Source organism: Pezoporus occidentalis, unplaced genomic scaffold (assembly GCF_034315485.1).
Source record: "Pezoporus occidentalis ecotype Australia unplaced genomic scaffold, CSIRO_AGI_Poc_V1 ctg110, whole genome shotgun sequence".
Classification (NCBI taxonomy): Eukaryota; Metazoa; Chordata; class Aves; order Psittaciformes; family Psittacidae; genus Pezoporus; species Pezoporus occidentalis.
Window position 1 is genome coordinate 1,483,013 of NW_026912887.1, and position 503,628 is coordinate 1,986,640.

Below are 503,628 nucleotides of genomic sequence, written 5' to 3' on the forward strand. Positions count from 1 at the left end.
GCCCTAGTCAAAGTCAAAGCGTTCCTGTGCTCTTCTATGTGTGAGTGGGCCAGTTTCCTCCTCGGCCAACCCTCAGGTTACCCTTACTCTGCTCAGGCACATCCACAGATCACAGTCATTGCATCCTGTGGTCAGCAGGTCCTGGGCTTATTCAGGCTTGTGGGTGTTCTTCTGAAGTCACTGATTCGGCTTTCAGGCTACGCTTGTTGGTCACTGCAGGCAATGCCTCAGAGAAAGGGATATTCCAACCCCATTTAGCACCTGGGAAACCGGGGCACAAGATAGATTTGCCCTGGATCTAATAGAAACATGGAAGCTGAACCCAGATTTGAATCCTACCTGAGACATCACAGCCATAGATACATCCTTTCTTACTGCATCTCTTAATCTGAATTCCATTATCTTTACCTTTTTTCTTTCCTTATAGCTAACAGCTATAATTCATAAACCACTCTGAAATAGAAATTAAGTAACAAATTATTAACATACTGCTGGCATCTCTCCCTCAGTGCACAGCAACTCCTAGTTTCACAGTGATCACCAAAGTACGGCATCCAGCGTCACAGACAATACCAAATATTGTCACTAAACACTTTAAAAGCAAATTGTGACTTCATCAAATCTTAACACTATTGATACAGAAGTTGCTTTCCTTCAGACTCAATCGCCTGTGCTCATGAACCTGTGGAGTGGAAGTTTTTTACCCACTTACATTTTGGCGCCTTCCATCTCAACTTCTTTCTGAAGTTGATCATCCCTGTGGTGCCTAAATGAGAGATGACAGTGAACCCATAGGGAAAATAAGGCTGATGAAATGCAAAGCAGCCTTATTTATGATGAGTCTGTGTGCAAAGTGCATTTCAAACTTGGTTTTTCAGTAATAACCAATGTTGGGGGGGATGGGGCAAGCCAATATTTGCATTTGATATTTTGGAATATTTCATCTTTTTCTTTCTCCTTTGGCTCACTGATGCACAATTATTACATTTTTTTCCATTTGACTTGAAGATCTGAGTGATAACTAAAGCTCTGCAGGAAATGTAACTAGCATCTTTGGGGTCTGCAGATGGAGAGGGTGGGTTTGGGCAACCCCTCCTTTCAGCCTACAGGAGATCAATGTCAGCTGCTTGGATTTGGAGGCATGTTGCTGTGGGAGCCTCACACTGATGCTGTCAGTATCATATTCCTGTTCCCCATTGAAAAGAATTACTTGACTTTGAAGTATTATCATGGTTGCTCCTCTTTAAACAAATCTCCTGTCTTTCTGAACAAAAGCCATGGGCTATGAAGTACTGCTCCAGGGCTGGCCACCTCCAGGCAAGGCTGGGGAGCAGCCAGCAAACCCCTCTGCCATACGGTGAGTCCAGCATGCATCTGGCCAGGGTTTTGCCAGTAAAGCGCCAAAGACTGCTCTGTCCAGAGCACTGCCATGCCTGGGCCTTCGCTGGCCTGAATCAGCACAATGTAAAACATTATCTGAAGGAGACAGGATCAATAAATAAGTCACTCAATATTTCACCTTAGAAGTATGATTGGAGAACCCATCTGCTAACCCAAACAGATCAAACCCTCTCAGATATAAATCTGTGACATCAGTGAAATGCATTGAGTCAGGCAGTAAAGCACAAGATAACCCTGTCCTGTTGATAATGTGACATTCTGCCTTTGCTCATATTGCATAAACGAGGAGGGGCAGGCTTCCTCCCACTGTTTGCATGGAGGGAATCTTGCTAATTTTTCACATCTAGCATTACAAACACAGCAGAAAGAGGGAGGGTGAGGCAGTCATGAGGCAGGCATCAGGCACACACAATAACACACTTGCAGCTCTCAGGCTCAAGGCCTCCCCACAGCGGTGGCTCCGTGCTTATGAACACTCTAAGCGCATCCCTAATGATCTCGCCCAGCCATAGCAGACAGCCAGGGCTTTGCTGCTGGTTATCAGGCACCATGATGGACCTGCTGCCCTGTTGTGCAACTGAGAACTGCCAGAAACCTGTGAGCAGAGCCTCTAGTTTGATCTTCGTTGTCTTCATCATAATTATTATACCTTTGTGATAAGCAGAAAGAAATCCAAAGGACAGGTCTACAGCTCCCTTGGTCACAGGAGCAATGAATCCAGTGTGTCCCCAGCATTCCCATGGCTCTGTGTCTGCTCCCACTATCCTCAGCTCCCCTTCCTCTATTTCAGACCATGCAGATAACAGTGTCCCTGAACGGACAAAACTGGCAAAATGAAATAGGCAGTTCCAAATTTAGAAGATAGTTCTGTCCCCCTGGAGCTATTTTTAACTTGTTCCTATTGGCATTTCTCTTTTCTCCCCGAGCTGGGCTAAGCAGCTAGTCCTTACTGAGATCTAGTCCCATATTTCTTCTGCCTGTGTCGCAGCCAGGTGTTGCAAGGGTATCTATACGAGTGTGGCAGCTCCAGGCTTCTTGCTGTCCCCAGAGCCAGGCAAGCTGCATCACAACTGGCAGGAAAACCAGGGCCCAGCAATGGGAACAGCCTTGAATTCAAGCCCAGTACTAAAGGAATTACTGACATAACACCCCAGGATGCGTAGTGCAGACAAGTACACCAGGAAGTAGAATAGCCAAGAAAAGTAGTATAGCCATAGCCTAAATGTCATCTCTGCATGAAGCTGAAAACAGAACGCTACATTAATATCCCAGTGTGCTTTGCTGGTCTAACTTCCATCCAAAATAAGGATCCCATTTTGCTCCAAACCATGCAGGCAATTATTTGTTTGCAATGCAAACTAAGTAGATCCTGCTTTAACTTTCTACATTAATAACTCATTGATCATCAACCAGGCATGAGAAATATCAGCTCAAACTATAAATGCTCGTGAGATTTATGGTCAGAGAATGGTACAAAGAAAACCATACCAGAGCTGTCCCTTGAGGGTTCAGGTACTGCCTACTGCCTCCAGCTAGTGGTGCAGCACAGACCTCTGCTCCTCAACTGAAAGGCAACCCTGTTCACTGGGCAGTGGTGCAGGCTGTTTTCCCTTGCACCAATGTGGAACACCACACTTCCTCAGTTTGTTGCACTGACTTCCAAATACATAGCAGTAAAAATAAGCTGTGGCCCTCAAATTTTGTGTGAATGAGTGTAAATCATTACTTCAAGCATGAAAACTGCAAACCTGCTTGTAAGATTTATTATTGTCAAGCTGGGCAATTACAGCATGGAGTCAGGTTTGTGTTTTAATAAATGAAGTACCAAAGCTCTTGCCAAAAGAGGAAAAAAGAATTAAGTCAAACTTAATCTGATCCAGATGGGCTGCACCAGGTTGTCCCCCGTGTGGCACTGATTTGATAAGAGACCTGGATCTTCTGCTGCCCTGCTGCCTGAGGAGATGACACACTGCAGAACCCAACTACAAGAGATACAATGGGTTTTTAAATGACCCAAATTTAAAACTAACTAACTCTTTGGGTTTTGTTGTGTGATGGGTTTGTACTCAGCAGATTAAGTGCCAGCAGGGAGGCAACCAGCAGAAATAAGCTCTGCTGCAGCCCCCAAAATGACAGGGGTGGGGAACAATGCAGACCCAGCTGGTGGTGACAGGCTTCTGTACAGCTTAAGGAAAGGTGAGAATATCCTCTCTGGGTTGCTTCATTTGTAAAAGAAAACCAGTGGGGACCTCTGCCAAAGTAAATGAACTCTGTAAGAGATACACTTATGTTCTGTACTCTTTCTCCCAAACAAGTGCAAGATAAATACAGAAACACCTTCATCCTTCGACGCTGCCCACTGAGGAACACAGCTTAGTTTGCTGCATTCCTCTGCTCCTCTTGCATGGACGTACCCAGCCATGTCCTCACTGTCAGGCACTGCTAAATCCTAGTTTGGTTTTTTGCCTGCTCCCACAGATCTGGTATCTCCACCTGCAATTGTGCTCTGGGTCAGCTCCTGCCCCAGGATCAGGCAGACTGCTGCTGTCTAACTGGTCACATAATGAGAAGCTTGAGTCCAGGCTAGAGATCCAGCATTTGGGATACTATGCTCCTGCATTTGTTTTGTCTCTCATGGTAGAAGTACCATGTGGACTGAACCTGCCAGAAACACTGCTACGGTCCTGCTCTGTCCCAGATTAAGGTGCACTGTCACACTCGGGGTCTAATGAAGAGCTCTTACTTTCTCCTCTTCCTTCTGCCCTTCTTACTGAGAAGGTTTCTCATTTTCACGCCCGATTTCACTACTGACACTGCCAAGAAGGACAACACAGGAGCTGAGACTCCCCCACATTGACAAGACAACTCAGCTGTGTTGTACTTTGTGCTGGGCCATAGGATGGGGACAGATGGTATCAAAACCTGGCAATCCTTTATCCCTTACCACCAATAAAAACCTATTTTCTAACAATCCCACAGACAGGTAAATGATGTCCTTAACTTGGCAACTTCGTTGAGTTCTATTTTGTTTTGTAAAGTGCCCCATATCTTGCCTTGCTACTAGTCTCAGTGTTCAGGGTCACAAGTAAATGAGACACATCTGCTTTCCATTTAAAGGAGTGAGGAAATAGTTATGCTGCAGGAGAACCTGTGGTTTTGCTTGCAGTGTCAGAGGAGGCCACAGAGGTGCCACAGGAGGCTCCAGGGTACCTGCAGATACTGCCTGGCCTGGATCAACCTATTTGTATTCCAGTGGCTGGCGGCAAGCCACTATGTTTGAGTTTTTGCCCTCAGTAGATGGTTTTACTCTGCTGGAGCCCAGCGTCATGCTGGGGGGGGAGGGGAGAGGAAAGGAAAACAGGCATCACCAGCGTACACCCAGTGTTCTGACACACTAGTTAAGTTCTAAATTATGGTTTTAATTACTTGGCATGATTTATTGAGACAGTGTCTCAAGGTCATAAAGCACCACAAAGTGACACAACTTGTCTGCCAGTCTGAATCTCTGCACTGAACTGCTCCCTTCTCCTCTGCACTGTCATCCTCCTTGTGCCTCCTCCCACACTATCCAGCATCAATGTGGATACGACAACACTAAGTACCTTTGGGGGCTAATTTGGTAGCTCTGAGCCACAGTTGGAAAGGGAAAGATCTGGGGATAGTAAGCTGGACTGAAGGGCTGGGTTCCAAGGAATGTGTAATATAGGTCTGCCAAAGGAGTAGTTAAAAGCAGTCCTGTTGCTGCCCCTCTGATAAAGAAATAAAAAACCCACAAAGCAGAATGCTGCTGTAATGCCCCTCAGGCAGCATGCCACAGCCTTTTGGGTGCACGACAGAACAGACCTGCAATCCACTGAATTTGTCCTGTGCCAGCCTGAAAACAGCAAGAGGATGGTCAAGGCCCTGCCCAGGCCTATTCTGCCCATAGAGCTGTAAAGAACTCACTGATTTAAGTGTGCCACAGGAGCTGCTGTGCTTTGCCCCCAGTGCATAATGATGTGCTGCGACCCTGCCAATTAAAGCTAACACTCTTCATGCCTTTGGGAAGGAATTTGTGCCCTTCCTGTGGCAAAACAGTGCAGGGTGCCAAGGAAGAGACACTGGAATCCAACCCTCATGCATTTTAAGGCTTCTATAAATAATTAAGGGAGCTCATTAATTAATAAAAAGAAAGTGAAATTGAAAAAGCAGGAGGAGAGGGGCAATGAATACCCACTGGGGGATAATAAGTATGTCCTACACTGCAGCTTACACAGACTGAAGTCTTTTAGGGAGGGTAAAAGTGGCTTTGTGGTTTGAGCTAGAGAAACAAATCTTAGCTGGAAGGAAAATCTTCTGGGAATAAAACAGCTACTTCCTAAATCCAAGTTACATCTTTCAAGACTTACACCCTCAAGTGAGGACAACATGGGATATATGCAGATGCATCTGTGTATTTCTCAAACACATGAGGAAGAAAAGGCTGTAGCTGGTGCCTGAGGTTGGCTTGCACCAACACATCTTTGGGGAAGAGATAAAATACAGCAATGCAGAAAAAAACATTTTTCATTAATTAGATCATTATTAGTCTCCTTTGGCTCAAACATGGGAAGCTTTGAAGCCCTAGCTGCTATCAAAGAAAAGTATTACAGAAGTTCCACAAAGACAGAAAGAAACACACACAATAAAGTCTGGTAACATCCCAGTGGGTAAGAACTGGGAGAGTACACTGACTGCAAGGAACTAATTACAGCAGCTCTGAAATCAGCTTAAATCTGTGCTAAACACCAACACGGTGCTTTGGGCCATCGCTTCAAGTGCAGAGAAGAAATGTGACAAACACACAGACAAGTCATTCCAAAAGAAAAGCAGGAAATTGGAGGTGCAGCTGAATGCTTGTGAGGCCACAATTACTCAGTGGGGGTTTGAAACTGCATATTTCATGTGTACAGTTACCTCTTTGCACTCCTGCCTGCATATTCTTGTATGGGATTTCAATGCCTATCTTTTGAGTATAACCTTGGTATCTAAAAAGACGAAACTTGCCTGAAGTGCTGATCCAAACACCTAGCAGGCATCAGGGTTTTGAACAGGTGAAAGAGGCTGGTTTCTCTCCTGTTACTGACACACTGCCTGACACAAATTGGTACTTTGCTGCTGATGACTTCTCATCTCCTGAATATTCCCCTTGGAAACTCTGGTATGCAGCTGGTGAGCCATGCAGCACAAGCGAAGGGAGAGGAGATGTACGTCTGCCCTACAGGAGGGAATGCAGAGGAAAGGCATTAAATGAGGTTGAAGCCTGTGATCTTGCCAGATCAAGAAAGTGGAAGGTAATAGAGGCAGCTGTGCTAAAGTGCTATCTTTCGCTGTCAAGCAGCCTGACATTTGCTCTGGTTTCAAATACTTATAATCTGTTGTGAAATATCCTTCGGTTTTTCCTGTCAGCAGCTCTGCAGGGATGCAGGGGGCATGGCTGGGCAGGCAGGAGGACGATGCATGAGGCCGTTCAGCCCCTGCTGCCTGCCCTGCAGAGCCTGCCCAGGACTGGGACACAGCCTCCATGGGAAAGAACCTTCCTTCTTCCAATTCTGCTACAAGAGCCTTCACCATGAAACAAACAACCACGTACATTGGATGCAAAATGTATTTAAGCAGAGGGAAAAGCAGTCAACAATAAGGTTTAAGGTATTACGACAATACTCTAAATAATACTCTCATTTCCTACTGTACAGCCTATATGGCTCTTCACCATGACAGATGTTTAATAACACCCAGCCAGTTGTATGCAAGTAGTAAAGAAACAGTTCCTAGTGTAGAGCCAGCACAATCCTTATTTCTGTATTTTCCTCCCTCAGTGTAAGCCCCAAAGCTAGAATAACTTTCACATCTGCTCCACCATCAGGTTTTAGTGCTCTAACTCCACTGTGCTGGCACCCCATGCTCCCAGAAAATGATACTAATCCTAAAATATGTGTCTGATGTAATGTCTGTAAGTAAAATGTGGGGGGAAGGGGTTGGGCTTATTTGCACTGTTAGCAGCCTGCTGTGCCTTCCATGAAAGGGCAAAAGAAGGGAATAGAACTTGAAGAAATCATGCTAAACAATAGCTGCAGAAAAGTTACTCATTACTATTCCACAGTAGTAATAAAAGTTTGCATAAATGTAAGAACTAATGGATGAAATAATAATTAAAAAAATATATTGTCACTTATAGGGAAAAAAATCCCTGTCCAACGCTGCAATGATTTATTAATATAAGTAATCAATAGCAATAGGTCTGTATCAGTTTTACATCTAATTTAAACTTTCAGGTCTCAATGTACTCATTAAATAATAGAATAGATTTACATATTTTAATTATATTTTATGGATTCTGAACATAATGTAATTTCAAAGGTTTTTCAGGAGATGATTAATGAACAGGGCAGTCATTGTGTGTGCAGGACTTCAGTGTGGCACGAGCTCAACCCCTGATGTGAGCAGCAGTGGGGTCACCTACACATGTGCATGTGCATTGAACTGCTTGAGCTGAAATGAGGAACCAGAGGGCAGAGTGAAGGTGCAAACCCCTTTGGCTTTTAGCACCCCAACAAGCAATCAGTTACACCAGGAACACATCAAGACATTGGCTCAGAGAAGTACAGCTCATCTGTGTTCACTGAGCAGGACTGTGTGAAACACAGAAAAGGTATTTCAGGTCTTATGCCAAGGACCTGTCCAGGTGAAATCCCTTAGCCCAAGCACCACTCCTGCATACATTCAGGTGTGTTTTGTATTTTACAAGTGGGAAACTGAGCTCAGGAGAGGGAGAATGAACTCGACCCAGGTCCCAGAGCAGATGGGGACAGAACCAAGACAGGGCTCTCTATCTCTACCCTTCTTATTCCAGCTGTTAGGCTGAAAGAATGATTTCAGAAAAGGCTGATGTGTCCAAAACTGCTCTTCCAACCAGCTAATAAAAGGTAATAAATCTCTCTGCAAACCTTGAGTCTCACATCCTTAAACAGCCACAACTGTAACACCATCACTATTGTTTCTAGATTCAGGAATTACTTATCAATAAGATAACAGCTCCCTCAAACCAGGGTCAAAACCTACTGAAAAAACATCCCCATGAGCCTCAGCTTCCTTCTGAAGGCAGACAGTAAAGAAGATTTGAAATAAAACCTGAAATGCAAACATAGAGGAAAGAAGGTCAGAGCTGCCAGCTCTCTTGACTCCACTGAAGATCTTTTATGTTCCATGTTTCCTTCACAGCTTCAGCTATTTGGTCTTGTGAGCAAAGAAATAGAGTTTCTAGTACTCATGACTGTGGAAGAAAAGCTGAAAATTCATCTGTTGACTGCTCTGAACTGTTGCACAGCAAATGGTCACATACAGTAAAATTCTTCCTACTATTACAGTCAGATTAGACCTTGTTCTGGAGAAACCATCATGGTAATAAGCTGTACAACTTGAGGTTAGTAAATTCTGTAAATGTTTCCTTTGATGTTCACATATTCTCTGTTCACCATACAATACCCTGTCCTTCTAGTCATGGAATGCTGTTTTGGGAGTGGCAACTAGTGATTTAATTAATCTGCCCTCATGAACTTTTTCTCTATCACATAACAAGTTTATTTTCATGGGTCAATAATTCCTTGTTCTTGCTGCTAATACCTCTTCCCCTGAATATGCACAGAGGTGATGGTTCAGTTTCACTGATTTTCCCAAAAAGGATTTAAAGTCAAGTGTAAAATACAGCTAAACCACAACAAGGGAAGGAATTCCCCCCAAAGTCAACCTGTGATGGCTGAAACAGAAATCCACTACAAGGTATTCTGTAAGGAGGCACATCCTAAGAGAACAAACGGTATAAAATCTGTAAAGATTTTTATGCTGCTTGTGTTCCAGCTCTCTGCTTGAGCAACCTCACTATTACACAAGTTCCACTACATGAGAAAACATTAAAGCCTTCTGACACACACCTTAGTTAACCAGAGTCGTAGGGTTACAACTATATCCACTAGCAGATCAGACGTGCTTAAACATCCTACTAGTTAAGACTGCATCAAGCCTTGACCTCTAGGCAAGGTCTTTTCTCTTCTAGCTTAGCCGCACCTTCAAACCATAAAGCAAGTTTCATTATCTTCTCTGAAGAACCCGAATGCATCACTTTGCCATTACTGCCAGTGCTGTTCAGAAACTTGTCCCCAGGGTCTCATCTCTCAGATGGCATCCCTGGTGCCTTCAGCCTTGGCTCCTATTCCAGCTCTCACTGATGTTTCTGCATTTGCTCAGTAAACACACCAGGCTCTGTATAATGTAAAACATGAGCATCTCCTACACTGATAGAATTACTTCTGTGCTTACACAGCTACTTAATTCCATTTTGCTATTGATTTGTCATTTTAAAGTTAAATAATAAACATGGATTATAGCCAGGATACTAAGTGTTGCTTTTTCCCCCCCTCTAGTTTTTGATTTGTGTTTATTTACTGATAGATTTAAGTACTCCCTATTGCATTTCACACATAATCTGGCAAATCCTGAGGATTTACTTTCACAATTGATTAGAAAAGTCAATGTTCTACAGATAGGATTAAAATGGGAAATACCTAGAAGCTTTGATGGAATCTACTTATGACAAATATCTCCACTAGGCTCTCCAGCCCTTAAAACCCTGTGTTGTCAATGTTGTGATGACAGAACCATTTCCTACTACAGGTATTATGCTCAGTTGTCCATTGTGGGAGGGCCTTGTAAGCATCTCATTATAAGCACATGGGAAAAGATCAGTGTTTTCCATTTGCTGGTCACTTTCTTCTCCTCAAAACACAGCCAGACAGGCTGGGAGGCAGTGCTGAGGCAAACAGCGTTTGAGTGTTGTCACTTGAGTAGTCTAAATTTAAAAATTCAGAAATGGCAAGATGTGACATTTTGTTTTTCCCTTTTTTGTTATAGCTCCAAACCATGTTTCACTTCTATAGTTTCAGTTATTTTTAAATCAATGTCTAGAATTTTTTTAATGCTTTCTGACAGGGCAAACTGCTTTTTAGCATTTGGATTCCCTGACAAACGGTAAACCTGGTTCCTTCTGATCCACTCTCACAACCAAAACCAGATCAGTTATTCACACGCAGCTCACTCCAAAGTGGAATAATTTTCCAGATCATGACATTTCAGTGCAGAGTGATAAAAACATTAGGCTCGTGTCAGAGAGCACATTACAGGGCAGCCTGAAGAAGTAGACCTACTCCTAATCCCATTCTCCTGGGGCTGGGGTCCCTCTCACTGATGCTGCTGGATAGTGAAGTTAAATTCTGCTGCACAGTGCCATCAGTGGTTCCAGTTCCTAAGATAGGCCTTGTTTTGCTGTTCTTAGTGAATTTAATGCCAAAATGTGGGGGCAAAGGAAAGCCACCATGGCTCATGCTGGGGCTGACAAATTCCTGAAGAGAGCAAGGCATTGCTACGCTATTAGCTGACCACTGGAATTTGTAAAACAGTCAGTACTTATTGACCTTGCCTGGTAGAGAAAGGTCAAGTGAGCAGACAGGAGAAGGTGAAGGTAAACCACTCTTTGGGTGTCTCCCTTCTAAAAGGTCACACAAAGCCAAAGAGACAATGCCGCCCCCCCCCCCCCCCCCCCCGAGTCTGAGACACTGGAAAACACCCCAATTAAGTGAGAATTACCATCCCCATTAAGTGGTAGCCATCACTGCTTAATTGCTATCCAGGGAGGCATCCTGACTGAGAGCAGATGAAGTTTAGCACATCTTAGGCAGTAGATTATTGCTTGGATATGAAGGAAAGGAAAACTAGAAATATAAGACTAAGGCATTTCAGTCTAAAGCTGGAGGTGTTCATTTTTGCTACGTATCACAGAGCAGAGCTTGGGCTCCACTGAATTGGGCTGTCTTTCTCTCCTCATCCACAAGGTCAGGGTCTTGCAGGGACTGGGGATGATACAACCCTCTTGTCATTTGTTTGCTCCCAAGTGGGGAAGGAGCAGGAGTGGAGCCCTGCTCCAGGACACTCAACCCAACCCAGGCTGGACTGTCATGTTGTGGCTCTGTTTTCTCTGCAGAGCTCAGAACAGCTCTAAAGCATCTTTTATTCAGCTCGAATCAAGCCCCCTGTTCCTACTGTAAATCCTCTGGCCTCAGTGAAGACTATGGCTTTGTCAAGATAATGTGACCCCTTTTTTTTTTTTGTTATTTTTCATAACCCAGAAATTCCTCTTTCTTTGACCTTTAAATGAAGATGCATGCCAAGAAAAATCCAGGGCTTGTTATCAAGACAATCTGTGGCACAGGCTGTGTGGTAATGTCCTCCTGAGGTGATGAATCAGATCTATCAGTGTCTAGATACTAAGGCTTTTTTTATCCTTTCGAACTTGGCTTTCCAAATCTTTAAGCCTGATCAGAGATACAGGCACTACAAGAGCTTACTTAAATCTCAGCAAGACAAAAAGAGGGCGAGGGGGAGAGAGCTCACATAAAATAAAGAACAGCACTTTTTAAAGATAAAATATAACTCTAGGTACAATGAAAGCCTTTAGAGAACAGAAGAGATCTTTGTCAGGAATGTATCTCATTTAAACCCATTGTTTCACTGCATGCTTGGCAGAAAGGCAACCATTTATCTTGCCTTTTTTTCCCTCCTTTCCTGATGCTAGTTTCTATTTCATTAGGAAATGAATCACTGATGAGGTGCTAGTCCTGTCTCCCTGCAAGCAGACCTCAGGAACAGGGGAGTCAGGAAAACGAAAATTACATATAGTTTTACAACCAAAACCCTGAATGTTTTTACAAGTCCAGTATTATATATGTTGTGCTGCATTATGGATATCTGCTGCTTAGCATTTATGGTATGCAGGCAAATAATCCCAAGCCAGAATACCTGTGGTTAGATACCTTCAACTTGTGTTAAGGCCGAACAGGAAGAAATTTTCAAAGGGAAAAACAAAGGGCAGAAGAATTCCTAGATTTCCACACAATTTCCCCTGTGGGTGCTGTGAACTGAACCTTCCTGGTTCACAGCACATTGCTGGAACACTGTACCATCTCCCAGAAAGCTCAGAGGGATCTCTCATTTTCACACTTGGTGTAGTGCACACACCTGTTTGTAGAGTTATATGCCCAGAGAAGGAGACAATCACATTTCTGTAGCTTGAATACCCCTGTGATGAGGCATAATCCTGTTGTGGTTTTGCATAGAGAAGCAAACTCCCAACAAAGCCACCTCAGCTTGAGTTCGACCTGTCGTTCAACACAACATGGATCAGGGTATTTTCTGTGCATTGCAGCTGCACACTGAGCACACAGAAGGTGTCAGGTACAGTGCAGTCTACACCCAAGCATCCTTAATTTGATGATGCCTGAAAAGCCAAATCCTGACCCACACCACAGTTCATTTTGGCTACTTCAGGTATTCCACAGAGAAAAAGGAAGAGAAGGGAAGTTGCTTTCCTACCCTCTGCATGAACACATCCACCATTGATTGTACTGGCGTGACACACAAACCAAACTGCTGCCAGAAATGCCCATCTTGGAGCTTGAAAAATGTGTCTAATAAAATATACTTCTCTCCACCTTCCTTAGTCTCTTTCATATCCTCTGACAATACTTCACATTACTATCATGGTGCTGTGTGAACCTTCACAGCTTCCAGCTACATTTTGGTTAAATTTCAGTTGGATAACCACAAAAGAAAACAAATGGATTTAGGATTTGTGGAATCTTGTCCCTCAGCTTTATAAGGTTAAGAAACATAATGCACATATTTATTTTATACCATTTGATACTTCCATTTAGTAGGCATGTAGCATTTAGCAAAGATACACTGGACTGACCTACTCAGAAGAAGCACATGAACAGGACTCACCACTTTCATTCAAGCAACCAAAAAGCTTTGAAAAGTGCTGTACTAGGATGTTGATCAAACTCCTGCACAGGTACGATTCTCACAAGGGCTTCTTATTTTGAAGATCCAGATTTACTGACCAGCAGAAAAATCCAACAGCCTTCTGAGTCTCCCCCTTTTTCACCCTTAGGAGAAAACCTTCTTCACACGATGCACGTTAAAAGCCTAAGGTCATGCTGCAATCCCAATTACCTACCAGAACACAAAACTAAACCCACCAAGTCACCCTTAAAACTAAACATTATCCCACCTTCTGTTCCTCCTGGAAAGGTGCTTTCACTTTGCACATTGCTTTTTTACTTGTTCTAGAGTGAATTGGTTTGTATCTCAAAGCTACTTGTAACTAAATAAACCTGTAATACTGATTATAATGTTGCATTGTTTTTTTTGCAGTGCCTGCCTCTCCGTTATCCTGCTGCTCCTTGTTTTCTGTTCTTAATAAAGCATTTCCAGGTCAGAGACAGGGATAGAATCATAAAATGGTATGGGCATGGGCAGGGACTCGCCACTCTAGACCATGTCACCCAAGGCTCCGTCCAACCTGGCCTTGAATGCTGCCAGGAATGGATCATTTACCATTGTCCTTTCTGTATTCTGTTGTACTGGGGTTTTCTCCCCTCTGTCTTTCTGTATTTGTGCAACTCACAGTGCACAGCATTTTCAGTAATGAGTTTCTGCGTTTTTCCTCATGGCCAGTTTTATTTCCTCTGTTTTCCCTCCTTCATACATACTGGAGCAAAGGAGGAAACCTCAAATGAACTGTGCATCAGCCCACTGATAAAGTGGAGTACCTTTCCCTGCAGTAATTACCATTGCCTAAGCTATACCCAAGCACAGCAAATCATTTTTATGTCTTTATGCTCTGCAGCTTGCAAAAAGAAGCCCTAGTCATAGGTAGACAGCATATGAATTGCCAGAAAAATACCTGCTTGTGTACCGATCATTTATAACCCAGCCAGCCCAGTGCTTGAGAGGGTTTTGCCCACTAAACATCTCATGAATCATTGACTTCCTTTAAAAAGATAACAATAATTTCAAAGAGGTGAGTGGGATTGGACTGGATCATTATGTTCTCCCTCTAGGGCAGGGAGTTAAAAGTTTTAATTTTCTTTCATCAATCTAAGTCATCACCCAGGGCTGGAGCCTGATGTTTGACTTCCACTAGTGAAAACCTTAGATAAGATGAGATCTGAGCACTCTCCACAGAGGGCTCCAGTGATGCTACTACACTCGTTCAGAAACGTGTATCTTCAGATGACTATAACCCTCCATCAAGCCCACTAAAGCCACCAGCAGCAGAGCTATCTGCTTGTCACACGTTTACAAGGAAAGAGAAGGGAGCAGAGAGACGCTATTTTTGTAATCAGGACTTCCCAACCAGGTCTGTGTGACCGGCATTATACAGCACAGCCATAATGAGTTCAGTGTGGCTTTGGTAGCCACGGATTCATTGCACATGTTCTGTAGAGCTGATTCGTTCAGGGAACACATCTGGGGTTTCCAGACATCTGGCAACGCAAGGTATTCCACCAAACTGACATTCAGGAGCCTGAGTAATTGTTCTAAACCTTCAAATCCAGGCAGAAAAACAAAATATGGCCCCATAAACTCAGATGTACTGTACTCAGGGTGGAAGCGTTACTCACTCTCTCAGCATGTGTCCTGTGGTGGTGTGCTGCTTTCTCACCATCACTTCAGGACTGCATCCAACTCTGCACCTGAATCCCATTTGGTTTGTTGCTTCACTGGCTCTAGTGCAGCACTGGGCTTTTTTGTTACCTTTGCTAATAGCGGACCCTGAATCCTTGTTTAAAGTTGATGGCTGATGCTCTGATGTGCCATCACCCCAGCCACAACTACCATAGCCCTGAGCTAAGCAGTTTTTCTTGCAATTAATCTAATGGTTTTTTAATTTTGCAGTAACTGCACATCCATTTAATGCCTTCCCAAAAAGTGCTAATTATTTTTTAACTGCTATTTTATATGATTGATTTCCAGCACGTGCATTCTTTCTTTATTATTTTTTATTAGAATTGATTTCGTTTTAGCCAGCTGTAGGCATTCTTCGTATTCCTGTCAAGAATGGAGGATCTTTCTCATAGGAGCTGTGCAGAAAATGAGGTACTGAATGTCCCCTACAGTCCATAACTTAACGTAAAAAATACAACAGAAGGCTAAGACGAGCAGAAGGCAGTAAACAGGGAAGCTCATAAGGCAGAGGTGGGAAAGAAAAGTATTACAGAGCCACCATCATGGCTTACCTGGAGTTCCCAAGAGTTTCAGAGGAATCCTGCCAGGAGGAAGTTCAGCACAGTCAGAGATGCAAGATGCTCCAAGCCTTCCGTATGTCAGCTTCGAGCTTTCTCATGGTGTGTTTTATGTGTTCAACCTGGAGAAGAAGATACCATATTAATATACCAAAGGACAAAGCAACTCAGAGAAGACAGTGTCAGAAACCTGTTTACAACAGGTTGTTGATGGCACATTGTACCAGCTATGCTAAAAAACACTTCTGTAGGCAAAAGGAAAATGAGGGAACCAAGTTCATTGCTTTCTTAATCCATCTACTGACACTGCCAACAAAGACAGTCCTGCCTTTAGGACCAGATTTAGTGAAGTTTTCCAAACAACTTATTTCCTATGTGCCACAGAAGACAACTGGAGTGACAGACTGCACACAGTGCAGCAAGTGAGCAAATCAGTCAGCTCTGAAGCACCTCTTCCAGCCTCAAAACAAGATCCACCTTTTCTGCTAGCAGCTGTGCCCAGGAATACAAACACACAAGTGATGGAAGGAGATTCCTGCACTGCACAATCACCACCATGTACCAGCTACTGCAGGGGACAGGGCTTGGAGGAGGAGCTGAACTGCAAATGACTAATCTTACCCAGCTACTGCTTAACTAACATCCAGTTCCCTATTCAGGATACAGAACTGAGTTACAGTTGAATAGGAGTATTTAAATAAAAGGTATTTCAATAAAAATCAATCTAAAGAAAATATTTTTTAAAGGTATGGATGTATAGAACTGGTGTTTCTACCCTTACGCACTGATGATATGTGCTCTTTAAAATCTGGTTATCAACCTATACTGTTTTAAGAGTACATTTATATTTAGATGCTCACCCAGATTTCTTTGCAAATTAAACTGAAGCCCTCAGAGATACTTCACTTCCTTTTGTTCTTTCTTCTCTAATTATACTGTGGCACTAATTATGTTATGGGCAGAAACAGTCTATAGATTGCTGCTGCTTCAAAAACTCAACCGCTGCTCCTGCTACTCTCTTACCTTCTGAGTATCTTCATTCAGTCAAAAAAAAAAGCAACCTGAAACAGCACGCAAAGCAAGCAAGACTGCCCTAAGTTCTCTCCTTTCCTGCAAGTTCTCTGCCTCCCCTGTTCTCACCTGCTTCCTATCACTACCAATCCCCAAAGTTTGCTTCATGGTTATCCTTGATCTACAGCACTTCTCTAGACTACAGATGGTACCTCTGCTCTAAAAAGCATGACTTTTTCCCAAGTAACACAATTCAAGTTGTTAGGATCTTCTCCTGTAGCCTTTACGCGGATGAGTAGTCTACCTCTAGTGTAACCCCATCTGGAGTAACTTAACAGCAGCTGTCAATAGTTGGAACCATGAATTTCTTAATCTCAGAAAATGATTGTAAAATTGGATCATCAAAGAGCACATTGCAGTGAACGCACCTGGTATTTCCTTTTAAGCATAAGCTCAATAAATGATGTTTCTAATGTTAAATCATGCAATGTTAACTTATCGCTAATGGCACAAACGTATGCTCGCTTCACAAGATCTACCACATTAAGACCCTCTAAAGAGAAGGAAAAAAGGGATCTTAACAAATTTTTCAACTCATCAACTCACCATGGAGTCAACTTAAAGCATTGATTAATAGGACCCTTGCTATCCCAGCTGAACCCGTAAGTAGCTTAATAAGACATAAAATATTCTATTCAGGGTTTTTAGTTTAATACTTTTTATTGATTTTTTTTTTTTTACAAGAAAATACAAGAGCAGTGTGCATCTAAAGAAGTCTGTACAAGGCCTTCATTTTGCACTGGCACATCAGAAGTAACATTCATTCATTTTGCACATGCTACCAACCCACATGACCTTTAAACTGTTATTCAACATGAAAATTAAACATCTAGCAAAAAGCTCTGAAAGAAGGATTCATTAGAGAGTACCCTGGATGTGCTGCGCATTGCATCAAGTCACACACACATTTAATGGGAAGCTGCTGATATCTCTTAACACCAGTGGTGAGCAGGACAAGTCTCATTGGTGGCAAAGAGGTTACCCTGCCATATACACTGAGGATGTAGTTGGGTATTTATGAGTCTCATGAGAACGGAGAAGTCAGACAACAGCAAGGTCACCCACCTATGGGGCATTCACAGCTACAGTATCTCCTTGGTGCTCTGCAGCCCTGTATTACACAGAAAACTCATCACAACTGTCACCCTCCCCAGGCCTCCTCACTTGTTCCCCACTCCAGACTCCCATCATAATCTTCCTATCAGCAGCCCCCTTCTCCCCAAGGCAGTCTGACACCCCTACTCTCAACTTGTGCTTTAACCACAAGACTTTCCTTTTGCCCTGCTGAGAACAGCCTCCTTGAATCTCCTTCTCCTGATCAGGCACACTGAACTAGGTGTGTGCTTTCCCCAGCTTGAATCAAAGTGTTCAAGTTCTTCTGTTAGCACTATTTCTGCTGGCAGGAACAAAGTGTTCCATTCACCTCAAAGCCATCAACTGCTTCTGATGGCCCTCACAGCAGGTAGCTAGCAGTATTCCCACCTCCATTTGTCATGGCGCCCACACTATGTGGCTTTAAAGTCATTACACAGGGCAAGAGACACAGCTGCCTAAAGCACAGGTCTGCTTAATGGAAAACCAGGTTATTGTTGTTCTCTATTTTATCTTTGTTTTTCAGTGTCTTGCCTAGAGCAAAAGGCCTAGAGTCACCACCACTGGGAAGCCCCATGATCACACAGGCATCTCCTCCATGAGTCAGAGCATAAGGCAGGTTTCAGACACACTTATGCTGAACAGAACTGCCTTCCCCCTGTCCAACAGTGACCCCTTTGTGACATTGCTCAGTAACAAGCACAGACATTGCGGGGATGGGGATTGTAATCATTAAATTGTAAATCCCTTTAAATGCAAAGATCAAAGGGAAAGTTTCAATCCAATGACACATAATTAAAAATGCAGACGTGAAGAGCTTTGATTCATGAATGCTTATGTACTTTTAAATTGTTGCCAGGGAGATCAGGGCATGAGAAAATTAAAACCCATTACGCTTCAAAAGGATAAATGATTTTCACAGCTTTCGAACATTATTTCCTGTTGTGCACATTTTTGTGTGGTTTCACATTTCCCCGCCCTGCCCAGGCACATTAGTTCTGAAAAATGTTTTCCAGAAAATGTTCAGAACTCAATGAGATTAAAAGGAGATTAGTGAGCTGCCTGGATGGAGAGTTCCCATTGGTACTCAATGGCAAATGCTCGGGGCAGTTACAGTGGAACCCCACCACACACATTTTATCCTTTTACCTGTTTTAAATTAAGGAGCTGTGACCTTTTCATTCATTATGCTTTTTCTAATGGAGCCAGTACAATACAATATGGTACAGGCCATAAGCCAAATCTCCCTGAAGTTAAAAGAAAATATTGCCATGGCTGCAGTGGTTTCAATCTGTTTGTTTAACATTTCTCACTTACAAAATCAAAGCACTTAACTGAAAGGAAAAGGCTGCTTCCTATTTCACAAATACAAAATTGAGACTTGCAAAGTGGATGCAATTCTCAACCATCACATCATGGATGCCAGACTAAGTCTAGAGCTGTCAAGCTACAGCAAATACTCCCACTTCTGATCCATGGTGTCTTTCAGATCTGCCCTGCTTCAACACGTGATGTTAACACTCCCAACTGGCACCTGAGATGTCCTTTGAAGTGCTTTATAATCATCCCAATCTTACAAGAGACGAACAGTGTTGCTTCATATTTGCAAGCGTTTAGCAGTTAATTTCTTTGTTAGAAAAGCACTGCTGAAATCCACCTGTGAGATGACGGTTACAATGACTCATAGGCAGCAGTTTCATTAGTGGCCTGAAAGTACATGTGAAAACAAGAAAATCCTCAGTGCTCAACTCATATTGCTGCTTAACCACTGGCAACAGGAAGGGTGAAGATGATCAGACAAAACCTTGAAACCTGTACTGTACACAGCTAGGTATTAGCCAGCCACTCTCCCTCTACAGTTGATGGAATACAGGAAGATTCATCTCATCTGCAAATACCTATATATGTGACTCTAGATGCCTCCGTACCATGAGGATGTTTTTGATTTGTATGTATAAAGTTACATAGGATGAATTGCACTATTCAAACATGTACCTTTGGGATGAGGGAATAGATACAGCCCCCAAGACACAGCAGCTCTAAATACACCAGAAATCCCATTCTGTTTCCATGCTTTGGAATTTCAGGAGTCCACATTTTCAATAAAGTAAGGCGCAGCTGCATCAGGCTGACTTGCTCCTCACTCTACTGTGGCATTTTTCAGCTGCTAGTCGAGCCAACCTTCACAAAATTTTCCCCAAAAGGAAAAAACCAGAGACAAGTAGCAGCAGACTAACCGAGCACTGAGCAGTTCAGCAGGCATTTGATGGTGAAAGGAAAAACCCTTTGTATTTACTTTTGAACATATCAATCAGACATTGTTTCTGCTGGAGACCAGTCTACTTCTGAAAAGTGTCTCTATGGTGGCAGCCAGCTGAGACACAGCACAACTGGCTATCCCCATAATGCCCCGATCTGCCTTTGTTACCCACTGCATTCACTGAGATAGCTCCAGAAGTAAGGCACCCCACATCTAAAACATCACCCCTTCTTGTTATTATTTCTAATGTCTGAATAGCAAACAGGAAATGATGAATTTATCCTTAAGTTGGTGGCTGCTCAAGAACATGCTTGTATTAGTCTTTGTTTACACTTACTGGATCAATAACGTTGCTAAATAATTCCTATTCTGCAGATTTCAGTCCAAAGGAGATTTTCTAGTCTCAGTTTCTTTGTGTCACAGACCATAACACTTAATCCATTTACCGGAAGGCTGAGATCAGTAACTTGCATTTGACCAAGGCAAAAACATCTGGTGTTGACTTGACGACTTGAAGTAGTGGAGAAGCAGTTTATCCATTTTTTTTTCCCTAAGTGCCTTTTTATGTGAATTGGGTCATAATGTCCCCATCAGCATTTTCTGCATGAAACAGCAAAACCACTCCATGTCCAAGCACCTCAATCCTCTCATACGTTTGGCTGTTAAACAATGTCTTCTTCCATGCACCCTCTGCAGAACAACTGTCCTATCTTAAGGGAGCAAGAGACCAGCTCCTCTGCAGGTTTAAGTGAGCTCTGATTCATTACTGACATCAGTTTACATCACCTGTTTTGCCTTGAACATGGCAGCGCCGTAAGAGCTGGTTGACAACTCCTGGATAGTGAAGACTCTCTGATCTGAGCTGCCACCTCATTCATGTGAATACTCAAGACTTCTCCAAACTCTCCAAGGAAGGAACTGATCACACTCCATACCAGAAGGGTTGCCTAGCCTAGTTCAGGGCTCTTCTGAAGTCCCTGGACCCATATGCACTCAGTCTTTGGTTTAAAGGAATTCACTTAAGACGAGGTACCCAATTTCATCATTCTTTCCTCAAGCTTTTTCTCAAGTGCCCATATTGTTCTGTTCAGCACTTCTTGCCTTCAAAAGCAACATGCTCCTTGTAAAACAAGGGACAAGGGCATATTTATTGCACCCCAGAGGCACCACAGGCAATCTCAGAATTATCTCTGCAGATCTCTATTGTGCTTCTGCAGCAGCACACCAAACACAAGGTTTGTTCCCCTTGTAGTCAACTATTAAGGCACATAGGGCCCAACACTTCAGGGATTTGCTACAGTTATATCCAACCTCCTGTCTAGTTGGGACGCTGCATAAATACCAAGACTTCCTCCCACTCTATTTTCTGCTGCAAGACCTGTGATTTTTCTGTGGGTATATTTGTCAGCTGCTCTACTATAAGATCCAATCTAGGATTACAGTTCTCTGCTATTCACTGCATTTCTTTATCCCACTTGTCAAAACAGAATCAGTCTTTCAGTATCATGATGACACCTTAATACAGTGTGGATCAGGTTATGACTGACCTACAGACACAAAGAGGAAAAGGAGTAAGCTTCCTTGTGCACCAGTAGGGCACTGTCCTGAAATGTGCAGATATCATTTGACTCTCCTCCCTCTTATACATGATGTACACGAGGGTGGTGAACAGCAAAGATGACTTTGTCCCTCAGTACGCAGCTGAGCTACACAGCTGAGGCTGGGAAAAGTGTGAAGGGAAGAAGAGTCACAGCAATACAAATTCTCTCTAGCACGGTACTCCTGCAATCTGCTTCTGCTGAAACCAGCTCTGGGCAGTAACACACCAAAAGCACGTCTGCTGTTTGCATATTGGCTTGCAAAACCAGGAAAGACAGGTTTGGATAAAACAGATGCAAAGGACAGTTTCCTACATCATGAATCTCTGCTCAGCCACCATGCCAAAAACTGAACTGTTCTGTTTCATCCCCCCAGTCAGAATATGACTTTTACCAGGACAAATAGCAGGAGCTGCTGTGATTTCCAACATGCCTGAAAGCAGGGGCAACAGGAGATCTCACAGCTGAACAAAATCCTCAGGTTTTATTATTGTTCTTGCATTTCAGTATCAAACCGTCATTCAAACATTCAGGCCTGCTTTAGGGACTGGTGGTATGACTTTCTTGCTCAATTCACATTCATTCTGGTCCAAGTAATGATTACCTTTGGCCGAGGCTCATCACAAGTCCAAGCTCACTGCAAGGCCAGGAGAAGGATAAGGACAAAACTAATGAATTTGAATGGTGTTCATCAGTAATAAATTTTATAAATGCCTTTACTGTGTGCAGCAGCTCCAGTTTACTGTGCTTAATTTGCTTTGTAGGACAAAGACCACCACAGTTTCTGACAATCTCAACAATTTATCAGCATACTGTGGGAGCAATTATTTTAAAGCAGATAGGTAGACAGCTAGTGTTCATTCCCCTCTGCCCCCCCCCCCCCCACCTGCACATGTGAAGTAATTCTCTTCCTTAACACTCTCAGCCTCACCAGGGCTAGGACCATTACAAAGGGGAAGATGAAGATGAAATCCTCATCCAAAGATAAAACAGCTACCAACTGCCATTTTTGCCCTACTGGAAATTACATTGAGAGTATCTCTTCTCACCTCCTAGAGTGGTTGGCAACCGAGTGCTGTCTATATTGTGAAAAACTCCCCAATCCACTCTTCTGTGCACTCTTCAAAAGGGAAGTATGTTCTCCATGTTCTGCAGGTCTCCTTTACTTAACAGTTTCTTAGCATTGTGCTTCCTCTGCTTAGGTTGCCCTTAAATTGAGTGGTTGTTTTATACTAAGATAGAGAATATGTTACAGACATATTTTTCCGAAGGGCTGAGTTCCTAAAAGCACATCACTGTACTGAAACAGATTCCCATTCATCTTCTGGCTGTCACTGCCTGACTGGATGACCTCAGCCTCATCATCCATAAGGTAGTGATGAGAATCATCAAACAGCTCCTCGTGTGTCAGACACACAAAAGCTGGAGGTGAGCAGTGCTGAAAAACAGTGAGGCATGATTACTAATAGCTCGCATGACTATTCCCAAACACATGCAATCTCATAATATTGCCTTCATTTGGCATAACACTGCCTGAAAACACCGACAGGAAAACACTGTTTTGCTCTAGTGTTTTTCTGATAACTGGAAGGGGAGATACAAACAGAGCATCTGCACTGCCCCGACAGACAAACAAAATCCCCATGTCCCGCAGGTAATTACCATCTCCTAATTGGGTTTGAAAACAGGAGATTTGAGTCTGAATGCATGCAGCTTGCACCAAAATGAACAATTACATGTCTGAGGGATTCAGTTGCTTCAAAACACAACAGGAAGAGACTGAAACTGAGGCTGAATTGAGGTTTTGCCTGCAAGTTTGCAGATAGCCCAGACTGACCTCCACTAACAAGCTGGCTTCTTTTGCTGGCTGGCATTAGAATCCATACTCACCCCTATTGTCATTTTTATCTGCCACTCTAGGCTCATTACATCAGTTTAACTAACAGCAATTAATATGAAAATTAAAATTGATAGCAAAATTAAGTACTTGGAAGACAGTCACTGTTCCTGCATGACTCTGGCATGCCCAATTACTGCTAAACAAAACCCCAGGTACAACCTGCACTTTCCCAGCCGGTCCTGACCCAGCCCTACAACCCAGCCCAGCCCTTGTGTCTCCAAGACCGCCCCATCTCTCCCCACTGTCGGTTCACTCATCACACTCCAGTGCAGCAGCCAAATTTGAGAACCTTTAAGATGCTGTGACAGGTTAGTCCTACCTTGCTGTTAACACATGCAAAGGTTTTATAGCATAGCTTACACTGCAGAGAGCAAAAATAGACACAGGCTTGCTCAACACCAATACACGCCTCTTCAGAAAGTCAGGTTTCCTGCCAACGGACTGTCAGAATCCCATACCTGACACAGGAAAACTGCTAGACTTGCCCATGACCTTGAAGTTTCATTTCTCTGTGGCTTGGTTCACAAAATCTCTACTTTGCCAATCCAGATGCGTAATTATTCAGTTTGTATAGTACTTGGAAGGCACAAACTGTAACAGAGTTAAATTATTATTACTGACAAGGCTCTGATATCTTCCAGCCTTCACTCAGCAGCACTTTCAATGTTATCTGCCCCACCATTATTGTGACAATAGCCTCCCACACTAGATCAGCAGCAGTGTCCAAACTTTCCATGCATGACATGCAGCTTAAAACTCATCTACTTGAAATGAGCTGGCAGAATTAGTATTATCCTCTGTATTTTCCATTACCAAGGCACCAGACACACATTTTACAAACATCCTTTCAGCAAGGGAATATGTCAGTTTACTGATACAATAATCAACATAAATCTGCAAAACTCTTTTGCTGACATTGTTGATAGGGAACACAACAGTGTTAAACAAACTGAGCCCTCATTCCCCCAGTGCAGCTTATCTGGAGGTGCTTTGTAGAGAGGATGTTGCAATTTTATGCTGGTGTATCCAATTTTATATTGATACCTGCTGTGTACAAGTGGAGCTGTAACTGTGTTGTGCCCAAGAGCTATCCTTACTATGCACTATGCTGTAACTACCTCTGTCATATACTTATAAATGGTTCCAAGCAGTGAAATAACATCTGTATTGATCTAAAGAACATTTCATCGATTAAAGACTGCAGAAGAAACCATATGAAATGCAAGCCTGTTATTTAAATAATGTCTTTCCAGTACCTGCGTTGGAAAAACAGGAACATGAGGCTGTTAAATTTTTTATCAAATAGCTCCCACTGAGATCGCTGTAATGATGCAAAGTCAAATCGCTAAGCTTTGGGTTCCCACCCTCCACTTCCCTTTATTCTCTTCTTTGGGGGGAGGGAAAGATCTACAGATTAAAAATGCTTCTGAATATTGACATTAAAAGCTTAAAACAGGATAAAATACATCCCCATAACTTCTACAGCAAGCTGGCACAGAGGTCTAGGACAGGGGATTGGTGTGACCAGCAAGCTTTTGGGAAGGACAGTTTACACAGACTGCCACTGGTGCACACTTGAACAGCTTTCACCATCTTTAACGCCACATTAAAACACTATTGTGTCATGTAGAAGTGCAATCCATCTTCAAGGCTTTGTACTTTGACACAGAGGAGAGAGATTTGGAAGAGAGCCCTATGAATGGCATGAGAAGCATTAGCTGATGTTGAAGAACACCCCCTGGCAAGCGTATCTGTGGTTCAGGTATAGCATGGAGCAGGGGAAAACAGAAACTTGGCATACACAAGATTAGCACAAGGCTGCCTCCTGGCAGCAGCTGACAATTTACTGTATCTTTTAGTTCACGTCTTACATTTGAAGAGAAATTCAGCAAACACCAACCAACATCTCTGCCAGGAAATAGGAAATGTAAATAAAACCCAACAACCTCTTGGGAAATCCAAATTCAAAGGTTTTCAGACTCAATTTCCACGCAGCTCTGAACTTCCCAAGATTGTAGAAGTCTGTTCTTGTATGAGAAATCCAGTATCAATTGTTTTACCACTGATGTTGTGTTTTAAGGGGAAAAATACCACAAGAAGGTGATGAAAATCAAAGTCAGGAAATAGGATGAAATCAATACTTGGAGACAAAAAGGAAAGAATGTGATAAGATCCAGGAGTTCGACACTGTTCAGTGAAGGTTCGCTGGGCTGTTCTGTTAGGCACATCTTGAATTTTTCTAGTTACATTTATTGTAAAAAGAAAAAGAGTGATTTTGATATCACAGGAACGCTAATACAATATTTCTAGTTATATTTATTGTAAGAAGAGAAAAACCTAGTGATTTTGGTATCACAGGAATGCTAATACAGATTTTCATGTATGTAAGTTGGGAAAGAAACACAGTCATTGTGTGGTAACCTGAGGAATGAAAGCCTTGGAAAAACTAGTAAGATCAACTCCATAAGATAACTTCCCTTTTGGCTGGTTTGTTTGCTCGTTTCCTACCTCCCTTCTATAGCCTTTAAAGGCTTTTTTCTGTTGAAGAAATTAAGATTAATTGTGCTAGACTGAGCGAGCCAAGCTAGACAGTCAAAACTGAAGAAGCTATTTGCTGTTCTGGCATTTTTCTATACCAGAAAACAATAACTGCCCACCAAGTGATATCCTCCAAGATACCTCTTGCCAGGTTGAGACAGCAAAAGGCACTATCAGAACACAAAGCGATTCTGCCCCGGAAAGTGCGACGCTCAGCCCCAATTACAGCCCAAGCTGCTCCTCCAATGGTTGAATCAAACCAGAGGACTCTGGGGGAAGAACCTGTAGATCAAAAATCTTTTGGTGACAAAATCTTTTGCAGCCACCGAGGGAATGGCCAAGGCTGGTAGTGAAGATGCAATAAAACTGCGGAGCTTCACCTCAGTACAAGAGAGCAGAGGTGTATTTACAGCCAAACTTGGAGGTGTTCCCCCTTGTGGCTTTCCTTGTAATGTTTCAGGGACATGGAAGTCACTGCCAGAGCCAAAGCCAGCACTGAAATGCACTCTATGCAGCCTGGCAAGTATGCAGGCAAGCCCCTCAGTGAAGTTTAAGCAATTTAATGGTGGAGGGTAATGCAAATGGTGTGTCCAGAGCATATACAAGACAAACTGATTCTGTTTTGCTACTGGAAGAAGACTTTTTTCAGTTAGTTGCAGTTCATTAATTGCTACCATTGAATGAGTCTTAATTTCTTTGCTTGAATTCAGACAGGTTTTTCTTTTTCAGCATTCAGCCAGAGTGTAAGTTTGGGCTTAGTTAATGAAATATATACCTGATTTACATTAATGACTATTATAGGACACCTAGAAGCATTCAGTCCAATCACTCAGCAGGCTGAATATTTTAATCTTATCTCTTAGCTGGGAAATGCTGCTTCATGCAAGGGGAGAAGCTAATGGCATACTTTGGAAGGAGCCTGGAAACACATGAATCAAAACCCACAAATGTATGGGTGTGGAAGAAGAACTATGGGGACACTTACTGAACACACAGTGTCTCAGCAGAGCTATTTAAAGGGGGTCTCTACAGTGGCCAGAGAGAGGAAAGACAATTTCCAGTCCAGCCTTAGGTCCTATGAGAAATTCCAGTAGTCAGAACCCAAAGGCCCACATCTGGAAATCTCAAGACAGTGACCCAAGTATTTTCAATTCTAAGACCTGTGATTACTCAAATCTAACAGGGTGAAGAGAAGATAACTTTGAAAAGAGACAAGCCCTTCCCTAACTTAAATTCAGCATTCCATCACAAAGGTATTATCTATGCAGTGTATGTTCAGAGGATCCAGAGAGATTATGTCATTTTCCTGTCTCTTTTGGATTTGGGCAGTCTGAAGGAAAAGTTAGCTGCCATTACCAGAGCAAGCAGACTCCAGAGTGGAGTAAAATGTTCACAAATTTGAGGGTTATCACGTGCCATCACAAAGACTGAAAAAAACATTTCTATTCAAGTTCTATTCTATTTCTATGTCAACCTGACAATACTTGGGTTCAATTTTCCATAATAGAGGCAGATGGTCTCTGAAAGGGCAACAGTAATAAATACTGACAGACAAAATCCACCCATTGAAACTTTTTGCTAGTAAGATCTCAGATCTTGGCACCAGCCACTATTCCAGGCAAGGGATCCCACTGCAGGGTTTAACATTATATCACATGCTGATGCAGCAACAATAAAGGAAAATATCGACAGTATGAAAGTCCAAATCTTTTAGGGGGACAGTTTATTTATACAGCCATAAATGCATCCTGACATTCCTGTTGGTTTACATATGAATAGGGGAAGTAAACTGTGGGAAAGGTGGAGTCTAATGCAGAACAATTGTTTTGATTATTTCAACTGCAACCACCCCAAATTAGTTTTCAGCTAATTTCATTGCAACTAAGCATCTGGTATTTTATCATCAGCATTTTTAGTAGTCAAAAACTTTTTTCCTAACCCACTGAAGCTTCTCCTCTCCCTCTTTATCATCCAGAGCATTGTAAATGTGGGACAATGTAACATAAGCCTCAAAACAGGCCATTACTTAAACTGATGGGGTCATTTTCATTTATTTCATGGCAGCCATTCTCCACCCTTTGCTTTCCTTTGAGGCTGTTTTTTGATTGTCTTGTTTTGAAGCCAGGCAATTTGTCCCACACTCACTGCTGTTCATAGGCTAATTAGAATTTTGAAAGTAATTTAAATACCCTTGCAGTGTGCTGTTAACTCCCTCCAGATTGCTGGGAACATTAGCTTCAGTGTTTGTTTATTTCAACTGACTCTAAAATATCGAGCACATTAAAAGTTGTACCAGATTTGGGATAACTCACCTTTAAAAATAAATTCATTCCAAAAGTAAGCATCCTACTTAATTAGCATTGCCTTGTTCTCAGGGAAGGTTCCACCCAGGAGGACTCTGTGACTGAAGCACCTGGTGGGAGATCTTAGTGCACCAAGAGGCCAAGTCAGGGAAGCAAGGCCTCAGCACCCTGTAGTGACCAAAGCAGGGTAGCACAGGGTGCCTGCAGAGCTCACCTCTCCATCACTAGCATGGTCTGAAGACCCAGCTTTTGGGACACATCTGCTGCTGTCATGCATGCTGACTGGACTGTCACTGGCATGCACTGGGTCCCCAGACACCAGGCACACCTTGGTGGTCTTCTTGCTCCTGAACTGGTGGTGGTTTTGTATGAGAACCTTCCCTGGCAGAAGTCAAACCCTGACCTGGGCCCTTAGACAAGTCCAAAAGAACCACAGCCCCCAGCACATCAACCCTAAGCTACATCTCTCTCCTGCACCAAGTTGGGGGGACCCCAGAAGGGCCATCCCCTCTCCTCATACCATCTCTCCAGGCTGCTGTGGTGCCAGCAGGCACACACAGCTCCAAGCACTCCATCAAGCTACAGCAAGGCTGCTGCTGAGCAACCCGGCTCAGCCGCCTGCCCCTACAACAGACCACTAACAGGGGCCATGGAACATGGGACAGGAAATTCTGAATGAGATCAAACATGGAAGTGTTCCAACCCCCTTCATATTGATCTTTAACTGAAAATCACCATATGCAAGTTGTGTAAACAGAACTGATTATATAAGAAATAATTATGGAATAGTAGGAACCAGCATCAGGAACTTGGGAAAGAAGTTAAAGAAAGTTCACAGAAAAGAACTGATACTGTAATACATTTAGAGCCTTCAAAGCCATTTCATTTATCACCTTCGACATTTCTTTCTGCAAAGAGAAGGAATTTCATGAAGAAAAAAATAAAAATAATCACTACTACACAGTCCTGCACTTTGCAAATACCATTATTTGTGCAAACAAAAAGTATCTAATTCTCTGTAAAAATTTGACACCAATTTCCACAATAAGCATTCTTACAAGCAATTAAAACTTGAACTACACTTGTCGGAGAAGTGCCTACAGTATACACCTGTGAACATTAACAACCACTTCCACCTGGCATGTTTGCTTTGCATTAATACTCTCATTAAGCCAGCTAAGAACATGAAGGCAGCTGTACCTGGGTTCTTCTAGCCAAGTACCCTCCTCTGCAACAAGGACCATAAGCTGACACCTAGAGATGACTAAAAACTGAGCCAATGTATATGGTACTTTCCAAGTACTCTTGCAGCCTCCAGCCATTTTCAACTCAAGCAGTTTCTTGATTCTAACATTCTCTATGTGTGTGTGTGTATGTATGTATATATATATAAAACACACTAGATATTTTCTCCAAATACTGTGCAGGCTCTGTGTCTCACATATCCTTTTTGCAAAACAGACAGTCTTTGGCAAGCAGTTTCACAGACTTACTAACATTTCTTATGTTTGTCTTGAACTCAGTTGCTACCATTTTTAATGACAATTTTATTTTCTATCATTCCTTTATGAAAAACTTTTTTTTGTTGTTATTTGCTTTTCTGGTAGCTATAGAATATAGAGCTGATGTTTTCATGCAATTAAAGTGTGCTCTGAATGGCAGCACACACTTTTTGTAGTTATGCCACCTCAAAAATGAAGTTTGACTTCCTAATGTGGTTACCAGTATATCATGGTCACTCTAAAGAGACCAACTACTTTCATGCCAGTGTATCTGTACTTGAGCCTGCTCTAATGGAATCACATATTAGTACACCAGTTTTAAACTGAAACACATAACGAGGCACAAGCCAGTGAGAAACCAGCCAAAACCAAACTATCATTTTAGTGCCCAAGAAACACTGGGGCAGAGCAGGAGACAACAGTACTGCTTCATCAGATCCCAGCTCTGCTGACATAAACCCCACCTCTATTATTAACACACTGCGCTTTTGTTTACTCCTAAAAGAGCTTGTATACAGTGCTCAGGCTCTAAACATATCAAATTATTAATGAAGAGTTTTTAAACCATCAGGCTGGCATTGAAAGTTGAGAAACAGTTTCTCCCTTAGGTTTCCATGGTTACTGCATCTCCAAAGCACAATTCAAGTCATAATTTGCTCCAGGTAGCTTCCCAAGCTGCCACGGAGGTATCATTGCCCTTCATGCAAGTGCACGGCAGGGACAGCCATTGAGCCCTAACTCCTCTCAAAGGTGTTTCAGGCAGCATCCCCAGGTGGCTGAAAGGTGTGTTGAGCATGCCTTGCAGTGAAGTGAGCTGCCACCTTCTGGGATACAGCCACTGATGGCTCTTCTTATAGAGTTCAATGGGACCCACATGGGCTTTTGCAGCCTTCAGGGCAAGTGTTCAAGGCTCAAAGTTGGCCTGGCAGGAAGCAATGAAATCCTATCTGTGGCTGAATCTGCTTTCAACTAAGACATGCTTACTGATGGCTCTTAGAAACCTAGCATTTTCCAAGAGAAAGCACAAGACAGTGGATCACATCACAGGCCCAGGTCAGTGTCCTCCCATGGCTGTATCTGACATGCACAAAGGCCCTCAGGGCATCACTGTATTTCTGCAAATCCAGTGCTAAAGCTCCAGAGGATCTGACAGGCTAAAGCCAATGAGAACCCACTTAAAAAGAAGCACAAAGAAACATGAGACACACACAGCTTGTAAAATGCACTTTTGTAAACGTAGCTGGCAGATAACAGAATAATAAGTGAAGACAACAATAACTGTATCTATATAAAAGTCTTTAGAACAGCTGAGATGTTTTCCAGCTACCCAGTCCCACAGATAATCCTGCGGTAACAGAAATCACCAAGGAGACAAGTCAAGCCCACAGGATAGGAGCCTGTGTGGCAGAGATGCAGACAGCAGTGCATTATAGACTAAAGCTCATAGGAATCAGCTAACTTAAACAACGTACAGGCAGCATTGGTCAACATGTGCAACATGCCTGGGGCTCAGTCATGAGATGGAAAGTAAGAGCTCCAGCAGATCAGTCTACAAGAAACAGACCTAAACACTGGTGCTCAAGAACGTAGTAATTCTGTTACGCATTCAGGTCTATATTCTACCATCCCATCCCTCCCCCAATAGGGTGTCCCATACCAGGAACCAAAGGGCAGCATCCAAAGCGGATCATCACCTTATGAAAAACGATCACACACAATGAAGCCATACAATCCAAAAGTGAAATGCAATTTCAAGTTTCCTAAATTCAGGTATCTTGAAAGGCCAATTGCTGAGCTCTGTCAGCTAAAAACAAGGCTTTCTTAAGCTCCTGAGAGTCTGGAGGCTGAGCCAGTCTTTATTCATTTTTCAGGATCATGGGCTTAAGGAACTAATTCAGACTGAAGGAAAGCATGCTACCAAAGAAGAAAAACAAGGAGGTAAAAAACACCATGATTAATAAACACAAAACATAATGTGAAATTTACTTCTTCCAAGCACTTTACTACACTCAGTTAAAATGCTTTAATTTCTGATCAGTCTAGCTATGTTTATCTACAAACATATAAAATGACATTATATGTCCCTTCTGGTGGATAAAAAGGCAAATAGTTAACAGCATGCAAAAATAATCAGGGTAGCAAGCGGAAAAAGCTCTTTTCTACTTGAATTTACACATGGAACCTAGAAAGAGAGACTAATTGCTCCCTGGGACCCTGTGATTAGCTAAATCTGACTTGTAAACAGCTGCAAGATCATGATATCAAGGAGTGGGCACCTCTGTTTTCTGTCTCACTGGCTGCTTGAGACACATTTTTTCCCTGATTTGAGCTGATTGGGCCTCTCATTTACCAATTAGGGGATGAGACTGAACAGGGAGAACAGAGGATGATTAAAAATCTGCTCTTTGCTATTTCTGCAACAACTGTGGACCATTCTCTTCCAAATTAAATCTGGCTTCTGGCTGGCAAGCTAACTGGCAAACGCAATCTCATTCCCCGAGTGCCAGAGTGCATCAGCTGTACATGAGCCATTTGTGGTTCATCTGCAGGAAACATGACATGCCAGTTGCTTTTGGGTGGGCTGGGAGGAGGATGCAGCACCACCAAGAAGCACATCACTGAGCTTCTCTACTGCTCCCACCCAAGCAGATACGGTTTGGGAATCTTATGAGACTGTGCTTTAGAAAAACTTTGGCTATTTACACTGCCTCCTAAACTTGCTTTTGTCAACAGGTCTGGTTATTAAAGTATTATTCTTTAAATGGGAAGACAACAGCAATGAAATCTTTTCACTGTTTAAAATAATTATAATGTAATCAAGAAGTTCTGGCAGGTGATGTTGTGGGAAGTGTTCCTTTTCTGTTTGTCCACTCAACCTCTTGAGCTAGACTAAACCCACAAGACAAGAAGAATGCTCAAACATAGCTATTTAAAACTCACTCTGAGCCAGATAAGTAAAACACACATCCACAAGAAACCCATGCTCTCCATAGTTTAATTCCTGGGCACAGGCCTCCCACAGGAAGGCTTTAGGCCAGTTTCATAACCTTAGTCATTTTATAATCTCTATCTTGGGAAGGAAATGGTACTCTCAGGAGAGCTCTCTTCAAAATAAAACATGGGGTTTTCCCTGAGTAATTGTGTCTTTTTTAAACTCATTTTCCAGACAAAAAAAAAAAAAGTCATATTGCATTTTATGATGTCAGATTTTTTTCAGCACGAGAAAATACTTTCTATGAATAACAGCACAGAGGCAGCAATGCCAACCAGAATTACAGGTCACTTCTCTAGGTTTAATTCAGTGAAAAAGTGAGCGGAACAACCTTACTGCAGTAACTGAGGCCTGTTTGTCCCTCTCCAAATTGTCCTAACTAATTTGTTCCAGTAAGTGTCATAACTGGTAAATTCAGTTCGGGAGAAATTCAGGAGGAAACTGTTCACAGTTACCAGTGCAGATTAACACAAGTCACACAGTTGCAAGGGGAAGCTAACAAGGCACCTGACTGTATTATGCTTGGAGTAAGCTGGAGCTGTCAGTCTTCCACTCTTGAGTACCTTCATTTGAGAGAAGCACAAGATCTTGAGTGCCTCTTGTCCTCTGTGATTGCATCTGCACTCCAGTGCTGCCATCCTCTTGGCGTTTCACTAAACCCCATGATCACTGAGAGCTTGTTTGCCATTTTCTTGGCATATGTGGGGTCGACCTAGTTTTATTTTTTCAGCCCTTGCTTGCCTTGCTGCAGCTGAGAGCGGCTGCACACAGATACTGCCTGACGTTGTCAACAGAGAAATTATGTCAAACACTGGTACCCGTGCTGTTGACTGCAGCTTAAGCCAAAAACTGCACCAAGTGGCCTGACTGCACAGCACTGAATTAAAATGTTGCACTTACTCATAAGCTTCTTTGGCATTAATATGAATAACATGGCAATAAGCCTGTATTTTATATCCTGTCATTTCACTCTGCATGACTAGTACTGTAACTTTGTATGCTCCCACTACACTCATACAGATTACATTTACAAATTGCCCCTCTGAATAAACAGCACTGCACAGGGATGACAAGTATTGATTTTCAATCTCCTTCCAAAATGACTCTATCATTGCAAGTAAGTCAGGCAATCTGCCTCACTTTACACTTTAGACTATAGGCCTCAGATCACACTGACAGGCCTGATCCTTCAGGAGATGTTTAATTAGAAAAGAAATGAAAGGGATTACTGTAAATCAGCATTTAGGAGTGCTATAGAATTTGCAACGCCCCCCCCCCCCCATTACCTACAAACTGTTTCATTTATTCCCTTATCCTCACCTGGAAGTGTGAGGTGGTTGTTTCACACACAATTCGAATTACTGCCTTTCCTCTAGGAAACACCTCAGCACATCCAACCTGGGTTTTGCTCTTCACCGACATGAAGATGGGGCTGGCACGGGCCCACCTTCCCCACCAGCGAGAGGGGCCAAAAGTAACGTGCATTTGCCTGGCACTTCTACTTCCTCAGCTACGTTTAAACCTAATTAAAACTAACACGCACTAAAAATACGTCTTACTTAAGAATTACACTGCAGTTCAGTGCGGTATGTGCTCAGAAATCCGATAAACGCTGCTCCTGTAGCCCCGTCCTCTGGAACAAAGGCTCCCTCCAGCCTCAGGGCCCAGATGAAGCCATTGGCTGAAGTTTCTTCTACCAACAACTACATTTTTTGACGCTTTCCGAGCCGTTGTAGGTGCGCCCGTCTCTTCCACTCACACATCAGGTTTAGATGTGCCCTTCCTCTGCCCCCCGCCGTCTCTGTCCCCCTCTCCTCACGCAGCCGCGCTCCCCGCCCGCCATTTCCCCTCACCGCACAGCTCGGGAGCCCGCCCTCGCCTGAGGAGCGCGGCGCGAGCCGGGCCCTTCCCGCCCGCCGAGGCCCCGCCATCACCGCCCCACAGACGACGCCTGGAAGCGGGGGAAAAGCCGCAGGGTCCCGGCCGAGCCCGGCCTCGAGCGGGGTGCTCATGCTGGAACCTCTCAGCCACAGCCCCGATTACCTCCGGCGGGGGAAGGGGAGCGGAGCAGCAGAACTGCGGGTGCTGCTGAAGGGAACAGCGGGACACGCCCGGGCCCCACCGTGCTGCTGAGGGGAGAGCCGCGCTCACCTCCTGCCGCAGCCTTCCCGAGGCCCGGCGGCCGTCGGAGCCTGCCGCCAACGGGACAACACACTGCTGCCCGGCCCACGGGGGAACAGCGAGACGCCGTGACACGGGTAAGATGCAGCACGATGCGCTTTCAGCTGCTCCGGGCGGGCTTTAAGGGCACGTACCCTCCATGAGGCCCGTGATAGGACGGGGAGGGTGTGATCGGCAGCGCCCTCCGCCCCTTAGAACCCACGGAGAAACCCCCGGCCATGAAGGGGATCCTCCCCCGGGGTACCCGGAGCCTTGTGCTTGCACCCGCGAAGGTAATTTAGTAAACCGAGTTGTGCCTCCGTTGAGGGGTACCTCGGGCATCCTAATACAGCCCCAGTACAGGCGAATGCAATTTATAGACGGACCTGAGCTGCGTAGCGGTGGTTCCCCACGGCCAGCACTGCTGTGAACCCATCCCAGCCTGCTCAAACGTGCAGATACCACGGTCATGCATCCACTAGAGAGTAGGTAGCACCTGGGCACCAGAATCATAAAATCATGGAATAGTTCGTGTTGGAAGGGACCTTCATCCTCCCGCACAGCAGCGCGCGTGGTGTGCACTTGGTCCTGGGATTGCAGGGCTTGTGTCCGCTGCTTCACTGCAGTCCAGCTGCACATCAGGCTCTGACAAACCCCCCCCCCAACAACCAGGCTGCCTCCGGTCGGAAATGCCCCCAAAGCAAAGTGCCAGTTCTTGAAATGTGCCCATGCAGGTGCCACAGCTGGCACAGGATGGGAAATCCTGGATATGCCCTAGGTTCACTGGAGTGTTTCTCATAGCAAGTCAGTTGGTGCTTGTGTGAATGATGTATCCATCTTATCATCTGAAAAGGCTACAGAAATAACCTCTGTGCCTTTTAAGTACTTGTTAAAAAAGGAATATCTGTAAGCTAAAGAGAAGGATGTAACATCTGTGACTCTGGAAGAGGTTTTAAAAATTACCTGCTGTTGGAATGCGGTAGGGAGGAAAAACCCTCCTCCAGTTTTATTAAAACTTGTTACAAATGGTGAGTGCAATCATCCATCACCTTGTATAGATTACTTTTTCTTCTTTAGTGTGAGAAATGAAACCACTTGTTTACTGTAGCACTAATACAGGGAGAACTACTTTCAAAGCTCCCAGCTGTGCCCCTTCTCGCTATGGAACAGACAAAAAATAAATCACAAAAAAAAGCCAACCAGCAGGTCCAGATCAGATAATCACATAATCACAGACTGGTTTGTGTTGGTAGGGACCTTACAGCTCATCCAGTTCCAACCCCTGCCATGGGCAGACACACCTTCCACTACAGCAGGTCGCTCCAAGCCCTGTCCTACGTGGCCTCAAACACTGCCAGGGATGGGCCAGATGCCAGTGGTCTTTCCTGTGCAAGACAAAAGTACCTGAAAGAGGGGACTGTTGTATGAGTGCTTTTCAGCCTTGCTGGCGCAGCTTCCTCAACCATCTCAGGCTGGATGGGGCTGTGGAGGATGACCAGGCTCCAGTGTTAAGAGACTGTTCTGCGACTCTGTTTGAGTCAAGGACAGCAAAACCCAAAACCCTTCAGGTTAATTTCTGGGTTTGCTGCGTAAGTCAGGAAAAGGTCATTTCATTTTTATAACTGCATAGAAAATTTGAAACATCTGGAATCTTCAGTATTTCTTTGAACACAGTGTTGTTAGTGTAAGCTCAGTCGAGCCTACGAACTTCAGTGCTTTGCTGTTAATTGGGGTCGCTGAGGTCATCCAAATGACTTGGACTTCTTCCTTCGGTGGTGTGAGGAATTCTGGCTGCAGAACAGCTACTTGCTATTTACAGATACGGTTTGCCAGCTGACTACAAAGGCTTTTAATAAATAGATTGAGTGTTGTTCTAAAACATGTGATAGTGCAGCCCTGAACTGTTGGAGTCAGAGGAGGTAATAGTGGGTGGATATTTTTGCCTGAATGGTTCAGGAGTTTAGTGAAGAGAATCATTCTCTAAATAATAATAAAAATACAACACTGTGAACTACTCTCATCTACTTCATGATTAAAATACAGTTTTCTACTCAGAATTCATTAGAACAAGAACCAGACCACAGGGTGAACCTTCTGTGCTTTATTACTACCACCATTAGTATTTTCAGAAATTTCCAACTGCTTCAACCATTTGTTCTGGCACTAAAAAGTAAAGCTTTGATTTCTAGTGGTCTCAGCTAAAAACACCAAGTTGTTCTGTGAACAACAGAGATAATGGAGTCCGGTTTCCTATGAAGTTGAGCTTTTTGTTCCTTTTTTTTTCCTTTCTCTTTCCACACAGAGTAACTGCAGCCTCCTTGTGTGTCCTTTGTGATAGACACACTGAGCAAGACAGAGCCAGAAGGCGACCCCCAAGCAGAATGTGTAACAACTGAGATCTGCTTGCCTTTTCTCTGGCTGAGGTGCTCAGTTGGGTCCCTATTCTAGCTAAACACTAACTGCTATAAAACTTGTAGGAATATAAATATCTTTGAATTGTCTGTACCTCTACAAAATTTGTTAAAATAGGCTACCAGGTTCATTTCATAACTTTCTAGGGGGTTGGGTTGGTTTGGTTGGTTTGGATGAGGTCATAAAGGTCTGTTTTCTTCAGGAGATTAGGTCCCTGAATTTAAATGGCTCAAGTTCCTAGTCATTATCCTGGGAACTTCAATCGTATTTTCAGGACATTCAGGAATGAATAATGCTTCCTCACTATCAAACACTGGCTTTACACATGGGGCTTAAAGAAGCATAATGCACTGAAGGGAGCCCACAGTGTGGCATAACTGAACGATCAAGCATACACAAGAGTTTTACAGCCTGGGGTAAGAGGACGATGCATTTGATCTCTCTCCACAGCTGTGAAGGGCTGCTGAGGTAGCTGGTACTCACCATCTACTTCTAAAGGGATCTGAAGTGCCTAGGACTGCACAGTCTCTCCCACAGGTAGTCTTTGTGCTGGGTAGGGAGCTCTGCTACTCAGCATTGTCCTCAGCCCCAGCTTGCTGGGAATTGTTATTGCTGCAGAAGCTACTGATGGAGGGATGCTTCTTGCTTCTGATGCAGCTTCTGGTGATATTTTAGCTCTTTTAGAAAAGAAGCAGCAGCCTTCATAACTCCCTATAACCAGAACAAACTAATTCTCTGTGGGTCTCTTTCACACTGTGTCAGCAGCTTGCCGTCTCTGACAAGACTGGCCACACTAGGCAGGTAACATCAAGGTAGTTCTCCTGTTCAGACATTCCCAAGCACCAGTGCAAATACTATTGCAAGTTGCAGAGAACATATGATTTCAGTAAAAATACCACAGCTTCTTTCATGGAGATGAGAGCTGAGGGGTCCAGCCAAGTGCCCTTCCTCACTTGCACTCCTTTCCCAACTGGGCTGCTACCATGGGATGGTTCTTCTCCCTATCCACTGGCAAGTACCCACAGAGAGCTCCCCTTCTGCTCCCTGTTCTCAGGGCTCTGGCTTTCCAACATTACAATAACAGGCAAGGAATAAAAGAATAATCAAATCTTGGCACCTCCTTAGGATTGTCTTTCAACAGATCTCTGCTGTGCTATGTGCAGCCTGTGATTATGAAGTCATTTTGTACTTTCAAGTATTTTCTGTTAGAAAACAAAATGCTTTAGCCAGTAACTTATTTTCAAGTGTTCTGTAATTCTTAATACATTTTTATTTAAAAAACATCTACTGATCTAAATAAGCCAGAATAGAGGGCTGAATTTTCAGTGCAGAAGTTATTTATATATGCTGCAAAAGAGATTAGAATCATGCTTAATATAAATCCCTTTTCTCTTTTTAAAGCTCTTATGATGTAGGTACAAGCTGTACTATACAAATGGGGAAAATGAGGACATGGGGAAAGTAAATTACTGAAGACCATGCAAAATTAGCAGTAGTACTGATTATCACTAAGTATTCTGTTGCCGTTATCTGAGGAAGGAGGAGGAAATAGAAAGTGTATATTCATTTCAAAAGCTTCAGATCACTGAAGAAGTAAAATGCTTTCTGATTGCCTGGCAGGAATGACTGTGGAGGGCATCGCTGTGACTCCTTTGTTGTGTGATAGTTCTTAAATTCCATTACTCATGCTGCTATTTTGGTTGTTTCTTGCCTAAATGCAGGCCCTAGCTCTCAATTCATAGAATCATAGAATAGTTAGGGTTGGAAAGGACTTTAAGATCATCAAGTTCAACCCCCCTGCCATGGGCAGGGACACCTCCCACTAAACCATGTCACCCAAGGCTTTGTTCAACCTGGCCTTGAACACCACCAGGGATGGTGCATTCACAACTTCCTTGGGAAACCCGTTCCAGTGCCTCACCACCCTTACACCCTCCTTATATCCAGTCTAAACTTCCTCTCTTTAAGTTTTAACCCGTTACCCCTTGTCCTATCACTACAGACCCTAATGAATAGTCCATCCCCCAGCGTCCTTACAGGCCCCCTTCAGATACTGGAAGGCTGCTATGAGGTCTCCACAGTCTTCTCTTCTCCAGGCTGAACAGCCCCAACTTTCTCAGCCTGTCTTCACATTGGTGGATCACCAATAAATGAGGTGTTGTGGGGCACAGGCTGCCCAGGGGCCCCTGACTAGCTGGGATGGCTTTTGGGGATGAGCCATTTGGGCTACGGACAGCCTGTTTTATTTCCCTGTAGAGCACCATGCACAGTCCTACCTGCACCCATCAGCCAGCACCTTCACTCTTTTCTTTTCACCCCTCCCCTTATTCCCCAACTCTGCCCCTTCTGTACCAAAATAAGTAATAATTTCCAGTCCCATTTCAAAGGGATGTAGACCTTATGCTACTTCCTTACTTCCCAAGGTAACGTCTGAGGGAAACCTTTTCATTAAACCAATTTCAGCATGCTCTATTTAGTCTTTCAGAGATTCTGTGTGTGAGAAGGAGACAAGTGACACAGGCTATTTATTGAACCAGTCCAAAACACTGCAGAATTAAGTACTGAAAATGTTAACTTAATTGAAAGGATTAATTAGATCTGTGTAACTCTGTTCCTACTGAATAATGCATGTGACATGAGGGGAAAGAGGCAAGTATTTGGATGATGGAAGAACAGCTGGTTCCTAGTTGCTGGTTACTAGTTGCTTACCACCTGGTAAGCGATCAGCACCTTAATTGCACCAGTTCATTTCCCCCAGAAAGACCCCACTTCTTGTTTTCAGTTGTTTTCCTCATTAGTTTTGCAGTTTCCGTTTATACTTCCTCCCTGTTTTGGGCAGTTTCAACTGATACTCTTCTCAAAGCCCACCAGCCCTCTCACACCACTCCAGTATGTTTCTAAAGACGAAACCTGTGGAGACTCTTCAGTCACAGGTTGTACTGGAAACCCCTTTTCCCCTCAGTAGCTTATTGCCCTGCTGCTTTGTCCCACATTACTGCTCACCTTAGCCTGTGTATTTGGGATTCTCCCTCCTGTCTGGTGAAAAGGTTTGCTAGAACTCCAGCTGCACTTGAGCCTGTGTGGTCTGAAGCAATCATTTTATTTAAGCTGCAGTTTAAAAATAAAATCCTCTACGTAATAATTAGAGTGTTGCATTAGAAAATACTGGATGTCTACATATTGCATACATAGACTACTCTGCACTGAGAGCTGCACCATCTGCTCTCCTGCTCCTTGTTCTTACTCCTGCAGACATTAGATAAACATGTTGAGAGAGCAGCAGGCTGTTTTCAATCATGACATATCTGAGCTGTGTTTAAAGTCAAAAGCCTTTATTTACAGCTCAGTGAAGAGAGAGGACTCATAATCAAGGGCAATAAACTAGATCCATAGCAGTTTAATGGTTTAAAGGGATGGCAGCCATGTATGTCAAGCCTGTCACTTCTTTAAAATGCAAAAGGCTCCAAAAGAGCAGAGAGGATGCAAGGCTTCCTGGCTACCATGAGATGGTCTTCAGTGCTGTGGGTTGGGTTTGAAGGCACAGCAGTGGGGCAAATATGCTCTGCTTCTCATGGACGTCATGGAGTGGCCTGGAAAGAAATTCACTGGCTTTTACCCAATGCATAGTGCTAAAGCAGCTTGAGATGTTGGCAGGAATTCTCGAAGGAGGACTTTCCTCCCTGGGATAAGTGGCCACAGCTGCTCTTAGGAGAAAAAAAAAAAAAAAGAATTTCAGGTCTTTCTACATGCTTGGAAAGGAAGGAGAGTAATGAAAGGGCAGGTTTATTGGCAGGATGGTCCTGTAACGGCCTAGAAGTCAATCAGTCTGTCTCATGCTTCACTGCAGAAACCCACAGAATTCAATGTCCACCTTTGAACACAAAACCAGTCTTGATCAACTGACTTAGTCCAATACCAGCTCAGAGTACTTACAACAATGCTGAGTAGCTACTACATCTCAACCAATAAGCTAAATCCTGTCTCAGTCTGGGCACTGAGCCTCCATAATGTGAAGACATTGTTGTGTTAACTCTCCAGTGCTGTGAACCCAGGAATGGAGATAACATCAAAACTTACATATGTTGGATTGGTTGATTCATCCTTGCAGGAGTTGTGCCTCTGCGATGCAGTCTCCTGGTTTAGAGCTAGTGCTTATACCAAAGTAACTGACTGGTTAAACTGACCCAGGATAAGTCTCCATAATACAAACTTGCAAAAAATCCCAGAGCCAGGTTTTCAAGCTGAGGTTCTCCAGCCATGTGTGTGCATTTTCCCCTGCTCATTCCAGCAACCTTTCTAATTTTACTCGTTTTCTCTCTGATCCTTGGAATTCAATTGTACTGATTTCCTGAGCATTAAACATACATGAATGTTCCTCTAGTCTGCTTAATGGCCCTAGCAAAAACTGTTTCGACTCATTGGCAATGCAATTGGAGCAGTCACTGAACACATCTACTCTTTCAGGCTTGGATGTTGGAAACTGCTTTTTTTTTCTCACAGTGAGTGAGCATGCAAAGTTATTATATTAGAAATGGCTCTGAGAAGTGACAAATGGGCTTCGAAGTGCAGCATAATGATCACTACAAGATGGGGGTGTATTTTGTTCTTGAACTGCTGTGCACATTTTACTGAGATGGGAGTACAGATCCCAGACAGTGAGGCTTCAGTAGCCAACCCAAACCGAATTTGGGCTTTGGCAATGAGGCATTCTTAAAGTCCCGTATCTCTAGGATGGTGCTAAGAAAGAACAATGTGGCTGAGGTGGATTGGCAAAAAATGTTTCAGAAAAGCTAAAGATGTAGAAATCTCCAAGCCTGAAGCGTATCACAGCTACAGCCTTGCAGTTCCTGGTGGTCTAGTGGCTGTCGTGTTGCAAAATCCCAGGAGTCTTAATTCAAGTTAATGTTGGATTGACAGCCAGTTTCTAAATTCCTTCTCAGTTTCTGTGACTGAAGAAGCTGTTCTTGCACCAAACACAATGTACTACTTACACTTTTGCCAGAGATTAATAAAATGGCTCTAGTAACTGAGTCATAACATGAACTGCTGAAGATGCTGATTCCTTAGATGGGATCTACTACTCAGTCAAGCTGAGCAAAGTTTCTTCACTCTGTTTCAGGAACATATCTGAAGCTGTTCCCAGCTGACTTCTGCTCCCTACAGGTCTACCAGTGCCTCTGTCTAGGATTTTTCTGCTCTTGAGCTTCATCCACAGAGTCTTCCGCTACTTCTCTGCAATCCCAACGTCCTTATCTGATTACTAAAGGAGACAGGGGGGAGGCCATAAAAAGCCTCTCATTGCAGTTTCAGAATGGCACAGTTTTCTTCCTAACCTCTGTGTACTATCTCTATTATTATACACTGCTGAGGGTAGGCATTGTCAGCATCAGCTGGGAGGTCCTGCACTGTAGCATGTGTGCATACAGAATCATGCCCTGGGTTCACTTGAAGCCAATGCACAGAAAGGAATAAAGGAAAACTTTTCCCTTTATCCCTTCCTAATGGTTCCTATTCCTAGTGTGACTAGCTGAGAAGGTGGGACTCTAACAAAGTCATGCTCATCAAATGCAGTGCAGGTAGCTGAGGGTTAGATGACACACTCATGACATGGACTGTGCTCCCCAGAGTTAAAGCCTCAATTGTCCATATTAGTCCTCTGAGAGAGGAGAACTCATCTTTGCCTGCAGAGGAAGAAGTGTAATGCCCTGTGTCCAATTTTCTTTTCATTGCTGTTTTTATTATCGAAACAAAATGTTCACCAATTCTAAAATGAAAATGGAGAATGCTAATTTTTGTAGTTCTTGCTAATAAAATTCTTAATGCGCTCTTCTCCCATTATCATCAGATTGTTATGGTTTACTTTAGCTCTGGAATCTTATTATTTTCCCCAGAATTCATGGGCGTTTCTTATCTTCAAAACTATTCTTAACTTCAAAACTTCATCTATTCAGATATTCTTCTATCTTATCTTTATCCTCGTAGTTAGTATGAACATACCTTTATTATCCTACTTCTGGGTTTGTAAAAAACAAGTGGCTATTGATCAAGAAGATGAAGATGAGGCAGCAAAACTACTGGAAGCACTGGGTAAGAGTCTAAAGGAGAAATTAAGGGTTTATAAATACCAAAAATCTGATGGATGTCAAAGTAATGCAAAGCCATTTAAAATTCAGCAATTCCAGTAGTATTGAGAAGTGCCAGCCTAAATTGCTGTGTTGTAAATGCTGCCAATAATATACAGAGCTGAGGCCCTCTTGATACTGGTAAAATGCAGGTCAAGTGCATACATCAAATGTTATGTGGTTTGGGGACAGGTGAAGTATAATCTGACTGTACAGGAACCAGTCTGAGCACTCTGCCTCATGCCTGAGCGTACTTAAAAACAGGGTTCAGTGAGGGCTACAGGGCTGCTCTCCATTCGTAAGCTGCTTTTCCCTATGGAAACATAAATAATCCAGGATGATTTTTACCTCATGCTGCACTTGCAGAGTGCAAAGAAGGCTGCAGTGTGTGGCCCGACCTTTGCACGTGTGCAGTGGTCCCACTGACCACAGAGCCAAGGTGCAGACAGAAACTCTTAAACTTGTCCCAGGGTGTACTACCACTCCCTCACAGTGTCATTCACAGCCACTGCCTGCCTTTGAACTGGTCACTACAGGAGACAGTACTGTTAGTCATAAGGCCCTGAAGCCTGTCTGAATGTATCTAGGCAGCAATTTAACACGAGGAGAGAATCGGAACTGTCAAGAAATTCTGTGAATTTGACTTCTGAAATCCCAGATGTTTCTTCTGTCCTTTCCTGGGATGGCAGCACAAGTCCAGTAACAAGCATGTCATTAAGAAAGACTGAAACACCTTTAAGCTGTGCACCCCCACACCGGAATTCACCTTGTATTTCCTTTTGACATGCAGCCAAATAAGTTGACTTCTCCTGGAATAACCTGAGAGCTGGCAGCAAGGTGGGAGCCAGAGCAGTGATGGATGGCTCAGGCAGCTGGAATCCTTCATTTTCAAAATGAAATGGCTCCATCTCCTTTAAGCCATAAAGACATGCAAAGCACATGAAGAACAGCCATGAATCAGGGCAACTTTGCTGACAGCAGGCTCTCTGGTCCAGACCCTTGCTCCTGCCGTTAATCTTTCTTGCACTGACCCAAATGCTCACAGTGGCTTTTCCTCACCCTCTCTGTTGAAAGCAAACTGTTAAAATTGCTGCCAAGGTGAGGAGGAGAGGACAGGGCAGCCTGTGCGTCAGGGGATGGAATCGCTGCCAAAGGGAGAACATGCAGCCCTTGTCCTGCTTGAGCACATTGCTATGGCAACCCCAAGCTCTTCGATGCCCTGATGCCATAGTGAAACCTTTGGCTTGTACTGGCTGTGAGCAAAGTGTTTTGAGGCCCTCAGCACTATTCTTTTTCCCCACACCACTGAACTTGGACCACCAATGAAGTGCTGTGTGGAGGATTCCTGGAGACATAAGCTTCTCTGGTTTGGGTTTTGGGGTGGGTTTTTCATTATAGCAGTTTTTGCTGTAATGTCCACACATTGCTAGTACAAAAAAAGACAACAGAAGGATAAAAGCTAATTAGAGCTGTTGGCAAAAAATGGTGGAAGCTCTCTCCACGCTGGCATTAGTTCACTTGACATGTGATTAATGGTGGTTACTGTGGGCACAACCAAAGTTTGCACAACCCTAGATAAATAATATTGAAGTTTAAAAAGATATATGCTCCTTGCATTAATAATTTTAACGGGCTGTGAGAAATGTTGCTGTTCTCATGGTAACAGGAAAGCTGTAATTTTATCTCTAATTTGAGAATGCTTGTATAATGTGTGCAGATAGCCTTCTGATGGGAACTTTCTTCTCTCTTCTTTAATTGAAGCCTTTCTAATGAAGCGATATGATCATGTAGTTTGGGCAAATAATTCAAACTGGGCTAATTAGCACTCAAGACACCATTGAAAAGTGGAGTCAGAACTATTTGGAACTAAACTGGTTGCAGCCCCCGGTTTCTGTATCAATAGCTGCCTGATCTTGATGTATGTGGGCATCTCTCAGGGCTCTTCAGGATATTCCAATCACATCTGCATTTCCCTGGAGGTTGCATTTGTAGAGTTATATTCATTAGACGAGAAAGAAACATCCACTGGTCCTCAACTCTGTACTATAAACACGTGAGGTCACTATTTGAATAAACACCTCAAGAACCAAGACTCTCAGAGGTCAAAACAGCCCAAAGATTTGGACAATCCATTTTTTTCTATCATGGGTTTGACTCAGATGTTGAGGTACACAAAGATACAGAATCATAGATAGAGAGTCTCATCCTTTCCATAGTAACCCTCTAAAAATACGAATAAGGCACCTAAATGTGCTGCAGGTGCAGGACTGAGAATTACTTTCTTAGAAAAACAGCAAGAATTAGGCCTGTGATTCCTTTGCACTTTCGAAAGTATTATCCATGGTTCTTTTCAGTTTCTTACAATGCCTTAGTCATGGAAACCAACTGACAGCACACAAAATGAAAGCATTTCTGCTAGTTGTACAAAAGCGCCTCCATTGACTACTAATCTTAACCCATCTCCATTGCTCACTTTTCCTATTAAAGCTCTATATTCAGATTTATTATTCTCTATCTGTTCAAGAACATTTAACTGCCTGTTACTGGGGCAGTACCAAAGCAGTTTTAAAGCACTAAGAGATATGAATTAGTGCTTTGCTTGTAGGAAAATGCAACCATGCCCCAGACAAATGTGTACAGGGATTGAGCCAGGACCTCAGCTACCCAGGGTGGGGAGTGGGAATGTAGGTGGTTTGATGAGCCTCACTCACCAGAGGCAGCTGGAGCTGAGCCTAGAAGAGGAGGAAAGTGCCATTTTCAGCTTCTTGTTTTTATCTTCCAGCACGGAAAGACTGACGTGTGATGAAACACACAAGTTTCACAGCCAGCTTTTCAAAGGCTGTGTTACTTCAGAATCATTAACCTGGCTGAGATCTCTGAATTCTTCTCTGCTTTGTTGGATATTTTCATAGCAATGATTGGTGGTGGCTTGAACATCCTTAAAGCTGCAAAGCTAGCATTTTAATTTATCCTCATTCAGAACCTAATTGTCTTGCACTGTTGGCTAATTAAATGTTCAAAGAAGTGATAAATTAAGCAGGTTGATCATTACAACACAAGTAATTAGTCAGTCCAACTGAATCTGAGCCTTGAAATCCACATTCCCTGAGATGACAGGAATTCTGGGGATGTGCAAGAAAGCAAAGAGTGTGTCAATGTTGAGGAGGAAAAAACTTCCCTGAATATTTCACGTGTAGTGCCCAAATCTCACACAGTTTGGGGCTGAACGACCTGCTCTAGTGGAAGGTGTCCCTGCCCACGGCAGGGCGTTGAAACTGGATGATGTTAAGGTCCTTTCAAACCCAAACAAGTCTGTGATTCTGTGATTTTCAGGCTGATTATTTTGTGCATAAGGAAATCTCTTTCTGGTGCCACCGACAGAAGATGAAGTTCCAAGATGGCACCTAGCTAGTTTCCTACAGGATCCGACATCTCCCTGTGTTAGACACATGGAATGTACTTTGTGAAATAGGTACAAATGGCTTTTTTTTAAATACAAATAAACCAAAGCACAAAACCTCCAACCCTCCCAACAACAGTTACATACCAAAACAGGCAGTTATAAATGGAATATTCCCTGGTAGGGAGTTTTCATTCACAAAGGTTTCTTACAGTGTTTTGCTAAAGACTCTCCCTGGGGTCAAATTAGCAAAGATCTAAAGACCCAAATGAATGTTCTGAAAATCAGTCTCTGTGTGCAGCTGCTCCAATTCTCAATACAGCTTTCTGCCAGAAAAACATATCCATACCATGCATCATCACAGCAGCTTGATACTCTTCCTGCTAATATATCCAAGTGCACTGTAGCCCTCCCAGGTGTCCAGCCTGTAGGAAGGCGCATGTCTATGGAAGAGGCATGCTGGCACACTGTCCAGAACCACCACATCACTGGTGACTGACTGGAACTACCTGGGGATGGTGTGCCTGGGACAGGACACCCCATCGTGCAGCTGAAAACAGAAAAAATAGCAGAGGCACTGGGATTGTTTAATTAAAGCATGTGGGTATCTTATCTAGGAGCTCACCTCAACAGTGAGGCAAGCATGGTGCTTGGCTCCTGGCTGTGAGAGAGAAGGATGCCCCAGAAGCAATCCTTGGTGTGATCCTGTGGAGTGCTGCCTCCCTCCTAGCCTGGCTGTTACAAGTCAGACTTCACCCTGCCTTGCTTCCATCCTGCTGATCCTCTCTACAGGTTCAAGTCTCAGAATGGTTTTTACCAAAACTAAATTAAGTGACTGCACCATCTCCACACACAGCTCTCTCACTTCATTTTCAATCATATCCCTCACTGTTCGGTTCATTAACAGTTTCCTTCTCTCATCCTTTGCATTTAGGACAGCGAGATTTGAGGTTTCCCATCTTCTGCAGTGGAAATAACAAATAATAATTGCTAGAAGTGGCTGTCAAGGGTGAATTTCAGACACAGGCTTCCCACAGGCTGTGTTTTCTCACCTATCCACAGTGCCTGTGGTGTGGGACCAGCATTTAGATCATTCTCATAGAGCTGCTGCAGCAGCCACACTACTCTGTCTTCTTCTGCCTCTTCTAGAGGTGATAATAAGTTTTAAAGGTTTTCTGCTTGTCTTCTCACTGCCACGAAGAAAGCGTCTAGGTCATGGCTTTCAGTTTATCTATTTCCTTGTGTAGTGGGTTATAACTTATTTCCTGAACACAAAACTCCTGCTTGCTTTGCTGAATCAGCTGGTATTTCATATTGCAAATGATACTCTTAAAATTAAAGCTCCTAAAACATTCTAATTCCTTTTGTTTTCCTGTGCTCTAATTGGTCTAGCTGGATTATGTTAATTATTTCTGATCAAAACTGCTTAATTAGCATGGCAGGTCAATTAGCGAGGGCCTCTGGGCTTTAACATAGTTACTTTAGGTTTAGTTTTAGTTATAGTGTAGGCAATCCATTGTTACACGTTTTATGTTTTTAGAACTATCCATGAATTAATGAAAAGTTAACAGACTGGGATGTAAGAAAATGCTTCATAAGCATCCACCGATATCTTCCACTGGGGATGGCTGGTACCTAAAATGCTTCCTTAATGCTCCATCACTGTAATCAGTCTTGAAAGCAGAGTTCATGGCCTCGCTGCTGGCCCGCAAGGGGACAAGCACCAGGAGAGACATGGACTACCTTGAGGGGTGAGGGTTAGAACAGGGAAAGTTGCAATCACAAGTGTTCTCCCTTCCTGTCCATAAAACGCAGGGATAACAGTAATTTTCCATCTGTGAGAGCCATTTGAGGAACTCTTTGTAAAACACTGAAAGGCTGCTAAATGTGGTTATGTTTTTTTCTTGCAGATAACTTCTTGCAAACCCATTCATAATCAGAGAAGCCTTTAGATTACATTGGCATAGAAGGTGTCAAAGAAAAGCTGCATATAGATTTAAGTCTCCTTTTTTAATATTGTAAATACTTGATTTATTCCTGTGAGTGCAGGTTTACATCAAACCATCTTTCTCCTTAATTGAGCTAATACCTTTACTCCTGTCCTCCTCTTTGTTCAGTCTGGCAAGCAATTTCCCAGCCTCTTCTCCCATCTCGTATATCCACTTCTGATCTGATTATTAGCATTTCATCTTCTACAACATTCAGTGTATGATATTCAAACCCAGACTTATTTAAGGAAGTAATACCTTTTAGTGTGCTGGGTGTCACACGTTTCCTCTGTAAGGTAACAATTTTATCTTACATTATTGCAAGTTATTTGCTCTCCATTTTCATTTCCTTCCTCCCCTTTTTTAACTGGTAGATGACTCCTTATAAGAAGATATAAATGGAAATGCGACTGCAGAATGAAAACTGAGGAAGGCATAAATTTTTATATGAAAAATGCCCAGTGAGCAAACACTGGAGGATTTAACTCGGAAAACCCCAATATGTCTATTTCTTAAGAAGCTTCTCCCTCCAGGTAGCTAGTGGATCCTTCTAGAAAGACTGGATACCCACCCATGCCCTAGCCTTTCCTTACTCCATGCTCAGTTCACTGAAATGATTCCCAAAAGCCAACTCTTCAAACCGAGATCTGGACAGAAACTGTGTGATGCTGTTGCTGTGTGTCTGCATTCATCTGTCAGACAGACAGCTCTCCATGCCAGGCAGTCCAGATCACCTTGTGCACCTCATCTGCTGCTTACAGACTGCTCAGGTTGTCTTAGTACACCACAGACATGGACCCACATCAGATTTCTGTGCTAATTGCTTTTTGTTCTGTTCCACAGCCTGAAGCATGGTGCCTATGCTCAGCAGGAGAGACAAGCTGGAGAACAGAGCTGTTGCTGTCAGGAGCAGTCAGAGCAAACTGCAAATACATAATTTCTAGACCAGACCAGACTAAACCTTTGGTGCACACATACATGTACTTTTTGCTCAGAAACCTAATTGGGAGTACAGATCACAGAGCAAGAACATTCCAAATTTAAGCATATTTAAATGCGGAGGGGAAAAAAATGATCGCAGAAATGGCATGCGATCCTGAAGCCAAGAAGCTGTTTCTAATGGACAGTGTAAGGAGTACAGTGTGCACTGTCAGCAGTGGGTTAGTCTGCTGAAAGGACTTATCAACTGGTGTTAATGCAGCAAGCTCACCATAACGCTGCTCCTTCTTCACTGAGGCATGTCCTTCCTTCAGCTCTTTCAAGCTACATTCCTAGGGATCCATTCTAAGCTTTTTCCCAGATACAATTTGGCATTACATTTGTTTGCAGCTGTAAACAAACCTGAGGAGTGGTGATGAACAACAGAAGTACAGTCAGAATGTAATGGCTGCTGCACTACTCACCCTTTCCATGGTGGTGGCCTTCCTGCTGTCACACCTGCAGCTATCAGAAGAGATCAAAGAAAGAACCTTTTAGTAAACCAGGAAAAAAATACCTGGTACAAATGCAGAACAAAAAGCAATAAAATAAATGGCCTTCCCACATTTCTCATTTAATTGCCTTCCACAGGTTTTGCTCAGCAGTCTGCCTACCAGCCTTCATCCCAGACACATCCATTCTCCACTTCAGGAATCAAGGAACCAGATTATCAAGAACAGCCCCCTTTTAAATAGTTAAAAGCCTGGAGTGAGCATTCCTCATTTTGATAAATCAAGGCTTAAATTTACTAGAAAACAATCCTTAAAGTTCATGATTTGCTGCTGTGCCTTTCAGCTGCATGCCAGGAGTGCTTGCCTGTGAAGCCACTGAATGGTCTTTCTTTTTGTTTCTAACTGCAATCCCTATCCTATGTTAACACAGCCTGTTTCAAACAGTAAATTATTTATCATTAATCCTAGGTGCTCCACATTTAGCACATAATTAACCTCCCAAATTAACAGGGAACAGGAGCTGAAAATGCATGACATTCTGAGCAAAAAGTCTTCTCTAAATAGCACAAAAATGAAAGACAATTGAATTTACCATTTAGGTCTTCTTGGTTCAAACCTTTTCTGTGGTTATGTGAAGACAAGATATTTCCTTTGGGTCTCATTTATGGCAATAAATACAGATTCTTTTGTTCTATGCTAATATATTTAAGCGACATCAATGCTCAAACTCTGACAGAGGTTATTATAGAATCTCAGACTGGTTTGGGTTGGAAGGGACCTAGAAGCTCATCCAGTTCCAACCACTTGCCATGGGCAGGGACACCTTCCACTAGACCAGGTGTAGCTTGGCTATAAGGCCAATAATTATGCAACAAATTCAGACTTCCTTTTGGTTTCTTTCAGTCTTTACAGTCATTCATCTTGTAGTGTTCTCCTGATGTCCCAAGAGATACAACTACAAATCTGACAATTCACTAGCAATGATTTATGCGTCAGACAAGCCAATGGGATTCTTTAGGAACTTTTCACATCAAATGCTGTTAATCTATATATTATTTTCAGACTAGACAAGTTGGGAGCGTGTGGGGTGTTTCTGTTAAGTTTTCTGGCAAGTAGTGGTCTTAATCTTGCTTCTGAGGGATGTGGATGTTGGGGGGTGTTTAATTTCTGAACTCATTAGGATTGGCTATTGGTAATTTTGGGTCTTACTTGCTAACAGGTGAGACACTACAGAACATTCTGCACTGGAAGATTTGAAATGGCTGAGGGAAAACTGCTCCTAGTGATTAATAACACCTTTGCTCTACACTTCCTCCAGGCAACAGCATTTGAAAAGAGTGTGTGGGAGGCCTGGGCTATGCAGCTGAGAGCAGGGGCTTCCCACACACCTAGAGAATAGGAAGGAAAGTCTCTGCCAAAGATGCAGGAGATGCCTGTTTCTTTTCTAGCCAAGAAGGCCCGTGTGAATGACCATCTAGGTACTGGTTTATTGTAGTTACGGCAACATAAATGCTTCCACTCTTGCTGTTTAATCACACTGTAAGCTCCTCAAGGCATAGCTTCTTACTCCAAAACCAAGCAATCAACACAATAAGGCTGTGGATTCTTAGGTACTGCTGTAGTGCTTATACTTGTGCTCACAGCTGCCAGTTGCACTGAGTGACCAGCTCTATACAAGAACTTAGGGGTGACCATGTATGTGTGATTTTTCTTTTTTGTTTGCTTGTTTTAAGTGCAAGGAACTAAACTACATCTTTTCCAAACATTGCTCAGTGTTCACTTCCCTAGGTACTCTGAGGGAAATAACAGGAGAATGCATTGAGAAAGCTGGATGTATTTGGCTCTCATACTTGGCAAGGCAAGTTTAGTGGCTGGGCTTTATCTTGTTTAACATACTGACACACCACAGTGTCACAATGTGAGTTTCAGCATGATTCCAGCACTTTGTGGATGCTGATGAAGGAAAGGTAGCTCCCCTTTATACTTTACAAACCCTGGTGCTGTACTTCCCCACCACGTGGTAGCAGAGCCCAGCTGGCTAGTTAGCTTATCATCAATCTACCTACATGAATATGCACAAAAATGTCCTGAAAATGCTTCTGAGGTTTCTTTCTAGCAGTCCTTGCATGCTCTGGTCTGACTACAAGCAGTGGTGCCAAAAATAACACATTTATCCTAGAAGTAAGTGAATCGTAACTGGTATGCGAACTGCCAGTATGAAATACTTACACTGGAACTATCCTGCCCCTGTGCTGGTGAACTTGTGGTCCCACACTGCTGATGGAAACAGTCTCTTTCCTTGTACAAGCACACCCATCAGCCAGAGTCCAGCCCTGCTTCTGTGAGGGATGAGAGAGCTTTAATGCCACACACGTGTTCTTACCGCTGTCCTATGTTCATTAGTGTTCACTGCAAGGTACTGGTGAAGCACAAGTGATGGCAACCACTGAAGAAATCACCAAATGAACTTAAAAACATAGTTGTAGCCTCAGTTAACACCACTGAGAGCACAGCACAGCCCTTCCTGCTTGCTGGGAAGAATCTTCTAGAGTCAAAAACTTAAATAGAAGCAGGACCAACAAATACCTGGAGATGCAGATAAGCAAAACTCTAGGCAATCCATTGTGAAATGGAGGTCTTATAACTAAAGAGCTCAGTATAACCATCTGCTTAGTGCAGCAGGGAGGGAAGAGTTCAAAAAGGCAAAAGTATTAAGCCCCAAAAACTTAAGAATCAGACAGGCAGGAGGTGGCTCACCACGCCTGGGATTTTGCACACTAACAAAGCTGTATTCAAGCACAATGAAAATGCCTTTTTCTCCTGCTTGAAAAAAACATAATGAGAATGCAGCATTTGTGGGGGTTTGTTTGGGTTTTATGTTGGTTTTGGTGTTTTCTTCTCTAAGTGTGTTTGTATAAAGTTTCAGGCGCAGATTCTTTAACTTCTTACTGAAGTCTCCACAAGTACTCTCCCTTCAACAATGTATCTGAAGACATTTTGATGTGTAAAAGCTCATGAAGGGTGGTTAATGTGATAAAAGCAGAAGCTTGAAGCAATGACATCTAAAGAGAGTCTGTCTGAAGATCTTGAAATCAGATAGAATAAAGAGAAGGCTAAAATGACAAATATGTTTGATCTTATGTACTTAAACAGAAAATCATTTCTGAGCCCTGTCTCGTCCTATAAAAGAGTTGATGGATGGCTTGGATTTAGATACATGTAGCTATATTTGCTACTGAGAAAATTACATACTTGCCCCTTTGCACTAGTGCTGTATTTTGGGAGTTGAAATTTATTAATTTAAAACCCCAAATTACCCACTTTATTCCTACTCCCCTTTCTGCCTAAAAAAAGTGTTCAAGTGGAAAACAGAAGCTGGCTTTCTTGTACAAGGAAGGAATTAATTTCCTTAAGGAAAAGCAATTAAATGTGTCCAAAAATGAAGTCCTGATATGATTTTTGGGTCAAGTAGGGAAGAGCAACGCACACAGAAAGTAGCTGTTGAGCCAAGTGCAGTCACTCCAGTACAACTACACTATTGACAGGGGGAAGGGCAGGTGATGAGGGTGAGAGAAGACAACTTCTATAGCATTATACCTGTAAATGAAAGGAGACTATGGAGGAATAATATGCCGTAAGCCCTAAACATGTCATGTCTGTATTCAAGTCTGGAGCTCACAGAACAAGACAAGCAGAGAGCGTGGTAATGATAATCACCCAACTGACCTTAAATTTACCAATGGACATGTATAGGCACAGACAAGCTCAGACCGTAAGCCTCTTGTTTAAAAACATAGGCTCCATTCTCGCAGAATTAAAGGAGTCTTGCTTAGAATTTGCTCATATTTAAAATACTTCTTCCTGCAAGCCCAAAAAGCATGCAAAGCCCTTAAAAATGTTACACAAGAGGATTCCTTTTTCTTGTCTGCATTCAGGAGGTTCCTAGTTCAATCCTTCCAACTACAGGAAGCTTTTAGTATACCACGGCCCTGATTCAGTGAAGCATTTAAGCAGCTGCTTTATTGTTAAGTGCAGCATTACACATCCACCTCTGAGCTCCATGTTGAGGAAGTCAACAAGGCCTTGAAACTAAATCATGTTGTATTAGAAAAATTATTAGATGCTGCCCTGTTCTTTCATCTTGCAAGAAGGTGCAAAGAGAAGTGCAGAAGGCTGAGACTGCAGGCTCTAGTTACCCATCCGCCTGACCAACAAAACAGCCTAGCTTGTGCTTACAGCATGCTCCCTTCCTCGCAGATCTGCATTTCTTCCCCCCTCACCACTCTCTAAAGGACCTATGTTATCTTTGGTTAGCTCCTGCTTTCTCTGTCCAAAGCCAAGACCTGTCAACTTCCACATGTTCTTGTGCACAAGTCACAGTCCTAAATGCAAAGTATCTGTACTTCATGCAATAAAAACTCCTAAAGAGGAGTAAGGCGAAAGCCTCAGCTCTAAGTCACTGCAAGCTTGGGCCACCTAAGCCACTGTGCATGAGCTCTAGTCAGCAGAGAGCAGCAGTTTTCATATTAGAGACACTCAAATTCCTTAGGCACTCCCATCTCTGGTATTACACTGAAGTTACACTTGAATATACAATATTTGCATTCCTCTTGCTAATTCACGTTGCTTGTTCTCTCTAATCTCAACATCACAGCACAAATCCTTTTCATGCTCTATTTCCTATGCAGTGCAGCTTCCCTGGTTTGTAATCAACATTATTCTTTCCATTAAAATTAATTTCCATTGTAGACTGTGGACTAGCTCTAACTTCCTTTCACCTTCCCCACTTTTTAGGAGATGCTACACAAACAAAAGTCAAAGAATTTTGTTTCTATTACCTTCTTAAACACTTTAAGGGCTACTGAAAAGGTGCTAATAACTTCTGTTGTCTTCTAAGGCCTGTTTCAAAGCCAGTGAGAGCTGTTACATTCACAGGGCTGTGGACAAAGCTACTACTGACCAGTAGGCAATCCAAGTAGACATAAGGCATCCCTATGAACATACTAAGGAGTCAGTTGAGGAAGATGAGAGAGACAGTGCTGAAGGCAGCCTTATACCTTCTTCAACAGAAGCAATGCAGAGGAGGTAAACATGAATCAATCCTAAAGGTGGCAGAGGAGCACAAGGAAGTTCTATGAGGAAAACAGAATGAGTCTTGAGGCCATGAAGGGTGGCACAGATTTTGCAAGGTACTTCCCAGTATTTGTGGTGTCTCACAAAAGCGCCTTTTAACTCCTTTGGCTCTCCTGGGTGACAGATAAATCTGTCTATGTAAGAGGATGTCAGCAGACCCTAAGGATAAAAACACCTATTCATTCAGTTTGTTTGTTTCCTATGACGTCTGCACTGTCACATCAGAACTGGTAGTTCTTGGCCTGTCCTGGTTTAAGGTCTGTTTTGGCACCCTGAGAAAGTTATGTTGAGTCAAGGCTTGTTCATTAGTTTTATATCTGCTGACTTAACATTAAGAAATGATTTCAGGATCCATTTCCTAGTTCTATAGCAGGAAATACAGGATTTCTTACATACACAGCCTGCAAAATGCTGTAGGAGAAAACACAGGCTGTGCTGTGAGGTATAATTTAGACCATCTGTAATGACAAATCTTTCCAAGTTACATTTCTGCTGGGGCTCTCTGACATTCCTCTGTGCTAGGGCATGAGTTATCTAACAGATTCTCAACAGACACCAACACAAGTGTCCCCAGCTTCAGCAACACCACAGCTCTTTAAATTACACCTTGTCCGTGTGCATGGACACATGCAGTGGAAGTTCTGATATATCCACTTCTATTCTCTTGATGTTTGCTTTCCACTCAGCCAGCCAATAGTGTGGTTTTTCCTCTCCTTTTTTGCTGTGGGGCATCAAGTCTTACTTCTTTTTCATTTGCTTATGAAGGTATTCTTCCTGAGGATGTCAGGACACAGAGGCAAGGCATTTTTGTATGGCTCATAATTAAAAACTCTGCATGAACTTTACTTTTTGTGGCATGCAGGGGCAAGGAAATATCCAGTATTACTATTCAAGTCCACTTTATGCTACATGCTTAATAGTAGCTGCATGGGTTTAAATGGCTGCTCATTTCTACTGCCTTCACTCCTGTATGCTCCGAAACACCCTGAACTATAGTACAACAGCAATCAGTTCTAGCTTGGGTCTAAATTCCTGCAGATTCTTGCTGTGTTCAGTGAAGGTGCAGAACAATGGTATTAGTCCTACAGGAGTAGAGACTCTGTCTGTAATTTGTGAACCCATGAAGTGGGCTTTGAAAGTATCTCCCTGTTGGTGTCCACATGTTGAGGGAAAAGTAGACGGCCAAGATGCCATGCTGGGAACTCAGCTGCACAAACGTCATTCCAGACGCTCCCCCAGTTTCCAAACACAGCTCAGCCTATCTCATACGGGAGGTGCTCCAGCCCTTGGTCATCCTTGTGGCCTCCTCTGGACTTGCTCCAACAGCTCCATGCCCTTCTTTACGTGGAAGACACCAGAACTGTCTCTTGGTTGCTCCCTGCCTGGCTGTGAGCTGCAGCACTGCCGTGGAAAGTGAAGCATCTGACTGTGGTTTAGTGCTCTACCATGGGATGGCTTTGCTGATCATTGAGAAAGATGACGTGCCATTCACCAGCAGCGTGCTGGAAAGAAGAATTTTTCATGGCAACATTTGTAGTTTACAATTTAGCACAAAACCTGTTAAAGCACGAAAGCAGTCTGTTAAAGTCCAGAAACACTGTGCACAGCAACTTCAGGTGCTTATTTATGAAAACAATACAGTGTGTTCCAGTGGGGACTGATCAAGTTGCATAAAAGATTTAAGAGTCCATTCTGTAGCTGTAATAATGCTTTTAGCACTTTCTCAGATCCTTCCCTATTTTCCAACATAGTGGCTTGTACTAGTTTATCTTTTGGACCATAAACCATTTTATGCCTTCAGTATTCTGGAAGTGGTATCACGATAAAACAGATTTAAGCCACGAAATAATACACACATTCTCTGTTTGGAAATGTGTCAAATCTGTTTTTGAGAAACTAACTGCATGTGAAGCTATTAGCACAGTGTTGGTAATACCACAGAACATCACTAAAAGTGATGGCAGGTTTTTGTAAAGGAGCAATCCTGGTTTAATACAATTCTGTTGAAATATTCATCATTAAAAAATCATGTTCAGGGAAAAAAAAATGATTCCTCTCTGAGAATTTAAGCAATTTATTTTCATTTTTAACAATTTAATCAAAAGATTTCTTGAAGCCTTTTATGAAATGAAAACCAAGGGTTTGGGTTGGGTTTAGGTTTAGTTCTTTAATAGTATAACAGTTTTTTGAGCCATACCCAGACTTTTCTGAATATTCAGCAGGTAAATATGCCAACAGCTCCAATTTAACATTGAAAATAGCAACAGAAAAGGCAGTGTGATGCTGTCCCGAGTTAATGTCAGCAGCTGGCATAAGGGAGCATGGCCTCATTCAGAGCACTGTCCATGTTTCTCACTGTTCCTGTAAAGAAAATCCAGGTACGGTTGCTGGTGTGAAGCATTAGCACTGATATTCATGCTTTAATAGGGACATGAGAAATAACTCCCTCTGCAGTGCTTAGGAGAAAGTAATTCCATTTAGGACTACATCAATTTTCAGTTTGTTAATTAGGTTAAGAGAGGAAAAATAACATTAGGAACTTCCACTAGAGTTGTATTAGCTTCAAAATGACAAAGAAATTGAAAGAGAATTTATGTTAGCCAGGAGCTTTGGCAATCGGCTCCACTTTCAAACCAGGGCCCCAAAACACTAGTCTTCACTTAGAGATGTGCTCTTTTTTCTCTCTTTTAAATCATCTGCCTTTCATTATCATTTCTCAAAGACAAGCAACTTGTGAAGCAGTTATCCAAGTATATAACATGAATTATTCTGAAATCTGGCATTCTAGGAAGCATTCCCCAGAGCAGACGTACTCAACCCAGGCATGCAGCTCATAGCTAGAATTACCCCAGAGAAATGGCAAGTCACTACAGCCTCTTTTACGGGTGTCAGGCCTCCCTTTCAGCAATGGCTCAGCACGCTGAGATCATGTCCTGTCATCACCTTGACCTTGGTTGGGGCTCTGGGAACTGCTGATAACAGGATCACCAGTTGCCAGTAACTGGTGAGTCACCGAATCTCATGGAAAGGCTTCAGGAGCATGGAGGAATGGTCAGGAATGGTTTTGGTAATGCAGACAGGAGTTGAGTCTAAATCTGAAATCAGCTTTCTATCAGAAAAGTTTCATCAGGTTCAATAGAGGGAGATTAATCCACTCCCAAACCTCACAAAGTGGTGCTTTAGACACACACACAAGAAGAAAGCCTTGAAAAGTGGCCTTTGAATTCTCAGGTGAGGATCCTGATCAAGAGAGGAAGAGAGTGTGAATGTGTGTTGCTGAAGACCCCTTCTTAGCCTTTAATTGCTCATAGATGAAAACACTTTTGTCCATCTGTTCCTCGTGGAATACTGGAATACGAGGGACTTGGATCACTTCTGAAAGCAGCTGTGAATTTCTAGCTCAATATTTACGTTGGGGAAATAAAGCACCCTTGTCCTTAATTCTAACACACCGAGGTAACAAAGCTGGCAAGTGGCTCAGACCTGTTCCCTGCCTATGAACAGTCACACTTGCTTGTAAAAATGCTACTCTCAGACCTGGGGAGTTGAGCCTGTCATGCCAGTTAGACAGAAATTTGGATGAGGCATCAGTGACTTTGTACATGACTGATCGGTGCTGGAGATGGCAGCCTGATTCCATCTCTGTTTCTGTAGGCACTCACCCTCTTTTCTGAGGTGTCTATATCCAGAAACCCAACGTCAAGGGTTTAAGTGTCTGCAGTAGCTGAGCAAAGCAATAGTTGTCTCAGGGTAAGCCAATGCATGACAATATCAACCTTGGTGTAATCCCTGTCCTCTCTCCCTTTGCTGTCAGCTTTCAACTGGCATCTCTCAGATTTGTTATCTAGCTGGCAGGTCTTAGAGCTTTTGAACCTCAGAACGGAGAGGTTGGATTTATTTGGGGGCAGGCATGAGAAGCAGTCTCCTTCAGAAGACCTTCCATCGGGCTCTTTGTGGCAAGGGGTCCTTGTGGGCTGGGATAACCCATAGAGACCATTATGGGGAAAGTGTTCCTGGTGCAGTCATACTGGCCAACTTCCTTAGGGGAGCAGAAGGCAGAAGAGCAGGAAATTCAAGGGAAAGTTTAAGAACCACTGCTCCCATCTCAGGATACAACCTCCCTTTTCTGCAGCTTGTCAGAGTAGGTGCTGAGCCATGTAACAGAGCGTCACTGGTGCAAAGAGGATCCTGGCTTGAATAAACAGCTTCACTTACAGCAGCAGGCAGTCACCACTGCAGGATGTACAACACAAGTACAAGGTATACACCTGAACACACTGCAAGAGTTAGCTCCATGGTGGGCACAATAGCCTCCAGCTATACTTATATTTTCCTTTTGGTTTTTGGTTCCTGCTTGTCATCTGCAGCACATAGTGAAGGGAACAGCGTGCACCTCGTTATTTAGATTTACCATTCTATTTGTAGCACTTCAGAGCAAAGCAGAAGGGTTTAATAACCCTCCTCCCAGCAGCAAAGGGCTGGAGGACTCGGTGGGAAACCCCAGCCCCACTGTCTGCTTCCCCTGGCAGCAGGGGCTCCATTCAGCTGCTGTCTGCCTGCTTCTGCTTTGTGTTCCAGAGGCGTTTGCTGCAGTCACTTGATGGTTTTGCACGTAGAGCAGGCATCTGATCAGACTTTTAACCTGGGGGAGGGAAGCAAAACAAAATTCTGGTGAGTTAAATTACCTTCTGCTGCATACAATCATCCAGCATAACACAGCTCAGCAATAACATTCATGTTGCCATTAATAGGAAACACTTCACATTGCACTCCAGAGATTTTTTTTCCTCTTGGTATGGAAGTGATCCATTCAGATGGAGCTGCCTGAACAAAGCCTAAGGGCTCAGACACCACCAGCAGCATCTCTCTAAATATCCCTGTCTTATTGTGTAATCTCTGCCTTGACTTGAAGGAAATGTGCCAATTGCTGCAGCTACAGGGCTCTGTGTATATAAACCACACACTTATCTGAGTGGCCCTATGGGGCAACATGAGTTATTTGCCGATTTACCTCAAGTAAATCATGATAATACTTCAGCAGAATTGTCTTGGCTTCAACAAAATGTGTCAAAGTGGTTTTTAAATAGAACACTTAATCTGTGCCTCACTCCCTCATGTCATGAAGGGAAGAATTAAAAACGTGACTATGCACCACGCTGGTAAAAGCCTGAAAATACTGATGAAACACTTGTGAGGGGAAAGTGGGGCATTTTCCAGCATGCCTAAAGATGTCTTAAGTTTTCTGAACAGAGAAATGAAAGCTTGTCTTGGACACTTCTGGTCATCTTGAGCAATAAACTGAAATATAAATAAGATGAATGACAGTAATGAAGAAGACCAGAATTAACTTCTCATCCTATAGATATATATGGGCTGCTTCCATGAAGCTGACAGGTGCCTCTATAGCTCAGAGGTAGGGGGGCTGAAGTGCTGACAGCAGAACAATGATACTTGACTCGAAGACAACTGAGGTGCCGGGCAAGGTCTGGCTGGAGGAACGAGTGGGGCCTGCACAGACTGGACACTGGTGGAGGCAGAATTACAGCCCTCATACCATTTATGTCCTTCCGTGAGTTCAAGGGACAGTTGTACTCATGGCTAAAGAACACCACCCCTCAAGTCATTTCATTAATGTTTCTTTACTGTTTAACCCTGGCTTGCATAGCTTAAGGCTGGCTGCTGTGTTAAAATGAGTAACTGTGCTTTGGGAGGGAACAAGTCCTCCTGTTTTCTCAACAGAGGTAAATCATTCACAAAGCAAGAAGGGATGCTGCACCAGCCTGTAATTGAATTTTGTAGCATTCTGAATGATAATGCATGAGTCTCCTCTCCAAATCAGCAACAAGGAATTATTACACAGAAGGATAAACAGGATAAAATTAAAAATTAATGCTTCTGGAAAACAAATTAAGTTTTTCAAGGCCAAGTTTTTTAAGGCCAGGTTGGACAGAGCCTTGGGCAACATGGTCTAGCGTGAGGTGTCCCTGCCCATGGCAGGGGGTTGGACCTAGATGATCTCAAGGTCCTTTTCCAACCCAAACATTCTGTGATGGTTTCTGCAAAAAGTATTTACTGGCACTTCTGCTTATAAACTCCTAAGTTAAAAGTCTGTTATTGAGCCCAGACCCATCAAAGACAGTCATTCTCTAAGTCCATCCTTTGTACTCCTGGTAAAAGGCCATGAAGTTGCATAGGGCATTAAAAACATTAAACAGTAGGGAAGCAGACTGAGCTTATTAACCTCTGTATAAACCAGGAAGGTAAGATTTGGATTGTGGCAGGTAAGGCACATGTTTGCACACACTCATCTAACGTAATTAGACACTGGGGGTGAGGACGGGCTGTAAACCACAAACACAGGAGAAGAAAATGGATTTATTCTCTGAGAATTCTACGATTCTATGATGAATTGTCTGCCTTTTACAGTGAGATCTAAAAGTAGATCCTATCAAGTCATAATTTGCTATGTCATTTAAAACATTTAGAACTGAAAGTGGCAATTACCAGCCCTCTTAATATGTCAAAGGTTGCTAGACAAGGTGGGCTCAGCATTTTCACAGCGAAGAGCATTCAGGTCTTTCAAATTCAGATCTCTGTCTTAATCAGACGTCAGAAGAGTCCATCATAAAATAAGCAGAAACACCACAGGCAATCAAGATCATGGACTGCTCTTCTTGTGGCAATATGATGGAAGGTTAAGGCTGGTGAACTTGCTTATTTCTCGTTGCAGAAAGGCTTCCTGAGGTTGGTAGCAATTTGGATAACTTATTCTTTTTTGGTTTTGCTGGGAATAGAAATGCATGAAGAACTTCAGTGCAGAAATTTCTCATGTAGGCTTCATACACCAGAGTTGGGAGCTGTTTGAAAAGGAGCTCCCCCTGTGTGATCACACACGGGAAACTTCTGATTCAGGACATGTTTGTGCCTATTTGATAGATTATTCTTTATACTCCCTCTGATGTCAGGTTATTCTTGGGCATGATAAAATAAGGATGAGAAGGGCTGTATAATTAATTTTATTATAAAAACATTTGAGAGCTCACTAGAGAGTTTATCTTTGTTTCCTCCCTTCAAAAAGGCTCTACCAAGAGCTCTCTCCACTCTCTCCATATAAATAGGGAAAATCCCTTTTGCCAATCAGCAGAGTATCAGCTTTGCATTAGCAAGTCAGCTTGACCTTTTTACATCCATATGTATCCATCTCTCTAGAATTAATCATCCATTCAGCTGGTGGTTTATTTAAGCGTAAACACACCAAAAAGGTGCTGTAAGAGTGTTTGCAGAATCCAAATATTTGCTTTCTCCTTCTTTAACCACCTACCCACCACCAGGGTGAAAGCTGCCAACTGGCAGCTGAAAGCAGCATTTTGTCTTTGATTACTCATATCTGTATTTCTCTTTTTTCTCCCCCCTTTTTTTTTTTGCCTGTGAAATAATGCCTCAGGGACAAATGTGTAACAACAGAGGGCAAACTGGGTCACTTGAAAACCAACTCCTGGGGCATGTCTGCATTGTGAATGAGTTCATGACTTTCGTAAGGAGTTCCCATTCTCCCACTGAGATTATATTTCCTGCCTCAGACACATCACGTTCACTGAGCCAACAACTGCCTCTAGGCAACCAGGATATAACGCTGTGCCCTGAGCAGCACAACACTTAACCTTGTGGGATGCTGTACACAGAGTTTGTGTGCAGGGAGGAGGGGGAGCCCTCTTAATATTACTTACTAACACTGACACCATGGAGTGCTTTCACAGTGGTGTGTGCTCTCAGTTGTCTGCTCCGAGGGAAAGGGTTGTGGGAACCGTTTCATTTCCTTCATGGCATGAGAAACGTATTTTATGGCTCTTAATCCCTTGTGGTGGGGCTGGGCCAAGGATGCCCACTGATAGACCAAGATCACATTAGGTAGTTTACAGACACCAGAAGAAAAGATGGCTTATTGAGATAGAGACCAGTTCATCAGCTAAGTATTTACACTGCAGCTCTCCATGAGCTCCAGGAGTGTGGCTGGTCTTTCAGTGTGCGGTGTTTCTTTTTAAGCCCAGAATTACATTGAACTGTAGCAGACTGATTACTTTATAACTAATATGCTATTTGGAGAGCTTCCTTGAATGTCCAGAACCAGAATCTGGAAGTTAAGAGTTGCTCGGTATTACTTAGCAGAGGCCTACCCAGATTTGTGAACCATTTCTTATCATTTCATCTGACAATAAAGAAAGCAAAGGTGGTCACATACCCAACTTTGTTTGGCCTCAGAACGAAAACAAGTCAATCAGCACAAAATCCACAGGTATTTGTGCTGAGGGTGCTTTCAGGACTATACTGAAAGCCTGCAATGCTATCCATAATCTTTGCCAAATGGAAGAGGCTTGTTGCCCTAAAATGGAAGTCTCTGCTACTAGGTACAAGAGATTCCTATTTGTGGTCACAGGCCATGACAGCTAGGAGATGTTCAGACACAATGGCCACACACAGGTAAGCTGTTGGTCAGACACCACAGCCTAATTAGCACCCTCATTAACAACAGCGGCACAATAAGGAAGGGTTATCATAGAAATAAGCATTGATCTTTAGGCCCAAATCTGCCAAATCTCAGATTATTCAAAGCCATGTTTGCTTTTCTTCAGGTCCTCACATGAGCTTGTGTCAGACTGATGTATTCTTGACAACTCTAAAATACGACATACTCCTAAACCAGCACTGCTGTACAAAAAGACATGAGCATAGAATAAATAGTCCAGTTGGAAGGGACCTACAATGATCATCTCGTCCAAATGCCTGACCACTTCAGGGTGACCAGAAGTTATAGAGAAAATGGCTGCACACCTGAGAGCTTCCACTCTCTGCAGCATCAGATCCTGTCCCTTTTCAAGGGCTGCATGGGTAACTTCAGGCTGGCGTGGTCTGCTCGGGTGACCTCCTCCAGGTAATTTGGCTCTCAACAGCAACATTAGAGGTATAGCAGCTTCTGTAGGAGAAATAGAATTTATCTTAATTTCTCTTTCCAAGCCTCCTGACAGTTTTGAGAACTCAAACAATCAGATATATTCTGCTTTTAGTTCTCAGTTCATGCACATTGCTAAATACTTGGATAGTTTCTCCGAGGAAAGCTTAAGAAAGCTCTAGAACAACTCAAATAGTCTTATTCATTGTGGAGTCCCCAGAGGATGGCAAATTGAAACTGAAGTCCTGCTCGGAGAGGAAATGAAAACAGAGAGGAAGGGGTTTGGGGGAATCAGAGGGGTTTTAATTAGTTTGTGGTTGAGGCAGTGGAATTATGTGCGGAACACCCCTGTGCCTGTATGCACATTGTTCTCTCCAGGGGCAGCTCTGGGAATTTGCTGAGTGACAAAAGGAAAAGGTAACCTTATTATTTCTTCCTCTCAGACTCTAGTCTCAAATTAGCACAGTGCTGATAAATCCTACTTGCACCTCTGCCTCCCCTTTGCTTTACAAGAGTTACCCTAACACAGCAGTGCAGAGAAATGACAGGTCATGGACATCTCTCGCTTCAGGACTTGGCATTGCAGCTGCAAGGCCAGGTTCCTTTGTTTTACTGAGTATCTAATTCAGCAATGAGCTACTCTATCTTCTGGAGAAATCACCTAGATCATAACATCTTCTTTTGTCTCATGACAGACAGCTGAACATCACTCCTGCAGCACTGGCTGCTTGGATGGACAAAGCACCTGTTGAGGTTCTCATTGTCCCCAAATGAAACACAGCAGAGCCTGCAGCACTTGCTCTCCAGGCAATGCTCTTCCATAGAGAATGGCCTAAAGAAACATATAGTGATGGCAAACTTTCCATCAGCATAATGCCAGGCACTTAGGAAACTGACTTGACCTAGTTTTGGTTTGTAGAACCAAATGACACGTAGTTTATTACCTGCAAAGAAAAAACAAACACCTTAATAATAAAAACTTTGTCGCACATACACCCCTTCTTCACAACCTAATATTTCTACCATGCTGTGCATGCTGCTAATTCAAAAGGCTGATATGGTCACAGACAGCCCAGCTTCTGGGATTTACCATTCAAACATACTTGAACTGGCATGAAAAATGCAATAAAATAATTCTTTCAGACAAGTTTAGAGAGAGGTATTCCCAAAAGACAGAGTTCTGGCTTCCAGTCACATAAAGCTTACACTTTGTCAATAACACAGTGAAGGAAGGCATGAATGAATTTTATTTCATTGGACAAGTGACTCGGAATACAGATAAGGCAGGGTGAGCATATAAACCTTTAAATAAATGTTTTAGCACTATATGGAAGGGAGGAATGCAATTGATTCCAATCTTTTCTGACAGAAAATCAGTTCCTCTAAAGCTCTTGGGGCAACAAACACTCACTAAAAGTGTCTGTTACTAATAAAATCTTTAAGTACAACAAAACAAAACGTTGTCATTTGCAACTAATAGGCTACAATTAATGCAAATTATTACTCTTGTAGTTTAATTGAAATACTAAACTCTGACATGAGGTCTTTGTTTTACCAGGACTTTAAAAGCCATGTAACTTTGAAGAGGGATCTTTCAAGAGCTCAGGAAAACCCCAGCAGAGAAAAGGCTGACAAAGCCCCAGACAAAACACAGTGTAAACAGCAGCACGAGGAATACAAAATACTCTGTCTCTCTGATGCCGGGCTTCTTCTGTAATGACTGTGGCTACATCACCTTGAATATTGCTACAAGCAGTTAACAGAAAACACTGACCTGTTCTTACACCCAACAACACTCTTCAGTCTGCTTTGTGGGTGTTACCTTGTCCAAAGCTGTCTTGTGGAAAATCTTCACCTTTTCTTCCCTCTCTGCCTGCTTCATGAGACTTGTATCTCTGCAATGGAACTACAAGCTGGAGCAGTGAAACCTGCTCTGATAACTCTGGTTTTACTTTGCAAATGCACCTTATGCTTTGGAATGAAGGAGTGCATACAAGTGCTTAAGGAGAGCCATGACTGCAACTTCTACAAGAGAGATCCTCTGACAGTGGCAATTTGTTGTATGTTACAAATCTAAGTCAAACCCATATCCTGAGTTGCAGTTTTATTTGCAAAACCACAGATTGTTAAAACTCACAAATCAAACTTAGTGTTATGGTCTTAGGGGCCTGAGGGTGAATGGTGGTGTTGCTAGAAAAAAGGATTGCACTCAGCTACAGCCTGAATTTCAAATCAAATGGTGCTTCATTCACATATACCTTGTACCAGTTCAAAGGAATCACTATATTTTTAGTATTAAATGATCTTTTCCTAATGCCTTCCATAATTGTTGAATAGAACAGATTTGCTTTCAGGTTCCTACTTACTGAAATAGACACTTGCAGATTAAGTTAGTTATTATAGCTAATAGTTTAAAACAGAAAAACCTGCACAACTTCAGGACATGTGCTTCAATGGTATCAGCTAATCAAGAGTCTGTTTCCATCCCTCCCAGCCTGTAACTCACAGAACTTCAGGATCTCAACCTCTGCCTTCCCACCTTAATTGTTCTCTTTATTTTTAGAGGTAACTATGCAACTTTTAGACTACAGCGTGAGCAGGCTCTGGCACCAGAAAAAAAAAAGAAGAGGAAAAATATAAGTGGTAAGCTCAATATTTAGAAATAGAAAATTGTATTTCTATTTTCACAGTTCTGCAGGGAGCGAGGCAATAGAATCTAGTTCACTATCTTGTTACAAAACCAAACCCTCAGCTCACAGGGTAGCTATTTCTTAAGGGGCTGGTTTTCAGTTTTGCCAAAGAAAGCATTCAGCAACTGGAGAGGGAAGAAATATAAAAAAATGAAGTATTATGCAATGGCCAACATTTTGCTTACAGCTCCTGGCTGGGTCTATATGGTAATCTATACTTGTGCACTGCTGAACCCAAAATAATTGCATAAAACCTCCAGGGCTCAGGACTCATCTCAGAAACCTTTAAGAAATACATCCTGAAACTCTTAACACCAGCAAAGGATGGAATACATCCCTTCTCCAATCTCCACTCCAAATTGCTCATTTCTGGCAACGGGCACCACATGTATATGTGCTTTAAATGAATTCCTGGTTTTGAATGACACTGAGAAGTGCAAGTTCATATGCTGCAGTTCATGAAAGAGATACTCTTGTACTTAGGAACCATTTTTAATCATTAATTCTAACCTTCCATCAACATGAACAGAATTTCCTGCTTGTGACAGTACTGCCAATGTGAAGGTTCTACAGAATTTCCTTCATGTTTTCTGCTTTTATGGAAACATTTCAAAAGTTCTTCTTGCTATCAGAGAGAGGCACCAAACTTTGGCAACCCCCATTTTCAGCACTCATCAGTAGCATGGGAGGCTTTTGTTTTAGACAAAAACTGCTCAGCTAATTACTGCTTCTATAGGCAGCGCTGACACTGTGAATCTTAAAAGTCTCTTACCATCTAGTACAGTGCTTAATTAATGAGAACTTACTGGAGCTGACTGACATCCTGTAGAAAGCTTTCAATGGAGCCATTTGCCAAATATTTGCAGCTTTGGCTGCAGGATGCTTTTCTTTCATTAAATATAGTTTGTAAATCAAGTTTCCCTTAATGGTGAAGACAGCTTCTGTGGAGAGCTGGTTGTGACAAATGCCTGGACGAAGCAGTAATCTGCAAGATGACTTGGATAAACAATTTAATAAAAAATAACTCAAATACTGCAGATTATAAACTAGAAGATTGGTCTGTCATTCTCCATATCTCAGACCACGTAACACTATTGAAGAAAACTCAATAGAGCGTTATACCTCTTTTAAAGCACTCCCTGTTTAGAAGGAAAACATGCAACTTGGAAGTGCTAGTGAAGGAAGGTGTGTTTGGTAATTTAAATCAGCTCCTGTATATCCTAAGGCTGTGTGTACGCATCTCAGTCATGCTGAGCTGGCACCAATGGGAGCAGGCTCAACACAGCACAAGGTTTGGCCTTCATGCTCTCTAAGGCCCCTACAACCATGAAAAAAACCCTACAAAAGGAAACTTCCCTTTCCTCTTCTGTTTCAGTTCAAAATGAAGGCGTGTTTGCAGCAGGACGCAGACAGCATACTCCTGATAGTGAACAACTACCTGGTGGTGTACTGTCAAAGAGCCCTCCCTCCTGGGTGGAAGAGACAGATTAGTTTGAATATATAATCTTGGAACATACTAACCTTAAATGCAGGTTTATGTTTTCCTCCAGGACTAGCTGGGGCTCACTCTAGAAGGCAGTATGGAAGTGAGCTCATGTGCCTGCAGTATGGAAAACTGCAAAGCAGGGACATGAGGAAGCCTTTCCCTTCTGTTCTTCCCCTCGAGGCACCTTCCTTAACTCGCTGTACCACATCTTTCTTTTCATATCCCTGCAGTGTTTCCTCTTATTCCCTGTCCTCCTCCTGTTCTGCTGAGCTCCTTTACCAGCAAGGAAGCTTGTGACAATGATTTTTCCAAATATAGCTAGATGAATATATGAAATGCATGCAAATCACCCAGTTGTGCAGAGAGAGGAATCTGGTTCTGATCCACTGCAGCTTTTTTCTGAGCATTAAGTCTCAAGACATTCCTGCTGACATCATAAAATAATTAAAGCTCGTGGTGAGGGAGTTTTATTGTTTGGGCTTTTTTACCAGCTCTATCAAACAGTAAGGAAAAGCCCCACTGAGATTTCAACACAGCCCATTGTGCATGCTCACCTAACAACTAACCCAAACTTAAATTCCTTGTCAATAGCAAGCAATGATTTATCTGGATGATGACGACTTGCTGCACTTGTAAGTCTTTACACAGCTACACCTTTCAGCTGCAACAGTTTCCAGAAGTAATCAATCCTGAGCATGTTGTTTCACAGAAATAACTAGGGGATTTTAAAGCTGTGTTTTCCCCATAGTGAAAATACCAGGCTACTGCCAAATCAAACTAGCTGTCATCCCTGTCTGCCTGCATGAAGCCAGTGGGATGCACAACTGAAGTCTGCAAGGAAATCACTTTGTGTCCCTTTAACGTTGGGGAACTGCACTTAATCAGAAGGCCCAGTGGCACTAGAAGGAAGGATTCCCAGAACATAAGCCTGGAAACACAGTTACCAGGCACATCAGTGGTGAGGATTTTGCTGTGTAATCCACCCTGACATCCCTCTAGTGCATAAAATACCAGGCTCGCACCAGCGTCACACACTGTGCCCCTGCTGCTCCCACTCCCTGCTGAGCAGACTGGGCTCAGGCTGAACTCCCCCCTCCTGAAGAGGTCAGTGGCAGTTTGAATTCATTTCTCTTCAGTTTACTACACAGTGAAGTAAAATCCATGTGCAGTTTCACCGTGTATAGAACTCACTGCATGTCCTGTAACACAGCCTGTTCTCAGCAGTGTAAATCACTTGTACCTCGAAGGCGCAGTTCTTACCTTCCTTCTAGATCCACCAAGATAGTCACGGCTGGTGCAGACATCTAGTCTGATTGTGCTGGCCTCTTCCTCTGTGTTCTCACCAGGGAGTAAGGCCAAACTCCCATCCCTGCTCTCCAAGTCAGATGGACCCATTTACTGCTAGTCTGTACATTCAAGTAAGAAAAAGGCAGATTAATAAGACACAAACATGGAAAAGGAAGGAAAAGAAAGTCTACTGAGTGATCTTATTAAAGCTGTGCTGTCTGCTCTCTTCATTCTCAGCAGTACCACCAGGACTGGGCACTTTGACATGGCTGATCTCGAGGGATGCTGCAGGAAGTTGTCATCCTACAGAAACACTACTCACAGAGTCAGGGGTTTAGCATTTGCAGTGAGTGAGGGAAGATCGAATTCCGTTTGACTCCTCAGCTCATTTTTCTGTATCCCCAGACTACAAAAGCAAAAGTTCTGACGCATTCCCCCACTTAACAGTATCAACTATTGTAGGTAGTAGTTACTGCAATCATGTTCTCAATTTGAAAGGTGGCTAACAGTAGGAAAAGCAAGGTGTGATGCATACTGCACTGCATTATGGGTCAAATACAGCTTTAATTGGACTATTTTGTTGTAATTTGCTTGGCTTAGCTTTTCTTTCACATAGAAGAAACAGAAACAATTCAGCAGAATCAAAGCAATGGATGCAGTCTGACTTTAAATCCTGATTAGATTTTCTTTTACAGAGGGTGTGTGTGAGGAAGGAAACACATAAATCACACTAACTGGTTAACACATTTGAGGCACTGTATTCTAAATCAGGGAGGCCTCATTTTACTTCTAGTCTTAATTCCAGCACACCCACCCCCCCCACCCCAAGGACTAAATAAACGTAAACCCTGATTTTGCTGCAGTAGCTTGTTCTACTTGTTGCAAAGCCTTACAACAGAGGTGTGATCCCAAATTTCCCATTACCAATACTGAAAGAGAAAAGCAATTATATATATTAGCAATACTGAAAGAGGAAAGTAATTATATACATTGAGAAAGAAAATTTCCTGTGCTTCAGAAGCATTTCTTTTTGACTTGCATTTGTTTTCTCATGAGTAACTCTTACAACTGAAGGAGCTTAAATTGGTATTAAATACGGCTTTATGTATAGCAAAAGCAATCTGTCAAAGCCTATCAGCAGATTGAACCAGAGGTTGGGACATCCCAAGTGAAATCAAAGCATTAATAAAAGGCATTACTGACTAACAGACATTCATCTAAAGAAATGAGGGTACAGACAAGAAATCTGTGATGGCTTCCACACCATGGGGCTTTTGTATTGTCTTTTCAGGTCAGCTTTACTGACTATTTGAACAGGTTACCTGTTATAACACCTCATCACGTTAATAATATTAACTAACAAATATAATGAGATCTTGTTTTCGAAGCCATGTTCACTGGCTGACACTAGAATATTTTAAGTTATAATACAATAGTTTGACATTAAAGACTAGGATACTGGCATACAACTACATTAATTCACAGCAGAAACTTGGAAGGATGCTAGTACAACATTTGACAGGCCTTTTGGGACATTACTCTGCATCTGCCACACTGCTCTGCCCAAGGACAGGATACTGTGTGATAAAAATTAAAGCCTCAAAACACAGAATCCACATCTGTTCCTGCAGAACAAAATGCTACCAAGATGAGGTGTTTTGTAAGTAGTCATAATTTTTGTTTACTGTATCTGTTCAATTATTTAGGAAACCTCTGCATAATTTATTTCTTTCAACAAGATATTTCCATGCTTCAACATTATTATTTTTTGCAAAACAACCTGCATTCAAAGCTCGGAGCGAAGCACAGGCAGTTTCCAGTATCAGCGAGTGGATTTGGGGGGTTGTTCGTGTTTTAAAAGCAAAAAAATCATTATTTTTAACTAGGTAATTTTGTAGAAACCAATACTCAGCAGTAGCAATCTTCTGAGCAGTTGCTTGGCTTTCAAAAGAGGTTTTCATAACCTGAATGTTTTTGTTCTAACTACTTGCCTTTAAAATCAGATCTAGTAGCTCTCAAGGCTTCAGAGTCCTTTGTGATAGACAGCAGAGAGCATGCAGAATTTCCCTACATCCATTTCGGGGGGCAGGGGAGTGCTTACAGGTAGCATTAATGTTCAGGTATTAGACAGAAGCATCAGTCCCAGAATCAAGCCACCTGCACTGCCCTGGTCCTCAACTCAGGTGAATATAGTTTTTATCCTTCCATGATTCAATCAGAGAAAACCAAAAGTTGCTTTAAAACAGAACATACTTCTTGTTACCTCCAGTTAAAGATGGTAATATGTTCTTCATGAATCACTTGACTGCTTTACCACATCGGTTATAACTCACCACCAGGTTACCTAGAATGAAATTATATTCTTGTTAGATTGCAAGATGAAGGCAGCTAGCCAACATCTGAGTGGAGCTACCAACAGAGCACATCCCATATCAGATTTCATCCAAATTCAGTCCTTAATGTTCTCCCCACAGAGGCAAACCACTGTCCCTCACAGACAACTCTGTTCTCATTCATAACTCCTGTATTAAGTGACCTTTCCATCCCTGCTACTGACCCTGCAATCAGAGTTCAAAACTCAATTCTGTTCCCCTTTGGGCACCAGGCTCACATACACAAACACCCTCTGAGTTCTTAAAGGTAACGCAAATATGTATCAAAACCTGTTTTAACCTCAGCCATGCAGAGTAGCACCAAAGCACGCAGGAGCAGACCAGAGGGGAAGGCAGAACAAGAGCAGTCTGGATTTAGACCAGCTTAACCTCTAACAGGATTATAGCCTAGAGTCAAAGGCACAAACTGGAAGGATTTAAAAGATGGTATTTCCTATGTACTGTTCTGTGAATGACTTGGCCATGCCCCCTTTTTTTTCTACATGAAGGGGCCCCTCATATCGCTGTCACTTCTTTGTCAGGGCTTTGGCATTAATTCCTTACAGAAGCAAGTCAATGCCAATCAGCTAGATCAGAGAGCCCAACCCAACTCAGATGCAAGTACCACTCCTGGGGCTTACTGTTAATGTGCAAACAGAAGCCTGTGATTGTGGGTTAGAACCTGACCCTCCTTTCTCCATCCTGTAGTCAAGATCCTGCCGTCTTTTTGTCTAATAATCTGTGCTCTCCATATCCTCCAGCTCTGCCTAAATAACCTCACTGAGAAACATGCTCTTGAAGCACCTCCCCAGTTCAGTTTACCTTGACATCATACCTGAGTGACAGGAGATCTGAGCTCTTTGGATCCATCAAGACAGAAATATTTTGGGTTGTGGTTGCACTTTCTAGAGGACGTTGTCCAAAGAAGTCAAGTGAAGTAGGCAAATCATAAACACCCCCAGGCTAGGCAGCAGCTGGGAGAAGCTGAGGATCACAGGTATGTGATGGAACAAGGTATGTGTATGGGTCCCAACTTAAAACTCAGTTCTGATTTGGCTCCGGCCCAAGCACTTTAGCCAATGAACCTGTGTTTGAGCCAGCAAGTACCAGGAGATATGGGCTTCAACACAAATTCACATAATTTCAACTCAGGCTCCTGTCATTCTGACACATCACTGACTGCACACACAAGGAAATGAGATTCACAGAGTACGGCATGTGGCATGAGAATGAAGTGTGGGCAGCTATGACCAAAGATGAATGAAGTGCCAAACGCTGATCCTTCAAGAGAAAATACTTAAACCATGTAGCAATTGAGAGTTGAACACATGCAATTTAAAAGCTGTATTTCCATTGTCAAATTACTTCTGATCTCTCATTTGCATTAGTTGCTGATCTTTCCTCTTTACATATAAAACTTGGACAAATGACAGTAGAAGAAAATGGGTTCTCTTTAAAAAGCAATTTTCAGTGCTGAATTTGCAATTGCCTTTTCTCATGTTGCCACCAAAACTTTTTTATCCTCCTAAACCTTAGCTTACCTTCTTCTGTGAGCAGAGCTAATGGAGGGAAAGGCAACATCCCTTCTCTGCTGATCCATTGCTCCAGTCAGCTACAGAGAACCCACTCCCGTGCAGGTTACACAACATCCCTCTCCCACTCACAGGGACGCTCAGCCCTCTCCTTTATGAAGTTAATTTAGTGAGGTTAAATGATACAATATATTTGCTTTTGTTTGCTTTCCTCCAGCTCCAGCCCTGTCAGGCTTCCTAGGTCAGAAAGGGAATGCGCTCCCTGCCTTGTTTTCATACATGCTCCAAAAGGGATTGCATTACCACCCCCTCCCCAATCACCAGCCTGTGGAAAGGGCTCCAATTAAGTGGTTAGCCATAATAACATGGCAGCCCTTTAGGAAACTGCTTATCTAAATAGAGATGTACAGAAGGCAGTTTTCTCTCTAATAGTGATGCATTTTCAATTTATGCAATACAAAGTGCATTGGTCTGCAGTGTCCCTGGCTACTGATGATTAATAGCCCATACACTGCAAGAGTCCACAAAGAAAAGTGCCAAGGGAAGCAGATGCAGCAGGTTTTATATTATCATGACTGCAACAAACTCATTCAGTGGTGTCAGCTCTGACTGCAGGATTCTGATTATGAAATATGATGTGTGTTGAATTTAATGGCTTTCTCTGCCCTTCTGGTGAGTTCACTGCTTTCCAATGTCATTTTGTGTTCTCATCTGAGTGGTAATAAAAGGAATATCATTGACTGTGCTAGCTCTGTAACCACTGTGTGTTTTACAATAAGTTGTGTTTCAGGACCTTTCTACCCAGGAGAGTGTGCAGGGCCAGAAAGTAATATTCCCCAGTTTTCCAATATGAAGGCTTTCTGTAGAGAAGAGGAAATTATGCAGGACTGCCCTTCTCTGGAGGCATCCCTCATGTGAGCAGGACATGTCTTTTTCAAGTGGTTATGTAGTAAAAAGGTCAGTTTGGATTGCAAATAATAAGAGGAAAAGATAAAACATCAAAATAAGCAGCTACTGCTACAGAGCAGAAATGATGACAAGAGGATAGAAGTTGTTCAAAATAACATTTAAATAAGGAACCTGGGCACACAGGGTGTTAGCCAGGTGGGAATATAAAGTCAGAGCAGACTTCTAGACAGGGGGTTCTTTATCCAGCAAATGGTTACTTCATTCAACCTGTCAGTGGCCTGTGACCTGTACTGCTGAGTGGAGACCTCTGCAAAGCTGGTTTGTTAGCTAGCTACAGGTGTTCTTGCAGATCCCTCTAGTGCCTGCAAAGGCATTTGATGGCTTCCCAAACAAAATAAGCCTTGCTAGCTACAGACTGTGCCAGTATTGGTGTTGAAGGGTGCACACACACACCATCTTCACACTGCCCCAGGCCAGGTTTGAGCCCAGGAGGGACCATGCAGATCTGTGCAGGGAGAAGAGGCACAGACTCAAAGCCAAGATTTTTCTGCCTTATGTGAAAGGATTCCAGTACTTTCATTCCCTTTGCTCACATGCATCTCCTGCCTGTGTCAGCAGCTTCAGGGGCTCAGATCAGCCAGGGGAAAACAACGGAACAGAAAGAAGCATTTTTGAGCTTCTCTGATAAATCAACCTGTCTGCACTTTCCCTTCAGCTTCTCCTGCAGCCAATTTGAAGCAGTGCAGTCGCAGCTAGGTTAGAGACTGTGAGCTGCAATGCAAGCCCCTGCATGTAGACAGCACGAGAGACAACCAAACTCTTGCTCTTCCACCCAGGATAAGGCCCAAATCAAAGTATTACTCACTTCTGTACTTTGTAATTCATAACTGGCCAATGGAATGGCAAGAGGTGCCTCTAAGAGCAAACCCACATCCACAGAGGCAGGAAGGATCTGGAACACAAATGGTATTTTTCTCTTTGTAAATGCACATTCTAAAGTTTACTTGTGCTGTTTTCTTAACTACAGCCCCCTCTGATGAAGTGTTGCTTCTTCTAGAAACAAGAAGGATCTTCTGTCCTCCATGGAAGAGGACAGAAAATCCTACATTTACTTTTCAGTTCACTACAGTGGGAACCCAGGGCTGGTGCTTTATTTTGACATGGTGAAACCAAACTGCAAAGGTTGCTCCTAAGAATTTACAATTAAGGTGGAAGCTCACCTGATGAGTAAATCTCTACATTTATCTCTTTCAGAAGACACACACCACCAACAAAGCAGGCCACAGTCCCATTTACACCACAGAGACACATTTCATAGCCAGTACTGTCCCATTTACACCATGGATAGAGACACATTTCATAGCCAGCAGTGCCCTAATGGAACTCTCTCTTCAACTGAGTAAGCTTGCGTTCAGCAGTTCATTTGTGTCCTGTCTTATTTTATTGATAAGCTTTTCACAAAGAACCTTAGAATGAAACTTGTGCTTTTAGGATAAGCCAGACCATTTTTCACCTTGTTTTTTGTCTCTAGTTGAAATGCCACTGGTATTCTCAATCATATTTTATGTATGAACACTTAAAAAGCTTTGCCTAAAGGACAAACGAGAATTTTCTTTTGTCCTTTCAGACTACACTTCATATATTTTCACACAAAAAAATGTATTGAAACAAGATTTAAACCTGTTATACATTTTTGCAGCTCTCCCTCCAGAGGGAGAAGCAAAGCACATTAACATTTAACGTGGTGGTTTTGTCTTTTTCCCTTTCCTTCACTGTTTGCTGAAAAACTTACAATAGTTGAAAGGTAGAAATGTCAGACAGAAATCTGTGATCTGCCTCAAAATTAAGTTATGTATCACCATAATAAAACAGAGCATTTTTCCTCTCTGGGATTCTCCATCTCTGTAAAGAATCATCAAAGGGACTGCAAATACTCCCAGATGAAGAGATCACAGAGAATGAAGGTCCTGAGAGTATTATGACTAGCTTGACAATCCAATGTGGTGTTCCCTCATACGCGGAACAACCCTGTCTTTGATTTATTCTGGTACGTAGGCACAAGAAGGTGCATGTCTCAGCGCACGGCTCATGTACAACACGGCACAGGGCAGCAGCACAGAAACCAGCCACTGCCAAGCTCAGTCTGGGGCTGGAACCAATAACAGAGGCAGCATTCTGAATTCTGCCTGCCATTAACTGGGAAACAGAAGTGAAATCTCACATGAGACACAGGCCACATTCCCTCCTGTTGTTTTCAGGGTGCTGGGATCTGCAGTTTGCATGTAGAAAAAGGGTGATGCTTGCAAGCAGAGAAACCAAAGTTTCTTGGAATTGATACAGAAATAGCTAGCGCTGAACACTAACCCTGAAAGAAACCGTGTCCTTGAGTCCTCTCTGAACAACAGTCCATGAAGTTCTGGTGTTAAATTTAGATCCCTTCATAAACAGCTCAACTGATTCAGCACTGAGAGGGCCACAGGATGCCAAGTGCGTCCATGATGTTCTTCCCAGGCCAGAAGAAACCCTGCATAGTGAAAACAAGAGCTTCAAGCAGGTAAAGGTTTAGTATGACGAAGATGTAAGTTTCTTTAGCAGCTGGGTTCTGCTGAGTAGCTAGGGCTAGAGGGAAGGAAGGTGTGCTATTCCCTATGATGTCCAGTGTCAGGCTCATTTCTTATTCTGAATGTATTTTGTATGTTTGAAGTTGCAAATCTGGTCCTCAAGTTCAGCAAAGCCTTTATTGTATTGTCTCCAGTGTGGCTTCAGAGCAGCCTGTCCATCCTAGAGTAAGCCAAGGTGGTTAAAACCAACTTTCTGACCACACACCTCAACATAAGCACCAGGCACAAGCCACATTTACATCAATCCTTAAAGTTCTCCCTGTGGAAGTGTGGTGCTCCTGCACAGCTGAACACAGTTAGGCAGGTTTGTAACAAGCTCTGCACTGGGGGGCTCCCGTGCTTCCCCGTTAGAAGGATGAGGCAAGGCTGGATTTCCCAGAGAATAGCTGAGTGTCAACAAGTGCTGCTCATTAGTGAGACCCAAACCTCCCCAGACCTGCTGCTTAGTTTATGAGAGCCTTGTGATTATGATAAACAGGTGATGCGAGATCACCAGGGATGGTTCACTTAGTTTGGGCTGGGCAGAATTATGTTCCAATTATGCTTATACAAAGGCATATGCCAAGAACTGTTGTTTTGTTGGTTTCTTCCTTAAAGGTCGTACATGAAGTGTCCCAATAGGGAAACGGGGAAATCCATCAACTTTCCTGCAACTCTTTAAAGCAAATGAGCAACAAAACCAATAAAGTTTCTTCCCTTTTTCTCTACTAACATTAAATTTTTATCCTAAAATTCTGTTACAATACTGTTTAGCAAAACACAGCTATGAAACCTGGTGTGCTTCAAGAGCAGCTCTGTATCTTGCTCTCTACTTACAGCATTCTAATGTATTTACATCTATCAGTAGACTCTTTATGAAGATATGCAGAGAACACACGCTCAGTTTAATAGTGGGAGGAAGCTGCCCCATATTCAAGGAAGCCCCACAAATCTTTCCCTGTGTCCCTGCCCCCTGGTTTCATCCCCACCTAATCACAGCTGTTTTATATAGTCAGGCACCTCCAGGCCTCTAAACTCCAGCTAGCAAGGCAGACTGTTCAGCTTTAAGAGGATGGATGGACAGGATAGGGAGGATTAATATTCTTGGATGTTTCCCTTTGTATGCAGAAAGCCAGCACAAAGGCACTAATAACCTCTTCAAGCAGAGTACATTTTCTCATGGGGATAATAGCTCAGGGATAGAAAGAGAGAGCTTTTATACCACAAAGGCATGTTATCTTTCTTGTATGAAAAGTAACCATTTGGGGCTCTTCAATGCAGAACCAAGCTACTTGGATTTTACCTGTGCATTTGCACCTGCGTAAGGACAATTTTGCAATGGCAACAAAACATGGTTTAAGGAGTCTTCTGCCTCCTCACTTGCACCTAATTTGTTTCATAACATAGGGATAGGAATTAAAGGCCTTCGCTACAGTTTAGGCAGCTTGCCAATACCTATTTTATAGCAATAAAATATGTACAAATTAAGGAATCTCATGTGGAAAATTCATTCAGCAGCCTCAAAAGCCAAATGAATGGTAATTACTTCAGACACAATGTGGCGGCAATCAGGCAAGATTGGATCATGCTTTTAAATGTATGTCTAAATTTTTAAGAACCAAGATAATTATGAATTATGAAAATAACCCCACAATGCTACAGCAAAGACAGCGTTTGTGGAACGAGAGATCTTCTTAAGGCCAGAGAAGACTTAATTCCAACACCTGCGTGGGAATAATCAGAGAGCAAATGCAGGGCTGATATTTTACTTCCTAACTTCTGGGCATCATTTTATACTTTAGGATGGCTCTTGGATGCCTTGAGGTACAGAGCAAGTGGAAGCATATAAAGTACAAGGATTTATCCTGCTTATGGAAGCAATGGAGTTGTTTCTAATTCCCATTCACATGTACTGCAATGGGAAAATAAATCTGCCGTCTTAGTTCTCTGTGCAAGTTTTGTTCAATCTGGAAAACTGGCTTAATACACATCCACATATGCAATGCCAACGGAACAAACACAAAGTGGGGTCACTTCTCATGAGGAAAGCTGAGCAGATTGAGATCAAGATATCCATTTGTTTTAAAAGAAGACAGGAAAACACAACCATACCTTTGTTGTCTTTTTGAGAAGTCTCCAGGAAACCTTTCCCTTCAGGAAAAAGTACAACAGAATAGGCCTAGATTGAAATTAACCGCCAGAGTGGGAATACTATACATTGGGTATTCTTATTTTTCCCAGAAACTGAAATAGGCACCACAAAAAGGTGAAACAGAGTGTGAGTACTGCGTTCTCCTGAGATGGTTTGGTTTCACCAAGGATCAGGTGGAGAAAAAGACCTTCATGTTACTCAATGTCACTGAAAACGAATGCGTTCTTAAACACAGACAAAATCAAAACCATTTCTGACTCACCAGCTCAGCCGTCAGTGTTCCAGTTCAGGACTGTAAAGCGTTCTTGCTGTGCCCAGCACACAGCCATAGGGTCATGTGCCAGCAGAAGGCTGGGGGTTAACACAGTGCACGCAGACAAGGTGGAAGGGAATAAACATCCTCCAGTGACATTCAGGATCTCTTTCTAAAAACACAATCTGACATGTTTAAATCATAGATGTGATGCCACAACCAGTGCTGATGCTTTCATTCTAATTTTTCATGCATTTCTGAGCTGATCCTATACTTTGCTCTGCACACTGCCCCCTCTTCACACTGCTGCACAGTGTGGGCACCATGGGGCTGATGCAGTGGGTTTGAACTCAATATGTGGAGCCCTTCCTGGCGTCCTGTAGCTTGTTCCAGTGCAGCAGCAGCTCTGTGGTGTTGCTGCCTCTACATGATCAGCTTTAGACTCGTTAGTGCACTGGATGTTGTGCAGTGTCAAATCCACAGCACTGCAGGTGCCCATGTGAGCACTGGGAGAAAACCAGTTCCTAACAGCTCTGTGCAGTGCACCAGCACCCAGACCTGCTTTGAAACCACAGCAAAAAAGCTGCCTGTTCACGTTAGGAACTGCCTAACTAGGCTGAGAGAGCCTGCCTGTAACAGGAGATCAATCCCACCACTTCCCAGGCAGTGCTGGTGGCTGTTTTGTCTTGCTGCAAGTTCAACAGGGGAACACAACTGCTCAGTGCAACTTGAGAGTGAATCATTGTTTTCTGGGGAGTTGTTATAATTATTTCACAGGGAGCCTCTGTTAACACCAACAACAGCATAGCAAGGTCTGACAGCAATTAGACAAAGATAACACTTGGAGCTCCCACTGATCCCCAAACTTCTCTATCATCCATTGCTGTAAACCAGCTTACGTTATCTGCTCACAGAGTCACGGCAGCAGTGACCTGGGAACGCTGCCTGGGGGTGGGCATTGCCTTGAGCTCTAAGGGAGGGAACTAAAGAGGGTCCCCCTGGTACCAGAGGGGAGAAGGGGAAGATAAAGCTCCCAGCCCCCTTCCTACCCTCCCTCCAACTCCCATGGAAGCTGCCCACCAGCTACTGCTTCCTATGCATATGTATGTGTTGCTCTTTAATTAAAGCTATCTAGATGAGCCTCATTTGAGAGGCCTCTCCCTGTGGGAAGGTCTAGCACTACTCTCAGGCTCACAGCGGACTAAGTGCCAGCTTAACGCATGACTGCCCAAAGCCACCATCGTGGCTGACAAGCACAGATGGATTGCCACCAGCTGGGGTTAGGTGTGACAGTGACTGACATGGAACCATCTCCCAGTGACAAATCTGGCCTGCTTAATGCACCCTGGGGCCTCTGCTGAAGGAATTTGATCTTACAGCAGTTCAGCAGGTGGGTACCTTGATGCCCAACTTGTAGGAATTGATTTTTTTTTAAGCTCAGTGAAGTTTTACCTCTGGAATCTTTTCATTTCAAATGCCCTCCCTCCTCTCTAGGCTGTGCCCCACCAGGAACACCTCTCTTCTCTTGGTTTTTTCTTGAAGCTCTAAATGAAAACCAAGCATTTTTAAATTATCTGAATTCTTGAGGAAGGAATTACTTCTTGATGTATTTTAAGTGTAATTCCCTCTCTTTAAACCTGTTCATAGAAGATCAGGTGTGAAAACTAAAATTCCCTCCTGTCCACTCCTACCTTTATTCTTTGCTGACTTTTCAGCCTCTAGCAAAGAAACCTGTTGTGAAACAGGAAAGAAGACACAGCAAAGCAGTAACAGCTCTGACAATTCATAGATCTCAAAACTAAAAACATAAATAAATGAGAAAGCAGAGTAGCAAAAGCACAGGTATGACAGAAAGGGAGAAGGGAGTTAAAACCAGACAGACTGAATGTATTCCTTTTTCATTTTAAGTTTAAAAATCCAGTAATATCACACAGAGTATTTAAGGAGTGGAAAATGATGCTCAGCAATGAAGATGGGACAATATGATGATGTGATGTTTTACTGCTTCAAACTTGCAACAGACTTCTTTTGTTTCTCACCTACCCCATGTTTTCTGTATCCTCATATCTGGCTACACACATCTGCCACCTGCACCTGGATCTCCTCCTCCTGACAAATAAAAACAATACCCTCAAAATCTCAATGATGTGTCACAAGAAACTTAAACCACCGTTTTATGGGGATAAAGTTCGAGGCCTAACATATCCCTCCAAGATTCGGTCATACCATGGGTTCTTTTGCAGAACTGGCAACAGCAAATTCAATGTGATGTCTCTTTCTTTAAGGATTCCCATTACACACACAGTTACTGCTGAGCTTCTGAAGCTCCTGAGTGTTCTGTAATGAAAAGACAAACACAAGGTTCAGGACATTATCTGAAAATGGCCAGAGAATTCCCCTTCCTAGATACTGGAAGCAGCAGACAATGCTTTGACCATGGGAGCAAAAAACCAAGGAGCTTGCAAGGGTAATTCCCATTTCACTGCTACCAAATGAAGATCCAATACAAGCCCTGATTTTCAAGGGGGCTGTGCATGTGGGTGTGTGGTTTACTTTTCACAGCTCAGCATCCCACAGAATAGACACCAGAATTGATTCTGCCTCCCTTCAGGCTAACCACGTGAAAATGCTGACTGACAGAATCACCTTAGGGTAATAAATCTGCCAAGTGTTTTGTTAAACAGCCATTCAGTTTGAAATGTATCCAGGCATTTGAGAATAACAATAGGCTACTGTAATGTATGGTGCATTAATTATACACTTGACAAGAAAATTACCCTTCAAGCCAAGATTACTAAAAACTTTCCTAGGCTTTTCTTACCCTCTCCTGTTAAATACAGTTTTCAGTGTGGCCCTCCCCGAGGTTCTGCCCACCTCCTCCCGCAGAGTTAACCAGCACAGCAATGAAGTTCCAGGGAGGTTTCCACTGATGTTTCACTGAGAACATTGGTTGCTTCCCCAGATTTGGTTATAGCTGCTAAATGATGAATATCAACATAAAAAATGGCCTTGCTTTTCCTCGGTGTAAGTTTTTCTGATAAACACAATAAAACGCTGCTTCAATATGTGGCTGTATTTACATCCCACACCAGGTACACTTGCACATCTCTGACAATCTATCTGCAAAGAAAAGCCCATCAGCTTTCAAACACTCACCCACATGCTGGTGAAAGAGTAGAATCTCCAGTCTGGGAGGCAATGCAAAGATGCTGTAAATTGGTGTAAGAATCCAACAGAAACCTGAATACCCTGTTACAAATGGAACATAATTTGTGTGGTTTCCAGGCAAATACTCCCTGATCCCTCTAACAGTTCTTGAAGCTTTTGAGGTCCAGGGCTAAGTCCAGATGCCCTCAGTAATGCGGTAAGACAGTGCTTCTGCACCCCGGTACCTCACCTCTCTGCTGCCACAGGCACCTGCATGAAGCTAAGCCATTTCAGAAACTACATCTTAAAACCAGTAAATTCTTCCCTAATCCTGACTCTGGGCTGTAGAAACAGAACCAGAGGTCACAGGAGTGCTGTAAGTGTCATGGGGGGGACTTTGTTCTGTAATAACTTCCAGTACAAACTTCTACTCAGAAGTTTTGGGATGTGAAAAATTCTGTGTCAAAGACTTAAATTCTGCATCCAAGATGACTAGTTCTTAATTTTACTATAGTAACTTCCTAAATACAATCACCAGTTATGCATTTGCCTGAGTAAGAATCTCCTGACACACAGCACAACCCTCTAGTGAGATTTCAGCATTCATGCACTGTTGCTGATATGGAAAAGCACTTCTAGTCCTGCCAAGACATAAGTGCTTACTAGCAGAGAAATGCCTCAAAACTGTACTGAAATATAGACTATAGAGTATATTATTAACTCCATAGACTAAAGAATATATTACACATGCTTTAAGTTGAATTAAAATTTAAAGCTCTCATAACTGAACACTCAATTTCCTGTAATTTGAGGTACAAGCATGACTTAGAATCAAACACATCTGAAAACCAGCACCACTGAGATCTGCCACCCCAAGGAGCAGTCTGCAAGTGTATGTATTTTTAGCATAATGCCATGCTTCCTTTTAACTGGGTGCAGAGAAATTCTATGAGTTTAAAGCATAATTTTTAGAAGTTACATCTTTTATAGTCTGCTTTATTGTTGGTTTTGTAAACTCACTATTAAAATAAATGAACAGGCAACATGGATTAACAGCCCACTCCAGCTTAACTGTTCTACACCCTGCTTTACCCAATCACATTAGCTTGTAATTTATTCTAATGTAGCATGTATTTCCCTTTAAAGCCAATTTCTATTCCTTAGGCATGCGCCTAAATGCCTTTCAGATTAACCTCTCTGATCAAAAGCCCACACAGCTCAAGCAAAATCTCTCCTTTTACCTCAATGAGCTGTTTATTATTCTTCTCTCCGGAAGCTGTGATCAGCTTGGTACCATAACCGTGTTCTCTTTCAAGGAAAGCTTCAGGTGGAACAACAGAGTGGCCTACATGCTTAAAGAAAGCAAATCAAACTAACATACTGTGCTCTTATGATGGCCAAGAGGGGCTGTGCACCAGAGAACAGACTTCCCAATAGTGAGGTCAGTCAGTACCGACAGATGCATCCTTTCACAGCTGCTGGCAATAATCCAGCACGTGCCCAAGTTACAACCCAGTTCTAAATGTCTCTGACATCAAGGCTAGCACAGCTGAAGTCCTGTTGCTGTTTATTTCAGTAGAAGCCAGGTCTATCTGGTTTCAGCCACAACTGGCAATCAGCTGAAGACTCGTGTGGGTACCTGCACATTTAGAGAAGTTACAGAATTTCAGAGCAGAGGAGTGACATGGGATGAGATGTGGTCGATGGGAAGGAAGTTTAGGAGAAGGAGCCAGAACGCAAGGGATGCATTATGGTAATAGAAACTCACAGAGAGAAGGCTTTGTCCAGGATGAAATTGTTTGGTACCTGCCAAACACCGAAATATGAAACCTGGAGACTCTCATTCCCAATGGTTCAAACCATGTTCCTGTTCCACTACCCTTCTCTCTAAAATACATGTACACAGGCTGCAGAGTTTCCACAATGTAGCCCCACTTCATTCGAGCTCTTGGGTAGAACCTGACATGAAGCATTCTAACTCAAGGGGTTTGTGCTGGCTTAACACCATTTCCATCATCAATAGACTTCTTTCTCCCCAAAGAGAGGTATTACATGCTTCATACAAGCAGTCAGGTTTATTTTAATCTCTACAACATCACCTCAACATTTAATAATGCATCAAGGGAATCAAAAGAGAATGGACCAAAAACCAGGCCTGAAGTCTTCCTCACAATTTTCAGCTTACTAATTCTTGCTTCATCCCATCACCTTGATGACTGAGTGTCTTCCACAGAGGTGGTCACACTGCCCAGCTACATTCCCAAACTTACCAAATTTCATCTGAAAATCAGGTACACTGGAATTGCCATTGCTCTGCTGTAAGTATCTCACTTGTCTGACACGAACCAGAGCCCTTGGTTCACGGCTTCGTCAGACCTACAGCTTCAAGGACTCAGTCTGGACCACAGGCTTCAAGCAGCAGACAATGCCCAGCACTGTGACACTGCTCAAGTGACTGTGCCCGCAGTCAGGGCTGCATAGCTCAACCATGGCCACAGCTGCCAACATCACCCTAGTGCTTCCTGACTGCAGATTCAAGAGTCGTTACCATCACAGATCTCCTCCTCAAGCACTCTTTTATTCTTCTTCTCAAACAAGATAAAGCGATTAAGAATCTAAGTCTCTCTTTAGACAGCCTGATTTTCAAATCTTGCCTGTAACCCCTTCCTAAATAGTTTCCAATTTGCCAACATCCTTTTTAAAGCTCACACATCAAAATTGGACACACATTTCTGATCATCAAGTGAGAGCCCTCAAGGTAATCAGCACAGTTCTATTGAGCAGGTTTCCATTTTACAGCTGTGCTGTCACCACTCACTGCCTTTGGGCTGCGTGCGCTCAGTTTGTGCTGCATTTGAACAGGGCTTTCTTTGGCAGAAAGGACAAAAAAAATAAATGATTGCTTTCCTGCAGTTCAGTGTGTACTTGGTGTAGATCCTACCCAATTCCATTACACAGATTCACAGAATCACAGCCTGGTTTTGTGTTGGAAGGGACCTTAAAGCTCATCCCGTTCCAATCCCCTGCCATGGCCAGGGACACCTTCCACTGTAGCAGCTTGCTCCAAGCCCCTTCCAACCTGGCCTTGAACACTGCCAGGGATGAGGGAGCCACATCTCTGCTTCCAAAATGAGGTGTACTTAAGGCTTTTGTACTGAGGAGTAGGGGGACATGAGCAGAAACCAAGATGTAAAAAATATCCCCCTAACTTTAGAGAACTGAACATCATGTGGCCACTACAACCCTGACCACTGACAGCACAGCTCTGCAGCTGGCAATGTCTCTGTGGTCTCCATGCTCAGGAGCACAGGATGCTGCAGATGTTGAAGAGGAATCTTGGCTGTGATGACTTCGAAGACATCAGGTTACAAAATGGAAAATCCCTTCCCACCAGGCAGTGCAATTCCAGTTGGCCATTGCCTTGCACAACTTCCAGGGATTACTGGCAACTTGTGTAGGCAACTGTGCAGCTGTAAAACATCTGGCTGTATTTCACAGGGTGAGCACACACTTCCTAGGTCCCACTTCACAGCAGCACTGGCTGCTGACAAGTAGTGCTGTGTCTCTAAGAGCCACTGTGATACGGTCCCAAACCAGAAATGCCACAACAGTCACATCACAAGAGACACTGGTGCCAGGAATCACATCAGTCAGATTTTGCTTTCCCACAAAGTACATTTTCTAGATATCTTCCATGAGAACATGCTCTGTACCAGCACTGCCAGAAACAACCTGGCTCACTGCAACTGAACACCAGCCTTGCAGGCTGTGTGTTCATGAGCTTGAAGTGCTTTAAGCATATCAAATACTTAACTCCGCTCACTGTGATGTTAAAAAGGCTGCCAAAACTGCAAAGCTTGCAGAAGGAGAGAAAGCACAAGAGGAGGTTAAAACCAAACAATAGCTTTAAAGAGATGTAGAAGTCGGTGACAGCAGGAGATTCCAGGTACCCATTAAAATCTCTGTTCTCCCCTAACCTAGACATAGTCATTTCCATCCTTTCCCCCTGAAGCCAGTAAAACAGCATTAAAAGAAAAAAAATCAACAACTGTCCTACATTTACACAAGTGGAACAGTGAAAACCAATGAAAGCCACTTGGCATCTTTATAAGACAGTTCAAATAAAAATTAATGGCACATGTAATAATAATTCCGAGAGTATTTTGTTTCCATTTATATCCAGCTAAGAGACAATTTTTGGTGCATTTGGTTTTATAGATCTGTGTATATGCAGCAAAGTAGAAATCCTGCACATGGGCAAATAAATAAGAGGCTATGACTGGCTGACAGCAAGATTTGTAGAGCTAATTAGTTCAATGAATAGGAAAGGCACTCAAAATAACAGCTCATCAAATAGTTCTTCATACAAGAGAGATCTGTCACCCTGCCTATGCTGAATAAATATTTTTACTGCCTTCCAGAGATCAGTGCCAACAGAAGCAAATAAAACCAGAACACAACAATGATAAAACCCCACCAAACTCCACTGACTCCAACCCTCCCAGGCAGCTGCCAGGCTGTCCATAAAGGAAAGGTCCTCAAACATCCATAAACCCTGTCGTGTCGCACAGCACAAGAGCTGCACGTGCTCCTGTTGTTGCATTACATCCTTCTTGCACGGCTCTCTGTTACCAATGCACTGTGCTGAAAATCACGGTTCATTAGGAAGACAGAACATATTCCCAAAGCACACTTATGGCCTCGTGGAAATGGCAGCACCTTGGGCAGACATTTGAGGTCAATTCAATTCTGTGAGAGCTCGCTGCAGAAGTGCTGTCATCAGACAGAACAGGTCTGAGCAAGTGCCTTTTGGTGGGGGCCCATGGGGTGAGGTACTGAAGATTAAGGAAATAATCATGTTTTGAACTAGTAACAGATTAGAGTACAATCAACAGTGTTCTATAGGCAGGATACTAATAACACTGTGGGGTTTTAAAGCCTACAAGTATTACCTGATTCAATCCCTTCTCTCAGGGACAGCTCCATCCCCTCAGGAGAACTTCTATGAAGTACATAATTATGAGAGGCAAACCAGGTTACAAGAAACTGTTCTGGGCACAACACTTGGTTACAGAGTGCAACATAAAGCACTCACCCATCTGTATCTCATCCTTCTTGATGCAGAAGAGTAAATAACATACTGAGTTAATAACGAGCATCAAGAGAAGAGGAAGAACAAGGAAGCATGGAGGATGCACAAAGGCAGCTGACTGAAGCCAAAAGCAAGGACCCTACCCCTTCTAGTAGCAAGTGCTGAGCAGGACAGAGAGAAGGGAAAGGTTCACGTATAGAAGCAGCCGACAGGAGGGAATCACTCACACAGGTACCAAGAGACAAACTCCCCCAAAGGGCCCCGAGAGCTACTTTACATCTGGTCACAAATGAGCCTGCCCCATCCCCAGCAGCTCCTGCCAACTGTTACCAGCAGAACTGTCCCCCTTACAGAGAAATATAATAATGTTAAATAGTCCAAAGTAATTCATGGCTTACATGGTTTTAGTATTGACATTCAAGTGCACCATCAGCTCCTCTGGTGAGTGATATTTCTAATTGATTTGAAATTGTGATATACCTATTATTCAATCAACTCAGTTTTGAAAACTCAATTGAGATCTGAAACCAGGCCAAGAGATATAACAAGACTGTAGCAGCTACATATTTAAAAGAGGAGAAAAAGTAAACCATCTGTTTGCTTATGTATAGTAATATAAAACATATCCTTGCCATCTCTTTTGATTTTGCCACTGTACTCCTTTGAAGAGCTACACAGAAGAAAACTGCTTCGGCTATAGCTGGCTTTCATCATCCTCCCCAAATCTTAGTCTTCTTTTACAGCAAATCATTACAATTCTATTCATCTTTTTATGCCTATAATCCAGAGTTTCAAGCACACTCTTGGATATAAAGGCCATTTGGGCCAAACATAAATTGATGAAATGTTGGCCTTGTCTTCTAAGCATTTCAAAATGGTCACATGTATTTCAGCATTTGAATTTTTCTAAAGCAGAGCCGCAGCAGCGAGTGAAGAACTGAGTAAACCCACATCTGAACAGTAAATTCACATCTGAATTGGTGATTTAACTTCTTACCACTGCTTTGTCCAATCTTCCTGAGCTTCCTTTTGAACAAAGCTGTTCAACGGGCGCGTTTCCACCCAGATACTGAGCCTGGCTCTTGAGAACATGCCACAAAAAGGGTCAATTGTCATTTCTGTTCCACTCCCCTTGTGCTGCCCCTGCGGGGCTCAGTAACATCTCCCAGGTTGACTGAGGCACGTGGCCAGCGTGAACAAAGCCCACACTCACAACTAGTATCACCCATAACAGACTGTTTTTCTCCTGTGCTCACCCTCTCATACCGAGTTCTTGTGTGTGAACAGGCCACAGCCAGCGCTGCAGCTGGGACTGAGGTGCACCAAGTTGCTATTTCCATTATCCAGCCCCATTTCCAAGCTTTAATCCGTCAGCAATTCCAATCCACCGGTATCTCACAGTAGTAGAGTTATCCCACATGTACAAATCCAGCTGTAAATGACAAGCTAGCCATTCTGACTTACCACAGCATCTACATCCAGCTTGGGTTTAACTTCGGAGCCTGTTCTTAGTACAGAAAGGGAATTCATTTCATCCTGTACAAGAAACAGCAAAGAAATTGAAATGGAACACTGGGGAAAGCATCTCCTAATGGTTTTCACCAAATTTATTCATATAGAATATAGAGGAAAAAATAAAGGAAAACCTAATGTACTTTTTGCACCACAAAGTAACACTGAATTCAACCTTGTTCCTGAGCACTGGGAGTTTCAAAGCTGGGTATGTAGGTCAGGTACACAAGCCCCACAGAAATGCAACTTCATGAGGTTATTTCTGAAACACTTACTCTGAAAGAAGACAGATATGGACAAATTCTTTGGGAGCTGAAGTCAGCGCAGGTCTTTCCACTTGGGATGAAACACCAGCAGAGAGCTGACATCTTTTATCTTTCCAGGTGTCAGTTTTGGCCTCTGCAAAAAGGTGAAGTACAGAATCCTCCTGCACAAAAGGGAAAATTCATTCCTTTCATGAGCATGAACCCTTTAGCCCTGAAAATGCTCCTTCCTCTGACAGTCCAGGCAGTCCATGACTCCATCTTGTGACACTGGCAAAAGATGTGAGCACCCACAGCGTGTTCTGTGTGCAGCTCCAGGCATGGGGAGGTTTGGGGTATCCTGCAGTAACAGCCAGGGGTGGCTGTGCACATTTCCATGAGCTTTACAGAAGAGCAGCACAACAGCACAGCAATGTAACTGTAACTGAATCCGTGCTGGAGCAGCTGGATCTAAATCAGGACTAAAGCTAAGCCTGTGTAAATGAGTCGTGTGTAAAAGGCAGCAGCACGGCTCATACACGACTGAAATGGAGGTAAGTGTTGTACGTATTTAAGAGCTGGGAGCACAGCAATTACTCTGCATTTTTTGTCAGGAAGTCACCACAAAGCACGTGCAATCCCTTAATGCCAACAGAGAGAGATGTTGCTTTAAGTCTGCTTTATGTGTGACAGTGGAAGAAAGAACAAACTGATCAAAATACTGCACCCTGTGTCTTTCCTACAGCATACTTAGAGAGGCAGAAACTACTAATTCAGAGGAAATTCCTTTATCTAATATTATTCTGGTTCTAAGATCATGTTAGGCTGAAGTAATTCCCCTGGACTGTTGTAGCCCAAAGTATCTGCAGGGGACTGAGGAGAGACTTCTGCAATATGAAAAGGAGTAAAAATTGATCAGTGAAACATTTCAAGAACCAGGAAGTCCAGCCTTGGTAATAACAATATTAATATAACACCACCAGTAACACTCTGTTGTGTGAGCAGCACATGTCCATCATTCCCTTTAATGTGACTTTCAATCTTCAGGTTTTCTTCCATACCCATGAGAGCTCAGAGCATCTTCTCTCAAGCCAATCTAATTATACCAGTAAAAAATGGAATGAAATAGTCCCATTCATAGATTTAGTTCTCCCTCCTGCATTATTGCACCTTCTTTTGTTTTAGTGCTAACTGTGAAAGGAAACAATGATGAAACACACCAGGAGTGAGCAGATGAGCACATACAACTTGCTCAACTACCTTCAGTGTCTTATGTAATGTTCAATATTGATTTTGATTCAATGAGACTTCTATTAGAGTTATCTGTTCTAGCCAGCTGCCAAATGTACCTGCTCAGTAATGTGTCCAAATTCATTAACAGTTTTGTTTTAATAATATTTCATTTTAAAGTTTAATTTTATCCACACATTAGCTTCATATTACTTATGCAAATAAAAGCTTTATGGCTATATTAGCAATAATTCATTATCATTCCCTACTGGCTTAGTGAAGGAATTTGTAACTTTGGAGTATATCCAGAGCTTTTAATTGAAGATACTAAGGGAAGCCTACATTTAGTTAGAATCATCTGCACATACAAATTAACTATGATTAGCATAAGTCTCTCCAACTCTTTCCAGGCTCCCAGGCAGATTGTCTAGGATAGGACTTTTCCCCAAGTCCTGTCTGAAGGGTAATGTACTAGAGGTGGAATCCAATAAGCATCCTGGAGTAAAGAGGCTGTGGCTGCTGCAGCTGGGATCCAAGGCAAGCCAGTAATCTGTTCCCTTCCAGCAACTTGGACCAGGTAGGAGCGAAGGATGGAAATACCAAGACTGTATGGTCATGTTGCAAAACCACGTATGGTTTAGCTGCCTGGGCAGAGAGGGTATGTTTTGGTGGAACTTTACTATTTTCTGTTGCTTTACATCTTCATAACCAGCCCCCGGTACGGAACTTACAATGACTAACTGGAGAGAATACTGCAAGTAGATGGACTTGGTGATAATTACCTACCAGGTCAGTATCAGCACAGGCAGTCTTGCAGGGCTGGGTCTTCTGTGTTCCAGGGTTTCTGTCTCCAATCCAAAGGTAGAGGACTGGACCCTAAATCATCTCAGAAACCTATTAAGAAAATTACTATGTAGGTACTCCTTTCTTTGTGCTCTAAATGAGCTCTTGTTGGATGAGGAACCGACTCATGTTTACTTTATTATGTCCCAAGTCACATAAGGACTGTGGGTATCTTCCCCATCTCCTGCAGAAGACGTTTTAATTAGCCAATTATATTAGTAAAAAGCAATCTAATTTCTAGGCCAAACAATAGCATGGCACAGATATTAAAATCAAATTAGCAAGCCATGGCAGTGTTTTCCTGTAGCATGCAAACCCCACCTCCTGCCCAGATAATTATGTCTGCGTGGTGATCTGTGGCACGAAGAAAACACACACACGCTGTGAGTAATGAACACGGTGACAGGTGTTAAGAACTTCCCTCTACTGTCTCTCTCCACCTTTTGCCCTTTTAATTTAGTTTATTAGTAATCACTGTGTGTCCTTTAAATACATGCTTTAGAAAACAAACAGCAGCAAGTGCTGCTCCAGGAGATTCCGCTCCTGGTGCGCTGCAGACTTCCTGCACAACTCCAGCAAAGCCTCACAATTTCTATGCACTCTGCTGTAACAGGACAAACGCCTTCCCACCTCTTCCCTCCCTCCATGTCAAGTCAGTGTTGGGAGAGAGAAGAGGCCTCACCATGTCCTTGTGTCCGAGGCAGAGCAGCAAACCCCCAGGCATTCACAGCTCAGGATTGTGAGGCACAACGGCAATGGTTTTCTCCACAAAGAAACTCCAGCCACGTAACCTTTAACTGTGGTGGGAGAAGTGAAGCTTTCTTCATAAGGTACTCATATTAACAAAGAGGAGAGGGAGAGAGGGAATGGATCTTACAGCCTTGACTCCATACAGACCCTTTCTTTGCTCACAACTCTGAGTTTAAGCCAAAGCAGAGAATTAAAATGTTTGATCCAGGACGAAGGGTGCTTTTGATTGCCAAGTAGTGAAAGCTGAAAGGAATCTTTTCAGTTGTGCCTAGAATCCACCTTCTGAGATGGAAACAGACTGGAAACGCGTTTATCTGGGAATCAGAAACGGCCCTTTACAAAACAACTAGCTGCTTTGAAAAGGTGCTTCCACCTTCCCCTAAAAGAACACAGGAGCCGGCTCTACCCTTCCATGCTCCAGCACTCTGCAGCTCCTGCTGTCTGGGCACAGCTCTGAGCACACCCAGTCCTCTCCATAGCACCATGGGTTTGTCAGAGTGAGACATTTATCCTGCAAAGGCCATGGCAGCAGCACACCCGTCCTGGAAAGGCCAACAGATCAACTGTTCTGAACCCCTGAACTCTGAATGCTTCTTACAACCCTCCACAGGTTCTGAGGTGTAAAATCACCCCTAAACAAAACAGTAACCAAGTGTGGGAGCACCGAAAGGATGAAGCGGAAGAGAGATGTTAGGGGCCCTCCTTCCTCCGCTGGGATGCAGAGCCCTGCCCCTGCTGCACCAGCCTCAGCCCCAGCACAAGCTTTGATCTGACCAGGAGTAAGTGCTCCCCAAACAGCACGTGACAGCCCAGAAACACTCGGGATCCCTCCTGACACATTCCAGATCTGCTCTAATTTCCCTACATAAAATGGTAGTTCTTAAAGGGGCAGAATATCCACATATCTGAACCCAAATTCAATCTGTTATAAAGGAGTGTAAGGGAGGGATAAGGGGATTGCAGGGGTAATTTCTGCTTCCCTGGCTGTTGGTGTATCCCATGTTTCCTCTGTATTTACTGTACTGCTGAATGGAAATGCAAAGGTTTTACAATCAAGAAGAAAGGCAAATGAAATACAAAGTATTCCAGTGCTGTTCTAATGTAACTGCTGTCAACATTGCCAGTTACTCCTCCACAGTCAACAGAATTGTATGTACTGTATTTTGAAGGAGCATAAGGCCCAGAATTCCTTCGCCTTTCCTCACCCAGTGCCCCGTTCCCTGCTACCTCCAGTGCAATTAATGCACTGGATTAAAGCACGTGCTCCATCAGCTAAACAGAAAAGGCCAATTAACAACTCAACTCTCTACAAGCTTTCTGAGAAAATGCACCCAGGAGCATCCACCTATTTTTGGAACCACCGATATTCAAACCTGGGACCCCAGGACTTGCTGCACTTGCTGCTGCTGAAGTTAGTGTTAACTGGCTTTGTCCAAAGAGGCACTAACATCAGCCTCCTCTATATCCACTGGGAAGCATGGGGGACGTCATTTCTTTTGCCATTTGCTAGCTACACTAAATAAAATATTGTGACACGACAGCTCAGTAATTCTGCAGTATTTCATGCAAGGGGCTGCTTGTCACCTGCCCTTCAACCCTGTGACATGATTTCTACAATCACCCCCCAGAATCCTCCTCCCCTCTCAAGGTGACCCTGTGTTTTGTTACCTTGGTGTCACAGACATCAAGACTGGGCTCTGTAATTAACTGAACCAATGCTCACCCACAAGAAATGCTGAGCGAAGCACACAGGGGAGGGCACGATTCCTCACTGTTTTAGTGCCCAGTTTCTGCTGCAAGGGAACAGCTTTCTGTACCGTTACATGTGGCTATTTTCAACATGTTGATACACATGAATTCCCAGCCCAGCAGCTGGAAAGCACTGGCTCAGCAATACCCACACACATCCCCGGACAAAGACTTAACCACTGGCGTGACTTCACTGCAGACATCCATAGGCTTCCACCCAAGGGGCTTTCTGGGCTCAAGCGCATACAGCTCAGTCATGGGGAGCTTCTCAGTACACAACACCCACAACATCCTCCTCCTCAGGACTGCCCCATCCAGTCTTCCCCAGCCTGTGCTTGTGCTTGGGATCACTCTGACCCAGGGGCAGGACCTTGCTCAGCTTCATGAGGTTCACATGGACCCACCTCTCCAGCCTCTACAGGTCCCTCTGGATCTCACCCCTTCCCCTCCAGCCTGTTGACAGCACCACACAGCTCAGTCTTGGGTACTCACAGCTCACGTTTATCTTCAGTTTCACGGAAGACTGGGTTATAAGCAGGCCTTAACGGTGGGGAACAGTTAAGGAAAAAAATCGGTTGGGTAATCTTGGACTTCTGGCCCCCAGTGTAGAACTGGGATGGAAACAGAGAGACAAACATCATAATGAGAGCACACTGAGCAGGATCTGGCTGTGAGTGCTCCAAGTTCTAGTGCCATAATTTTGGAATGAACTTCCCTCCCCCAGTGTTTAGCTACAAAGTGTTTGAGTAAAGAATGCTAAATTACATGCAAGTCACATTAAGAACAATCAGTCTCATGTAATAAGGAATCTAATAGTTCATAAATGAGATGCAAATTCATTTTTACGGGTGCACTATAATAAGCCAATTATTTCAGAGCTCTTCAATTAGGCAGTTTCAAAAAGCTGAATTGCTTTAAAAAATTTCTTTTAAGAAGCTTTAGGTTTTTCCATAGCTTACAAGGAAAAAGAAAATATATCTGCCTTGCAAGCAACATGAAACCCCCATCTTGCCATACTGCAAGCAGCAGCAATACAAACAGCAGCACAGAATCCTTAGGGTTGGAAGGGACCTCTGAAGATCATCTTGTCAACCCCTCTGCCAGGGCTGCAGCCCTGAGTTTAACTTCATGGTTTTTCCACATCAAGCCCCATTTGAAGATTGCAAAAGGAAAGCAAAGTCACTGCCTCCCAATGGGCAACCCCATTCCACTGACATCTTGGTTCCTTCAGTTCTATTGCTAATGATTACTTACAGGGAAACAAAAGCAAATTCAGTTCTGAACCAGAGGTCACATGAAGGAGCAAACCATTCCCCACAGTTTCAGGCCTTTTTAAGGCTTTGCTGCACTGACAGCTATAGTCAGTGTTGTTCTCCAGGGCACCTCACTGCTAAGCTTTGGTGAGATGTGGCCTGCTTTTGGTCTGTGATTTTCAAGCGGAACAAAACAGTTGGAATTCCATATGCGCAATTCCTGCCTCTAATAACAACCCTTTTTCCCCCACAGAGCCACAACACACTTCACAGGGGCGAGTCACAAACAAACTGAACAACCTCAGTTGTTGCAGTCTTGGCCACACCACAATAATGAACTTAGTCTTAAGGTGGTCATACATACTTACGAAGTGCTGGGCTCCTGTCCAGTCCTTGTTGTTACCATTTAACCTCTTTCCACACAGCAAATGCACATACATGAACCTAGGAAAGGACTTCCCTTTCTGTGCAATGAATATAGATGTATTTTCCCGCCTTTGCTTGCAAACTGTTTGGATCAAATGAAATGTGCAGACCAAAGTAAAGGCTGTGAGAAGTGGTAATTGCAGCATCTGTCCCGCTCCCTGAGGGCTGAGGCAGCTGGCACTGGGTATGCAAGTGCTATCTGTTTGTCCTGCCCTGCTGAGACTCACCTTCCGGCTCAAGCTCTTGCCTGTCTCCCTCCTGTAGCAAGCACAGTACTGCTATCCACCGCCCTTGTGCTGCTTGTTCCCATGGGAATACCTCCTGCTGCAGCACAGGTACGCAGAGCTGCCAGGGCAGCCTCCCTCAGGGATGTCGTGACAGGGAAGCAGGAGATACATCCAGAGAAGTGAAGCCAGGATTCAAACACAGAGGTCATAGCCTAGACTAAACCAATTCTTACTGCTGGAAAATTTACCCAAGCTTTTAGGCCCATCAGCTCCTATTTTCAACTCTCTTTCAGAGAAGTAGCAGATTTGAAACATGCACCGTGTGCTTGCTCCCCAGGTGTAGGTATTTTTGAAGCATGCTACTTCTGTTTCATAATTCAGGTCATCTTACATGTCTTATGCATATCAGCACTCGAGTAAAAGATACAGCCTGTACTTGGGTGTCTTGTCTTAGAGCAACTTCACCACTCAAACCACTACAGGGGTTTCCCTACCATCACAGAGATCTCTGCTTAAAGCCCTACAGAGTTACAGGATGCTGAAAAGCAGGAAAACATCTAACTTTCCCACTCTCTTCCATGTCCATTATAAGCCTTTGTCAGGTTTGCTACCAGGACTGACTGAGCCAGGCTTGCTCTGATGAACCTGCCAAACCTTCCTGGACAGAACATCCCAACAGATCAAGTTTGTGAGGAGCAGCAGAAGAGGCAATAAATTAGAGCACAGCCTTCTACCTGGTCTACAAAATTGGCAGCCAGATTGAGAATTACTTGTTTAGCTTTGAAAATGCTTTTAGAGCAAGGCTTAGAAAAATGTACAGCAGAGTTTGAACACATTCCAATTGAAAACCATGTGCACTGTTTGCAACTGGAAAATGATCCTCATTTTAACTAAGACCAAGAAATATCAAATCTTACAATCTGGATCGGGACTTTTGTGACTAGAGAGTGAGGCAGCTTTGGAGAGGACATCATTTAGAGCTGTCTTGAAAGCAGTGTCTGAATCTGCAGGCACTTGACCTTCTGGGACACAATAATTCTAACAGCATTCTGGCCTTATGACGCTGTACACTGTAAAGTGAATGCATGCATCAGTCGTGGGTAAGGAGCTTACTAATAAATTAGTTCATTTTTTTTTCCTTTAGCCAAAAGGCAGTGCAAGCCATGGCTTTATTTACAAAAGGTTAAAGATTCCTTTAATTGGATTGCTGGCATTTAGGCATGCAGCAGAATATCCTTCAGCAGTGTCCCCTTTTATTTGTGACTGGAGAAGTGCCGAGAGAAATGCCAAGGGAAGATTTCATTTTAATAAAAAAGAAAAGCTTAAGATCCCTTTGGAGGCTTATGTTACATCTTGAAACTACCATGAACTAATGAATTTCATCTAAAAGGTCCCCAACCGCAGGACTGAAGGGAAATTGCAACCCTGGTGTAGCTTGACCAAGTTGACTTTGTGTGTTAGCAGTTGCAGCCTTGTGCTCACGTTCTATTATGAACACAAACACACGCATCTGAAGTTTTTAGTCATGTAAAAGATATTTTTAAGTGAGAACTCTGGTTGCCCTACAGCATCCTAAAGACACTTCAAAGACCCATTCGTGGCAGAGACTTGCACACTAACAGAGCAACAGGAAAATCCCCCCCCAGTCACTGGCTTTGGAAAAAATGACACACCAAAAACCGTGCTGCCTCGAAGAAAAATAACCCCTTGTTGGCTCATATTGGAGACAAGCTGAGGGCCCAATGCTGCCCGGTGCTGGAAGGCGTGTGCACTCAGCACCACCAGGCTGAGTTATTATCTCACAGTTATTATATTGCACAGCATGGAAGTCTCTCGGGAGAGTGGCTCATGTACACTTTGCGTCCTTAGAAAACAGGGTGGGAATTTATGAGGGAAGAAAACAGGGTCTATAAATTACACAAAGGACCTTTAAATCGAGGTACAGGTTTCATTACTGGAGCATGTAATGGGATGGTCAAAATTAAAACCAGCTTCTAGAGAGTGGATTGCATTTAACTTCCCATTTGGGGAGAAAGAGAAGCAATTTCAAACATAGCATCTATTAACTGGACAAGTTGAAGTATGATGCCAAGTTTGCATCAACACAGTAAGTGACCAACATGTAAGTTATCATCCACCTTTACTTTAACATTACATTTTGCTTTCTAAAACGTGATGATTAGAACATTGCCTTAATGCCATGATGGATTTGAGAGCCAGAATCTACCTATTTTACTGACACCATAGAAAGCACGAGAGAATGCTTGTGCAATGGCTAAGCTCCCATATGCTGCAGCTAAAGAGCCACAAGAGAGAAGAGGTACCACTGAGAACGTGAACAGGGTTCAGGGCTTTCCTAACTATGTGGGATAAAGCACAGCAGCCAGCCCTCCCTACCTGCAGAGCATCCTAAAGTTCTGCACTCATCAAACCCCATCACACCCACCTTGTGACACCAGATCCTCCAGAGATGAAGTTTTGCCCTTACTGTAACTACAATCTCTGGTATTTCAGCATAAGGACCCACAGCAGCATGAGGCACACCAGCTCTTTTCTCATCAGATACCTGTGCTCCCAAGAAGCACCAAACAACCCTGGAGAAATTTCCCTATCTTACAGACTTCCAGTGTTGCTTTCCTGTTTAAAGTCAGAGCTCCCTGTGCTTTGCTGTGATGCTCCCATGTAACAAATTATTACATCTTCGTGGTGGTACAGAAAAGATGGAAACATACCTATGAATGTGCCACCACTCTGGAAACCAGAAGGCAGATCAGAAGAATCCACAACTGCACTAAAGCAATCACTCATTATTTTGAAGTCACTATCACAATTTTTGGAAACATGCAGTTAGGAAGCCTGAACTTCCCAATTCTATCACCTGAAGGGCAGAACTCTCACCTGTTCCAAAAACCAAAATGCAGGTTTCTTTCCAATTCAGACCTTCAAAAAGAGCTGGTGGTGCTCAGACCTTCCTGGCGTGGAAGATGCCAAACCCAAACACAGACACTTCCATTTGTGTGCCTATTCCACCACACTGCTGCTTGGAAAGATATCCAGAGAAAGGAAAACATATTTCCACATTTTAAAATTTGGAATGGGGTTTCATTCACAAATGGCAAACATTTTAAATCACAGATAAAATATTTAAAACTATTCAAGACAAAAACCAAAATGTCTCATTCAGACTCAGGCAGAGCATTCGTTCTGCCCCCAGAACTACTTTTCTCCTTCACTATTTTGTTTTCTCAATCATTCTGAACCAACCCTTGAGGTTTGGTCTGGAATAAAAACACATCTTTAACAAGGCACTTATTCATGCAGGGTACATCTTCCTCTCCAACTGTAATTCCATGTCCAGCTCATGGAAGTGGCAGCTTCCTTCTTGTGGGACAAAGTAATGAAACAAAAAAAAACCCTGGCTATGTCAGCCAGTTTCTTCTATCCTGTAGCTACATACTTGTCCTCTGAGTCATGATTCCAGTCCTCACACCCTGGCCTGGATTTCCACATTTAATGAGGTTGCAGGCTGCTGCTTTTCACTGTTATCCTTAATCAAGTTTTATTGATTACTGGGACACAGCATCAATGGAGAGAACATTACAACCAAATAGAACAGCTGCCCAGCAGCTACTGGCACCTTTTTGTGTTCCAGAAAAACACACACCCCATATTAAAAAACAATGTCATTGCCTCTCCCGTTCAGTGCTGCACACTCCTGGCTGTGCACTCCCCACAGGAGATTCCCATGATCCTGGACTGGACTGTAACCCTGCAACCCTGTCACGCCCTTTCTGAGAATCCGCTTGATGTGGAGAGAACGAACGTACATGTTTGGGGATGCTGAGTGAAGAGCTAGGGGCAGGAGGATTGCTCATGCTCAGTTTGATGTGGGCAGGTAAAAAAACGTGTTATTTTATACAGCTTCTCTCCCACTCAGACAGAAGGAAACCTGCAGAAGGCTGAAGGAAAAGCTGGCGAAACCCAAGGGTTACTTATCTTGCAGTTATCTATAACCAACTCAGGAGTTAATGGCAGAGAAACCCCCTGGCCAGGTACTACCATAGGTAACACTCTTGCAGAAAATTAACAGGTCAGAAAAAGTGACCAGTTACTCTTATTATGAGAGATTAAATGAAAATGTACTCAATGTTCTACATTAAAATCCAAGGGTTAAATCAGTTAAATTGCAAATCCTTCATGAATGGCATTATACGTATTGTCAAGGTAACGCTAGAACAGAAAATAAGAGAATTGGGGAATTTAAGATACAAAATAAAATTGTGCTGGGGGGACTGAGCTAATAAAATCTCTGCTAGGTCTTAAATGTTCATTATTCTTTAGAATGGGTGTCTGAATGAAAGCAGAGTGAGAGCAGGGACCAACAGATGTGCATTTCCATGAGCAGCCTTGGAAAGGGAAATGAGTTTGTTTGAAGCCAGGACCCTGTTAAACACAGCAACCCATTAAGATACAGGCTCCATCTCATCACACCATTCTTCAAACTCTTCCCATTCTTTTGTAGGTATAAATTGCAATTCCCCAAGACAGTTCAAAGTAACCAAAGAGCTACTGCTACTCTACTTCTACCATTTCCAACTCTTCTCTTTATTGCTAAGGATTACTTTTGCCATGGGATAATCTGTGCCTTGTAAAAACATCCTTCAAAGGAAGCATGGCTGAACTCCTCATTCCTTGATCATAAGGTTCCCTATTGGATTGCATATGATTAATGACTAACTGTTTTCTATGAAGAACAAACACACAACAAAGGGTTGCCTGTACAGAAAAGGGGGGAGGAACTTCCCTAATTTCCTGTAATTTGTGTGTCTCAAGCCATAAGGAGATGGATCTCTCCCTGTGCACCTCTGCAGAGCTACACAGTTAATAGTGAAGGAAAACATAACTCTACATTTCTTCTTCATGCAATTACAGGGATCTAAAAAGGATAATTATATCTATGCAACCCAGCATGACCAATCATTAAAAGAGATAGAGTAGCCAAATTAAACAAATAAATAGTCTACTACCAATGTAAGCGCATGTTGAATGTACCAAAGTCCATATAATTTTCTTGATTACTTCACCCACCTCTATCTACCCCCTTCCTTAAGCTTCTGGTTGTTGTTCTGAAGAAAACTTTAATTCTGCATTGCTTGCAGACTGTAGATACTGTGTGTTCCTTCCTGTCACATGTGGTTGGTGATGACATCACCCAGAGAGACATGCAGGTGAAGAGGAGCTGGCTGATACTGCGGTACTCCCGTACTTCAGACAGCGGCAACATGGACATGCCCAGCCTAGATTTAAACTGCTGCCTTCAACTTGAGGAAAACAGAGCAACACAGAGCTCCCACCACTCCCAACCTAGCACTGAGTGACCAGCCAGCACTGAGCCCAGTGTACACCATGAGGCTCTGCAAGGTACCAGCCCAAATCCACCAGTGGAAGCCCATGGCCACGCTTCCCTGGGGTATGTAGACAGGATCAGAAACCCAAGAAGGCAGCAGATGGCGTATTTGGAGACTGCTTCAGTCTTCAAAGGTCTTGTCCTACACTTGGATATCTTGTAAATCGGGATTACCCAGTACTGCCAGCAAAGAGCATCTTGCTCACAGTTTTGCATTCCCTGGGAATGCAGGCCCTGATCCTTTTGTGGAGCTCCCCAGTGCTTCCACAGTGGAAGTGATATGTCCGAGTTTCATTAAATGGGGGACATTCTTTAGCTGTCCCTGTTGAGAGAGATGGCAAGGCAGAGCTTAATCAGGCAGGGACTGGGAATGTTTTCCAGCTGGTACCACTCACACTCAGCACTAGGCTATTTTGTTACATTTCTCTGCCCTTTGTTACTCTTTGTTCAGAGGTGGTTTTACCATATCTTTAAACTGCCATTTAATGATACAGCTGCAATGCTCATGTGCTTATCTTCTGGTTTGCAGCTTTTTTTCCCCTGCTTTGTTTTTCCCACAACGTACATGTATTAGCAGCTTTCTCTTGAATTTGCCTTTTTTATGTGTGCATTAATTCCTAAATTACAGTGTGTCATATCCTTTCAACTGCTCATGAATGTCTTTATAACTATGATATTTTATGGCAATTTAACTGTGGAGATTACAAATAAAATTATCAGCTAAAACCAGAATGATTAGTAAACCAAGATAAATGCTGTAAATTAATCATCATTTCATACATCATACCAAGGTTTTACATTTTCATGTTACTATGGCAGATGCAAATTGTTGAGGTGAAAACTGTTGTAGCAATTTTAACTATAACAAAATATCAGTCCTTAAACACCAACAGAACAGAGACGGGGAGTTTCCAGCTAACCTTTCAGACATCCACTTTCACCCAACAACAGCCATTTTGTAGTAGGTACTTAGAGTTCCTCTGTCAGTTCCTACCCCTTCATTTTTCAGCTGATGTGTTGAGGAGTGAGTTAATGACTCAGCACACACTGCGGCCACTGCTTCCTTCAGTTAGGAAAGACTAGAACTCACTTGTCTGCAGCCTTTTTGGGACAGGACACGCTGTTCCTTCTGAGTTTCTCTAGGGCAGCCTTAGATGTGAAGAGAACATTTTCTTCTGCAAAAAAGAAATGAGGGAAATCTTTTCATATTATTTAATACAGATGTGCACCCTACTACTCTCTAGCACAAACCCACACAAGCCTATTCCTCCCATGCCCAACTAGAGGAGCACACACAGTCCCTCCACATTTTAAATTATACAGCACTGGCTCAGCTAGACAGAAAATGTGCAGGGTTACTTCCAGACAAAGATTAATCTTTCTTTGATATATTCAATACTTCACATGCTCCACATTATCTGGTGAGTATATATGCCTTGCCTTCAAGAATGTGATGTACTATGCCATACATCATAGTCTAATTTATTGAGTGCACCTCTGCAGCATGCACTGCACATCCCTGCCCAGGGTCAGGATCCGGTGCCAATCTTCAGTGCTGCTTTTCCCAGCCCTGGGACTCGGCACTGAGTGCCAGCACTGCCATAGCGTGTACAGCCAGTGCCGATCACAACAGGTACTTGCACAGTCCAACACAGCTTCCTTTCAGAGCAGGTGTACAGCCAGCACAAAGCTGAGCCACAAACAACCCACTACACTCATTACAAGCAATATCCTGGGAAAAGCACGTAATAATAGGAGCGGTGCCACCCCAGCAGGAGCCACTGGAAGAAGCAAAGCACATGCGCAGACACTGGCACCCAAACACAGACTCTGCTGGCTTTATTCTACAGCTAGGAGAGTTGAGTTCTCCACTTGCCACACTCACCTACTTGTATGACAGCTATCTTTTAAAGATGAGGAAGTTGAGAGACAGAAAGATGACCCTACCTCACCCAAATCAGCTTCATCTTCAGGGAGATTTCCATGGAAATGGAGCAGAACAGGCTTCTCATTCCTACACCAGATCTTCTCAAGACATCTGCTGTGTCCAGCACTCTTCCAGTGTTGGAGTCACAGGCTAAGAAGAGGTGTTAACAGCCTGTGTGGTCTGAATGGGAGGAAGGAAAAACAAACAGATATAAACGCAGACTTTTACATGCAGTTCAGTTTGTTGTATGGCAGACCTGGGGCTTCTGCAGAGAAGCAGCCTGGAGTAGTATCTTACAGTTCTTAGCTATAACCACAGCACAAGTCACCTTGTGTCATGTAATGGACATACAGTAGTGTGATTAGAAAGACTAATCCCACATGTGCCTCTTTCTCCAATGTACATAAGAGCACTGTTGTCTATAGCTCTATAGCTGCACTTAAATGGAAGCACGCTGCCTAAATATTGATACTTGCTGTGATTAATATTGCTATTTATATTAGCAATGAATTGGGTTCACATAAAAATAATTAGCACAGCATGCCTGGGTATTATTTGCTCCTAATTATATCACAGTTCATTTCACCAACAGCAATGTGTCACTAAGTCAATAACAACCAATGATTAATACACAAAATGGATTACCTTGAAATAATACCCTGGGTTATGATGGAATACTATTAGGAAGTCCCCGGATAATTGCTTTAGGTGAGTTCCTGACTGGAGTCACCAATACCAATGTAAATTGTAAGCACAAGCATAAAAAAAAAAAAGAGGTGTTACACAGCATTTCTGTTTGTTCATTTTGTGCTTTATCTTTCCCCATCATTTCCTTTCACACACAGTCAAGAGTGACCCAGGGTGACAGCATGCACCAAACCACTGGCACTACCATCAACAACTTGTCACCCCAGCAGCCCTACCCCTCACTCCAGGAGCAATTCAGTGTCATTCAGATGACTCCATGCCAGAGCAACCAGAGCCCCTCCACCCTCACTCTGGTTGCTCCAGGTACACTCTTAGAAAGCACCTCCCAGAACAGACGGACTCAGGCAATTACACCCCAATCACACCACCCAGGCAGCAGCACAAATATAACAAACACGTAATAAACCCAGCCAACAAAACCATCCCCAGAGTCCGCCTCCTACATCTGCCCAGCCTCACTCATCTCCCAACTCCCTTGAGCAAGTCATTTAACCACTCTCTTTGCCATCTGGAAAGCTGGGACGTTGCTGCTGCCTCAGTACTCACAGGCTATCAGGAGACTTTGTTTACTGGAGTTTGTGAAGAAAACTGAGATATTGGGATGCTATGACTTGTCATGGGCTCTATTGTGCAAGATGCTGGCTCTGGCCTGGATCCAGCAAAGCACTTAAGCACTTGGTTATCCCTTAAAAAAAGTAGAGCAACTTTTCCGCTATCACAGAAAATATATTCAAAAGAGCTTAAAAAAATAGCTTAGATGAAATAGGTCCATTTAATACAAGTCCTGATTCCAAGGCACAAGAATGGCTTCATGTTGTTCTGAAGAGCAGTCTTTTCACTTCTGGCTTCTGATGGCACCTGCCCCATTTAAACAGATGAAAGTGGCCACGTGTCAACATTGGAATCAAAAACTTTGACATATGAAGATTTACAGCTGGTTTCAAGAGAGCAAATAAAACTTCCTTTTGCTCATCACTTATTAGTGGAGACAAACTTGGATGTAAGTTAATACTTCTCGCCAATCTCTGTCAAATATACAGCCAGCTAACGAATACTAAATATCCCATTGTATATTGCACACCCATAAATCAACCCAGCCAGCAGGAACACACTCAGCATCTTTATGGTGTGCTACTGCCCTCATGTGTAATAAACAGGGATCTGGAACTGAAAAATGCTGCCTTGGATTTCATTAGCATGGTGCTGGTGGAGTGTCATGGACAAAAATACCCTGGTTCCCTGTGGCTGAACCCAAATGAGAAATCAGGTAAATATTTTAGCACAGGGATGTCTGGCTTTTCCTTACCCTGTTAATGCCAGGACAGCACAATCCCTTCTCATTTGTTCTATGGTAACTTCTACAGCTCGGACAGACATCTGTGACAATCTTATTATGATAGATCTTGAGACAAGGTCATTTTTTTTGAGTAGTTTAACTGGTTTTTTAGGTACAAAAATAATCAAAATTTGAAAGCTCTCAGTACGTTGACTGAAGTGCTTTAAAAAAAAAATACATCTGAGAGTAATATTGTCAACATTTTATGAAGAGCAGGTCTCTGGAAAAATGAGCTTTTAAACATGATGCTGAGCATAGTTCAGAGCTCTGAAGATGCCTCAGTGATGGGTACAAACATCCAATGAGAGAGGAAACACAGAACTTACCTCTGCAGAAGCAGCAGAGACTCTCAGCTCTGACCAATCTCTGTGTAGCAAAGGTTTCTCTTCAAGCAGAAAACACAACCAGTTTCCTGTCCTGTCAGACTTTCCAGATGCTGCTCACTCAGTGGTATCCATCTGCAGACACAGCCAAAAGTCAAAATCCAGACAAAGTCAAGGAATCAAAACCACCTCAAGGTAAAAAACGGCCAGGTCAATAATTTCATTTTTATTTCAACCAAACACAACACTTCCAGCTTTAAATGTTGATAACAATGTCAAATAACAGCAAAGAAGCTCACTTGGTCATTTTAGATATGTTAAAATAGGACATATTGAAATGAATCAGAAAGGTATTACTGTAAGAAGTCCACTACATTCTCTTGCCTACAAATCCAGCTTCAGAATCAGTGGGTTCCCAGCACTGGCCTTGCAAACCACAGCACAATGGGGACAGGGACACTTCCCGCCTGGCTCTCACTCTGGGGGCATTAGCACAAGCTTTGTGCCAAACATGCACTAAGAATCTTTGTGGCAAGCTCCCAGGTGCAGTCCCAGGTTCAACACGTTTTCAATGATTTGGGAAGCAGCACAGCAGAGTACAGCAGCTGTCCTCCTCCCCAGGATTCAAGAGCATGAACTGCCATCACCAGAGCTGGAACTCTGCTGCTGCAGCTGACTGCACAAACTAGCTTAGCCAAAGCAGCTTCAGTGTGCAAGCACAAGTGGGAGGCAAGTCCCTGTGTCTCTGATTTTTCCCAGGACACAGGATGACCCATTTCTTATTCCCAATTCATAGAAACTTGCCTTTTTCCAGCAGAAGATGGGGACTGAAGAATCCTGTTTGCACTTGTGATCCTTTTCAGAAAAGGAATCCAACGACTTGCACCACCTCTTGGTTGACTCCCCAGAGCCCTGTCATCTATGGCCTTGTTTAAGGGAGACAGTAATTAAGAAAAGGAAAGTTAATTTACCCACAGGCTGTGGAATATCTTGCACCTCCACAGGAAAGCTTTGAGAGGTTTCACTGGAAAAGAATGAAGAGCAGTATTCTGCTAAAACAGTCTCAGATCCTCAGTTCAGGCCAAGAGGGAATGTCGTTAACAGTCACTGTAACTGTGTGCTTCAGTGTCAGCACTTCAAGAGTTGGGGTTACTGCTGTACACATCTCTGTTGCCGCTATTCTGAAGGGGAATACTGAGTATGACCCCCCAGCACGTTACACCAGAGAGGGCTGTGTGCTCACTAGAACCTTCCAGCCTGACCTGACTTCCAACAGACCAAGGAAGCAGAAGCTGGTCCCAGCCTCATACCTTCTACTGCTTACACCAAAGGCGTACAAGACATAGAAAACAAGTACATTTTGAAGCTCAAAACCAGAGTCTCATCTTCTAAGCAGCTTATTATGGTGGTATCTCAGCTGGCAAAGGGCTTCTCTGTGTCCTTTCCAACTAGCAGGAACATTCCTCTACATTCCCATTTCACTCCCAGGCTCTTTCAAGATGAATTAACGCTTTGATTCAAGATTTATTTCCCAATGAAAAGCTCATACCTAGAGCAAGTCACAGTGCTAATGAAGACCAGCACATCTGCCAGGTAGAAGGAGCTGCACACTGAAGCCCAGTGGATCACCACAAAGCATTTCAAGACATTCAGTTCACTGTCTCCATCGTTCAGACAGACACACATATAGCAGGGAAGACAGATGATACATGGTTACCCACGGAACTTTATTAACACATTCAGGCTTATGGAAATCTGCAGGCTAAGCTGTTTCAGTTTTCCTTTTTTTTTTTTTTTTTAAATAAGATATTTCCACTAACAAAACTGATTTTTAAGTATGGAGCAGTCATTTGCCAGGTTTTCAAAGCCATCTGTTTTCAAAGCCTACCTTCCTTGTTGTTTACCACAGGCTGCCTATCTGTTTTAACAACCTCCACTGGGATTTCACATACCTCATTATGCAAAATCACTACTTATGCATTCACTCCAGCACTTGTCTAACTAATCTGCACTCATAACACCTTCCGTAGAAGATGCAGCATCCCTCTTCAGAGGCTGCAGATCAAAAACAATAGTAGCTGGTGTCATAGCAAGACAAAACATAGCCTCCTGTGTATTACTGTTGTGATACAGGCCTAATCCAAGGCTGCTTGGAGCTGCTAAAGTATAATAAAAAAATACCATATCACAAGAGATTTTGTATCATATTCAAGATAAAAAGCATCTATTTTTAATGTTGAGACTTCTGCTTTTCTTTGTCGAGAGGATTCCAAGTATTTTGGTCTCCCAGTCCTCATTCCCCAGCAATCTGATGAGCACCCTCAACCTCCTCTGAAGTTCCTCATGCCCTACTGCTTGGTTCATACCCAGGCACCATGTGCTTTTCCTGCCAGTTTTCCATATGTAACAGGCAGCCCTAACATCTGACAGAGCTTAAGCCGCTGTTTAGAGCCTCCCTGCACCCCTCCTCTAGATACCTTCGTATCATCAGCAGCTCATTGACAACAGACCTTCCCAAGTGCTCTGCTCTATCCTGTCAAGGCCTGCTCAGGGACCCTTTAGCACACATCACTGATACAATCCATCACAGTAAGAGCTTGCTGGGGGATGCTTGAATTCACAGCTTATTAACACAATAGACTATAACGTCTGGTACCATTATGGCTGGCTGGGTCACAGAACATCCTCAGGTAGGTTAAGAAGTAAAGAGAGAGAATGGGAGAGGAAAATAAATTCTCTCTGTTGGCGTACGGTATTCTCCAAGTAATTATAAAACCCCAGAATTTATTAACATTATTTTCTTTAATCCATTAGCTCATCCTTCTTGGATGTGGCTATCATCTCTATTTGTCTGTTTGAGAGCTAAAGTAAAACTTGCCATTCTTACATTTTTCAAACCCATCTCTAAATCACAGCTGTAATGACACTACTATGGGCAAGATTTAACTCAAATTCAAAATGACAAAGTGACTTTAAATGTTTATCTTACATGGGGAAGCAAAGGAAATTCCTCTTGAGCAAAGTACAAGAGATTGAAGCTAGCAATAGAAAAGAGTGGAATTTTATGGTTGAGTTGTGATTTCCCAGAAAAAAATATAATAGAACAGTCCTATAAAAGACTTCAGATCTATGAAAGTGGAAGTGTTTTCTGAGTGAGGTAAGCATCCCATTACTATCCCATTTCACACATGTGAAAACAAGAGACTGGAAATAAAATGAATGGATGGACTTTTCCAAAACATGGGCATCAGCTCTGGCCCCTGAACCATGCGCAAACACCACAACCCTCCTCTCTGCCACCCTCAGCTCCACTTCCAATCCAGGATGCTACTGCCTCAGAGTCTCAAAGAATCCCTTGGCTGACTCCTTTTGCATAACACAGCAGCCGCAACATGTGCCAGGACCAGAGACTTCCAGGTTGGAGCACAGGGTGGCAAAGGTGATGTGAGGAGAAGCTGCCCACTTAGACAGTCATGGGCAACAAATCAGAGGCAGAAAACCAGATCTTGCTGGAGGTGGCTTTAACAGCCAGTGTGGGAACTGGCTGTGATTTTACCTGCACCCAGCAGGGCCCAGGCAGCATTGCCACAGATCTGTCAACACCTCCCAGCAGCCTTGGTCCTCCTGAAATCAAAATAGGCTTTTGTGGAGTGGCTCATGAAGTGAGGCCCCAGAAGAGAACAACACATAACATCTATGCTCGTATCTCACATCGTGATAGAAACAAACCCAGAATCAAGAGGTGTATCTCTTTGTTTTCCTTAGACACAAAATGGAAATCAACCTATTCACTCATTGTTGCACAACATTTTACGGTTAAATATGCTTTTATTTATAACACCCTTTGTACTGTGAAAGGCTGAATTTATATAAGCTGCATTAGCATTTTTAGACGCTATGCAAGAAAACAGATTCTCTTAAACCTATTATTTGGAAACACTAATTAAGTTTGTATACACCTGTATTATACATCTCCACTAAAGCGTAAATTACTGTTTCTTTTCCCTGCATTTGCTTTAGTTGGCTGGTCTATTGTTCCCCACAGCACAAGTTTAACAAGTACTTGCATTTTGCTAGGTGAGCACCTCTGACTGTTGGTTGATACAACTCTGCCAGCACGCATGCTCATAGTAACAGCTCTTAAGTGCTTGATTTGCCTTGTACACTTTGGAAAAGCATAAGGTCCATCATTAGGATTAAACACTGTCATGCAATAACATCAGGAGATGGTAGGTATGGATCAGGATTATGCTTCGGTAGGCAGTAGATAAATATGGAATAAAGAGTAGTCCTTGCACAAAGTTGTCTAAATGATTTACACGAATGCCAGCTACAAATAGGATCAGATTAACTTTCAGCTTCAGTAAATATTTGTTTCACTGGAACCAAATCCTCTGCTTCTATAGGCTGGGCTAGAAATAGCAGGCTAGCAATCCTAGGCACACTGCAATTACAACACTTAAGAATAGTGGTTGGTGGCCCCAGGGCAAAACCCCACCAGGGTAGATTACAGGTCAGATAGCTAGCACAGACATGTTCAGTGTTTGCATTTAATGCGCTCTGGTCAGAAACAGCTCTACTCTTCACTGCACAGCTGGTTTTCAAAGCAGCACAGAGAGCAGAAACCATCTTAGCAGTGTTCTTAAATAGTCCCTTTGAGCTCACTCATAGTGTGATTTAGAAAACTGCTAGAACGAGGATCCGAACTGCACTAAACATAAACACAAGGGAAGCCAAGCTGCTGGAGACAAACATTACATAAAACAAACACAGTGGAAAAAAAGAAACACGTGGAGGCGGGAGCCTCAGCTCGGCGCTGGTGGCAGCATCACAGCAGCAGCATACAAGGGAGGGGAGCACACCTGAACACAGAGGCCAGGTCAGCTGAGTACAGAGCCGTGTCCTCCTGAACTAACTCACAGAACTAAGACTGCCAGCGTTAATATGACTGCTTTACTCTGTGGCTTAAATTTGGATTTTGCAGCAAAGCTGCAGAGAATTTAATTGACTCCTTTTATAGCTTAACTCTCAGCTACAACATCAATATTAGAAGAGGAAATGTCATTTCTCGTTTAACTTAATTTTTGAAGAACATGTTTCTGTAACCTTTGGTATGTAATACTTTTTATTTCAATTGAAAAACATCTCTTTTAAGTGCTAAAGTAGGGTAATAGGAAAGCTGATACTCAGTTAACCCACATTTTCAAAGCAAACAAGCCCTTTTTGCATAAATGGAGGCCATCAGTCAGCTTTGGTCTAATTCCTCTGAACTCAAAAACAGTACCCCAGAAAGGAAGTAACTAGAGAACACTCTATGAAGATTTGAGCTGGGGTCTTTGTGCAGGCAAACACAGTCCCTGTCTTCACAAACCACGTTACCAGTGCATGGCATTCTCTCGACTGCAGACTGCGAGCATATTTATGATTTTTACAAAGCCCACACTCTACCCTGGGACTGGAAGCTCTATGTTAGCTGACTTAAATTAAAATATTCAAGCTTGGGTTTTAAATCATGCTAGCAGCTCAAGCTCAAATTCCTTGCTTCTAAGGTTCCGGTCCCATGCGAATATGTAATGCACCATGATAAAGAACAAGGAAGCAAAATCAGAACATATGTGATTTAAAAGGCACATTGCAACCATTTTAAAACCAATTATCTCTTCTCAAAGTACTAAGGAAGGGAGAAAACCTCCCACTCTAAAGTTTAACTGGACTCCATCCAGCCCACTTTGCCCAGGAATTCAAAACAGCAACACAGTCCTAAACTTCTTCTTAAGCCGGATTTCTCCTACCTATATTCTCTGTGCTAAGATGGCATCCTTAAAATGGGTATTTAACGAACAGAACATGAAGTAAGTTCACATCAAGTTGTGATGAAAAATACAGTCTAACTTCTATGCTTTTGCAATTACTGCCTCTCAGTTCAAGTTTTTTCTCCTTCATTAACAACTGCCTTTAACTAAAGTAACCATAGCAATGCTTTTCAGCCTTGATGTCTTTTGTTTAGCTTGCTTGAAGATGAAGTCAAAACATAATTTTCACCCACAACACTTATGACAAACTTCATTTCAAAACTAAGACATTATTTCCAGTAAGGTATGAGAGAGGAGGTTTCCACAGAAGGTAATCATTTACCTTTAGCTTTAAAGAAACAGCATTTAATGTCTGCTAGTACAATGTTCTTGCCTCAGTGTTGGAGCTGATTTGAATTCTCCTGAAGTTTTTCGAGTCTGCTGACATATAGAGACAGTGAATCAGTGTGAGAATTTGAATTCTGGTTTGCATTAGCAGTTCCTCAATATCTGTGATAGGACAGAGCTCACAGGGTCACAAAATACACTTTGCCCATGTACTTCCCACAGCAACAAGTCAGGAAAAGCAAGCTGGAAAGATCAGTACACGCTGGCACAAAGACCACAGGGGTGAAAGGATTGTATCAGCCATTTCATTGGCTCTGATAAAAGTGCAAAGACGTCTAGCAGGAACCACATGAAATTTAAAAAAGAAAAGAAATCATTTCAGCTAAATTTCAGGAGGGGCAGAAGGGGGATCACGTACCAGCTCTCCTTCCATATGGCTCTGTTTGCCACACAGACCCCGAGAGCTATGAGGGAGTCTTGCTTTGACTTGGTTCTGGCTACACATATGTACTCTTTACAAATGCTTAACATTCTACCCCCCCGAGTACAGCACACAGTGAAAATGGACTGGATACTTCCCACAAGAATATTTTAGAATAAATTATAAGAGTGGAAATGCCATCTGGGGAAAAAAAAAATCGTAATTGTAACGATATAGAAACCTTTTTGTTTAGTTGAAAACACCTCACTGGTTACCTCCAAACCGAAGGTTACCTTGAGACTACATAAACAACTCTTCAGTCTTTTTTTTAGTCCCTGGAGGCTCTATCAGTCCTATCAGGGCCCTCCTGGGGCTCGGACACAGTCCTACACAAACTGAACAGTCACTTCAGCTCTGTGTCAATTCACAAACTGGCCCCCAGTCTCATTCTACCAACCATAACACAGGAACACAGAGCAAGAATGTTACGTAAACTCTTCCCTCCTATAGATGGTATGCTGTTATGTGATACAAACACCTACACTCAGATCTAACTTAAACCATTGTCATTATGAATTGCTCCTGTACATAAATTCACTTGTGATTAAATTCACGCACAGTGGAACCTGAGAATAATTTATATTACTGGCTGTGCCAAAGACAAGTTAATTTTAAGTTAGAGACGCTATTTCCAGCATTAATATTGGGAAGATGGCCCAGTTTTAGTAGTCTAGTACTAGAAATCATTGATACTATCACATTATCATTTGGATCCGATGGTTCTATGACGCCTCTTTACTGAACTCCAGAAGCTCCTATTCAGCTGTACTCTCACCCTTCAGGCCAGTTCCCTCCTTCAGCAGCAGGGTTCTTCTACACACTTAGAGGCCTCCTCACTAATCTGATTACTCATCACAGTAATCTAAAATCCACGGTAAGTATGAGGCTTAGTACAGGCTTTAGATCAGACCACCACACTGGCAGCAAAACCTGTATGACATATCTGACAGGCTGGACAAAAAATTTGTTGTAGTTTTGCCAAGGGAAGAGAGATCCAATGACTTTCCAAAGGGATTTGTTTCTCACTCCACCTAGTACGACGCTTACTGCTGTGGAGGCTGCACAAAATAGTTTACTAAGACAACTTGCTGTTGCCAGTCGAGACCTCAGTGATTAATCATGATACACAAATCATGCACAATACAAATGGGCTGCTACTACATTTTGTAATTGCATGTGAAACACAAAAGCTGGCAACCGCAATGCTGGTATTTAGTTTGCCTTTTCCCTGCAAAGTCCCTACTTCTCTCTCATATGCCATATTTTTACCTTCAAGCACAAGTGCTAAGTACATTTAATACTGGCAATTCCCCAGGATTGTATTTTTTCAAATAAATCAGATTTTCGGCTGTTCTAGCCCATTTCCCTCATCTCCTTCCCTCTGGCAACAGCAACGGCAAGTGGAAAGCTGATACAACAAAGCTGGTTTCCTGCAGCAAAGCTCGGTGCCAGCCATTATTCTTGCTCCATGTACCTGCTCACAGTCTTCATATTCAGTGCTTCTGAGTGTTTTCTCTCCCTCCACAGTAAAAGCTCTGAACAACCACCCTCTCACCAGACTCAGCAAACCCCCAAAAGCTATCTGCTACTGCCACAGTAGGGAGATATTTGCATCTTTCCCATCTCTCACTGGTCAAAAGCTGGTTTCCTAGAAGGAATTGTAAGGATGAAATGAAAATAAAAGCCTGGGGACTAGCTCTGCTCCTTTCCTGCCTCTCTGGAGAGCCTCAATAGCATTGTTTCTTCGGCAGCAGTGGGTGATAAGCACCTGTATGAATCTTCTAGGTTCTCATGCAGAGGGGGAAACTGTTCTCCTATTTTGGCTCCCTTGTAAGGCTCAGTGCTAAACCATGGCTGCAAGCTTACTTCACACTGAGGGAGAACAAAACATAGCAAAAACCCATGCCTTGTCCCTACGAATAACATGGATAGCAGAGTGCCTGCAAAAGGCATCACCAACTGAAGTGGCCTCAAGCCACCATCTGATGCTGGATTTTGGCTTCTCTGAGGCCTGACACAAAGAGGTCTGAACACTGCCTTTTACTGAAGTTTCTCAGTTTGCCAATCCTGACAAAATTTGGCATTTCTCTCAAACCACCTGCGCCCAAAGGTTCAGAAACCAAGCTATGGAAAAGAAACCCCTCATCTGCAGCATCACTCACAGTAAACAACTGCAAGATCAAGTTTTTAAGTACATGGTGGGTTGACCAGGTATCCCCCAAAGCTACTCTGTCACTCCCCTCTGCAGCTGGACAGGGGAGAGAAAACAGAACAAAAGGCTCGTGGGTCAAGATAAGGACAGGGGCAAGACAAACTAATTTCCCCAAGTGGAGTCTAATTTATTACCAATCAAATCAGAGTAGGATCATGACAAACAAAACCAAACCTTAAAACCACCTTTCTTCCGTTCCTCCCTTCTAGGGCTCAGCTTCACTCCAAATTTCTCTGCCTCTTTCCCTCAGCGGCACAGGGGGCCAAGGTAGCTCATGTACCACCCATGGTGACAGGGTGCAGTGAGTCCAAACATCAAACACGCATACCTGGATCACCATTCTGACTTCCCAGTTAAGCTCACCCTATTTAGTGTGCAACCAGCAGCATATCTGATACTACAGAGATTTAAACCAGCAGAGATGCATGGTGTGTTTCAAGTTGATTTACGTGTAAGTAGTATTTTATTTACTTTAGAAAATGAGTACTTTTCTGTTTAACACTGGAGGGGGTGATGCAGTTTTTAATTAATTTGCTGGTTTGGCTTTTTTAATGTCAAGAAAACAAATGGAGCAATATAAAAATACCAGAAAACAGCTAACATCGGGGACTATAATGTAACCATAAAAGGAGCACTTTCAAAGCACTTGCAAAGTTCCAGCCACATGATTCCCATTAACTATAATGAGCGCTGGACAGATAAATTCACACATGTTGCTTTGAAGATTTATACTAAATTGGCCTCATCTTTGTTAGCACTAAAGAAATACTGATACTATACAATATTAAAGAGAAATCTTTTCATTTGCCCCCTGCAATTTTCTTCATTACCCACAGAATTACCAGTAGCCAGTCATACTGCCAATTCATCATCTTCCAGTTTTACAATTTATATATTAACTATAGCCCAACAGCCAGTCTCTGCAGAATATAGTGCTAAAACACTCCTTTGTTTAAAACACAGGCCCAGCTAGTTGTGCTCTGAAGCACATCAAAGGCCTGAACAAGTGGAACAGCACAGGGATAGAGCTGCTGCCATAGAAGCCAATCCATATTACCTTGCCAAATATTTAATTGCGGTGCATGTACATTTGGCTTGATCTTGTGCTGCTTTGAAGTAAAGACATTAGCTCCAATTAATCCCAAAATGACCTCCAGTTATGGGCTCTGGAAACAAAGAAAGAAAACAGAAGTGGCACAGGAACAATGCGAGCTGCCTGCCCTTTTATTTCTTTCTCTCTCCCTCCCCGCCATGCCTGTTTAAGGATAGTATTTGGTATTCATGAATGATGCTGAATGGACCCTGCAAATCATGTTTCTTCTCGCTCACAAAGACAGAAGAGCCTCAAGCTGGGCAAGCAGTTAACTCCCCACCAGTGTTCCTCAGACTTGCACTGTGGCTGTTAGAGCTGCTGGCCTGTACCTTGAAACCTAGCAAGTCTATCATAAACAGCATTAATATATTAAGAAGTTCTTCCCTGTGAGGGTGCTGAGGTGCTGGCACAGGGTGCCCAGAGAAGCTGTGGCTGCCCCATCCCTGGCAGTGTTCAAGGCCAGGTTGGACACAGGGGCTTGGAGCAACCTGCTCTAGTGGAAGGTGTCCCTGCCCGTAGCAGGGGGTTGGAACTGGATGAGCTTTAAGGTCCCTTCCAACTCAAACCATCCTGGGATTCTATGATTAATAATCCAATGTTAACAACTGTAAATTGTGAAGATGAAACTCAGGAACTCACAGATCCAAACCTATTGCTGCAGCTAAAGGACATTCTAAACGAAGAACTTACGTTACACAAACAAGCCAGCTACCAAAAGGAAACAAAGGGCTGTTACTCATGTTGACAAAAGCCTTTGTCACTGTCTTCCTACCCACCATTTTCATCTCAATGGGATCAATGCTTCTGAAATCTTTCATTTCAGGGGTTTACCACATCAACACTTAGCACCCAGATACACTGAAAGATCCATGTACTACTTTGCCTAACACCACAGAAAACACCTCCCAATCCACGAGAATTTCTGAGGTCTCAGATGACATTCCTGTACTAAATTGAGTCAGAGATCAAAACTGCAAGCATGTGCTCTCTGACACCATGCAAAAGTTAATAGCTTTGAACAGATAAACCAAAAAAAAACAAAAAACGCCTACCCAAAGCACTAGAAAGAAACAATGCCTTTTGCTTCTTCTGTCACCATATGCACAGCTCAAACTCCTGCATCTGCCCCAAGTTTAACATCTCCTGTACTGCAGAGGGTGTTCATAGAACAGCAAGTGCTGCTCCTCTTTAGGATGGCACCTTCACATGAAAATAAATGGTTTGTATTTGAAAGCAAGTAGTAAAAGTGAACGTGTCTGAGGCTTCCCCTCAATGAATTCCGTACCCACCAATGTGCAAGGCATGGTCTTGTGCAAGGGCTGCAAACAGCGCTGTCCTCGTGCACCACCACTGTCCATATGTACCTCCACTGTGGCAGACAGTCACAAGAACAACTTCTTTCTACTCGTTTTCCTGCATGCACTTTCCTTAGCTGGAAACCTTTTTGTTTCCTAATGTGACATTTTTGTGCTCTTCCTTCTGACGCATCAGACGCAAACGTTACTGAACTCGTATTTCATAGTTTCCTCCAAATCAAAAGACTGCTGAACTACTTAGTTACCTCTGTGTCAGCACATTCCCTCGAGGGCAATACTGTCTTTTACCCTTGTCAGTTAATTTGTTCATTGCAACACAAGTTTATTGAAAGCACTCCGAGTCTTAATTAGAACTCTTTAGTTGCTGTTCCCTGTAGCTGCTGTGTCTCAGTATGAAATGCTGTGGAGCAGAATTAAGAAGAAGTTTCCTTATAGCCATGGCTTAAACATGAAATGTAATGAGAGTACCTGTAACAACACATTTGTAACTAACTTTAAGCCATGAAATTAAAATATTTACACATGGAAAAAAAAAACAACCACCTCCTTGCAGTTGTCCATCACAGGCATACCCCATCTCCGAAAGCCTCCGCAATGCCAGGCACACTGCAATCTATTAATGCAACAGGAGGAAGAGTGTACTCCTGGGTCACGGAGATGTGTCAACCACTGAAACAGACAATTCTTATCTTACAGAAAGTTCCCGAACAATGCACATGATGTTAAAAGCACACACCTGCACTGCCATTGCCTCCTTGTAGTACTTCCTGTAGCTATGCCTGTACTAATTCAGTTTTCTTGAATACAGGTGACCAGACCTGAGCACAGTCTCACTCACAGAGTCATACAACATCCATATAAACATCACCATGGTTGTACTATTGATGATTTGCTGGATACGGTGTAAAACTGCCCTGAGTGTCCTCTTCAGACACTTATAAATTACAAAAAGCACCTTTATAAATGAAATACCTCCTGCTAGCCCCAAATCACTCACTTGTGTTTCATAACAATCTATTTCACAGTCTACTATTTCAGCCCCTAAGACAGCCCCCCAGCTTCCAGTGTCATGTCTTTCTGCCCTTTCTGACAAAGCTCCCCAACATGGCACCATCAGTAAATCACGTTAGCAATCTCTAACTCATTCTTGTTGTGATTACAGTTAGTCACATGTTGTTTGGGGGGCATTTTAGCTTCATCTCCCCCCAGCCCAATATCTCCCTTGACATCACAAAATGGGGCTGTTTTCTAGCTTGTACCAATATCCAGCTTAACTAGTAATTTCCCACATGGCTCTCTAGCTAAATGCTTTACTGAAATCCAAACAGATTAGATCTCAGAGATCCCAGAATCCCTTCATGGCTTTGAAAATGACACCAGCAAGACATTATGGTTAACGCTAGTTTGTTTATTTCAATTATGTGCTTTGCTGCATGTTAGAATAAAGCAGACTTTCACGTTTCTCTGTTCTTGCGATATGACTGAGAGCTCTCTCCTTAATGAATCTTGGGGCTGAAGGTGAGGGAGCTGGGCATAAATGGAAGGTAAATCAAGCCCTTTTTTCCACAATAAACAATGTTCTGCTTTCAGAGCTCTGCTGCTCTTGGTCAAAAGCTCCAAACTTGCAATGACTGCCAATAGAAGGTTTTAGAAGAACAGGGCACTTTTTAATCCTAATGAAATACAACAGATGGATGGAGTGGGATCAACTGTTACCCACCCTCTCAAATCCTGGCAGCTGTAGCACCCCTTGAAGCTGCAAGCAAAAAGCTGCTCCTGGATTAGAGTAACTGATGTGATCTCAGATTGCTCAAAAACTTGACCCTGACCATTCGTATCCCCTTCCTCCTACTCACACATACTGCATTCCTAAATATCTGCATCCATGGAAAAGATATTAGCCCATTACTTAGGTTAACTTGCCTGCCTTAAGACAGCCAAACAGCAACAGGTGAGAACAGACTTTGCATTGCAGGCTGGTCATATGTACCACAGATTTACAGACCTGGCATGATGGGGACTGCTTGATGTCCCACACACAACTTTGCATCACATGGAACAGTATGCTGCCATACCCATGCTCACCAAACACTATAAGCCAGATTCACACAAACAAGCTCTTGAACCAAGCCTCTGCAGCATAGGGACTTGCACACCCATGGCTCTAGCATCTCTGCATCCATATAAGTTAGCAGTAACTGTATTATTTCTCTTTACAGACTCTGTTGCTTGTATGCAACAGCATCCTGAAGCCCAAAACATGGCAAAGATCCTACTAGGCCAAACTTCCACAACAAAGAAGAAGATACAACAAATATAATTTCAAGCAATTTTGAAATAAAATTAACAGAATTTTAAATTAGCCTAATAAAAAAATACACAACCATGGGGGAAAATGCTATCAAATGGTTCCACATTTCAATGTTTTAAAACAATCACGTGAAAACTATGTGGAAAACTCAGATAAAGGAGCTGATGGAAGACCTGCTCTGACTGCATCATCTTTAACAGCAGAAGAAACTTAAGCCAGAGCGGGGCCAGCTTTATACTTCCCCTTGGGTTTGCTTCAGTAAAGGAGTTATGGACAGAGATTTCTGGTTTACAAGAGAACGTATTTCCCAAGATTTGTGAAGTATTTTGCATGGATGGTTATGTTATTCCCATTAATGTTAATATGTTGCTGAGGAAATGCATAGTTTACCAATCACATCATCATCAAACCCCTTCTTTCCCCAAGCACAAATTTAGTAAATCATACCTGTAATTTAAATCTTAATCAAGAGGCCCTTGAGCCTGACTCCCGAGACTCACTTCATGGATTTTGTTATGCATAGTATGAAAATGAAGCAGAAATTCTAGACTCTGGATCTGCTCTGGGTTCATGCCCCTGTCTTCTGGCTTTCCACCATTATGAATTTAAAAGAAAACGCTATCTGGTATTCATGATCCAGTTGTTTAAGAAATTAATTTTCAATGGAAAATAAGGATGCAAACAGCACAAATGGTTCCAAGCTGGAGCAAGCTCCTTGGTCCTAATGTTCTGTGTCCAGAATTGAAAGCAGGGTTTTGAAACATATTTGGCCTTGCCACTGAAGACAAGAGATGACAGTTATGGCTGGGCAAAGCAACTGTGTGAGCCTGTAGAAACCTCTGTAAGATCTGTAAGGGACTAACTTTACAATACTTTACAATATTTACATGAGCATTTCCTAACCTAAGATTGCCCCACAGGCTATTGTGACAGGGGGCAAGAATCATGTGCCAAACTGGCCCCTATGGGAAGTGGCTGAAGGAAATCCTAGGAAGTCCTGTTTGATGAAGCAGCTTGGTAGAAAGGAAGATGACTTTGAGTATGAATGCCAAAGCTTTCTGAAAAGTGATATTCCTAGGTCTGATACTGCAATTCAGAAATCAAAATCCCGGTGATCTAATAGCATAGTAAAATAGTCCAGAAAGGGGAACAATCAGCATGGTAAAGGAACTTGGTTCCATGATTTCAAGACAGAAAAGGCAAATTTAAAGGAACAACCATGGAAGTGTGTTTTGTATACATAAAATTATACCTACACCTATGTGACAACACAATGCTGCAAGCACATTTACTATGACTAAAAAACATTCTGACACAAACCTAGACAGGGTGATCTCTTTTGTTAATTATGCAAAGACTTGTGTTCCTAACAAAGGATGAAACCCATTTAGGTTGGATGTTTTCTTAATTTGAAGATGACGCACCAAAATTAAGGAATAAAGAGGGCAAGATGTCTGCTTGTGTAAGTATTTTATTGCAGTAAGAAACTTACTTTGTATAAAGATTTCCAATAAATAAAGATAAAACATCCTGCTTTCCAGATTGGCACAGATGTTGGAAATGATCCCACATAAGTAACCTTTCCAAGTGGCAACATGAATAAAAGTAATCAGCACCCTTGCTGTGTGGAGTACAAAGTGAACATTTTAACACAATCAATAATCCCAAGGTAAAGAGATGATGGCTCCACAGCAAGACTCAGTGGGACATAGATTTCAGGTTACAAGTCAACAAAGATGTAATAACTCACCCCAGCTGCAGCAATTCCTTCGAGGCCTACTGGCAAGCTCATTCACCACCCAGGAATATTCTCAGGAGCAGATCAAAACCACTGAAGGATGATTCCTTGCATGTGGCACAGGGTAGAGAGCAGAAGATACACTCACTGGAGCCCAACTCACATGGATTCCTAGACACAAAAGCCTTATAAACACAAGCAAGTGAAGTGACACACCTCAACGTTGAGTTGAGGATCTGAACCCGAGCAGTAGCAGTGAGGTCTGCTATTCTCACCCAACAGTCATCATTAATCAGTGACTAGACTAACATGAGAAGTGCACGTTATCCTCCTCATGCACCTATCACCACTAAATGGTACCTGAAGACTCAACCAGGACCTGACAGACACCTTGCATGTGAAATTCAACCATCATTCAAAAGCAAGCTTTGTGAAGTGTTGGTCTGGAACATTTGCTTTCATACTGTACCATTCCTTCAAGTGATACAGCAATCAAATCTCCTGAAACATGTGCCAACATTTGTGAAAACCTTCCAGTTTCAGGTCTTACTGCCCTGGTACAAAGCTTTTGCACTTAAGCCTCTGCAGGGCTGGCTGTCTACACTGGAATGAAGAATAACTACCCCTGAAGACATGGAAAAAAACTCCTGACTGAACACACCTGAGCACAGCTGATACTCAGCAACACAGCTCTGTTTCCATTACAAAAACTTTTACAGCATTTCACTGTATGAGAGGTCTCCCTAGAGTCTAGACAGAGCTGGAACCTGGTCTTGTTTGTACAGCACTGCTTGAATAGTTAACTGAGTTTTGCAGGGCAGAATTCTTTCAACTCTGCACACCTGCATGCTTTGCTTTCCATCTTCTCCCCAGGCCACATTTTCTGCAGCTGCTGCTGCTGACTCAAAGCCATTTCAGACTCCATTCCCAGCAGCTTCCACCAAAGAATCTGCCTCGGCATGAGTTCAAGGACCTCGATTACTCTTCCTGTGCCAGCACACTATAGATGTGGTAAGCCCTTGTGAAGCAAGTAGCCACTGTTCGTATCTGGAGCTCCCTCTTCCCCAGATCTCTCCCAGGAATCTTTCTCTCCTCAAGAGGAGCACAACTGGTGGCCAGCATTTAAGTTGCACAGGGAGTACATCAGTTAGTGCTTCTGTCCCAGTGAGCAGGAATTGAAGGATATATATATGAAGCACAACATGAAGAACAAACTTTTTTTTGTATCATTTTCCTGTCCATTAATGGGGTACCAGGACTCATCCTAAGGCAAGAATAGTTGACTAACATTCACTGTATGGAAGTTCCACTGAACACACAAATTTGTACACATTTTTGTAATCTCCTTATATTTAGAACTTAAGAAAAAGTCCACGCTAAATAAATCACTCACATTTATGAGACAGCAAAGCAGTTTACAGCATGTTTCTTCTGATTCGCAGTAACAGTTCATTTCATGAACTACATGATGGATTTTTGTAAAAGGTTTTCCTCTTGTGACTGAGGACAGAGTCATGATGTCTGCATTATCCAGATCGTCTCAAGCAAATACACTGAAACAACCAGCAACCACCACTGAGCTGTAACAAGAGGCCCAGGTCCTTGTGGCCATTCAGAAACTTTCCAGTGGAATATTTTCCACTTGGAAAAAGAAAAAAAAAAAATCAAGTTAATCAAAACATCTTAGCTGCTTAATTTGGCTAAAATTCTGATGAAACCCAGGCAGGTTTCCATTGGAAAATTACTTCATTTTCTCATAGCTGTGCTGCAATCATCCCAGCAGGCTGATGGAAACCTGGGGATAAAGAAACCCTGAGCCCTAAGCTCACTGACTAGCAAGTTCACAAGCCAAGTTTGCAAGGCTTCCTGTCAACTTGGTAAATCATCAGGCAAACTGCCTTGAATTTACAGCCACCCCACTGCTTCTCAAGTCTCCAGCTCCTTCAAAGCCTTCTGGCAGTAGTCAAGCCTGACTCCAGGACTCCCAGCCTTCTGGGTTTTCAGCATCCAGGAACTGGGTGAAGTCTGGTTATTTATTCAAATAGTCCATGTATTTGCAGAAGTAACCTTCAGCATTCCCATTCTGCTGGAAATTTCAATGCTTCACATTTTCACACCATTTAGAACAAGTAACTTGTAATTTAAACATCTGGAAAACAGGATTCATCCTTTTCAAAAAGTTATTGGTACCTGTTGTCTGGAATAGAAAGAGGGGCCCTTGCTGCTCTAGTTCTTGATTCAGAAGGGAGCAGACTGTGTGTGCAAATGAAAGTCAAAGCTCTGGTTCGTCCTGACTCATCTTGAGAGGACTGAACACTTACTAGAATAGGAACTAATCGTTCTGTAGCAAGTCTGCTGGTCACTGTGCATCTAAATACAAAAGCATGGACTGTGTTAACAGGCATGCCAATGTCAGAGCAATCAGCAGTGCCTTAAAGACTGCTGGCAAAACACATCTGTTATATGACAGCTGCAAGCTTCTTCTGTTCAAACCAAAATTAAAACCAAAGGAGAAGGAGGTAAGGGTTTTATCATCCTTATTTCAGAACCTGGAAAAACAGAGCTTCTTTGTTATTCTTTTATTCCCTGACTGTCCTCCCTCAAACCTTTGACCGTACCTAAGCTTGAAATGGCCCAGACTGTAGTTATGTATTCCCATGGATGAGAACATTCCCAGCAAACAATTATAGCATCTCTTAAGAGCAAATCAGAACCAGATGCAAAAGGTGGACTGAAGCAACCTTTGTTCACATGCAAACTCATTTCAGGCATCTGGGATTTCTGTATGAAAAACAAAGCATATTTAGCCAACAACTCTTTTAGAAAAGAAAAAGATACACTTAAATTACTAACTTTTATTCACTGCACTTCAATGAAATGGAGTATTTTTCCATGGAAAATCGATTTCATGGAAAAATTAGCTGATTGGAATACATCTGTCTCCTGTCATGTCAGCATCTTGAAGATACTTATCATCAACAATTTCACACAAGCATAGCAATGCTGCAAGTTCAGCGCCAGCACATGCCTCTCACTGCACAGCACAGAGCCCTGGGGAGATCCTATAGCCAGCAAAAAACAAACCAGCTTCTGAGCCAGTGTAGTAGTAAGACAGAACCAATACTGAGTCTCACCTGTGTCAGTTGGCACCAGTCACTGGACCAGTGCTGGTCCAGGGATCCAAACAGAGCCTTTCATACAACACCCCTGGGTCATGCCGATACTCCTATGCTGGTATTGAACACCTGGGTGGAGACAAAACGTTACCCTTAGTCTACTGATGGTTCTGCTATGCTTTATTGTAAAAGCTGACCCAGAAAGGATGACTCAAACCCAAAACTCAGGAGGAAAGAGTAAGTTTTATACCTCCAGAACTGAGTGTACTTCATCTAACTACAGAGTACTACAGGACCATAGGGGAAGGATTTATCTCAGGCCTATTCAAAGAGCAAAGGATATCTGAGTTTGAATGCTAACATGCACATCGACTATCCTTCAGCACAGTCATCCTTGCTTGTGTTAACTCTTCCGATTTCATACATTAGGGCTTGCAAAGATCAATATTTATTGAACACTGCCTCATTTGCTAATATCTTTCACTCTGTGATATCACCATACAGATATTACATACCTACCACAGAGGTTCCACATATGCACTCACTGTATTTGCATTCCCCAGACTTCTCCACATCTGACTTATAAAGGCATTAATTTATCAGCTTTTGGGCAATACACCAACCACAGGACTCCAGAAGTGCTGAGACTCAGAATACCATTAAAAAGTGTAACATGCACAGACTTGCAGCACCTTATTGCATAGCTGAAGTTGTTGAAATGTTTTTTTCTAGTTCTGTGGCCCAGATCTGCCAGCTGAAAAATCTTACCTAGGCAGTAGTTAAAAAGAATCAATGCTTATGATCAACTCACCTGCCTGGGTTTGTGAGATCCTATGGGAAACTTGTAAGACAGCTTGCTGTTTGATGCTGCAAATGTGAACAGCTACCTAGCTTGAACTGCCACCCGCGTTTGTTTGAAGAAACTACAGGTACAGAAGACAGAGGTGGAAACCCTTGTCGATCTTCTTTATAAGCCTTGCATTTATGATGCCTGAGCCTCCAGTTCAAATCTTGTCCCATAAAGTCCAGATTTGGCAGAGGAAAAATAGCCTTGAGCTGTTGAAGCACTACTACCTCCTGTAGTTGTAACCAAGGAAATACCAAGGTAACTCTATCGTATAACTTATAGAATGACCCAAATGTTTCAGGCAAATATGCAACAAGGTGCCATGCTGGCACACGAACAACTAAAATACACTGAAGTGACACAGGCAAATAGGTCTCTTAGCTGCTGGCATGCACTAAGATTACACACAGCAACAGGCACTGAACTGAAAGGAGGCAGTTGGCTTTGGTGAGAAGCGCCTGTTTCTTTGAGCATGTCTGTGCATAATCCTTGGGCCTTGTACACAGAGCTCCAACTCCCCATACTCTCTGCACATCCTAAACCACTCTGCAAACACCTTTTTCCCAATTACACCCAGGCATTAAGTTACTTAAAATGTTGTACTTCCAGCCAAGGGCAGAAACATATAAATATTAGTGAAAATTTCATCTGCATTGGAGAGATGCTAACATTGAGAGCTTGTCTACATAGGGGACGTAGGTCAGAGGGAGTTGTGCGATGCTGCATCAAAGAAAAGGTGTCTGGGGAGGTTACTGGCTTTCTCCATTCACCCTTCCATGAAGCACATGCTCCTGGTCTCACAACAGAAGTGCTAGATAACCAGAGAGCCCACGCTTACTCCTTCGTCCCTATCACAGCTGGGCTCGGTGACTACAAGTGATGTCTCTGAAGAAATAAGCTCCCTTTCATCTTGTTCCCAAAGCATCTGCAAAGAGACCCTCCCAAGGTGTAGGTAAAGCATGAAGAACTCATACACTGCTCAGTATCATCTCTACATAGATGAGTCTACAAGAGCGCAACAGAGCAAAGTAACCAAGAATCACTCAAACCACTCTGCACATTTATGTAAAGCCTGTAAGACTTGTTTTACTTGCCAGAGAATCCCACAACCTTGACTCACTGACTGCATGGGGTACTGCTTATAAGATTATCCACCAAAAAATAATAAAATCACAGCTTCCCCATTGGTTTAATATCTGAATACAGCCCGTCATTAGCTAAGAGGGACAAAATAAGTGAGCTGATGGAGTCAATCTGATTATCCTGTGCTCCAGCTGATGAACATAAGCTGTTTAAAAAAATTAAAAAGCTATTAGACTATTGAAAATAGTTCTGAACAATAATCTCTGGATGCATTATTTCCATGTTTAAAGACCAACTGGTAGAAGCATGACTGCTAATACAGGCTGCCTGAAAATTCAATAACTGGAGATAATGCTCTATTTCTCTAGTGTTGCTGCCTAATTAGAGAATTCTGCTTCAGCTGAAATCCATTTAAGTGAGCAACATTCACATATTGTAAAGATAGATTAAGAATGTATTAGGTCAGGCCAAGAATCCTTCTGATATGAGCAGGCAATTACAAAAGCCATCCCCGATTTACCACCTCCACCTCTTTTATTGTATTTGTCTGCTCTGTCAATACAGAACAGTGGCAGGAATTGAAATCAATAATAATTCCCTTCCCCATTTTTTCTTTTAAACTATCACAGTTGGAAAAAAAATAGCTACTAAAAACCAACAGTCGTGCAAGAAAGCACAAACACCTGCTTTACAAAAAGGTGAGGGAAAGAGAAAATATTAGCTTTCCCTCTCTATAAAATCAGTGGCAAAATGTGCTAGAACACTGTACCCCAGAGGAAAGGGTGTTTTGCTGTAGTTTATGGCAGCCAGTCTGGAAAGATTTAAGGCTGAATATTCACAAAAGCAGACCCACCTTACACGTTCATGAAGAAGAACAAGTGTCCAAGGTTCAAACAGTGCCCTTTTCTAAGGCCCTTACCTGATTGTAGAGCACTGCTGCAGTCCCACCTAATAAAGGAAAACACAGAATCATAGAATGATTAGGGTTGGAAAGAACATAATTATCTCCAGCAAATGGTATGAAATAAGCCTGCTGCCCAGTGCTCAGGGTAAGCAGGTTTGTTTAGAACAAAGCAAACCCCAGCAACACCAGCAGAGAGGAAAACGTTCAAAAGTTGTCCAGAAAGCCCATCAGAAACAGCTATTGAATGATGGGCTCCATGAGGTGTAAGGCTACACTTCCACATCTCTATAATTACCTTACCTTCAAAATCAACGGGAAGCAGCATGGGATTTGTAAAATCTAACAAACCTGCAGCGATAAGAAACTATTTTCCATGAGACACAATTGCATCATTTCATCTTGAAGCAGAAACACAACCTCATGTCATTAATACTGGGCAAACACACAAAGTTTTCTTCTGCTTTCAAGAGCACATTATTCCCTTCAGTTTGATGTATCAAAGAACATTATTTTAAAAGTTCAGTGGATTTACTGGCTACCGATGAACTTTTGCACATGCCTATAGTTAAGACAGGGTCATAGTTATATCACTTACAATGGCAAAGCCTCTTCACAATTTTCCTTTATTCCTTAACCACGACACAGTTAGCAAAAGCAAAGTAAAAGTCAGAATTTCACATATTTGCAAAGTTTCCTCAATAGTCTTTCATGTCTATTTGGGCTGAAACTTCATGTATTCTGAATAATGGAAACAATGTTCAAAGCACACTTTCCCCCCCAGAATTATACTCACTTAATGGTCCTTTACTTGTGATTTTGTGGATTAATTCCATATAAATGTCTCTTTTAGGCTGAAAAAAGAGAAATGTGTTTTAACATTTAAAGCAAAGCTAAATAATACTGTACTGCTGAGCAATTTTGAAAGCCACATTAAAAGACGATCACAGGAAAAAGAGGCATCTGTTACAAAAACACTACATGGCTCCTTCTCTGTGCTCTACAATTTTGTAAAGATAACCTTTTAATCCAGCATTTACAGTGCTGGACCAGTAACATGAAATCAGCCTTTATGATATGGCTTAAATGTTATTTCCTCCTCTAATTGACAAATCAGGTTTGGTGAAACTTGACCCTCACCTCAGTTCCACAGAAGGCACATTATACTGTTATGAAAGCATATGAAAAATGTCTATTTTGATGGTGGATCACAACTGCAACACAATGTGTGTCTATGGCACGTATGGGGCAGGGGGATGCAGGTTTTCAGGAATCCTAAGTCATGGAATAGGGGGGACCTTAAAGCTCATCCACTTCCAACCCTCTGCCATGGGCAGGGACACCTTCCACTAGACCAGGCTACTCCAAGCTGCTTCCAACCTGGCCTTGAACACTTTAAAACATTACTTTTAGGGTTAAAGCCACAAGTCCAATTCTTTCTCTGACATTTCAGCATCTCCCTGGATAGAACACATGGAGGAATCCAGCTCTATTTTCATACTACCCAGCTGTCCTGCTCCCCCTTCTTTTCTATTCAAGGCCTTTTATGGGTCAAATAAGACCACAGTGAGGAGCAATTACTGATGTGTTATTCAGCCTCCCTGGAGCACAGGGGTGAGATGCTGCAGCTTCACCACCTCTTGAACCACAGAGACCAAGAAGTTGTCTGAGAATCCCACTGCTAGAAAAGCCATGGCACTGTATCCATCAAAGGTCTGAGAAAGAGTCTGGCACAAACCATGAGATCTAGCAACGCTAGAAAGACTTCATTCAATTTACTGTGATTTCATTTCCTCTGGGAATGGTTAAATATGCATTTCCATATCAGAGTATCCTTGGTAAAGTTATCAAGGAAAGAACAAAAGGATGAAAAATCAAACAGCTTGTTTGCTTTATCTAAATTTGCCATAAAACATTAAACAAATTCATTAAAAAAATGCATAAATAAAGGAGAGTAATTCAGCTTCCTATGAAAATCACCATCCCTCTCTTCAGACAGTCTGCCAGCATTAGCTGGTCCCTAAATAACAATCCCTTTGCTGTGTCCAGGACCTATAATTCAGATCACTTGGCTGAGTTAGCTTGTATATTTTATCCCATCTCTCCTACTCATTCATCTCTGCCTCAGACATAAAAAAGAACAGATAAAAGCAACACTTCCTTAAGCTTCAGGCAAACGAGGAGAGGAAATGTGTGACTGCTATCCATCTGCTAAAGCTCTGCAGCAGCTCCAGTACCTGCAATCTGAACTGGTCCATGAACATGTAAGACACACAGATCCAATAAGCTGCTACATTAGCAGCACAGAAAAAAAATTGCTACATGGTTACTCTAGACATAGCCCTGAGCAAGGAATATTGGCTTCATTTGCACTGCATCGAGGTATCATGCATCAGGCACAATGCAGCCAGAGCTCCAGCCCTGCTCTCCTCCTGCTTTGAAGCAGACGGTTGTCCCAGCAGTTCCTGTGCACCAGGCAGGGACAGGCAGCACAGAGTTGAGTACAGGTTTTTTCTCATTTAACTCCACCAAAAAATAAAACAACAAACCTATCCAGGCTTATGTATTGGCCCTTATCCAGCATATAATATGCTAGATAAAGAAACCCAAGGTTAAAGAGGAGGTTCCTTACAGGACCACACACATCAACTCAGAAGGCAGCGCTAGAGGTCTCTAAATGCCTTTTAGCTTTGCTATCCTGAAGTGAGTTAGAGATGGGTTTTCTCCTTTAAAACCTAAGGATCAGACTGCCCAAAATATTTTTCCAGACACTGTGCTCCAGAGCCTGGAAGCTTCTAGGTTCTCGAAACTCAGAATTCATTCCACTGGCTTCTCTGTGTGTGCATGCACGTGTTTAATACACACATTAAATTTTAAAGAGACTGCTTTTAACTAATCACATCAAGTGGCATTTGTGCAATGTAAATATTTGCTTTGTTCCTTCAACACTCTTTCAATTACACTGAAAATTTCAGAGAAATAAAATTACAGCAGGCAGAATATTAAAAGGTGGGGAGGGGGGAGAGCTAGAAACTAAGCTTCAAAGGGAATTCTACACTTTGATTTTAGTTTGCATATTCCAAACGCTCACATTTTGCTACACAGATGTCAAAGCAGGAGGTAGGTAATAAAGCAGGTTCCTTTAAGATTAAAAAAATACATTTAAAATGATCAAATCATACCATATTCCAAGTGTGACAGAAGTAAATTACATATTATTAGTTCTTCCCTAAACCTCATTGAGCCATCCCTTTCCATCGTAGCAGGAGTCTGTCAGCCACGCAGGTCCTTGCCAGAAATAAAGAATGGCAGCATTCCCCATCTGCTGATGAGTCCAATCTAAGGAAAGACAAAACACTGATTTTATTTAACTCTGTTCCAATTATTGTCAGGCAATACAAACAGTCATCATGACACACAGCCAGGTTTATTCATGTGCCCAGCAAGCCAGACCAGGCATAATAAAGAGATTACACACTCTGTTTGGAATACACACAACTTGGAATGGCTTTTATTGAAACCTAAAGCATGGAAAATATTGGGTAGTAGATTTAGGTATCACACAATCAGAAATATGTTTGGCTGGAAACCACAACACATGGCATCTTCAGTGAATGAGGGCAACTATTATTACAGCATAACAGGCCTGCCTTTCTCTCCTTGCCAAAAGAAAAGCTTGGAATAGCACAGAGCACATGGCACTTCAAACTTAGAAGAGAGAGACTGGCAAGAGCTTTACGGACTATGAAGAAAAAAATAAAAAGCAGCTTTGTAAAGTATCAGTCCCCTTGAAAAACAGTGCCCCATAAACCACCAGCAGCCTCTGGACTGAAGCGACCTTGAAAGAGAAGGGGTCTTAACACTAAGAAAGGGGATTGAAGGGGCAACAGGCTTGCTTGTTTCTGGGGCTCTGCTTGATTTCTGGGGTTCTCCTGCTTCTCACTGGCATTAACTTCACTAGCAGGCAAGATCACGGACCTGGGGAGCCCACTCAGGGCAAAGAGATTGCTGATGTGCCAAGAGGACCCACTAACACATCGGCCAGTTCCATTTCATCATTTCTCTCTGCTTCTCCATCTGCTGGATTCTTTCTGCTAACTCCTTCGGGCTGGTCCATCTGCCCACCCTGAGGTTGCTCAAGTGACATACATGGCCCTGACTCACATGAAGGATCCCGAAGTACAACTACATAGCAGCTAAGGATGCAGAACTCGCAGTGCAATCTCAGGTTTTCACTTGCTGACAGTCAGCCATCTCAGGTGGTTTCAATTTACAATAATCTGACCAGTCCCAGCAGAACATTTTCTTGCATAAGCTGCTCTTGCTTGTTTATAAAACCCCTCCAGGGGCACCAGGATGTTACAGCTTCTGGGGAGAAAACTTCAAGTTTAAGAACTGCAAAATAAAGGGTTTGGGTTATTTTCTGACCCAGATCAGTGAGAACTCAGACCTGTTTTGACATGATGGCAATCTGTGCCATGGGTGCGGGAACAAACAGGGGCAGGAGGCTCTCATCAACCAGAGGAACAAAATAGAGCTCTACTTGATGTGATGCTGACTGAGTTTACTTCAAAAGAACATCACATAGTAACAGAGGATGAGATGTCCAGAAATCATACCATGAGGGACACAGCAAGAATCTCCTCAGGTTCCAATCAAATAGATAAAAAAATGCTGATATACAGACAACTGCTACTCCCATTTCACATAACCATCCTACCTTAAACTACTTGTACTTTCCTCTGTAACTCGTCAGTCTGCTCCTTCTTAGTATTTACAACCCCTTGTCCTGTGTCTGTGTATCAAGGTGTGCAACAACGACCTTCTTACAGTCAGCAGCTGAACAGCAACTTTACTCTGAATAAGATAGGTGAAGTGTCTACACAGATTTAATCCAGTTAATAAGTATTCCAAAGCAACAGGATCAGACTTCCATAGGGCTGCAGCTGGAGCACAATGAAGGGCAGTGATTAAACTTCCTTAACCTGACCAGAGGGTGTTCAGCTTGAGCCCAGCTTCTCATGGTTTATCACCGCTGGAGGAATCGAGAATTTAAAACCTGGTTTAAACCAGAATAGAAAAGCAGTTACAGCAAGTATTACAAATAGGAAAGGGCTGGAGGGCTCATTTAGATTAGCACATTCCTGAGAGGTCAGTCTGGGTGTAGGTGTTCACACAGGCATTGAACACCATCCAGCCCACTACGATCCTCCACTGTGGAACGTGCCAGCACGGAGCATATCGCAGGATGCAGCAGAATTTCAATCAAAAATCCTAGTCAAGGTGGAACTGTGTGACATCAAGGCTTTTATTTTATCAACCACAGACCTAGGCAGGCTGCAAGATCTTCAGGGTTTGGCTTTGTGCTCTCTAAAAAAGTATAACACCCCTTACCATAGGCTGCAGCCAGGGGAGATCAGAACTCAGCATCTCCTGGGGCCTGGCTCTGGGCTGGAGGATACCTGTACTTCTCAAATGTGCACTGGAACCGAGATGTGAAACATCCCGAAGAATCTGGTAGGCTGAAGAGCTCTAAATTTCCAGAAGAATTAATTTCACCCTAATTTCTCATTCTTAGGAATTATCTTTCCAGGCAGCTAAATAGTGACTGTATCTGATTACAATTCAATTTAATACAAACCCTGCAGAATACCCCCACACATACTTGGAACAGAAAAGGGAAATGCAGTTATGTGAGATTCTCCATTCATTCAGAGCACAACACTGCTGAAACCTGGGCATGTCTCTCACCAGTGCTCACAAGATGGTGTTGTAATCGATGCCAAAAATTCAGCAGCTTGATCATATGCAATTTTTTCCTACTGACAAAGTATTCCACAGAGCTGTATTTCTATTCGGATTCCATATGTCACTTCAATTTCTGATCAGAGCTTGATCAAAAAAAATTACAGCCTGCCTCAATGAGCCAATAAAAAAGGATCATTTCTTTTTACATATCAACATTTATTATCTCAATCATTTCAGAAATATAATCATTATAGTCCCTTGTACTGGAACAGCTACTCCCCACACACTCACCCTGGGAGGTCGTCTATACAGATGCTCTTTCTCCTTTTCTTTCTGAGGGTGGCTTGCTGCCCTACAGCCAAATATGCCATCAAGCATAATCAAGAGAAAAATTAATTATAAGAGGTTAAGGTTTTTTTCCCCCTATTCCTCAATACCCTGATTCTTTAATAGTAATATTATTTAATTCCCTCTCCCCAAATAAGGTAAAGTTTGAGCAGAAAGTCTCAAGTCAGAAGGAATGACTGGGTGGACCATCCTGAACTCTGGATTTCCCAGGCCTTTCTCATTCAACTGGGGCCAGCTATGTTTAACCAGAGCACAGCTCACAGCTGGCTACACAGATTCTATAAGCATACACACACCCCACACACACCCCCCCCAATTGGAAACCATCAATACTCAGATTAATCTTGGGTTGCAGAATCACTAATCATATCTGTTTGTTTTATACTCCTTCAGAATCTTCCTAAGGAAATTGATCCATCCTTCCTACTGAACACCCAAGATAGTCTTTTTGAAAACAGCATCCTTTTACAAATCACATCAATACTGGAAAAACACCAGAAAAAACAAGGCAGCTTTATCGATTTAAACATTAAAATAACATCTGCTTTTTGTGCCTGTGCAGTCTCCCATGAGTGATAATTGGACTTTTAAAGAGGAGCTGATATTGAACCTCTGTTATCCACCAGTTCTCCTCCCCTTTTTCATAACAGCCACAAAAGATTAGACATAATATGCCTAATTAGTCAAGAACAACATAAAAACCACTGCCTGGGCTGAAACACATAGGGAAAGAGTAACTGAGCTTCTTGGTAAGTAGAGATCATCTAAGTCAAACCTGGGGTCTTTGTGTGACTGGATGCACAACTGGAAGGTGGGCATTTGTATGACCTGCACAGCATGTAAACTTCTTACTGAAAACCTTACTCACCAAAAACATTTGGATCAATTCTATTACTTCCATTAAAACATTTGATCATTTTCATTCAAAATTGATTCTTTGTAACTCAAGGTACCTCAACTCAAAGTGATTTTATCTTTGCAGAGACTAATCCAAGTACTGCATGAGACAGAACAGAACCAAAACAAAACGTGGTTCCCATTTTCCAATGATAACGTTCCAGCTTTGTGAGTTGGAGCAGGAATGTTTAAGGATCACAGTTAAGCTACACCTAAGCTTCCCTGCAAAGTAAAGCTAAGATAACTAACTGCATGCTTTTGCTTCACACATTGCTGTTATCTCCAAAATCCACATGCTCTGCAGGAAATATTTGCTAAGTACAGCAACACACTACCCATGAATCTGGAGCAGATACTGAGGATCAGAATAAACTGGATGTGCTTTATACATCACTCCAAGCAGCACCACTCATAGGCAGAAAAGACTTAACTTCATAATAAAACAAGCCAAGGATTTGTGTATTTTTATTCATTTTAAATAGAGGATCAGTGCAGGATTGTGAGGACTTGTGTTCCAAGGCGATCAAACAACAGGAATCAACTGATAGCGAGCTGAAGCATCAGAAAGTGGAGAAATCCCTCAGCTGGGGTCCTACAGGCACAGCTCTGCCCCAGCACAGGCCTGCCATAGGAAAGTAGAAGCACCCAGTACTGCCTCCACCCATGGGTCCGTCACCCAGCTCAGGCTCCCAGCCCTGGTGCAAAGGAAAGGCCCCACAATCACCTCAGTCTACACCAGCACTTCCAGCCTGGCAGCAGGTACAATGTGGAGGCCTGACCTGCCACACACATGGAGATGCATCGCCTGGTTGTGCACAGACAGGGGCAGGCAGCCCCACGGCAGCTGACAGGTTCCTGAACCCCTAGCATTTCATGGAGACACTAGACTTCTGATACAACCAATTTTAATTTACCCTGCCTTTATGTAGTGGGAGATACAAGACAACAGTACTCCCCCAACACACAGCAGCAGACTACTTAGATAAGCAAAGCTAAACTCAGAATTTTGACAGCAGTGTTGTCAATCTCACACCAGCTGCCTCACCAAATGCCCTCCTGTAGATAACTGCCCTGTGAAGGCAATGTGTGGGCACACAGCTACTTTCTCTGCCCTCAGCAGGCTGTACATTGGTTCATGTCTCAGCCTCAGGAGAGCAGCATTTTGGTCTTCCTTGCATGGCAGCACACAGCAGGAGCTTGCACAGCTCTCCATGAGCAGTGCTGGAGCCACCACAAGCCTGGGAAAGCTGCTGTCCCAGCAGATGACTGTGATGTTGTGTGATCCATCTGCAGCAAACAGGATTACAATGGAATTGTGGTGTCTGCATTTCCTTGCAGGTTCATGAGCAGGCCTGTGACCACAATTTGATCTGACAAATCCACAAGCTAAAGACCCTTGCCTAGTGACTCCTGCTGTTCTCTGAGGACATGTGGCCCAAGGAAGAAACACACACTGACAATCTCCCCTGTCTCACTGCCTCAATGCCACTCTCTTTGATTTAAGAATGCTGTCAATGGCTTAAACTTTTCTTTCAAAACTATACTGCTTAAGGATGGCTGGCACAAAGCAACCTATGATGATAAAAGGAAAGAGGCAGTTGGTTTTATTTATATATGTGTGTATACATATGTAGTTTTCATACATACACTACATATATACTCCTTCCAAGACGGGTTAAATTAGACTCTAATTTACAGGAGATTGTTCAGGACAGTATTTAAACTCATAGCTTTACGCTTCAGCGTCGGTCCCCAATGACTGTAAAATAAAATAAAGCTGATCTTCAGACAGCAAGATGAAAATGAAGATATGGTTGCTGAAGTCTCCTCTCCAACAAAGGGAAGGAAACATGACCAAAGAATGGAAATGCGTCAGCATTGTCTGTGTGAACTTTCAGTTTTCAAGTGCAGGTTACCAGAGAGCATGGTGCCTTCTAGAGACCCTGCTAGCGACAGGTGATCTCTGCTGACCTCACAGCCCCTAATAGCTGTTCTCACTGACTGAAGTCACTCAGAAGCAAGAGCAGTGCTGTCAGATGCAACTTTACTAAACGCTAAACTCAGCCACCAAATTGCTTGTTTCTGACAGATGTTTCTGTTTAAAGCCACTAGGAACCGTATGGATCATTCCACCTCAGCAGTCTCAAGAGCCAGCCCAGTGACTCCAAGAGGAGAGATCTGCCAGGAACAAATGAAAAATGTAATTACATCAGCAGACAAAATTTGGATCAAGATGAGAGGATGTGACATGACAATGGGATTACACTATTAACAAGACATGATAAGGTTTGGCTATTTATCATTTCACAATCACTCTTCACAGCACTAGAAGGAAGTGCTGGCAAAGCAGCACGAAAAATGTTTTGCATTTAAATCGTAAACTGAAGAGCAACTTTTTCATCTAAATGTGGGCAGTGTCTAGTGGAAATCTGAGCTGTCTGGGGGGGCTACACAACAGCAGTAAGTTAAATCCACTGCCAGCACAAGGTACACTAGGAGATGCTTCCCCACTCCAAGGCTGTGCCACTAATCCTACCAGCAGAGCAGCACTTCCCAACTGAGCCTGAAGGAGCCACCTGTGTGAACACACTTGTCATTCCCTGACTCGGGAAGCCCAAGAGAGATTACAGAGTATTTACAATTTACCACTAACCAAACTGTAACACCGAGCAAAGCAATTAAGTAACAACACACTATAAATGATGAACGTTTCTAGGATCGTGAACTACATGTAATAGGAAAACAAGCGTTAACAGCACAGGAACTGCAGCCATGACTGCCTGCACTGAAAAGCTTGTTTCAGTGTGCAGCTGCTGTAGTTGACAAGGGTGTGTGCTCCACCCAGACATAACTGGTCATCAACAATTTAACACAGCAGCCAGCTAGGTAGGGTTTGGGCTGGAGATCGAGCAAGTGGAACAGCAATGAGGGAGAGACAAAAGATGAGGTTTTCTCCTCAAAGTGCTTCATCGCATCCTCAGCTTTAAAGACATTGCTAGCTGCAATTAGAGATAAAGGACTTCAGTTAACATATGAGTCAGTGTTGACAGCAATAAAAGGACACATTGCAGCAGAAGTACACTTACTCTTAAGCACACTTTAATCCTCCTATACATGTTCTGAAAATAATTCCTCTGTGTCAAATTCAGTATGGCTTTTTGATACAATTAGCTTATTACGTAGAGCTCTGGTAGTCCTGATAGGAAAGGAATCTAGATACACATCAGTTCTGGCTTAAGTTTTGCATTAAAAAAAAGATAAAAAATAAATCCTTCCTCTCAAGCTCATCTTCTCATAAATCCTATTAACAAGAGATATTCTGAGATAATTACAAGGCTCCAGCACCTCTCCTTTCCTCAGTGACTTTCGATATTGTACATCATCATGACAAAGCAGTAGACACTGCCAGCAGCAGCACCTATAAATGCCATCGTATTTTGTCCATTGCCCTTCAACTAAATACTGGGTTTTTTTTTTATTCTTAAAGGAAACATGCACATAAATGAACAGGAGTGAAGAGAGAAACTATGAGAAAGGGGCAGCACTTAATGGTTTTGAAAAACATACAAGCTCTCCAACAACATAAGTGACTTCAACAGGACAACTGAAAATCAAGGAGTTCTGTGAGCACTGTGGGATATAGTCCTTGTGGCTTCCCCAGTGCCCACAGAAGCCGAGCTCATACTACCACCTTCCTTAGTGGGGTGCATAAGCAGGAGGGGCTTTTCCTCCCTGCCCAGTGGTAAGAACCTGACAAATTTAACCCCCCTCCTGCTCAGCATTTGGTAGAAGCTGGTCCACAGATTCCAAACTGCCAACCATATGGAATGTGCCAGGGACACCTAGATGGCAGTTTTCAGATACCTCTGGGCCATTTACATGATTGTATTCACAAGGACCATGCTGTACCCCTCAGCTGTTAAAAAACCATGGTCCTTCTGTAGGACCCACAGAAACAACCTTCAAATCTGATCTTCCACAGTTCAAAACTCCACTTCCAAAAAAGCTGGTTATCTGAAGTCTATAAATCCACATCTCCTGCAGCAGGAGGTAAGACAGACCAGCGTTATCTGTAAAAAGTTCCTCACATTCAAGTATAAACATTTAGAGCAGTAAATAGAATTTAACTAAGCTAATACGTGCAGCTAATAAAAACTTCTACAGAGCTAAAATGTTCCAATTATATCCCAACACCAAAGCTCTGAATTTTAATTCCTTTCAAGTGTTGAGGAGCCCACGACAAGCAGCTTACACCAGTGCAGTTCCAGGGTTGCGGATCCTTGTCTCTCAGTGCTTGCCCCCCCTGCACTGTGATGAATGCCACTGATTGACAGTTGAGCTACTTCTGATGCGTAGCACGCAAATAACTTTATCACAAAAAAAAAGCCACAAAGTCTTTTTATAATCATTGGAACTCAGGAGGGTAAAAGGTGCTAAGAAAGGCTTCTCCAGTTAACAGCTTAAATGTGACAATTTTAGCAGCCACATATGTACTCAGTATGGCTCAATTTCCCCCCTAGATGTGGTTCTGATCCTAGGTAGGCAAACCAGCTCGTTTGTCCTAATTCTGAAACAGGGCATGCAAGTCTCCTTCAATCTCAATTAGCCAGTAGGAAATTTATTTAGAAAGCTGACAGGAACTATTTGGGGGATTAATGATCACTGATTTATGAATATTGAGTAGCATTTCAATAATCCAAGCAGAGTAATCACTTGTAGCTGAAGCCAGTTCTCCCAACCATTATAGTCTGTAGCAATCACTCAAAGGCAGTTAAATGATTCTGATTTATGACCTTAACCTACAGGGCCCAGTACATTTGCTCTATCAGTGTGTAAATTCTAAAAACGCAATTCCCTGCACCTCTAGAGAGCCAATTTAAGTCAACATTATGCATGAGCTGAGCATGCTTGAATTCTCAGATCTCTTATTTCACTCATTAAATTTGCACTGAACATCTTGCAATTAAAATTTCATATAGATTTTTTTCTTATGATTGACATTTGGCCTTGGCAAAATGAGTTTAAATTTTGTTTCTCTAAAGATTTAGAACGAGAGAGATTGATCTAGACATTGTTTTCTGCAAGATGATGATGATGGAGCACTAATGCTTCTATTAGCATTTTGAAAAGCCTCTTTTTGCTGGAAGACTGTCTATCAGTAATAAGTGAAAGCCACTCAGTAACCAAAGCCAAAGCTACAGCTCTTACAGCAGCACCAAACGTGTTGCTGTGCAGTCTTCATGTGACCCTTTCCTGGTTTTAGGCCAACATCTTTAACTGGGGTGGAACAAATTGGGCCTTCCAGTACAAACCAGTATGTGCTCATCTGCAATGAACAAGCAGCAGTTCTTCTATGCGAGTTTGAAAACAAGCCCAGGACAAGCAGAAAGAGCAGTGATTTCTGAAATGGTGAACTGTTTGGACTGACCAAAACACTAGATTTGTTGTGCTAAAATCAGGCAGCTAATTTATTTTATGTTCCATCCCTCAGGCAATGAGTTCAAAGGAAGCACAGTTCTGCCATTCAGTGACCCCACCTGCTTACTGTTTACAACATACTTTCTATGCAGTAGAAGTGTCTGATTACAGAGAGGGTCCATACACCAAAGAGTTCACAACGTAGGGACAAACAGAATGCCTGAACGAGGGAAGAGTAATTTATGCCTCAATTCACCAGTAGCTTAGGAAGACTGCAACATTAGGAGCCCATGGACAGAAAGTACTACACAGTGCTGCTGCAGGGAACACAATGTCTATTTGTAGCAATACAGCTCCTAGCGTAATACATTGACTCCATATGGTACTTGGAGAATGAGGGTCATGTCAGTAATAAATAACCACGCAGAAGCTGCAGCAGACCTGCTAATATTAATGTACCTCAAGAAGCAAAGAGAAGAATGTTTTCAAAGCCTAAGGGGCTGACTAAAGGAAGCTTCCCCTGGGCTGAAGAAACACAAATGCACATTCACAGTATCCATTTAGACCCATGGTGGCAGTGATGGGGGAAGCCGATATTCATGTCAGCATTCATATGTGAGCATCTGGGTCCTGCTTCAGGTGTGTATGCCTGCCCACGTACGAAACATGAAGTGGTAAGAGAAGGCACCCTCCTCCCATCCTAGCAGCATTTAAGACACTGCAGACTGCGAGCCAACCACAAGGAAGAACGCTTAAACCCTGTATCTATACACCAGTTCCAGCTTCCCCACTCTTCAGCCCATCAGACTGAGCACAGTGTTTGCCTTTCAGCAGATTATAAGGAAAGGAAAAGAGCAAAAAATTTGTCTCGCTATGGGAAGAGATCAATAGCGTACCTAAATTCCATTATGTAGCTAAAGGAAAAATCCAGTGTACTTGCCCTGGAGAATATCAATCTTGCAGCAGTACCCAAGGCATATTTTACTGCAGAATAGTAAAGCCTTTACAGTCACAGCATAATTACACCAATGTACCGGTATTTTAATATCATCTCTCTGAAATGAAATTTTGTTTCCATGTCCAGTCAATAATTCTGTCTCATCTCAGTGATGAACAGAGCTTAGTGAATAATTTGTTATGAATAATTTATTCACTGCATTTCACCTTTCATATCTCTGAACATTTCATGAAATCCTGAAATGTATTCACTACCCAAAACTCAGGAATGACTCACACTTGCAGACCCTGTGCTGATAGGTCACTGAAAATACGCAAACTCATTTGCCACTTGGTTACATTTACGAGATGTTGTACCTGCTCCATCACTGAATGGGTTCAGCTCAACCAAGCTGCATTCCCATTTGTTCAGGCAGCTGTAAGTCAAGTTCACTCTCATGTATTTGAGCTTGGAATATGCATTATGTATCATTTCTCCCATTTCAGAATACACAGAGGATCCAGCTGTGTTCATGGCCCCACTGTTCCAAGCGCTGTGTAGACTGACCACCAGAACCACAGGTCTCAGCAGGCAAGACAGAGGAGGTAGCTGTGAACCTGCGAGAACCTCCCAGGGTGGGTCAGTTGAGACAGCCGGGAATTTTCCCAAGGAATCATTTCTTGTAAAAACAAAGACTTCTGTATCTTTGTACACAAAACAGTTTCTTAACATATTTTGCTGAAGGAATTGCCATAAACCCAACAAAGACAAAACAGAAAATAACTGCCCCAGGTCAGCTCTCCTGATAATCACACAATCGAGCAAATATCTGATGGAGGCCAATTCAGAATAATTCACCTATTGTAGGTGAATTTTAATTCACCAATTAGCAGACAGTGTCTTAAACCAGTCAACAGCACAAAAGAAGAGGTTTCAGGTGGGAAGGCAGCCCCACAGCTGGAATGGGAGCATTCAGGATCTGGGGTCACACTTCCTACATTTAGCCAACGAAATACAATTTAATGAAGCTAAATTAGAAGTCCAGAGAATGGATAAACAAATTCAATAAATACTTAGTCTGCCCTCTAAAAAGACGTCTGGTTATATGTAACACAATTCATTCTGCATTACTACGAGTTGCTCTAGAAATACCACATAACTTCACTAAACAATTAATAGTTATTTAACCGATAGAAACTGAAGCCTTCAGAATTATGAGGCTCTATGTCATAGCTGTGTTACAACAGCAAGATTTACAGGCCTGGAAAGAATACTTTAGCTTTGCGTACTTGTGTAATTATCTTAACAACTGAAATGTCACCAATGATACAACACGGTCATAATTAATTAACCACCTTATTAAAACCTAGAAATTAAAATTAATTCATGTTCAGATAAAATGACCTTCACAGTTAGATTTCAGTAGCCCATGAACATCAGCAATCCTGAAAACAGGGGAAATTAAGGGATGCTGAACACTTTAATGGGAATTTGCAATGTAGAGCGCAAAGGAACAGCAAGATAGAACACACCAGGATGACCAGTGTTCTGTTTAATCACTGCTGAGATGTCATCGGAAAAAAGATGACATGTCTCCTCACTATGTTAAAACAAGGTCAGTTTTTGAAAGAGGAAGATGAGGAAAACTGGGAACAGAAGAGTTCCTGGAGTACTGGAAAAGACTTTATGTATTCCAAACACCTACAGTTAAATCCATGCAGCTTTAAAATAAATAAATTATATATATATATATATAAATTTTCAAAAGAGGGGCAGGGGAGGAAAGTCTCAAATATTAAGCTGAAAAAGTCTTACTTGTTCTGTCCAGCACTGGGTGTAGCTATTTGGTGAGAAAAAGCAGTAGCATCTTATCACACAGAATAAAGCATCTCCATATTTAAAGATCACAAGGAGTCCATCAGGGAGAAAACATGGATTTTAAAGCATTATCAAACTTTTCATTAAAACCCTGGCAATTGAAAGCTGTCATTCTACAGTCATGAACTAAAGAACTAACTAAAGAGTCATTAGTGACAATTCCTATCTATTCAGAGACAATGTGCTCTGACAGGTTAAGGCAAATTGCTGCCGTAAAAGCAACTGAAAAAGAGACTGTAGCACAATTATAAGGCCAGGCATTGCAGGGAGCTCCCAGAGTTAAGTCAGAGTCCTAAAGAATTATTAATGTCAAAATTTACATAGGCCCTTAAATAAGACTTGTCATCATGAATTCTAAACCTTAGATTAATGGGAGAACTTCTGTTTGGTTGCAGGGTAATATTCTCTACTTGGAAAAGGCTCTGTGTGCTGAATATTGAATGGAAGCCACTGACAATGTGCACACGTGACTGGAGAGATTAAGGGAGGCCATGCACAGTATCCAAATGCTCCAGGCGCCAGTCTTACACAGACCTTGATGCACTTCTGCACCAGGTCACAGAAAGAGTTAAGCATTTGCTTCAAGTCAGTCCCAACTGAGTGTACCTGAGCACTCACTGTGAGTTTTTACTCACAGTAAGTTACTCTTATTTGCCTGTAAGCACTCACATAGGTTAACAGGGACGTTAGGGACTTCAACACACACGCGTATCTCACCTCCTCAAGACATTACTCTCTAACTTGGGTTTTGCCAATGGCCTCTCCTGATGGACTCCAGCAGGACCAGTGGTGTGTTTGCCTTCACCTCTCAAACACGCAGAAATTCTCATAGACTATCAACACTGACCACCTCTTCTTCAAATACTGTTCTCTTAGGAAGGGCTGGCAGAAGACATCTGGCTTTACAGATGTTACATATTTATTCCACATCAACATATTTCAGTATGTCAGAGTTGATCTCAGCAATTTCCCCTCCCACACCCACCCCAGAAGAATAGAAGAATCCCATTCTTTTTCCTTTTTGAGGTTGTAAGGCAATTTCTACACAACTACATTAACTTTTCAATACACAATATATTACTAGAACAACTGTCTGCTACAACTACCCAAAGGGAGTGATCTTTTGCATCTGCTGAATACCAGATCCAAAGGCCCTGAAACTTCAGTGCACATCTCAGATTTTGTCTCTCAGAGTGTGCTCGTTCGTGAGCCATCTGGAGACAAGCACATAACATCATTAATCTCCAGCTAAGTTCCAAGACATTTCTAACACAGCTTGCCTGACTGCAGCAAGGCTTTACATTTTGCTCACTGTTAGCCCACCCACTGAAGCTCCCTAAAATCACAGAATCATTTAGATTGGAAAAGACCTGTAAAATCATTGAGTCCAGCCATTAACCCATCACTGCCAACTCCATCACTAAACCATCTTGTAGAACCAGAGTCACAAAATGCTGGTTCCTACCTCACCTTCCTACTCATCAAGTGCTAGAAAGTGGCCATGGAACAGCCAGATGCAGACACTGGCAGGCATGTTCTGAGTGCAGAATGAGGGGCTGCATTTGATTTCAGGCTTCTTACAAGTTAGATCTGGATATTTCTCAAAGCTATCAAACTACTTTGCTAAGTTTCTGTCTGCTCATTTTTAATCACCACTATAATTTCAATCTCCACCTACTGTGAACAATAAATTATAAAGAGGAGCTATAATGTCAGAGGAAGACTTTATTATTAGGTTTTTCCTGATTTGAAATGCCCATAGCTTGCCACGCTAATGTTCTTGGTCAGTAAATAATACCACCTCCTGAGCAAAGGATGTGCTCAGAATGAACGGGTGGTCCCAGCTGACACAAAAGGAACATTTTCCCTTTCAGTTCCACACTTTCTTCTTAAAACAGAAATTGCAGCAGCCTCATCTCATTTCTAGGAACACAATGTGTGGAACACACATGGATTTGTACAACCACTATTGCAGAAGCTAATTAATCCAGTCTTTGTCCTAGCACCCAGGCACACACAAACATGAATGCCTACAGATAGAAATGCAAAACTTGCTAGCACCCACTCTCTTCTCCATCCCATCTCCTTCTGCTCCTGAACTGTACCAAGCCCTCTCTGGGGCTGAAAATCCCGGAAGTGTAGCACAGACTTCTGATGCGTCTGCTTGACATTGAAAAGGGTAAGCTGTGGTCACCTGGCTCATCTTTTACCACATCATTATTGCACAGAATCACCAAGTGGCTGAGGTTGGAAGGCACCCCTGGGAACTAGTCCAAGCCCCTGCTCCAAGCAGGGCTACCTATAACAGGTTGCTCAGGCCTGTGTCCTGTTGAGTTTGGAGTATCTCCAAGGATGAAGAACCCCTCTGGAACAACCTAATCCAGCATTTGACCACTCTCTTACAGTAAAATAGTTTTTTCTTACGATTAAATTGATTTTCCTGTAGTTCAATTTGTAGCCACAGAAGACGCATTGTCTGCCTTGATCAAACCTCCCTTTTAAAGCGGCTCTTCTTTAAACTAGATATCCCTGGGGTCATTATCTGTACAAAAAGGAATGGAAAGAAGTTCCATTAAGATTTACATACCCACATCACACCAACCTGCAGAGCTCCATGATCAAACATGTTGTACACTGTGAAAAGATGCAGCCCTGGAGAGTTTCTCTTGCCCCTGGCGATCTTCAAGAGGCATTTTCTTCTAATGGACCTTGTCTCCTTAGCTGCTCTTGAGCAGGTCAGATCAATGTTGCTCCTTAGTCAGGTCACAGTCATTTATTATTTGCTATAATGGCCAAAGATATGTTTAATTTCATCACCTCTGCATGAGGTGGTACAGGGATGGGTTAAGTGGATTACAAATGCAACCTCTTTTCTAGTGCAATTTTAGAAGCAGATTAGAAGTGACAAGAAAACACAGAATAATATTGAAAGTGACCCTACAGATGTTGTTAAAAGCTACATCAGGAATATTCACAAAAAACTTTGTAATGATTCAATTCTGTTGTCATCAGAAGATAAGCAGTGTTAGAATACTAACTCTGCCGTTCCGTACTTCCCAACAGAAGTGAGTAAAGGAGCCAATATGTTCTTTGTCTAAGGGCCCTTGCAAAGCTTTGCTGCAAGCAACAGGTAGTTCAGAAATGCAAACTGAAATTATGATTACATATTCTAAGAACTGTCCCCTGTAAATAAACAGATTAGAAGCAAATCATCCACACTAGTTCCTTCTAGTCATAAGAAAGCAACAAAAATCTCTCTAAGCACAATACTTGTTTCTATTTTACAAAAGGCAAGTCCTTCATTTACTTCCATTCTCCCCCCATGTAGAATTTTCTCTTGTTTTTAGCTGCTCTGGTTTTTGTTTTGTTAACAGCTACAGATCACCCATGGCAAAATAAAAAAGAAAATAATTTTAAATGAACGCTTCCATTTTGTTAGGAGGAGCCTCCCTCCCTGAAAAGCATCACAAAGGAAGAAAAGAAATAGATCTGAGACTAGTAATAAATTCACATCTCCAAGTGAGACCAGCAAAATAATTTCTTATTATCCATTAAATGTCGCTGAGGTTCACCATGCTCACAAAGGCTATGAACTGCATTGATTCAAGGGACAAAAGGAACAAGGCCATGCGTGCACAGACGTCCCCTCAAACATGCTGAACAGGCTGATCTGGAAGGTCTCAGATCTCCCCACTCCCTGCCAAGCCTTTCTTTATCACCATCTGCCTTTCCTCTATTAACTAATGTTTTACCCTGAAGAACATTCGAAGGCTGTTCTACTTTCAAATAATAAAATGGACATTTAACAGTGGTTTAAAAACACATTGTTGACCTAATAAGATTGATTTTTCTTCAGGGAAGAAAATGAAATGGCAACAAATGCACTTCAGCAACATGCTGAAAGAGGAAGTTACACAAGTAATAGGTTACAGAGTGAAAGCTTTGTCTATGCTGGGCTATTAATATTTTTTTAATTGTTCTATAAATTTCTTTTTTAAGAATTTAAAGAATTTTTAAGAATTTAAAATTCTTCTTTTTTAAGAAATTTATAAATCTTAAACCAGAAAAAAAAAATCTAATTCCCATATCACACACATATCCCAGACTTCACTAATATGCACAGGTTAATTAACAGCTGCATAACTCTGCTGCTTCCAAATCCATTGTTTCATGTTTAAACACAAGGGATGGGGATATTGATTATTAAGCTCTGTACCCTTTGGATGTAAACAAGACTGAAATCTGTCAGAATCAGAGCTCTGCTCTTCCCCATCACTATTTGCATTGTTGTTGAGTTCTTTTTAAAAAGAAGCAGAGCATCCCCAAAACCTTGATGCCATCAAAGCATGATTTTGAAACATCTTATTGAATATGTTTTCACAGGAGTCATAAAGACCCCCTTCATACCCCATGACGGGTGCTGTGCAGGTCAATGACAGACAGAAGACCTGCAATGGTTTATCAATCAGCTTAACAATATGCCAAGAAATCACTCCCAAGCAGCTACTTGATTACTCGATGACTAAATGTAAGAACCAAGAGGACAGCAGATAGCTCGCTTTAACCAGTCATGGGACACATCACACACTCCAAGCTGGTATGTACACCTCTGGTGTGCAAAATTCCTGTTATTTCCAGCATGTACCAGTTAATCATGGACATGACAAATCAGCCAGGCATCCAAATGCCTTGTTTAGGCAATTATGCCTATGAGTGGTAAAGGGAGGAGAGGAGGCACAAATCACAGGAAAGCAAAGCACATGGTTTTGTCTCTCTCCCTGTTTTGGTCAAAATAATTCCTTTTAATTGCTATATATTTTGCAACTCTATCATCATCATCCTTCAAGAGGAAAAATAGAGACTCCCTACTGAGAATTAAATGATCTATACTTCCAAACATTTTTAAATTATCAGCTCAAAAATGTGGCATAAATAAAATCCCAACAATGGAAAAGCATGTGAAAATCATACCATTATGCACAGAGTGGTACACAAAGCAACTACAGCGTATCTTCCATCCTTTGATCTTTACTTGCTGTTCAACATATCCACAAATGAGGAACTTAGTAGAAATGGCCTTCCCTAAATAAAAGGTGTGTGTATGAGCACAGCATTCCAGGATAATTCCCAAGAGTCTAGTGGTAATGGTAAATATTTCCCAGTATAATTCTGTTGAGGTATCTGAAGGAACTTCCTGTGAAGTCCAGGAGATTTTGTTGGTGAATTCAAAGGAAGCATGGTGTCACCTCTGGCCCACATAGGGTGTAGCGCTCAAGGAAAAGCCAGCTAACCACAGAAGAGCTAGGTAATTAAAATTCATCCATATGGGCAGAAGTGAAATTCCCATCTATAGTTCAGTTTAACCCAGGCACTGATCATATTTTAAGAAAGTATAATTCATGTGGAAGTACGTGATGACCTTAAATCTCTGCTATCAATTTGAGAATAAAAGGATGGCTCGATTATCCTAAAGGTACAATTTTCCATTCCTCACAAATCCAAAGTCCCAAAGAGCGCAGGGAATGCAAGATTGGGTCCTTTGAATACTGCGGCATTGAGGTTAATGGGAGATTTAAATGCACAAGAAATGTAGGATTTGGTCATGAGAATATTTGAAAAGAATTATAATAGTCATAAAAATGGAAGGATATTTATTCAAACATGCTTCAGTATCTCCTAAGTTCTTTTCCATACCCCTCTTCTCTCAGTAGCTCACTGCTGCTTCTGCTCTCCTGAATCTTCCCTAATTATTCTTTAAAATATTTATTAAAAATTTGCACAGATGGGGAAAAAGCTGAAGATGTGAAACAACATTAATTTAATAAGGAAAGGACTAGAAGCCTATTATTGGTTTAGGCAGCTGCTTTTCATGCTGTATATGGTAACTAGGAATAATTAATTTCAAAGTCCTTGATCTTTGGGAGCTTTTTCATTAATATTATTATTAATAATAGCAATTCACATTCACTCTCCCCACTCCCCTCTTGCTGGCTCTAAGTACTTGAGTGCCTCTAGGCCCCACAGCAGGCTGGATTTAAAACCATTTACTTCCCTGGATGGGATGTAGTGCAGGCAGACTGCTGCAGAGAGCTCTTCATGGACCCCAAGGACAATCCAATGGATGTGTTGAGTTTGCAGGGCAGGAAGGGGCTGAAGCATCATAAAGCTTGGACCTGGGGAAGGTGGGTGTGTGCAGGGAGAGCTGGGAAGCTTTGTAGCTCAAGCTGCACCTAGAGCTGGAGCACTGGAGCACTGCAGCACCTTTCTCACATCCCACATCTCTGCAACAGCCTGAACCACAAGAGAAAACAGAGTCCTGGGCTGCAAACGCATGACATGCCAGCACCCCAGCTGGCACATGCATGGATCCAACACTGCCAGCAGCAGCCTCAGCAGATGGGCCTGGAGTTCAGGATGGCAATTTGCCGAGGGGGGGGAACAGAACAAATCTTGACTTCAGTCCCATCACCCAAACAAGCCACTTTGCCACACTCCAGTACAGTGCAGAACCTACACACGGGTTTTGGACTCATGTATTGCCATTTGCTGTGTATGTTATAATAGCAGTCTTTTATGCCAGAAGGCACAGCCACTTACCATTACATATTTACCTGCTGTTGGTAGCAGCTGAGAAAGGACTGCATGAAATGCAAAGCATTTCAGCAACAGTTCAGAAGGAGAACTGGCAGTGCAGCCAGCCACATAAACTGGAAATAAACTATTACAAATCAGTGCCAACTGTTGATGTCATGACACTTTATTTGAAGTAAGGCTGGAATTCACCTCTTAAGCAAGGGGTCTAAAACATTTCAATGCGTCTGAAATGGACCTGGTGTCTCCTTTGGTTGTAAAGATGCTCCATTCCCTGTTAGTGAAGTGGAACTAAAAGCACTTCAGCATCTCACAAAGTGTTTTCAGGAAAGCACAGTGGAGAGCTGTACAGCATCCAGGTATTAACAGTAGCAGGAAGCATAAGTGTGCCCCAGGTAGTTGGTATGAGCTTGCTGTGCACTGCTCCATTTGCTTCCCCTCCAGACAGCTGGAACAGACAGCAGGTAAGTAATGCACATGCACTCCTCACACTGCTGTGAACCCACCGCCTAAGCTGATGATAAAGAACTGAAAAACTAAGCAAGAGCATAAAACACAGGCCAAGGGATGAGCACTGTGGTCCCTGAGTGCATCTGAAGGAAATCCATCAAACCCAGGCATAGGACTGCCTGTTGATTCCAGTGACCACTTCAATGGAACAAAAACTGCTCTTCGCCTTGTATTAACTTGTTAATATTAGAGAAATAATTGCCAAAGAGATGAAGCATTTCTTTACAGGAACTCCTACCATTTTACCCAGCCAACCTTTCCTGTTGTAATACAAGTAGTGTCTTGAAATCCAGCCAGAATCACCCAATTCCTACTGCCAAAACACAAACCCTATCTTAAAATTTGCCCAAATGTAAGATGACTGTACAGGAGATCTCCATATTTTAGTGAATATTGAAAGAAAAATAGTAATTTTACCAAAACTCCAATTTCACCCCAATTCGCAGACACTGTGAGTGGTGGGGAAGACAAATTTTAAACTTTCATGTTCTCTTACAGAAAATTTGCAAGATGGCTGCAAAATGCATTCAATTAAAGCAAAGGCATCACACAGTTGCAACAGAGCTTTGTCACCCTCCTTCAGAATGAGGCTATTTCAACATACTGGTTTGTTCCTGTTTGCTTTGGTGACATTGTTTATTATGCCTTGAGGCAGGATTACTTTGAGAACAAACTTTCTGTGGGTGTTTTCTCAAGATGCAATATTTAGACCTATCGATTCTTCTCCTTTGTAAATGTTTATGCTCTGACTTCCATCACATTTTAATTCAGGTATTTTTGTCAGCTGCTAAATAATTTATCCTAAAAAAACCTATTTGTGTACTGCACTTCATCACACTGGGTTTATCCATCACAAATTAAGAGGAAAAAATTACAAAACCCAAGGTACTTCAGCACTTGAGAACTAAATCCTGTCATCTTTTGCTCTTGAAACCACAGTCCACCCCCAAACTGATCCCTTCACTCCAGGTTTTTCCAAATTTTAATTAAATTAATACAGTTGGGAGGGATAGAGCAGGTACTGTGCTGTTTGTTTTCCCTGGGCACAGGGAAATTAATCATAGACAAGAGTCTGGTCCAACACTGCAGACAGACAGAACAGGTTGCCTTCCTCCAATCTGCCCACAGCTGCAGGTGAAGATGACAACTGCTGCTGCTTGTTGGCAGATCACTTAGTTGTCCCCGGGGGCTGGATGTAGCCTCTAGCTCTTAGCTTAATTGCTCTGATCTGAAGCAGAGGCAGCTACAAACCACGTGAAAAGGCTCCCAAATGGTGTGATTCTGCAGCTAGCTCTTACAGATGGTGTCCAGCTCTACCGACAGGCATTTGTGCAAAACTGTTGTTTCAATTCCTGTGTTCACTTCCTCTCTGTCACCACCTAACAGCCCAGTGCTGAACAGGTGCTTATTCAGACAGGACACACACTGCAGTGACGGACAGAGCTCGCTCAGTCACCTATCTGCAGTGCATTTCATCCACAGTCTAGGAGAACAGCAGTCAACCAGGATTAAAACAAAAGCATGTGCTGTTGACTGAGAAAATCAGTAGAAGTTGGATGAAATTATGTTCTAGCAGCCAACATGGTTCCACCAACCTGCTCTCTGAAATGAAGCTGCGCTGCTGGGTTTTGGCTTTAGGATAAAGCAGGAAGAATGCTCCCTACCCATAGGAACTCGTGTCCATCATGAAGAAAATACTGACCTTATGCCCAGTTCCACCAGTTTTCAATCCCATGGGGCTCCCTGGCAGGAGAAAGCAAGACCCGAAGAGTTGCCACTTTATGGTTTTGAGAAACCGCACCTCCTAGCAGGTTCCACTCAACTCAACTGCGCCATACAGGTGCATGCTGATAGCTGGGAACCCCAGTCCATAAGTAGTAAAACCACAAACACATTATGTAATATCCTGTTCATCAATACTTCATGACTTTTTATTAATGAAAACATTTGTGAGAAAGACACTTGTGAAAATGTGCATCTCATACATTGCCGTGAAAAAGCCATTGCGATCCAGCCAAAACACCCGCTCTAACACCTTTTCAATCCATTGCATGCTTTTGCTTACCAAGAGGAAACCCCTGCAGGACTCATTCTGTTTGTATTCTTACCCACGTTGTAAATTAGAACTTTTTACTACCACCAGAGCTGTGATATGGTCTGGAACTGGGATCCAATGGGACTCCAATCATATGATTAGTTAAGTCAGACACAGTTTTGGTCTGCCCCACGGTTGGGAGAAACCAGAGAAATAATGATTTCTAGGAGGTGGCACCTTGCTTAAGGTTACTGCGTGATACCAGGACATGCCTTACTTCTACTAATTCCCTTTTTCTGGAGGAGATACATACCACAAGATGTCCATAGCACTTCTCAGAAGAATTGGGTAGCAATGTCATTTCTTCAGACTTCACACACATGAATGGACCTTGAGAGAGCTCTATCGAGTTTCAAATGGAAGCATCATTCTCTATTCCCAACCTACAAATCAGCGTGTAAATGCTGCTGAGTCAGACCAAAACTCCACAGAAAATCTGCAACCTGCAGTGACTACAGAGGAAATCCTGTGCTTTTGAGCTCCTACTGGTATGAAACATGCTACATTAAAAATTATCATCGCTCTGAGGACCCATAATCATCCATTTACCTTGGATGTAATTCTCCCTCTCTTTGATAGCTGAAACCAACCACTGTTTTAGCTACCTCACTTCACATGACTTACCTGTTTCACTGAAACACTGTTTTAAACACTGATATACACTCCAGACTTATGGAATCAATGTGCCAGTGTAATTGCTGGACAGCCATAACCTGTTTCACCACCAATCTTCATAACAGGCAAAGTCAGCTGAAAAAGAACAGTTGGCACAGCTACATCATACCTTTAACTCAGTGCAAAGATTTTCAATGCAATGATAAATGAAAGAAGTGGTGACAAAGCAAACCCACAATGTTAACATTTGACTTTTCTAAGCATTCAGAATTTTATCATCAGTTAATGTGAGGGTTTTTTTGCAGACAGTTTACACTTTGTATATCTTGTTGCATGAAACTATCCTTAACAAGATGTATTACCCAATAATGCTCCTCTGTTCCACTCCAGAGTAGGACTGCAGCTACAAGTTTCACACCCTCTGTGCACTCTGTGCAAAGGCTTCTGACAGGATCCCATAACCAGGAAGAACAGAATATGGAGAGATAGTGCCACTCCATTCGACAAACTGACTGGTATCACTGTCAGTGTAATTGTCCCAGATCTGCAACAGAAGAGAACAATGTTGATTGTCAACATCAAAAGGGTCAAAATACATTAAACATGTATGGCTCTGGGCTGCGCTGACAGCTCCTGATGCCTTCTCAGAGCTGATCACTCCAAGCTGATACATTTCTCCTCCAAGTTGTCCCACTAAATCTGCAGTGTTTTCTGACATTGATGTGTTTATTTCCTGTGCTACTAACAACTTTGGCAATGAGCCAGCACTGCACCTCACACCTCCACAGGGGCACATCTGAAAGCTCTGTGCTTGCCCCTGCTCTCCTCTAGCCATAACCACGCATTCCTTCCCATAGTGGAGGGAAAACTGTTAGCTTCAGTAAAAACATAGGAAACCAGCCATGGTTATACAGAAAAGAGGTGGCTTTCTATATAGAACTAAGTTTCATACATCTACATTTTCCAAAGGGGATGACAATTTGTGGAAAACTTCACTCTCCCCAAATTCAGGGTTGTTGGGTTGGGTTGGGTTCCGCCCCCCCCCCCCAAGTGATAAAATTAATTTCAAGTGAGACTAAGGCCCAGCTCAAGGCTAAGTTTGTGTATTCCCAAAGACTGCAGGAGTGGTAACATTATTCCAGTATTTAGGATGTGCAGGTGAATGGAATTATTAGTGCAGCATTCAAGGAACACAAAACAAAGCCATGAATATGATAAATGCCAGCAAAAACTCTTTGCTGGAGACCAGCACTTGTTTAACAAACCTGATTTTGTCTTCCAGCTGATCTCAAGTTAGGCAAATAGTGCAAATTTTTTAATTCATATAATACCTCTAACTTAGCATCTGAGACTACAGCATGACTAGAGCACACCTTCCCCAAGGAAAAACTGGAACCCCAAATGTGATCCCAGCTGGCTATTACATGGAACAGGGCTTTGAGTCTGTACCTCCATTGTTGCAGAGGCTTTCCCTCATCTCCTTTGGCAAGCAGTTCTGAGCTCACCCGGCCACTCAGTTTCCCCATCCCCTCCGTGATATTTTAATTCCTGCACTTAAGATTGTGCACAAGGAGACTGACTTCAAGTTCTTTGCATTTGCCAACTGAAAAGGCTTCAGCAAAGTTTCCCCACCAGTTCCTCCAGTGGGGGAATTAGTAATAATGCTGATTCATTCGCTGGTCTGCATGCAGAGGAAAGCAATTTCTTTAGAAAACAAAACTCAACATTACCAGGTAACAGTTAATTTCCTCATTAACTGCACAATATCTTCTTTACATTACTGGAAATAAGGTTAGGGCAGGGAAATGCTTTTGTGCATTAATGACATCTGGTACCAGTAATTTGCAGTTATTTTGACTGCTGCAGTACTTAAATTACTAACAACACATAAAACTCAGTGAGCTAACAGCATTCTGTGGCAGCAAGAAAAGCACTCTGTCAAGATTATATTTCCACAGGACCAGATTAATTTAATCACAATTAATATTTTTGTAGTAAATGGCACCAACAGACACACATGGCAAATAATTTGCGTATAAATTACTCCCACTCCTGCTCTAGATGTTATCAGCTCCAAAACACTCCTTACAACTATGTGAATTCCCTGTCACCCTCAATCATCATGTATGGAAATGCGGGCAAAATTCTGTTGAAATAATAGCTAGCTTCTGCAAATAACATGTGTCTCATGTTCCCTCAAAGGCTGCAGACTGGGCAGAAAGCAAGCAGCGTTTGCTGTAACAAATGTCTATGTTCGCTCTTGGCAAGACATCCCTTCCTCAGATAAGGAAGATATATCACGGATCTACATTATCGGAAACAGCATATATGTGAAACTATTTTGTTAAGGGTTCTTTGGAAAAAATACAAAATCACCGAGTGGTTTGAGTTGGATGAGACCTTAAAGCTCATCCAGTTCCAACCCCCTGCCACAGGCAGAAACACCTTCTTCCACTGGAGCAGGTTGCTCCAAGCCCATGTCCAACCTGGCACTGAACACTACCAGGGATGGGGCAGCCACAACTTCTTTGGGCCTACGTGTTCACAGCAGACACAGAGGTGTGGGCTATGGCTGCAAGCACTCGCCTGTGCTGGCAGCAGGGTAACACCACTGGCTGCCTGGGGATCTGCAGCCTATGGCCAGGACACCCCCCACAAGCTGCCTGGGGCTCCACCGCAGCTCCAACTCAGGCCTTCAGGACCAGCCCAAGATGTGCCATAGCTCTATCTCTGAGTTCATGTTAGGATTTCTAGGAATGACCATGGGACTGGTTGGTGCCTTCACTTTCCAGCTTTGCCCATCCAGCCCCAGTGCTCTGGGGTGATCAATGCCCACTCCGTGCTGTCATCAGCTCCAGCTACTGTCTTGTTCTGCTCTTGCTGCTCCTCAACATGGGAACACTTCCAGTTTAGACATGCAACGGAACACTCTCCCATGGAGGGTCAATGGGAGAAGTCAGCTCTCATTGCAGGCTTTGGCTCAAAGGCTGTTTTAAAACATTAACTTCCTGCAGGAACACTGTGTTTGAGTCCCTTTTTTCTAATCAGGTTAAGAGATGTTAAAGAAACAGTCCAAGAGGGGCAAAGGGCAGACACATACACATATACCATATGACTGCACAAACCTTAAAAAAAATTTAATGTCATTTCTGTGCTCTTTTCCTGTCCTCTGTCTTCTTTTTATTGTGTTTTAAACAAGAGAAACTCCTTTTCCCACCTTAACCCTGCCTGCAAATTATCTCTGGTTTAAGTTTGTTTGAGATACCTAAATTAGCACTTTAAAGGCTCCAGCAGGTGAACTGACAACACCTCATGAAGATATTCCCTGCTATCACGCCAAATTTTTGTATTATTAATGCTGGAGACACCTCCACTTCAAAGATTCCTATGATGCTTCAAGGAGCACAGTCTCATGTACACACCTGAAATCCTTTTATGATGGTTTATACACAGATCAGCAATATTAACTGGAAGGTACTTTCTAACGTTTGGGTCACTGTCATTTGGCATTCAGATCTGAACACCAAGCAAAATTCATACCACACAGAAAATTGCTAGTTAGATTCCATCAGCAAGCCTGTTCATTGAGGTTGAAAAGCAAAGCAGGATCAAGGGAAAAGGAATCAAGACAGAAAAAACTTGAACAAGTTAAAATTGAGCCAGGTAAGACACTCAGTACCTCCCCCAGGCTGTATTCTGCATTCATAGAAGCACAACATTCCAGTCAAAGATCTGGAAGTGATCAGTATTACCACCATGTAGCAGGAGGGAAAATCCAATCCTAGCACCACCATGCAACCTATCTGGAAGACAAAAAACAAGGGGAAAAACATTAGAGACTACTCAGTGTTTCCGGGAAACTCCAGAGCATGACCTAACAGGGATTTTCAAGGTTTGAATGTAGGATTTTAATGCGGGGAACGGGAGTTACATGTGATAAAGCTGGATGAACCTCTATGATCCCTCATTCAACAGTGGTTCATAATCACTTCTCATATCCTGTGTTTTACTCCTATGTAGACAAATTCAAGAAGGTAAATACTTGGAGAGCATAATTTCTTCTTGTACAAGTTCCTCAGCAATTCACAGGAAGTCAAGCTGGAGACTAACACCTGATAAACACAATTCTCTTCAACTTCTCCAGCATTTCTGTCATCCAAGATCATTCATTTCATACTCAATTGCTCCACTGTAGTGATTTCACTACATTAAGTAGTGAAATATTATTAAGAATATTTTGCCCACAGAAAATAATGAGAGGAAACCAGAGCTCCTCTGAGGAACACTTAGACACCTAATTCAATAATGCATCCTTCAAAGTTGTAGAGAGCAAAGGTTTCCATCACTTGGAAACACTGAATGCAGTAAACAACAGTGATTTCTAACCCTTAGCACTGTGTAGAGCCCACTCCTTCACAGTAAAAGGCAAATTTTAACATACCACCTTAATACCTCAAGAAGGCCTACAGAAAAGCTGCCGAGGGGCTTTTGACAAAGGCATGTAGGGACAGAGCAAAGGAGGATGGCTTTAATCTGACAGAGGAGGGACTGAGATGAGATCTTAGGAAGTTCTTCCCTGTGAAGGTGGCACAGGTTGCCCAGAGAAGCAGAAAAGATGAGGGGGAAAACCAAGCCCACAAACTCTTGCTGCAGAAGCTCCAAGACTCCTGAAAACACTGGCCACATCAGAGGCTGTAACTTGAGCTGTTTCTCCGCAGAGATTTCTACATGTAAACAATTCAGTCCATCGTAAAAGCATCGTTTTTCTTTTATAAATATGCACACAAATTACTCATATTCATGTAAAGCAGCCAGCTCAGTGCCTTCACCTTCCACCCTGCCAAAATGGCTCACTTTTAGAGAGACAGAGAACAAAAGAGAACAATAGGACGTAATTGCTTTACAAATGGCTTTATAGAGTAATTGTATCATTAGTCCTGAGTGGCTCCAGCTTCCAGTGTTCTGCCACTAATCTTTTGAATACATTTTTGTTAGGAATTAAATGGATATCACTACTCACATAACGGAGAGCATATGACTTGACTCCAGTTCCCCACGGCTTACTGAAAGGGTATATGTGATTTCCTGCCACACTACCCACATGTCCAATCAGTTGTTTCTTGTTTGTAAGCATGAAGTCCAGCAGAACACCTCCCTTTGTCAGCTCCTTGATCATCACGGAATCATAGAATGGTTAGGGTTGGAAAGGAATCATCTTGGTCAGAATTTTTCAGCAATGCACTTCCGAAACACCCTGGATGGTCTGCGTCTTCCTGGGTTGTCCTTCCAGCAGATACTGGGGTGGTTAAAATTCCCCATGAGGACCAGGGCCTGCGAATATGAGGCTTCTTTCAGTTAAATGAAAAAGGCCTGACCTATTTCTCCTTCCTAATCAGCCAGTCCATGGCAGACACTCACCACAACAGGGCCTGTATTGTTCATCTGCTAATCTTGACCCACAAACTCTCCACTGCCCTCAAAGCAGAACTCCATGCATTCCTGTTGCGCCTCTGCAGGTGGCCTCTGCTGGCCACCCCCAAGCCTGACTTTCCTGAAGGGCTTCTATCAGCCATTGCTGCAGTCCAGTTGTGTGAATATCTTAGTACATCTCTGTGATCCCAATGAGGCCACAGCCATAGCTCCCAGGAGCGAGAACACCATGCTGTCTTCTCAGCAATTTTTTCTTTGTATGTTCAAGTCATTTTTACAGCAATTAACTAAGACCCCTGGGGTACATCTCCCTCAATCACAGGCTAAAAATGCCTCACATGCACTGCTTAATACAGCTTGTACCTGACAGGTATGAACAGCGCCATTATATTGTCACATTCAGTCCTCTGAAGCCATTAATGCAGCACAAACATGAGTGACAGTGGCAGAGGCTTCGTAAGGTGCAGGGGATGAAGCACTGGAAGATTAAGGTGAAAACCATTTTGGGGACAGATGAACTGAATCACTGTTTATGCAAAGAGCAATCCTCAAACACACATCAAGGAACAGCTGAAGCTGGAGACCCAGCCGGGATTCTGTCTCATCAAACTTGCCTGCTTTGCAGACAGGGTATTTTTAGCTCACCATAATTAAGACACCAGAGCAATCCTTGGAAAACTCATGGCACTGTAGTTGGTTCCCCCTCCCGCTGACAAGACAAGCACAAACCGCATCACCTCCACTCTGCTACAAGAACAGGAGGTCTCAAGCCCCCCTCAAGTTATACATTCCTTGGCGTTTCTCCTAAGGGAATGGAAAGCTAAGAAATAACCTACTTGGTAATTACAATTAATAGCATTTACCTCTTACTGAGAGCTTTACATTTCTTACATGTTTTCCAAACACCAATTACTAAGAGAGGACGGGGGGGGGGAAGGAATGTCACAGCATTATGTAGAGAAACAAGTATGCTGTGATATACTCATTAATGTGTATGTGCCATACCTTCTGAGCTGAAGTCCACTCCTGTCTTTTCTATAATGCAATGTCAGAGGAGCCCAAATCACTCACTGCCCCTCAGCAGTCACAGGGGCCTTGCAGTCAAGTTAACAGTGACAGAGTTGAAAAAAGGGCATGCTTGAAGCAGTTGGTGTTGGCAACCCAACACTAAGCCCCCATCCAGCTCTGTGTACAGGTCAGCAGTGTCAAAAGATGATGAGCTCACCCAAAAGCAAAGTGCTTTAGCTTCTAGGAGAGAGAGAGAGCAAATCAGACCATCGTTTAGTAACAGAAATTCTTAATGAGGGCAGCAATAGCATCTATTCCTGTACAGTGTTATTCACCCAACTCAGCAAGGTTCCAGGTCAGTGACAGCAAAATGTGTCAGGGCACATGCAGGAAAGGCTATATTACATCTTACATCTGCCTCATTACTTACACCCTTTCCCCAAGCATCTGCTGCTTACCACACCTAAAAAGGTTAAACTTCTGTCTAACTTCACAGAGATACCTGCATGTCCTACACCATACCCAAGACAAGAGGGCTGTTCAGTTTTTTCATAGGCTCTTAAGTGCGAAGATTAAGAGCAAGTTATACAAACTGAGCCAGATACTTTTTATTCTGGCTCATACAAAATCTCTTCAAACATGATCTGACAACAGAAAACGGCACTTTAAGCTGTATCACAAAGGAAACTCTTGTAAAATCTCTCAATATCTTGTCAAAATCAGCATGCTCTGTGACTAGACGACTGTCAGGGTGATCTATAGCCCCTAGCTAGCACTGTAATATAAGCTAAATTGCCTGAGTCACAAGCAATGATAAAGTCATTCTACAGGAAATTGGAAATCAATTCTTGTCATCACTGTACATAACTCCTTTATCAGAGTTCCAGTTCACCAGTGTAATGCAAGGGAAAGAAGCTGGGAACTGACAATCATGACAAGTTGAACAGTCACACATGCACCTTTAAGTGCACAAGTTCTGTTTCTGGAATAGTCCTTTTCACACCATGATAGGTGTGAGCAGCCTGACCAGGTAAAATAGCCAAGGTTAATGGTGGTCACACACCAGTAAGCAGAAAAGCTTGTAGGCTTGTTCCTTCACCTCACATTTAGGAGGATGCACCTACAGTGTTTCAGTCCTGAGCCTCTAAATTGAGGCTATGGCCAGCAGAGTGTTCTTTGTGTACTGAGTCCTAGCAGAATAGAAGGGCCAGCCTTCTGCTAAACATCACACTGATACTGGGAGATTATAATCATGATCAAGGTGCTTCAGAAACCTGGGCAGCAATATCAGCATCAGCAACCTTATTCACGAGTTTTGCTACCTGCAACGCTGCTGATCAGGAGCCAGTTGCTGGAATCAAGTGGTTTAAATCAGTTTATGGTTTGAAACTACGGAGGAACCAACAGCTCAATTCTAAAAACTAAGAGGAAAAAAGAATGCAACATGATGCTGTTCTGAGAGCATGCAGTCACCTTTCTGGCAATGAAGTTATTCTGCATAGGTGCTCTACTAATGCCTCATTTTACTTTGACTCACCATCTAAAGTTATTAAAATGAAACACAAAATCTGTATCAAAACATATGCAATTAAATTTTATTTAACTGCGTATCTCTCTGAAGCAAAAGAGAACATTTTCTATTTCCACCTCCTATACTGCCCTCCCACAAAAGCAAACTTGTGGAGCTTCCAAATACACAAAACAAAACCACAGTCACTTCTTTCCACATACTCTTTCAACTATTTAACACTGAGAAACCAGGATGCAGGAACACAAATAGCATGTGCAGACTCCAGCACAGCATGTTTCTCATCTTAATGCAGAAGCCCTAACCTAAAACAAGGACTCCCTCCAAAGTACATAAATGCAAATGAAGTCTAATATAATGTGTCAGGAAGTTTTCTTTCCTACTCTCTGGCCTGTTTGGGAGAAAGTGGTTTCTTCACAAAACAAATGTTTGTTACTAGACTAACCCTGAGGATTCCTCCTCGTGAGAGCGAACGAGCAGCACCCTTCCATGAAACAGCACAGCCCATGAAACTAACAATCCATCCCACATCATTGAAGGACCCAGCACTCACCACACTGACGTGCAAAGCCTAGAACACCCTACACAGAGGGGCTGGTCCTGCTCTGAAAGCTCTGGCTCAGCACTGGCTGCAACAATGCTGGCATTGATCTGGCAAGTGGAGGGCCAAGGTGCTATCAGAAACCACCCCAGATACTAAATGCCATCATCTTGTGTTATTTAGCAGAATTGAGTTTACATAAGCCACTAGTCTTTTTATCCTTACAGCCCTACAGTTCTAAGTATAATATTGCTTATATTATTATAACTACATCTGGACAAAAACACACTCATCAACTTTTCAGTTTGTCTGCTCTTCAATTTGGAAATAAGATTGTTCCAAGTTAATTTCTTGATTTTCATTTAGAGAGGAGTTGGGAAATGATGCATGTTTAGTGGTGGAATAGCTGCAAAACTTGCCGTTTCTGAAAAAACAAACAAACAAAAAAAAAACACAAAAAAAACAAAACAAACAAACAAACAAAAAAAAACAAACAAAAACACTTTTTCCCTCCTTTTTTAAAACCTGAAATCCTTGATATTATAGAACTATTTGGGTTGAAAGGGACCTTTAAAGCTCATCCAGTTCCAAGCTCCTGCCACAGGCAGGGACATCTTCCACTAGAGCAGGTTGCTCCCAGACCCATACAACCTGGCCTTGAATATCCCAGAAAGACACCCACTTCCAGTGACAAAGTCCTACTCAAGTTAAAAATCAGTATCCACCCTTAATAATATGCCATTAGTCACTAATTATTCACTGAACTACTAAAATAAACTAATCTGGTAGATTAGAAAGGTAGTCAGATGTCTGTCTGTTTACCAGTATTACACAGTTTTGAATCCTTGAACCAGTTAAGGGGCTTTTAATTAAGATATGCTGAACACCAAAGGCATGAAAGTGTAACATTTAATTTGCAGAGTACAGTTACATAATGTGTACTCCTTTATGGCAAAGCCAGCATGAGAATTCCTGCTCTGCTCACCTCTCCCTCCTTGTCCCCATTACCATACTGCAGTTTTCTGCTCTTCCCTTTAGTTGCATTGATACAACTGACTGTTATAAATTCATTACTGCAATAATCTGGGATATCATTCATTATCCTTGCAACAGTATTGGAATTCTTTTAATTACTTCCACTGTAGCTTCCCATAAATATCCCAACTGCAAATGCTTGCTCTTAGCCTGCACTGCACAAGCCGACAATTGAATACCCTGGCTCTGAAAAAGTCAAGACAAAAGCTCACCCCAGTCCATTACCAGGTTAGGAAATGCATGCTGGTGTCTTCTCTTTCAGCTCACACCTTTCCGCAGTCTGAATCAGTCTGGAGGTGCCACCACAACCTCAACCAAAACAGAAAGATGTGGAATGTTTAGGAAGAGTGGTCAGCTCAAACTGGAGATTTTGCACCAGCCAGGTGTTCCATTCTTCACCTGCACTCTTGCACAAACAGAAAGAACACCCTTAGCTACCACAAAGCACCAAGGTTAAAGAATGGGTAAGTGGTGAGAGCCAGAGCCTGAAAAACCTGCAAAGGTCTGCAGAGAATGAAAAATCAGATGCCAACAGCATCTGCCAGCCAGCAGGTGCAAGCTTATAACACTCTTGCAACAGGCAAAGGCAGAACTATACTGCTTACTAGGATGTATTATGCACACAGACAGAAGGTACGAAGTGATCCAAAAGAATCTAAGAGAGCTAAAAACAGCCCAAGCAATAGGAGGTTATTGCTATGAAAACCAACTGAAGAAGCAGCCAGTGGGAGTAATTATATTCATTACTGAATTCCAATCCTTTCCACTCCTTTGCCTCTTCAAACTGAGGCTTACTTTACAGCAGCAGTTAAAGAATCCAGGAGTGAGCAACGCCCAACAAAAGCTTTGTAAGCCATGTATCTTTTCCATAACTGCCATCATAACCATGGGAAAATATTTTATAACTGCAATAACCCTTTTTAAAGGAGATTACCCAAATTAACAGCCATGACTGAACAGGAACTGGTCCTAGCTTTGTTTCAGTCTTTAGTTTAGACACTTTATTAACAGGTAGTTATTGCTGAAGCACAGTGAATTTTCCTTGGTAAATCATTTTAAAGACTGTTTCTCCATATATTAAAAGGCCTGAAAGAAGTTCGGAAAAACCAATAAACTTCAACGTGTGGAAAGTTACAGACACAGAGAAATCTTTTATCAATGCACAGCACTGCAGCGAGACACAGCCCGACACGAAAAAGTAATGTGCATGTTTACTGATGCATTGTGGCTATTTGCTTTAACACAAGCTGCTAGTCACGCTGCACTGATTCATTTAAGTTCTGATGATTTCTCAAAGTTTTAATTAGCTCTGAGCAAGTGTTTTATGTAGAAGTCACAAGTCACCATGGAGTAAACCTTCCCCTCCCTTCTTCCTGCAACTCAAAACCTCAAGGGAAAGGTCCTACATATTAGAATTGTGCAGAGAAGGCTAACACTCCTTCAGCAGCAAGCTGCAGCACCTCCCCGGCTGCCACATGCACCCTGCATTTTTTAGCACTGAAAGTACTTGACAAGGACAGCACACTTGTCCATGTTTTACAGATGAAGCCAAGCTGCAGAGAAATCAAGTCATTTCTTATGGACTGATAGCCATGGTAACATCAAGGAAGAAAGAGAGAGAGGCAGAAAGACAGGGAGATAGAGGGAGAGACAGAGAGAAAGAGGGAGGGAGAGAGGAGGAGGAAAGGTTTTCCAAGCGTCCGAAAAACTCCAGTGAAGTCAGACGGATGATGCTGAAAGTTGGCTTTGGTGTACCAAGAGAGTGCACTACATGCATATGCTTTTATCATCTTCTACAAGATCTCCGACATTTGACTAACACCCAATTCTTGTTTCCCCATTTACTTTTGTATTTCCAGTTTCCACATCCAGATTGTGTTCAGGACTACAGCAGCAGACAGGAGAAAACCAGCTGATGCCTTGTCTGCAGCCCAGTGAGAGGGAAACGCAGGACTTGTCTGCGAAAAATATGGCAATTCTGCAAGAATTCAATTTCTGCATGAGAACAACTAAAATACTGTAATTTGAATAAGCAAGCACCCACTTTTTCAGATGCTCATCCAAGCTGAAATAAACCTTTGTGTTCTGCTGTTAAAGATGACTACTCATACATTTTCACAGCTTGGATACTTGATGGTGCTGGAAAGCTCTGAGCAGAAGAGCGTATCCCATGACACACAAAGAGTGAATTAGTGTTCTTTGACAAGTGTCTTTACAACTTTTTTATCTGAAAATATGCATCTTATGTCAGCCACAGCAGCAATCACAATTTGCACACTGGGTACACCACTGAATGTATTTCCGACCTCAGCACACAGGATCCAGACAAAACTCCTCTTTCACCCCCTCTTTTCCCACTCCAATGCAAAGTTTCTTGTTTTTCTTTGTCCTGACAAGTCTTATTGCCTGCTGCTATAAGACAGTAATACCAATACAATGCTGGTTTTATCTAAACCACCCACCCTGCAATTTAATAGGTGATTCTGGGATACTGCATTTCCAATCAAATACAGATTAGACCAGGCATCCCTCTGGTCCCATTTATTGTTATTAACATATAATTTACAGTTCTCTTTATTTACCAGTTCTTACCACAATAGTGGCATACTTCATTCACAAAGTGATTTCAAGTATAACATTTAAATGGTTTAAGTCTCTTTTTCCCCTGTAAATGACACAAAATTAATTCAAATTGCAGCGTGTAGAAAAAACACAGTGTGATCACAGGGTTTAGCCTATCCTACAATAATCCCATCAGTTTGCTCTTTGTTTGCCACATTTCCATTTAGGAACCTGGTATTCCTCTGTCTACAATGAGATATTGAAGTGCTCACAGCCTGTTACATCCAAGCTCATCAACATGACTGCACAGACATCTCTTAGCAAACATCAGCTATTGGCTCAAGTTTTTGGTGGGTTTTTAAAAACCCTTAAACCAAATTCTGTCCTCATATTTCCATCAGTAGGAAATCGTTGCTATGACTTCCACTATGGAATCACATAAAATATCTATGCTTCGGCAATATCATTCAAAGTACTACTATTACATGCCCTAAAGATGATGTTAATCATTACTGGTTTATCCTTCAGGCCTATTCATATAATTGCTGCCAAACTAATTATTGTACCTCTCATTCCTAGGGCCCCAGCAACCTCAGTGAACTCCAATTCTCAGGGACATTTTGCCTTATATTTCTGAAACTCTTCCAGTTTCCACATATTTGACAGTCAATGTATGAATGTCGCAGAGCAGACACTCTTTGTGCTGTTAAAGTGACACTTGTAAAATCAGGCTCAGCAAATACTGACTTGCAAAGCACTTGCAATAGGCTCTATCTTTTTAATCTGAAGATTAAAATGAAGACATCTATTATGATCTGGACTCCATAATTCTTTAGAGTCCTGCTGAGTTTACGCAAACAGCCTGTCCTTGTGGGTGTATTTGCTAATTTGATTGTACGCTCTCAGTGCCATTCTGTGTATCTGCATTCAATAATCCAAGCAACCAAAAAGGTGGAAATCCTAAATCAAAGTGAAAGAAAGCAAAGGGACAACAGAACTCACCAGTGTGAAAAGGAAATCAGAGGAAACTCCATGTGATTCTTGTCACCATAGAACACCCAAAATTTCACACAGTTACACTGTGCCTGAAGGAAGCCTGTTGTCCAAGCCCTGATAACAAACACAGTAAGGTAATTAGATGAAGCGATAAATCAAGAAGCTGAGCATCCAAGAGCCCTTAGCAGCTCTTCCCCCAGCTGTCAAAGAAACTCAACAGGACCAACTCATCTGATAACACACTTGACTGACTGTTACAGCGCTATTGCATCCCAAACAAGAGAATAAACTTCATGCTGCAACATTTCCACTAAAACCTTCTTAACAATGCCCTGGGTACTACTTGCTTCTTTACAGTCAACTTTGGTTGAGATATTGTGAACAAGCACTGACTGCTCACAGATAAACCCCTACAGACAGTTAAAGGAATTCAGAAGGGATGCAAAAAGCTTAGCTGGGAAATTTAAGGCACCACTGAGATATCCAAGTACAGTATACAGCGAAACTGCAATATCCTTAATTATCTACCTTCCTCTGTCATTGCTCTGTGTTCAGTACTTAAGAATCATACAAAAAACTGTATGGTGTAACTGAGCCTCACCTGTCTGTATATATATCAAGTAAAAACCATCATTTAGGACCTTACCCTGCTCAGGCAGCTTTTCACGTTGTTTTGCTAAAAGCAACATGATGGCAATTACCGAATGCCATCACAGAGCCCACAAACTACTACAGAAAATACTACATACTACATTCTAATGACACATGATGGTAGTTAAACCAATCATATTTACCAATCAGGAGTACGCAGATGGTTAATTGTTGAAGCCTAGCTGATGAGTTGCTTGCTAAGACACTGTGACACATTCAGTGTCGTAGGAGTAAATGCAAAGAGCTCCCACTGGAAAAAAAACCCAGGAGGTTTGTATTCCTAGTTGATCTGGATGCTTTTGGTTACCAAGCCTCACTAGGAACTGTGTTGCTCTGACTGCGTGCCTCTGCAAGATACCTTTTACAATTTTTAATACTTTTGTTCAAAGAAAAGGTATCAGATAGTTCCCCAGTTCTCCTACACCCACTCTTTGACACCCTGTTGCATCCCATGGCTGCACCATGACCATCTTCTGATGGTTATCAGTTCCTGTGGTATTCAACATGTGACTTGGACACAACATGCTGAGGTTTGTCGAGGCTAAAGAACAAACCACAAACAGTTTTACAGGACGCTTTCCCTCCCCATATGCTGGAGCTGACTCTATGTGTATGCCACAGTAGTACACAGTACTCAAAGGTTAAGATTATCCCAAATCCCCCTAAGAACTGATGCTGTAGAAGCAACCATTCCTCACCATGGGTCTCACTCTGTGGAGCGAGAAGCAGTTTTCTTTCCACATCACCGCAAGTCATGGCCAGGAGTCCCAAGTGACACAGCACTGCAGGCCTAACACTGCTGATGTGCCCAGCTAGAACCAAAGCTCAATAATAGCCACGTCAAAAAATGAATTTAATAGTGGGGAGAATTTCTGTGAAACCACAGCACCATCACCTGGTGAAACGCCCGCACTGCTTTCTGCTCTTACCACCAGACTGGTGTGAGCATAAACATTTTAATACCTATCACAGCATCACACAGGGTTTTACTTTGTATTATAACATATTCATGTAATTATGCTTAGACTGAAAAAAATAATTTTCTCAGTACTGTTTTTACCATTTTACCACTGTTTTCTTCATCTTCCTAGTGCCAGTTCCATTAGTTCTTCCTTTTCCCCCAAGTCTCACAGGAGGGGATTTTTAAAAGCAACAGATCTTCAAATGAGTTTTGGAAAAATCCCTCATCCAGGAAAATACAAATAAATCCCTAACCAATTTTGCTAGCTCAGTGAGAAAGATAAGCGTAAATCCAACTATGGCTCCAATTCAGTCTTTTTACAACCTAAGAAGTCTATTGCAAAGGAAGACTGATGGCACTTTACTGCATGTTACCTCTACTATTATTTTAAAATACTTCTTAACTGTTAAATTAGAGACATTCCTGCCCAGGGCAGGTTTAACTCTGCCTCCCTTGCAGTCAAGCAGGATGTGATGACTCCATCTAGTACCTCGATCTCTGAGGCACCCTATAAACCTGCTATGGGAGAACAGCAGAGCAGAGCTCCTGCCAAAGAGGAAAGAGCTGAAAGTACACGTTGTTAGCTCTGAGCTGGGAAATCAGATGATAAAACCTCAAGACAAGATATTCTACCAGAACTCCTGCTAAGTAGGGGATGTGGCACAGTGCGTTACCTTGCAGTCCTGAATCAGTGGAGAACTCAGCCCAGGCATCAGATTAATGAGCCTTAATCACAGAGCTCTAGGACTGATGAGCAGGGACTGCATAGCTTTGAGTGACTAATGAAGTTGCAGTGGGGCATTTACTGAGTGATCTTTATAGCAAACATCATCAATTTCCTTGCTGTGAAATGCAGCACTTAAATGACAAATTCAGAAGCGGCTCAGTTACCTGGTCCCTGGGGAGCAGGGAAGTGCTGAGGTGACCTTGTCAGCCACTGCAAGCACCATGGTCTCTGCTGTCCATCCATGCGTTGCCTCCAACTGGACTTGAGGACCATTTTGATGCAGCAAACTCTTAAGAATGTCCATCTGGCATCCTGGGTGAGAGCTCTGACAACCAGGCTTTCGAACAGCTAAATGGGTGCATCTCTGTCCTGGGTTCGGACAAACTCATGTTCAGAAGACTAGGAAGCCTCTTACAAGCTTTAACAAAGCAAATATCCTTCAAGAAAACATTTTTCTCATTTTGAGGAGCCGGTGTTTTCTAACATAAAAAGAAGTCATTGAAAAGTCTACAACCAGCTCCAATTAGTATCCTAAATTATTATCCGAAATTATTACCCTATTCCTCTGGGTACCTTGGGGGAAAGTAATTTCATCAAGTTCCAAAAACATGTCCAAACACACTGCTCTACCCTTTCCTTTCTTGGCTGCTCTGTGTTTGTGCAGCCTCCTGAGTTGGCAGCAGCTCAGTACTTCTGTGTCAAAGTAAGGGGAGAACAGGCTGTATTTGCTACCTGTGGGAGGTAGCACATGCTCCCCCCTTGGGAGACTGAGCTGTCTCAGCAACTGAAGCCAGTTTGCAGTTCTCCAGCCAGAGCAAGTCGTTATAGCCATTTGCAGTCTCATTCCTCCTTCCCAAAGGAAATGAGTTACAGAACTGCTTTTCCCCACAACCACCCCATGGTTCACAGCCTCTTTTGAACTCCCGCACAAGCAGGACACAAATGCCACTCTGTGCAGAAGTTCTTCAGGATGGATTTCCGTTACTCATTCCTGGTCTCACCTGAAATTATGTCAAACTGGTCTCAACTGAATGATGTTGAACAGTCACAAATTGGGCTGGTGGAAACAAATAACAGCCACATGGAAATCACACCCAAACCAGACCCAGATCACAGGCTACAGTTACAAAAGACAAACTGCTGCAGATCATTAGCTTAAAAACTAGAAGTCACAAACTAATAAAGCCAGTTAGGCCCCTTGAGAGCAAATGTACTGATGGAGAAGACCATAAAAACACAGCGCCAAAATATAACAGCTGTGTGCATGGGCATTTTCATAGACAAAACCTCCATAGTATCTCAGTATTTGTTACGGCAAGTCAGTAACCAGAACACATTCAGTAACTGAACACAGCAACACAGGCAGTGAGGAGCATGCACACAAGATGACTCTGCTGGCACTGCACAACTCATTGTTTTAAGTCACAACTGACAAGACTCCACTGACACAGATTAAATGCAGCTGCAAGACCGAAATGGACAAGATGGACAAAGTGCTGGGGAAAAGAAACAGAAGAACGTCAAATTCACAGTCGTGCTCTTCATGAACAACTATTTAGTGCCCTTTTCAACATGAGTCTTTGGTTATTAAAAGGAAAACAGATGCACAACTAAGATTTAAATAGAAATTAATGAAAAATAAAGTTGTGCAAAAGAGCTACCTATCTGCACTAGCAGGAACTAAGAGACTGTGTCAAGTACTTGCATTAAGTGATAGCCACAGTCATGATACCTTGACAATAAGCGAAGGATCATTGAAAGCTTTTGGAGTTGAAGTGCTGCTCCTAGACAGATTTCAGAGTCTGCAGGCATTTATCTCAACTCACTAAAGCAAGTACAACTGTCTTTTGCTATATCAAAAACCGAAAAGCTGCCAGCAATACTTATGCATACTAGAGAAAACATTCTGCATGACTTCCATCTGGTATTCATCAATCTAACTGGATGTAAGGATGGCATATGTTAGTGTTCTCCCACAGCCTAGAGAAAGTAATCATCTTGCCCTCCTTGATGCAAATACCACGTTTTTGCATCAAACCTATTTTTATTTAGTAGTTTTTAGCATGCTACAAACACGTCCACCTAGGAGAAGGCCTTCTGGGCATTCCTACTGGAAGTACCAGGACTGGCTGGTGTTACCTCTAGTTTTCCAAAAATCCATCTACCAGGGAATCAAAGAATCAAGCTATAGAGAAAGCGCCAGGCGGTTAGAACCACCAGAAGATGTGAGGCTGTTGCTCTGCACACAGAGTAGAAGCCACCTTCTATCTGAAGAATAACCAAAATTCAAACACACCTCATTTTCCATCATCAGTAATGTCTAATTTGCTGCAAGTCTTAAAACCACAAGCTAAACTGCTCAAGATTAAGGCAATAAAATCCCAAGCAGATTTTCATTTCTCTTGGTTAACCAGTATTTTCTACTGACAGTACAAACCTTCCAGCCAGCTTTGTTACAGAAGGAAAATAGCTGTGTCTCTGTGAAGTTAACTGCAGAAACGTGTGTATTTGCTAAAATACGCATATGTTTAAGGCTGAAGACTTAAAGAATTAAAACAGTTGCATTTCTAAGAGCAAAGCAAATGTACCAGCTAGTCAAACTCTTAAATAACACCCACCAAAACCCCCACCAAAATCACACAAGGGTTCACATTTCTGACTGATAAACCACTGTTACAGAGACTGTGTGAAGTCAAGCCCAGTAAATTCACAGTAAGACTCTCTTCCACATAAATGGACACAGGATCAGGTTCCAGGCTGAGGGTATGAGGATGAAGCCTGCTCAAGTTTCAGCTAGCAGATGCGGAACACAGTACTCTCTGCCAAGGAGGCACAAGCTCAGGTTTGGGGGTTTGTTTTTTCTCATTGCTTATTGATTTTGAAACTATTGCTATTAAATAAATTAAACAACAAGAATCTCCTGACAATGTTGGGGGAACAGACAAAGGAATTCAGCAACTATTAAAAACAAACACCAGCAAAAAACTGCTCAGTACTTTAGATTCTATTGAAAACAGTCGTTTTCTCCCCTCACAACTATTTTCTTTGAATCTAATGTCCTAATCCTGCTCTCTGCATTCCATGGTATGCAACTCCTTGAAAATGAATGAGGAACACATAAACCCAAACAGCAAGCTGGCAGCAAAATTGTACCAACTACAGGGAAACGTAATAAAGCTTTCAACATCACCAGCCAAGAACAACCCAGGAAGGATTATTTCTAGTGCTTTGCATTACACAGGGAAGAAGAATTATTTTTCACCAGCACAGTGTGGAAGAGGCACCAGTCAGTCTTTCCTGGCCTTTTCTGCTTGCCCATAGTGGTGTATTTATCATTGCAGGACACGCTTTAGACATTTAAGCACAAATATCTGTTTGTGAGAAATATGGACTCTGCTGAGACACTACAGTGGCAAGATAGGAAGCCTTTTATCTAAGAGTATGCTTGCAAAGCATGCGGAAGTGCCATACAGCAGACACCTGAGCTAGCTCATTCTGTCTCCTGCCATGAGCTCTTCATTCCCCACATCACTCCTGTAGCCCTTCTCCCCCAGTCTCAGGGTGAATTCATCTTTCTTGAACAGCAGCTTATGATTTTCTGTGTTTAAATTAAGGTCCTATTAACACACTGGACAGGAGTGTTGTGATAACTCATCTTTGTCCAAGCCCAAAATTAACACAGGAAGAAAACATGGAGTATTATCAATGGACAATTGTTTAACAAAGTTTTCATGACAAGATGAACATTGCAGTCACCTGAGTGCCTCATTTGGACAGAACAAGCCTGCTATTAGCAGATGAAGGTACAACAACCTCCTCGGAAGGAAAAGCAGAGAAATTTGTCTTCAGGATCCCACCCTCCCATCTACTCCTTGTTGAAAGCACCACTGTAACATAAAACCAAAATGTAGATAGTCAAATTTTAAGGACATGAGAGAACATAAAGTTGTACCCCATGAAGTGTAACACAGCTTCATCAGTGTATTTCTGCAAAAGGAGCATAACTTCTAGTCAAGCATCAGTACTTGTTTTAGAAAAAAAAATTTAAGCAATTTTACCTCCTCAGTGCAGGATCCCTCTTGCTAGAGAGCTGTCATCCCAAGGGTTAACAGCTTGCAGTGATAAAATTGCATACCAAATTCACAGTTTCCACACAGCATGTTTCAAGATTCCATGTAACTGAAAAAAACAAGCCTGTTACAACAGTGGACCCCATTTGAGGGGCAGAACCATGGCCATGCTGATTACCAGCACTAGGTGATTCCCCCTAGGAGGTTTTCTGTGGCTTTTACTCTGTGGTGGTTTTTGTTTTTAAAAACAGCAGAATCTTCACCCATGACAAGCAAAAAAACCACAGTCACCAAACTGGAGGTTCAGCTCAGAGCAATGCCCTCTGAGGGAGGACCACAGCCACCTCAGAGATGGGCTGCATTTCTCCAGAACCCCACTCACCAGCATCCAGGTGAAGCAGATCTGCAGATACTGGCTCATCACCTCCCCCAGGTGCCCAAGAAATCTTCCTACAGGTAATTTTCATACAAAGGTGAGAGTTTTTCATACATAGACATCTTCTATAATCAACTTTGCTCATAACTCTGAGAGGAAATCTATACTGCCTATGTTTAGTTTTACCCTATTAATGCTTTGGAACAGGAGAAACAATAGCTATTGATTTCAGTTGTAACTGCCCATTATTCTGTTTTCAGCAGGACATAGTTCAGCAAAATGAACAGAAACAGGAGCAATGTTTTATAGCAGTATCATATTAATGATTGTAAGGCTAATCATGTCTTAGCGAGCTGTAAGGATCAGCAAGCCAAAAGCATAAAAATGGAAGATGTGTCCTCAAGCTGCATATTTAGTCAATCTATTCAACACGTACTTCATTTTTACATCACAGCACTGAACATGTTCACTTGTGTACTTTCTAGAAGCAATTAAGACTTAATAACTTGACACCTCACCATGACTGTCTCCTGTTTTGCCATCTACATTTTACATCAAGCAAGTAATAGAAGAGAGAATAAAAATCTGTGAAGGTCCTTTTAACCTTGACAGTCTGTCGCATTGTGAAAACCAGAGTACATCAAGAATTGCTCTTATTTTTCTAGTCTTTCCTCTCATCCAAACACAAGGATTTAAACATTTACATGCCTATTCATAATTTATTGGAGCATTTGCAGCTCATGTCATAAATACAGGTCTAGCCTGCAGGAAAAACAATGACTAATAGTTAAAAGAAAGCATTCCAATTACTCATCCTGAAGTACACCCGTGTGCACTGCTTGGTCCTCAGGTGCCATGAAAAGTCCAATAGCGAAGTGTGACATCAAATACATCACCCAGAAAAATGTGTCACTTTCAAACAGCAATAGCAGTTAGATCAGAGACTGACTTACTCTCCTGGTACATATCAGTATGAAGACTTACCTTTAAAGAAGTTCCCAAAGATGTGAACCCCTTAAGGAGGCTGATGGGGAAAAGCTGAGCTCCAAGCTGCGCGCCCACTGCTGGGACATGCTGCATTCTGCTTCAGAGGACCTGTGCCAGACTAGATTTTCTCCTTCCAATTTCAGTGTTAAGCAGAGAGCCAAGAGATGCTGCCTCTCAGAGGAAAGTTACTGCTTATGTACCACCTCATGCTTGTGTTAGATAGGAATTCCACTCTGGCCATGTTTGCAACTTCACAGGACATTGTCAGAAGGAGATCCTGTTTCTCTCAGCTATTTCTCCTGTCACAACGTAGCAGCCTTGCCAAAAGCCATTCAGAGTTTGCTTGGGTGCCATCTTTGGCATCCCTGCCACAGACTGCTGATCCTTAGATTAACAGACCAGAAAACATGTAGCATCTCCTCACTCTGTCAGGAAGCATTTGTATGTCTCCAAATGGGGCTTACTGAAAAAGCATTTTGCTCCAAGATCATATTCGTTTCCACGGCCCTTTCTGCACTGTGCACCTCCAGCCTAAATCCAGGTTTTAAAGACAGAAGACTACAGTTTGCTTATGTTCTGTAGACTTAGAGCAACACAAAGATTTTGCAAATAAAAACATGCAAAGACAAGCAAAGACAAGCCAAAGTGGATGCAGATTTATCTGAGGGCTTACGGGAGCCATCATGTCTTTTCCTTCCACTTCCACCACCTTATTACTAATACTGTCTTAGTGTGTGCTACATCCCACCCCACAGCCATGGTCAGAGGCTGTGGGATCATGCTGGTCACATGAAGATGGTGTCTGCTTCCACTTCTAGTTGCATATGGTCACAATTAACAGCTTGCTTTGCAAAGGCACAGAAACCCTGGAAACAGTCATGTATTAAGCCATCTATTGCATTGAATGACTTTCATGTTAAGAGATTTCAGTGCACTCAGCCTAAACAACATTTTTCTAGTATTTTAATACAGATTTTCTTTAACTTCTTCTGGAGGATCAGGAATTTATGGAATCTGAGATATGGCCTGCTCAGTTTTTATGTCAAGGCCCTTCTGTTTGGACAAGTGCCTAAGAACAAGGTAAGGGCAGAGAGGTTTGACAAACACCAAGACACACCTCTGTTCAAATGAAAAGCATGTTTTCTTCCTGAATACATTATGCTAAATCTGCATGTAAATGAGAAATGTATAAATAGAATTGGGCATTAACTGACATTAGACTTTTTTAATGGGGAGGAGGCGGGGGATGTTGTTATTAAAGGAGTTAAATTCTAACATCTGTTTTTAATTCTACCAGCTTATTTGTCTGTTTATACCTACAGGCTTTCAAGACATCATTCAACACTGCTAATTAAAGCTGACAAGTTTTGTTCACTGTGATGCTTTCCTCTATCCCTGCAAACCACTTACTCATGTCAGTGCTGTCACTGCAGGTGACAGTGCTTCTTGATGGAGAAATGACAAGGGGCCAGAGTGCCCTCAAAAGGGATGAGAAGAGGTTCCCCTTTTCTCCCCTCCTCTGTCTGAGAAGGGACGTGATGGATGGCAGTGACCATAGCTCTGTCTGCATCTCCAAGCTGTGTCAGACTCCTCCTATTTTTATATCATAGCTGACTTAAAACACAAATCCACATCTATATTCTGTATCATATTTCTAAAATGCCACAGAAATGGAACCCCAACTTAATAGTGATAGCAATTACATCTGGAAAAGACATGCCATGTTACAGACACACACAAACACGCATTCTGGCTTTATTAGCAGTATGAAGCCTATCTGCAGCCATGTCCTTTAAGGAAACTGGCTATTTGTGCTTCAGCAAAAACAGCACAATCTGATTCAAGAGAGTAGCAGTTCATAGGCAAGTAGTTCAGACCTACAAAAGCACTTGCAGAAGTGATTTGGCTCAGACAAAGCAATGCTCCTTATGGAAGGAGGCACAAGGACAAATGCCAACAAGTTTATTCATTGCTTCATACTTTGGATTTCAGACATCACAGATGCAGACAACAGTATTTAGTTAGCCATTTTTAATGTTTTCTTTTAAACCAAACCAAACAACCCCATGCCACCCAGAGCATACCAGTGGAAGCAAGCAGGCCAAGAGACAGCACCAGCCTCAAAACTCTTTGCATCATCTATACTTGCCATTACCTGAGCACACTATCACTAATGCAAGAGGCAGATAGGTGACTGCTGTGACCCACACTAGGCTGAGGAGACAATGAGACATGCACCAAGGAGGAAACCCAGCGGGGTAATGAGTCAGCTGGTAGCTGTGCACACTGCCACTCATTCACTGATTGCCACATGGAGTTTTCTTATTTTTACACACACAGGGGTTTCACAATCATAATAGCCCTTTTTTTCTTCTTTTTGGAACAACCAACGTGCTTCCAAGTGTATTTTTAAAGCTGTTTCAGTCTGGAAGAGGCCTTTTGTTACACAGGCACACAGAGCTTAGTACCTGGGGGCCTGGCTCCCTGGGTGAGGTGTCTAGACATCTCTGCAGTGGAAATAACTGCACAGCCTAGCACTGTGTTGAATTCACCAGCTTTAGCATTAGGAGTAATTCCATGCCCTGGGTTGCTATAATCAAACACATCTGTTGCATGAAAATTATCCACTGCCAACTAGAGTGCAAAGCATAATATGCCCAAATTATCTTTATTCTCAAGTTCAACTCTGTCTCCTAAAAGACTGCGCTAAATACCATACATCATAACATCATCACTACTGCTTCAGTCACTCCAAAACTCACATGCAATTCAAATAGATCTAAAAAAAACCCTTTGAGGAGGGATGGACTGAAATCAGGAGGGGAGCTCTGACAAGTATTTTTTCAACAACTACCACATTGTGTGCAGTATTAGAAATTATGTATTTCAAATACTGTCACAAAAACAGATTAAAGCACTTCTCTCAAATCCTCTAAGAAGCAAAACCAGTCATAAAGAAAACAACTGTTAATTTAAGCCAGTTTTTAGATTCATTTGTCTACAGCTACACTTTCATAGTTCAATACACAAAAACATTATGACAGATATGCAAATCTGATATTTTCAGGCAGGAAAGGTGAAATCCCTATATATGAAAGGTTGAAGTCTGATCTTTAAAAGAAGCCTGAAGCTGCCTTCTGTCATCTCTCTTTCTCTCCTTGATTCAATAAGCAGACCCATGGCTTAAGGAAAATGATGATTTGGTCCACACAAGGAAAAGAACAAGTGACCTCCCCAGACTGAGCCATGAACTCACCTTTGCTTTGTGGGAAAATACTCTGGCACTTCTCGAAGAAAAAAGGAAAGGAGGCAGAAATAAAGATCAAACTTCAGGTTTTTAGATACAAAATTTTCCAAGCAAATAATAAAGAAAGTAATAATATACATGTCTGTCCCACTAACTCAAACACATTTCAAATTGTTTCTTGATTTCTTCCCTTATGCCTAGCCTAGAATCGGTACTGGTTTTCCATAGTAACTGAACTGAAGTGGAAGATACTTTGCAACTGACACTTCCCCTCTGCAGAATAAAAAAAGTAAATACTTTTCATAGAATCCCAGTCTGGTTTGTATTGGAAGGGACCTTAAAGCTCATCCAGTTCCAAGCCCCTGCTATGGTCAGGGACACCTTCCACTAGACCAGATCCAACCTGGCCTTGAACACTGCCAGGGATGGGGCAGCCACAGCTTCTCTGGGCACCCTGTGCCAGCACCTCAGCACCCTCACAGGGAAAAAATTCTGCCTAATGCCTCATGTCAACCTCTCTGGCAGGTTAAACCCATTTCTCTTCTCCTGTCCCTACAGGCCATTGTCCAAAGTCCCTCTCCAGCTTTCTTGTAGTTCCCTTTAGGCACTGGCTGCTTTAACGTCTTCCTGAAGCCTTCTCTTCTCCGGGCTGAACCAGCCTGGCTCCAGAGCAGAGCTGCTCCAGCCCTCACAGCATCTCCATGGCCTCCTCTGGACTCACTTCAACAGCTCCAAATCCCTCCTGTACTGTTGTCCCAGAGCTGGATCAGGACTGCAGGGGGGGTTCTCCCCAGAGTGCAGCAGAGGAGAGGAATCCCCTCCCTGAACCTACTGCTCATGCTCTGAGGATGCAGCCCAGGACATGGGAGGGACCTGAGCTGCACGTACTATGGCCTGGCTATGTTCAGTTTCTCACCAACCAATACCCCCAAGTCCATCTCCTCAGGGCTGCTCAATCCAGCCTCTCACAGCATGTGTTTGTGCTGGGATTGCCCCAGCCCAAGTGCAGAACTTTGCCAGTGCAGCTGGAGAGCTCTCACAAAATAACCTCCTGAAGCAACACCAACCAGCAGAGAAACTTCAGCGAGCAGAAGCGTGAACAAATGCATCTACCAGCTAAAATGAAGCTCAAGTTACGAGGCTTGCACCACAACAAACCCAAATGAACAGGGCTCACCAAACCTCAGCAGCACTGAGAGCTCACACCTACAAATGTGCTCACACTGCACATTCACATACAAACCTTAGACCAGGTTGCTACGAGTATATCCTTTAGAAAGAGTTAACAGTTGCAGGAAAAGTTCCTTACAGAGATCTTCTTGAACATTTAGAACACATCAAAATTCACAGGAACTACAACTTTATCAAACAACCCTCACAAATAAAACACGGGGTCTAGAGGAGGCACCAGTAACTAGCAAAGCACTTCTTCACTTCAGCAATGCTTTGGGAATGTGAATGCTCTGCATTTTCTTTTGAAATGTAGAGCTGTCTAATTGAAATGCAGCTCATACAGCACCCAGGCTTGCTTCTGGATCACTAAGAAATGGGTCCGATTTGGAAATGTCAGGATCTGGTTAGCAATTCAAATGACCACACTGGTAATTATGGCTTTTCATGTTCCAGCATGTTGCACTGCATCAAAACTGACACAAATGCCTGGGTTTATAATATCACAGCATGGAAATAAATGTCCAAAATGATATGAAAATGTACTAGTAAGAGATTAATAACTGTTCTTCCAGGAAGAAAGATGGCTTTTTTCAACCAGTATATTTAAAAAGAAACCCTTCTCTGATAGCATCTCTCCTTGAGGGAAACTGAATTATATTATCACTCATAAGCTATAATCATTTCTGTCAGCACCAGTCAGAATATTTGAAGGAAAAGAGGAGGAGAAACAGGGAAGGGGGGGGGAAATAGTGCAATCTTATAAATAAGTCCAGAGAGATCCTACTTAAAGGTTCCCCTCCAGCATTTTGTTCTCTCTTCCACCCAGCGGACTAGAACATATTTCAAGTGTTTTATTTTGATCATAAAATGGAGGAACTGTGTGGATAGGGAGCAATGCATCATGAGTGATGTGCTCAGCTCTCCAATCTTTGGTACCAATGTGTCATTTTGAAATACAAGCCTAAAGCAATATGCATAAAGGAAACTTTTTTCTTCAGGGAAGGAGGAGGAAGAAAGGACTTTTGAAGTCTAATGTGCCCCCAGAAGTCTGTTTATGAAATAAAATAAATAAAGCAAGCAATGTCTTTACTAGTTCTCTTGTGCAGCAGCCAAACCACACACCAGAGTCACTGAGCTGCCTTCTAACTACAGAGTGGTTTAAGCAGAGATCCACACTCGGTACTTCTGCAGAAAGTACTTGGGGTGAAGACACCATGTTAATCCTACAGTAGTTCATTTCCCTGCCTCGGGTACAAATTAAAGTCTGCAAGGAATGCAAATTCCAGTACGGAGTTCAAAATTGTATCCTTACAGGAATATGGCTTTTACTATTGGAGGCACAAAAACCATAAAACCTTTCCCTACTTAAAGCCATGCAGCTTAAGAAAGATATTGCAGGAACCAGCACTTCACTTGGTTCTTTATCTGCTGAAATTTATTAGGTGCATCTTCACTTTTAAATGTGTATATTTAATCAGCGTTTTCTGTATCATCTCACATGCCCAGGAGGTGCTGACGCACACTAGTGACCTGATCAAACCATTCCTCTGTGGTTTGACTGGGCTATTGACTGCACTTCAGAAAGCTCTGAAGACACGAGGAAATGAAAGGTATTTGCGTGCCAGGGGGGGGAGACTGCAGCACACTAAGCAAGCCTAGATGCCAGAGACTGCCCTGAGCTTCAAGCCCTCTGTCACTAGACACTACATAAACTCTGCTATCGTCTTTTCCCTCAAACTTATCTTCTGCAAATGCCACATCTTACAGTATTTTAAATCCAAGTTGCGTGCCACTGAAAAAATACCCAAATCCCAACCTCTCATTTAACATTTAATGAGAGCACTACAAGAAATAAGAAAACACATACTAAAAGCATTCAAGACTATGTACCATACAAAGCATCAATCAATTTAGAGCAGCAAGAGAAATTGGCTGCCTACCTTATTTCTCCCCAGCTAAGAGGTGTTAACACCCACTATCACCCCAAGAATGTTTCCCAACACTTCCAGAAGGGAGGTCAATTTTGCAGAAAATTCACTGTTAACTTTACACCTTCTTCCAGTCTTGGCAGGAAGAAAACTACAGCCAAGACTGCAAAATAAAGCTCCACCCTAGCAAGGAACAGCATTATTGCTATACTCAGTCAATCTTCTCATACCATCTCAGCAAGAAAGCAATGGCTTGCTACGATTTGACATGAGTCACCATGAAAACTGAACCTTCTCTTTGCTGAAAGAAAGTCATCAAAAATATACTAGTCAGTGGCTACACAGGGAAGTCATGAACTACTGTTCCCCTACAATCAATAAAACCAATCCCCAAAAACCAAGATATTCATCTACGTAAAAACCACACACACTCTGCAAACAAGCTGCTTCTGTCCCAAACTCAAGGCCTTATGCAACAGCTGGGCTATCTTAACATACTGATTGAAGACAAAATCCAAGGAACTCTGGTGAAGCAATGGGACTACACAGGAGGCAGCACACTCAGCTGTAACAAGATTATTTAGAGTATTTCTTGTCTTTAGAGCATGGAAAGTAATAAAATAAAAATTGCAGAATTATTTGGAATGCATTTCTGCTAGGAACGCTCTGGTGAGGAAAGGAGCGTATAAATTCATACTTGGACAATGAAGCAGTGCACAGAAGCTTACAAAGGATTACGAGACACCTACATGCTCTCTAATTATTCTTCTTATACCTCTGTTTTTAGATGTACAAGTAAAAATATTTAATTTCAGTTGTAAAAACATATTCTCAAAGTATTAAAAAGTAGAGATTCTCCACCAGGTTAACTTAAAATAAAAATATCACAGTAATTTTTATTTATTTGTTTCTGTAACAGTTCACTCAATAGAAGTGAACAGTTTGCTGCTACAGCAAAGAAAGCCAAGAAGATGCTGGGGAATATTAATAAGGGCATCACCAGCAGAGATAAAGGTGGCATTATCCTGCTGTACTCAGCACTTGTCAGGCCACACTTGGACTTATGCGTTGAGTTTTGGTCCCTGCTCTGCACAGAAGATGTGGACAGGCTGGAGAAGGTCCAGAGAAGGACCACAAAGATGCTCAAAAAATAAAATTAAAAGTTGTAATTTGGAATAAAATCTCTCATTTACAGAAGTTAGTCTTGTCTAAGATAAAACCAAGTGAGAAATTCTAAGGCTGTAATTCTGAACTGTTGGAGCAGAGACTTTACATCCAGATCTCAGCATACAAAAGGCCCACAATGTGATCCAGGCTCCTAGGTGTGAGTTAGTAATAGTAGTAGTAATTACAAAATAAGGCAAATAGGCAGACTGGATTCCCAGTAGATGAACTCAGTCTAACAATTTACAGTGAACACATGTTTGCAGTCAATTTCAAGTAATATGCTAACAAGAATTATGTGCATCTGTTTCATGCTCCCTGAGAATAATGCCATCAAAACTGAATTCAAATATTTCAAAGCTACAGAGAGCCTGAGCATGTCTTTGACTAATTAAAATTAACCACATTACTGAGGTTACAAGCTTACCCCTTTGGACATTAACAAGTTCTGGCTAAGGTCACTTCATCAAGCAAAATAATGAATGTCTGTGTTCAAAAAGCATGAACAATACATTTTCTTAATTAATGCATTACTGATTGAGGGAGATTTATGGAGTTATCTGAATTTTGGAAGACCCGCAAATGCACTTTTCAGTCATAATACTTGGGAGACATAACAATATGCAATAAAGCTTTAAAAAAACAGGCCAACAATAGAATCTTGGCTGAATTATTAATAAGGCTGAAGTAGTATTTGATATGAAAACAACCAATTTTTACTGAAGAGTACCAATTAGCTTTCATTTTGCTTAAAATTCAAATAAATAGGACAAATGTAGACTTCATTCTGGTTTGAATACCTATTACTGAGCCTGATGCATCTTCCAAGTTTCTTACGTAAATTATAGATATTCCTTTCCTAGGTCAAATGTCAAAGGGAAGCAATGAATCAAATCTGGTCTCTAGATATGTTCAAGGTACTGCAACAAATTACAAATTTTAGTCTTCATTTTACCCTAATGTAACATGGGAAAATTAAGACCATGGTATGGAAAATAAAGATGAGGATTTTCAGACTGTACAGAAAACCAGCTCAGCACAGTGATAGTGGATTGCAATTCTGAACTTACCAGTACCGCTGCCATCACGGCCTAGCAGTGCTGGGAAAGCTTAGCCCGGGTGCACGGTTATCATCGGCTTCCCTGGACCAACAGTTCACCTTGTCGGTGCAACCTGGTCCCTACCGGGAGGGGCCTCTGGGTACCACTGCAATAGAAATAAATGTTTAGGTGGGAAACCGACAGTCTGAAATACCATTATTTCCTTTGCAAAGCATAGAAATCCACACTAAAGCATTCCCCATGAGATCCATTCCTGTCTCAGCACAAATTTACTCACTGTGCTCCAACTGTCCCACATGACTACAGGCAAAATTTATGTTTTTTTTTTTAGCATACTGGCACTAACAAATGCTGAAACCTACTAAATGAAAATAATCTTCTTATGTCACAAAATAAAAACCCCCTCATTTCAGCAGACACTGATCTGATTATTGTATGAATAAAGCTAATCAGTGTAATCACCCAGTTTAAAAGTGCATGCTGTGGACCCACAGATCATCACAGACAATATTTCTCTAGGTGCCAGCTGGTGTTCAGATTTGCTAAACCAGAGTTTTCTATAAAGTTCTTTTTTTAAAAAAATACATTGGCTACAAATTATTCTTTCAAATTCAATTATATAAAAAGAATTGGAAGAAGTTTCCTACCATTTGCTTTCCAATCAGAACATTTCATTAAAAGCTTGCAATTTGGAAGATGAAGCTCAGTAATTTCATGCCTTGTGGTGCTACGTCAGCAAAGGGCTGCTTTTAGAAACCCAGAGTCCCACTCAATTGCCCTGAGAAAGCCCACCAGCAGTTTACTAGACTGCTACAACACGGATGCTATCTCCATCACACAGTATCTTAGTATTAACTTGAGACTTCCAAAGGATTCTAACCACAGAAATATTGTCCAGGTTTAAAAAGAAAGTAAAAAATATGAAAGTAACCCATGAGGTAGCCAGGAGCTTTATCTCATTAACCAGAAGCAGATCAGGATGTGTTACTGTCCCTTCTACAGAGAGAAGGGTCAGTGCAATAGCCTTTTCCTTTTATGCCCTGGGGCAGGCAAAATTTGATCTAAGACTAGACAGAAACTTATCTGGGAATTCCAGCTTTACCTTTACCCAGTTAATCAAGCTCTGAGCTGAAGCATCAATGACATTCTCTTGCATAGAGGTTCAGCAGCTCTGGACTGAAAACCACTGACATTTCTGGCTTGGTATCCTGCCCTCAACAAATGCTGTTGATGCTCATGTATAGCCTCTTGGCTGCTGGCTTCCAAAGCCATCTGTCAGTATGGCACACCGCCTGCCTACTAGGTGATGTGCCAGCTTTACTAGAGCAGAGATGCCAAAAAGAGGTGGTTTTAAATGCACAGCCAGCACATTGATTCACTGCCATCTTGTCTTAATGCCCTTCCTCCACCAGCTCAATGAAGGCAAGAGTAGCCATACAAGAAGAGTCCAGAAGTCCACCCAGAGTCCTCTGATTCCTGACACAGTTCATTAACACATGCCTTGAAACAAAATGAGAGCATTAAGAGCTGAGCAATTACAAAATAACCTGCTCATCAAAAGCCTGGAAACATTTCTGCTGAAAACATGCATATGGGCTTCTCTGTAGAAAGTGCTATAAACCCTGGAGCGAACCCTCTCGTTTAAAAATGAAAATGCCTCAATGCTGTGTAGCATGTAAAGCAAGTTAAAGCCACTCCAGCTCTGACACGGTGCCTGTATAGAGAGGGTTAACACATTTAATTTAAAACACAGTTGAAATTACTTTTCTGTGTTGTTTTCTATGCTTTCCTATCTCCACAATGGAGAGAAGCTATTTTATTGCCTGAATATGATTAACAGGGATGTAAATACGGCTAGTTAATCTATAGCTTCATTCCTGGGAAGGTTAAAATACTGAAGAATGAATGCTAGTGCTCAATTCTCATGCCTGCCCCGTGAGTCTTTACATGTCTCCCTCATACTGATATAATACCCAGAAGAGAGAAACCATCTGCAAGACTGCATACTTCATTGTATGTCATGGGTAGGGGACCCTGTGACAGGGGAGTTCACACAGTCCGTGGTGAGGAGGGTACACGCTGCCACAATTCCCCCAGCCCATGACGGAAGCCAGTTACACTTAGTACCAAGGTAGATGAACATTCACGGGATGAGGAAGGCCTGTTGATCACTTCCCACTCACGTATAATGAATCGGTGAAGAAGAGAATGTAGACTATCAGAACTGTACTGAGAGGACTTGCCCTTTCATGCCATTACTGCTGCTTGTGAGCAATCAGGTAGAGGTTGTTACCTGCTGTGTGCCTGTCCGGCCTCAAAGCCATCTCACAGACAGGCTCTATATTGCTGGCACAGGCAGAGCACATACTAAAAATTAGCCTCAAAGCTAACAGCAGCAGAGGACAGATCAAATCACACAACATTAAAAAGCAAAGCTGATTGAGCTCCAATATACACATGGGGTTCCTCTGAGGAGGTGAGATCCAGCCAATGCATGTAAATAGGACTGACCTTTTATGGCAAAAAAAGAAGGCATTTTTGTAAATACATTTCATTTCCCCTGCTATATGGCACATAAAGGTGCCAATTTTGAAACACCTGAACAGTGAGCACAAAACAAATGCTTTCCAGCCCTGAGTTAGGAGTTCTATCTTCTTTGGACAAAGCCCGTTTGGAAAGACAAAACAAAACCAAACACCTCATCCATATTCTGTTTAGACAACAGGAACGTCTTAGCTTTTCTCCACTTCCTTCATTATTTCATCTTTGCCCCTCTCTCTCTCGATCTTTCCTCCACCCCTCCTACCCTAATCTCCTGTCAGCTCCCAGATAACCTAAGGGCAGAATTCTCAAATACAGTCAGCTACATCTGTCAGGTCAGCTATAGCAAGCTCCCACACAGACGTGTCTGCTGCACCAGAGAGAGACACTCATCTAAGTCCACAAAGGCAGAAACACCAAGTAGTGTGTGTTCACTGAACTCCAGGAAACTTCAAGAGGAGTTATCACAAGGACAGAACAATACTAGTTTCCACGAGCTGAGCCCATCTTCTTCTGATGAGAGGCGCTGGCACTTCAAATCAGAGGATTTCACATTAAATAATATCAGCCTACTCAGCATTTGTATTATTAGGTGCATTAGCAAACTATATGCACAAGGCAGATTCTTTTTGTTCCATACATAGCTGGTGTTATTTATGGATGTGTTTCAGCTCCTAGCTACATAGAACTGACCATTATTAACTAAACCACTCCAATGTTTCAACAGAAAGGCACTTCCTTCCACAATTTATTTGTGAAAGATACAAGAGCTGTGAAGAAGGCCTTCATATTTGTAGTTCTAGTCATGAAAAGACACAGTTTTTCATCACAATTGCTTATGTTTTAGGGCAGCAGGCCATGCATACACTCACAGCAGCCTTTTTAAACACCCTTGCACTTCCATAGCATCACCTACACTCTCGTGCTCATGCAGCCAGATGAGATCCACGAGATCACTTTCAAGTGGCAGAAAAGGGATGGACACAAGCTCTTACTGAGCAACCAGGTTGTTTCTCAAGGCACAGCAGTAGCTTTCTTCACCCTCTTCTCCTGACTGCTGCACCAGGGCAGACAGAAGATGAGTCTCTGGGACTTTCCCAGAGTTCAACAGCTAACCAGGGCCTTGAGCAGGCAGCTTATAACCAGTGATGGTCATCTAATGTCCAGCCAGCAAGTAAACTGTGCTCAAGGCCTAGAATAAGGAAAGCAAAACATGGCTTTCTCCCCCCCGCCTTCCTCCTAGTTCTTTGATGGGACCCACCTCTGACAAGACCTAGGTCACAGGATCTTCACTTGCTGCTTAAAAAGAGGCAGCAGAACTCCACCATGTTCCTCCCAGCGCTGCATGCCCAGGAAGAGGTCAGCATGCTCTCCAGGCCAGGATGTATTTTTCATTCAGTAGCTGTGTTGCTCAATTTGTGCAGTTTCCTGAAATAGCTGTATTTATCTCCCAGTTGAAAACTCACTGCACATTATGCTAAATTCCTCCCATTCTTGCTATTTCTACACTATAATTACATTACAGATTTCATAAGCTAAAGCTGTGAAAAGCAACAATCCTCTCTGTCTGAATGGGAGCAGATTACACTTGCTCAAAATTCTATAGAATTTGTTTATGTTTGTGTGGTTTACAAACCGTTGTGGGGAAAGAGGATTACTGTAACCACCATGTTTGTTTGGCTTTTAAAGTGCTTGTTTTTCCATCATGTAGCAGATAACATCTGTAGTCATCATGCCTTAGTACACTGAGCCTCTAAGACACATAATTATAGCTGAGACAGAAGATAAGGCTTGTTGGAATACCTCAGCTGATGCATTTCCCTGCAAATATGAGTCTCCAGTACTATTGTTTCTTGCTCTACTTGGTTTCTCAAGTCCCAGAAAGACAATAACCTCCCACCACTTTCCTTTGAGAGCTTTTAAGTTTGCAGAAAACTCTTCTCCCTGCTCTCCCCCACCCTTCAAACACAGACATAAATACATAAATAAATAAAAGCAATGACACCTTCCTTCTTTTACATCCATAAGGAGAAGGGAGCATCCCTCTTCTAGGAAGCAATAGCAGAGTCCCAGGTCAGTACTGCATCCACAAAAACAACCCCAAGCGACAACAGAAGAAAGTCACACTGGTGCTGCAAAGCACACAAGTGCTAAGTTACACAAAACTACATGTCAGAGCCTGATATGATAGTGACTGAACTTACAGAGCAGAGAAGATGCCACCCTGCTATACAAAAGCAGACATTAATCCATTAACCACAGCACAGGGAGGGGGAGGAAAAGTCATTCAAAAGGATGTATAAAGCCTCCCTCTTCTAGAGGTTTAATAAAGCAATTATTGAAGTATGACACAAGCAACTGTACAAAGCTCTGAGTGCAAGCAGCTAGTCAGGTCTTCAAATGTGACACCCGGCTGAACGACGGAACAAGCCATTCCTGGTAGAAGCAAAAATGTCTGCCTTATACCCCTCTCAAAATAAAAAAGTAATAGGATATCCGTGGAAGCGAACTGCTCTGCTACTGGTCCGACCTGTCTGCCTTGTGTCATACTGCCCCTTCACATCCTTTTTGCAACATGAGTGCATTCTGCTGCAGATCCAGAGCAGGAAGGAGCCCAGCGCACTGTGCTCTGACACTGAGAGGGAGCAATTGTGGCTTCACCCCTGGAACTCCTGTGGGGCCACGACCACAGCAAACTCATGCTAACAACCATACCTTTTCAGCCAGGTGTCTTTTGTCCTCTATGCTTCTAAACACCTTTATTCTTACTTGTACTCCTCAGAAGTTAGAAAGGATGTTTTGCACCTTCCTAGATACAACTGGTAACAGGAAATACAATAAAAATACAATGAAATCTCCAATTTCCACTAACATTAATGGAAGCAACCCAGGAGAAAACACCATTACTGAGCATGGCAACCTGCTGCAGCTCCTACCTTTTATTCTTTTCATATTTTATTATGATGATTTGGATTTTGCAGTCTTTTCTCCAAGGAAATTCTTAATAAAAAGCTAGTGAAAATAGAGATTAATGTGTAACACACAGAGAAAATGTTCCTTCTAAGTACTATCTCCAAAGACTACATTTTCACTTAGACACCTCATTCTTTCCTGTAGAGAGCCTGAAAACTTTGACTAAATATATCCAGCTCCACTGGATACGTTTGGGATTGGAAGTATCATTTCAGTAATCATAAAACCATTAATATATGAGAAGTGGTATTACACCAGTAATCCCGTGCTGCCAGAAGTAATTGCACATTACTTAGCACATAGCCCCTGTAAGAGATGGCCACATTACTACAGAAATTGCCTTCTTAAAAATAAAAATTAAGCTTTTATTCCTCCTTCTAACAGCAAGAGTACAGGTCCTTGGTGCATTTTAAATGGCTTAAAATATCAACTCAGATCTCAGAGTTTCAAAGGGCTTCAAGCTTGACCCAGCAGCTAAGCAAAAGAAGTAGAATTTTAGCAGCTATAACTACAATTAACTTCATTAAAAGAAATGCATATGCTTGCAAAAAGATGGTATCCATCTGAGGATAGCATCAGTCCAGCTATCCCCAACACCAAGCAATGGCCAGAAAGGCCAGAATTGAGAGCAATCTATTGTCCTAAAGTATCTCCTACAAATGTCATCCCAAACTCAATTCTCCACATAGAAATAGCAGCACTGAAAAAACAAACAAGGCAACCAAAGATGAATGCTCAGGATGAGACAAGCTCGCTATCTAGAGAAAATTAAAGAAGGGATACGACCATTAGGATTGAAGGTCAGGTAAAGCTATAACCACCTCCGAATATCACCGAAGGCAGCATGTTTGCAGTTCACAGCTAACATTTAAGCTGGTTTGTGGGCAAAAGCAAATTATAAAGTATGTATCTAGAGCACATTCCCTCCCAGGTTCAGGGCTGCTCCATTCAATACAGCTGCTGCTGGACATAAGTCAACTATGAAAGTAAACGTCTTAGTTTTTATCACTTCCATTTTCTCAAGCCACTTCAAAACCACTTTTCCAAACCACCCAAATGTCAATCAGCACATAAACACAGAAGTTCTTCAGTCGACTGACAGCCTCTTCTGCCAGGAAAAAAAAAAAAAAACAAAAAAAAACACAAAAATCACTTCTTTCTGTAGCAGTCACTATTTTCAACGTTGAAACCCTGTGAGAAGGAAATGACATCTCTGTTTAACAAAACAAACTAAGGTGATGTGGGGTGGAAAAAAAAAAACATTAACAAGAAAAGCCACAATGTGAAGGTATAAAAATGAATTTCAGGTGCTAGCTTGCATTTTAAAACACACTGATCTAAATCAGGATGACGTTCAAGATCAGAAAAAGTTGCAATTCTCTTATTCTTTCAGCTACAACAATACATGGAAGTTGGCACAATTTTTTACCAGACTTTGGTCTAGAAACTATACTAAAAATAGAATTTTCTGCTACTGCTACAGCTTCTTATTCACATAAATATCCTTCCTAACATTACCTCCATTTAAAATACATCCCTCTAACTGGCTTTGTTCCAAAAATGATGGCCAAAAACTCATTAGGAATTTTGAATTAGTGTGGCAGGGATTAACACCTACAGATGATGAAAATGAATTTGTTTATTCTGTGAGACAGGGCACGCACTCACTTTATAAATTTAAAGGAAATGTTCTAATTTAGATGACAGAAATAGGAGAACCTATCCAAGCAAAAATTACCAGCTGAGGATCTTAAAATCCCTTACTGTCTCTGCCATGGCCACCCTCTGATTGCCTGCCAGTTTAGTTGCTTGTTTTAACCAGTGCAGTTTCCAAAGATGGGGTTTGGGCTGGTGGTTTTGGGTCCCTATCATCTGAACATCAGGAGCAAAACTGAGAGTCCTAGTGCACATACACACACACACAGGCAGACTGTAAGGAAGTCACCAGCACATGGTGGAGCACAGAAATAATAAATGAGACATCAAAGAGGTTCCCAGCTGTAGAAGATTCTCCTTTTTAATTCATCAGCTCATTCAACTGCCACGTTACTTCGTCACAGTTCCTATTCAATACAAAGTAATCACAAGTGTTTTACTGGACTAAATATGGACTAATTTGTAGCAATTTGATCCAGAAGACAATAATAAAGGCCTTGATATTGCCTATTCTATTTATTAGAAAGCACTTTTATGATACAAGTGAAGTTTCTTGACTTTCAGTAATTCACCATTTGGTCCTAATGTACTTAAATGGAAATAATCCTCAGAGGTTTCAAAAAGCCTAAAATAGAGAAACATCTGCTAGAATTTAGGTGCAGCTGTTTAGGGAAGAGGTCCAATGCTGTAAGAGACAGTATTTAAAGCTCCTTCTGCAATCAATAAAAACTCTAATAGAAATGTCATGGAGCAGGGAGAAGAATTTGCTCAGGTTCAAAGTGGGTTTTTATTTAAACACCAACATCTTTTGCTTATCAAACTTTGAGATATTTTTTTCATTTAGTGTCACACAGGTGTTTGAGCCCGAGCCCAAGTCCAAACCAGGCCATAACTCACTGCTTTTCCAAAGCAGTCAGAGTTGTTTCAATTGTAAGAATAAAGATCCCCAAACCAGTTTAATTTTGGGTACAGGACGTCTGCTGTATTTCCTGAATTTCAGTGGTGAACAAAACAACTCTGTGTTAAGCCTATTACCAGCTTTAGACTCTTTTTAACAAGTCTATACAGATCTGTGTGCAAAGCACGTTACATGGCATCACTACATTCTTTTCCTTTTGGGTGAAAACCTGAATGACATTTACATACGAGACCACCTCACATGACAGGAGCATAAATCTGGACCAGCAGAGTGTCAATGTGGACTATTACAATCCTTAGCCACAGTGCTGTCCCTCTTGGTTGTGGATTTAAGGTTTTAACTGAAATGGACAAATTCCAGTTTTTCAGCAATAGCATCACTCACTACACCTGTACCATGCAGGTAACATTCCTACTGGAAAGGACATGGACTGTCACAATGAGAATGTTCTGTTTGTTACTGTACCCCAGAGCAATCTGAGCATACCAGAAAACCCCAGTGAAAATCTGTGAGATGCAAACATGAAGCTTACATCTGCCTGTCTAATGCTATCTAGAGTCTGTGTATACAAAGCATGTAATGAACTACCTTATATAAACTGGAGAATAGAGTTAAATGGTTGATTTAACAAAGGAAAACAAAATAGTAAGAGATATTACACCCTCTGCCAGTTACCCAAATCAGTGATTACAGCAAAATTAAGGAGACTGGCATGTTTCAGACACTACAACCTCAGTATTTCTTACACAGTTTCTACAGCTTCAAGCACTTCCTCAGTATCATTTAAATAAAGACAGTAATGCACTAGCACTGTTTTCATGAACACAGTAAAACTAGAATTCCCTTCTGTTTCTGCTGCAAGAGGAAACAGAAGGATTAGAAATGTAATTCGCAATATAATGTTGGTACACAGAACCACCACCTACCCAAAAGATTTAGGCAGTTCTTGATTCATGATCACTCTTGGGTTTGATACCTTAGTTGACGGCATCACATCAACACCAGAACCACCACCTCAAAAAAAAAAAAAAAACCACGAATCATGCTTAAATGCTTTCATCCTTCTCAGTTAGAAAACTAGATTTGTGCACAAGACTACTAAGTAACAGTAAACAATGTCTAACACAGCAAACTGCAAGCTAGATGTACAGAAAGTTTCCGAGCTGACAGTGATTGCGTATTTTCTGATCAGCTCCTGTGTCTTCACTCACAGAGCCACAGACACAGCAGTGTTCCATTTTCTCTGGATATGGGTTAGAAGCCCTTTGTAATATTAAGAAATATTTGCATCACCTTCCTGTATTGCAGGAAAATGTTGACATAAAAGTGTTAAGTGCATTTTGGGAACACGGATGTACTTTTCATTGATCCTTCATGAAATATCTGTGCTTACTATGAGATCTTCTCAAAGAAGCTGTGCAAGCATTACAGTGAAAGTGCAAACTCAGCTCTGCAACATGTTCCCTCCCAACACAGGAGACCAAAACCAAGAAAAAATCCCATGCACTGTGCTTTTACAGAACTTCATAGAATCCCAGACTAGTTTGGGTTGGAAGGGACATTAAAGCTCATCCAGTTCCAACCCTCTGTGACGGGGTAGGGACACCTTCCACTAGATCAGGTTGCTCCAAGCCCTGTCCAACCTCGCCTTGAACACTGGAACACTTGAACATTAACTTGAACACTAGAAGTGTTCAAGACCTTCAAAACTTATTAGTGCTTTTCTCACATCACAAGCAGTTCCTTTGATCACAATACAATTTCCCAAAAGATAAAAATGTTTGTCAAAGATCCATAGATATCAATACCTTTTGCTTTACACAGCCACCTGAAACACAGAACTTCTGGATATGGTGAAAAACAAGAGTTTTCTCATCTCAAGACCTCCATTTTCAGGCCAGGGATGTTACAAAACTGAACTACAGACAGCTCTCCCCTCAAACACCCTTTTCCTTTTACAACAAAAGCTTCATGAGCAGGTAGGTTAGATACATGAACAGAACAACTTCTGTTATGAGGAACAACTTAAGTAGATGAGAATTTCTCTGGTAGGAAAGGAGATAGAGGGTGGGAAATTTGAAGTCACATGAAGCATAACAGGAAGGGTCAGCACCTGTGAATTCTACAATGGAAGAACTAGGAAGCATCAAGTGAAATTTCAGGGGAAGCATTGAACACAACACAGAAATTGAAATTAACATATAATTCACCTTTGGAACATCCTGTACAAGGCTGTGTGGGTGCACATAGTTCATTGTGAGTGGGAACTCAAAGTTCAAAACCAAAGTAGATAAATCCACATGGTTCAGAAAGGTTCCAAGCCACAGCAGCTAAGAATCACAGTTCTGAAGAACATCTCTATGTGCTTGTCCTGTTCCCATCTTCAACCCAAGTATCTATCACTGCCTTCCACTGGAGACAAAGCACAGGCTCAAGGGACCTTTCATCTCTTTTAGTACAGTTCCTTACTGGTGCTTCTCCTTCAGGGAGAACAGGTGTAAACTACAGAGAGAATGATGATATTCTGGATAAAATCTGCATTCCTTTGCTGACTTTTCAGATTAACAGCAAGGGACTGAGCCAACAATTTTATTTTTATTTTTTAATTAGTTGGGTCATAAGCAAATGGCTTGTCACAGTTCACCTAGTGCTGCACAGTACATGTCTGTAAGCACAAACACTACCCACAATATCCAAGTGAATCTAAAAGACTTTTATGGATATTCTACTCTCAAAGGATTCTGGATGAGATCAATGGACGCCAACTGAGATCATTATGTATGACTTACCTTGCCCATTTCCTTCCCTTTCTGCCTTTGAGGCTCTTTTAGTGCACTGAATGTCTTTCTGGGGAATTTCATTTAATATCTTGGCAGCATACTCAATTTCTCTTGTCAGATCCTTGAGGCAGTCCTATAAATAAAGGGCAGAATGCTTTATTACTAGAGTCAGCAAAAGAATTGTGCACAATGATGTCCTTACTCATACCACAACGTTATTAAAATGTGCATACTGTTTCTGTGGTTCAGAGACAAAGAGAGTCAAGTAATGGTAACTTAATGGCTTCAGTTCTCTCTTCTCCCAGATAAATGTGGAACACTTTGTATTTTGAATCCTCCTCCACATGAGCTGCCATCTCTGCTTCCTTTACTTCTATTCACTCACACAGACCCACATCTCACTGCTCTTCCATGAGCACATACTGCATTTGTGTTTAATACTGGTATGTGATTAGTATCAACTGTAAACTGTGCACTTCAAGGTTTAGCAAAGGGCAGCCTGCTAGGTTAGACAGTGCTATGTTAAGGTTAGGGCTCAGGGCTCCCATTTGACCTTTGCACTTCCAGTGCACTGGCATGCAAAAGTCCCATAGGGTCCCAATTCCTCACCCACCCAAACTTCTACAGCCTGTTGCTGCGGAACAGCAGCCTCAAAGCTTTGATCCAAAGTAAAATAGGAAGCAGGTCATTGCTAAATGTACTAATTTAAAACTAGCCTGCTTCAAAAAGACTTCAAAGCACTTGCTAGTGTTACAGAACAATCCATCCAGGGATGACATACACATTGTAGCCAGACCCCTGATTTTATCATGATGCTCATCAATCTGTGTGCACTACACCCATGGACCTACATGACAAGGAAGAACTTAAGTATTTACACAATGAGGCCATGAAAACAGAGTATTAGCATGACTTCCACTTGCGTCCACTTCCAGGAGTACAGTTACCACTCATATATTACTGCAAATATAACAAATAACTTTTCTCGATTCCAATATTAGAGTACATTTCCTCTTTTATCAAGATGCTTACGTAAGGAAGAACAAAGGTGTCAAGTAGTAAAAACACTGCTGGTCTTAGCTGCAGATCAGTGTGACTCCTTATTCACCATTTACACAACAAAACTCATTCTGTCCAGATCAGTCCTAGACTTCATATATACCACAAAACTCAAATCCTGAATTTTTAATAGTAGGTTTCCAGGAGGACTTCAGTTTAAAAAGAACTTCATTAAGGTGTCCAAATACAGTTCAAACAGATTTCACTTAGACACAGTTTTTGTCACACAGAGCCAAGGGGAACACTCAGACTAGTAAACATTATGACCAGTAATATGATTTCATCCACACTAACACCAGAATCAAAAGAGTTTGTGATTATTTCAGTAACAGAAAGAGCAGCTGCCGTCTATTAACACAAATCCAAATGTGGGAAAAGGCACCATTACACATGGTCTCTAATTATTACAAGCCACACAGTAAACCTGCATGAAGTGACATCAGTATTTGAACTGCAACCAGATCATGTCTCTTATGTAGCTCTGTGGAAAACAAGGAATGAACTCTAAACTCCAGAGCAAAAAGAAAGATCTTTTCACTGGACTATGTGTTGATGGCACATGGAAACCAATTTCCATTTATTGACAACAGCTACAGAAATAGTGTCTGAGGTCTCAAGGAAAAAGGTTCTTAAATGACTTCTTTAGATTTGTCTGGGAAGTCAAAAGAGTAACAGACACATCAAAATAAATTATGCACCAAAAATAATTCAAAGATTCATTTTAGCAACTGACTAATGTAAATATTAAACACGAAAAAGTAGGATGCTCACAGTTCCGGGTTTTTTCTTATATACACACACAATTTGTACAGATACACACGTATATACGGCTTCATACTGAAGAATTATTAAAGCAGCAGTGTGGGCTGGGCTGCCTTTCAGACACGTTAAAAAAAAAAAAAGAAAAACCCTTTAAAATCATATGCATGTGTTTTTCAACACAAGCATGTGATAAAGTTCCTCTCTGCCTTTGGAAAAGGTATCAATGTCAAACTTGGGCTGGAATGTCATTACTGCTGGCAGGGCACTACTGCGAGGACACTCATGTATGCAGTGGTCCCACTGACACCATCAGGTGTTGTTTACGCATGATCCAAGCCTAGATGTCAAGGCAAAACAGAAGGAGCCAGCAGGGAATAGACCACAGAAGAAGGTGTTAAGGAGAGAAGGATTAACTACAGAAACAAACAAAAATGAAAATGCTTTTTCCCCTTCTGTCTCAAAGGGGAAGTTAAACACAAAACTGACATTAAGGAGTTGATATTTAGGACTTAAACACACTTTAAGAAAGACAAAAGTAGACAATTTAGTACATTATTCATACTTGGACTCTCAAAAAAAAATAATCTTAACCCCTGTGTTTAAGCCAAATTTTGCTGTATTCTACTAAAACTGGGCCCTTTTTGCAAGAGAAAGCCAACAGAAAAATACGCACTGAAATACTTCCCATTTTTTACAATTAGTTCACCTGTACATTACTTCTACCATCAAGATCTGTATCCCCTTTTGATGTGAATCACAGAGCATGTTTAAGGAAAAAAGTAATCACTTTACAAGACAGTTATCTCTGACACTGTTCTCAGGAAGCGTTCAAGTACACCCCTAGAGGCTTATTCCTCCACTGCACAAAGCAGCTAAACCCATGGTGCTTTTTGGACTAGATGTATCAACATGCAAAGTAGTTGCATTACTGGCGAACTACTTTCTGTTTCAGGAATCCAACTTCTTGTTTTCCCTAGACTTGCCCTCCCAAGGGAGCTGTAAACATCCTTCACTCTTAGGTAAAACACTGCAATACATTAACGTGACTAACTTCCCCTTGCCAAGACCACATTAACCTTAAATAATTATGATACACATTGACAAACGTAAGAGGCAAAACCAGCCTCAGTGCAGAGCACACACTCACTGGACTCAAACTAGATAAAGTACTATCAGCCTTAGATCTGGCCTTAGATCCAGACAACAACTGGTAAAACAGTGTTGCCCTGGGACAGTTTCCACTCCCCTTTTATAAAATTCACAAGAGTCCTCATTAAAGAGATGAAGGTGCATTAAATGAAGGCAGAAACTGTATCTAATTTTAAATATGCACCATTTTAACAGAACCTTGTAATCTGCTCAGGTGCATTACACTTGTGATTTCCTTAATGTTTCTTTAATGATTTTGGAAGGTAATTCTCTGTTGAATTGCAAACCAGTTTTGTTCAGACACATTCAAGTTTTCCCACAGTGAAGTAAGCAAGTTATCAAGAGAACTAATTAGCTTGACCTTCTGTTGGCCCAGTAATGAGAAATGCATCAAACAGGTCTCTCTTTTCATGTCTGAGCCTGTCAATTAAAGCTTAGGTTTTCTATTCATTGCCTTGTCCTCAGGAAGATTTACCACCAGCACAGCTGATAGAAGCAAAGCCCCAGCCACTCACCTCTGCAGGCTTACAGGTAATAGCTTTGCATTTCCTTCAGTGGAGGAAAACAACAACCATAAATGAAACCTCCTTTGCAGAACCCGAATAAAATCCTTATGAATTCAGAGCTCCTCAGGCAAATTAAAAGCTACAGACTCAGACACTAATGGATCCTACAGGCAAGAACCACTCTCAAAAGGCCAACCATATCCTGATTTATTAGGAATTTCAGGAATTGCTACACTTGAATAAACTATAGGTCCTGATTTTTCTAGCACTCTAATAGCACATTTTATCAAATATAAGCCCTTAGCTCATACTACATTCAGCCTCCTTTTACAAACAAAGCAAGTCAGAAAATAAACCATCAAAGGCAAAGATCTGAGGACTAACAGGGGCAGGGACTCTGATGCAAATCATCCCTCATGTTACTTAAGCAAGATTGTAACAGTCAAGGTTACAATGGAATGACAGCGAAAGAACTGAGGAAGGGCAATCTGGAGAGTGTTATCTGCCCTTTTTCTAAGATAACCCAAAACTCACATAAATGAAATGCCAGCAGGTTTTTTTGCAAGACTCCAATATGGCCACAAAAAATGGATTTTAATACAAGGCCTTAGCCATCCATTCCACAGCCTTAGATCTATACATTCACAGATTCTTCCACGCATGCTTTTACAAACAAAACAAGCAACATTGGGTTCCTCTGCTTAAGGGAACTTCTAGTTCTCCTGGATTCAAAATTCTCCTCCCATTTAATACCACGTACGCAAGACACTCCAGTTTTGCAGCCCTGATGAGTCCCTCAGAAGTGTGCAGTTAAGCTGCACACTTATGAAGCCAAGGATCAGCTTTCCAAAAAGACTTATTTCTACCAACACAGAGCATCACAGATACTCACCAATTCTCACCAGTGCCATCCATCACTGTGAATGAGGCTCTTAAAGCTTACAGAAGCACCACAGAGACAGTCAGTACATCCAAGTGGTGTTCACAGCAAGCCTCACGCTGAGCTAAATATTATCTAAATTGCCATCTAAATGGCCTCTTTCAGGAGTGTATCTTGCTTCTCCTGCAGGAGTCCATCTTTCTCTTAGAGCTCACACACCTTACAACATCTTTGTGAACCGTCCGCTTGAAGATCTTTCTACTGAAAAGCAGACAGCTACCACCCTTCCCTCTGAAACACAGCTGACACGGGATATAGTGACATTCTTTCACCCAATGCCCTAGTGGTGAAAAAATGTGGCCAAGATGCAGGAAGTCCAATTTGGTTTCCTCCTCTGCTGGCAGAAAGTTCAAGCTTCAAGCACCTTTCACAGCCCTACTGGCCAGGAAACCTCAGAGGCTGGGAACCTGCAATCAGACCTGGGCAGGAGATGAGGCAAATTTAAGCTGGAAGCAGGCAGATAGGGGAAATAAATGTTGAGTTTTCCATGTGCAGGAAACTGCCGTAAATGCGATACAGAAGAGTGTACCACCATCTTTTCACCCAGGCATTTGTTTTCAGTCACAGCTTCATACAACCATCATCAAATTTGTTAATTCGAATTCCCTGTTCTCTCAATTTTCAGAACAGGCTCCAACATTTGTTCTCTGGGGCAACATGACACCTAAGGGCTAATGCTGACTCCTCAGGGTCCACAGCAGAGCGTATTACAAAGTCAAAAAGCAACCCTAAGTCCTTAAACCTTTTAGGGTTTTTTGCTCATGTTAAAATATGAAACCTAAAAGTTCTTTAACCTTATAGAAAGTAGTCCTTTAACCTGTTCTTCTAGAGTCACTAGATGGGCAAAACACAAAACTTCACAATGTTCTTGGTTTATAATGAAAGGCAGTATTTTAGAGATATACATTACAAGAGCACTTATCAGCACAATGCAGGCTCCTCACATGTGGATATTATCCATGTCACCTACTGAGAGCAGACACCCAGGACAGCTGGTCAGTATGCTGGTAACCCAACATGTGGTTGATGGGCAATTGCACCCACTGGTAGCGTGCAAGTTAACACAAGAAAGACCAAGGGGAAGTTTGCCTTTCAACACTACTCACCCATTTTAAACTAGAAACTACTTTACAGTATTTATATGATGAAGGAAAGAAACAAAAAACAAACTGGAAACAACTTAAAGATTATAGTACCCATAACGTTAGCTGCATAATCAAATGGCAAAACTAACTCATTTATTACATCAGTATTTCTTTCTTAGTGCCATAAATTCAGCATATTTTTTGGCAGTTCTCCCTTGCTAGGAACAATTCTTTTATTCATGAACCCACTCATTTTAAGGGCTGAGTCTTTAGAGCCCATTAGAAAAACATCATCAACACATCTTGCTTTTTTAATGCAAGGAAAGAAACGTTAAGCAAGCTGCTGTACTCATTTTTCAAAATAAATCTGTTCCTCTCTCCCACAGTTATGTATCAGTACATAAAACATTCATTTCAGCAGAGTTACTTCTGATTTACATGGCTATGGAAGGAGTGTCACAAGCCCATAGCATAAGTAAAGAGATTTCTGTAGTGTCTCCTTGTGTTGCTGAGTCAGCATGCATCTAACCTAGGACAGCAGAGGAATGTAAAGTGCTATTATGCTGCAAATGGAAAACATGCTTTGCTTCCTAGCCTAAGGATTATTATTCATATTGCCACAGTGCTCGCAGAGCAAGACCCCATGTGCTACCTGCTGTACATAGCTCAAGACAGAATATTTGCTGAATATTTACCACCTAAATAGATCACAGCAAAACTAGAGCCAGGAAGCAGGGACAGAAACCTCCACCAGGGCTTCCGCAAGGCCTCCCGGAGCACAACAGTCATAACTACTGCTTGAGGGCCACAGCACATTATTTCCTCTCCACTTGGACTCCCCCTGAACAGGACAGCACTTTCCAGGACAACTCGATATTGTTCTTCTGAACAACAATGCAGATACAGCCTTTATTTTTTTATTATGATACATTAAAACATCTCATATATTAATCTTTTCAGAAATTTGGGGGGAAATGGCCTTAATGAAAATACTTCTTTACCTTTGGAAGTGCAGACATCTCAATACCTGTTGGTATCTTAGCTCTTCTTTAAATGATAAACAGGGAAGGGTGATGAAAATCAAAGACACATCCTATCAAAGGTCTGCTCTGACTGATAAAGGAGGTGAGCTTCGCCAAAGTGATTTACCAGTCTTTGTGTATGTAGGCAGCTTTCCTGTAGACAGGAATTATTCCTCTGCAAGTCCCTGGGTCAAACAGATTCAATGTGTCATTGCAATCTACCAGGTACTTTGAAAAAGCTATTTTTTCTTGGTATTCATGAAGTTCCTGCCCAAAACACACAGCTGGTTAGGCATTTATTAAAACATCTAGTTCCAGTACTGCAGTCAGTTACTGACTTTATACAAACCAAAATTTATTATCACTGTTTGTTCCTGACTTCCATGTCTTCACAGAAAAAAAAACAACAAAGCACACCAAAAACCACAAGGATGAATAATTCAGTTCTCGTTTCACACTAACAGCACATTAGTTTATTTATCAGTTAGTCACAGATGAAAACCAGAAGAAAAATATTCCTTATCACCCTCAGTGCTAAGATCCTAACCCAAAATAAAACAGTTCTCAGACATCGCAGAGGCTACGTATTTTAACAGATGCCATCATTTTCCCAGCAGCTTAGCATCAAACGTGGCACTTCCATCCATACTACCCCTTCAACATAGCAGCACAATCCAATTTCTGTATTTCTACCTCCAACAACAGTTATCTTCCCAGCTCCTCCTCTATCCCTCTTTATTGTGCAGGCAGAGTATAGTTTGTCTTGCATAAAGCCAGGAGCAAAGTGAGTGTGGAAACATTAGCTGGCTTAGCTAGAACACCAAAAACACAGGCTGTTTAAAAACACACCTTCCCTTCAAGTCCAGCAAATATGTACCTTCAAGGCACTGGCAACCTACTCTTTTTTACAACAGCTTTTTCATGGCTCAGTGGCTGTATTAAACACACATACTTTGATTAGGAGGCCACACACTCCACTTCATGAGATGTTGGACTTGATGACTTGTGTTCAAGCTGGACATTTGACCAGCACTGCTCAATTACCTTGCTTACTTGGACATGGCAGTTCTTTAGTGGCAGAAGGGCTTCTCTGGGTACATTCCATGCAGTGCTCAGAGCAACGAATGTCGAAGTTCCACTGCAATCTCAAAGTACCAGTGTCACATAAATAAACTAAAGTTCAAGCTGGGAACAACTGACTAAACAATGAGTTTTACATAGCAGTTTGTAGCTCAGAGACTGCCTTTCCTAATACACTCAGCTGACACATAAAACAATTCAGCTTTGTGTTTCAAAACTTTTATACATATTCTTGCATACCCCTCACCCCAAAGCAGGTATGTCTTATGAGTCAGTTAAACCCAACTGACATACAGGTCTCAAAGCTAGATGACTGTAACCTCTTCCATTTGTGTAGTAGTGACATAGCTGATACCTTCCACAAATTTTTTCCTCTACTAGGGGAAGGGGAACCAAAATGGAATCTCTGCTAGAGCTGATCCTTATAAACAGTAGCTGAACAGATACATGAGAGCTAATTCACACCTCTGGCTGCCTTCTGATTCCCGTCACAGGAAGCAGGTCTGACTTTCTCCACCTCTGATGCCAGAAGCCCAACAGACACTAGTGCTACAGCTCCAAAGTAGGAACTACCCAACAAAGTTAATTCCAAAGCTCACCAAAGTCATTGCTGCCTGGTTCTTTATCCTGTTTTGCTTCCTGACTTGGCCAAAGAATATTTCTGCATTATCTCCATGCCTGAATTATGTTTACATACATGTTCAACAGGAAACCCATGTTCCCCTTTTGTAATTAAGCACTGTGCAGCCACCTGCCAGACTGTCTGTGCTCCAACAACTCAGCATGTGCTTGTACAACCAAGGTACAGAAATCAGTGGAATGCTGCACAGGGCAACAAACTGCACTAAGTATCTTACGGGGAGGCAGTCTGTTAACTTATAGGTAGGATATAAAACTCTACATGCAGCTCAAAAACCAATACCTAGAGGCAGAGAAGAGATTAACAGACAGGCAATGCTCTTCTTTCTTGGCATTTTCTAAACTTGTTTTCTACCTTGTTTTACCTAGGATATAACATCTTTTAAAAGGTGTTTTTCACTCCATGAGCACTTGTGACTGTATCACTCTTTGGGCATGCTTCTATCCAAATTTTATCAATAATAAACAGTGACACCAAATACAATTTTCCAAAGCAGTACTTGATACGGAAGATGGAAGTGCTCAACAAGAGGAGCATTCAAGGGGTTTTATTTTCAGCACACTTGGTGGAGGGAAGGGGGGGGGGGGGAGGGGGGAGGAGAAAAAAAATCAGACCCCCTTATAAATGTATTCAAAAAGCCCCAGAAATCACTGTCCTGAAAGCAGACTTGCATATTATGTCTACCAAGGTATTACTGAAACAGTGAGACCACTTGTGTGCTTAACCAGGCATTTTGTGATCAGGAGCACGAGCCAGAACTGCTTGAAACCACCTCACTCCCACCAATATTAATGAAACCCCAGGAAATGAAGAGGGTTTGAGCACCTCAACAGCAGGTGAGCTTTGGCCTCAATTCCAGTTTTGCACAGATCAAGGTGGCAGCCTGTGCAAGTCTATCTTAATCAGATTTATAGTTTGGGGTTTTTTTAAGAATACTGGCTATTTTCATCATATGCGAGCACATACCAATTTTCTATTTGGGGACATCAAAGGGAGCAAGCACGAGCTGAACTCACAGCTTCCCAGTCTCCAGCATGACACTTTTATTTTCCCACATGTTGCATATTTGTTCCCACTAGCTCCCAAGCCAAACGCACAGCAATTCCACTGGAAATTGTGTCAGAGCCTTTAGAGCAAAAATGGTCATCAGCAAAAGCTACATATCAGTACTGGTTTGCAACACCTGGTTCTGAACAGCACCACTGACAAAAAAACAAAACACTATAGATTCATTCTGTTGGAAAGGACATTTCAAACATTTATCCACTATACCCCTCCAACTACTGCACCTTCATGACAGGGATCTGATCAGCCCTGGAGCCAGCTGTTCTCTGACACCCATTTTCATTTTGCACCTGCTTATTGACCCATTCAAAGACTGAGTTCCTTCTATAGATGAAAATGGCCTCACTTTTCTGGCTGAAGAATAGATAGCCTATTTAAGACATTAACAGAAAAACTTCAATTCATCTATTATATGCAAACGGTTTGCCTCCACAAAACCGTCCTAGTGCTATAGATTGCCCCAACATTCATTTTCTCTGTACTGCTTCAAACTAGTCAAGTCAGAGGGTGCAAAGCAAATTTGAATGCGGTAAGCAACAACATACAAAGCCTAAAGAAGAGAGCAGGATAAGACAGATTGCATGCTTACAAGTAGAACAAACAGCTATTTACAATACCTCCTGTACAATAACTGTACCCACAGTGCATTTGACTAAAAAAAAGGAACCTGCAACAACTGCCAGTCACATACACATTCCACGTAAGTAACTGCTGTTTCCCAGTGAAGCTTCAACAACTTTCAGGGCTGGTTTACAAGCTCCTAGCATCTCCTTCCTTAGCTAAGGCAAACCATAACCCAATAGCATTTCAGCTTTTCCATGTGGACTCAACCATTTCCCCTGATCACCAGTATTTCTAAGATCTTTAGGGAAAAATAAATAAATACTGAATTGGAAAAGAAGAATTGGTTACAGAAAAGAGACAGGTCTGTATATAACTTCAGTGAAAGTGCTTGGATTATGCATGGTCTGTAAATGACGTGCCACTCCAAGACAGTATGTAATAAAATACATGCACAACAAAAGCTAAAGCTTTCTCCTGTGACAAGGTTCCAGAAGGCTCCCACCTATTCTTCATTAAAAACATCTAAGGAGGTACTGAAGGTGATCAGCACCTCATCCAGCACACATGAGGACTCAAGTCTGTTTCCTTAGATAAACCTTAAAGGACTGCCAGTATTCGCAGTGTCACTGCAGGCAATGGAAAGTTCACAGGGTTTTAAAAGACAACCATGCAGGCAGGACATCAGCTACAGGATGTTAAAATTTGAGTAATAAGCTCCAGGAAGATGACAAGCTCAGAAGGTATTAAGATGACAGTTTCAGACACAGCCATTATTCAAATAGCTTTCTGCCACCAAAGGAAATTTATTACAACTTCCAGTGCAATGGTAGCAATATGTAAATTGGACTGCTGGAAAAAGGATATATGGTGACAATGTGTGGCACGAGTCACCAACTAGAAATTGGAAGTAGGGGTGACAAAACCATGCCATTAGTGTGGTCAGGCATTCTGAAGGCCTTGGTTTAACAGACTGAGCAAGACGTACTACATCAGAAGCTCCTCTAGAGTATAGCTGCTCAATAATGAAGTGTCTGTCTGAAGTACTAAACTATGGAATATTGTCTGTCAAAACCAAGTTATTAGAGACAGAGATAAGACAGGAAAAAGAGACAAAGTCTTCTGGTCAACAAAACACAGATTCTGCAAGCAGTAAAATTTATGAAAGCTATCAGACTCATGTTCCTAAATGGTCAGAGTTTTATCTGTATTGCTGTTCAGACGGGAAGAGCCATTTAAAAAGAGCAAGTGACTAAATTAGAGAAAAACAGGCCATTTATTTATTCTTTAAATATACTCTATTTTTTTCAGGTTTAGACCCTTCTATGAGGAAGAAGAGCAGAGTTCTCTTACAAAGCAAGCCCATTTTCCCATTCCTAAGAGTTAAGATCTACAGCAATGAGAAAGCATGTTTAATGTCCATATATTTTAATGGCCATGAAATACATGGAGTCATACTCAGAGACTATTAGATCCTCCCCTGTTACTAGTCAAACAACTTAACAAATACCTGTTTTCTTAAAATGCCATGTATTCTTGCCTTCAGAACAGCCTCAACATCACCTCTGATACCTTGTATTTCCATTTGACCTTACAAGCAAGACAAGCACTAACTACCACTGCTGTACCTGTACACAAACAGTAATAACACTGAACACAAGCTGCCACAAAGCCACATGCTGAACTAGACAGACTTAAATATAAAGGTAGTTAATGACACCCAACAGCCAGGCAACTGTAATCAGAAGTAAAATGCATTGTAAAAATCCAGAGGGAGTTGCAAAGCAGATACTGCCAATTACAAAACACAGTTTATATCTTGCAGAAAGAATCACTTTGCAGGCAAGAACTGATTTTTAAAAAGTGTAAGAGGCTGGCTGAAATACTAGGAAGTCACAGCAGTCAACAAAGAACCACCAGATTTTAAGTTACAGTCGGAAAATGCAAACAAATTTCACCAGTTACTCCATACCTATGGCCATTTCTGCTGAACATTTCCCTCATCATCTAGGTCACGTTTCAGTTCGTCACTTTCAACCCATATACGTGTGTCAACAACATATGGATCAAGCAAAACAGATCAAGTCCAGTTTTACAGCATCCAAACACACTGCTGTTCAGATCACTTCATAACCTTAAGCAGCACAGATGCCAGCATGGGTTTCTAATCCATGACAGGAGAGATAACCCTCAAGGCAGATAAGAAATCACACAGAAACTTCACGAAGTTCTCAAAGGATGAAAAACAGACACACTTGAGGGCATCTAACATTGTTCTCAACAGGGTCCAACAGACTTACCACTGCTCTGTTCTGTCACCGGCACTACAAAAAAGGCTGGGGGATGAGAATCAGCACTGGCACTTGGTCTGCATCCACAGCAGCCAAGGGCCCATGTACCACAAACCTCTCTGGCAAGCTTAGCATCCACATGGACCCACTACAGGAAGGGAGGAGCTCAAATAATCTATTTGCGGTCCTCCTGCAGTGGCTCACTGAACAGCTAACTGGAAGTGATAATGACAGTCATGCAGTAAGTAAGGAGTATCCTTCCCCAAGATAAGGGCTAGGAACCTTTTGGAGTAAAGCTGGCACTGCACTTTAAAATGCTGTGTCTAAACACAGAAAGCTATTGAGACTTTTGAATGATTGTGCCATAAAAAAAATATCCTATGTAACATGGAAGGATTCATTTCGGTCTAACATTTTAAGCTGGAAAACAGGAGATACAGCATCTGTGTATTCTTTGAACTGCAACTAGCAAATTCTGAAACCCAGTATCCAGTTACCTGGTATCTAGTTCCACCTTTCAGTGAGAGCAGAGGGTTTACATACCAGATATGTACCAGATTCAGTCTCCTATAACTTCACGCTCACAGAAGCATGGAAGAGTTCCCAAGGAAGATCAGGTGGGATCTGATAGGGCCCAGAAGGAGAGAAACTGCTGCCTTGGGAGGAAAAAAATTGTCAGCCACAGTATCTGTCGTTATTCCTACAAAAAGACAAAGCCTTCAAGATGTAAGTAAACACTTTTACAAGTGGCTTACAGCCCTGTTTTGCCATCTTAATAAAAATGGTTCTTTTTAATGTACCTCACACAAAGCAAAGAAGCTGCAGTATCTACTACTGAAAAATGAAAGTAGATTATATGGCCTGGTGACTGGCATAAGTCAAAAAAAAATTCCAATTAGAGCGGTGAACTACCAAGTCTTCTTCAGACAGACATAAGAGAACTTAATCCAGGCTAGAATACTGTATATATTATATAACAGAATACTGTAAAAATAGAATATTATATATTCTGATAAAATATAGTATATATTCTATTATAAATGTATTCCAAGAAATTTATTCCTGGATTTGCTATTTTATAGTGACATATGGCATAACTAACCTCAGCATGATGCAGGATGAGAAAGTACCTTGTTCTTTGAACAGGTTCCTTCAAGAAACCTGTATTACACTCAAGTCTTTGTACTCTATTTTCTAAAAGCAGACTACGGTTTAATGATATATTTCAGTTCCATGAGGTGGTTTTTAGAGCAGTTGCTCCATCAGTGGCTCTGTCACCCCCAACAAAACACATGGAACTTAACTGATTTTAACTCATCTCCTAATGAAGTCACCCGATGGGACTTCTGGGACCACCTTCAGAACAGAGTGGGCAATGACTACAGCTACATTGCTGCCTACCTGCCTTGCTACAGTCTCAAACAAATGCCTTCTTTTTTAATGATTTCTCTGAATCCCTGTCATCAAAAAGGAAGATGCATAAATGCATATTCCCTTTAGAATACATTTAGCAGAGCCTGTACCCTCTCGATGCTGAGATCTCAGCAGTGAATCTTCAGAAATAACACGGCAGAGTCTGATCTGTTCCATCCTAGGGCTGAATGGCGAAAATAATAATAAGCAGCACCTTCAGCTCCAACCACCAGCACATTCCAAGATCACAAATTGCAACTGTGTATAAAGAAGGATCTGAAATGCAAATGATCAAGAGGCCATTAGAGACATTAAAGATTTAGCAGATGTATGTTCACCCTGTTTTTAGCAGGGGAGAGAGGATGGGTGAGATGGGGAGACCAGAAGCACTAATTCCACAGAAATAGCTAATGAAATACAGTTACCATATTCATCTTTTCACAGAACAGTCACATGTCTCATTAACAACTGGATAGTAAGTATGCCTTTAACATTTCCGGTGAGCAAAAGATATTCAAAATAAATATTCCCCATTCAACTTCAATTTTAGTGACTATTATTTACATCAATAATTTTGCTTATAGGATGAAAAGCTACCCCAGAGCTGTCTCACAACAGACTAACCTTTAGATGACTTTCCATTCAACTTGGATTGGCCATACACTCTCTTCAGAGCAAAAGAGCCTTTGAGATTCTTTTGCTGCCTACATTAAGTAGCATAAGGACAGAATAGGGGGGATCCTGCAAAACAGATTTTGCAATTTGAATTTTCCAAAGCAGAGAAAGGATCTAAGCCTACTCCTCTTCAAAGGACATTCCTAACATTTACTGCTGCAAAGACATAAAAATAATCCTTATTCATAAAGCCACCCAAAGACCCATGCATATGTGCCAAAACTTGGGATTCCTTTAATTTCCACCTGTAGACACCTTTATGATCAGTGCCATAAAGGTTAAACCCCTATTTTTCAACTAAAATTGGGCTGAGAAGCTTCTATTTTCAGTCTGCAGGCTTTGGGACTGTATTATTGTCACAGTCACATCATGTTATTTCTACCAAAACAGCTGGAGGTTTCCAGTGTAGGAAGCAATTATTATGAAAAGTGTCAACATGTCATTCTCCCCAAGTCAAATGTTTAACGTCACGTTATAGGATTTGACAAGTATCCGGCTCTTAAGGCTCCACCAAGAATAAGGGAAAAGGAGAGAGCACACACGGGTAAGTCACAAGAGAAAAGAACAGTTTACTCACTGCTATGCAAGCAGATTCTGACATTGCTGACTGATGCCACAGTTGTGGTGCATTTCTAGAGTTTAATTGCTTTGGCAGAAGGCAGGCTTAGGTCTGTATGCATGAATGAACACAGTTTGCCTTGACCCAACAATGCATATACAAAAGGCATCAGTTGAAAACAACATGCTAAATAATTACATGTTCAGTAAGTGGTGCAAGCATTTTAGGAGCCAATAATGACAATTCAGGGCAGGGATAACAGAAAATGTCCAGCCTATCAAATGTTTAACAAAGAAACAGTTACTTTGTGATACCTTTCAGGCCCAAAAGGCTCAACTTCCGGACAGCACTAGGCACAAAGTACCACCACACATAGGCCTGAAGCTTCCTGGCAGTGTCTTCCTAGGGACTGTCCACACAGAGAAACAAAGATATGGTCAGATATATCCAGTAGTATATAGTGTATTTACTAGCTTAACCCATGTAGCCTGAAGAGCTGCATTAGAAAACAATAAAACACAAAACTAGACAATAACAAGCTAACAACCTGGCTACACATTCCCAAGAGCAAGTAAAAGCGCTCTCCTCTAAATCCTCCCTACGTTTGTTGGCTAGTAGGCCCATTCGGCTCAATCCAACCTCCCAGAGTGCACTGCAGCCTCAACCTCCAAAGGCAGACATTAACCTTACTGTCTTTTCCAGCAGGGAAAGCAGGCCAACCAGCTCTGTGTGACCAGGGAAGCCTTGGCTCATACCAAAGTCACTACATCCCAGTGAAAGGTTCTTTGGTTCACAGTCTCCAGCTATTGCCTCAGACTGCCCACAAAGGTCCTGGCCTTCCTTTCAGGAACCTGCACAGGTCAGACTGCACACCCAAGAATGAAGTGCACTGGTAGCAAAACTCACTCCAACCACTTTGAGTGCCAAGATCTTGTTCTCTCATTACATTTTGGCACCACAAAGACCACACTACTAAATTTGAAGCTAACAATTTGTGAGAGTATTTGAAAAGGAAGGGGGGAAGAACTTTACCAAAAAGCACTTCAATACTTTTAAGCTGGAGTCAAGACAAGGAAGTGATACAAAACATATGAGATCCCAAATCCAAATGCTGCTTAGTGGGAATCTCCTGTTAGTACAGTATACTCTGCAGCTACACATGGTATATTAAATTAATGGAAACTCTGAGCTTTAGCATATGTTTAATAGCTACAGTCTGCTTTTTTGAGCAATGATACCACTTTCTTACTGTATACAAAAACACACATATGGATGCATTTACGTATGTCAAAAATACCCACACAGGCTTTGATATTACTCAACAACACATATTGTCCACGGTCAAACAGTGCTTTAGGCTGTATTAAGCAACACAGAAGTAAGCTGGTAAAAAGTGTCCTAGCTCCTCAGAACCTAACAAAATCTTAAAAAAAAAAAAGGCCAAAAAACCCTAAACCAAAACCAAAACAAAAACAAAAAAAACAAAAGCAACCAGTCAAGAGAAAGATGCTCTCCCACCATCAGCTTGAGCCCACTAAGCCCTTGCTCTTCCCACAGCAGGGCAAAAAACCTCATCCAATAAGCCAGACAACCTCTCTCACACACAGCTGTAAAAAGGCTGTGGGACACAGCAGGACAAGGGGCAATTTTCCAGCTGCATATCAGTCTACAAACTAAGTATAGCAAAGTATAATCCTCAATATGTGCCACCCAGAAGGGTTAGAGTGACATCATTTGCACATTTGGAAGGTGCTACAGATTGAAATACATCAAAAATTACATGTTGCACCAGTGCACCAAAATTACTGTGGAAATTAGCTGGTTACTCAAACTTAATCAGACAGATAAAGGGAAATCACAAATGCTTTTTAAGTCATGACTGTCACACAGACACTGTGTGGCTGCATCTGAAACAGCTCTCTGTAAACCACACATTTCTGTTCCAGAAAGCTGGTAATGTTGGGCAGTTACACGTTGCACATTCAGCTACAGGACCACCACCCTGTTTTCCTCCCATAGTACAGGCAAATGAAGCAAAACACTGTATCAGAAGAGAGGACAAGCACACCAGGTAGTGTCACAGCAGCGTGCACGAGGAAAAACAGTCCTGCAGCCAGAACGTGGGATTGCTCAATACCCAGCTTCTTTCCGCGAGCCAAGAGTGACATCTGCCGGGACCCGGCCTGCGGCACACGGGCTTCCGGCACCTAAAGGAGTCGAGCCCAGCCGGGGGCCCCTTTCACTGCACTGACTGCCCACATAGCAAAGGCTTTGACTTGGACAGCCCTTCTGTGAGGAAGAAAGGATACCTGTGTCCACTTCGGAGCAGGGAAGGAGACAAAAAACCGGGATATCAAAGGGCAAAAGCATTCACTGTAATCCTTTCCAACTCTGTCCTGCCAGACTTACAGGAACAGCGATACTACCCTAGAAGTGGAACAGAGAACATGGCCATAAGCAGAAAAAAAACAAAAAAAAACCCCCACCCTCAAACAGTAATGCCTTCAAACATTGTTATCTTAGACAAAGAAATCTCACATCCAGGGCTTTAGACACAATACTGCAGTGCAGCTTGGAAGGAAAGCAATAGGCAATGTTGCTGCAACCAGATGTGTGCCACCTACCTCCTCAAATTTGCCAAGATAGGAAATTATCCCAAGACAGGGCCTTGTACCAGTGTCTAATGGCTGTGAACAAATTTCATCACTCTAATACTTTTTTCCCCTTTTACATATAATATGCAGGTATTGTTTAAGTAACTAATCTCAGACCTACCCATGACAGGACTGCAAATACTATCTTTGAATGAAAGAAAGCTTATTTTCTGCGAAACTATAATTTGGAACAGATATTTTGCAGTATTGACAAATTCAGGAAGGGTGCTGTAATAGAAGTGAATGAGTTGTCAGCAGGAAATGCCAACAAAAGGCATCGGGGCAGGAAAGCAGCTCCACAATGACACAGACCTGGCATTCGCACACCAAGACTAAACTTCAGCACACATCCACATCAGCCAAAAATCAATGGTGTTTACAGCCAACATAGTGCCACTCCTGAGCAAAGGCTACAGAGGGCAATACCCAGATCAGTTCTGAAGATTTCAAGGAAGCTCACCGGAGGAAAACATCTCTTTGTGCAGTAACAGAAATTAGATCTACATTGTAGTGTGACTGAATATTCCTTACACTTGAATCCTGGTCTCTTCTATATTAACATTGTCATTCCTGTGAGGCTCTGTGGGCCCCGTAGGCAGCACAGGTTTTGCAGTGATAGTAGGGCTGGTGAGTACATTTTAAGTAACCCTAGGAACTCGCTCCCAGCCATTTTCCCACAGCACCAACTTCAAATGGACCCAATTCTCTGTTTTTGAGGTAGGAGACTCCAGACTGAGACTCAAGTCACAAGCCCTCCCCATTCTAGCCTACTCCTGGACCTCAGGGAAACACAGGAAGAAAGACCGGGGTGCCAAGGGGAGAGATGAAGTAATTACAAAGAAATAAAATCTCAGCTTTGCACTCTGCAGCTCCAACCTCAAGTCTGTTCAACTGCAGGAGGGTGAATGCAATGTAATAGAGCATTACTGCCACCTTGTGCTACACGAAATCTCTACAAGCGAGGGTTTTCTTTTTGCCTTCCTATTTTGTTAAACCACAAAACCAGAACCAATACTTGTATTGGCATGTTCACAACAGAGGGTGAGCAAAACGCTCCTGTCACACCCCGCAAAGGGCCTGCCACTGACTTTCAGCAGAGAGCCCAGACGGCTCTGCTCTCTTCCAAGGCTGGGACACGGTCCCCCCCAGTCCCCCAGTCAGAGCAGAGAGGCCCAGCTCTCTCAGGAGTTCCTCAGCCAGGCACCACAGCAGACACAGTATCTCCCGGTGCCAGCTCTGCCCATTCCGCTTTAAACCAAAGGACACCAATGATTTCACACCTTTATCACCACTATTCAGTGCTGTAAATCACCCATGCCTTTTATTTATGAAAGGAAGCTTGTCAGGAATGCTTCAAATGTGGCAAGACTTTCACTGCGCTGCCCAAAGTGAGGTAAAACGCCTACACAATCAGTTTGTATTAACAGTAATCAGAGGATTTGATTCTGGATGAAACTAAGCCAAGGGACTGAACACCAGAGCTTACTTTGCAAGGACTCCTAGTCTGGCAAGATTTGGGTTTGTTTCCACATGCAAGCATAGTCTGAATAAAGTCATATTCTTACAGAGGGACTTCTGCTACGTTGTTTTCCCAGAAAGGTAGTTAAAGCACAGTACTCCACATCTCTGCAGTCACATATGGAGCAGACCCATTCAATTTATTACAGATGGGATTGAATAGTTTCTTTTAAAATTACATACAAAAGCCTATAAAATGATAATAGAAAATTATATTCTACTGCCTGTTTGAACAGTCCCTGAAAGCTTTATAGAGGAATAATAGAAAATTCTGAAGGCGAGTACAGTTTTTCACAAGAACACACTCCTGAAGAAAGGATATCTGAACATACTCATGCATTTTAACTGAACCATTTGTCTCATTCATATTTTTGACAAGTGTTTTGTATTGTGCTTGTTACCTACTTCCATCCCTTGTTTCCGATATCAATTTCAACTGAAAATTCACGTTAAATCCACATCATTGTGATTGTTCTCCTACAGCTGCTTAACACGAACACAAAAATGATACCTTTGTCCAAAAATGCCAAACTGTTGCCATGTATTTGAAATCTTGGTTTCAACAAATGCTATCACAGAAAGGCAACTGGTGAACCAGAAAATAAAGGAAACTCTTACGAGAGATGAGCCTTAATTCAGAAGGCCTGCTGCAGGAAGGGCTTCACATTCTCTTGACTCAAGGCAGGTTCTGGAAAGCACCTTCAAAAGCTAGTTTCATGGCTATCCTCTGTGGATAGCCACAGTGGAAGATTTTCTGATGCAAGAAAATCTTTCACTATCAGAAAAGAAACCCTGAAGGATCCTCTGCCCACTGCCACAGGAAGCTTCACAGGACTGGCAGTTTAATCATGTAAAATTGTTTCTCATCTAACCAAAAGACTGGCTCTACGCAGATTTGTTCCTATCCAGAGCAGATCCCAGGCTGCTCTGCTGATGCTTCTTTCATAATACTATGAAACAAAAAAATAAAAGCCAACAAACAAGCAAACACTAAACCTAGAAACTGTTATAGAATGAGTTGTTGAATATTTCCCTTCCCTCCATTCATCTCATTCTGTGCTAGACACCAACATTCTGCAAGACTTCATGTATACAACAGTCTGCAAAAAAAAAAAAAACAACTTTAGCTCAGTTTTGTTACTCCTAACTTGTTACCGGCTCTACTATTTCACCAATTCTTTTCTATCTCTACCCCTCTCCCCACACATCAACACTGTCTTCTCTCTTTTCCACCTCCATATGCTGATTCTATACTGCAGAAAAACAGCATTCAGACATGTAAAGTTGCGCAAAATTAATTAGGGTGCACTGATTAGGGAGACTCTAGCTACTACTCTGCCTCATTTGAAATGACGCAGGATGAAAACTCCACTCTGAATCAGTGGGAACAGAAACTAAACATGCACCATCTACATGGCAGTCACTCATGCTCTGGCTGCAAACTACAACCAAAGGGGGACACATGTGCATGCTTCTGCCCAGTGCAAATCCATTCTCAAGTATCTTCTCCAAAGCAACATGAAAAATGTGAAGCTTCATTCTGCTCCAGCGAGACTTTGTCTCAAATGAGCAAGGTACCCAAAGGCTATTAAAATGTTTTCAGTCACAGAAAACCTTTAATACTTGGTTAAGAAATAAAATTCTTTTTTTATTCCTAATTGGGACTAGCAGTAAGCTAAGGCTAGAGCTGGGGTGAGTTGTGGAAGGTAAGTGCATCACTGTAGTGCCTTCCTTTTCCCTGTACAATGCTCTGCTGTAGCCAGGCAGCCATTTTGCATTCACCTCAATTAGACCAGCACACCTCTTCCACAGCATGCTCACTGACAAAGAACCTGCAGGTGCTTCCACCCATAAGAAATAATTCTAACAGAGCCTACAGACAGCCTTTGTGTATGGAGAACAACACAGCATTACTGCTCATGTCCATCCTCTAGTGCACATGCAAAGCATATGTGTTGTGACAGCCACCCTTGACAGGAGCTTGGCTCTTTCACTGAAGCTGTCGGCACTCATTGTTTTAGCTCTGGAGTCCTCTACTTCAGTGCTGCAGCATAAGCCAATGCTGTGGCTGCAACACAGGCACTGTAGAAATACCAGTAGACAGTCAATGGTCTGAAGAGCTAATGTCCAAGGCGACATATCCAGGGAAGACACAGCAGTTGGACCTAACATCTCCCAGAGTGCAACATTTAAAGAAAGAAATTACAATTTTAAGCTTGTCAGCTGCAGAGGAGCAACTCCCTGACAAAGTGGTGACACCTCTGACACAGCTGCCTCCTATCTGACACATAATTTTGCTGTATTACAAGCTCCAACTAATCTTTCTCATTATAGACTTCAATTTTATCATGTAACTACATAGGTCTTATTCAGAAAGGTCATTCTCAGCTTAAATAAAACATTTGTCTCCTAAAACAGGACAGGAGTAATGAATATTATTTTAGTTATGGATTAAGTGTGTTAATATAATACTTCACCCTAATCCTGTTTTCTGAACAGCATGGCTACTTCCAATCTCAAAATGAACTGTGTAATGACAGTGATTTCATACAGCATCAGGCTCCTACAGGTTTGCTGCAAACATCACAGATGTTGTGGCTAACATCCACAACTGAGGATGTGATTAAGCCTGCAATGAGTGGTACTGGAACATACCATGAATTTATTACCATCAGAAGTGTGAAAGGGTGAAGGTAATTACAATTTAAAATCTGTCACATTTATACAAATAAATCAGAGGTAAACTAATACATGGAAATACTTCAGTGTTTAAAATTCAGTTTGTTTCTGTAGAAATCAAATTCCAGATATAAAGCAGTAAGCTCTACACATACACAATGCAGATTTTCATTGCAAGAAAAGACAACACTCCCCAGTTTCATTTACTGTCCTAAACTCATGAACAGCTACTTGAATACAATCTTTAACTCCTGCTCAGTGGTATCATGGGATACAGGAGGACATGCTGGACCAGTTGGTGTTACAGCACCAACACCGACCAGCTATGCTTTCCTCCCTGGGACCAGTGTGGATACCACCAAAGAAGAGCTCTTCACTGGCGCAGTGTGGTTGTTGAGAATAACACAACCATGCCAGAGCTTTCCAGGCAAAGTTTAAGGCATTGCTCAACCCAGCCTTCCATCATCTATGCTGTACTCCACTGCAAGTCCCCTGCTATTTTATTTAGAGCAAAGAGAACCAGCTGCAGACAGATAACAACAAGGAATGATTTACTGTTCCCATTTCATATTTGGTCTAAGTTAACAGCAAATACACAAACACAGCAGGATCATGCACTCAGGTGTCATTCTTCTATGGGCAACCTCTTCATTTCATAACTGGATTAATGTCCCACTGACCTCATCTAAACATACAGAAAGAGCCAGCAAGAGAGCTAAAGTTTTAATGCAGTCTCTTGGCCCTACACTGAGGCTATCAAACAATCTGCTAAAAGAGGATAGAACCTGCAAAAAATTAAATTACATTCCAAAAGGAGAAAAACAAATACAATACGCTCTAATGCTGCTCCTTGCAGCTTAAAAGCCTCACCTCAAAATCTATTTTCATCTTTCAAAAATTACATTTAAAGAAAAAAAAACCAAAATACTAATAAAGCCTACACAGCATTTTCCAGCCCTCCACTCCATAAGCCCACAATTCTACACATAGGATTAGACTCCCACTTCTAATCTCACGCACTGTTCCGCAGCCTGTTTTTCTTTAAACCCTACACTCATGGTACTTGCCAGACAGTGTTCCATCAGCACTGGCACTAGCGTGATAATCCCAGCAACAGTCAAACTTGCTAAAGCTGTTCCTGAGTATAAGCTGCAAACCACTACTGAGGTAGCAGAGCACTGAGGAGGTGTCTGCCTCTTACCATGTAAATTCCTCCCAGTTTTGACTCCTGCAACAAGCACAGCTGCTCCACATGAAGACTCCCATCCCTGCCCCAACCTGCATCAGTGGTGGTCACACAGGTGGCATCCACAAACAAAAGCTCAAGACTACCCATTTCTGACCTACCCTAAATCAGACAAACATTTCACTTAAGCTTCTCCAGCTGCAGCTATCTGAGGAGCAAAGCAGAACATTAATCCAGCTGGCCCAGACCAGCTTTCAAATGTATTTTCCTTCATCCTTCAGTATTTACAGCCTCAGCTAGTAACACTCCTACACCAGCAATTTTTATCCTGTCATTCACACTGCTCTGGTGGGCAGGGAGAGGGATCACAAACAATTTGGGAGAGATCCACGAAAGGCATCTATGGCACACCATAAGCAACCTGCATATGGATCCATAAAAAATTTCATGTATGTTCCTTGAGATTTGTAGGGGAGGCTTCAAGAGGCAAAAATAAATATAATATTTAAATGTCATTACAGAAATCACTGATTTAAGACTCAAAAAAATCCAAGTTATTTTACCAGCTCTGATCCCCCAGCACAGTGATACACAGCGCTGACTGTTCTGTGCCTCAGTTTCTCCACCTGTAAAATACAGGGGAAATTATTGCCTTTTTTTTTTTTAAATTTAAGACCTACCTGGAAATAAATATTATTTAAAAGCTTTGTGTTGCTACTGTTCTGCCTCTTAGGTTTGCCTCCATAAACCTCTGCTCACTACGTCAAGTACTGAGACCTTTAATTACTGAGTCTGCTGTAATCAAACTCTGGGATTCAGCATCACATGCCACAGGTCTACAAACCATCCTCCTGTTTGACTATATATAAATAATAGTTGAGTTGCTTTGGTGTTTACACATGAAAAGCTGAGGGGGATGGGGGGGAGGGGCTGAACACCACAATATACTGTAAGCATTGATGTAGCTAGTGACAGTTACGTCTTCCAAGTCACGGTTGCAAACATTTGACATGCACATTCCAGCTCCCAGAAAATGGGATCACATAAAACCAGAGAAGGAACAGAATACAAAAGAGCATTAGTCAAAGCAGCAAGGTAAGCCATGCTACCATTAAGACAAAGCCTTCCTAGCAGAACTACCTGGTCAACACAGGGACACAAACAGAAACTTTCATATAACCTGCATGGTCAAAGAACTATTTCCACTGCTCCCAGCTGTTAGGCTGAGTTTGGTAAAGATACAAACCCTGCACATCTTCAAGGGTGCTCTGACAGTTCAAACCTTGAAGGATGTGGTTTCTTCAAGTAAATTTGCTGGTTTGTTATTAATCATACATAAGGTCTTGCGTAAGGACCAATAAGCCTTTGTGCGACCTACTGTCCAAACAAATTCGTTAACATTACCCCAATGCCAGCAAGTTTACAATCACTGCTTTAATAATTATATGTGTATTTCATGTCTCAGACATGATCCTCCCATGTTACATGACCTAGCCTTCACAAGCCTTCATTTTAAAAGCTTCATCTGTATTCCTACTGCTTCCTGGAGGAATCCCATGGAAGAGCTTTTGTGTATGCTTAGCAATTTTAAAAACACATGACTTCATCAGAAGCAGAGTCAGTTCTGCTCTGTAGAAGCATGACACAAAACCAGTTAAAAATCAGTGGGAGCTTCCCATTAGGTAGCCGGGCCTTGAAAATCCCTTATACCTCCCTGATGAATCATTTAATGTTGCGCACTAATTTGTGGAGAAAACGAATCCTCCTGCCACTCTCCATCCCTTGTACTATATTTCTTCAATTTCTACCTTCCTGGAAGCTTCTGTTGCTTTTAAAATATACATGTAAAAATCTGGTTTGACCTCATTCTCCCTAACATCACAGAAATCAAAGGAACTGGATAGGCTAAAAGCACCAATCAGGACGGCATCCCTCCTCTACCCACTGCCTCAGCTGCTGCTTCCCACAGTGTAAGCAGCTCATTCCCAGGCTTGCTAAAACATGCATGGTTTCAATGTAGAAAGCTCTAGCTGAGCCTCTCAGAGGAAAGAGGACACAGGTCACAAGTTGCCTCAGCTATAAGAAGCCCAACTCACAGGTATCAGTTGCTCTGCAGGGACTCTCTGGCCAAGTTTGCTGGGTGTACATCTACACAAAGGCAAACCCAGCAGGATTCTTTCAGACAGAAATACACATCCTTAGCAAGACACTGAACAAATAGAGGATAAAGAAGAAGTGCACCAAGAAAAAAAACTTTTAAAACAGTGAGACTACAACTCTCATCGTAAACATTTAGGTTAACTTTGGCATGCTGAGCAAGGTCTACAGAAGTACAATGTCCTAGCTTTAGAAATAACACAGCTGTGCCATACCTCCCACAGCTGTGAACAGGGGTACAAAGGTGCTGATGCTGTTCTAACTAGGCTCTTCACAGGGAAACAATTAGAAAAAAAAATACTATTTGAAAAGCAGCAGGCCAGTTACACTCTTCTCAGGGAATGTTTGCAGTCAAGTCTCACATTTGTTTTCATCCCACAGCAGAATACTTAAAGTTTCAAACACTTCATCTAGTACAGAAATTAGAAGCCAACTTCTTTCAAATGCGTAATAGCCTGAAGGCTTCCACCTGGCCACAGCATTGCAAAACCTACCCACATTATATGAAACCCACTCTAGCCTTAGGCAAAAGGGGTTAGTGCCTGGGCAGCATGGTGTTACCTCTGAATATCATCCCCCCTCACAAGTGATTAGTTTCTAGGGTCAGCCTACTTGAAGTATAAGGCATTAACATCACCCTAGAAAAACACCATTCTGATCATGGCCCTCCCTCGCCCTGAACCAGACCCTTGGAAAGCTATGTTGATTAAAGTCAGGATCTGACCTGCATGCACATCTGCCTTCTCCTCAAACCACCACCTGCCTAGGAATTCTGCATGTGTAGTCCACCAACAAAGACACCAAGCTAAGCCACACAGCTCAGTCAACCAGATAGGTCCTCTTGGCATTAATGAGAACTGCTTTCACATACAAATGCCTTGAGGATGAAATCCTAATGGTAACTTGTGAGTGAAGTAACTATTATAAGACTGCTTAGAACTATATGTAAATCTTCAATTTAAAAAACAAATTACTGGAGTGCAAAATGTTACCTTTTTGCTGCCAGAGAAAGAGAAGCAAGAAAGAAGAACGCAAAATTGCTCCACACTTGCATTTTACTCATTTTGATCATTTCCACTTCATGGTAAATCAATTTGTGCTGCTCCCATGGGGGTTTGGGAGCCCACATTTCCTTTCATCTAGCAACCAAATTCTTATCTAACTGTCCTGTACTGCCATCTCTTTCTGAAGCAGTGCTCCTCGGGGATGGCTTTAGGATTCTTAGGCTGTCGCTATCTAGCACAAGAGGTTTGGTTTAGTTTTTTTTTTAATATCTCTTTGAAGGATTAACACTGAATGCTTTACACACAGCACCAATATAAATTCCATCTTTACAACAACTCCAATGAGTTAAACCCAGGCAGCCAAACCTTCTTATTCAGCAAGCTTTCTCCAAGGGTCGGTAGGAAGCCAGAAACAGGAAAGGGATATCTGCGTTAGTAGCAAAACTACAACTGAGCGTACTAAACCAATGCAAGTTCTACACAGCAATTAACAGGATCAGCGGCATCATGCTGCTAGTAACATTTACAGGACTGCCAACAGAAAACTAGGGAAAAAAATACAGAAATTGAAAAATGCTTTTAAAAACCACATTGTTCTATATTAATTTATATTGAAAAAGGCAAGAAATTGATAGTTCATTACTGCTGAATTACAGCACAAAGATGACAAAATAAATACTACGGAAACCTAAGGCTAATGCCACACCAATGACCTTACAAAGTGTTTCTTAGTTACACATTTGCTGATTTTTCCAATAAAAGAGGTACTGTTTTTCTTAGAGGTTTCTCTGTTGCTCCCCATTCACTTGCTTCATAGTGTATGCTATCCCATTCATAGATACAAGCACATACTGCTTCATTAATGCAGAGAAATCCTTGATTAGGGAAAAGACTTGTAAAGAAAAGAAAAATCCATTCCAACCAGGAAAGCCTAATCAAGTACTGGAAAGCTGTCAGCCAGGCACAGAAACAAAGGTGAGCTTGGTCTTTAGAGGAATGTAGCATGCTGCAAAATTCGGCACTAACTCATGCTGTGTGGCACAGAAATAGCTGTATTTGGCAGTTATCTGACAAACTTTCTTAGGACCCACTCTCATAGCAAAGGCCATTTATTTATTCTTTTTTTTTCCAACAGGTACTTTAAACACCCACTCTCACGTACCCCAGGTTAAAACCTTTCTTACTTTGACTGGCACAACACATTACAAGGAAGTTTCCTTAAGACACAGCAAGAAGTCAGTAAAGAGGCTCCCAGAGAGACTGCAGAACCAAAGCCTCTGAAGGGGCAGCTGGTAACATCCCTGAGGTAAAACAGACCCCAAGCCCCAACCCTCACTGCCTACCTTCTCACAGCCTGAGGAGAGCACCAGGGCTGACACACGTCTCGAGACACTGGCACTCCTGATACGGTTATAAGCACACTGAGCTGCCCAAAAGGTTTTCCGACTTCAGAAACAGCAACAACTGCAATATGATGGAGGTGAAAGCACTCAAACCACAAACGCAACACCCTGGAGACTGGTCTCACCTGCGAGCCATTTCAGCAATAGCATTCAGCACTGCCCTCGCCACAGAAGTCACCTGTAACTCCCAGTGCTTGGGACTTCGTGAGGTAATTTAACAAGAAATAACTGCTAACTCGTCTTTTCGTCACAGCACATCTCCCCGCAGCATCGGCAGCAGCAGCTACCAGTCTTCCCCGCCGGCGCCCCCCACCTCAGGGCGCTGTAGAATCGAGACCGTGTGGGGCGAAGAGCTGAGAGAAGTAGACAAAATGGCGCCCCCATGCATCAGGAGAGGACATAAACCTCACCACCCGCCATTTTACCTCAGGTATGAAGAAAGGCTTCAGCTGAGGAGGCCACCTCTTCCTCTTCTCGCTAATTAAAGCACCAAATCCTTTAAATGAGTGTTTCTGCTCCTTTCTGGAAGTTCCTTAAACAGGTGGATTGTTTTGTTTCCTGTCATGTTAGTTGAGGCACAGCAACAGATGTTGGAATGTAGTACTAGTATACTTCAGAAGGTGAGTCAGCTTTTAGTACTAGCAAGGCAATGCAAGTTTTTATCTAGAAAGCCATCATTAGTACAAGATGATACTAATTATATAGATAGGTGTGTTGACTTTTGTTTTTCTTAATGCACTTGGTGATACTGTGTTGAACTGTATTCTTGTTTCAATAACCCAAATAAAATGGTTGTCAGGGGAGGGAGAGAGGGAAAAGGTATAAGGGTGCTGTTGTTAAGACAGGAGTTTGCAAGCATGAGATTAAAGCCTCGTTCAGTAAGATGCCAAAGGCAAACAGATTCCCTTAGCTCTCTCTGCCTGTGCTTAGGCTCGGTTTGCAGGAGTGGGGCTCAGGGAGCTGTAGGTAGTAAGAAATGCTGAGCTTGCTGCTTGTGATCAGAAAGGTTCTGTCACTGGATCAAAATGGTTCACAGGTAAGACTAATTTGTGGTAGTTTTAGGCCAAATTCATTCAGCCCAAGGGACTTTAAATTTTCTTTTAGTATTCTTATTCAGTGAAATAGCTCAGACATTTTCTGAAGTAAACAACTTGCTTCATACTGCTTGGATGCAAATAAGAAAGAAATTGGCTAGGGCTAATACTGTTTTTTCCTCTCCAGTTTTGTTACTTGAAATCCAATTATGTATGAAAATCTCAGATTCTGGATTTAAAAAACCTAAATCCTGTATTGCAGGCAGTGAATGACACCAGCCAGTGCTGCTGTTTGTAGTGCAACATTTTCTTTTCATGTGTGATTGCTGCTGGCCCTGACAGAACTCATACGCTTGACAGCGAGCACTAGGCTCAGGTCTAGAGCTTGCAAGGAAATCCTTCAGCAGCACACAGGCTGGTTTTGCTGAGGCTAGAAGCTAAAGGTGGGCTGTTCCTTTCACCATGGCCAGTAGTAATCTTGTGCACAGAGGAAATACACCAAACAGTGGTGGTATTTTTCTGGTGTTTTTCCATGGTAAGTACTAGGGAGAAGCAAAACTAAGCCTGGCACCCACAGTTACTCCAGAACTCCTGTGATTGCTTTATGTGTAATTTTTTTTTATTATCATTTTTCTGTGGTGCAGTCTCCTGTGCCAATCACCTCATCTTATTCAAGAGGGAAAACATACCTGTCTATTTTTGTAATCCTTACTGCCATTTGCACAGCCCTGGAAGGGATTTCTGTAAATTGCCCCTTAGGTATTATCATCTCACCAGGCATTAGACGTATTTTTCTGCTCTAAAAGGCAAAAATAAAAGTTAAAATAAATGGGTGGTCTACAGAAGTAGACACCACCAAAAAAAAAAATTGTTTGTTTAGTAGTTCAGTTATTTTGGGAACACTTACATAATGGGGAAGGAGATGCTGTGAAAATTACCTATTTCTCCAGTTGAGAACTCTACTCCTATGTAAATTCTCTAATGTGCTGATTTTTTTCCACGCCTACCATGACTACTGCAGTCTCTAGGCAGAAAATGGTGAACTGTGAATGACTTTCCGCCCCTTTAGGGATTCTGGCAAGTCTGAGTAATGATTGCTTCCATTCTGAAAACAGCTGCAGCAAGAAATGTATTGGATTGCTAAAGATTTTCCTGACTAATAATCTCTCAGTAGCTCTTCTTTGTATGGCAGAGTGATGTTGTCATTTGTGTAGTATAAAATGTTCTAGAGCTTGATTGCCCAGTGAAGACATAAAGCAGGGTAGAGTTTTATTGTCTGCATATGAAATACCTGTATTTAAGCTACGGAATTTAAAAGATAGTCCTGGGATTTCATACCAGCTATTAAAATAATAACTTTTAGTGGGAAGCAATGCAAATAAGTACTCTTTGCATTGGTTGGCAACTTGCTAATTTGCTCTAAACCAAGCACTAATATTTCACTGTATTGGTGGAACTCAGGGAAAATCTCTTTTTGAAGCTGGGAGAAGACACTATCAGGAGCAGGCCAGTCCCCAGTCTTTGTCTTCCTAATGAGCTGTCTGTAAACCAGTTAGACTGTGCAGCTGCTTTATAAGGGTGTTGGGAAAGGCTCCTGCATTATGTGCTCAACCTAAGATCAGAGTGTTAAACTCTGTTTTCAGGCATGCTTTAGAAAGAAGTTCCATAGTAATTATTAGTAAGTTCAACACAGCATGAGAACAATTCTCCTATTAAGAAAAGTGGTGGTATTTGTATAAAGTTGCCATGAGTTTGTCATCCTTATATTTGTATAAAGTTGCCATGTTTTTGTCATCCTTAGGCATCCTTAGGCTAGGGTGATACTCTTCTCAAGGGATAGTCCTAGTGGCATCAATAACATAGGTGAAATCCTGATTATCTTGATTATCAGTAGGGGAATCTGAACTTTTGTTTGAATTAGTGTTCTGCTCTCATCCATGTTGAGTAGTAAAACTTTAACCCTCTTTTCTATGCGTTATTTAGCCATTAAAAGTTAGAAGTGGCATATACAGACTAGGAAAGAACTTGCAGGGTCATCTAATCTGTCATCATCTTCCAGAGAAGAATCACTGCTATTCTAATCACAAAACATGGAACATGATCCAGGTTCTGCAAATCTCTTGTGCAGTCTGAAGATGGATATCAATCTGACAGAATTCTTTTGAGATTGTTGGGGTACTTTTGGTTATGAATTCCATCTTTTTTGCCCCAGTTTACTGTCACATGTACCATGTCAATCACTTCGTGTTTCTTAAAAGTACCCTTGCTATTCTGAGTCAAAGCTGTGAATCTCTGGCAAGCAGCTACCTGCTGATTCAGTGAACTGGAAGTAAGAAGACTGCTTACCAGTATGAGTAGAGGGTTTGCAAGTGTGGACATTCTACAAGTTGCACTGTTTGACCTTCAGCTTGGGTGGTCTGACCAATCTGCCTGACTCCTGTTGAGTGGGGGGGAGTCCTGCAGTGCAGGATCATGCATATGTTTATCCCTGGAAGCTAGGGAGTACATTAGTGAAACTGCATGCACAGCATTGGCTAATGGTGCCACTTCTGCTGGTTATGGAGTCAATGACTCGAGAGGGATTATGTTTGTTGACAGAGAGCACATCTGGCTGCCATACAGCCATGCGCTCCAGAGGTCTAATTCTGTCTGATTTACTCCCCATCCGGTTCATGGCTGTAACTCTTCCAAATGTGCCACATGTTGATAAATATAATTCTTTTATCAGTGACTAAATCCGAACAGAACTTGGTCTTCTGTTTGTGTCTGTAGATTTTAATTTAATTTTAGTGATACATTTGGATTTAGGAGGCTGAATATAAGTACTTGATGTATGACTAGATCTGCAATGTCAGTGCTTCATGACCAGAATATGTAACTGTTAGAATAAGGCTTTCCAAGTCCCTTGCTTTATTTAAAGGAGTGGGTTTTTTTCTCCTAAAGTCTAATTTCTGGGATAGAACAGTTGTACTGTAAATGTGTGTGTGTATAAAGAATGATAATACTGATAACCTTTTGGCCACCCAAAGTCTTCATGCTTTTCCTAGTTGTCAAATGTCAGCATTGCTCAGTGTTACAGCACATACAGATCTGGAGCCTGGAACTTTCTCTCCTTTGCAGACAGGGCTTTTTGGAAGGTTTTCTAGTATCTGTACTTGTTCTCTGGGGCAATGCTACCTGTGTGGAACTTGCTTATGCATATGAGAGAGGGCAGCAGCACAAACTGTATTTAAACTAAAAGTCACAGAGCGGTAGTAGTTAAAACATGCATGAATCCCCTTTTCCACCCTCAGATAAGTATGGGTGGTTCTAGTTCTATTTTAATAAAGAATTAATTAGGGTCATTATTCATTCTAGTTTTATATTTATGCTAAAGTTTTTTATTCTTTTTATGGGTGCTCATCCAAGGTAAAGGAAATGTGTCTAGCACATACGAAAGGAGCTACAATTAAAGTTGCGTATCTACTTTTTACCATGCTATGGGTGATTTGCCTTTGCTTTCTTAATCAATTTAGAGTATTTATTCTCAATGAAATTTTTGTTAGATTTTGTTCTCTATGTATGAGTTCACAGCTTCCATTCCACCACTGTTAGGCCAGGAAGATCCGATTCACTTCTTCCAGGACAGTGAGAGTTCTTTAAGCTAAATGCAGAAAATGTAGTGGCTGTTGAATTTAGCAAAAAATATTTTGGTAAATATATTCTACTTGCTTACAGGCTTTCTATGGCAGTGTTACTTCTGCACCCTTTTTTGCCCTTTGGTGAAGTAGAGCAGTGTAGCTATCCTTTGTACAGATGGGGAAGGTATTTTTATCAAACTGATGCATTTAATTGCATTTCGGGCTTCCCTGCTCATTGATGTACTTTTGATCTTTCATACTGTGTTGTGATAGAATTTCTATTTACTTCACTTTAGTAACTACAGGGTGCTTTGTGGACTAATTGCACACAGAGTTAGGTAGCTTGCATGTTCGCTGTTCTTCTGAGTGTGTGTCATCAATGTAGACTAAGTTTAATGAACTGATCTAGTAAGCATGATCCAAAAGAATTAGAATGAAACTTGGAGTCATATACTTCTGAGTTTGTATTTAGGTGATGACAGTGATTAACTTGCCTACTCCTTTTCTGCCTGTAAACCAGGGCTGATTATAGTTATACCTTTCTATTGAAAGCTTTGAGTCTCTTTATTGCTACTCAGAACATGGCAGCTGGTCAGATGGGTGCTGCATCATTAATTCTGTAATTGTAGCTTGCTTTATAATTTCATAGGGATCCCAAATTTGGTAAATCGCCTTTTCTTTCTCATGGGGAATATTCCAGTAAGTCTGCAATGTTTGTTTTCTGTTTCTTTTTTCATTTGATTTGGGTTTTTCTTTTTAAATGTCAGCAATTTGCAAGTATGTTGTAACTAATTTCTCTGCTGTAATTCATTTATGCTGATCAGACTCATTCTCCAAATACCAGGCTCAGCAAGCTCATGAAGTAGTTTAAAAAGCGGAGTTTGCTCCTTTGCATGGAACACAGTTTTCTGGTATCTTAAGAAGAGTAATAACAATGTATCAGAAGACTCTGTGCTTGTTCTTTTACTTGTTTTTTCTCATGACACTTTGGTGCCCTTTGGTTTTCTGCCTTTAACCATCTTGTCACGCACACTTCCTACTTTCTGAAGTCATATGCTTTATATGACTTCAGAAATGCTACATCAACTATGTAGCATATGACATATGCTACATCAACTCTGGGCAACCAAGGAGTCTGCAAACCAAGCTTTGTTGCAAAAGATGGAAGGACATGCATTGGCAGTGCTGTTTCCTCAGCCACACCCAGGCAAAATGTTCAAAGACAGCATAACAAGATCTTGATTCAAATGAGAACCTAATGCATTCAAAAGTCTTTCTTGCCAGTTCAGTAAGTTTCAAAGGTATGAACTGAGGATGAGTGGTCAGATGGCTGTTCAGAATTATGAAGACAGTGGATCTAAATTTCCTTTCCACTACTTAGAGTTCAGTTTTAATTCCCTTGGTCTCACTAGAGCTAACTGTGTGTGAAGTACTGTAATGCAGTAGAGAATCTGATCTACATAAATTCTGCAGAAGTCTAAATGGTGCTTGATTAAATGATAGTTGTGGGCTTCTCCAGTATGTATATCTGATATAGGGTAAGACCACTCATTTTGACTTGGGTAATTAGAGATCTAACCAGCCTTGTTTACTTGCGGATTCATAATTCTGGTCATAATGACCAGAAAGTCCTTCCATGCAAACTTTGCTAAGCTGCTTCCACCTGCTGCCATTCCAAGGTCTCACTTTGCTTCTCCACTTTGCCTCACTCTTTGCTACTTGGTCAATACTTTATTCCTGCTCTCAGTCCTAGACATGCACTTACGAATCTTTTAACAATCTCTCCCCTGCCTTAAGCCATGATGCGTATTACAAGAGTAGACATACTCAGGGTGTCCAGAAAAGATGAATCCTCTTTCCGTTTTGAGATTACTATCTGCTTAAGAAATGGGGCTGTCTCCTACCAGATCCCTGTTGCAATAGGCCACAGATGTATTTCTTCAAGGACAAAAGAGAGTAGAGGTTCCTTTCCTGCTTATTTCCTGCAAGTGGTTGATAGTGTTGTAGATCTGAGAACTCCTTTGGGGAATCAAACTCAATCAGGCAAATAATTTAAATATTTGATTTCTAATGTCTTGGTTAATTTTAATCCAAAGTGCAGCCCAACCTAATATTTACTTGTTAATAAAAATTGGATGCCATTTTCCAAAATGGCAGTTTAATATGCTTATGATTATCTCTGTATTTGTATTACTTATTGTATCCTCCTGAAATATACCTAATAAAGATTGGTTTGTAAAGAATTTGATAGGTCACACTCATCCTGTTCAAACAAATGACTGGGCTTCTCTGTGTTTACAGAGAGGATGAACTGGCTTTCATGGATACAGTTTTGATCTGATAATTTTAATCTTTGTAGACAGCACTGAATTTTGCTACTTCAGTTCCTGTGGGTCAAACTCACAGCTAAATTCTGGTTGTTGCATACTCTTATCATTTCTAATAAACAAAATGAACATTGTACTTAGAGTAAGTGTATGGTCCCTGAAATGCATCTTTTGCCTGGGGTTAATATGGTTTCAAGTGTCTTGTGTAATGAAAGTGACAGGTTGCTTTCAAGTAAGGCAGTTGGTAGGGGCTCATCAGCTCAGGGCAGTGCCCAGTGTGTATTTCCTGCACACATAGCTAGAAAGGAAAATTGGCTGGGTGCACTGCAGGATGGATCTTTGCTTCCCTGCATAGAGCAAAGATAAGTCTCCTGGCCTCTGCTGTGCCCAAATAAGCAGACAGACCTGATGGATGCAAAAGCTTCCTATCTGAGTCATGAAGAGCACAGAGGTGAACTTGGCAAATGTTCTGTTCTGAATGCACTTGAATTATCAGCTGTACCCTAACAGCCTCTGAGCAAATGGCTTCAGAATACAGCTTTCTGGATCAAAGCCAGTGATGTAGCTGTGGATCTGTCAGTCAGATGGGCTATCATGCCTTAGAAAAGGGATGCCAGTGGCAGGATGCATTTGTGCTACTTTGGGTTTCTGTCCATTTTCTAAGGATGCGTGCAGCAAATGTCTGGCTCTAGCCCTGTTCTCATATAAAGAATTAAACAACAGTGATTCTCCTCAAAGTAACTATACACTCCAGAAAAGGAGCCTTGCTGGGTGTCAGTATTCCTGCCAGCATTTGTGTTATCAGGAGCACCTCTGGCTACTGGTCATGCAGAAGCAGTAGCTTGGTGAGCAGATGTCGTGGTTTAAGTGCTGAACCCAGGACAGCAGATACTAATGGGAGAAGAACTTGGAGCTTTCTGCTTGAAAATCTTATCTTAAGAACACATTCAAGTTTTCCTAAAAATAGGCATGTTAATGTTCCCTTTATGGGTTTCTCATCCCTTTTTCTATCTTGAGTTTGGTAGATCCCACTTAAAAACTTCCCGGTTCACATCTCACTGACGTGTGTGCTGCGCTGTCCCATGTTTCACCTACTTTGCACAAACTTGTGCCTGTTGCATTAATCCTTGTTACTTCTTGCAGTGATAATGGTATGAAATACTACTCCAAGTGTGGAAGTGAGAGGATAAAACTGGAGGCTAGATTTCTGCTTTGTGTTTCTGGGCATTCTGCTAGCTGACAAACTTCAGTGTAATTCTTTACCTCTGAAGACATACTAAAGCAGAGAGGAGCAGCATCACCTCTCTCTGCTTTGTTGTTGCAGAGAGAGGTGATTATTTTGCATTGTTCCAGCCTTGTTCAAACAAACTTTAGAGGACTGGAGGTCAGTTTCTTTGGACTGATTAAAACTTTCAGGTTTTAATCAGGGAGAGGTCAAGCTGTTCTCTCATAGGAGAGAGATGCTTTTTTGACCTTGATTTTAGCTGCATTTGGCAAGAGAAGCTTGCTGCTAACATAGGTGCTCAAGAGCATGCCCCTCTCCAAATGAGGATCTACCCCTCAATGAGATTGTCTTTATTCAGTAAATTAAAACATACCATCCCCAATCCAGGGCATGGGAGGAGATGGCCTCTTCTGTTAATGGTTTTGTTGATTACAAAAACCTGTATTTAATTGCAGTGTGCATGACTGGTATGTTCCAGGCAAACAGTGTGTCACCCGAGGAATGGGGGAAAGTGAGTTATTTGTTCTGCCAATAGGTCAGGCATTTTTCTTCATTCCTCCCTGTGATGTGTTTTATGTGTTGTATATGCATGCATATTAATCACTGTAGGCAGTGTTTAATTACAGGCAAATGGTAATTATTGCTTCTTAAATCAGTGTGTCTTCAAAAGTAGGTGCTAGCATACAAGAAAAAATCTGTGAGCAAAACCGCAAAGCTCTCCTGTGTGCTGTAAGTCATCTTCGCTACCTGGCAGAATCTTACCTGCTCTTTCACGCAAGTAGCGTTCAAAGGAAAGAAAAATGTTCCTAACTCTGTAAAACAAGGAACTGATTTACAGCCAAAGCCTCTTTTTGTTTGTTTGTGGGGTTTTTCTTTGGTTTTTGTTGTTGTTGTTGTTGTTGTTTTTTATTGGAGGAGGCAAAGCCTACATATATCAGTGAAGTGTCTTTCGGAGGAAAGTTTTCAGTACAAATGCTCAGTGAATTCAATTAACTCTACTGCACTTTGGCCAAGTTCCTTTGACACTGAACATATGTCTGTACAGTGGATCTGTATGTGGAGAAAAAGAGGGGGTTGTGCCTCTTGGTTCCCCTGATGTGCTTTTGGCTGCCTTGCAGGAGCTGGCTGTGATCACCTAAAATAGTGTTAGTGCTGTTCTGCCAGCTTGGGACAAAGCTTGGTATGTTGAGACGTAGAGGAAGTTAGAGTCGTGCGCATGCATCCTGTATGTTTTAAATGGGAAATCACACTCTAATCACCCTGAATGTAGCTTTGCACCTTACTTCATGACTTAATCTACCCCTGTGACTTCACTCACCAGTTTTCTTCCTTCAGAGTTCAAGCTACTGAAATGGCTTATCTGGCAAAGTATATAGCTGTAGCACTGCCATCAAAATGATGGTGAGGAGGCAGTTAAGGTAACTTGCACTGATGTTTTGCTACGCCGACAGCTGATAGGACAATCTGATGCATCATAAATGCACATTTTAGAAGTGTACTTAATCCTACCATAGAAATGTGTGGGCTCAGTTCAAACATGACAAATGTGTACATGTTGTGGATTGTGGCAGTGATGTGTTTTAAGGCTATTGGTATGATTTTAAGTTGAATAGTAAGAGACCTTATAGACTTTATGTATGCAAGGAATTTGGCAAGGGGGCAAACTCTGGCTGACCCCCTAATTGCATCTCAGATGCAGATTGCCAAAGCTAGCTGCAAACATGAGAGATTTCAGGAGAATCTTTGCCAGGTATAGATGAGAAATGAGCATTTCTGCAAGTTGGTTGTTAAATCATTTGATGCACAGTTCGAAGGAGTTTGAGTCAGACCTTTGAACATGTGTGAGCCTGTTCTGGACTGACTTACCAGACAATATTTTAGGCACCAAAACTGCAGGACTTGTCACTGAATAGACCTTTGTCTATGTGCCAGACTGCTTGCTGCTGCTCTAGAATACTGAGAGGGATTGAGATCTCTGGTCAAGCAGTTATTTACAACTATTTCTTCCTACTAAGTTGTGGTTTAGCTCACTTAGCAGGAGTTCATGATTCATGTTAATATGAAATACATGCCTGCCAGTGTAAGTCATCTAACTTGTACCGAACCTGGGGTCAATACTATGACCATTATTACTAACCCTAACAGGGAGAGTTTGGGAAGGGAGGAGGAATGCTGCTAATGTGAATAATCTTACAATGAATAGTCTTTTTAATAGGCTCTGGTTCTGTATCTCATCCAAAAGGCAAGCTCATGTTCTGTTCAATTAAAGGACTACTTAGCTCTTGTGAAGGACATAGCACAGAAGTTTGTAAATTGCGTATCCAGCATGAAGCAGGCTTCCTTAAAAATTCTAACCTAGTAACCTTTGCTTTTGTATCTTCTGGCCTTTAGTACAAGGCATTCTTTACTACTGCACCACTCTTCTGTGATGCTTTTTGTCACTGAAAGATCTGTAGAATTAACAGCAAAAACCTTTAAAGTGAAAGAACATGTTCCCTAGCTGAAAGCTAACATGCATTCACATCAGCTGTGAATCACGTACAGAGGGAAGCAGCAGTGCATACTGAGTAGTGGGTTACATCACTGCCCTGTCTTTAGAGCATTGGGAAGGTAGAAATTTAGGCTAAAGAAAGCATTATGTGTCTTACTGCAAAGTTTCTAGATAATGCTGTGTTTGTAATTGATTACTTAGTAGCTTGCTTTCCTACAAAGGTTATAGGGAAGAGAAGAATGATAATCAATGGCAGGAAGGGACTCATGAGTGAGACTGGTGATTTAAATAGAAGAGCTTTATGTCTATTTGTCTACCTTTATGAAACAGCATTTTTGCTTCATTAGTACCATGGGGAGCTTCATCCTCCTCCCTCTACAAAAAGTCTGCCAGGTTTGGTTTCTGGAATTCATGACAAATGCCAGTGCATCATCTCCAGGCAGAGAAGAGCTTCGCAAGGTTCCAGAAGGAAGTGAACAAAAACTTTACAAAGCAAATTATTTATAGGAATTGTTCCTCAACAGGAAATGGGACGAGTCCTGCTCTGAATTTAAGTCTAACTTAATAAACCTTAAAGCAAGCAGCCAGAATGTTGTGGACAGAAAAACACGTGACTTACCAAGAAAAACTTGCTGAGAAAAAGTAATCCAGAGTTACTCAAGAGGAGGAACCATGGTTAGTTTGGGAAGTTCTCTCAGCTGCAGGTTACCTAGAAGCTAGAAAGATACTGGGGATTAACAGCTACATTTCTCCTTGTTTCCCAGGCTATTATATGTGGCAGGGTACCAGGCATCTGCAGAAGAGGCACGATAGAGAGATGTAAAGCCTCTACTCAAACTATTGTCTGACTTGTATTGCTGAGCTTCACCTCAACCTGTGCAAACTTATGTCATTCCCTTGTTGTTAAAACATGACAAAGTTTTATGAGCCTGGTTAACTTCTTGTCTGGGTGGATATTGTCCTTTTCAGTTCTTTGAGAATCTGCACAAGGTAGCCAAAGGAAACTTCAGATCTTATTGTCTGCCCCAGTAGGTCTATTGTTATGTTAGTTAGAAATGAGACCAATTGAAATCTATGTGGATTTAATTCTTAATGAGATGACCTGTGTGTGACTGATTACTTTTAATAGTTGCTCTGTGATCCTCTGGGAAAATTTAATTTCTTAACTACATTTATCGGAAAAGGTTTTCATGTGAGTGCCAGGAATTTGTAGGATTTGAGTCTTAGATCTGAAAACTAATCTTTTTTAGGGTAAAGCCAGGTTGGACGGGGCTTGAAGCAACCTAGGCTAGTGGAACCCCCGTGGCAGGGGGTTGGAGCTGGATGAGCTTTAAGGTCCCTTCCAACCCAAACCAGTCTAGGATTCTGAGATAAAGTAGTTTTTATTATGATGGTGATCTCATAGTTGTTTTCTAAACCCATGACAGTGTTTTTCTAAGATTCTGAGTTGGGCCTTGCCAAACACTAATCATTACACAGCCTCTTTCTTTTTTGTCAGTGCCAAACAAAATGTAGCTCTCAGCTTAGAGACTCTCAGAATCGCCAAAGTCTGGGCAGAGAGGCAATAGGCTTTTATCCTCTGCTTCATATATTTCTTAATGTCTATACAAGCTTTGGCAGGTTAATTTGCCATGGGAGTTTTCAGCTGAGCTTACGTGAGCATCTAACTGAAGGAGAACCAAGGTAGTTGAACCAGGTGTATATTGAGAGCAGAAGTGCTAACAAATAAATACACAGCACCTCTATTCACCAAACTGCCCAAAGTAAGCCAATTATAAGAGAAAAAAAACGATTTTCCCTCACCCATGAGATGATGCACATACCCTGTATCAAAATGGTATCAGAGGCTGCCATGGCAGTCTTAATATAAAATCAGACAATATCCAACTTTTTTCCATTCAATTAAGAAGGATTATGGGCTAAGTTTAGATGTTTTCTAGATCCCTTGAACTCTCCCTTACTTTGTCAAGAGTCTCACCGATTTGGAGGCAAAGAGATTATTCCACTTAATCCCTATGAAATGTGTTCTTCCATCCAAGCAGCACATTCCGAGAGAAAGTTCAAGGGGGTACTTATCAGGCTGGTTTGCCTGACAAACAGAAAATGCATAGAATCTGCATAGGTGTGTTTAATGAGTCATGAATTTTTACATGTCAGCAGTAAAATAATGGATAACGCACATAATCTTTGCACATCATCAGAATCTCAGTGTGAGGATGGTTGTCAGAACTCTAGGATGCCAGTCTAGGATTTCTTCCGGCCTACCGTGGTAGTATGGCAGTAATTTCCACACTCCTGCATAACTGATTTAAAAGCACAGGAAACTTATCTTTCCTAACCATCTCTTCCACCCAGCCTTGAAGCTTGAGGCAGTATGAACACTCCTAACCTTGTCTGGCACGCTGGGGCAGTGGCTGTGTGCTTTGTAGGGCTCCTCTCTGCATGTGCTGTTTTGTGCGATTTAGCCTCGCTTCCATGGCTTATGACAGGCTTTAGTGCTTAGGAAAGATGTACAGGAAAATACTTGCTTGGTTGGCAAATGTGCAAACGATTGGGATCAGCTTCCAATGGAAACTTTATTAAGTAGAGAAAAACTATTGCCTCTCTTCTTGTTTTCATGCAAGTTAGCCAAAACCATTTGCATCTACAGCAAATGTCTGTGCTCTCAAGACACATGGCTCAAGTGGATTATTTCCTTTACACTGTTACCATGTGTGGGTAGATCTTGATCTAGATTCTACTTTACCTCATCAACAGAAACTTATATTTTCTCAATAAAGAAGCATATCTGTATGAAACTATTCTTTGCACACTCCTGTCTTTCTCCAGATACGTTATTTTTATTGTTGTTCTGCTTAATTATTCATCTCTGAGGTTTTTAAATATAAAAAGCCATTGAAATTTGGTACAAAACTTGAGTGGTCAGTCCTTCCATGCTGATTTCAATTTTAAGTTGTGCTGACTGAGCATCTGTTGATCCACTGTGCTTGGACACATGATGTTTATATTCCTGATGAAATTGAGAATGTGAATGACTAATAGGTGGCTTCAGCTCATCTAGAAAGAAGTTTGAATTTGAGTTCATATTTGTTAGTGCACTGGCATCCCATAAAATATGTAATTTGTGGGACAGGTTTCGGGGGGGGGGGAAACAGGTGGTTTTGGATGGTTGTTTTTCCCCTGCAATCTATTGCTTTCCAGGACCATGAGATCCGGGTGAAGTTTAGTACATGATGTGCCTTGGAAGTTTATTTCCTTTTTAGTGTTAGAGCTTAAATGCAGTTGACTTCTCTGTGCACATTGTTGTCTTGAGATTTTTTTTAAGTGGTCACAAGTTGAATGTGGTTGATGTTGCATGTGCAGATTGTATGTTTTCAATAATGAGCATTGTGGTAACCTTTATCTCTGATGTATGAGCTCTTTTTTGGCAGACATGCCATACAAACTGGAGAAAGGGAAGCACCATCTTGGGGTTGAATATTGTTTGAAGTATTTTTTTATCTTGTCCTTTGGACTCAGTGAAAAGGTATTGAAGGGCTATACTGCCCTTTTTGGAGTGGGAGTTAATCACATTTCTGGTATGTGTGTATTCCGTCAGGAGATCAGTTTAAATGTGAAGTTTTAGGCAAGTGTATTCTCAACTGGTCTTGGTTTGTTGGCTTCATACAAGCAGGTGGGGAACTGGAGCTTGGCTTGGTTGAGTTCTGTGTAGACATCTGTGCTGCTTTTTGCTTTCTGATGCAGCCCAAGCAGCAGCTTCCCTATCATTCTGTTGCTGTCTGTAAGCACCTGATAAGGACGAGGAAGCACTAGTAGATAAGGAGATGGGAGCTGCCACAGTTTTCAGCTTTAAGCATTTGAAGGGGCATCTGAGTCTTACACTGAAAATTGAGTGTTGTTTTCTTGTAGTACCTTGTTGGAGAGGGAGAGCCCTCTGAGAATGATGCTTCTCTCTTTAATGTGATTCCTTGTACAAAATACTAAAGTTAGAATCTTGAGCCTTGTTCTATATTAGGCCTTTTATGAGCCAGTTTATGGGCTGAAAACCATATAGTTTCATATAATTTCCTGAGAGACGAGGTTGTGTGAGTATTTAGCTTGTTAAAATAATTTTTGAATAAGAGAGTACTTAGCCAAGTGGAGAGCAAAGGGGGTGTTTCCTGGTAGTTTTGCTGCGTGCAGTCAGGAGCAGCAGATCTGGGCTGTGAAGCCCCAGTGCCTGCTTTGCTGTCAGCATTCCTTGACTGCCAGGAGAAGGGTCTCAGGCCTGGATAAACAAGGTACAGAGCAATGGGACACTCCCACCCCTCTGCTGCTATGGTTTGAAAGCCAGAGCAGAGGAAAGACAATAAGCAATCTATCCTCTCACTGTTTGACATGTTACAGGAGAGAGTAATCACTTGTTTTCCTTTTTAATTCAGTCTGTTAAGGGATATCCAGTTAAACTTGGCAGAGGTTACAAGTTCTATGTAACGAAATGTTAACATATCATTGAGGCCTATGAATCTTTTACAGAAATATCTGCTGATATTATTCGTAAGCTTCAAAACAATTATTAGGTCAGCAGATGTTGGTTATTTAGGTTGTTCTTCTTACTGCCAGCAGTTACTATCAGTCCATCAATGTCAATAGGATCTACTCAGAAGCCTGAGAAGCTGTGCTAGGCCGAGGGGTAATTGTTTGCCATGCCCCTGAGACACCTTGTTACACTGCATAGCACAAACATGAGCATGCCCAATATTCTTGGTTCTTCCTTCTGTTTCCTCTGCAATGTGTCCAAACCTGCAGTGGAGGAAGTACAAGTGTGGGCATTTCTCAGCCTTGGCCAAGTGCTGCCAGTGTAAGACAAGCACTGCAGATGGCTTGTGGAACTGTGTCTGAGGGGTGAACAGGCTCTGATGTGTCTGGCTGATACTCCTGGTATAGTCCCTGAGCTGAATAATGTTTCATCTATACACTGATTTCTTCACTCATGCCATGAAGACAACATTTCGCTGAGGTTCTGCTGAACTTTGCTTGAACCAGAACAAATGCCCATGTTCTGTTTTTAAATTAAACCATATTGGGGACAGGCCTGTCAGAGGCTTTGTCTACACTGTTTGTGTCTAGAAGCTGAGATAAGTAGTGTTCCATCGCTTTAATACATTTAGGTGTGAGAACAGGACTTTTTTTCCTGATTTCAGAGAGGAAACACAGTTTCTGCCTCTTTCCTCTGTATGTTGGGGAAAAAGCCAAAGACAAAAAGTATACACGAGTACCAAATAAAAGGTGCCATGAATCATCTTTGAGTGTCATAAGAATGCTGTAATCATTTTTTAAAGGTGAGTCTTCCATTTTGCTTCATGGCCTGGCTCTAGAAGTGCCTTTTGCTCTCTGCGTTTACTTGGGGAATAAAGGGCAACACAAGTCTCACAGATGAATAGTTACATTTATCAAATCATATAGAAAGCAGTAAAGAAAAGAAGTTACCACAGTTTTGTCCTCAAAGCCAAGAGTAGCTTGGCAAATTCAAGGTCAGGCATGAGTGCAGGCTAGAAGATAAGTTGACTTGGTCAGTTGGGAGGAGGATGTTTGCTGCATGCCCAAGTTCATATCATATAGCTGGAGTCATCTGTCTTTTGGAGGCCTCCTGAACAACCATAGCGAGGCAAAAGTCACTGAAAACTGCTGGAATAATAGATGTTTTCTTTAGAGTAAAGGGCAGGGAATTGCTGAGTTGGGCAATTAATACAGTACTTGGGAGCAGGAAGATTAGAGGGAAGGGTCAGGGTGAGCTTTTCTTAATCAAAAGTTCAGTGATGTCCTTTCACAGCAAAGACACTTTCAATGCTGAATGGTGCAAGGCATGGAAAAGGAAAGAAAGTCTTGCAAACTAAACCAGCCACATCAAACTAGGTGCAAATCTTCTGTCACATTGGCCATGTGCGTGCCCTGATGATATATTCTTAGCTAGCCAGACTTGGAAACCACCAGTTCCAGGGAAGCTGACACATGTGAGATGTATCTGATCAGTTCTGAAAATCAAGCCAACATCTCTAAAAATAATACAGCTACTAGCTTAGCTACTGTACTATGGGAAACAAACAGGGTAGTTTCTGGGCATACTTGTAATCACTGCTATCTTTAACTTCTAATTTATTCCATTTTAAAATGTGCTATCTTGAACGTCTGCTATGAAGAAATTTGGGATTTCCAAATAGCAGAAACCAATGAGATCAAAGGATGGAAAACTCTTTAAAAAGTATGTTCACTACTGCAATATCATATGAAGTCTAATTTCTAAGAATTCTTAATACACTCAAATGAAACTGAGAATCTCAAATCTTTGGGTCATTGTGAAAAATATTCTGGTTACTGTTTTGCTGAAGCCTGTTTTTCAGTCCCAGTATACGGCTTGTACAATGAAATCTATAGGAGAGAAAGAGTGCAAAATAAGTTCTTGCTCCTCCCTAAAATGGATTTTTTTGGTGGCCATTTCACAACTGTTCCTTTAAAAAAGGACATTACAGAAGTGGACATACTTTTATGCCAGGGAGAATTCTTTGTGGCTTAGCTGCTGCAGAATTAGCAGGTTTAGCACAGCCGTCCTGTTTTCACTCCTTCATCTAAAATTGAAGCGTCTTTTATTTTGCAGGAGTATATCTGGAGCTGCTCTGAATAACTAAACAGCACTGAAAGGACTGCTGCGAAGTAGTTATTCTGTAGTAGCTAAGTAGATCAGTTTTCCCTAGGTGTAAAAAGTGCCTTCAGCATCTGAGCAGCGCTTTCTGTAAATCAACATATTTCATTCTTGAAATTCTGCAAAACTGAATTTGAAAATCCACCTGCGTTATGTATGGAAGAAGTACTTCCCATCTTTAAGCAACTTACACTAGGAAAAGACATGTTAAAAACATTAAAGGAGGGGAAATTATTTATAAGCAAACTTTAAACAAAAAAGAAAAGGCCAAAACTGTGCTGAAGCATACAGTCTAGAAATACTTTGTGTTAGATACCAGAAAATACTCTTTCAATTCTACAACCCCCTTTGTCATCTTTCCAGCATCTAGACATTGACTTCTAATGAAATGGGATCCCAGTAAATCCTGGGGTTTGGTTCATTGTCAGTGATCCTAAGCATCCCAATTTTGAGGGGTTTATGTTAAGCCTTCTGGAAGATAATTGTTGTCTTTTGTTGCCACCTTCAAAAATAACTTTTCAATCTCTTGAGACTCTTGTTCATCAGACCACTTTCAACCACATGCTTCATTTCATGTATTCAGCAGAGCCTTCAAGCACATGTTAAGTCCCTTTAATATCAGGAAGACTTTCAGAAGGGGTTAATGATAAGCAGATGAGTGCAGGTGACTATTACTGTCACAGTTTTGGACATCACCTCTCTTAGTTGTACGTAGTACTTCTTGGCCAGATGCTTCTCCTAATCCATTGAAGTGGCAGGAGAGCTACTTCTGTGCTGAGCCCTGAGCCACAGCTTGAAATGAAGCAGTTTGTCACACCAGCTCAACCTGAGACGCTGTGTGGTGATGTGCAGCTCCCTGGCAAAGCTCTAGGGAGGACAGCAGGGACAGTCACACCTTCCCTGGGGCTGAGGGACACTGCTCACCTTCCAAAGCAATTTGTGCTTCTTGGCTCATACCCCTGGTGCCTCCTTTCTGTTGCCAGCAAGAGAGCATGTGGTTCAGTTTGATGTCTGTGCTGTTGGTTTTGCTAGATCTGGGGAGGCTCATCCTATGTGGGGAAAAACCCCGGTTTGTTGAAGAGAGTCTGTAATGAAAGATGACTGCAATAATTGCAGGCTGATATATTTGCACATTTGAAGGATAATTCATGTTCTGCACTCACACAGCCAAATACCCAGGACAGATAATTCTGTTTTTAAAAACAGACTGATTATTACAAAACAAAGTGAACAGGGATGAAACAGCAAAAGCCCACCTGATTCCGGTGTTACAGAAATGTCAATGACATACTGTCGGGAACAGTCTGCGAATACTATTGCAGCTCTTGTAGGTAGTGACAAAAATAAGTCTGCACAACATAAGCCTTAGGCAGTGACAACAGGATGACATTGAAATGGGTCCAAATCGCCTCCCTGTATCTAAGCCCACTTTTGTGTGTTTCTGGATGTGAAACTTGCATGTCAAAGCTTGATAAGTACAATACAGACAAACAGTGATATGCACGTCCAGGATGGTTGATCCAGTTCCTCAAGGCCTGCTTGGGGGCGGGCATGTGGGTACAAAACAACATGTAGCACACCATGGGGAGGGAGCCAGTTACTTGCAAATGCATACATACGTGTCTATATGTGGAATGTATCTCTGAAATGCTGACCTCTTCATTCCCCCTCCAAAGTACTGGCAGTACTTGCTTCTTAATTTCCTTTCTTGCTATTGGCTTTGTGAGCTTGCAGCAGTGTGGCCTGGCTGCTACTTCGGAGTTTATGCTCTGAGAGCCAACTATTGGTCCCAGTGAAACTGAGTGTGTGTTCTGTGCTACAAGGGAGGGGTAACCTCTCTGAGGAAGATTACAACTTGGCCTTGATAGTGCCCAGTGGATTTAGCCAGCAACGTAAGTGCAGTGCTAGAGCTCTGTATTTCTTTCTAAACGTGGCTTTCATGAGGGTCACTTGGTGGGACGTTTTTTTTGTTTTCAGGTTTGTTAGATTTTTATAATCCTGACAGAGTTTTTTAAAACCAGATACTGTGTTTACACAGGTCTTGTGTGCATCACTTGCAAAGATCATATTACTCTTTGTAGCCAGCTAAAGCTGAATGCAGAGATAGGCTGGCTGGACGGGGCCTGGAGCAACCTCCTCTAGTGGAAGGTGTCCCTGCCCATGGCAGGGGATTGGAACTGGATGAGCTTTAAGGTCCTTTCCAGCCCAAACCAGTCTGTGATTCTGTGATATGACCTGGTTGGCTGTTTGCTGAGCAGAGTATTTCCTGTGAACATTGGCTGTGGTCAACAATGGGTTTCATTAGTAGGAACGTGTGGGATAAGGATAGATGCTTTCTGCAGCAAGGAAAAGAAAGGCTATTTGGACTTTAGCTTTCCAGTTAACTGTTTCTTTGTGTCTGGTTGTTGTTACCTCTATAGTGTCTTTTCAACTCTAAGACTTACTCCCTTTGTCTTGATCTAGATTAATGCCTTTCATCCTTTGATGAAAGGAGCCTCAGGCCCCAGGCAAATGGGAGGAGAGGCAAGACTGGAAGCAATGGGATGGGTGATTAGTAAATGGTCTTGGATTTATTGGGCTCCAATCCTGCCTTACCTTTCTGTAGATTGTTTACAAGCATTCAGCAGCTCTGACTGGGCCTGGAAAAAACTGCAGTGAGACTCTGCAGACAAATACTGTCATCTGTCTTGGAAGAGAGGTGTTTATGCATAACTGTTAAAACCAGGAGACACCAAACCTGTGGTTCTTGGTCTCACCAAACTCCTCTGATGTTGCTAACATCTAGTAGAACAAAGGCTGAGTGTTTGTGCTACATCTCTGATGACAGTGCTGGGTCTCTATTCACATCTTTCCAAAGTGGATCCACTTGATGGAGTGGTGTGTTTGGACCCATAATAATGATTTGCATTAGCATTAGAAAAAACCCTACATGGTTATGCAGGAAAATATGCTTTCAGTGTTTAGCAGTATCATGTAGTGTTAGTTTGAGCAGAAATCACCACAAAGTTAGGGGGGTTTGTGTGGATTTGGTTGGGAGGGGTGGGGGGGGGGTGTTTTTTGTTGTTTTTCCCAATAAAAAATTGGGGAATCTGACATGCTCAAATGCAGGAGTGGTGTTAGGAACAGGCGTTTCTTTTACTGCAGTTGAAGAAATAAAACTTTTTCCGTTGCTGCTTTATAGAATTTATTTTTATCTTCAAGGCCTGACCTGAGAAAAGCTAAACTTCTCTATTCAGTGTAAGAAGGCACGCAACATTTTCTTAATAGTATATTCCTAATGTGCTTTCTAAGCAGATCATGGAAGCAAACGTATTCCTGCTGTTGTCTGTCGCCCCAAGTGTCTCATCTGTCCATTCCATGCACTCATGCATGCTTGCTTTCTTCCCTTTTTAATGAACAGTAAGAGAGCAGAATGTACTCTGCAGCCCCTTGTCTGTTTGGAGGTATAGAGCTGAAAAGAATCTTTTGCAAGGTATGCTAGCTGTGGAGAAGAAAGATGTTATAAAGACAAGGTTTGAAATGTATCCTTGGTGTTACTTTTTGGCTTATGTAGGTGAAACTTTTAAATATGTTCAACTTTGTCATCTGACTGTACAAACTTCTGTTCAACAATGAACAGCAGAAGTGAGCCTTTGGAACCTATCTTAATGCTCATCTGGAAAAGTTTTGCAATTTCATAATCATATAGTTGTTACCAGTATGGTTTTCTTTCCCTTCTTTACTCATCTATTAATGGCATCTCTATTCTCCAAAGATTTTTTTCAATATAATTTGCTGCTGCAAAATGAGAAGTGTTAAAAGTCAGCAAGCTTGTATTGAGAGATATTTCTATCTACCAGCTTGGAGAAGGATCAGATGAGTGCAGGAGTGAGTAGTAAGTCCCACATTTGGGTGCTGGTTGTGGACTTGAATTTTGCAGCAGTGGCGTGGAAAGCCCCAAGCTGCGGTGCTGACACTTGGACGTTGGAGTCAGGTCTGCTTATTCTTTTGAACAAAATTTCACAATTTTACAATTTTCCGAGTCATTGGCACAAGCATGGAAAATAGACAGTATAATGTATTGTTAAATCAGCTTCAGTGGAAACTTCTCATCATGAAAATGTAATTGAAGCTATTATTTTCATGGCAGCTAATGTCATAATGGCACCGTTCTCCACTGGTGAGTGGAATCTCAAGATTCGGAAAATGCTCTCTGCTCACATCCTTGGGAAGCGATCATAACTTCAGATACAGCCATGCTTTAAAGAATGAGTTTAACTCAGCATTATAGCTTCACTATAGATGCAGCACAGTTTAGTATGCAATGGGTAAAGCCACGTACTGTACTCTTCTTGTCTTCCTTGTTCAAGAGCGTGCAAAAGGATATTGGAGTGACAAGTGAAAATAAGGCAACCTACTTTGTTCTGGCCTGATTTGTCAGGGGCATGGGGATTGCATTGTTCTGTGGTCCTTTTGAGAGGAACACTTCCTTTGTGCTTCTTCTGACGTTACCAGAGTGGGCCCTGAAGGAGAAGTGCTCAGGTGCCTATGAGCACATAAATCTCTAACACTTCAGCACACTTGCACAGTAGTTCCAGGTTTAGAGATAGTAAAAGGATGTTCCTTCTTGAGAGGTTATTGGGAGGAATTAATCAAGAAGTTCTTATTGAAATGTCTGCGTTGTTAAAATGACAATTCATTAAAATCAAACCTTTTTTTTTTCAGGAGGGGGTTTGTTCTGAGACTCTCATGTCGCTTTTTGTCTTTTAAAAATCATTTTTACAGGAAAGGTTTTGACATTGTTGAAACATCTGCTTTGAACAGGTTCTTTTATAAACCGTACTATTGGAGACACATAAATGGAAGCTTAAATTGAAAAAGATAAGACAAAATGAATAGGTGCAATGAGGAAAAAAAAAGTCGAATTTTTCATTTTAATTTAAAGGAGGAAAATATTTTTCAAGTATCACATTCATATTGCCTGGAAGAGCGTTTCTTAGTCTATTCTAAAAAATGAAGGGATGGGAAAATATCTAGTTAAAAATAAGAGAACAGAGCAAAAGAACAGTTACTTTCTGCTCTTTGTAGAAGGACTTCAACACCTGGTATCCTTACCTTAGCATATAAAGTTACAGTTTGCCTTTCTGAGGACCACAAGAAGAGTCCCTGCTAGTATTTGCCCTCACTGTGTTTCTGTTCATGTACAACTTTTAAAAGTGAATTCTCAATTAAAACTCCATGGGAATTCCTCAAGATTGTTGGTTCAGTACTAAGGATGGCTTGTTGCTACTTTGCAGTAAATCTGTATTTCTCATGCCATTTCAGATGCAGCTCTTGCACAAAGTGACAGATTAGCATAGCAGGAGCCAGCCCCTAGATTAGATACAATACCATGAGGGGAAACTGGGTTAATAAACAAGTCATCTGTAAATCAGCAAAACATGGTACAAGAAAGTATGGAATAACTACAGAAAGACATCAGTCTTTTCCTTAAATCTCTTGTATGATGTGTGGAAACAATTTTATTACACACATACACACACACATGAGTTAGAGAATAAGCCTGAAAATCAGAGCTGGTGTAAACTAGTGCTATGTTAGGGAGGTCTGGTAGAGGTGAGCTATTTCATACCAGCTTTCAAAGAAGGACCTTCACAAAAATGACCATAATATGGAAGTAACAGTCCTGGCTGCCTGAATTTGTTCCCTCTGCTGCTGGAGCAGATAAAACCAGATGTAATATATGGACTGGTATATCTGGGAGGCACCCGGCATTCAGGTTTTTTTTACACTTTAGCAATATTCTCTCCAGGAGGGATTCCCTTTAAAGGGGAAAAAAGTGGTGGGGGAAGAAGGTGAAAACCAAACTTGCAGTAATTTCTTGTAACTTACAGCAGAGGCACTTGACAAGAAGTAATTTATTCCTTTATTGTGTAACGAAAAGAAAAAAAAAACCACACTTCAGCTTTGCAGCAGTGGTCTTAACATGGTATTGTCATTCTCAGGCCGTTTGTGTTCAGAGAATTGGAGTCTCTGGCAAGCCCTCAGTGCTAGCAAGATACTTTCTGATAAAGAATCTTTGCCTCTGTGTTGGACAGCAGTGTAATAATAATGTTCTTGCCTATCAGATGAAGCCTCTGTGATCAGCTGGTTGATGCATAGCTTCTAATTTGTCATGGATATTTCTGTGTTTTCAAGGAAATACTTAGACTGAAAGCTGGGAACAAACAGACTTAAAAGGCTGTAAATATATGTCAATGATGCTAAATACAGAGATGACAAGTGCCAAAATCTGATTCTGAAGTATGACTGAATAAAGCTTTGCAGGATTATATTGTGTATCTGTCTTTCTCCTACTGTTAGTCAAAAAGTTACAGTCAAGCCATAACTTCCTACAAAGTTTGTAAGTATTGAGAGTGGATTATCTAAGCAAGTGGGGCACACATTTGCAGGAAAACTACGTTGTGAAGCAAAAGGAAAAAAAGACAAAATAAGTGATCAGCATCAATCAGACATTCAACATTTGCATTTTAGGAACATAATCTTCTATGCTCTTTGGATGAATAGATTTGTTATTCCTTTTCTAGATGTACCTTTTCACGTCCAGGATGGTACTGACAGTGGGTGTAGACAGGTTGCTAACTGAATCATGGCCACCTTGTCAGTCGGATGCAGTCATGTGGATTCTGAAAGTCAATATCCTAATAGAAGCTGTGACATGAGGGCAATCTTTGTATTACTGGCAATCTTTGTACTACTTACTGGTTTGGTCACAGCAAATTTCCATTGATCCATGCCTCGGCAAATAGTTTCTCCCTATCAAGAAACAGCTCTTGAATTTTCTTAGCCTTTTCTAGCCTTTTTCTAGCCTTTCAGCTTGAAAACCTGATGGGCAAACACAGCCTGGGACCAAAGTGTCTCTGCTAAGCTTTCTTCTGGTACTTGCTTGGGAAGGTTTGATGGCACAGCAGCATGCTTTAACTCTTCTCCCCTCTCTGTGTGTGGCAGAAGGAGCCTTTCTACTTTCCATCTGGGCTAAAAAAAAAACCAGCTTCCTGCAGTTGGATTCTTTCAAACAAAATCTTGCTGCAGCCACATCATTTAAACAGAGATCTGGAATTTTTTAGACAGATATCTAGGACTCTTATTACACATCATCAGAAAATGCCGTTCCTGTAGTGAGGGGGCTCAGCCTGTACCTCATTCCACTGATTTAATGAAATGGTGGTGGCAACAAGTGTGGCAGTCTGCATGCATGGAGTCAGCCTCAGGCTGAAGGGTAGAGAGCGAGGCAGGGCTTCTTTCATTTGAAGTGTTATGCCTCATCTTTCCAAATGAGCACTATCACACAGAGTTACAAGGCTTTGTTCTTGTTTGTTTAGTTTTCTTTAGCCGAAATAATATTAAGTCCCCATTGTGAGTGCAATAATATCATTTGTGTTGAAACTAGAGAGTGGGAGCAGAGTGCTGTTTCATTAAAACTTTAACACTTTGTCTTTTTGTCTGTTCTCTTGAAAAATAAACCCAAGTGCCTAACCCTATCTTCTGAGAAAAGACAGTGAGACAGGAACCAGCTTCCTTCCCATATGGTAGTAGCCCACTGGGAAAGGCCACGTTCAAACATCTCTTTTAAATCTGGCCTTGCACACTACAGAGGTTGCCCTTTCTGGTTTGTGTCTCTCTGACCCTACAATCAGTATATGGACACTGCAGAAGAACCCCAGAAGAAATGTTATCTGCCTGCAGTTGCACTGCGAGCACAAGAACCTCTTCCCAGCTAGTATTTCATGGAAGCTGACATTTTTCCACAAAAAGCTTTAGTTTCAACAGATCAGCACTTTCCCACAGAGAAGTCTTCTGCTGAAGAAATTCCCCAAATACTTAGTTGTGGTTGTGGTAGCTCCTCAGTAGGGGGAGTTCTGGTATGCTTAGTTATAGGTTCATGTCCAAGAATTTGAACAACATTAAGTGCTTCCATGAGTGTGGTTGGTATATGAGGAAGACATAAAAGCCTCTGGGACTTCTGTTTTTCCTTAGGCTTCGTCATCTCCTGCTCTTCTTTCTTTTTGCATGTTCAAGTTGAACAGATACTGTGTACTAGTTTGTTCCGTCATCATTTTCCCTTGTGACAAATTATTCCAGTGCAGATACCTGTCATTTGACCTACTGGACCAAAGCAGAGAAAAAAGTCTAATAATTGCCTTACTTTCAACTCATATTTGTTCTTCAAACACGTGGCCCCATTTAGTGTTGTCTCTGAAGTTATCGGATAAGTTTATCCCATTTCTAGCTCTGCCCAAGAAGCAGATCACAATAGCGCTGCTTATTCACTCCGTTTAGAGTAAGAAATTAATTTGAGTTACATGGGAATAGAGGTTAAGACTCTAGTTAATGCCAAGAACTGAGAAGGCTTATTCTTCAGGTAACAAGCAGATTAGGATGCACTACTAACTGGGGTCTCTTCTTGGTGTAACTCCATTATTTTTACTTTTTCCTTTTCTGCATTCTGCTCTTCATGAACAGCAATTAAAAAAAAAAAAGTAAGAGGAATTTATTGCAGGGCTCTTTCTCTAGTACCACGTCCCCACTTCTGAAAACAGGCCACTGCACAAGGCAGCTGCCGGCTCAGAGAATGGCTTTCACTGTCCCTCCACCTGATGCCAGCATTCAGCTCTCCTCAGCTGGAGCTGCTCTCCTGTTCGCTTCTCAGGCCTGATGTACAGTGAGAAGCATCGGTTTTCCGTGTGGCATTTATTGCACCTCCACTTCTGCCCACCCATCCCCCTCTGCACTCTCTCCCCTTGCTCCTTGTTAGACATGATTACGTGTTGTTTGGCCTCATTCCATTTAGGTTACTTTGCTGTATCATCTTGAATTTTGATCTCCCAAAGATCTCCTTGTTTGAACCAAATGATAGAGTAGGCAGAGTTCATTAAAGTAAATAACAGCGTAGAGTGAAACACAGCCCTGAAGTAATCACAACTGGAATTTGGAAAGTGATTCTGAGTGTTAAGAAGCCTGTTCCATTCTCTCTGATACAGGCAGAAACAGGGGCTTGAAAACAGCCAGCTTTCCATGCTCTATTTAAACCTGTCAGCTCTCCAGACAAAGGCATGAGTGGTTATAGCAGAGGGAGAGAAAGCAGTTGGAAGGGGGATTACAGAACCTTGTGTCTGATTTTCTCCCTTGATACCCAAAGCTGGAACATTTCTTCATGATGTTGCTCCTGCTGCTGCTGTTGTGTTTTTGTTGGGGCCAGTGGCAGAGGAAAGCCATGATTTAAACCTAGAAGTGGAAATACCTTATATAAAGCAAACTTTCTGCACAGTTAAATGCAGTTGACTGCCTCCTTCCATTTGCTCCCCTGTGTGTCTCAGTGTCCTATTTCTTTAGCTGTTTGTTTTCAGTATTTGTAATGTTCCATTTTATAGTATCTCTGTGGTTTTTCCTCTTTGTTCCTCAGTTCAGCTTTAGTTCCTCAGGGCACTCAGAATATTACTACTAAAACTTCGCACTAAAAATAAAGGCTCAAATTTGCAGAGTGGTTTAGAAGTGTGAGTTTTTGTACCTGTTAGACACTAGAGAGGGTGCAGCAGAAGAGGTTGCAAACATGTTGTACTCTTACATTCTGCCATGAGCATTTATTTGCTATGCTCAGAAATGGGATTCAAAAAGAGATGGTCCACTTCTGCAGCTCATGATGTTCATTGATGAATTTGTTTCAGCAACTCCTCCCTTGCAGCATCTATGAAGCCACAGATACAGTGTATAAACCAAGTAAAAAGTATTCCCTGGTCACCATGGTGGAACACAAAATCTGAAGATGTGAAAACACATTTCTAGTCCTCTGCAGAGGTATCCTGTTGACAGATCGGATATTTCCATGATTTTTGCTTTTGCAAATTGGAGCCTGGAGCAATTAATTATACATGACTCTCAAGTGTTACAGAAGCAGGCCTTGTATGAGCAACTGTGTGTACATCTCCTGATGGTGCAGTTATTTTTATGTCTTCTTTAGAACATTCTTCGTTTTGGTCTGTCTCTAGCATTTAACTCTGTAGAGTGCATGGGAGTAGTTGTGCATGCTGCTGATTCCTGTTTTTAAGGCATAACCATGGGTTAAAAGTCTTACCCTGGTATGAGAGGTGAGAGAAGTGTGTTTTCAAGTATTTGCTGGAATGTGCTATGTGGAATCAAAAGGGCTGAGATACCTGAAGGAAGAACCCAGGTTACAGACTGTGGGAACAACTGGGCTTTATCTTCTAAATGACTCCGGGAGGGCTCATTTGTAATCATGTAAAAGAAAGACCCTTCTGAGGAAGGGCCAGGGTTAGGGTTACAAACAGGAGGGGATGGATGCCAACAATGTGCTGGAGGAAATGGCAGCTGTTAGAGAGACCAGGCTGCTTCCCTGTTGGAGCTCCTGCCAGGAGAGATCTGGACATGCTGGCTCAGGCCCTCCACCTCTTACAGACCAATGACCAACAGGTCCTGCTTTGTCTCAACAAAGCCACCTTGCCTAACTGGGATTCCTGCCAGCTTGCCTCAGCCTCTCTTAAAGAGGGCAGGCCTTAGAGTGCATTTACAATATTCAGTTTCCTCTTTGCTGGGAGTTTCCATCACAGGAGCTCTCTCTCAGTCCTGCAGCCAGACAAAAGCTTTGACTAGCACAGCAACTGTGGAGGAATTAGTCCCTTAGGGCAGGTTGTGACTCCTAAAGCCAGCAGTAAATGCATTGCCACAGCGAAAAACTCCCTTGAGAGGAAAGAGCTTGGTGTTCACAGGCCCACAAAGTCAACAAAGACTTAGGACTACCCAGGTGTTACACTAACCAAGAGATTGTTCAAGTGGAAATGGCAAAACCCTGTGAGCCCAACTTAGCTATGCCAGTTGTAAAGAGAAGTGCAGTGTGGTCAGAAGTGTACTGCCTTTTTTGAACATAAGATTACTCTAAATACAAGGGCAAATAAGGCCTCACTGTTGAGAGATGGGATGTAATCTATTGAGAATGTGAGAGGCAATGTGCAGGGAATTTTCCATGTGGCAGTCCATCTGCAATTAAATCTTGCGAATACCTGAATCCTGTGGTCCAGTAGAGCATGCAGGATTTTGCCCTGTACAGCTGGAACTTTCCAGTGGGTTGAAAACTGCTCTGGACAATGCTAATAGCTCATACATTGACCTGTTCTGGAGTCCCCATATGGCTGTTGGAGGCCTACCTGGTCTACCATGTGATCAGGTAGGACTATGTAAGAGATGTGTTATGTTCTTCAGTTGGAGGACATTTGACAAGATACTGATCTGTGCTTTCTTATCCTTACCAGCACATCCACTGCCTACTGCACTGAGGGACCAGCCTCTTCCATTGCACTGGTTTCTGTATTGCAGTGACAGGGTTTGTTTGATTCAGTGGAAAACTGTGAGGTTAAGGGGGAGCTGTGGATAAATTTCATTGGAGTTTCTAATCGTTAATTTTTGGATCATTACCTTTGCACTGTAGCCCTTGGGAGACAAGGTCGCCTGCTCTACGGGCTGGGAAGGTGCTTTTGCAAATAAGGGTGTTTGTTCAATGTTGCTGATCCCTGCTGATCCGTTATAAATACTGCATTAGTTATTGTATCCACACGTTATGTACAGTCATGTGATGCTTGAGGCCTGAAATGCATTTAGCCAGTCAGAAGAGATAAGGCAGGCTCCAATCTGGCTTTCTTCCCTGAGGTTTGCAGAATGTGTTTGCAGATGTGTTGATCTTTAGGAGGCTGGCAGGGAAGGAGGGGGTATTTTCTTCAATTTCCTATTACAGTATCAGAAGTAAATGAGAAGATGAGGTTGTCTTTAACACCTCTTGGTACCTGTGGAAACATCCTTCCCACATCCTGAGCCATGCTGTCTCAGTTTTGCATCAATAATGATTTCAGCCTTGAAGTGGACATGACTTCAGTCATTTCACCTGGTTTTGCACAGAGCTAATGGGCTGAAGTGGGTCTGTTTCAATATTGCTTATTGCAGCAGACAGGTTTAAGTAGCTCACCTGATCACTATACCAGTGTGATCAGCATGTTGTCTAGGAAACTTTCAGGTTCTGTCTCATGTGATGCTTTGGTTCAGCAACACATGCACAGCTTTTCCTCTTTAGTTTAATAATCATTTTACCTCCCAGAGTTTGTATCTTTCCACTGAAGTTCATAGGTGCAACTTACAAATGCATCTAAGTGTTACTGAGGATGAGGAATCCATAGGAGCCGTTGAATCTCCAAGGATGTGTCCAAGGTTTGCCAGCCACTAGGGAAGAGAGCAAGGAATTGGAGTAAAATACCAAGGCCAAATATCTATGCTTGGCTCCTGGAGGCCAAAGTTGAGCAAATTTTGCTTCCCTTGGATGGGGACAGGACCAGCCTGCTACTATGTAGTGTGCTGAGCTTTGGTGAGTTTCTTGAAGTTGCTCGGTGCTGCAGTTAGTAGTTGCTATGTCCACCTATGTATGACAGGTATGTGCAGTTGCATCTCTTCTCTCCAGAGGCTATGTAATATTGATTACAATTGTCAAAGTTTCCTTTCCCCAGCCCAGTACTAGGAGTCCCTTTATTTTCTGTTCTTCCAGGCCAGTAGCTTTATGGTGGCACCAAAGCATAGAACATAGGTGGGGGGAACCACAATATGAGATTTGTCCTTCTTCACCGAGGTATTTACTTGTACATTCTCCATTTGTAAGCTGGTTTTTCAATGTTTAATTGGAGCACTTTGCTGCTACCAGGTTAGGGTAAGTTAGCTTTGTACACACAGTTAAGAGCTGCCCCTGCACATCCTCTTACTGGTTTGGCCTCTTCCCACTCCCTTCCCCCAGCTCTCCTGCAGGACATCTGAGGAGCTGATGCAACAACCAAGTCTCATCTGCACCTCAGCTGTGCCCTGAGAGCACAAAATGTCTGACCTGCTCAGCCCACTTTGTACTTCAACAGTAAATTAAAGGTCTTCATTAGCTTATTTGATAGTTGAATAAAATGCTTTGAAACACTGGTACATTAACTGCAATCAAGTTTTGAAAGGTCTCTGGTTGCTGGAAGGAAATTAGCTTGATAAATCACTCTTTTCAATTAAACAAATGGGTAATTTTTCACAAGCCAGCCCAGGAGCTAACGTTTGGGAAGCTTTTTATTTTTTCTTTTTTTGGTTTTGTTGGTTTTTGGGGGAGGGGTGTTAATATTTTACACAAATTTTTTTTTTATTTTTTTTCTTAAGAAGAGGCTAATTGTCACTGAAGTGTAGGATAGCAGCTTGCAAACCCATCCTGTCTGCCTCAGACCTCATAGAGGTCTCATGATCAAGCAGTGGCCTATGAATTGTACTTCCAAAATGATGATAACCAATGGTGTGACCTTTGTTCACTGCCTTCCTTTCTGTGCCTTTGTTTACCTCTTTGTCTAAAGAAGTATTACCCTCCCTGGGTCAGAAAGGCCTGTTTAACTTAAGCAAGGAGTTCCAGGATAATTATAGTTACTTAGTAACTTTCATCTCTGAGTAAACTGGTGAAGGCTGTTAAGAAAGGTTATGGCTTCCCTTTTGGTCAAAACCAGCATCTGACCTGAAGATGCGTCTGTTCCTCAAAGCTTCAAACACAGCTTGCATTCCAAGAGTACTCTCTGAGCTTAGAAACTGGAGCAGATTGCTGTGTCCCCTTATGGACTGAGTCTCAAAGGGACCCCAGAAGTGCACATGGACCCTGGTTTCACACCAGAGCTACACACGTGCTACGAACTTCATATGCTTAGCCTACTGCAGAAAAGCAAATGCCAGTATAAACAACTGTGACACTGGATTCATCTTGCCTTGGGCATATTTATCCAGGGTACTGCCATTATGTCATTCACATCAGAACTTGTGCTATCTGCTGTTTTAGGTCTTAGAAGCTGTTACAGGCCCTAGTCAAAGATCAAGACACTGTTGAACTTAAGATGTTTCTGAAAGAAGAGCAAAATTCTGTCAACAGCAGAGTGCTGTAAGATTTGCAGCAGCGCAATGTCATACAAGTCACGTGACATAATTTAATCTATTTTTTTAAATGAGGTTTTATTGCCAAAAATTTAGATCCTGCATGTTAAAATCCATCTGTAAAAGGCTACCAGAGCTTCATCTTTGAGAACTAAGTATGGTAATTTGGGGCTTTTTTATGGTATCAGAAGAGACCACAAATGATTTAAGAACTTCCTTCCACCATCTAAATAAAATAATACTGACACATCCTGCTGTAGTTGGGAGTAACTGCATAAAACATGATGACTCGCGTGATTAGAAATTCTCCTTTACTTTTCCTCTGTGTACAGAGCTGATCTTCAGGAACTCTTTGTCACAGTGTGCAATTACATTCCTTTTACGTAAATTCTTTCTACAAATGTTAAATGTCTGTTTCCTGAAAGACTGATTGTTGCAAACACTTGGGTTCCTGCAGTGTGTTTTATGAGAACTTCTGCATTCAGACCAAATTCAGTCTCCCAAAGGACTGCTTGTGGCCTCTGCCTGGCTCTACGTTGGTTGCTGCCAAGACTGTTTTGTGGAAAAACTAGAGGAGTTCTGAGGAACTTGCTTCCGGATATACATGCCTCTGGGCAAACAGGAGATGGCTCTTGTCCTGCTCACCAGTAAGAAGGTCCTTGTGATTATGAGTGGAAGCTGGTATATCTGAAGGCTGCCCATCAGTCCAAATACAGTCTGCATTGTTCTACAAATGAACACCAACAACACCTCCCAACCCCCTTGGCCTCAAGGCTTCAAACCCCAAGTTTTACGTGGTGTCTGACCTAGAGCACTTGGGAATCTCATCTACTTGTGATGGCTCATCAGCGCTCCATTCTCCATGTGGTGAGGAGGTGACTCTCAGTGCCTGGTCCTCATACTGAGATTTAGTTTGCCACTACATCACCTTCCTCTTTTCTTACCTGTTCTCCCTGTTCCTTTGTTCTGTCTGCCCAGCATGTGCTGTGGTAACTGCCATTGGAAGCTGTGTGGGCAGGGAATGGGTTTTGAGTGTAATAAAGTCTGGTCACATCATCTTGCACGACAGGTCCCTACTCTGTGGCTGGGCTGAGTGAGTCCTTTTGAGCTGCAAAAATATGGAAAACTTGAAATTGCAATAATCAAAAGACATTATAGCATGTTATGTATAATAACAAGACATTCTAAGCTGCTCCCCACATGGAATCTCCCAGGTATACCTGGCAACAAGGGAGAGAGAGATCTGAATACTAATGACAGTTGGAGGAGGGGGCCTTAATAGTCTTTTGGCTAATTGCCATGTTTCGTGCTCTTGAAAAGTCCGCCTGTGCTGAGCTAGACATATTTTTCACGTGTAGAAAACTAGGTTGGGTGTTGGGGGGGGGGGGGCTTTATATTTTTCTAATGCTTCCTACAATCAGCTCTGTGAAGGTTCATGTAGCCATGAGGTCTGTGTTTCCAGCTCAAAGAGGCCTTCAGACCTTCTTTGAAAGACGTGGAAAACCAGAGCAGCCAAACAGACCCAGGAAAGAAATTGCAATTTTGGAGAGCACCAGATGTAAACTTACAAAATGAAGAAGTATTTCTGTGTTTTGTGGGTTTGGGGGGATTTTTTTGTTTTTTCTTGTTTACTTGATTCTCTTTTTTTTTTTTTTTTTTTAGTAAATCCAGATGACTAACTCAGGGCCTCTTTTTCTCCTTCCCTGCAGGCAGAACGAAGCCTCCGATGATTTGCTTGCTTCAAAAGGTCCCCAGTGATTTTACCTTTGGGTCTGTTCTGCCATCTCTCAGTTGTTTCAAGTAAGCATTTTCAGTAGTAATTAGACTGGTAATAGCAGAATCCCTGGTGGCCTTCCTGGAGTTTCTGACCTCCCTGTTTTGACAAAGCTGTGCTTGGGGTCACCAGATTCTTTCTCTAAGTGGGAAGGGGAAGAGTGGATGTGAATGTTGTCCTGATTATGATGGAAAATCTTTTAAAAGAGGAAAGTTTTGCAGCATTTCCTAGACATGATTCAGGCTACATTTTTCTGGTTTCCTCTGGAAGTTCACAGCAACCTAGACAGCGCATATTTTGTCCCTGGCTGCTTCCTTCTGGGCTCTGTGGTCTGCATTGTCCCAGAGGAACACGAATATCTCTGTGATTTGTAGATGCAGGTGCAGGCACATTTTGTAGCTGGGCACAGATACATTGAGAGCTTTGAAGACCAAGACCTTGAACTGGCAGTGGAAGCAGATTACAAATCCTCTTCAGCTTCCTAAAATGCAACACCTACAGCCATCTGAACTTGCGTGTGAGGCAGTGAAGGAAAGCAACTCCCTGGGTTTTAAAGGCTTTTACAAATGTTATCTTTGTTGCCTTTCCTCTGACTGATTTTGACTATTGATATAAATGCCTCTAATTTCAAGTTTTTCCTTTGGGGATGTTACAAATTAGAACAGCCTTTCAGAAGTATGGCCACAGACAGACATGTCCATGGAGGAATACAGCCATCCAGTGGGAAGTCGCATAGTAAAAAGGGTTTGGAAAGCCTAGTTTCACAAGCTTTTCTCCAGAGCTGGATTCAAGGCATTTCTGCTACAAAAAACACTGCAGAAGCTCCTCCTTCTGTACAGTGAGGAGGAATGGCCTGGAGTGGAGCTTGACTAACTGAGCTCTGATCTGGTGCCCTTGGACACATCCTCTGCCTCATTTTCCCCTTGCGTAGAACAGAAGGGTTGCTGTTGATGGTCTAGCCCGTTTGAGATCTACTGATGAAGGTGGTGTGTGGTGTGTCCCTGGCAGAATCAGTGTGATCTGAAGTCAAAGGGAGCTACACACAGAAGCTAAAATCAGGTTTATGGGCTAAGTCCTGTTTTAAGAATACCCCAAGACTGAATTTAGTTCCAGTTTCAGCCTGTGTGCTGTCAGTGGGGCTCTGTGCTGAGGAGCTGGTGCTCCCAAACATGGCAGGGTCAGTGTCTGGATGCCAATTCTGAGGCACTCCTGCTGTCCCATCAGCCCTGTTTCTGGGGTGCTGGTGTGAGGTCTGTCCATTCCTGCCTCCCTGCAGCCTCCTTGTGCTGAGGAGCGGAGTGACGACTGGGACCAACAAGCCACTCGCCCTTCAGCATTACCAACTGTCATGCACACAAGGCTGTTTCTGTGTTCTTGACAACTGCCGGTTTACCTCGACAACACTTCCATGTAGTGAGTATTTTTTTCCACTTTATTTTTGCTGCACGGGGGAGTAGGGCAGAACTCCTGCCTTCTGCGGGCGAGAACCAACGGGGTACAATTGGAGCATTTCCACAGCGGTAGTGAAAACTTCTCAAGTTCTCCTTTCTGCTGGTTTTTGGGTGCTGAGATTGTAGCTCTTTCCCCCTACTCGAGTCGAACGATGGGTGCAGTGAAAACTGATCCAACCCTGCTGGTCGCTTATGAGTGCTATTTACAAATCTCCTGAAGTATGCGGTCCAACTCGGCACTGGCGGCAGGAGCGGTGCGGGGTGGGGTTGCCCGGGTCCCCTCCCCAGTGCAGGACAGCGCAGCGCGGCCCGGCCCGGCCCGTCCCGTCCAGCCGCCGGACCCCGCGGCGCGGCGCGGCCACGTCCGGCGCGGCGTTGCGGACTGCAAGGCCCGGCATGCGGCGGGGCGGCGCGCAGGCGCGCTGGGCCGGCCTTGAGTGGCAAGTTGTTTGTTCCAGCGAGCACCAGCTGCTCGGCGCTCCGCTGCCTCCTGCCCGGCTCCGCTCCGCGCCCCGCCGGCCTCCCCACCACTACCCCGCTCCAACTTGGGCACCCCCTGCTCACTCGCACCCGCCGCTGCCCGCCCCGAAGCCGGGAAGGGAAGAAGGAACCAGAGGGGGGGAAAAAAGGCACCGACAATAACAGCCCCCCTCCCCCTCCCCATTCAAAAACACAAAATAAACCCCGGGGATAGATGAACTACAAATGAGAAAGAGGAAAAGATGGAACTGCACATCCTAGAGCACAGGCTCAGAGTGGCCAGCATAGCCAAGGAGAGCATCCAGTTGTTTACCTATGGATTAATCAAACTTGCTTTCCTGTCCTCTAAGACGAGGTAGGTGCTGGGGCTGGGGGCACCTTCCTTGTGAGGGAACAGGATGCTGGGGAGTACCTTCCTTGTGAGTGGGATAGGGGTTGGGGGACACCCTCATTGTCAGAAGGATGGGGGTTAGGGGGCACCCCTTTGAAGGGGATAAGATGTTGGGGGGAACCCTCCTTGTGAGGGAGGCAGGGGTTGGGGGGTACCCTCCTTTTGAGGGGGACAGGGGGGCACCCTCCTCGCAGGGGGACGGGGTGCTGGGGGGTGTATCCTCCCTTTTACTAGGGGGCTGGGGGCTGGGAGGGCATCTTCTTGTCCCTGCGAAGGGGCTGGCTGGGGGGGGGTACCTTCCTTGCAAGGGGGCAGGGCAGCCTCCTTCTTGCAAGGGGGTGGGATGATGGGGTGGGGGGCGACCTCCTTCCTGAAATAAAGCAGGGTCCTGGAATGGAGGACACCCCTCCTTGGAAGGGGGCAGAGGTCTGGGGTGACGGGCACCATTCTTGCAAGGGGGCAGGGTTTTGGGGTGGGGGCACCCCCATCGCAAGAGGGTAGGATATCCTCATTCCTGCAAAGGGGCAGGGTGCTGGAGCGGGGGGAACACCATCCCTGATAAGGGCCAGGGTGCTATGGGGCGAGGACGCCCTCCATGCAAGCAGTCGGGGTGCTGGGGGACACTCTCCTGTCCAGAGGGCAGGGTGAGGGGGGACACCTGGCTCTTCCCCACACCCCCATTATCCCAAGAGTGGGAGATGGTGCCGGGGGTGAGCGCTGGCGTTGGGGTCCCCCCCCGGCGAGGCTCCGGTGAGAACAGGTTGTGGGGGACCGGAGGGGTCCGGGGGGGTGGCGGGCGCGGGGCGCCGCGACAACAAAGGCACCGGCAGCCCCGGGAGGGGGGGAGCCGCGGTGGTTTTTTCCTCTCGCTCTGTTTTTCTCCCGGTTGTTGTTCCTTACAGCACTCGCCGAGAGAGCGAATCGTCCCCACGCGTTTGTTTTAAACGGCGCTTTTTCAGTGCTGCCAGATTGGAGGAGGATGAGGGGCAATGCCTGCCCTGAGCTTGGCTCTCTTTAAAAATCCTGGTATTGAGCAATATGTGATAGCTTTCGGGGAAAAAAAGGGGGGAAAAACAGTGGAAGGCAGTGTGAGAATTTATATTGTTTTTAGGGAGAGGAAAAAAAAACCCTCTGGCTGAGGGTTACTGAGTGTCTGTAAGCTGCTTAGGCCTTTCGCTGCAAAACAACTTGAATTGCAATTGCATATTCCTGTGTCTTCGCTCAGCTTGTTGACTTTGCTCTGCTGAGAAAGAGGAATGGGAATGTAAATAACCCAACTTAAACTCCTCATGGTTTTCCAGCCTCATAATTAGAATTTCAGCTTTCTCCCCAGGCTCCTCTCAGATAGTGGTCTTGGGTGAAGGTGGGGAAACAATAAATAGATAATAAATTTGCTTTTTATTGCTTAAGTTGTTTTATTCCAAGCTGTAATTCAATCCCCTCTCTGTGATAAAGCTCACGGATGAATGGACCTATTTGTGCTGTAATTTGATTACAGTCCCTTATCTTCAGTTAAACTTCATGCATTGAAATCTCACTCTGATTTGGGGCTCATCCCACTTGGCTTGCCCTGGGTTGCAGTGTAAAGTATATCAGCACCTTGTTTACTGCTGGCCTGGAATACCCACCCAGGGCATTAAAGGCTCCTCAGTCTTGAATTTCTATTTTTAATTTGTTATTTCATTATAATTGCAAGAGGTTGCTGGGTTTTTTTGGAGGGGTTGTTGCACCCTTTCCCGTGCTTAAAATGTCACTGTTAACGTCAACAGTGAAATCTTTAAATCTGTCACTCCTAATGCACAAGACTTAATGCATAAGACTGAGTGTTGGTGGTTTGTTTTCTTTTATTTACTGATGTATTTTAAGCTCAGGGATGGTCCTGTTGCCTTTTTGTTTCCCGCTGCATTTCACATCTTCAGCACCGGAGAGCTGTGAAAGGGTGAAGACATTAAGATAAACCCTTTGGGGTGTGATACCTTGCCCTGCATTTGGATGCAGCACCTGACATTGCTCTGGTTCTTGAGGTCTCTGTCCCTTTCCTTGCACGGTGAACATCAATAACCTTCCCCTGGCTTTCAGGGAATCTCACTGGCTTGTTGGAATGGGAAACTTCTATTTATTTCTCCTTTGTTTTGATGTTTTTGCAGGCAGTAGAGGTGCAGGGGAGGGAATGGGAAGCTTGTTTGTGTCATTCTTGAGACAAGCGGCAATGCTGAGCCGTTGCTTTCTCCTGTGTGCTTTTTACATGCCCTGAGGCAAACGAGGTCCCTGCCCCACAGACCTGCTCTGATGAACACCATGTGTATGAGGAAGATGGTGGTCTCTGGGAGATGGAACTCCCTAAATTTATGATGCTGCTGTTTCTTTTTCCTCTAAGAAGTGGATGTGCCCTGTAGACAACAACTTCTTGTGTGGGTGCAAGGCAAATCTCCACTCCCAGCCATGCAGTCTGAAAGGACCAACGGAGGGGTGAAAGGGGAAGGTGGCCTACACCCCTGCTAACCTCTTCTGATGAGATAGCGAAGATGCCAGTTATTTACACCTCTTGCATGTCTCCCGGTGAGACCTTACACAGAGTTTTTACCTGTGCTGCAAGGCTGCCAACAAGAAATAATGATCTGTGGGACAGATGCGATCCAGAGAGGTGGCAGTGACATCATCAGCATCCTCGTGTTAGTCATGCAAGAAACTACAGTTTTTACATAGGCTCTTCTGCGGAGCGATCTGAAGGGAGCAGTGGAACCTCCTTCATGTTCTCATGCACCAGGGAGAAGAGCTAGAACACTTTTTTTTAAATCTTAAAATGTTTTTCGTAATCCTCTTGGGAAGGAAAAGTAACAAATCTGCCTCTTTATTTGGCCTCTTGCCACTTTCAGCTTGCCCTTGTTCGTGATCTGAGTCTTTTAATTTAGCTTCTGTTCCAATAGCAGTGGGGTTTTTTTTGAACAAAGAACAGTAATTTTGGAACTATTCCGATGGCCAGAAGCAAGAAAGCAGTTCCTGAGGTGAAGAGGTAAGACCAGTAGTGAATAAAACGGTGGGCTGACCTGAGCTGAAAGCAAACTACTATTAACCATAACTTTCAGTTAGGCATGAGGTATTTTATGAAAAGTTGCATTGCGACAGGTAGTCTAGAAATAAATACTAGCAGTTACACACTGAGCAATGTGCTCTTGATTTTCTGCTTGTGTGAGTGCAGAGCTATGGGTTTCAGTTGAGCTCTGCCAGGCACTGAGTGGAGGGTCAGATCCAGGGGGGTTTCAGTTGCATGTTGGAGATTCTCATGTGTCTGATCTTTTTGCTGTTGCTGTCATTGTCATCCTGGTGTTCTACTGAGTGTGTTGTGTCTCTGTTTTGGCTTGGGAGTCCCTTGGTGCCAAGGATCTCCACCTATTCAGAAGGTGCGCTGCGTGTTGATGTGTGTAAATACAACTGTACCTGGTTTTACCATTGTGTCCTCTTTCTTTTGCACGTGCCTCTGTAAATGCTGGTTCTCTCGGGCAAAGAACTGTACTCATCTGTGAATGCTCACCTTCAGTTCCATGCTTGCTACAAAAAGAACAGCTTCCCTCCCACCAGAGCTGATGTCTCATCTTCCCTGGTCAGAGTTAAACCATCTCAGGCTATTGGGTGACATGCCACAAGTGACTTGCTTGAGGACTTGGTAGACATGTGAATGTGCTGCTACATTCTTGTCTTGGATTTTTTAATGGCATGTCCTTTCACCACATAGAACTGAAATCTGAATGGAGGGAAGGACAGTCTTGGGTATTGCTTGCACTATGCCACCAGTTCATGCAGTAGGGAGAAGGAAGGTGAGCCTGACCTTGTCTTTTGAGCGTATATAAAAATATATGGAGAGTTTAAGTCCTGGAGAATAACATGGGGTCAGGGCTCTTCCAAGCACTGCACCAGTATAATGTAATTAGCCTGATTTCTGGGTAGTGTTTTGATAGGCCCTTGAACATCTGGAGTCAATGAGTTCACAAGTAGCCTTTTCTCTCTGTTCCGGTACTTAAGATAAAGATTTGGTGGTAAACAGTGAAATAAAGTAGTTGAGGGAGAAAGGTATTATTTAAATTCTCATGCTGTCAAGTTATAACCAGGATGAAGTTGAGAGGTCAGTTTGTTCACAGGGCTTGGCAGCTAAAATAGGTGTAGGTCATGTGTCTATCATCGCAAATTTTAAAATCTCAGTTTGCTGGTAGTCTTTAGCTTGAGGTGGTCATGATTTCAGCATGCTGGAGAGAAGGAACATGTTCTGCATTGGGGTGACCCCTTGGTCACAGAAGTGTTTAAGGCAGGCATTTCAAAAGCATCTGTGAGTCTGGTTTTGTTCCCAAGCTGCTCAGGTGGTCTTCTGGTGGTGCAGTTTGTGTGTGTTGGTGACTTGAAGCACAGAACTGCAGGTCAGCAGAGTTGGCACCAAGTGCAGAAGACCGGCTGGGTGAGTGGGATGCTTCCCAGAGGAGCCAGCCAGGGTGGAAGAGCCAGGCTGGGCTCTGCTCCATGGCCAGTGCTGCTTGAATGCAGCCTCTGTGATGGAATCCTTGGAGGCAGGAGGTATTCTTAGAGTGGAGAGGTGCTTAAAAATATTAATTCTAATAAAAATGTAGCAAGAAGTAACCGGTGATAAACTATACAGAATATACTGGATTTTCTCTGGTCTTTAAACTGAAAATGAAACCAGGTTTGTTATATTTGCTCAATTTGTGGTGGTGGTTCTTATAATCCATCCATTTTGTTAGTCGTAATTGACACCTCTACTTCTGAGCAGTGTGTTGTTGCTATTAATGTGTTTCTCATCCCTTCATCACTTGTTTACTAGGTATCCTGAAATTTGAGATACTGTAATAAAAGGTCTAGTTTGGGTTTCAGAGCAGTAGGGCAAGCAAGTGCTTAAAATGTAGCCATGCATCATTAGAGGACATTCAAGGGATCAGTAATCCATTTCGTTGGTATGAACTCAGGCAAAGAAATGTCATGTATGCCCTTTATAGGAAATAAATTGGAACATTGGGTGGTCATCTGGCAAAGGCAGGCTACTTCCTGTTGGTAAAACCTTCTTTTCCCCTTGTCTTCTGCATCCTGTACGTCCTAGGAAGACCACTGAGTAGTGGCTTTTGCAAATTCTAGGACAGGGTTTATTCATCTAAAACAGATTGCTTGTGTTTCCTTTTAGTGTGGCAAAGACTCCCAAATATCTCGAGTTTTGATTGGGTTTTTTGTTTTTGTTTTTTTTTCTCGGGGGTGTACATATGTGGGGATACCACAGGTTTGGGGACTTTTTCCTTAGGCTGATTTGATATATTTTTATGTATATATACAAACACACACGTGTGTGTGTATAGATAGATAGATAGATAGATAGATAGATAGATAGATAGATAGATAGATAGATAGATAGATAGATGTGTGTGACAGAAGGACCGAGTGCTGATGTCCATACCTGCCAGGAGACTGGAGTGGTGAAAGCCTCACGACTAAAGCTGCTTGCCTGCATCAGCATCTGCATGTATGGTGCTGAACTTGCTGGTGGATATTCAGGATGACTAAAAGCTAATGAGAATCAGGTAAATGGGGAGGAGAGAGTGTAGAAGTCGCTTGGGCTAACAAAGGACATAAGCTGTTTAATTGTGAACGTCACCAGTTTGTGTTCAGGGCTGCTGGGTGTTTCAGCTGCTGCTGGACTGTGACCACTTTCTGCAGTGGTTTAATGCATGAAACTTTGGAAAGAGCAGGTTTCCTTCCTGTTGGTCTCTTATTGTTTATCTACGAATGTTATTATTTCCCTTTCTTTTCTGCTTCTGGCACACGGGCTGACCAGCAGGTCCCTGCCTTCTTTTGTCTTTCTTTGCCTGACAATCCTGTCATGCCATCCTCAACCTACCATGTGGTCCCATCAGGCTAAAGCTGATGCCAAGTCAGAAGCTGACAGGAGTGCTTAGAAACTAAATGAGATTCAAAAGGTGGAACAGAAGTACTGGATCAAACCCACAGTGCAGTGCTGGGGAGCACTGTGTGCTTTAGAAATGTTGGATGTTTGTTCATTTTTTCTTTAAGAATTTTTTTCTTCCTCTTGCCTGAACTTGGCCATTTGCCTTTTAAATAAATAAATACCTGTCTGTAGCTTGTAGTGGGCTGGTGGTTTTTCCTTATTTCCCATTCTAAACTGTTTCCATCCATTGGCAGAACTGTTGCATCGATGTAAGGCATCATTTGGAGGTACAGTGCAAGATCAGGGATGTGAGGGAAACTATCCTGGTGCCCGCTGATGTTGAGCTGAGAAATAAAAATGGGAGAAAATATTTCTCTTTTGCCATGTAGCTCATGGAAGATGGCTTCAGCTTAGTACCTGTTTACTGCTTTCAGATAAAAGTCAGTATTTAAATTAAAAATGTAGCTTTTATTAGTTCCTAGGTGGCTCCTCCTACAACCTGGGTGCTCTTGTGCTTCAGCAGCAGAGCAGATGTATTGCAGGTCTGTTAAGGCAAAGTGTAACTATTGTGCATTCGTCATAAAGAAGTAACAGGCGAGTTGTTCATTAACACAATAGTTTGAATCCACAGGCTACTCCTTCCACTGAGTTATAGCTTAAATTAGGCTCCAGTTGAGGCTGGAACTATTTGACAATGCCTTGTTTGTGCTCCATAAAAATGTAAATCTTTCCATTTAATTCTTCTTTTTTTTTTTGATCTGTTGAGCACACTGCCTCATTTATCTAATATACAGCTCCTTAATCGTCCTGCATGTTTCAATGTTTTAATATTTGGACAAGGGCTACAATTTTTTTTTTCAGAGGAAACAGTGCAGATTTGTTCTTTTGTTTACTGCCAACTCCAGAGTAAACTCCAACTCTGATCTGCTGATAGCTGAAGGCTGGTAAAAGAAGAATTATACAACAGGAATGTGAGGAAATAACTCCATTCATTGCAGTTCAGAATCCATAGAGCACAGCCTGTAAGTTGCAGTTATCATTTCAAAGTAAAAAGATCCTTGAGCTCAGCTTGGTTTTGTGTAGCTAACTAGAGGATGTATTTGCTAAAGAGAGGAGACAACACAAAACTGTTTTATCATGGCACAAAAGAAATAAAGGGTGCTGAAGCCTCTTTTGTGACTATACAAACCCTTGTTCGTTTCAGAGGTACTGCACAAAGTTTCACTGTGCTGACCATGGAAATGGACATTTGTGGTCTGATGCATAAAACCAATTTGTACTGGTTGATAAAGTTTGATTTTCACATCCAAAGAAAAGCTGTGAATGTCTGAACTTCCTCACCAACCAGAACCAGTTTTCTTACTTTGCTCCTGTTAAATGTGCTTTACTAGGATGAAAATAAAAAGCTTATTTGTGACCTTCAGCCTGCTCTAGAAGGCTCACAGCAGTAATGCTGAGGTACCAGAGTTGCTGTTCAGCGCAAGGCTGGCACATGGGAAAGAGAAGTGGCAAATTTGCTTGGTGGCAGCAAACCATTTGTTAATCTTTTGGGGGTTTCTGAGGCACCCTTTTGGGGGATGTCTCAGTAGGCAAAGGGATTTTTTCAGCCCTTTGCAGTCCGTGTAAGTTTTGTTAATACAATGGAATAGATGTTTTTAAGATACTTGTGCTACTTACTGGCCAGTAGTTGTAGCGAGATATAGGCTGTTACTGGTGGTAGGCTGTCTCCCATCTGAATTGTTTCACTACACCCAGCTTATAAAGTAGCAACCCAACTCTCTTGTGTGATTGTGTGTTTCATAAAGGTGTTACTGTAATGGAAAAGTTAATTATCTTGAATAGCAAAGCTTTAGTGCTCTTGTTATAGAGGATACTAGAGATGTTACAAGGTGTTGCAAGCTACACCACTCAAGTTGAGAGTAAAACACAACCTTTAAGTCTTATGTATTCAAATAGGTGAACTAAAATTGATACTGGGGGTATTTTTAAAGCTGGGAGGGGATAATTTACAAGTTTTGACACAGATAGAACAGTTAAAACGTAGGTGTGACTCTCCCTGTCTTTCTGTTAAGGCTTCTTAGAAATGTTACGTGTCAGAGGATCTGGGTAATGATATGCACTGGGTTTAGCGATACCTGAATATTTATCCTAGTTCTGTGGTTAAAAGATCAGGATTCAACCTTTTATTATGCTACACATGTATCCTGTTTTACAGGGTGAGTTGGTTGAAGCTGACAAGTTGAGAGACCTTGATTGAAATGGCCCATGTTAATCTTGTTTAACATTTGTAGCTTTTATTTCTTTTCCTAAAGAAAGATTGACTCTTTCGATAACCTCTAAGGCACTAACTTGCAAATAAATTTAGTCATGGCAAAAAGGAATAAAGGTTGTTTTTAATAGCGAGAAGGATATACTCTGTATGCATTTAAGCAACTGTATACATTTACATAGATTTACGTAGTCTTTTTTGAAAATGATGGATGACATTACATGATTAATCTTTCAGTTGGCATCTTTTTCAAGCTGCTTTTGGGTGGAAATTGGAGTTAGGTTGTAACATGGAAAACAAACATTTTCAGTTGGTGGTTTTAAACTAATAAACAATTTTAAATGTGCTGAGTATTTGGGGAAAAAAAATAATCTCAGCCTATTTTGTATTTCTAACTAAGCAGTGCAGTGTGACCTGCACTAAACAAATGAAGCTGGTGGTGACTTCAGACTGTGCTTGTCAGGGCATCGGAGCGAGTAGATCTCAGCCTCCCACACCTACTGCTTGTTTGCAGACTGGAAGAAACACAACAAGTTTACTTGCTTTTTCAGTTCCTAATTTGTTTCTCAACCTGGGATGAATCATTCTGAGCTAAACCGAGTCACTTGAAATATTCTTCCTTCTTGGGGAAGATGCTGTTGCTGTCAAAATCTGGCTTGTTGCATCAGTGGACTGATTCCAATTGCTTTGTCACCAATTTCTCCTCAATTGACTTGTTTAATTTGTTTTGGAGTTTATGTAGGGTACACGCTTAGATAAGTGTTGTTTAAATTAGCTTATTTACACCTGAGATGCCATTGCTGTCAAAATGATGTCAGGTATCTTTAAATCCTACTAGCTAATGTCAAAATGGTGCTTTTAATTGTTTTCATGTTTGATCTGCTTGGTTGCAAAAGGGAAGTGTTAGAATTAACCTGTCTCATATGGCTGTGGGGATAAATTTAGGATGGTTTATGGTATGCTGAGATGATGTGTGTTGAGCTGCATGTTATTACCCATTTAGGCATTTCATAAGCCAAGCAGGGTTTTAACGTGCATGGCTTGTTTGCCTCTGTGCTGTGGCCTTGTTCTCTCCTGAGCTTACTGCAGGTTTTGGACTAGTTAGTGGATGGATTTCTGCACTGAGTGGTGGGACTGTGTGTTTTGCAGTATTTCCCTTTTACCAAGGGACACAAACTGAGGTAGGTGGCTGGCAAAACTCAGCGTGTAGCAAGTCTATAGCAGTTTCTTTGCAAATGATACCAGTACATTATTCTGGAAGATGAAACAGGCTTGAGTTACCAGCATTGCAGGCAAGGTAGTGGTGGTTACAAATATACAAACCAACTGGATTCCTAAAGAACCGAGCATTGCTTTTGACATAGATGATTGTTTTTTCTTTAAATGGTTGCTTGCTTTTCAGTATTTCTGGCTTACAGGTATAACAGTACTCTGGTGACTGCCAAGAATCACTTTGCTAGTCATAGTATAGTTTTGGCTAAGCTTAGAGGAGGTTACTAAGAATTCAGCTTGACCAAGACAGGCTTTATGGTCTTCTGGAGGGGAGCGATCGAGGTAAAGAAGATGAGCATGGATGTGTCATTACACTGTGGGAGCTTCATTCACGCCTTTGACAGTTAATGCCCTGGTGGAGCCTTAACCTTTTGGTGTTGTTTTCAGGCTCAGCCTGGTATCGCGTTATCAGCACAACTTGGAAAATAGCAAATCTTGACAGAATAGTTGAGATTGAGGGATCTCTGAAGGTCATCTAGCCATCCCCAAGCTCAAGGCAGAGCCAAGGAGAGCAGGTTGCGCAGGATTTTGTCCATTTGGATCTTGTACTTCAATGTGTTAACATGTTGTTGACCTTGTTGACATTGTAATGCTTTGGGTGTTACTTTCCGCATACCATTATAATGTGTGATCTAATGTCTCATTTAAACAGGACTTAGTGTTTTTTTTAACTTAAGAGTAAGATTGTACAACCTCTCAGTCTTGGAGAGAACTGTTGGTATGGAGGAAAAACTGTCTAATGCAGTAATTTAGTGGTCCTTTACGTTTCTTCTTGTGAGCATTTCGTGTGAAACTGCTTATTAGCTGTAAACTGTGAAGAACTAGCTGAAGTTAGAGGAGCATCAAGGCTGCTCTAAATTAAACTAGAAGCCAGAAAATTCCATAGTTGGGTAAGAGCAAACTTCGCCTTGGGAAAGGGCATGTATTCACTTCTGTACCATTGCAGACAGCTGAATTACAATTTGTAACGGTGGTAAATGGATGTACAAGACTAATGAAGCTACTTCCAGCCAAGAACAGAGTTTTATTCGTGTCCTTGTTGTATGTAAGGGAAAATACTGAGTGGCCTGAAGTCCAAATGATAATGTACAGTGTTGTCTTAGATGCCCTGCACTAAAAGTTGTACTTTAGTTATTGTACAGTTTCTGAAATTCTACTGTAACAGTGGTCATGCAATGAAACCATACTATATGAGAGAGTTTTCTCTGTAGTCTTCCTACTGGTATCAGGTTCCTCCAAAGCCCTCCATTTCTGAGTGGTTCTCATGATTCCTGTCTGTACAGTCATTTTGTAGACTTTACACCTCATCACATCACTCATTGTAGTGCTGTAACTGGGGGCTGCTGAGGTTTCACCCCAGGACAAGCGCTCTGTGTTTGTGTGCAGGGAAAGCCTTGTCTGAGGAAGGATGGGAGTTTCCAAGGGAAGGGTTTGAGCTGGATCACGGAGCTATCCCCTGATAGCTCTTGCTCTGTGACAAGCCAGAAATACTTTCAGTTTGCACAGGAGTGTGAAATCAGCCTGGAATGACTGATGTGAAAGGACTTTGTGTGTTCTGTACCCATTTGAATAGCTTTGTTCATTCAGCTGGTGGTTGAATTGTAATCTTGGGCAATGATTTAAATATGAAGTAGTCTCAAAACAATATGATTATCTATTAGCTTTCAATGATGTTGGAAAGCAGTGTATTTTGAATGGATATCTCATTGTAAAGGTGATAATGACCTAGGAAAAAAAGTCAGAAACAGTAAATACTATGTGTAAAATGCTGCTTGTGAAGATTTGTGTCCTTTTGAGATGTACATGAGCATAGGCTTTAAATTCATTTTCTTCTGTGTTTATAGTATATCACTGGGGCTTTAAACTGATAAATCCTTGGCAGTTAAAGCATGCTTGATAGCCTTCGGTAGCATGTTACTGTTGTTTATCTCCTTTGGAGTTTTCTACTGACCAGAACATAACCATGCACTTTTCTTATGGGTTTGTAGGTGGCTACAGTACTTAGAACAGTTAGTGCTCTATCCTTAGGTGCAGTCTGCGTTGGCTGGATAACTGAGGGGGTAGTTGGAGGATCATAGCAAAGCAGTTGATGAAGTGCCTGGCCCTGAGTCAACAGTTCCACCCCCAGTGCTGTGGAAGTTGCTGTTAATTTGCTGAGTGCTATCCAAATTTGGGGAGGGCGGGGAAAAAAAAACCAAGGAAAACTTGCCCACCTTTGAAGCCACATCATTTTGGGTATGTATATGGCACAGGCTCACAGGCAGTTGCAGTAGTGCAGATATGGGATGGTTAGTATCAAAGTTGGAGTTAGATAGGATTGACTTCTTTCTTTACTGTCCAAGAGAATGGTCAGATGATGAGCTCTTGTTATAGGGGTAGAAATAGCTTATTTGTAAAGGTATGAGGTGTGCAAATAGCAATGGTGTTCACCTTTTTGCAAAACTATAGGGCAGGCTTATCCTGTATGTGTTATCATACAGTCGTAGAATGTTTTGTGTTGGACCTTAAAGCTCATTCAGTTCCAGCTCCCTGCCATGGGCAGGGACACCTTCCACTAGAGCAGCTTGCTCCAAGCCCCATCCAACCTGCCCTTGAATGCTGGCAGGGATGGGACAGCCACAGCTTCTCTGGGCACCCTGTGCCAGTGCCTCAGCACTCTCACAGGGAAGAGCTTCTGCCTAAGGTGTCATCGTAGTTTCTCCTCTGTCAGGTTAAAGCCATTCACTACATTATGTTACTAGTATCATGTTTTGAATGTTACATTTGCTCATTTTGTGCTGTAACTCAAACAGTAACGGGTTTTCTCTTGAGTTTGAAGAAACTCAGTGACAGGAATAGAACAGTTCCTGGATTCAGCGTAGAGTGGTACTTTTTCTTTGGCTTGTTTAAACATATTACTGATGATATGTTCCTTGCAGGATCAGCACAGGTGAAAAGACAATTAAAGGATTTCGTGGTACTCCTTAAATGAGTCTTACATAAAACAATTTAAAATGAATTAGGACTTACCTCTTCAGCACTTGTCAGATGTTCTCCGTGTCAGGATTTCTTCCACATAATGTTCACTTCCTATCAAATCTAAGGTGAGTTATATGATAATATTCTTGGAATCACCTAAGTCCCATTTAAAAATAACACCTTAAGCACTTGGCACCCCAGGGCTTACTGGAAGCCAGTGGGGCTTACACACAGAAATATCTGTCGCTGTTGCAGGGGAAGACACTGAGGGGTTTCAGAACTGTTGTCTTCTGGTCAGACTAGTTGATTACATGCAGGACAAGAGCATGTTAAAAATGCAGCAGAGGGAGGGGAGGCTTTGTGTGACTGTTCATGCAGGTAAGAGGGAAGATTTCTGAGAATTAGTTTAGGATTCAAAATGGGGGTCTCTTTGTTCTTCTCTCCCTCCATAACCATATGTCTTTTCTCCAGCAATGCAGCATCAGGCCCCTGCCGTGCCCCAGTGTGCAGCAGCGATGCCTCCAGTCCTCTGAGAGGTGGGGAGGTGCTGCTCACTTGCTTGGAAGAAACTGAGGCACATGAGAGGATGAGTAGCTTATCCATCTCACAGAGCAGGTCTGCAATAGGAGCTGGTGGTGGTTTTCCCAGGTCCTTCATCATCTCCATCACTATAACTGCGTCTTTTCAGTCGGACAGATGAAGGCTGTGCTTTCGGTCCATGCTTGTGTTAGCCACTGGGAATCCTTGTCACCCAACTGCTGCCTGGTTCGTTAGCGGAGGTGTGCTTGGTCATCTCTGCTTATACCTTGAGAGAGAAATGTGAGTTGAAAGATGACCATTTGAGCTTCCAGTAATAACAGCAGCCTTCCTGAAAGTCATAAAGCAAGCAGCCAGGAATGTACTTGTGTGTATATGGGGCTTTTTAATACATAGAAATACACCCATGTATGTAAAATATATATGTGGGTATAGATGTGTCATTCCAAAGTCAGAGCACCCTTGAAATGCAGATTGTCTCAGCTAGATATGAGAGGTAGCTGCTGCTGACAAGCAAAGCTCCATGGTTTTAGGGGCTCTAATAGCTGTGCTTCAGGACAGAGAATGTCTCTCTTCCCAGTACCCTTCAGATGACAGCTGCCACAAGGAAGGCTGAATATGAAGAATACATTTTCCTGCGGCTGTATGCTGGGTGCTGGGGAGACTCTGGAGCTGAGAACAATAGCAGAATACGGAGCTGCCAGCAGGCAGCCTGAGTGGACAAGTATAATCATGCACTGCTCAGCTTTCAAGGAAATTACAGTTAGTGCACTGACTTGCTCATAATAGTGATGCATTGTTTAGCTTAATAACTTATCAGCTCTCCAGGAACCAGCTAGTGATCACTGTCATCATACACTGCCAATCATTCTGTTCTCAAATTGTCACGAGATGAACTAAGGACCTGTCACATCACCTATTAAACTGGCAAGCTGAGTGCACTATAATTTGATTTTAAGCTAGAAGGAACAATATTGCCCACTTTTTTTGTTCTCTTATTTTGTCGTCATTATCATACGCAGTTGTGCGTGTGATTTTCGTAGATGTCAGGTGGAAAGGACGTTGTCAAATTGTGGTGGGATTTTTTTACTTTTTTAAAGTTTTTGTTAAATTGCTGTTCTTTGTGGTAACATCTTAGAGAACTGAATCTGAAACCTGGTTTTCAAGGAACATTTGTTTTTCATAAAGTATTTGGGGCAGAGGGGTGATTCCTTATAGTATGTAGGCTCCTGTCAGTCACTAGTAAATGTACCCTGGCACTGTGGCTCTCTGTAGCCACAAAAAGTGATTATTCCTCTTATACAGATGTGGAATTTAGGCACGGGAAGATGGAGTGGTTTACCCACAGGCATGCAGGGAGCTGTGGAAGAACAAGGAGGAGAAGCAAGCTGGGGTGAGTCCTGATCCAGTAGGCCATATATCCTTGCTGAACACGTGCTGGCTTCCTGTCAGAGGGTTATTTGTGAGCTCTGAGCTGCTGGCACTGAAGGAGCCTTGGAGCATTTCTTCTGGAGGAAAGTGGCCACTGATACACAAATAAATTTTATTAGATAATATATCTGAATCTTTAAGAGGTAACATTTTAAACTCTTCTGGCTCCAACTCTTATTTCTGCCACTGCTTAATTTTTCCTTACTAGCTGGAGAACGCAGGGATCTTATTTTGCACTTTCTGGGTGCCTAATTTTGTGACAGTGGATGGAAAGATAAAGCTTTCTTCCTCAGACCAATCCACACAGCAGGAACCTAGCTTTAAACTAAGTAGCTTGGATAAATCTGCCTGGTGCTTTAAGCAGTAAAACACAGAAGCTGGCATGGACTGTGTGACCAAGTGTTTACTCTGGTTTTAGATGGATTATTTTTTTGTAGTCCATGCTGGTCTGTGCAGCTACATGTATGAGAGCCCTTTCTTCATGCCCTGGCAGCAGCAATGGTCACATGCCAAATAAAACCCATTCTCATGGAGTACTGCAAAACAAGTTTATTTGCTAACCTTTAGATGAAAGATCCTGGAATAGTGCAGAGTTCCAAAGCTGTGGAGACACCTTTTCATGGTCAGTAGTGCACAGATACACAAGTCATGGCGGGGGGTATGTGGGGTGTGTGTGTGTGGGAGGATTTCCAACCTGTTCCATATTTTGATGAATCTGTTAGAAGGGGAGGGGGAAACAGATGAATTTGCCTAACTCAAACAAGCCTCCTTGCTGTTGTGCGAAGTGCAGGCAGCTGCAGGGTGCTACCTACTCATCTCAGGAATTGTGCAAACAGTGGGGTGGGCTATTTTTATTAGACCAGAACAGGTACACCAGGATTTAAATAAAACCCTGAGTATTTCCATGTGTTTTTCAGCTGTCTGAGGTGTTGCTTTGGTTTCACCTCTCCTGTGTCTGTCTTGAGAAAGACAACTGTATCTCTCCATCGGTGGTGACTGGAATTAAAATAGGAAGGAGCCTTCTGCTGCAAGATTTTTTGCCTGGCACATCTCCCTTGTCTCATGAAGTGTCATCTTCTGTTATGTTTTGAGAAGATGGTGCCTAACTGTGGCATCAGAAAACATTTGGCAGCTCCTATTCTTGTCAGTTATGGCAGTGTTCTAGCTCAAATTATATAGGACTTTGTGTAGAGTATTGAAAAAATTTAGGTCCAGCCTCTGCTAATAAACAGAAAAGATGAGGTTGTGAAATCATGGTCTGTCCAGAGACTTAGCATTGTGTAAGCTTCAAATACATCACCTATTTCTGGCAGCAAGAAGTGAGAAAAATGCTGAGTAAGTGAGAAAAATGTGGAATAAGTATGTCTTGTCCCCAAGATCAAGTTTCAGAATAAGGAAATAGCTGAAGCTTGCAGGTGTGGCTTTGTCTTTTCCATAGGAACGGTTCCCACTTCTCCAGGAATTTGCAGTCTTCCTTTGAAAACCGTTGTTCAGGTAGTTTCCTTCTGGGAATAAGCCCCATTTTTATGGACTTCAGTTGTAGGGTAACAAATTGCATTCAGCCCAAACTCCAGGGCTGTACTAGTTCACTATATTTTTTAATTGTTCTAAGTTGAAAAGCCAGGTAAAAAAATTGAATAGAATGAAATCAAAAAAGCCTGAAACCTGGGATGAAATAATGCCAATGTGTACTTTGATACAGCATAACCACTATGTAATGATTTACTTTTCTGTTTATAGTGAGATACAGCTGACTCGGTAGTTATGCTTCACCAGAGTTTTTTCTTGCAAGAAGTGTTTCTTTCCTTACCATATCTACAGATACAGTCATGGAAATAGCAATAGTCAAGGCAGTGCTTTTGTTACAAATCTGCTTGGGATGCCCTGATAACCCAGTTCTGTGCCTGGCAAAGTCAACAGGTTTCTCTACATTGTTGTCAGTGAGTTAGAGCCCAGGCTGAAAACTTCATGTGAGAGGGAATGTTCCTTCAAAATCCTGTTCATGCAAGTCAGTCATGAGTATGTTTGAGGTTTATGGGAAAATAACCCTCTTTGCTGGATGTAGCATGCATTATGATCCTTGGATTAATTCATGGAATATTAAAGCTAGCTCTTGAGTATCTCTGGGTGAATTGTGTAAATGGTGAAGTTCCTGTGCTTAGGGGACAAAACATCCTGTCTGGGTTAGATGAGCAGACTGAAAGCAGGATGGCATTTTGTTGTTGATTTCCCAGCTCGGGAAACTCAGCAGGTGACAGGATTGCTGCAGGTTTTTTCCCTGACATCCCATTCCAGACTCATTTGTATGATTTTTGCTACTTAAAGTTTTATTTTGCCAAGGCTTCCCATCCCTTTGTTCTCCTGGATAACTGATGTTTACAGCGCTCCCATCCTGTTGCTAAGAAGCTCCACCAGGGTTTGAAGCCATTGTGTATTGTAGTGAGTGTGAAGATGTTGATTTTCTGTGTGATGGTTGCCTAAGCCTTACTCTTTTACCTCTTTCCCTTCTGCCTTTGTGGCTGTGAGATTCTGTTCAGTGCTAAGGTTGTTGAAGAAAGAAATCCATGGTGGCTCTGCACCATCGTTTCGAAGAACGGCTCTTCACCAGGCTCCTGATGGAGAGATTTAAGAAGAAACTGGTTTGCTCCTCGGGCACGACAATGCTGATTAAGAGAGTAACTGGCACAGGGCTACCTTTGCCTGGGAGCCTGGCCAGATAGAAGATTTTTATGGGTCTGCGCCCTCGGTAGTCTTGTTCATAGATGTCTCGTTCTGTTTACAGCTGTCAGCGCTTCTCTGGAACAAGCTGTGGTGCCTCAGAACATCTCTGGACCTGCTAGGCAGTCCATGCTCGGAGAATGCAAGGAAGAAAGGGTTTCAGACTTGAACAGAGGGGAAAAGCTGCATCTAAATTTGGGGGGGGGGGGGGGGGTTGAGCTTTGTTTTTAAAATAGAGGGGAACATTTTCTCTACAGATGTATTGTGTAAGCTTGAGTGAAGAGTCACAGTAGTGCACAGTCCCTTGGGTACAGGTCACAGTAGTGCAGACCTCTTGTTTGGTGTAGAGAGGTGGAGTGGTCTTCTTTTGTTTTAAACTTCAGAGCAGGAAAGTTTCCTGGTGCTCAGCTAATTGCAGTAAACCCATACAAGCACTTAACCAAATCTTTGTCTTTATAATTTTAGACCCTTGTTTTGTCCTTTTTTTTGTTGTGTGTTTTTTTTTGTTGTTTTTTGTCCAGGTACCTTGTGTGGTTGTATTGCAGCTGGCAGTGATAACAGGCTCATTTCATTCAGGGCATTACTCCTATTCAAGGAAGAAGTTAACAGGAGCATGGCTCAATATTGAGTGGGTTTTAGTAGACACGGAGCAAGCTAATCCTGTGTAACAGGAGGAATCTTTATTTGATCGAAAGCAGTGGCCGTATTGACGTTAACGTAATGGGAAGGGATGGACTTTGTCCCTGTCTGGTGACAGATTTGAGTGTTTCTTTTTCCAGCACACTTGAATTCAGTTCTTTAAGTAGATGCTGCCCACTGCTTACACAGCTCTAGAATGAAACCCTGTGCACCAACTAAAACTCCACAGCACTTGTAGCTTTGCATATTGCAGCCTCAGGTGAGGCTGGAGCTTACTTTACAGAAATCCAGTAAACAACACTTCAGCTTTTCTTTGGACAGGTCAGCAGCGTCTGGCTTGGAAACCTTGATGCACTGTTGAGCTGTTGTGGAGAAAGCTTCTCTGCAATTCAGTCTGGATTTCCCCTCCCCTCTCTCATTTATTCATCTGAGCACAACATTATTACTTTGACATGTGTGAGCTGATTCCTGTGAAGATAACTTTCTTCCCTGCTGGGAGACTGCCCTGGTGCTGCAGCTGCCCAGGAAATACATCAAAACTGCTTCACCTTGGCCTGTGTACCTTCACAGCCTCTAACATTGCTATTAACCTAGCAGTAGACTTCAATACAGGCTTGCACACTGACAGATTTGAAGGAACAATCTCTGTAAATCCATTTTTAGTATTTTTACCCATGCATTTATGTGGCCACATGGAGCCTCCTCCTGAAGTGTTTGCATCTGTGGAGCAGCCTTCCCATCCTGCAGCTGACAGGCTGGGAGCACGTTTTCTTCTTTATGCCATGCAGAAAATCAGTGTCATACAGTTACTACGTGACACCAAACTAGTGAATGTCATGGCTGTGTCCAGAATGGGCAAGTGTCACTGTGGGAGGCTGGCTTCACTGACATTATCTGTTGGTCTAGTTAGCTGATTCATTGCTGGCTTTCTCAGAACCCCATACTGTCTCCTGGCTGTTTTCTTCCATAACCAACCGGCTTTTCTTAGTCTGGATTTAGCCTTAAATAATGACATCCTTCATGAAAACAGCTGCTTCTACTTAGAAAAGATGCGCAGACTCTTCTTCTCTGGGCTCGTATCAGGATTGTTCTCTTGGATTGTACTTGTGTCTGAACAGGAGTCTGGTGTGTTTGGAGATTGAGGGATTGTGTTGACTCATTTTCTGAGGATAACTTTGGTCCCTTCGCTGACATTTTGTCTTCAGCCTCTTGCTGCCTTTTGAAATTGACTGCAGGTTCTGCACTGACAATCTCTCAATTGTCGTACAAGGCAAGGAATGGGTGACATGACTTGTTTCAACATACCATAACTGTTGTGCTTGTTCCCTCAAGCCTGTAGAGTCTTGTTATGTCAGGGTTTCTGGGAGAGGGTTGTGGTGTTGGGAGATCTCCTTTTGAGTCCTTTATCTTACACATCTCAGGCGTTGGAGGCATATGTTCCTTCCCAAAACTGGTTGTTTTGAAGAAATGCCACTAGTGCTTGTCTGGCCAAAGCCTTTGCTTCTAAAGCGATGGGATGTCTGATATAGCTGAGCAAGCTTCTTGGGGCAGAGACTGTACATGGAAGAGGCTTGAATGCAGGCTAGAAACTGTTGAAAATAAAGATGGTGGGATAGCAAGTTGGGTGGATGCCATACAGAAGACTTAAGCAGCCGTCCTGGGCTTGATACATGAGTTACTAAAACAGTTTTTTCAGCCTATGTTTTGCAGAAGGTTAAGCTATATGATTACAAAGCCTTTCATCTTCTCTCTCTTCTCTCTCTCATAAAATAATCTCTTCCCTTTATCTTTTTCATTCTTCTTTCTCTTTAGTCTGCAGAAGGCAAATTCCTGCCGGATTCCTGGCATAAAGATGGAGACTGATAGCACTGGCGTGTAGACTGAAGTAGGAGCTGAAGCTACAGCTGTTTCATAGTTTCCAGCACGGGGCTCTTGCACCGTAGCTGATGGAAGATTCCCGAATGAAGCCTCGCAAGGGCAGTGTGTCCTCCTGCTACATCAAAGTCCAGGTGTGTGCCCGAGTACCCAGTATGGGAGCAGGCACTGGCTGCAGAGGCTGAGCATCCACCTGTGGAGCGAGGACAGAGCTGGAAACCAAGATTCCCAGCTTCTATTCTTAGCTCAGTTAACCAGTTCATTGCAAACCATTTGTGCCTAATCCTGCACATATAGCAGCCCCCAATACTAGTTCTTTCAGTTTTTCACTGGGGACACAGGATCAGCTGTTAACAGCTGTTTTTCTCTCACTCAGTAGGATTGGGGAATGAAAATCAACACCTTTATGCAGAAAGTGTGATAATTTGTTCATGTTTGTGAAGCAGTAACACGAGCATCACTGTGTGATATGTGTGACCCGACATCTGTAAAGGGGGATTGACTGATTGCTGTTACCAGCTAGATGTTTGGAGCATGGGATTTTTGGCCTCTCTCATCAGAATACAGTTTTACATGATTATAGAGGATAATGCTGGAGATGCCTCTGCCCTGGGTTTGCCACGTGTCCAGATGGCAAGGTCAGCGTAGCGTGGACCTTGCTCAGTTGCTTTGTATGCCAAGATAAGTGCTGCTGCTTCTTTCTCTCCTTATACTACTGGCTCAGCTAGAAATCGAGGAGTTCTGTGGCTGTCGGTAAATTCAGAGTTGGAAATTAATACCTTCAGTGAACTCTGCTTTTATTGGCCTTAAATTAATTTCCAACCCCTTTGCAACGGGAACACTTGTTTTTGTATGGCACTTTGGTTTTAAAATGATTTGCAGTCATAAAATGAAACAGAATTAAAAGCATTATGGGCTAGGAGTTAATTTCTGGAGTATCTTGTAAGATAAAAGGGCACAGCAGAAAGGATACTCTGATGTGCAAACCCCTTACCTTTACGTTTGCTGTGCTGTGTTCTGTAGCGTGTGCAGTTCTGGTATCTGCCGAGTGCAGCATCTTGCTCTGCTGGGTTGTGAGAGGCTTTATTCTCCTGCTGCAGGGGCAGGGGTGGATTAATCTACAGAGCTGTTGGCAGAAATCTGTTAGCAGGCTTTTCAGTGGGGGATCAGCAGGGGAAAAAACACAGCTTGATTTTTGTGTCAGTTGAGGTTTTGATAAGTGTTAGGCAAAGTATGGTCTCTTTGTAAACTTGGCTCTGAAAACAGAGAGCCTGGTAGTGCTTTTCTTGTTTTCTCTCTTAGGAAATGTTTGTTGGTGTGGTGGCACTTTGTGCTCTTGCCTGTGAAGGGGCAGGTCTGTCCCAGTGGTTATATATATTTGACTAACAGTGCTTGAAAGAGGGCAGGCCTTGCTGAATAAATGATTTAGTAAGGTAAGATGCAGAATAGTAGAATTTACCTCCCGTGCCCCTCAGGCTGGGAGAACATCCTCCTCCCTTCCTCTCTCCCCAGTGAATGGAAATACTGTCCTGACCTGTACAGCAAGCCATTTCTGCGAGCCTGAGGGGCAATGGTGCAAAAAGCGCTGATAGCCCATAGGCAGAAGCTTGAAGATGACTTTTAGTTTGTTGGAAGCTACATGCATGTACCTTTAAATACACGTATATATTTACTGCTGTCTCTCCAGTTTATCTAATTGTCTCTAGAGGCAATGGGCTGGAGCTGCTACCAGTGCTGGTGACTCCTGGTCCTTGGGTGAAGCTTCTGGTAGCGCCCATGTCCTACATCAGTGCTGGGGAAGCAATCCATAGCCACAGAGAGTCTGAGATGGGTCTATGCCTGCAGATAATAATGATAATAATGATGACAATAATGTGTGTCCTACTGCTCCTTCAGTCACCTTGTGGTTGTGACATGAAGCCTTTGTGCGTGCAGTAGGCTCCTCTCCTGCTCTTCAGAGAGGTTCCCCTCATTTTGTTCTAATGTTTATTTGAGCATACTTTCTCATTCTCCAGGTATAGGTGTCTCCTGCTTTCTTCCGTGCCCTCTTCCACTATCAATTGGTAGATCCCTCCTGCCCTGAAGGGGAAGGCTCTGCCTGTTTGCTGCTGTTGTGCCTGAGGGCACCAGCAGCCCCTGTGGGTAAAGCATGAGATATTTGGGTAAGTTGGCTGGTTTGCTTGTCTTAGGAGGACTCCAAAGCAGATGTGAGCTTCCAGTTTTCTTCCCCCTTCCTTCGTGGGGAGGGTAGCAGCTGTGAGTGCTTCTCAGCCCAGAAGAGAACGAGGGTTTGTCTCCAGCAAAATGGGCATCAGAAAAAGGGCCAGGAAAAAAAGCCTTTGCTGTGCTTTTCCAAGCACTGCACTGGATTAGTACCTTCAGATGCACTTGAATGTAGGCCACATTGACCAAGTTGTTCACTTGATGCTTTGAATAGTTTGAGTAAAGCCTGTTTAAAAACTAACAGAGGCTCTTGGGCTCCTTCATAGGCTGATAGTTCTTTCCCATGATTTTCGCTGGGTTTTCAGCTATAAAGCAATTTTTGTTCATGTTCTGTTGATTTCCTTTCACTGACACTAGTGCATCATATGATTTAGGGCTTTGTTTTCAAGCTTGATATGAAGGCTAATTACTTCCTTCTTGCATCCTCTGTGTAAGAAAACATGGGACTTAATCTTTCACAAAAGAGACAGGTGAGGGGAAAAATTTAAGTGCATGTGAGTATTTTTTAAGTCCCTAGATTTGAATTTAGTTTTCATAGTTAATAACAGCAAAACATTAGAGCTGAGCTCCACATCCCGTAGCTCTGTGTGGACACAGAGTTCTGTTTGGTTGCTTGTCTTCAGTGGGTGTAATTATGCTGTTAAATTCAGCCCATGGCTGAGTACTTTTAGCTGTTAGGGGTACACAGTAGATATCCATTGTGTATAGGAAGTCAGTATGTATTTGTCCTCTTTCAGCCCTGTGACTTGCTCTGATTAACTGTAGTATTCTAGGTAATTAAGCTGTATATTTTCTCCTTGTCTCTTCATATTCTTTCTTACGTTAATTTGATAAGAGAGGCAGTAACTGCATCAGGCAGCTTGGGAGCATTACAAAGTTGTTTCAGTGGGAACATGTGTGAGTGTTTTACAGAGGTGCCAGTCTAAGGGCCACCTGTTCTTGGACAGTTTGGGAAGTAGAATGTTATTGCTTCCTGATCAAGTGTTCCTTCAGTACAAGGAGACATGAACTCTTGGGATAGCTCATGTAATGCAGGCTGAAAGGAATTGTATTTAACTTCTGAGCTAAGTAGTCGTTGTTAAACTTTCATCTAGAATTTCTGTTAATGGACTGCCCAGTGGTGACTGAAGGCACAAGCTGGAAAGTGCGGTGCTCCATAATGCACTGTAAGTTCCAGACAGTCTGGGGATGTCTCTCTGAAAGTGATGGCAATATGAAGGTGTGCTTTTAAACAGCATTTGTATTAGATGGGTTGTTTGTTCCCCAGGGTCAGTGTGCATGGTGTGTTCTGTGTTCATGGTTCCCAGTATCGTTGGTTCATCAGACTGCCTTAGGGCATGTCAGGCTTCAAGCGCGTGAGTTACTCCGTTTAAAATTTGTTAGCGAGGTATGTGATTAAATAACGTGATAAATTGGGTATGCAAGCTGTAAGAAGGGATTGGGGGGCTGTTCCCCAACTCTCTCATCTGGCCTAACCCCAGCCTTGGTGGAGTAATTGAGAGATTTGTTTGACTCCAACATTCACTAATGAACTTCTTCAAAGTTTGGCAGGGGAAAAGTCAAGTGATTCCTTTGAAGATGGGTCTGTGGGATTCAAGGGTGATAAAAACCAGAAAACTCATTTGAAAAGCAGCTAAATTTTCTAGAGTATCATCAAAAATAACTTTTTGTCCATGGTTGTGTGAACTGTTGTAAGCATCTGATGTAGAGGGATTACAATTCCGTGAATGCTTTACAGAGCTATTAACTTCCTGTAAGTGCTGATGATATTCCTCAAGACTTTTTCAACAAGTGATATATTAAATGATATATTAAGAGTAGTAAAATCAATAATGCTGTCTGCCCACAAGCTTTGTAGCAAGGAGGTTTTACAACCTGTTCATGCCTGTGGCTGTTTTCGTTGTTGGATTCTAGAGTTCTAAAAATGCAGGATTAGATTGTTTGAAACATTTATCACTCAGATCAAGTATACCTACATTGTCAAAACAATGGAAGTAATTTTAAAATCTTATTGTTTGTAATAGAAGTAGAGCTAGTCTTACATTCCGGTCTCAGGCTCTTTAGTTACACATGCATTGCATTTACCTTTCTTTTTCTGCTCAGGTGCCTGCCTAAAATATATATCCCTGAGCTTTATATTTTTATAAACTGGAGCTTTAGGAAAAACTCATGTCGTGGGATCAGTGAGAGTAAACCAGATCAGCAGTGCTGATTATTTCAAATGGAATCCCAAATAGTGTAATATATGCTTGACAGTTGGAAAACTAAAGAAAAGATGTGGAAATTACTTTTTTAAAGCTCGATGAGTGTTTATGTCTTCAGCTGAAGAATAGGCTCAGATCTTAGTGATCAAGCCTGTTCTGAGCCTGTATAGAGCTTCTGAGGTGACTCTCAGCCAAGGTTTTGAGTTTGGGTTGTACTTAGGTGCAAGTCTGTACACACATTCCCAGTGAAGAGCAGCTTTGTTCAGCATTGCCTCTTAGCACCATTCTAACAGCTGATACTGACTTCATAGATGTAACTGTATAGGGGCAGTTGTGTTGGAGACAACACTTAAATGTGGACTCGCAGTTAGGGGTCTGGATGGGAAACTGCTCTGGTTTGACGTTTAGCCACCTTTTGCCATCAGGGAAACATTCAGGTTGTAAAAGCTGGTTTGTTCTTTTAAGCAGGAGAAGGTGGAGTAAATAGAAAAAATCCAGCAGAGCACAACGTGGACAAGTGCTGATGGCATCTGTTCAAACAGGCAGAGGTTTGCCAGAGGCCAAATGGAAAGAATGTGATGGAGTGGGCTTGCTGGAGCTGTTTCTCCAGGTTGCTGCAGTAAAAGATATTTTTTTTTTTTGGTGATTGCTGGAGGAACATGAGCATAAAAGATGTGCAGAAAGTGACTCTGTTCCTCTGGCTTCTGCTGGGTCACTTCTAGCCTGGGTGTGCAGGGTCAGTGCTGCACAGTAGCTGGAGAGCAAACACTGCTCAGAGACCTCTTGTAGCTGGCCAGCTATTTTAGGCGTGGTGTTACCACAGACTCTGAACAGAAATAGCTGTCAAAGGACCAGCAGCATTTCATTACAAGTGGTTAAGCCACAGAACACCTGCGTGAGGTAGGTGTGGGCTGGACATGGCATTTTCAGCATTTACATACCCAGATACCCAAGAACTCCAGGAGGCTGGGCTCTTAGAACTAGGAAGACTGGCTTTAAAAGGTGAGTTTTATTTAAAACTAATCAATGTGTGCTCCTTTCTGTGGTCAGTATCCAGGCTTTCAGTTTAGGTTTGTCTGCAAGCAAGACAACCTGTTTATTTTTTATGTTTAGTCTTGCGTGATCATGTTATTTGTCTTTTAGGGGGGAAAAAAATACCCGCTTTCTTAACTGTGTTGCAGTGAATGATGGCCCAGCATTTATGCAGGAAGCTAAAAGAAGGGAGTGGGTCGCTCCAAAGTTGCAGTATCTCAGCAGTTTCTGACCTCTCCAAGTTCATAGAAATCATTCCATCTGTATATGATCCCATGTCTTTGCCAGAGTTGTTGTCTCCAGCTGCATCCCATCCCCTTCCCTGCTGCCCCAAAGACCTTGCTGTAAACTCTGGGTGTGAATATGTTTCGAAAGACAGCTGATACAGAGGCTTTAGATTCCAGGGGAGGTTTGATTAATTGACATTGAGATAGGACTAATGAACATGTGGCTCTCATGTGAGAGAGGTTTAAACTAAATATTCATGGCTGTATAAATGATAGCGCTCAGAAGATTTATGTGACATCTGAACATGAAGAGCTTTTATTTCTTGTCTCAAGCCAGGTTTTGACAAAGCCTGGAATTTCCTGCATGAGAGACTGAAGGGATGTGGTGGCTTGGTAAGGAATCAACATGTCAAGCAATAATTAGATTCAATAATGAATGGCATCTATTGGAAAGTATTCCTGGAAGAACAGTGCCAGGTCTTGGTTGATGAGCAGAAGAAACTAAAACAAGGTAGTAAATGAAGGAGAAAGGAGGTTCCTTTTTCCTCTTTTGTCTTTGAAATTACCATGTTTTCAGATTATGAGCCTCTGCAGTTGAAGAATAACTGCTCCAGTTAAATTGGCTGCTATTTGAATGGATAAATGGCTGCACACCTTTGGATTATGAAAGATCTCAGTGCTCTCAGCAAGTAACTTCCATTAAATCCCTGTTTAAGGAGCTCCCAAGTTGAGCCTTGCTGATAAAGTGTGCTGGATGGGGCTGCCCAGTGCTTGGCTTCAGTAAATGGTGTGTGCTGCGCTGGCTCCCCTGCTCTTTTGACCAGCACCAGGATCTTGGCCAGCCAGTGGGAACTTGGGTGATACATGTGTGGGGTTTGTTCAAGGATCCTTCAGAGCTGCTGGGGGAGCCTCTTTTCCCTACTGTAACACTGACTTTCTTCTTCCTGACCTTGATCATCACAGATCTGTCTTGTAGGTTTTGTTCTGCAGTCACAGGAGGCTTGTCCTGCCGCAGCATAGGAAGAGCCGTAATTTGCATCTCTTTGTAGCAGAGTGAGTGATCTTTTCACCATGTCTTCCTCCTCTGAGCTGCACTGCTGCTGTGTTACAGCCCTACGAAGCTTGTGTTTGCTCAGTGTTGGCCAGGGGTGTGTGTGAGGAAATAGTGAGCAGGGGAATAAATAGAACCAAAGATCTGCAGGAGTCAGGGTGGAACTGGGATAAAATAAGCTGTGTTATCTAACTTAGTACTTGAGGGGGATTGTGGGCCATCATGGTGTACCAGTAGTGTTTGATCATTCATGAGGCTTTACTTCATGGCCAGGTCTCACTTGAACAGACTCCCTGTGCCAGCTAAAGCTCGGCACACCGGCGGCTGATGGATGGTGGCATGGCCAGGGCAGACAGGGTGGCTGGTTCATGGAGGCATTTTGTTTTGCAGTTGTTTTCCTTGTGACAGGCATTTATTTTAAAGTTACACTCAATCCTTTGGCAGCTTCTGCATCACGTCCCAGACTTGTTGACTGGCCAGTGCATAGGACTTGAGTCCTGTGTACCTTGTACCTTGGGTTTGCTTGGTTCCTTTTACAGGCAGGAAGCTCAAGACCCTGACCCAGTATAAGTACAGGTCCCATGTTTTCCTTGAGATGTCTAGCTGAACTACAGTTTGGATATCAGCATAGCTCCCTGCCACAATTTGACATCCTATAGAAGAGACTTAAAATGCATTTGGGTTCTTATTACGTTGTGAGCATATAAGCCAAATATTTCTTCTGTCCCACATCCTGCCCTATACAAACTTCTTGTTGGCTTGTCTGAGGCAGCTTTGTGGTGATGCCAGGGACTGAAAGTCCTTGCTTTCTGACATCAGATATTTAAACCCATCTGCATAGGTACAGAGAGCAGCTCCCTGTTCTCAAAAATAGACTGTTGTGTACAAGCCCACTTACTCAAACAGTATACAAGGAAGTGGTGACAAAGAACTGGGGTGTTCACTGAATTGTTAGTGTTTAATCAGCTTTCTGTTTTGATTAGTATCTCATTGGCTTGTGAGATACCTTATGTCCAGACCCTTGCACTTGAATATTCTTATAGTATCACCCTGAAGTGTGGTAAGGAACTTCAGACCTGCACTGGGAGATGTGGTCGCAGCCCTAAGGTGCTTACAGAGATCACCAAGACCTGTCTTGGCATGCAGTTTTGATGGGGGATAGATGTAATTGGGAAAGGCAGTTTCCAAGAAAGTTGCCTATCTCCAAAAGTGTATTTGGAATATTTTTATCACATGGCGTGCTGGTTTTGGCTGGGATAGAGTTAATTTTCTTCACAGCAGTTAGTATGGAGCTGCTTTGGATTTGTGCTGAAAACAGTGTTGATAATTCAGGGATGTTTTTGTTACCACTGAGCAAGTGCTTACACAGTGTCAAGGCCTTTTCTGTTCCTCACCCCACCAGAAAGGATGCTGGGTGGGGGGAAGCACAAGGAGTTGGGGGCACACAGCTGGGACAGTTGATCCCAGCTGACCATGGGATATCCCAGACCACATGGGACCATGCTGGACATATAAAGCTGGGGAAGGAGGAAGGGGGAATGTCTGGAGTGATGGCATTTGTCTTCCCAAGTCACCGTTACACATGACAGAGCCCTTCTGTGCTGGGGATGGGTGAACTGCCTGACCATGGGAGGTGCTGAAGGAATTCCTTGACTTGCTCTACCTGTTAAGCTGCCTTTATCTCAACCCATGAGTTTCCTCACTTTTACCCTTCCAGTTCTCTCCCCATCCTACCCAGTGGGGAGTGAGGGAGAGACTATGTGGGCCTTAGTTGCTGGCTGGGCTTAAACCATGACAGATGGGCAGACTTTGAGGAAAAATTGTTTTCCTCAAGCTTGTTCTGAGATTTTTCTTGTTAGCTCATGTAAACAGGCCAATTCAGACAGAGGAATGAAATCATTGTTGCCCTTCAACTTGCTGAGCTACAATAAAGAGCTTAAAGAGCATTTTCATGTGCAGTAATTTTCTTGTTAATGGCTCAAGTAAGTTAAGCTCTTGATTCTTGACAGACGCTTTTAACTTCCTGGGTTGGTTTGAGAGGCTCTGCTTTGGGCCCAGGCAGTGCTGTGAGTGCAGGAAGGTACATGCACCCAGTGACTCAGGGCAGCAGAGCTGCCTTCTGCTTTCCATTGGCTTCCCAGGGGTTGCGTCTGCTCCTTCAGCATCACAGGTTGGCAGTTGGGAAGAAATGCAGATAACCAGCTAGTACTGGTTAGATCCAGCAACACTGCAGGAATTTCACTGGCAAGTGAGCTTAAGCAGAGCCTAACTTCTGTTCTGTTCTTGCCATGAAAGCTATAGTGAGTTTGCTAACAAAGTCTTTCCCAGGGTGTGTTGCATATGTAGATGCAGCAAGCAAACCCCATGTTTTCCACATTTTCAGAGTCATGGAAGTCTGTTTTCAGCTGTCAGCAAGCTTGCTTACAGCTCAGGTGGTGGCTTGCATGAGGAGCGGGATTAACACAGCAGTGTCCTTCCCCATCCTGTGACCCTGTGGTGGGCCAGGTCTCTGCTGCGGTGTGATCTGGCCTGAGGGTCTGGGAATTGGTGTGTTCTCCCTTTGCTCTGGTACCTACAGTGGTGTTTGGGGGTGGGAAATTTGTCAGTTTTTCTGGCTTTCTTCACGCTGTCAAATCAGAAGAGCTTTTCAACATCCACAGACCTTTCACAATAGGACAGGTTTTAATCAATCCACTTAACCATCTCTCTTCTCCAGAATACTTTTTGGCCAAGGAATTCCTGCCTACTGGAGCCTTATTGAAAAGGCTTTAAAAGGCCTGATGGCAACATCAGCCCTTACTCATTGAGTCTGTGGTCACGCAGCTTGTCATCCTCCCACCTGGAGAACCAGGTGGGAAGCTCTTGTTACCCAGTAGAGCTGATGATGAATTAGCAGGGGACGAAGTGCACCAAACAATCTGCTGTGACAGATGCGTGCTTCAGTGTTAATTTATGTCCTCAAAATAACTGGACATGGATATGCTAGGCACCACAGCCTAAATCCTGCTTTTGTTGCATTCGGCAACAAAAATGATGTTGGCTTTAGTGATCCAAGTGCATAATTCTTCAGGAAAAATGTATTTTGGCATCAAATAGTGACACTAAAACTGAAATGAATGAAAGCTGTCCAGAGCAATGGACTTCACCTTCTTAAACAGGCATACATTATGGCAGAAACTGTTTTGCTTTTATCTTCCTGGAGCTTTCCTATTATCTGAATGCCAAGGAATGAGTAATTCGGGGGTTTTTCTTTTTCATTCTTATAAATAACTTTTGATGTGTTTTCCTAAGGAAGTCAGAACTAAAGCATCGTGCTGGAAAAGCTCAGATGTATGTTGCCTTCCCTTTGAAGGCACCATTGAAGGAGCCTGAAAGAAAAAAGTAATTAAGTTAAAGTCATGGTGGTGGCTTATTCTACCGCATTTCATCTTAAATGAAGGCAGCTTGCTGCAAATTTCCTTCCTTATTTTTTTTCCATTCTTTTTGAGTGTTTTTCTTTTCCCCCCTCCAGCTTTTCATAGCCAAAAGTGGGTGTGCCAGACAGATCCATTTCTTATGAACTGCCTGTTGGAGAACCGCAGCAATCACTGACAACCTGTGGTCAGGCTTCAGTGGGAAACTGCAGCCTGTGTATTACCCCTCGCTGGAGGGAGAAGGTGACCCTGTGGCGCTGGGGGAGGTTGCGAGTGGGAGTTTAGAGGAGCTCTGTATCCTATCAGTAGTTCATCCCTGGTTTGTATAAGGTAATGAGTTTGTTCTGTCATGCTCATGCAAGAAGCCAGGTATCTACTTAGGGTATTATTTGTAAAGCTGGAGAAAAGTCAGGCCCTGGAGGATGGAACAAACTTGTATTTTTCTGGGTTGGTTTTCATTGAAATTCAAAATATTGATAATGCATCTTCACAGTTTTTAACACTGAAACACCCCATCTTTCCATAGTGACCTTTACCTGTGTCCAGATTCATGCTGATAGTTATTTACAGGATAAATTGTGTGATTGAAAAGCTAATTTAAATCGCTTTTGGTTTTGCTCCATTAGTATGCTTTAAAAATAAAGCACTGTTTGGTATGCACAGAATGATCTCACAGACTTCGGTTCTGTTTTCAATGTTTAACCAAAACATTGAATTACTTTTACCTTTGTGATACTGGTAGGATTATTTTTAATTAAGTGAAGTGTTTTAACATGCTCTAATTTGTTTTTCAGCAAGTGTGTCTAACACTTGATAGAGAGGGGCTGGTTCTGGGAACAAGACGTGCTCTGTCTTGCCTCATTTACCTGAGAGTTGGGTAAATACTCCTTGAGGACCTGGAAAGGAGAAGTTATTGATGAATTACCTCCTATTATAGCCAGGTACAGATCCCAGAATACTTGTGTGTGGACTGCAGGGAAGAGACGACGTGTACAGGTTAAATGCTGTGATATCAAATTGTGCTGTAGGAGCAGCTTATTCCCCCAGTAATCAGAGCAGAAAGCGAAGGCTGAATCTGAGCAAGTCATTAGCTCAACTCATTCTTACTCCCTGATGTACTCTCAGCCTACTTTTAAGGTTATACTCAAGCCTGAATATATATTTCCCTGAGAAAAACATGTCATAAATAATAAACTATTTCTTCACCAAAACAACATTGCACAAGCAGTTCTGTGCTTTTTGAAACAAGGCAGTGGATGAACTCGTGAGGGGTCAAACCTGCTGCAGAGCAACCTGTACCTGACTCTTTCTGCCCGGCCTGTAAAGTCTGGTATGGCACAGAAGACTGGTGAGGGTTATGTAGTGACTGAGTACCCCAAATGGGGTGATGTTCCAATGTAAGGTGTTGGACCAGAGCAGCAGCGCTTGGCCCTTTCATTATTGGTCATTTTATGAAGAATGCATGTGGCCCCATCATGTTTTCTTAGCAGATGCAGTTTTAGGGGACTTCAAGGGAGGATCCTTGGCTCTTTTCGTGGCCTTGGCTTGAGTCTGGAACATGGGGTAAAACTCGCTGTGGAGCCTTAATCCAAGGAAGTTTGAAAGTGCTGGGAAAAAAGAGGCTACGCAGGAATGGACAGAAGTGTAACAAAATCTGGGAAGCTGAGACTGAACATGTTGACCTAATCTGTGCCATTGCAATGGGATTTCCTTTGCTTTGGAGTGAGGATTAAGATTTGCAGGGAACATGAAAGTCTGGGTCAGAGCTGAGCCATACAAAGACACTTTGGTCCTGGGACTTCACTCTTTCTTCTTTATTCCTAGAAAACAGAATTGGCTTCAAGTTAATCATACATCTCTATCTCCTGCTTGCTCCATGGTTTTCTTTGTTCCTGTTGGCTTTTAATCTGTCTAGTGATCCAATGGCAGGAAGTTACAGGGCTGAGATGTGCCCACTGCTCTTGCATCCCGTGCATCATTACAGGCCAAGGGAGGATTGCTGAAGTGGAGGTGGAGTGTGGTGATGGGGTTCCTAAAAGAGGTGCCCTCAACTGACCAGTTTACAAGCAACATTTCAGGGAAGGGAACAAGAATTTGCCATGTTGGTCTGCTCCCATTTTGGGTGCAGGGGACCAGTTTACTTAAGCTGCATTCAGGTACCCCTGATTGACTCCTCTCCTTCCATGTCAGCCAAGTGTTTAAGCAGAGTGCACAACAAGGTGGTATCTTAATTTTATGCTCAGTAGATTCCAGAAACTCAAAAGGAGCTAAAGAAAGTTTGTGTTTGTTGTTTGTTTGGGAGAGCAAGGTGAAGGGTAGGTGAGAGATGTTGACCTTGTAAATAATACTAGAGAGATAGGGTTAGGATTCATGTTTATAGCTGCCCAATGCCAACTTGCTCAATAAAAACTGTGTTAGGTTTCCAAGAATATCAGGAAACCCAAGTGTTGGGATAGCGAAGGGGAGCCAGCTGCTTTTTATAGATCAGGTTGCAAGAAAATTGGGTTACTGTGCAGTTGTATTTATTACCAGGGGACAGTGGTGGCAAGTGTAAGCAGACAGATGCATCACAGATGATAGCTGGACACTCTTTTAGTATATGGACTAACAGCATGAGTGACAGCTAGATAATTTTAAGAAATGATCACTTCCCTTTGCTATGGTGTTACATTCTCAGTCTTCCATCCCATGCAGTCTATGGAGCAAGTGCTTACACCTAGTAGTGCTTAATGCACAAACCTTCAAAACAGTATGTAGCCATTTGATGTACTTTGTGCTGTTCAGGGGGAAAGCTGTGTGTGTCCATAGGATAACAGAGTCATTCTTGATGTCCGCATCAGGGTATATTACAGTGCAACTTTTGGAAGTGCACCAATAAATACAAATACAGTATTTCAGCCATAATCACTGCAGTGTAGCAACACATCTATGAGGGGGAGTGTAGAATTACACAGTTCATTCACTACACAGGTAGGGAAAATTGCTCTCCTTGTGTGTCTCCTCTGTGGCTCAGCTGGGATTTATTGTCAGAACTAAACTCTGTACCAAGAAGTAGCCATTTTCTCCCATTGTAACTTTAAATACTGATTTGGAGATGGAAAGGCAGCCCTGAGACTCCCATGGCTGACTCTTGCCTGTGTTTCCTTCCAGTACAGCAAGCAGAGTCCCCAACACAGTCTGGAGAGCTGCATGCCCTCTGCTCCCAGCAGCATCCCAGGGGTGGTGGCAGCCTCCACGGCTGCTCTCCAAGACCTGCCTACAGCAGAAATAGAGAAGCTTCTGATTTTCCCTGGAATGGGAGCTTTGTGTCCTGCTGTCTCCTTGTTTTCTTAATTTTTTTCTTCCACAATAGTACACGTCCTTAGTGGAAACAAATCTGAGGGGTTGGAGGTGTCTCTGCAGCTTGGAGGGAGCAGCCACATTGACACACAGAACATGTCAGGACTGAATGGAGACACACTTGGTGCTTGCAGTAGCTGGGCTTTGTCCATGGGCTGCAAACGGGGACCTGTAACTGCTTCTGTAGGGTGTGAAGAGAGGGCTTGGGTTAGTCTTTCGGCTGGGGCTTGGCCTCTGCTATTCAGTTTTGATACTGGCACTGCAGCTGCTTCACAGGTTTCAAAAGCAATAGCCCATCTTTGGAAGCAAAAACCTTCCTGAAGCTAAGTATTGGCATTTCTGGCTTTAATTGCTCTCTGTCCTGTTCCTAATCTGCAAAGCAGGATCAGTGTCCTGCTGTGTTTGTCTGGAAAAGGACATCACTAGTGTTACAGCCATAGCTTTCTACAGGGGATGTATGGGACGCTTCTGCCATTCTGTTGTCCTCCTCCAGCAGAGCCTTAGGGCATCAGCAGCAAGCCAAGAAAGCAGCTGACTTCAGGACAGGGCTCTCACAGTGCTGCTGTTGCTGCCCGGGTGTTAGATTTGTTTGTGTGTTTTCCCTTTCTTTCTAATTACGCTGATATTTACTACTCACAGCTGTAGGCTGGGAAGGGAAGTGGTGAGCAGCGGCTCTGCAGCTGACACCCGCCTTGTGCCTTGGCTGCCTGTCAGCAAAGGGCTGTTGCTGCTTGGGGTAGAGCTGTGCAGGCATTGCCTTCAGTTGACCAGGAGGTTGTTAGGATGATACCTAGCAGGTAACTCCAAACAGTACTCCTGGTTTCTGTGACAGGAGCTACCTGGGAAATGACTGAGAGTTTATGAGAAGGGCTTATTTGAGGAATGGGATCTGCTGTAGTGAAAAGCTCCCCCAAAATGAACACTTGGGTAGTTTTGATGTAAATGATACTATCCTGACTCCTGGTCCTGGATTGCCTGTTGTGTGTTAGATTCATTTCCCACATCTGTTTCTGAGGATTTCTGGATGTGCTGGTTTCAAAGCACCCTATTTGTTATGTGCCCAGTTTGGAATAGCATCAGGAAATGGTCCTGGAAACTTGTATTCTCCACAGTCCTTCATCCTGCCTCCCATGAAGCCCATCTCCAGTGTGATACCGGCACTGAGGGAGGCCTGAATTGAGTGATGAAATGACCTTCTGGGCCTTAAAATACCAATTTCAGAGTCCATTTAATGATTCACCACTCTTCAGATGCTGCAGTAAAGCCTGTCTTATCTTTTAAAGCAGATCCATGCTCTCATGACTCCTGTTTTCAGGCGTCACTATCCTAATTCAGGAGCTCTTAAATTTGCTTGATAGCTGCTTCCAGTTTCCATTTCCAGTAGCAGGAGTGCGGAGGCATGGCAGGAGCATTGTATTCCCTATGGGGCAGCTATAGGAGTGAAAGGGTGGGATGTCTGAGTTGAGCTCAGATGTGGCATGTAGATTAATGTTAAACTTGGCTCTGATCTGTGCTCTGGAAGTTGGTTTTACCCTGACTTCCGTGTGTGAAGATGAAAGTGATGAAGTTAATGACAATTTACACCTGTTTGCTTTAGGGAGATGTGAGGATTTCTTTGTAAAATACATTTGTAGATGATGTATGTCCTCAATTTCTAAGCATTGGGTGGTGGTGTGAAGCAGGCTCTTGGAATACCTGGTGAGGGATGCTGGATGCTGCAGCATTCCTGTGGGGGAGTCTGTGGTGTTGGCCTCCAGAGCCCTGTTTTTAACCTGGCAGCCCTGGACACAAATTATCCCTGCTCTGGTGATTGAAGGCTGCCTGCCAGCATAGAGCTCTATACTGAGATCTTTGGCCTGGCATGCGGTGACAGGATGGTGTTTAATTTCCTCCCTTTCTTCAAACAGGACTGTATTGGCAAAGCTGGAAGGCTGCAGTTTTGCCACAGGAGTATAGTTACCTAAGGCATATAAATGTATTTCAGTGACCAGTCAAATCACTTTGGTTTTGCCAGTAGTTTAAGCTTACTGTTTATTAAACCATTGAAGGAATATAATTGAAATTCATTGGGGAGTTTAATTTTATCAAGCCCTCTATAACTGCATGTTTTAGTTGTCTTTGTGCATTTGAGTTGCCTATAAATGCCTCATTTGCTTTCGTAAAGCTATTGGCACGCAGGTGCAGCTTTGTAAGGAACCAGCCTCTGATCCCTGCCCCATGCTGCTTGGGGTGCAAAAGTATCAACATAAACCTGTGCAGAGGTGGCCTCTAAGTATTTCAGTTGGTTGAAAATTTTTATATGAAAGCTCCCATGTGAAGACAGGCTGAGAAAGTTGGGGCTGTTCAGCCTGGAGAAGAGAGGCTGCGTGGAGACCTCATAGCAGCCTTCCAGTATCTGAAGGGGGCCTACAAGGATGCTGGAGAGGGACTCTTCACTAGGGACTGTAGTGATAGGACAAGGGGTAATGGGTTAAAACTTAAACACGGGAAGTTTAGTTTGGATATAAGGAAGAAGTTCTTTACCGTACGGGTGGTGAGGCACTGGAATGGGTTGCCCAGGGAAGTTGGGAATGCTCCATCCCTGGCAGTGTTCAAGGCCAGGTTGGACAAAGCCTTGGGTGGCATGGTTTAGTGGGAGGTGTCCCTGCCCATGGCAGGGGGGCATGGAACTTGATGATCTTAAGGTCCTTTCCCACCCTAACTATTCTATGATTCTTTGATTCTGTATTTTTATTATTTTTGCTGCGGTGCTTTGCCTTACTCTTATTTTTGAAGATAAAAAGACACCAGAGGTCTAATAGGGTCAAGAAGATTCCAATAGCTGCTCTGAGGATGTTCTTGCAGTGCTGGGAGATGTCTGCTGCCCATCAGCCCTGTCAGGCATTATGGTCTGCAAGAAACCCTGTTGCTTTGTCTCACTTTCGGGCTTTTCAGCTCTGTTTTGCGCAGTTCCAAATGGGGAGCTTGCCTGCTGGCTTTGCAGGTGTCAGCTTGACCTAGGCTCTGCCCACAGCCTGGTGCATGTGGCTCTGCAGAAAACCTGCGTGTTGAACTGCAGGAGTCCTCTGTAAGCTGTGCTGGGCCCCCTGCTGTACCCCCTTTCCTGCACCGTCCTGCATGTTTGCTTGTGTCTGCCATCAGACCCTACACTGTGTGTCCCCAGGTAGCCCTTGCATCTTGCCTGTTCCTCCCACATGGAAGTTGTGAGGTCGGATGATGCTTCCTGGCACTCTGAAATTGGGAGGGAGGAGTCGTGGGACTTGCATTTCTTTAGATGTGGCGGGCCTCCTCTGCTGGGATTTCTGTAACAAGCAAATCCGGGGAGGAGTTAAGGATCACTTCTCTGATCCCAAGACACGGAATAGTAGGAACCTTCTCCACCAGCTCCTGCTCTGCGGAAAATCCTGCCTCGGCATTAGAGCCTGAATGGAAACGTGCATCTATCATTTTGAGTCTGTCCTGGCTTTTAGGTGTTGTGACTGTTCTGCTTCCAAGGAAATCGCTGTGCTGATCATGTGTGCTGCCTTATCCTACTGCTGCCAAGCATGGCATCACCACTATCCCCATGGAAACGCATGGACTGATTTTTTTTTCTGTGCATGATAATGTCTAGTCTGGATTTTGATGCTTTGGCAGTGCTATTCCTTAAGCCAGGGACTTCAGCTGTGCAAGGTGAGCATGTGGACAACTGCCTGGCTGCAGAGATCTGGGCAGTGGCTCTTGCTTTGGGTTCTTTCTCTAATGGGGTTCAGGTCCTCAGTTTTCACTCTGTTCCCATGCAGGTGGGAGGGCAGAAGGACGGATGCTGTGGATGGGCTCAGTTCTGCTCCGTAGGCTGGGGAGGGATGCTGTATAACCACACCAGATTTTTGCTTAATTGGAGTTTTAAGCAATTATAAAGATTTTTCTCTGGTCTGACTGAGTTGATTCTTGCTGCTCTCCTCGTTTGTCTGGCATCCCTGCAATTCTTCACTCTAAAAACCATTTTAATAGGGGCTCTTAGCATGGGCTGAGCCCAGCAGTGTGTCTGTGCCTCCCTTTAGTGTGGGCTCTTTGCTTTTCTTTTAATCAAACTTCAGTGTCTTCTGATTTGCTTTCTAGTGATTGTGCTTCACTGGCTTCATCCTTGAAAGGGCTCAGCCTATTCGGCTTGCACTGGAGCTCCTGGGCTTTTTGGCACGGCATTGCAGTGCCAGTCCTTCTCATACTTTCTTTGGAGGTAGGTGTGCAAAGGAGCTCACAGAGCAAAGAGTCAGGTGTAAGATAACACAAGAATCCTAAAATGCTAATGCAGGAAGCTTTGAATTGTCAAATCTGTTCTGTAAAACATGGGGGGAGGGAGGGGGGAGATTCCCCTTCAGTCTTTTAAGGGTAAATGCATCAAGGACAGTTCAGAAAATAAGGTATTACAGTTCTGATGACTGTATAAATATGTTGTATTGCAGGCTTGGGATTGCTACTGTAATACAAACATTCCCCAGATTCTTGTCATCTCCAAAGATCCAAATACTGGGTTGACTGTAGCTGCAGTTACAGAGTAAGGTTGGTTTCTATGAATGCATTTGGTTTGAGGATACTGCCGTAAGCACAGCAGCAAAATTGGCTTCTGAGTCTATGCAGAGCAGAGAGGAAATCTGGGGGGTCATGCTATAGCTTGAGGTTTTCTGCTACCAATTAAGTGTAGCTTGATTTCCACATCTGAGATGTTAAGGCTGAATGAAATACTCGGAGGTAATTAGGGGTGGAGGGGAGAACTTGTTAAGCAGCCTTTTTCTCTGTAAAGTAAGAGCATCAGTTATGGGGAGATCTGTTGCACAGTTTAGAGTAGTGCTACAGCTAAAACATGCTTATAATGAGCTTTTGGAGGCCAGGAGTGTGAACACAGTGAAATTAATTGTTCTGTTCTATGTGCAGGGTTATTTGGGAATTCAGCCAAGGGGATCCCTGGCCACCCATGGCTGGTTTTGCAGTGGCCATGTGCTGTTCGCCTTTCCTTTCTGGAATGTTTAAAATCAGGAGCAAGACTTTCAATGGAAGTGTTCAAATCGCCACATCTGCACTGAAATGCTGAGTATGGTGTTCCCTACAGAGGTGCTGAGCCACTGCAACTCCAGCTGCTGGCAGCAGGAATTACCAGTAGCTCAGCACTTGCTGCTGAAGGATGTGCAAGCAGGTGTAGGTGCCTGCCTCTAGGGAGTGAGGTTGGAAATGCTGGCCTGAGTTTGCAGAGGAACATGAATAGCAAGAAACTAAGCAGGGAAGAAGTTCCTGATAGACATAAATTTTATAGGAAATGGGCTCTCTCCATAGCAGTTTTTAGCAGCAGGTGTGAGCTCCAGTGGTGTTAGATGAGTAATGGTGATGTGATGCTCAGGAGTTAAGAGTATGGCTGGCTTGTTGCTAATATTGCATTGATCTTACTTGATAGGACTTTTCCAGCCCAGTTGATCACAGTCTTTTGCTTCTGATTTCCCCCCATCTCCACAATGGCCTAATCCTCCTTTCAGTGAAGGTTGTGACAAAATTCTTGCTCTACATGTGTACAACAAAGTTACTGAAGATGTATCTTTTCTTACCCTTGTGTTATCTTGCTGGGACAGTTGTGATTGAGTTCCCAGTAGAGGAAAAGGAGAGACTCCCAACCCTTGTCCTCTGTGTCAGACACAGTTGTCCCTGTTGAATTCACCTGGAGCAAAACTCCTTGGAAAACCTGCTGTTGACCAGGAATGGGGCAGTTATGATCTTGCAGGAGAGTGAACTTACCTCACTGTTACAGCAAGTAAAATGCATTTTTAAAAAGGAGCTGCTGTTTCCTGGTGCCAGCAGTGTCAAGTACTAGCAAGATGGGGCTGCCAGGACACCTGAGTTTGAGTGCTCCCTGCACCTAGTAAGTCTGTAAAATCTAATAGCAGGAGAGAGATCTGAGAGGGAAAATACATAGGTGAGTACTTGATAATATAATAGGCTTTGTACTGAAGCAGCAGTATCTTCAATAATGCCCTAGTATATGCCTTTATTATTTTCTTCCTCCTTTGTATAAGAGGTGAACATTGAGCGTATCGAGAGCACAAGACGTTGATGCTTAGCATAGAGGCTAAGTCTGGCACTACAATAGAACATTATTATTTCTATGCAAAAATATGCAGTAGTTACATTTTAAAGCCATAACTGAATGTAGTTGAAAGCTCTAATTCCATCTATAGGCTCTTTCTTTTCTCCCCATCTTGTTTATGTTTTGCCAGTTGCTCTCCTTTATGCATACAACTGCTTGATTCTCTTTACAGGCTTTTTTTTCAGCACATGCAGCTCTGTGTTGGCCTGGACACCAAACTTCTCTTACCTATGGCAACATGTTGGCTCATGTAGATCTGTTGCTTTCATTAATACAGTCTCCTTCTTCAAAGATCTTCAGGTGGTTGAAAAGGAAGAGGTCTCTTCAAGCACTTCTCCAGATCTCCACTGCTAACTGAATGCTCAAAGAATTATATGGTAACTGATAAAAGCTGTGCTGTGGGTACGGCAGTGTTTCCCAGTAGCCAGGCACAGGGAGGGGGTTAGTTGTTCTGTGGGTTCATATTAGAGTTTGCTCTCTCTCCTCCTTGCTCTTCTGTGGGAGGTGAGAGTTAGGGTTGTTACAGGCTTGATTCTTGAATATACACAAGAAGCAGTTCAGGGATACTGTTCCTCTATGGTGATATCCTCTATAGTGATCCAATTTCCACAATCTGTAGATTGTAGAAATCTGTGAATTTATGCTAACATCAGCCTGCAGCGTTCAAGGTGCATCAGATCTTCACATAAGCACATAATTTGGCATCCTGTTTTTGCATTGTGGGTTAATGCTTCAGGACCTTTTTCCACCCCTGTGAAGTGTAGCTTAGCTGCTCATTTAAAAAGGTTTTTTTTTGTTAAATGCCATGTGATAACATGAAAATTTAACCTGTTTTTAGATACAGCAGCAACAAGGCAGTCATAAGATTTGACAGTCAAAAAAACCATGCAAATTCAATAGCATGGCCCAACACCAAATTGCCACAGTTGGGTAGAAGTGTGCTGGGGAGTGTTGCTTGCTCTGATGCTCCTTCACTTTTATGCCAACAATTTCTGAGCTGTTGGTACACAATGGAGAGTGGACACACAGGGGCAATAAAGTGCCAGCAGTCCCTATGATTAACTGGATTTCTTCATACGTGGTTCACATTTAATAATACGTGAGGATTATGCTTCTCTTGCCTCCACACTTGCTGAAATTGTCTGATGCCTAAAATATGACCCTTTTTGTCTAAATTTGTGTTTGGTTTTGTAACAAAAGGAGTTAACTTGGGGACTGTCCTTGATCTAAACTGTGGGTTTCTGACCTGTGTCTCACATTTTCTTTCTTTTTCTAGCAGCAAGGGCTGCTGATATTATTTAGGTTGGTAATAATATCTGAAGCATGTCTGGAAGTATCTGATAAGTTGCTTCATTCTTTTGATAAGGGACTGGGGCAGAGAAAACCAGCTTAGTGTAAAGTTTATTAAATGGCAGAGCACGTTTAATCTTCCCACCCCGCACATTCGAGCCAGAATTCAGCATTTGTCGTTAACAGTGTCCCCAACAGCTTTACTAAAACCTGGTTTGTCTTCACCACAGCAGGCTGGTTTTTCACCACAATGGGTTGGTTGTTCTTTCCCCTTGGACAGCTGAATAATATGTGCACAAACCCACCTACCTCTGTGCTTCAGAATCATGAAAATCAGCCACTTGCACCTGTCTGACCGTATGGTGGGATGCTGTCAGCGCTCATATTCATTAATATGCACTGGCAACTGCTTGTGTTTTGAAATTAAGTACTCTGAGATTCCCAGTAAAATGACAGATGAACTTGAAGTTGCATCTTGAGGGACAGGTATATGAACACCTAGAGCATGTACATAAGCTCTGATATGCCCAATGTTGAATGCTTCTGGCCTTATCTCTTCCTCATACCTTGGCACTTCAATGCACTTTAATGAATTTTAAAGATGATTCCAAACTTCATAAGAGCTGAATGAAAGTTCTGAATAGTTAGGTTGTTATAAACCCTTACCCATGCTGTATTAGTAGCAGCAGAACCACAATGCATACCCCAAATTGCATGCATTTTCTATTTTCTGACCTTTCTCCATGATTTTAGTATTTTACCGTATCTACCTATCTATCATATGAAAAATAAAATGAATTAACTAGCTCCTTTACTGATGGTGAGTGAAAGACATGCCTATGAGATACAGTGCTTCACTACAGCCGGGAAGCTCAGAGGATTCCTGAGATGTTGATCTGCTTTGTTCTGCTTTGATTTTCACTGGAAAAAAAAAAAATAGGTGGAAAGGGATTTTGAGCAGCCAGCCCAAAATACTGAAGTGAATTCATGTTGAAGCCATGAGCTGCGCCTAAGAGCCTGAAGTCCCAGCGCTGCCACTTCCATTAGATTTCTTCCTTGTTACTTGCAGGTAAAAATCCAGGCTTGTCCTGGCAGTTCAGACAACCATCTGCACTCTCACATGCCTTTCTACTTGTGGGGTTGTTTCAGTTTTGGCTTTCTTGGATGTGTTCTTTTCATCTGGGCAGAAATTGAAGGTAGTAATTTGACCACTTCTGTGCTTGAGAGAAAAAAAGCCTTTTCAATCACAGGCATAAAGCTGGGGAGGAATGCAGGAGCGAGTGCTGCATTCTTATTTTGCAGAGACTCTTTCTTAGAGTAGAGGAGTTGATGTTTTCCCAAGGGAACAAGGCTGCCCTTCGCATTCACCTCTTGAGAACAAGAGCTCTCACACACACTAAAGCATCTTAAAATGGAAAAGTATCTTTTTTGGCTTTCTTTTCTCCACTAAAACCACGGGACTTTTGAGAGCTCAGCACCTGTATGTGCAGCAGTGTTCCCACTCTTGAGGTTGTGTTTTACGTGCAGGTTTTGGGCATGATGTCAAAATCTGTGCCATGCTGGGATGAAGATCAGGCAGGAAAATGTCTCCTTTTGGTCCCCAAAGCCCATCTTTGGAGGGCTGGCATTTCTGAAACTATTGTGACACTGTTTGCCTTTGAGGTACATAGCTTGAAAGATGAAAGTGTAAGTGAAACCCCAGCTAAATCTGCTTCATTGCATCAGATAGTAGAAGTAGATGCTGTACTATTTTCTATTGCTATACTATTGCTACATTATTATCTGTTTTTCTAGTTAGTAGATGCTGGCCTGTGTTGACAAAACAAATCAGTCTTGTGGGATCTGTGTGATACATGGGGTGAAGCATATCCATTACTTGGTGAAAACATTTTCATTTGAGTCTCCTTGTCTCTGGTGAGCACTCCTTTTATTGTGGTGAGTTAGAAAGGCATCTTCATATGCCATAAGCTTCCCCAAATCCAGTGGAGTAACAGGACAAACTAGGAAGACTGATCTGGCTCATTCCTCCACATCGATTGTACACGTAATTTCTATAGGTTCGAATTTGCAATACTGCCCATGCATGATTCGGAGAACGTGCTTTCTTGGGAATGGGATTTTCTGGGTTTCCCTAAAGGGCTGACTGGCTACAAAGATTGTTGGACTAGTAATAACAGAGGAATATTACAAATCATTTCTGTATGCTTCCATATAACTGGTATACTTATGTGTAGTGAAGCAGATGGGAGTTTATATAGGAGGATGTGAGCAGTGTTTATCTAAGATGTAATTTCTTAAGGGGAAATTCATTTCCTACCTCTCTTGCCTGCTGTGGAGTGGAATTTCTCATGATGAACATGGGTGCTGAGAGGAAACCAGCAATACGAGATTCTGTCATGTCTTTAAATAAAAGACAAAAATAAAACTGTCAGTCATCTCCGTAGCTTATACTTAGCATGTCCATGTAAAGTTCTGCAGCTTGGGTATATCTGAAACCAATGGAGAGGAATGAATAAGAAACCATAGCACAGATTAGTGCAGGATGACATTCTGTTCCATGTGTTGCATGAAAGCATTTGGCACCACAAGCTCGTTTTGATCTCACTTGTTGTATCTTCTGCCTCCTACCAGCCTGGAAGAGAGCTGGAGCTGTGCCTTAGCCAGATTAACTCAACATGAATGATCTCTGGTTTACTGGGAGTTCAACTAACTTATTTCACTTCTGTGACAGCAAGGATTGCTTAGATGGGGTTTCCCCCACTGTACTACCAGTGTGCAGTGATTCACTGGGTCTAGAAATAACAGTAGCTCCTAGATAAGTTCCTTCTCATCCTGCCTGGAAAGAGACCCTGTGGTGCAGCAACACCTTGGGTGGGAAGCAGGAGTTCCCCACACTTACAGGGTGAGACCAGGCACCGCATGTGCAAAGGGGTTTAGTTCATTACATGATGGGGTTACTCATATGGATTTTCAGAGGTAGTGAAGTGCCTGACTGCTTTTCTGTCTCTCTTGAAGGGGTGGATGCTTTGGAAGCCTCATAGTCTGCTCTGTTAGCAGCCCTGCCTACCTTTGAAAGTCAGGCTGCTGGGTTTAGTTTGGAAGTTGACTGGCTGGCAAGTAACTGTGGAAAAGTTGTGCTGTCAGTGAGACAGAAGCAGCTCCAAGTTGATTTTCCCTTGATACCAATGACTAAAACATACCTTCCTTCCCCCGTCTGCTTTCTGGGAGGTTCTCCTCAGACCTTGTTTGCTTGGTGGCTTACAGCTAATACACAATCTTGAAACCTGAAATTAACTCAGCCATGTCAAGGTAAGCAGATGGCAGTTTCCAAGGAGAAGATACGAAACACTCTGTACAGGTTTTGCAGTGTGCTGAAAATCCAGGTAATGGAAACAGCCAAAAGTGAAGGCTGGATTAGATTGGATTCCTGAGTCATCAGCTATTGATGCAGAAGATCCTGCTACCTACGCTTTTGTGGTGATGCTGCTAAGTAGCATTTCCAGCCCTCTGGGCAATGACATCAAAGGGTAGCAAAGATAAAAACAGACCACTGTTGACTTTGACTTTGTTCTATTTATACGGGCAGATGTTGAGGCAACTGAAAACTTCAGGACTGCTTTAATGAAAGTTTGCCAGTCCTCAACCTTCAAAACCTCATACTCAGGCTTGCCTTCTGTTGTAGAATCTCAGAGCAGAGGAGAGCTGCTTCCAGAAGGAACAAGGGGCTTGAGGAGTGAAGCAGGGCCTGCTGTGGCCTGGCAGGACAGGAGGGTTGGCTGAGCTCTGTCCTTTGCTATAGATGTCCCTCAGTCATGGCAGTTGCCCCAGAGCAAGCGTGGGATCAGATCCTATTTCTTACGTGGACATCTGGGTCCTGGGGTGTAGGCTGCTGATTTGGGTCAGGTCTGGTTCCCACCTGGGGTAGTGGCATTAATGTATTTGTGTACCCAGCTCAGGCTCTAAGCAGCTTTCTCCCACTAGTACAGCAGTCCCTGTGCTCTTCCCACTGCTGCAGATACTCACTGGGTTCTCCAGCCCTTCCAGGCAGCTGATACAAAGAAATACAACTGTATGTGGGATTTCTAAAACTACCAGGACTCTGCCTTGCAAAGCATACCCAGGCTGCACTGCCCTGATGAAAACCAGCAGCCAGACTAGTAAAGCTGGTTTCTTCTCACTTTCTGTTGTAGCAAGGCTCTCTGAAGTCTAGCATGGTGTGAGCACTAGGTTTCCTGTGCTCAGGACATGCCCTTTGTGGATTCTTCGCTGTCTAATAAGGTTTGTGCTTGCATTATGGCCTTTCCCTCGGTGCTGCTGCAGACAGGCTTTCCTCTTCTGTCTAGCACCCATTTTAATGAACCTCATAATGAACCTCAAGTCCCTTTGAAATCTTCAGCTCTGGCATTTAACAGAAATCAGCCAATAGGTCAAAAACTTATATGGAAGGGACAAGTGGCATAGTGCGTTTGCATTAAAAGCTGCCTTTGTCTTTAAAGCTAGGCCCAGAATAGGGGATCTGTCAGTACTTTTTTCCCAGCTCTTCCCTGCCCTGTCTTTGGGAAGAGAGTGATCAGTCATCTTGTCCATGCTGCACTTGTTGCTGAGCAATTGAACAGCAAGAAAAAAAGCAGAACTTCTCCTCTCAGTAAGATCTTAGTTCTTCCAGTAGGTCCATGCTCCTCTTCCATGCTGGGCACCTTCAATGACCCTGGCCTGGCTCCATCTACCTGGAAGGAAGACAGCACTGTCTCTCAGAGCCAGTTCACTGCCCTCAGTAGCTGCCATCAGACTGGAGGAACATCCAGGTGTGATCCTGGATCATGCCTCATCTGTGAGAGCACACGTGCAGTTTTTCCACATGCCTTCTGGGCATCTCAACTCTCTGAGGTTAAACAGTGAAATGTAGTTATAGGGAAGACAGCAATTAAAAGCTCATATTCCCAAAGCATTCCTGTTGCTGTGCCAGATCTGCAAGAGATGGCAGTGCATAGACATTCCTACCAGCCTTCTAGCAGCTCTGTCGTGGACCAGACTCTTGATCCCACACTCACAGTGAATAGCACCTAGATAAGTCCACGGATGAAAATTGCTGTGTATGGTGAAAAATGCTCTTTGGACTTTTTGATGTGATAGGAATTGACTGCTTTGTATGTCAGAGGATCGTTCTGTGATTCATGGAAGTACTTGTTTTAGCAGAGAAGCAAGAGGCAAGGTGGCAAAAACTTGCTGGCAAATAAATTAATGGTAACTTCCCTCTGTTAGATTTGCTCAGTTCTTTGAGATATAAATGTATTCTTGATGGCCAGAGAAATCAGTCATCCTGCATTAGGAAGGTTGATTGATGCCTTCAGCAGGCCTGTGAAGGGCTGTGTAAGTGGATCTTGAAATAACCTCCAGGGAAAAATATGATGAGATCTAGTTCATTAAATACACAAGTACTCAGTTATGGGTTTGCTTTTGTTGCTGTTTAAGGAAATTTTAGTTGTACAGGTAGATGAAAATAAGTTACCCCATCTCTCCCAAAACACCCCTTTAGTGACGTTCATCATCCCTGAACTACCGTGTCTTGCACCACATCTGAATTTTAAGCATTGTATTGTTACGTTTCAAGTTGATATCACTCTTACTGTGACAAGATCAGATGTGTTTAATTATGGAACAAGATCCTGCTGAGGTTTACAGATAGTGCTTACCCTACGGACATTGCATCTGGAGCGTGTGGCTGCTCACCTCCCTTTGCAGCCTCCATAGGCTGTGCAGCTTCCCGTCTCCACAGTGAAGGCGGTAGGGAAGGAAGAGTACTCCCTTGTATATGCTTATACTCAGCAGAGTATAAGCAGTGGGAGAAGATACATCAGGATGGGCTAGCATAGACTTGAATTGTGTATTGAGATATTCTGGATCAAGAATCATAGCAAACACTCTCAATTTGGACTAAGGTGTGGACATTGTGGAGTCTCAGATGTTGTCTATAGTAATGTAGGTACGTTAGTGCAGTATCTTGAACTGCAGTAATAAAGATGTCTCTTGGCTTGGCAGCTAGGCACATTGTGATAGCTGTGGAGAAGGCTGTTTTGTTCCTGACCTTCCAGTGGGATTTGAATCTTGGCACTGAGGGAGGAAAAGCTTGTGCAATAACCAGTGGGTTTCCTACCACCTTCTCTGTTGCTCCTCCTTTTGATTTATAACAGACTCTAAGATCAGAGGTTCATTTATGATTGTTTTCTGTTCTTTGAGCAGCTTCCACCCCCTCCCTCTTTGTCTGATCAAAAAACCCGTGTTGTTTACTTAGTGACATAGGTCAATGACAGCAGGAGAAAAATGGTGACTAAGCCAATTGATTTCCGCCAGAATAAAGCCTGCAGGCTGTATCTCAAGTGCGAGCTTGACAGTAAAGCCTTGGCCTCAGCAAAACAGAAGTTGTCCATGTTGAGAGATCCACCTTCCCCGGACTGTCCTCTCTCTTGCCCTGCCAGTGAAGTCCCAGTTCTAGACAGGGTTCTTGCGACTCCTCCAAGTGCAGTCCATGGCAGGAGCATAGGCAGCCTGTGTTCACAAACACCTCATCAGACGGCTGCTGAAGTCAACTGGTCCTGGGGGCCAGATCCTGCTGGAGACCCATGCACCACATCAGACCAAATCTGGTGTAGATCCCTAGTCAGGCTTAAGAAATGGTACTCGTATTCATCCTCTGTCCAGGAGTAAATTTTATTTTTCAGGACGTTTCTTTCTCTTCAAGCTTTTATGCCATTGCTTGGATTCATCTGTGGATGAGTATGTCAGGGTGCTGATGGTTAGATCTGACTCTGCTGTCCTGTGGGACTCTGCTGTTTTCTCATCTCCTCTTGGCTTTTTCACTGTGTGGAGAGTGCAGACAACAATACCTGGTAGGCTTGTTCCTGTTTCTGCTATGAAAGAAGCAAAGTCTTGGCTTGAAAGCAAAGTCTTGTATATTGCTGTAGGCTGTGCTCCCTTTGTCCTCAGCGGAGGTCAAAGATGTTCTTTAACTGTTACGAACTGTTTATTCTACTAGAGGACTTGCTGGGAGAGCTGTAAATGTTCAGACCTGTTGGCTGTGTGAAGCCAGAGAGAATTGCTATTTTGTGCTTTGTCCTGAGAAGCTGCAATGCAATAAAACCTGATATTGATGCTTTCTTTACAAAGTGCTTTGAGGTCTGCTTGTGAAATGCAGCAGATAGGAGCTAGGTGGAATTGTTTCCCCTTAGAGTCTTGTTGTCTTCTGTTCCTCAGTAGTAGTAATGTAGCAGTTCCCTATCAGGTCCACTCACAGCCTAGCAATAACTTGTTCTTCTCTAGTTCTTATTCCACCTGTGTTTGTCTTAGTTCAACATTGCTCTTAGTTTTGTATCTTCTTCTAGGATATCCAGGTGTTTTCTGTGACCTTAATATATCTTTGAGAGCATTCTGATGGTGCTAACCATGAGTATTTGCTGGCTCTGGAGAAAGAAGAATTGTATTTTCTGAGTCAGGCTATAAGCCTTGATCGATATTTTTACATCTTGTGTTACACTGTCTAAAGTCCAGGGCTGCGTCTCACCTGAAGAATGTTTGCCATTCATATCCTGGTTGTGGTTCCTCAGTAGAACAGACTTTTCATTGGACTCTTCAGGAAGCATTAAACAAAGTTTAGATTATTCACCCAGATGAACCAAATAAGCTTCTGTCTTATCGTCTTGCTTGGAAGCATTTTGAAACACTGTTGGCAGAAGGGACCCATGAAGGCAATGAATAAGAATCCTCATTTGTATTTGTATAATATGTGTTAAATCCTGGTTTGAGTGGAAACAGGCTATTAACATACCTCAAGCATATCCCTCAGTTCACAGCACTGTGCTTTACGTTATAGATGCTTATGTTCCACACAAGTCTGTTATCCTAGAATCTTACACTGCTGAAGGACTTAAGTTAAAAAGTAAGTACAGGACTGAGGTGACAGGAGAGCTTTTTGTATTAAAGGCTCAGCTTACCAAGGCTTTGACTTGCTTCCTTTCTAAGTTGGATGCTGTTGTTGCAGACTTGGGCTCTTCGGTGCCCAAGCTGGTGGTGGTTTTCTACAGCAGAGGAACTCTGCCTTTGGAGCTCTTCAGCCCAGCCAGTGTGGATGAGCACACAGGTGTCCTGGGTGCTGGAAGTGTATCAGGACCTCTCTAGACATGTCTCATCTTCCCTTTTCAGTAACCTGATGGCTCAAGCGTTATTTATTGATGAAAATCAAAAGTAACATACAGCAGTGGATTTTTCGTGTTGTCCACTTAAACACTTCCTGGTTGGAAGGAAACATGAAGTAAGAAGTGTTCCCAGGCAGCTGGGAATATTGATAATGCTCAGCCATACCCTTGTTCAGCTTTGGTGGGCTTCTACACAGGCACACACAGAGGTATCTTTTTGGAGGTATCTTTTGATGAAGCACCTGATGTTGTTCTGAGAGCATTTGTTCTTCCCCAAGCCCTTACAAGAGGAAGACTCTGTGGTTCTGTTACTTTGGGTTTTAATCCCAGCTTGTGATTTCACAATTTTAATTTTCTGTAAATCTTTGACAGCTGTTATTTTGTTGCTTTAATTTTTTTCAATCTATTTTAATATTTACCCTGCTTGGCACTTGGTGAGGACAGACACAAATAGATGATTGCAGCCTGCTGGGTCTTCATGAGGCCTGGACATTTTGCAATCTTTGGCTGTTTCCAGAGGACATGTTTATGGATTCTGCTGGTTGCCGAAACATCTTCTCTTCCCTTTTCTCTTCCTCCCCTTCTCCGTGGTGAAGGAGGGATGAGCATTGCTGTAAAACACAAACTGAAATGGTGATTAGAATTTCATTCAAAGTGGTATTTTACGTGGTTCTGCTTCATTCATTTACATGTTAAAGCAACGCAGGTAGGGCAGGCGAAAATCTGTTAGTTCAGGTATTAACAGCCACCAGAGGCACAGCATTTCCTTTCCTTTCCAAAATGCTGATAAGTTAGAGACAATTGGAAATGAATGGAAAGATGATGTTGTCTGTGCCCTCAGGCTCTCACTTAGAACTACCTTAACTTCTCACTACCTCTGCTTATGGAAGGGTTTTCCCAGCATGTTAAATGCATTGGATTTGTTCCCATAGGCTTTAAATTCCTCCTTAAAACATAGACAAGCCGCTGCCATTTAGGTCTTTTTTAATTTGACTAAGATGCCAGCTAACACCGATCTCTGGTAGTTGAATCCTCTAAACCATTACTAAAGCCCGTATCCACACGCTGAGCCATCACTTCCTGCGGTTGGACTGTTCTCATCTCCAGTTTTCCATGCATTGGATCACCTTTGGCCCCTTCTCTGTGTTTCTTCCAACTGAATTCCAACCTGTTTGGTAGCCTTGGGATGATTTGATCACTGAGTACTTGGCAGCTGGGTATGTGATTGATTTGTGCTTTGGGGTAATGAGATGTTCTCACCTCCCTGCCTGGTTACTCCTCTTCTTTTGGGTTCTTTGAAAGCCTTGACCCTTTTGGAGAGCAGCCCGTGACAGCTCCAGAATCTCTTTCCTGAGTGGTAATAGCTCATTTAGAGCCTGTCAGTCTTCATTTGGAATTTAAATTATTTTCCCCAGTATGCATTAATTTCCATGTGTTGACTTTGTGTGTCACCTGCCATGCTATTACTGTCACCAGGCATTATAAGATCTTTAAGTGAAAATTGAGTTTATGAATCCTTGGCTCTTAAGCAGCTGTTTTCTCCTCACCCAGAAAACAGCCTTATAAAACAGTGTTCCTAACGCACACTTCTGTGCCTCTCTAGGAATGCCTGAGCCTCCTTGTGCTGGGTGCTGTGCAGACAGCATGAGAGTTCTTGTGCTCAACTCCAAAAGGATTAAAAGCCAAACATGAAGGCACTGCAGGTGCAGTGCAGCTGAAGTAGCCAGCACACATACCCAAAGGCCAGAACACAGTGAAAGAATGAGGAGCTCCACTGACTGCTGGAGACTTTTGGGGCATTGATTTGATACCCTGGCTTGAGAGGCCTTTGAGCTTGTTTGACACCTTCCACACTGGTAGCCCTGCAGGGATCTGAGGTAAACCCTGTGGGCTTAAGCCCTGTGGGGAGTGGCTGTAACATTCATTCAGAGTGACCAAGCAGCAAGAGTGTCTATGGGATGCTGGTTTCAACCCAGGCAGTGACCCACTCTGTGTTACCCGAGGACTTCTCCAGGAGTCCTGACTTCTGGTTTGGGTGTTGATCTGAAACGTGGAGTTCAGGAGCAGTGTTCAGAAACTACAGACTTCAGCCTGAGCCAGGTAATGCTCAGTTGTTGAATAATTTGTCATGCTTTTCTTGGCTCTGATAGGCCTGGGAAGAAGTTTGATGCTTCTACCTTTACCATGGGCTCTTCCTTCACAGCCTGAAGAGAGCGATTTAGAAAGTGTTTTGGCAGAGCATTGTTAAAGATAATACTGGCTGGTTGTTCCAAGGCTAAAACTTTGTGGGTTGTCAGTATTGAATTAAAAAGGAATAGATCTTGAAATGCATTTTCCAAATGCTTATGTGTATAGCGAAATTGGCCTTCCTCTTGCTTCATTAGCAAAGGAAGCAAATGAAGCTTCCTTTCAGTCCGAGTGCGGTAGAATTGGTAAACACCTGAACTGGGGTTTTATGGAAGGCAGGCTACAGGCACATCCACAATACTGTTTGCATGTAATGTCAGCTGGAATATGCAGGAATACTGCTTTTCTTGTTCATGGCTGGGCTAGTTAATACCCATGTTGGGCAGGACCCAAAAGCAGAGCCTGAGAGAACCAGAGGAATCAAAGGTAGCTTTTCCCATAAACATGTCCTTAATTCATACAAGAAACTAAACTCACTCTCTGTGCTTAAGGGAAAGCTGATGAAATTACATATTTTTTTAATTCAGGCTGAACAATGGTCCTTAAATTGTGAATGTGTGTTTGATTTGGGGTTGAGGTGCAGCCTCACAGACAGCGTTCCCTCCGGATGGAGTTAAATGTGGGGTTTGGACCCGCTTGCAAATGGAAGCTGAGGACTGAAATGTATTTCTCCTGCTGCTCTGTTCCAATGGAGTATGGCTTGCTCTCCTCCTCCTCCCCCTCCAATCCCCCTGCCACACATGTTCTCAATTACTGCCTGCATTGAAGCTGCAAACATTTCTTGTGCATCTAGCTTTCTATATTGAGTGCTGGAAATATATTTTAGTAATCTGTGGGAGAATATTATGTCCCATGCTGGGAAAATTGTGTTTATGGTTCCTGCAGGGAAACAAGTTCATCAATTCCAGTCCACCACAGTTTTTCTGTTTCTTCCTCCTCCTTTTGTATCTCGGAGCAATATTATAAGAACCTCTTGCCCCCGTTGGGTTGAGCCTGGGTTTCTCCCATCTTTGAAATAAAAAGCATATGCTCTGCATTCTGTGTTTTTCAGTGCTGTCCACAAAATAATCATTGGGTTTTGGCTGAACACAATGATAGCTACTATGAACCCCAAATATTTGGGTTTGGATGTGCAGCTGCACTGCACTTAGGAAAACCTCATTATATTTTATTGTTGGTAGCATTTCAAAGTCAGTATTCTGCAGCAGAGGGCATTAAAGGAGTAATACAGGAGAGGGTCAAACTTGCCAGTACCGATGTATTGTGCCTGATTGGGAAAGGAAAAGCAAACAGGGCTTGCTCTTTTTCTCAGCATTTGCATTGTCTTCATCCAATAATCCTTCTGGATTCAGTTGGTCAAATGTATTCATGAGCCTTTGTTGTACATTAAATCGTGGTTGGTTTCCAATTGCAGACCTTGGGTCCCACACCCACATCTGTAACATGTTTCTCAGTTCAGTGTCTGATTTGTGGACGATAATTTTGTGGTTAAGGAAAATTGTGCCTTGTGCTCCACCTCTCTGTGCTGAAACTTCAGCCTTGACAGATCAGGGGATACTGTTACTGCTGTAAAGAAAAAGGTTTTAAAGCCAGTTACTTTCTGCTTAAATAAATGATGGGCTATTTCACGTGGAAAAAATTGCTTTTGTGTCTCTTGTGTGGGTAAGTTGGCTCTCAATAGGTTGGCTTTAAGAGTGCAGGGAGAGCAAAGAAAGAAGAGGAAAGGGTGTGTCTGGATCAATTAGTTAAGTGTGAGATAAAAAATAAATCCTCTTCCAATGCACACAAAGTAAGCTTCCTTTTCATTTACTGCTCCTGCTTCCCCTTCAGTGATCTGATTACAGCATTCTCCCACAGCAGAGAGCTCTTCCCATTTTGATGTAAACATCCATTGACCCTCTCTGGAGATCTGAAAAATGACTTTCCTGGCATTAATAAAGATAAACCTGTAAACAATATTGTTAAAGATGCTCGGGGGGGGGGGGGGGGGGGGCATGAAACCAAAAGGAACATGTTAAAGGACTTGAATAAGAAATTATGTGCACTTTTGCCATCGTCCTTGGAGATGGAAATTAGCACAGGCAGCACTGCATGATGCATCAGGTAGCAGCTTCATCTTTGCAAATGATGGTAGGATTTTTGCAAGTTTGGGGATTCCAGTCTTTTTGCTCTTGCTGTTTTTCTTTGTTTCTGATATGTTGGCTCAAAAAAAAAATGCTGGAGGAAGAACAGCAGTAAAACATGAGCAGAGTAATGTCTGAGATGCTCATTCAGTTCCCATTAGCACAATAAATGACAATATGGTGAGGTTTGGTTTGGTTTTACACTCCCATACTTCTCAATCAAGGGTGGTTTTAGAATTGTATCACAAATGGAAGCTGAGTCATAGACTGGCCCATAGCACCAGTATGGAGCAAGGTGTTCCCTTAGAGTCTCTGGAGTTAGTAACACAACTCTAGTGGTTGTGGTGTGAGTTGTTTTTTGTTGTTTTAAGTGGATAAGAGTCTTGTCTCGCTTTCCTATTTGTATATTCAAAGACATTGCTGTCTAAATAAGAAGACTGAGTTAATTCCTGATCTGATTTATGGGTTTGACTAAAGGGAGAAGAGCTTTCCTTGCTTCTGTGTAGGCTTAGGTCAGAAGAATGGCCACAACCTCCCCTGCTCACCTCCTCACACATAGGAATGTGCCTGCAGCCTTTGGGATTGGGTCCTATAACCCAGAAGGTGTGTTACCACCTGCCTTCGCACTGGGAAGGGGCTGCTCCCATCCCACCAGGCTTGGAGGCTGGGGATGCTGAGTGCAGCCGAGTGACTTTGACTTGTAGACAGGTAGGCAAAATCAGCTCATCATTATTATTCTTCCAGAACTCAAAGTTGCCAAATCTGTGCTGTAAGAAAAATAGGAAATCATTTGGAGTGTGAAGGAGCACCTGTTACTGACTTTATGGCTGTGTTTCCCTACAGACAAGCATGATCATGTTTTCCATACAGTCAAAGGACAGTGATACACAGTCCACTCCATTAATGTTCACCCATCTGCTGATGAATTTGGGCTCAGAATTGCTGTGTGATGACAGGAAAGAAAACTAGTACCTTGCAGACAGTATTAAGCAACAGCTCTCAATGTTTGTGAGAATAACAGAAGATGAATGACCTAGTAATTCTCCTCTGTTTCCTGTCTCCAGCAGTTAGAGCATGGAGAAATGTCTGCTTTCAAGGAGAAAAGCGTCTACTTCCATCAGCAGTCTTGACACCTGGCATTCTTTGCCCATAATAAATCCAGAAAGTTCAAGTAGCACTGGGGAAAGCAAAACCTGACCAAATGTTATTTCTTTCCTCTCATTTCTCCCCTCCTCCAGCCTTCTCTCCTGCCTTACAGTGTTCCCTGCTTAAGCCAGTGATAAAAATGAGGTTTCCAACATGAGAAAAAGCACAATGCTGTGCAACTCATCTGTGGCTGCAGAAGAGGAAGGTGGGGTCTGTTGTAGCTCACTTAATGTGATGGGACTGTGAAACCTACTTCAGCAGCAGCATTTGTAGTGCATGTGACATGTGCAAGCCAGAGAGAGAACCTTGAGTTGCCAGGGAGCAAGTGAGATGTATGTGACAGTCATAAGTGCTGTGAAACACAGCAGTTTCAAAGGCCTGAGAAGAGAGGGTAGGAGGTGTGAGCATTTACCCATCTAAATGCTGATTTGTTCTAATATTTGTTTACCTGTAAGATCGGTGGAGGATCTTGTTCCTGTCTGCAACTCTGAATCATGACTGCTGGATTCTCCCATCCTCCTTGTCGCTTGCTGCACCAAGGTAAACATTTCCCAAGCAGAAGGCAGCAACCAGCAAAGATTATTTATGGATCTAAGGTTGGAGGGGCACAGTTATGTCAAAATGGAGTAGTGCTCTCCATGAAATGTTTTGTTTTAATTAATACTAAGAGGAAGTGTTTCAGCTTGCAACTAGAAGTGATTTCCTAGTTTTGATTTATCAAGAACTTGTTCCTTCAACTTCTCTTGCCCCATTTTGGGAAGTTCGATGGCAGAGAAGACAGAAGAACATGGTAAATGAGAAGCAAAGGTGAGGTAATTCACTTTTGCTTTTTTTTTTTTCTTTTTAAGATGACATCAGGAAAACTGAAATTATGTTGCTATAACTGATGTTATTTTAGCTGCTTCCTCTCTGAGCACCAGATAGGCTTTCAGATGCATTGTATCTACCAGGTTCTTATGAACACCATTATCCAGTACCACTAAACATGCAGTTAAGAATGCTAAAACCTCAAGAATGACACCCTGTGGTTGTGTGAAGTGAGGCGCAGCATGGGCGCAGATCTGCTGCAGGCTCCTGTCATTGTGTTTTGCACCCTTGAGCACCCTTATCGCTGCAGGTGCTTACACGGTGCCTTACAGATTGGAGTCCCAAAGTGCAAGCAGGCATTTGGAAGTAACTGGGTGACTTCTCTCAGTGTGTGGATGGAAGGGCTCCTGCCAAGCACCTGGCACTTGCATCATCTGGGTACCAGCCAGAGCAGTAAAGTTCGGATCCAGATTTTTGGTTCAGCCCCTTTCACTACCATAGGTGGTGAGTGGTGACGTTCTGAGTACAAATTGCACAGCAGAGCTCACTTGAAATAATTTATGACCCAACAAGAAAAATGGGTGCTAAGAATAACTTTTAATTACATCAGGTCAGTAAATTATATTACAGATTCATGCCTGGGACACGTCTTGGAAATAGAAAATGTTAGCTTCAGTATATCTGCGCCTAAAGTCATTGGTTTGTGTGTTCTCATTGAGTTCACAAAAAAGACTCTCTGTTTAGCTCCTTCTGTGAACAGGTAACAGATGAGCGCAGAAATGCTTTCATGGACTTAAACCACATTTTCACCTCTTGCAGGGCATCTCTGCTAAGCCCCACAGACTCTTTGCCTGTTGGCATTTGTGCTGGGGTGGGAAACTGGCATTATTCACATTCATCTTAATGAGGGAGATGCACTTGAGTGGACTCAGACCTTTTTATCTCCCTTAGATAGTGTCCTTCAGTAAGCTGAGCTTTCCTCTTCATTCCAGCATGCAACATGCGTTAGTTTCTTCATGTGTATTTTCTTACTACTGCTTCAGTATAGTTTTGGCTTCTGTCTTCACATTTGGCAAGAATTTTTTTCTACACATAACTTGAGATAAAACAGATTTTCTTACAGAATGGTGTAAATGATGGTGGAAGCCTGTTGAAGGTGGGGAGATAAACCAGCCAAGTTGTGTGTTGCTTTCTAATTGTTTTTTTTTAGGAAGTATTTAAAAAATGCTGTCATGACAAATGAGGGAAGGATATGTTTTAGTATCCTAGGTAACAGTTTTAGTAAGTAATGCTGCAGATGCTGTACTTTGATTACTGCAAACATCATGACTTGGGCTTTGCTGGTTGTACAAAGTAAACTCCAGATGTGTGTTTAAAGAACCAAAAAAATGTGTCATGTGGTTATGTTGCAGGATAACCCTTGAATATTGTAGCTTTGTTTAATATGCAGCTTGGGAAGTCTGGACCGACCAAGTCTGACTCCAGAAAAATAGGAATCCTATCAGAATTACTGGTTGGTTTTGTTTCAAGCTATGGCTGATCTTTCATTTGCAGCAATAATTTAATTTGTATGGGCTCTTGTAGTCCAGACCACATGGAGCTGTTCTGATGAAGACTTGAACCACAGTTTGATACTGGTCTGATGAGGGCCAACGCAGTAGACACCCAGCTAACATTTTTTGGCATAATCCATTTTTGCCACGTGTCCTGCCTTTATCAGTGGGCTGTACTTAAGAGCAGTATCTTGTTCAGCACATCCACATCGGTTTGGTTATTTTACTTTCAGTGTGGCACATCATCCTTCTTATGTTTTGTCTTGATTTCTGTTCCTTCAGGGTGCTACCGGTTCTCTGTTATTCTTCTCCCAGTTGTCTCATAGTCTAAATCCAAGGCTTAGATAACTTCCCCAGCTACACAAAAGTAGCAAGGAGAAGAGCTGACTGAAGGTTCCCCCCTTTTAAATTCACACAATGTAATCTGTAGTTTAAACTGTCACTATTGTGGATTAGACAAGACCGTCATGGTTATTGTGCTGGAGGTTTTGGCATAGCACAGACTGTAGGATTTCCCTGAATTTATGTCTGTTCAGGAGTGCTTGCTTTCCTTGGCCACAAATCTGTTAGTTTTGTTCTGTGTTGGTTTTGAAAATGATTAACTGTCTATAATGAACCAAACTCTGCTATCACAGTTGGCGGTCCCTGATTGTATTTGCTAATGTCTCCGTCCCAGGTCTGAGCACAGCTAATGACAGTAAGGAATGTTGCTGCTGTCCTTTGGCCTTTCCTAACAGTGCTGTAACATCTTTAGTTTCCCCTGGTAGGGTCGGTAGTGTGGAGTTTGTTTAAACAGCTTATAGGAACAATAATGCTCCTTTCAACAGGGTGCAGCCTTTGAGTACCAGGCTGCAAAATTAAGGTACCGTTAGAAAGGTGAACCCACCACTTTCTGATCTGAGCGGAAAGTCAACTGACACCTGTTGCAAGGGGCTTATTTTGTCTTCGGAGTTCTGCTGAGCTGTTTTATCAGTCTCACTGAAAAGATGGCGAAGTATTTTGGCTAACAAACAAATACGCTGTTTAGAAAACACCCACCATTTCACTCTGTGCAATTTTCAGTGCCATTTGACGATACAGGCTTGTATATCACACTTGATGGTGTGAAGTACTTAGCATGTTACACAAATATGTCATAGAATCATTTAGATTGGAAGACCTTCAAGATCATAGAGTCCAACTGTTAACCCAGCCGAGTCCACCAGTAAACTGTCCTCAAGCACCACATCTACACGTCTGTTAAATACCTCTGGGAATGGTGACTCCACCACTGCCCTGGGCAGCTTGTTCTGGTGCTTGACAGGCCTTTTGGTGAAGATATTTTTCTTACTATCCAATCTAAACCTCCCCTGGTGCAACTTGAGGCTGTTTCCTCATGTGTTACTCAGGAGCACATTAACAGCACAAGCATTCTTCACTGTGTTCCTAAATACATTTCACAATATGTCATGCTACAATCCCCTTCTTGTCATTATTTATAAACTGCAGAGAAGTTAAGATCACCAAGAATTAGATGATGAGCATGAGACTGTCTTTCTGTACCAAGAGTATGTATTATATTGATAACGTGCAGAGTGAAGCATACAAATACCTTCTCATCTAAAATGAGAAGACAGTCTGGAATAAAACCCAACAAATTATGTTTTTCATATTCAGTCAGATCAACTTTCTGCTGCTGCTTAATTCCTGTTCAGTTCAACTGCTTATTTGCAAACTTGTGGATTACCTCCAGAGTTTGCATTTGAAAGCCTTTTAGGCATCATGTTGCTTTTGAATGGCACTAGGCCATGGTTTCTGACATGTTGGGAGGCCAGTTGCCCATCTGCTGCTGGGAAGGATCTTTTCCACAGAGCAGACAGCTTTGCAGCACTTCATCCTCCTGAGGCAACAATTAACTAAGTAGTTTCCTTATAAATGAGAAGACTTGTAGCTTCCTTAAAGGGCCATTCTGTACTGAACTTTCCAATGACCCGTAGCAGTATTCCCACAAATTTGTGCTTTCTGTCACACCCGCAATCCATGAAAGTCATGTTCATTCCCATATTATCACCTCGTGATCTAGGTAGGCCTTGGGGACCAGACATGTTGAGGAGACACCCCTGGTGCAGACCTGTGAGGCCAATCAGTCTACTCTCCTGTCTGCTTTCTTCTCCTGTGGAGACCTGAGTGCTGTTTGAAAACTGAGATGATGCTGTTGCTGCATCCTACACGTGCTTTCCTGCTCTGTGCAGGCTTGGGTATTACTTCCATACACAGTGTGAGCTTTGCAGTTTCAAAGATCTAATCTAATAATAGATTGGTCTACATTTGCTGCGTTGCCAGAAAAAGACATATGTTGTCAGGCAGTCGAAGTCAGCAACAGTGCTGAAGTGGAAATGTGCTGAAACACGAAGAAGACAGAAATCCAGAAGGATCTATCTGAGGTTTGGCTATTAGGAAGCTAAAAATATTCTCTTACATATATGCTTTCCAGGCGTACTCAGAGAAATTCTGTTTGCCCGATGTTTCGAAATGATTAAAGGGCAATTCTTTTCCTTTCTTGGCTTCAGTGTAATAGTAAAAAATGCTGTTGGAATTCAGCTTATCAAGAACTGGTGTAAGAGGAAAGAGAAATGACTGGAATAACATGAATGGAAGAGGCATGTGTAGTGTATAGTGTGGGAGAGAAATGTGACATTGAGTTCCTTCTGTCATTGATGAGTCAAGGCGAATCTGGAGTTGCACTCACAGTGGATCTTTACATATCCATGCTGAGGCACAGGTTTTAGGGCAAAGACTTGAGTTTTGGCAGCATGCGCTGCTGCCAAGTTGTAGGAGAATTTTCCATGCTGTATTTTATCAGACAGTGTTTGCAATTCCAGCGTTTCAGTTTGAGATTTTCCCTGGGAAAAAGAATGTCTCGTTGGTTTGAACAAAGTGGATGTGCCACTTTGTGCCATTGATGTCTATGCTGGTGAAGAGACTTTTAAATTCAGATGGCTCTACACTGCTGGCCATTTACAGAGTGGCATTGAGGTGGGGATTGGGCTTGGAGGTGGTATATGAAGAGGTGAGGTTTTGATGTGCATTCTGAGTGAGCAATTACAGGATTTCATTTGTACATATCCCTTAAATATCATCACTTTTAGATGTGTGCTAAGAAAATGACATCTGTCACAATCAGACTTTTTCTGCTGGGGCCAGTGTGTGCACACAGACGTGTATTACTGTTCTGGAACAAAATTCCACCATAAATGCCATTGCAGATCAGGACACATTTTCTCCTTTTGTAATATTAATGTTTCCTTCTTCAAGACCACAAGCTTCTCCCTAGTCAGCATGCATGTGGCTCAGACATGAAGTAGTAGCAAAGAATTTTAGCTCGGTGACTTCTCCAGGGTATTCATCCACTAAATAATAAATACTTACACCTCCTGGGACCCACCTGGAGCAGTAAAAAGTCCTTTTTACCCAGCTAAGAAGTGAGAGTAAAAGAAGTGGGCTGCTACTGTTTTCTGCTTCTCTTGGCACCATTCCTGGAGAGAGTTGAGTTAGTAAATGTGCCTGTCACAGTAGCTATTACCAATGACACAAAATAATTAAGTTGTGGTTTCTGTTGTGGTGGGGCTACTTCTGTGGGGCTACTTCTGTATTTTATAGTGATATGTCTGCCAGGAGAGAGAGTGTCGTGCTGGACTGTTGTGACGGATGCTTCCAGGAAAACAGGATGAGTCTCTAAAGGCAGGTTGTGTAACGCTTTCCATTTACACGAAGTCCTGCTGGTTACATGGCAGATCACTAATAGAGCTGCATGTTGGTTCTTCTAGTTTTTCTGATGGGTTGGGGGGGGCAGCAGCCATCTTATTTTTCTCCTTGTTGTTTTTGGACGGAATAGCTGCAATCTTTGTTTTTTTCAGCCAGTCAAAAGAACACTCAAGCCAGTTTTTAGTCTGATTCTCTAATCAAGTGAATGTTCCCATCTTCTGACATCTTGAGCCGCCAGTGTGAGGTTCTTGGCTTTCAGAAGTCCTGAAGACTTTGGGACACATACTCAGCAGTGCTGAGAAGCCCTGGTAGTTCCTGGTTGCTGAGTCCAGCTCCACACAGGAATACTGTGATTACACTGTGAAATTTGGGGGGCTTAGAAACAATGTTTCTGGTATTTAAAATCCTTTCTGTAGGCTGCCTCAGATAAATCCGATAGTATTACAGTGCAACTACAAAATCCTGCTTTTTGGACCGTATAGACACAGGCTCTTCCTGTTGTGTCCAATTTAGCTTCCCAGGGGGAAAAACTTCTCTTGTGGTTTGGGTGGAAGCAGGGTCCATGTGCTCTGCCATGTTCCTGGAGGGGCCGGGAGCCCTGCTTGGCTCGGAGCATGTGGCCAGTGCTGTGCTGATGTGACAAGCGCGTGCTCTGCTGAAGGTGAACGTGAGCTTGCAGAATGTTGTGCAAACCTTCCTGCAATTGCTGGGGACCAACTGGAGAGAAGCTGGAGAAAGTGGCTGGGTTTTTCAGTAGATGTTGCTGTATGTATATTGGTGTCAGGGAAAAAACCTTTTCAGCTATACGTGATGTTAAACCTTAAGCCTGCAGCTTTTTTGTTTGTGCGTGTACAGTGGAAGAATCCCATGTCGCATTGGCTTTGTATCTCATGTTAGAGGTGACATTGTGCTCAGTGCTGAATGAGATGGAGAGACTGTGCTGCCTGTGGTGTCGAAAGATGAGCACGGAGCAAAACAGAGGCAATAGGAGATCGGGGGGATGAGGCACCTTGACCTTGTTTTCGTGTGCTCGATGGCCACTGCCCCATGTCTCTGCATCTGGAGCTCCTCAGAGAAGGGAGGCATCTGTTGAGGGAAGGGGCAAGGGCCAGCGAGGAGAATTGGGATGCTCTCTGCTGGTGGGAAAAGCCTCTGAAGCAGCAAGTGACGTGGGAGCTTGATTAGATGTCAACCTTGGCAAGGCAGCAAACTTCAGTGAGCAAACAGGGAATAAGAGTGCACGTGTGAACCGTGGAAAGCTTTTGGAGGATGCTGGAGTGATCAGCTAGTGCTCTGTGTCAGTGCAATGCAGCAGGTTCAGGGCCGTGACAGGAAGCCTTAAGGGATATGGTAATTAAGAAAAGTAACTAAGAACTAAGTCATAAAAATAATAAGTGTTTTACCAGCTCCGTTGTGCATAGGCAGGCAGCAGGGAATGTGGGTCACACAGCGTGAGTGGCTGAGCTAGGAATAAAATCCAGGTCTGTTAATGCCTCGGGCCCCTCCATAAACACCAGACCATGACTCCTTCCTCCAGCACAGCTTGGGTGGAAAAGGACCTCTGCTTTAGGTGGAAGACCAGCCTCTTTGCTCTGTTCAGCAGCTAATTGTGTTCTCCTGCTGTTTGCCTTTTCCAGGTGCAAGTTCTTCAGCCTCACAGAAACCCCAGAGGACTACACCATCATTGTGGATGAAGAGGGCTTCCTAGGTAAGTGTTGGTGTGTGCCACCTGGGTATCCAGCCTGAGGTGGAGGAGGAAAACATGTCATCTCTGGCTGAGTTATAAGCCAGAGTGTTTGTAGAACAGGTCTGTTTGTCAGTGCTAGTGCTACAGCTGTGAAAGGTGCTTTGATCACTTAAGCACACAGTCTCTGCTGCTGTGCTCTACAAGGCGTTTCACACATGGAATATTGAATATATTAATGCTGGGAGAAGAGTACACGCAAGCCTTGAAGAGCAGTTTGAGCATATTTGAAAAAGGAAACTCATCTGTATATCATTGTATTAAAGCGAGCTGACCTTTGTCCCCAAGCCTCCCCAAGCACACCACATCTTCCTGTTCCAGTTTATTCCTTCAACCTCTCTCTTTAAAAGGAGCACTTGAAGATGAGTGGTTTGTGTCATCCCTATAACTGTCACAGTGCTGTGGGGCTGCAAATCGGCTCCTTCAGCTCATCACTGAAAGCTGGGATTGATCTCCCTTTCTTACACCCAGCTTTCTCAGTGCTAAATGTGCTGTCTTTGCCTGTGGTGGATGAAGGTCTCTCTCAGCCTGTGTCAAAGGTGGGGTTGGCTCTGTGTCAGAGAAGGTGGTTGGAGTGTGCTTGGGAGCTGCAGAAGCTTGGCATTGGGTGAGTGCTGATGGAGAGAATGGTTTGGCTTTGGGGATGGAAATAGTTTGTAATAACTGTTACCATGTGCAGAGGTTTTGTCTGTAGCAGTGCTACTGAGGTGGTGGAATGAGGAAGCGTTGTGTGGCTGTTCTCGCTGCTTTCTGTGATTGGAATTAAAAGTCTCCACATCTTATTGGTTTGGAGAAAATACATTAAAATGTGAAAAAAAGAGGATTTCATTCATGAACAGGGATTAACTGTTGAGTAGCCACTTGTGACACTGTAATAGTCAATGGGTTTGTAATATCCAAACCCTAAGGAGAAAATTAGAAACTATAACATCATTATTTAGTACAGAGTCAAAAGTTTTATTATCAGCAGCATTATTGAATTATTCCCCTTTCTATTTCAGGAGTGCTCATAAACATAGAATAGAATAAATTATTACACTGTAGAACACTACAGTGGTGGCTAAACATTATCATAAAATAATCACTGGATTGAGCATAGGTGAGTGGCTCTTCACAGCTCTTGCTGTTTGAAATGTGGGAGTTGTGTGGTTTGACTGAAAGCGTATGTCACATGCTGGGCTTTTGCTCCCAAAAGAGGAGGTTACAGAACGATGCTGCTGCCAGAATGTCCCTTGTTGCACTTGTTCAGGGAGCAGCATCTGCGCAAAACTTGTATTACTATTGGTAGTATCAGCTTTTTATCATCGGTGGCATCTGGGGGAAATCAAACTTGGTTTCACCATGATAGCAGGATGCAAACCTCCCTTCAAGAGCTTCATTTTAAGTCTGAAGTCACCGAAGTTAGAGAAAGGGTTTGTGGTTTTTTTGCACAGGCCACAGCATGTGGCAGAGCAAGAGTGCATCACTGGCGTGTGTTGTCCCTGCAGATTTCCCACACTAGAGACATGCTTGTCTCCCGCATCACATCTGTGTCTGTGACATCCATGGCACTTGATTCTGTGCCTGCTTGGCACAAGGCAGATTCCTCAATGAGATCATTGGTGGCAAGTTTGAACTGCAGCCTCCCAGGTTCAGCCTCCAGCAGCCACGCTGCTATTTGTCTATCTGGAAGTTATTCCAGCTTGAAACAAAGGTAAACTCAAGCAGTGGTTTTGTGCATCCTTAGTGGGGAAGTGTGTTGCAGTGTGTGTGCCACTGGTTGTAAGTGGAGCAAATCCCAGGTCCAGCCAAACCAGTGTCCTGGACCTGCATGTCCCACTGGTGCCCCAGGTTATCTCTGTGAAGCAGACATGTCAAAGCAGGAGTCCTCTGCTTGGGCCTTTTTGACTTTGTTACCTTGGCTCTCACAGGCGCAGGAATTTACTGCTGATAGTTCCAGTACCCCTATAGCTTCTGTTAGGCTGTGGGTTTGGCAGCATAGAATATCCTTTTGAATTCAAATACTCTGGGTGCACTCAAGGTGTTACAGCAGAGCTATGCAGGAGAAGTTATCACCTGCCAGGCAGCAGAGAGGAAGGAAGGAGCATGCTGAGGCCATCCTCTACTACAGCATGGCATGGCAACCAGGTGCAAAACCCCAGTGTGGGCAGTAGTCATGGAGCTGGCAGCCTCCCCATCTTTTCTTTGCTTCTTCCTAGTAAGTGATGATCTGCTGGCAAAACTCATATGCTCTTCATCCTGCTAACTCTACTAACACAACCCCTATGCTCTTTGGGTTTGTGTCCAGCTCATGCTCTTTCTGAATTGTCCCCACCACATCCAAAGCTTCCTCTCAGGGTTAGCCCCTCCACTGTTGTTCCATCCCTGTTCCTCATTTCCATATGCTGTAAGTTTTTGTCAGTCTGGAGGAATTAAAGATGTACCACCTAAGGATGCCTTGTAACAGGGCTTTGCTGCCTGCTTCCCCTCACAGTGTGGCTGTAGATGTCGTAGGAGGAAGAATCTCACTTGGCTTTTGTACAGCGTGCAGTCAGCCCCTGGGTTTGAACAGGATCAAAATCTGTGAGAATTGCAGCACCCCACCGTCTTGCAAAACAGGACCAGTCATCTCTGCCTCAGGTGCATCACTGAAGTGCCAGGTTCAGATCAAGAATTGCAGGGTAAATCTTCACCTTTGGTGAGCAGTTTAGTAGCAAGTCCAGTAGCAAGGGACTTCTTTTCCTCTCCAGGTAACTTCTGGTTTTGCAGTGCTTAACAAACTCAGTGAGTCTCAGGACTTTTCTTTCTCGGGCTCCTGTATGAATTCTTGCAGCAGCAGCAGTGAGAAGATTGTCCTGTTAGCTGGCATCTCTTGTGTTAGCCAGGCCCCTGCCCCTGCCTGTCGCAAAGAGCACTGGAGGGAAAAGAACAGGCTAGAGAAATGCTGGCACTTTCAGCAACCCTTGAGGTTACCACTTCAAGTATACTGACACACAGTAATCATACTTAACTGTTTAGTCAAAAAATAATCCTCAGGCTTGTTTCCCTGAGAGCAGCAAGTGAGTCAGGCTGGTAAAGAAGTCATTATTTCTTCTCCCCAGAAAATGTCTGCAGTGCAAAGCTGTAACCTGCTTAAGTATTCATCATGCTGGAAGGGAATGGCTGCAGCCTAATTCTTTGCTTTAATTCCCCAGCAGTGAGGTGGGGATTATATCTGCACAGAACCCTGTTTGTTCCAGTGGCTGTTTCTTGGGCTTTGGCCTGTTAATGAGGGAGAATTCAGCAAATAACACAGGAGGCAGTGCACAGAGAGCTCTTTTCCTGGCTGATATACCAAGATGAATTAGCAGAAGGACTTTGGCCATGGGCCCTCCTGTGAAGACAAGTGTCTCAGCTAGTGGGGCGCTTGGACAGCCGTGTTAAACCCTTGCATCTATCACCCGCCGAGCAGCCAGCACGTGGCACAAGAGTCAGGCAGCTGCTGCCCTATGAAATACGGGTATATTTGTTTGGTCTGCTTCTCTCCCAAGGTCTGACTGAAAGCGGAAGTTGCCTGCGCATGGTGCAGATATACCATAGCCCCCATGATAACTGCATAGTCCCTTTTGCAAAGGGCAGCAAGGACATGCCCCTGTCTCTGGGAGTCTTCACCAGCAGAGCCTGTGGTCTCGCTGGTCCTAGTAGTATCCCTTCATTAAAGGCTTTAGCTTTCACACACGGAAAGGAAAGCCCATGCCAGCATGCCTGGAGGTGACCATGCTCTTGGAAACCTTGTTGGTGTGTACCAGGAAGCAGTTGCTGACATTGCATTCCTGTCCTGGCAGTGCCATCTGGATAAAATGTAATAGGGCTTGGGGTTAGCAACGTTCTTCCAGTGGCACTCCCAACAGCTGTCACATCGCAGCTTCTGCACCATATATCCAGAGAGCCTTTTATTGGAGATAAAGGGGCAGTTTGGGTGCTTGGGTTTGTTTTGACTGTCCCTTTTCTGTTCCTGGTTTGTCCAGCTAGTTTGTCCGCAGTCCAACTCATCCTTTTTTCTCTTGGAAGTCCACTGCTAGGTTTAGTCATAGCTCTGCTTGGGAAGCTTTCAGTGAAATGTCATCCATCCAGCCTCCCATTTTACAGCACTTCTCTAATTGCACAGAACAGTGTGAACCAGAGAGGAAAGGCAATTTGATTTCAGTACTGAAGCAGCAATGGGAAACATCTGCTTCTCTGGGGCAGATCCCTGGTGTGAGTATAGAGCATGACTGTCAGTCTTCCCACGCTGGGGTTCACCTGCAAGATAAGGGTGCCAGTCCTTCCTTTTTAACCTTCTTTGGCTGTCTTGTATGTCTAGTAACTTCTCTAAGGCCAGAAATCCATGCATTTACACACTTCCCAGAATGAGAAGGCTCTTATTTTCAGTTCATGCCTCACAATAAATTGCCCAGTACATTAAAAATAATGGAACTGTTTGAAAAAGCTCAGCTAGTTCAAGTGCCAGAGAGGTTTTGTCAGAATTCATAAAATGTTGACCTCATTCTAATAAAAAGAAAGGATAAAAAGAAAATAAGCCCTCTTGCTTGGCAGTGCTTTGTTTTGGTGGCCATCATCCTCATACAACCTGTACCCTATCTGACCTTGGATTCAGGACCATCATATGCTTTAGTACCACATTGAGTCCCTTCTTCAGTAACATCAAAATAGTAAATTGCTTTCAGTGTGTTTTCTCTCATCCTCTATATAAAATGGGCAAGAAATCAGCCTTTAAATAAGTGCAGGCACAGAACCCATCTAGCTGAGAGCAATCTGTAACTTTAAATAAAGATACAGAATGAAGCAAGCTAATAGATGCATCTGGGGTTTTTTGAACTTTTCTGCTAGAACTATTTCTCCTTTAATTTTTTACTGCCCAGTGACTGGGCTTTTGTATCTCGGACACAGTGGCTTAATTTGCTTGCTGACATTTATAGCAGTGAATTCCTTCCCCTGGACCGCCAGGAGAGCCTGCTGGTTGCTAGGCAGAAGATGTTTTTCTGCATTAAACACGTGCACAGTCGCTCTCTTTTTGGATCTCTGTATTGGCCAGACTACACTGGCTCTGTGGTTTTCAGGTTTTTGAGGTTATGTGGTATTAATGACCTAAATTCAAATTAAAACCATGGGGTTTGACAACTGGCTGATTAGAAATCTGTAGCGTTTGGCTGAGGAGGGTGTTCCTGCAATGATATAGATCTATAAGCATGTTGGGGCCCTGTGATGACATGGGACTGCTGCCCTCTCCTGAGGAGGATGGGTTTGGTAGTTAAAGCTTCTAGGGAAAGGGAGGGGAGGATGAGAAATATGTAATATTTCAAGGTCTGGCTTACGTCACCTGGGGAAAGGAGCACTTTAACTTCTCTTCAGAACTCATGTGAGTGTGTTTGTGAATGTTGCTAGACCACATTATTCCTTATGTTTGTAACTTGCCATGCAAATTCTTTTGGTCCAGTTTGGTTGCTCCTATTTAAAGAAATACTGTATAAATAATAGATATTTTTCACTGTTTCCTCCAGCAGATGGGTGTGTATCAATATCTATTTCTGTTTCACAGCCTGTGGTGAGAAAGCCCAGACATCTCTTCCTGAACCACTTGACTAGCCATGATTTCCTCCTTTAAATTTATTACATCTTGGCTGCTTCCTAGCACTTTGCAAAGTCTGCGATAGATGAAGATAGATGCCATGGCTTGCTTTTATCAACCTGCTCTCATAATGCAGAACCAAAAAAAAAACTTTTCTGGCTGAAATGATGGAATGATCTACTGAAATTTTAGGTTTGTATCTAAAAGCATGATGCCACTTCACAGAGAAGTAGCACCCTGCTTATTTATTTCACTGCAGAGCATTTGATGATTCACTTGCTGTCCCACTGGTGCATTTCTAGGCTTTTTACCTTAAGACGGGACTTAAGGGGAGTTGATAGCATTAGTTATTTGCCTGTATTTGAAGCTGACCACAGCTTGGTGGAGCCATGCTAGGGTAGCTGACTGTGCAGCCCGTGGCATGGAAGGGATAAGGTGGAATATGCTCTGTTAAGACCTTTTGAAGCATTTGTTGTATGTGTTGGCAGGACTGCGGTTTGGGATCTTTCCCTGCTTTTTAAGTCCATTTTATATGGAGTACCCTGTGAGAGATGAGGAAGTGCTGTTACCCCTCCGTTACAGGTTGAGAACAGAATCACGGGAAGAGCGGAGGGATCAGTGACACAGCAGAGAGAGAAACCCCTTTTCCCAGGGCTGAAAGCATTCAACCATCAGTTCCCAAACCTTGCTGCTGTGAACCATTAAGTTTCAAGCCATATTTTTCTCAAGTTCGTGACCTGACGAGGAAGTGGATTTCCTCCGCCTTGGCATCTCATAAATGCTGTGACCTTAGTCTAGAAATGGTGAGACTACAATAACTTCCCAGAAAACCAGTCTGTCGTCACCTGCAAACAAAGAAAACATTTCTTTCGTGGTAATCCCTTGCAAAATGCCAGCACATTGGCACTCCCCCAGGCTTGAAGGATCTCCTGGTCAAGTGAGAAGGGAAAGCCCAACAAACTTACATCCAGTCTGTACTAGACAGAGGCTTTCAGGCAGAGGTGGCAAGTTACGTGCCCAGAAACTTTGCCAGCTTTAGTTTTCTCGTGATGCAGTGATCAGTTTTTGACAGGTTTCTGCCAGCCTTGGTAAAACGTCTTCAGAGCTAATGGTGGATCACGGGTAGTTCCCATAGTCCCAGTGCAATGTGTCTATGGTTTACACGCCAATCAGTTGAATTCCTTGTATCTAACTCTGGAAGTGCACTGTGATGAATGGGTTACAGTTCTTTTTTGCGGAGAAGGGACAGGGGGCCAGAGCAGTGTGATGAAGTTCCCAGGTCTGCTGCAGGCTTCTCTGTTTGACCTTGGACAAGTCTCATTGTGTCTTAGTTTCCACGTTTGAAAAATAGGGGTAATCCTATTAAATCACCTCATAACAGGCCCTATAAAGAGTAATTAGTAAACATGTGGAAATGCTTTGGTAACAGACAGTAAGGGCCATGATAATAATGGAGGTAGCTTCTGTCCCATAGGATTCACTGTTGAATAAATCATGTCTACACTGGAACAGATTGGAGATTATGGTAGAAAAAATACACTTTTATGAAAAAAAAAACTTGCATAATCTCTTTAGAATCTCATATCCTAGTATTTAATCTTGCACAGGATTAAGTCTCACAACATCAAGGTTACAGTCATACAACGGTTAGAAATTTAGTGGCTCTATCTTCAAGTCTTGTTTGAAATGTAATTATTTGCTCTGCACTGTCAATCCAGTGGAATACTGTCTGAAGAAAAAAAGGATTCCGTGTGCTATTTTGTATGAAAGCACACAAGGAATTGGGAATGTGAGTCCAACTGCATTGGTTTCTTTTCTTTACCTTCCTTTCCTTCTGTGGTTTCTGGTTTCCAGTGAACTGTGTTGCATGTGTCCCCTTGCCTCAGTGTTGCCTTCGACTGCCTTGGACTAGGTCCTCCCCATCCCTTGGCTCACTGATCCTGTGAGCATAGCCTTTGCCAAGTGTTTTTGAAACACAGGGAAAGTTTAGTCAGGAAGTGGGAAATGTGCTGATCTGCACTTCCTGAGGAATCCCCTGATTATCAAAGACAGAAACCCTCGGTTCTTTGGGACTGTGGAGCCCATTCCCTCGTGGAGCAGAGAATGGGTGAGGAGAGGCTGGCTATGGGCAATGTTCCCCTGTCTGGGAGCAAAAGCTTGGTCAACAGGTTGGGAAGGACGCAGCTCTTACGGCACAGAGAGGGCATCAAAGTCAGTGACTCGGGAGACAATCTGCGCACCCGTATCCATGCTCTGAGCACATCTGGAGCCAAACTTTTAATCCTCATTCCTTATTACTGAAGAAAAAAAGCCATTTCTTCTCCCTTCTTTCTTCTCGCGAGCAAGCGTCAGCTTTTGGAGCTTGGGTCTGGTTTTGATTTTCCAGGATTGCTCATTATTAGTGGTGCATTATCCCGTGAAGAGGAAGGAAGAAAGCAGCCTGATTTCCTGCAAGCAGGCTGGAGCCTAACCTGGATTTGTCTTCCTAACCCGGTTCTCCAGTGAGAGTGGATATAACGATTATTTTTGGAATCTACCTTACCATGGGCCACGTTTTCAGCCAAACATAATAATGATGCTTTGTTGTTGGAGTATATTCATACTTCCTGTCTTACCATACCCCTGTGAGGTAAGAATTAATTTTTCTCTCCCACATATGAGGAAACGGATAAAATGGAGACAAATGACTTGAGTCAAGTCACATACACACTTTGTGGGACAGATGAGGTTTTGCCTTAACAGCAAACCCAAATTGCCATCTACTTGCGTGCACTTCAGATCGGATTTTATTTACCACTGTATTCCAGAGACTTGAGTATCTATTCTGACACTATTGTAAACCCACAGTTTTCTGGTGATCTTCCCAATAGTCTGCAGTGAGTCACTTCTCCCTCGGGGCTCACAACCAGGTGGGATGTGTGCTATCGCATTAGAATAACTTCTACATTACAACTTGACTTCCTTGTGCAATGCCATTTATTGTGTGGCCTGGCAAGAACTCACCTCCTTGCTCTTAGACTCCTGCTATTAGTCTGAGTTTTTTGTTTCTCCCAGCAGAGAAGCTAGGAGAGGAGGCCACCATAAACCTGTTTTCTAAAGAGATGTTTCTGTGTATTTCACGTTACTGTGCCAGTCTCATGGAAACACAGTCCTTTTTCTTTTGAGTTTCAAAGAGTCAGTGTAAAAGTATAACCAGCTTAGTTTTTAGATTGCAGTCAAAGTCTAAAGTTACAAGGACCGCAAGAGAAGAAGTAATTGATTGAAAGTGAATCGAAAGCAGAGTTTCTGTTTAAGCATTTCCTTTTATCAGTCCTTGATTGCTGTCTTAGTGGACACTTGCACTGAAGGTCTTTCCTCAGGAGGTGCTGATTATTTAAGTGCAGAGAAGGCAATGCCTGTGCATATACATGGATTTAACAGTTCCCAGTCTCTATGACATTACCAACCACATCAGCCTCTCATGGAGGACCAGTATTGTGTCATCCTATGGCTTGACAGAAGAGGATAGCTGCATGCCCTAGTTAGATGTTCAGTCCCTGGGAAAGCAGAGGAGCTACTTGTCAGTCAGGCTTTCAGAGCTGGGCTGTGTGTTTGTACAGCTTCATTTAATTCCAAGTTACCCTTGGGTTATTTAATTTCCTGACAGCTGCAAAAACAGTGCTCTCAGATAACAATGGCCTCTAATTAGGCAATGTGCCTAAAATGGGAGAATGTTTTATTTGACCATGGCACTAATGCTCTGTGTGCAGCTTACAGATGAGAAAGTCGAGAGAGTTGCATTTCCAGCTTCCCTTGGCAGAGATGTGTCTATCTTGTGATACTCAGTGCATAATGCTAAAGGCATGCCCGCTCCCCTGCCCCTGTGGTTAAAACGCTTCTCATCCTTTCGGACTGTGTCATCAGTAAATCTGTCTTTCAGCTGTAACCACCTTCCAGAAATATGTTTTATCAGCACAACAAGACTAACAGGACTTGCACAGCTGAGGCTGCAGAGCAGTTTAGAGACACGCAGGCAACAAGAAAACGTATGAGATTTACCTGTGGTTGTGGGTTGTAGCTTCTGGGGGTTATAATACACCGCGGAGTTGCCCATATGTTGCTTTTATGGCTCATGTACTTAGTATGCAATCAGGCAGCGGGAGAAATAAACATACAAGTCAACTACTCTTCCAAATCATTTATTCAATTTGCAAAGGGTGTTAGCATCAGGTTAGGTTAATTAGATCCTGGCTCATGATTTGTGCTTATGGAAGCTTTATGCGTTGGGCTGTACAAATTGATGATTTCTGATCTGCCTCCTGTGACAGCAGGAAGTAGCTGTTCAGGAGTCCTTCCCCTTCTTTAATTCTTAGACTTCCCTTGAAGTCTTGAATTTAAAAGAAAACAGATTTTTTTTTATTTGCCTTTTTCACTGCTTTACTCCCTGTTTAACTCCTTCCCAGAGCTCACAGTTCTGACAGTTCCCATACCAAATCCTCATCATTGTGGAGCTTTAAACTCTTTCCTTAAAGTCCTGTTTCTATAACCAGGTGCAGAATTGCAGTTCTGATGGATCAGATGTCTGCTTAAAAGCCTTGCAGCCTTAATGAGGTGTTTGCTAATCTGCAGTCAGAGTTTAGCACTGCCTTTCAGCTGGGAAGTCATTACATGCACATCCTATACCACTGTCCAGAGGGCTCTTTGCGGGTTCCTGGTATGGATTCTCTATATCCACTTGCTTTTAGGTGACTGATTCTGCTCAGACATGGTAATACAGTGAGAGATTACTGCATCAATTGCAGTGTATAATATCAATGAAATTTACTGTCTGCATTAATCTGGTTAATTATTGACCCAGTTCTGTTGAGGTGCTGATCTGTTTGAAAAAGCTGGGGGTGACAGCTCAGATTGCCTTACGGCTGCAAGGACATGATAGGGAAGAATAAATTTCTAAAATACAAACACTTCTTTCCCAAAAGACAAATGGAAAGAATCACAATATACATAGGTTCACAACCCCTCGTTCTACCCCCAAATGTATGTGCCAGTTTAAGTCACATAAGTTTTTAATCCTAAATCCTGACCCTAGGAACCTAGTTTAGCTGTAAGATAAAAATTTACAGTGGTTAGCTTCCTTCAGAGTAGCCAAAAAGCTTGTTTCTGTCATAATCCCTCTCCAAGCTTTCTGCATACCATCTAGGCAAAAAGTGGTAAACACGTCCCCAGTTTTGCTTTGTGTGAGTCTTATCCATTTTCTTTGGGTTTGCTCTATCTGGGATTTCTATCACCATGTCCTACCAAAACATTCTCATATTTACTTTACAAGATTCAGTTCCAACTTCTCTGCTTCCACATTTACTGAAGTCAGAATGAGCCGTGTCCCTGCTGTCACAGTCTGCATGTATTGTTTGGGTTGCTTTTGGAATACCTGAAATTGAAGAGTTTCCTAAGATGCGAGAGGTGACTTTTCAAGGGCTGGAGTGCTTGTGGCTGACGTGTCCTTGTCCAACAACCTCATTTCTTTTGCTTTGTATCTTCCACACTGCTGAGCAGATTGGGAGTGCTAAATAAATGGCAATCTCTGGAGTCCTGTTGAATGACTGTGTCTGCAAGGTATTTACTTCACAGTTGTTTTTCTCTTCTGCTTCCCTGGCCTTGGGTAAGATGTTTATTTACTGAAACGCTTTGAGCTGAACTGGTGGAATTAAGAGTTCCCAATTTATTTATGTATATATAAAGCCTGTGTGCATGTGTGTGTATACACCTATATTTGTATATGTATATATTTATTCAGGGATGTAGAAGGGGATTAAGCATTTTGAGCTGTTCTTTTTCAGAAGCTCATCCTTCAACTCCAGCTTAAATCCAAACAGTATATTGGATTTTCAGGCTTTAATAGATCGAGTGAGAGCATCTGCCAGGACTCAGCAGTCCCCGACCAAACCGGGGCTTTCTTTAGTTGGTGGATTTAATAGGCAGCTCGTGTGCAGATGTGCACATCTGTAACTGAGGGCAGTACAGCAGAGGAGGGTGTCCTCAGGAGTGAGATGACAGGTTGTGTCCTCATCTCTGAGCACTGCTGTCATACAGCTGACATCTGCAGAGATTCCAGGTTTTAGGTTCAATGGATTAGTTTGTTTTTGCTAAAAAATCCTCAACCAAACCAGAAGTTAGAATTGAGCCTTTGGAGATGTGGGATGAGGATTTATGTGGGCCATGGTGTGGATGAGCCTCTGGGGGGTGTCTGTTTTGGCATTTCAACCAGGGAACAAAAAATAAAAGAGCCTCTTGAACAAGCTCTCTGCTGTTTGCAGCAGACAGGAGTGCCTGCTCTGGTGGATATTTACCATGTCTTTTCATGCTCTAAACAGAGAGGAGATCCTTTTCACCCCAAATCAATTTTTAGAATTTGTATAAACAAGTTCTTGACCTAGATGAGTACTCCAGGATGCCACAATGTGCCTGGGTTTAGTGCCCTGTCTGTACCTATACAAGGAAATGTATTTATGTGTCCGAGAATCAAGGACAATCCATGCCAGCTTCTCAGATTGCCTCCCAGTTGGATGAAAGGGAACCACAAACTGAAACCAGTTTGCTTTCAGACGTACAACTTGTGTCTCATAAACATGAAGTTCAAAGGACCTGTGGAGTCCACTTCACCAGCCCCAAAGAAAAACACTCCTGAGAACAGGAGCAATAATAGCAATGCTTTTGTGGAGCAGTGGCTGCAATTTTAAGGCATATGCACCTGCTTCATTTTAAGCATATTCAGCTGGGGCTTAGAGAGCTACTTGCATGCTGAATGTGGCTTAAATATCCCAAAGATCAGGGCCCCTTCATGTACCACCCAGCAAAAGAAGCAGGGAAAGGCAAGGCAGCTGTGAGGGAGTTCTTCACAACGGGAAGGAGGGCAGCAGCAGAGGTTTTACTCTTGTACAAGCTTTCTTATGTGGATGTATCTGACTTGGGTTATGTAGTGAGGGGAGTTGATGGTCCATTGGCACTAAAACACGCTGGATGTTGTGCAGGGCTCTTCGCTACAGCAGGCAAGGCACGTGCTGGAATGCTTGCTGCAGGGCAGCTCCAATGGGCACCACAGTGTTTCAGGCTGTGTTTGTCACTGAATCGTGGTCCTTCCCCAGCTGCCATAGAAATCACTTGAAGAGTTTCTAAGGGAAATTTATTAGGGGAAAAAAGAGCCTATTCTATAGAGATTCCTGTGGTTGAGTTTGGTATGTTCTGATGGATTGTTCTAGGTGGGGACACTTCTGTTGTCAGTTTTGATTAGTTAGGCTGCTGACATAGGGTGCAGCTGGCTGCCTTGTTTGAAAATGAAAAGATGATGCTTAAAAAGCACTTGGTGGAAAATGGAGAAAAGAATCATATACTGCTCTTCATCTGCTGCTTTTCATGCTTTTGAATTTTTCTGATTCTCTTTGTTTTCCTCCAGTGAGCTTGAGGCAGCCGGGCTCTGGTCCATGCCCAGGTCTCCTGGCCTCTGCTACAGCATAAATAATCACAGTAATGTGGTCCATGAAGCAAAAAGCTAAAAGTCTCTTGTGTGTTTGGCAGGTGGCTTTTTCTTCAAGCAGCCATCACAGATAGATGGTTCTAGGTGGCAAGAAAGGGTTTAAATAAAGCATCGAAGGTACTTATTTCCAAGGTGACAGAAGGCAAGAGGCTTCATGTGAACAATTTCCCATATAAAAAGGCTTCCCTTAATGAGCAGCATGTTAGTAAGTAGACAGAGTCTCTGTTGCTGCATACTAACAATACATATGATTTTCTGGAGATTATCTGCAGTAATCTATGGCTGTTTTTCTCCCAGCTTCTTTCTTCAATTCTTTAACAATTTGGCTACCAAGAAGGTCATGTGGCTTAGGAATTAAGGTTCATTTGGCTTTTGTCCAGTGAGGTGAGTGACACAAGGCAGCCCCTTGTCAACATAAGTTCAGTTTGACCTGATCTTCTCTAATCTGGTAAAACAGCGGAGTAAGAGCTGGAGTTGCTGCTGTGTATTGGCTGGAGTGACTACCAGAGATGTACTGGGTTTAGCAGGGAGCACTTGATGAAGAGAAGGCCCTTGTACTCAGAAATGCCAGAGAGAAATTGTGTGGAAAATTCTTTCAACTAATGGTCTGAAAAATATTCTGCAAAGGCTATTTTCTAGCCTTACTTCTAATTACATCTTAAACATTAATAGCCTGAGCAACTGGAGAATCACACACACTAATGTCACAGTTCACTTGGAGCAATTTGTTTTGTATGATAATGAGCTGTGTCAGCAGAAGTTTAAAGGTGGGGCTGATAGTAGAGCCTGCTGTTAACTTTGCCCAGTGTTTCCCAATAAAATGCCCTAGGCCTTTGCCTGATTCTCTGCTGGGTTTGGTAGCCTGGGGTGAGGTTCTCTATACCAGGGGGCCTGAGTTTTTCATGCTGATGCTGGCAGAGCATGTTGTACCTCAGGTTATGGGTAAGAAAAACCAGCTTTGTGACAACTGCTTCAGTGCTGCAGTAGGGAGCAGGGACCCTCTGGGTATGCAGGAGCAAGGGAGGTTTCTGGCCCTGCTGTTGCCACCATAATGCAGAGGAAGAAATGGAATAAAGGTATAAATAGTGAGTCTGAGATTGGAAGGGCCTCAGCACCCTCACAGGGAAGAACTTCTGCCTAAGATCTCATCTCAGTCTCTGGCAGGTTAAAGCCATTCCGCCTTGTCCTGTCCCTACAGGCCATTGTCCAAGGCTCCTCTCCAGCTTTCTTTTTGGCCCCTTTCGGCACTGGGAGCTCCTCTAAGGTCTGTCTGGAGCCTTCTCTTCTCCAGGCTGAACCAGCCCAGCTCTCTCAGTCTGAATTGTTGTTTAATCCTCAGTAACTCTGCTGGAGTGGTTGGTGTAAAGCAGGCTCCAGGGTGATGGCTTGTAACAAGTTGTCTGCAAGAAACCATTGTTTCCAGCTCCAGGTGCTAAATGAGTATTGAACCCCCACTGAATATCAGTGAGACTTGGGGTCATACATTAGTGCTTCGTTTGATTTGTAGCATCCTTGCAGCTGAACTGTCCCACTGGGGACTCACAGGTACTGTGGGGTGTGATCCCTGACCACTGATGAATGCATTGTTGAATATTTATTGGGTAGTAGCTGCCAAATTCCAAGCTGTCATAGGATCTAGAGTAAATTGTCCCTATGGAAAAACTGCAGATAATGTCCAGCTGTATTGAGAAGATGAATTACCCTTTTTATTAAGGGCATGCACATGGGGAAGTTATAAAAGGTTAATCAATTATAAGTAGTTGGTCAGTGATTAATTCAAGTCCAGCATTTCAAGAGATTGCTTTTACTTGTTTGAAGGGCCATCCATGCCACATGTGGGAGAGATGGAGCTGCAGCAACCCAGCGTGTAGGGATTTCTTGCTCTCTTTCATCTTCAGGATCAGTTGGGAGTCCTGGGAGTGGAGAACCATCTCCGACTGTGTCTGGTTCAGAAGTAGTCCAGATTTGTTTACCCTAAGGAAGAGGTCATGTGAGTCCAGCAAAGACACAACAGCTTTGTTCTGCAGAACACTTTGCTTCTATGCTTTCTTTCATACCGTGCTGTCCCATGGTGTTTCACAACAACAGGGCACAGCAGAGCTGAAGAAGTTAGCTGTCCTTTTATTAGTATTTTTAGAAGCAAAGATTGGTAGGTCCAATTCTAATTCCTACAAATTAGAGTTTAGCTGTGTCAGAGTAGCACTTTGGAAACAGAGCTGAGAAGGACAGCCTGAAGGCAAGAGTCCTAAGCCAAAGAGCATGCTGATCAGTAAGGTTGCTGGTAAGGCCGTGTGCCCATCTCTCCACAGATTGACCAGCTCAAGGAGGAGAGGATAAAGCTGTGGGGCATTGTTTTAGTCTGCAACACTTTGTAAGCGTCCTTCTCTGGGACGTCCATCATCTCAATCACAGAATCATAGAATGGTTTGTGTTAGAAGGGACCTTAAAGCTCATCCAGTTCCACCCCCCTGCTGTGGGCAGGGACACCTTCCATTAGAGCAGGTTGCTCCATGCCCCTGTGTCCAACCTGGCCTTGAACACTGCCAGGGATGGGGCAGCCACAGCTTCTCTGGGCACCCTGTGCCAGCGCCTCAGCACCCTCACAGGGAAGAACTTCTGCCTAAGAGCTCATCTCAGCTCTCTGAGCCTGTCTTCAGTTCTTTCAGGCCTTGTGTACGTATGAAGATGCATGTTTCATTTCTTTGCTCAAGAGCTTGTGCTGAGGTTTTGCTAAGCCCTGTCATGGGGCTTACTTTTATTTCTGGTTCCCTGCAATGCACAGAGAAGTTCACTTTGCACTTCTCAGATTATGTCTGCAGAAATAAATTTAAACTATTCTTGCCTATACTTATCTTCTTTAGTCTTCTAATGTTTCTCATGCTGTGAAAGCAGCCAGAATGCATTTTTGCTTACGTTCACTGTCACTCTCTATTAGGTTGAAATGTAAACTCATGGGGACAAGAAACATCTTTCTGAAACTGGTACAGAGCCCATCGGAGCACCACGCTCTCTGATCTGTGTGTTGCAAGTAAAGTGATCAGTAAAAACTTAAATTAAAACCTTACACAGTATGAGCATTTAAAGCAAACCTGCATGTTAAATCAGATCATTGCCAGCTGGTGAGGCATGATGGAGATACTGATGGTGCATTAACACCTCACCTTCCTAGGCAGGGTTTTGCTCTCCACCTGCTGTGGTGTCCTGCAGAGCTCTACCTAGCAGGTAGGAGCTAAGCCTCAGCAGTGCTCCCTGCTTGGACATTTGCCCTCATGGCCACCCTTTGGGTGCACACCTTGTTCTGTTTGGGGGTCTCCAGAAGCTGCAAAAGTGATGGTGAGTTTAACCCCCACTGTTGCTTCCAGGGAGGGAGGTGGTGGCTCTGACCAGAACATGAAAGTGAGCTTGGTGGCTGCTTCACTGGGCTACAACTGGGGTCAGGTACCATGGTGGGACTAGCACTGGGTACCGCTCTGCAGGTCTTTTGCACCCTTTAGATGGTTATTGCTTGACAGAGTTCACATGAGCACTGTGTACCCATTTTCTTCCAATGCAGACCAAGCTGAAAACCTTTTAACTGGCACTATTTTCCAAATTTATGTTTTTCTTCCTCTTTTTAAAAACTTGCCTTTCTGTTGATGAGGATTTGCAGTACTGCAAATACATCTTACTGCATCTCAGGAGAGAGTAAACACTCTGTTGGGGAAGTTCTTTTTTTATAAGTAATCTTTTTTCCCCCCTCTAATTTGAATAGAAAGCAACACTTCACTAATCTTTTAAAGCTGTCAGCTTAATTCTGTGTTTGTTACCAGTGTAACCTCTTATGTCTGTAGTGTTCTGGGTGATTTGCAAACCAAGGGAAGTTAATAGGTATTTTGCTCAGTGTAGGTTGGCAGGGGCCACCAGCTTAATGAAACATCAGCTCTCCTGACCCAGCACAGGCAGGTTGGGGCATACCTGGAGTTGCAGGGGATGTTAATGCAGTCTGAGAGATGCTTCTAGTAGTTTTTGTCATGGGCTGTGGCAATACATTTAATCAATATGCTATTAAAGAGGCAGCAGGCTATCTATCACTGGGTGGTGTCAAATAATGCATTAAACAGAATTGGGGATGATCTAGGGCTGACTGGCCCTGCCATAGACGGGCTGTGTTATGCTTGAAGATCTTTCAAACCTGTATTTTTATTGTCTCCCTGGTGTATATTACAGATGTACACAGCTCTCATCACCAAACAGGGACAGAGTTGCATTGCATATATAAAAGTAGGAAGGGGTGGTCTGTGCCCTGTGGATTTAGTTGTAGAATCTTAGCAGGAATTAGGAGCAGGGCATGTTATCCCAGTCTTACAGATGGAGAACTGAGATGCAGAGAGATGCTCTGCAGGAGCTGGTCCCAGCCCCTAGAGCTGGTATTCAGTGCCCCAAATGGCCTCCTCTCTGCTGGAGCTAGTTTAAAAATACATGTCAGTGAAACAGAGCTTGCAGGCCTCTTTGGCTGAGTGCCCATAGCTAATCACTGGAGATTTCACAGTGAAGTCTTTCAGAGTGTCTATCTGATTAATGGTTCATATTTTGCAGATCTGAGGCTTTTTATTTTATTCTTAAATTTATTACATGTCACTTACATGAGTTTAAATATGCTTTAATTCCATCTCAAATACAGTGGAACAAGCTTTACAGTGAAGCTGGCTTTTTTTTTACTCAGCAACAGCCTCTTTGCAGCAGCTCGTGCTTGGACATACAGCTGGTTAGTTAGGATTCCTCACTGTCCTGTTGCATTCACTTCCCCACAAGTGTCTTAAAAGTAAAAAACCATGGAGCTCTGATACACCATCTCCCTGAACCTCAGGGCATCATGCCTGAAGGTGATAAAAGGTGACAGTGCTGCTTTCCCAGGAGAGAAGTCAGGCTGTTGCAAAGGCACATGCAGAGAGGCTGGGTGGGACTGGCAGTGGTAGGGCATGTTTGGGTCCACTGAGATGTGGGATGAGGGAAGGAGTGAGCTGCTTGCTGGAGTGAGCTACTTCCTGGACACTGGTCTGAAAGGGTGAGTGGCTGGGCTCTGATGTGAGCACGCAGCTGAGGCAGAACAGGGGACTGATGGGCAGCTGGGCAGAGGAAGCTCCTGCTGAAGGGCTGTGCTGTTCTGTCCTCCCAGAGTTCAGCTGGTTTTCTTTGGCCAAACTTTGAGTATGTCAGAGTGAAACCTGATTTTTACAAATTCACACAGCCTGTGCGCTGCTTCCTTTTAAATCAAACATCCTTTGCTTCCCCCCTGGCAGGAAGACCCCCAGGCGTGCTCCCATTGTGGCTGTGCTGTTTGTGGACAGGCTGGTTGCTGTGACTCCCAACAGAAGTGCTGCAACAGCAACTGCAGTCATCTGTTTGATAAACAGTGCCCCACCGTATGTTCAGCTGTTGATTCCTGAGGATGGCTCTTTATTCCCCCCCCACCATTTGTATACATATGTGAACAAGCGACCCACAGATACATACAGCCATGTAGAAAGGTTGATTATAAGGGACTTGGCAGTTGTGCCGTGTTTGCTGCAGAGCTTTGATCTTGAGAAGGGCGCTCAACAGCAGAAACAACACTGCTTTCAAACCCGTAGCAAATGCCTTTACCCTGAGCACCTAGGGCTGGAGGCTCAGCAGGGCAGAGCAGCTTTGAAATGAATTACGAGCATTTCTCCTGAGAACCATGAACATTTGTCTCAGTTAAGCATGATTTTGCTATTTCCCAGTGCAGCTAGTGATCGGTTATTGTAAAATCCCTTAATGGCTTGTACAGAGGAGAAAACCATGACAAATGCAAGTAAACTTCCTGCTTTTGCTTGTTTTGATGCTTGTTTCTCTAATATTTTCAATCCTGAATGACAAACGGCTGTATTTTTTTGTGGTTACAAGGACCACTTGCAGAGCAAGTCTCATGCATTCGGATCTTCAAAGCTCAAACAACTTCTCAAGCCAGCTTTTCCAGCAAATTGCTGTTTTCTTAAGTATTGAAGATTGTAATAGCAAGGTGTCAGAAGCCCACAAACAAAGCAAGGCCATATTCCTCATGTTATATACCTTAGTATATTTGATAAGTTTTGTTACTCTATTTCTTCTCTCCCCAGCTGCACTATTTTAGCACAAACCTAGCACTGTCATGCTGGTTTTTAATTCCTTTTTATCCCTGTTTGCCCTGTTTTCTTGTGTTTTTTGCTCATGTTCACATGACCAGCCCTGCCAGGCTGTTCTCTGCACAGGGTTGCAATCACTGCCTTTATAGCCACTAACAGCAGCGGGGTCTGCTGTTTGCCACAAGAGCTTTCAAAGCCAAAAAGCCTCTCCCTGGATTGACTTAGTGAACTCCAAGCAGCTGCACTTGTATTTTTCCCTTCTCCACTCTCTCAGGGTTGTTTTTGTTCCCGTGTGTGACACCCAGTGATGTGCTCAGCACGACGCCTTCCCATCAAGGTAGCCCAGGGTTGGGTTTATTTATAAACCCAGCGCGAGTCAGGAGAGCATCAGTGACATGACTGGCTTTGGGGAGGTGGCAGAGGGAAACGGCACACAGGAGCAGCTTGCTAGCAGAGAAGTGCTTATTTGTCAGATGATGTCTTTTGCTCTTCCAGGAATCAGCTCATTTGTTTCAGAGGACCAGCCCGAAAAAGGCAGAATTGCTGAGTGCTGTGTTGATCAGGGAGGCTCTGTGCTGGGGTAACAAAAGCCAAGTGAGCCCTTGCCTAAGCCCGTAGGGCAGTGGGATGCAGGAGCTCATGGTGTGCCACTGAACTGATGTCTATTTCTGCAGTGCCTGCCCCAGCTCCCTTTAGGTTCAGAGATACCAAATAAAGGAAAGGAAATATTTCTAGCTTTTGGAAGCTCTTCTTTTTTTCATGTAGCACCTCGTTTGGAATCAAAAATCTTTGTGGTTCTGCCAGTAGTGCTGTTAGGATAAAAGATAAAAAATATGCCAGGGGAAGATCTGAGAGGAGCACCAACAGCAATAATCTTGCTGGCAGATAAAGAAAATCTTCTGGAGTTCTTCCCCATCATCTCTTACTTAAGTGTTCCCCCCTTTATTTTTGTCTTCTGAGCTAGCATCACTACGACATAAACCCCCTTCAGTACTGAGAAACGTAGTGTCTGTACAGAATCACAGCCTGTCCCTTTAAACTACAGATAAGCCTTAGTGGAATTTCTATTCTGGGAATAGTTAATTCTGTTTGAGGTTGGGCAAGAGAGAAGCGCTCACAGGCTTAGTGGCAATATTTTTATTCCTTTTGGTTTTTATCCTAAGGATTTGCCTCCCTCATTTGATGGAAAGTGCAATTATTGATCCATCCCCCCCTAAGGAGAAGATACTGAAAAAAGAGAAAGAAACACAAACCAAAAAAGCCCAAAGAGCGTATTTGTAGCTGTAGTGCTCTTATGCAATAGCCATTATGTAATGCCTGTTGGTGCCAACTAAAAATATACTGGAAGAGAACTTCAGTTCATTGAAGCATTTAACCAGCATCATCCCAGGGTTTCTGGTTTGGGATTCAAACCCTGCTGCAGAAGTTGAGAAGCGCTTACACAGCCCCTGGACTGCGCAGCAACCTGTTCTGACTCTTTTTCTCCAATCTTGTTTTTCTCTTCTATTTGTAATTTTACATACAGAATAATAGAACCACAGACTGGTTTGGGTTGGAAGTGACCTTAAAGCTCATCCAGTTCCAATTCCCAGGCAGGGACACCTTCCACTTTGCACACCCCCAGTGACTGTGCCATTGGTCTCCGTGGCCCCTTTCCTAATGATTTGCTCAGCTGAGCCTTAAATATGCATGGTAGACACTGGGTTTTCAGGAGGAGTAGAGTATAAAGTGTAGCAGGGAATAGATTTTGCAATTGCTTATGCAGCAGCCATTGAAAACTCCGCAGCTTCATAGGCAGTGTTTTATAGGGCGCTCTTCTGTAGCTGGGCTGCAGCTGGAAGTACTTTGCCTTTTCCATCCTTAAGCTCCCTTCTTGAATTGCCAGCAGGACCTGACATCCATGCCCAAATTTCAGAAATGGAGTAAACCCCCAAGGTGCCCTTACCCAGCCCTGGAGAGCTGCAGTGTGAACTGTGTTTTGTCCTTGTTTTCTGTAGCAAAACATTGATGTGGCTGTGAAGGGCCCAGAGCGCCATTCCCAGAGGCAGGGAGGGCAGCCCAGGCTGAGCAGTGACGTGAGATGGAAGCGTCTTGGTGGAGCTCTAGGGAAACAGGAGTAGACACAGTCTATGGTCTCTGGACAGAGTGAGAGGACAAAGGGACATGACAGCCACTGGAGATGGCCCAAAGAGGAGCTGCAGGGAGGTGGCAGGCAATAGCATTGAGCTGCATGACTGATGGGGACCCTGCAAGGTTTGCCTTATTGACAAGAGAAGTTCAAATAGTCCTGGCTGGAAAAGCCACTAGCAAAAACCTCTTCCCATCCACATGTCTAGAATTTTCAGTCTGCATAGAGACTTATAAGACTGTAAATAACACTGTGTGTCACAAAATTACGAGTTCTTGAACTAAAGCTTCGCAGTAGTACCAGGCAACTGAATCTCTTAACCACCAGTGGTGAAACTGAGCAGAAGTTGGAGCAACTTCAGTTGGATCACAGAGATTCGGAAAGCAGGCTTTGAACTCCATCTTTTGCCACAGTTGGAGTCTAACATTGCCGTATTGGTCTCTCATCACTGAAAACAGTCATTGTGCTGTTCTGTGCCCAAGCTCTAAGACCAGAATGTCAATATCAATGGGATAAATCCGCATTCAGGTATGGCATCTCTGTGACCAAGGAGATTAATATTTTAGGTGACCAGACATCATATCTTAACTATACAGGCCCTCCAGGATTACTGATTCAGGCCCCAGTGGGATCAGCAAGGATTTTGTTTTTCAAAAGAGCCAAGCTTGTGTCTGTCTTCAGGACTTACAGAGCATTTGTTTTGCATTAACTTACCCAAGAAGCGTCTTGACCTCATCCAGACAAGCATCACGTAGATCGTGTGGCGCACTTTGCTCTTGAAGGTGCCACAGAAGTCATTAGTACCCATAGTAATTATTGTTGCTGTTGCTTTATTACAGCAATATAATGAAGTATGACTGCAGATAACTCCTGGGTAAACTGAATTTCTTCTGCAGGAACAGAAACATTGACAAGCTAATGAAGGGCACCAATGGTGCTCTGCTCACAAGTTAGCTCTGTGTCAGCCACAATGGCAAGTGCAGTTATGCTACAACCAGTTTTAAGGAGGGGGAAATTTTGATAAGTAAATAGAACTAGGATTTTATCAAACAAGTGTTTTTGTCTGCTTGTGTTCAACTGAAGCTGCCTACTTTCTGCAACATAAGTGTGCTTCATGTCCCAGCTCCTGGTTGGATCAAAGAAGTCTTTCCTCTGGAAGATGCCTGCGTAGGAAGGGCAGTGGGTTGAGGCCGTGGGTCAGGACATGGAAATCATATCACCATGTCATCAAATGACTTTACCTGGTTACGTGTCGATGCTTGCCTCTGGTAGTTGCTGAGTTGAGTGATGTGAATGCTTACTCAAACCCACAACAAATTAGGTGAGTGGTAATTGTTTAGCACTATGGGATAAAGATTTAGAGCTTTGCAGCCTCAGGCCAGCCTAATTTGCTTTTTGTGGGGTAAGATATTGTCCATACTGCTGTTGCTCTATCTGTATGAAGAGGGAGAGAGCGCCTATGCGAAGGTTTGCTGATCTGTGTGTCAGCAGAAGCCACTCCATGTCCTTGTGCCTGTGTGTGTTCACTGCCAGGTGGCAGACAGTTGGAGAGGAGAAATGCAAAAGCTGTGGATAAAAGAGCCCAGTGGCTTGAATGCTGCCCTGTTGGTCTAGCCCAGCACCGTTAGAGCAACGTTCTTCATTTGGTGCTCTTCCCTCAGTGATGTTGTCAGTGTATTAACTGGAGATGTGGCCATGAATTTTTCAGTGCCAGCAAAGAGCTGGAAGTCTGAAGCACTGAATAGGTAGTGAGGGCTGTTGTCCTGTGTGTGCTCCCCCGTGGGGAATGCCCTGGGGAAGAGGATGGCATGGGCAGGTGCTTGGCCCATCAGCTCTCCTGGTGAAGCTGGGAACCATTGCGCTGGTAAGTCCTCTGCATCCTCTGTGTGCCTTTAATGGGGCCAATTTGGGGAATTGACTGTGCTGCACCATGGTTTTGCACACTCATGGGCTAGATGTGTTGAGAAGAGCATTCATTATGTTCTGAATAGGCACAAATAAACCAGGCAGTACTGTATCAGTGATATTGTTGTGTGGGATTGTTATTTAAAACAGCGTTTTATCTGGAAGCATTGCCCAGCTCTTTGACTGGAAATCAGCTGGGTTTGTTATTGTGCCTATGTTTAATTTGTGCTTTCCTTTTAATCTCTTTAGTCTGCATCTTGCATTAAAAATCCACTTAATTTTATGACCAGAAGATGTCCTGGCTGCTCCTTGTGCAACAACTGCTTCACCGCCAGATATGCCATAGCCATTAAATCGACCCCTGTGGTGACCTGCATCTCTTTAAGCATTTAAATGAGTTCCACAAATTAGGCTTTTAGGATTAGTCATCGTAGATTTGCAGCATCATTGGTGTGTTGCCAAGGACCCCAGTTTTGTCACCATGGCTACTACTGCAGGGTTACCGAGAAGCACAAACTGCAGGAAAGTTTATTAAACAGCAAATTCACGTGCCAGAGCAGGAGTGGGTGACAGTGGCAGCGCACCCGCTGTGGCCAGAGGGGTGCCTGGTTGTTGATCCCCAGTGCAGCCTGGAGGGGGTCCTTCAGAAGAGAGATGCTATTATCCACCCAGGGAAAATCCCCATCATTATGTATGTCTTGTATCATCACTTGTGCCTGTTCAATAGCGTGTTTGAAGAAGGGGGGGGGGGTAGTGCGGGTGTGTGCTTAGTCCACAAAATGCTCTAATCCTGTGAGGATTGTCCCTTCCCAGGAAAGGCTGTTCCCACCGTGGGATGTGAAGCCGCAGAAGCTTCATCCTGTGATGAAGCATTTGTAATGATTAAATCTCCTGGTAGTGTCTTGTGAGCTCAGTGGGAATGAACTCTCAAGTTTGGGGGATTTTTGTAAACCTGGGCACTGAAAAATAGGATGCTCTGGTTTGTCTCAAGCAGGGAATGTACAACCCAACTTTCCCCTGCTGTTGCTTCTTTAAATACGTGCCTGTATTGTGCAAGGGGAAGCTTCTGGCCCCTGTATCCACCTTCTTCTATAGAGCTTCTTCAGACACGTGGGAATTAGGGCTTTAGAAATAGGACAGCTGGAGACTCCTAAGTGCCATCCCTTCAAGATTTGTGCTCTTCTAGAATTTCAAAACCCAGCCTCATAGTTCCTTCCACCCCTGGTATCTTCTCCCAGGACACCCACGTGATTTTGCTTGGGAACTCATGAGAGAACATGTACATTTGGTACTCTTACCCTGGCTTGTGAAAACCCCCTGGTGGGGTTTTCTCCCCACCATTGATGGATGTGGCTCTTTCTTATGTAGTCATCTCTTGATCCTCAGCCTCACTTAACAGTTTCGCAGGGGCTCAGGACCAATGTTGTCCTCCTGTCTGAGCCTCTGTTTTCTCTGGCACTTGTCTTGGACTCTCTTATCAAATCCTTCAAGAAGACAGTGCCAGAAGTATTCAAGGTATGTTCACCAACACCTAGTGGAAGCAGGGTCTAAGTTATGAAATGTCTTTTATCGCCGTTGGAGGGAAAAGGAAATCCAGGGAATGGTTCTTAGGTCCTCCTCAGCTCTGCAGGTCATTTCTCCTGTTCTAGGCAATGCTGATAAACTGGCTGCAACAGCATGCTTAGTGCTGGGCAGGAATAGAGCCTGTTCTCAAAGGGAGTTTCTCCCCTGCATCCATCTGCCTTCTCCATCTCACCCCATCCCTTCCCTCTCCCCAGGACCTTCTTGCAGGTCTCATAGTTGAGTGTAAGGTTGGCTGCCCTATCTGAATGTGGGATGCTCCTTGTGCTGTGTCACCAGCTCTGGGCTGCCAGTTTGCCATCCTGCCGTGGAGGCCTGAGTGGGATCTTTGTTTTTGAAAGAGATTCTTTGAATTCAAAACACAGCAAATTCCTGGCAGAGGCAGCTGACAGCTCATGCTCTGCAGGGGCTCTGTGCCTGGGACTTGCTTGTGGTCCTTCTCTGACCTTCCAGCAGCAGTGCCAAACCCCTCTGTGGTGGGTTACTGATCAAAAATACATAAATAGAATGAACCAGCGCTCTGGGGTCAGAAAGGGGACAAATGCTCCTGATGCCAGCTCACATGTGTGGCCTGAAGACAAATTGCCTGTCCTACAAGCCTGCTACTCACTGAAAATGGGGCTGGATGGGAGGAGAGCATTGCTGGATGTGCAAGAGTTGGAGTGCGTATGTTATATATAGGAGCATGTGGACAGATGTATACAAGCACATTATCCATTTACATGCTAGCAGGCCACCACAGTCCAACTGCTTCCTCAGCTTGGAGGTTTCCCACTTAAACCATTCTGGTTTCCCTTGTATGTTTTGTTTTTACCTCTAATTTCCCACAAATGAGTGGTCAGGGAGTTCTCCTACCACTCTCCTAAAGGTTTCCTTCCCCTGAACTAAACTGCTTTTGCAGGGGATTTTCACTTACGCAGTAAAGTGCTTGTTAGAGGTCTGTGTGGGTGACTAAATGCTATTTGCTTTCCAGTGTCAGTCCTGTTCCATATTTGTATTTGTCTTGAATGTTCTGGAGAAATAGAGGAAAAATACTTGTTCACTTCAGACCCATCTCAGCGTAAGTGAATTTTGAGCCTGTTTCTTCCAAGGCCAGCTGCACTGATCTCATGGTTAAGGGAATGGAAATAAAGAAGTAAAATCCTTAGCTATTGTAATCCTGTTTGGGTGAACTGGCTGCCTCCAACGTATACAGCCTGGTGTGGAAAGCATCTCATTTTTAATTACTGCTAATGCTGCTGTTTCAGTGGCACTTAGTGCTGGATTACCCGAAGCCTGGCTGCCGCAGGAACACCCGTGTTCTCCATAGGAAAGGGAGATTTGCACACATGCAGCGAATGAGTCTCTCTGCTTGGCTGGTTTCAAACAAAGTTGATGGAAAAGCCCTTTAAGGATCTCAGATTCCTACAATTAATTGTGGAAAGGGGTGAGTGGGGACTGGGAGAGGTATTGTGTCCTTGCTCACCCTTTCCTGCTCAAGGGAAAGGTCCCATGTTACACATCAGGGGGACAAGACTTCTTCATGCACATTGCTCCCATTCCATTGTGCTTCAGACAGCAGATGCCAAGGAAAGGGGAGCCAGTGTAGGAGAGCAGCTATTCCTGGCTCATCCCATCAGTATGAGCCTCTCCTGGAGTCTCTGTTCCCCTTCTGCTCACCCCATTGATCTATTTTTTTCACTGGCAATTACCATAATAAAACCAATTGAATCAAATGCTGAAGAAGAGAAGAAAACACCGTGGCATCTCATAACATACGGACCTGGTCCCTCGAGCAGGAATTGCTGGTACATTTTGGGTGCTCCCTTGTAGTATGATGTTGTAATCTATCAGTGTGTACTCTTGAACTGTCTTGTTCTTTGTCGCTCAGGGTAATAATTACCCAGACTGTTTCACCTTCCAAATGCTTTGCAGCCATTACTCACTCAGCAGCATTCCTGAAACAACAAGGTTCATATCCCCATGGTATAAATAAATAAGGAAAGCAACATGAAGAAGGTACCAACAAAACCTCATGGGAAGTATGTGCTCAGGGGTGGGTCTGGTCTGGGGGTTTGATTTGCAGTCAGACTTCCCAAGGTGCCGAGTCCCAGAGCAGCGCTTGCTCAAAGCTGGGCTCAGTGTTTGCCAGGGTAGGGAGAGGCTGTTAAAAAATTGCCGCTAAGTTAGGAGTTGATTTAGGAGTCAGGACTTGGATCAGCTTTATTCCAACTGTGAAGCTTGTTTTTCCAGAGGATGCTGCAGGGAGACGAGTTCCCAGCGAAGCCGGCATGGCAGGAGGATGGGAGGCAGTTTGCAGCCTTCCAGCATTATTTTCACAAAGCACAAAGCTAAAGTGTTACCAACAACCTGGAATGCAGAGAGGACTGGGGTTTTGCCAAACACCAACCAACCATGCAGAGGAAAAAGCCTCACTGTCTCCCATTTGCTTCGTTTGCAGCTAATCCTGATACCCTGGCTGGCTTTATTCGTGGTTTTCAGCCTGTTCTTCTCCTGCATCTCCCTGTATCCTGGCGAAGGAAGCGCTGTGATCAAATGTTAATGCTCAGGAAGATCTAGCTGTGAGCAGCAGCGCTTGCATCCTGCTGTTTAATTTTCCTTGTCGTGAGCTGCAGTGATCCGTACTTGGGGAGGCTGACTTCACTCCCCATGCTGGGCGCTCTGCAGCCTCTCCTGCCCAGGATGGATGGTGCTACCCATTGCAGCCTCCCTGCAGCCCTCCCAGCACTAAATATGTGGTGTGCTGTATCTCTAATACTCCTTATCAGGGCCTGGCTTTGTTTACTTGTATAATTCTTTCAGTGCCTTATCAGATTAGCATGATTTCAAAGTGTTAAGAGCATCAGTGCCTGAAAGAGTTTTGCCATGGCCTCCTTGTGTTCAGATTAGATGCAAATACGTTCATGATAATAGAAACTTATTTGGACAGAGGTGGCTTTCTTTTCATCCAAGGTTAATAATAGAAGCATGGAGACCAGAAGCAAGGCTTTCTCATGTAGTTGCTTTAATCCTTGTTGTGTCTTTGGTATCTGGCTTTTTTGTGTTCAGGTATAGTGGGGAAAGCTCCCACGTCCCATTTAAAAGGCCATGTAGGCTTCCCTGAGTCACAGGGAGAGGGAGTGATTTCTGTTTATCCCAGTGGGTTGGGAACAAGGCCCCTCTGAGCAAGCATCTCATTTCTCCTGGATGAGTTTGGAAATCTGATTTGTTTAAAGAAGGGCCATGGAAGAGGTTACACCAGAGCCAGCCGCAGTCATCCCTTCTCCCCTCCCTCCTCCTCCTCTGATAGTAAAGGATGTTACATCTACGTCAGTATTATATCAGAACTCAGGAAATAATGAGATTTTTCTGTTCCTAATATTGGTAGGAATAATCAGATCAATATCTTCATAAGACAGTGTGCTGGAACATCTAATCTAGGTCATGCTTGCCTAGAAAGGTTGGACCAGATGATCCTTGAGGTCCCTTCCAACCTGGTAATCTATGATCCTATGGTAACATTCAGACAGATGAAGGTTTTTGGGGTGTCTCCTGCCGGGGAGTGGGGTTGCAGAGAGTACCTGGAGGATCCTTGCGCTGGTCCTGAGCCCCCTCACAGTCCTCGGCAGAGCCCTAACCAAGCTGGTACCTCCTGCAAGTGTTTGCCTTTTGGCCAGATTCCCCTTGTGCCCATCCACATACCAAGCACAGTAAGGATCTGCTTACAGAGTAGTTTTGCCTTGCTTGTCATCCTGGGTACAGCAGAAAATAGGCTTGTGGTATAACTGAGCTATATATCTTTAGTCCCAGACAGAAAATATGTGCTCTGCTTTCCATGCTCATACCAAATACCCATTCCCAGGGTGCAGTGGCAGGTCCCCTCCAGCTCCCTCCCGTCCCCCTTTTGCCTGGTTGCAAAAGCATCCAACAGCCACGTTCGTATTGTAACTTGGGCTCAGCTGGAGCCAAGCGTTGACTTCTGTATCCAGAAACATCTGCTGTTATTCCTGCTTGCTTTCACCCTTCCCTCACCACCCTCCCTTAAAATTCCCACTCCTTGGCTTGCTGAATAATTTCAAGGTGCTAATTGCCCCGTGCCGCAGCTGATCCATTGATCTGGAACACAAACAGTCTCGAGGTAATTTTCTGTCTGAGCCAGTCTGGGGCTTACGCAAGTGCTGGTGTTTGTTTCCTTGGTTTTAATTTCCTGCAAAGAAAAGCTTTTGTGTTGCTCTCGACAAGATGCCTGTGCCTGTGTCTCCAGCGGCGGCTGCTCCGTCAGGCCACGTAGGTCTCGAGGAAAATTGACACTAACAATACCCGTTCTTGTGTAATTGAAGTCTGTGGGTGGGAATCGAGAGTGCTGCTCAGTCACGTCCCTCCATCAGCACTGTTAGGCTGTTCTTGAGGTATCGGGTGGCTTCTCTTGCCCATGTTTCGTCCTGTGTTTGGGACAGACTGGGGGCAGTTCAGACTCTTTGTCCTGTTAACAAAATCATTCCTCTGTTAAGTAAATACTTGGAGGCAGAGGTTGTGTCTGGGGATTCACACATCCCTTTCTGTATCAGCTAACCACAGAGAACCAGTACTGGGTCACTGCTGGTCACTGGAGAGAGCAGCATGCATCCTGCACAGCAAAGAGTTAATTTTCCTATGGCCGTTGCTCCCAGCAGCCATCAGCGTTGTGCCTTTGCAGGGTTTGATTCGAGGAGGGGGTGGGGGTATGATGTAATGTGAGCAACTCCTGGGGCTCTTGTAGGAGGCTGTGCAAAAATAAACTCATCTGCATTCATTTCTCTCCCCAGCTTGGATGCGCAGGTTCGGTTTACCTGGAGGAGTTGCTGTCATACCTTATAAATAAAACCAGGGTTGTTTTGCTAACCAGGGAAGAGGACAGGGCTGATGGGGCTGCTCTGGGCAGGGTTGCTGGGGCAGGGGAGCAGAAGGGAGCCAAAAGGCCAGTGCTGGAAGCTGCACCCCACCAGGACAGCAGTGGTGTGAATCCAGTGCAGAATGAGCTTTGTATCCCATTGCTGGGAGCAGGCTTGTCTCCAGGTGGGGAGTGTGTGTGTACAAGGAGAAATGGGTAGCAGTTGTCTACCACTGAATGATAAGCGTTGGAAAGTGAAATATTAACCTAACACCTGTCTCCCTTCAGGAAAGTAGCCCCTTCTGTACAGGCTTGTACAACTGCACTCCTGGATTTGTGACTGTCCAAATTGCCACTGAGCAGCAAAGAAATACTTGCGCAAGTTTACAGAGGTTTTTTATGGAAGAGGGGAGCAATGATATTGAAAACATGAAAATGCTGCAGGTAGGAAAAATTTTGTAATTGAAAATATGTGCTGAGAAGCTCCAGCTGTAACACCTCATCCGCAGGCCTGGAGTACTGCAGGGGGAAGGGACCCACACGTCCAAGTTGGAAGGGCATCTGTCAACATCTATATTTCTTAGGTCCAAGCCAGCAGGGCAGAGTGTAGCAGGAGAGCTTCATCCCCTGCGCTGTTCTTCACCTCCTGAGAAGTCAGCTGCACTTTAATTCTGGCTCTGCTTTCTTGATCTGTACGCTGAGCACGTGGCAGAAATGCAGCCCATGCTGACAGAGGCATGGGGTGCAGAGAGCAGCCTATCCCTGCAAGAGCAAAGTGTTAAAATCACTCTTGCAGCCCCCGGTGCTTCAGTGACCAGGACTAGCTGGGGAGCCAGCAAATGCTGATAGCAAAGCACATCCAGAAGCTTTCTTTTCCCTGTCTGCAGTGCCTTGATTAGCTTTGAATTAGATCATTCACAAGCTCTCAGCCTTCTCTTTTAACAGGTACAGGAGAGTCTTTCCAAATATGATGGTCCCTTGCTTGTGGTGGGGGGACATGGACTCACAGCCCACTTCTTGCCTCTGCTTCTTGAAGTCAGAAAACTTGGCAGGCAGTTTTAACCTGGATTTGCTGGCTTTTTGCATTCATGACAGGCTCCAGCAACAAGATTCATTTTATTGTAGCTCTTCCCCAGGTTTTCAGGTTCCCGCCTTTCAGGCAGCTGAGAGATCCTGAGCAGCTTACATTGGGTAAAAGTCACTGGTTTGTCTCTTCAGTCCCAGTGGTGTGCCAGGCATATCGGATTGCTGGAACTAGCCCAAATTCCTGTCTGCACCCTTAATTGGGAAATGGGAATGGGGATGAGCATGGGACTCCAGAGGTGTAAATAGATCAGTCAGCCACATGGCGTCATCTCTGCTCTGTACAAATGCAGTTGAGGACGTGCTGAGCAGAAAGAATAAGTTTAATTAGCACATACTCCTTCCCAGGCTCTGGAATCAGTGTGAATACATTGCCACATCTGCTGCTCTTAACGGGCTAGCAAGTCAACTTTCCAGGGAGGTGCCACCCCTCAGCATCTCACTGCTCTCCACATAGACTCTGTCCATGTCAGCAGGATGGGTCCCTTGGGCATCTGCTGAGAAAGGGATGCACGAGTTCCTGGATAGGCAAGAGAAGTAGCAACACTGTCTTCCTCCGTCATCCCAGGGCACCATCCCAGAGCCTAGGATGTCTTTGTGTAACTGTACTATGAATGGTAAAAATACACTGACTTCCTCATCTTTGAGTATGACATCTCCAGTGCTGTCAGAAAGAGCTTCCTCCTTCATTCAGTTGTGTGACAGATCTGTAACAGTGGAGGGGCTGTGCAGTAGCGTTCCCTCCCTGCAAACTTCTTACAAAGGCCTTGCCGGAGAGCTGCTCGAGTGTGGAAATGGCTGTGTTGTAGAGGAGAGTGGATGGGGCTGCTTATTAAAAACAGGTTCTTTACCTAAAATGTTCCCAGCTGATCTGAAAATTCACAATACTCACGTCCCTGTGAATGGCGTATGGAGCCAGTGAAGCTTCAGCACAGATGACCTGACACAGGCTCTCTGGTAGCTCCCAAGGTGGGTGGAAATACTCAGTATGAAATCACTTGATGTCTCTGGTTAGGAGCTATTTCTCTCTCTTTCTGAACAGGGCTTGAAGAAACACCCTGACCTCAGTGCTCTCTGAAGCAGGTTTTTTACTCTCCCAGTTTTTATCAGCTAAAAGTGGGATGAATGTGTTTGTAATTTCCCTCCGGTAAAGGGCTTGGAGAACTCCCTTGCTTGTGGGTAATAACAGTAGCTTCTGTGAGATGGGCATGGGACCTGGGGTCACCGTGTGCAATTCCCTGTAAATGTAATTTGTCCTATTCGCATGAATAGTCTGAAATTCAAACTGGTTATTACACTGGGTAGGGTTTGAATTGAATTATCAGGAAAACATGAGGAAATTGCACTGGGTATATTCGTCCATTCTGATAATAAACCCATACATTGCTTTAAGATGTAGTTAATCTAGAATTGAAAGAAAACCTGCAGCAGCAGACAAGGACCAGTATAAGATAAATTCCAGGTGAGAAATGAGGGGAGATGTTGCTTGACCTTACTATAGGAGCCCTTCTGGGAGGTGATTTGGGGTGAGCTGGTCCATACTGGGTGCTGTATGAGTGTTGGCTCCTCAGAGTTTTGGGGGGGAGACTTGGACAGGCTCTGGGTGCTTGATTTTCCTGAGAGTGCTTTCTTGTTTGCTTCTTTCTTGTTGTCTTTGTCTTTCATTCCCTCTGTCTCTCTGTTTGTCTGTCTTTTACAGTCATGACAGTGGAAAGTGAGAGACCTTTGACTTTCAAACCTACCTGAATATCCCTGCAATAGCACTAGCACCAACAGCTTCCTCCCTCAGTGATAAAGGAAGAATGCTCGGAGGCCAGAGCAAAACTTCCCATTCTCACCCTGTTTTCAGAGACTGAAATCTTTGCCACACTCCCTCTTTGGCTGGAAATTTTCCATGCTGCTTGTGCTGATTTTTGCATTAACTGTGAAATTCTTCAGTCGTGAGACGTACATAAGCCTCAGCTAAATAGAGCAGCTGTTTCTTGAGAGCAAGATTTAGAAGAGGTAGAGGGGATTGTACCCACTTTATAGGTAGGAAACTGAGGCACACAAACTTTGAGGTTAAATACATAAAATGTCAAGCTGTCATTTCCTCAGTGCATGGTATTGGAGTTTATGAACTTAATGATGTTCTTTTGACAGTTTTGTGAGTGGGATAATGCCTAAATGGGAAAATGAGATGACAGGTTTCACAGCTTCCGTGTTGAGGGAGTTCGGAATAAAAACCCCTCAGTTTTGCATTCTCTGTTAGGAGAAAATGTCAAAAATAGAGAAGCACCCATTTAGGTGAGGTTCCCTGGCCTGGGATCCAGCCCTGCAGAAGTACCCGAGCATCCCATCAGGAGGAAATTTGGGATGCACAAAGAAGAGCAATAAAAGACAAAAAACTGAAATCACAATACTGTGATCCTGGAGAAACCTTCTGTCCCATTTGCTGGTAGCACTTGGTATCTAATGAACGTTTGGAGCTATCAGTGATTTAGAAGTTCCTGATATGCTGCTGTGTGAGATGTCTCACTGCTCATGTCCCAGCGCATGCTGAGGGGCAGAGGTGTGATGCTGGAGGTGTTGTGCACCTTGGGTCATGCTGTCAGGGCTGTCTTCTGTGCCTGCTTCTGCACCCATTATTAGAACTGGTTGTCCAGAGAGGTGATAGATTGCCCCATCCCTGGAAACATTCAAAGCCAGTTTGGATGGGATTTTGAGTAACCTGATCTACTTGAAGATACCTCTGCTTGTGGCAAAGGGGTTGGACAAGATGGCCTTGAAAGGTCCTTTCCAACTCAAACCAGTCTTTGTTTCTATGATCATCTCTGGTGTTGCCCTCTGCAGAGGGTGGCAGCCGACCAAACCATTAACATCAATGGAAAAAATTGCAAAAGCTGCTCTGTTGTGAGCACACAAACCTCTTCCCAAGACGTGCTGGAGCTCATTGACATGATTTCAGCTGAATCAGAGCTGTGGGATTTTCTTCCTTCTCTTGTGTGCAAAAGCATTAACTCTTTGGCCCTAATCACCGCGTTTCCTAATGCACAGCCAAGCGGGGTGCTTTCATCTTGCCGGGCTATTGTGCTTAGATAAGTTCCTCTGTGTGGGATTGCTCCATGGCACTTGAATCCAACCAACACCAAGCACTTTCTGCCTGGCAGCCACCTCACACCACAACAAAAACTGCTCATGGGGCTTGTTTAGGATTTGTGTGGCAGCAAAAGTCTTTGCTTCCAGTGATTAAGTGTGAAGCTGGTAGTGTCTGTGTTTTGGGGCAGAAAGGGTATTTGCATTGCTCTGAAAGGTTATGATTTGCATTGTAACATCCCCAAGGTATTTTTTGCTGCCCTGGTGATGTCCCTGTGGGGGAAGCTTAGCACTGGATCACTTTGCCTTGTCTTTGAGGCAGAGCAAAGCGAGAAACAGGTCATCCTGCAGGAATAACCCTTGTGCTTCCAGGGTAGTGAGCCTGGGACGCATAGAGCTGCCATTGGACCAGCTCCAGAGCTCTTTCTGGCACACTACAGGATCTGATAAATGACATCTTTACCCTGCTTTATCCCCTTTTGCACAGCTCTCTGGAAGTGAGAGAAACAGTACTGTTTCCTAACATTAAAGGAATGTTTAGTTAGCTCAGTTACTCAAAAGGAATGAGGTTCAGGTGGTTATCTTCCTCCCACTCTCCCCTCCAGATTTTGAGTTTTTGTGGCCAAAATGTCTCAAGGAAATGAAGTTTCTAAAGCATTTTCTGAGCAGAGACATCCAGTTAAACACATGTACTCTCAGATGTCAGAGAAACCACAGCAGTGGGTGCTGAAGACCTGCCCTGGGCAGCCCAGCTCCCCATCAGCCCATGGATGCTTGTCCCATCACACACTGTTCTGGGAAGCTCCCAGTGGCATCTCCACCTCCTCCTCGGTGACTGTGTGATAAAGCCAACAGAGAAGTCAGGAGGATGCCCAAGCTTTGGATCAGGCTTTATGATCTGTGATAATCCCTTACTTTATTACAAGAGGGGATTTGAAAACTGCAGAGCAATGAAAAGCTTCCACCGGGCAGTGGGAAGAGAACCTTTCAATAAACCCAAAAATCCTATTAGAAATATTTTTATATATATATATATATATAAACTGTGCTGCCACATAAAGGCATTGGCGACAACTCTCCCAATTTATCATGGATTTTGCAGTTGGCAGCACTTTTATTTTTAATGCTTGACCATTGGAGTCCTGCTGCTGCCAGAGCCTTTTCCTCTATCTTTTTTATACAGGCAGGACTCTTGCTGACATTTTTGCAGAGGGAGGCTATAAAAGGTGAGGTAAGTCCAGTGCAAGGGAACTATAGCCAGAAGGGTGGTCAAACAATCCACAGGATGTTTTAAACATCTATTTTTAACATTTGGAGTTAGCCATGGCTGCAAACATAAGTCTCTAATGATGAAGTGGATGAGCAATTGCTTCATTCAGAGTACCAGAACAACTCAAGGAGTAGTACATCACGCAGAGTATTCTGCTAGAACACAGAATTATGTGAACTGAGTGCGGATGAGTGCTAAGGAGATGATCCAACATACCGCACCAGAACCCAGACCAGCTGAGTCTTCATTTCTCTCCAAGCTCTTCAAGAAATTCATCACATATCTGCAGTTTCACTTGAAAGCTAATAGGAGTCACCAGTTGCGTTCACCATTAAGTTGGAATGAGGGCCACAGAGAACAGCTCACAGGGTATCCTTTTTGAAGGAAGGGAATAAGTCCCTGGTTGGCAGTGCTTTGCACAGCTGTGATCCAGTTATCAGTGTGGGTAGGTGAGATGCATTTCTGCTACAGAACTGTGCATTTTCCGCTTCACTGTAACCCTTTTATGAGACATTTGAACCCATTTAAATTAGGTACAGAAAGGAGATAAAAAGTTCTGGTGGTGCTGTATGTTCTCAGAGCGTGTGCATATTTTCCAGTGCTCTTCCAGAGGGGGGAGGACTCTCTCCCAGTGCTTTGCTCCTGCTGTACTTGGTGTGGGAGACTGAGGGGTCCCCAGGGTGGAAAATGGAGACAGAAAAACATGCAGACCCACACCATTGGGATGACTCTTTGGTCAGGACTGTCAACCAGGAGATTGTCCATCCCTGCTTTCTGTAACCATAAAAGCTTGCAGAGACCTATGAGCTGGAAGCTCATCGTCTGGCTACCATCCTTCCAAAGGTATTTTAAGAGTGCCACGTGGAGCACCAGCTCACAGTACTTACAGCATTTTGTAACACTCTAGCAGCAGCAATTCAATCCTTGTTTGGGTTTTGGCCAGTGTTTGTTGTCCTCCCTGGAAATGGTATTGATTATTTGAGCTCAGGAGCCAATTATGGCCAGTATGATACTCAGCACCTCACATCCCTGGATGACGTGTGCCATGGATTCTGCTTTGCTTCAGCTCTACCTGCCACATGGGCCATTGAGGCTTTTAAATCACCCATGGTGTGAATAAGCAGTTTAACTCATGCCCTAAACCTTATCTGACATGTGTTTTTGGGGCTTGGTTTGAGCAAGAACTGGCATTGATTTAGTATTTCCCTTGGAGGGGTCCTGTGTCCCACATGGCATCTCTGTGTCTGCTTGGTGGCACTGCAGATTGCATACAGCAGGGAGAATTTTGCATGAGAGAAAATGGTGAGTGGTACCATGGGCTGTTGGAGCCCACCAACAATTGGTACCTGGTGTTGCACTGCCAGGCAAGTTGAGTTCTGCGCTTGGGCTATCAAGGTGATCACCTCTTGTGTAAGTTGGTGGGGCTCCATAGCAGCTCTGGGGTGTCAGGAGCTCTGCTCTTGTGCAGGGAAGTAGTGGCAATGGTGGGTTTGGTGGGTTGGTGCTGAAACATGGGTGATTCCTCATTTTGCTCTTTATTTACTACCTTATTCTGCCTCCCTGAGTCTGTGTTAATGTTATGTTTGGTGTTTTCAGCTCTCCTTGGGTTTACTGCATTTGACAGCTTCCTGGGCAAAGCCCCTTCCTACGTGGCTTATTTGATGCTATTTAGGTGAATTTGTTGAGCTTATGGCTTGGGTTTGTTTCATTAAAATTTGGGTTGTACTTTTCCATCTGGCTGCCTAGTAGAAACAGTGTCCAAAATCAGTATTTCAGTCGCTTTCTATCTGTTTTTTTGCAGACTGCTTTTTGCATTCTGTAAGTTAATTGAATGATGAGAAGCAGGTTACTTAAGCAAATGCAGTGGCCCCTGTCACACTTCATATGTCCTGTTAAACACGCAAAACCAACCATGATCAACACTTTCCAGTGGTTACAAATGCAGTGCACAAATCAGCCTTCCTACCCCCTGAGGAAGGTTGATGAGGTCTTCTCAGGACAGCTCCTCCAGTCCCACTCCTACCAAAGTGAAATGTGGTAACGCCTCTGTCCACCGTAAAATACTGCATCTTCTGCCACGTCCCTGACCAGCATAGTATTGAAACTGGTATTTAATGAACTTCAGCCAGGGCCATGTCACCTGTACAAAGCAGGAACATCATCTGCTCTGTTTATAGAGAGTGAAATGAGTTGTGATAACTTGCTGCTGGTAGCAAGTCATTATGGACCTCCTTGAGCAAGTGGAGAGGAGGCTGTGGAGATGCTGCAAGGGCTGGAGCAGCTCTGCTCTGGAGCCAGGCTGAGAGAGCTGGGCTGGTTCAGCCTGGAGAAGAGAAGGCTCCTGAAGGAGAGACCTTAGAGCAGCTCCAGGGCCTAAAGAGGCCGACAAGAAACCAGGAGAGGGGCCTTGGACAAGGGATGTAGAGACAGGACAAGGGGAATGGTTTTAACCTGCCAGAGGGGAGACTGAGATGAGCTCTTAGGCAGAAGTTCTTCCCTGTGAGGGTGCTGAGGCGCTGGCACAGGGTGCCCAGAGAAGCTATGGCTGCTCCATCCCTGGCAGTGTTCAAGGCCAGGTTGGACACAGAGGCTTGGAGCTACCTGCTCTAGTGGAAGGGGTCCCTGGCCACAGCAGGGGTTTGGAGCTGGACGAGTTTTGAGGTCCCTTCCAACCCAAACCAGTCTGTAAATCTATGATGAGCAGACAGTTTGCTCACTGTGGGTTTCCAGGTTGGTGAGCACTGGACCCCGGAGCACACGGAGCTGCACGTGCATCCTGTGTACTGACTTGGGTGGCTGTGCTGCTAGAGGCTTTTGGGGGTGAGCTTGCAGAGAGGAAAGGTGTCACTTGACCTTTCCGTGATGTTGTTGCCTGGCTGCTTTAATGGCTTGAGGATGTGGGAAAGGGAAGTGTAAATACCAATGACGTGCAGGTGGCCTCGCCTGTGCCTGCCCACTCCGTGCTGCCAGGGAGCAAGTCCATGTCCAAAGAAGGAACACATCTGGGCTTTTTTTCCTTCTTATTTATTTCACAGGCAAGGAGCAGAGGTGGGAATAAAGGAAAAAAAGATGTCAGCTGCTTATTAGATCAGCAGCAGTTGTTTTGAGCCCTAGCTCCTCCATGCCAATTGAGGTAGTAAGCTTTGTTTTGGGGGTGCTTTTCTGATGCAAAGGATGGTCTGATCAGAAAATGGTATTTTGCTGCAATAATATTCTGCAAGCAACTTGCACTGGTCTCTCTGAGGTAACATGGTGTTGATTCATGCACAAACTTACCCCTCTCCCTGGTGTCTAGTTTTCATTCCATGTAAGCTGTGATTATTCAGTGAAAAAGAAACATTGGTCTATGAAGCTAAACATCAAAATGCAGAACCCTCAGTGTCCCCACTGTTTGCAGTGTGTTTGCTCAGGGTTATTTTCATGGCACACACAATTGAGGTTATTGAGGAGAGCAAAATGAATAGTATTTGTTATTCAGTTCATTTTGGGTTTTCAGCGCTGTCATTGTCTCACAGCAGTGGTGCCTGGGGATTCAGAGGGAGTGAGGTTAGGAATTTATTACATGGTGTCTGGAGCTGTACAGAAACAGCTCCCAGAGGTCTTGCTGAAGGGGAAGGAAAGGAGAAAAAACTGTATGGATGAGCCAGGAGTGGGTGGACAGAGGAGGACACGTGGAGATGGAGACATGAAGTGACTTGCCTACAGCACCAGGGCGCTGACTGCAAGAGCAGCGGTGCTGGGATTTGTGCTTGGAACTGCTGGGCTGCATCTAACCTCTAAGCAGAGTGTGTAGGTTTCTGTTGGGATCTCCGCTGTGTCTTTACTTGCTGCATCTGCATCTGAGGTCAGGTTCCTTATGCTGGGTAGTTTTAACTGGGATTATGCATTTGTAAATCTGGATCTGGATCTGACCTGTTTGTTTCTGTAATTTGCCAAACCAAAATCCAAAGTCCAGAAAAACTTAGAGAGACTTACGCCTTCATTCCAGAGTCTGCACCTGGTTTTATGGACTGTTAATACATTAAGGTTTCTTTAAAACAGTTAATAATTTGTGTTAAATGGTTAAGCTGCACATTTTTAACTCCTTAATAGACTAGAAGCAAATGGAATGGAACTGGGGTTATTCTTAAAAAGATTTCCATTATCTCTGTACATGGTCACCTTGATCTCTGGTGTATATGTTAGACCATCCATACTTTACAGAGCTGTGAAGCTCTTGACTTCCGCTCTAGAGGCAGCACCCCACAGATGCATAGGGTCCGTGCTTTGCATCTCCAAAGTCAGCCTCCGTTTCAAGTCCAGAAGAATAAAATCTGGGTTTAGAGCAGGAGAAAGGGAACAAAAGAGACCAGAAAAACTCAAGGAAAGCATCTGGAGAAACTGTGAGATAAAAGAGATTTGACTTAAGTTAAATGGGGAAATCAGCAGTGCTGGTCACCAGCATCTGAGCTAGTTGCTGAGGCGCATGCAGTGTGTTGTCCTTGAAAATCTGTATGACTCCTTCAGTGGAAGTTGATGCAGTTGGTGTAATTAAAACACAGCACAGTACCACCCTGTGAAGCAGTGTGGGAAGCCTGGCTGGCTGGAATAGCAGCGTGGGAACCCCAGTGGGCTCATCTCATTCATTGCACTGGGGTCTGTGCTAACCACATACGAACCAGAATGTGGACCTGGCTCTCTCTGCCTCTAAACCAAACCTCTGTCCTCCCCCGCTGTCTCTTTGCAGAGCTTCCTTCCTCGGAACACTTGAGCGTGGCTGATGCGACATGGCTTGCCCTCAACGTGGTGTCTGGTGGAGGTGGCTTCTCCGGCTCCCAGCCCATCGGAGTGACCAAAATTGCCAAGTCAGTAATAGCACCACTAGCTGACCAAAACATCTCAGTGTTCATGCTCTCCACCTATCAGACGGACTTCATCCTGGTAAGAGGACATGAGAGGACCAGGCAGTTACCTGCCACCAGATGAAAGTTCCATTGAGCAGTTTTAATGACATTTCTGGGAACAAGTTGTTTGAGGAGCAGCAGAAGTACCAAAGTTGCCTTTCCCCAGAGCTGTGTGCCATGGGGTTAGGCTCTCTGGCATCTCAGGAGCTATTCCCATGGGATGATGACACTGCAGTGTTCAAGGCCAGGTTGGACAGAGCCTTGGGTGACATGGTCTAGTGTGAAGTGTTGGGGGTTGGAACTGAATGAGCCTTAAGGTCCCTTCAAACACACACCACTCTGTGGTTCTATGATTATATTATTCTCTGATTAAAAGCACTGTGGTGCTTAATACTATTGATATATCTCCAGATATGCTTCTCTAGAGATGCATCCAGGTGGTATTTATCCTTACACCCCTACTGGCTCAAGCAGGGATATGTCCACTTTTCTGTGCCCTCAGAGCACATAACATCCACTGCGGTGTATTCTCACTTCTGGTGCACACCACCATGAGATAATCCTGTTGTCAACTTCAGGTACGTGAGCGAGACCTGCCCTTCGTGATGCACACACTGGCTGCTGAGTTCACCATCCTCAGAGTAGTAAATGGGGAGACAGTGGCTGCTGATGACCTTGGGATAACAAATGGATTTGTGAAACCAAAACTAGGTAAGGATCAGCATGGGCTCAGCTTGCCAGGGAGTTGGTCTCCATGACACATGGGGGTGAAAGTCTGCCTCCTACCTCCCTTCAACATTTTGATGAGTGATTTTCCTGTTGTAAGATAATAAACTATCTTAGCACACACCTGAGTCTGTCCCAGTTCAACCAAGGATTTGAGCAGGTGCTTAACTTTCTGAGCAGTGCTGATGAGCTTTGCTTGAATTTGAGCCTTGTAATGCTGGTTTCACATCTCTGGAGGAGCCATGCCTTTAACCTTTCTACAGGTTAAAGTACAATTCATTTTAATTGCAAAGCTAACATTATGTGTAGCCCGTATTTCCATGTTTCATTATTGCAGTTGAAAATGGCTTATATAAAAGCTTGTTTTAAGTCTTGCAGTGATGTACAGAGAATATTATTCAGCTTTCACACTTAAGTACCAGTCAGGATCAAGGCTACAATGAGCCCAGGTCTGTACAGAACGTAAGGATGTTTCCAGTCTAGAGGAACAAGCATCAGGCAAAGGACACAGTCAGAAAAAGGAACTACTTAAATCCGTATGTTGACCTACACACCTGCCTGTAGTTTTATGCCCATAACCAAACAAAGCAGAGCTCAGTTATTATGAAGTGCCACTCAGCCTCGTCACTCTAGAGCTATAAATCATCTTGTTTAAGAAAATGAGCCTGGGGCAAAACGTGTGAAGGAAGGGCACAGTGAAACACACACTGATAATGCACAGGTATGCAATGTGCTGTGTTGTTCTGTTCAGTAGCTGCATGCCTGAATACTGGCTGCTTTTCAGTCCGTGGCTGCAGTGTGTTTACCAAGCTGCTGCGTGGCATCTGGTTTTGAATTTTTGTAGGCATTATGGCAAAATAGGCCCCCAAAAAGGTAGGAGACGAGAGTGTACTGCCAGAAATGCCTTCCATAGCTCTGTCTTTTAAATGATAGAAGCCTGAGTTTATTTCTACCTTTCAGTCTGTGTTGGCAACTCCTTTAGCTTACCCTTGTCTAATGTGGATGCATCTGATGGCCTTAGAGCCCCTGTGAGCAAGGAGCTGACCTGTGCCCCATGCAGGATGATATTACCATATACCCCAGGGAGAACACCATAGGAACAGGTTATCCCCAGGCTCCTCAGTCCCTGTCTGAGAGCCAGGAGGACTTCAGCAAATAAGAACTTCCTTACAAATGCTGTCAGCTTTCTCTGCGGCCACTACCGGTACACGGATAATGTCTGGTGGAACGTGAACCTGCTGCAGATGCGGCTTCATAGCTGTGTGTGTCTCTGTGTGTCTCTTTCAGTTCAGAGGCCTGTCATTCATCCCCTTTCCAGTCCGAGTAATATGTTCTGCGTCACCAGCCTGGATCCAGATACCCTTCCCACTGTTGCTACACTACTAATGGATGTCATGTTTTACTCCAATGGGTAGGTCCCATCAGGGAGACAGACTCCTGGGGGAGGTGTTTGGAGGCACAAATGCACATTGCCCCACCAGGATGCCCAGGGATCTGCTGTGGCCTTATGCTGTGGCAGTTCTCAGCTCCTAGGGAGGGAGGTTTCACAGGCTCAAGAAGGTTGTCCTGAGAGATGGAAGCCAAATAAGACACTGAAGGTGCCCAAAGATGTCTGCTGGCTTTGGAAAGCTGAGTCTTTTCCGATTTAAGCAAAGAGCAGCAGTGTGATCAATGTGCTGTATATCCACGTATGACCAGGGGACACACAGCTGCCCGGGTTGCTGCCCATTGGCGCCTGTGGTTCCTGGTCCACCGCCTCCTGTGAGAGGACCTTGGGGCAGGGATGGGAGAGTTTTGTCAATTGTGGGAACTGACATTGTGTTCCTCAGCAAAATCCATGTGACAGGACACAGTGTCACTGCCCCAGGTCAGTGTATGAACATTCCTGGTGTCACTGGCTAGATATATCTGCTTTAAAAAGATTCTTTTGCTCTTCTAGTCACAGTTAATGCTGTTGTCTTCTGTTTCTTCAGAGTAAAAGAATCAGTGGTGGGCAATGAAGACTCGGGACACATTCGCTTTTTCTCCTTTTCTCTCATTGAGGGTTACATCTCGTTGGTCATGGATGTCCAGACACAGCAGAGGTGAGCTTTGGTCTTAGGGTCTTATGGACCCCAGAAAAGCACCTGAGAGGTTTTCAAAGGAGCAGGAAGCAGCTTAAGCTCTTCCATATTAATTCTTGGGAGCCTCACTGCATGGCTGTGATGTGCTCGTACATTCTGTGTCACTTTTCTGAGTGAGGTCTGGCATGTTCCAGCTCCTGAATTTTGGGCTTATCTATCCAAGCCCTCAGTGAAATGACAAGCCACTATAATGTAGAGTTATCTCAGTTTTGAAAGAGGAACACTGGAGCAAAGTGATTTTGATATTTTACTCCATTGTTCATTAGTTGTGCTTTTAAGAGCAAACCCAAGAAAATCTGGTATTTGTGGTTGAATATTTACTGATAAAGGCCAAAAGCAGGGTGGAGATGTCAGCGGTGCTGTCCTCCCGCTTTGCTTTTGCACATGGCTGGGCTCAGAGTCTCCTTGTGATGATAATGTACTGAGTCACCCCTGTGCAGCCAGAGACCAGGACTCATTTGTCTGGCAGGGAAAAAATCAGCTTGGGAGCAAAGATCAGCCTGTGTCTGTGTGTGTACTTCTGCAGCTTCACATCACAAAAGTCTCTGAGGTCTGGAGGCTAGGCCAGATGCTGCACTGAGATGCAGTGCATAAATTCGCTCTTGACACACAGTGCAGTGGTTGGGTTTGATTCTTGCCTGCCCTAGGGACTTGTTTTGCAAACTATTAATTGCCCCCTTGAAAATTTCTTTGACCTTAATAGGAGTAAAGTGCCGTCTGCCTTCAAGAGAGGCTAGACAGAGTGGCAGCCTGCAGCCTGGTGCTTGGAGAACTCTGTCACAGACTGCCTGCTTAACCCTGGGCAAGTCTCTTAGCTACTGCTCTTCTTAACCCTGCTAAGAAATGGGATCTCAGCAGGGATCAAACAGGGATGGCATGCAAAAAGGCACTGGTGATGCTCAGACACAAAAACAGTGGTCACCATTCACATTCCTAAGAGAGTAGGTGTGAAAACATACTCTGTCCCTAGGTGTTTCTAAATGCAGCTCAAGTCAAGCCTTCAGATTAACAGTCTCAACCTTTGTAAAGATGGGGTGTGGCCTGTTTTTTACAGATCTTTTCCTGTGTCTCTCTGGGTGCCTCTGCACACCTCCAGTGTCAGATGCTGATGGACCACAGGATGTCTGGAGGGGCAGGCAGGTGCATCTGTCCCTCTTGCCTTGAATTTTCTCAGTTTCACTAAGCTGCTGCTGCTGCTGTCAGCTTCCAGCAGTGCAGGGATACAGGAACAGCAGCATCCCCTCAGGCAGAATTTGACACACTGCTGTGTTTTAATTGCCATGTTTGGTATTTCTTTTCCTTTTACAGATTTCCTAATAATTTGTTGTTTACAAGTGCATCTGGTGAGCTCTGGAAGATGGTGCGGATTGGTGGGCAGCCTCTTGGCTTTGGTAGGTAGACATTTGGGGGATCAGTTGGTGCACAGGTAGTCATTTGCCTCAGGGCCTTCAGGGATGATGGAAAAATCCATCTGAGGCTGAGGCTTTTTAAGAGCATCTTAAGATGACTTTGCAAGCTGAGATTTTCAAACAGGAGGAGTCTGACTCCTACCTAATAAGTCAGACTTCTAAATATACTTTGGAAAGTGCTACATGCTTGACAGCTCCATCTAAATTACATTCATCTGCTGGACTTGGGAAGTAGCTGCAGCTGCGTCTCTGTTTAAAGAGAAAAAGTGGACAAAAAGATGGCATGGGAATGTGTTGCAGATTACAGCAGTCGGTGGGCAGAAGGCACTGTCATGCTCCAGTGCGCTCCTTGGGCAGCTCTGGCTTTAGTAGATGTAGTACAGATTTATAGCAGTCCAAGTGGGAGTCCTGTTCACAGACCTGTTTCACATCCAGTGCTGCAAACATTTTCTCTCCTCAGAAGAATATTGGACCTAAGTAGTACAGAGCAAATGCTTTAAGCCTGCAGAAGTGTCCTTGCTATATTTATGTCCCTTGTCATTTTAAGGAGTCCAATGTGAATATTGCTACAATGGCTGATGTTTAGGAAACACTAGGTCTCCTTTCCCATGGTCTCTGAAGCAGTTACAAAATACAGGCTTCAGGAACATGTCTGAGAAATGCTTGGCCAAGTTTTATATTTAATTGCAGCTTCTACACCGGCCAGCCAGAAGGTGCAAGGAGGAAATTTTCATGCACCTTCTCTTCATGCATCTTAGATGCAAAATATGAAGAAATAGCACGTTGTATGTCACCTGCGGGACATCAGGACACCCACCAGTCCCCTAAGTATGCAGTGTTTAAATATGTTAGCTTACAATAAAGCTGAAATGTTCCTTTTGGATCAGTGAAACTCAGATGTCATGTGGAAACAATGTACCATCGATCTGCGATAAGCAGGACGAATTTAATTGGCATGAAGTCCTGTCTCAGGGGCTGTGGTGGTCTACAGCCTAGGAACCATGTGTCCAGGCCAACCAGCAGGTCAGCATCTCTTCTCTCAAGAGATGCAGGACAAAGCATTTCATAGCAATTAAAGAGAAAAGTGGAGGTTAAGGTATATGAGACTGGTTTTGGTGCCTCCTTCCTAAACAGTATTGGTGTCCCTGCCCATGGCAGGGGGTTTGGAACTAGATGATCCTAAGGTCCTTTCCAACCCTAATTGTTCTATGATTCTATGATTATTAATTGCCTTTCTTTGGACCTTTGAAAATCATTCCACTCCTAATGTTTGTGCCTCTGGGGGACTTACATTTCTCTGTAACAAAAAGAAGGCAATAAAGTTAAATGTGCATTGTATCATGGTGGCCCAAAGAGCCTGATTCTGTGATAAACAACACATAAAATCAGAGGTCCTTTCTGGCTGGCATTTGTGAAGACAAACTCCTCCCGGTATAGGCGTGGAGCTGGTGAGACCCAGGAGTTCTGGGAGATACTCAGGTGCCATTCACACAATGATTGATTTGTATCTCCTCCACAGATGAATGTGGAATTGTTGCTCAGATTTCTGAGCCTTTGGCCGCAGCTGACATCCCAGCCTACTACATCAGTACTTTTAAGTTTGATCACGCGTTGGTGAGTATCAAGACAGCTTCTTTGGAATAGGGGAAATCTTTCCCCTGGGAGAAAATTCATGATGAGAACATTATTTCCCATCTGGAGAGCTTATTGGAGTGTCTTTGCCCTTACATAGGTCAGCAAATACCTCTCCCCAGCCTCCTGGCTGTCACTGCCCTGGGTCAGAGGCTTCTGAACCAAGGCCAGCCCTACCCCAAGGCAGAGCCATGCTAGGGAGTGTCACAGTGTCATTCTTGCAAAAGGCTGGTCTCAGTCCTTAAAGACCTACAGCACTGGAGACCTCCTGACCTCCCTGAGCACTCTCTGCCACTGTACCACTACCTTTTGTTAGAAACAGAGACAAGACCTCGTCTTTTCCTGCATATATAGTCGGAGGCTCCAGGCTCTCAGGTGGGTGCTTTTGTACATGGAGACTTTTTGGAGAGTCTCCCAATAGCAAACCCCTGCCTTCATCTCATGAAGGTTAGAGCCTGCATGGCCCTAACCTTTGTGTTTTAAGATCCATCTGATGAGCTCAGCTGATCTTGCCTCATCCTCCTTGTGGGCCTTTGATAAATAGCAGTAATTGTCAGTACCTCAAGGGGAGGCGATTTTGAAGCAGAGAAGGATGTTGCTGTGTCTGTTCTTCTGAATGCCCACAAGCAGTTGCAGCACAGCCATCAGCATGAGGGTCTTGCCTTTCATACAGGGCTCTCTTCTCCTTTATCCTGGTGGATGTTTTACCATCTAAGCCTATCTCTGCTCTTCCTTTGGCTGTATAGGACACCCTCAAAAATGAGACGTTTCCTTGGAAAGGGAAAATTGCTAGGTCTGTAGCCACAAACAGGATGGCATTTGACTTGGAGCCCATTCCCTTAGTCCTGAGGGAGGGAGTCAGTAGTCCATGTGCTAACAAAGCCAGCAACACAGAGCTGCTTTGTGCTTTTGGTTTTGTTTTTTTTCCTAAATTTGCACTTCATTGCATTATGCTTCTCCTTTTATGGCTGTACATTCACTGCTCAGGCCTTCCTTTTGACCTGTAGAAGCCCCAGTGAGTTCAAGGCGGGTTTTATTCAGCTAATCACTTCGGTTTTTCACAGTTGGTGTGAACCATTTGCAGACTATAGGTCATGTGTGTAAAGAGCAAAAGTAAATATTATTCCAGATAGCAAAGGTCAAAGTGTTATATATGTTTGTCTTCTTTTCTTGAATATTAACTGTGCCGATAAGATAAGCTAATAAAACACCATTTTAAAATCAATACTGTTAGCTTTGCCTCACATTCCTACCTGTTGTTGTGGCTCCAGGTGCATGCTTCCTGCCCAGGGCACAAGGTGCAGAGCGCTTCCAGTTGTCAAGCAGTATCTGGAAAGCTAAGCCCTGTTGGTTCAAACAGATATTTCACTTACAACTTGTGCCCTGCAATTGTGATGACTCTGCAGGCAGCTCCGCCTTTGAAAAGTGGCTCATCCGGCTACGTTGAGCCCAGCAGGTGCCTGTCTCCCAGCAGCTGGCAGGGTATTATTTGGGTGATGCACTGAGGTCTGCAGCTCTTCCTTACTCAAATCAGTATTTCAGCATTTTCCTTGCTACTTGCCGTTTTCTTTTTCTAAGGTTTTGAAAGCCTTTTTATCTGGACAGTGCCTTTCAAGCTGTCAAATCTTTCCTCCATGGGAAAGGTGCATTTCAAGCCCTCCTTTGCTTGACTTTGCTGCAGGCGTGGTTCCTAGGCTGTGTGCATGCTGGCTGTAGATTGGGTTTGTTGGCCAAGAGCCTGACCTAGATTTTGTCTCGTTTTCCCTAACTTTGCCACCAAAACACCTTGACTTCTACTGACATTTGTCAGGGTCTGAGCATATTTTGAATCCTTTCTCTCTTTAAGGTTGTTCAAAAATTTAGAGTACTTTAGAAAAGCTTTTCTTCCCTTTGATTTCGTCTTTTTTTTTTTTTTTCCTGTGCATATTAAGGTGGGTTTTGTTGCTTAATTTTTATTTGGCCTGGATGTTAATATTCAGGTCTTCCTGCAGTGCTGTAGCTGTAGAATTTTGACTTGGAAATCACAGCCTATGCTTGAGAAGAAATCTCCTTGGGAGACAGTGGTGGGATGAGAACCTCCAGGTCTCTGGTGTGTCCTCTCTGTGCCGTCAGGGTGGAGAGAGCTGTGATTTCCAGCTCCCTCTAGAGAGAGCAAGTGAGAAGAGTCCCTTTTCCAGGTGCTCTGTTCTCTCTGCCGCGTGCTCAAAGGTATCTTGCTCTTCACCAGCATTTTGCATCTAACGGGCTGAAGTAATGTCTGGGACTTAGTTCGGAGCTTTACTTTTCACTTTGTGGTAGATGCTTTGATCTACCCTCTGGCTGACAAGGGAACATCTTACACCAGCTGCACTGGGATAGGGACCTTTTCTAAGGGGCAGAGAGGGTAGGACTTCTCCACTGGTGACCAATTAGGATGTCTCCTATGAGTAAGAACTGTTCGCCCATCTGTCCTGGAGAAAATCCAGTCCAGATATTGGTGGTATGATCATGACCATTTCCTCAGCATGAAGGGAGTCAAGCATTTTGCAGTGAATGATCGATCAGGAGGTCGGTCAGGAGACCCACTGATCATCCACTTGGGCTGGCAAAGAAAATGTGGTTTACAAAAGTGATTCCTGTGTCTTATTATCTTCTGGAGAGTCAGAGAATCATATGGCTTCTTCCACTGCAGTGTTCAATGTACTGGGAAAATAATGAAGGGGAGGCAGTGGAGAGTCCTATCTCAGTGTGTGGAGGTTTGCTGGGGTTTTCTTCCTAACCCATAAGACTTTGCTGTATGGTGGTTTTAAGATTATTTCCTTCCTTTCCCAGCTGACTTGTGTTCACACATCATCAATTACCTGCTCCTATTCCATCTTTCCATTGGAAAAAAGAACATTTTTCTTGTTATTTTCTCATGGGTTTTCCCCCCATTTCTCTTAAAAGCCTTGCAGAAAATCACAGTCCAGTTGTATTTCCACTGTCTGAGCTCTGGAGGGTGTCCAGTGAATCCAGGTATTGTACTCCTGGCCAAGGACTCAAATACCTCACAGAGGATCCTTCTTCAACTTAACGTGAATTATTTTGGCTTCTTGCAGCAGCTCGCAGGCTGTTTATTTTTCCCTCAGCCCCCTTTCCACTTTCCAAGAGCTGTTCACTGCCTGTCCCCTGATTGCCATCTTTAAGTTTATATAATGTCAGATGCCTCTTTTCTGTCTGATATAACTTTGATTGTGATTCTTTTATACCAGTGACACTTGCTCTGACATCTTTTATATCTTGTGTTGAAAGAGTTTTTTCTTGCAGTAAGTGTGAAAAGACACTCACTAATAATTTTGTATATGGACTTCTATGGTTAAATGTATCATAAGACTGGGTAAGAGTGCTCAGGTGCTACACCACACCAAATAGAACCCCCCACCACAAGCAGGTGGGCAGTTCTCTTCTTTTGATGGACATGTTCTACTGCCACCACACTTACAGGTCCCAAACCTGTAGGATGCCTCAGAGAGCATCATGGAGCCCTTAGGCATCAGCACGGACACCTTGCATGAGGGAGCTCGTGTCATACAAATGCTTTATGAACAAAAGGAAGGGAAAGGAGGAGGAGAGAGGAGGAGAAGGAAATGAAAACCCCCAAACAGTTGCCTCCCCACCAGCACCCACCATGCAGACAGCAAAGCAGCCAGATCTCACTTAGAGTGTTTGCTCCTAGGGGTACCATGGGTTGATGCTTTTGAACCAGAGGGTGTCTCTTACAGGTGGAGTCCTTTCGCAGTGGAGTTCAGGTGTACAAGAGCAACATACCTGGCTCCCTGGGACTCTTCTGCCTCATCTCTTGCCCCTTTCTGTGTCATCCCTGCCTGGCTTTTGCTAGAGCATGACTTTTCTTTCTGGTTTCTTGCAGGTACCTGAAGAAAATATAAACGGTGTGGTCAATGCACTCCAAGTCAGTCAAGCTGAAAAGCATTAGAAATCTTCTGAGCTGGTTCCAGATGCTTTTTATTATTATTATAATTATTATTATTATTATAATTATTATTATTATTCTTTTTTTCTCACAGTATTTCTTGAAAAATCTGATTCCAGAGAGTGACATGAAAAGAGACTGTGGAAGGTTGAGCAGAAACAGCTCCAATAAGCCTTGGTTTTAATTATTATTATTGTTATTTTATTAAATTTATGAATGAGGGGCAGGAGGAAGGGGAGGTGAGACACTTTCCTGATGGTCCTCTCCAAGGTGAGGTGTAACCTGCCCATGTTCTCGGGGTGGAAGGAGCTGCCTGGGGACACAATCTCCCCCCATGGGTGCTCCGCTCGGCTGGGATGGACGAGCCCTTGCTCAGACAGAGCCCCGAGAACCTTAAACCCAACGACATGCGGAATTAAACAGAAAAGATGTTGCATAGTGCTGGCTTGTCTCCTCGCATCAGACTTCCTGAGGACTGTTCCTCATTGCCTGTGTTGAGATAGGGATGGGAATTGGGTTCTGTTTCCCCTGACAAAACTGTTTGGTGTTGGAAAAGGGGAAGGTATCCAGTTGTTTGGGTTTTCCCCTTTTCCCTGTCTCCCTGCAGTCAAAGCCTGGCTGCTCCGGGAAAGCCTGGGCAGGGGGAGCATTGCTCTGACCCACCTTCAGGTGGGGACACCAAGACTTCTGTCTGTATTGAAACATGGCCATTTTAGCTCAGATTTCCCCCGTCACCCTCCCCTTTCCCCCAGTGTCCTCCTGCCATGTCCTCTGCTCCAGGACAGCTGCTGTCCCCTCATCCTCACATCAGAACCATCCCCTTGTCCCCCAGGGCCAGCAAGACGAGGGAGGCATCTTTCCTCCTGTCTCCTCAGGCTTTTTCCCATCCACTTTGTACATGGGCACATGAAGGATTGCCCGGGGTCCCTGGGTATCTCCTGCACATCCTGGGCCACCTCAGCCAAGAGATGCAGCAGGTTGTCCTCACCGGGGCCAGGAAGGTGCCCAAGCCCTGCTGGGACTCTTCATCACCACCTCTTCATCAGCTCCTTCATCACCAGGGTGGGGTCTCCCAGGGGTTCTCTTCTTTGAAAACAGAATGATGCTGAAAGTGCATAAAACCCAAGGCTTTTCCCTCTGGTCCTGTCAGGGGAAGGTGATGTGGGCTTTACAGTGGGGCAGCAGGAGGGTGTTTGCTCCTGACTTGCACCAAAGCTGTGGGTCAGCAGGAGCCAGGCCTTGAGGCCCATGGTGGCACCCACCTCTGAATGGCACCCACAGCCACAAACTCCATGGAGGACAGCAGGGACTTGCTGGGAGAGCAGGCATCACCCAAGTTGTAGGCACCAGTGGTCTGCATCATGCTGTGACCATACAGTGAGGGGTGGTGGAAAGGAGAAATCATCTGCAGAGGTCTCTGCTTTCACAATTAGGAGCCCAAGTGTATCTTGCATTTCTAGAGTTCTTCCCATTTCTTTTTTGACATGAAGAAGTTGAAGGTCTTGCAGTTCTACTGAGAGTTTCCGGCTTTGCTAGGAGTCAGCCTCCAGCATGGTTTTCCTGAGGTGTGTCTTGCTGATTTGAGCCAGGGTTTTGCATTGATCTGGAGGCAGTAAACAAGCACCTGAGACCATGCCACAGGCATGGTTTATACTGGTGTGTAGGTTCATGCAGACAGGTTTATACTGGTGTGTAGGACATGCAGATTCACGCACTGGCTCACAGCTGTTTAGTTGTGTGTTCACGGTGCTGGAGGGCTGAGCTTAACGTTAGTGGTTTCTGGTGCTGCTGAACCCAGACGCTGAGTTTCAGATCTGAATTTCATTGGTAGGATGTGTAGCAGCTAGGCAGGGAATTGAGCATCCACAGGAAAAAGCATGGGTGACTTTCCTTTGTAGGCCCCAAGTTAAAGCATCCCTACTGAGGAACACCTACTTAGGCACATGTTTAATACTTTGCTGAATTGTACGTTTTGCTGTTCCTTTACATGCGTTTTTGGTCTTGCCCCATGATATTCACTCCGGATTTCTGGAGTAAAGGTTTATTCCAGGTGTGTCTCTGGATGTTTGCTTAGAAAGATGCTTTGCTTTTCCACCACATGCCATAAGGATGCAAGGGTTCCTCCTCGGGGTGGCAGGTTAGGGTGTTTGTGGGACTGTGCAGGAGAGGAGATGCCAGCACATGGGCTGGTGTACAGCTGCTGAGTCACCAGCCTAACTTTCTGGTTGGCTGAGTTAAGCCTGAGCTTTCCTTGTGTGCATGGACGGTGTCACCAGGACAGGATGTTCTTTATGCTCCAGGTTTTACAGCCATTGGGAAATGATGATTTAGCCGCTTCCCACATCAGAGGGAGGGCACCGTGCGTTGCTCTGCGTGTGCTAGTGCTGCTTTCTAAAGATCATATGTACGATCAGGAATTACTTGAAACAAGCAAAAACTTTACTGAGCCTTAAGAGAAAGTGGGAAAAAATAGTTTTTAATTACTTTTTATATTCTTTGGACCTTGCACTCAGGCTCTTCCAGAGGCAGAATTTTTAGTTTAAATTTTTCCCTTTTTTATCCCAGGGGAGTCAGGCTTATGGTTGTGAAATCTGCAGAAGTCTTTGGGGTGGATCAGAACTCCATAACGCAGGTTGATGTCCCAGCCTGGAAATGTCACAAGATGTAAAATGCCATTGAGGAGCTCTGTCTCTGCCATCATGCTCACCTTCACCTCTTGATTTCCTCTCTTGTTTTGTCCTGAGAACGCAGAAGCTTATTTCAGACAACTTGGGGTAGTTTGATGCTTTCCCTTTAGTTTTCCCCATGTCACTTTGCTGGTGGGAGATAACTCTGAATTTAGCCAGAATTGGATGAACCTGGAAACAGAGCCTTGGGGATGGGCAGTCAAGTGTGCAGTCAGGATGGGTGCGAATGTCCGCAGTGGTGTTGCTTGTGAGACCTTGGCTGGATAAGGCAGAAAGGGGTCTGTAGGAGCTTTGTTGAAAACAATAGTAATAATGCACCACCACATGCTGCATGAGCCACAGCAGTGGCTTTTCAAGCTGCTCAGCAGCTCACGCTCTCCTAGCACCTCCTGGTCTTTGGGGTGGGGAAAAATGGAAGAATCTTTTCTTTTTTCTTTAAATGCCTTATGATAATAACATCTCTGAGCATCCCTGGCATTGTGCTGTTTCACACTGTGTGGATGAAAGGAGGAGCATGTCTCAGTGGGACACCCTTTGGCTGGGCGCTGAAGGCCCCGGTTACCCATCAGCCACCCCCCCTGCCTCGAGCATCCCGCTTGGCTCTGCGGGAGCATCCCTGGCCGTGGCTGCTGCTCATCAGGGATCACCCGAACCTTCCTGGTTCCTCTCGTTGCACAAAACCTCAGCAAACAGTGAAATGCAACCAGCGTTGCCAGCCCTGCAAGGAGGGGTGGGCAGGGAAGGAGAACGTGAGCCCTCCTGTGCCCTCCTTGCTTCTCTGAGGCCTTTGTTTTCTTAGGAACGTCAACCTTTCTCACGTTGTGTGTGTTACTATGTAGGGTTTTGTCTTTTTCCCCCCACCCCAATTAGATTTTGGCTGCAAATTCCTTTCTACTGTGCAAGTGTGGGCATATGTTCATATAATTGTATAGTGTTTACATAGAAATATGTAGTGTGTCTTGTACACATGTATAAATACCTGTGTTCTGTGTCCGTATGGCTGTATACTGTACAGAGCATATATACTTGAGCAATATAGGTTAATATATACTGGGTGAGTACATGTGTGTATACTCCAGGCACACTCTCGGTGTGTGTATATACGTAGTAAGTGCTGTATAGACACACGTATTCACCATATATTTTTAATTCAAGTATATAGGCAATACGAATATGTAGTTACGCTCTCGGGATTTCTCTACATGTTTTTAGCGACGAGCAGCAGAGAAGCTGACCTGGAGCAAAGCTGTGGTTGCTCTGCTTGATTCACAGCACTGGGTTCTCTGCCTGCTTCGGGAACACCCTGTTCCTCTTCAGTTTGGTTGCCTCAAGCACACAGACTATAGAAAAGAAGTTGTTTGTTTTTCTTGAGATAAGTCTTTTAGTTGCTGCCCTGAATTGCTTCAGTCTGTAAGTGGTGATGGTTCATTGCAAAGTGCCTGCCCAGACCCTGCCTGGGGGGTTTGCAGTGGGGCTTCCAGTCCCCATCAGCACTGAACCAGTGCCCGGGCTGGGTCCAGCACCTCCTGAGCCTCCTGCCTGTGAAGGATTTCGGGGTGGCCTGGGCTTGTCTCTGGACTTCCTCCGGAGCTGGTTCGTGGTGACCTTTGTGAGGCTGTGGGGCTTCCTGCAGGGTTTCCTGGCAGATGTGCCGGCTGGTGGCTCGGTGGCCAGAGGGCTAATGCAGAGTTCTGGTGTGGGTTGGGAAACTTACCTTGATTGGCCTGTGAGGAGCATAAATGGGTTATTTTTAAATGGATGGAAATGTTGGAGCATCATTTAAAGCAGGAGAGGCTGTTGGAACCTGGCTGTGGGAAGTGTGCGGTCTTTGCATCGCATCATCAGTTTCCTGCTGATCAGGAACGCTGTTGTGGTCCAGGTAGGGAAAGGTTTTTTCCCAAACCATCCTCTAATTTGATACTTCAGTTACCCTTCACCAGATGCAATGAGGGTGCTCCCTTGCAGCTGACCTTGTGGCACTTCCAGGTCGCTGATTTCCAGTCCGCCCAGTCAGTGCATCCTGGCAGAGGATTGTGCAGTTTGCTGTTTCTGTTCAGACATTGAAGGCAGTTGGGTTTGCAGTGATAGAGTTTCTAAATGCTGTGCTTCAAGTGGCATGTATTAATCTCTCTTGCATAGGGAGGTGTTAAGGGAAGCATTTGGGTTTGCTTGAGCACAGAGATGGTGGCACCTGCAGTGGGTGACATCAGTATTAAGACTTATTTAATGGCAATGCCATTTATAAAGAGCATTCATAATATAAATATGCTGCTGCCTCCGAATGTATTTTTAACTCCAAGCTCAGTGTTACCGTTCCCATGGGCACAGGTAGGGAATGCTGTCGGTCAGAGATGAATCAACCCTCACCTCTAACAAAATGCTTGTTGGTGTCAGACCCTGCTTGAGGGGTTGCACATGGCACTGAGCAGTGATTCACTCTTTTCGGATGTGCCATGCAGAGCTGGAGTGGGGATTCTCAGGACTGGTGCTTGAAGGGAAGTATTACTGAAAGGTCATGGTTGCTTTAGCCAAGAAGAGCATCCAGCAGTTTATCAGGTTTAATTTTTCTAAAGCACAAGATTCTGTCCTGCAGATGCTGGGAGGGAAGCGAGGAGTGCAGAGGAGGTCACTCAGGCTCCAGCACAGCTCCATGAGCACCCTGATGCTCATGATGCTCTCAGCAGCAGGCAGACACCTGAGGGATGCAAGGCACAAAGCAGCTCTGCTCAGAGGCTGGATTGACCATCCCTGGGCATGAGCTCCCACTACATTCCCCCACCGGCTGCCCTGCACAGGGACCTGTTGTCTCCAGCGAGGGTTCAGGGATGAGGGTTCAACAGTGTGACTGGCACCCTGTGAAGGTAGGGAAGCTGTATGGGACATTAGAGCCTACATTGCATGTGTTTGATCAGTTTGGCTCTGAAAGAAGCTGGTTTTTAATTCCCTTTGCTGTACAATGCTTGTATTTCTTCCTATTGCAGAGGTGTGAGCTGGTGCAGCCATCATGGTGGACGGGCCATGGCCTCAGTCTGTGCTGACCCACAGCAGCCACACTGTTGGCCCCAGAATTTCTCTTTCCATGGGCATCCCTGTGTCTGTCTGTGCAGTTTCCCACACATCTCCGTGATGCAGCAGTGAGGGCTCTTGTTAGTGCACAGGCATGGAAAGGGCAGGGGAAAGGCAGGGATTGCTGCGGTGCCCAGCAATGCCAAGGAGTTACTCTGTATGGTTTTTAATTTGCAGATATGAATGTACGTGGGTTTGCTCATCGTTGTTGTGAACACAAAAGTGTTTCCATCCTTTTCCCTCTCTGAATCAAGCAGACCTCCCCGCCCTGCCCAGTGACCCCCTGGGGATGCCTTTGTCCCCATAGCACCATCCCAGCAAGGGTGGCACCAGCCTTCCCAAGCCCCCAGTATTCAGAAAGCCTTCAGATGCTTGCCTTTGGGAGGAAGACTCTGGGTATCCCTGGGTGTTCGGAGGTAAAGCTGGTGTCTGGCACCGAGGCCAGAGGGGTTGGCCACATGAAGTGGTTTCTGCTCCGTGTACCTACACGTGCTGTTGGAGAGCATCGGGGCTTTCAGACTCTCCTTCAGAGGGCAGTGACTTGAGTAGAGGGCGCTGTGTCCTGTGTTGCTGCAGTCAGTGCTCAGTGAGAGCAAATGTTCTGTCTTGGCACTGCATAATTGTCATTTTCTGTTAATGACAAGGGAGAAATGGTTCCTTTAGCCCCAGCCTGAGCACTGGCTGCTGGCTCCTGAGCAGAGTCACAGCAGCATTCGCTGATGGGCCAGAAATCATTTTCTGACGAGGATTTCTTTCCTCTCTGTTACTATGACTATTGTGACATCTCCAGTAAGCAGCTTAAGGCATCTCACTTACCTGGTCCAGTCCTGCCTGCAAGCGTTGGATTGGATTAAACTTTTATTACCTGCTGGAGAGTAAAACCCAGTCATTCTTTGCCAAATAGTGTTTGCATTTCGTAGTGTGTGCTGGGGTGTGTTTACATTGGCTGAGATGCACAGGTCTGCCTCCAGATTGAGATACCTTCTCCCCATGAGCACATCTGTCTGTCTGTACCCTGCGTGTGCTCTATGTGACAGGGGCCAGCATTATCCCTCGGGCATCCCGGCAGCACTGAGCTGGTACAGGAACACTCTGTGCACGTTCCCAGTGAGGGTTCAGCACCTTCCCGGGACACTGAGGGAAACACTTAACTGTGAATCTTGAGTTAACGCTGCTGTCTTCAGTCTCCTGTTCCCCATCCCTCGCCTCCTGCGTTATTTAATCTTAACGAAGCACAGCTCAGATGCAATACCAGCTCTGGTTAGCATGGGGGAAGGAAGCACTGGGCTTTGCAGCACAGGATGTGCACCAGAGGCTGAGCAGCAAATCCTGGCTGTAGCAGCCGTAGCCCCGGCAGAAGCTCTGCTGAGATGGAGCAATGCACAGACCCTGTTTCAAGCAGGGGAAGTAAATGGAAGTATGGATCAAAACAAAGTATATTCTAATTTTAGAGTATGAATTTTAGGGTTCCGTACCTCTTTGGAACACATACGGCCAAGATATCCCTTTCTTGGTCTCTCTGGACAGCACCAGCCGTTTCTCCTTCAGGTTGGGAAGATAATTTGTATACCTAGGACTGAATGTGACCTTGTAATGGCAGATTACATGCAATAGCTTCTCCCTGCTGTATAATTCCCTTGTAGAGATTGCCTGTGCCGCTGCCTGCCCTGGGTTTGATGAGAACCCAACCATGAGGGAGCAGCACGAGCCCCACTCAATTCATCCCCGTGAAAGCCCAGAACTTCCACAGCTCCTGCCCTGGCTGCCCGGCTGGGTGCAAGTGGTGCTGTGGTTGCAAACCAGCCACTGAATTCCCTGGGCTTCCTTGGGGTTCTTGTTTTCACCCTTTTTTAGCTTCCTGCAGGATTCTGTAGGTGACGCGTGAGGGGTTTGGAGGTGATGGACAGAGCTGCCCAGCAGGAATCTGGGAGCACTCAAACTGGGAAGTATCAGGAGCACTTTGCTCCCCTCCGCCCTAGCTCTGTCCTCTCTCTCTGTAGGAGAGCTGATGTGCTGCCGAGTGTCCCTCTGCAGGCAGACCCCGTGGTTTTGCTGGTGTCCTCCCAACCCTAGAAGATGATGCCAAAGCCCAGGGCTCCATTCGTCCTTCATTTGGGGGGCTGGTTGGTTTTTACTGCCCGTGTGGCTGTGGCAGAGGCTGTGTCTCTTGCACGTCTGGACAGGTGCCATCGGGGACTGGCTGTGTTTTGGGGTCCCCCTGCGCTGCCCAGCTTCCTGCTGCTATCTCAGCATCCTGGGGCTTGAAACCAGCTTCCTGCAATTGCAGTAATAAGCGTTTGCTTTTTCCCAAAGGATTCCTACCAGCTCTTTGTGTAACTTGAATCCCATGGTTTTCCAGGTACCCAATTCCCTGGCCCTTGTGGGAATGCCACTGGAAGCACCCCGCTTGCCGGGTGGCTGTGAGCGTTAGTGCTGCTTCCGCCGCTGGAAGGGGAGTTCAGCCCCGTTTGCAGAATCGTTCCCATCCGCTGAAAGGGAACTTCCCTTTTGCTGAAGGAAACCAGTGGTCTCCTGTTTGGGTTTGGGGTCAGTGGGAAGAACAAAAGAGCATTTGCCATGTGGGAAGCAGAAGGAAGGGGCGAAGGGGGGGGTGTGTTGTAGGCCCTCCCCCCCCCCAGCCTTTTGTTGTAGTTGTTTCTTGTAAAATAATGTCCAGGCCAGCCCTGTGATTTTTGGTCCCTTTAAGGACGCTGCAGTTACCTGATGGGCAGCCCAGTGACCCGGTCCTGTTCCTGAAGTGGTGACTGGGTGTGAGCCTCCCCTTGTCCCCCATGGGGTGTTTGTGTCGGTGCTGTTCAGCAGGGGCTGGCCCTGTGCTGGGCTGGGAGGTTCAGGGTAAGGAAAGGACGGCTCCGGCTCTGCACTAGGAGCACCCAGTTCCCTTTGGCCATTAGGAGCAGACGCTGTCTGCCCCAGCTCGGTGACCTCAGCCTTGCTTTAGATTTGTCATGGAAGTAAACGATGAATTCTGCCCTCATCTCCTCCAGGCCCTGCCCCCCGGGGTCCCCTCTCCCACCTTGAGCCGCGCTGTCTCAGTGCTTCCTTCCTCTGGGATTTTATTTGCTCTGCATCTGTGAAGGGCTCCGATAGCACGGGGGGAAAGAGGAGCACATCGGTGTCCGTGGGGCGGGGGCTGGGGGGCTTTTGCAGCTCCCCAGAGGCACTGGAAGTCTTTTCCCCGTGTTCCTGGTGGTGCTGGAGCCGGGGCTGCCCTTCGCCTCACCTGAAAACCTCGCTGCAACTGCTGCTAGAAATGCTCGTGCTAATCCCATAGCCATTGATGGTAGGGGCGTGAGAGCCACATTTGAGGGCTGTCAGTGATGAGGGGCCTGGTTATACAGGGTGGTGGCACTTTCCTGCCTCTTGCCACTCTCAGTGTCCCATCAGTGTGGTCCTGTCCCCAGTGCCTGTGGCTGGGTTGCTCCTCCTGTCATCCCTCCCCTGCACGTGAGCTGCAGGCTTGGATCTGGGCCTTACAAGACACGAAGTTGTTTTGGCACTGTGGCACCCGTGTTTTCTGCCTCCTCCTCCTCTGTGCTGCCTCTGCAGCTGCAGGGACGGTGGTGGGATCACTTGTGCTGCAGTGAGATCGCCACGGCTCCTGGGACAGGCAGGGGAGAAGGAGGCTGCTGGGCAGTGACTCACGGCAGGATCCAGCTTTGGATGCTCTGATTCAGCCCCTGGAAGAGCCTGTCCCTCCCTCCCCATTAACTCCCCAGGTAGCCTGCTCTCCCCTTGTTTCCTCTGAAATTAGGGGGGATGAGCTGTGTGGTGAACACTGACTCATGCCAGTGGGTGCTGGGATGTGGGGTCTCCTCGGTGCCACAGCGCCCTGGGAACACGCTCAGGATCCACAGCCCCAGCTCGCAGGTGTGTCCTGCTATGGCCCCATGGCACAGCACTGGCTCGCCCCGGCTCTCTCCTGCTTTTTGGGCACCACAAGGCACCCGGGAGGTTAATTTGGAGGGAGCTTAGGGACAGACTGTGGTTCTGCTGCACCAAAACACAGAGAGCTGTCACCCTGGGGGGTCACGGGGTGGGTTTACACTGGAACTCCACCACGCTGGGCACATACAGAGCTGGGTGGGTGCTGTCTGCCCTTCCACGGCCGTGGTGCATCGCTGCTTTATCCGTGTCCCAACTGCTTGAACGAGACTGAGCATTTCTCTTCTCCCTTTCAGACTTAAGAAGGAGCCCAGTTTTTCCTCACATGCCCAGGATGGCCACAGCATCCCTGGCACTGCCAAGAGGGCAGAGAGGCTCCTGGTGCAGCGTCTGCCCAGCTCGGCCCAGGGTCTGCCCCTCTGCTCCCCTTGGCAGGGCTGTGCTGGGCGGCGTGGGGAGGAAGCACAAACCTGTAGGGCCTTCTTAAAACAAGTTCTTTCACGTCTCATTTTCTGTGTAAGTGAAGCCCCGCTTCCGGCCTCAGACACCAACCAAATGGGCTGAGGTCGGGCTGCGGACGCAGCAGCCCTGGGCACCCTGACCTGCAGCCTCCTCCCTGCTCCCCTCTCAGACCCCCCAGGAGCCGTTCCTCTGGTGGGAGCAGAAATGTGTATTTTCCCCTTTAATTACCAGACTAATGCAAAACTGGGGGGGGGCAGCCTGTGCTCACCCCCTGCACTGGGATGCAGCTGAGGGAAGGCTGCGCTCAGTGGGATGTAGGGGACACCGTTGGTGGCCTTTGTGCTGGCCTCTGGGAGAGGGGAATGTTCCACCAGGGAGCAGAGGGAGCAGTGGAAGCAGCTGAGGGTTGTGCTCTGTGCACTGAGAAGTGGATGCTTTGCTTTCCCAGCGAGTGCACACGCTTCTTTTCTTTGCTGGTCTTACGCTGAAAAGCTGAGATTTATGTACTGTATGAAAAAAATACCAGAAAAAGAAAGAAAAAACCCTAATGTTCCAAAATAAAGGACAGTATATTTTGTACTTTGTAAAGTGTTAATTAAAATTAAAAAGAATAAAAAGTGAAACATACGCTGTCTGCTTTTGTACTGATCAAACTGATGAAAATAAAGCAGAGCTTGGCATTGTCTATAAGATGTAGCTCTTATTCTTTCAACCTACAACTACCCTGGGCCTCACTCTCAGCAGTGCCCTTTGCCTACATACACCCCTTAAGGAAGCTCAGCCAAGGCTCTCTGGTGTCCTGGACCTGCCTCTGGGTGTGTTCCCCCCCTGGGGATGGTACCCACCATCACCTTCATCCTGCAGGTGTTCTCTGGGAGCCACCAAACCTGCCCCATCCTGTTCCCTTAAAGTAAGAACTCAGTGGGATACGCTGGATCCCGGGATACTCAATAAGCTGTGCAGTGCCATGGCCATAAGCTTCTCGGTAAGGAGCTGAAGAACCTGCTGAACCATGCCAGAAAAAGCAGAGAAATGAGATGGATCATCACCCCATCACTTATAACATAACACAGTTACTACAATTTATATGGGTTTTTAAAGGGAAGCAGCTCATTTACATGAACTATAGTCATATCTTCAGTGTAGTGTAACCTATTTTTGACTCTTCTGGTCAAGTGTAAGGGCATTCAGGCAGGAATTCAGTGTGGGATTGCTATCTGGAATGCAGCTTCAGTGCAGAGCATTGCCTCCAGGGTTTAATCCATTAAACAAACACAAATCAACACTTGAACTGCCAACAAGCTCACACTGCCTGCAGCTACCTGCAAAACAAGTGATGTTCTAGGTAAAAACGCAGCATTCAGGCTGTTAAACCCCAAAGACACTGCATACACTGAGACATTCTTGGCGTTAGTAGTTTTCTTTACCTGCACGGAGGTGCTGGGGTTGCAATGGGGGGGGGTGGGTAAGGCTACAGCCCCTTCCAGAAATGCTCCAGACCCCAGATTCTGATGAGTCATGACAAAGTACCATTATTTCAGGAGCAGTCTGAATGCTTCAGGCTCATCACTGGCTCTCTGAGTCATTTGTTTTTCAAAGGATCCTGTTGACAAAAGGCACCCAGTGCAGCAGGTGCCTAAGCTAAGCTCTGTTTATGGGCTTGCTCATGGTTTACCCCCTTGCCGTGCAGGGGCTGCGGGAGCTCTGTCGGGGCCAGCTCTCCTGCCAGCAGCCCCGTGCAGGATGCAGACGTGGAATTTGGGCACCAATCTCCCACTGTTCCCCCCTGCAGCCCTGGAGATGGCTCCTCCACCAACGTGCCTGGAGCTGTATGTGGCTCTAGGCAAGTGCCTTGTCCTCAAGCACTTTCGGGTTATTTTAAGCCAAAGCCAGCAGCACGGTGCTGTTTGAAGGGTGAATTACTCTTGCTAATCAATGCAAAATCAAGTACGTTAGTTTAGTTCTAATTTGAGCTGTGTCCCTGGCCCGTTGTTGCCCCCCTTCCCCCTTGCTGCAGGTATATTTAGGGATGCAGGTGTATTTCGGGCTGGCTCATTTGCTGTACTTTGAAGGACAAAGTGATGCCAAGTTGCCTTCCAGTGCGTAGCTGCAATGACCTGGGGTCACTGCACCACAGCAGGGCTCCTGCATCCTCCTGGGTGTGGATGGCTTCAGTAGGTGCTGGGAGGGAACAGCACTGTCCTTATTTTTCTATTTTCTTAGCCTTTTTTTTCTTAAATAAAACCTTTGTCATTGTTATTTCCTAACTAGAGAGCGGCACATGGAGAGGGGCTGCTGCTGCAGGAATGCTGTCAGGGCCTGGCCCCGAGCCTTTCTTTGGTTGAAGACACATCTGGTGAGTGATCTCCCTGTCCTCATCTTGACACACAAGCTTTCAATCACACTTTCACTGACATCAAGGGTCAGTGCTGGTGCTGGCCAGGCCATCAGCTCCCTGCCACTAACCTTGTTCCTTCCCCTCAAACAGCGTGTTCAAGAATGCCCAGAGCCACGGTAATGAAAGCACAAGCACTCCCACTGCATTAAGCCATACAACACTTCTAGTTAGGGCTAAAGACCTTGCTGGCATCTAATTACCACCCTGCATTTGCAATTTATTGCACAGCAAGAGTGCAACACAACCAGGTAGGACATGACATGAATCCTCATCCCAGCAGGAAGCAGCTGTGAACAAGAGCAGCTCAAAGCCTGCAGCACTCCCCCCACGATCCAGCCAGCCTGGGCAGCCCTTCCCAAACACCAACATCCACGACAGGAATTGCTGGCAACACCTTTCTTCCCCTAACTCCTCGTATTTGTTTTCAATGCTTTAATAAGCTTCCTCACATTAAAAGGGCACAGTTGCTCCCAGGAGGCCAACAAGACATGTTTGAGCAGCTCAAGTTGCATGGAGAAATAAGATATAAATTAAAGATAACTTAATGGAGTTCACAGCAGTGAAGCTGTGCCACAATTTAACAGGAGCTTTCTGCTTTTTCTGCCCCAACCCACCACACACCACCAGTTACACAGCAACATCAATAACAACCCATATACATGTCCCTGCGTACTTTATTTCACCTTTCCTGTATTATATGCAAAGCTCTTCAAGACTTGTTTCATCAAGAGCTTACCCCTTGACTTTTGGCAATTACACAAGATTTGATACAGAACTTCAGCTAAATGTGAGTGCGTGGCGTCCCCTGGGTCCATGGAGACCTGCCTACACAGGGATCAGTCCTGCAGATACGGAGGTGTCTCAGCTGAGAGAAGAGATTCCTGTCACACCGCTGTGACTGCTCACGTTTAAGTGCAGAGTGCAAGATGGAGCAGCTCACGTGTGAAGTCAAGCTCAAGAATATTCCCATTACCACCGACAAAGACTTTACAATCACTTTATTAAAAATGCATCAGCTTGGGTTTTGCCAAACTCATTTACACAGAGCACACATCCCCCCTGAGAGAAATGACAAAACTTCACCTGATGGTTCGGGTATTTCACCAGAGGGAGCTCCCCACACTTCAGTGTGAGATTTGTAAGTGCCTGCTACAGGTACACACAGCTCCTGCATCCCATCTCCATCAGCTCACCATGGCCTAACCACGCTCACCACAACTTCTGTGCTAAGAAGGTACCAAGAAACAAGGCTCTGCTTCTTGCCCAGTAAGACTCCATACCCTGCTCGGTGCTCCCAAAAAGCCTGTATGATATAAAAGGCTTTCTGCAACTGAGAGCCACCAAACCCCTGAAGGCAGAGTGCAGGGACGCTCCCCAAAAATCAAAGGCAGTGGTCTGTGGTCAGCACATGAAGACTGAAGTACTTGTTGAGCAGCAAGCACTGTCACTGTTCACATCTACTGCCTGAGCACCAGCCCTGCAAGCAGCCAAGAGGGAGCTTTGTTGCCAGCCTGCCTCCATAAACAGGACAGACTGGCTACTGTCACTATCAATCTGTCCTTCCACAGCAACAGCAGCATAGACAGCCTATGATTACCTCTCCAGGCTGTCTTATTTAACAGTACTTCCTTCCTGCAAACAGGATCTCACTCCTCCACTTTAACCAACGTGCTCTTCTGGTGTTCAGAGCTCACGTGGAAAGCCTGTAACAGCCCAGGGTAAGAGCACACCTCTGCCTCCCAGCCACTGTGCATTCAGCTTCCACACGAACAGCAGCCTGAGCAGAGTGCAGCACACAAGGACAGCTGTGCTGGACTCCAACAGCCAGCATGACTTTTCTTTCACATAAAGAAATAGTTATTAAAAACCCCCCTTTCCTTGAGAAATACTTTGGATAAGGCCAACCCTGACACCCCAGAGCTGGTGACAGGGAAAGCGCCTATAAATTAATGTCCTGTGCTACAGATTTCACCTCATGCCAGTCTTCCCTGATGGAGATGCCCTCCATCCTTAGGCACAGAGGGATTCACCAGCTGTGGCTGGCCTCAGTCTCTTCATAAGCTCATCACAAACCATCCAGAGCACTCCTTGCATTTTCACTCCTCAGGGAATGTAATTCCTTCCTGCAGCCAGGCTGGAGCGTTTCAGTGATGCAGAGATGACAACACACCCAGGAGCTACTACGGCCATCTCTGCTCACAGTCACTTCTTGCTTGGCTTCACAGAATGAGTCTTCCCTTCCAAGAGCTCATCACCAAGTGCCCCCATCTTCTTAGCACAGTGCTGAGGCCCAGCAGTATGGCTAGGTAAAAGACTTAACCATGCTTACCATATGATCAACTCCACACGCAACGTCCACCACCTCACCGGGTACAGTCACCTGCATCAGACACACAAGAGTGCATTATTTCTTCAGCTGGGACTTTGCACCTGGTATTTCCTATTTCTCCTTCTCCTCCTGCTTAACATGCCAGCTGGTTTCACAGGGACGTGTGCCAATGAAAGTGCCACCTTGAAAACCCAGAGGAAGAAGATTCAGCACCAGACACGCTTGTGCGCTGAGCTGTCTCCCTCCACACTCCACAGAAGGACATAAGCCTTTGGAAGGACAGAACATGAGGACTCACTAGCAGATAGTGAGGAGACCGTAACCTCAGCCCATCTGTTCTGCAGCAGAAACAGCACGACCAAACAGAGTGTAATCCAGATAGCAGGAAGAGGATCTGCCCGAGGATTTGCCTCTTCTCTCATCAGCAAGGACTGGAACAAGGCAAAAGCTCAACTCCAGCCTAAGGCAGTTTTTGCTATGATGCTAAGCAGATCCAACTCACTCACTAGAACAGTTACAGCTCTTTCATGTAAAGCTGACTTCAAGCAGAGGCTACAAAAGAAGTTAGAGCTAAGGGAGAGGAGAGGTGGCTGGTTCTAGAGCAGGGCGTCACAGACAAATATCCTGGTAACTGCCCCTGTTTTGATACATTGCTGTAGTAGTGCCAAACAGGAGCTGGCTGTTCAAGGGAGCATAACCCTCAATGTCCACACTTAGGGAAACCTGGACATGCCACACTTGGTGAATTCACGAACTCCACTCAGCCACAGCAGTGTGGTTTTAGGCAAATGCTCCAGAGTTGTCTTTTTAATTCATTTTTAATAGGAGAAAGCATGCTAAAGATACACATCCACTGCAAGTTCAGACATAGGGAAGGACTCCAGGGTGGTCACACCGATTGCCTCCCTCCTCTCCTACTCGGCCTTTATGGAGACTGGGAACATCTGTTAGGCTGAGTGCTGAACTCCAGAGCCAAAGACTCTTCTACACCCTCAGAGTCTGGCTCCCAGAGCCATCAGAGAAGGGAGTGGAACTGGAAGCATTGCAAAACAGCTATGAAAACAGTTCAGTGGCTAAGGATCTCCTACTACAGCTACATAACCCATCCACTGACCCACCACCATAGCTGCCTGACATGGGAGAGGAGCAAGGGAAGGTCATAGGTCCACTCCTATGTGGACCTTTCTGCCACTATAGTCTGACCAATGACCAAAATGTTCACCTAATTCAGATGTGTAATGCAAGCGTTTTTGGTCACAGATGACCAATGCTGGTGGTTTTCTTTGCAGCCTGTACAAAAGTGTGGGTTAGTAAGGGAGGGAAGAGGCAGTAAGAGGCAGCAGGTAGAAAACTGTGGATGAGTGGGAGGCAAGAACTGTTCAGATGCAACAGAGTACCAGATGTTGCTTTGGGATCCGAAACGGATACTGAGATAGCAGACTAAAGAATTCCTGAATCTCCCCATCCCCAAGCCTGCTACACAAGGACCTCTGGAAAACAAAGCAGTTCCACAGTCACCTCGGGAGTCCACTTTTTTCAAAGTTACTCAACAAAACTACACAGCAAATGATGTTTCCTCCCCTCAAGACAACAAAGACTAGCTAAAGAATATACTCTTGACCTTAATACTTCCATTCTTACCCTCCATGGGAAATAATGGTCTTCCATTCTTCCAGTTCCCAGGCACCCTCTTAGATTCTTGCCCCATACAAACAGTTCTCCTCTGTCTATACAGGATAAAAAAGAATCAAAAGAATGAAACAGGGCAAAGTCATTAAAAAGGAAGAATTCTCTTTGAGATTCTGACAAGTGTGGCTACAGTGCTTCTGGGAGTATAAAGGGCTATACATGCAGTATGAAAGCCATTAAGTTTAGTTCCAAGTACAATAAATGTACTTGTGCTTAGGGAAAACGATGCCTAATGAGCAAGACAAGCAGCAAGCTCTGGGCACAAGTCTTTGCTTCCCCCTCTTACAGCTCTTGCTTTGGAATTTTAGTTGAAGAAAGAGCGCAGCAGAAGAGATTCCAGGGAATCATTCATGGCGAAGTCAATCATTTGTGCTGGAAATTAGGCAACAACAGCTGACCCACATCAGCTCTCAGCACAGCAAATCAGGTAAGCAAGGCAGCGAAATCTGTCCCAGGCCACCACCTAGGGACTGGTTATTCTGCTGGATACAAGTGACCTTCTAATGACAACTGGGGAAAAGAAAAGGAACTTGTGTTCAGTAGTGGGAGAGTTTTACGCTCCTCAGCAATACATGTGGATCTCAGAAGTGTTGAGATCAGCCCCTAGCAGAGACAAACGAAACACAGTCGATAACATGAGCACAGTTTAATCAGAAGGCAGTTTTTAAAGCTTCCTCGATACCAGGGGGAGACCAGTTACAAGCACCCTGTAACCAGACTTACAGTGCCATGCATACCACAGCCCCAAGAAGGACTAAGCACGATGGCACCTGGCGTGTTTCATTGGTAAACTATTACTTTGGCCACCAAGCAATGGGTTTTCTGCGCTGCTGCCCTCTGCTGCCCACTCTCAGATGGCTTTCAAATTCAAAACTTAAGGCTGGTACAAAGCACAGGGTGTACATATCAACCATACCCTCTGCAGGTTAAATCCCAGGTCTTCTCACCTCAGATTGTTAACTCAATTGTTCAGAGGAGCCAAGAAACCCCGAGCCTGATTTAGACTCAGTTTTAGTTTGTTCATTTATCACATGAATTCCTGCTGCTTCTGAAGTGCAGCTGACTTAATCTCTACAAGGAAATGAAAAAAACCTTCCCAGGTTTCCTGTTTTAGAGAATTGTTTTGTTTGCTTTACAAGAATAACACTTCCTTAATTGAAGCATACGCTAGTGCAGTACCTATGTCAGAAACCATGCTGACGCCTGTAAATGTGCTGCCTGCCCCTCCTGTTGCAGTCCAGTGAGCTTCAAGTCCAAAGACAGATTCTTGGGTTTTCTCTTAACTGCGAATAACACGGTAATGGGACTTCTCCATGACAGCAGGACTAGAAACTTACTTGTAAGTGCTGCAAAATGGCTGAGTCCACAGCGAACGTGAGCAACACGGATGTCCGGACTGAAGTCTGACCAGCCAAAAAGGCTGGGTGGGATCATCTCTGGCACTGCTGTCTCTATTAGGTTTGGTCCTTTCCCAAGAATTCCATATCCCCAGACAAAAACATTTCCTTCTTCTGTATTACAATAAGAACACATTCTGTAAGAAAGTCTGTGCTTGTGAAATTCGTGCCACGACCAAGAGTTAATCAGGTCCAAAAGGATATTTTCCTCTCTCCCAGAGCAGTCTAGCACCTTTTGACTATTTCAAACTTCCAAACAATGCATTCCCATCCAAATGCCTTCAGTTTTTCCTAAGCTGTGCAAGCAGATCAAGCTTCACAGGCAAAACTTTAATTGGGAAATCATGCCAACACAGTGTGGGCTGGATAAAAATACTTCAGCTTACTGACTGATGGGATAGATGTTGAGTGTTTTATTACCACCACTGTTTCCGTTGAGGCATGGCCAAACCAGCACTAGGGCAGTAGCTCTGCCTGGCATTCTGCCTTACATTGGGTGCCCAAGAAAGGCAGCAGTTGGACAGCATAAGACAGAGTATGTTGCTATGTCTGCTCCCTTCAAGCTAGAAACTCAAATATCTTTGTCTTCACAACCACATCATATATATGAACATCTTCCTTGAGATGATCCTTCATGAAAGTAGTACAATCCTCTCCCTCGTTCCTTTACTTTCAAGCTGTGCTCCCTTGGCCACCAGCAATCCAAAGCAGCACTCATTAAGAAGCCTGCTGCAGAGCTTCACTGTTCTCAGAACTCTCTGCTCGCCAGCTGAGTTTATCAAGATTTATTTACGTGTCAGATTTATAGAATCTGAAGGGCTCTTTTTCTCTCAAGTGCTGCCATCCTTCCTCCCTATATCCATCTTCATTACAGACGCATATGGCCCGTGTGATCAGCAAACGAGATCAGAGCCACAAGCAGCAACCATGCTCTTGTTCTAGTTTGCTCAAGTGCTCACACAGCACATACTGGAAGCAACACACTGTGGCTACTGAAAGTAACTCCCCGTGTACATTCTTACATCACAGATTTCTCAAGTCTCCCACCCTTCCTCATTAAAGACAGTATTCTTCTGTTTCCAGTAAAAAAACCCAACATGCTCCATGATGCTACAATCCACTTACAACATGGGCTTGCACTAAAGAGGATGAATGTAAAAGCAAGCTCACCCGTCAGCACGACATTGCCAGTCCCTCCACACGCAGCCTCCTTTATCTTCCCAATCTTGAATGGCAAATGTCTGGGAACATTCACCTGTGTGAGGTTGCAAAAGACTTGTTACAGACAATGTAAACTGCCAACTAGATACACATTTTAAACTTGGTCTCTAGCTCTGATTAGGGGTTACATTCACTGAATTGCTGATACAGACAACCCCTATTGCCTGAATTACAGAATGAATGCAAGTCCCACGATTAAAAAACCTACATGAAATGCATTAAGGCTGAGAGCGAGGACAAAGTGGAAAAAGTTACCCACTGGAAAACTTAGATGCATGGCAACAAAGACGGGAATGCTTAACATCTGCTTACATCCCTGGCTCTCTGAGGCAGACCCAATGGGAAAGTCAGTACACTGGCAAGTTTTCACAAAATTGGCCCATGGCATTTTTGAACAGACTATGAAAAAAATCACTTGAAGAAAATCGCTCTTATCTGGTACAGTTCAGCACAACAGAATCATACATAGCTTCACACATGTGAACAGTGACCCTGGATTTCCAATATCCAGCTCTGCGATTCCAGAATTTGGCCTTTATCTACATTGTCCCTAGAATTCCCACTTTGACAAACATGCCATTCATCCATTTCAGACCCTCTTGACCTCCACTGAGCACCCAGCCAGGAAACTACTACACTACTTAACCTGGTCACTGTCTTCAGGCCTTACAGATCTCACTAAGTAGCCTTACAAGAACAGGCATAGGAAACAGAGGTACCTATTTTACCAATTCAACTGTCTGTTCTTAAGTCTTCTGCTAAGGGTAGTTTGAGTATCAATTAATTCCTTGACTCCATTTCCTACTTTCACTGTAGGAGGAAACCATCTGCCCAGTTACCTCAGTACTACAATCCTTAGTGTCAAGTCAGCACTGTATCTTTGCCCCACGAATTTGCTCTAAAAAACTAAGCTGTGAGACACTGGGATTTCTTGGGGACTCAGCTATAAACCTACTAGTTTGTTCATGAAAAAATCACCAACATACAAGTTGATTGGAAGGGACTTCCAAAGACCATACGGACCAGCACCGGGCTCAAAGCAGGACCACTCCAAAGTCTAGATTAGCCAGCCAAAAGCCTAAATCCTGTCCTGAAACCAATACAGGCACTCAAGCTGGATCTAAATTGATGCAGAATCCACAGGATGGAGAAAGAACACGGGGTGCGCTCTTCCTTTCTAACAGACAAACTGGGGCGAGGTGACACAAACTTTTGCACGTCAATAGCTGGGAAATGTACTGCCCTAAAGCTGTACAAACGTTTCAGAGAGAGGGGTTTTGTGAACATAGGTAAAATCAGCCTGCTAGTGGTGTGAGTTTATATTGATTTATACTGCTGCCTAAGGAAGCCAGAGCAGGGAGAGGTGTGTAATTTTTGAATGTGCACACAGCAGCTGAACTGAAACATGTAAAACCATGCCCTCAGGCCAACTGACCTGTGTGGTTTCTGTGACAGATGCCAACTGCAGGTATTCTGAATTTCCCCAACCAAAGACATCTCCTTCATCTGAAACAGCCAGGCAACAGTCCCCGTAGGAAGAGACCTGGATAATATTTACTCCAGCAATGTCACCACGCAGCTTAGTAGGAACACTGGTGATGTTGTAGTGTCCAAGACCTGAAAGGAAAAAGAAATAAAAGTAGAGGGATTATGAAGCATTTTTTCCAGACATACTTTTAACACCTACATAGGACCATTTTGTCATGTTAGAATCCAATCACCCTTCCTCCAAAAGAAATCTTCCTGTCCATCTGTTTAACTACCAGTTTGAAAGGACAAGCAGCCACAAACACCAGTTCTACTAGCCTCTCTAGAGTACAAAACACCTTTATACAATCACACCTGGAAAACAGTCTCCTCCCTCATCTGCATGGACCAAAGTGTTTGAGAGAGCAGTAACCAAGCCAGGCAGACATCACAACAGAGGTGAAGATTCACAAACTGGCTGTATCCTGCCTTCTGCAAAGAAGGCCATGATTAACAGCACACTGCAATCGGACAACAACAGGTGAAGTGGCAAAAGAGGCTGGGAAGGAAACACACTACATGGCAAAGGGCTGCTTGGAAAAGAGGACAGAAAGGGCTGCCAGAGGACAGAAACGAGAATGGCCTACAGTATGCCTATACAAGACAACCACGGGAAGCACCCAGATTCAGAAGCAGCAGAAGGAATGGTAGAAAGGATTGTGAAGAAGTTCTTTGACAGAAGCCACCAGAAAAAGGGCATGGCCAAAGATCCCATGCTAAGACAGCAGCAGCTGCCAAAACCTTCTGTCAGTTCAAAAGAAGCAAGAAACAAAACAGACCCTGAAATAAGAATTGGGAAGGCAAAGCCTGCCCAGAACAAGGGAGCTAACCTTCCCATACCACTTCCACATCCCCTCACAAGCTTTAAACAGCAGGCACATTCTCCTCAGACTGCATGCTTAGATTGCCAGCATGGCATCCTAAAGCTCTTCTAAAAATTAACTGGTTTGTCTCAGTTTGGTTACACAAGAGTATTCAGACCATCTGCACACAGCTGGAAACATCCCAGCCCTTTTCTGTCCATACATGCATGACAAATATACATCAGAAGCTCTGAATTAGGGACAGCTTGTTATGCTCATCAACCCACTGAAATGCAAGCTGAACTGAGGTCCTACCTGTTTGTCCATCAGCTCCCCATCCACATGCATAGACTGTACCTTTCTTGGTTCTAAACAGGCTGTGGTCCTGCCCACATACAACCTGCACACAAGCAGAAAGTCAGAGCTGGTCAGTGAAGTTCATGTGTTGAGAATGGATTTAATAAAGCATTACTGGCAAACCAGCTGAGCAATGAACCTCTACAGTGCCCATTATCTCAGATTTTGACTTTTCTCTCCCTGTTGAAAGCTCTACAGACAGGGAAGGCACGATACAGAATTTTCCTTGTGGAAAATATTGCTTCAGTTGATTTGTTCTGAGATCCAAAGCAAGGCCTGGTTAACAGAAAGTTCAATTCAGCAACAAAGAGTAAGTAAGAGATGTCCCTTCCCAGAGTGCTACCACATGGCTCCAATGCCAGCTAGAAACTGCTATTGATTCCTTGCCGTGTAAGCGCTCTAGGAACACATCTGTTCTCAAACTGACATTTATGTTGAACTAGCAACCATGCCTGCCACAGGCATAACAGGAACTAAAATCAAGACCTTCAAAAGCAGACCTTAGAAATCAGCCAAAGATTAAAGATATTTAATCCACAAGTTAAGAGAGTGGAGGCATCAGAACAACCTCCCTGGCACACAGGTACTACCTAGGAGTTGAGCAAATGCAGCCCAGGATATCATTTCCTTCTCTACAGCAAGGGCACACTGCTGGCTCACAGTCAACCTGGTGTCCACTGAGACCCCCAGGACCTTTTCTGCTGAGCCAGTCAACCCCCAGCATGCAGTGGTGTCTGGGGCTTTTCCTCCCCAGGTACAGGAATCTGCCCTTCCCCTTGCTGAACTTCACCATCAGCCCATTTCTCCAGCCTCTGGACAGCAGCACCACCCTCTGGTCTATCAGCCACTTCTCCCTGTTTTATCATTTACAAACTTGCTGTGGGTACACTCTGCTCCATCATCCAGATCATCAGTGAAAATGTTAAACAGAATTGGATGCAGCACTGACCCCTGGGAATACAGCTCTACTCACTGGCATTCAACTAGTCCCCATGCCAATGATCAGCACCCTCTGAGCATGGCTGTTCAGCCAGTTTTCAATCCACCTTCAGAATTCAGATGATCCTCTTACCTGGACAACTCTGCTGTCAAAGTCCTTCAGCTGATGAATTACATGGCTTTCACTGGACACCATCAAATAACCACCGAGAAGACAAAAGGCAACACAGAGGATTTCAGAGGACTGCAACCAAAAAACATGAAGGTAGACCTGCCTTTACTGAAAGCCCCTTTGCTATTACACAAAGAGATTCTTTCACATGTTCTTTTCTATATTCAAAGAGCAGTTCCACTATAAAACTACTGCACAAAGAAGAAAAGTAATTTTGTGTTCTCTTATTTCAGAAGTTAAGAACTGTCACTTTTTAAATATAAACTCTCATGGGAATTAGGGGTGGGAGCAATCCTCAAATTCCCTAGTCTAGAATGAACACAGACACTTGATAATACTGCAGCACCTATATAAATACTATACCTCACTAGAGACTAACCAGATATCCCAGAGCACAGTGTAGTGTTAACATCCATGTCATTCTTTCACAAAAGCATGACTTCTGTTTCGAACAATCTAATGACTAACTTCCAGTATCAAAGTGAAAAAAAGCTAGCAAAATCACAGTTGTTTTCTTTAACTCCACAGGAAAACTCTTGTGGATCACAGAGAGAGCAACAAGCAAGACCTCTTCTAGGCCCTGCCAGGGAATCGGTGACTTTCAACATATTCCCACTATCCACTTCCATCAATACTATCTGAGAGAGCATTTTGAGAATACGCTTTGGTGTGGCCCACAAAAACCCTGTAAAGGCAAAGCACTGCAGATTTAAGTGTAGTTACAGCAAAGAGATTAAACAAAAGGATGTCTCTCTCATCATTAACTGGCACTTCTAACACCTTCAGATTTTGCAGGAGGCTAAAGGGAGAAAGACTGACTACTAACACCAATTACCACGAGCAATTTATGAAGGCTGAGCTTTCTCACTATGCCCTGTGAAATCTGTCACATGCTGACATCTTTCTGCCTTTCGTGAATGTAGTCAGAAGGGTGCTAGAGCCCAGCCTGGATTTAAAGCCAGGCTGTTTACATGATGCCTGCAGCATAAAAGCCTATTCTTGGAATACTTAAAACAGGATCCTTACACTACCAGACTTTTCCCAACTCCAGGCTTTTCTGTAGGGTTGTTTTCATGCAATTATATTTTTTAAGATTAAGGAAGTTCAGGATCTTTGGAGTCTCACCTGTACGTTTCATCTTCAACAACCTTCCGGCCACACTGTCCATAAGAATTATTCCCCATGGTGAAAACTGAAAAACAATAATAAAATGCACTCGTTTTATTACTGTCCCCCTGAAAGCCTCTTTTCAGATACACAAAATATTTTCATGTGGTCCTCAGTATGAAAGATAGCATACAGTGCTGTAAAAATTGGCATTGGCTTTCTTCAAACCAAGTCCACTTAAATTCAAGTGACTGAATCCATTTTTGTCAACAATACCCCAACAATATTACTGCAGGCACCTGGAGCCCATTGGCTGCCTTTAGTAACATCCTGCCGTTGCCAAGGAGACTTGGAAACAGATCATCACTCCCACAGGAGCTTTAAATCAACCCACGAACCAGCTCACCCACTGATAAGCAGCACTGGATCACTAGGCATAGCACTGAAGCCACCTCACCACAGAATTCCCAGAGATGTGGAAAGCCACTTCTCAAACAGGATCTTCTGTGTAAAGGCCTGTTAATGAATTGCTTTTGTAAGTGTAGCACTCTGGGGCTTCAAGGCGAAAGTAACACAGGAGTATTGGTATAGTCATCCAAAACTGCATTCAAAACCATGTTTGTCTTGTTCAGCCAGACAGGCTACACTTGAACAAGGCCCAAGGCTAGATAAACAATCCATATTTTGCAACACTTGTAGTGAAAAAGCTTCCAACACATTTATAGCTTGAGCCAAGCAGAGCTCAATGCAATTATCAGCTCAGGGCTCTCCCTCCCAGCAACAATCCCACAAAGGCCAATAGCAACCTGCATTCCATTTCCAGTGTGAACAGGCTGCCTGGGGCCTAGTTCTGAGAGACAGAGACAATCTTTCTCAGAGCTTTTAATAAAAGCACAGTGCTGGTGACAATGGACACCTGACAAGCAATGCTATACCTCCTTCACTGTCCGTCAGGATCAGGGAATGGGCTCTCCCACAGGACACCTGCAAGACTCGAGTCTGCTGCGGCTTCTCCAGTGGTAATGGAACTGGAGAGGGTTCCAAGATGTATTCATAGCCCTTAGCTTAAGGAAGAGAGAGAAATTTTACAAGTCAGTAGCTTCCACAAAGCAAATTCATCATTTATTTGCCCATCCTGTTGTACATACACACACTCGCTTCTATTTTGCTCCAAAAGCAGATATATTTTAGAAAGCCATGATACTAACCAAAGTAAAAGGCTGACTGGGATTCTTCGGGGGGGGGGAGAAGTTAAAAGCCATAGGGATGGTTGAAGCCAATAATCACTGGTTGAAGTCAAAAATCCACATCTACAGGGTAGATGTCATCAAGGTTTCAGGTGGCCAGAACTCAGAAACAGAGGCTTTCAGCCATATGTTTACCCACTCTGGTAAATAAGGCTGGATTATGGCTTAACACCATGCACGAACTAAGCACTCTGTGCAACCAGGAATACTGCAATCAAGGTACAACAGCAGCAATCACTAAGGTGAACAAAAAATATCTTAGGGCTTCATATTTAAACAACTGTGGATTAAATGCCCTTTCAGAAAAAAGGAATGCAGGAAACATTAGCTAGCCTGGCTCCCCAGGGGGTAAAAGATCCAGCATTTACAAAAGAAAACGACAGGCTGTACTAGAAAGAAGATTTAGTAACGTGAAGAATATGTAATCAGCTATGGTCAACTGGGAAACAAAGGAAAAAAGGAAGAACAGCAAAACATCAACCAGTACTAGGGAAAAGGTTAAGGGGAGACAAAAAGCTTTGATATCAAAGCTACTGTAACAACTGAAACAAAACCCAGGAGCACCCAAAGCCGTATTCTGCTCACATGCAGCAGTGCTTTAACTAGTTCCCACTGCCTTCACTTAGAAAATACCCAGAAAATCTAGATAACCTTTTACAGCAAGACACTACTTGATGTGACAGGCATTATAACTGGCTGTTTGCCAATGGTGGGAGCCTGGCATGCAATATAGCAGGAACTGAAACACGACGTTTGTGTCTGTCTAGAGACATGGGAGTTACAAAGCAAAAAACCTTTTCTTCTCTCACTGTTCCTTCCAGCAGAGCAACACAAGCTGCTGGGATCTGTGGTAATCATCACTGAAATCAGAGGGGTTCTGGAGAAAAGAGGCAATGAAGTGACTAAGGAAGAGGAGGGCAAGAGCAAAATATGAACAGTTTAGCTTAGAAACAGCTGAAGTTAGAGCATGAAATGAAATAACTCAGAAGGCTGCATACTCCCTTGGAAACAAAGAATCTACAGGGACACCGTGCTGGGACTAGTAGGTACCAAAGTAAGCTTGTAAAACTGAGTAATGAACTCAGCTTTACAACAGGAAGCTCATGTCTGGGAAGTAGCAATCCCACTGATCTGCGCTGCACTGTCAGCAGATCCTACTACACACTGAACACTCTCTTCTTTAGAAGTGCTTGAACTGCAAAATTATTTAACCTATTTCTGGATTCTCTGGCAAAAACAATCAGCGGGTCAGATGAAAAACAAGTCAATTACCAGATACCCCTGAGACTTCAGCACATACAGAACTAAGAGCTGAAGCAAGTCAGAGACAGCCATTCTATTGGAGAAGTCAGTGGTTTTCATATCTGTCTTAGGTGGAAGATGGCCATGTTCTCCACTGAAATTATCATCTTAAATGCGTTCGAGAGTCTGGTATGAGACAGAGTGACTGAATAACACATTTCTCTTTCAAAATGCAATTTGGTATTAAAATAAAAAAACCTCTACAGGCTCACAAAAAATACCACGGGCTGTATAGAAAGATCTCTGTGGGAAAGCAAATTAGTTTATAGGTGCAAAAGCATCTTGCCAAAACTCTTTTATTAACTAGTCCACTACAGTGTCTACTACCAAATTAGAGAGGTTCAAAGCAACACCTTAACCACACACACACCCTTCTGCAGAATAAACTGATATTTTAGTTATATCCAGGCAAAAATGTAAGCACAGTGCACAGAACAGATGCATATTGTGACCAATTACAAGGCATACAAAAAACACAGCTAAGTTGCCAAAAATACCCTCTTAAAAATAACCAAACAAAAGCACAGCCCTGCACTCTGCATCAAAGCCTCCTGGGCATTTTTCATGCTTTCTAGTGTGAAGTTTCTCACATCATATGTATCCTGTAGTGCTGCCCTCCAAGTCTATAAAACACTTCAACCCTTACTTCGGTCTCTTCTGCTCCTCTGGAATCCAAGCTGGGAGTCCTTGTTCAGCCCCATTCCCCACACCTTGGTGATGTCTGTGGTACGAGAGGACAGCAGAGTGAATCCATAACCGCAGGCAGCAGAGGAGATCTTCGAGAACAAACACAGACCACACCATTCATTTATAAACTGGAGCTTAGAAGAACAAGTTTCACCCTACGCTACTGGGCCATCAGCATTCAGCCTTCCTTAAGCTGTATCCAAACACGGCCCAGACTCACAGTACGCACGGTCTTTACAAAACGGACTGGAAACACCCCTCAGTGATACGTAAAATAGTGTAAACTCAAGTCCAACATTACTGCTTTAGAGTTTTATTTTCGTGTGCATACATACACAGAATCATTAGGGTTGGAAGGGGCCTCTGGAGATCATCTGGTCCAACCCCCCTGCTAAGACAGGGCCAACGAGAGCAGGTTACATAGCACTGCATTATTTAGGACCCATTCAAACACAACAGGAAGCGCTACTTGCTGGCGAGCAGCACATAAAACAAACCAAAGGAAATTATGAAAATAACATTCCCATTTTAGTCCTTTTGCCAAAGAAAAGCCCAGTATAAAAGCTCTGACTCTCCTGAACCGGACAACAGCGTAGCAACTGAAACGCGCAGGCAAAGTAACAACGTGATTTGCAACCCAAGGTTCCAATTTCGTGGAGGTGAGAGTACATAGAAGCCACTGAAAATGACCCCCCCTTTCTCTGATAAACGTTGCTCACACTCTTGCTCTTTCACACCTTCGACAAAAGAATGCCGATTTCTTTTCCGAACTCTGCGCTACCGCAGTTACACCAACAACCACCCCGACCAGTGCCATGGAATAAATGAACCACGGCAAGGCCTGCACATCCCGCTCCGGAACGCCTTTCCCTGCCGACAGACGCAGCCTGCCCAGGCGGGCTGGCACGGCCGGAGGAGCCGGCCCCGCGCACACCTTCTCCTCCGTCTCCAGCCGGTAGGGAGTGACCTGGATCCGCCGCGGCTTCTTCCAGCCCGCGTCCGGCTTTACGAAGCTGGGGATGCCCAGGGCGCCCGAGTAGCAGAAGCCCCACACGAACACGCGGTCTTTCCGCTTGGCCGCCTTCCCCGCGTACTGGAACACCGGGGCGGCCTCCTCGGCCTCCCTCAGCTGGCGGGTGCTCTGCGGGGCCGCCGGCTTGGCCAGGCCCCGGCTGGGGGCGGGCAGGGGCCGCGCTCCCCTCAGCGCGCCCCACAGCGAGCCCCACATCGCGCCCCTCACGCCGCCATCTTGTCGACCTCTCACCCGCGCCTCCTCTCTGCGCAGGCGCCCGCTCACCGCTCCCTGTGCGCATGCGCCCGGCAGCGGCGCCGCGGCGCTTTCTTAAAGGGGCTACGGCACCCGGGAGCGTCCGACACGGACCCACACCTGGACCTAGATCGAATCCCAGACCCACACCTGCACCTAGATCGAATCCCAGACCCACACCCACACCTGCACCTAGATCGAATCCCAGACCCACACCTGCACCTAGATCGAATCCCAGACCCACACCTGCACCTAGATCGAATCCCAGACCCACACCTGCACCTAGATCGAATCCCAGACCCACACCTGCACCTAGATCGAATCCCAGACCCACACCTGGACCTAGATAGAATCCCAGACCCACACCTGCACCTAGATCGAATCCCAGACCCACACCTGCACCTAGATCTAATCCCAGACCCACACCTGCACCTAGATCGAATCCCAGACCCACACCTGCACCTAGATCGAATCCCAGACCCACACCTGGACCTAGATCGAATCCCAGACCCACACCTGCACCTAGATCGAATCCCAGACCCACACCTGGACCCAGCCCCAATTCCAAACCTACGCCTGGTGCCAAAGTAATAGGGTTAAGAGTGACCATGTGAGCAATCACACGGGTCTGTGTTGGACACCATGGAATGTGTCTAACCACGACGTGCATCATGGACAGCCGCCGGACAGCACAGGCTGTATTTTGCCTTGCTGATTAGACAGAGACATGTGCATGAATTAGAACGAAAGTTCACACAGGAGTGAATCCTTGGCTAACCCTGCGTAATTCTAATACCAAAGTACACACCCCTTTGAGACTAATTAGAGGACCTCCCTAATTGTTTTAACATGAAGCATATGAAAATATGTCATCATGGGTGGTAAAGGAAACTGTTACTTGCCAATCGGTTACACCTTGCTAGTATAAATGTCAAACGAGTTGGAACAAGGGTGTTCTGGCTGCAGCAGAGGCTGAGCACCTGAATCTGCAGAATTGAAATAAAACCAAGTAATTTGACTCCTTGTCTTGATTTGCTTATTGGAGAATCCTCATTTTAGGGACAACACACCCAGACCCAAATCCAAACCCAGACCCAAACCTAGTCTCATACTGAGAACTAGACCCAATCCTAGCCCTAGACCCTAACCTGGACCTAGGTGCAGTTCCAGACCCGGACTCAGACATAATTTTAAACCAAGACCAAAACCCAAACCTACACCGAGGTCCAGACCCAGGCTCCATCACAAACCCAGATGCAGCCCCAAACCCAAACCCAAACCTGCCTGGCATGGCAGCGGCAGGGCGGGCTTGGTGGCACACAAACACAGCCCTCACACCATGCTCCCTGTTGAGCAGCAGCCCTGTTCCAGAGGCACTGGCACTGTGATGGCCACTGTCCTCCTGACATGGTGGAGGCCACCCCTGCCACACCTGTGCAGCTATTTCGGGGTCCACCTTGTTTCATCGCTCCTACCTGCACATCCCAGCCTTCACTTTCCATAAGAGGGAGTGAAGCAGCCACTTTCCAGGAGGAAGCTGCCATCCTTTTGCTTCCCCAGCCAAATTTCCTCCCCGATATCATCTTTAGCAAAAGACCCTTGCCCAATCCTCTCGGCATCTCCCTGGTACCTGCACTGACCAACATGTCTATAAAGTGTCTCTCCTTTATTGGTGAAAAACGCAAAATCATCCAAAATACAAATGGGGGGTAAAAGGGGGCCTAGTGGCAAGGCTCTGGGGGCCTCAGCTCCCCAGGAGCTGGTGCAGCAGGACCCTGCCCATGGTGTCATTCGGACATCTTGGGCTCGTCATGACGGTGGATGGAGATCTTTCTCCGGGTGCTCTCGGTGCAGCGGTTCAGGATGAGGTCTTTGCTGGGACGGGGAGGAACAGCAGGTTGAGCCCTGGGCTTGTTCTCCTCTGGCTCGTTTTTCTCAACTGTGGGTAAAGCAGATGTACAGGTGGGTCAGAGCTCTCCACCACCCAACACCTTCATGTCAACGTTCAAAAGCTCCCTATGTAATGGCCACCAAAGCTCCAGCCTCTCCTCCTGTCTCACATGCATGCGATGGTCTTTCTGGAGGTCAGGGTGGTGGGATGAGCCCACCAGTGCCCAGCTGGGAGCTTTGCCCAGTTGGAAGCCCAGCCCTAGGTCTACGCAAGGAGCTGCTCTCCCTTGGGAAAGCTGTGGGGATTACAGATCTAAAGCAACAACAGCAGCCTCCTTCGTGCATCACTTCCCTCTAGGTGCTTTGCTGGCAGCTAACGTACATGATAATGGTAGTGGTAACGGCAGCACAGGTGGGGTTAGGTGGACAGAGGAAAGGTCCTAAATGTGGGCTGACCTCCCACCAGGACCCTATTCTGCTCCTTCTCTGTCAGAACTATAACCAGAGGTAAGAAACCTCACTGAAAAGAAACACCGCCCTGCACATGCTTTCCCCATAGGAAAAGGGTGGACAGACCAGTTGTGGCCTTTGTGTGCTGTCCTACTCCAGCAACCAGCACTGGAAGGTACAGGCCATGCCTGCAGGACTTTAGCCCATGGCCAGGGCAAAGGCCCTGTTGAGACTCACTGATGACATTGGCTTTGTTCTGGAAATTCTCCTTCATGTTCCTCCTGCTCTGGATGTACTTTCTGCTGTTCCTCCTGTAGGTTTCCTGGCTGATCTGCTTCCTTCTCTGCTTGTGGATGCTCTTTGCGTTCCGGATGGTGGATCTGCAGGGAGTTAGAAACAACACTTTCAGTTTCCATGTCAGCAGGCTCACACTGTGCACTTCCTTGCTGAGCATTTCTCCCCACACACTTCCTCCTCTGCCTCACCCAAACCACAACATCTGCTGTTTGGTTTTGACCAGTGGAAAGCAGCAAGTGGAAGCCAGTACTTGGGGGCAGCTGTAGGGGAGACGTGATGTACAGCATGTTAGGAGGTAGCTGGAGTGGTGCTTTGGAAGCAGACACTGAAGGGTGAAGCCTGAGCACAAGTCTGGAAAGTAATGATGGGAATGACAAGGTAGATTGGGCGCAAGGCTAGAAGGATGAGACGGGCATGAGGTTTATCCAAGCAAGCCTTGGAAGTGATATATAACTGATGAATAGATCTACACTGTTGCTTCTGTACTGGCTGAAACACTGAGATCCCTGGTGTGGGGTTTGGCTTGGATCCCTGACGCCCAAGGATCAGTTCCTGGGCCATAAGAACAGTATGTGAGATATGTGTCAGCGTGCACCTGGATGTGCAGTGTTGAACCCACAGCAGAGGAGCTGCTGAGAGAAGTGAAAGGCTGAGCAGCAGTCCCCAGGCAGGCAGAGGGAGGCCATCACTTTGCCTTCGCTACCAGGGTATGAGAAAGGTGGCTTCTGATACCCGTCCCATGGCATTGTCCTCCTGCTCTGCTTAGGGCAATGTGCACCCTCCCTGCTCTGAGCACATACCCCATTTCACAGCAAAGCTCTTACCCACAGCAGCAGGTCACCACCTTTGCAACAGGGCTCAGCCTGGCTGCTGTCACCAGAGCCATAGGGACAGGGTTCACCCTTGGGGGCAGGTCACTGTCCTTGACACAGGCTACCACCCTACCTTAAGGGCTTCAGTAAGCATCACTGCACTCAGATAGGTGGATTTGGGCCATTTCACACTGTTTCACACTCAATCCGTGCTCCAGCAGAGCTAGATTTGGAAGGATTTTATAGCATGTTTTCTCATAGGGAAGAAAAGATAGCAGCAAGGTCTGCCCTTCCCAGCAGTTCTCTTTGCATCAGAATTAATGAGTTATTACTGCTCTTTATCTTTTTTTTTTAAATCAAAATAAAATCCCTTCCATTAGCTCAAATCCTCCCATCAGATTAGGCCATTTGGCAGCTCTGATTAGTCAAATCTCTCCTCGCTTCTCAAAGATTCAGTGGATGCACTTAGGAAATAAGAAAAAGGCCAATCTGAAAATTAAACTTGATTAGCCCATAAAAGAAACTTTGCAGAAGGACAAGGAGAAATACGCCTGGCTGGAGGACCTGTTGGAGCAAGGAGCCTACATCAGGAATGCTGGCGTGCCTCTCTGCCTGGGGAAGTTGGAGAGCACAGAGCTATTTTTGCTCCAGGGGGTTGCCCCCTGGTCTGTGTGTGCCCTGCTCACATCTCTGCCAGGCAGTTCCTTATTGCCAAGGAAGCGAGGGACACCACAAATCCCTGTCTGGTTTAACTTCACCCCACTCAAAAAGAGCTTTAGTCCTCCCTGCCCACCCACCCCCCCGAGCTTCTCCTACCTCCGTGGAGGAGCGCTCTGGTTCCTCAGCTCACTCTTCACAGAGGTGTTCACCTCCCCAGCTTTCTGCAGGTACATGGAGGGGTAATAACCCATGGTTTCATCCTTCCTGCAGAGCAACACAAAGCAACGGCACTTGCAGTCATGGCTCTGCAACTATCACCTCCTCATGCCCCCAGCTGCTGCTGGATGGGTTATTTCTCCTGCTGCTTGCAGCGAGGAGAGCTTTGACTGTCCCTGCACCTTGTGTGCCCATGGCTCTCCCTGAAAGTGCGGCTTGAGTCCCAGAAACAAGTAGGCAGCAGGAAGAGCAATGGCTCACAGCTTTCAGGGTCTCACCAGCTCATACTGTGTCCCCTGGGGGATTCTCTGGGCTCTCAAAGCATCACTCAGGGCCTCCTGCCAGACACCCTGCTGCTGTGTGCTCAAGAAATGCTCCCTGGTCCCTTGGCCCATTGCGCTGTCCAGCCCAGCACATCTGCAAACACCAGGAGATCCTCCTGGTGCCATGTGCCTATGCACAAGCTGGTAAAGGAGGATCCCCAGGGTTTGCAGCCACACCGTGTCCTGCTGTGAATGCACAGCCTGTGGCTCTCCAGAGCACAAAAGCAGCTGGGATTCCCCTTGGGAAACCCCGAGTTGTGCAGGGCAGGCTGGAATCAAAGCTGAGGTTTTGTAAAGGAAGATGTGCTGCAATACTTAGAGCAAAATAACAAGGGCTTTTTCTACCTGCCTCCTTCTTGGACATTTCAGAAGCCCCCAGCAGAGGAAGCACCAGCTGCAACATTTAACACCTGGCAAAGGCACAGGCAGCCCTGCAAGAGGAAGTGCTGGGCAGCGCACCCACAACCCCGATGTGAAGGACTGCTGCCTCGTCCCTTCCCTCTGCCTGGATCCCTGCTTCGCCTGATTTGTTCTTGGCATCTCTCACCTGATGACCCACCAGCCATCAAGGAGCTTGTGGATGACTTCGATGGCATCACCCTCCTTGAGGGTCAGCTCATCCTCCTCCATGGCTGTGTAGCTTTTCTGGACAACGTACGGCTCGCCTGCACACAAAATCGGGTCAGCAGGTTGTGTGGGCTCAGCCTCTCCAGCACTTAGGAGAGGAAGCACCAGGGCATCTACCACACATTTTAGGCAAGACCAAGGTCTCCAAGTGTGGATTCAGACTTCCTCCAGCCTTGACAGAGCCTGCAGCTCATCCCAGCCCCTCTCCAGGAGAAAGCTGGTGAATGCAAGCAGTGGAAGCACATCTATCTCTGCTGAAGAGCATGTTTCTAATTCAGGTGATTAAATGAGGAAGAAGGAAGTGCTGTGCTAATAGAGTCTGCTGCAGTGTTTTGAAAACCACAAAGACAAAGCTGGGAGAGCAACCAGCTTGAGGCGGCAGCATCTTCCCTCTGCTCTGTGCTGTCATGGAAGGGCTGATGAGGACAGTGCAGGAGCCAAGCACTGGGAAAAGCCTGCACCTAGGTCCTAGGCTCAGGTGCTACACAGTGCTCCTTTGCTAACCCAGCAACACAGCATTCATCTAGCTAGCCCAGGATGGCCACTGGACGAAGCTCTGCATCTGTGATCAGCCAAAACAAGCATCTGATGTTGAGCTGCAGATCATGGGAAGCTCCTGAGGTTGACACTGAGGCACCAAAGCCATCAGATTTATCCCTCCTGGCAGCTCCTACAGTGACATCTCCCTGCCCGGCATTCCTGCTCCATGTGAACTGCCCAGCTGGGGCTATTGAATAACCCACTCCAGCTGGGAGCTGTGGGAGGTTCTGCTCTGCTGCACACCCTGGTTACCAAAACATTTCACCTGCGTAGTTGGGTTCCTGCTCTTCAGACTCATCAGGCCCATCCATCGGCTCCAGATAGGATGCTGGCACCCAGCCCCGTTTATTCTTCAACTGGCAAAACCACCAGCCTGCAAGGAAAGCAGCCATGGGCAAGAGCAGAGGGTGCTTGGGGACACCAGCACCAGGGTACAGGCATCCACGTGGCCTGGGGCGGAAGGGACGGCGCCAGGGCTGGTCTCTGTTTACATGGTGCAACCAGGGAGCTTGGCCAGTTCGTTCCGCTTCCTCCTGGGCAGGAAACCAGGCTGAGGCATGTGAGAAGGTTGCCAGGATTGCCCCTCACCCTCCCTGGCCAAAACTAACTGTCATGTGGCTCCATCTGAATGTGAAACATGTCCCAAGGGGGCGGGAAGTGCCGAGAGGCCGGTTACATTTGCTCTGAGCCTCTTCTCTCCACCAGGAGACCCTGCTACAACCACCTACCCTTTAACCCACACGCTGGCGTAACTGACTTGAGTTTGGAGACAAGATACATGGGCAGACCCCATCCCTGCTGAAACAGTGGCCAGGATGCACCTGGCCCTCAGGGGTCTCTGGAGGGATGGACACATACCGCTCTCGCTCTTCTCCACGACATCCACCATGTCCCCAGCTTCTAGAGCCATCTCAGTTTTAGAGCTTTTCTCATAGTCAGCAATAGCTCGGTACGTCTGCAGGACAATGGGGCCCGTGATGTCTGTATGGGAGAAGTGAGAGATGTTCCCCACTTTGAGCATGCCGAAAGCAGCCCTCCCAGCCTCTTCTGGTCCTAAACCAACTGAATCCCAGGACAGGGACTTCCCTTGAGGCTGTGGTTTCAGCTCTGGCACAGAGACCATGTTCTTGGCCAGAGCCATGGATGGCTGCCTGTCTCCCTGCCAGGCTTTGTTGCTGCTGAGACAGCCACTTGCACCCCTCCTAGGCCTCTTACCTGTGGAGTTTTTCTTGGCATCCTTCGGCAGAAGGAAGACCTCAGGCTTCCTGATCCTAGATGGGTCAGAGCAAAGGCAGCTCAGTGCCAACCACCCCTCACTGCTGGCAATAGGCTGGGAACACAGGATTTTCCCCCCAGATGGCAGGCAGCTGGACTCACTGGCTGTCTGTGACAGGGTTCATGTCATCATGACGGACCTTGAAGAAGTTGACCACGTGCAGGCAGCGGGAGATCTTGTGAGGCAGGTTGACCAGCGCGTAGCAGTACTCGGCCAGCGTGCCCTGCCTGTTCTGGGTAGAGCGCTGCCCATCAAACCACTTTGGGGCTGGGGGAGAGGGGAAAAGACTCAGAAAAATCAGACAGAGTGCCCTGTTTTGATTACTTGCTCAAGCAGGCTTCTCTGAGTCATTAATTTAGCCCTGAAAACAAGTGGATTTGGCCCCAAGGGTACTGCATGGCTGCATGGTGCCCAAAAGGTGAAGCTCTGTAGGAGCATGGCTCCATCTCCTCCTTTGCTACTCCAGCCTTGGCAAGCACAAGGGAGACATGCCCAGTGCCCAAAAACCTGGGGAGAAGCAGCTATTCTCATGATCCTCCCTGCTTCCTTTTTAAGGAGGAAATTGAATAAAGGGGGAATTTTGCTGACCTGTACCTTGCCTGGGGACAAACCATCAGCTCTTTTCATCAGTTCATTTCCTGTCATCGAAGACATATTGCATTGCTTCCTCTTACAACATATGTGTTGCCATAAGGGCACTAAAACCAAACCCAGCGACAGCGTCACTGAAGCAGTGCTCAGCTCAGGCTCCCCAAGGCCAAACCCTTTTCATCATCCAGGGGGTTCCCACAGCCAGTGCTGTGGATGTGCCTCCAGGGTGCCCAGCCACTGGGGAGGAAGGACAGGATCTGCAGGGCTGGTAAGTCTCGGGGTAAATTGCTGTTGCTGCTGCTCAGACCTTTCTGGGGCTTTGGTTTCTTTCAAGCCCAGTGGGCAGGAACGCAAATGGTACCAAGCACCTGCACTGGAGGAAGCCAGCGGAGCTCGGCCCACTGGGGAATTTCCCAGCCAACTGCAATTTCTGTTCCACCCCCAGCCTCAGCGCCTGTCCCTCACCTGGCAAGTGCGGGATGATCCGTTTCTCCGTATTGATGTCCCCAGATTCAATAGGGAACATCTCCTTCAGTGCTTTCTGTGGAGCAGACCCAGGTACGCCTGTGAGGGTGGCACCAGGAGACCCTTCTGGAACAACCCCTTCCTCATGCTCACCCCCCTGCTACCAGAACGTGCTGGCTGGACCCAGGACATTGGGAGAAATTTTCCTGGGGAGCACAGAGATGATGGCTCCTCCTTACTAGGAGCAAAGGACATTGAAGCACTAGCACCTATGTGCTTCTTCCAAGTCAGGTTTAGTCTGGGGCAATTTCAACTTGAATTCACTCTCTTTTTCCACAACCTGAGCCCTGGAGCTCTGGACCGAGGGCTGGGGCCCACCTTGGGACAACTTACGTGGAACTCGTATATCTCGGTAAACCTGCGGTAGACAAGCTTTTCAGAGAGGTCGTTCCACTTCACCAGGAATATGTAGACCTGAGGGGCAAAGCATAGAAGCTGCAGCTCTGCAGGCTGAAGCCCTATGGGTGCTTCCATTTCAAATAAACTGTTTTTCTCCCACCGCCCCAGTACGAGTAGCTCTGCCCAGGTAGCCAGTGAGCTGGGCACTAGGGAAGTTCAGCAGGGACAGAAAGGGGGCTGAAACATGCAGACAAGTGGGAATCAAAGAGGGTAAAGCCCTTTCCAAGCCTGCAAAGTAACCAATGGATTGAAAAGGAGGTGCCTCAAAACTTGTGTGTTAAAGACATTTTAGCCTTTGCCTCCATCCAGCTCACACCACCAGCCATGATCCAAACCCCCCTCCCCCCCAAAAAAAAGAAAAAAGAAAAAAAAGGCTGCCTTTAGGCCCTTGGTCATGTTTATCTAAAGAGGTTTGCTGTCCAGACTCTTTTTACACATCCAATCCTCACTACTCAGCTTGTCAGAAGGTTGTCGCATACTCACATAATGCTGGCTGGGGAAGAACCTTTTCTCGTAGCCCAGCAGCTCGATGTGCCGGATGAAGGCATCCCCCATGGCTGCTCCGAGCCGCGACGTCCCGCTCCGCCCGCCCTGCTCGTGCCTCCCCGGGCGTCCTCTCCTCCCGTCTGCCTTCGCCCAGCTCCGCTCCGCCGTTAAAGCCCCCGCGAAAGCAGAACTCCGGCTGCAGTCACAGCGCTAGCTGCTAGCACTCCCTTCCCCGCTCCCTCCCGGGCACCGCCCGGCCGTCGCACGGACACCGCCTCCCTCCGCTCCGGCACCCCCGAGGGCACCCTCCCGTCTGCCGCTGTGGCAGCCGCGGCCGCCGCCGTGTCCGTTTTCACCCGCCCGCCCGGGATCCGCCTGTGACGGGGCCGTGGTGCGGGTGCAGCGCGGGGGCACCTCTTCGAGATCGGCGCTACCGCGATGAAGTCCTGGGGTGGCTCAGCTCAGCGTGACCGACGGCAGGCACTGCCGGGCAGGGTGCGGGGCTGAGATACAGGGGCAGGCTCGTAGAGGGTCCGGAGTGGGGACACGGCTGTGGCGGGGGCAGTCCCGTGTGAGAGCGGCTGTGGACCCGGGAAGCTTGTATGGGAGGCAAGGGAAGATGCTAGGGCCCGCGTGGAGCCTGCCAGCGGCAGCCCCCCGGGGCTGTGCGGTGCCCCTGACCTGCTATGGCCGTGATGCGTGTGTCTCAACAGATCCCGGGCTCCACCGCTTCAGCTCTGAGCAGCATCGCTTGCTCCTCCTTGCTGCCAACTGTTGCGCTGTGACCGAAACTCCGGCTAAAAGAACTCGGTAAGACCCGATGTGGTGTTTTAGCAAGAGGGCTTTACCAGCACCCAGGAGCTGCGGTGCTCTCTCCCCTGGTGCCGTTCACTGGGAGAGCGGCAGAGGCAGCTGGAGCCAGAGGTCACCCCAGAGTTGGCCCCCCCTGCCCGTGGGGTCCCCACCACCCCCAGGAGGGCTTCGCTGCCAGCTCTTTTACTCTGAGCCCTGTGATTGTGTGTTGGGTGCAGTCTGGATTACTGAAAAAAACACAAACATTGAAACGTTCCTTAATGAAATCACACTTTGTTTTTATATTTGAGCTGTTACAGCATCTCCCTCCTTCTAAATTGCGATGTACACGGCTGTGACTAAACCTCTTCTGTTTGGTTTTCTGTTCTTCCCCCAGGAGGAGGACAGCAGAGATGCCAAGTGGCCTTTTGCACCACCGGGGCAAAACGTCAGCGGCTATGATATTTGTTGAAAATTTTTATTGTTCTGCATTCGTTCTGCACTTGTTCTAATATTCTTGCTATACTGTTGTTTTGTTCTTACACTGTAGTTTTGTTGTTTTATTGTAGTATTTTTGTTGTTACAGTTGTGTTGTTGTTATAACAATAGTAAACTAGCGTTTTTACCCGAACTTTGCTATCATTTTAGTATTTTTTTACTGTCAATATGGGGTTCGAGAGCTGATTTGTGTTTTGGCTTCTGAATGCAGGACCTGAGCTTGAGAGCTGGAGACCTTGCAGTGGCTATCAGATGGACACGCTGTGGTTTGTATTGAGTCAGGGTTTCCCTTGGGGAGTCTCCAGCCCAGCCCAGCCCAGAGACAGGCAGCAGGGAGCCCTTGGGGATGCTCTGGACGCACCTCTGAGATGAGAGGACAGTGAAGAACCAGGGCAAGGTCGGCTGCCCCATCACAAAGTGTCCCCCTTTGACTGCAGATGCTTCCCATGGTGCTGCACCACCCGGTTTGCAGAGGGTCAAGGACAGACAAATGCCTTGGCAACAGCAACCAGAGGAGTCTACGCGCTCGAGCGGAGGTGGATGGGCTGAACAAAGCACCTATGGTGCTCCTTTCAGTCACCTGCAGCTCCCCCAGACTCTGCCCCCAAAAGGCTCCCTTGAGCAGCCCCCTCGAGGACCTCAGCCAGCCCCAGTGCTACAGCTGTGCCCACTGCATGGCACCACTGGCCATGGGGAACGGGGAAACCGCTGGGCTGGAGATGGAACCCTGCCTCCCATCAGGAGAGCATGAGGGACCCTTGCAAAGCCCCTCTGAAACGGCAGCACACCAACAGCATCCTCCTCTGCCCCCAGCTCTCACCAGAAAGACCTGAAGGGACGTGAGGGCTGCACGTTCTCAATACAACACAACTTGTCTCCAGGAAGGGCATCCTAAATTACAATGGGTGCCAGTGCTGGGCTGTCCCCTGGGAGCTCAGGAGGAGCCCGCGATGCCCTTATCAGCTGTAAAGACCAAAGCTTGCTCTGCCTGCATTAAACCCCAGGGCAGTTCTGAGCACGGATTTCCCCTCACCTTAGGAGCGGCGCTTGGCAGCTGCTGAGATCAGAAACCTGGTCATTTACATTCGGTTTGTTATTTCCCATGGGCATTCCCTGTGTGCCCCTGCTCCCTCCTGGGGAGTTTGGTGCCCCTGCCCTGCCCTGGCAGCGACGTGTGCCAAGACAGCTCCCCGGCTCCACCGGTTGAGCCCTGGGCAGCAGCCCTTGTCCGCAGCAGCAGCACAACTGGTGTGCTGTGACCGAAAGTGCGGCTGAAAGAACTCTCTAAGACTCGACGCGGAGTTTTAGCAAGCGGGCGTTCTTTATTGCAGCGCTGGGTGCACGGTGCACATCCCGGCAGGACACAGCAGGGCTCTGGAAGCTGCAGGCACAGAGGCGAGGGTGGGCTCAGGACAGGGGCGGCACAGGGAGGCTGGCTGTCAGGGGCACGGGTGGCACAGGGCCGTCAGCAGAAGGCGGCTGGAAGGGAGGGCCGGCGGAACAGGGCCACGAGCTCTAGAACGCGGCGACTGTCGAGGTCCCGGGGCGCGGCTCCCGCAGCGCGTTCCGGACCGGCGGCCGTTGCTCCAGAGACCGAGAGCGATGGCGCTGCCGGGTCCGTGGCGCTGCCCTTGGCGCTGTTGGTGACGGTCACCAGCCTGCTGCAGGGATCGCTGCTGGGAGCGGCGCTGGGCGCTGCGGTCCCGCCCGCCCGCCAGGCGCCTTCTGCCCCTGCGCTCCCCATCGCTGTGGCTGCCCCCCAAGCGCTCTCCATCACCGCGGCAGCACCGTACAGCCCCAGCCCCAGCCTGATCGCCCCAGTTCCAACCCCTGGGGATCAGGTGGTCTGGCGCCTGCGGGCGAATATGGCCATTAACAGCGGACCGGCCACTGTGATCCGCCGCGGTGGGAGCACCCCGACCCACAGCAACTGCCTGGGGGGAGCGAGGGAGTAGGATGGGGGTGGGATAAGGATACGGGTGGCCCAGGGAAGCAGGTGGGATGAGGGACGGGTGGCAGTAGGACACTCCTTGTCAGGGGCACGGGGGGCACAGGGACCCTGGTTGTCAGGGGTGAAGGCGGCAGAGGGACACGGGTGGGAGACAGAGGCAGGTGGCACAGGGACATAGGTTGTCAGGGCTGAGGGTGTTAGGGGGCAAGGGTGGGAGAAGGACACGGGTGGCCTAGCGATGGCAGTGCCGGGCCCATACTGCTGGCCTTGGCGCTGCCCTGCGTGGTGCTGCGGGGATCGCTGCTGGGAGCGGGGGTCCTGGTGTGCGATGTGACCCTGCCAGCCCGCATCGCTCCTGTCTTCGTGTCACCTGCATGGCAAAATGGCATCTACAGTGGCCCAACCGCAGGTACCATCTATGCTGAGAGCACCCATCCGCTACGGCCTCTGGTGAGCTTGGGGGGAGGATGGGATGGGATCTTCCTGCCACTAACAGTGCTGTGACCATTGTGCCCCAGCAGAGCTCCACCGCAGACCGTGCACCACCGGGACCGTGCAGAGCCCTGAGGCCGCTTTGCTGCCGGTACGCCGGGACAGTCAGGTGCACAGGGGCTCCCCATGGTCCCAACGCCCAGCACCGCTCCGCAGCCCACGGCCCAGCACAGAGCTCTTTTCCTGTCCCCGCTCTGCCCTGGGAGTCTGCAGGGGGGACACATCCAGGGGAACGGAAAGGACAAAATCTCTTTGCTGTGCTGGCACCTTTTCGGCTGGAGGCAGCAGCACGGCTGGGAGCCCGGTGTTCCCACTTTGATGTGGGTCTCCTCAGCACCTCCTGAGCTGTACTAAAACACTGCTCATGTCCTGGGCTGGGCTTGCAGATGTGAGAGTGGGATGTAGTCGTGGCTGATGGAGCTCTGCAGCTGTGCAGGGAAAGGTTTTACCCAGGGTGGCTGAGTAGGGAAGGGTTTGCTCTGAGGCCACTTGCCTCAGAGCCTGGAGGCTGCTTGCTCCCAGAGTGAATTCAGTTTGGGGTGCTCAGACTTTGCCCTCCATGGACATGGCTGAGGGGAGCTGAGCAGCATTGAAGTAAGAGAGGCTCCGGGCTCGGCAGCCAGCACCTGGGGAATGGGATTTACTCTGTGGTGAGCCAGAGAAAGGGAGGCTGTGCTCCCCTGAACCAAATTAGTTCCTCCTGGTCTCCACATTCCAATAGAAGAGGATGTGCGTGAGGGAGCCCCTGGAGTCCTGCGCAGGATCCTCCGGTGAGGTGCCACGTTGGACAGGAAGGTAACATACTGCTCACCCAGCCAGTGCCCGCTTGTCAATGCCAGCCAGGAAGAAAGCAGTCACCTTCCCAGCTGACCCGGTGCCCAAGGCCTGCTCTCCACCGGAGCTGGGCTATTCCAGGCCCGTGAGACATGGCTGCTGGGTCACCCAGCGGTGGGGAAGCCCCCTTGTTGTGTCCATCAGCATCCCCGCTGCCTTGTTCCACTGCGGTGCTGACGGCAGCACTGACCAGCACCATCCCCGCCCTGCCCCAGGCCTGGCTGGAGCTTGAAGGGCTCAGACGGCTGCAGCGGTGACGCTGCCATGTGGCACTGGCATGTCCTGTCCCAGCCTGGCGCTGACCCTGACTGGCTCTCTCCCACTCGCACGGGGAATGGGAATCGCGGCGATGGCGAGAGAGCACCCCGGGGACAGTGAACAAGGCCGTGCAGACCGAGGAAGGTGAGTGTAGGTGGGGCCCAGCTCTGTGCCGGATTGGATGGGCCACCGGTGCGGGCCTGCTCCGATGCCAGGCAGAGCTCATGCCAACACTTCCTCAGCTGAAAGAGAGGAGAGGAAACGCCGTGTGCCCATGGCGGAGAGGGTCCCGTGGCACAGCGCGAGATGTGGCCACGTGCGGCACCCTGTGTGGTTTGTGGTTCGGGTGGGCAGCGTGCAAGGAGCGTCCGTGGTGGTGGGAAGGGGCCGCTGGCCCGTGGAGCCCCAGCGGGCTCCTGTGACAGCTTCCCCATGGATCTCCTGGGGCCAAGCTGCTGCCCCAGGGCATCGCAGCCTTGTCCGCGGCTTAAGGCCCTGTCCCTGCCTCTGCCCTCCGGGATGGGCATCCAGAGAGGAGTGAGAAGGGACAACCCCCTTGGTGCAGTCAAAGCCTCTGCTGGGAGCTGCTCCTGACTTGTCTCCTCCTGCAGCTGTCGAGAGGCCTGAGAAGTCCCCGAGCCCACCACCTTCAGTGGGGAAAGGAAGGCCACGCAGGAGGAGCATCTGCCTGCTGGTGCCTGGCAAGACCCACCCACTGGCGCTGTCTCGCAGCCTCTTTTGCCCTCCTCTGGGGTAGAACGTGCTCAGTGCAACTCCTGCTCTCTCTTGGCAGTTCCCTGAGCTGAATCCCGAGTACCCCATTGTGGAGGAGATCCTAGAGAGGGAGAGGGAGGCAGCATGGCAGCACCCTCAATGGCTCTTGGGACCTAAGGCTGATAAGGGCAGACTGGGAACGCGAAGGGCACGGCAAGGAGGAGAAAGCCATGGCCTGGCCTGGCCTGGCAGGGCAGCGGGTGCCTGTGTAGCACAGGCTGAGGAAGCTCCTGGGCCTGGGCTCTGATGCTCTTAGAGACTGGTACAGTCCCTCCCAGCAGCCATCACCCAGGGCTCCTCAGGCACCGGGCGCACACGGGCAGCGTCCATGACCACAGCATCGGTCACCCAGCCCGGGAGCGGGAGCGCGCCCGTGTTGCCAGGTGAGCCGGAGGGGACGGGGCTTCTGCAGGAGGTGAAGGGCAGGGCTTTGTTTAGGCAGCAGCTTTGCTGCCGGACCTGGCTGAGCTTTGCCGTGCAAAGGGAAGGTGCTTCCCTCACTCGCTGCCCCAGGCCCCAGCCCTGGGGGGTGCAGGGGAATCTGAAACGCCGCTCCTTGCCCCCTCTCGATGCACTGGATGCGTCGGCTCCTGCGGGTGCTGCCAGCTCCCTGCAGCCGGGCTCTGCCTCCTCTGCCGACCGGCTCACAGAGGTGCGCTGCTTTCCAGGGACTCCTGCGCCCTTCTGGGGCCAGCGCCCCTCAGGCCTTGCAGGAGACGCCGCTTCCTCTGGTAAGGACGGAGTTGGTGCTTCAGGCTTGAGGAGCTGATGCGTTGCGTTGTCCCCTTGGGTTGGGGGATGGCGGAAGGGCCAGGCTGTGCTGTAGGAGCCGGCTCGGGTGGTAGCTACTGGGCTCCAGGGATGCAAAACCTGCCATTCCCCCAGGCACAGGGATGGTGGTAACCCCGGTGCCAGCTCAGGGTGCGGCTGCAGAGACCTGAGCAACATTTGTGCTTCCAGGTTCGTCCAGCCCTGCCTCTTCCAGCCGGTCAAGATCCAGGGACAGAGCCTGCAAGCGGCACGAGGCACGGATCCATCATTTCTGCAATCAGTAATGGCCAGTGCTGCTGGCCTCACCCGCAGGGGCTCCGGTCCAGAGCAGCCCCGAGGCGGGACCGGAGTGGTGGGGCAAGGCCTCGTTTCTGCTGCCGGCAAGAAGCCGTGCTGGGTGGCAGCGCCTGGGGTGGGACAGGGGGAACTCTTCCAGCTGGAAGAGTCCCCCAGCCGAGGCTGATGAACCTCTGGGCGTCTGTGCAGCGTTTCCATCCTGGCTTTATTTTGCCGCGTGTCCTAAGGTGCAAACTTCTGATGCAGCCCTGGCAGTCTCTGCCCTCCCTTCTCATCCCCTCTCTGCTGGTGCCCCCTCCCCCTGTCAGGGTGCTCTGGAGCCACTGGGGGAGTCCAGAGCGGATGGGGTCCTCCCCATCACCAAATCCAAATTGTTTCTCACTTGTGGCTCATCCCCACCCGTTTGGGATTTACCCGCTCCCAGGAGCTGCGGTGCTCTCTGCCCTGGTGCTGTTCAGTGGGAGTGGGGCAGAGGCTGCTGGAGCCAGGGGTCACCCAAGAATGGCCCATAGGGTCTCCACCACCCCCAGGAGGGCTTCGCTGCCAGGTCTTTTACTCCCTGAGCTTTGTGACTGTGGGTGTTGGGTGCAGTCTGAAAGGGGGAAACATTTACAGCTATTGAAATGTTCTCTAATGAAATAACAATTTATTTTCATATTTAAGCTGTTAGAGCATCTTCTGCCTTCTAAAATGTTCACGGATGTGACTAAACCTGTTCTGTCTGTTTTTTTCTGATGTTTATTTAAGAGTTTATTGTTCTGAAGTTGGTCTAGTTTTGCTGTTTTACAGTTGTTCTGTTGTTGTTTCTTGCTGTTTATTGTTGTTCTGTTGGAGTTTGTTGTTGTTATACTGTTGGTTTATTATTCTTGTTATAAAATTTTGTTCTACCGCAGTAGTTGTACTGTTGTTTTTAATGTCCCTCATTTAAAATAAACAGACTTTGTACCCAACTCACTTTAAGGCTTCAAGGTGTGTTTTTTTTGCAGATAGAAGGACCTCACCTACCCAGCGGTGTATTTCTGTTTGAAAGACATGACTGGAACCTCCTTCGTGGGCATCAATAACTGCCACAGCACGTTCTGCTTGCTAGTTTGTTGTGAAATTGTAAATGTATTCTGCATGGACAGTCATCAAAACCATCAGAAAGGTCTTTATTTCTTAGTCAGGGCATAAGATTTACCATTTGTGCATAATGCAGTCATCCCAAACTCATGCCAATAAAAAACCACAACCAAACCAGAACAAGAAACCTTTACAATAATCTGCATCTTCTGCTATGGAGATTATCATACAAGCAGAACTTGACATCTCTTACAGTTTGTGAAACTTAAATGTGTACATGAGTCTCTTACACCATATGGGAGTCACTGGGACTACAAGGCTCTTAACTTTTGGCAGAGTGGGACTTACAGAAGCTTGGCGCACACGTTTCTATAACTACTTCTAGAGATCAGAAGGGCATCTGCAGAGCCTTCATGAGAAACGCTCTCACACGGGTCCACATGGGCTTTGCCTACATTAGGGCTGTGAGATCAGACCCGTCATAGAAACCATGTGATATCCTGAGAAAACATGCATTTACTACTTCGAGTTAATGGAACAATCTCTAACACGGTTTAAGTTAAATGGGTTCCTAATCCACACACTGAAATAGTGACCATTTCACCGTCCATCTCATTACTGCGTGCTAAAGGTCAAGTGAACCAGTTGATCTTTTATTTATGAAAATCATATGAATTGCAACAGGTATCCTAGGAAAAATCTGTTCAAATATACAGATAGTATTGTTCAATCAGCCATTAAAGCAGTCAGAACCAAAAAGTAATGTTTGTGTTTTTTTTTTTTTTTTAAGTAAAACTAACAAACTGAACTACTTGCAGGAATTTTTCTGCATTACAAAAGCTATGATGCATTAGGTGAGGTGAAATTCAGCTTTACTGGGAAACACAGACAGTCGCTGTTAAGTCCCTGTTGATTTTAATCCTTGTCCTCTCCCCAGCATTGCTGCATCAAATTTAGTCCTTATAATATATTCCAAATTAAACCTAGCCATTCCAAATCTACAGTCATTCTTTCATTTAAGTCAATTCACAGATCTGCTGAAAAAGTAGACATTTCTATCTAAAAATATAAAAAGGGTTTGTATAGAAGGTACTTCTCTTATACAGTTATATTACACAGCTCCATTACACAGCTCCAGACATTCCCAGCAGGCTCTTCTCAGAACTGGATCTTCTGATTAGATAAGACAAATTACAAAAGTCAGTTAGTTTAATGCAGCTCTGGATCTTATTACAGATATAAGTAGCTGGCATTGTCTTTGGAGTTCTTTAGGCCTGGATTCAGGAAGCATGCAGAAGCTGAATATGGCTCTCAACAAATGTGAGATTAAATATGTGCTTGAGTGGTCTCTGTAAGTATTTAGATCAAATACTTGCTTTAGTTTAAGATCAGTGGATGGCCTAAAGCATCCAAATATCTAAACCACTGCAGCACCAAACTGTGCAGCCATTGCACAGACATAATTTCCATGACTTTTAATGGCCAAGTGAGATGGGATTTTATACCTCCACTGGCTGAAGTGCTTCCCACCACAGATCACAAGCTTTTCTTTAGTGTATTCTCTCCCGCCCTGTTCAATTTTGTGATGAATATTTCCAAAGCAGAATTCACCTCTTCACCATTGCTTTACATCCAGTTCTCAGTGGTGCAGCTGTTTCAGCCTCTGCAAGTTTCTACCAAATCATGTCTGGGTTTGTCTCTTCAGCCACTTATCCCATCTCCTGCATGGACAAAGGGCCATGGCCAAGAGTGTCCTAGTCTTCAAAACTTGCATGGTTCCAGGAGTTGAACCTGCAGGCTCCAGCTCCCCTACCCACAGCCTCATGTGAAGGGCAAACCACATTATTTTTGCTGGCCTGAGCAGCTGAGAGTGATAAAGACCCAGAGCCTGGTTTTGTGGGTGGGCTGTCTGTGCCCTCAGAACTGTTACAGTTCCCAGACCTCCAAGACAAATACCATGTCCTTTTCTTACTAAACTGGAGGGTTTACAGCTCAAGTGTACTAAAGAAATGCTGCCAACTTGGTACCAATCACATCAAATTAGTGAAGTATCAAACACTACACAATGAGGAAAATACATGGTTTGGAATATTATCTAAAAACTGAAACAGGAGAAAGCACGACAGAGCTAAAAACTGGCATTTTCTCTGAATGAAGCAGACTCACAACCATGTGGGTCAGCCTTTTACATCTGGTGACACGCCAGCATCGCTAGTACTGCTTTCCACCTCCGTCAAAATGTCAGTTTTAGGAATATGTGGAGTTTAAAATAGTGTAACAAAAAATTTTGGACATTTCTGCATTGTAAATTAAACTAAGCTTTTCATAAAAGTTAATGGAAAAGAAAAAAAAACCTTTTAAAGAAGCTGGTTTGTCACCACAGCTAATAGCCTTACCAAGTGTCCCAAGCTTAGACAACACTGCAATTAGAGTGCAGTTTTTCTCTTTCCTGCTCAGTTACGGTTTGGAAATACATTGGAAATACCAACAATAATGCTGCTCTTTCACATAACTGTGTCAGAGCTCTTCATAAACACTAATTCCCTAAGCCTTCATTTATTCTGCCTCTGAGCAATGTAATTACCATCACCCATTTTTCCTTATAGGCCACATTTTGCTAGGGCTGCCTGCCTCCCAAATCTGAGCAGTGTGTTTTACATGGCATTTGGGTAAGGTACTGAAAACATCCTCCATTTTATAGCTGAGAACTGAGACAAATGACATAATTTATAAGAATTGGTACCTTTTGGCATTCAGTCCTGTATCTCAGACCTCTTCTGATACCCCAAATGACAAAAAACATCCTACCTTAAAAGGTATTGACTTCAAGATAGACTAAATTCTCTTACCCAGCCCTGATGAGGTCTACCACGTTGGGTCTGGCTCTTGCTTTATTTGAGGATTTTCTTCTGTTTCTGTAATTTCTGTTGAAAAAAGCAGTAATGAATAAAGAAAAAAGGAAACTTCCCAACCAATTCCATTGTTACTGTTGTACTTAAGTAAAAAAAAACATGAAAAGTATGAAAAGCATTGATTTATCCTTTTAAACTATTGAGGATAAATGAAAATGTATTCACAACAGTCTGATTCTGCAGAAATTACGACATTCATTTCAATGTAAAGCAGCCTGGGACCTTAAAGAACTCTAGTTTTTAAAGAGCTAAAATTAAAACCAGTGTTAGAAGTGTATGAAACTGGAAAAGTACTTGATAAAAGGACTGCAAGGAAAAAAGTCATATCACTGGTTTGGTCTGCATCCTGCTCTTCAGTCCTTCTCCCTCCTGTCTGTCAGTCCCCACCATCATTCCTTCCTTCTTTCCTTCCAACAACTCATTGTATATGTGATGCTGGGTGAAGCTTTTCAAACACTCACAGGTGAGTCTGTAGCCCATTACTTCAAATACATCAGGCAAGAGCACCATTTCATGTTATTTAAGACGCTGTCTTCCAGAGCTAGCTCACAACATCGGCTCCTACTTGAGCTCAAGTCATGCCTTTTGGGTTATTACATTAACATTCCCAGCACTAACTCCTGTTCTTACAGCACTATTTCCCAGATTTCTTTTTCATCTGTAGGACTCCTTCTCAACTAGACACAGATTTTGCATTACTGTATTTCAATCTGTCCAAAGCAGTTTTTTGACGTTAGCTACTTTTTCTTCTTCACTGCATGCTATCACATATTGCATTATGGTATGTTTAAAAAAACCAAAGAGGGAAGGAAACTTTATCTTGTTGGCTAAAGCATTCATCATCTTTTGGTATTTTTTTTTCATTTCCACAAGGCTTCATTACAAAAATCTTTGCTTTTTCTTGTTCACAGGATGCTTGGAGGTAAATCAAAGAAATCTTGTGCTGGTACAGCAGTGTCTATACAACCTGGGGCCTGATTTTGTTCTTTTTATAAACAGAGAGTATGATGTTGGAAGGAAATTGGTTTTCAACTGAAGCTGTTTGGAAGGTTTGGGGCTAGGGTAATTCATCACTACAAAGCCAAGCCATTCCACCACATGATCATTTTATACCTTCCAGCCTAGTTCTGAAGTGATTTTGAGTTCTTTAGCAAGTGGATGCTTTTTCTCAAGCTCGTTCCTCTAGTTACTGGGTCTGAATCCAGTTTTGGATGAGAAACTCAAAACCTGCTTATCTGTTTCTCCAAAACCGTCACTTTGATGGTCCATAGCTAGATTTCCTCCACATGAAGGTATTCTGGGTATTCCCTTCATCTAACAATTTCAGTGATCCCACACAGTTTTGGCATTATAAAGACTTCTGATGTTCCAACTGTGAGGTTAAAATCTGCAGCTCAGCTCTTTAGTGACTCCAACTTTTTGCCTCGATTGCTGCAGTAAAATTGGTCCACACTCTGAGAAAGATGTACTCACAACACTCGGAGTGAACCTGGAGCTGAGTGTGCAACAGTAATTCTGGTTGTGCTTGGATTTTTTCAGAGGTTAAGCTCCAGAAGAAAAACAACAGTCCCCCTCCCCAACGCAGTATATTCAGGCCAACATGACATTCAAAGTTCCTGATGATGGTAATCATTCACTTACACAAATTGTGGAAACTACTGTGCTGAATAACTAGATGCAATGCTCAGGATATGAACAATCCATCAAAGCTTATATATAGTCATGACGCACCAGAAGAGAACAACAATTCTTAAAACTCCTCTATAAAATTATGCAAATAGTAACTTCTGCTGCAGTAGTTTTCACAGGATGCAGCAGGATATTAAATCAGATGAAAAAATGTCCTAGGAACCAATAAAAGTCCTGTTTCTGTTGACCTGGCTCCTTTAAAGAAAAATACACACCTTTGTTCAAGATCACCTGACATATTTGTCAATAACTGAAGACAAACACTTACCTCTTACAGACACTTCCATTTGGCTTGGGTCAGCTGGCTCTTAAATGAAAAACAAAAAATACAGTCAAATGAATACAAATATAGTTTAAACAACATGAATCAAATATCTTAGAAATTAGGTTTTCCCTGAAGGTGCCTCATTTCTTTCTGTTATGATCTGACTTAAATATCTTTGAGATAAATGTGTTTTAATTTCATAATGATTTTTCCATTATCTGTGTTGATGGGTTATAGATGAGCAGGTGATGGGAAAGCCATTTAACCTTTTTATCACTGTGGGTGTGTTAAGGACAGATAGACTACAGCAAGTCCACTGACCATAAGCAGCTGTTTTCATCCCTTCCATTACCTCCAAATGTAAAGAAGGGAGCTAGCAATTTCCTTTATAATTCTTTTCACCATACAAGTGTCCCTTAGTCTTAAAATGCTTATTGAATGCTTGCTTTCAGGTTCCCATTTTCTTTGAGTAACACTTTATTCACTCAATTGCAAAAGCCTTTCCTGCACTACAGCAATTTGCAATAGATATTTTTGAAAGGTCTGTGAACATTTAGAAACTATACAGGGTCAACAGGAAGTTGCTCAATCACATTTACTCTAGCTATTCACAGCACAAAGCTGAGTTCTCCATCCACACTAGGATAATGATGCATGTGCAGTCGAGACACAGCCTAACAGGGGTCACAGAACTGCACAGTGAGCACAAGTTCCATCACGACCCAGTCTGAGGTTCTTATGTTCTTATGTTACACGAGCAAACCTCACTTGGGTGAACAACTATCTAGTGCAGACACATAAATACACTTTGAGTTAAGCAGACCTTCAATAAATGGATACTGAATTGGCTTTATAAATTGCCCATACTCATCCTTTTCAGCTCACTCATCATCTGCAAAATTAAATTAAGGAACACGCCAATGATACAGCCTGAAGGAAGCAACGGCTTTTTCTATTAAGTTATTAATATTTAATAGCTATAAAAGTCACCATTGCACACCATCTGTCAAAATGAAATGTCTCATCACAAGCAGCGCATAGCCAGGACATGACTACTAATATCATCTGCCAATAAGATCCAGAACTCTATAGCCTACCCCTCCTGCCAGGACATGCATCACACTCTGCATCACCTGGTAGTACTGGTGCTGCTGGTGGTGCTGGTGGTGCTGCTGGTGGTGCTTCTGCTTCAGCTTTTTCCATCAGCTCTAAGATTAGACATAACCACTGTTTAACTTCACAATGAAAATGGGCCACATGTAGCACAAGGACAGTCTTACTTCTTGAATATGCAAATCCTGAAACTTGTCGCATGAACAGGTTGCTAACACTTGTGATTGAGCTGCAGGTCAATAGTTTTTGTTACACAAAAGCCATTCCCTATCTTGCCTGCAAGCACCAAAAATTTCTTTGAAGTTCCCACATGTTCTTCTTCAGAAGATAAAAGCATCATACCTATAAGCAGTAGGCTCAGAGCCTTTCAATCATTCACCTTGGCGTCTATCAATATCAGTTCATTTTGATCATCATTCATGAACATGGATAATGCACAAACCCGTGTGTTCAATGACCAATCTGCTTCCCCAGTGATGGTAGGTGATCAGTTATTTATGTTGCTCTTACTCAGAGTATTAGCTACTTCAGTCCCAAAACAAGCTGACAGTTATGCTGAACAGTTTAACAGATTCTTTCCAGTTCAGTTTTCTGGAAATGCTATTACACAATAATCTGCCTGGAAGGTTCCCTCTTCCCCCCCTAAGAAGGCGTGCCTAGGATGGGCGAGCAGGCTGGTGTGAGTTACTAGCTCCTGAGAACACGTCATACTTGCAGTTCATAGACCTCAGCACGTTAACTGGAATATACTGGTGGCTGAATGCAAATGACTGAATGCTGGGTCACTAAGGCTCAGGCTGGGTAAGGCCAAATTAATGACAGTAGGTTATTTAGCCTTTGAATTTCAAAGCTGACGTTGGCTCAGACAGAACATGACACAAGAACATGACACTAATAACAGTGTTTTGCAGCTTGGCTTTTTTTCCTTAAAAAAGATCTAGAAAGCCTGGTCACAATTATTTTAGGCAACTGAAAATACCAAAACCTTTTTATATTTGAAGCCCCCAAACAATTTCATTAACAGGGCCAAATTTGCCACTCTGCCCCTCTAAACTGCTGCAGTTTCAGCACAATGCAGAGTTTTTCACTGGAACATGGTTGTGCAGCTATTGGAAAGTTCTTGCCTATTAACTGCTACTGTGATGGATCCGAACCTAAAATGTAGGCAAGTCCCCTGTAAGTCTGTTGCTCAGTCAGGGTCCTAAAGCTCTTTGGGACTCTGCAGCTGAAAAATACACAAATCAGTGTCTTGCATTTTCATCTGCATACGGAACATTATGCTGTTCTGTAAATTTAGCACACTGCTCTCAAGTTAATTGCACATGCAGGTTTAGTCAGGAAAGCTTAATGAGACAGACGCAGACAAGAGCTATACACGGAACTTAACCACCAAGCCAAGACGTAGAAAACAAATCTGGGTAAGTTACAAAAATACATTTGCCATCAGCATCTCAAATACTTACGATTGTTAATCACAAGTCCTGGAAATGGTCTGTAAAAAAGGAAAAATAATGAAAAAAATATTACTGATTCTAAAATACACTGCATGGGGTCTCCCTGCCAAAGCACCCTCGCCTTCGGTAACAGATCATGCTAAAAACGAACAGGAAGTCAAACAAACCAGAGGGAACTATCTCAGCAACTCTTGGGCATTGTGGCTTGTTCACCAGCATGTAACTCAATTAAACAAAAGGTATCGAGCAAGAGTCCTTTCAATTGAAATGCTTCATGATCAAGGGTTGAGAATTCAGACCCCTTCGTAAAATACACTGAAGAAATGTCAATCTCTTTACACAGAAACTGAAACTTTTGGACTCCTGTGAAGCAGTCTGTGATTTGAGAAGTTACATAAACTGATGTTTCATTTCAATTCCTGAACTCCTTCTTAGCATGCTTCCAAAGTTTCATCTATTCTGCTTCATGCATACAAATATACTTCATATATATACGCGTGCATACGTGTCTATGGAAATATACAAAGACAAAATTAATTTATCATGTAATTGGGTAATACTGTATTTTTAAATATTGTAGATAAACCCATTTGGTAGGGAAAAAAGCCCTTATCAAAGGGCTTATTTTAACTCAGGATTCTTATCTGAAATATTTAAAAAATAATAATGGTAATACTACTACAAACATACTATTTACTGTTAAGAGCCAACAAGCTCTGGACTTGTCTCAAAACTTGATCTGATAAATCGGAGAGCAAGGCCCACAGCACTTTAGGACTCCTATCAGATATATAATATGAATAGATTTCAACTCAAAAGACAGTTTGCTGTACTAGGCAGTATTAATAACATGCCCTTTGTCATACTAAATTGGAAGTATCCTTCAAAGAGTTACCAGCTTCATTCACGCAATGAACACCTGGGCTTTGTTTGACTTGATACAACTTCTATTCTTTCAAATCTCAATTTATTCAAGCTAGACTGAATAGATCTACTTAACTGAATTGGGCAGTTCTTGCAACATGTGAACAATCTCATCGATAGCAACTACATACCGAACGACAGTAAATTTGATAAACTCTGCGGATTCCAAAATCTTCCTCATGGAGCTGATTTCCAGGTAACTGGGAGCTCTAAATGCCACACCAGGAGGCAGCCCATTCACCACCACACAGCCAGGGTTGGTGGTGATTTTTCTGTATGGGACTTTCACAGGAAAATTCATACCAATGGCTTCACCTACATGAGAAAATCATGTTTATTTTCAAGTCCACGTATTTATAATTACATTGAAGGAAAAATCCTCAGACAATTAAGGACCTGAATGCAAACCCAAGCCTTCTATTAGATCAGAAACTGAGAGGTCACATGACAGTGAATCACCCGAATTACACTCATGAACATTACCATGAGAGTGTTAGCTAGAACCCAACTCTGAAAGCTCACCTTAGAAAGAACACAGATTCTTCTTTTACTAAAAAAAGGTATAGAACAGGATATGCAAAGCAATAGCTACATGAAGGAAAACAAAGCGTTTCCTGCCACAAAAAGCAACTTAACCGTATTAGCAAAGGAATTTCAGATGAAGAAATCCAGGTCACTATTCCTCTACAACGCAAATATGAAAACTATACACAGCAAAAAGATTACGTTGCATATTTAAAATTATTCCAGTCCCAAGTATTAAGAGGTCAGGATGATGAAGCACTAAGATGACTCATGGATTGCCAGCAAAATAATATTTCATCCATGTTTACACAGAAACAAGCAGGAAAAGGAGGGGAGGAACAGAACGAAATCCATACTCTTAAGATTGCTTGTTTAAACCACCAAACAACCTACTTCACTTATAAAAGGTTCTTTTTGAAGTCAAAGGAAAACATTCATATACAGTTCTCAAATTTGTTTATTTTAATGATCAGCTATTTCATCCACTGTGATGATTCAGTAACTTCAACATGAGAAACATTCATTGCATTTACACCTACGTAAAAATGGGGAGTAAGAAGCAATTACCAAACTTCCGGCTAAAAAGATCACCGACTTGCTCTCTCAATTGTCTGGCCCTTTCCACTTTTGACAGTCGCTCATTTTCATCATCTGGAAGAAATTGTTAGAATAGCACCAGAATTAAGCAGATTTTATTTTTCCCCTGAAGCTTGTGTACCATTGTGTGTTTACTCAAAGCAGATTTACCCAAATGCTTCAAAAACAGGCACCGACTTCTTCCCTAGCTTTAGCAGCAACACAGAATTGTAGAAATACACAAAAATAGGTGGCTGATAATAAATCACAGAATCCCAGACTGGTTTGGGTTGGAAAGGACCTTAAAATTCATTCAGTTCCAAACTCCACTGCCACGGGCAGGGATACCTTCCATTACACCAGGTTGCTCCAAGCCGCATCCAACCTGGCCTTAAACACTGCCACGGATAAACGTAGGTTTGCTGTCTAGAGATAATTTTGTAAACTTAATCTATACCTACAAATTACATTTTATTTTCTTAGAATACATATAATGGTGGGGAAAGGTAAAGCAAAGCGACTATTCAGTAGATGCTCACAACATGCAACGTTTCTCACCGTTGAAAGTGAAATATGTCTGAGAAAGCAGCAATCAGTGTTAAGACAAAGCAGTTGAGTCTGGATGGTTACTCAGTTCAGTCTGAGTAGCTCTCCTGAAGTTGCCAGAAAACTGCAAGTCCATATTTACTTTATGCCATTAAAAAAAAAAAGGGAAAAATGTGGATACTTCTTAACTAGGGGCTGGACCAAGAATATTCTAGAGATGTCATAGTAAAAACAGAATGCTAAGTTGGGCTCATTGTTTACTGTATTTGTATTTCAGCGAATCAGCTTGACTGTAGGAAAACTCCATCAGACTAAACAAGTGTTATGAAGAATATATGCACAAAGTATGATGTGAGATCAGTCAGTATACAAACCTGGTATAGTTACTTGAATGATGTTAAGATCTTCAACACCTGCAGCTGTGCTCACTGCTGTGTTCGCCACTGTGTTTGTTGGGGTGCTTGCTGTATCGGGTTTATTTGATGAATTATTTTTACCTAAAAGTAAGGGAGTTAATGTAAAAAAACATTTGTAGAGAGCCCAAAATCTTGAATGTCAGATGTAAAAAAATATTGCAAAATGACAAATGTTTCCCAAGTTTTCAAAGTGGACCCAGTTCCATTTTCAAAATGGGAGCAGCTTCCCATGAGACATACTTATTGAAGGTACAAACACTACTCTGTCTTTCCAACCCAGAAGGAGGAAGAGCTAGATTAAAGAAAATGTTCATCTTTACCTATCTGGTTTTCTAAAAAGACTGTTAAGGAAAAGTATGTGGAGCATGTATTTTGGTATTCTTATTAACAGAAAAATCACAGCACTTGCAGTTAATTCAGTAACACCTACTGACCCATGTGTTCCTTGTGTGCATTCAGAAGAGAAATCCCTTACAGTTATGTTTGTGAGCCCCACTGTCCAATGGCACAAGCTAGCATAGCTCAAGTAACTCAGCAGAGTTTTGACAACCCATAAGAACAGATAAAAACATGATTGAAAACTTTTAACCCATGACCTGCCTGACACAATTCCTGCCTGACACAATTTCCGACTCGCTATCCGCATGCCTATCTGTGGAGCACTTGTCATTTAGATGACCTACATAGTAGAAACAAATAATTTCTCTCTAGACCTGAATTACTTCTGTGGATCACACATTATTTGTTACATTTTCAAAAAATGGAGTAAAGAATATATTAGAAGCATGATCATTGTGAGCAACTTCAAAAAATGTAATACTCTCTTGCTAAAGCTGCATTTAAACTGTAACTGGTGCTTCGCTCATCTTAAAACCAAACCAAACAAAATAAACCAACCCACAATGCAGAATGAATCTTTCAGGAATTAGTTAACACCATGCAGCTCTCCTGATTCGTAGTGAATCCTTGAAAAAGACAGTTATCTAGAACATTAAGCAGTTGCAGAACTCACTTTGGGGGCTTCTAGCAGAAATTTCCTTAACAGCTGCCTCAAGCATCTCAGGCCTGCAAACAGATTGAACATTTCATGTAGAAGAATACAATTACATTTATCAGCATTAAGGAAAATGCAACTTTCTAATAGCAATTTATTAAAGACAGGAACTAAGGGATATCCTCTCACCCAAACAGCCAAGAATACAATGGCTGAGAGGCTCCACAACTTCTCTTGCCACTGGCACATCTAAACCTATTATAGACAATAAAAGTAAATTCTTACAACCCCCAATATATGAATCTCCACCTCACAGCTCATAAAAACTGCCAGCAAGTTTTACTAGTAATCCCTAACTGCTCCACACAGCAGGAACTAAACCAGTGATTTGACAAATGAAATGGAAGAGCAAGGAATCTAGCCTTGCTCTTCCTTCCCAAAACAGGTTGTGAGTGACTTTCAGAACAAAGAACTTACTGTATCTTACTCCACCTCTACAAGAGCTTTCTGACCATTTCCTCATTTACTGAGGATATCGCAGTGTGTATTTTATGGAGTAATTTAGCAACTCAGCAACCCAATTTCATTTTTTGGTCTACATTTCAATTCTCATAGGAGGGATTACTGAAGACATACGGGAGTCTTACTTTTTAATAATGAATTTTATCTTAGATTTGTTTCTCAGGATCTTCTCTAGTCTTGGAATTCCAAAAGTAGAAGGTCGGCGGAATGGCACCCCCTCGGGTAGTCCTTCCACACAGAAAACCTCCGGGGACGATTCAAACAACGCAAATGGCACCTGCACCGGTTCAGTCAGCCCCAAAGCTTCACCTGAAATACAACAGAGCAATAAGTGACCAGTGAGATAACTGATGTGTATATAAAAAGGAAAACCTCAGGTAGAAACAGTATGTAATAGTTGGCACATACATGACAGATTACGTGAAACCATCACACGTTGCCTTTGTTGGTGACAGCTATGAGTAGGCAGGAATAAAATTAACAGTCTTAAACATAACTCATTCTGTTGCAGTAAATCTGATCAGAATTTGCAGTTGAAAATGAATTATTTGCACCCAGCTCATGCCACTGGCTTGGTCTGTGTACAAGACTATGCCATCTGTACTCCACTTTAAGGGCAATGCATTCTGTCCCTATCTCTTCTAGAGAGCAGTACAAAGGCCGTTTGAGATTAGTGCTCTTGAGCTAAAAAACCCAAATCAGAAGAATAATGAGAAATCCATGCTTTCAAAAGTGATTAGCTTTCAAACAGCATGCATGAGAAGCAGCACTGGGATAACCAGAGCATGTCTCTCCAGATACCATCCATAACATTTCAAGTCAAGCTGAGGCTGAAGTCATACAAAGCCCCGACTCATAAGCAGAATGAAGAAAGCTTAAAAAGATGTTCCAGCATGTGGATTCACAATGCCTCTGGATCATTAAAGAAGCAGTAATCCAATTACTACAATTTCTCAAATTCCAAACCCAAATAAAGTAAGTAGTGGAAATGTGAGGCAGAATTGCAAGCAAACTACATGAGAATGAACTTAGGTAAGAAATTACCTACAGTATGCAAGGACTGCAGGACCTTTGGAATAAACATGTGAACTTCTCTCTCATACATCTAACTGCCTGTTCATAAGAAAGACATCTCAGTAAAAAGGAATCAATAAACTTACCACATTTTTCATTAAAAAGATTTTCGACTTTCTGCTTTAAGTCAGTAATTTTGGCATTCCACGCCTCTGCCAGGAAGAAATTAGAAGAATTAAATCAACACACACACAACGCATCAGTCCTTGACGAGCATTTTAACAAATGTTTAATACATTTTTATGCTTGATAACCTATTTACTATGACAGTAAAATGTGCAAAGTGGCTTTCATTCTGCAAACAGCACTGAAACATTCTGTTGTGGTCTAAACCTATATCCATATCAATCCTCATTTTCCTGAAGGTTTGAAATATACTGCTACTAGATAAAGGAAATATGATAAAAAATTGAAATTAATCCAAAGGTGATCCAAATTTACAGTATCAGGCACCATAAAATCTATTAATCTGAACCAGCACCCAAAATAGTGGCAGAAAGTTCTTCACATGCTCAGAGGCACAGCCCAGAAACATGCCTCTCTCTAGAGAACCACAAACTCTAGCATAGTTTCATCCTCAGTGGGTAAGATTAAGTGTCCATCTAGCTAGACATGTTGTTTCTGACAGAAATCAGCAGCATTTCCTAAACCAGTTTACTTGTGGCTGCAAAAGTGGTCTGTAGCGGTCTACAAAATGAGAAACTCAGCTGAAAGTTTAAACAGTTGTAGACTTCTTGTTTTTTAAAAGCCTATTTCTAACAATAACAAGCAAGGCTAAGAAAACTACATAACTCTGAATACGAATACTGCCCATGCCAAAAGGAGGAGTCGCACCAAATCGGTGTCTTACATTAATTTTAAACTCCTACTCAGCAGGAATAAAGAATTCCTTTGATTCGTGTTTTATGATCATAGGACTAAAATAAGCATGCACACATATAAAATAAATCAAATACAACAAACTTCTATATAAATAGAACAACACAACTATATGACTTCTAGTCCTGTCTGGCTTTTCCTATACTGATTTTCCAGAACTGGAGAGGCCTATAATGGTGATTGTGCAAAATCAGCTTATTAAAGTTCATGCACAACATCAGATCTCAGCTGGGTTTCTGTGCTCTGGTGGTGCTGTGCACCAGAAAAGTCCTTCAAGGATCTGCAGCACTGAAACAACAGAGCAGAAGCAGAAAGGGACTGATTATGAACCTACATTAATAAGAGCTAGTGGACTAGCACTGCATTTGTACAGCATTCTCCATAGAGCATCCAGGATTTTTCTGATGCAGATTATTCTACATGACAAAGACCTGAATTTACATGAAAACAAGAACTTCAGTCATTCACTAAGTGTACAACAAAACATGAATTCAAAATCTCTCTTATAGGCAATCACCAGAAATTTCAGTACCAACATTAATAGAATGCACGTGTGCTAATTCCCACAATATTTACCAAAAGAAAACTCTTTCCTTCGTGGCTTGTAAGTCATATTGGACCCATTGGTCTGAGAATTGGTGCCAGCATCTGTTGTTTGTGGTTTATTAGGACCTGTAAAAGGGTGTTACAGATATTCATGCAGAGAGCACAAGCAAGCCATCATATGAAAAGAACAACACATCAAACTTGGTTACTAGAGAAAACTGAATCAAGAGTAGAACAAACAACCCATCAAAAAGTTCTTATAGGATTGTATTTAAGCATCTGACACTACTGATCATGTCTGTCATTTCTCTGCTTAGGACTCAATCAGTCCCACATCTCTGCTTGGAATGAAAGGCCCAAGCAAGCTGTCTAACTCCAACATTTTACGTAACTATCATCTACCCAATTATTCAAAAATGAAAAATAAAACTGTGTTTGCCACATGAGGTTCATATGAGGTGTTAATTATGGGCTTTGAAAACTGAGAACAACAGAAAACATTAGAAGAACAGAAGAACATTAGAAGAATATTTAATGATACTTCTTCCATACCTTCATTAACAGTAACTTCAATCTCTGGAACAGTTGAGTTACCCGCAGGACTCTGTGATCCTTTTGAACAATTTGGACTCATTGCTGGAAATCAACATAATATAAGGTGTAATGTACAAACCCTCTAGAATGGAAATCCTGCACCAGTAATGAAAAAGCAGGTGGATTCTGCAAGCTCCAGCAGACTGAAGAATCACTTGTACCTGTACTAAGTACAGTCTGCATTGTAAATCCTGAACAACACAGAGGCACTCACATCCTTAAAAACGGAGCTTAGTACACTCAAAAAAGGCAGGTACCACACCTCAACTTTCACTGACTAACTCAGAAGACTTCGTTGTGAAGGACAGCTTTGGAACTTTTTATTAACAAAACTGTTAACTTCTGAATCTTTTATGACAGCTTAAAAGAGTTTCTTTTTTATTCTTCTCTTACGAAACGTCACTGTTATTTCCTTCAGTTCACAGCTGTAAATTACTTATGGTTTAGGCCATTAATAGCAAAATGAAAGTTGTTGAAATCAGGTAAATTCCATTTTCTGTACTGGAATAATCCCAGCTAAAAGTAGATTATATTTGTTTTGCATAACTTTCTCTGATAACAGCAGGTTTAGAGGCTACTATGCTAGGTCATTTTAAATAATGCCTTTTGTTTGCAACACCCCCATTTTTGAAAGACCCCTCAATCTGCTAAGGAAGAGGAAAATAAGTACTTGTGAATTGATGGCAGCAAATAATACTTAATTGTTTACCTTCAGTGTTTATTTTACTAGCCAGTCCTGGAGGCAAATAGGAGGTGACAAGCTCAGGCCTAAAAGTTGAACAGGACATGATCTAATCAATTACACACGCACAAAAAACCATACAGCCAAATGCTACACATTTCTTGGAATTCAGCTGAGCTCCAATTTACGTAACATCAGCTCTCTAAAATGGAATTCTGCTAGAAGCATGGGTGACTCTCCATCTATTACAAACCACAAAAGGTTTTATCACTTTAAGCTACATTTTATACCCTGGAATGTTCTTCTGGACTTATTTAAAGGAGAAAAAAAGGGAAAAAAGCCTCCAGAAACAAGACCATTTACTCGCCAGATCCTTCCGGCATGAATTGTGCAATTTATACATCTATATAAATTTATTAAGGACAGTATATCCTTTCATGAGATAAATTACATGCAAAAAGTTCTGTTTCACAGAAACAGAATTTAGGTAACATTTAAAGCCTAAAGCAAATCAAATAACTTCAAAATCAGGAGTAAAAATAACTGAATTACAAACGTACTTTTTAACAACAAATTTGATTTTGCCACTCCCACGGACAATTCTTTGAAGGCGTGGAATTCCAAACCACGTGGGACTCCGGAAGGGGATTCCTTCTGGCAAGCCTTCAACGTACAAGTACTCAGAGTTTGATTCAAATACAGGATAGGGAACTTTCACTGCCTCTGAAAGCCCCAGAGCTTGGCCTGTAAATAGAGATTTGATGAGAGTTCACACATTCAAATAGGTGGTATTTTATTTCAAGTGATTTTAAGAAGCTTGGCTTACAGAAGCTCTGCTACTCAGATAATAAAAAACAAACCCAAGAGAAATATTTAATCAGATTTTCTATTATTTTCTGTAGAATATCTGCAAATGGGGACTTAGTTCATCTTATTACAGGTAACACCTTAGCCTGCAGTGCCTAATATTTTCTTCTGAGAACTTTCTTAGGCCTAGGATGTTGTTATAAAGTCATTTATGTCAGGTACAGGGAAGAGTCAGTAAAAAATAGGCAAGAGGAGTCAAGATTTCCGTATCTGTCCTGGTACATTTCTGATGTTTAAATAAGTAAAATTTAAAACTCTTTTTACAGAAGAATTTTAAAATGCAGCAGAATTATGAAACAGTTCATTTAACATTTAACCTACCAAACTTCGTATTAAATATCTCTTCTACTTGCGCTCTTAGTTTTGCGATCCTGATGTTCCAATCTTCTTTCACTGAAAACCAGATATATGTCAGAATATTACCAAGTTCTGATAAAGACATACATTCAAACACATTTCTTTTAACACAGTAACTTGTAAAACTATCAACACAATCACAGTCAACAAGGCCACACAATGAAGAATGATTATTAATGACAGCTTAAATGATACACGTAATTCCTTCTACATAATGGAAAAATCTGTTTAAATGTAGTTACGTATTTCAGTCACTGGCCCAAGCAGCAGAACTTGATCTTCAGAACCTTCAAACACAGGAAGAAATTATTCTAGTGGCTTTTACAGACTGGAATTAATTCATCATTGTGCATAATAACACTCTTTAGAATAAAAGATGAGGATTTAAGGAGCGCTTTGCTAAACATTTTGATTAGCATTAAAAAAAATAAAATCATCTTCACTCCTGTTTTCTATTGCAAATAAAAGCCACTTACAGGAGCACTAGCCAGAGAAGAAAGCAAAGAACACTAGCAGCGATAAAAAGCACTTCTTCTCTACAAACAGCATCAGAGTTCATTACTTTTTTCATCATAACCCACAAATAACAATTACCTGCTCCTGAGGTAGAACCAGAGTTGTGGAAAGCACGCATGAAGGAAGCTATACACGATTTTTTTTTGTTTCCAAATCATATTTAGGACTAACAAATTACCTGACCTAGTTTATTTCTAGCTTCTAGGATTTTTCAAGGCAAGATGCATTAATAGTTTTTGCAATCTGTCCTACTCATGTGATAGATTTCACAGCTGCTTAACACCCGCACATGTGTTTATACTGTTCACATGTTGTGGTCTTACCAACAAAGGAATCAGAGTGACTGATGTACCTTAAGAAATTAAAATGTTGTTCACACACTATCTATTGAGGGCACAGGATTATGACTTTGCAACAGAGTAATACCTCGATTTAAAAAAGGTCTAATATTCTTTAGCAACATGAAGTTTGCATCTTCAATAAGATCCTCAGCCGCTGCCTGGGAAAAATGGTTTTCACTGGGCTCTATCCCAAGAGAACGTTTGCTGTGTTTGCCTGGACCCTGGTAAGCTCTGTGGGCCCTGGTAATACCAGGCTCACTGAGAAGTTAGTGAAAAATACAGTGAAATAAGGGTAAAAAAAGAAACATCATTCTGAACACACAAACAGTCTGAGTTTTAAGAATCATGATCCTTGCGCATCAGTTCTTTCAGAAAGAGGATTCTATTAGCTGCTTTTTTTACTGCTACCATTGACACATGCTGCTACTGATTCACTGTCAAATCTGGTGACAATCAGGATTTTGGCAACAAAACCAACCAACAAACCCCACAAAAAAACCACCCTAAACCAACCCCAATGCTGCCGTCTCCTTCTGCTCTACATCTGTGGCAAAAAGCCATCCATGCTCATAATGATCAATTTATTCTTTTCAGACCTCACAAAGAGCATGTCAGCACACTCACCACACTTCTTGAAAACTGTTACATTGATCCAAATGTGTTTCCCCACCAAACCCTTCCATTCCCACCTGGAGACAGCACCTGTCTTACCTGGGGTGTTTGACTTGGTTTGGATAACTTCAGTTGAAAAGACACTTAGAAGCTCTGGCCTGCAACCAGAAAACAAATAATCTGCCCATTCTTGACATTAACTAAATACCATTACCTACCCTGAAAAGAACGGAAAAGTTTGTTTTTTTCTATTATGCATTTCGCACTTGTGAACACTACAAAGATATTTTGGAAGACTTGCCCAAATTGCATATAGCCACTTTATAATGCAGAATATTTAATCTGCCTATTTGCCAACTAGAAACTGAATGCTTCGTGACTTAATGAAGTCAACTGCTTGATGACACGAAGGAAGCTTTGCTGGGCCTCTTTGCTAAAATAAAAATCCAAACAACCAAAACAACACAACCCCAACCACAAACATGTTCATGCATTAAACCAAACACGTACCTCTTGATCACAAACTTTATTCTGTTGCCCGCTTGAATGATTTTTTCTAGGCGAGGGATTCCATACCAGGAAGGACTCCTAAAGGGGATGTTATCTGGCAGCCCTTGGACATAGAGGTCATTAGGATGGGCCTCAAATTTCTGGTATGGAACAGCTTTAGGCTCAGTGCTCCCCAAGGCCTCGGCTGTTGAGAACAAAATACATCAATAACCGGACAGTTCAGCCATCAACCTTTACTAAAAGCTAGCTAAGCTACTGATTCTTCAGGCTGTTGTAATCATTATCTCAGAACCACGGACAATGTAGGATATCTAAACACAAGAGAGTCCAAATCTCAGCACATCAAACCCATAAGAATCTACCCTATTGTATCATGTTGCTATCGGGCAGGCCCAATGCTAACTGAAGATTACCAGGTTCCTCACTGGGGCATAAAGCAATGCTTTTATCTGAAGGTTTTAATCTATTATAGAGCATGACACAACATTTTATTCAAGCTCTTCTGAAGCTGACTATTTTTTTTATATTGGAGAGAACATGAAAATTCACCCAGAAGTGTTCTAATACTAATGGATATAAATAAGTAAATGGTTGTTTTGTTCCCCATCAAAGGAAAAACTAACCAAACAGGATGGAATTGAGAGCAATGAGAAGAGCTGTAAATACAAGACATACTTTTTTAAATGATGAATTTACCTGGTTGCATAAGCAGTAAAGAAATACATTGTTCTTCACTCAAGTGCCAGGATTGTAAATATTTGAAAACACTGATCAAAGGTCTCTTTCATGTAGATGGTCAAAGGAAATTAGGAAAGCAACCTTCAAGAAATACAAAGCCAGAAAAGAAAACAGTAATACTGAACTCACCAAACTTTTTACAGAAGAGTTGATCTACCGTCTTTCTCAGTTTGGTCATTTTGGCAAGCCACTCCTCTTTCACTGTATTTGAGAGTGACACAGAATAAAAAGAACATTCCCTATCATTTTGGTTGTACTTTCAGTCGTTCAGCTTATAGCATGCACAACCATCCTGCATTTCCCAATAACACAGAAAATACTATGTGGAAGTAGTATGGATTCAACCTGGAACTAGGAAAACGTAGCTTATACTTCTCCAGCCACTCCTGAACCAAAGCATTACTGCTTGACTGGCTTTTCTTGGAGCCTGTATCAGCCTTCTCAGGGCATCAGAGCTGAGGCCATTTTATAAAATCTTCCTGACAAGCCTACTTCCCACAGGAATGCAAATGCAAATCATCTTCCTTCTGCCAACCAAAATACAGCTTCTGTACTCATCCCACTCCTCTCCTCACGACACAAGCTAGCAGGGGCTATGGACAGAGCAGGACACTGGACCTGGAGCCACAAGTTGCTGAGAACAGGGGATGGTGCTCCATAGCTCTCTCCTGAGATGGTAGCAGACACAAGGAGCAGCAGAGCTACTGGGAAAGAGGGAATCCAAACAGGGAGAAAAGAAAACTGAGGGAAAGGAGGCTCAGACAGCTCCTGTCTTCTTATCCCTATGATAGGATCAACAGCTTTCACAGATGTCCTCTCAGAAATAATGCAGGGGGCACACGTGAATATACTATCATCACAAGCTAGTGAAGCAAGCAACATAGAGTGACTCTTCATAACAGTGTGCCATTAAAATGAGTTACCCCCCTTAGCTACAGGGGTTTTATGGGATACATAGTGTACCTGCTTTGTCTTCAGTATAACCTTATTAAATACAACAAAAACAGAGAAAAAGGCCAATTTTAAAACCTACGTAAGAGTACAGTTAGGTTTATGACTCAGTCATCAGCCTACCTACTATTTTTGTAGTCAAATTTGGTGCTCGAAGGAACAGCAAGTTATTAAGACACTAGGTTAACTTAGACTGCAGGAAAAGTTTAATTCCTACACACATGTTAAAGTGACACCCTCATGACATAATTCATATCTGTAATGTTCACTTTAAGTACAGTCTTTGATACACTTTTTACAACAGAAGACTATCAGTATATAACAGAATATAATGGTGCTGCAGTAGTGCAGATACTACCATTTATATGCTTGCATCCTTATCTGAACCAAGAATTTCTCTGGTGCTAGTAAAAATTCACAGTTCAACCAGGCTGAGGTTGCCACTTAGCATTTTGGGGTTGGGAGCAATTTGTCTGCTACCATTGGTTCAGGCACAGAAGCTTTCAAAACTTAGTTTAATTGGACAATTAAAAACCACCCTGAAGCCCAAGAGACAGTAGATACAACTGAAGAAAAAAAACAAGTCCAGAAAAGTAATTTCCGAACTATTGCCCATACAAAGACACCATTATTTTAAAACTTGTGTTTTTTCTTTCTATATTGAACTTTTTTCTCTCAGCTTGAAGGGAAATGAGCTCATGGCTGCCACTGTAGAGCATGCATCTGCTGCAAAACTGGTTAGAATGCATTTTCTTTGCAATGCTGTGTGAAAACGGAATAATAAAAAGTCCCATGATCCAAGCAAGTCAGATTCTACAATAATAAATATTACTGTAGCCACTATGTTCATTACTGCATTTCAGTTAAATCTAATTTTGGTAAGTACCTTATAAAGCAATTATTCCATCATACAGTTTTCTAGCCAGTAAACTCTATCAACTTTGCTTTTTCTCTATATCTCAGAGTAACACTTAGCTCACTGTTTTTTCTTCTGGCCAGCTGAATCAAATCATTTGATAACAGTGTTAGCAGCACTGGCTTGTACAGTCAGAGGAATATTGCTTTCACCTGGTAGCTAAAGGAGATGTAAAACAAGAGGAACTATTTGCAATGTGTTATTAGTAAAAATAAATGGTAGAAACTACTATAATGGTGACCACTATAGACACCACTATGAAGATACGTAACAGGCAATCATACTGTACTTGCACAACTCACACGTATTTCCTGCAACACGTCTGTGCAATGATACATCTTGTGTTGAATTCAAAAGCTCATGCCTAAAAGATGAAAGATACATGCTTCAGCAGTGACATACACTTTGATAAACCAGTAGTTACAGCCTCAGGTTACCACTGAAGGATCAGAAAACTAAAACAAAACAGGGGACATCAAGACCCCCAACATTAAATTCCAGTTAACACCAAAGTGTTCTAGAGCTGGTTGAAACCCTACTGACAAAAACATTTTTCATGCCCATTACCATATACACTCGAGTCATAACATTTCATGTTAACATGTAGATGACATTAAAACTATCTCTTAAGCCTGAGATGCACTTCGTTAGAAACAAAGATCCAATCAAAAATTTAACCTTAAAAAATGAAAATCTCAAAGCAGACATTTCTGTTAATATACACATCTAAGTTTGAGAAGCTAGCATCTGTGCTAAAGGCAGCAGGCAGAGACATAAACTTGACCACTGCAATCAGCACATTGCTATTCACTTGAAAAACACTTGGCTACAGCACTGAACAACAGTAAAATGTCAGCTGTTAGTCACAGAAGCTCTATTTAAGCTGTAAATGAAGCTTCTGTGGTGTGAAACATCACATCTGTCTGAAGTGAAGCACAAAACTGTCAAAGGTAAATAACCACCCATGACCAAAGCTGTGGATCAGTCTGCCACAGTCATTTCCACAGTACTGGGTCTCTGAGCTGCAGAGCACTTTGAGATCCAGCACTCAGCATCTACAGGTGTTGGCAGCTCTCCCTGCATATCCTGAATTCAGGCTCCATCCAGGCTCCCTTCCAATCCCACCTGCATTTGCAGAAAGTAATGTCAGGGTTCTTTTAGAAAAGACACCAAGGGAAGAAAGGAGGAAAAGCAGAAGAAAGGTGTCCAAAGCATCTCATGGCCTCACTATCAAGGCAGACAATACCCTGCCAGGCTTGCTATGGCAGGCTGTGGAGCCCTCAAGCAGTTTCTACATACATCTAAGGTCCCCTCCCTTCATGTACACTATCTAATCTACCTCCAGACACATAAGGATATGGATCCAAGTAAATCACAGGCCAATAGCTATTTTGTCCTCAAGCCAGCCCTGGGACGTCCTATATGCAGATACAGCCACAGACACCTTGATACAGCATTCCAGCAAGAAAAAAATAAAGGCACAAGCTAAAATTTAGGCCAGGATCCTCGGATAGCATAGAACATCCCCAAGTCAATGGCTTTCAACAAGTATCAATGATTAAAATAGTACAAAGAGATCTGTCCAAGAAGTCTGTACTATTGAAGAGACCTGTCTAGATCTCAGCCACCACTGAAGTTTGGAAGTTCGGGAAAACAAAATGAAGCAGAGTGGATTCAGCAGAAAACAGTGAGTAATACAGGGACACAAATACAAAATTCCTTACTTTTTAATCACAAACCGGATCCGCTCCTTTGCTAGAAGTATCCTCTCAAGACGGGGAATGCCGTAGGTGGATGGCCGCCTGAAGGGAATTCCTTCTGGCAGCCCTTCCACGTATAAGTCTTCCACATGTGCCTGGAAGAGTGGGTATGGGACAGACACAGGACCTTTTGCTTTTATAGCTTGTGCTTCAAGATAAAAGGAGAATAAAATCGTTAGATTGGCTTGTGGTTCTGCTCAAATTATCTGTTTGGTATCACTCTGAAAAACATTAAAACCACCAACAGGCAACAACCGCCTCAACACATTCAAACATGCAAGCATTCACTGAAGGGGGCTGGTTTTGTTTTATAGCAAAATTACTCTAATTCACAGTAAACAAACTGCAGACCTGCCTACATATGCAGATTGGCTTTTCCCTTTACCCTGTAAACATTTAATAACAGAGACTGCACCTGCTACAGCAAAGTTTAAGAGTATTTTGGTTTTGTTTAACAGCACGTTTTGACAGATGAAGTTATCTGGACTTAATTATAAACCAAGCATGTTTCAGTTCATTAGTTCTGATTATGACTATTCATTACTACTACTGGGTTACAAGAGTCATTAATGCCTTGGAGGAGGGGCACACATGCCTTCTTTTGAGTGAATTCCTAAAGCTTTGGTATATTTTACAAAGCCAAAGAATCACTAATGAAATAAACAGTACACTTCTAAAGCACGGTCTTACTAGTGAAATCTTTGAAGTAAATGAAAACAAGTAAGATTTGCCCACAGCTGAAAAATAATTTCAGTGTATTTCTTCAGGTTATAAGGACTGCATTCATATCAACACACCTATAAAGCTGGCAAACAGAGGCATCATGGCTTGCAAATACCAAGAGGACTGTTTTCTTTATGCTCACAGGGGTATGTTAATTCCGCAGGCCATACAACAAGAACTCTCTATTACCATCTGACTGGTCTGCAAAGTTTGGTACATTCTGGTTTGCTCCAGCAATTAGATGCAAGAAACTATTTGAAGAAAGAACAGCAAAGCTAAGGCCGATTTTAGAGTACAGTGATGTTGCGTCATTTCTGAAAGCAAAACTACCCACAGGGCACCTTTTCAAGCAGTTTAAGGAAATGTGAAAGCAGTCAGTGGTTCTGACAGTGGTATATACAAAATGCTAGTATTAACTCACAAATTCTTAAAAGCAGTAAGACGCTTTGGGTTTTAAAGGCATTTGAGTAACATGCTCTTTCAACCACTTGGAAGCAGAACAGTTCCTAGGCATGTTTATCACAAAACAGGGAAGCTTTGAAAATACTGCATGCATCTAAGTCTTATATTCTGATAACACTCTAAGAGGTCTGTGAAGACTCTAAGAACTGTGTTTCAACTAGACTGAGTTTCAGCTGCCAAATATAAGATGGCCAAAACTGGAGAGAGAATCCATACACACAGAGATGGACATGAACCTGAAGATGACTCTTTGCAAATAGACTGAAGAAACTCTGTTCAAACTAGTGTCAAAGGAGCTGCAGAACAATCACTGAAGGAGCTGTTGTGTATCAGTGTATCGCACCAGTTCTTCATTAAATTACATTTTTTTTGCAGTCATATTCCTCTTCCAAGAAATGGGGGAAAAAAGCTACTTTCAGCCCTGGAGGCTTCTGTGTCAAGTGGTGAGAAGCATAACAAGTTCAGCAGACAAGCCTCAGATGGAAATGATAGCTGGTGAACCACAGCCACAGGAAAAAAGATCAAGGACATCTAAATCACTACACAACATCAAGTAAAAACAGCTTCAGAGTAACAAAAATCCTGTCTGTTTAAATAAGCGACTACGTTTCTACAAGTGAAAAATCAGACTATTTCTATTAAATCAGCAGATGTTTTAGCAAATACTCTTCAGATAGCCTAAAAACATGATCAGCATTGCAATGAGGACTCTTAGATTTGTAACCTTACATGTTTTACAATAGAAATCCTCTTGAATATAGCTTTTATTTTTATAAATTAAGACATATTTATCAGCCACACTAAAAAGTAATCCCATTTAGCATACATCTAAACACAAAACTAAATCTGTTTTCATACATGTCAGTTGCAACGGATGACAGCGACTGACACTGCTAGAACACTTTGGAGCTACAGAAGCAACCAAATCTGAGCAGCATTCTAGGAATGCTGGATATCCATAACTCATCTCAGTAAATGGGAAATTGAATGCCCATACAGACAGAAAGATTCTGATATGGAACTGGTTTGTGAATTAATGAAATTTTGCCATCCACAGGGAAAAGGGTGATAATTTAGGACCATATGGCCTGCTATGGAGAGTCAAGAATATCTCTGTATTCAACAGACTCCACAGGAGAGTTTTAGGCTGGTTATGTGCAAACACCAAAACCCAAATTAAAGCAATTTACCCAGATGATGCTCCTTTCTAGAGCAATTAAAATACTGTGAATCAGATTCTAAACTGTTTTTACTTGGTGTGACTTGCTTTCAGTGGGCTGTTTACATATCAGACTCTAGTCACACCCAAAACATGTAGTAACTCCAAATCACAAGTTCCATTATGAAAGCAATTCCACTTTTCACAGAAGAGGAGCACCACTATTTGTTTTGAAAGTTTTGATGATACACTTTCAGGCTGTGATATGTGGGCACAAAATACATCTGGTGCAGCATCTAGAGATAAATTCCAAAGGCGAAGATGTGTGCTTGTTTTTCTCTCTAAGAACCATTAATACATGATTGTTGCTTCACTGCAGATCAATCATAACCAGAGAGAAAAAGTCAATCAGTAGTAATCTCTCCCCAGAGCTGTTTTAAAAGATCATTTCACTTAAGAACTCAGTATAAATACAGAGACAAAAGGCAGCTCTCTTCAAATACGGGTGCCCAAGACATGAGCATGCTGGAGCTCCAGGAAACCCACACAACTGAAAGATAAAGTTTCTCACTTAGGTGCCAATTTTGAAATTGCTCTTCTCATTGAAAAAGCTTCTTTCCCCAGATTTAAGTCTTCTGATAATATTTAACCCTTTGGTGCTGTCAGCACTTGTGTGTTCCTGAACCAACAAGACACGTGATTTAGGTGGCAAAGGAGTAGAGGCAATTGCTTGGAAGGGAGTGTAACACATACCGTATTTTTTCTCAAACAGCTCTTCAACTTGCTTTCTCAACTCTGTAATTCGCGCATTCCATTTCTCTGCGGGGAAAAGAAAAGAGGAGGACATGTCAGACTACAAACCAAACTGAGAATCTCCTGTAAAATGGATGTTACCGCCAACCGAAATACGCAGTGTGTTTTTACTACTCACTTGCACACAGGTGCCTGTGAGGGTGCTGAGGCTCTGGCCCAGTTTGCCCAGAGAAGCTGTGGCTGCCCCGTCTCTGGCAGTGTTCAAGGCCAGGGCTTGGAACAACCTGCTCTAGTGGAAAGTTGGAAGTGGGTGAGCTTCCAACCCAAACCATTCTGTGATTCTGTGAGTATACTATAGGCTGTAATTTAAATTATATCGATATATTCAGAAAGAAAAATTATAGAATAAAATCTTTAATTCCTAAACCTGTGCAGATGATAAATCAAGTCTAAAAAAAAACCACAAACCAGGCTAAAATAACTTCCAAAAATGGTTTCTCTTTGAGAGCTCAGTCAGCAGCTATCCTTACCATTGGGGTAAAGTCATCTTGCAGCTGGTGATGATAATTATCTAAATCTGGGTGCTGAAAAGCCCAATTACTGAAGCTTGATAAAGCTTAGAGACAGTACACAGAGTTGTTTTAGCACAAATATGTATAACTATCTGGGTCAGGAGGCATCGTGCAATCCTCTACCTTAATCCAGTATTTCTCTAAGTCCTCATGTTGCAAAAGATCCCCATAAATCCTATTTCTGAAAGCAGATACAGGCTGCAGAACAGAAGCTATCCAAATCCAATCGTGTGTTCCACAGAAAGCTGGATTAAACAGCAGAATTTTAACATCTAATTTTCTGCCTGCAACAGAGAGCACATGTTTTCAGAGCCTTTTGTACTATCTCAATGCTTTTAGGAAAGTGCACAACTCTTTTGTAGACGGTACCAGATGCTGGCTGGCCTTTGAAGAATGAGTTAATAAGCAAGTGTACTTACACCTTCTTTCTTACACCAAACACCTGAATCTAAGTAGCTACAGAGGTTAAAAAAATGACACGATTCAAGCTGTTACACTTCCAGTTGTCAAAAAATTCTTATATCAGACAACACAGAGAACTGAATTTCAAGTCCGTATCGAAAGGGGTTTAAATATTCATTCTCAGACCAACCCAGACAACTTTGGTTTTCATGTTTAAGCTTATGTTTTTCTAATGTAATTTCATGGATATCATGAAACAGGACAGCATGCTTCAGATGCGGGCAAGAATAAGACCTTGGTTAGAGGGGAAAGGGTGTTTTGGCATCCTGCCTTGCATTCACACAAACTCTTCATTCTAATCACTTGGCATATCACCTACACCAATTAACCTGTTTATATTTTGAAATAGCATCCTTGTGGATAAATTTACATAATTGCTTCTGCCACCCTTTTTGCTGCTATTTTGTAGTGCACAGCTTCTTAGATGATAAAAACAATTTGAGCTCAATATTCTCTATTCCTGTGTCATTTCTATGACATTTCCCCCTCTGCAGATGTATAGCCAAATGAAGTTCTGATTGCAGTACAACCTCTGACAGCGCTTTCTGTTGACCAATGGATTTGAACATGGATTAGCATCAGCTTTCCAGTAAGAGTCTGGAAAATATGAGTCAGAATTTAGTGGCCTAAAGGGGAAACCCTGCTTTCCTCAGCAGAGCTGGTCAACACACATGGACAGCCCAGGGTCAAGGGTTTTGAAGGGCACTTGTGAAATACTAGGTTGTAACCCAAAGTAAACTGTCTCAGAGTTGAGACCTTCAGTTCATCAAACTCCAGGACAAACTCAGCAAACCATCTCTTCTCCCTTTCGATCAGGCACTGGAACAGGCTGCCTAGGGCAGTGGTGGAGTCACCATCCCTGGAAGTGTTCACAAACCATGCAGATGAGGCCCTCAATGCCATGGGTTAGTGATGGCCTTGGCAGTGCTGGGGGAACAGCTGGACTCGATGATCTTAAAGGTCTTTTCCAACCTGGTTGATTCTGTGATTCTATGAAATGTCAGCCTGGTTTTCGTCAGAGGGAGCACTGCCAAAAGCATGTCATACCATATTACAAAGCAACCATGTAAAAGTATATAAATAATATTGTTCTGAATAGCTGTTGCTGCAGTTTTAGGAGAAGCTGCTCCCACACAGCCTGGTCTCCCTCTGCTTGTTAGCATGCTCACAAGTGTTCCTACATGAGCCATTAAGTTGTCAAGGCTTCATTTTTCTCAATTACCAAACCCCACGATCACTGGCCAAATATTCCATGTGGCTCTTTTCAAGCTACTACTTCCATGCTGCTCTCCCTCTAATGGCAACACTACAGGGATTAAAAATCAAATACATCACAACACAGGCATGTTTATTTGGAATGGTGAATACACAGAAAAATGTTATTAAAAAAAACACATAAACTGAATCACATTTTGATTAGCACACTAGTTTGGGTTTTTTTTTAGCTACTTTTGTATTTCATGAGTAAATTGTCAAGGTAGACTACAGAGATATTTCAATATTCAGAGGGGTTATCAGGTAACTGGCGTAATTTTGATCAAATTGTCAGCATTATTAACTCCTTGGATTCAGACCAATTACTGTAAAGACATTTTTTTTGTGACACACTTTGTGTTCACATAGGAAAGTTGAAGACCTACCCAAAACTAAGCTGATACTCTGTTTTGTTAATCACTCTCTGCAAAGCAGTTCAGTTTTCCCACAAGCACCAAGATAACTGGTGGCTTCCTTCAATTCCTATATATACACACCTTCTCATACATGGGAACACCATCCCAATTAAATAACAATCCTGAAAACTTCCCCAGGCTGTCCACAGTCTCTTCAATTTACCCCGTTCTGTATTCCCTGGGGACATGCTCCGGTAACATTCACTACAGTAGGGACAACTTGTACAGCACACATGAAAAGATGCTCAGGTACTACGCACATTCCTATTACCATCGATATACCCCACAGTACTCTGTGGAAAACATACAGCAATTCTAAGCATGGTGCAGCTGGCAAAACCTGTGTTCAATGGTGTGTCAAAATAGGGAAAAACTATGCACACTTTTCATCACTGTCACAGTGAGACAGCAGCTAAGGGGACTTTTTTTCCCACTAAAATGGTATCACACAACAGGTTGGGTGGAGAAGTGATTCAGAGCAGCCCTATGGAAAAGGACTTGGGTGTGTCAGTCAATGAGAAACTGAACACGACTTCAGTGTGTGCTCACAGCCCAGAAACCACCCGTGTGCTGGGCTGCATCAAAAGCAGTGTGACCAGCAGGTCAAATGAGGCGATCCTGCCCTTCCATTTTGCTCTCATGAGACCCCACCTGGAGTACTGTGTGCAGTTCTGGTGTTCTCAATGTAAGAAGAACATGGAGCTGCTCGAGCAAGTCCAGAGGAAGCCATGAGGATGATCGAGAGCTGGAGCACTTCCTGTACAAAGACAGGCTGAGAAAGTCAGGGCTGTTCAGCCTGGAGAAGAGAAGGCTGTGTGGAGACTTCAGAGCAGCTCCAGGTATCTGAAGGGGGCTAACAAGGATGCTGGAGGGGAACTCTTCATCACGGACTGGAGTGATAGGGGTGTAAGGGTAACAGGGTCAAACTTAAACAGGGGAAGGTCAGGTTAGACACAAGGAAGAAGTTCTTTACTGTGGGGGTGGTGAGGCACTGGCACACATTGCCCTAAGAAGTGGTGCATGCTCCATCCCTGGCAGTGTTCAAGGCCAGGTTGGACAGACCTTTGGACAACACGGTCTAGGGTGATGTGTCCTGCCCATGGCGGGGGGGTTGGAACTAGATAATCTTAAGGCCCTTTCCAACCCAAACCATTCTATGATTCTAAGATTCTACAACTGCAAGACACAACAAAGTGTCTGAGCTTTCAATAGCATGTCTAAGAAAGCAAAAACCATCGCCAGAAGAGATTTTTACTGACAAAGTCAGTTCCTTCCAGCAAAGATATTTTTAACCTTAAATAGTTGGGTCAGAAATATTTTGGAAATTCTTTCCAAAGATGATGAATTTCTATCAAGTATCTCACCAGACACTTTTCATTCTTCCCCTGGGTTACAATAATTTAGTTTTCCACTTTGTTCTCCTGTTTCCACAAAACAAAGAGCACTGCACATTTTTCAGTTTCTCGGGCCACATGGGGTACCTGATCTCTGACTCAATCAAGACATACAGGAAGTGTCTCCAACTCAAAGCTAGTGAACATCTGGATCTCATCAATGTTATGTAAATACCACAAGTCCTTATCAGATGAGATAGCTTTGTATCTCAAGCATCTTTACCTTCCTTTTTAGTCCTCTGGGTGCATTTGCCTTTGTCATTTTACAGCTATTCATGATAGAATTAAACACCTTCTTTCTCCTGTCCAATTATCCAATACTAGACTTTATTAGACAAAGGTATGGGGTCTTACAAAATGTCCAAACAGCAACACTGCAACTACCAACAGACGCTCTTTTTTTACTTTACAGTAAATGAAGTTTGCTTCTCCACAGCTTCTCAAATTCATTTTGTTTTACCCAGAACTTGCAACACCACTATGAAATACCACTTTCTGCAGGTGAACTCCAAGAGTGATGAAGGGCAATAACCTCAATACAACTTAGGAAGCCCAGGATGTCTGAAAATCCTGGGAGCTACAAACAACTGTGATCTGACAGCACAGCAGGTGGCTAAGAGCAAAATTTTCCTGGAAAAAAGCCCAGAGAGGTTATCTACCACATGAATTCAGAAGGAACAGGGAGTAGGTAAATTGTGAGATGTTCTTTAACTGCAGCCTTAACACTGCAAGCTCAACTCAAATTTTTATAATCTTAATAATTATCTTTGCTCTCCATATCTCTTTGCTCTCCACTGTTTATTCCCTTCAAGCTGGCTTGCCAAGCTTAGATGCTGTTTTCTACTAAGGGAAAAGAGTCTTGCAAAAGCTTCTGCAGTATTAACTGCTCGATCTTCTCTACTAATGTTGCCATTATGTTTCCCTGACCCAACCAAAACTGGCTAATGCTACATGTGGAATTGCCTATTACTAGTAATGATCTTTAGATAATAGAGCTCTGAACAATGTTTTATTCATTTTCAGTGGAATTAGTGTGAAATAACATGTTTCACACAAAACAGATGTCAGAAAAGGTTCCATGGGGACTTTTCCAATTGAAGTCAAATCCCAGCATTCCTAATAAACATCTCAAACACTGTGCCAAAGGACATATCCTTGATTGCGCAGAACCTTGAGGAAGTACATAGATTCATGGGCTATCTGCCCAGAAACCAAACCAAACCATGAAACAAAGGAGAGGTATACAGTGCAACAAATCCCATGGGAATTGTCTTTAACCAGAATAACTACAGCATATGGATGTATTTCTGCAGTGAGAACATTACAAAAGCTAACATGAAAGAACATTACCAGAAAGACTCCAACTTTGTGTGTCCACAGGCATCAAGGCAGGCTACTCACTATACCAGTCATTTGGTTACCTTCCCAAATCTGGCTCCCTCAGCACATCTTGCTCACAGCATGTATTAAAGAGCAGCTAGACAGGTTCCTGACCTCTGGTGTGTCTTGATTCAGTGCACTAGTGAATTCAGTCTTATCTTTTTGTTCAAAAAATCAGCAAACAAAAATAAAGACTTATTTTTATTAAAATACTTGCATTGCCTATTTAGATGGTTACTTTGAATCATGAGAAACAACAGAGATAGCCTAGGATGATGATGATACTGCTGCAATACATCCGAGAAGAGCCTTGGGGTCTTCAATGAGTATTGGCACTGATGTGTCTCACTTCTGCAGTATGAAATTACTTAATAACTTCTTATAAAATAAAAGGGACAAAATAATTTTTAATTCTTATCTTACCAAAATTGAACTCTTTCACTTTTCTTCTCCCAGTACTGGCAGCTTCATTAGGTGACTCAGTGTTCTTTGGTCTCTTGTTAGGGGGCAAGTAGTCATCATCATCATCTTAAAGAAACATAAAAATATCTTTGCTTTAATGTTCAGAGAAGTCACATGCAAGGTTGGAACTGCTTTGAATTTTGGAGTTCTAATGCAAGCATTAAACTGTACTTTATCAGGGCATCAACTTTGCAATGAATTACTCATGTTAATAATTTCAGAAAGCTATTGGCCTAGTAGGAACAACTTGATTAAGAGAGCCAGCACAAAGCATGGAATAGCAAAAAGGAAAGCTGCTTCTGTACATCCCAGGGAAGACAATATGGTGTTCTGAAACACCACTGGACATCTCATGATCATAAAATGACTACACAACAGCAAAAGACATTAGGAAATAAAGTATGTAGACACAGACTACATTTTTTTACCTAGTTGGAAGTATCCTTCCATTAACAGGTCCTGACAGTGGACAAGTTTTGTCTTGAAGAGCTCAAATACATTAAAACGTTTCAATCCAATGTAAAAAACTGACTGAGATAATTGAAATTTATTTAATGCATCAGCCCTACCTCAATCACATACAGACAGAGGGGGGGAACTGCAAACCCCAGGTATTTTTCAGTGAGCTGCTACTTAGCCAGTCACTTCCCAATCCAAAACACGATCTTCCCTACCAGTTAATGAATTTTTAAGGCTGTCCAATTACCTATACCTGCAACCTTAGAGAAAGGAAATGGTTAAAGCAGATAAAGAAAATTAATTTCACATATAGAATAACATCTGTCCAGGTCATAGGGTATAGTTTGCTTAGAACAAGTAATATTACATATTGACATCTCTCACACCTATGCGGTTGTACCGTATTCTGTTATTATTATATCATATTCTTCTCAGAGCATTTTTACTTTTGTGGTAAAAGCCTTTACATACACACAGCAGTTAATGACTGTTCTCTTATCACCTTTTCTATGGAGAGTAAAATAATTAAAGAATTATTTTACTGCTGGATTATAAAAGGGTGAAAGGAATGCCAAAGTGTCAACTTTGTCCTTGAATGCATTGCCTAATTTCTAAATTGCTAATTTGCTGGTCTTAATCTTACCCAGTCCAGAAGCAAGCACTGCAAAAGCCAGTCTCAGAAGTGTTTTAAAGCAGTTAGAGGACATGTAATTCACAAGCACAAGAAATACTGCTGACTTTTAACCAACATTCTAGCATGAAAACAACATGGATGCTGGTTAGTGGCTTTAGTGCCATTTAGATGAGAATGTAAGGATGAGGTAGTAAGGAGAAAGGTTTTTATATTTATCGATATTAGACAAATTGAAGCATCACTTACACAACTTGTAACACCATTTCTAGTTTGGTACAGTTCTTCCCAGAAGCTAGAGTTAACTAGAAATTTTGCCTAACTACAGTGTGTTTATAAAAGCAACAGGTTCTTCAGAATGGATGTTGTAACATCTTTTTAAAATCTAAATTAATGCATGTTAAATAATGAGTATTCTTCACTACCAGTGCTTGAAATGTACATGCAAGATGCAAATCTCTCATGCATTTCAAAACCAGCCCAATAAATCCTGTATGCTTCAGTATATTGTGGTTTTATAAAACTTCTGGACTGGATACGTTTACCAAGCATTGCACAATCCAAACTGCAGTCAACACTGGCACATAATCCTGTTTATATGTGCCAAGTAATGCAGGCATTTTAGAACATTTTTTGGACATAAAAATGCTCAATGGACTGAAATCAATGAACTGGAGAACTAACCTTCAATGGTGACCTCGACCTCAGGATTCTCACTCGTTTCTGAAGGGGTTTGCTGGGAGGAATCTAAAGGGTGGAAAAAACAGGACCACTGAGTGATGGACACAGAAAAGATTTTTAACCAAACCCTCCATGATTATGTATTTAAAGTAGCACTTGTCAAAGAAGCCCCTGACATTCACAATGCGCAACAAAAACAGGAGCAAAGATATTCTACCACAAGCTTTTAAGCAACTCTAGACAAGGGTAAGGATGTGGAGATTATACTTGCTAAACTGCATGTGCAGCACTGCAGAGTTGGTGTTAATGGCAGTAGGAAATTCCTTATTCTTGGCTTAATAGGATTAATACAATTAGAGATATTTTTCTCTTTGTTATCAAGGATTACTGAAAATATAAACAAAGGCTGCATGCCCTTACAGATGATATATTTCTTTACCATTTATACTAATGAATAGCTGTTGCACTGTAATGATTTCCATAACAGGCTGCAAGGCCAACAGTGAAAAATGAGAGGGAAATTAATAATCACAATGTGTTCATTGGGGCGGTCTGCACTAACACAAAAAGGATTAGCCCTACCAATGCTCTATGGGAGAAAGAGCAAGTTGCACTTAGCAGTAGCAAAGTTTGGAAAACATGAAGCTAATTGTATTGGAAACTATTTCACAACTAAGTAGCAGTGTATGAAGGTATCTGTTTAAATTATCAAAGCAGAGTGATGCTGTGCTAGTGCATTTTGATGAATTTATTCTTTCATATCTCTGTAAGCTGGAAGTACGGTATCACTTTGGGAGCCAGTCTGAAGGAATCTCTGTTTCAAAGGCTCTTCACATGATGTTGTGTATAGTAGAGATTCAGCAGTATCTACTGAGACACCTTAACTGGAGTATATTTGCACTATGTCTAATATATTACCTAGTCCATGGAAAACACAGCATGATGTTTTGATCTAACTCAGCGAGTGAGTGCAGGGTGGATAACCAGCAAATCAGAAGCACAACAAAAGGAAAAATTAGGAGACAATGGTCTTTTAGTAGATATGAATGGAAAGTATGGTCATAAAAATGACTATTACATCAACTGATTACTTGGAACAATTTTTGAGAGCATCAGAAAAGTAAAAAAAAAAAACCTGAAGAAATATAACTTCTGGAAATTCAGGGACAGCCACAAGGACTGGCAAATGACAATTTCATTTCTATGAAATCTTCCATCTAGTCCAGTAACAAATCCCTTAGAAACAGTCATAATTAAGAGGAATGTGTCAATATATCAAAGCAGATGGCATCGAAGTTCTGGAAGAAAGCTCCCAGATGGGACATTTCTTCTGAAGTCATACTAACCCAACTGGTTTAAACACTAAAGGGAAGTGTTTGGTTTTTAAACTTTTTCATAAATACCAAACTTCATGAACAACAGGTTTATCCTACTCAGCAAAAACAGTGCAACTTTCAGCATATCTCTTACAGAAATTTGCAAAGAAAAAAGGATTTGAGAAAGGGGTGCGTAACAAAACTATATTCTGGCACTCAATCTGTAGCTGTAAAGTTCTATGTAGTCAAAAATCAAAGCACAGTCAGAGCCTCGGTCATTTTGTAAGACACTTCCCTTTCCTAAGGCTCTCTTCACAGCCAGGCATAAAGCTCATGGCATTATACTTAGAAAAACAAAGTACCTGGCTTATTTTTTCTCAAATAAGTAGAGTTCAGCAAGAGCAAAGAACTTTATTCTTCTTTATCAAGAGAAATGCTTTTAAATCTCATGTAATGGTACCCTCAACTATGGTGATATTTACCTTCAAAGCAAAACTAATGGGATTTGCAAGAATGAGTACTGCTGCTAGCATAACTTGGCCTTAAATACTCATGACTCAGGTTTGAAAGTCAGGTGCTTAGAATGAAACTAACTGCAGAATGATGTCCTTTCAACGTCACGTCAAAACACTAAACGCTGGGTGACAAGCACCTCACAACTTATGATTTAAAAGAATGAGAAATCCCATCACAACTTGTTTATAATAAGCTGCATAGTGGCATGATTTGGGAGATTAAAAGCAAAACAAAACAAAACAAAACCAAAGCCAGCCTTGTGGAAATGGGGAAAGAGAACACTTGGAGATGTACAACTTTAAGGTGCCATCTTTTCAAACATTTCTGTAAAAAACCATCCAATGATGTTAATTTATTCTCATGAAAAAACATTTTGTATCTCTAACCTTCTACTGGTATTTCCTCATCTGCTCCTTCTCTGCAATCGGAACCCTGGTGGCTTCCTTTAGACAAATACAAAGTACAAAACATGCCATAATAAAAATAGAAAACGAACTTTTAACATCAACTACTGAAAGTAAGGATTTACATAAGCAAAAAATCCAGAACTATAATGCCCACATAAATAAAATACAGAAGGCTCAATTTCTGAATCTTAACACTTTTTAAGAGCAGGAGCACTCTGACTTCATAAAGACATTCATGGGTTGAAATACAAATCAGTATTTTTTAGTGCTTGCAAATGAGCGAACAGGTATTTTTAATGCAAACTGTAAGAAGCTAAAATAAATGTACAGTCTGGGGGCAAATTTATTTAAGCTACTGTTCAGGTCCAGTAAGGAATTTCTTCCCCTAAACACAGACTTTCCATGTACTTTCTTCTGCATGTGCCTGTTCACCTCACACACACCTGAATGATCAAGTTGTAGTCATAATACATAAGCAGAGGTTTATTAAACCTTATAATCAATTACATAACAGGCTGAATTTCCTGATAAACATATTCCACACAAATTACTAGTATTTTAGAGTGATCAACCTGATGTTTCTTTTCCAGTTTAAAAAGGAAAGACATGAGATTCCCTTTCTGTATGTGTCTCTACTGGGACACCTGAAAATTAAGGCAATGTAATTTTCCTTTCTGTTGGAGTTTAAGTTCCAATACCCTAACTCTTACTTTAAATAAAGGAAGGAGATCCCTGAAAAGTGAAACTCACACATTCCATTTCCAACACAGATGTGAGAAAAATACAATTAAAAGATCTACCTGTATAAGTTTTTGCAAGAACATTTTTTTCATCCACCTCTGATGTTTCGGAAGGGCCTGCTTGGGAACAAAGAGAACATCTTGCATCAAACACACTTTTCCAGCCCATAGAGGAATTTGCCAAGTAACACTGAATATATCACATACTTGTTTCATACTTTCTGCAATGTTAAACTTTGGAAAGACTGAAATATTAGAAGTCTATAAATCCTTACTTACACAGTTCAACAGAATAAGCATCTTGAGAAGGTAATTGCAGGGGTGTGCATTGTTTGACTACTGAACAGTCAGAGACTCATGCAGCACAGCAGGTTTTAAAATATTTTGGTGTTAATAAACTTATTTAGAACATGAAACGTTGATGGGTCCGCCCTTTTCCAATGATTTTTAATCAGCTAAATCTTTATCCTGTTTGTTAAAATTTGAACTCCCAGGGAGTTCTTTTTGACTCTAAAATTTCTACCTACATTAAACAGACAAATTCAGAGAGATTAAAATCATTTCAGACACTTCATGGTTGTTTGCTTTTCATCACAGCAGCTCTTTTGAAGGATATATACCAACTGCTTTAAAGAGGCTGTCGCAGAAAGCGGCACACAAACAACACTTAAAAGATTAAATTAACACCCCTAAAATCCTACTGCTTAATGCTGCAGTGCTCCCGAAGTTACACTGAAAGAGTGAATTGCTTACAGCACAAATGGCTTCACACTGAGCAGGGGATCATTCTACACCACAAAAATAGCACAGGTATATAAAACTAACCTGTGTGTAGCACACGGGAATGCCGTGTTACGACTAGGTGGAACTGAAGGATTTGGACAAGTTGTTTGCTGTAAATCAAATCACTTCTGTGCTCATTTGCAAAAGTAATCTGCAGAAGATCATATAGCTCCCCAGAAATTACAGCTCTTCCTAGGTAGATTTGCAAGTGTATCAGCAATGAACATGAATATCTTCACAATAGGAAAGCTATTGTTAACTAATAAGGCAAGTGAAGTATTTTAAAATCTATTTCATATGCACAGTAAGCAAGAAAATACTGTCACAATTAGCCTTCATAAGCATTTCAACCAACTGAAAACATATACAATATTACAAGTTATTCAAGAATAATTAATATTTAGGGATTAAAGAAAATAATGACTATTAGATGGTTACAAAATACTGGTTTGAGATAGTCCTGCCTAATTTTATTACTCAGATTTTCAAAGGGATTTTGAATTAACAGGATTTCAAGGGAGCAACCTATACAAAGATCTTTGTTTTCCATTCATTTCTTTCAGTAAGTGCTGCTTTAATTTGCTTCTGCCCCTTCTCCTTGCTGGGGGGTGCCTGGATTTTTGTCCTATCTGTCCGTTCAATTCAGAGAAGCTCCCTGATTTGGTTCAAAACATTGCTCCAGGAAGAGCAGTACTGGCATAAACCACAGTCCAAAGACAGGGAAAAGCAGGAGGAGGAAAAGGAGCAGGTCAGAAGGCAGAGGCAATGGTGCTGCTCTAGACCACACCAGAAGAAATTCTTATCCAGATAGTGTGACCTGCAACAATTATGGGCACGTGGGAATAGAACAGAGCATACCTGTGTGTGCTGGAAAACATCCCTGTGGAGTCAGTTTGCTTTTATTTAAATAAGCAAGTTCAATGCATGCAGCCAACTGGGTATGTCATTTCCTAGGAACTCTTCTGAACATGCAATTACTATAATTCATAACACACTGACACACAGAAACATGCATCCAATTATAAGCACATATTTTTATATTTGTTCTTTAATTCAGAAATCCTGTCAGGGTTGGTTTACCTACATATTCTGAGGTATTCTCTATATTGCATTATCGTTATGCCTCAAACATGCTGTGACACAAATAAAGGAAAAATAGAAGTCTTTGATACATTTAAACTTAAAGATTTCTCTAGTTAAGGATTACTAGGTTAAGTAATTTCTCCAGTTAAGTTACTAGGCTTGCAGCACTTGGGATTAAGCACAGAGAATTCAACCCCTTCAGCTTTAATGACAATAAAGCTAAAGTACATATAGTAAATCCATCCAATTTTTTCAAAGTGATCCACATGAATTATTTGATGAAATTTGAAGCTTTTTCTTTTCATGTTATAAAGCTTTGACATAGGAAAAACCAGTATGAAAAAACTGTTTAAATAGTGTAAATGAATATATTCTGCTACCTTCATTTAGTAAAGACTAGAAAATTCAATTTAAAAGAACTCTGATATTCCTACCACTGGGAGATACTGACAAAAGCAGATACGTTTCCACTTCACTGCATTCATGCACGTAACAGGCAGATACACATACATCACATAATTAAGAAAAGCAAAAACCAATTACAGTGGTAACCAGATCCAAAGAAGTTCCAGCTAGGAATAAAAGGATGAGGAAGTCACAAAAAAAAAGAAGAAAAAAAAACAACTTAAGAAAAAACCTAATTCCACTGCAATAGGCAAGATGGACACAAAGGTAGGAGATTTAATTACTAAAACGACAGGACACACTAGAAGTAAAATCTTGCAGTATGGTTACATCTTAGAGTTTGAACTTAAGATCCCTAGGCGGAGCTAAGCAGTATCAGTAAAAGCACTCAGTACGCTCCTGCTAACAGACAACTTCACCACACAACACAGACACCGAGAAATTCTGTAACACACTAAAACTTGGTCATCCATGAGCAGGTAAATACCTAACAGACCACTGCACCTAAATCATGCAGTTGGGCTGGGATTCTGCAGTGCAGTGAAACCTTTGTAAAAGACAGTTACTGACAGAAATTGTAAACTTCGGAAATGCCTGTTACAAACATGTCACTTTTCACATTCTAACAATTCCCTTAAAGAGTAAATGCCAGTCCCTTGACAGTGTCAGCTATTGCTTCTGCTTACCCACCACAAACCATCTACTTACACTGAGTTCAAATCTCACAGCCTCAGTTTCTAATGGATTATGTCCACATAGTCATACCTGTGCCACTCAGCAGAAGGAATCTGGGTTTATCATCTCATGGATTAGCAATGCTCACTTCTTATGTCTTTGTTTTCGGCTACGCAAATGGTAACATTATGAACAATATGTAATTACCAGAATAGTATCAGAACACCTTTAGGAAGCACAACATTGTGCTTTCTTGTCATCTTGATATATTCTCTGGAATTTCTTGGTTTAAAATAGCATCTACATGCTGAGTTTTACACTATGGTGATGAGAGTACTGCCAGCTTTACAGTTTTAGACCCATAAAAATGGATATTACTTATAATATTCTGAGAGATCTCCAAAGGAGAAGTATTTTGCTGTTAAGAGACATACTAAAAGACATTCACGACTTTCAACGTTCCAGAGAGAGAATAAAAACACAGTTTACATTCCCATTTTGGGCTTTTTTTCACAGCAGAAGATATTTTCGATCTCATCTAGTTTGGGATGAATGTCCTAGATTTTAACTGCCTCACGAACATTTCCAGAAATTCCAAAACCAATTGCACTGTTCAACCACATGGTGTCTTAAAGAGATGTTGGGCAGTTTTTACTCATCTCTAAGTTTGTAAGCTAAATCAGTCAGTTGATTAGACTGTGGTTTATAAGCTGAACCAGCCAATTCACAGGACACACTGCTTCCAGCCTTGTCCTTCCGCTGCCTCTTCTCTTGGATTTAACTTCAAGACATCAGTGGTAACTGAAGACTTGCATCCACAAAACTCACAGGATAACATGCCTCTTTCAGGACATATTTGGTCCTTAGTCAGCATATTACTCCATTCTACTTGGTCTGTCTCCAAAAAGCCTTCGTTTACTCTGTGCTGATGAAGAGGACTGAAGGTGGCACATATCCCCAAGACATTTTCTTAATGTATTCCTGCTACTCTGTAAATCGGGAGTGGGTGGGGGAAAGAAATAAATATAGCTCTTAATTCTATTCTATTAATTGATTCAGAGCTGTTCTCATTCTGGCACTGGTATTTTGACCTCATTTTTTTCCCATTAAAACTCTTCAGGATAGCCTGGGTCTTATGGGCAGCCTTTTAATAAGAAGCCAAAATTCATGTCTGTAACTTTACAATACACTTATGCATCAGCTGAACAGCCTCCTGACTGCAAGGAAGCTGGTAGAGAAGCTAGGAGGATTTATAGGCGTGAGGATGTACTTGTATTAACCAGTACAGAACACATACCCTGTACTGGCTTTAGGATCAGGCCTTGCACACACCCAGCTGGTCTGGAGCTCTGGCAGAATATATGAATGCTATCCCTCTGCAACAGCCATGGGAACAGATCTATTCCTACAGCATAGTAATATGCTTAATCTGAAAGTACATACCACAGTTCAAGGTCTAAACCACATTTCAAAACCTAATCTAAGAAATAGCATTTTAACTAATGTTTCTTTTCATAAAAGCCGTAACTGGTACTTACAGAGAACGTATACGCAGGAGTATTAACTGTGATAGCTGGAATGCTCCAGTATGCATTATTTAGTCCTGCAGATCTCTGCTCAGTCCTTTTCCTCAACAGTCCTTTTCCTGTAGTTAACAGTCAAAACCTGGGCCTTTCTTCCAGAACAGGCTGTCTTGGGTGTCAGAAAAAGCATTTAACACTGCAGTGACCTTCACAATATTACCCAGGATACTGGAAAAAAACACTCACTGCCACTACTGGTGGTAGTGCCCACTAGTGGAAAGCTGCCCTAATACTCTGTTCAAAACACCCACATGAAGTTTTTGATGGCTAAAGTCCTTATTTCTCAGTCTTACTGTGTACTACTAAAACATTTCTAAATTTAGTAATTCGGTATTAACTCATGGTGACATCTGAATGGTGCAACTTACCACAAGATAATAAGAGCTTAAAAGAACGCCCACCTACAGGTATAATTTTCCCCCTTTGATTATCAGGAGAATTCTGTGTGCCACCCAGGCAGAGTACTTTGGTCAGCATTTCAGACTTGCGAGAGGAAGCAAAAGCTCAGAAAAGAACAATAACTGCAAAATTTCATCAGTAGATCATTTTCTCCTGGAAGCCCCAAGCAGATTGCTGCTCTCTAACAGTTAAGTTGTTTCTTCTCATAAATCAATAAGCTTTTGCTGGAGGGTATTTTTAGTAAGAACTATGACCCTAGCCATTTTCTTTATTTTGTAGCACATCTCGACAAAGGCAATGCTTGGGCAGACTTGCATCATTCCCAAGGACAACTGTACTTTCCTAAGGTTCACTTCTCTGCACAGCACCATCGTGCACACACAAACCCCTAAACGCTCTTGAATTTATAGCTGTACAACCTTTAGCTTGAATCTGAGTGGTAGCAACTTGAAGAAATGAAGGGGAAACTGCTTTACTCCAGGGAAGGTAGCTTGACTTGACAACATCTCTTTTTAGCTCACAGCACCCCATCACTTCTACCAACATACTCAGTTTTGTCTCATTTTTAAATGCAAGTTTGGAGGACTACACTGAGAGGAGACAAGATGGAGTTATTAAGAGAGCACCATTTTATCTATCTCAAAGATATACATACTGCTCTTCACCAATCAGAAGATTTAGAGTTCTGCAACGCCAAGAAAAATCTGCCCTCCCTCCCCCCCCCCCCCCCCCAAATTTCAGGGGAGACTCTTTTCAAACAGCATTGGATTACACTATGGGCTATTGGCCAAATTCACTGTTCTTATGCATGACACGGAAAGCCACAAGGGGCCGAAAAGCAAAAAGATGACAATACCTGGCTTTGGAAGGAACAATGTTTAGGCTGTCTCCAAAAACATATCTATTTTTGTCACCTTATATCATGCCTGTGAACACCCCCATCCTCTGAGCCTCGAAAAGAAGAAAAAGATAATCTTAATGCCATTCACCTTCTGAACTTGAGTGGTGGCATTTTGCTGTGCTGCATGAAGATCTCCCTGAACAGTGCTCGTACACTACTTGACATGTACTAGTACAAGAATACTGATTCTACAGTCCTGTAGTTAGTTATCAAAGCACATTAGAAAATATTTTCAAGACTCTTTGTGCCTAAACATGTGCAAAAAAATTTCTCAATAATATAGAATATTACAAAATGAAAGGGTGTGCAGTTTTGCACTTCACTGCTGAAAATGCAGCTATCCTTCAGAGGTGCATGGCAGCTTGCCTGTGTTCTTTTGCATTGCTTAATTAACCTAATGACAACTGCAAATAGGCTGAAATAATAAAATTAGGGTTCTAGTTATTTTATATTGCCATTTATAATCATGACTTCTTAATTATTGTTCATGTTGATGCAGAGAGTTGACCAATGTACAGGGGGGTTGTACAAGGGGGTTAGAGGAATTTGCTTGCTTAAACAAAAGTATTGTCTGTTGTAAATGCCTGCTAAGCAGAACAAAGGCACCTGGTCCTATTGATAAGGAAAAGCAGACACTTGGTCCTATTGATAAGCAGCTATTGATAAGGAAATGCAGACACTTGATCCTATTAATAAGCAGCTATTGATAAGGAAATGCAGACACTTAGTCCTATTGATAAGCAGCTATTGATAAGGAAATGCAGACACTTGATCCTATTGATAAGCAGCTATTGATAAGGAACTGATAAGGGGGAGATGCAGATGGTTTATGGCTGGGATACCGACCAAACCCTAAGGCCATATGTGAAGACTGAAAGGTGAAAAGTGCAAGAAGAGGAAGACTCATTTACTTCATCTTGAAGACCCCTACCCACAGGAGGAAGACTCAGTTACTTCATCTTGAGACCCTTGCCCATGACCAGAGGGGGCACTGCACAGGTGCAGAGGACCTTCTGGCTCATTATAATACGAAGCGGGGATAGGACATGAATATGTCTAGGCGTGTTGTGCAACCTTATGAATATATCTTAACTTTAGAGAATAAATGTAGAGGGAAACAACACTGAGGCACGCATGACTTTGAGGAATCATCCCCGTGCGTCTCAGCGCTGAATAAAAAGCATACCTACTTTACAACTTTAATGAGTTGTGGAGTCAATCCGCGCACCAATACATTGTTACAATTAATGTTGATTTTGAGGTGGCCAGGAAAATGGGATGAAGTACTATATACAGATAGGTTTTTCACTTTAAGAAACCACCCGGAGTGGCAGACAGAATGTGAAATTAATATAGCTCTGCCAGATCCCTAATCTTGGCTTTGAAAAAGGACAGAGAAAACCAGAAAGCTAAGCAGGAGAGATGTTGTTCAGCCTGTGATATTGGAAAAATTATATATCACAGTTACCTCTGAGAGGAGCATCCTCTGTATCTGTCCTATCAGATATTGATAAGGAGGAGGAGATTCTGTCACTGGCAACAAGCAGCACATTCACATTAACCCAGAAGTGCTGTTGCAGAGGCAGGCATCTGTAACCCCTGCAGAGCAGGGTGAGCAGCCGTGAGAAGGAAAAAAAAAAAAGAGAAAACTGGGAAAGGAGGGGAGCTCGCGCAGCTCGTGTTTGAGCACGGGATGGGTGCTGGGGCAGGCAAACAAGTGGGAACAGACATGTTGATAGACGGGACTGAGGGGTTGTGGGATGTTTTGAAACTGGTGAAGGAGGAATGTCGGACAAAGGTGGGAGAAGTGGGTTCTTCTCCTATGGGACCGGATCGGTGTGTGTGTGCTGTGGAGAGTTTTGGACGTTGGAAGTGAGACTGCCCTGGGGGGAGAGTGCCATGGAGTGACTCTGGTGGCTGAATTGAAACTAGACTGACAAGGGACCTGGGGAATCTACCCTAGTAGATCCACTGGTTAAATTAAAACTAGAGACCAGAGGAAATAAGGTGGAATTTTAGTGGATACAGGAGCAACTTATTAGGCGTTAATTCAGAGGGAAAAGAATTTGTTACAGATGTGGGAGCTACTGGCCACCAAGGATAACAAAAAAAAAAAACAAAAAAACCAAAAAAAACCAAAAAAAGGAATAAAGCAAATTGGAAAAACAAATAAGAATGCATAAAATTTTTATGCATACTAAATTCTTGGAAATCCTTATTAGGACAAGAAGCAACATTTAAAGAAGGCAAAATGGAATTAAAAGAGTTGAGTTTATCTTTAATTCAACAGAAAAAGCGAACAGGAGGACCTCCCTGAAATAGAAGAAATCCTTAATCCAGGTATATCTGGGAATATGGACATCTGAAGTTCCAGGTAAAGCGAAAAATGCTTTACCTGTTAAAGTAGAAATAAAAAGGGGGCCCTGCCCAATTAGAATAAAACAATAGCCCCTAAAATTGCAGGAAAGGGAATGAAAAAATCATTCATAAATTTTAAAATATAAATTCTTAATTGAATGTGAATTGGAATATAATACTCCTATCTTGCCAGTAAAGAAAAGTTGCAGATTGGTTCAAGATCTCAGGAATCAACAAATTTGCAGAGGATATTCAGTAATAGCTAATCCGTGTTGACTAAATCGAATCAAAAATGATTTGCCGTCTTGGATTTAAAGGACTCTTTCTTTTGCTTACCATTGGCCAAAGAAAACCAGAATTTATTTGCTTTTGAATGGGAACATCCTGACACAGTAAGGAAAACCCAATTAACTTGAAAGGGTTTAAAACAGTCCAACAATTTTTGGAAACCAGTTAGCACGGGATTAGAGTCATGGAAACCACCCACTCAGACGGGGACTCTGTTACAATATGTGGATGACTTATTAATTGCTACTGAAACAAACGAAGAATGTATCCAGTGGACGGTGGGATTATTGAATTTTCTGGGACTGAATGGTTATTGGGTAACCAGACAAAAGGCCCAACTAATCCAAACCTGAGTTTCCTACCTAGGATGACAGAGAAAACTTGGAACTGCTAGAAAAGAAGCCATTTGTCAAGCTCCATGACTGTCAACCATCAAGGAGCTCCACGTTAAAAGAAACCCCTCTCTCTTTGGAATGGACTGATTCAGCAGAGGAGGGCTTTAGAAATTTAAAAGCAGAGCTAATGAGAGCTGCAGCTCTGACTTCTGGATGTGACTAAATCCTTTTGGCTATATTCCTATGAAGAACAGGGAATAGCTTTGGTGGTCCTTACTCAGAAACTAGGACCCTGGAAGAGAACAGTGGTGTATTTTTCAAAACAGCTGAATGAAGCAAGCAAAGGATGGCCCGGATGCCTAAGAGCTGTGGCAGCAGTTATCATGAATGTTGAAGAGGCCCGCATATTTACCTTGGGACAAAAATTACTGTACTAGTGTCCTGTGTTGTATCAGCATTCCTGGAACAGAAAGAAGCCCACTGGTTCAATCCAGCAACTATTAGACAGATTTGAAAGACTGATTCTAAATAAGCATTTGGTGTGGTCCATGCACACGGTGCCATGTGGAAAGAACGAGGACCTTTGAACACACAGGATAAACGACTACTGAAAGCTGTTCAGCTACCTGAGGAAGTAGCTATTATGTATTGTCAAGGATATCAACAAGGTGAAATTTGGCTGAAACTCATTCCCTTAATCCCTGACGGCAAACTAACAATTGAGAAATCTAAACCTAGAAAATCAAAGGAGGATAGAAAATGTATTGAAGATCTCAGAGGAGGAGAGGAAAACAAAGAAGATTGGGTTCAGATACCTGATGGGCGAATTATAATCCCCTATAACCAACTCTGGATGCTAGTTCAGGAGGAACATAATAAAACTCATCGAGATAGCAAGTCTTTGTATAAATACTTAGATGAACAAATTGAAGGAAGGAATCTATATATCATAGTTCAATTAGACAAATAAATTTTTACCAATATTTGGTGTTAATGAAATACTTTTTTAGGGTGGCCAGAAGCATTCCCTTGTAGGTTTTGGAGTACCAGAGGCACTTTCTTCTGACCAAGGCTCGCCCTTTAGTGCAAAATAGTTACAAGGGCAACTACTAAACCTCGGTCGAAAGAAGAGGCTATCCTATGTAAAAATTTTATATGGAAGACCGTATCAGTCCCAGTTTAAAGGAGAAAGTCTTCTGGAAGTGGGAGAAGGTTATCTCCTAAAATTTCTGGTCAATCTGGGAAAACAATTAGAAGAAATAAGAGAATACTAAGGACAAGAGTGAGAGGCATGGATTACCCGACTCACCCTTTTAGATCCAGAGACTGGGTTTATGTTAAGAATTTTTCAGGAGATCCTCTACAGGAGAAGTGGAGCGGACTGTATCAGACAATATTGGCCACCTTTACAGCAGTGAAGATGAAGGAACAACCTGCTTGCAAGAATAAAGAAAGCACCAGAACCAGAGAAGACATGGCGGATTGAACCTTCAGGACCCTCGCATATGAAATTATATCAGTCATAATTTGGATTTATGTGATAACTGACATACCATCTTGGGACTAATACCTGAAATTAATATAGAATGTTACTAAAGTTGTTAATTGTAGTGACTGTTAGGTGTGTGCACAGTTGCCTGAATCAGAAGAAGATCAGGGCCTTCCTGAAACAGATAAGAAATGAAATTTAAATATGTATTACACCAGGAACCAGAATAGGAGACTAAATACCACAGGTGTAAAATATTGATTACTTGTGGTATAACAAAATTTTCTTCCTGGAATTGTAAACGATCTATGATAAATGATGAAAATTGAAAAAGAAATGAAATTTAAGTATCAAATAGAAACAAGAAACTATTTCAAAAAGACTCTAGATGAAAATATGTTGCAAAAGAATTTGCAAAAGGACAGAAAAAAGGGGTATAGACATTTGTGAATACTAACAGACACCTTTTCAGGTTGACCAGAAGCCTTCCAACTAGAAGCACACAAGCCCGGGAGGTAACAAAGATTGTTATAGGATGGTCCTGGGGATTTCAAAAGTATGTGCTGCATGAACTTATCTGACCATTCTGAATCAATTCATGCTAAACTGCGAAAATTGCAGGAAAATATGCAAGAGCTTAGAATTATTGGAGGCGGATTGGATGAATGGTTAAATAACCTAGGAGTTACTGGATGGTTCAGGGACATAATGAAACAAGGCCTTTTAATCTTGGCTATAGGACTACTCATTTTAATGACTGTACCTTGTATAATACAGTGTATATCAAAATAACTTCATAAATCGATAGAAGGAACATGGATAGCTCTGTCATGAATAATAGAGTAAAAGAATTTACTAACTCTATAGAAAAAGGGGGGATTGATACAGAGAGTTGACCAATGTACAGGGGGGTTGTACAAGGGGGTTAGAGGAATTTGCTTGCTTAAACAAAAGTATTGTCTGTTGTAAATGCCTGCTAAGCAGAACAAAGGCACCTGGTCCTATTGATAAGGAAAAGCAGACACTTGGTCCTATTGATAAGCAGCTATTGATAAGGAAATGCAGACACTTGATCCTATTGATAAGCAGCTATTGATAAGGAACTGATAAGGGGGAGATGCAGATGGTTTATGGCTGGGATACCGACCAAACCCTAAGGCCATATGTGAAGACTGAAAGGTGAAAAGTGCAAGAAGAGGAAGACTCATTTACTTCATCTTGAAGACCCCTACCCACAGGAGGAAGACTCAGTTACTTCATCTTGAGACCCCTGCCCATGACCAGAGGGGGCACTGCACAGGTGCAGAGGACCTTCTGGCTCATTATAATACGAAGCGGGGATAGGACATGAATATGTCTAGGCGTGTTGTGCAACCTTATGAATATATCTAACTTTAGAGAATAAATGTAGAGGGAAACAACACTGAGGCACGCATGACTTTGAGGAATCATCCCTGTGCGTTTCAGCGCTGAATAAAAAGCATACCTACTTTACAACTTTAATGAGTTGTGGAGTCAATCCGCTCATCAATGTCAACTTATAGAAATAACAATTTCTTCTCCCACTCCCACTTGAGGTTACCATGCAGTATTAACCGGATATGTAGAGATGAAGAAAAGCAACTAAGAGACACCTTAAAGCATACACAGAGCCCCCAGTCATGAGCCTCATTAAATGTTGTTATGCTTTGCCTAGATAAACCTTTCAATAGTTTTAACACATATTGGTCATTCCATTCAAGAAGACTGATAAATACACTATGAAAGCTACTGAAGCTTTAAAAATAAATACAAGATTCAATCAGTGCTCTGCACAGCATTGTCATTATGGTTTATTTCCTATTTAAAGAGGTCACTGAAAAACCACAAGCAGTTGAAAAGACTCCTGAAACTTCTCCTACAGAGCAAGCACATACATCTGGATATGCTCTTATACTTCAGCTCTTTTGGTATTCTTCAGAATAACTTAAATGATAGCCAGCATGGAAATGTTATATCCTGACAAAGTAACTGCATGTTTAATGACCAAGAATAAATAAAAACGAGAGGCACAGAGAGAGCAATACTTAAGCAATCAACATTTTCATGAGATAAACACATATGAAAGCTAGTACCATTACCTGGAATATTATATTGATAGTAATCAGGATCATCTGGTTCCTCCTTCACTGTTACTGTTGACACTTCCAGAGAAATTCCTGTAGAAGCAAGAAAGGAATCAAATATGGAAACTAATTATAACCAGGTTCTTAAAAAAACAAACAAAACACCCACCAAGATCCTACCTGGTCTCTATTCAAAAAAAGAAAAGAAAAGTAAAGATCAGGTGCTGAGACACCAAACAACTGTTGAGCTAAACCAAAGGTGACCAAGTGACCTGCTGGTTTATTATGTTTCAGTTTGGTCACTGTCAAACGGATTCAGGATTAAATGCTTCCGTACAAAGTAGGAATCCTTGCAAATGCTATCTCTGATCAGATATGTTTTATCACTTGTGCTAAAAGTACTTGTAGACCTAACTCCTGCTCACTGCTCTCCACAGCCAAGTTGGGATACATCCTGCCTCAAACTGTGCTGCTGATGGAGCAACACCAAAAGTGCTAAACTGCTCTTGGCTTCCTTCAAGTGAAACATCCCCTCCATAAGCCTTCACAACATTCCCTAAACGCTTTTAAAACATTCCAACAAAAGGAGAATTACTTAAAATGCCCGGAAGCAGCACTGGAAAGAGTCTGGGACTGCCTTGACAAAAGGCTCAAGTTAACTCTTTGTGTATGTTAACTATGGAGGTTTCCCAAATCACAAGTTGTGAAGCACAAAGAAGCAAAGAAATGGACTAAACATAAAAACTTCATTCTTATACAAAACACTGAGCAGTGTGGCCTGACCCAACAAAAGGAAAAGTCACCAGCTTATCTCAAAGCACACCTGTGTCTCTTTGGCTTTAATGGAATTATTCACACCCTTACCTCAAAGCAGACACTTAAGCATTGCTCCACTGTGGATGACAATGCCTGCAGGATCATGTCTTAACTGCAGGAAACTTAGGAATGCTTGGGCTTTTCTCAAGAATAACTAACCTGGTTTGCTATCTCTCTTACTTGTTCATTTCCCTTTTAGAAAGAAAAAGGAAATTCTGTAATTTTCAACATTTTAGTAATATTAACAACTAAACCAAGTTTTTATCCCCCAATTAGGGACAAAGTAATCTTGAATTAGAACAAAGTAAAACCTGTGATTTCCTTCTTCTCCACTTTAAACTATTTACAAAGATAAATTGGTTTAGTCCACAAAATTTTACAGATCTCCCTCTTCTAGAAATGGAAACATTTGGCCAAGGCTCAATGCTTGATAAAACTCCAACTGAAAAGTGGACAATTTTAAGGAAAGTTTTTCCTTCTCACAAATGATGGCTCTTTGCTGCTCTTTTCTTAAAGCTTCCTATATTTACTTAACTTCAGCCTTCTGAACAGAAACTGACCATTTTTTGGAAAACAAGAGCAGATTGTTGAACATACCTGAGTCCTCGTTCGGTTCTGTCTTCACTTTAACAGGAGTACAACTAAAAAAATACACAAAGCAAGCACACTGACATTATAAAAACATTCTGGGAAGTTCCTCAAGCTTTACAGGTTGTCAAGTAAAATCAATCTCCCAGTACTTTTTTTTTTTTCCAACTAGGAACACAAAAGTAAGAAATCCTGCATTTTGGCTTATCTGATTTATCTCAAGGGAATTGTCCCAGAAATGCAGGGATAGGACATTCCTGGCATATACGACATTCAAAGCACATTTACCATTTAATGAGAAGCAAACTCAGCAGCAGAGCAAACTGATCCCTGTTTTCACATTAACCGATTTTTGATTTATTTCAGACATAATCTACCCATTTACTAACAAAAAAAATTATTTTACGGCTTTTCTTTTACTGAGGAAGAGGAAGGAAACAACATTACATCTGTTCCCCATTGCTGCCATAGCATAAAACATGACAAACTTATCCCTCACTGACAGACTGTGAATTAAGAACACTCACTGGGCTAATTAAACCAAAAGGAAACTTTGCCATCTGTTTAATTTGTAACAGTTTCCCCACAAATAATGGTCAAAAGAAAGAGAAAACTCAGATTCGTGCTTTTTATAACCGCAGGCAAGCAGAAGTTATCCAAAGGTCAGCTGGACAGAAAAAGCATGTTAAGAGAAAGAAATTGCATGAAAATACATAGCTGATACAAAAAACCTCCATGATTTTAAATTCACCTTCCACCTGGAGGTATAATTGATTGTGATGGATCTGTCATAGCAGCTCCTGAAAGTTAAAAGACAATCTTTGAATTTCCTGCACTCCATTTACCTTAAATACAAATTGAAAATGTAACACTGATTTCATGAAATGAAAACCTGTTCACACTTCACAAGCGTATCTGCTTCTTTTCTGTATTCACAGATACGAGGGAAGGATCTCGTTAAACTGCTTTATTAATCTATAAAGCAACACCAATATAAAGTTACTTCAAATGTACATTTCATGCTTTTCCCTGGTCCTTTTCATGATGGCAGGTGAAAATTCGGGGAAAAAAGGTAAACAAATCTTTCACCTAAACTGTGCTAAAGCAGGTAGTTCAATAGAGATTCAGCATAGCTCTAAATTACAGCTAGACACAAACAGCTCATGCTTCTAGAATGTCATTTAACCCACTGAAAACCTGTCCTGCATTTTTAATAGAAATATAACCAGATTCTCTGTGATTACACACTTTTTATTCTTTTTACTGGGCATAGACAACACATATCTAATTTTACTAATCCAGCATCAGTTTCTGGTTGTGTCTCCCAAGACATTGCTTTTTGACTACATTCCTATTGAGACTCCTTCATCCTCTTCATAAAACAAATTCTTACATGTACAAATTTTGCAAGTAAACAACATGATCCCATGAAAGGAACAGGGATTTCTTCTAAGCTAGGAGTGAATCTTTGTGCAATTTTAAAACACTCTAGCTCAATTTTTCTCATCTATAGAGGCTTTCATAGGAACTACACCACCTAGCTACTTCAGAATATCAGATCAATGTTTAAAATGAGATATAAATGCCAAAATCAGCTCTGCATAGGAACACAGAACACTGCAAAGTCTTGGCATCTTCTAAAAATGCAATACAGTCCTTCATCAGTTCACTTCTTTCCCTAGGATACTATCCAATCCACATAAATTCAAATTCAGTAAAAGAATGAAGAATGCAATAGACAAAGTTTATCTCTAATTAATTGCTCCTGGCAAAACACATAAAGGAAAAGGTTCTAGTTCCATAAGGAAGGCATTTCACACTCCAGAATTTCTGCACAGCTTGCCACTTTATCCACACAACTAATTCTTGTATCTATACTGCTATCTAACCTAAAATTCTGATTTCTATTTAGTCTGAGTAAGTAATAACTTACCTAGGTGTTTCTCTGGCTCTAGGAAAGGCCTGCGTGGAAATACAGAAAGAAAACCCACAGTTTTAGCAAAGACATCATAACTTACTTGGTAGTGTAACATTAATGAGAGAGCGCTCCTGTTTAAGAGAAACAAGCTGCAACTTATTTCATTAAAAACTAAAATTAATTGGACTTAAGTACAAAACCAGAATGGACAGACTAGCACAAGATAGAGAAAATAACCTTTTAATGACAAATGAGATCCCTGACTTGTTTTCCAAAATCCATTTGAGGGTTGAAACACTGTAATTTGCTGGATGTTTAAATGCAAGTCCTTCAGGCAGGCCCTGCACTACCACAGCAGACTGGTCCCTCTGAATCTTCTCATATGGCACAGGTACCACCGTTGACTTTCCTAAAGCTTTACCTAGAGAATAAAAAGAGATTGTACTGAGGTCAAGAGTGTTCAAACTGGGAAAAGGATAAGACCCTCATAAAACTTTTTTACTTGGAGAGGTCTTGAGGAAAAGCAAAGTGTAGATGCAAATCTCTACAGGAAACCAAGTACTGCTCACATTAATATGCACTGGAACCCACTACGATAGAGGCTTTCCTGAAAGGAAATTTAATGGGTTGTACAATACCTTCACATCTCACCATGCAAACCACATCAAGAAAATTATGCAATGTATTGGTATGTTTTAGAATAGGGTACTAAAAGTTACAATTACCACCTTAACAGCACTGTAGTTGGAAGGCTAAGATCATGCAGTACTTTCCTCCCAACCGGAATAAAAGTTAGAAATCCAGGACATCTGTTTGGAAGACTCTGAAGCACCCACCATAGCAAAGGCAGAAAAAGTCCTCCACAGACTTCCTGAGAGCTTCGAGTTCCACAGTATCCACTGGCAGTCTATTTATAGGTGGTATAGTCTTTGTTTCCTGCAATTCTGCAGCTCTCTCCTCTTCTGTAACACCTAGCAGTTAGTTATAAAAATAAGACAAAAATAAAGTAAGTTATTAAACCTCCCAGTACCCAGTCCCTCCAGTTTAGAGTAGTAACACTAGGGCAGGATCCCTGCCAAAAAAATCATAAGAAATCACTCGTCTTAGAAGCAAATGCACTTATATCTGTACATGAACAATGAATAAATTAAAATTTACCCTAAAATCATTACATCCTCCTTACAGCCTTCAGAAATATCACCCTCTGAGGTGTAAGAATGATGAATTAAGAGACATCCAAGCAGGGATTTTTTGGGGCATGAAGAGGTAGCAAACTATTAATTTCAGTATAAATAAAACGCAAAGCTGCCAAGAGAAGTAGGACTAACACAATCACCAGGGAAAAGGTTAAAATGCCTGCATAGAGGGTCCCATAGCTCTAAAGTGCTACCCATGATGCCCTATTGCAGCATGTTACGTTACATCCTGGTTTGTTTATGCTGTATGTACTTAGCTGAGAAGGAATCTGACTTGTCATAACAACTCCTACCTTTCAAAGACATTTCAAATACACATCTCATTAGTGAATAGGAGAAGTTGTAAACAAGACACCAGCACACAGAACAGAGAAGATTTCAGCCCTAGACCTTGTTATAGTCTCTGGGCAAAAGTCATTGCCAAAAGACCGATGGAATAACACTTTCAGTATTTAAAAGCAAATGGAAGTGATCTTTTCAGGTGACAGCCTTCCTTTCTTACCACTCAGTTCTTGCCAAGATTTACTGTGAATCACCCAGCAAAAATGGGGGAAAACAACAGACACTCTCCATATGAAAGAAAAAGCATGGGAGATCTGTGTTCCTATGTGCAAGAGGATGATCGGTGCTGAAGCTGTGTCATGACTTAACCGTGAGCAGTCACAGCAGTACGGCTGAAACACTGCTTTGCACTGCCAGTATTGTCACTTTACACTAACACAAGAAAACAAACATCTGTTTAAACAACTGATTATAAATGAGTTGTGAAATGAGCTGAAACACCACTGCTTTTACTAAAGACATTTATAATCTTAAAAACTGGGATTTTTATGCTTAAAAAAGAATCTCTCTTTCGCTCTACAAATCACATGTCCGCTTCCTGCACTGGAATCCAACCTCCACACAACATTCAGCTCTCCAGCTCTTCAGCCTGACACTTTTGCTTCCTCTGCAATCTGACAGGGCGTACCATAACAAAAACAATACTGCAAAACTGGAATGTTATTATACACCTATAACATAGGTGTATAATTAATGACAGCTTATAAAGTTTGCCTGAAGACCTGGGGATAAGAGACATCAGTTTCCATTCATAGCCACATGCAATGTTGCTTTTTGGGTGGGGTTTTTTTTCTACCTATGAGACTGATTCATTGAAAACGCCTTTACTGACTGTAGCTTCTCAAAAGCATACCCACACTTTCTAAATATAAGCAAAACAAAAATGATGACACTGCTCACTTCCCATTAAAATGAGAACTAGACAAAAAGACATTGAAATTTTCCTTCTTAACTCTTATCGTTGGGTTTCATTACGTGTTTTGAACCCATTTTCTTAAGCTCACATCATGCATCCGCCTCCCTAATCTCTCCCACTTTTGACAGAGTTTCTGACAAACAAGACTAAGTCTCAAACACAGTAAGATTTATGACAGCTCTGCAAAACTGATCAGACCCAGCAGCCATTCATCTCCTCTGGCAGCATCAATGGACACATCTCCACTTGCTGGAGCTTACAAACCTTACAGGTTCTGACCAAGCCCTTGCCACAACTACCAGAGCACCCAGGAGGATTCAGGCTATATTTGGGAGGGAATGCCTGGGACATGTGCAATAAGACCTGTTGGGAAAGAGGGATGGGGGCTGTTTTTACAAGATAAATAGCTCAGGAAGGGTAAGGAATGTTTATATCAGAAAAGAATTGCTTTCTACACAGCTGAGAGCATACTGCAGGATTAGACCTGTTACTCTGCAAAAGCTATTCCAGATTCAGCATGGTTAAAGATGACCCAGCTCCTAACAACAATCTTCATTTTGCACTCAAGAGTCCATATATGATTCAGTGCCTCTTACCTTCTTGTACCATCCATGTTTTGGTTATTCAGAACACCCTTCCCTCTTATCTACCCTGATCAGCAGCAGACCGGGTTTGACAGCCCAGCCTATCACTTGGCTGGAAAAGGAATCTCCCAGCTACCACCATCCTTATAAAATGGAAATACTATAAAATGAATAGGCTGCTTTAAAGTAAAAGTGCCTCTTACAAAAATTCTTATGACTGAACAAAAAAGGAAATACCTGAAATGATCAAATTTGAACTTGGCAATTTTTTCCTGTTGTATGGCAGCAATTAGATAGCTACACCCTGGCCTCCAGAGGGGTAGACGGTATAGCTTCCTGCTTTAAATAGATGCTGTTATGCTTATAAAATGATAAAAGAGTGTTACAGCTCAGCAGTGTTATACAACATGTATTCTAAAGCATGGCCTAAGTGCTATTTTGGCAGACTAGAGGCCATAAAGCACATCTGTATTCACAGGACCCAACCCAGAGGTGAGAGGAATGCCGCTGCATGGAGGAGGCAGACAATTGACAAAATCAGCACTATCTGCATGTCACCAAAGAGTAAGACACAAAAATCAAGCTTTAGCAGAGACACAGTTTACTTGAGTGAAATTTCCTCAAAAATGTCACTTGAAGAGGAGATGCTACACAAACAACAACAGAGAAAAGCTGGTAGCATTCAGTATCTGAAGGTGATGGAGCTCAACACTCCTCTAGCAGAAGAGCTGTCAGTGCCACGGTACATACGGCATGTTAAAACAACAGGTTATTAATCAGGTGGTTTGGCTTTTAATCCCCCAGGTGGAGAAAGCCACGAAGTGATTGTAAGAGTATGAATGTCACCCCTGTGCAGACACTCTGAGAGGCAACTTAAGGGCAACAATTATTTTGTGACACCACTCATGTACCTACATTTTACCATTTGTGCTTAAGGAAAATTACTCTGTGAAAATAACTATGAGCAATGAAAGAGGGAAGTAAACGTGTGTAGCTAAAAGCTGTTTGATTTGTTTTGCAATGCATCCACCCAGCTCATCTGTGAGCTTTTTAAGGCCATCCAGTTTTGCAGTTCAGGAAATTAGACAATAACTTCAAATTAAAGAGAAATCATTTCAGGATTATCAAAGGATCACTTAAACCACAAGAAAAGCAAATCACCTGAGGCAGAATTTAGAAACCAGGGAATTTCAAACAGATCAGCTATCTACTGTAATTTTCTGTCTGTTTTCAACTCTGATGAGACGAGATGGGTGGTCTCCACTGAAATGTGACTGAACTTACTAAGAAAGTTTTTTAAACTAGCTCTTAGCAGGATGGAAGCAAAGGAAGCACCCCTCAGGAAGAGAGGCATAAAGTGAGCTTCTAAAACACTTTAAAAATAACTTGTGTCTAATTGTGTAACAGAGGTTTTGAAAATGAATCTTTCTTTTCATTTTGAGAACTTGGGAAAAGGAAGAACAATAGTAGAAAAGCAAAGGATGAGTATAGCAGGCCACAAGGTAAAGCTAAACGACATTTCCAAGTCTTTCATGAAGATCTAGGCTGTTAATGTGGGGTTCAGCTAATGAACATGTGTTTGAGAATACATATAAATACATAACATTCATATATATATACATATGAATACATAATGAACACTGTGAGAAATGCAACATGGGACAGCTCAAACCCTACATTATTTGCATTTCAAAAGGTCAGGCAGAAGAGGACTGGTAAGATGGACTAAGTGAGCTCAGACGGAAACAGCAATGGCAAACAAAGAAGCAGCTCTTATAGCAAGACAGACAGGGATGATTGCTCTGGGTTTTAGAGTTATTACTTGCAACTGCAACCGCTAGGCAAGTGCTAGGAATGCTATCTTTGAACTAATTCCTATGCATGCGATTTATCAAGAATAAACTGATCACGTCTTCAAAGGTAGATGCTTTAACTCATAACTACATTCTGCAAATACAAAATAGACAGTGACTGAAACCAAAATGTTAAATCAAAAAAGCTTTTCGCAATGCCAAGAATGAACACATTAGGTACTTTATCAAGCAGTTACAACCACAACAGATAAACTCCCCCAAAAGCTAGAGGTGGGGCAGAAACAGATGCAAAATATGAACTAGTGCTTCCAATAAACAGAGTACAGTGTAAATACTTCAAGAGACTGGGAAAGCAGAAGCCCAGAGTGCTGGGGGCAGTCACAATGACTGCTGGGGGCAGTCATAAAGTGTCCTCGCTTTCTAGGAAGAACATCTGAAGCTTCATGCTTTTTATTAAATAAACAAAGATATTCCATAAACTTTAGCAATCAGAACACTACAGGCATCTTTGTAGCATCCTTGGAGATGGGGACTCCCAGAACCAACTCACAATGCAAGGTTTTACAGTGGCACAGGGGTCTGGGCCCAACTGCAGAAGACCATTTTGCACAGAGGGATGCAGAACAGGAAAGGAGATACACAAGAAGCCAGCTGTTGCCATGTCCACAACTCTCCCAAGCAAAAATGTTATAAAACTGCTGCTTAATTAAGCCCAGGCAGAGCCAGCCAGGTAATCATTAACACCTCACTGAACAGGCATGATGCAACCTGGCTCACAGAATGCACTCATGTGATCCCTTCCACTAGCAGAGAGGCAAGGTCTTAACTCCCAAGTGACAGACACAGGAGTTAAAACCTTGTTAAACATCATGTTTGCCAGCATAATTAGTCTGAGAAAAGGTGATGGGCTACAGTCAGTGTAGCCAGCAGCAACCTCTTCTGTTCTTACAATATGGAGAAGTACAAGATATTCCAAGTCATCTGCGCAAAAAGGGAGGTGAAAACTCAGAAACATAACTGAGAGCCACAGCTGAGCTAGTTCCCATGAAGGTGACTAGGAAGAACCTGTTCCAGCAGATACTGAAACAGAATTTAGCAGAGGTTGTTTCAAAGAGGCCGCTCCCAAACAGCTGGAAGGAAATCTGGCATGAAAAAAAGAGATCAAGAGTTACAGAGGTGTAAAACAGCTCTGGCTTGGTAACAGAAAACCATCCGGACAGTCACAGCTTTAAAAAGCAACTATTCCAAAATCCTTTTTTCCTGCTGCACACTCCATAAAGTGTACCTGTTTCGAAGTGCATTGGAAGACCAAATCTAAAGCAAGAATTATAGATACAGCCCTCCATCTGTATTTAAAATAGTAACATTAGTGAGGGCAGACATGAAACTGTACGAGTGCTTTGTTGGGATCCTCCGCCTGACTCTTCTTCTTTAACTTACTATTTAGGTCTACAATTCAATGACTCCTTTCTCTTCCAAAGTATTCTGTAGCTTCAGGAGCAGCAAAAGCCACCAAAGTCTCAGCTGGCTATGGGTTAGTTTAGGGCCAAAGTAAATGACTGTGGGAAACCAGTTTCCATACTGGCACATCATCATCAGAAAGTTGTATTTTTAAACTAGCTGCATTTGTGTTATTTTGGGCAACACCAAAAAGATGTCAGCTAGTTATAGTATTTTCACTTGTCGTGGTTTAAACCCTAGCCAGGCACCTTGTTCACTCACTTCCAGTGAGTGGTGCCGGGCTGGAAGCAATCAAGGCCCCCCCTGGGGGCTCTCCCCCACTCCTAGAGGGACGGGGAGGAGAATCGAAAGAATGCAACTCCCACGGGTTGAGACAAGAACAGTCCAGCAAACAATGTACAACACAAATCACCACCGCTACCACCACCGACAGCAATGATAAGAGAAAATAACAAGGGAAGAAAATACAATACCACCTGCCGGGAAACGAGTCCCACCCAGAAGACCCCGTGTCCTTCTGGGTAACTCCCAGTTACCCCCACACCGGGCATGATGTGCTGTGGTATGGAATACCTCTTTGGCTAGCTTGGGTCAGGTATCCTGTCTCTGCTTCCTCCCGGCTTGCCCTCCTCCCTAGCAGAGCATGAGCCTCACAAAGTCCTTGGTCAGGGCAAACATTACTTAGCAACAACTGAAAACATCGGCATTATCAGCGCTGTTCCCAGGCTGCAAGTCAAAACACAGCGCTGCATCAGCTACCAAGACGGAGAAAAACTGACTGCTACTGCTAAACCCAGGCCATCACTATAAAAGCATAGCAGATAATCAGAGACAAAGATGAGGACTGTCATTTAGATATTACAATGAGGACACAATCAGTAGCAGTTAGACCCACTAATGCCCTCTTTTATTAGAGTAATACTGGAAAGATATTAGGCTGCTTCCATACAGGTCAGAGGATTCAGTCTACTCAATTTCAAGTCTGATACATTCTGCTTTAGAGCTGAAAAGCTAAACACCCCATTTAGATACTGCTTCTGAATTCCTACAGACATGACAAATATACAGAACACAGAGGTAATCACAATAGGTAGGAAGAAGCAGATCAAGTGTATTACTACTTTATTTCCATCATTACTGGAACATCCATATAAAGTACCATAGAAACACTACATCCAGACCAGCAGTACATCACAGGCACTAACTAGCATGCTGCAGTGTCAGCGGCTATCTCAGCAGATTGCAAAGACATTTTTAAGCACAATTCTAAAATTAAACCAAAGCTACTGAGTTAATAAAAATAGTCACACTACTGTAGCTTGACTCCCACCCCTCACCTCCTAAATACACGATCTGTGCATGATGCTCTCAGGCCTGAAATACCACAGTCTGTTCAGCATTGCTTATTGTGAAAGTACACAGACGATACACAAACACGTAAACAGCTTCATCCATTAGAAAAAATGAAAGCAGTAACATGCCAAACAGAGCTTCAGCATGTTGAAATTTGTATTTATACCAACATGCTATACTCTTTACTTAGCTTTGGTTAAAAAAAAAAAAAGCTTCAGTCATGTGTTTCTACACCATGTTTTTTTGATACTGTCATCTACAAAGAAAACACAGTTCAAGACAATCCCACTGATTGATGAGCTATTTAGATGCCTACAGGTAGAGGTGATGTGAGAAAGATGCAAGACTTTCAGAAGCCTTGCTCTAGATTTTTAGGTACCTAAGTTGCCTTAAGGATCTGGCCCTGTTGCTGGCATTACTATTATGGCCAGTATTAGAACTAATTGCACCTGTAGCAATGCAATGGAGAATATTAACATTCTTTAAGCTTCAATCACAAAAGTATAGACTGATTTCACAAGATTCCTCCAGTCTGAAAAAATGTATTAGGCAATTTGGAGTGCATGTCAGTAAAAACCAGTGTAAGACGATGGAAAAACAAAAGAAGCTACTGCCTTCAAACAGTTGGACTTCCGGGCTGCGCATCCATATGCACTTTCTGAGAGGGGATGACTCCAGCCAGTGCCACAAACTCCTCTGTAGGAAAGTCCTCATGCAGACACCAACCACAGAGTTCATATTTACTGCTGGAGATGTCTTGAAGTGAGCAAAGCCATCACGTTCACTGGCAGCACTTTTGCTATGCTGCAGCATCAGAGCTGGAGATGCAAAACAGCCTCTAGCAACACCTGAGCAGCTTTGTCCCATGTAGTCATAGTTAAACATTAACATTTAATGTGAGGAAAACTATTTCTGTCACTCACTGAACAGCAAGAGTATGATTTCATGAGGAGAATCCTTAGGAGCAGCTCAAAATTCTGACACTGACTGGAACACAGAAAGCAGAGACAGAAGTGAGTTGCACCTCTTTGGCATAGCTGGGAAGAGGCTGCCTGAAGACAAGGTCCAGGCAGCAACTTTGCTTTAAATCCCACACAGGCATCCTCCAGCCTATGGGGATGAACAGCTAGGGATGGAGCAGACTGACACTCCGCCAATGTACATGTGATGTACTTAGAATCCCATTTACGTACCCCCAAAGACCAAAGGATTGCCCTGTAGTCTTTTTGTGTATTTGAAGCCTTCATTCTTCACAGAGAAGAGATCCTGCACAGTGAACAGCAGCTTCTGTGGATGCCAAACCCTGAAGCAAGGACAGTCACTGCATGGCTGTAATTTCAGCTATGGAGTAGGAGGCTGACATCTGCCATACTAAGACCCCAGATGAGGTATAACTTCAGCCAGAGATGCTTAATCTTCTCTAGACTATTGGGGCAAGCTACTGCAAGCCCAGAAATGCCAACTGTAGGTATTCAGACAGAAATTACAGCAGGCCAAAGTAGTCAAACAGTTGCCAGTCCAGTTCAGAACTTGCCAGTTTTGAGTTTGTTTTGTTTTTAAACCAGCCTTTCAGGTTTCTGGTTTTGTTTGCTTTTTCCATCCACCTCTAAACTGCTGAAGCATTACAATAGTAACAGAGAAAGAGATAAGGGAGCACAATGTCAGATGAAGACCTCCCCAGAAAACCTGATACTTGTATTTGCTCAAAGGCCAGAAGAATTCAATGAGACAGAAGCCTAGCTACAGATGCTCCAGCAACCTAGTTTATGCGAAGAGTCATTTTACTTGCCTACAGATGATGAAGAATATCCAAAATGGAACAGTAATCCACACACCAAAGATACTGAGGAGCCAAAGCTGAGCAATCTTTCCCAAAAGGTCCTTGGAGCATCGTGTGCCATTCCTTCATCACGAGCAGGAGGAACAGTTGTGCCCATTAAAAACATATGGATTCTAAGCATTCTTGAAGCTACAAGGAGTTCTTACAACCTGTGGCTGGATGGACATGCAGGTACAGGTAAAAAGAATGAAAGACGCTGAAATAAAGTCTCTAGCAGGACTTGAAGCCAAACTCTGGCCCGTATCAGATGCAGTTAAGATCAGCATGGAAACATAAGGCCACTAGAAGGAAAATGAAGGCTGCTAATAAAGAACCTATCATCCAAGATGAACCACCTACAGAAGCAAGATGGCCCCACCTCAGGCAAGTGAGCCCAGAGCCCTGGCACCACAGAAGGAAAAAGCAGCATCACTGAGAGAGCTGACAGAAAGTTGCAGAACTCACAGGATTATGTTTCTGTGAGACCTACATACCAACGGTCCAACAGCCGGGACCACTGGAAATGCTAGCAGAGGCAACCAGGATTCCTGGAGAACAATCAGTTCCTTGGCAGATGTTACAGAAAACACATCTCTCTCAAAGTCCAGAGCAGATGACCAAAAAGGTATTCAAATGAGGAAGCTGTTCTGATATTCACCTGACAGTCTGTCCTGGGTTCAGCAGTTAACAGTCATTTTTCTCCTTGGCAGCTGGTGCAGTGCTATGTTTTGACTTTAGACCTGATGTTTTGGTCTGGCCAAGGACTTTGTGAGCCTCATGCTCTGCCAGGGAGGAAGGGAAGCCAGGAGGAAGCAGAGACAGGACACCCGACCCAAGCTAGCAAAAAAGGTATTCCATACCACAGCACATCATGCCCAGGATGTAACTGGGAGTCAGCCAGAAGGGCTGGGACTGCAGGGTTGGAGGAGATATCAGTCAGTGCTTGGTCGGAGGGGGGGGCAAGTTATCGGTTGGCTGGTGGGGAGATGTTGTATTCTCTTCCCTTGTTATTTCCTTTATCGTTGTTATTATTGGTAGTAGCAGTAGTGATTTGTGTTATATCTTAGTTACTAAACCGTTCTTATCTCAACCCGTGGGAGGTGCATTCTTTTCGATTCTCCCCTCTGTCCCTCCAGGAGCAGGGGGAGGGAAAGAAGGGGGGGAGTGAGTGAACGAGTTGCCTGACTGGGTTTAAACCACGACACAGTCAAATGCAACCTGAGGATGATGAAGTCTCATCTGGTTGGGTTTTTTTTGTCTGTGCTATAAACCACCTCCAGTTCCAATCAAATGAGAGTGAATTCCACAGAGCTGACACCAAGCCTTAACCGAAACTCAAGGGAAACTGCCAAGATGATGCAGATGAATATATGAAGCAAACAGCATTCTTGAGACACCTGCCAGCAACAGGTCTTCCTGTTCAGGACAGATGATAACTCCACAGAAATCCAGAGAGCAAGGAGGCACTTCATCTTGCTGAGGCCATCCAAGAGGAACTAAGGACCACACAGTAGACTTCAACTAAAACAAAGGGGCACTGGTAGAGCAAGACGTGTATGATCTTGATTCCTTACAGGGCACAAGTATCCATGCTTGTCCATACTCTGAATATAAGCAGGCACTGGAAGAATACACTTTTATGTACAATATAAACTTACACAGGCTTAGAGTAACTCACTGTAGGTTACTTAAGCTACGTGTTATACATACAAGCACAACACAGTGCTACACTTATTGAAACATACCATTTCACTGTAAGACACGGCTTACAGCCCTCTTCATTAAGCACATGTCAGAAGAATACATTATCTGCCCCAATTTTAAATAATTACTGCCTGTTGACTGGTTCTTCAACACTCACTACACAACCCATATTAATATTTTTTTAAAAAGCCCAAAACATTGCTATAATTTGTTTTAATGCATTTTTTTAGGGTACCACAGTACATGAGATATGTGCAGGACTTCTTCCCTGCACTAGGCATTAGAAAACCCATGTGGGTGAAAATCCTCAAGAATGAAAGCCACAGGAAACTCAACCCCAGTGCTGCTGCCACTGAACTGCTGTTATTTTTATCTGCCCTATACTCCTAGAAAGCATAGATGCTACTACCTTCATAAAGCTTATGTGCACATTTCATCAATTTAGTGGGCTAAATTATACTTATTACTAAAAGTAACAGCAGGCTTGAAGCCTGAGCCCTCCAAATGCTGGAAAGCTCTTCATATTTACTCGAACTACACACAAGAGTTGTGGGAAAAGCGGAAGTAAGGACTGGAGACACATGCTGGCTTGTCGTAACAGTCAAACATAACCAGAGGAATGCTTAGTAGCCACACTTGTTTCCAGATTTACAGAGAAATTAAGAGACCCACACAAGTGGAGAGCTAATTCTCCATATTGTCAGCACCACATGTTCCAGAGGCCAACATCCCAGCTGGATTTTTAACAGTTTCATTCTAACAGCCCTGTAAGAATTGCTTGGAAGCCTTTATCCATCAGAAAGGAACAAAAAGGGCCCAAGTCTAATGTATTAAAACCACACAGAACTGTGGCCTTCCTGGGCATTTCCAAAGGACCTACTAAAATTGCAACTAACACTGTCTATTGCTAGCTCTCACATTTAACTGAGGACATGAGGTGCTAAAGGAAAGGCACTGTTGCCTCCACAGTTCTAAGTTTTGGATCAAAAGATATTACACTATAAATTTCATCAAGACCTCAAAGTTGTCAGAGGCAGTGATGGAACCAGCATCACCAGGAATATGTAATGCTATTATTCCTAAAAACTTGTGTTCTGAGTCAGGTTTTCTGGAATTATAGACACCTTTGTCAGCAACAGGAGGAAACTACCTCCAGCACCAAAACTCTCCAGGAAGAACAGGGGATACGCACTTAGTGAAGTGCGTATCATGATAGCAATGAGGTTAGTTGGCTTTATTCAGACGGATTTACGCCCCTATGTTCTGCAAGAAGCAGAACAAAAACACTGTGTCCAAAGTGGATACTGTTTCATCTCATCAGTCTGACAGCATAAAAAATCACTGCCCAAGAACAAGTATCTTGTAACTGGAGTAAAGCAAAGGATCAGGATTATCAGTTCTGATGTAAAATTTGAACACATGGACACGATACATTCAAACATAAGCACGGATGAGAAGCCAGTGCTTCCCTGGATTAAACACCAAATCCCAGTTATTTCAGACTCCTTACCAATGGATATACCCAGTATACAGTCTCCTGTATATCAGGGCCCATAGTACCACTGTACTGGCAATAAAAAAAAGTATGTAGGATCTCAGGGAAGTCCTTTAAGGGACAATAACAAGCAAAAAGAGGAGATAAGGTGAAAAACTGAACTTCCCCCATAATTCAGCTAACAGTTTTCACAAATACCAGTATGGGAGCACTGCCTCAGTCAGGCTGTAATTCTGCATTTTGATATCAATTATCTGTTACAATGCAACATTGGGGTGTCTTTCCTTAGAGTAAATATACTTTTGCACACGAAGTCATTGTCCAAGCAAGCAGGACAGTGGCAAAAATCCAGAGCCTCACCACAAACGAACAGCCTCCAGACAAAACCTCCAGGAGAAACTTAGCTAGCAACAAAAGCATTCTGAGAAGCAAATGTTTATTACATGTTAAACATAGTTGCTTTCCAAGCAGTTTTTAATTAGTCAAACCAGAATATTTTATAGCTGTTGCCCAAACTCCCAAACTCCCCCCCCCCCCCCCCCCAGTGATTCTTCTCTCTGTTCTTGAACTTGCATCTTCTTCCTTTCCCTATGCAGGTAAACTTTGTTATTGAGCAGTGTCCATCGACATCACTTTCCTAAGTGAGCACATCAATTCTTCACGAAAGAGTCTGAAACCTTGAAACCTATATCCTAAAAATACTGTCCTATACTCAATAGATAAGGGTTTATGAAACCATTAAGTCCCACTGTCTTACTATAAAACTGAAATTAAACAAAAAGCACACCCTAGATGTGTGTAATGCAGATGTGATTTTAAGTCATTATGATATAAATACATCTTTCTGTCTAGTAAGTAACAGTGATATAGAAAAGCTACATAAAAATATCTTGTCAAAAAACGTGCATCTGCTCTAATAAGGCATGAAGGGATCTGAAGAACCAGGCCCATGTGAGCTGACAGAAGTCCACTACCTGTTGAATGTGACATCCAGCCTTTGCCAGTGCAAGATTTAGAGGAATTGCAAAGAAAAATTAACATGTACTAGGAAATGCAGGATGTGGTGTAAGTCTAATACTTCTCTGTACTAGTTTGTCACATTATGTAAGGAAAAAAAAAACAAACCATTTTCATCCACAGTTGAAATAACACTCCAAACAAGACCACTGTTACTGATCATTTTTATGTTCTTAAACAGCTGGTTTTGCTATAGTCAACATAATTATACCATGTAGCCATGATATATAGACCTTTGCTCCCAAAAGTTATTAGTATTATGCAAAACACATTACACAGCTTGTGAAATATAAAAACACAACATTGGAACTTACAGTATTTAACAAAATCCTTCTGAAAATCCTTCCTAGAATTGACAAAGCTTCTTCCTCTCTCAGTTCCAACTACAAACACATCTGTTTCATACACAGCAATACAGGCAACTTCTGCTTTGGACTTGGCAAGTTCTTTACACTATAAAAAGAAAAACAAAAGCTTTTATTACTATAGTTAAGAGTACAGTTAATAGAAATATATGTGGTATCATGTAAAACAGTTACTACTTCAGCTGCCAGCATCCACCCTTCAGAAGGTATTGCGAGTAACATAACATCAGCGATTGGCAAAGGATAATTTATACATCTGAAGTGCTTTTCATCAGGAATCTTAAAAGCATTGTAGATGCATTAGGGAAATTAAGGCCCTGTGTAGACTCAGAGATTGCACTGTTTTTAATTAAAGTGATTTATGACATCAATCCATGTGAAATTATCACTTCCCTGTTAGATAATTATATTGAGTGTCTTACTGCAACTTTCAACAGAGCGTACAGGAGTTTGTTCAGTCACAGCAGGCTTATCACACATCATGTTTGTTCAGAAAGGTGTGGTTGTGAGCAGGAAAGCTGCCTGCAGTCTGCCTCGTCCCACCTGCTGTGCTCAGGCTCAGGTGAATTCCTCCTGAGCAGAAGGAATGCACCTTCCCTGTGAACGCCTACATGCATTCTGCTGGGAGAAATTTCTGGCAAAGAAGTGAAGTAAGAAGCCTGTGGCACAGGGAGAGAGCAAAGATCCTAAGAAAATTAGCGAGACCATCAAGAAGGGATCACAAGAAGTCAATTACTCCTAGGAACTCAAATCAGAGATTACTGCAACCTATAAAAACACCACCTACTGCAGCGCAAGAGCAAAAAGTGACACAAAACCTTTAGGAATTGAATACAGACATTGGAAAAAAAGGCTTGCAATCAATTACTTTATAACCATCCCATTCAAGTTCCATTGCTAAAAAGGAAATTTTTGTTCTTATCATTTAAGAAAATGATTTTAAAGAACCAAATATTTGACAGTGCCTCAACCTTATGAAAACAGGGCAAACATTTCTACTCACAGCCCTGGGCCAAACTTAAACCCCACAACACAATGATTAAATAACTTCTACAAAACGGATGATAGGCCAACTAAATACAAACGTCTTTTCTGAACAAGTTTTGTTGAATTGGTACAGCAGTTGAGGACAAGGCTTTAGCCTCAAGAGCGTTTATTCACCCTGTATTACAGAAGGCAAAGACCAGAACAGATTCTTGCCTTTCAACCACACTCTACCTGAGCAATCAATAATTATTTCCTGTTTATTTGACAAAATAATTTTTAAAACAACCACATCACAACAAGAAACAAGATGATTGCTAAGACTGTTAGCATGATTTTCCATAAGCAAAGAGACAGAGTTAACAGCAGGTTGGACAGCACACAGTAAGGTGAAGATGAAATTACACCTTTCCTGCTCCCCAGAGGAGGCAATGTGGTGGTGTAATCCTGCACATGCCAAGAGAGTAATGATGCAGCTGCTTAATTTCTCTACTAACCATTGACTCAAGTGCTGACATGAGGAATGTAATCACCATTCTGCTTTCAGAGAAATCCTTATCACGAATGGATGTTGCTGGTGCAGTAGTTTGGGCCATTTTCTTCCTATAAAATGAAATAAAATAACCCTGTTCAGATACCCACAGCAGTGCAAGAAAACTAACGCCTCTGAAGCAAGCAAAGATCAAAAACTATTCAAAACCCCAGAACACACCCCACCAAGCAAATATACAGGTAAATTAACAGGAAGTCCTTGCTCTTCTGTGCTTTAATGCTTCCTGCTGTTTCATCCAAAGCTGGAGCTAAACATTCAAGAGTTAAAATGCTGTGCCATGACTAGTCTACAAACTCTTTGTGCTTAGAAAGATGTATATTAAATTATAAGCTAAATTTACATTGATTTTTCTTCCTAAGCATGTTTCCAACTCCAGCAGCCTAAACAAAGCAAAACCCACTGGCATTAACATACAAAAAAGAAATGGCAAATCATAGTTATGAGACAAGTATTAGAACAATCCTCCCTGTAATTATTATGGCCTAGCTCAAAACAAGCAGACACCACCCTGCCCCAAGATCACAGCCTCGGAAACTGCAGGAGCAGTAACAGAACATGACATTTTTATTTGCATATTCTTTAGTTGTAGCATTAAGTCCAAAGCAAAGTAGTCCCAATTAAGGTGCTAACATTACAAACTGAATTTCAGCAGTGACAAGAAAAGGGATTTTAACCTATTTTCTGTGTGTCATTCAGGAGACTTTCAACTTAATTAAGTAGTAACAATTATTTAAGTAATAACCAGGGGTTGTTTATGCTTCCGATTGCAGAATCGCCTGTACAAGAATGCATATAGCAGCTGGTAAGAGCACATTTTCCTATCAGAGTGTTGCAACTTGTTATGCTTATACATATCTAAAGCAATAACCTGACATGCCTGGAGGAAAACCAGTAGATTTAGGTGTTACTCCATGCACAAGTCTTGAGAAGAATCACTTTAAAAGTCAAGACAGCTCAGATAAATGAGACATTTCACAACAGCCTGATGAGACAGCTTGCTGCTCCCGTAGAACTTGGACACACAACACAGCTTGAGTTTTCAAAGGTGATGTGCAGCCTATTAGATGTGCAGATAAGTCAAGGAAGCACAAATAACCATTGCATGTGATAATACTTACGCTGGAATAAATGGCACTGTGTGTTGTTCCTTTGACAGGACTTAAAGCACTTTAGACTACAAATTGGAGGGAAAACAATAAAAGCTAGGAAGACTGCAAGCTCACAACAGACATCCAGCAGCCTTTCAGCTCTCAAGGCACAGACCAGCAAGGCCTAAACAGCTTTAAAACAGCTATGGATAAAGTGGCAGTGGCAGTCAGCAGCTGTTTGAGGATGCGAGGTTTGACCACCAGTGCCTGCTACATCTAGGGGTAGGCAAACAGGTCCTTAACCAGGCCTGGGAAAGGAGCTGAACTTCAAAAGTGAATATAAATCAGTACCAACTGCTGAATGATGTTGATTGCTTCAGTAACCTAAGAAAGGGTCAGCTGGGGATGGGGAGGCAGAAGCTGACGGGATTAGTCTACAAAGGAAGAAGGGCATCTTATTGCTTACAGAATATCAGAGGGAAATGAAAATTATGTATGACATGACATAAATCAGTCTTCACTGGGCCATTATTTTTGATACCTAATAGAGTTCTCAAGCTCATCTTTGGAGCTCCTTTAGGGTTGGGATGCGGACAGTGATTTTAAACATGATGGCTTTTAGATTTTTTAACATATCTTAACAATCTGGTATTACAGATGAGAGATCATAGCTACACATTTTCCCTTCCTCCCATGTCTCCATTCATTGTCTGATGCAGTTGTTCTGCATCAAGTTCAACATCTCCCAAGACAGCAATGGCAAACATACACACCTACCCGATTCTAGGTGAAAAATCATGTGGTGTAAAAACAAGAGTTAACTTACTTTCTATTTTGCAGAGGTATCTTATCCACAAAACAAACGAAGAAAATTCTAGCAATCACCTGAGGGCTGAAGATGAATATCAGAGAAATGCCAGAATTTCTCCTATCCGTGGAAGCTGGTTTCTGATCCACAGGCAGGGAGCTTGTCCAGGGAACAGGGTAGAAAACTGCTCCACTGGACCAGGTCCTAGCTTGATTCACTGCACAGCCCCACAGACAGCCACCCTGACTCTGCAGAGAAGACAACATATCCCGGGTTCCTTTAGTGCTGTACATGAGGCCACAGCTTTAGTATTTTGGAATAACATTTGGATCGGGAGTTGGGTAATGTTATCACTGGGCTGCTTTTCTAATACCATTTGGAAGAGTCATTCCAAAGCATAAAGTGTCTTGTATTTTTAGGATACCCATTCTTTAACAGTTTGCATGGTGCCAGATCAGTGTTTAATGTAGAGTCAAGAGACATTCTGTTGCACCATGGCACCACAACAATATTTTTCCTACCTACATGACAGCAAGTCAGACGCAAAAGATTTCCCACACACATTTTGCCAGTTTCTCCATTTAAAACAACAGTTTTCTCCACTATATCTGTACCACTGGACAGTGTTTATTATTTGAAGGAATAAATGTAGATCTAAAAAGAGTAGATCTTATGAACCTGGCTGCATTACCAAGCTCTTAGAGAGTTGTGTGACAACCCCACTGCCCAACATGGTCACACAACACCCCATATCTTGACCCCATTTTGTTGTCACACAAATCCCCCTGCAAAGGCTTGGGAAAAGCGTAACACCCATTACCAACATGCTACACAAAAAGGCCAATTTAAAAACCATCCTTTGAACAATTATAGGTGGCTGCCAGAGTACCACTTATGATGTATCTATTAATCTTAATCACATATCGCTAAAAAAGAACTTCCAGATCAGTTAATATTAGTTATAATTACATATAAATCCTTCAGCTTAACTGTGCCAAGATGAGCCTTTGCCCACCTAAAGGCTTGTAACAATGAATAAAGCTTTGCAAAACACTCTGGTAAAGTACCAAGGATGTAGCATTTAGACATTCCTGGCTGCCTTTTAACTCCAGACAGCAACTACGCACCACTCAGAAGCAGTAATAACAAAAACATCCCTGAATTACAGCACTGTTTCAAGCACAAACCCAAAACACAGCTCCATACCAGCTGCTACAAAGAAAATTATCCCAGACATACCCAGCACACTGTCTGATGAGAAGGTCACCAGGATATATTGCTAGAAAACCCTCTGTGTTTTGCTTTTACAAGGAGAAAGCCAAGGACAAAATAACAAGTGGCTTTTCAGGAAGCCAAATCAAACCATCATGTATCTCACTCCCCATGTTTCTTTCTGGCTTCTTCTTTAAGACACAAAAAATAGAAATACTCAAGGCAAGAGAGAACAAAACCACAAAATGCAGTTTCTTTCCATCTTCCCTGTACTCATCCAGGGGCACACATGCCAAACTCTATAAATGCACCTGAAATGGATACTCTCTCTAGAAGTTACTCGTCAGACACATAAAAAGGAAAAGAAAAAAATAATTAAGCTTTATGAAGAAAAGCTTTTAGTTAAGCATATAGAGGACACATGGAAAATTAGGGCAGGGATGAAGGAATAGGCATTTCTTAGAGAAAAGCCTTAATAAGCAATACCAACAACCCTTCGTCAGATGCAGTGCAAGTGGGTATTCCTCAAACGATAAATCTATCCATTGCCTGCTACTCTCCGGGAAAGTAGCTGCAGATGCCAAAGCAAGTTTCTCTACACTAACCCCTTACCTCATATTACAACACTAAATCAAATCCTGTCACAGAAGGTAACTCTTAAGAACCCCAAAATATGAGTTGATCCTATGCATCACTGCAGATCTGCTGCTCCTTAGGGGAAAGAAGCCCAGCTCCTGCTAGATCCCCAGGGGTCACTTTTGATATTTCAGGGAAAAAAAAAGTTATTCTAGCAGAGTACAACAGCACACATTTCATTACAAAGCTGGAATAAAAAGGAACATAAGAAAATATACCCCTACAGAAAACCAAATCTAACAAAGCTACACTGCTTCTTGGCTGCTGCAGCTTTCACCCATGGGCTTCCTTGCCTTCTGGGCACAATTTCAGCATACTTAACTCTGCCAAAATATTGGCCTTCTGACAAAGGAGAGAATTTGGTTCTTTCCAAACTGTACAGATTAATATGCACAAGCTGTTAAGTGCAATGAATCTTTTTAAAAGGATCTTGGCTGAAAAACGGTTATTTTTCCTAAAATTTGGTTGAGTGATCTCTTGTTTCAGAGGGAGTTAAGGTTGATAGTTCTGACCTAACCTAGCAGAGAAACTGTTGGGATGCAAACCTGCCACCACTGGGTCTTCTGATTTTCTGTAACACATTGTCGTGGTTTAAACAAAGTCAGCCATAAATCATGCAGTCGCTCTCTCACTCCCCCCCTTTTTGCCCTCCCCCTGCTCCCAGAGGGATGGGAAGAAGAATCAAAAGAATGCAACTCCCACGGGTTGAGATAAGAACAGTTTAGTAACTAAGGTATAACACAAAACCACTGCTGCTACCACCAGTAATAATAAAGAAAATAAGAAGGGAAGAGAATACAACACCTCACCACCCGCCGACCGATAACTCACCCCCCCCAGCCCAGCCAAGCACCAACCAATACCTCCTCCAACCCCGCAGTCCTCTAGCCCTTAGGGTAACTCTCAGTTACATCCTGGGCATGACGTGCTGTGGTATGGAATACCTCTTTGGTCAGTTTGGGTCAGGTGTCCTGTCCCTGCTTCCTCCCAGCTTCCCCTCCTCCCTGGCAGAGCATGAGGCTCACAAAGTCCTTGGCCAGACCAAACATTTGAGCAGTAACTAAAAACATCGGTGTTACCAGCACCGTTCCCAGGCCAAAAGTCAAAAACACAGTGCTGCACCAGCTACCAAGAAGGAGAAAAAATGACTGCTACTGCTGAACACAGGACACACATCCACCCTAGCCGCAGTACATACAGATTTAGGAGATTGTCATCTTCACTTTCCAATGTGTGTTCATAGCTGACCTACACAATCCTGTTAGAATGCCCTATTTTCCTTCTTATGTCATGTCACTGATCATCATAAAATTATACAAATAATCCATAAGGAACAATTTTCAGCTCCTCCAAACCACTAAACTGCTCACACAGAGCAGAAACAAAACAAGCTTACAGCAAGGGTGCTCAGACTGTCTGACAGCCCTAGCTTCAGACACATGCAGCTATTTTTTGAAAGGAAGTATTTTTACCAGCTGTAGCCCATGAGATACAGAAGCAAAGGATCTGGGAGTTCCTCCACATAAACATTGCCAGTTCTTCACCATCTGCATCTGGTGCATATGGATTACGAATCAATTAGGATGAGCAACATCCATGTTACCTCTGTGGAGGACCAGCCTGTTTTGAAATACAAAGACTACTGGACCATACCAAACAAAAGCAGCTCCAGATGTTCAGAGGCAGCTCAATCCAATGCAAAGAGGCAGACGCAGGTCTGACAGATTTTAACTCTGCTTACAGCCTACACCAAAACCGATAGGGTTAAGCTTCCTGGCATCAGGAGCAGGAAGGAAAGACAATATGGAGATACTAGAGGGCATTCAGTCAACTCAAACTCTTTTCTGGCTTACTGTCAGCTCCTCCAGATAGAAGTTGGCTCCCTTGGAGATACAAACCTGGACTCAGTGGCTACAGAAGTCATCATGTACATATGCCTGGTCAGCTGTTAGCTAAGGCAGAACCCAGGCTATTACCCCTCTCACCCCCAGAATGAATAAAAATAACTCTGAAGTACAGCAGAGCAGCCCTGAAGAAGCTTTAATGTACCAGGGAAGCTCTGCCCTTGTCCCCCCTCACATACTCCCTGAAGTATCTCTTTTGCCTTTTTTCCCAGCCTCTTACCTGGAACAGCAAAGTGGCCGATTCAGGAAAGGTGCACATCACGATTCAAGTCAGTCGTCTTGCTCTTTTGCTCACTAAAAATATAGTGTATTTATCTCCCTAGCCTTTAGCTATATCACTTTCCAGTCTGAGACACCAGGAATACAGATGTGGCACTCACAGTCTCACCCGAGGAGCAGCTTCCTGGGAAGCATACTTTTCTCATTCACACCCCACACCATTACAAGTGCAGCAACAGTGACCCATTAAACACAGCAGCTGGGACATTTGCTGTCACCATTTCAGTCCATCTCCCACCACACAGATTTAACTCACAGCAGCAACATCAAGATTCAGCACCAAATGTTCTATATTAAGGCCTACCCCAACAAAACCCACCAGCAACTACTTACAACAGCACATCCCACTCCAGTTAATGAAAGGATTTGCAGAAGCATGCAACCTGGTAACATGATCTCGCTGTAAAGCGACACGCCGTCCCAGATCCCTACTGTAGTGCTCACTGACTTAAGCTTGCTTTATTTTTTTTTACCTTCAAGGGCAGCCATGCAGAAGGTCAGCAACCAAAAGCCATCAAGAATGATAAAAAGGGTCCCGAACAAACAACAAAGTTCTGGGGGGAAACACCTGGTGCTCAACACACCAGAGAGCACAGAGACAACACAAAGTCTGACAGAACCAGCATCACTTTGCTAGGAGTGCTCACTACACCACTCTGAGACTCAACCAATAAAACCAGTAATAATTAATTCCCGTTTTTCTAGGTAGTTTTGTGATACTCGTGATTGAGGACTTTTAGTCAGCCTAGATGTAGCTCTGCTACTCTTCATAGACATTAAAAAAGAAAAACACTATTTGAGCAACTATTATTTTAGAAGCACCTGATTTCTCTCATAAGTCTGTATGTTTGCAAAGAGATATTTAAATTTGATTTTCATTGAAGATTCCAATGTAAACAATCATGTAATGATGTTATATAATGAAAATGCAGTATTTAACTTTGTACCTCACAAGGCAACTATATAGAAGTGAACTTATTACCCAGTTTGGAGTAGTTAAGAAGCCATTAGTGTAAAATCATTGCTGCATTAAAGCCAGACAGACCTGGGGAACAAATCACTGAGTTTTGGAGTGTTTAAGTACGCAGTGCCCCACTGCAACACCAAGGCATTCATAAATTACAGTGAAACCACGTAAACAAAATATTAATCACAGCAGTCCTGACCATCCAATAATTTGTCTTTACCAGTGTAACTACATTTACTTAGTCAACATGACGATCGTGTTGAGTAACAATTACCTTAGTTCCTGCCCATCAAGACTTACACATAATATCCAAGAAGTGAGTTAGTCTAAACTTCATGTGTATTTATTTAAATAGAACAAATTGGTGCTAGCACATTTTCCAGAGTGAGAAATTGTCATCCTTGCTAGTGCGAGCTGGTCCTTTGGATCTCTATGTCATACTGCAACGGTCACAGGGATCAAAAGGGTCAAACTCATTTAAGAGCAAACAAAATGCCTTCAATTTCTCTGGAGTTCCCACAAAGAGCTAAACTGACAATGAACATCCATTTGTGTTCAAACACCTTAAGAAAGAATCATCCAGATGCCAGCTACATACTGACTGAAGCATACACCTTAGACAGTAGCTTCATGCAGTGAACTACCCTGTGCCCACGCTGGTGTGCTCCTGCCCAGCTTAGCATGCATCCGACCACCCTGGGAAACCTGTGAAACTCATTACCCAATCATTGTACAGCAGTAATCAGGCTCCTCTATCTGGTCACTTAATTCATTCTGCATCTTCTCCCTTGTTCCTAGTACTGTATTTAACCAAATGAACCAGAACAGTGATTTTCATGGAATCTATTACACATGTTCTTCTAAGAATTAAAGCATTTATGTCAATCCTATTAGAAGTCTCTCTCCACCCAGGACCCCAGACCAGAAATAAAAGTCAATCCCATAAGCAAGAGTTTGGGAATGTGTCAGCAACTTTCTGTCAGAAAATTGCTGTCATGGTTTAAGCCCAGCTGGCAACTAAGTACCACAGAGCTGCTCACTTGCTTTCCCCCATTCCCCAGTAGGATAGGGAAGAGAATCAGAAAAAAAAAAGTAAAAGCCTAAGGGCTGAGAAAAGAACAGTTCAATAACTGAAGATACAACAATATAACAACAATAACTATAGAAAATAAAGAGAGAGAAATGAAGGAATAAACTTTGCCCTGCACAGTACAATTGCTCACCACCTGCTGACTGATGCCCAGCCCATCCTCAGGAAGTGATCAGCCCTCCTGGACAACTCCCCCCAGTTTACTTACTGGGCATGATGTCCTATAGCATGGAATATCCCTTTGTCTAGTTCAGGTCAGGTATCCTGGCTATGATCCCTCCTACTTTCTTGTGTTTCTCCTCACTGGCAGAGCATGAGAGACTGGAAAGTCCTTGATTAGGATAAGCACTGCTTATCAGCATTGTTCTCAGACTAAAGCCAAACCAGAGCACTATGACAGCTACTAGGAATAAAATTAACACTATCCCAGCCTGTCGTGGTTTAAACCTAGCCAGACAGCTCATTCACTCACTCCCAGTGAGAGGCGCCGGGCTGGAAGCAGTCTAGGCCCACCACCCCACCCCCTCCCCCACAGCTCTCCCCTTCCCCACTCCTGGAGGGATGGGGAGGAGAATCGAAAGAATGCAACTCCCACGGGCTGAGACAAGAACAGTCCAGCAAACAATGTACAACACAAATCACCCCCGCTACCACCACCGACAGCAATGATAAGAGAAAATAACAAGGGAAGAAAATACAATACCACCTGCCTGGAAACAAGTCCGACACAGAAGACCCTGTGTCTTTCTGGGTAACTCCCAGTTACCCCCACACCGGGCATGAGGTGCTGTGGTATGGAATACCTCTTTAGCTAGCTTGGGTCACATGGCCTGTCTCTGCCTCCTCCCGGCTTCCCCTCCTCCCTAGCAGAGCATGAGCCTCACAAAGTCCTTGGTCAGGGCAAACATTACTTAGCAACAACTGAAAACATCGGCATTATCAGCGCTGTTCCCAGGCTGCAAGTCAAAACACAGCGCTGCATCAGCTACCAATGAGAAAAATTGACTGCTACTGCTGAACCCAGGACACAGCCAAAACCAGGACAATGACAAACTCAATCTTACAGAGTGTCGTGGTTTAAGCCCAGTTCGCAACTCAGCCACACAGCCCTTGCTCACTCCCCCCCTGCTTTCCTCCCAAACCTTGCTCCCGGAGGGATGGGGAGGAGAATTGAAAGAATGTTAACTCCCACGGGTTGAGATAAGAACAGTCCAGTAACTGGGAGTTACCCGGAAGGACACAGGCTTCCGGGTGGGACTTGTTTCTTGGCCAGTGGTATCATATTCTCTTCCCTTGTTATTTTCTCTTATCATTGTTGTCCTTGGTGGTAGCGGGCGTGATTTGTGTTTGTCGTGGTTTAAACCCAGTCAGGTAACTTATTCACTCACTCCCAGCGAGTGGTGCCGAGCTGACAACAATCGAGGTCCGTGTCCCCACCCCCCGCACCGGGGCTCTCCCCTTCCCCGCTCCCGGAGTAACGGGGGGGGGGGGGGGGAAGGATTGAAAGAGTGCAACTCCCACAGGTTGAGACAAGAACAGTCCAGCAAACAATGTACAACACAAATCACCACCGCTACTATCAACTACAACAATGATAAGGGAAAATAACAAGGGAAAAGAAACGAGTCCCACCCGGAAGCCTGTGTCCTTCTGGGTAACTCCCAGTTACCCCCCACCCCGGGCATGACGTGCTGTGGTATGGAATACCTCCCTGGCTAGCCCGGGTCAGGCGCCCCATCTCTGCTTCCTCACAGCTTCCCCTCCTCCCTGGCAGAGCAGGAGCCTCACAAAGTCCTTGGTCAGGGTAAACATCACTTAGCAACAACCGAAAACATCGGCTTCACCAACACTGTCCCCGGGCTGGAAGTCAAAACACAGCACTGCACCAGCTAACACAAAGGAAAAACGTGACTGCTACTGCTGAACCCAGGACAGTGTTGTACATTGGTTGCTGGACTGTTCTCATCTCAACCCCTCGTGCCCCACGTTGGGCACCAAAAGAACTGTTGTGGTTTAAACCCTAGCCAGACAGCTTGTTCACTCACTCCCAGGGAGTGGCGCCGGGCTGGAAGCAGTCTAGGCCCACCACCCCACCCCCCAGAGCTCTCCCCTTCCCCGCTCCCGGAGTAACGGGGGGGAGGATTGAAAGAGTGCAACTCCCACGGGCTGAGACAAGAACAGTCCAGCAAACAATGTACAACACAAATCACCACCACTACTATCAACTACAACAATGATAAGAGAAAATAACAAGGGAAGAGAATACAATACCACCAGCCAAGAAACGAGTCCCACCCAGAAGCCCGTGTCCTTCTGGGTAACTCCCAGTTACCCCCCACCCCGGGCATGACGTGCTGTGGTATGGAATACCTCTTTGGCTAGCCTGCATCAGGCGCCCCGTCTCTGCTTCCTCACGGCTTCCCCTCCTCCCTGGCAGAGCATGAGCCTCACAAAGTCCTTGGTCAGGGTAAACATTACTTAGCAACAACCGAAAACATCAGTATCACCAACACTGTTCCCAGGCTGGAAGTCAAAACACAGCACTGCACCAGCTACCATGAAGGAGAAACATGACTGCTACTGCTGAACCCAGGACACTAAGGTATAACACAAACCACTGCTACTACCACCAATAACAATAATGATAAAGGAAGTAACAAGGGAAGAGAATACAACACCTCACCACCCGCTGACCGATATCCAGCCTGACTGAGCAGTGATCCAGCCCTTCCGGGTAACTGCCCCCAGTTCTACATCCTGGGCATGACGTGCTGTGGTATAGAATATCTCTTTGGCTAGTTTGGGTCAGGTGTCCTGTCTCTGCTTCCTCCCAGCTTCCCCTCCTCCCTGGCAGAGCATGAGACTCACAAAGTCCTTGGTCAGAGTAAACATTACTTAGCAACAACTAAAACAATTGGTGTTATCAGTGCTGTTCCCAGGCTGAAAGTCAAAAACACAGCACTGCACCAGCTACTAAGAAAGAGAAAATGACTGCTACTGCTGAACCCAGGACACTGCTCCCAGTTTTACACCCTGGACATGACATGCTGCGGTATTTAATACTTCTTTGGTCAGTTTGGGTCAGGTGTCCTGTCTCTGCTTCCTCCTGGCTTTCCCTCCTCCCTGGCAGAGCATGAGGCTCACAAAGTCCTTGGTCAGACTAAACATTACTTAGCAGCAACTAAAAACATCAGTGTTATCAGCGCTGCTCCCAGGCCGAAAGTCAAAAACACAGCACTGCACCAGCTACTAAGAAAGAGAAAAATGACTGCTACTGCTGAACCCAGGACACAGAGGAACACGAGCTTCAATGAAACTTCTATGAAAAGGTTCTTATGTGCTGATTGACAAGACAAAGAAGTGACTGTAGCCTCTTACCAGTCCATATGGTGGGGACAAACTTTTATATCATCTAATTTACCTAATGGATTTATAAGCCTTTACTTTTGTTTATCCTTTAAGAAGTTTCATAGGGGTTATTTTAATTGCACAGTTCAAGTTAGGCAAGTAGAAAAAAAACCTAGACATGTTTATAAACAGAGTCTAAGAGTTGCTCTTTATTGCAAGCTCTTAACCCTAAGATTCGCACGCACTGACAACTCCTTAGCTACACAATTAGCTTACAAGGGGGTGGTTGCACTCATTAAACAGTCACCATGTGGATGTTTCTCTCAAGTAACTTATACACTAAGCCTGCAATTAAAGAACTAGAAACACAAGAGATGATACCCAAAACATGATAACTAAAAACTCTGTCATTAATCCAAGAGAGGCGGATCATGTTACACATCCAGACAGGTGTATGACTTTACACTGACCTCCCTTAAACATCAGGTTTATAGGCTTCTATAACAACTCTCTGCTGCTGGCTAGGCAGGTCCTTTGGAACACAGACATTGCTGCACAAAAACCCACCCTGAATGAACTCCAGCCTCAAGGAGCCAGTGTGCAGGAGCACCCTCTGGGTATCTCTGCCGAGTTCTCCTGCCCCTTAGACTAGATATTAAGAAAAACGTCTTCAATGAAAGGGTGGTCAGGCATCGGAACAGGCTGCCCTGGGAGTCACCATCCCTGGAAGGGTTCACGAACTGTGTAGATGAGGCCCTCAGCAACGTGGCTTACTGGTGACCTTGGCAGTGCTGGGGTAAAGCTTGGACTTGCTGGTCTTAAAGGTCTTTTCCAACCGAGCTGATTCTGATTCCCCCCAGGTAACCTGCTCCCTTTGACAGCGGCTTCTGTGCAGATCAGCCACCTATGGGGTAAGACTCGGGTGCCTGGTATATAGAAGGGGGGAAAAGAAGCCCTAAAGGCCTCTAGGTTTCAACATAAAAGAATCAATAAAATCCTCCTGCGAGCTGCATGCGACTGCAGGAACTCCTCACATGAGCTGCCCGGCACCCCCACCCCAGGGCTCGGGCAGCGGCTCACACAAGGGGCTCGGTCCTGGTCCATGCCCACCCCATCCCTGGTGGAGTACCCGGCACCGCGGTGCGCAACGAGCCGCTTCCCGACCTGGGAGGGTGCGGGGTCCCGGTGCAGGCCCCACCGCCACCCCTCAGGAAGGTGTGAGGAAGGGCTCACAGAGCCCTTTGCGTACCGCGCCCCGCCATTTCCCACCCACACAGCCAGAGCCCCACGGGGGATGCGGCCCCACCGCGCTGAGGGAGGGGGAGGCCTTCCCTCAGCGACCCGCGGTATAACGGTGCCGTTCCCCTCCCGCCTGGTACCGGCGGGGCCCGGTCCCGCCCTCCCACTCACCCACCGCCGGGCTCCCAAGTCCTCCTGGGAGGCGGTTTCCCCGCGGGCTCTCAGCGGCGGCGATGGGTCCGGCCGCCACACGGCCCTGCTCTTCTCCCTCACGGTCGGGGGCTGAGCCCAGCGCCGCTCCGGTGAGGGGAACGCAGCCGGAGGGGGAGGTTTTTGTCCGAGGAGCCCCGGCCGCGCAGGCGCGTCCCGCGCGGGGCACGCCGGGAGCCGCAGTCCGATGGCGGCGGCGGGATCTGACCGAGGGGCGGGAAATGGACTGAGCTCCCGGCGTGCACCGCGCGGCAACGGGAGCGGGGAGGGGGGGTCCTGTGGTGGAGGCTCTGGAACGTGTGTGAGCGGCAGTGGTTTGGGTTGGAAAGGGACTTAAAGCTCACCCAGTCCCAACCCCTGCCACGGGCAGGGACACCTTCCGCTAGGGCAGGTGGCTCCAAGCCCCTGTGTCCAACCTGGCCTCGAACACTGCCAGGGATGGGTCAGTGTCGTGGTTTAAACCCAGTCAGCCATGCATCATGCAGTCGCTCCCTCACTCCCCCCCTTTTCCTTCCCTTCCCCCACTCCCGGAGGGATGGGGAGGAGAATCAAAAGAATGCAACTCCCACGGGTTGAGATAAGAGCAGTCCAGTAACTAAGGTATAACAAATCACTGCTGCTGCCACCAGTAACGATAAGGGAAATAACAAGGGAAGAGAATACAGCACCTCACCAGCCGCCGACCGATAGCTCGACCCCTCCAGCCCCACCGAGCACCAACTGACACGTAGCCCAACCCCGCAGTCCCAGCCCTTCTGGGTAACTCCCAGTTACCTCCTGGGCATGACGTGCTGTGCTATGGAATACCTCTTTGGTCAGTTTGGGTCAGGTGTCCTGTCTGCTTCCTCCTGGCTTCCCCTCCTCCCTGGCAGAGCATGAGGCTCACAAAGTCCTTGGCCAGACCAAACATTTGAGCAGTAACTAAAAACATTGGTGTTATCAGCACTGTTCCCAGGCTGAAAGTCAAAAACACAGTGCTGCACCAGCTACCAAGAAGGAGAAAAAAAATGACTGCTACTGCTGAACACAGGACAGGCAGCCACAGCTTCTCTGGGCACCCTGTGCCAGCGCCTTAGCACCCTCAAATATTTAATAATTACATTAATATAAGTTAGGTTATTTCTTTAACAAAGGTGCTCAGTATAGCTGATGCCATCTACAAGACTTGTTTTCCTTCGTATAACCAGGCAAATATTTCAGCTGAATTCACTATTCCTTTGAATTTAGGTGCAATGTGAACAGATTCCCATGCAAAGGGAAATGTTGCGTTTCAAACCTTGTTCCAAAGCAAAAAAAAAAAACAGCTAGTTTTTAAATCACACCATCATTTTCATAAATCCAACATTTTGCTTATAGTGGTTGTAGCACTGTTAGGATGTACATAAAACTCTTTATGGCATTTTGAAACATTAACTGTGTTTGGAGCTTGTCAAGAGTAACCACCAAACACTATGATTTCAAGTAATTCTGATTTTTGAAGGAAGCTGGAGAGTGCTCAGTTGAAAGCATTCAGCTTCCTCCTAGTTGCAATAAATAGTGATAAGGTGAGGAATAAAGTTCAGAAGCTGTCTGCTGGGAAAGGTCTCTGCAGGAGATGCTTTAGCAGTTCCCACATCATCTTTGTGCAAAACACCCATCTGCAATCATCGACCAGTGTCCCCATGGCAAATGTTCGAGTGAGTCAAGATGTTGTGGCTCTTGGTGGTTCTTTGCCACTATTTAGCTGGACGTACCTGTTCTCATCGTTTATACTGTGGGAAAGGAGACCGAAGCCTTCTGCAGTGGCCTAGCAAACACAACAGCAAAGAGCAACCAATGAACAAAATCCCAACAAAACAAAAACAAAACAAACCAAAACACTCCCAAAACCTCAAAAGACAAAATACCCACCTTTCATCACCACCTTTACCTAGTTCACATTTTACCCTGGGGCACTTGGGTGGCTTCATTTTGCAGAGAAAGGCCTGACTTCTGGTGATGGACTTTAGCACAGGGGACACCAGATCATTCTAAGCAGCCACAACTTTTCTATAGCAATACATCAGCTCCAATTTGTATTTAGACATGAGTTTAGTGGAACGCATCACTCCATGATAACTGCATGACAGGAGGGCTGGAGCACCTCTGCTACGGAGGCAGGTTGAGAGAGCTGGGCTTGTACAGCCTGGAGAAGAGAAGGCTCCTTAAGGAGAGAACTTTGGGCAGCTCCCAGGTCTGATGAGAAAGCTGGAGAGGGGCTTTTGACAAGGGCAGGTAGGACAGGACAAGGTTGAATGGTTTTAACCTGCCAGAGGTGAGATTGAGATTAGACATTAGAAAAAAGCTCTTCCCTGTGAGGGTGCTGAGGCGCTGACACAGGTTGCCCAGAGAAGCTGTGGCTGCCTCATCCTTGGCAGTGTTCAAGGCCAGGTTGGATGGGGCTTGGAGCAAGCTGCTCTAGTGGAAGGTGTCCCTGCCCGTGGCAGGGGTTGGGACTGGATGAGCTTTAAGGTCCCTTCCAACCTAAACCATTCCAAGATCTTCTACCCTTACTGCACACGCAGCCCATACTGGCAGATTTACATGTCATAGTATACCCTGTCCATAAGTTACTCAATTAAATCCTTCTGGAAGACAGGAGGAATTTTACCTGCATAAGAAATGGAAGCTCCTTTCCAGGACATCATTTGGAGGCTGTGTCGAGACCATTGTCCTGCAGGCACAGACTGCTCATGATGGCAGAGAAGATGCCTTTTGGCTGCACAGCACCACATCAAGATTTATTTTGAGAGTCATACATGGCAGCTGCTTCCTGCTGCTAAGACCATTGTTGCTACCACATGGGACCTCCAAAGAGTGGAAATTCGGCATTTCTCTGTGCCAAGATTCTTTCTCACTCTTCTATATCCCTCTCTACCACCTGATCCAGCCACATGAGCTGTGGAGCTGCATGAAGTTTAGGAGTTAAATGCAGTCAGAGAGTTAACTGCAATCACACTTTATGTGGAATAATATTTACCCAGTGTGGTTGCAGGATGACTAACAGAAAAATTAGTTCCTTAAGGCTTCTAAATCCATTGGAGACATTTGCTGGCTGTTGTAAATCAGAGCTCAGACTAGAAATAACTTGTATGTTTTTAGTAGCTAGAGTAATTAACAACTGTAACACATTACCATGGACCACAAAAATTTCTCCATCAGATCAAAGCCTGGAAATTCAGGAACTTCCTTCTAGAAAAGACATCCAGTGTAATATGCAGCCTCTGGGGAATTTTACCAGCAGATTGCTGAACTGACTGTTGCATACAGCATCTGACCAGTTAACCTTTATATTCTTTCTAGATTTAAAATTCAAGAACCAGTATTCTGGCAGAAAATATGTTGGTCTAAATTCCTTGGTTTAAAGTATTTTATGTCACTTTGCTTTTCCTTCTACTAGTTAACCAGCTGGGCTTCCACTACAGATTGAATGAGATTTTCACAGGACTACAAGACAAGCAAAACATTTATTTTTAAACAAGGGAGCCAGAGTTATTTTTATCATCATCGAATAACAGAGAAATTCTATTTTGAGTTCACAGTCGTCTTATGAAAAGAAATTGAGATCAATACATATTTTTTATTATTATTTACTATTTATTATTAGTTTGGGGAATTACTCTACTTCATTCCCAGAAACATGCACTGTTCTCTTTAGCACTCACAAACATTAGCCTGTCTTTATCAGAAGGCTTTGCTTCACTATGTGGATGAAGTTACAGGTTTAACCTCATGCTATGTGTTCATACATGTACAGAGGGGTTCAGTCAAATTACCCTTGAAGTTTGTATGGGTGAATCTGAATATGCTTGACACCCAACATTTTGTGCAAAGTCAGACTGCAGTCTGGAAGCTATGAGTAAACTATGAGACTCTCAGAGCTCAGGGTTCAGAGTTCCCTGCTTTGCACCATTTCTATGTGGATATCATCTCTTTCCTTCTCCCAGATTATTTCTTTTAAATGCAATTCCTTGAACAATGTAGCTCCACTACAGCCCAGGAACAGCAACATACTCTTTGTGTTAGAGCACAGTATGGATAACAGACCAGCACAATACTACAGTGATCCACATTTTTCCAGCACATGGCTCCAGATAAGCTTATTTCACGCTCCTTTACCAATTCTCCTTTGCTCCAGTTGTCTATATTCCTCTGCAGTTTTCTTTCACTATGTTTTTTCTCTGGTAAATAGTAAATAAGGACATCCTGTATTTTTCCTTTGAGCATGGTGCACATGATAAGGCTGGTGAACACATGGGCAGTACAAATATTTGGCTAGTAAAAGCACAGGCACTGTTTTCCTCTGTCATTTACTCCTCTGCACTCAGTTCAGGATGTTCTGGGAAGTTTAGCAAGGAATGTTTACTAGACTATCTTGGCTCTCCCTTCTATATCCCCCACAGAGTGATGGTCTTAAATTAAGAGCCTTCTATTACCATTATTTTTAATGACAATATAAAGAGCAGGCAGGAATTCTGCACTAGCTTGTGTCCTGCAACTCTTTAAAAGAGGAAGGAAGCATTTAAAAATAATTCACTATTTTGTGACAGAAGGTTACAGGGACAGTAAATAAGCATTTTTCCAAGGATCAGGAATAAAAACAACTCTATAAACAACCTGACACACTATCCAAACCTGCATGTGCTAGCAATAGGTCATCGAGGCACCTAAACACATCTACTTACAGCACAAAGAAGCTGCCACTTAGAAAATCCCAGCAAATCCATACTGTAAGATGCTTCAATGAGCACAGTAGTTAATGTGTTAATGTTAAATGTTATCCATAGCTGCTGAGTAATTATTCATATCTCAAAACCGTCACTGCTCTCACAGGCTCCTACAGACACTGCCACATCAGCTCCTGCTCCCCAAACTTCTCTCCCAGCCATTCCAGCCAGGGCTCAAGTGTTTATAAAGTGAAAGCCGAGATGGTTGTGCACAAGATGGCAAAGCGGGAGACAAGCCAGCACCCATCACGTGCTCCTGCGCCCGCTCCAGCCCTGTAGAGAGCCTTGAGCAGAAGGACAGGCAGAGGAGCAAACACGAAACAGAGACCTTCAGAAGCCAGCAGTGCTTGTGCCTCATATAGTCAGCCAATCCCTCAAATAAACTTAAATTACTTCATTTTTTGCCATTAGGAGAAAGTTTGCCAGTGATGCTTTATCATCCAAGAGAGGGTTTGGGGTTCTTTAATTTTGGTTTGGGTTCTTCTACCCCCTTCATGCTCCTCACTAAGAAATCTTTGCCAGTGTAATCATTTAGCCTAGATCAAACTGTTGACAAACAGAGCAGCAATTTGGGCACCTACGTATTTGATATGAATGCCCACAACACCAAAGACTGAAAATGGATTCTTGTACTTGTTTGCAATAACAGAAGACAGACTCAATCTATGTTTCTAGAAGAAAGGAGCTTGGGAGCAATTTTGCTTTACATTACAGAACAATTTCATTGGCAGCTGAATTACACAGGTAAGAAGATCTCAAGAAAACCAATAAACATTGTAGGGAATTGCCTGTGTTCTAGTTATGGTTCCAGTCTGATCTTCCTACACACTGCCCATCCCTTCCCCTAATATAATCCTGTACGAGCAGTATAGGGGGTGGCTAAGAACCATAGCATCAAGGAGCGGCAGCAGGCGAGCTGTGATGGGGATCATCTCCTAGGGTTAGTAGCAGAGCTGCTCTAAACCTGTCACCCCAACTTACCTCCCCAGCATACAGCACAACTTCTCCCAAAGGGCCAAAAACCACCCGAAAGTGGTGGTGACGAGTTTAAAGCTGAGCAGCAAGGAGACAGCCGGTATTCCTAGCAGGGAGCCTCGGGTGTGGGATTGCTCTTCCCTGCTCTTCCCTGCTCATCATAGTGGCAAGAAGTCAAAGCCAGATGCAGTTTTCCTCACTTAGAGCTGTGTGGGTTTTGTGCAAGCTAACCATTCAGCATTCATCGCTGAGGAAGAGTGTGTTTGTCTGCATCCATCACCATCCTTCCCAGAGAGGTGATGCTCCTGGGGAGGTGCACAAGCAGCATGCAAACACACTGCACAGGAGCATTTGCAACATCCGTGCCATCCTCTGCACAGGCTTCCTGAGGCGAACACTGGGTCATCTTATTTGATTTTGGCTGAACACAGTCGGTTGTCACAATCACTTACATGCCTGCAAATTTATTAGCGCTTCCAAACATAACCAGTCTATTGCGTCCTTATCTCCAATTATTCCACATGCAGGTCTGTCAACGTTTGTGTGTGAAGAAGTGGGTCTTTTTTTGTCCAGGTTGCAACAGAAGACAGATTTAATGATGCAGACATCAGCAACATAATCAGCAGCTTAAAACGAGCCATTAATATCAGTAAAGCAACTGCAAGGAAGCTCATTCCCATAGACAAGTTAGATGCACCTATTTCACGAGGATTTTATAATCCTTCATAAGACCTTGAGCCTGCAGTCTGTTCTCCATAGACTAACACCGGCATTCCTAGGGTCTATCTTAAAACTGGAGTTTTCCAAGTTAGAAAACCAAACATGCCTCCCACCCAGAGCACTTCCTCTACTTCACAGGAGCATGGCAATGCTTGCTCAGGCTCTGGGGCTGGGTCATGGCACAGAGGGGCACTGCTGTGGCTGTGCACAAGGGGCCTAAGAAGGGACCAGGACAAGCACAGGCAAAAAGTACTTTCCCCAAGTACTTACCCAGACCCCAGCTATTTTGGGGAGGTTCCCACACCTGATGTGGTTTGCTTGCTTGGTAGCCCTCAACAGATCTTGCTTCCAAGTTTTTTCCAGCCTCCCTTTGAGCCCACCCAAACTTTTGTGGCATCCCTTGCCACAAAGCTGCACAGATGCCTCCCTGATTCTTGATGAACCACTCCCAACACCCTTCCCCTCCTCCCCGTTCCCTTAAAAAGCCCCTGGCCAGGCCCTTCTCAGAGAGATTTTAATGTGCAGGTTAACAAGGAGCCTTGTTACCCTCCTGTGACACCCAGCTACTACGAGGGGAGATGTCCATCAGTCTTGTTTGCCCATCTGCCATTAGCAGAACAGGGCAGAGCTGCCTCCCTCCTGAGCTGCGATGGCAGCCGATGTGCTGCAGCACTGCATTTCCCCCTACCATGGGGACTATGAAGCCATTTTAGTAAGACAAATGATGTTGCTGGGGATTTGACCTGTCCCTTCTATGAGTGCCCATTTCATAATCTTATTGGGGAAAAAATTAATAAATAACTTTAACAATGGCTCACAGAGATTCGTTCCACTTAAGCATCACCCCCCAAAAAAACTCCTTGTGAAAAGATGTTAATCTTTGCATGAGAGTGTGCCAGTTCAATTCAGCTACGTCAGTCTGCCTTTATGCCCCATGGACCTGTTAATCTGAGACAGATAATTCACTTAACAGAAGACTTCGATACTCTGCTGCAGTGTCTTCATGAATTACCGCACTGCAATTCCACCCCCTGATTGACCTCAGAGCCTCCAGCCTCACTGCTGCCCAACAGCACAGGCACATCAGTGGATTTCTTTCTCTGGGTAAGGCAAGCCTAATCAATAGGATTTGATCCTAATCAATAGGGTTACTAGTTTAAACTGAATGGTGTTTGAGCCATTAACCAGAGAAAATAATCCAAGTGATGCAAAGCACAAGTTTTATGTATATGCAAGCCATACTGCTTCACATGCTGCTGGAAGGGCCAGTTACTGCCTGGAGGGTGTAGTGACTGCTGGAAACAACCTGAAACTCAACTGTGTCTCAAATCAAGTCTTTGGCATCAGCTGAACTCTTAAAAAATAAAAAAAAAACAAGGAAGGAAGCAAGACCTCACACTTGGCTACACCAAGCTGGAGAGGGCTTTTGACAACAACATGTAGGGACAAGGGGGAATGGCTTTAACCTGCCAGAGGGGAGACTGAGATGAGCTCTTAGGCAGAAGTTCTTCCCTGTGAGGGCGCTGAGGCGCTGGCACAGGGTGCCCAGAGAAGCTGTGGCTGCTCCATCGCTGGCAGTGTTCAAGGCCAGGTTGGACACAGGGGCTTGGAGCAAGCTGCTCTAGTGGAAGGTGTCCCTGCCCATGGCAGGGGTTGGAGCTGGATGAGCTTTAAGGTCCCTTCCAACACAAACCAATCTGGGATTCTATGATTAGTTTCCTAGCCTTGCCATAGCAGCAGGGAAAGGAGGTTTCTACGCTCACCTAGCCTGCTGTGCTGGCCCGTTGAGCTGCAGCCCACAACTGCTCCGAAAGGGTTTGCAAAGTGTTTCCTTGCAAATGCTTCTGAATAAAAGCACAGATGCTGTTTATGCTGTTCTCCAGCATCTCGGTGCACTATATTTTTTAAAAATGATTGGAATCAAAGCTCTCATTCTTTAATTAAACTTCATTTAGCTGCCAGCTGCCTGGGATCAAAATGGCTTCATGTTTTGCAACTCTTAATGAGGATTGTTATTGGATTTGTAAACACATAAACAACACCCCCCCCCTTCCCCCCCAAGTCTTTGAAAAGTGATAAATGAGAAACGTGGCTCAAGCGTTAAGATCTGCATCTTCACTTGTGTAATTGTAATGGAACAGATCCTATTCAGCAGATAATCACATTATAGACAAAAACTGGGTATAAAAATACCCTGCAACTGCAGGATCAAGATTAGGGGAGCGGCGAGAATTACAGCTGAGGGAAAACAGTAATAAAGCAATATCTGTCATTTTCCCAGAGTGGGAAGGGTCACAAGCAAACACAGGCACTGAGAGCAGGCGTTTCCCACCCCAGCCATAGAAAATGAGAAGTGGATGTTGTGGCCCTGAAACTCCTTGAAATTACAGCAGGAATTGCCACTATTCTTTCCCAATGATGCATCTGTTACGAGAACCCAGCAGCCTCAAAACCCAGCCTGGGGATATACTGGACGTACCAGGCAGCCACAAACTATCCCTTAGCTAGTGGGACCTGGGGGATGCAGAGCGCCAGTGAATGGATCAGGAAACTTAGGAAGAAAACCTGAACCCGGAGCTTTGGCTCAGACCATGCTGTAGTGGCACAGCCAGCCTTCCCCTGCCCCATCTTTCTAACCAGGGATGCCAGCTGAGAAAGAGGGGAGAGGCAAAGTGGGGAAACATCCCTCCCTCCCTTCACTTGCAGCCTGTATGACTGCATTCAGCTCTCTGAACTAAATCATTAGCCTGCAGTACAGCTCTCATGCTCTGATTTCTATCATCTACCTTCACCCTGCCTCTCAGCAGCAGTAATTAGGCCTCGTGCAGGGTACAGTGCTCCAGACCTACACCCTTCATGGGACGCCGGGGCCGGCAGCAGACCCAGGGCAGCCTCAGACATCTCCACTCATTACTGAGCTACGCCGCTGCCATCGGTGCTATGGTGTCAGACCTTCAGTTCTTTAACAGCAAAAAAAGGAGTCAAGTCAAAATATAATGAGCGTGCCCTCTTAGGAGATGCTTACTTTGGTGGGGTTTGATCTGTGAATATGCCCCTTTTAGAAGCTCGGGAAGAGAAAATTGGATTTTTACCTCTGGATCATGTTTCTAATGGCAGATGCCACAGGTTTGAGCATCAGGTAGAAACATGAAAGGCATCAGATTGTGATGCCAACCACTCAGATGTCAAACAGTATTTCTAATTGGGGTCACAGATACAGATCTTTGCCCTTCTTTCAGCTGCCGCCTTTGTGCCCGCTCCTACGTTTGTTTAGGCTTTTATTATCTCATGTGATCATCTACATCTAACTCCACAGACAGTGCAAGTTCAGAGCCAGGAAATAAAACTGCAGCTGCCTTGAAACACTCCTACTCACCATAAAAACCCTCCCATTGCCTGAGAAGACAACGATCTGAGCAGACCAAAAACCCGTAAAACAAATAAAGCAGCACACTGCACTCAGAAAAGCTGCCACGAGTG

The 503,628-nt window shown here is 43.3% G+C and overlaps 4 protein-coding genes and 6 long non-coding RNA genes across 18 annotated transcripts; 1 reads left to right on the forward strand and 9 right to left on the reverse strand.

Annotated features, from left to right (window-relative positions):
* Nucleotides 1-201: 201 nt before the first annotated feature.
* On the reverse strand, nt 202-34,475 carry LOC134170544 (uncharacterized). The gene is made up of 4 exons (XR_009967302.1): nt 34,134-34,475; nt 15,552-15,679; nt 713-766; nt 202-261 (listed from the first exon to the last, which is right to left on the reverse strand). It is a non-coding gene; the product is annotated as an uncharacterized LOC134170544 (long non-coding RNA).
* A 5,751-nt stretch (nt 34,476-40,226) lies between these two features.
* LOC134170434 (uncharacterized) lies at nt 40,227-44,654 on the reverse strand. The gene is made up of 3 exons (XR_009967269.1): nt 44,539-44,654; nt 43,383-43,480; nt 40,227-40,975 (listed from the first exon to the last, which is right to left on the reverse strand). It is a non-coding gene; the product is annotated as an uncharacterized LOC134170434 (long non-coding RNA).
* A 30,919-nt stretch (nt 44,655-75,573) lies between these two features.
* LOC134170545 (uncharacterized) lies at nt 75,574-81,804 on the reverse strand. Its single transcript, XR_009967303.1, has 4 exons — nt 81,726-81,804; nt 81,378-81,417; nt 81,139-81,230; nt 75,574-75,633 (listed from the first exon to the last, which is right to left on the reverse strand). It is a non-coding gene; the product is annotated as an uncharacterized LOC134170545 (long non-coding RNA).
* A 7,103-nt stretch (nt 81,805-88,907) lies between these two features.
* LOC134170549 (uncharacterized) lies at nt 88,908-92,269 on the reverse strand. The gene is made up of 4 exons (XR_009967306.1): nt 91,696-92,269; nt 89,713-90,566; nt 89,390-89,461; nt 88,908-89,006 (listed from the first exon to the last, which is right to left on the reverse strand). It is a non-coding gene; the product is annotated as an uncharacterized LOC134170549 (long non-coding RNA).
* An 8,098-nt stretch (nt 92,270-100,367) lies between these two features.
* LOC134170441 (uncharacterized) lies at nt 100,368-113,969 on the reverse strand. The gene is made up of 3 exons (XR_009967270.1): nt 111,994-113,969; nt 103,517-103,671; nt 100,368-102,739 (listed from the first exon to the last, which is right to left on the reverse strand). It is a non-coding gene; the product is annotated as an uncharacterized LOC134170441 (long non-coding RNA).
* A 1,332-nt stretch (nt 113,970-115,301) lies between these two features.
* Nucleotides 115,302-220,110, reverse strand: LOC134170561 (uncharacterized). 3 transcript variants are annotated; one of them, XR_009967308.1, is made up of 6 exons: nt 219,981-220,110; nt 192,457-192,580; nt 152,496-152,677; nt 152,143-152,268; nt 130,279-130,435; nt 115,302-115,857 (listed from the first exon to the last, which is right to left on the reverse strand). It is a non-coding gene; the product is annotated as an uncharacterized LOC134170561 (long non-coding RNA). The 3 variants fall into 3 exon arrangements; XR_009967307.1 differs by lacking the exon at nt 115,302-115,857 and having other exon boundaries at nt 129,677-130,435; XR_009967309.1 differs by lacking the exons at nt 115,302-115,857; nt 130,279-130,435; nt 152,143-152,268; nt 152,496-152,677 and adding exons at nt 181,596-181,723; nt 182,041-182,135.
* A 220-nt stretch (nt 220,111-220,330) lies between these two features.
* Nucleotides 220,331-367,589, forward strand: CASTOR2 (cytosolic arginine sensor for mTORC1 subunit 2). 2 transcript variants are annotated; one of them, XM_062632141.1, is made up of 10 exons: nt 220,331-220,396; nt 252,909-252,999; nt 317,210-317,280; nt 357,153-357,346; nt 357,888-358,020; nt 359,323-359,446; nt 360,009-360,119; nt 361,467-361,549; nt 363,087-363,181; nt 367,086-367,589. In XM_062632141.1, the coding sequence occupies exons 2-10, from the start codon at nt 252,926-252,928 to the stop codon at nt 367,149-367,151; spliced, it is 951 nt and encodes a 316-aa protein (XP_062488125.1). In that variant the 5' UTR covers nt 220,331-220,396; nt 252,909-252,925; the 3' UTR covers nt 367,152-367,589. The 2 variants fall into 2 exon arrangements, with proteins under 2 accessions (XP_062488125.1, XP_062488116.1); XM_062632132.1 differs by lacking the exons at nt 220,331-220,396; nt 252,909-252,999 and adding an exon at nt 254,844-255,259.
* Nucleotides 367,590-380,648: 13,059 nt separating this feature from the next.
* RCC1L (RCC1 like) lies at nt 380,649-395,685 on the reverse strand. Of its 3 annotated transcripts, none has more exons than XM_062632050.1 (11): nt 395,379-395,685; nt 394,404-394,533; nt 392,144-392,272; nt 391,227-391,293; nt 390,063-390,114; nt 388,949-389,033; nt 387,739-387,920; nt 386,253-386,337; nt 385,023-385,196; nt 383,638-383,723; nt 380,649-382,047 (listed from the first exon to the last, which is right to left on the reverse strand). In XM_062632050.1, the coding sequence occupies exons 1-11, from the start codon at nt 395,670-395,672 to the stop codon at nt 381,970-381,972; spliced, it is 1,362 nt and encodes a 453-aa protein (XP_062488034.1). In that variant the 5' UTR covers nt 395,673-395,685; the 3' UTR covers nt 380,649-381,969. The 3 variants fall into 3 exon arrangements, with proteins under 3 accessions (XP_062488034.1, XP_062488050.1, XP_062488040.1); XM_062632056.1 differs by lacking the exon at nt 380,649-382,047 and adding an exon at nt 382,772-383,049; XM_062632066.1 differs by lacking the exon at nt 392,144-392,272.
* A 1,677-nt stretch (nt 395,686-397,362) lies between these two features.
* Nucleotides 397,363-405,276, reverse strand: NCF1 (neutrophil cytosolic factor 1). Of its 2 annotated transcripts, XM_062632080.1 has the most exons (11): nt 404,801-405,269; nt 404,252-404,332; nt 403,859-403,934; nt 402,904-403,069; nt 402,742-402,797; nt 402,385-402,507; nt 401,792-401,899; nt 400,907-401,024; nt 399,977-400,084; nt 398,289-398,431; nt 397,363-397,650 (listed from the first exon to the last, which is right to left on the reverse strand). In XM_062632080.1, the coding sequence occupies exons 1-11, from the start codon at nt 404,870-404,872 to the stop codon at nt 397,499-397,501; spliced, it is 1,203 nt and encodes a 400-aa protein (XP_062488064.1). In that variant the 5' UTR covers nt 404,873-405,269; the 3' UTR covers nt 397,363-397,498. The 2 variants fall into 2 exon arrangements, with proteins under 2 accessions (XP_062488064.1, XP_062488073.1); XM_062632089.1 differs by lacking the exon at nt 399,977-400,084 and having other exon boundaries at nt 404,801-405,276.
* Nucleotides 405,277-412,602: 7,326 nt separating this feature from the next.
* GTF2I (general transcription factor IIi) lies at nt 412,603-493,675 on the reverse strand. 3 transcript variants are annotated; one of them, XM_062632120.1, is made up of 35 exons: nt 493,294-493,356; nt 480,872-480,977; nt 479,340-479,478; nt 466,161-466,295; nt 465,562-465,745; nt 465,340-465,368; nt 464,158-464,206; nt 463,416-463,459; nt 462,018-462,095; nt 449,659-449,715; nt 448,838-448,894; nt 446,623-446,685; nt 444,810-444,911; nt 438,909-438,974; nt 435,776-435,959; nt 434,354-434,415; nt 432,314-432,385; nt 431,447-431,630; nt 431,036-431,094; nt 429,432-429,503; nt 428,804-428,987; nt 428,271-428,329; nt 427,520-427,603; nt 426,998-427,093; nt 425,629-425,694; nt 424,594-424,777; nt 423,965-424,017; nt 422,911-423,033; nt 421,982-422,065; nt 421,021-421,204; nt 419,975-420,003; nt 418,532-418,606; nt 417,402-417,440; nt 415,382-415,456; nt 412,603-413,881 (listed from the first exon to the last, which is right to left on the reverse strand). In XM_062632120.1, coding segments are annotated over exons 1-34 (3,063 nt in total). In that variant the 5' UTR covers nt 493,296-493,356; the 3' UTR covers nt 412,603-413,881; nt 415,382-415,397. The 3 variants fall into 3 exon arrangements, with proteins under 3 accessions (XP_062488104.1, XP_062488088.1, XP_062488096.1); XM_062632104.1 differs by lacking the exons at nt 412,603-413,881; nt 415,382-415,456; nt 417,402-417,440; ... (15 more) ...; nt 432,314-432,385; nt 493,294-493,356 and adding an exon at nt 493,670-493,675 and having other exon boundaries at nt 433,120-434,415; nt 449,659-449,718; XM_062632112.1 differs by lacking the exons at nt 412,603-413,881; nt 415,382-415,456; nt 417,402-417,440; ... (15 more) ...; nt 432,314-432,385; nt 448,838-448,894 and having other exon boundaries at nt 433,120-434,415.
* Nucleotides 493,676-503,628: the final 9,953 nt, after the last annotated feature.

Bases quoted from the DNA above. Each gene is read 5' to 3' on its own strand.
- CASTOR2 (XM_062632132.1), top strand. From the start codon at position 255,147: ATGGAACTGCACATCCTAGAGCACAGGCTCAGAGTGGCCAGCATAGCC. The intron at 360,120-361,466 runs GTGAGCTTTGGT...TTCCTTTTACAG, and splicing joins GATGTCCAGACACAGCAGAG to ATTTCCTAATAATTTGTTGT. The intron at 361,550-363,086 runs GTAGGTAGACAT...TCTCCTCCACAG, and splicing joins TGGGCAGCCTCTTGGCTTTG to ATGAATGTGGAATTGTTGCT.
- RCC1L (XM_062632050.1), bottom strand. From the start codon at position 395,672: ATGTGGGGCTCGCTGTGGGGCGCGCTGAGGGGAGCGCGGCCCCTGCCC. The intron at 383,724-385,022 runs GTAAGTTTCTAG...TATCCTGTATAG, and splicing joins CCATTTTGCAGCACTTACAA to ACAGAGGAGAACTGTTTGTA. The intron at 382,048-383,637 runs GTAAGAATGGAA...TGTCTGATGCAG, and splicing joins ACCATTATTTCCCATGGAGG to GTGACTGTACCCGGTGAGGT.
- NCF1 (XM_062632080.1), bottom strand. From the start codon at position 404,872: ATGGGGGATGCCTTCATCCGGCACATCGAGCTGCTGGGCTACGAGAAA. The intron at 400,085-400,906 runs GTGAGAGATGCC...GTTGCTCTGCAG, and splicing joins GATGGCTGGTGGGTCATCAG to GAAGGATGAAACCATGGGTT. The intron at 397,651-398,288 runs GTGAGTCTCAAC...CTTTACCCACAG, and splicing joins GAACAAAGCCAATGTCATCA to TTGAGAAAAACGAGCCAGAG.
- GTF2I (XM_062632120.1), bottom strand. The intron at 424,018-424,593 runs GTAAGACTCCCG...ATCTGTTTGCAG, and splicing joins ATAAAATTCATTATTAAAAA to GCCTGAGATGCTTGAGGCAG. The intron at 423,034-423,964 runs GTGAGTTCTGCA...CCTTACTTTTAG, and splicing joins TTCTGCTAGAAGCCCCCAAA to GTAAAAATAATTCATCAAAT.